The sequence below is a fragment of the Mustela lutreola genome, chromosome 3, assembly GCF_030435805.1.
Source record: "Mustela lutreola isolate mMusLut2 chromosome 3, mMusLut2.pri, whole genome shotgun sequence".
In the NCBI taxonomy this organism is placed as follows: Eukaryota; Metazoa; Chordata; class Mammalia; order Carnivora; family Mustelidae; genus Mustela; species Mustela lutreola.
The window spans coordinates 62727856-63299780 of record NC_081292.1 but is presented as its reverse complement, the minus strand read 5'-3'; the positions used below and the strand labels follow the sequence as shown (position 1 = coordinate 63299780).

Below are 571925 nucleotides of genomic sequence, written 5' to 3'. Positions count from 1 at the left end.
GGGAGAGTCAAGAGAATATGGCAATGACCCATTCAGGCTTAGCTCCAGATGTCCCCCCAATTATGGCTGCCAGATTTAGCAAACTAATACAGAATGCCCAGTGGAATTTAAATTTCAGATAAGCAATGAATAATTATTTAGTATAAGTATGGTCCATACAATAATTGGGACATGCTTATACTTACACACTTACTTTTCTGAAATTCAAATGTCACTGGGCAGCCAGTACTGTATCTGGCCACCTTACCCCCAATTCGTCTCCACTTCCACCCTCGTGCCCACACAGAGGAACACATCAAGGGCAGGAAACTCAACCAAGACACAGGGAACGACACATAGATACTTGGGAAGATGGTTCTCAACTGAATCATGCAAAATGCTTCTCCAGTCCAAACCTCACAGAATTAGGCTCTTAGGTATCTTATAATAAGCTTTAATAAAAAATACAATGAGGGCGCCTGGGTGGCTCAGTGGGTTAAGCCGCTGCCTTCAGCTCAGGTCATGATCTCAGGGTCCTGGGATCAAGTCCCACATCAGGCTCCCTGCTCGGCGGGGGGCCTGCTTCCTCCTCTTTCTCTCTCTGCCTGCCTCTCTGCCTACTTGTGATCTCTCTCTCTGTCAAATAAATAAATAAAATCTTTTAAAAAAAATACAATAAAATTTATGGAGTTTATTTATTTATTAAGGTTATTTATTTATTTGACAGACAGAGAGGTAGCGAGAGAGGAAACACAAGGAGGGGGAGAAGGAAAGGGTGACCACTGTTCGGGGAGCCCAACACAGGGCTCAATCCCAGGACCCTGAGATCATGACTTGAGTTGAAGGCAGTTTAATGACTGACCCACCCAGGTGCCCCCAAGTTTTTTTAAAATTGCAAGAGTTATTAGGTGTGTATTTTCCAAAGCGGTTGTAACAGTATCTCTCATCTCACTTTTCTTTCTTTTTTTTTTAAGATTTTATTTATTTATTTGACAGAGCTCACAAGTAGGCAGAGAGGCAGGCAGAGAGAGAGGAGGAAGCAGGCTCCCTGCTGAGCAGAGAGCCCGATGTGGGGCTCGATCCCAGGACCCTGGGATCATGACCTGAGCCGAAGGCAGAGGCTTAACCCACTGAGCCACCCAGGCGCCCCTCTCATCTCACTTTTCTACAGCGTGAACAACAAGTGGTGTTTATGCCCCTTCTCCCTTGAATATGGATGAACCAGGAATTTGTACCCAACAGAAGCAGAAGTAATACCACACAACTTCCAAGGCCAACTCAGAGAATGCGACACAGTGTCTGGCTTGCTCACTGTACCACCTCATGCTGGAAGCCCTGAGCTTCAGGAGTCCAACTACACAGAGCCCACCAGGCTGGGATGGAGCCACACCCCATGGAGCGTCCACAAGGGGGGTGCCCCATTGGGAAGAGCCGTTCTTCAAATGTGAATGAAGCTGCCTTCAGATAATACCAGTCCCAAGCTGTTAAGTCACCCCCAGACTTCAGTTTCTTCCCAGCCAAGGTCAGACACATAACGAAGCAGATACAAGCTGTCCCTGCTCTGACCTTTCCAATTTCTAGAACTTGTACATAGGAAAATGACTGATGATCTACACCACTAAATTTACAATTGTCTGTTATGCAGCAGTCAACTAAAGTATGATACATGCTCATCCCAGAACAGTTTTGGAAAGAGAAAAAAATCACCTAAAAACCATTCTACATGCAAAGGCAATTGCTTTCAAAATTTGGAGGGGCACCTGGCCGGCTCAGTCAGTAGAACATGCAACTCTTAATACTGGGATTATAAATTTGAGCCTCATATTGGGTGTAGAGATTACTTCTATTTTTTAAGATTTTATTTATTTATTTGTCAGAGAGAGAGAGAGAGAGCGAGTGAGCATGAGCCGGGGTGGGGGAACAGAGGGAGAGGCAGGCTCTCTGCTGAGCAAGGATCCTGATGCAGGATTTGATCCCAGTACCCCAGGATCATGACCTGAGCCAAAGGCAGGCGCTTAACCAACTGAGCCACCCAGGCATCCCAGGATTACTTTTAAAAAATCCAAAATTTTGGAATATGTGCTTCCAATATTTTTCTGTGGCTATATGTATATTTCTCCTTCTTAAACAAACATGGTATCATAGCATTGATCTCATTTCTTTTAAAGATTTTATTTATTTATTTGACAAACAGAGATCACAAGTAGGCAGAGAGGCAGGCAAAGAGAGAGGAAGGGAAGCAGGCTCCCCGCTGAGCAGAGAGCCCGATGTGGGGCTCGATCCCAGGACCCTGAGATCATGACCTGAACCGAAGGCAGAGGCTTAACCCAATGAGCCACCCCGTTGCCCCTTGATCTGATTGATCTGATTTTTTTTACTTCAACCATATTACTTTTTTTTTTTTTTAAGATTGTATTTATTTATTTGACAGGCAGAGATTACAAGTAGGCTGAGAGGCAGGCAGAGAGAGAGGAGGAAGCTGGCTCTCCGCTTAAGGCTTAAGGCTTAAGCCTTTGTATACATAAAAATTTTGGTCTAGAAATAGCTGTTCTTTTTAATAATGGGCCAAATCATTTTATGCTGTCAATAATGGTGTATGATTGCTCACTTTTTTGTATTTTTACCAGCAAAAGGTACTCTGATTAAAGTTTTGCCAATTTTATGAGCAAAAATGATAACTCATTGCCATAATACTACAAAGTATATACTTTTTCATGTTTATCAGCCATCTGTATTTTGTTTTGGCATAAACTGCCCCATGTCCAGGGCTTCTAGCTGGCTCAGTCACAACAGTATGTGACTCTTGATCTTGGGATTGTGAGTTCAAACCCCACAATGGGTATAGAGATTACTAAAAAAAATAGACTTTTTAAAAAAAATACAAATAAATAGGGGCGCCTGGGTGGCTCAATGGGTTAAAGCCTCTGCCTTCGGCTCAGGTCATGATCGCAGGATCCTGGGATCAAGCCCCGCATCGGGCTCTCTGCTCAACAGGGAGCCTGCTTTCTCCTCTCTCTCTGTCTGCCTCTACCTACTTGTGATCTCTATCTGTCAAAATATATATATATATATACAAATAAATAAATTGCCTCATATCCTTTGCCCATTTTTTCTATTGGAATATTTGTTGCCCTTTAATGATTTATAAAAGCTCTTTGGAGATTAATTATATTAATCCTCTGTCATATATGTACAAAAAATGTTCTAGTTAGTCATTTGCCTTTTATTGACTATGCATTTCAAATATTAAATATATTTGAAAGATAAAATAGCATCTATGAAGTTGGATGTTGTTATATGTTTGGTTATACCCTGAAATGCCAGCTTATTATGCCTAGAAGCATATTTATGGATGTTTATCAAGTTCAGGGAAAGAAATTAAACCCAAGAAGCATACATAAGCAAAAAAAAGCATGCATACGGAAGCCAATATATAGCACTCCAGTTGAAACCAAAAGGGAAGTGACTGAGACCGAAGCTTTACTGATAAAAATTATTATCATGATAACAATAACCAAGATTTACTCATATACTTTGCTAAGCACTTAAGTGCATTTTCTCATATAATTCTTATAACAACCCTTTACAGAGGTACAGGTTATATTTCTAATTTATAATCGAGGAAACAATATATATGATCACAAACAAAATGCAAACAAATCATATATCTATGATCGCAAACACTATAATCGCAGGAATCAAATGACTAGTAAATACGATCCTTTGACACCCAGCTGCATGCCTGTCTGAGTTCTCAAACACTAAACATTGCTGCCTCCCTGGGACAACTTGCCAAACTCTCCAAGCCTCAAGTTTCATAGTTGGTCTTCTGAAGACATCACACATACACGGTGCTTAGCGTGGTGCCTAGCTACACACTACGTGCTTGCTAAATGGTATGTCACAAAAGACAAGTGTTGGCAAAGTTGTGCAGAAAGTGGAACCCTTTATTATGCTGAGCGAAATAAGCAATCAGAGAAAGACAATTATCATATGATCTCCCAGATATGAGGAAGTTGAGGGGCAACGTGGGGGGTTTGGGGAGTGGGAAAGGGAAAAATCAAACAAGATGGGATCAGGAGGGAGATAAAACATAAGAGACTCCTAATTTCACAAAACAAATTGAGGGTTGCAGGGCGGAAGTGGGTCGGGAGAGGGTGGCGGGGTTATGGACACTAGGGAGGTATGTGCTATGGTGAGTGCTGTGAAGTGTATAAACCTGGCGATTCACAGACCTGCTCCCCTGGGGCAAATAATACATTCTATGTTAATAAATAATTAATAAAATAAAATAAAATCTTTTAAAAAAAGAAAAGAAAAAAGAAAGTGAGGGGCGCCTGGGTGGCTCAGTGGGTTAAGCCGCTGCCTTCGGCTCAGGTCATGATCTCAGGGTCCTGGGATCGAGTCCCGCATAGGGCTCTCTGCTCAGCAGGGAGCCTGCTTCCTCCTCTCTCTCTCTCTCTCTCTCTCTGCCTACTTGTGATCTCTCTCTGTCAAATAAATAAATAAAAAATCTTTAAAAAAAAAAAAAAGAAAGAAAGAAAGAGGAAGACTTGTGCACTGTTTGGGGGAATGCACAATGGCACAGTCATTAAGGAAACAGTACGGAAAATCCTCAAAAAATAAAAGATAGAGGTACCATGTGATCCAGCAATCCCACTTTCAGATATTTATCTACAAGAACTGAAATTAGGATCTCGAAGAGAGATAAGCACTCCCATCTTCACTGCAATGCTATTCCCAATAGCCAAGTTGTGGAAGGAACCTCAATGTCCATTAATGGATGGATGGATAACAAATATGGTAGACGCATACAATGGAATATTATTCAGCCTCTAAAAAGGTAAGTCCTGGGGGGCCTGGCTGGCTCAGTTGGAAGAGCATAAGACTCTTTATCTCAGGGTCACAAGTTTGAGCCCCATGTTGGGTGTAAAGGTTACTAAAAAAATAATAATAATAATAAACTTTGAAAAACAAATAAATAAAAAGATAAATCTTTCATATGCAATAACACGGATGAACCTTAAGTGTGTGCTACATAATTCTGCTAAATATGCTAACATGTCACAGAAAAACAAATACTGCATGATTCCACCTACATGGGATTTCTTTTTTTTTTTTTTTAAGATTTTATTTATTTATTTGACATAGAGAACACAAGTGAGCAGGGAGCACGATGTGGGGCTCCATCCCAGGACCCTGGGATCATGACCCAAGCCGAAGGCAGCCACTTAACCGACTGAGCCCCCCAGGTGCCCTACAGGAGATTTCTAAAGTAGTCGGAGTCATAGACTAAAGAGTGGACTGGTAGTTGCCAAGGGGCTGGGGGTAGGGACAAATGAGGTGGTACTAATAAACAGGCAGAATTTCAGTTAAGCAAGATGAAAAAGTTGTTGTTTTGGGAGGGGGGTTTTAAAAGATTTTATTTATTTATTTGTCAGAGAGAGAGAGCACAAGCAGGCAAAGCAGCAGGAAGAGGCAGAGAGAGAAGCAGGCTCCCCCTTGAGCAAGGAGTCCGAAGCGGGACTCCATTGGAGCACCCTGGGATCATGACCCGAGCGTAGGCAGCGGCTCAGCCAACTGAGCCACCCACGCGACCCAGGACAGAAAAGTTTTAAAGATCTGCTGTAGACCATTGTACCTGTAGTCAACTCTACAGTATTGTACACTTAAAATTTGGATAAGAGGTTAGATCTCATAATAAGTGTTCTTACCACATTAAAATGATAAATAAATGGGCGCCTGGATGGCTCAGTCATTAGGCATCCGCCTTTGGCTCAGGTCATGATCTCAGGGTCCTGGGATGGAACCCCGCATCCGCCTCTCTGCTCAGCAGGCAGCCTGCTTCTCCCTCTCCCACCACCTGCCACCCTGCCTACTTGTCTCTCTCTCTCTCTGTCAAATAAATAAGTAAAAACTTAAAAAAAAGAAAAAAAAAGAAAACAGGTGGGGGTGCCTAGCTGGCTCAGTCAGTAGAACATGGGATTCCTGATCTCAAGGTCATGAATTCGAGCCTCACATTGGATATAAAGATGACTTAAAACAAAAAAGTGTATGCCATCATCCTCATCATCCCCACTTGACCTACTTGTGATAAATAAATAAATAAATACCATTGATCTCAGGGTCACAAGAGATTGATGATAAAATCTTAAAAAAAAAAACCCATCCCCAATTCTGACTTCTTTTTTTTTTTAGGTCCACTCCTCATCCACCATGGAGCCCAGCACAGGGCTCAAACTCCTCACCCTGAGATCAAGACCTGAACTGAGATCAAGAGTTAGACACTTAACCAACTGAGCCACCCAGGTGCCCCCCAAATTCTGACATTTAGAAGCTTTGTAAACAGAAACCTACAAATTAAGACAAATATACTGGTCATCTATTTTTGTTTTCTTTCTTCTACTTTCAAAAAGGAAAGAATTACCACTGATCTTTTTTTTTTTTTTTTAAGATTTTATTTATCTATTTGACAGAGAGAGAGATCACAAGTAGGCAGAGAGACAGGCAGAGAGCGGGGGGAAGCAGGCACCCCGCTGAGCAGAGAGCCCGATGTGGGGCTCGATCCCAGGACCCTGGGCTCATGACCTGAGCTTAATCCACTGAGCCACCCAGGCGCCCCACCACTGATCATTTTTTAAAAAGATGAGGCTGAAAAAATTATCTTGTCTGGGCTAAATCAATACAGCCTTCCATGTGTTTTACCCACTGTTGTAGGATATATAATTGACCAAATGATGAAAACCGACAGAGAAGAAATACTACACACCTCTGTCTTAACAAGAGTGATGAAATCATTGGCTAACAAGCCTCCTGCATTGCACTGCAAGATCACCAGTTCTCTGTCTTCCGCATTTCCGCTGAAATAATCTAATGTTCTGCTCAAGGTCAGAAAGAGCCTGTGTTCATTCATTGTGATGAGGTGAGGTTTTCACAGAGTATTAAGAAATAAAAATGATCATTTAACAAGTAGGACAGAAGATAATCCACTGCTTAAAATAGCATTCACAACCAGCTTGGAAGGTTGACTATGGAAGAAAATGTACTCAGACAGATGCCAGTGACTGGATGCTTTGCCAGAATATTCTCCCTGGTGTGTGTTTTGGACCAAATTCTTCTTGCACACGAAACACAACTCCACCTCACCCTCAACTTAAGTCTAGTGAATTGAGCTCTGGGAGCACATGTCCTCAGCCTACAATGAGGCAATATTAGCAAAAATAGCCTAGCCATATGAAATTCATATAAGAATTCTGTGGAGGATATTGTTCACTACATGACATGGTGTGCTCTACACATAGAAATTTGTCTTTGCTTTCAGTCCCAGGAATAGTTGTACTTCTCCCAAGCAGCCTATTTTTAGCTACAAACCATGAACAGGAGACCCTTGGCATTTTTGCAGATTTGGTATTTGCAATTTCAGCATTCAAAAGAGACAAGTCAGATGAGTCGCAAGTTTAACTCACAACTGCCATCAGCTGGGATGTGGTCTGATACTCCTGCTAATAAGCGTGTCGGATACCCCCGTCTGCACATGTCAGTTCGGCGTTGCTCATTGCATATCAGAGAGCCTCACGGTTCTTTTTTTTTTTTAAGATTTTGTTTATCTATTTGAGAGAGAGGAGGTGAGAGAGAGCATGAGTGAGGAGAAGGTCAGAGGGAGAAGCAGACTCCCCGTGAAGCTGGGAGTCCGATGCGGGACTCAATCCCAGGACTCCAGGATCATGACCTGAGCCAAAAGCAGTTGTCCAACCAACTGAGACACCCAGGCGTCCCGAGCCTCATGGTTCTTCACCACCCATCACGTCTGATCACGCTTTACTCCTCATGCTGGCTGCTAGAAAACCGAAGTCAATTTTATTATTTCCCTTCTGAAGTGAATAGATGTCACTGCATTGATTCCAGGTGCTAACCCCCTTCTTTTCGAGGATTCCATCTTGATGCGAATAAGCTCAGTTTCCCAGTACCCTTTGAAAAGGCCCAGTGGTCTGCACAGTGTCGCCGCGCTCTGAACAAGGTCAGAGAGCTCAGTTCTGGGGGACCCCTGAGCTGGGCTCTGCAACAGGGCCAAATTGAGCAGAAGAGAACGGCTCCCCCTGGCTTAGTGTCACCCACAACCAGAAATGCTCACTTCAAGAAAAGCGTTCCATCTTGGCTGGAGATGGGGAGAGGAAAAACAAAGAAGTAGAAATACTCGTCTTTCACCCACACTGAGGAAAAAGGGCATCTTTCCCAGCAAATATGACGAAAGTGCCGATTCCAGCCTAATTGAGTTTTGAGAATAACTTCTGGGTATTTCCAGCAGAGACGTTCTGGTGTAAGCAGAAAGAACAGCAAACTGATCTACCTCTCAGGGGAAAGTCCAGAGAAAGCATATATTGGTTGCTGACCCAGCTCCAGAATTTCGGAACACAAAGCTCTTAGCGTAACATTCTGGGTGGAAGCCATGTATTTACATGGGAGGGGAAGTGGAGTGAAATGCCCAGGGAACCCTGTGCGACTGTAGCACCCTTACCAACAAGCCACCCTTTAGAAGAGTCACCAAAAATAGGTCAAAGAGGTGTGCTCAGCCAACTCAGTCAGTAGAACACGCAACTCTTGATCTTGTAAGTTCAAACCCTGTGATGGGTGTAGATATTATTATTATTATTTATTTAAAAATAAAATCTTTTTTGAAAAACATAGGTCCAATATTTCCAGCAATTAAGACCTATTGTATTAATAATTTCCCCCAGTATGTCCCATTTATAGGTTCTGTCTATATTTCAGACATTCAGTCAAGCAAGATGCCAGATGCTAGAGAGACTTGAAATGTGTAAATCTAGTTTCTGTCCACAGTGAATTTATAATCTAAAAGCATATTTAGACAAAGACACAAATTATCATATTCTGCAAGTCAGAACATTGCCAAGGCTATCAGAAAGGCACAAATAGGTTACAGCAGAAAAGGAAAGTTCACATGTTGCTGAGAATAATGAAGAAACTATTTGTAGTTAGGGATTCGCCATACCATTCCCAGCCTGGCCAACATTATACTAGGGCAGTCTCCAGAGACCTACAAAAGTCCTACAAACATCGATATCAAAATGCCCTCTGAGTTGTGAACAGATAAAATTCATTACCATTAGCTTTGCAGAACTTCCAGACTTGAAGCTAGGACCTCATGTATTTTTAATCCTCATGACAACCACACAAGGTAAACATTCTTATTCTCACAGATGAGGAAACTGAGCACAGTGGTCACCCATTAAATGCCATCGTCGTCAGGATTTGAACCCAAGTCTATAGGAATCAAAAGCCTGTGTTGGGGGCGCCTGGGTGGCTCAGAGGGTTAAGCCTCTGCCTTCGGCTCAGGTCATGATTTCAGGGTCCTGGGATCAAGCCCCGCATCAGGCTCTCTGCTCAGCAGTGAGCCTGATTCCCCCCTCTCTCTCTGCCTGCCTCTCTGCCTACTTGTGATCTCTGTCTGTCAAATAAATAAAATCTTTAAAAAAAAAAAAAAAAAAAAAAAGCCTGTGTTGTTCTCATTACTCCATTCTGCCTCTCCCAAGTTTAACACTTCCTCGTAATTATATTTTACCAAAAGACAATGTTTTGAAGGGAAAAGTGTTTAAGAGCCAAAGGAACAAAGCCTTGGTAAACACTGGGCCATTCTGGGAGAAGGGAGGAATTTGTGTTACGATATTCTAATGATACATCCCAAAGGCCCACAGACTTCTCCATTACTTCTAGGTCTCTCATTTACCTGACTATAATTTTTCCCTCAGCACAACCACTAGTTTTGAGTATTTTAAAAAATAAGAATTTTTAGATGGCCTTAAGAGTAGCTAGGACCTTTGTACTGAAAGCTAAGGGTCCTAATAGGAAAATGCTGTGTGTCTCTTTTCCAAAAATCCTGTAGGTGGCGCCCACGCACTGGTTTTAACTGAAGGAACCACATTGCCCATTCAGGAATCACTACAGGCCTAGTGCATATGTCAAATGCCACATCTCCTGTTACTCTAAGTGAGAAAAAAAAGCAGTAAGTATAGCCTAGGTAAATTCATCTAAAGATTCTCTCTTTTGGGGCGGCTCGGTGGCTCAGCAGGTTAAAGCCTCTGCCTTCGGCTCAGGTCATGATCCCAGGATCCTGGGATAGAGCCCCACATTGGGCGCTCTGCTCAGTGGGGAGCCTGTTTCCCCCTCTTTCTCTCTGCCTGCCTCTCTGCCTACTTGTGATCTCTGTCAAATAAATAAATAAAATCTTTTTTTAAAAATAAATAAATATTCTCTCTTTTAACAAGACTTATGTTCACCTGGAGAGGCTATAACCTATGCATCAAAGGAAAAGTCCTTGATTCCAGATGCCTCAAAGCCTCAGCTGATCACCCTATGACCTTGAGCAGGCAACTCACCTCTGCGGGTTCCTATCTAGAAGACCATGAGGGTGATCTAGACAGCCTCTAATGGCCCTTCTGACTCATAAATTTTATTTTGTTCCCCCACAAAAAGAATCCTGAGTGATCCCTAAGGGCAGGTGGGGGGAATTTGTAAAGTCAAAGTTGAAAGGTGCTATGGAAATGATCCAGCTCAAAAAGCCATTCCATTCGTGGAAGCCCTCTTCGTCATTCCCCAGAGGTTGCTGACCTCCAGGCGTCCACAGCTCAGGAATTCACGGGAGAGCCAATATGAATGCTGGAAAGTTCTTAATGCTGAGTTGCCATGCTGGCCTTAATCCTACGTTCTGTGGTAAGGCTCACCCCACAGGCCCACCCTCCATTTGTCAGGAAGTGGAGATCATGCCCCCAAATTCACATACTCATTAACGTACACAAATCCCCAGAACCTGTCTATATTGCTTTTCACTCTTTTATAAATTTTATTTTATTTATTATTTATTTTTATAATATTACTACTTATTAATTTATTATAATCTCTATGCCCAGCATGGGACCCAAACTCATGACTCAAGAGTGGCAGTCTCGGGGCACCTGGGTGGCTCAGTGGGTTAAAGCCTCTGCCTTCGGCTCAGGTCATGATCCCAAAGTCCTGGCATGGAGGCCCACATCAGGCTCTCTGCTCCGCAGGGAGTCTGCTTCCTCCTTTCTCTCTGCCTGCCTGCCTGCCTACTTGTGATCTCTGTTTGTCAAATAAATAAATAAAATCTTTAAAAAAAAAAAACTGATTTTTTTTCTAAGTTTTTACTTTTATTAACAGACCTACTCAAAATGTAAAATTATATATATAGCTCATATTACTCTGACAAAATTATTAGTTTCAAATTAGTCAGAGTAACTGTCAATCTTTATTTCCCCTAAAAATCTATCCTGTTGGGTTTTCAGATTCTAATGCAGAACTTTATATTAATGTCCTTTACATTTCTATTTCTTGGGTCTGATTCATTATTTAACCGGGCAACATGGTCTTTTGGAATTCTGATCCCGTATATTTGTAATCCCCTTCAACTTCATGTTATCCACAAATGTGATAAGCAAACTTCATTTATATTCATCTAGGCCTTTGATTAAAATACGGACAAAGTTGGGGTGCCTGGGTGGCTCAGTTGGTTAGACATCCGACTCCTGGTTTTGGTTGGGTTGTGATCTTGGGGTTATAAGATCGGACCCCAAGTTGGGCTCCAAGTTCAGCGTAGCGTCTGCTTGAGATTCTCTCTCTTCTCTGCCTCTGCCCCTCCTGCATCTCTATCTCTCACTGTCTCCCTCAAATTAATAAATACATCTTAAAAAAAAAAAAAAGACCCATTAATTAAGCATCACCCTGCATGTGCTTTTTTTTTTTAATCTTTTTTTTTTTTAAAGATTTTATTTATTTATTTGACACAGAGAGAGATCACAAGTAGGCAGAGAGGCAGGTGGACGGTGGGGTGGGGTGGGGGGAATGTATGCTTCCTGCTGAGCAGAAAGCCTGCTGTGGGGTTCGATCCCAGGACCCTGAGACCATGACTTGAGCCGAAGGCAGAGGCTTAACCCACTGAGTCACCCAGGTGCCCCTTGGACGGGCATTTTTTTTTTTAAGATTTTATTTATTTATTTATTTGACCAACAGAGATCACAAGCAGGCAGAGAGGAAGGGAAGCAGAATCCTCACTGAGCAGAGAGCCCAATGCCGAGGCCAGGTTCCCATCCTGGGATAGTGACTTAAGCCGAAGAGAGAGGCCTTAACCTACTGAGCCACCCAGGCACCCCGGATGTGCTTTTTTTAAGCAAAATAATGCTTCAGGTAATTGTAAGAGCATACAGCCTGTACTTTCCCATGGTCTACTGTATTACTTTGATCTGCCCATCTCCTGCCAAAGAGAGGATGGGTGGAAAGCTCGGGGCAATCAGCAAGGCTCCAGGTCAGGGTCAGGGTAGGTCTGGGGCTGGGAATGAGGTTTCTACATTGATAAAAAACCAGGTGGTGGCTGAAATAAGCAAGGCAGCAGCTTGAGAGAGCAGACCATCCCAAACTGGACTGGACTTTCAGATACTAGAGTGAAAAGTGAAGGGGGCTTTGGGGCCCCTTCAGAGACCTTGAAATAAGCTTGCCAGGTGAGAGGCAAGCATACTGGGTAGAAGTCCAGGGTGAGCCAGCCTTTCCCTTTGGCTCTCAGTTCTCTTTGACTCCCTTGTCTTAGGGTCAGGAAATCTTAGAGAAATCGGAGACCTCCTTTCCCTCAAACTTCTAATCTGTTCTGCATCATCCCTGTAAAATGGGCAATCTGCTCACTGCAGAACACCTCCACCAGCAGGGGGCTCAGGATTTCACCGGAAACGTTCTATTTGGGAAAAAAAAATGAAGTCGGGGCACCTGGGTGGCTCAGTGGGTTAAAGCCTCTGCCTTTGGCTCAGGTCATGTTCCCAGGGTCCTGGGATTGAGCCCCGAGTTGGACTCTCTGCTCAAAGGGGAGCCTGCTTCCTCCTCCTCCGCCTGCCTCTCTGCCTACTTGTGATCTCTGTCTGTAAAACGAAAAAATAAAATCTAAAAAGAAAAAAATGAAAAAAAAATGAAGTTAAGAAATTAAGTAGAAATCTGACTCCTTAAAACATTAACTCATGGTCTTATTTCTGTTTTTTGAGTAAACTTAATTCTTCTTCAACATAACTGGTACACTTAGATACCAAGGTAGTAAACAACCCTCTTAATTCTGCTCATATCCAGGCGATCCCGGTACTTTCAATCATCCTTCATTTGAATGATATTTTAATTTCTTCACCATCCTGTGTCTCCTCCTCCAACACACAATAGACTAAGCCCATCGACATCCCTCATAAAGCAGAGCACCCAGTACTGAACGCAGTCCTCCTGCAATGCATTAGCTCCCATCCTCCGGACACTATCCTCCCTCTAAAAATAGTCTAATTATTTGAGGCAGTCACATTATACTGTTGACACACTGAGAACTTGCAGTCTTATTCAAGCACATAGATGGTTTTACGCAATGCTATTTATTGCATGGGTACCCTGTGCAGCTATTTCAGACAATGCTATTCGATGTGGCATATTGGGGCACCTGGTGGCTCAGTTGGTTAAGCATCTGCCCTCCGTTCAGGTCATGATCCCAGGATCCTGATATTGAGCCCTGCATCAGGCTCCTTGCTCTGAGAGGAGCTGCTTCTCCCTCTCCCTCTGACACTCCCCCTACTTGTGCTCTCTCTCCCCCAACTCTCTCTCTCTCTGTATCAAACAAATAAATAAAATTAAAAAAAAAAAAAAAAAAAGTGGCACAGTGGTCCCTGGAATCCAGAAGTATCCCTCAGGTCCCTTCTCAACACAGTCTCTAGTCAGCCACCCACAGTTAGGTACCAAGTTAAATCTTCCCCACCCTGACCTTTGCAGCTGATTTCCACCCAACAAATTAAGGCTTTTACATGAATCTTTGAATTTATTGATAGTGGATTTAACCCAACAAGCCCAGTTTTGCTCTCTGCATAACAAAGTGCTTAGCAGAACATCGACGACACGATTTTTCTTTTAGTATGACTCCTGGTGGTTCCTGGAAGTTATCTATTTTATTATCCAATGGTTTTATTGAATGGACTTTTGTGTTCTCTTTTTAGTCTAAAATATTTCCACTTCATATTCAACAAGATGCTTTTTAAAATACCTTTGCACTATTTTTCTATGTCCATTTCAATTATAAAACTTTCATTGGGAGTCTATGGGCTACAAGCAGTAGCCATCAATAGAATCCAAAATGTGCAGTGCTCACCACTCTTAAACTAGCCTGACCCTCAAGTCATGTCAGTAATTTCTTATGGGGGTAAGAAGGCTCCAGAATCAACAACTAACTTTTCGTGTTTCATTTTCCTCGTCAAGGAAGTCGTTAGGGCCAGGGCAGAAGACCTGAGTCCTTTTTTTATAGGTCGGTTTGCTTGCTTTAAGATTTTATTTATTTATTTGAGATGGGGAGAGTACAAGCAGGAGAGCAACAGAGAGAGAGGGAGAAGCAGGATCCCCACTGAGCCAGGAGCTGCACGTGTGGTGAGATCCCAGGATCCCGTGATCATAACCAGAGCTGAAGGCCGACACCCAATGGACTAAGCCACCCACGCACCCCAAGATCCGAATCCTTTAAGAGCATAAAGGTACCAAGTTTATGCTTTCGGCTGCTGGGTTTCCCATAGAACTGGGCAGTTAAGCTTGCAGAGCACAGAAATGGATTCTGGTTTAGAACTTCTGCACATGCTCAGCAAGGGGGACAAAGAATCATAACATCTCATCCTCTGGTTCCCACAAAATTGACAACTGAGGTTCAACATTTAGTAATGTAAGTTCTTAGGAGCAAACCAAATCTTTTGGAAAGTTGTACCTCAGTTTCCTGGCAAGGGACAAGTCTTTGGTCCCTGACCCAGTATTTTAATCAAATGATATCTTGATGGCTAAGAATGCAGATTTTTTTACACGCTCAGCTTTATTCCACTATTCCAGAATTCTGTGTCACAAAAGGTCAGAATACTTTAAATAGATATCGAGCTGCTGACGAGCTTCCTTTACCCCTCCACATGCAAACCGGATATTCTAGTTAACAGAATATGATTCACATAATTTCTTCACCTCTCCCTATCCTTCACGCAGCCACCGTATTACTGGGGACGTGATACCCTGCTAGATAGTCCATACTCTAATTGAAATTACCCAAAGACAACAGTGTGATGAAGTGGTCTGAACATAGAAGCTGCAAAGAGAGATCCATTTTCCAATCCAACTAGGAGGTTAATGATTATATGTCACTTTGGAAAATCATCACCTCTTTGTTGAAATGAAAACTAAGTCCAAATGCATGTTGCTTTGTGTTGGGTCAGACCCTCTAACCTTTCAAGGGGAGAGGTCAAGGCCTCATTCCTGCCTGGCATTTCTACCCCTATAAAGGAACTCTGAGAAAGGACAAAACAGTGTCTTGCAAGATGCAAAATTTAGAAGCAGTACTAGAGAGCAGAACTTTCTGTGGGAGAAGAAACAGAACTTAAAAGGCCCCGAACCCAAAAGCAACTATAGGAAAGAAGGACTTTGGGACCCTCCAGCTGGTGAAGCATTTTCCCCCTAATGGGCCCAGCAGAACCCCCATGGCACCCATGTTAAAGGAAGCAAGCCCAGAACAGGTCGATTCCAGCTGGGTCTTCCTTCTGCCTTAGGACAGGAGGAGGAAAGAAATCTAAGGTTCCCAGACTATCCTCCCTCAGCTTAGCAACAGGAAAGACATGATAGGGGCTTGGGGAAATCTTGCAACAGGAATGAAAAAGAGTATTTGTGGGACATCTGGGTGGCTCAGTTGGTTAAGCGTCTGCCTTCAGCTCAGGTCATGATCCCAGGGTTGTGGGATCGAGTCCCACATGGGGCTCCTTGCTCAGCGGGGAGCCTGCTTCTCCCTCTGCCTGCTGCTCCCCATACTTGTGCTCTCTGTCACTCTGATTGATTGGTATATCTAGATAGATAGATAGATAGATAGATAAAATCTTTTTTAAAAAGAGCATTTGCCTGCATTGTCCTCTGCCCTCTATGCTGGGAACCAAGCATCCTCTAGGGGCTGGGAAGGTACTTGGACTATGGGACGTGAAATGTGTCTTCCAAAATGACAGCCCTTCTGGAACCAGGCAGCACAACATTACAGTGAAGAGTAGAATCCTGGTGAGGGGCTCTTCCATCTTGGGTTTAGGCTTGTAGACTGTGTGTCCTTGAACCTCAGCAAACCCATCTGTAGAACAGAGATAATAATACTGTCCACCTCAGAGTAGTGAGCAGGAAAGGTCTGAAGCTCTCATAAAGAGGGAAATGAATGCAAAAATCAGAGCTCCAGAAATATGAGCCATTGTGATTATAATGGAGCTTTTCAAGCTGAGGTTAGAACACATCCATTTGGCATCTGCATAATCAAGGCCCTTAATTCATATTATAAATACCCACATGGAGCCTTAGAAAGGTGACATTCTGCGACAAACACCCTGGGGCTGCCCCCAGAGAGAATATTTAATAACCAGAGGAAGCTTCTGGATTTCACGCTCATACCCTCAGCAACAGCCAGAGACCCAGCAGTTCAGAATCTGAAAACGTGCTCCTTGCTAGTAGTGGAAAAGTGGAAAAACGGCATCAGAACTCCTGACCTTGGGACACCTGGGTGGCTCAGTCAGTTAAGTGTCTGCCTTCCGCTCGGGTCGTGATTCCAGGGTCCTGGGATTCAGCCCCACAGCAGGCTCCCTGCTCAGCGGGAAGCCTGCTTCTCCTTCTCCTTCTGCCTGCCACTCCCCCTGCTTCTGTGCGCTCCCTGTCTCTCTCTGACAAATGCATAAATGAAATGAAATAAGAAGGAATGAAAGAAGGAATTCCTGATCTTGTGGTGCTTATGTTCTAATGCGGGGAGAGAAACAACATATAAATAAATCAATACAAGTATTATGTACAATGGCACAAGTATCATGAGGAAAAATATTAAGGTAAGAGAATATAGGCTGCTGGGGTGCTTAGGTCAAGTGGGCTCAGCCGTCTCAGAGGAGACAGCATTTGAGCAATGAACAGACTGAAGCAAGGAAAAAATATGGGCTATATGGGAGATAAGCGCCAGAGAAGTGGTAAGGGCAAAAGTCCTAAGGCAGAGCACTTGGTAGTCAGTGCATGGGGAAGCCCCCAGCACACGAGAGGGGCAATTAGGGGCTTGGTGAAACTGGCATCTCACCACTGCACACACCTGCACTGTGTGCTTTTTCCTTCTTCATAGTGCTTGTCAAAAAAAATATTTTATTTATTTATTTGACAGAAAGAAAGAGAGCATAAGCAGGGGAGCAGTAGGCAGAGGGAGAAGCAGGCTCCCTGCTGAGCAGGGAGCCCAATGCAGGACTAGATCCTGGACCCTGAGATCATGGCCTGAACCAAGGCACATGCTTAACTGACTGAGCCACCCAGGGACCCCTGTTTGTCACCTTCTAACAAACTTTAGATTTTACTTATATAGCATGTTTATATTTTACGGTCTCCCCTTGCCAGAAGGTGAGCTCCCGCAGCACCAGGATTTCATCTGTGGGCTTCACAGATCTCTTCCAGTCATCAAAAACTGGTCCTGTTCCGAGGCATATAACACACAATAAATACTTGGTAAAAGCAAGAATGGCATGAGGGCTTGGGGCACTTGGGCGGCTCAGAGGGTTAAAGCCTCTGCCTTCGGCTCAAGTCATGATCCCAGGCTCCTGGGATCGAGCCCCGCATCGGGCTCTCTCCTTGGTAGGGAGCCTGCCTCCTCCTCTCTCTCTCTTCCTGCCTCTCTGCCTACTTGCGATCTCTCTCTGTCGAATAAATAAATAAAATTTAAAAATAAAAATAAAAAAAAAAAGAATGGCATGAGGGCCAAGCCAAGATAAAGACTTGGGATTTGTTCTAAAGGCAGTGGGACTTTGGGAAGATTTTGACCAGCTAAATGATACACTCAAACTCATGGTTGTGATTGCTTTAGCTACTGTGAGAGAAAAAAAAAAAAAAAAAAAAAAAGACCAAGACGGAAAGAAAGAATGGATAACTGAATGAATTTCAGAGTCCACAACTCCTGCTTTTGACGGGGAGGATCTTCCAGGTATAATCTCATATTAGAGAGGAGAACAGTATCCTCACTACACCCCACCCCTAGCCGGTGGCTCAAAGTGAGGGAGAGGAAAGCTGAGAAAATAGCTGCCTTCCAGCCGGAGCCCCTCCCAGGAAAAGTCGGGGACTTCCCGATGCTAGTAGACCTCGCTCTGCAGAGTTCTGAGCAAGCACAGGGACTGTTCCTGGGGTTGGTGTCCAGAGCAGGTCTTGGGAAGCTGCAGAAAAGGAGCCAGAAAAGAACCAGGTGGCCAAGGGGAACCGGGCTCAAGCAACAGAGACGTTTCCTCAGATGTGCCCAGCTGAGGGACTCACCAGCTTCCTCGTGAGAAAGTGAGGGTTAATGCCAGAGCCATTCTGTAAGGTGTTTGTGGTAGAGAAATTCGTGTTTAAGGCAATGGTTTCAAAAAGCAGGAGTCGCCCGCGATCCTATAGTCCAGCCATGCTCAATCAAACTTGTTTTTCAAGTGAGCTCTAAGCCCAACATGGGGCTTGAACTCAGACCCCAAGATCAAGAGCCACATGCTCCACTAACTAAGCCAGCCTCAATTACAATTACAATTGTTTTGTTTTTCTTGAGATTTTATTTTCAGAGGCACCTGAATGTCTCAGTTAAGTATCCACTTTCGGCTCAGGGCATGACGTCAGAGTCCTGAAACCCTGCAACGGGCTCCCTGCTCAGCGGGGAGTCTGCTTCTCCCTCTCCTTCTGCCACCCCAGCTCGTGTGCGTGCTCTCTCTATTTCAAGTAAATAAATAAAATCTTAAAAAAAAAAAAAAGTATTTTATTTTCAAGTAATCTCTACACCCAACACGGGGCTCAACCTTACAACCCTGAGATCGAGTCACATGCTCTCTCAACTAAGCCAGCCAGGCGCCCTTCAACTAAACTTTCTGACATTATTATATAGAGTCCTGAATTAAAGAATCTCGTCAGGTATTGATAAAGTGAACAATCTCATGGAATGGAGACTAGTGAAAATTCTGGTGCCTGGAGTATAGCACCCCCTAGAGAATCGCGCCTTAATAGCATCTGGGGGTGCCACCGTGTTCCTCGCACTTTGTTTTCTCTGTCAGATATTTTTATTAAACAATTTTACTTACAGTGTGTGTGATAAATACGCTGTGTCTATTCCACGTGAGGCCATAGTCACTGTTTGTCTACATTTATTTTTTACATACACGGAACGACTACTCACCTTGTTTCCTATCAACATTGGCTCCCATCAAGTGAGCAACTCATCTCACAGTTGTTCACACCAGAAAGGAGCCGGTAAAGTTCTTCCTCTTCAAAGATGTACCCATAGGGGCACCTGGGTGGCCACTGGGTTAAGCCTCTGCCTTCGGGTCAGGTCATGACCTCAGAGTCCTGGGATCGAGCCCCACATCAGGCTCTCTGCTCAGCGGGGAGCCTGCTTCCTCCCCCACCACCTGCCTCTCTGCCTACTTGTGCTCTCTGTCAAATAAATAAATAAAAATCTTCAAAAAAAAGACGTACCTATAGTCTTTCTTGGCCTCTCAGCTTCTGGTTTCATCTTCTGGCTTCTATAATTCTAGGCAAATGGTATTTTACATTTCCTAAAACCTTTTAAAAGCTTGAAGTTTGGTAAATTGGACAGTATCGTCTTTCTCCTTTGGAAGAAGAAATTGCAGTCTTGTCTTTTCCCTAAATCATTTTATGGGCCATTAATTGAATAGATAATGTTTCTCAGCAAAGACTGAAGGGCCATTTACCATTTTCAACTTGACAACTAGCGCCGTGATCACAAGACAGCAATATGGAGAGAGGGGATACCAAGCTTTTATGAAGAACTCGGACCCGGTGTGATTAGAAGGCTACACGGTTTAGCCTCTTATTCTGCCCTTTCACACAACTTAAGTGAGATGAAAGTGGGATGATTACCTATCTTCTCAAGAGAATGAATCTTTGTTTTTTGGGGTTTGGTTTTTTTTTTTGGTGAAGATTTTACTTATTTATTTGACAGACAGAGAGAGATCACAAGTAGGCAGAGCAGCAGGCAGAGAGATAGGGGGAAGCAGGCTCCCTGCTGAGCAGAGAGCCTGATATGGGGCTCGATCCCAGGACCCTGAGATCACAACAACCTGAGCCGAAGGCAGAGGCTTAACCTACTGAGCCACCCAGGCGCCCCTGAATCTTTGTTTTAACTGGAAATTCTGAATACCAAGAAATCTACCGGTATGATAGTTTGATTTTAGAAAAGCACAGGTTATGTTTTGCTCTTCGAGATTCAAGAATTAGCAAGAAAGGCCAAAGATCTCATCCCAAATACTCACCACCTTGTACTCTTGACTGTGTCTGTGTTTTTCAGCAAAGGCACCAGGGGCACTGAACTGCATTTCTAGCCAGGAATAGGGAACTCAGTTCTCTCAGAGAACAACTCTGCAAGTGACTGGATTAGTAGAATCAGAGAGAAAGCTACTCTCCTTTGAAAAGAGGTCAAACAAAAAGAAAAAAAGAGTTTCAGGCCGTTCCGGGTGCTGAGCCCTTGGAATAAAATACGGCTCCCTATCAAATCACCCTGCAGCACCCCTTCCCTCACCGCCCCTTCAATAACCTTTGATTGTCTGATGAGACTACGCTTCACTGCATCAAAAGATGGGCAGGGAGGCTGCAACCACCACTGGAACCGTCAGTTTCTTCCATCACAGGGAACCTAGCATATCCTTTAAAAAAAAAAAAAAAAGGCAGCAGCAGCGGGTTGCGGCGGGGAGGGGGCCTGGATGGCTCAGTGGGTTAAGTCTCTGCCTTCGGCTAGAGTCATGATCTTAGGGTCCTTGGATCGAGCCCCACAACAGGCTCTCTGCTCAGCAGGGAGCCTGCTTTCCCTTCTCTCTCTGCCTGCCTCTCTGCCTACTTGTGATCTCTCTCTCTCTGTCAAATAAATAAAATCTAAAAAAAAAAAAAAAAATCGTGGTAGGGGCACCTCGGTGGTTCAGTCAGTTGGGTGTATGCCTTCAGTTCAGGTTATGATCCCAGGGTCCTGGGCTAGAACCCCACATAGGGCTCCCTGCTCCGTGGGGAGTCTGCTTCTCCCCCTCTCTGCCCCTCCCTTCATTTGTGCTTTGTTTCTCAATCGCCTATCCCTCAAATAAATAAAATCTTTTTTAAAAAATGGAAAAATCCACATAACATAAAATTTACCATTTTAATCAATTTTAGGTTTATATTTCAATGACGTTAAGGGCATTCACATTGGTGTGCAACCATCACTACCGTCCATCTCTAGAACTTTCTCATCATTCCGAACCAAAACCCTGTACCCATGAAACATGAACTCCCCAACCTCCTTTCCCCAGGCGCCTGGTATCCACCATTCTATTTTCTGTCTCTAGAAATGTATCTACTCCAGAAACCTCATATAAGAGGAATCACAGAAGATTTTTCCTTTTGTGAGTCGCTTATTTCCCAGGTTTGTCCATATCATAGTATGTGTCAGAACTGCCTTCCCTTTTAAAGTGAATAAAATTCTACTATATGTAGATAACACATTTGCTTATCTATTCATTCACTGATAGAAACCTGGGTAGTTTCTGAAGCACCGGGCTGGTTCAGTTGGTTGAGCGGCCAACTTTGGATTTCTGCTCAGGTCATGATCTCCGGGTGGTGACATCAAGCCCCACATCAGACTCTGCACTCAGCTGGTAGTGAGAGCCTAACTGAGATTCTCTCCCTCTCCTTCTGCCCCTCTCCCTGCTTGTATGCACACTCACTCTAAAATAAATAATATATTTTTAAAAGATTTTATGTATATATTTGAGAGAGAACACAAGGGGCGGAGGGGCAGAGGGAAAAGGAAAAGCAGACTCCCCCTGAGTAGGGAGTCTGATGCAAGGCTCTATCCCAGGACCTGGAGATCATGACCTGAGCCAAAGGCAGATGCTTAACAGACTGAGCCACCCAGGCACCCCAAAATAAACATTAAAAAAAAAAAAGAAAAGAAAGAAAAAGAAACTTGAGTAGTTTCTGCCTTTGGCTATTGTGAATAATTCTGCTAGAAACATGGGTGTACAAATACCTGTTTGAATCCCTATGTTCATTTCTTTGGGTTGTATACCCAAAAGTGGAATTACTGGATCACTTGATAATTCTGAGTTTAATTTTTTGAGGAGCCACCATACTGTTTTCCCCAGTGACTACACCATTGTACATTCCCACCAGCAAAAAGACATCCTCTCCACGCCTAACTCATCCATGCATTTATTAATAACATCTCCAGCTCCAGATACCACCATTTTTTAATTCCACCTGTTATCTGTCATGTTAGAGTGCAAGACACAGAGGCAAGCAATGGACTTCCATGAAAGTTTCGCTTTAGGAGGATAGTTAGCAATCAGCACATTGTTGGAAAAGAAGGGTTTAGTTTTTTGGGGTTTTTTTTAAAGATTTTATTTATTTATTTGACAGAGATCACAAGAGGCAGAGAAAGAAGGCTCGGGCTCAATCGCAGGACCCTGGGATCATGACCTCAGCTGAAGGCAGAGGCTTTAACCCACTAAGCCACCTACGTGACCCTGAAAAGATTTTGACCTAGTGTTACACAAGCCGGAAAGGAGAAAAAGAAATCCTTTAAGTTGCAGTAAAAAGCCTCCTGGACACACATATTCCCCACCCCCTCATCTTCTTTAAGACAGAGGCAAGGACTCTCATACCAAGTCAGGAACAGAGCTCCCCAGTATAAAGTGGGGCGGGGGTACCCTTCCTAGAAGAGAGGATGAGACCCTGCGGAAATCTAAACTAGCTCACCTGAGACTTCCCTTTGCTCTAGGGAGGGAGCACTTCCCGTCACAGCCCGGGTGGAGTCCTTGGGAAAGTTCCTATCGTTGCCTAAAGGGGGAGAATTAAAGGCAATTCTTGGAGGTTAACTCTCCAGGGCAAAAGCTGAAGCCAGATTTTAAGAACTTAAACTTGTTTCAGTGGATCTGTTTTTTCTTGGGAATTGTTGACACCAAAGTAAAGATGGAAGGGTACCAACCCATTAGAGAGGGGAGAGGATTGGAGCCTGTGAGTTGGATTGTGCCCTCCAAAAACTTAGAGTAAAGCACCACCCTTTCCTCACCTGTGAATCTGGCCGTATTTGGAAATGGTCTTTGCAGATCTCATCGGGTTAACATGAGATCATAAGAAGAGGTCCCTAGTTCCGTAAGAGGTGAGACGGCCTTGTGAAGACAGAAGCAGCCAAGGGAATGGCTGGGGGCCACCAGAAGCTGGAGGGTCCCACCCATAGAGGTTTTTGGAGCCTTCATGTCCCTGCAAACATTTTGATTTTAGATTTGTAGCCTCCACAACTGTGTGAAAATAAATTTCTGTTGTTTGAAGCCAGGCAGTCTGTAAGACTCTGTTACAGCAGCCCTGGGAAACTAACCTAGAGCCTAACACCTAGAAACCACATGCCATGACAAGCATCCTTGTCACCACTCTTTACATATTTATTATGAAGACTGTGAGCTGAGAAGGTTTTCTTAAGGAAAAGATCGCCTGGGGGCGCCTGGGTGGCTCAGTGGGTTAGGCCGCTGCCTTCGGCTCAGGTCATGATCTCAGGGTCCTGGGATCGAGTCCCGCATCGGGCTCTCTGCTCAGCAGGGAGCCTGCTTCCTTCTCTCTCTCTCTGCCTGCCTCTCAATGTACTTGTAATTTCTCTCTGTCAAATAAATAAATAAAATCTTTAAAAAAAAATAAAAAAAAAAAAAAAAAAAAATCGCCTGTCATATCGGATTTTCCTAAGTGTTCATGGACTTTTAAATCACAACCTTTGTTAATGAAATTGTCTCTGGCTGGGGTGCTTTATTTTGGTACACAGACACTTTTTTTTTTTTTTTTAAGAATTATTTACTGAGGAACCCGGGTGGCTCAGTTGATTAAGCCTCTGCCTTTGGCTTGGGTCATGATCCCAGGGTTTTGGGATCAAGCACAGTTTTGGCTCCCTGCTCAGTGGGGAGCCTGCTTCTGCCACTTCCCCTACTCTTGCTTGCCCACACAAGCTCTCTCTCTCTAATAAAAAAAAAATTTTTTTTAATAATAATAATAAAGATTTATTTATTTATGGGGCACCTGGGTGGCTCAGTTGGTTAGGCATCTGCCTAAGGCTCAGGTCATGACCTCAGGGTCCTGGGATCAGGTCAGGAGCCCTGTCCTTGGGCTCCCTGCTAAGCAGGAAATCTGCTTCTTCTTCTTCCTCTGCCCCTCCCCCACGCACGCTCACTCTCTCTCTCAAATAGATAAATCTTTTTTTTTAAGATTTTATTTATTTATTTGACAGAGAGAGAGCACAAGTAGGCAGAGAGACAGACGGAGGGAGAGGGAGAAGCAGGCTCCCTGCTGAGCAGTGAGTCAACATGGGATCCCTAGACCCTGAGATCACGACCTAAGCCAAAGGCAGATGCTCAACTGACCACACCACCCAGGAGCCCCTAGATAAATTTTTTTATCTATTTGAAAATGGAAGGGGCGGGGGGACAGAGGGAACAGGAGGGAAAGGATTTCAAGCAGACTCCCCCTGAGCACAGAGCCCAACACCAGCTCTATCCCAGCACTCTGAGATCATGACGTGAGCCAAAAATCGAGAGTCACCGTTTAACCACAAGTCACCCAAGCATAGACATAAGCCACACAAGCCACTCTGGTACATAGACACTTCTAATCCCTACACTTGATTCACTTCCATATGAGAATTAATAAGCCCAATATTGTTCAGATGTTCCTGAGTCAGACTGACACAAGATCAGGAGTGGTTTAGAAAACAAACAACAGGGGTGCCTGGGAGGCTCAGTGGGTTAAAGCCTCTGCTTTTGGCTCAGGTCATGATCCCGGGGTCCTGGGATCAGGCCCCGCATCAGGCTCTCTGCTCAGCCAGGGAGCCTGCTTCCTCCTCTCTGCCTGCCTCTCTGCCTACTTGTGATCTTTGTCTGTCAAATAAATAAAAATAAAATCTTTAAAAACAAACAAACAAATGTAGACTCCATTCACTTTCTTTCTCCTTATGCTACAACTCTGCAGGGGGATGTTACACAGGTGGTTTCAGAAGCCCATTAGTTTTTACAAAATTCCCCTGTGTTTCCTAAAAGATCATTAACATTTTGCAGGCACTCCCTTCCATAGTCAGGAGGACCTGAAAACCTGTCCATTACCTATCAGCTCTCTGAAATAAAAGAGAAAGAGGCGGGGTGCCTGGGTGGCTCAGTGGGTTAAAGCCTCTGCCTTAGGCTCAGGTCATGATCCCAAGGTCCTGGGATGGAGTCCCGCATCCGCATCATCCGGCTCTCTGCTCAGCAGGACGCCTGCTTCCCCCATCTCTCTGCCTGCCTCTCTGCCTACTTGTGATCTTTGTCTGTCAAATAAATAAATGAAATTTTTTTTAAAAAAGAGAGAAAGAGGCACCCCATTTCCCACATGTGGGGGGAAAAAAGTGTCATAGGTGCTATTGTGAGTGTGTGTATGGATGGAGAGATAGATAATCTTCAATTGCCTTTAAAAAAAAAAACACATGAGTATGGTAAATCCAATGTGAGTCTGGAGCTGTTTCTGGTAATGGCTGCAAGGTAGAAGGAATCTAATCAATTTCATTCATATGCACCAGACCTCCCTGACTGACAGCCACAGGCCGAGGGAGTTACTACCTCCTCTCTGCCCCTGATGGGAAGGTAACTCCCAAAGCTCCTTTCTCTATCCTGTGTAAGAACTTTGCTCTAAATCTTGGTTAGAAGTTTTCTTTCTTTTTATTTTTTTAAAGAAGTTTGGGTTTCTTTCTTTCTTTCTTTTTTTAAGATTTATTTGACAGAGAGAGAAGAGAGGGAACACAAGCAGGGGGAGTGGAAGAGGGAGAAGCAGGGTTTCCGCTGAGCAGAGAGAGCCCAATGCGGGGCTTAATCCCAGGATCCTGGGACCGTGATCTGCGCCAAAGGCAGACGCTCAAAGGCAGACGCTCAACGACGGAGCCACCCAGGTGCATCTTGGGTTCTTTTTTTTTAAAGATTTTTATTTTTGAGTAATCTCTAAACCTAACATAGCTCGAAGTCACAACCTCAAGATCAAGACTCACATGCTCTACCGACTGAGCCAGCCAGGCATCCTCAGACAGTTTTCTAATTCTAAATTCTAAATTCGTATTTCTCCAAATTTTAAAACCGAATTAAAAAAAATAGTTTATAGGGGCACCTGGATGGCTCAGTGGATTGAGCCTCTTCCTTCGGCTCAGGTCATGATCTCAGGGTCTTGGGATGGAGCCCAGCATCAGGCTCTTTGCTCAGCAGGGAGCCTGCTTCCCCCACTCTCCCTGCCTGCCTGTCTGCCTACTTGTGATCTCTGTCTGCCAAGTAAATAAATAAAATCTTTAAAAAAAAAAAAAAACTTTAAAAAAAAAGGTTAGAATAATTTTCTATATGGTTCATTAAATCACATCAAACTAATTTCAAACATACCTTCTAAGAGAAAAATGAACTGTTTCATCTAGAACCAACTACTCATAAAGATGTTCCTAACCATGGTTAGATGTCTTTGTCTTATAACTGCATCCCATTGATCACCAAAAGAAAGGACAGAATATATTAATATTTATAGTATGATTAACAATAATTATATATGATTATAATCTATAAAATACATAATAATGTTATTATTATATATAATATTTATAGTATTAAACTGATTAATTTGTGTGACACTTGCTAGAACTCTCAATATGTTAATATGTTGGTTAAAGATATTTAATAATAATAATGCCATCAATATCTCATTTAATCCTCATAGCAATTCCATGAAGCTGATGTCATACATTTTACAGAAGAGGAAATGGAGCCAACTTTTGCCTAAAGTCACAGAATTAAAAAGCCCTGTGTCTCTCTGTCAAAGACCATGTGTTTTCTACTTAGCTCCAATACCTTCTTGGTTTTCAAAAGTTCAAACTAATAGATAACTAAGAAAACTATGAATAAAATTACAATAGGGTAAGTATATAGCAAGGGAGTTGCAGTGTTTGGGGTATTACATAGAAAAATCAAATTTTCCCTCCCAGTGAAGTGATAGTGAAAAGAAGCTAGGCAGGATGTATGAGCTCAGTCTTTAGGGAAAAGGAGGTCCCCAAATCAGTAGGGCCAGGAGCAGGAAATTTATATTTCAACCCACAAAAATGACTTGAGCCCATACACAGAGGCAGCCCAGATCATTCCACAAAACTCAGGTCAGTGGATTCATCTGGAATGATGGACATGTGCCATTGAAGATGGTCAGGGGCAGGGGCCAGATCATAAAGTGACCTGTAAGTATCACTAAAGAGTGCGAAATGTGTTCTGAACGCAGTGGGGAGAATCCCAAAGGAAAACTGAAATCAAAGGAGAGACTTGATCTGGGTATGCTTTGGAAAGTCCTTCATGAGGCTCCGAACTAGAGGTGATCTGAAGTTGGAACAGGGCAGGACCTGGTGACCAACTAGATGTAGAAGACAAAGGAAAGAGGAGTCCAGGGTCCTGGGTAACTCCCACATTTCCAGTGATGCCATTGAGTGACAGTAGAGAATTCAGGAGGGAGGGGTTAGTTGGGAAAGGAGTTCAGCTTGAGATATAGAGTATGCATTCGGAAATAATAGTTTCAATCTCAGGAGAAAGATCTGGCTGGAACTACAGAATCACCAGTGATAGAGAAAACACAGAAGGATGAATTCACTCAAAAAATTAGAGAAAAAAAGGCTAAGGACTGAGCCAAGGGTGGTGACCTCACACAAATGAGCATGTGCCTAGCACTAGATCCTGATACTCTGGGCACCCCATCCCAAGACATAACTATGACAGTCAAATGAGAAACAACACGCCTGTCCCCAAGCCAATACTCAGTGAATGTCGGTTGTTATTCTCTCTACTGGGAAACACCCCGATGTTTTCACAAGTTCATGAATGTGTACCTGTAATTTTTATATCTAATAATATACACCCTATTATACTATATAATAATAATAATAAGCAGCTTGCTTCTATGAAGCACTTGCTAAATGTCAAAGACTGTGCTGGGCCTTTTGCATTTGTCTCTTCGATTTGCATAGCATTTCTCTCAAATAGTATTATGTTTATCATTCCCACTTTACAGATGAAAAAACTGAAGCATTGAGAGGTTAATTTACTTGCTCAAGGTCGTACACTCATTATAAGCACAAAGGACGATGAGCCAAGGAAGAAGGCCTTGGCCCAGCACAAAAGCTAGGAAAGGAATAACAAAGCCTGCTCCAAATGCTCCTCATCCACCACCCTCCCCTCCCCCCGACCATTAGAAAATTTCTATACTGGGTAAAATGTCATGGAGACTCACCCTATATAGAATTACTAGGTAAAATCATGGCCCCATAGCTCTAACCATGAGGATAAAGGATCACCAAAAGTAACAAAGTAAAAAGTACTCCTCTTGAAACTTTCTCTTAAGACATGATTTGATATTTATCTTGCCCCTTTAAATAAAGTTAACAAAAAATAAATTGTGAATGATTAGACTATATCTGGCACACTGTAATTATATTCAGGAAATAGCACATGATGGGAATATATCAATATTATAAGAATAAATTCCTAAATGTTTCCCTTAATTCCATTTATCTGCTCCCCATAGATTTACAAATGGTACAATTCTGTGTTTCACAGCTCTATCTTAACTAGAGAATCTACTGCAACTCTTAATAAGTAAGCATTTACAACCCCACATCGTCTCTTCCTTTTTCCTCCATTGCTTTCTGACTTGAGTGACTACAGATGTAAGTTACAGATTTTTTAATTACTTCTTTTTCTTGCATATTTATTTGCATTCCTAAATTTACTTAACAAAAGATTTTTTTATTTGCATAGATCAATCTTAAATGCAAAGCCTATAGAATATACTTGCAAGCAGACAATAGCTCCACGGGGTTAAGGTATTAGAGCGTGACTACCTTGCATTGTTTAAATGATGAGCTAAGTGCTTCGTTTTAACCTAAATAGAGACCCCACTAGCACAAAGAACCAAAGTCAGTCGTGGGTCCCTGCAACATCTTTATGTGATTACAATGAGATGAAAAACTGAAAAATCCCTAAAGGTTTTAAAAACTCTCCCTTTCCACCACCCCCCAAAAGTCGTCGGTGTCGCTCATTCCTAACCACACTGCGGCGACCGCAATTATTTTAAAACATACTAATTAGACTTATTAAGTCATAGCGTTTGGGGCTGGGTCTTTCCTAAAGGAGCAGACATGTCCACTCTGTAGATTATTAACTAGGTGGGTCTATATTGCCATAAAGTCCATTCTTACCTTTTTATTTTTTCATGAGACATTCATCAATGAATGGATTAATAGGACCACAAAGGGAAAGTGAAGCATTTATGTGCAATAATTTATCCTGTAAAAGAATGATTAACGGACAGATTCTACTGAATGCCAAAATCTAACCCTAAATTTTATTCTTAAACGGAGGCAGCTTAGTAAAGACGTTATAAATATTTTTAGAAGTCCACAGAAAGAAAGCCTAGAAAAGCATGCCTCGAGCTTAAGATTCTATGGTTAGAATTTCCAATTTTTTTTTTAAGGTTTTTATTTATTTGAGAGAGACAGAGACAGAAATAGTAACAGAGATAGTGAGAAAGAGAGCTTAAGCAGGGAGGAGAGGGAAAAGCAGGCTCCCCACTGAGCAGGGAGCCCAGCTTGGGGCAAGATCAGATCTCAGGACCCCAGGATCCTGACCTGAGCCGAGGCAAACACAACCAACTGATCCACCCAAGTACCCCTCCTTTTTTTTTCTTTTTTTATAGATTAAAGAAAAAAGATTTTATTTATTTGACAGAGATCACAAGTAGGCAGAGAGACAGGCAGAGAGAGAGAGAGAGAGGAAGCAGGCTCCCTGCTGAGCAGAGAGCCCGACATGGGGCTCAATCCCAAGACCCTGGGATCACAACCTGAGCTGAAGGCAGAGGCTTTAACCCACTGAGCCACCCAGGCGCCCCTAGATTTTATTTTTAAGTAATCTCTACACCCAATGTGTAGAGAGCTCAAACCCACCAGCCCAAGATTAAGAAGTCACATTGCTCTACTGCCTGAGCCGGCCAGGCACCCCTCCAATTAATTCTTTAGGATGCTTGGTGAACTCATTTATCATAATCTACCCTAGTTTTCTAATTAAAACGGAAATGCTAGTGCTAATCCTACTCAAAAAAAAAAATCCTACTCAAAAAATATTGGGGTAAGTAGTTATGTCACACAGTACTTTGTAATCACACAAAACAACAATTTTTAAAATTAAAAAAAGTATCTTGATAGGCGCGCCTGGCTGGCGCAGTCGGTAGAGCTGACACTCTTGATCTTGGTATCTTGAGTTCAAGCCCCACACTGGATAGAGACCTTACTAAAAATAACAATAAAAAATATTTTGACAAAATCCAGACGTTCAGTTTTTCAAGAAAGAAAGAGGAATGTATGCAGGATGCAGACTATGTTCCAGTTTATCTGTTCAACAAAATGTGTGGTGGCTACTCGCCTTACAAGATTTCTCTGAGGCACACCTTCCCAGAACCTGGTTTTTCATTGAATTACCTCACATCTTACTTCCATGCTCTTCCAAAATGTTGCACTAGACAGAAACATTGGGTCTGAGTTATTTTCCTGCACCGTGTACAAAACTGAACCTGAGTGTCTCCTCCCTTCAGCGGATAAAAACTAAGTTTGTAAATCTTGAAAGAAGGCATGAAGTAGTCTTGAAAACAGAACTTTGATTTTATTACATGTTTTTCTTTAACTCTGACTGCCTTTGCCTAGTGACTTGTTCGTTTGATTTACCTCTAATTTCCTGTATGACTATCCATTATATGTATTTACCCATTATATGTAAATACCCAGTATTTACCCAGACTTTAGGAAGTATTGAAAACTTTGTGAAGCCAATTGTTGCCGTCAATTAAAACGAATCTCTATACTTATTTTTCTCCCTCTGTCATGAATTTGAACTTTTCTGCCTAAAGATCCTGCAAAGAACGTTTGTCCTTTCCCTTCTGCTAAATTATTTTTTCACGTTTCACGTGCACACGGTCCACCGTGAAACAAAAATTAACATTTCCACGCATGCTCCTTCTCTCCCCCACCGACCTGAGTTGTGCATTCTACACTTTTTCCTAGGTCCGCGGCAATGAATGGAAATGTTTATCTTTAATGCATACCAGGTTACCATAAATTCTCTCGCTGATGTTTACAGTCCAAGAAGCCAAGCACAGAAAATAGAATGACAACACACCGAAGCTGTAGGTTTTCACAAATACATGGCGGATAAATGTCAGTAACCCAGTTTTCACACTTTGCCTCTCTTTCCACGAAAGTTACTTTAATTGCACGCGAACACACGCACAGGGCTGTGCCTAGAGTAAATTAGCTTTCTGTCCCTTGAAAGAAGGAAGGTAAAAAGCTAAGCGGTAATGAGTTTTATTAACTCTCATAATGTCTGCAAAGTAGCGCAGCATCCAAGTATTGGATCCTCTTTTAGTCTCTCCCCGAAGACCTACTTACAGAAGCAAGCGCATCGATGCCTCATTGATCTGCAGAATACCGGCGGGTGCGCTCCGTTTCCAGGCAGAAGCTCGGGTCCCGCACCTTTTCCAGCGCGGGTAACGAACCCACGCGAACACGCCAGGCGCCGCGCAGGAACCACCGGGACGCGTTTCCCACGTGTGTTCTGCGCTGGTTTGGAACTGGAGCTCCTTTCCCTGTCGACACTATGTTACAGTTGTGAGGTTCTCTGGCTAAGACAGAAAAGCTTCCTAAATCCTTCTGATCATTTGCAATGAAAAGAACGGAATGATAATGGAAAGCAAAAAATGAAATTAAAGCTTTGAGAACAAGGAGTACGAAATTGGGTTATTTATCAGTAATTCTTATGCGTGAGAACAGCACAAGCGACTTTTGCGGATTTGTTGAGGAGCTTCGGAGGCGGGCTTGTTTGTTTTAATGAGTTCTCAAGCTAGTGTATTTTAATCGAGAAGTAGGGCTCGCGTTTTCTTTGGCACGGATGTTAAGGTATCACTCACCACGAGCACGCACCTTCCCCAGTAGTTAACTAATTCAGTTTCGGAGGACTCCGAGGTTGTCAGGGTGGGGTTGCAGGCCAGCAGCAGGTGCTGCTGGGATCTGACTAGAAATGCAAATATTGGGCCCCACCCCAACTGAAACTGGGACTCTGGGGGTGAGGTCCAGTAATCTTTTTTTTTTTTTTTTAAGATTTTAAATTTTTACAACCCCTCTAAAGGATTCTGAGACAAGCTAAAGTTTGAGAAGCGCTGAAATAGTTGTTTCCTAAACTATTCCAGTGACTTTAATTAAAAAAAAAAAAAATGAATAAATGAATGAATAATGTGGAGCCCTCATTAAAACGAAGTATTTCCAAAATTCTCGCCTGGAAATGTTTCAACGGAGCTGCTGTGTCCCCAGAGAGAGAGTCTGTATCTTAACCAGCCGCCAGGGTGACTTGGGCAAAGTTGGAAAAACCTGCATTGGTTTATCTCTGGAAGGTTTTTATTGTTGTTGCTTTGTAAGTCTGTCTTTTCCTTTGTTGCTAGAGTAGAACAGTATTTTAAAATGAGAAAGAGAACAAACACGAGGTTGAGGGGAAGAAGATGAGAATTCCAGCATGAACTAGACCTATGAGGAAGCCTGAGGGAGGTAAAGGGTCTGTTTCCACCACTTGAAGAAAACCTTGCCCTTGGAAGACAAAGGCAACAATAAAGATGTCCCTGTGTGCAGAGACAAAGGAAACAGGGAAAGTAGAGTTTGGTTAGGTTTCGGTTACTTGCTGATAAATGTCTTCCAGGCAAGGAGGTTAGGAAAATAGTGTGTAATTGACCACTTAACTTAGTGGGGTATTTTATTTTATTTTTTTTAAGATTTTATTTATTTATCAGAGAGAGAGAGGGGGAGAGAGAGCGAGCACAGGCAGACAGAATGGCAGGCAGAGACAGAGGGAGAAGCAGGCTCCCTGCCGAGCAAGGAGCCCGATGTGGGACTCGATCCCAGGACCCTGGGATCATGACCTGAGCCGAAGGCAGCTGCTTAACCAACTGAGCCACGCAGGCTTCCCAGTGGGGTATTTTAAAATCAGTATCCGTAATTTAAGGGATTGGCTGAGTGCTGAGTTACCATTTCAGTTGTGCACACAACTCCAGCCCTCTACGGGACCTTACCTTCCGGGCTGACACTGAAAATAGTGCCCATAAGTAGGACCACCCCTGATGCCCAGGCAGAGGAGCATGCCCTGGAGAACTCCAGGCCTCTGACAAATGCCCTAAATGGTAACCCTCAGCTTTCTTTCATTAGCTCTTTAGTTTTGGATCTCTTTTTAAAATGCACGTTTTAAGTCTTATTTATGTCAAGAAATCTGGTCCTGCCCCTGGTCCCACACAGATCAGTCACATCTTGCAAGCAGACCTAGCATCTATGTGCAATGGAAGAATGCTTATATTTTAGGTGATGTAAGAGAGCCCTTAGGGCTGCTTTGTTTGTTTAAAATGGATAGAGATCTGGGTTAGAGGGTATGAAGATAAATAATAAATGAGAAACAGCTCCAGACCACAGTGAGACCAAGGCTAATAAGCCTCAATCCCAGGGGGTAATGAATCTCTCTTTGGAAGGAGATATTGTACAAATGTTATCTCAGGCATGTATCTGTTGGTACTTCTTTCATTAAAAAAAAAAAATTTCTGGGGCACCTGGGTGGTTCAGTGGGTTAAGCCTCTGCCTTCGGCTCAGGTCATGGTCTCAGGGTCCTGGGATGGAGCCCCACATCAGGATCTCTGCTCAGCGGGGAGTCTGCTCCCCCCCCCCACCTGCCTCTCTACCTACTTGTGATTTCTCTCTCTGTCAAATAAATAAATAAAATCTTTAAAAAAAAATTTCTGGGGGTGCCTGGGTGGCTCAGTGGTTAGGCATCTGCTTTTGCTGAGATGATCCCAGGGTCCTGAGTTTGAGCCCCACATCTGGCTCCCTGCTCAGCGGGAAGCCTGCTTCTCCCTCTCCCACTACCACTGCTTGTGTTCCCTCTCTTGCCCGCTCTCTGTCAAATAAATAAAATCCTTTAAAAAAAAAAATTCTGAATCAGAATAAATTTAAAAGAGTATAAATCTTGATGAAATTCAAGAGTCTGTTTGCTTCACGGTGATTGATTCGATTGGGAAAGACAGGTGAGCTTTTTCGTCACCTCTGTGACTGATGACCAGTGTTAGATGGACAGTTGCTTTAACAGTTAAACTTACTCTCAGGGATGCCTGGGTGGCTCAGTGAGTTAAGCAGCTGCCTTTGGCTCAGGTTATGATCCCAAGGTCCTGGGATCCAGCCCCCTGTCGGGCTCCTTGCTCAGCGGGGAACCTGCTTTTCCCCTGCCTGCTGTTCCCCTGATTGTGCTTGCTCTCTGTCTTGTTGGCTCTCTCTGTGTCAAAAAAATAAATAAAATCTTAAAAAAAAAAAAAAAGTTAAACTTACTCTCATTTATCTTTCATACAACAAACCAGCCTAACATAAATTAGTATAACACTTTATGATTGATTGATTGATTGATTTTACCATTTTTTTAATCCAAATTTGTCACACAGGTATTATTGTGAAACATTCATCCTCAGTGTCCCTCACCTGTTCTCATCCATCACACTCTGACATGGAGTGGGAAAGACACACCTGGGTGGCCCACTGGGTTGGGTGTCTCACTTGGTTTCTGCTCAAGTCATGATCTTGGGGTCCTAGGATAGAGCCCAAGGTTCAGTCAGCTCTGTGCTCAGCAAGGCATCAGCTTGAGATTCTCTCTTTTCCTCTCCCTCACCCCCACTCTCTCTCTCTCTCAAATGAATAAATAAAATCTTTTTTAAAAATGGAGTGAGGGGCACCTGGGTGGCTCAGTGGGTTAAGCCTCTGCCTTCTGCTCAGGTCATGATTCCGGGGTCCTGGGATAGAGCCCCACATTGGGCTCTCTGCTCAGCGGGGAGCCTGCCCCCCCCACCTGCCTCTCTGCCTACGTGTGATCTTTCTCTCTGTCAAATAAATAAATAAAATATTTTTTTAAAAATGGAGTGAGAAACACTATTTAGAAGCAGATGCTTTGGGACAGCTCAGTTGGTAGAGAATGTGTTTCTTGATCTCGGGGTTGTGAGTTCAAGCCCCACATCAGGTGAAGAGATTACCTAAAGGTAAAATTTTTTAAGTGGTTTTTTGTTGTTGTTGTTGTTGTTTTTTTTTTTTTTTTTTGGAGAGAGAGAGAGAGAGAGAGACTAGCTATAGGAGGGCTAGGGAGGGGAAGAAGGTGAGAGAGAAGTAGGCTCCCCGCTGAGCATGGAGGTCAATGCTGGGCTCCATGCAGGGCTGGATCCCAGGACCCTGGGATCACGACCTGAGCTGAAGGCAGTCCCTTGACCAACTGAGCTACCCAGGTGCGCTTAAAGGTAAAATCTTTAAAAGGAAAGGAGATGCAGAGAATATATATCTATAGAGGCGCCTCTAACTTCACCAAGCTGACTACTGAACAATTTTCTGCTCCTTCCCTGAACACAGGGGGGAAGGAGATCGATGAGAAATATCCATTTGCTATTCTCTTCTAAAGGATACAGAATATTAGTTTTTCTAAATCAACAAATACCATATTCTCATCTATACAATTTAAGCATAGAAATCTAAACAGAACCTCCAGGAGTTTAAAATATAGCACAAAATAATTCTCCCATTGTACAGACCAAGAGCTCCAAAAAAACACAGATCTGTTCAGCCACATAATAAAGGAATGAAATATTTAAAAAATTTAAAAAAAAAACAAACACAAGTATTCCATAAAATAGTAGACAGATCTAAAAGCACCACACGGCATCCTTCCAAAGCCCATTTTTACTTAAAAAAGGATTTTAGGACTGGCGTTTCTTAGTTTAAAATGCAATAATTTTAAGTCTGGTCATTTGGCTAAATTAAGGAATAGTGGCCTTTTTTTTTTTTTTTTTAAATATTTTATTTATTTATTTGATAGAGATCACAAGTAGGTGTAAGGACCTATTTAGCCAGAGGCTTCCATCAAGGTTAAAACAATAATGTTTTTTAACCCTTAAACTATCCCTGCTCCCCTTCCCCCAGGGGACTTACTTAAAAACAAGTCCCGGAAACCAGCTCCAGGTAACAAAGCTCAAACACAAGGGTGGGTCAGGCCCGGTGGAGACTTCTGATCAGTGGGGGATGCATACTGTCTCCCTAGTTACCAAGGAGTATGGGCCCTGCCCTTTGGGCACCTTTTGGGCACCAACTCTGACCAAGGTGATAAGCTAGTTCTATTGTCTACCAGGGTAAATTGTAATTCAATTGGTCACCTAGCATGACTGTGCAGCTTTCTCTGTGTGTTACAGTTTCATTGGCCACCTGTGCGTGGCCAGGCCCAACTGCATGGCCTTTGCCCTTAAAAGCTAGTCTGTGAAGCAGAGAAGGGTCGCCCTCTCTTGGAAGAGGTGCGTCCCTGAACGTTCGGTCTGATTCTTGATGCTTGGCGCGGAATAAAGCTTTGCTTGACCTTCACTTTATATCAGTCTCACTCCTTTAATCACAGACCCATTTTGGGGGGAGCATAACAGTAGGCAGAGAGGCAGGCGGGGGGGGGGGGGCAGACTCCCCACTGATTAGAGAGCCCGATGCGAGTTTCAATTCCAGGATGCCAAGACCATAGCCGAAGGCAGAGGCCAACCCGCTGAGCCACCCAGGCACCCCAACAGTGGCCTTTTTAAAAATTTTATTTTATTTATTTATTTGACAGAGATCACAAGTAGGCAGAGAGAGGCAGGCAGAGAGAGAGAGGAGGAAGCAGGCTCCCTGTTGAGCAGAAAGCCCGATGTAGGGCTCGATCCCAGGACCCTGAATCTTGACCTGAGCCGTAGGCAGAGGCTTAACCCACTGTGCCACCCAGGTGCCCCCCCCAACAGTGGCCTTTAGAGTTGGAAATAAAGGCAAAGTAGTTGACTTTGTTTCTTGCCCAATAAAACTCATTGTTTGTGGTTTTAATTGACTATAAAGTAGAGGATAATCAATGATCATCAAAGCCAAGACATTTTAAGTATTATTAACATGTAAGCATAAACTGTATGGTTCAGAATAAAAAGAATTTCTATTTTGTTTCACTTTCTCTTTTGGACCCAACCCCATTATTCCTCACATCTTTCCTAAAGGCCAATATGACTCTCTACTTGATCTGTTAATATGTCAGCTAGGAATAGAATACATAACCAATAATGAGAGCACAACTTTGAAAAAATTTGGCCATAAATTCAATATTTTTTGACCAAGTACTTAATAATAACCCACCACTGAAAAGATAACTTTTTTTGCAATGACAAATGGAACTAAAGGGTATTACTCTGAGTGAAATAAGTCTATCAGGGAAAGACAATTATCATGTGATCTCACTGATATGTGGAATTTAAGAAATGAAACAGAGGATCATAGGGGAGAGAGGAAAAAATAAACAAGATGAAATTAGAGAGGGAGACAAACCATAAGAGACTCGTAATCAAAGGAAACAGAATTGCTGGAGAGGACTGGGCGGGGTAGGGGTATGGGCTAACTGGGTCATATATGTTAAGGAGGACACATGATGTAATGAGCACTGGGTGTTATATAAGACTGATGAATCACTGTCCTCTACCTCTGAAATCAATAATACATTATATGTTAATTAATCAAATTTAAATTTTTTAATTCTGCTATAAGCCAGACTTGTAGGAAGCTAGACTGCTATCTCTAATAATAATCCAGGAAACTAAATAATAACCTTTGTAACAATTGGTCCCAAATGGCCAGGACTTGATTAATAACTACCAGCTTCCCTGACTTTTGTCTGAACTTCCAACTTAGGACAAACCAGAGAAGGCCATCTATGCTCCCCTAACCAATCACACAGAATGCCCACCCCTATTCTCCTATCCCTAGCCTCCAATCAGGGCACACCTGCAGCCTTCCTTCCTTTTTTCAAAATAAAGTTTCCCCACATTCCTGCCTGCTTCTGAGTTTCTGCCAATATGCCAGTGATGGTGGCTGACTCCCCTGTCCAGCAAATCCTAAATCAATAGCCTTTGCTTTTCTCATTTGGTTGGTCTCTGTTTACTCCACAGGTTTTAAACAGATGAGTGTCATACATCATCTGTCTCAGGTTTTGAAAGGATCAGAGCCACTGTTGCGTAGAGAACAGCCAGTGCTTGGGAAGAGGAGGGCAAGAGCAGAGAAGGAGCCCACTTAGGAAACAAGTGGACAGCCACAGAGAGACAATAGAGGTTTGGATCTATGGAGGAGCCACAGAGGTGGTGGGGATTGCTCGGATTCCAGACATTTGTGTAAGGTTGAGACCACAGCGTCTGCTGATGGATGTAATGCAAAATAAAAGACAGGGTGAAGGAAGACACCTAGGCTTTTTGTCTTTATCTGAGAAAGGGAGGTCATCAGGTAGAGCAGGAGAGGCAGGAGGATCATGAATTTGCTTTTGTATGAGTTAAGTTTGACATGTCTCTTTGACTTCCCAGTGACCTCCCAGTGGAGGTGCTGGGTACGATCTAGGTTTGGGAAAGAGGTCCAAGCTGAGATGTAAGATTTTTCCACATAAAGATAATTCTTAAAGCTTTGAGGCTGGAAGACTGTAAATCCAAGGACTAAATAACCATGAATCTGAAATATGCTTTTTTGGAACACCTGGGTGGCTCAGTTGGTTAACCATCCAACTCTTGATTTCAGCACCGGTCATGATCTCAGGGTCCTGAGATCCAAGTCCTATGTCGGGCTTTGAGCTGAACATGGAGGCTGCTTAAAATTCTTTCTCTCAGGGGTGCCTGGGTGGCTCAGTGGGTTAAAGCCTCTGCCTTCGGCTTAGGTCATGATCCCAGGATCCTGGGATGGAGTCTCAGGCATTGGGCTTTCTGCTCAGCAGGGAGTCTGCTTCCCTCTCTCTCTCTGCCTGGCTCTCTGCCTACTTGTGATCTCTGTCAAATAAATAAATAAAATCTTTAAAAAAAAAAAAAAAGATTTTTTCTCTCTGTCCCTCTCCCTCTGCCCCTCCCTACCTGCTCACTCTCTCTCTGTCTTTAAAAAATTTATTTATTTATTTATTTATTTATTTATTAATAAAGGTTTTAACACAGATCTTCATCATTCTTCCTAACCGCTGCCTTGTACATTGGGATGGACATGCCAGTTTATTTGCCCATTCCCATACGAGGGATATATAGTTTTTTCCAATGTCTCACTGTAAATGCTCTCTTTGTGCACAGGCATGGTTTATATAAGGGCAATAATAAAGAGAAGAATTAAATTTTCTTTGAAGGTATGATTTTTTTGAGCACCCCAGACAGCAAGATCAGCAGATGCATCTTTTCGATTTAATGCTCCCAAGCCACCTTCGGATTATAGTTTGGTTTTCCCAAGCACATTTGCCTTGAGAGGAAGTGCTATCCTCAATTCACACATGCAGCACTCACTGCTTGGGACAGGTGTATGTCTCATTGTAAACTGCCTTTCTGTTTTTTGGGTTTTTCTTCTTTTTTTAGGGTCTATTTACTCACTGTAGAGAAAGAGAGAGAGTGTGTTGTGTGCACACATGGGGGAGGGGCAGAGGGAGAGAGAGAATCTCCAGCTGACTGCCTGCTTGAGTGCAGAGTACAGAGTCCGACGACCCCTTAGTCGCACAACCCTGAGCTCCCCACTTACTGTTGTGTTAGTTTGGAGGTTATCCTTTCTGATAATCCTGATCCATTACACCGCCAAGAATGAGAGATGTCTATGTGCATTTAACAGAAAACAAGTTGGAAAAAAGAGCTACAGAAAAAAGAGCTTAAACATGAAGCCATGGGAGCAAATTTTAAGTCACTAAACATGTTATGCAAGAGCTTCCTAAAGCTGTCGAAAGATATAGAATAGGGGCGCCTGGGTGGCTCAGTGGGTTAAAACCTCTGCCTTCGGCTCAGGTCGTGATCCCATGGTTCTGGGATGGAGCTCCACTCTGGGCTCTCTGCTCAGCAGGGAGCCTACCTCCCCCCTCTCTTTTTCTGCCTGCCTCTCTGCCTACTTGTGATCTCTGTCAAATAAATAAATAAAATCTTAAAAAAAAAAAAAGATATAGAATATATCACCGACAATTGAAAAGTGGGTTTTTTTGTTTGCTTGTTTTTAAAGATTTTATTCATTTATTTGATAGAGAGAGACACACAGAGAGAGGGAACACAAGCAGAAGGAGTGGGAGAGGGAGAACCAGGCTTCCCGCTGAGCAGGGAGCCAATGCAGGGCTCCATCCCAAAACCCTGGGATCATGACCTGAGCCGAAGGCAGATGCTTAACAACTGAGCCACCCAGGGGCCCCCAAAAGAGGTTTGTTAAATGAATTTTCCATTGGTATAACCCAGAAAGGTAGCTACTTTTCTTTTTTTTTAAGATTCTACATATTATTTGACACAGAGAGACAGTACATGCAGAGGGAGAGGCAGGCTCCCCGCTGAGCAGGGAGCCCCAGGTGGGGCTCAATCCAAGGACACTGAGATCATGTCCTGAGCCAAAGGCAGATGCTTAATGACTAAGCCACCCAGATGCCCCTGGTTGCTTAAATATAAACTTTTTAAGTCAAAAGGAGAATATCAAGAAAAATGTGGCTTGTAACTTTAGGAGAAAGAGTATTTTCTTCTCTTAATAAGGTGTTCCCAAGCCTGGGTCATGCTCTGTTAATACAGAGAAACAATACGCGGAGGAAATAATGTAGGTCAATTCGCCCCACAATCACTGTGATAATGACCTTCCTGATGTTCATTTGGGTAAAAATCATCCTTCATTACATTTATGTTTTCAGATGTTGGAGTACTAAAGGAGGTAGTTGTCTTACTAATAAGCCACTCTGGGTATTACCTGTGTATGCCCTATTCAGACCCATGTTCAGGAAAAAAATTAAAAATGGAAAGAGGGAGGTGGCCATGGCATTAGACAATGTTGGTGGCAAGATCAAGGAGCCATGGGACAGTTTTGGATGATGCAGTTGAAACACCACTTTCATAAATAACATGAGTAATAAATCTTCCTCTAAGGATGTAGCAAACATTGAAGTTCATTCAGCTTTACTAACCATTGGAGACTATCATGTTAGTTTCCCACACTGCTTTAATGAAGTCCCACAAAGGGGTGCCTGGGTGGCTCAGTGGGTTGGGCCTCTGCCTTCTGCTCGGGTCCTGGTCTCAGGGTCCTGGGATCGAGCCCCGACTCGGGGAACCTCCTTTCCTCTCTCTCTCTGCCTGCCTCTCCGCCTACTTGTGATCTCTCTCTCTGTCAAACAAGTAAATCAATAAATCTTTAAAAAAAAAAAAAAAAAAGAAGAAGAAGAAAGAAAGAAGCAAAGTCCCACAAACTGGGTGGCCTAAAACAACATAAATGTCTTCTCTCAGAGTTCTGTCGGCTGAAAGTCTGAAATCAAGGTGTCCGCAGCTTGACACCTCCCAAAGGGTGTAGGGGAAAGATCTTTTCTTGCCTCTTCCAGCTTCAGTTGGCTCTAGTCATTCCGGGCTTGTAGCTGCATGACTCCCATCTCTGCCTTGTCTTTTTTTTTTTTTTTTTAATTTTATTTATTTATTTGAGAGAGAGAGAGTATGAGTGAGGCAAGGAGGAGCAGAGGGAGAGGGAGAGCAACCAACAGACTGCCCCCTTAGTAGAAGGCTGGATGCAGGGCGTGATCTCAGAACCCTGAGATCATGACCCAAACCAAAGGCAGACGCTTAACCAACAGAGCCACCCACACATCCTCTGCCTTGTCTTCACATGGGCTTCTGTTCTTCCATCTCTTATAAGATACTATTCAACTGGACTTAGGGCCCACCCAAGATAATTCAGGATGAACACATCTCAAGATCCTTAATTATACCTGCAAAGACTCTTTTTCCAAATAAGGTCACAGTTTCAGTTTCCAGAAGTTAGGACAGGGACATATCTTCTGGTGGTCCACCAGTAACCTCACTGCAACTACCATGTCTGAATATTTACTCCTTTGGATGATTAAATATCTTATCATCTCAATAAAATAATAACAAATCATAGCTAAAAAACAAAGGCTAACTTACTATGGGGTCACCAAAGGGACACTAGGGCAAATGCTTCACTTTCATATTTACTTGGATTTTCTGGTTAGTTCCTTCACGGTTATTCATTAGAAGGTCAAATCCTACAGGTTGACTAAAATTGGAGCAAGCCATGATAACCAAAAGTTAATTTTTTTGTAAAGGTTTTATTTATTTATTGGACAGACAGAGATGACAAGTAGGCAGAGAGGCAGGCAGAGAGAGAGGAGGAAGCAGGCTCCCCGCTCAGCAGAGAGCCAGATGCGGGGCTTGATCCCAGGACCCTGGAATCATGACCTGAGGGGAAAGCAAAGGCTTTAAACCACTGAGCCACCCAGGTGCCCCACCAAAAGTTAATTTAAATGAAGAATCTTTGGTAAATCTCTTTCCTACACTCATCTTCTGTAGCATCTTTTTAGGCTCCTATCCCTTTGTGAGTCTCTGTTCAATACAAGACCTAAATGTCCACCATTCCCTGAACACAGAATCGCACTGTAATTGAGAATCAGTTTCCTCAGGCTGAAAAGCACATAATATCGGGCCAATTTCATTCCCGACTGCATAATCATCACTCAGGCACTGGACATGCTACTTTCCAAGCTGCAAGCCTTCTGACTGGGTTTCTATTTAATAATTCTGGCATTCACTCACTGCCATGTGTTCATTAGGTAGCCAATGTTACAAATCTGCTTAGTCAACTAACACCTGTATTCAGAATTCAAGTTTAACTAAATAATAACATCACTATTAAATGCATCTGTTTTTAACTCAGAGCATTTTTTGAGATATTACTGAGATATTATTTTTATACCCAACATGGGTCTCGAACTCACAACCCTAAGATCAAGAGTTACATGCTGGGGCGCCTGGGTGGCTCAGTGGGTTAAGCCTCTGCCTTCGGCTCAGGTCATGATCCCAGGGGCCTGGGATCGAGTCCCGCATGGGGCTCTCTGCTCAGCAGGGAGCCTGCTTCTCCTCATCTCTCTCTCTGTCTGTCTCTCTGCCTATTTGTGATCTCTCTCTCTGTCAAATAAATAAATAAAATCTTTAAAAATAAATAAATAAATAAATAATAATAATAATAAGTAAAAGTTGCACATTCTACCAACTGAGCCAGCCAGGGCCCCTAACTTAGAGGATTTCTAATCCATGGGGTCCTGTGCAGCAACCATTCCTACTTCAGTCTTAGGGTACCCCCTGGTAGTAGATAATCATCGTTTTCTTTTTGGCTGCTTAATATCGAAACTCCTCCCTGGGTCCCTAATCCCTCAGGTTATGAGACAGAGCCCCCTCCCATTAAAGCATCCAAATACGTATATATACCAGCCACCCAGTCTCACGGACAACAAGGGCAAGGGTTCAGACCTAGGCTCTGCCAACAGACACACCTGCCAGAGATTTTAAATCTCCAGTTAAATGTGGAAGCAGAAGCAACACCATTCTGAAAAGGGTGGTGATCTCAGAAGGCCCGGTTACATAATTTGGAGGACACACTGCAAAACCCAAGTGCAGTTTCTTGCTAGAAGGGCAGGAAAAAAGTGCCATTGAGTATTGAAATGTAAAGCTTTTTCCTTTAAAAATACTTTATGACGGGGTGCCTGGGTGGCTCAGTGGGTTAAAGCCTCTGCCTTCGGCTCAGGTCATGATCTCAGGGTCCTGGGATCAAGCCCCACGTCAGGCTCTCTGCTCAGCAGGGAGCCTGCTTCCTCCTCTCTCTCTCTGCCTGCCTCTCTGCCTCCTTGTCATCTCTGTCTGTCAAATAAATAAATAAAATCTTTTATAAATAAATAAATAAATAAATAATAAAAATACTTTATGACATATAAAATAGAATAGGAATAACAGTGATACATGAGTAAAAACAAACTTAAAATTGCAAAAAAATAAAAGATTGTAGTGTCTTAATTTTAAGAACACAATAAGACCTAATTAATGGATATCTTGATAGATCATAAGACTTTTCAGGCTGACTTTTCTGCAAATTCATTTACTATGTCACCAAAATTTATGCTCCCCCCAAAATGCATATTTCTTAAAACTTCATTTTCTTTTTTTTCTTTTTAAAGATTTAATTAAAACAATTTTTTTTAAAGATTTTATTTATTTATTTGACAGAGAGAGACACACAGAAAGAGGGAACACAAATAGAGGGAGTAGGAGAGGGAGAAACAGGCTTCCCGGAGAGCAGGGAGCCCGATATAGGGCTCGACCCCAGGAACCTGGGATCAGGTCCTGAGCAGAAGACAGATGCTTAACGACTAAGCCACCCAGCACCCCTAAAGATTTCATTTTTAAGTTATCTCTACACCCAATGTGTGGCTCTAGCTGACATCCCCAGGATCAAGAGTGGCATGCTTCACTGACTGAGCCAAACAGGCACTCCTATATTTCACTTTCAAATAATATAATTGAGTATCATTTGGCAAATGTGCTATCACAAATAATTTCTTTTTTTTTTTTTTTTTTTTTTTTTAAAGATTTATTTATTTATTTATTTGACAGAGAGAAATCACAAGTAGGCAGAGAGGCAGGCAGAGAGAGAGAGAGGAGGAAGCAGGCTCCCTGCTGAGCAGAGAGCCCGATGCGGGACTCGATCCCAGGACCCTGAGATCATGACCTGAGCCGAAGGCAACGGCTTAACCACTGAGCCACCCAGGCGCCCACAAATAATTTCTGATAACGTCTTTTCTGATGATGCAACTGTTACTGTAGTTTTTAAATAATTTTTTTAAAGATTTTATTTATTTATTTATTTATTTATTTTTTAAAGATTTTATTTATTTATTTGACAGACAGAGATCACAAGTAGGCAGAGAGGCAGGCAGAGAGAGAGAGAGAGAGAGAGAGAGAGAGAGAAGCAGGCTTCCTGCGGAGCAGAGAGCCCGATGCGGGGCTCGATCCCAGGACCCTGAGATCATGACCCGAGCCGAAGGCAGCGGCCCAAACCACCGAGCCACCCAGGCGCCCCTTATTTATTTATTTGACAGACAGAGATCACAAGTAGGCAGAGAGGCAGGCAGAGAGAGGAGGAAGCAGGCTCCCTGCTGAGCAGAGAGCACCCTGAGATCAGGACCTGAGCCGAAGGCAGAGGCTTTAACCCATGGAGCCACCCAGGCACCCCTGCTGTTACTGTAGTTTTGAAGACTATTTTATAGGCCATGGCAAATTTGGGCCAATTCTGGTAAATTATTTCAAAATATAAATTTTAGCACATTCATTACTAATAATTTTCATGAAATAACTTTTTTTTTTTTTTAAGTACGCTCCACACCAATGATGGAGCCTGCACTGGGGCTTGAAGTCAGGACCCTGAGACCAAGACCTGAGAGGAGATCAGGACTGAGATGCTCAACTGACTGAGCTACCCAGACACCCCGGGGACAATTTTTTTTTTTTAAAGATTTAGGTCTTAATGCAAATCAGACAGTGAGACCTAAACTTAATTTAATTTTATTTTTTTTTAAAGATTTTATTGACTTATTTGACAGAGAGATCACAAGTAGGCAGAGAACAGGTAGATGGAGAAGGGGAAGAGGCTCCCTACTGAGCGAGAGCCTGATGTGGGGCTCAATCCCAGGACCCTGAAACCCAGGACCCAGGACCTGAGGGGAAGGCAGAGGTTTAACTCGCTGAGCCACACAGGTGCCCCTAAATTTAATTTTAAACGCAAATGTATACAATGTCAGTTTAATGTTTCCTCTGACATTTCCTATGACTCATGGAGGTTGTGCAAAAAAAACAAAAGTGGATTTATGATTTGTACCTAACTCCGAACATCGGTTTATGCATTACAGGAAAAAAATCAATTTTAAAATCGTCTTTGTTAATAATTGGCTCATCTGAAGCATCATGTGAAAATCGTGTTTTTTCATTGAATGTGACAATTTTTACATTTAATTGCTATTCCTAAATCTGTGGATATTGTCTTTGCAATGTTGCAGGTCGTTTTCAGAACTGGAGATCCTAATAAACTCATTGAAGATTCTAGTAACTTTTTTAAAAGATCTGCTTTACTTATTTAATTTATTTTAAAGGTTTTATTTATTTATTTAACAGACAGAGGTCACAAGTAAGCAGAGAGGCGGGGTGGGAGGGGGTGAATGGCCTGGGAGGAAGCAGGCTTCCTGCTGAGCAGAGAGCCTGAAGCAGGGCTCCATTCCAGGACCCTGGGATCATGACCTGAGCAGAAGGCAGAGGCTTTAACCCACTGAGCCACCCATGCGCCCCTCTAGTAACTCTTGATATGCTTTTCTTTTCTTTTTTAGTTTTTATTTATTTATTTGAGCTACAAAGAGAGAGCGAGAGTGAGCGCGAGCTTCGGTGTGGGTGGCATGGAGGGACTGTGAGAAGCAGGCTCCCCGCTGAGCAGGGAGCCGGATGCGGGGCTCCATCCCAGGACCCTGGGATCATGACCTGACCCGCAGGCAGACGCTTAACCAGCTAAGCCACCCAGGCGCCCCTCTCCATATGCTTTATTGTAATGTCCACCAGCATGCCTTTGTTTGTAGTAATTTACTGACAACGTGTCCAGGCCAGAGAGGTGCTGCTGGTTTGGGCTCCTGAGATCAGATGTATGGATGCCCACCTCCCTCCTGACTTCCCAGGTGCAGCAACCCAGGGCATCACTAATCTGGGCTCAGGGCGGGTGGCGGCAGCCTGGGATGGCCAGAGGTCGGCGCATGCGAACTAAGCGCCAGGCCAGTGGTCCAGGGACCCACCCGGTGAAGCCCAGCGGCAGAAGTGCACGCCCTGCAGCCTGTTGATTTATCGCTTCTGGGTACCATCAGCCTTTACTTTCAAAACACAAGTTCCCACATAAAATTATTAAGAATTTCAAGACTGAAATCATGCCATTTGCGACGACGTGGATATTATGCTGAGCGAAATAAGTCAATCAGAGAAAGACAATTATCATATGATCTCCCTGATATGAGGAAGTGGAGATGCAACGTGGGGGGTTCAGGGAGTAGGAAAAGAATAAATGAAACAAATGGGATTGGGAGGGAGACAAACCGTAAGAGACTCTTAAAGTCACAAAACAAACTGAGAGGGACTGAGGGGAGGGGAGTAGGTGAGGGTGCTGGGGTTATGGACCCTGGGAAAGGTATGTGCTATGGTGAGTGCTGTGCGGTGTTTAAACCTGGCGATTCACAGACCTGTACCCCTGGAGCTAATAATACATTATATGTTTATAAAAAAAATTAAAAATTATAAATAAAATAAAATGGTTTAAAAAAGAAGAAGAATTTCAAAACTATAGCAGAGCATTTATCAAGGAGTGAGGGCCCTCTGGAGAGGCAGGGCTCTCCCATGCCCTTAAGGCGTCTCGCATCCCTGATGTCTGCAGGACAATAAGATGTTTGGCCCCAGCGGTCGCTCTAGAAACACATTTTAATGTAAAGTGAATTTCAGATGAAACAAAGGAAACAGGAGTCTCCATCCATATAGTGGGTTTCCGCCACTTACTGGCTGTGCGCCCTTGGGCAAGTTGCCTACCCTCTCTATACCTCAGTTTCTTCATTTGTAAAAGAATACATCATTGTACCAATGTTAATTTCCTGGCTTTGATCGTCCTGCCTTGGCTATGGAAGAGGTTAACATTAGGGAAAGCTGGGTGGGTGGTTGATGGGAATTATCTACATATTTTTGCCCCTTCTCTGGAAGTCAAAAATTTCATCAACAGAAGCTTTGGGAAAAAAAGGAGCACCTCCCACCCGGTATTAGGAATAGAATGCTCAGGTACTGACAACTCCTGGCTTGCACTCAAGATTTTGTCTGGAACTAGTTATCTGCCCTTGGACATACTGCTTGACTTCTAATCCTTTATCTTACTGGGGAAAATGTGGATATTGAATTGGATTTTTTTTTTAATTTTATTTATTTATTAGAGAGACAGAGATCACAAGTAGGCAGAGAGGCAGGCAGAGGTGGGGGTGGGAGCGGGGAGCAGGCTCCCCGCTGAGCAGAGAGCCCGATGTGGGGCTCAATCTCAGGACCCAGAGATCATGACCTGAGCTGAAGGCAGAGGCTTTAACCCACTGAGCCACTCAGGCCCCCCTGAATTGGATTCTTAATGTCATTTCTAGTGTTAAAATGTAAGAACAGTGGAAGGGCCTCTAGGTTCTCATTTGCCTTCTTAGCTCTTCCTTATTTTTATTACTATTATTATTATTATTATTATTATTTTAAATTCATGCTTCCTGTCCTTTCTAGATGTGCTTTCCTCTTATTTTTGGTCCACTTGGTATGTCCTGAGCTCATCCAAAAATTAGTAAATTATAAGCAAAGCAGTTCTTACTACAGATGAAAGCCCATCTCTAGCATATCCAAGTGAAAGAAGGTGATTGTAACCCAGCCGTTTTCAGCTAACTTGGCGTCTCTCAACTTCCTGGTGCATTGAAATCACCTGGGAAACTATTTTTAGAGAGGTGGGGAGAGAAAGAGAGGGTCCACAGTGGAGGAGGGGCAGAGAAAGGTGAAGGGGCAAAGAGGGGGAGAAATAATTCTTTTTTTATTTTTATTTTTTATTTCTTTAAAGATTTTATTTGTTTATTTGACAGAGAGAGATCACAAGTAGGCAGAGTGGCAGGCAGAGAGAGAGGAGGAAGCAGGCTCCCTGCTGAGCAGAGAGCCCAATGCGGGACTCCATCCCAGGACCCTGGGATCATGACCTGAGCCGAAGGCAGAGGCTTTAACCCACTGAGCCACCCAGGAGCCCAATAATTCTTTTTATTTTATTTTATTTTATTTTATTTTATTTTATTTATTTATTTGAGAGAGACAGTGAGAGAGAGCATGAGCGAGGAGAAGGTCAGAGAGTGAAGCAGACTCCCCATGGAGCTGGGAGCCTGATGCGGGACTCGATCCCGAGATTCCGGGATCATGACCTGAGCCGAAGGCAGTTGTCCAACCAACTGAGCCACCCAGGCGTCCCCCAATAATTCTTTTTTTAAAGATTTTATTTATGTATTTGTCAGAGAGAGAACGCGGACATGCGCATACAAGCAGGGGCGAGGGGCGAGGGAGAGAGAGAAGCTTGGCTTCCAGCGGAGCAAGGAGCCGGAGTCCGGAGTCGGGGCTTGATCCCAGTCATGACCTGAGCTAAAGGCAGATGCTCACCTGACAGAGCCATCCAGGAGCCCCCGCCTGGGAAACTTAAAGCTAATGATGCTCCAATCCCACACGCAGAGATTCTGCTTTGATAGGTCTGAGTGCGACTTGATGAGATTCCACTTTTTACATTTGCTGGTGTGTGTTTATTAAATTGTGTTTATCATTGCTCAATTTACATGAAAATCAATCCTATTAAAGCACATTTCAGTCTTTTTACAGAACATACAACACCCCCCATTTTTCCCCCATATCATATAAATCCTCTCTCAAGTAAAATTATGGTACAAAAACACGCAATAATTTACAAATTACACCAGATGGAAATTGGTGTAGTTACATATACTTTTTGTTTATACAATGTGCGCGTTAATACATTTTTTTTTTTAGATTATAAACTCCAGTGGCACAGGGGCCTACATTTTTAAAATAACAGCTTTATTTTGATATAAGTCCCATACTATGCAATTAAAGTGTACAATTCAGTGGTTTTTCTTGTATTCACAAATTTGTCAGGGACCTAAAGTTTAACCTTCACTATACAGGAGAGCAAATGTAAAAGGACCAACAATTACCATTTTATGGTACATTTTTTAGTACTTTTTTTCTCTAGCCATGTTATTCTCCATAAGCCTACTCAAAGGAAAGAAGGTAATTACCAATGATAAACTCATCTTTAATGAAAAGAAGTGTCACTAATGAGAAAAAAATGTCAGTTTTTTCTCCATGCTCATTTATCTTCCCTGAAAGGACATAGAACACTTCCAAACAGTGATGATTAGATCCAAAATTTATATGCTCTGCTTTATATACTCTTTGATTAATCCATAACAACCAATTACCATTGCCTACCTTTATTATTAGATTTTCCCAGCACCATTACACTCCTGACTGATGAAAATGCTGAGAGTCTATTAACAGCATGCACAGTATCATTTAGCTGATGCCAAATGGTAAATTGTCTTCAGAATCTGAAGGCATAGTCTTATGATCTATGGGACTGTGACTACATCAGTGAGTCCATATAAAGTTTAGAAGAGTGCATAGCACAAAGTAAGTGTTCAGTGAGTAGGGGGATAATATCATAGAAACCAGGACACTTTTCAGAATGGCACTCAATGTATTAGCTGTTATTATCAGCACATAGCACCTATCTGTTTTACGTAGTTAAAATGAAAGTACCAAGGGCCATTCTTAACATTCTTAAAAAAAAAAAGAAAAAGGCTTTATTTATTTATTTGAAAGAGAGACACAGCCAGAGAGGGAACACAAGCAGGGGGAGTGAGAGAGGGAGAAGGAAGCTTCCTGCTGAGTGGGGAGCCCATTGGGGGGCTTGATCCTAGGACTCCAAACCCCAGGATCATGGTCTGAGCCAAAGGGAGATGCTTAACAACTGAGCCACCCAGGCACCCCCATTCTTAACATTCTTAATTTCTTTTTTTTTTTTTTAAGATTTTATTTATTTATTTGACACAGAGAAATTACAAGTAGGCAGAGAGGCAGGCAGAGAGAGAGAGAGAGGAGGAAGCAGGCTCCCTGCTGAGCAGAGAGCCTGATGTGGGACTCGATCCCAGGACCCTGAGATCATGACCTGAGCCGAAGGCAGCGTCTTAACCCACTGAGCCACCCAGGTGCCCAACATTCTTAATTTCTAATTAAACTTCGGAATGGGGTGTCAGGGAGCTCAGGCAGAAGAACATGTGACTCTGGATCTCCAGGTCAGTGGTGAGTTCAAGCCCGGCATCTGCGTGTACAGATTACTAAAAACAAACAAACACACAAACATACTAAAAACAAACAAACACACAGACAAACTGTTTAAAATCTTGGCAGAGGGCGCCTGGGTGGCTCAGTGGGTTAAAGCCTCTGCCTTCGGCTCAGGTCATGATCCCAGGGTCCTGGGATCGAGCCCCACATCGGGCTCTCTGCTCAGCTGGGAGCCTGCTTCCTCCTCTCTCTCTGCCTGCCTCTCTGCCTACTTGTGCTTTATGTCTGTCAAATAAATAAATAAAATCTTAAAAAAAAAAAATCTTGGCAGAAAAATGCACATAGATTCTTCAAGATTTCCCCTTAGAATGAATGGATATATAAATAAATAAAGCAAGCATTATCATCATGGGCTGCCACTTTTGAATCACCCTATACCCCCAACCAAACCTAGATGAGCCACTATACCTGTTAGTTATTAAACAGCCAAAATAATACATGTGTTTGAGCCTGGTCAGTTCTTCTTAAGTCAAACATGCAAGCGCCAGTGGTGTGCAGATGCCAGCCCCTTACACATTTGGATTTCTGGGGCAATTAATCTGTCACTTTTCGACATCTGATCAATTTTCTAATAATTGAACTTTCAGAGGAATCGGTAGACAATGGGTCTTTGTACTCCAGCCATAAAGAAGTAAAAACAAATAAATTTTCCAGGTCACAGAAGCTTCTATCACCAATGCTTCCAATCATTTTAGCTAAAAATCTTTCTAAATGTGTGAGATTCATAATGTTTTCCAAGAAAGTCTGTGTCTTTCTTTTAGAAAAACCTCACTGCAGATCCAGAAAAAAATATGGCTACTAGTCAGCCCAGTGCTTTGTACATTTAGAAAAAAGAAAATATGAATGCTGCATCTACTCTACGGGCTAAGGATGAGAATGTTGTTAAATTACCATCCTCCTTATGGGTCCTTGACATGACTGCCTCTGCTCCATTCACAGTCGGCCTCTGGAATCAACATCCCACAGGCTCCTTCCTCATGCTTTTCTCACCTGGAAGTCTTGTCCTCTTTTACTCTGTAACTCCCAACAGCTGCTGTCCACTTTCATAGCACATTGTCTGAGCATCGCCAGGATGGGGCACCAGTCTTGACTGGCCCTTTCTAACTTTACCCTTTTTCCTTGCAGTCAAGAAAGCACACTGGAAAGCAAGGAGGAGTGATATTGTATGGATAATCTCAAATCTGCTCCAGTTTCCTTTTTAGGCAAACCAACATGGTTGGAAATATACCTAGACTGCAACAGATAAATATATTACTGGGGAAAAAAAAACAGTATTTGTGAATGACCTAACAACTTACTATGACCTGTGAGTGTGTGCAGTGACTTCATGATTAATGTCCTTATCTTGATGAGCTGCAACAAGGCCAGATCATGCCCTTTCTTCCCAGAACACTAACTCATAATTTATGTGTTCATTTTCTGGTCTTTTATTCATTCCACAAGCATGTAATGAATATTTTACTGGGCTGCCTGCTGAGGATACATGCTGACCTAGACCAAAAATCCTTTAATGTCAAGGAGCTCATATCTACTATGGGAAGTTAGATATGTCTGGGATGTAAGAATACATCTACAACTGGGATGTAGGAATAGACAATGAATATAAATATAGATACTATATCTGATCAATGGATAGATAGTAGTCAGACAGTTGATGACAACTGGTGTGTAGAGATGCAAGAGATTATAAAGGGTCCCTAGCTATTTCACAAGAGAAAAGTGATCAAGGATGAATTAGAACACTTTGGTAGAAAGACAAAGGGGTTGGGAGATAGGCCTTCCCAGCAGCACCACAGCCATAGACAATATGCAAGTCTAGAGCAGCAACGAGGCAAACTGACTTACGGGTCAGTGTGGTCTGAAAATGCTCCATTGTTAGGCTCCTTTCTATTTTCCTAGACTTCATAGTTTTCTAACAATCTGCAGATCATTTAAGTGTTGTTTATCAAACCTATGATGTACTGGGCACTTTGCCTAGATGCTCTTCTTTAATATTTGTAGGAATCTGTTTGATCAGCTACTTTATAGGTAAGGGCTCCAAGACTTGAAGACCAAATTCCTCTGCTAGTAAGCAACCATTATCATTCAATTCCAAGTTTGTCTGACTTTGAAACTCATGCATTTTCTGTTAAAACAAAGGCAGATGCTTAATGACTGTGCCACCTAGGCACCCCAAAAATTTTTCTTGCGATAGAACACCTGGGGCACCTGTGTGCTCTGTGGGTTAAAGCCTCTGTCTTCAGCTCAGGTCATGATCTCAGTGTCCTGGAATCAAGTCCCGCATCAGGCTCTCTGCTCTGCAGGGAGCCTGCTTCTCTCTCTGCCTCTGCCCTCCTGTACTCTCTCTCTCTCTATGACAAATAAATAAATCAAATCTTTTTTTTTTTAATAAACTGGTGTATCTTATTGGTCAAGAGGATATGGGAATTCTTTGTACTTTCTTTGAAATTTCTCTCCAGGTTTGAAATTTGAAAAAAAAAATTAATAATCAGCATTTACTTCTATTGTTTTTTGATTATTAATTCAAAGCAAACTTAAATGTGGTTGAATCTAGGGAGACTCCCTTTTCTTTTTCTTTTTAAGATTTTACTCATTTATTTGAGAGAGAGAAAACAAGTTGGGGAAAGGCAGAGGGAGAAACAGACTCCCTATGGAGCAGGGACTGCCAACACAGGACTCCATCCCAGGCTCCTGGGATCATGACCTGTGCCAAAAGCAGATGCTTAACTGAATGAGCCACTCAAGCTCCCCCAAATGTGGCTGAATCTAAATGGAAACTCTACTATATCCCTAGGCCTTAGAAATTATGAATGGGGCACCTGGGTTATATTAATTTTTTTTTTTTAAGATTTTATTAATTTGACAGAGAGAGATCACAGTAGACAGAGAGGCAGGCAGAGAGAGAGAGAGAGAGAAGCAGGCTCCCTGCTGAGCAGGGAGCCCGATTCGGGACTCGATCCCAGGACCCTGAGATCATGACCTGAGCCAAAGGCAGCAGCTTAACCCACTGAGCTACCCAGGTGCCCCAATTATATTATTTTTAATGTTGTATGCACTACACTAAGTACTGGAGATAACAGTTGTGAACAAGACTGAGGTGATCCCAGCTCTGAGGAAGTCTATGCCTTCATAGTGGGGGATGCAGACTTGCAAAGTAGCAATTAACAAGAAGGTCCTGTTCTGCTTTTTTTTGAAAATTTTATTCATATATTTGAGACAGACAAAAAGAGAGCACAGCTGGCAGGGAGGATCAGAGGGAGAGGAAAAAGCTGAGCATGGAGTGCAACGTAGGGCAAGAGGTGATGTGACTCGTATTATGGAAGTCACAGTAAAATATGAAGAAGTAGAAAGATTCAGAACTAAAGAGCTATTTAAAAAGAGAGAGAAAGATTCAAGAAGTAAAAATAGACAGAGGCTGGTGAGTGATTAGTTTAGGAAGGAGATAAATGAAGATTTACACATATACCAAGACTTCGGTTTGGATATATCTGAATATAGGTGGTTTTGCATGTTGGTGATTCCCAAATAGAGATCCCAGAAGAAAAATGAGACTTAAATGGAAATATTATTAAATTTGAACATATTATTAAATTTGAACATACAGGAAGAAACAGTAGAGTTAAACTCTGTTTGCCTTTTATGTTCCCAAGCACCTAGTAACTGCTCAATTGAACAAATCATTTAATGAATGAGCGAGCAGATGTAGGTATGGTTCTGAAGTCCGAGAGGGATTTGGGCTGAAGGTAGGGATGAGAGAATCATTAGCAAATAGTGTTTGAAGCCACAAAGCTGGAGGAGATTGTCCTTGGAGTGTGTACAGTAGGAACAGGGGTAGGAGGTAAGACAGAGTTCCGTGAAGGGCCAACATTCAAGGGAAAGACCAAGGAAGCAAGGCTAATAAAGAGGAAGCCTTGTCAGAGTGATATGAAGAAAACAAGAGGTGGCTTCACCAGTCAAGGAAGCAATAGTGTGTGTTTGATCTACAGATACAAACACTACTGACAGGATAATGAAGATGAGAGAAGAGTCCTTTTTTTTCCTTAAGATTTATTTTTTATTTATTTTAGAAAGAGCAGGAAGCTTTACGCAGTGGCAGTATCGTAGCCAATGAGGTTTATCCGAGGCGTGATTATTGCTAATAGAAAGAGCAGGAAAGCACAAGTGGAGAGGGGGGAGAGAGAGAGAGAATCTTAAGTGGACTCCCGGCTGAGCATGGAGCCCCACACAGGGCTTGATCTCACCACCCTGAGATCATGACCTGAGGTGAAATAAAGAGTTGGACGCTTAACTGACTGAAACACCCGGGTGCCCCCAAGAAGAGTCCATCTTAACCTCCAGAACAATCTTACATCCTAGTCAAGAACTTCTGGGTGGAGACGAGGGAACAGAAGCCAGAAGGCAACGAGGGAGGTGGAAGGTGTGGAGGTGGAGACAAAGAGTGTGCAAAATTCTTGCAGAATTTTGGTTGTAAAAGGGAAGGGAGATGTGGCAGTGATAACTGGAGATATTCTAGGGAGAGCTTTTGTCTGTTTTTGTTGTATTTTAGAAGAAGGATTTAGAGTTGGTGCTGGTGAGGAGGGTATAGATAATAATGGTGATAATGTTATTGTCCTTGCTATTACTTGAGATAGGGACACTGGAGTGATTTGAATGAAGGGAAGGAGGGAGAGACTAGTCCTTTCTAGACTAGTCTCCATTCTGAGGATGGAGAAACATGTGGAGAAATCTAATCCACAGTTTGGGATTAGTTTTTGAAGGAATAAAGGGCACATTTTCCCTTTTGTCCTGAGGGAAGAAAAGCAGAGTGAGTGCATGATGTAATTTAAGTACAGAACAGGCCAGAACCTAAAGGCATTCTCTTCTGGTGGCTCCCATTTTTTTCTGTGAAATTAGAGACTGCGCACATTTGCTGATGGCATTAGAAGGCCCAGAGGTTTTCGGAGAGGAGAGATTTGAAATAAAAATTGCGATGAGTGGAATAGCAAGCTCGCTAGGGCAAAGAAAGACTTGCCAGGCGGTGTTGAGAGTTCACCTGAGGCTGGAGACAGAGGCTTCAAGAAGGCAGGACTGAAATGTCCCAGGTGTTTGGTTTTTGCCCAGTGAAGGTGACAAAGGACAAAGGGTGAAAGGCTATGGCAGGAGAGTGATTAGAGTCCCCGGGACAGGACATCTGAGCTGGACCAGAAAGAAAATAAAGATAGGAGAGGGGCAGAATATTGAGAAAAAGTAACTAGGCCACCAAGGTATTTTATTTTCTGATGTCAGAAGTTTAAGTTCACAGCCATGTCAGACAGAAATCTCTGAAAGGGCAGAGGGAGGAAGGTAGTTCCCTGACATAGGAGTTATTTAAAATAGAGGGAATTTGGAACACCTGGATGGCTCAGTCAGTTGGGCATTCAACTCTTGGTTTTGGCTGGGGTTGTGATCTCATGGGTGGTGGGACTGCCTGGAGGGCTCCAAGCTCAGTGCGGAGTCAGCTTGGGGATTTTAGTCCTCTGCCCCTCCCCCTCCCTCCCGCCCTCTCTCTCTCCAAAGTAAATAAATCAATCTTAAAAATACATACATACATATGTAATAAAATAAAGAGAATATGCACTTCATCAGTGCATATGAAGTCAGGCATTATGCTATGAATTGCACACATGGATTAATTCATTTGACCTTCAAAATAAACCTAAAAGTCAGGGATTATTCTCCCTGGCTTTTTTTTTTTTTTTTTTAAGACTTTATTTATTTATTCGACAGAGAGAGAGGGATCATAAGTAGGCAGAGAGGCAGGCAGAGAGAGAAGGGGAAGCAGGTTCCCCACCATGCAGAGAGCCTGATGCAGGGCTCAATCCCAGGACCTTGAGATCATGACCGGAGCCAAAGGCAGAGGCTTAACCTACTGAGCCATGCAGGCGCCTCTCTTTCACATCTTTTTTAAATTTATTTTTATTTTTTCGGGGCGCCTGGGTGGCTCAGTGGGTTAAAGCCTCTGCCTTCGGCTCAGGTCATGATCCCAGGGTCCTGGGATCAAGCACCTCCTTGGGCTCTCTGCTCATCCGGGAGCCTGCTTCCCAACCACCCCAACCTGCCTCTCTCTGCCTGCCACTCTGACTGCTTGTTATCTCTGTCTTTCAAACAAATAAATATAAATAAATAAATAAATTTATTTATTTATTTTTATTATTATTTTTACATTACTTTATTTATTTAACTGATCTCTATACCCAATGTGGGGCTCAAATTCACTGCCTTGATTTCAAGAGTCACATGCTCTGGAGGTGCCTGGGTGCCTCAGTCGATTAAGTATCTGCCTTTGGCTCAGGCCATGATCTCTGAGTCCCCACATTAGGCTACCTGTTCAGTGGGGAGTCTGTTTCTCCCTTTCCCTCTGTTCCTCCCCTCCTCCCCGAGCTTGTGTTCTCTCTCACTCTCTCTCTCAAATAAATAAATAAAATCTGAAAGAAAAAAAAAAAAAAAAGAGGCTCTTTCTCTACCGACCGTGCCAGCCAAGTGCTCCCAAATTAATTAATTTTTAAAAACTAGTTTAGGGCGCCTGGGTGGCTCAGTGGGTTAAGCCGCTGCCTTCGGCTCAGGTCATGATCTCAGGGTCCTGGGATCGAGTCCCGCATTGGGCTCTCTGCTCAGCAGGGAGTCTGCTTCCCTTCCTCTCTCTCTGCCTGCCTCTCCGTCTACTTGTGATTTCTCTCTGTCAAATAAATAAATAAAATCTTTAAAAAAAAAAAAAAAAATAAAAAAAATAAAAACTAGTTTAAAAAAGATGTGAAAGAGGGGTACCTGGCTGGCTCAGTGGGTAGAGCATCCAACTCTTGGGGTCATGACTTCAAGCCCCACGTTGGGTGCAGAGCTTACTGAATAAAAGGAATAATAAAAATAATTTGTTAAATTTAATTTATTTAAAGATTATTCAAAAATTTAACCCATAAAGATGGGCATGTATAATGAAAGCCTTCAGGTGAGGCTGGTGCAGTAGAATGTATCTCCACCACTCTTAGTTTCTTCAATATCCTACTAGAATATTTCCTTGCACACACACACAGATGTGTATATGTGTATATACACAGTTACATGTGGTTTTTTGCCCTCCTTTCCATATATAGCGATAGATATTGGAATTATTTGCTACAACACACCTTTTTCCTTTTCAGACAGCCCAATATTCCCGAGTTACCAGAAATTATTTAACCCTACAACAGATTTCAGGTTATTTCCTATCATTTTCTATTATAACTAAATTAGTAATTATCACCCTTGCATATGTTTGTCTCCATCTGGAATTTCATTTTTGAGGTGAGAAAGCTAATTACCTTTACATCACGTACTGACTAAATTGTATTTTACCTCAGAGACTTGAAATGTCACCTTTATCCTATACCATACTAACATCTCAAGTGAATTTTCTATATTTCCATACATGCTGTCATGTTTCATTGATCTAAATATTCTTGATCCGTATATTCATGTGGCAATATTAAATTGTTTCACTGACTGACATTTTACAAAGCAGTTTGAAATTTGCCAAGAACTCCCTCGTTCCTTTTGTTGCTGATTTTCCGAGTTTTCATAGCTAATATGAAGAAATCGCGTGACTTCAAAAAGAGGAATTAATTTAGAGATACTTCTCATTTCCACTTTAATGAAGTATATACTAGAGAAACTCCAAAGAGTTAGAGATTTAACTGGGGCAGGAAAAAGAGGGCACATTTAGATGTTAATTAGCTCAGCTAGTCCACACAGACACCTTTCCTGAAAGAAAGAGAAGGGGGAAGAATTTCTACAGAAGGGAAGAGGAGAGATGAAGCTGGCACTGCGCAACTACCCCCCTCCCCGCCTGCTTCACACCCCCCCACCCCCGCAACATTCCTCCCCTTCCATCTGGCTTCTACTCTCTCCACTCCACTGTCCGGCTCTGGTCAAGGACACTCAGTTTTCTGGTTCCTAAATACATGGATTCTTCTCTTAGGGTCCTGTGGTTAGTCTCCAAAATATAGCAGTACTTTGCTGGTACCTTCAGGAAGCTGTGAGACCAGACACAGTTTAAATGGCTGCAAACCTCAGCTCCTTTAGAATTTGTCTTTCCAGTCGGAGACAGTCCAGTCCCCACACAGTAACATCCGGATCACACACAGAAATCTCTGCCTTATTTCCAGGCTTCCTCCTCCCCTCCACCTCATTCCCCACCTCACAGCCGCCCCCTCAACACAGTCCTTATTCTTGTCCCACTTGAGTGCCTAAGTATTTTGAGGGAGGCTGTGTATGGGGACAGATGGAGGGAGACCCAGAGGTTAGAAAAGATTCCCCAAGCATCTCCACCATTTGCCATACAGCATAATTTACCCGAATACATAGCTCTTTCCAGTTTACAAAGTCCACAGTAGTGTCTAGTACAATGCCTGGAAGCAGAGGTACTCAATATCTGTTGAATAATCAACTACCAAATTATCTGTTGCTTATAAATCAAAATGGCTGCGGTCCTTAGTGACAACTGTAGGTTATCCTAAAGAACTCATTCCTGTGGAACTTGACAAAGATAAAATTTGTTATAAATAAGTATAGTTTCATTGACATTTGGTCTAGGGCAAGTAAATTACCCAAAGAGGTGATTTATAAATTCATTCAACCTAATTCTCTGATAGGAAGCTGAGCAACGTGCTCTGGTCATTGGGTCTGATTTATATCAGGAAAATGTACAAAAGAAAATGAAGGTTCTCTATCTTGCTCTTGTCCTCTCCTGGTCTCCTGTTACTATATAACAGGCATCTTTTTGCTTTAATTACCTTCTTCATGGCTTGAGAGCTTTGATGACTTGATTAAGCTTTGCAGTGCAGTTCCAGTCCCTACCCATCTGATTAATTAGCCCAAACCTTATTAACTTCCTAATTCGGATCAATAAGGCACTGATGCTAAACTGTGCAAGGGCAAACTAAGGAGGCAATTTTATTTCAAGACAGAGAACCATTTTACTTGCTGCAACAGTCCTATTTGATTGCACTATTTGGGGACCTTGCATTAATAACACAAGACCTCCATTATTCTGGGACTCAGGTAGGTGTTGCCCATAGCCAGAGAAAGAATGTGATGATGGTGATGATAATGATGATGATGACCTTCTCTGCAGGAAACTGACAAACCAGGTAACTAGAAACTCCTCCCCTCTAAACCCAAAAAGGGAGTTCCCTACCACCAACAGAATAGTTCAACATTCTAAACCAGCATTATCCAATGGAAATATTTTAAATTTTCTAGTAGCTACATTCAAAAAGGTAAAAATTAACAAGTGAGATTAATTTTGAAAGCACATATTTTATCATCCAAAACATCAAAAATATCATTGCAACATGTAAGCCATACAAAATTATTAATGAGAGGGGCGCCTGGGTGGCTCAGTTAGTTAAGTGTCTGACTCAATTTTGGCTCAGGTCGTGATCTCAGGGTTGTCAGATTGAGCCCACGTATGGCTCTGTGCTACATGTGGAGCCTGTATGGGATTCTCTCTCTGTCTCTCCCCTCCTCCTCTCTCTCTCTCCTTTACAAAAAAAAAAAAAAAAAAAATATATATATATATATATATATATATATATACACACACACACACGTGTGTATATATACATAATACACACACACACATATATATACATATGTGTGTATATATATATATTTTACATATACATATATATAACATTGTACTTTGCAGCCCCAGGTTTATTGAAATATAATTGACATACAACATTGTGTATGTTTATGGTGTAGAGTGTGATGATTTGATACATGTATTATTGTGAAATGATTACAATAATATTAGTTAAAACTTCCATCACCTCATCTTTGTGTGTGTGTATTGAGAACAAGTAAGAACTATTTTCTTAACAACTCTCAAACATATAATCCAATTGTGTCAACTACTCATCAGGCTGTATATTAGATTACCAGAATTTATTTACGTTGTAAGTACAAGTTTGTATCCTTGACCGACATCTTTCCATTTCCTACCCCCCGAACCCAGGAGGGCAGCCACTGTTCTCCTCTGTTTCTGTGAGTTTAGCTTCATTAGATTTCACATATAAGTGAGATCATAAAGTATTTGTCTTTCTATGTCTCACTAATTTCTCTCAGCATCATGCCCTCAAGGTCCTTCCATATTGTTGCAAATGGCAAGACTTTCTTCTCTTTATGTCCCAATAATATTCTGTTCTGTCTAGAGAGGCAATATATATTCCCCCACATTTTCTTTATCCATTCATCCACCAATGGACAAGATATTGTGCTTTTTAAAAAAGATTTTTAAAGATTTAAAGATTTTATTTATTTGAGAGAGAGAAAGAGAGGGCGAGACAGCATGAGCCAGGGGGAGAGGCAGAGGAAGAGAGAGAAGCCGACTCCCCACTGCCCATGGAGCCAGATGAGGCTGGATCCCAGGATACTTCCAGGACACAGGGATCATGACCAGAGTGGAAGGCAGAGGCTTAACCACTTGAGCCACCCAGACACGTGAGAATTTACATTTCTTTTTTCCAAAGATTTTATTTATTTGACAGAGACACGGAGAGAGGGAACACAGGTAGGGGGAGTGGGAGAGGAACAAGTGGACTCCCTACTGAGCACGGAGCCCTAGGGGTTGGGGGGGGCTCGATCCCTGGACCCTGGGATCATGACCTGAGCCAAAGGCAGACACTTACCAACTGAGCTACCCAGGCGCCCTGAGAATTTACATTTCTAATAAACTCCCAGGTGATGCTTATAGCACTGGTCCTGAAACCCTACTTTGAAAACCATTGCTTTAAAAATAGGACTGATTTCAACCCATCTTCTACAGGTTACAGAGATCTGTACAAAAGCGACATCCCCTTCCATCCAGTTAGGGTCATGACTTGGTCTTGGTTCTGTTTCCCCCCATCGCTTTTCTTTTTTTCTTTTCTTTTCTTTCTTTTTTTCCTCCTCCATCACTTTCAATCAAAATCTGGTTTAGTTTCAACCCTCCAATTTCCTTCCAAATCACATGAAATTCTAAAGTTTAAGGAATTGACTAGATTTTGTTTTGAACCCTGAAATCAGGTCAGCTCTAAGCATGTACAAAACCGAAACAGCTTTGTGTCTTCATGATCTGTGTCTGCAGACACCTGTTCCCCTGCCAAGGGCTCTCTCTACCTTGCAGAAGCCTCTTGAAAGGCTTTTTACTCACCAGACACCAAGGCTCTGAGCAGCAGGGGCAGGGCCAGCTTCTGGCTCATTCTCTCAACCAGTCCCTCCCCTACCATCTGAGGCTGCCTTTCCCTTTACTGTCAGCTTAAGAAAATCACCACCGAATGAACAGTTTCTTATTTTCATCTCCAGTTCTTTTCGCTAATAAAGCAACGGATGTGCAAAGGAACCAGTTCGGACACTACAAAAGGGCGGCCAGTGAGAAAGTAGTGCCTCCTTCCCCCTTCTTCTGGTTTTCTCCATCTAATTGCCCTCAGAACTTAAGGTGTTCTGACTGTTCTGTATGCCTTTTCAGAGATAATCTACCCATAAATGTATATATACGCTTTTACACACACGCGCGCGCGCGCGCGTGCACACACACGCACTTTTCATTTACGGGAGAGAAACCAGGCAGCTAGTTTGAGGTTTCAGCCCTATTTCATCTCGAAGATGTAAAGCAATCATAATAAATCATATCACAAGCACAATTCCAGAGCCAATAAATACAGTACACGGCTCCCACAAAATTGGATACAGCAGACGGATCTTTTCACGTGCAAGATGGGGAAATAGAGAAAGGTGAACTGCAACCAGCTAACAGCCTTGAGGTTTAGGCAGAGTAACTTGATGACTGAGCAATCTTTACATTTTCATTCCAGAGAGCTTTAAAAAAAAAAAAAAAATTGGCATTCAGGGTTAAGAAAGCACAAATCAACTACAATAAAATCTGATATTAAGAATCAAATAGGGGGAACCTGGGTGGCTCAGTCGTTAAGCGTCTGCCTTCGGCTCAGGTCATGATCTTAGGGTCCTGGCATTGAGCCCCACATCAGTTTCCCTGCTCAGCAGGGAGCCTGCTTCTCCCTCTCCCATTCCCCCTGCTTGTGCTCCTTCTGCCGCTCTGTCTCTCTCTGTTAAACAAATAAAATCGAAAAAAAAAAAATCAAAGACTGGTCTAAAAGGAAGGGAGGAAGGGAGGGAGAGAGAGAAAGAAAGAAAGAGAGATAGAAAAAAAGGAAAAGAACCAAGGGGGCACCTGGCTAGCTCAGTCTGTAGAGTGTGCAACTCTTCATGTCAGGGTCCTGAGTTCAAGCTTCGCACTGGGGGTGGAGCCTACCTAATACAAAAATTAATAAAAATAAGGGCGGCTGGGTGGCTCAGTCAGTTAATCTTCTGCCTTAGGCTCAGGTCCTAATAATCCTGGTGTCCTGGGATCAAGTTCCCACATCGGGTTCCCTGATCAGCAGGGAGTCTTCTTCTCCCTCTGCCTCTCACCCTCACTGGCTTGTGCTCTCTCTCTCTCTCTCTCTCTCCCTCCCTCCTTCACTCTCTTTCTCAAATAATAAAATCTTTAAAAAATAAATTAATTAAAAAATAAAAACTAAAGAATCAAATAACATTCAAAAAAGAGACAAAATCAAACAACATTCAGCTTTTCAAAAATAATATAAGAGATACTTCAATAATACAAGAGATACTTCAATATCATTGAATTGATAGCAAAGAAATATGCACATAAGCATGCTTCATAAATACTTCTTCAGTGACTAGACTGTGACTTCTCCAGATAGCCAAGAAACCACACTTCCTCTAAATCTCAAAAGGAAATTTCAGAAGCTTAAGCTCTTTCTTCATATTCTGAAGATTGCAAAAAGAATATTGGGTATTGGGGCACCTGGGTGGCTCAGTGGATTAAGCCTCTGCCTTCGGCTCAGGTCATGATCCCAGGGTCCTGGGATTGAGCCCCGCATCGGGCTCTCTGCTCGGCACGGAGCCTGCTTCCCCCCCCTCTGCCTGCCGCTCTGCCTACTTGTGACCTCTCTGTCAAATAAATAAATAAAATCTTAAAAAAAAAAAAAAAGAAAAAGCAACACAAAAGACCTTCGTGAAGGATTGGAGAAGCAAGGTGGGGAGGGGTAATGAGGTTTCAACCAACAGCTCTGTGTCGCTCTCTTCAGCACTGTGACCATTGTTTTAGGTGAAGATGGCCATGGTTAGAGTAATTCCGAAATATGATCTGCCCACTCATACACTCACACTGCCTCCAAATGTTCTCCCCACTCTCCAGCCTTCTGGCCACCTCTGCCCGTTATCCATGGTGCCATTGGAAAAGTCTACAGCAGCAGTCTGGGGTCGTTCTCGAAACTCTCCAGCGACCTCCCACTCTGGCATTCACGGCTTACAGTCCCCTGCCTGATTCTGACTGTCATGTCTTTTCCATTCCCAGCCTCCCACTTCACCCTCCATCTATGGGACTGCTTCTACCTCCTTGTCTTCATCAGGATATCTTCATTTTTGCTCTGCCTTCCAGCATCCTGTTCCCTCCACATAGAAAGTTCTCCCCTTCTTTGTTTGGCTAACACTTGCTTTCCTTTTAAGACTCAGTGTAAGCACCACTTTCTCCACAAAGCTTTCCCTGACCACCACTGCCCCACTGTAATAAGTAATAACCTACTAAATGGAGGTTATACCTCCTGACCTGACAAAATTGTCATGGGGATGAAAGGAAGTAATGACTATAGAAGAGCGCTGGAAATAATTAAGACTTTTAGATTGTTGGACAGCAGAGTATTGGCAAAGTAACAGCAGAGTGGAGATGGGGGTGGAGGTGTGCTTTTGGAGGCAGACCATCTCAATTGTTGGCTCTGCCATCAGCAACTGTGTGACCTTGGACAAGTTCTAGCACTTCTCTCTCTCTCTCTCTCTTTTTAATTTATTCAGAGAAAGAGAGACATCACAAGTAGGCAGAGAGAGGGGGGAAGCAGGCTCCCTGCTGTGCAGAGAGCCTGATGTGGGGCTCGATCCCAGGACCCTGAGATCATGACCTGAGCCAAAGGCAGAGGCTTAACCCACTGAGCCACCCAGGCGCCCCTCTAGCACTTCGCTTAACACTTTGGTTATTACATCTCTAACATGCATGAGAGTCAGCCTTTTCCTCTGTGGCCTCCAAGCAAGTAGAGCTCGTGGGCCCTAGGGGTGTTGAAAACTCTGCCTTTCACAGACCACTCCCAAGGTCAAGACTTCAAACTGCAGTACACATACCCTGGGGTAGACACTTTCCAGGGATCATACGACCCTGGATGGCCTTTTTGTTTTGGGGGTTATTTATTTTTTTTTAAACCCCAGTTTTGTTATTTTTTAAAGATTTTTTTAAAAATTTAATTTATTTGACATAGATCACAAGTAGGCAGAGAGGCAGGCAGAGAGAGAGAGAGAGAGGAGGAACCAAGCTCCGCTAAGCAGAGAGCCCGATGTGGGGCTCGATCCCAGGACCCTGAGATCATGACCTGAGCCAAAGGCAAAGGCTTAACCCACTGAGCCGCCCAGGTGCCCCTGGGATGGTCTTAATGAAATTATTTTCCAGACCCTTTGCTTCTGTAGTTACTCAGCTTTGCAACGGCTTGATAAAAGAAAAGTGCAACTCTCACCCATCCCAACTGAACTGTGGTCCATTGCTCCAGGGTGTACAGCCCTCCTGGGGCTCCAAATGACCACACTCGTCACCTTTGATAAATCCTTGGGACTTGCATTTCCCTGTATAATCACAACTCTTTTAAAGGAAAAGCATGGCCTTAGAAATGTGGTATTTTGGGGGCACCTGGGTGGCTCAATGGGTTAAGCGGCTGCCTTCGGCTCAGGTCATGACCTCAGGGTCCTGGGATCGAGTCCCGAATCAGGCTCTCTGCTCAGCAGGGGGCCTGCTTCCTCCTCTCTCTCTCCCTGCCTGCCTCTCTGCCTAACTGTGATCTCTCTCTGTCAAATAGATAAATAAAATTTTTAGAATTAAAAAAAAAAGAAGAAGAAATGTGGTACTTTGGTTTGCACTGGGTGTTTTGGTTTTAAATATATGATAGAGTAAATAGTGGGATAAGAATTTTCCTCTTTCCCTGATCATTTGTCAAAGAATGCTTCATTCCGGAGAGCTAGTGCCAAGAAAAAAGGAAAGAGCATCAGTAAGGCATGTTGAATGCTAAAAAAGACAATTCTTTTTAATTTTTTTCAATACTCAATCCTGGGACTCCGCACTGTAGGGGATACTTTTAAACAGGCAAAAGAGTGTGGATCAGTACACTTGATCTTAGCCAAAAGGCCGAGAAGCGATGAGAGAGTGTGGGTCAGTAAAACATTTCATAAAATGTTTAATATCTTCTACATCGTAGTAACTCAAAATGGAACTATATGTAGCGGCTGGATCAATTTGAGCATTTTAACTTTCTCTTTCATTAAACACATGGAAAAATGTAATCACAATTTATGTCAATAAAAGACGCATTTTTGGTAAGTTTACTTTTTATGATACTTGTCAAAATATGTAACATACTTATACCAATTATGAACAAATAATTATAATGATACTGAATGCAGAATACATTTGTTGTCAGCTGCCTCATGGTCACAGAAAATAAAACATTTAAATTCTATAAAAAATGTATTTCCGTGTCCCATTGTGAGAGAGACATATTCTATATGAAAGAGATATTAATGGTTTAAGCAAGAAAATATATAATAATCCATGGAGTAAGTGGAATACAATGTTCAGAGAGAAAGAAAGATATAATTTTCCAAATGCTAAAGAATTAGCTTATTTTTAAATGGATAATGGTGGCTATTAAGTCATCAATATGCTGGGATTCTAATAGATACTTTTTTTAGATTTTATTTTATTTGAGAGAGAACAAGCAGGGGAGCGGCAGGCAAAGGGAGAAGCAGGCTCCCCGCTGAGCAAGGAGCCTATTGTGGACCTTGATCCCAGGACTCCCGGGATCAGGACCTGAATGGAAGGCAGATGCTTAACTGACTGAGCCACCCAGGTGTCCCTCTACTAGATACTTTTAAAATATATATATATATATATATATTTTTTAAGATTTTATTTATCTATTTGACAAACAGAGATCACAAGTAGGCAGAGAGGCAGGCAGAGGGAGAGGAGGAAGCAGGTTCCCTGCTGAGCAGAATGCTCGATTCAGGGCTCAATCTCAGGACCCAGAGGCTTTAACCCACTGAGCCACCCAGGCGCCCTATTTATTATTATTTTATTTTGGTTTTTATTTTATTTTATTTTATTTTTTTATTAATTTTTTATAAACATATAATGTATTATTAGCCCCAGGGGTACATGTCTGTGAATCGCCAGTTTTATACACTTCACAGCACTCACCATAGCACATACCTTTCCCAGTGTCCATAACCCCACCCCTCTCACCTACCCCCCTCCCCTCAGTCCCTCTCAATTTGTTTTGTGACATTAAGAGTCTCTCTTTTTTTTTTTTTTTAAAGATTTTATTTATTTATTTGACAGAGAGAAATTACAAGTAAGCAGAGAGGCAGGCAGAGAGAGGAGGAAGCAGGCTCCCTGCTGAGCAGAGAGCCCAATGCGGGACTCGATCCCAGGACCCTGAGATCATGACCTGAGCCGAAGGCAGCGGCTTAACCCACTGAGCCACCCAGGCGCCCCATTAAGAGTCTCTTATGGGGACGCCTGGGTGGCTCAGTTGGTTAAGCGGCTGCCTTCGGCTCAGGTCATGATCCCAGCGTCCTGGGATCGAGTCCCACATCGGGCTCCTTGCTCGGCAGGGAGCCTGCTTCTCCCTCTGCCTCTAGCCTGCCACTCTGTCTGCCTGTGCTTGCGCTCTGTATCTCTCTCTCTCTCTCTAACAAATAAATAAAAAATCTTTAAAAAAAAAAAAAAAAGAGTCTCTTATGGTTTGTCTCCCTCCTGATCCCATCTTGTTCCATTTATTCTTTTCCTACTCCCAAACCCCCCACATTGCTTCTCCAATTCCTCATATCAGGGAGATCATATGATAGTTGTCTTTCTCCGATTGACTTATTTCGCTAAGCATGATACGCTCTAGTTCCATCCATGTCGCAAATGGCAAGATTTCATTTCTTTTGATGGCTGCATAGTATTCCATTATATACATATACCACATCTTCTTTAGCCATTCATCTGTTGATGGACATCTAGGTTCTTTCCATAGTTTGGCTATTGTGGACATTGCTGCTATAAACATTTGGGTGCAGGTGCGCCCCTTTGGATCACTACATTTGTATCTTTAGGGTATATACCCAATAGTGCAATTGCTGGGTTGTAAGGTAGCTCTATTTTGAACTTTTTGAGGATCCTCCATGCTGTTTTCCAGAGTGGTTGCACCAGCTTGCATTCCTACCAATAGTGTAGGAGGGTTCCCCTTTCTCCACAGCCTTGCCAGCATCTGTCATTTCCTGACTTGTTAATTTTAGCCATTCTGACTGGTGTGAGGTGATATCTCATTGTGGTTTTGATTTGTATTTCCGTCATGCCGAGTGATGTGGAGCACTTTTTCATGTGTCTGTTGGCCATCTGGATGTCTTCTTTGCTGAAATATCTGTTCATGTCCTCTGCCCATTTCTTAATTGGATTATTTTTTCTTTGGGTGTTGAGTTTGCTAAGCTCTTTATAGATTTTGGATACTAGCCCTTTATCTGATATGTTGTTTGCAAGTATCTTCTCCCCTTCTGTCAGTTGTCTTTTGACAACCTATTTATTTTTAAAAGTCATCCTCTACAATTATTTAAACTTACATTAAACACATTTAGATGTTAAGTTTAAAATGTGGAGAGAGTATCCATGGTTCCAAGATTATTTTAGGGAGTAGGTGAGCCAAAGCAGTGGGGAAGCACCTTCATTGTTGGTATTGGGTCTCTGTGTGAGCTGGGCCCCATCCTTTCAGGCATGGTGAGGAGTCGGGGAAAGGTCACCTTGAGGGGAAGCTGCTCTAGCTCAGTGGGGTGCTGTGATTTCTTTGTGACGCATGGTGTGCCTCCGGGGCACTGGGGCAGTGTCTGGTCACCCAGGAACTCAATCAAGGCTGAACACAACAGACCTGGGGTGGGGACACCCCACCTTCTTACCAGGACCATGTCACCAGGGTTATAGAGGTTCTGGCAAATTCTATCAAGGCTGGGCTAGCCCGAATCATAATTTAAAAGAAAAGAAACAGGCGCGCCTGGGTGGATCATTTGATTAACTGTCTGACTCTTGATTTCAGCTCCAGTCATGGTCTCAGGGTCATGAGATCAAGTCCCATGTGGGGTTCCATGCTCAGCCTGGAGTCTACTTGAGATGCTCTCTCCCTCTGCCCTTCCCCTCCCTGCTCGCGCATGCATGCTCTCTAAATAAATAAATGAAATCTTTAAAAAATATATACAGGAGGGACACGTGGGTGGCTCAGTTGGTTAAGCAGCTGCCTTTGGCTCAGGTCATGATCCCAGCATCCTGGGATCGAGTCCCACGTTGGGCTCCTTGCTCAGCAGGGAGCCTGCTTCTCCCTCTGCCTCTGCCTGCCATTCTGTCTGCCTGTGCTCTCTCTCCCCCTCTCTCTCTCTGATAAATAAATAAAACCTTTAAAAAAAAAAAATATATATATATATGTATATATATACATATATATATTTTTTTTCTTTTTGAATAGCGAGGGCACAGTTTTTTTTTTTTTTTGAAAGGGAGGGCACAGTTTTCGTTTTTTTCCTGTATATGTATATACATATAGAAATCCTACATTGCCTGTCAGCAGCATACCGCTGGAGGAGTCCCTGAACTCAAGGACCTGGCATCCTGGACCCGGCTCAGTTGGGAGTAACAGCCTGAGATAACCTGCTCCCAGTGGAGTAACATAGGGAAAGCTACATATTTGAGCTCTCCCCCTACTCCTGCCCTGGGCTAAGATTCCATCCATAGATAAGCTTATAAGTCCAGAGAATCACTGACCACTTCAAGAAAGACCCAATCTCCCATTCACTGGGTACTGGAAATATTTCACCAAAAGACCAGAATTTGGGGAAAGTGAGAAAGACCAAGATTCCATGAGAAGAAGCCAGCTGTTTCACCCACAGATCTACATATGGAGTGTCCTGGGTGCCTGCTGTGTGTCAGGGGAGCTGGGGGCCCAGTGTGTAGGTGCTGAGGCTCCCCAGGGGCCGTCCCCAACCTCTCTGCTGCACACCTCTCTGCATCTCCTTGGCAATCTCAGCTTTCTTCGGATTTTTACTTTCACCCACATGCTGAGGGTTCCCAAATCTACATAGCCAGCCCCAAGCCAGACCCTGATCCCTCAAAATGCCTGAGAGCACCACCAACAGCAGGAAAATGCAGACTGGCTCAGACTATGTGTGGTGGCAGTACAGACGGAGAGAAGCTGGCAAGAGAAAAGGATACGAGAAAATAGAACCAAGGGGACCAGACATCATGTCCAAGGGATAGCAAGGTAGAGATCAAGGACAGGCCCTTTATTTCTGACTCGGCATCTGGTGTCTCGAGATGGGGTGACAGTTACTGAGGGCACTGCTCGCTTAATGTGCCTGTGGGACATGCAGATGGAAAGGGCTAGTGGGACGTCTGGACTGGAAAGTTCGGTTCGGGAACCGAATGCGTGAATGCGGTATTTGACGTCAAGGGGGTGAATGAGATCCGTAGGGAAACAGAGAAGAGAGTCCAACCCAGAAGCTTGGGGACCATTCAACATTGAAAACAAGGGCCGCCGGAACAAGAGGACTCCCCAGAAGCCATCCTGTCGAGAAGCGAAGGGCAGAAAATGTTTCAAGGAACGGGAATGGGAAATAACTAGCCCAAAGATGAGGACTGAAAATAGCCATTTCCATGACCACCAAGGCAATGTTTATTTGAGAGAGAGACGGTGAGAGAGAGCATGAGAGGGGAGAAGGTCAGAGGGGAGAAGTAGACTACTTGCTGAGCCCAGAACCCAATGCAGGACTCTAACACAGGACCCCAGGATCATGAACTGAGCTGAAGGCACACTGAGCCACCCAGGCGCCCCTAAGGACCGCTTTTCACATGGATGGTGCAAACTGAGCTCTCTGCCACATTTCTGCTCATACCAGCTCTGGTTCCTCATGAAACTCAGTGATGTGGATAGATCATGTTATTATTTTCTAACCAGATCTGGACAATGTCAAACTTTTAGACTACCATTTATGTCTTTTCCCTCAGGATTTTGGGAACTTTTCCAACCTTTTTTATAATGTGGAACCATTTAAATGACAGGCCTCATCTGTTTCTTAAAGTTTGCACAGATTAACATAACGCATAAAACCCTTGGGTCCTCATACCCTTTTAAGAAATAGATCTTCGGCAACATGTTCAGTTCTTTCTAAGGTTTTTGTCCTAATCAATTTTTCAACCTCTTTTTTTTTTTTTTTTAAGATTTTACTTATTTATTTGTCAGAGAGAGAGAGACAGAGCGAGCACAGGCAGACAGAGTGGCAGAGGGAGAAGCAGGCTCCTTACGGAACAAGGAGCCCCATGTGGGACTCAATCCCAGGATGCTGGGATCATGACCTGAGCAGAAGACAGTCGCTTAATGAACTGAGCCACCCAGGCGTCCCTCAACCTCTTTTTCAAAACAACTTTGCAGGCAGCTGGGTGGCTTAGTTAGCTAAGCCACTCCCTTTGGCTCAGGTCATGATCCTGGAGTCCCGGAATTGAGTCCCACATCAGGCTCGCTGCTCAGCAGGGAGTCCGCTGACCTCTCTCCTCATGCTCTGTCTCCGTCTCAAATAAATAAAATCTTAAAAAAAAAAAAAAAAAGATTTTTAAAACAACTTTGCTAGTTCATATATTCATAGGATATACTGAAAGAATATTTTTACATTCGATGATACATAGTTTCAAGTTTATTAATATTTTAAGTAATATTGTCCTGGTTTTTCATCTTCACACGGTTTGTGGGAAAAGATCCTTTTCAGGATTTATTTCTTATTCATAATATTTTTTTTAAAAGATTTTATTTGTTAACTTGACCAGAGATCACAAGGAGGCAGAGAGGCAAGCAGAGAGAGAGGGGGAAGCAGGCTCCCCACTAAGCAGAGAGCCCGATGTGGGGTTCGATCCCAGGACCCTGAGGTCATGAAAGAGCCGAAGGCAGAGGCTTTAACCCACTGAGCCACCCCGGCGCCCCTACTCCTAATATTTTTTTATTGGTATTTTCTCTTTTAAACATTTTATTTATTTATTTATTTTAACTTATTTTTATTTTATTTATTTATTTATTTTTAAAGATTTTATTTATCCACTTGACAGAGATCACAAGTAGGCAGAGAGGCAGGCAGAGAGAGAGGAAGGGAAGCAGGCTCCCCGCTAAGCAGAGAGCCCAATGTGGGGCTCAATCCCAGGACCCTGGGATCAGAACCTGAGCTGAAGGCAGAGGCCTTAACCCGCTGAGCCACCCAGGCACCGCTCTTTATTTTTATCTTGATCAGATTTCTCTATTTGTTGTCCCCCCGCCCCAAATAACCAGATTCTGATTTTATTTATATGTCAGCTCTTCTTTCATTTTCTCCATTAATTTCTGCCTTCCCCCAATTCATAATACCTTCATAATTTATAAACTGTCACTCCAGTTACCTTTACATTAATATAAATTTTACCAATCTTTTTTTTTTTTAAGATTTTATTTATTTATTTTACAGAGAGAGATCACAAGTAGACAGAGAGGCAGGCAGAGAGAGAAGCAGGCCCCCCGCTGAGCAGAGAGCCCAATTCGGGACTGGATCCCAGGACCCCGAGATCATGACCCGAGCCGAAGGCAGTGGCTTAACCCACTGAGCCACCCAGGAACCCAAATTTTACCAGTCTTAATGATGCACCAAGAACTAATTTAAAGAAGGCACAGAAAGATGTATTGGTCAATACTAGAAGCCTTATAGATATTCATGTGTCTATATAGCTCTAAGATTAACCTTTGGTTACATCTGCTTTGTTTTTGTTGTTGTTGTTTGGTGATAACTGCATTCTTTTTTTTTTTTTTTTATTAGTTACATCTGGTTTTAAATATTCTAGGCCATACTAGAATTACTATAGCCATGATCTTTTTTTTTTCTTAAAGATTTTATTTATTCATTTGACAGACATAGATCACAAGTAGACAGAGAGATAGGCAGAGAGAGAGAGGAAGGGAAGCAGGCTCTCCACTGAGCAGAGAGCTGGATGCGGGACTCAATCCCAGGACCCTGAGATCATGACCTGAGCCGAAGCCAGAGGTTTAACCTACTGAGCCACCCAGGAGCTATACCATGATCTTGTAGAGTTGTAGACCTCAGGGCTTTAAGTGTCCTTTTATCTGCAAGTTAAGTCTGGATCTAAAATTATTTAAAAGAGAATTCTGATCCTGTGAGCTGTTGCTGCCTTAGCCCATCTCTGCTGAGCTGGGATTGTGCTTTATGGAAGCACTGGTGATCACTAGGCTTCCCAGTTTTCACAGGTGCAGATGAATTTTTGTCTTTGTTCAGAAGGGGAATATGAAGTTGGCTCTTCAATCTCACTCAATTTGTTTGCCCATCTGCAGAATGGCTATAACAATAAGTTACAGTAATCTTTTGAAGACTTTGAAGATAAGAAAAATGAAGCTCAAAAATATTTATTAATTTGCCTAAAGCCACACAGTGAATACAAAGTTGGAAGGAGCTACATCTGGGGTCAAGAACGCTGCTTCCAGCTGCAAAGTCTCCACCTACACGTTTCCTCAGTTTGACTCTTATCACACGTTTTAAAATTTTCAGCACAGGAATGAAGCTTATGATCAGTTTGCATTTAAGATATTACATATAGCATCTTAAATATAAAGAAATATGCTTCATTTGAAGGTCAAGTAGAAGCCAAATGCAACAGAGAGCTGCTAAGATTTTAAAAGTATACGTGCAAGGGCGCATGGGTGGCTCAATGGGTTAAGCATCTGTGTTCAGCTCAGGTCATGGTCTCAGGGTCTTGGAATGGAGCCCCGCGTCAGGCTCTCCACTCAGCAGGAAGCCTGCTTCCCCCTCTCTCCATGCCTGCTTCTCTGCCTACTTGTGATCTCTCTCTCTGTCAAATAAATAAATAAAATCTTAAAAAAAAAAAAAAAGTGCATATGCATTTGCCAGTTAGGAGTTTATTCATGATCTTAGCAAGAGTAAATTCAGTGCTATGCTGAGGACAGAAGACAATGAAAAGATTGCAATGGTCATAAATACTTTGATGTAACAAGTGCTTTTATATTATACAGCATCATAGCATGTCACATGCTCCTCCGAGTACAAGCTAAACCCTTCTGATAGCCTCCAAGGTCCTTCAAGACCCTGTGGTCTGCAACCTCCCCTCCCACTCCCCCGACTCCCATTCCTCTATCCTATCATTCTCCCTGCTCCTACTCCAGGCAGCCTGGCTCCCATGCTGTCCATTCATCACAGACACACCTTGCCCCTAAGACCTAATGTGCCTGCTCCTCAGACTGGTAGGACCCTCCCCAGATAGCCACCCACGACTCCCTTACCTTAATGGTGAGGCCTGGCCTGACTCCCCTTGGGCAAATTTAGTCTTCAGACCTGGCTTGTACTCCAAGGTGCTTGCTTTCAGACATACTAAACGTCTTTTATCTTTGCACCTGTTCTCCAGTGACTGTCTCCCCAACTAGAACTACCACTAGAATTTAAGCTCCATGAGCTCAGGGGTCTGGTTTTTGATATCCATGTGTCCCACCCACCTGGAACATACCTGACACAGCATAGGTTCTCAAAAATATTTGGTGAAAGAATGAATGAACAAATTAACACATGAGAAAGAGCGTACTAATTAAGTGTTTACACTTGTCACTCACATTTAGAATGTACATCTGGGGAGCGCCTGGGTGGCTCAGTGGGTTAAAGCCTCTACCTTCAGCTCAGGTCATGATCCCAGGGTCCTGGGATCGAGCCCCGCATCGGACTCTCTGCTCAGCAGGGAGCCTGCTTCCTCCTCTCTCTCTGCCTGCCACTCTGCCTACTTGTGATCTCTGTCTGTCAAATAAATGAATAAAATCTTAAAAAAAAAAAAAAAAGAATTCACATCTGGGCTCTGCCACTCACCAGCTGTGTAACCTTTTTTAACCTTCATTTTCTCACCTGTTGATGTAAAAAAAAGACATCACCTCACAGGATTACTGTTTAGATTATAGAAGGCAATTAAAGTACAGTGCTTAGTACCATGCTCAGAGCATATACAGTATTTACTCAGGAAATGTTAGAGGCTCGGGCGCCTGGGTGGTTCAGTGGGTTAAGCCTCTGCCTTCGGCTCAGGTCATGATCTCAGGGTCCTGGGATCGAGCCCTGCATCGGGCTCTCTGCTCGGCAGGAAGCCTGCTTCTCCCTCTCTCTCTCTGCCTGCCTCTCTGCCTACTTGTGATCTCTCTCTGTCAAATAAATAAACAAAATCTTAAAAAAAAAAAAAAAAAGGAAATGTTAGAGGCTATCTTTCATATATCATTACTGTAATCATTGTTTTATTTAATTTCCACACTAATCCTAAAACATGGTATTATCCCTATTTTATTTTATTTATTATTATTTAATTATTTATTTTTAAAGATTTTATTTATTTATGACAGAGAGAGCGAGAGAGGGAACACAAGCAGGGGGAGCAGCAGGCAGAGGGAGAAGCAGGCCCCTGCTCAGCAGGAAGCCTGATATGGGACTCCATCCCAGGATGATGGTATCAAGACCTAAGCCAAAAGCAGACCCTTAATTACTGAGCCACCCAGGTGCCCCAACTTTTTAAAGATTTTTTTGGAGAGCGTGTAAATGAGGGGACGAGGGGTAAGGGCCAGAGGGAGACGAAGACGGAGAAGGAGAGAAACAGACGCCCTGCTGAGTGCAGAGCAGTGGGGCCCATGGTCATCTCAAGACCCTGAGATCATGAACTAAGCCAAAATCAAGAGCTGGACATTTAACCCACTGAGCCACCCAGATGCCCTTTATCCCTACTTTAAAGATAAAGACGGGCACTTGGTTCATTTCATTGGTAGAGTAAGAGATTCTTGACCTTGGGGTTGTGAGTTTGAGCCCCACGTGGGGTAAAGATTACTTAAAAAATAAAATCCTAAAAAAAAATTTTTTTTTTAAGATTTTATTTATTTATTTGACAGAGAGAGATCACAAGTAAGCAGAGAGAGAGAGAGAGAGAGGAGGAAACAGGCTCCCTGCTGAGCAGAGAGTCCGATGTGGGACTCGATCCCAGGACCCTGAGATCATGACCTGAGCCGAAGGCAGCGGCTTAACCCACTGAGCCACCCAGGCGCCCCTAAAAAATTTTTAAAGTAAAGTCAAGGGAAGTGAGCAAAAAGAGGTTAAATAACTTCTTCGTTGTCAGAGCTTAGTCTCCCAGCGAGTCTGCTGAACACCTCTTTTCATGCCTCCTCGGTTCAACTGTTTTTCCTGCCTGACCCTGGAGTCCTTGGCCACCAAACTCACTGGCTCCTCCTACAGTTTACAGATGCATCTAATTCATCAGACAGCAGAGCTTCTCCAGTGGCTGCCCAAGGGATGCAGACGTTAATTCCCCATGGCCCGAAGATTAAGTCCCTTTCCATTTTGCCTTCTGAAATATTTTGTAGAACATATTATTGCTGTAAAGTCTTCCTAGAAGAGTGTCTGTGGATGAGACTGTGTGCCTTCATAAAGCAGGGATCTCGATACACACTACTTTTTATTTTCTTCCTTTCTTTTTTTGGGGTTGGTGGGCAGAGGGAAAAAGGAGAGAGAATTTCAAGCAGACTCCCCACTGAGGCTGAGCCCAACCCTGAGATCATGACCTGAGCCAAAATCAAGAGTTCGAGTCAGACACAACTGACTGAGCCATCCAGATGCTGCCCTCACCTTCTTTTCTTTCTTTCTCCTTCCCTCCCTCTCTTCCTCTTTTCTTCCTTTCTTTCTTTCTTAAGTAATTTCTATACCCAACATGGGGCTAGAACACATAACCCCAAGATCAAGAGTCACATACTTGGGGCGCCTGGGCGGCTCAGTTGTTAAGCATCTGGCCTCGGCTCAGGTCATGATCCCAGGGTGATGGGGTTGAGCCCCGCATCAGGCTCCCTGATCCATGGGGAATCTGCTTCTCCCTCTCCCACTCCCCATGCTTGTGTTCCCTCTCTCACTGTCTCTCTCTCTGTCAAATAAATAAAATCTTTTTAGAAATTAAAAAAAAAAGAGTCACCCACACTCCTAGGCACCCCACCTTATATTTTCTTCCCAGCCTTTCCTGTTTCATTTTCCTTCCCTCTTGTTTCTTGGAGTCCCACCACCCAATAAAGGACCAGCACATAAGCCTTGCCTCAGGCTCAATTTTCTAGGGAATCTAGAATAGATAATGGGTTAACATTCTAGACCCAAATCCAAAGCCCATGCTCTTCCCATCATTCAACACCTACTTTATTGACCACCTACTGTATGCCAGTGCTTCTCACGACTCCCTAATGTAAGGTGTACAGGAAGTATGATGGTAGAAACTGGTGACTTCTCTTTTTCCAGGGATAGAAAGGAGGTGAAGTGCTCTGTCCCAGGAGATGGGACTAGAAATGGAGTACGGGGCCTAAGAGAGGTAAGGATTTAGAACAGCCACTGTGAGGAATAGGAGAGAGGCTGACTGACCCCTAGGTGTGACTGGGACCCTGATGTCCAGCTTCAGGACTGATCTTTATTTCCAAATGGCTGGTTTATAGTTGTCTAGTCAATGGAAAGAGAGGCCACATTCACAAAACATTTATTACAGCATATTGTTATAATTGTTCTATTTTATTATGTTAATGGCTTACTGTGCCTAATTTATAAATTAAACTTTATTATAGGTATGTATTCATTGGAGAAAACATAAAATATACAGGGTTTGGGGCGCCTGGGTGGCTCAGTTGGTTAAGCACCTGACTGCAGCTCAGGTCATGATCTCAGGGTCCTGGGATTAAGCCCTGAATTGGATTCTGCACTCAGCAGGAAGTCTGCTTGTCCCTCTTTTCTTTCTGCCTCTCCCCCAGCTCATGCTCTCTCTCAAATAAAATAAAATCTTTAAAAATTTAAAAATAAATATTAATTAATTAAATAAATAAAACAGCTTAAAAATCTGCAAACTAATTACAGTACTTGGCAGTACTGTAAGGCTAATACTCTGCTTACAAAGCAATTATGACTGAGTGGGGGTAGGGAAAGGTGAGAAAGAGAGTAAAAACGTGGGCTTTGGTGCCTGGGTGACTGCCTTGGGCTCAGGTCATGATCCTGGAGTCCTGGGATGGGTCTGCATCAGGCTCCCATCAGCAGGGAGTCTGCTTCTCCCTCTGACACTCTCCCCTCTTATGCTCTCTCTCTCACTCTCTCTCTCAACTAAATAAATAAAATCTTAAATACACACACACACACACACACACACACACAGAGTGAGCTTTGCTTCCAATATAGTGTATATTATGTTTAAAAATATCAGGGCAGGGGCTCCTGGCTGGCTTAGTCAGAAGAACAGGTGACTCTTTTTTTTTTTAATATTTTATTTATTTATTTGACAGAGAGAGATCACAAGTAGGCAGAAAGGCAGGCAGAGAGAGAGGAGGAAGCAGGCTCCCTGCTGAGTAGAAAGCCCGATGGTGGGGCTGGATCCAAGGACTCTGAGATCATGACCTGAGCTGAAGGCAGAGGCTTTAACCCACTGAGCCACCCAGGCGCCACCAGAACAGGTGACTCTTTTTTTTTTTTTTAAAGAATTTATTTATTTATTTGACAGAGATCACAAGTAGGCAGAGAGGCAGGCAGAGAGAGAGAGGAGGAAGCAGGCTCCCTGCTGAGCAGAGAGCCCGATGCGGGACTCGATCCCAGGACTCCGGGATCATGACCTGAGCCGAAGGCAGTGGCTTAACCCACTGAGCCACCCAGGCGCCCCCAGAACAGGTGACTCTTGATCTCTCTCCTGGTTCTAAGTTTGAGCCCCACAGTGGGTGTAGAAACTACTAAATAAATAAATAGACAAAACATTAAAAAAAAAAAGTATATATCAGGGCAGCTATAAATAGCAGGGGAAAAGCTTTGCATGGAAAATAATAGAAGGATAACTATCACTCACTTAAAGAGAATTTCGTCTAGAAAAATACCCTGAAACTTCACCAAAATTAACCCCTGGTAATAAATATAAAACAAAAATATTATCTTGTTCCTGCCTTGATAATCGAGTAACCTAAATGGAAGACGGGAAATTCCAACTCTTCTGTTTTAAAACTTCAGCTACAGGGGTTCCTGGGTGGCTCAGTGGGTTAAAGCCTCTGCCTTCGGCTCAGGTCATTGCTCGGTAGGGAGCCTGCTCCCCCCGCCCCCCCACCTGCCTCTCTGTCTACTTGTGATCTCTGTCTGTCAAATAAATTAAAAAAAAAACAAAACAAAAAACCTTCAACTACAAGAACTCAGGAGAATATGAATAGTTTTTCCACTTACAGGATGCTCTTAGAGATGAGGTACTGTCTTCTTGTCTTCTACTCTGCATGAAGTACAATCTGAAATAAAAGATTTCACAATGAAGGCTTCCTAGACACCAACACGGAGCTGTGAGATCACGCTCCTCTTTATTGCTCTACAGGGACCTTGTCAAATAGACCACAAATGTGGGTGACACTATCTGAAAAGATGTAGTTATTCTTCCGTCTGAGGAATATGCAGTCTCCCTCTCTCCTGTTCCGTTACTCAGTCTTTCACCTCGTTTGGACTGACCCAGATATTAACTTCATTTTACAGCTCGTCACACCCAGCATATGCTCCGAGAAATGGATTCCTTTGTCCAGAGCCCAGTAAAATCTCTGTCTCCCCGGGGATTTTGCTCTAGCGTTTTTTCCAGGACAGTAATGGATGTCCTAACCAGTCCGTGTTTTCTAAAGCAATGACAACTCAAGGTCATATCTTCAAAATGAGGCATGTTCAATATAATGACTGCAAAAAAGTGTACACGTGCAGCACACAGACATTCCTAGTGATGTCCATCATGCATTTTGCTTCTTTTTCCAATATGACATTTAGTGGGGATTCTTATTCTAAGAGGCATTTGAAAAATCAACAAATCAATTTCTAGGAAGAAGCCTTTTCCATGAGTTAGAGCAAATGTTCAGTCAGTTCCCAGTATTTGCTCAGAGATGTGTACACAACCAGAAATACGTACCAGATGATTAATGAAAAAATGGTCAAGACTACATGTTTTCTCAAATTCATGCCCCAAGCCAAAAAAAAAAAAAAAAAAGGTTTGGTTATGATCTCCACCAAACTATGTCAAAAGATAGGTCAGCAACTCTCTATCTGAAATTCTCAGACAAAATATTTTCAATGATTTGGAGTTTCTTCTTCAGGAAGATAAATTGCCCGGTAAGACTGAAGACCGAATACATTTCAGTAACGAGGTTGTGACTTTACAAAGGAAAAAGAAAAAAGAAAAATATCTAGAACAAGAGGACATTTCCCCAAACAAATGGGAAAGACAAATTTGGAATTTCAGGGAATGTGCAAAAAATGCTGCAGGACAAATCACAGAAAGTTATTCAAAGTCACATAATAAAACCAAAATACCTTTGGTATTTTTGTATTATTTTTATATTTTATATTTTGGTATTTTTGTTTCTTGCAGGCAAGTAGATTAGGCAATGCTTTCTGAGTATGAAAACTCAGCTAAAAGAAATAGATTAATTAACAGCTCTTCTAATAACACAACGAAGATAGATACCCATTGACTGAATTGGAAGGAGGTAGGTGATTTTGCTTTATGTATAGATGTGAATAGAATTTTTTACCCTGTTTACACACATCTTCCAAATAATTTAATTACTCTAATCTAGACTCACTCAATATCCATATTGCATATCATAAAATCATAAAACCACCTGAATATGGATTTTTCATGTATAATTTTTGCTTGAGACAACTCAAACCAGTATGGGATTCAAAACTAAAAATGGTAACAAACATATAAACTGAGCTTATCAAAATGAGCATGGCTCAGTATAGTTAAGCTGTTCTAGAATTATAGGTGCAGAAACTCCTGGTCCTCCTGAAAGACATCAGCCACCAGTGCAATGCCCAGCCTCTGAGACCCCCTCATTGCTCCTCCGTTGGAGGATAAAGGTTTTTAGTGAAATCCAGAACAGAGCTAGCTGAACAGAAAGAATAAAGAACAAAACTATATTGACAGGGGCACCTCGTGGCTCAGTGGGTTAAAGCCTCTGCCTTCGGCTCAGGTCATGGTCCCAGGGTCCTGGGATGGAGCCCCACATCGGACTCTCTGCTCAGCAGGGAGCCTGCTTCCCCCTCTCTCTCTGCCTGCCTCTCTGCCTACTTGTGATTTCTATCTGTCAAATAAATAAATAAATAATCTTAAAAAAAAAAAACTATATTGACACAATTTGGAAAATGATCACAAAAATGGTAGAAATCACTATTAGATTCAGTGTTTTCTCTATTTCACTGAGTATCATAACAGACAAAAGCAAAATCATAGAAGACAAAAAAAAAGGAAAGAAAGGAATTAAAAAAAAACCTGGTCTGTGAGGTAGATGCCAATAAAAATAATATCAGACAAATTTGAAATTAAAGCTGAAAGTTTTAAAGGGTCCAAGAGGAATATTTTAAATTCATAGAAGTTATGATCCACCAAAAATATAAAACAGCCAGGTAACTTTATGTACCTTAATAGCAGATTCAAAATATATACAGCAAAACCTGATAGCAGAACAAAAAGCTATTGACAAACCCAAAAGAAAGTGGGAGATATTAACCTATCACTCAAAAATCAACAGATCAAATTTATGCAAAAAATGTAGATGGAGGGATTAAATAATACATTAAACAGGTACAGATTTTCTTACCCAACGACAACAAATACACATCCGTTTCAAACATCCACTGAATACTTGCAAATGTTAGCCGTATATTCATGAGGCCAGTAAAAAAGTTCAATAAATTCCTCAAATTAGAAATTACAGAAGCCACATTCATTGGCTATAATGTATTAAAAGTTTAAGTTAACCAAAAGGTATGACCCTTCTCTCTTTGGAATTTTTTTTTTTTTTTTAAGATTTTATTTATTTATTTGACAGAGAGAGAGATCAGAAGTAGGCAGAGAGGCAGAGGTGCCCGCTCTTTGGAATTTTAACCTTACTGTTCCAAAAAATTATTGGCTTAAGGAGGAAGTCTCAAACTAGTCAGAAATCAAGAATGTGGCAAAAGTTTTCCTCAAAGGAATTATAGCCTTCAATGACTTTTTTAAGAACAGGTGTTCTGAGGGGCGCCTGGGTGGCCCAGTGGGTTAAAGCCTCTGCCTTCGTCTCAGGTCATGATCACAGGGTCCTGGGATGGAGCCCCACATCGGACTCTCTGCTCAGCAGGGAGCCTGCTTCCTCCTCTCTCTCTGCCTGCCTCTCTGCCTACTTGTGATTGCTCTGTCAAATAAATAAATAAATCTTAAAAAAAAAAAAAAAAAGAACAGGTGTTCTGAATATCTTCTACTCGTCTTTCATCTTCACTTTTCCCCTTCTACATACTGTTTGGACCTAGAGAAAATGACCCTATGGATCGCATCAAAGAGCTCCCTTCCCTCTGGGGTCTTCAACACTGGCAGATGTCAGAGATTGGCATAAGGTCGGGTGTCTACTCCCCCAGACTCCCACCCTGGTCACTGAGCTCTTCCCCCTTCGTCTACAGAAGGTAGAGATCACACCTTTATAAGTAGTTCCTTTACTCAACTTTCTTGAAGCAACCCTGTTTCCTGCTAGACTTTGCCTGGTACAAGACTGGAAACAAATGTCAACTCAAGAAACTAGGAAGAAGAGACACACAATATACCTCTAAGAAAGCAGGAACGGTGATGGATAAAGATACAAACGGGGCGCCTGGGTGGCTCAGTCGGTTAAGCCACCGCCTTCAGCTCAGGTTGTGATCCTAGGGTTGGGAATCAAGTTCCACATCAGACTCCTTGCTCAGTGGGGAGCCTGCTTCTCTCTCTACCTCTGCCTGCCATTCTGCCTGCTTGTGCGTGCCACTCTCTCTCTGACAAATAAATAAATAAAATCTTAAAAAAATAAATAAAGATAAAAACAAAAATTGTTTATATAGGAAGCGTAAAAGCTACTAGAGTGGGGCCACCTCGGTGGCCCTGTCAGTTAAGCGTTTGCCTTTGGCTCAGGTCATGATCCCGGTGTCCTGGGCGGATCCCCGCATCTGGCTCCCTGCTCAGCGGGGAGCCTGCTTCCGCTTCTGCCTCTGCCTGCTGCTCTCCCTGCCTGTGCTCTTGCTCTCCCTCTAACAAATAAATAAAATCTTTAAAACAAAACAAAACAAAACAGCGGGGCGGCTGGTGGCCCAGTGGATTAAAGCCTCTCCCTTTGGCTCAGGTCATGATCCCAGGGTCCTGGGATTGGGCTCTCTGCTCAGCGGGGAATCTGCTTCCCCTTCTCAGGGTCTCTGCCTGCCTCTTTGCCTACTTGTCATCTCTGTCTGTCAAATAAATAAAATCTTAAAAAAAAAAAAAGGCTACTAGAGTTGATCAACAAAACAAATGACCAACAAAAGAAAAAACTTTGTGTGGTATTGAAAAAAAAAAAAAGGAGGACTAGAGAATGAGAATGAGGGAGAAACAGGAATAACATTAGGAACAGAAAACAGACATAATCCAGACAACAAGGAGATTCTCAAATTATGAGAATGGTTTATACAACATTATATCAAAACATTTCAGGATGAAGTAGGCCCCAGACTTTTTAAAAATGCTTATCCAAAACAAAATAATAACCTGAACACAATTGTAAAATTTATGTAGAACAAAAAAATGAATAATATAAGTTATCCCCTCTTTCTGGTATGTCCCACAGTTACATAGGATGTTATCAGTGGGGGAAAGGGGATGTAAGTACATGGGAACTCTCTGTAGTATTTTTTGCAACTTCCTTTTAGGCTTAAAATATTTCAAATGAAAACTTTGGAGACTCATGCAGTTTTACAAAGTTATAGCATGTTCTCACTCTAGCTCTCTAGGCTGTGATATCTATACTTCCAAATAAAGCTACAAGCAGTAGCTATCCCCAAATTTCTATATAACATGTATATATTGCCATTTCTTTTCATTCCCTCTGTCTACCCTCACAATATGCTCAGAGTTATACACATTATTCCTTGTCACTATGGATGTAAATATTATTCCCAACAGAGCCCAATTGTGTACTGGTTACAGTGTACTTTTCCTTTTTTGTGTCTTTTTTTTTTTTCTTTTTTTTTTTTTTTTTTTTTTTTTAAAGATTTTATTTATTTATTTGTCAGAGAGAGAGTGAGCGAGAGCGAGCATAGGCAGACAGAATGGCAGGCAGAGTCAGAGGGAGAAGCAGGCTCCCTGCGGAGGGCAAGGAGCCCGATGTGGGACTCGATCCCAGGACCCTGGGATCATGACCTGAGCCGAAGGCAGCTGCTTAACCAACTGAGCCACCCAGGCGTCCCTTTTCTTTTTTTTTTAAATCTCCCAAGTTAATAGCTGTCTGCCTTTTTTGGTTGTGTGCTTTCTTGGTTTCTGTGGGGTTTTCTCACTCTCTTCCCCATCCCTTTGGAGATGTCCCTCCTGGTGGCCTCCATCTTTTTCTGTTTGGGACTGCTCTGTGACATGGCATCCTGTGACTTCTTTTGCCATTATCCTGGGATACAACACATCTGTGTTGTGCCCTCTGTTTCATTGATCCTATGACTTCTTTTTTCTTGGTTGTGGCCTTTTTTTTAGTAGAACACCCTTCTGAGCTTTCTATGAAAGGGTGTTTATGGGGTAAAGGAGAACCTGTCATTTCTATTTGGATTTGGGGTCTTCTGAATTGAACTTTTAATTTTTTTCTTCCCCATTTTCCTTTTTTTACCTCTTTGGTCTACTTTCTAGTTAATTTCCTCAATTTCAGCTTCTGCTTTTCCAACTCTTCTGGTTTTGGTTTTTTTTTGTTGTTGTTGTTGTTTGTTTTTTGTTTTTTTGCCAACATATTTTTAATTACTAAGAGGTTCTTGTCGTCTGGGTTCCTGCTTAGTGGCCCTGCTTTTGTTCCATGAATGCAAGATGGTTTACTATGTCTCTCTACTAGAGGTCTGAGTTTTTTAACAAGTTTTCTCCTGCTCTATACATTGTTTCCTCCCAGTTTATTTTTTGTTCCTTGTTTCTTTTTTTTTTTTAAGATTTTATTTATTTATTTGACAGACAGAGATCACAAGTAGGCAGAGAGGCAGGCAGAGAGAGAGAGGGGAGGCAGGCTTCCTGCAGAGCAGAGAGCCCGATGCGGGGCTCGATTCCAGGACCCTGGGATCATGACCTGAGTTGAAGGCAGAGGCTTTAACCCACTGAGCCACCCAGGTGCCCCTGTTTGTTTGTTTCTTATTTTGATCTCTGTCTGGCATATTGAAGGCTTTTTCAGTGTCGGTGACCCTTGTTCATTTTGGCATAAGGTGAGGACACACAGGCTGGGATAAGATCTGAGGATCTAACCAGCCCTTGTGAAACCTTCAACCAATTCTTTTAACTTCATCCCCACCCACACTCCCCCTGGCAGAAGAACTGGTTGTCTCATTTCCTGAACCTTCCTGGGATCTGTGGCGGGCTCCTCTTGGTTCTTGTCAGTCTTGGGAATCAGCTCTCTCAGGTAGGCTTCGGCTTACACTTGACCGTCTGCTTTCCAGCTTCTAAAATTTTGTCGGAATATCTCATCCTCTGTTATTTCTTTTCCCTTTGTCCTTATACTTTTGATGCCCCCCTTTTTTAGCCTTTTTTTCCCCCAAGATTTTATTTGTTTATTTGACAGAGAGAGATCACGAGTAGGCAGAGAGGCAGGCTGAGAGGGGGAGAAGCAGGCTCCCGCTGAACAGAGAGCCTGATGCGGGGCTCGATCCCAGGACCCTGAGATCATGACCTGAGCCGAAGGCAGAGGCTTTAACCCACTGAGCCACCCAGGCGCCCCTCCCCTCATGCTTACTTTTGCACCCGGAAGTAAACACCATATACCTCTCACGATTCTTACCCCTCCACTTTCAGTGGACTGGAGACGATCAGAGACAGATAGATGTAGAGACATAAGGATGTGGAATTTAGCTAGGGAAACGGTGACCCAGGTAGAGAAAATAATCCATGCACAGGTCCCCATGCCCACCCTAGTCAGAGGACATTACCATTAACTATGGTTCACAGGCAGGAAGCATAAGAGGCCGCCTATCTTCGCGTACCTGATTGCTGTTTTGCACCAAGCTTTAGCTCTTGCCCAAGAGTTGTATACAGATTAGGTGGGTTACATATTAAAAATATATGTTCAGTATATGAAAGTACATATCATATGCATATTCATCTATCAAGGAACAACTTAAGAAGTGTAAGAGGTAGGCCCTTGCATTCAAGAAGTATACACAGCAGTGAAGGATATACAGAGCGTCAGCCTTCGGGAGAGTGAATAATGGAAACACTCAAAACGTTAGGTGCGTGGTCTGCCACAAGCTTGCACTCAAGGCTTCAGCCCTTCACTCCCTGACCAGCTCTCAAAACGAGAAGGTAAGGATGGAGGGAAAAGGCTACCCGCCCTTTGAGGTCTTGCTTCAGCCCTGCCCCACCAAGAAGCTCTTTCTGAGGTTCCGGACACGTGCCAGCAAAAAGAAAAAGGTCACCAAGAGACACCAGTCCGCCCCATTTTGGCGCGCAGATAGCCCCGAGTTAGACCCTGTCCTCAATTGCCCGGTCTCTAGCAGCAACCTGGGTGGCTTCGAAAAGTCAGACGAGAGCCCGCCCAGCCTCCCGGTTTAGGGCGGTGAGCTGGGTGGGCCGGGGTTCAGCCTGGGGCGGTCTAGGAGGAGCTCCAGCCCCGGGCTGCTCCTGGGGCTGGCGGGGGCCTGGGAGGGAGGGGCGAGTCTTTGCCTCAGTTCTCTCTCAGCAGGGCTCTCTCTGCCGCTGCGCTCTTCCGCGCCCTCTCTAGCTCGAGGCCAGACTTGGCGGCGGGGCTTACCACTCACCCGGGCGTGGGGGCTCCGACAGCCGGGGGTGGAGGGGAGGAGGAGGTCCGAAGGTGCAGGGTTAGGGAGGGAGAGGAAAAAGGGGGAAAGGAAAGACTGTGGGGTCCCAGGGCCAGCGGCTCAGAGGAGGGTCACCAGTAGTCCTGGCCATTGTCACGAACTCCCCCCGCCACGCCCACGCACGGGGGGAGTTGTGCCGGGCCCTGGATGTCACCTGGGAGGGGACATCCATCCACAAACTGGATCTGGACCCTGTGTGTGCCTCTATCCCCTCCAGCACTCCCACCCCCACTCCCGGTGAGGACCCTATGGGCGGGGGCGGTCCTCCCTACCTGGGAAACCTCTGGCAGTCCGGGTGAAATCGGCGCCCCGCTTTCTCCAAGAAAGCTCTGAATAATAATTAAGGGGGAGGGGGAAAGAAAGCCAGAGGGTAAGTCAGGAAGAAATAACAATAGCCACTGTGGAGGGCTCAGCCACTGCCTTAGTCTCTCCGCGGTGCTGTCAGCTATCAGCACACCTGGGCCCACCTTAAATCTTCCCATTCCTTCCCTATGTTTGGTCCCATTAGTTTGCGTCTAGAAATCGATTCGAATGAGGAACACTCCGGGATGCAGGCAAATATTTATCTACACAGATGTTTAGCACAGCTCCTCGTAATATTGAAAAATTGGAAGCTACCTAAATAGTCAACAGTGCGCCATTGATTCTAACTCATAGGACATCCTTCTAGTGAAATTGAATGCGCACGTTTAAAGTCGTTTTATGGAAGAATACTTAATGATAAACAGAAAACGTCCACTACGTAGTAAGGGGGGGGGCAGTTTACAAAAACCATTTCTGTTTAATAAGGAAGACATAAAGACATAATTTGAATGGGCAGAGACTGGAAGATAATTATCTCTAGGTGGCTAGATGTTACGCATCAACTTTCCCCAAGGGCAAAAAAAAAAAAAAAAAAAGTTATTTTAGAATTTCGACTCTGCTCCTCTGGGAATCCTCTCTCCCTCCTGCGTCCTCGTGCTGTCCGTGGGGGAGAAGGGTATTCGCTCGCGTCTCCTCCGCGTCCCCCCTCACCCCTGCCCCGGGCCCCGCCACGTGCGGGGAACCCACGCTTCCAAGGTGCGCTACAAGCCGGGGCCGAGAGAGCGAGGGGTGGGGGCCGGCGGGACCCTCGCCGCCTTCTGAGGGGTGGGGTGGGCCGCGGGCCGGGGTCGTGGCGTCTCCACCCTTTTCGCCCTGAGTGTTGATTTCGGGAATCGATCGGAAATTACAAGGCCAATTAAACGCTCTCCGATATAGAGTTCTGGTTAGGCCCGAGAGGCTTCAAACAGCCCCTCAGTCCCTTGGAGGTCTCCGACGCCGCGGTGACCTTTGGCCTGCCCTCACCCCGAAATCTGCCGAGGGCAATCCCTGTAGGAGAGGAGGCAGCGCCGCGCCTCCCCCCCCCCCCCCGCGGCCCTCACCCCCACCCACCATGCTGGCGGGAAGGGAGGGTCTTAGCGATTCAAAACACTCACCAGACCCACACCCACTCAAGACCATAGAGCACGGAGGGGGTGAAATCCGGGGCGGTCGCTGGGCCCCCGGGGACGCAGCCAGGAGAGGTTGTTCCGGCCATCTGCTGGCCCCGAGGCAACCGCTTGCGGGTCTCTAGGAGCCGTGATTGTATTCTTCACAACCTGCCCTGTTACCCACCCCATCCCCCAACACACTGGACGCCCTGTTCTGTTCTTTTCTCTTCCTGCCTCAATTCCCCTGTTGGAGGCTGCTAGCTGTTTCTAGAGTTTTCCCATTCAAATGCTTATTAGCTTTGCACCCCAATGGAGCTTTTCCAAATGGGACCAAGAAAGAGGAAGTTCTGACAATGGCAGATGTTAACAGAGATGGTGGCTACCTTGCATATTTATTTGTTCACAGAATCCTTACCGATAATAATAGAGTCCCACCTCCTCATTTGACAGAAAAGCAGACTGAAGCCAGTGGAGGGACAGGCCAGTCCTGGATGGTGTGATCCCTTTCTTGTTTAGAGAGAGTCTTGAAAGAATTTGAGTTAGACCTGAAGAAGTTCTTTAGAAGGGTTTCCTATGTTATTTCCCTCCGCCTAGGGACTAATGCCTGGAAAATTGTCATTTTTATCTGTTTTAAATGAAGAGCTACATGTACTAATGTCTGTATAGACACACACTGCTAGTGAGAGTTTGGACTTTCTTTGGCCTAGCATTATATTGTAAGCTTTTCCCAATGTCACACTGGTTTGTAGAAAGAATGGCAAGCAGTCTTTGAAAAACTTCAAGAGCTACCCAGTACCCCATCCTGTCATCGGCTACGTCTTACCTTGTTATCCATTTTTGTTACTAACTACGGTGCAGTGCGGCCAAGAATGTGTTTGTTCACAAACCTCTGCACATCTGAGTTTGTAGAAAGGATTCCTTGAACTGGAGCTACCAGGTTACAGACTACAGATCTTCTCAGGGCTTTGGATGCACAGCACATAACTGCTTTCTAAAAGAATTGTGCTGGGGTGCTTGGGTGGCTCAGCTGGCTAAGCGACTGCCTTCTACTCAGGTCGTGATCCTGGAGTCCTGGGATGGAATCCTGCACCAGGCTCCCGGCTCCACTGGGAGTGTGCTTCTCCCTCTGACCTTCTCTCTTGTGCTGTCTCTCAAATAAATAAATAAAATCTTTAAAATTATTTAAAAAAAAAAAGGATTGTGCCAGTTTTATATTGTTCCTGGTAGAATGAGCGTGCCCACCTCTTTTGATTACTGGTGATGTTGAGAACTTACTGAGTGTATGAAAATAGCAAGGTCTAGAAGCAGCTGGATGGTGGCCATATGGGATTTTCCAGAGGCATTACCGGGTAATGTACTTTCTTTTTTTTTTTCTTTTGAGAGAGAGAGAGAGGGCACAAGTGGGGGCGGAAGGGGCAGAAGGAGAGGGAGAGAGAGATAGATAGAAAATCTTAAGTAGCTCCACGCCTAGTTCAGAGCTGGATCTCAGGACCCGGAGATCATGACCTGAGCTGAAATCAGCAGTCAGGTGCTTTACCAACTGAGCCACCCCGGCGCTTCTTTACTGCATCTTGAACCCACTGTACTTGGCATCTCTAGCACCTAGGACTTTGCATACTGTTGACTGAGTAAATGCATTCCCACCTTGCCTCCTATATCTCACCCCCAATCCCGCTGGTCCTCCAGTGGATCTCAGGGCTGTCATTGCTGTCTGCTAGCACAAGATATAATAAACTCATCACTGTGCTGTCTTTCCCTTCCTTGTCTTCACACGTGCTGTGCTTTCCTGTTTGTTCTTTTGCTTGGTGTCGTTGTCTTCCCTCCCCAGGCTGTCAGATATCCTGGGTAGCTGCTGTCACTCTAACATAGGGATATTTTAGCTCCACAGTAATGACAATAAAGGGAAGGCCAAATCTTGTCTTTCTTTCCTACACTTGTCCATTCATTTATTCATTCCACAAATATTTATTGAGCCACTTACTATATCCAGGACAATATGCCTGCTGGATACATAGAAGGAAATAATTACAGATTTTAGTATCTAACATTTACTGAACATGTACTAAATGCCACGCACTGTGTTGAGAACATGGTTTTACTTAACCTTATCATAGCTCATTTAGGTAAGTACTAATATTTCCCCCATTTTGCAGATAAGGGAACTGATGCCTGCAGAAGTTAAAGGTCACACGGCAGGTTAAATGGTGGAGCCTAGACCCAAATCCAAGCAGGTGGCATTTAAAGCTAGATTCCAGAAGAGTGGGGAATGTTCCAGGTTGAAGGGATATAATTAGTAAAGGCCCTGGGGCAGGGAACAGTTTGGCTCATAGGCCAGAGCACAGAGTTCCAAGAGGAGTGTGTCTCAGAAGGAAACTGGAGGCCTTCTGGCTAGGGTGAAAGGTTTTTGGTTTTCCCCTTTTTCAAAGATTTAATTTATTTATTTGAGAAAGAGAGAGAGAACGAGCAGAGCCGGGGGAGCTGCAGAGGAGAGGGAGAAGAAGCAGGCTCCTGGCTGAGGAAGCCCGACAGGGGCAGAGCTTGGGGGCTCATCCCAGGACCCCCAGATTATGACCTGAGCCAAAGTCAGACACCAACCACTGCACCCACCCAGATGCCCCAGGGTGAAAGGTTTTGAATTATGAATGTGAAGTTAATTAAAGGTGCTCAAGCAAAGAAATGATAACAGATACCTGATTTGAAAAGATGCCTCTGGCCTGGCCAGGAAGCACATGAGTGGAGGAGGGCAAGAGTAGATGTGATAACTACCCTGTGGGCCCAGGTTGAGACGATGGGCTCTTGGGTTAGACGTGGCGCCTGGGTGGCTCAGTGGGTTAAGCCTCTGCCTTCAGCTCGAGTCATGATCTTAGGGTCCTGGGATCGAGCCCTGCATCGGGCTCCCTGCTCAGTGGGGAGCCTGCTTCCCCCCCTCTCTCTGCCTGCCTCTCTGCCTACTTGTGCTTACTCTCTCTCTGTCAAATAAATAAATAAAATCTTAAAAAAAGAAAAGAAAAGAAAAGAAAAAGAAGTGAATTGTATGAGCTGCATGTCAGCCTTGACAACCAGGTTCCTAGGATGGCAGGTGGCGGGGACCATTCGTAAGTCAGGGATGTCTGGTGGGCAGTCAGGTTTGTAGGAAAGATCTTAAGTTTGGTTTCAGATGTGTTGAAATCAGTTGCTTCCAAGGCACACAGAGATTCCAAGTAAGAAGTCAGATCAAGGGACGCCGGGGTGGCTCAGCTAGTGAAGCATCTGCCTTCAGTACAGGTCATGATCCCAGAGTCCTAGGATGGAGTCATGCATGGGGCTTCCTGCTCAGCGGGGAGCCTGCTTCTCCCTCGGCCTGCCACTCCCCCTGTTTGTGCACTCTCTGATAAATAAATAAATAAATCTTAAAAAAAAAATAGAAGTCAGGTAAGAAGGTAAGAATTATCAGGGTAGAGATGACCAGCAGAGCCAGCAAGGCCGAGGCAGGAGACTGGGATGACAGTGTATAGTGAGAAGACAATGCAGGATGCGGCATTTATAGATGAAGTCAGGAGGGGACCCTATAAGGGCTCCCGAGGAAACAGGAGTGGCCAGCATGTCGGCAGGATTGATGAGTTTCAGACGCAGACTTGCATCTCTCTAACACCAGGTGGACATTAAAATAGCCATGGGGTCTGCCCGAAAGGCAAAAGTGGAAGTTACTTGATCTCTTTCTGGGCTCACACACTATGAGGCTGCCTGCAGTCCTCCTTCGGCCCCCGTGTGTGTTTCAGCAGGACAGGATTTTGAAGTGACTTTGAAGGCCTTTCTTTTTTTTTTTTTTTTTTTAAAGATTTTATTTATTTATTTGACAGAGAGAGACCACAAGTAGGCAGAGAGGCAGGCAGAGAGAGAGAGGAGGAAGCAGGCTCCCCGCTGAGCAGAGAGCCCGATGCGGGACTCGATCCCAGGAACCTGAGATCATGACCTGAGCCGAAGGCAGCGGCGTAACCCACTGAGCCACCCAGGCGCCCAAGGCCTTTCTTTTTTATAGTCTCACCTAACAACAACAGAAAAGAGGGGGATAATTTCATGAAAGAACACTTCTACTTTACTGTACACACTTTCATTACTCATTGTTCCGTTATGTGCACTATTAGCCACTAACAAATAAATACAATTGAACTTTTCAAATTATCTTTAGAACTGCCCTAACAGAAATCGCTAATCAGCGGCACCTGGGTGTCTCCGTCGGTTAAGCGTCTGCCTTCGATTCAGGTCACGATCTCAGAGTCCTGAGATCGAGTCCTGCAACAGGCTCCGTGATCAGCAGGTCAGCTTACTCTTCTCTCGTTCTCTCTCAAATAAATAAATAAAATCTCTAAAAAAAATAGTGAATCAAATTTTTTTTTTAAGATTTTATTTATTTGACACAGAGAGAGAGATCACAAGTAGGTAGAGAGGCAGGCAGAGGGAGAGGGAAGCAGGCTCCCTGCTGAGAGCCTGATGGGTGGGGGGCGCTCCATCCCAGGACCCTGAGATCATGAACTGAGCCCAAGGAATAGGCTTAACCCTCTGAGCCACCCAGGTGACCCACAGTGAATTAAATTCTGAACCCTAACCTTTTAGCAAACACCAGTGTACAAGTCCCAATTTTTCCCCCCTATCCCTCACTGACCAGCCTCATTTAGGCCCTGTTTCTAACTCAACAAACTTGATTCTGTCCACAATCAATGAGTGTCAGTCATACAAGACACACAGCTGCTGAGATGCTCCAGATTAGGGGCTCGGTAATTATTTCATGAGTGTGAGATGTTGGGGAGGTAGGGAAGAAGAGAAGTGGGAGGCATTCTTGCCAAAGAGAGACCACAATTTGGTGGTAAAGATTTTCCTTTATTTTTTAAAGATTTTCTTTAAAGATATTTGGTTAAATTATGGCACTATGCTTATTTCCTATGAAATCGGTGGAAAATACATTTCTGTGAGCTCTGGATCCAATAGGCATGCGAATATTAAATGCTCTACGGGTGATGAATAGTTTTACATAGTGTATAGACCAGCGGATTTGTGTTTGAAATGAAAAAATCAACTTAAATCACTCTGGATCATGGCTGTCGGCAGTGCACCCTGCATGAGAGCCGGTTTCAGCATATTTGCTTTTTAGCCCTTTATCAAGCAATCATTAAGTGAGTTAACTCCACATCCAGGGAATGCTGATGGCAGCATTAGCCATAAATAAATAAGCTAATATGTACCATAGCTAAATGAATAGACTTTTCCTGGGTGTTTTATGGCCTGAAAAGAACGCAGCTTTTCATTAAAAGAATCATTTGAAAATGTGGAAACTGATACCAGCGCAGTTCAGCGCTCTCTTGCCCATTGATAATGGGCTCTGTATTCGTGGTGGGGGTGGGAGACTGATGTCCATTTACTTTAGCAAAGATTGTTATTGAATGAAACCTTTAATGGGGGCGTTTATGATCCCACTCAGCTAAGAGCTTGGGGCTGCCTTAGAATAGTCTTTCCCTCCACCTTGACAGCTCTTAGACAATCAATACAGGTAATATGTCAGCTGGTGGTCAGCAGCCCCGGGAGTAGAAAGGTAGAGCTGAAATGGAAACTGACAGGTAGCCACTTAGAGAGGGGGTATGGGGTAAACACTGAAAGTGAAGCTTCTCTCGGGAGTGAGGGAGCGTCCGGCCCTCACTTTACAGTTAATGCTGGGATCCCAGAGGAAGAGATTAGGAACAAAGACTAGATAACAGGGAAGTAACCATTCGGAGTTCAGGAAAGGCCTTCCATCTGGGTGGTACTTTTTCTTTTGGGAGTAGATGGTACTTCTAGAACCCCAGAATTCAGATGGTTTGTCCATTTGTAGTATCTGTCAATATCTCAGTTTCTTAAAAAAGCCTTAAAAAAAAAAAAAAAGATTTTATTTATTCACTTGACAGAGAGTGAACACAAGCAGGGGGAGCTGCAGGCAGAGGGAGAGGGAGAAGCAGGCTTCCTGCTGAGCAGGGAGCCAGATGCAGGGCTCCATCCTAGGACACTGGGATCATAAACTGAGCTGAGGGCAGACACTTAACCAACTGAGCTACCCAGGTGCCCCCCAATTTTATTTTTAAGTAATATATACACCCAATGTGGGGCTTGAACTCACAACCCTGACATCAAGAGAGGAAGGTCCCTCTTTTAAAAAAAATTTTTTTTGGGGACACCTGGGTGGCTCAGTTGGTTAAGCAGCTGCCTTCGGCACAGGTCATGATCCCAGCGTCCTGAGATCCCACATAGGGCTCCTTGCTCCGCAGGGAGCCTGCTTCTCCCTCTGCCTCTGCCTTCCACTCTGTCTGCCTGTGCTCACTCTCACTCTCATTCTCTCTGACAAATAAATAAATAAAATCTTTAAAAAATAAAAAATAAAAAAAATAAAAATAAATAAAAAATTTTTAATTGTGGTAAAATGGAGGGGGGGCACCTGGCTGGCTCGATTGGGAGAACATGCCATTTTTCATTTTTCATCCCCCCCCCCTTCAAAAGAGTTTATTTATTTGACAGACGGAGATCACAAGTAGGCCGAGAGGCAGGCAGAGAAAGGAGGAAGCAGACTCCCTGAGCAGAGAGTCCTGATGTGGGGCTCGATCCCAGGACCCTGAGATCATGACCTGAGCTGAAGGCAGAGGTTTTAACCCATTGAACCACCCAGTGGCCCCCCACCACTTCTTATTCCTACATGGCAGTTTTAAAAGCCTCTGAGACCCAGAAAGCCTTCTTGAGATACTTAGAAAAAATAATGCCTGATTTGGAGCATCCCTCCTGCCCTCCCCACCCGTGCCCCTCAACATTTACTATTCAGAGTATATACTACAACAATGGCACAAAATGTTGTTAAAGATGACGGACATTTCCCAAACTTCTGGTAAGAACCATCTGGCTGTTCATAAAAAGTTCAGATTCCTAGATCCTCACCTCAGCCGGGACTGGGAGTCAGTGTTTTGGAGGACTGATATGATGCTGCCTTGACTGCCCAGCTCTAGGCTTCCAGTCACCTGGGAAAATTTCAGGCCCTCTTACTAAGGGAATAAACTTGCCTTGGGCTGTCAAATAAATAAATAAAATCTTTAAAAAAAGAAAGCATACTTCATCCTGAGAACTTATGCAAACATAAAACCACAGTCTTTTCCCTGAAACTTCTTTACTTTTTTTTTTTTTTTTTTTAAGATTTTATCTATTTATTTGACAGACAGAGATCACAAGTAGGCAGAGAGAGAGGAACGGAAGCAGGCTCCCTGCTGAGCAGAAAGCCCTGGGATCATGATCCCAGCCGAAGGCAGAGGCTTTAACCCACTGAGCCACCCAGGTATCCACCTTCTCTACTTTTGCTGCGATTAGGGCTAAATATGTCATTTCAAAATACTGCATTTTATCAATGTTACTTTAAGTCAACAAAAAAATAAAGAATTCTTTGCGACAATAAAGGAAAGCTTCATGTGTTTTGTATCTTTTGTATAACTTCTTAGGGTAATCCAGAAAACTATCGTTTTCTATGAGATTGCCATACTCTATGAAGATACTTTCGATGAGGTAGTTTATCTCTATTTTAACACTCTCCTTCCTTAAAGGTTTTGGTTATTCCCTTTTGACATATGCCAACAAAAAAAGTGCTGCAATACTATGTTCTAGTTAACTGATTCTATGGAAAGAATTCAGTGTAGAAATTTGTTCTTCTGAACTTTGGATAGCGTTCAAGAAATCACAGATGGGTGTGATTACTGCCCCTAAGAAGTCATAAATAACTCTCCAAGTACTTAAAATCTTTGAATGAAATACTATAAACCCATGATGTCCAAATTTGGTTCACAGATAATTGGTGGTCTAGGACAGTGTTTGAGACCTTATCTCTATCACGTAGTGAAGGCAGCTCCTCCCAGGCCCACCCTGCCCTGCATTGCTTGGGTACAAAGGGTGCCATGACTTTATGGCCCTGAGGCTGAACCCAGTGCATGCGTCATAGAGGTCCGGAGCATCTGTCTGTTTTGATAGCTTTGTTCATTACAAAGAGCAACTTCCCCCAGTCCTAGAAGGACGCCCCGAGGGCCCATTAAGAGCTCCATCAATATCAGGAGACCACTTTACTTTGAGCCCATTTTTCCAGGGTTCAGATGTCCCTATTTATACATTAACCCCCCCCCCAAAACAAACAAAAAACAACCGAAAAAAACTCTGAACAAATGATAATCATCAGACTTAGATTGGAAAAAGAAATATAACCAGAGGAACTAACTCATAGAAGGCTTCTAAATTCCATCCATCCGGTACGAGCTGCAGGAGTTCTGTTATTTCCAACGGTAAAATGACAAAACTGTGTTCTGTTGATATCCATTGTTCCAAGGAAGAGCTCTAGTGTGCCTGTAGTCTGCATTCTAATGGTTCTTTCTAACAGACAGCTTTTGGAATTTTTCCCAGTCACCCAGCTACTTACTCAGTTTCACCCATTGCTACGCTGTAGGGCCTAGTTAGAGAAATCCAATACAGCCACATTTCTCAAACTTTAATATGGATTGTAGGCCCCTCCCCCCAGAATCTAATTCAGGAGATACTGGGTAGAGCCGGAGAAGTCACCTTCCTAACAAGTCCCCAGGTGATATTGACACTGCTGATACAGGAATCACACTTCTTGAGAACCCTGAGAGGATAGATAGCAACAATAAAACCGACGTAATTCTCTCTTCGAGTGACTGACAAGAGAAAGGAAATGGCTGTCTGAAGTATCACCCAGAATGGAGGTCATCTCATTTTTAGTTAATCCTCATCACACCCTACAACATAATGATAACATTATTTCACGGATGAGAATGTTAAAAATCTCAGACATGAAATGACTTCCCCAACATTTGCAAATGAGGAAATGGCAGACAAAACAAGTTTGTCCAACTCCAAAATCCGTATTGTAGGTGTTATGTTCGAGCAATGTCCAGCCAGTGTAATTGTATCAGCCCAGAGCTTTAATTTCACCCTACTTTTATGTAATGGTTAGTCTTCTAAATTGACTGCCTTAGTCTTTTTAAAATTATTGTTATAAGTGACTCAAATTATCTTTAAGAATTTTTAAAATATATTTAAGGAGCATCTGACTGACTCAGTCAGTAGAGCATGTGATTTTTTTTTTTTTTTAAAGAGTTTATTTATTTATTTATTTATTTGACAGGCAGAGATCACAAGTAGGCAGAGAGGCAGGCAGAGAGGTGGAAGCAGGCTCCCGGTGAGCAGAGAGCTCTATCCCGGGACCCTGGGATCATGACCTCAGCCCAAGGCAGAGGCTTTAACCCACCGAGCTACCCAGGTGCCCCAGAGCATGTGATTCTTGATCTTAAGGTCTTGAGTTTAACCACCATATTGGGTGTAAAGCTTACTTTAAGAAAAAAAAAAAAAAAAAAAAAAAGATGAGATACATGTTTTCAATAAACACAAGAGACCTTAAGGGAATTACTAAAGAAGGATGCTGTAAATTGACTCCATTTTCCAAACCAAAAATTGAGCTCTGGAATCTGATCAGGATGATCCAAACCTTGCGGCCTGCTTGGTCCACGTTAAGTGCTATTTGGCATGCGGGCATTTTGGAGTGACTGTTAGAAAAAGGGCAAAAAACAAAAACAAAACCCCAAACAAAACCAAACCATTATTACCTTCCTTTGCTACTATGTTAGTTGGAAGAACAAAGTACTTATTTCGAAGGATTCAACTAGTGAAAAAATCGGCATCACACGAGTTCCTGATGTCTTGCTTTCCTGTTTGACTGTAGAATGAACTAGCAGTCAAAGGCTGCCTAATTACAGGATGAGCCCGGATTTTTTCAAAAGACCATTGTTCTGACTTAATTAACATGAACTAAAACAGTCCTAAAACAACAGGGCACATTCCCATTAGGATAAATTACTCAGCCCTGGTCAACGCAGCAGAGGAGTCCCCAGAGGAAAATCTGTCACTGCCTTTCCACCTGCACTATGGCTCTTTCTCAAAGGACTCTGCTACAGCTGGGAGCCTCCCTCTGGATGGGTCATCTGTTCCATATTGAATTTGCTCCACTTTGAAAGCCATGGACCATGGATAAAGGGTGAAGAAAACTCCTAAGCAGTCAATATCACCATGGCTAGGCATGGGACATAATAGCTTAGAAGTTAGGCTCACCATGGAACACCCATTCTGGTCTTAAATGTCCCATGTGAATATTTAAAAGTAGGTCATTGTTTGCTTTGATATCGGGATAACTGATAGAAAAGGGCCATGTCCTTACCAGGATTCATAGTTGAGCATACTGGTTTGTTCGTTAGGAAGCCGGGTGGTGGAGTGGGCAGACCTGGCTTTGTCCCTTGGAGGTGAAGGCTGCATCACTTCCTGACTCTTAAGCCTTGATTTCCATCTCTGCAGATGGCCAGCGCAAGGGTCCATCTCCCAGGGCTCATGCTCATTTACAAACTTCGGCTACTGTTACGCACATGAGATGAGTTTCTCTCAGGCATGTTAGCACAGATATCCCCCAAGGTTTGCATCAGCCCCCTGATAATGGATTTGGCACATTTTTCTCTTCAGTGGACCTCCATTTTTGACGTTCTAAATACTAGTATGAACGGGATAATCAGACCTGAGAAGATTCTACTTGTCTCTCTGAATGAATTTGGGTTTGAAACTAGAGCAAGACAAAAACACATTTATTTTTTAGTCGACTACAATTTTTAAGCCTTTCTTTGTTTGGTAATAATAATTTTTCTTCCCCAATTACAAAGCTCAAGATGAGGTGAATAAGTAGCTTCTGTGTCCTAGGAGTAATTCTGTACAGTGCTGAACAAATTAACAGGCGACTATCACGCGATGGGGGAGGAGTGGATACTAGGGGTTGAAAATCAATCCAAGAAAGATGGGAGATTAATTTATGTCTGAACACTTAGTTACAAGACTAATGAAGCTCAGGGTTGAATGAATTTTTAAAGAATTTATTCTATGAAAAAAAAAAAAAAAAAGAATTTATTCTATGAAGAATAGACCAGGTAACAGCTACAACCATATTACAACCGGGGACCCAAGGCCACAAGTAGAGAAAAGGTCTTTTTCATCACAAAATCAAACTCTACTCTCAGTGCCCAAAGTAAAATATAGTCCCTCTCTCAGGGTTTGTCTGGAGTTTCCAGACCCGGAAGCTCAATATTAATAGCCAGCTCATACTATCTCTAGATAAATTCACCAAAACTCCATTCCTGTGAAACACATTTCTGTGCAAGCTGGCAAAAATCAATTTGATAATTTCCACTTTTCTGTTTCTCATCTCCATGTAGTTACCCTCTGCCCCTACGACACACCCCCAAAGCAAGGAAAACCCAGACCAGATCTTAGCCTGTGGTTTTCCGTGGTCCCCGTACTCTGAGGGCTAGTAGCCTTCATGGAGCTTCACGTGGGAGTAGAATGCTTCTTGATCTGGGAAGGTTTTTCCACAGATGCCGCAAGAGCAGCCCTCATCCTCCTTGTGCGACCGTCGCACGTGGCTATCATGGGCAGCGTGCGATGCAAAGGATTTACCACAGTACTTGCACTTGAAGGGCTTTTCCCCGGAGTGCTGCCTGATGTGTGTGCGGAGGATGCTGGAGGCTGTGAATCTCTGCAGAGAATGAAAAGCAGAAGAAAAGGTAAACTTCCTTCACCGAGACAGCCAACTAGACCAAGGGCTTAAGTTCACCATTACCGAGCCTTAGTTCTCTGACAGATGAATCTGGGTTTTCAGGCTACAGAGCAGCACGTCTGGTCAACAGTAGCCGCCTTCATGAAAAAGGGCTTGACCCTCAGGAGCCTCCATTTCAACCAGAAATCCCAGCGTAGGTGGATCTAGGACCACACTCCAAGAGAACTTGCATTAGGGGAGTAGCTACTCTTGGCCAAGGTCTCTGCATCTATCAGCATCTTACTGATTTTTTTCCTTTCTACGATTTTTTAAAAAAGATTTTTATTTATTTATTTATTTGACAGACAGAGGCCACAAGTAGGCAGAGAGGCAGGTAGAGAGAGAGAGAGAGAGAGAGAAGCAGGCTCCCTGCTGAGCAGAGTCCTACATGGGGCTCAATCCCAGGACCCTGGGATCATGACCTGAGCCGAAGGCAGAGGCTTTAACCCACTGAGCCACCCAGGCGCCCCTCTATGATTTTTTTTTTTTTTAGGTAAATCTTTCTACCCTATACACGACCTGAACTTACAACTCCAAGATCAAGAGTTGCATGCTCCACTGACTGAGCCAGCCGGGAGCTCTGGTTCCTTTCTCTCTTTTTTTTTTAAACTTAAACTTTCTGAGAGACACCTGGGTGGCTCAGTTGGTGAAGCATCCGACTCTTGATTTTGGCTCAGGTCATGATCTCAGGATGGTGGGAGTGAGTCCCACGTCAGGCTCTGCACAGGGCGTGGAGCCTGCTTGGGGTTCTCTGTTCTTCAATCTACCCCTCCACCTGGCTCACACATGCTGCCTCCCTAAAAAACAAGCAAAAACTTGAAACTTTATTATTGGAGATTCTGTGTACCCTTTACGGAGTGTCCCTGAGTGCTTGCCTCTTAACACGACTATAGTACAGTGTCATAGCCAGGATGCGGATGTGGGCCATTTGTCAAACAACACCTCAGGTTGCCCTTTTATTTTTTTAATTTTATTATTATTTTTTAAAGATTTTATTTATTTACTTGACAGAGATCACAAGCAGGCAGAGAGGCAGGAAGAGAGAGAAGGAAGCAGGTGCCCTGCTGAGCAAAGAACCTGATGCGGGGCTCGATCCCAGGACCCTGAGATTATGATCCCAGCCGAAGGCAGTGGCTTAACCCACTGAGCCAACAAGCGCCCTCAGGTTGCCCTTTTAGAGCCATACAGATCTCCCCCCAACCCACCTCCCACTTTTTTCTTAAGCTATGGCTGTCACTTATTTGTTCTCCATTTCTACTGCTTCACCCCTTCAAGAATACTACGTTTGGGATTGACTCTTCTCACTCAGCATAATTCTCTGGAGATCCATGGAGGTCTCCATGGATCCAAGTCTCCCCTCCCCTTTTATAAAGGTTTTCTTTATTTATTTGAGACCGAGAGTGAGAGTGAGCGAGAATGCGCAGGGAGAGTGGGAGAGGGAGAAGCAGGCTTCCCGCTGAACAGGGAACCCAATGCGGGGTTCGATCCTAGGACCCTGGAATCACGACCAGAGCCTAAGGCGGGGCTTAACTGACTGAGCCCCCAGGTGCTCCCAGTCCAGGCCTGTTTAATTGTTGAGAAGTACTCCCTGGTGAGGGTGGGCCCCGGGCTGTTCAATCACTTACCCCTTGAAGGACGTCTGGGTTGTTTCTGGTCTGGGTTCTCAAGAATAAAGCTGCGACAAGCATTTGTGTACAGGTAAAGCCTTCACTTCTGGGGTAATGCCCAGGAGGACAACGGCTGGGTTGTATGGCAGTTAAGAAGTTTCATTTTTAGTGCAACTGCCGAACTTTTCCAGAATGGCTGTAACACTAGTACTTTGCTGTTTTTACATTTTTTCTTGGCCACTTCTGTTCTCTCCCCGATTTATAACCTTTCTCCTCATTCATTTCAGTACTATGCTTTGACCTTTGTCACCTTCAGGCAGTATATTAGAGATATAATGACTCCATTTGGGGGTCCACTGACAGAAAACACCAGGTGGAACTGGTGGCTTCAGATTTGGAGGGAGAAGCACCACACTCTGAGGGGTCTGGACTTGGGTCACTACCTAGGAAGGTGCACAAGCCACACTTGTTTGGAACATGTCAGTCTTCATCCGCTTAAGTAACTGGAGACTAACCCGGGATGCCAAATAACTCGTTCATGTCCTAAGTGGATTTAGTTCCCCTTCAGAGCATCTCTCAACCCCAGCAGAGCTACAAGTCCAAGGTGGGGATCAGAGTAAGAACTCCAGAAACAGGATGTGTTATGGGGCTATTTTGACCTTGCTCTGAATATCCTGCTAGACAGCATGTATCCTCCAGGATAGCCTGCCTTTTTCACACTAATTCACGGTCACCTCCTTCACTCTGCTGGTTCCATCTGGTCGACTCGGGTCTCAGCCTCATTTTTCTCTGTTGATTATTTCCATTCTATTGACATGCAATTTCTTCAGCAGTATTGTTTCCCTAAGCCTGGTACACTCAATCTTTTATGCTTCTTTGGGAGGCTTAGATGTCCCCCTAATATGGCCTGCATTTCTTTTATGGCTTTATCATAAAAAATTTAAGTAACCGGACGATAGGGTCAGTCTATTCCAGTGCTGTCAAACAGGGGCTTTCTGCAGAGATGGAAACATTCTATGTCCATGCTATCCAGCTTGGTGGTCACTAGCCACATGTGGAGGATGAAACCAAACTACAGAATTTTCCATTTCATTTCATTCTTATTAAAGAGCCATATACGGTTAATGGCTAACTAAGCACTGGACAGTTCAGATGCTTATCCTCAAAATAAGACATGAAGTGGGGCGCCTGGGTGGCTCAGAGGGTTAAGCCTCTGCCTTCAGCTCAGGTCATGGTCTCAGGGTCCCGGGATCGAGCCCCACGTTGGGCTCTCTGCTTGGCAGGGAGCCTGTTTCTCCCTCTCTTTCTGCCTGCCTCTCTGCCTACTTGTGATCTCTCTCTGTGTCAAATAAATAAAGGAAAAAAATAAAAAGACGAGGTATTTTGGTAAGATTTCTAAAGCCTGGTCAAACTACAGTTCTATTCCAGAAACCCCTAACCACTTAATTGTCTCTTCATTTTTATCACTCAGTATTCTGTATAATGTACATTAGACTCCAGCTGGGCAATGTTGGTCTAGAACGTGGAGACATGGAGAGCCTGTGCTCTTATATACTTTGTAATCATGTCTGCCATCATTAGGTCTCCCTATAAATTAGGGGTGTTTTTTTTTTTTTTTTAATTTTGTTCGGGGCACCTGGGTGGCTCAGTGGGTTAAGCCTCTGCCTACAGCTCAGGTCATGATCCCAGGGTCCTGGGATCGTGCCCCGCATTGGGCCCTCTGCTCAGCAGCGAGCCGGTTTCCTCCTCTCTCTCTGCCTCCTTCTCTCCCTATTTGCGATCTCTGTCTGTCAAATAAATAAATAAAATCTTAAAAAATAAAATAAAAATTTGTTTGTTTGTTTATTTAAGTACTCTCTACATCCAATGGGGGGCTTGAACTTCCCAACTCTGAGACTGAGTTTCATGCTTTACAGACTGAGCCATGCCAGTGACCTCGGGGGTATATTTCATGACACATGTCTTAAATACCAATTTGGTAATAGGAGGCCGTATCTGACCATCTTAAGCAAACTGAAGCTTTTTTTAGGGGTGGCAATGGGATGGGACTGATAATGGACTAACCAAGAACTCCTTATAAGCTAGGCTTTATGCTTCAAGTTCTTATCCATGAACATCCAAACAGGGCTCAAGGTAGATCCCTTGGAAGGAGGTTCCATTTACCTTTGTACAATAAACACACTGGTATGGTCTGTCTCCAGAGTGGACTCTCGTATGTTTGTTCAGGCTGGAAGACTGAGAGAAACATTTCCCACACGTAGAACACTAAGGTGTAAAAGAAACACACAGTTAATATCACATCTTCGTTTTACCATTGTGTTTATCTGGGAGTAATAGGTGAAATATTTTATTTATCCAATGTATGGCTGTAGGCAGAGGTTATAGAACTCAGGCTGACGGGCCTAATTAGGGCAGTAGAAAGACTACCCAGGGCTACGCTGACGATTCTGGAAGTATGGGTTCTGGTCAGATGCTTTAGTTAATACTGCAAAAAGAACAGATAAAATCTCAAGTCTAAATACATGATGTAGGGGCGCCTAGGTGGCTCAGTGGGTTAAAGCCACTGCCTTCGGCTCAGGTCATGGTCCCAGGGTCCTGGGATCGAGCCCCACATCGGGCTCTCTGCTCATCAGGGAGCTTGCTTCTTCCTCTCTCTCTGCCTGCCTCTCTGCCTACTTGTGATCTCTGCCTGTCAAATAAATAAATAAAATCTTTAAAAAAAAAAAATAAATAAATAAATAAATAAATACATGATGTAAAAAATAAGATAGGGACTGACTTTCTGAGAATGAGGCCAAAAAAAATTAAAAGTTAAGCACAGAGAGGTAGATTCAACCTGATTATCTGGCCAAAAAGAGTTCCAGGAGAGAACAAAGTTCTAGAAGACAGATAATAACCGAAGAATGAACAATAAAATTCCTGTCAGTTTAGGACTTGTGCCTTCAAACGGAAACAGTACTTTGTACTGTTTACAAAACAGGAAAAAAAGGGAAAAGACATCCAACCTGACATGTTCTGTTAAAGCTTCAGAATTCCAAAGATAAAGAACAATTTCCACAAAGAAGAAAACCAGTTACTTATAAACAGATAAGAAACAAGTTGCCATCAAATGATGAGAGAAAATAAAAAGATGCCTTGAAGGTTTTTGAAAAGTTTTCTATCTGAAACTTTGTATCTAGTCAAACTATCAAAAACATATGCAAGTAAAACATCCTCAAAGAAGGGGTGTCTGGGGGCGCCTGGGTGGCTCAGTGGGTTAAAGCCTCTGCCTTCGGCTCAGATCATGATCCCAGGGTTCTGGGATCAAGCCCCACATCGGGCTTTCTGCTCAGCGGGGAGTCTGCTTCTCTCTCTCTCTCTCTCTCTCTGCCTGCCTCTCTGCCTACTTGTGATTTCTAATAAATAAATAAAATCTTAAAAAAAAAAAAAAAAAAAAAAAAGAAGGGGTGTCTGTGCGGCTCAATCAGTTAAGTGTCTGACTCTTGCTCTCAGCTCAGGTCTTGATCTCAGGGTTTTAAGTTCAAGCCCTGCCCTGGGCTTCACGCTGAGCATGCAGCCCACGGAAAAGAAAGAAAAGACTCAAAATTTTTTCAGTATGTAACTTTAAAAACAATTATTTGAAGATATACCCCAGTATTATAAAAAGGAAATCAAGAAAGAGGAAGAGTGAAAAAAAAAAAAAAAAAAAACATTGGAACTAACTTAGGAAGGTGATGACAGCTGTCCAAAGTTGGCAGTTCACAGGCCTAGAAGGCAACAGGTTCCAATATAAGTTTCCCTGCAGAACGCTTTCAGCGAGAATGTCAGTATCATTACGCAATTAGGAAACTACATCTTCCACTTGGAATTAGAAATCCTAGCGAAAACAAAAAGCTTAGAAGTCAAAACCAAATACAAAGAAAGTTAAAAGTCTGGCATAATTTTGAGCAATTGATGGAATATAAGAAACAATGATTTTTGGAAAAATATGCTTCTCTCCATTGGTCAGGAATTTCAGGTTGGAGAAGACTGACATTTCTAAATTCCTGGATAAATTTTTGGGACTTATTGTTATGAACTACAGGGATTTCCTCTGACATTTTTGTGGTCTTCACTAATTTTGCTTGACCAGTCATCTGAAAAGGAGGCAGGTACAATTTAAGTTGTAAATGCTGGAAACAGGGGCGCCTGGGTCGCTCAGTGGGTTAAAGCCTCTGCCTTCAGCTCAGGTCATGATCCCGGGGTCCTGGAATCGAATCCTGCATTGGGCTCTCTGCTCAACAGGGGGCCTGCATCCCTCTCTCTCTCTCTGTCTGCCTCTCTGCCTACTTGTGATCTCTCTCTCTGTCAAATAAATAAATAAAATCTTTTTAAAAAATTAAATAAATAAATGCTGGAAACAGGGCTGGAATACAGGGCTTTCCACTGCTGGTTATACACCCACCATCTTCTGACATTTTTGTCAATCAATCCTTTTCTCTTTCATGAAGAAACTTAATGTTTTTGTTTTTTTGTTTAATGATTTATCTTAGTTTCTGCATGTCTGCTTCATTGGAGAACCTCCCCCTTAATTTCTTCAATTTAAACATTTTGTTTTGAGTTTCTGCAAATTAAATATATTTCACCACCTTAAAAGCTAACTACCAAACTTAGTGTAAAATGAAGAAAACTAAAAGAGCATAAAAAATGTTTGGCAGTAAAAATAAGAAACAGAGGTACCATGAGAAACTCCACTTGAGATACTCAGAATGCAACTAGACAAACGCTACACGAGCTCAGGACAGAATTCTTGGATAGAGGTCCATACCCATGTGAAATGCCATTTATAGTCATGATATATATATTTGAAAGGTTTTACTTATTTATTTGAGACAGAGAGAGAACAGAGGGAGAGTCAAAGGGAGAAGCAGACTCCCCGCTAACCAGGGAGTTCGATGTGGGGCTCCATCCCAGAACCTTGAGATCATGACACCTGAGCGACCAAGCCACCCAGATGTCTAACCAACGCCACCCCCCCACCTGCCATCTCCCGCGGAGTCATGATAAAAGACAAGACCACTCAGAGAGAGTTTGCAAAGAGATCACTAAAGAACTCTCCAGAACACAAAGGCCATGGGACTCGTCCTCTTGAATTGCCAGTTTAAAATGATTATTCTTGGGATGCCTGGGTGGCTCAGTCATTAAGCGTCTGTCTCTGGCTCAGGATCCTGGGACTGAGCCCCGCATTGAGCTCTCTGCTTAGAAGAAAACCTGTTTCTCCCCCTCCCATTCCCCCTGCTTGTATTCACTCTCTGTCTCTCTCACTGTCAAAACCAAACAAAACAAACCCTTAAAAAAAATAAATAAAACAATTATTCCCCCATCCTACCATAAAACGGGCTCCTTGCTTCCCTCTTCCCAGCTTCCATGCCTTCCTTGTCATCCCTGTCATCTACGGACAGCCTGGTCTACGGTCCCCCAGTTTCAAAGATGGCAGCAGCTGAGTACAGCTTCTCCCCTCAAACCCCTACCCAAGACCACCACTGTCTCCAGAGTTTAAGCGAAGGACCCGGCCAACATTTTAGCAGAAATATCTTTTTTTTTTTTTTTAAGATTTTATTTATTTATTTGACAGAGAGAGATCACAAGCAAGCAGAGAGGCAGGCAGAGAGAGGAGGAAGCAGGCTCCCTGCTGAGCGGAGAGCCCGATGCCGGGCTCGATCCCAGGACCCTGAGACCATGACCTGAGCCAAGCGGCTTAACCCACTGAGCCACCCAGGCGCCCCTAGCAGAAATATCCTGATGGAGCTCTGATAACCTTCAAGATGCCCTTCAGCTTCTACTTTCTTTTTTTTTTTTTTTTTTTTTTTAAAACAGTTCTTTTTTTTTTTTTTTTTTTTAAAGATTTTATTTATTTATTTGTCAGAGAGAGAGTGAGAGCGAGCACAGGCAGAGTGGAAGGCAGAGTCAGAGGGAGAAGCAGGCTCCCCGTGGAGCAAGGAGCCCGATGTGGGACTCGATCCCAGGACGCTGGGATCATGACCTGAGCCGAAGGCAGCTGCTTAACCAACTGAGCCACCCAGGCGTCCCCAGCTTCTACTTTCTTAACCAACACCCTTTGATCTAGCTGCAGCAAGTCTGACAAATATCCCAGCGGCGCACATCCCCTCAGGTTAGGATCACTTGCTGTGCTAACTGGAAAGGAAAACGCTGCCAATGAAAATTAGGCATACCACCCCTTGTTAAACACAGTCGGTTTCTGAAAACATACACTTCAGAAACATAAAAACCTAGAACTGATAAACTATGGCTTGAAAAATAGTATTACAAAAGCACGTAGCAATAGACCTATTTTCCAAGGACACATGTGGACAGATCACAGGACAAATACAGAGAGCCGATAAAATATAGTGCAAACGTTTAATCCATGTTATCAATTAAGATGCACATAAAAGCAAAATACTATTTCATCCACCAAAATGGCAGCATGGAAGGACAACGGTCGGTAAGAGACCCCGTGTTGCCTCCTTCACAGGAAGGCTCATCGTCTGCATTATAAACCCACATCTTCCCCAGAAAGCTGTTCAGCTCTCCATTCGAGCCTTCAAATTATACACAGTCTATGACCCAGTTTTTCTACTTCTAGGAATCTATCCCAAGGAAGTCATCAAAAGTGGAAAATTGTGATGATTTCTATGGAATATCGTTCACTGCAGACACACTGGGGAGAAATCTGCACGTCGGGCGATCGGTTACATAAGTGAAGGCCCATCCATATCACGCGCTGATGCAGTCATTCCTAAGTTTATAAATTACTTATGATTTGGTGTTAAGTCAGAAAAGCAGCCTCATCGTAACCCCAAGTGTATTAAAAATATGTGCATGTTCACATAAACACATCGAAGAAAAATTACACCTTAAATGTCTTCATGTGGGGCATGGCCTATCAGGTGGCTTGCCGGGTTCTCTCCAAATTCTAATTACCAAGCATATATTCTCTTCTCATGTTAAAAAGTACAAACTGGAAATAAAAAACTAAATGTTGATTGAGTGAAAGGGAAAACTGCTCTTGACTTTTTTTTTAAGATTTTATTTAACACACACAGAGAGAGATGATCACAAGTAGGCAGAGAGGCAGGCAGAGAGAGAGGGGGAAGCAGGCTCCCTGCTGAGCATAGAGCCCAACTCGGGACTCGATCCCAGGACCTGGAGACCATGACGGGAGCTGAAGGCAGAGGCTTAATGCTCTGAGCCACCCAGGTGCTCTCTTGACTTTGTTCTTAATCCTATTCCCAAAATGACAGCGGTTGGAGGCATCACTTGGTGTTTTTCCATTTGTGTGTGAGCATATCATGTGTGGCCTCCATAATAAACCATTTCAAATGGTATCACTCTATCCATATTCTGCAACTTGTTTGGCTTAATAAGCAAACCATAATTTTTTACAACCACTTGTGTTGATGAACACAGGGTTATCTCACTTTTTACTGTCAGAATACTGGAATGTAACTTTTCCTCTTTTTCCTATCCATGGGTGAGAAATAATTTCACTGTCTTAATACTTCAAATGTTCATAGAATTCTGGTTAAGTATGTGCTTTTCTGTGGGAAGTGGGATTTGGAGGAGTCTGGGGTGTTGCGGATATCTTCATAGATCTAGACCACCAAGGGGCTGTTAAAAACTAATTGTAGGGGCAACTGACTGTCTTGGTGGGTTAAGCCTCTGCCTTCAGCTCAGCTCATGATCTCAGGGTCCTGGGATTGAGCCCTATGTCGGGTTTTCTGCTGAGCAGGGAGCCTGCTTCCCCCTATCTTTCTCTGCCTGCCTCTCTGCTGACTTGTGGTCAAATAAATAAATAAACTTAAAAAAAAAAAAACTAATTGTATTACATGTCTTTTAATGAGCAAAAAGGAATTCTTAGATTATTGTAAAGATACTCAAACTTTACAGGAATAAATAATGCCATGATTGTTTGGGATTTTTCTGGAAGCGTAGCTGTGAATGGGAGGGGGTGCAAAAGGGCTATTTTATGAAAACCGCTCTCAGTTTTCTAAAGAAAAAGACTGGGACTCTGGAGTCACTCAGGCGGTAACCTCATCAGCTAGTCCTGACAGGTCCGGGAGTCAAACCCGTATCTGTCTGCACCCAGGTCCCATCCTTTCTTCTAGGTAAGCCCAACGGTCACTTGTACTTTTTTTGCACCAAGCCTGGCAGCGTGACCAGCTATCTGGAATGGCAGAAAATGGCTCCCTATTGCCTTTGTTGCTTTTCTTCCTGACAAAATCCTCGGTGTGCCACAAAGGCCTTCCATTCCCTGGCCATGCCCATGCTTCATGTTTGTCTATAATTGTCAATATGCCTGCACAGATAATGGAACACAATACAGTTACCTAAAAGCATGTATAGGCTCCTTCCCACCTGGAATGCCTCGACCCTCTCCCATCCCCGACCAACCCTGCCCTGCATATGAATCAGACACCCGTTGTCCTTCTGGACTCATCTCAAGACCACCCCCTTGCTCTGTGCCCCTCTCTACCTGTGCATCTGTCCCCAGCACTCTGTCATGGCTCCAGCTCGCATCTGCCCTTCAAGGCACCGTTCCCTCACAGACCCTGTGTCATCGGGCACTGTGTCCTAGCAGCTCAGACCTAGGGGACCCTCGGTATGGACTCAGGGGTTTGAGGAAGGAGCACGGAAGCCAAGGGAGTCATGGGCCGCCTGTCATTCCCCACCCACCTTCTTACCTTGTGAGGCCGGTGCTTCTCATGGACGTGAAGGACATGGATGCGGAGCCGGTCCCGCTTCTCAAAGGATCGTTTGCAGAGATTGCAGGGGAATTTCCTGTCACCCTTGTCCACACAGGGGGTGTACTTTAGATGCTTATCTCTATAATATTTGTAGGTAAATACTTTCCCACATCTTTCACATCTGTAGCCTTCTGCAGCCTCTGTCAAACACAGGGTTAGGAATAAGGGCCTGTGGCTTAGTGAGTTCCCATCCCTCATTTTTAACTTCCTCCCAAAGGATTTTTTTAAACTTTCATGACAATTTTAAACATATGCTAAAGTAAAAATAATGGAATAATAAACCCTAATGGGCTCAACACCGAGCTTTCACAATGTCCAACTCAGAGCTAATTTCGCTTTCATTTATATCACTTGCCTCCATGACTATTTCAACACTAATAATCATTTTGGTTCATAAATACCTCAAACTGCAATCTATTAAAGATAATACTTTTTTAAAAAGTAGTAACCATATTGTTATACCTAAGCAATTAACTCTTACTCCTTAAAGAAATACATGTGTACACACAAGTTTAATTATTTTCCAATAAGTTCAATTTCGGATTCCAAGTCTTTTTGTTGTCTATGGTTTGCTATGTTTGTTCAATCTCTCAATTTGTAGGTTCTCCTTCCCTTTTGTTTAATGAAATGTATCTGCTGAAGCCCTGCCTCCAGCCCTATTTAAGAGCACTTCAACCTTACAGTTCCTTTTTTTTTCTTTTTTTAAGATTTATTTATTTGAGAGGAGGAAGAGAGAGAGAGAGAGAGAGAGAGAGAGGAGAGCAAGCGCATAAGCAGGGGGAGAGGGAGAAGCAGGGAGCCCAGTGAAGCTGGATCAATATGAGGACCCTGAGATGACCTGAGCAGATGCTTAGAAGGCAGACACTGAACCCACTTAACAGACTGAGCCATCCAGGTGCCCCACCCAACCCTACAGTTCTTCTCTTCTTTTTTAAAAAAATATTTTATTTATTTGGCAGAGAAAGAAGGAACACAAGCAGGGAGAGTGGGAGAGGGAGAAGCAGGCTTCCCACTGAGCAGGGAGCACAATGCGGGGCTCAATCCCAGAACTCTGGGATCATGACCTGAACTCAAGGCAGATGCTTAACGACTGAGCCACCCAGGCACCCCATCAACCCTACAGTTCTTAAACAGACTCTTGACTGGACTGGCATGTGTTGGGAGGTTAGGTTAACATACCAAACATACATACTGTGTCCCTTTCAGATCAGGTTAAGCTCTAAGTTCAGGGCAGTTCACGTTGGTCAATGGCGACCAGACAATGATGGACACCAACAGCTTACTTCCTAGACTTCACAAGGGCTGTTCCCATTGGCCCCATTCACAAAGTCTTAGGTACCTGTTTAGCTTGCCATTTGCCTCCCTGAACTTCTGGAAAGGATTCCAGAGCAAGAACCAAAATGCAGGGAGTAAGGATGACCATTATCTTGCCTTCTCTTGTATTCAAAGGGTTATCATGATGATTAATTTAATCCTATCACTTATTGAGCTCTTACCAATATGAGTGATACTATCGCTGAGTGATAGACTTAATACCCAGAAAGGTAAATCTGTTTTTATCCATGGAGGAGGGAGGGGGAGAGAGGTTAGAGAGGGTTCAGCCGACTCTAGCAAGGGAGGCCCCAGGTCCAGGGGTGTCTATTGTTGGGGGAGGGGAGAGTTCTGGGGCCACCTACAAAAGCATCCCTGCAGAGGACACTCTGGATTCCAGAGGATCAAGTGGCTTTGACTGTGAATGCATCATCGAGACCCCATTGTCTGGCCCCAGGGAGGGAGAGAAGAGCCAGCAGTAAGTATATGCAGGAGTCTGTAGATGGAAATCTTCTTAGCACCGGGTCTGCAGGGAAGCTATCCATCAGGGGCTTTGTTAGTTGATAACTACATCCCAGGCACGTTTAACAGGTGGCTAAGGAAATAAACCATTCATTAAGTAAATAACCAGGAAGGCAACGGCCAACCCCAGGACTATCCATTGCCTGGGATGTCTATCACTTTCATTGAGGTGCTAATCCGCTCAGAATTCCCTTGCTGGGATGGTTTTAGATCAGAGCCAGCATTTTCATTGGTCAAAAATACCGGGCCTTCCTGTTCCAGCAGTGGGAAGAAGATAGGGTCTACAAGATAGGGATCAGTAATATTACAATTCAAAGCACTAAAGCACAGCAAAATTCAGAATCATGCTTCAATATTGAGTGTGCAGAAGAACCGCTTAGGCAAAAAAAGGACAAGCCATCCTTCCTAATTAGGGCTCCGCTGCCTACATTTTCTGCTCAAGTCTTTGGAAATTTTACTTAACCTAATGATTTTACCCTGTTCCCTTTTCTTCTTTCTTTCCCTCCCCACCCCATGTCCCACCTCGGTCAACTCCTCTTTTTAGCTGAGGGGTTTCCCAATATTGACAATGATGCTTCCTGCCCCACCACACACAGTTCAGAGTTTCGTAACAATTAAGAGCCCTCTTCACATTCCACACCTCCATCCCCCAAAACACACACTCTGCAGGCCTGCATACTCAAATAACCCGCCCACATAGGGTCCAGACTCTTCCCTCCCACTCAAGACCTGAAAAGGCGAAGTTCCCACCAATCCTCGCCAAAAGCCTTTGAGGAAAACAGTTCTTTTGAGAGGAGAGAGAAATTTTCATTTTTCTTTCCTTTTTTAAACTTATCCCAAACCACTTCACAATAGAAACCAAATGAATTCATCCATAATTCTTTCCAATGAATTAAATTGTTTACCAAGTTCCTTCCATACGTTGTCCCAAATACGTATTATTCAACCCCGCTTACTATTCTAAGCCTTCATCCCTATTCCTTGTTACCAGATGGGAATTTCTGATTTCTGCATATTAGTCTATATGTTCATATACCATCATTTGTGTAAGAATTATTCCACTATTGGGCGCCTGGGTGGCTCAGTGGGTTAAGCCGCTGCCTTCGGCTCAGGTCATGATCTCAGGGTCCTGGGATCGAGTCCCGCATCGGGCTCTCTGCTCAGCGGGGAGCCTGCTTCCCCCTTCCCTCTCTCTGCCTGCCTCTCTGCCTACTTGTGATCTCTGTCTGTCAAATAAATAAATAAAATCTTTAAAAAAAAAAAAAAAAAAAAAAAAAAAAAAAGAATTATTCCACTATTGAGTATTTAGGTTGTTTGCTATTTTTCACTAATAGGGATGGTGCCGTAATAAAAATCCTTGGGGACAAAAGGTTTCCCTTCTGGACTATTTTCTGAAGACAAATTTCGGGAAGAGTATTCTTGAGAAATCAAAAGTCATGATCACTGTAATAGCTGAGTGTAGTTTGTGAGTTATGAAGCATGGATTTGTTTCTCAAATCCATTTTTCACTTTTGTCTCAAGTACAGTACACTTTGGAAGTGACCAAAAAGGTTACTTGGTTTGGTGCTAAGTAAGAAACAACTGTGAGGTCCACAGACTTCAGAGAGTCCTACAATCTCACCACCACCCCCTGACTTTATCCCTTTGCCATTCACATGTTGGGGGTAGCAGGAAGATAGTTTACCAAAACAGTTCTGACAAGCCCTCACTATTTGGACTTTTGAAACAAGAGGCTGTTCATCACTCACTTCCGAATCCCTGTGAGCATGTCTTTTCTTTGGCTTCACTATTCCCCAAACTTGGGTTGCCTTCCCTCTCCCAGCCCAACACCATCTCATCCCTAAGCAGCGTTTCCCGTGTTGGTCCTAATGTCTTCTGCTTTCATTCAATATCCAGGAGTCGGGGATATTAAGGTATTTAGAATTATTTCCTGCTCTGAAGGGTCTCGGTTTACAAGGGAGATTTGCATGCATACAATCACGTAGTGTGTGATGAAAGCAATTCACTTTTCCTTTTTTAACTTGTTACTTATTACATCTATTATAACATAAGGTGGGCTTCAGTAGTATTACACACATACAGTAATTTGCATTTATCTCATATAACCTACTAGATCAGGGGTTCAGCTTTTGTGTGTATGCAAAAATCAGTCAGAAAGCGTTTTAAAAATGCAAATTCCAGAGGCTCACTCCCAGGGAGTGGGTTTCTGGTCCTCTAGGTTCGTGCTGCTCACACGTTGTCCAGGGGCCAACCGCATCAGCCTCCCCTGGAAACTTGATAGAAATGCGGGATATCTCAGGACCCAGCCCTGACTGAGAATCTGCATCTTTCCAAGATCCCCAGATTCTCACACCCACATTAAAATTTGAGAGCAAGAGTGTAGCTCAATGTTTCCCAAAGGCGCCTAAGATCCACAGTAAGAAAAACATTTTCTATTTGAGACTCAGCACACACACATCTCCATTTGAAACAAAAACTTCACCAAAACAATGCTTGCTCATACTTTAGATTCGCATCGACAATTTCTATTCTACTTTATTCTAATTCCGTTATTATATTTTTTCCTTTAAAGATGGTCTAAAACACTAAATTGATTTCCCACCACATTAAGGTGCTGCAAACCCCATTTGGAAAGCCCTGCTCTGGACAGAGTGTTGATGGGAGTCATCGGCTGTATCAGTCTGAGCAGAAACGAACCAGAAACTGGCTCACCTAGGCAAGAGGTTGCATCCATTTATTTTGCTTCTATTTTTTTCTCCGGAAGGAGGTGAAGGGGGAAAAAGAAAAGGTATCCTTGTGAATAGAAGTAGCTTCAGCAGCTTTGGAAAGATGAAGGCATTTTCCTCCAGCTGGGTAGTGCCCCCTGGTTAGAGACACCCTCCCTTAAGTCTCCCGGGCAGGGCAGCATTAGCCTCTGATGGGGAGGAGCTCCACAGGTTAGCAGACAGGTCATTGGTAGGGGGTGGTGGTGGGTGTGGTGTTTCATGTTCAGAAAAGAGCCGAGTCCTTCCACCAGAAGAGCCTCACTGGGAAAGGCAAAGGTGTGCACTCACCTTCAGAGGGCCCAGGCGCCTGCTTCCCCTGTTCTGTGACTTGAAGGCTCACAGGAATGTCCAGAAACTTTTCATAGCAGTCTCCGTACCACACAAGAAGCTCTTGGTTCGGGCAGATCTCCTTGCAGCTCTCATAAAAGATCTGCCCTTGACACTGCACGGCAACTAGGTTCTGCTCCTTGGGGAAACGGGCACAGTTGACATAGGACATCCAGTTCCCTGCACCTCCTTTGCCATCTATAAAGTGGCTCAAATGACCATCTTCAAAGATCTAAATAAAATAAAAACAAAGTTTAAAATGTATTCCCCCCACCCTATAAAGTAAACTTACTTACTAAAAATTTATAGTCCAAATCTCAAACATGAGTCTACTGAATATATTTATTATTTATTAGTATTAAGCCCAAATAGAATTATTAGCTTAAGAATAACTCTATAGGTGCTGTGACATTCTTTCTTTTCTTTCTTTCTTTTTTTTTTTTTTAAAGATTTTACTTATTTGATAGAGAGACACAGCGAGACAGGGAACACAAGCAGGGGAAGTGGGAGAGGGAGAGAAGCAGGTTTCCTGCCGAGCTCCCTGCTTGATGCAGCCTCGTTCCCAGGGCCCTGGGATCATGACCTGAGCTGAAGGCAGACACCTAATGACTAAGCCACCCAGGAGCCCCTGCTGTGGCATTTTTTAAAGATTCTTACTCTCATCACTTGCTTAATTTCCACATTTCTATAGCGAGTATGTTAATTCCATAAGCAGAGAAAAGGGAAACAAGAGAAGGTTGCATTTAATTCCCAACTTAAAGACAACCAATTAGTTTTGTGCTTTATCCCCACCTAGTTGTCATGCATATTAGCAGAGCCATATTTTAATTCTTTCTCTGCTGTGGGCAATTCCACCAGCTCCAGTGTTTTGTTATTATAAGCAACTTTGTGATTAACATATTCCACATACTCCGAATTTCAGATTACCTTAATAAACCATATTCCTAGAAGTAGAAAATCAAGGTCAAGGGGAGGGATCGGATATATTGACAAACTGGAGTCCTACTAGCATGTCCCAAACAGAATCAAGAGTATCAGTTTTTCCAAAATCCACAGCTAATTTCACAGGCAAATGATATCACAAATTTAAAAATGTGTTTTTATTCTCTTTGGCCTATTCTTAGCACACTGTGTATAACCTCTAAAGCATCTGGTGTTGCCTACAAATATAGACAAATACGAATTCTTTGAATGTATATTCCACTGCTACTCTTCCACAAAACACCAAGAATGCATGCAGAGGTATCTTGGTGGAATGAGCATCAGCCTTTCCTTCTCTTCATCTTGTAAAATGGACAGCTGGGAAAGCTTGGACAGCAAGAGTGTGCCCTCTCCCAGGCTAGGATTCTCCCAGAGGGCCAGAAGCCCACACTGTTTCCCACCAGTGTCAGTTTCCACTTTGTAGACCTACCAGAAGCATAATTTCATTTACCTCCCACATCAGAGAATTGTCTCCATACGTCTTGACTTCACTGGCGTTGACCACTTTACCTTGAAAGGGCCCAAACCTGACTCCTTTAGCAATGAGGCTGCTGCAGAACACGCCAAAATGCCGCAGGTCACCGAAGGTCGTCTGCTTGAGGCAGAGACCTAGCGGAAAGCCAAGGTAGGAAAGCCAGTGAGAAAACTGTATTCCTTCAGGGACAGAAATCCAGGCAAGAAGCCCTGCCTACCTTCTGGTAGCTGAAGGGAGTCTTTATCCAGAGTTTGACAGAGAGAATCGGATCCTAGAAAAAAGGGTTAAATTTTATTTTTCATAAGGTGTTTCCCTCCCTACTTCTTGGAGGTTAACCATTATCCTTTATGTTTTTCCTGCTCCTTTTACATATAAAATTTCTCCTTTGAGACTGAGAACAACCCTTGCAAAGTTATGTAATTAACCCCATTCTGCAAATTTAAATAACTTGAGAATCGGAGATAATGCTGGGACTAAGGGCAAGCTAGGTGGGGAGGCTGGAACTCCCAAGTAGGAATTGCATGAGGCTCTCACAGAGATACCCGGTTCAGCCTGGTAGAATCTGATCCCAGCTGACAAGTCCACTGTGTGAAGCATGTGTCTCCTGACCCTCAGCTTCTGCTAAAAAAAACCTTAGGAATCATGCATTTAGGCAAGAAATGAGCCACGTGTCCCCAAGCTCCATACTCTGATGGGAAATATGTACACTTCGCCACCAGACTTGGGACAGTCTCAGAGCCACCTTGATGCCCCCCTTTCCCACTCCTGCTCCCACCTGTATTCCCAGCCAATCTGACTCCCTCCCAATATGACCACCTTTACCAGAGCTGTCTGTGGGGACCAGGAAGCCGGAAATAGCATGGTGCAGCGGGGCGGAGTGCTCCACGCTGGGAATGACCCCGAACAGAACTAAGTGCAGGTCCTCCTGGGTGAAGTGGTAACGGTGAGACGACTTTCCTGGTTGGCTCGGGAGTTTGGAACCCTCCTCAGACCGCTTGCTGGGTGAGTAGTGTAATAACTGAGGCGTCTTCAGCCCCTCCGGCAACAAGGAAGCATTTGCAGCCGACGGCGGAATTAAAATCTCAGGTCCACAACACTGCCCATTGTCGCTTCGGCCACTAATGTGTCCCAAGTCTTCACTGGTGGCGCCTGTATACTCGTGGCTGCTGTTGAAGCGAGGCACCTCTCTGGGGAGGTGGGGGACTGGGAACCACGGAGACAGCTTGCTGTACCAGGGCAGATCGTAGAGCGGCTCCCTCTGCAGTGCCAGGCTGGAGTTCAGCAAGGGAGGAGCCGGCCGGAAGGCAAAGGCGGGCAAAGCATGGGATGCAGACACTGCGGCCTCCAGCTGCGGGAAAGGTTGGAAGTCTTCCTCCGCAGTGGTTAGCATGTTCCCATAGTGGCCATAGGACGGGAAAGGCATGTAGTAGGCGTCCAGGTGTTGAGGGGTGCGCTGGATCCTTTCGGGCGCGTAGCACACCTTGTCCTGGGGTCCAGCTTCACCTGGTGGCCGCAGAGCCATCCCCGGCAACAGCGCGCCGCGCGTCTGCGGGAAAGCAAGCGCAGCTGAGGGGCGCGGGGCGCGGCGGCCCCGCTGCCACTTGCCTACCCTCCACCATCCAAGTTAGCCCCGGGTCCAAGGGAATCGCATAAAGCTCCCAGTTCGATCCCGCAAGCCCTACCCCCACAAACAAGGCAAAACAGAACTGCAATGCAAACACACACACAAAAACCCCAAACGAAAAACCTTCCGGGATCTTGCTCGACTCCAAGTTCCCGTAAGTGTCGCTTTTGCCTTCTCTCCCCCAAGCACACCTTGACCAAGCACAGCTGGTTTCCAACAACCCATTCTCTACTACCGAACCCAAACCCGGCTCCTGCAAAATCCTTCTGAAGTTCCCTCTTCCGCCCGCTCCTCTGCTCTACGAAACTCTTTTACAGAGTGGGTCGGAGCCCCCCGGGCCCTCCTACTCCAGGGGACTGGAGCCGAGCGCGAGGCCTTACTGGGCTTTCGAGCAGGCGGCTGCTCCAGGAGCTCCTGGGTACCCAGAGGCGAAGGCAGGGTCAAGGGCCCCCGGGCGGTTCGTGCAGAAGGAGACGCGCTCCCGGAGCCAAGGAGAGGTCCGAAAGGCCGCCGCCCCTCCTCGAGCATAGGGTCTGACCCCGCGGACCCACGGGCCCCGCTGCCGCGACGAGGAGGGCGCCACCTTGGGCTCTCCTCAGAGCTCCGCAGCCGGCGCCGGGTTTGCCACGTGGGCCGAGTCCCGCCACATTCCCCAAGTCCCTCCGGGAACCCTGGTCACTCCACCTGGGGGGTTAGGGAGCCTGGGGTCGCAGACAAGGACGAGCCTCAGGCCAGGTGGGAGAGACGCCTCGGCGGCCACCGCCCCCACACCGAAAGGATAGCGTTTTAATGGACACAAGTTCACCAAGGCCGAAGAAGGGAGCCCCTTCAGGGCCGGCGGGTCTCGAGGGCAAGATCAATGAGCCCAATAAGGAAACCCAGCGGGGTCGTGACTCAGAAATTAAAGAACACGGGGTCAGGAGAAGAGGTCAGCCACGACGAAGCATCTGTGTCTCCTCCTGAGCCCCCAAAGGCGCTCGACTCCTGCCCTCCTCTGACCGCAAAGATAAGCCACTTGGGGCTCGCAGACCACTTAAGGAGTGAAAGCCCCAAGCGGGCCAAACGGCCACCCAGGACGAACTCCGCCAGCGCCTGCTTCCTACGCTCCCCCACCGCCCAGGCGGCCGACGGCCCCGGGCCACCGCGGCGCCCCAGCCCGGCACCCACCTTCTAGAGCGCCGCCACTGGGCGGGCGCCTCCAGGACCCTGACGGTGGCGCGGGCTCCGCACCGGCAGGCTTTGGGCGCGCCGGGAGGGTCGAGCGGGGGGTTTAAGAGGGCAGCGGGCGGGCGGGGCCGCGGGGCATAGAGAGGGCGAGGGTGGGGAAGGGACGCGGCCCACGCAGGTCCTCAGTCTGTCTCCTCCCCGCCCACCGCAGCCATTGGCCGACGCTCCCTTTAGCCCTCCAGTCCCCAGGGGGTCGCGCATTTAACTCCTCAGGTCTCCAATCCCTTCCCGGGACCCTGCCGAGAGCGCTCGCCGTCAGCCTTCTGCGGCTGGCACCATTGCCCCTCCAGGTTCGAAAGCCTGGACAGGAGTTGCCAAGGGTCCCGGATAAGGCCCGGTGCTCACGCATCGACCCCGAACCCGCCGGGTAAGGCTGAGACTTGCGTCTCGGGGTCTCGCCCCTGCCTCTCGGCTTTTGAGTTCCCAAGAACCAAGCCTGGCCGAAGGCGCCGTCAAGCCCCAAGGACCGGGTGGGTGTTTGTCCCTGATACCTCGAGGGGAGGCTGGCACCGGCCGCCCCTTGGGCTGGGAAGCGGGGCCTCGCGGGTCGCGGGTGGGGGCACCTGGACGCGGTGGGCTCGGCGTCCGGGACGCTTCCGAGGTTTCCTGGGGGTCGTTTAGCCCTCTCCGGGACGTTTTCTCAAGTCGCTTTTCGAAGTCGGTGCTCCCGCCCTTTGCGCCGCCGCGGCTGCCCCGGGGGAAGGCGCCAGACCCCGATGCGCGGGGCTCAGAAAAGCAGGGTCCAGACCCGTACTCGGCGCTCGAAGACTGCATTTTTATTCTGTGTACCGACCACTGAGGGAAAGAAAGGAGCACTTAGGGCCATTCACATTCACATGTAAGCATCTAGGGTGGGGGAGAAACCCTTGTAATGCCGGGTGACCTTGGCCAGGTTTCTTGCCGCCCCAGCCGCTGCTGCTTTGCAAAGTGGGGCGTAAACCCTCACGCCAGGCCTGACCTTGGCTGGTTACTAAAGAAGGAGGGCGGGAAAAGGAGGAAGCATCCAGACGGCTAAGAGACGCGGGCTAAGGTCCCAAAGCTGGCGGAGGAGAGAGACCCTTGGTCCGGCGCAGCTTCCTCCATGGCCGCACCGACCTTCGAGAGCCGCCGCAGCCGGGCGGGCGCCCAGGCCGCGGGCGCGGCGATGCGGGAGCAGGGAAGGAATGCGTGGGGGCCCGCGGTCTTCGAGGGCCCCTGGAGTGCGCGCCTGGCCGCGTCCCGCTTGCACGTGCGGGGCCAGGTCACCGCGCCCGCCCTCGGTCCGCGGGGCCAGCGCTGCTCGCGTGCAGACCTGTTTCCCAGCCGCACCGAGCATGTGAGATGAGAGCTCATCCCGGATGGGGTGACAAGGAGCTCAGGGTTTCCTTCTCTCCGTGTGTTAGATCTCTACCCAGTGCTTACGAGAACTTGGCTAATAGTCTAAAGAGTTCCCGACGAATCTTTCCTCAAGGGACAGCAGCTCTAGAAAGGGTCCATTACTCTAGCCTCCTTCCGCCCATACCTCACCTGTAGGATTTGAAGACAGGCGCCGACACTTGGGTGGTCTGTGGCAGTCAGGTCCTTAGGAGCCATTTACTAGAGCGGTCACTCACTGGTTCTAGTTTTATTTTAACAAAAGCAACGGGAACCTTATCTTCAAGCCTTGTTATGGAAATAGAGTTTCAGATATTAAAAAAAAATAATTATAAGACTTGCTGGTTTAGAATAATCATAAAGTGAAAGTAGAAGTTGCTGACTGCCTCCTCTTCCTACTCTCCGGAGGCAATACTGATGAATAGTTTGGTTTATTCCTACCCCCATTGGTTTATTTGGTTTAGACCTACCCGCATTCCTTTTTTTAAAAATACCATACTTTTAAATTGCGTTTATGTATGTGGGATTTTTTTTTTTAACAAAATGGGATTTTATTTGTGTGCAGCTTTTTCTCACTATTAGTCATTGCTCCTATCAGTACAGAAGGATTAACTGTATTCCTTATAATGGCTGTAGAGTACAGAAATTATTTTTATGGGTGTGGCTTAGTTTTTTAGCCTCCTCTGGAAAAGTATTTAAGTTGTTGCCAGTTTTTCAACACTTCAGGCAACTTCTGGGAACATTATTATACCTGTCTGATAAGTACCTAGGTGTGAAACTGCTGGCCTCACAGGTACCAACATTGACTTTTTTTTTTTTTAAAGATTTTATTTATTTGACAGAGAGAGACAGGGCAGAGAGGGAACAGAAGCAGGGGGAGTGGGAGAGGGAGAAGCAGGCTTCCTGCTGAGCAAGGCGCCCAATGTGGGGCTGGATCCCAGGACACTGGGACCATGACTTGAGCCAAAGGCAGATGCTTAATGACTGAGCCACCCACATGCCCTAACGTTGAACTTTTTTTTTTTTTTAAAGATTTTATTTATTTATTTGACAGAGAGAGATCACAGTAGGAGAGAGGAAGGGAAGAGATCACAGAGAGAGAGGAAGGGAAGCAGGCCCCCTTCTGAGCAGAGAGCCCGATGTGGGACTCCATCCCAGGACCCTGAGATCATGACCTGAGCCAAAGGCAGCAGCTTAACCCACTGAACCACCCAGGCGCCCCCCTAACGTTGAACATTTTGATAGGACTTCAAACCACGCCGATTTATATCTCCACCAAGGGCCAAGTGCCCTGCTTCTCCACACCCTCACCTAATATGAATATTGCCAATCCTTTAAAGCTATCTTTCATGTGAAAAGTGGTATCTTATTTTAATTTGGTTTTAATCATCTATCCATTAAATATCCCGAATGCCTTAGCTATTGATGTGCTGGGCGCCAAGACTGACCCGGGAAATACAATTGTGAGCAAAGCAGCCCCATCCAGCTTTGGTCCCTGTAACAGTCTTATGAGGAAGATAAGTGTTTGTGTGATTACTTGATGGATGTGCAGCTATGAACTGGGATGGGCCCAGAGAAGAAAATACAGGGGAATGGGAAGAGGAGCATGTCCTGACCTAGGCAGGGAGGACAGGAAAGGTGCCTGCCCTATGAGATTGACAAGATCTGCAGAAGTTAACTAGATGATGAGAGCAGGTGGTTTTCCATGTTGAGGGCACACTTGGGGCCAAGGCCCTGAGGCCTGGAGGAAGCACAGCTGCTTCACAGGACTGAAGGGCTCCTGGCATGGTGGAGACAGCTGAGGAAATCACAGAATCAGCAGAGGCCAGGTCTTTCAAGGGACACTGGTAAGTGTCTTTACTTCCTTACTTGCAAGTGTTTATTGAAGGAGTAATAGGCAGTCTTTAAAAGGGATAGGAAGGGGTACTTTGGTGCTCAGTGGGTTAAGCCTCTGCCTTTGGCTCAGGTCACGACCTCAGGGTCCTGAGATCGAGCCCCCCACTCTGCTCTCTGCTCAGCAGGGAGCCTGCTTCCCTGCCCCCCACCTGCCTCTCTGCATACTTGTGATCTCTGTCAAATAAATAAAATCTTTTAAAAAATAAATAAATAAAATAAAAGAGGTAGGAAGCTATTGCAGCCATCAGGATACTTCATGCCTAAATAATTTCAGCATAAATACCATAAACCAAAGTTCAACATATGTGGTTCTTTGTGTGTGTGTGTCTGTTCAAAGATTTTATTTATTTCAGAGAGAGAGAGCACAAGCGTAGGAGACAGACTGAAGGAGAGGAAGAAGGAGACTCCCTGTCCCGTAAGCAGGGGGCCCGATGCGGGCTTTGTCCCAGGACCCTAAGATCATGACCTGAGTGGAAGGCAGATGCTTAACCAACTGAGCCATCCAGGTGCCCTATGGTTCTTTGTTTTTAAAGTAAAATTTACATGTGACAAAATGCACACGTCTTCAGTGTACCATGAGTTTTGGCAGCTACATAAATCAGTGCATTCCTAGTCCCTCTCAAAATATGGAATGCGGGGTGCTTGTAGAGCTCAGTCTGTTGAGCATCCAACTCTTGGTTTTGGCTGAGGTCAAGATTTCCCTCCTGGTGGTGAGGTCGAGTCCCATGTCTGGTCCACCTCAGTAGAGTCTGCTTGAGATTCCCTCCCCCTCTGCTATCCCTAACCCCGGCGCTCCCACATGCAAGTGTACTCTCTCTCTCTCTCTTCCCCAACCAAAAAAAAAAAAAAAGAATGCATCACCCCTTCAAGCCCCTTCCCTGGTAATCCCTGTATTTAACTACTCCAGAGACCATTGTTCTGAGCTTTCTTTCCCCCACAGATGAGTTTTGTCTGTTCTATAACATCATATAAATGGAATCATACAGAATGTGCTGTTCTGTGTACTCTCAGAGCCTTTACTCTGACCATGAAATGTTTTGATGCACCCTGGAAAAAAGCTCAAGAAACAAGAACACATTCAGGCTTCCCTTTAGGCAGTGATTATCTGCAGCTCATTTAGAAGACTTCAGATGGGTCTTGAGGTTTGGACTTGTGTCCATGCCCTGCCTCTCATGGTTTGCTTTTGCCTGGAGTGTATCATTGGCAGACAAGAAGTTCTCAGCAACAGCCTCACAGTTTAGAATGACGACCAGCGTCTGGAGCGCCTGTGTGACTCAGTTGGTTGGGTGTCTGACTCTTGATTTCCACTTGGGTCATGATCTGGGGCGTCCGGGGTTGAGCCCTGTGTCCCTCTGCCTCTGCTGCTCCTGCTTCTCTCTCACTTGCACTCTTTTTCTCTCAAATAAATAAAATCTTTTTAAAAAAGAGTGATTTTGAGATCTTTATGGCATAGTCAGCCTGATCATTTACCATTTCTGCCTGTGGCTATGACCCATCAACTATCCGGGTCGAATGTGGACTGTCCAAAAGCATCTAGTAAGTCTGCAATGGGGTATGAATGATGCTTGTACAAAATGCCCAGGAAAATGTGTTTTCCCTACTTGGGGCTGGAAGGAGCCTAGCAAGGTTCAAAGACTAACAGTACTGAATAGAGATAAGTAATGCTATTGCAGAGGGTATAAAGTGTCTCAGCTAGGATCATAGTATATTTCATTAAGTAACAAAGGTTGTACAGCTTGGGGGATGATTAGGTTCAAGGAAGATTCTAGAACTTCAGGTAAATTAGACTGACCAAGGACAGAGCAAGGTTGAAGAGCTAGCTCCAATCAGCAAAAGGTATATTCATGCTTGCATTTCTAGGAGAGGGGCTCCATCACCAAGGATTTAGTCTGGTCCTAGAGAAGAAGCAATCTCAGGGAAGCTGGGAACTCTGTCTACCATGTCTTGTGAGACCTAGAATAATTTTTAAGTAGTGAGTCTTGGTGAGTTCTGCACAGCCTGTCGTCAGTCAATTGGAGGTGAGCAATTTGCCTGAGACAAATCATACCTCAGGTAATGACCCTTTTGCTGGAGAAAATTGCAGGGGTTTTTTTTTGCCCTTTTGTGCTAAAAGTCAAGAAAGTCGATAGAATTTATTTTCATGCTTTCTCTAAGCTTTAAAGCTTGGTGAAAGCTCATCCTACAGCGAAACTTTGTGATACATAAAGGACAGTGAATCTCTGGGGCATGATAATGCAGGTATACTGTGGGTTCTTCATAAGACAGGTAAGTAGGTGTTAATTTGAATGTATGAGAACAGGCTCTGAAGAAGCCAGATCATATCTATGATGGGTTTGCATGGGGTTAGGGTAAGAGTAGTATAGAATTGGCACTGCAGAATGTGAGATGTAATTTTATTTTTTATTTTTTTTATTTATTTATTTATTTATTTTTTTTAGATTTTTTATTTATTTATTTGACAGAGAGAGATCACAAGCAGGCAGAGAGGCAGGCAGAGAGAGAGAGAGGAGGAAGCAGGCTCCCTGCTGAGCAGAGAGCCCGATGCGGGACTCGATCCCAGGACCCTGAGATCATGACCTGAGCCGAAGGCAGCGGCTTAACCCACTGAGCCACCCAGGCGCCCGAGATGTAATTTTATTAATGCTAACCCTGAGATAGTGAATAAATCTGTACACCCAGTTACTTAATATTCAGGGTAGTGTTATAAGGACTAGTGCAAGGTGAAATGAGTCCTTTGTCTATTCCTTTTAGCATGGGCTTTAATTCATCCTTTTCTTCAGGCTTTAAGGACACCGCAGGCTTGAGTAAAAGTTGGGATGGATCAGTTTAAACCTTGAGGTGCTCAGCCTCAGTAATTCTGAAAATGGTAGTAAATTTTTAGTCCATTAGGACTCTGGTACCTCACAGAAATCTTCAAGTTGTATCAGATTGATGTATTTGTTATCCAGATTTGCCGTGATCTGATTAGGACTAGGTACAGTCTCAAGAATTTCACGGAAGAGACCCATACTCTTATCCATAGTGGCCTCACAAATTCACTTTCCCATCAACAGTGCAGAAGGGTTCCCTCTACTCCGCATCCTTACCAACACTTGTTATCACGTATCTTTTTGAGTCCATTCCGACAGGGGATATCTCAGCCTGGTTTTGATTTGCATTTCCCTGATGATGAGTGATGTTGAGCATCTTTTCATGTGTTGCTGTCATCTGTATGTCTTCTTTGGAAAAGTGCTCTCTGCCTATTTTTTAATTAATTGTGTGTGTGTATGTAGTTGCTTTAATTTCTAGGACATCTTAATCTGTCAGTTCCATTTCCATAATAAGTTTTTCTACTCATTAAGTTAAAGCTCATATGATATCATAAGGGAAGAATGCGTTTTCATTGGAAAGCCCGAGAGGAATAGCAGCTGAGACAGAGGAAGTCAGTGCTGTTGGAACTACCACTGAAGTTTTCACTGACTCCAAGGGAGAGTGATGAATTTACATGCAGGATTATTATTAAAAGTATAACAGGCGTAACTATAAGAAAATAGTGAGTGTGGCCTAGAATAGTTTATGATACTTCTTCCTATGAGTTTTAAGGAAGGAATTTAGAGTTGTATACTACCTTCTCCCTTGAAACTCTCTCATTATCTATTAGATTTTTCCTCGCCAAGAGTGGGAATGTTGGTTTTCCAGCATCCTGTTTGTTATTTGTAGCAACAGGTATCCTTATCCATGGACATTTTGGGGAAGGCGTATGGACTCTCTGGGGCCATCCCATTGTTTACTTTGAAAAACCATTAATTTGCTTATGGTCTAACTCTGTTTTTGTTCTACAACCTTCTCAAAATGTTTGGAAAAAGCTATAGCTCTATTAGAGGAGTAATTTCTTATACCAGCCTTCAAATAGCCAAATCCTTGGTTTCTGGCTTACAACTATTCATTTAAAAACAAAGGTAATATGATCTTCACATTATTGATCTACCCCGATTGTTATCTGGTTTTTTTTTTTTTTTTTAAGATTTTATTTATTTATTTGACAGAGATCACAAGTAGGCAGAGAGACAGGCAGAGAGAGAGAGAGGAGGAAGCAGGCTCCCCGCTGAGCAGAGAGCCCGATGCCGGACTCTATCCCAAGACCTTGAGATCATGACCTGAGCCGAAGGCAGCGGCTTAACCCACTGAGCCACCCAGGCGCCCCTACCCCGATTGTTATCTGAAGTCGATTTCTAAAATTGCCAATGAGTTTGCTCTTTAAGAAAAAATGGGAGGGGTGCCTGGGTGGCTCAGTGGCTTAAGAGTCTGCCTTTGGCTCAGGTCATGATCTCAGGGTCCTGGGATCGAGCCCCGCATCGGGCTCTCTGCTCAGCGGAGAACCTGCTTCCGCCCCTCTCTCTGCCTGCCTTTCTGTCAACTTGTGATCTCTCTCTCACTGTCAAATAAAAAAAAATCTTAAAAAAAAGATGGGATTAATGTTCAGTCAGTATGGATTCAAAATAAAATAGGTATTGTTTTTAGAATTGTGTCATATTTTGTGCTTTCTTTTTTGTTTGTTTTTGTTTTTTAAAATATTAAACTACATTTGTGTTTTAAATTTTATTTTTTTATTTTGAAAATTTAAGTCCAATTAACATGTAATGTAGTATTAGTTTCAGAGGCAGAGTTCAGTGATTCATCCGTCTTACCTAATACGTAGTGCTCATCACATCCTGTGCCCTACTTAATGTCCATCACCCTGTTACCCCATCTCCCCTACTTCCTCCCCTCTAGCAATCCTCAGTTTGTTTCATATGATTAAGAGTTTTATTTTTTCTTCTCTTCTCCATCATTTTCTGCTTTCTTTGGTTCCTGTTCTGTTCTGTTTGATGAACTTCAGGAATATATGGTTTCCCAGGTTCTTCTTTTTATTTATTAATTTATTGTTATTATTATTCCCCTATCCCATTATTATTGTTTTGTTTAAGTAGGCTCCTAATATGGGGTTTGAACTCAGGACCCTGAGATTAAGAGTCACATGTTCTACCAACCAAGCCGGGCAGGCATCCCCCAGGTTCTTCTGACACTTTCAAGCAAGGGTTGAACATATGAAGGACCTGTTAATATTTGTGCTAGTTCAGGTAGGTGAGTGAAGCTGGGATCACAGCTTTCCTGTACTATCTTAAATCATAAAGTTCTTCATATGGGTCATAAAAGGCTGACAACTGAATATTAAATTAAGTAATTAATTAAATTTGCTGAACCTCGGGGCGCCTGGGTGGCTTAGTGGGTTAAAGCCTCTGCTTTCAGCTTAGGTCATGATCCCAGGGTCCTGGGATCTAGCCCTGCATCTGGCTCTCTGCTCAGTGGGGAGCCTGCTTCCTCCTCTCTCTCTCTCTGTCTCTCAGCCTACTTGTGATCTCTGTCAAATAAATAAATAAAATCTTTAAAAAAAATAAATAAATTTGCTGAACCTCCTTTTGCCCCTTTGTTTTAAAGTGCTCCTAAGATGGACAGTTTTGCTCATACTGAAAGTTCCTCAAAGTGGTCACTTGGCAAACTGCCATTTTGTAACATATACACAAGTGTTTGGATTATGATGAGAATATACAGGGGCACCTGGCTGGCTTGGTCAGTGGAGCACGTGACTATTTTATCCTGGGGTCATGAGTTCAAGCCCCACTTTGGGCATAGAGCTTACTCAGAAATAAACAAATAAATAAAATAAGACTATACATAAGAAACAGATGTTTAGCCTCCCAGAAGTATGGGCTTGGGCTGTGATGACCCCATAAGAATTTATTATGAGGGGCGCCTGGGTGGCTCGGTGGCTTAAGTAAGGCCTCTGCCTTCGGCTCAGGTCATGATCTCAGGGTCCTGGGATGGAGCCCCGTATCAGGCTCTCTGCTTGGTGGGGAGCCTGCTTTCTCATCCCTCTCTGCCTGCCTCTCTGCCTATTTGTGTTCTCTTTCAAATAAATAAAATCTTAAAAAAAAAAAAAGAATTCATTATTATCAGTCAGTTGTTGCTTGTATACCTGCCATCAGCCCCCAGCCAGAGGTTGGCTATCTCTGGCCAGAGACTTAACAACCACAGCCTCTGATGAGTCAGATTTTGGAGTAATTTTTTTTTTCCCCTCCTAAACCAATTCTTAAGGATATAAAGACAGGTTGGAGGAATAATAGACTTTGGAATCTTTTTAGGTGGTTACCCAAGGCAGATTTCACTTGCCCAAGGGACATAGGCATGACAAGACCTTAAACTTTTGAGTCTTAATGACATGGACCTACTTGGATTCTGCTCATTCACCCTTCTTCTTTTTTTTTTAAGATTTTATTTATTTATTTGACAGAGAGAGATCACAAGTAGGCAGAGAGGCAGGCAGAGAGAGAGAGAGAGAGAGAGAGAGGAGGAAGCAGGCTCCCCCCTTAGCAGAGAGCCTGATACGGGATTTGATCCCAGGACCCTGAGATCATGACCTGAGCCGAAGGCAGCGGCTTAACCCACTGAGCCACCCAGGCACCCTCATTCACCCTTCTTTACTCTTTACCCTGTTTAGCCAATGACACATTGTAAGATAGAAAAAAAAAAAAAAAGATAAGTTTAGATGAGGAACATAGTTTCACCAAGAATTTTTAGAAATCTAGGTCGAATCTGAAAAACAGATTTCAGTGAATGACATCTAATTTTCCAGAGAAAATGATGAATATCAATGAAAACTGAGGTCAGATGGAGTGTGTGACTCACTTCTTTCTGTTTTAAGTCAGAAACCTCAAATGGAAGGGGCACCTGGGTGGCTCAGTGGGTTAAAGCCTCTGCCTTCGGCTCAGGTCATGATCCCAGGATCCTGGGATCGAGGCCCATATGGCTCTCTGCTCAGCGGGGAGCCTGCTTCCCTTGCTCTCTCTCTGCCTGCCTCTCTGCCTACTTGTGATCTCTGTCTGTCAAATAAATAAACAAATAAATCTTTAAAAAAAAAGAAACCTCAAATGGAAAGATGCAAGATGCCTGGTACTCGGGTCCTGGTACCTCGCATGAGATCACTGCTGAGTCCCTGTCGGACTTCCAAATTGTGGAAAGCCTCCTTCAACAAAGCAGCTTGTGAGAACATCCCACATACAGTGTTGAAATGCTTCTTGTCATGGTGAATTAGTATACACATTTTATTCTTATAGCTTGGGTGAGGAAGTTTCTAGGATAGGATATCAGAAGTGAAGTGACTCTTTGGCTAATTTCTCAAGGCAATAGTTGACAGAAGTTCTGGTTGAAGAAAGAAGTGGTACTCAAAGCACAAAACATTGCCATGATTGTAACTGAGGAACTGGTAGGGTTGTTGCTTGGTTCTGTCTTACACATATGATGTTCACAATTATGGCAGTCAAAGCCATAAGGAGAAAAAAGATTCATAGCTATACTGCTTTCTGTTTTTTCTTTTCTTTTCTTTCTTTCTTTCTTTTTTTTTTTTTTTTTAATTTTTTTTTTTTTTTTAAAGATTTATTTATTTGACAGAGAGAAATCACAAGTAGACAGAGAGGCAGCCAGAGAGAGAGCGAGGGAAGCAAGCTCCCTGCTGAGCAGAGAGCCCGATGCGGGACTCGATCCCAGGACCCTGAGATCATGACCTGAGTCGAAGGCAGCGGCTTAATCCACCGAGCCACCCAGGCGCCCCTCTTTCTTTCTTTTTATATAAGATTTAAGATTTTAAGGCAGAGAGAGAGAACGAGCATAAAAGGGGGAATGGCAGGCAGAGGGAGAGGCAGACTCCCAGCTGAGCTGGGAGCCTAATGGGGGATTAGATCCCAGGACTCTGGGATTATGACCTGAGGCCAAAGCAGATGCCCAACCAGATGAGCCACTCAGATGGACCAGCTAAAAATGCTTTCTAAAATGCTTTTGAGGGCTGCCTGGGTGGCTCAGTCGTTGGGTGTCTGCCTTTGGCTCAGGTCATGATCCCGGGGTCTGGAATCCAACCCTGCATTGGGCTCCCTACTCTGTGGGAAGCCTGCTTCTCCTCCCACTCCCCCTGCTTGTGTTTCCTCTCTGGCTCTCTCTCTCTGGCAAATAAATAAAATCTTTTAAAAAATTAAAAAAATAAAATAAAAATAACAAGACAAGGTCCTACCAACCCACTGTCAAGAACTGTTAAAGATGGGGCGCCTGAGTGGCTCAGTGGGTTAATAAGCCTTTGTCTTCTGCTCAGGTCATGATCCCAGGGTCCTGGGATTGAGCCCCGTATGGGGCTCTCTGCTCAGTAGGGAGCCAGCTTCCCCTTCCCCCTGTGCCTGCCACTCTGCCTACTTGTGATCTCTCTCTCTGTGTCAAATAAATACATGAAATCTTTAAAAAACAAAACAAAACAAAACCTGTGAAAGTTCGGGGCACCTGGGTGGCTCAGTCGTTGGGCGACTGCCTTTGGCTGGAGTCATGGTCTTGGGGTCCTGGGATGAAGGAGGGCACCCAGCTTTGCCGGAAACTTGCTTCTCCCTCTCCCTGTCTCTCTCCCACTCCCACTGGTTGTGTTCCCTCTCTCACTGTTTGTCAAATAAATAAATGAAATCTTAAAAAACAACAACAACAAAAAAACCCTGTAAAAATCCCGAGATTTCACCTTATTCAAAGTTACCAAGATAGTCTACCACAGTTTCATGATGGCTGGTGGAAGACACCAGAATCCTGGATCAGAGATTTTTTTTTTTTTTGGACCCCAAATCGCTCATTTTTTGAGGCCGAATGTGCAGCAGCCCCTACTCCCCAACCATGCAGGCCCCTCCCTGCAACTCCAACTTTGCCCTGTGCGTCTCCCATTCCCTGGCCCCCTCCCCCACTGGGTGCCTCCCCACCGCTCTCTAGCAGGATACCCGCCCAGATCAGCTCAGGAGGTGGGCTTCAGCCTCTGAGTTTGCCCACCACTGGCTTCGAGGGCCAAGCCCGCAGGCCCTGCTGGCCCAGGAGGAGGGACAGCTGCCTGCGAGGTTCTGATAGGGTCCGGCCTTGGCTGCCGCGTAGGTAGTCAAAGCCAGGAGGCGGGACTTCCTGAGAGCTCGGGCCGCCTCCCGGAAGGCTGCCTTGCAGAGGCGGGAGGAGGGCCCTGAGGGCGGCGTCCGCCTTCACACATGCGCGGTGGCCACGTCCCTAACCTCGACGTCGGTGTCGCTTAGGCTCCAACTGAGGTTCAGGCCACGGGAGGTGTTAGAGGTAGGAGTCAAGGGGACCATGGGGGCCACTGCGTACAGGTGCGGCGTGGTATGGGCCTACGGAGGTGGCAGGCACGGCCCCAAGGCCCTTTCTAGGGTGGGCTGGGCGTGAATGGCTCTGCCCAGAGTTGGGCAGGGGTCAGCCAGGAGAAGGCTGGTGGCGAGAGGGCGGGCAGGGCGCAGCCCATGCCCAGCACGCCCCCGCGCGAGCCAGCTTGTCACTGGCGGAGAGGCAGCCCCCAAATGTGGTTTATTACTCACAGCAATAGCAGTCTTAACTGAATTTTTTACAATGCCATTTTAAAATTTTGCAACCTTTCTTAATAGTATATAAGGAGAAGCAAATGTCTTTTGGATGAATTTCATCTCGTTTTCTTCTTTTGTCACCTGTTCTCCTTAGTGCCTGTGTTCTCCTCTTTTTAAAAATATCTTTTAGGGGCGCCTGGATGGCTCAGTGGGTTAAGCCTCTGCCTTCGGCTCAGGTCATGTTCTCAGGGTCGTGGGATCAAACCCCATATCGGGCTGTCTGCTCAGTGGGGAGCCTGCTTCCTCCTCTCTCTCTCTGCCTGCCTTGCTGCCTGTTTGTGATTTCTCTGACAAATAAATAAAAATCTTTAATAATAAAAGAAAAAAGAAGCAATAACAGTGATAATGGAGAGGGGAGGATGACTGGGAACTCGGACCCCGCGAGGGGAGGATGACTGGGAACTCGGACGCCGCGAAGCAGGGAGCTTCATGCGGGGCTCAATCCCAGAACCCTGGGTTGATGACCCGAGCTGAAGGCAGGCACTTAACAACTGAGGCACCCAGGCGCCCATTTTTCTGGTTTTCTCTACTTTTTGGAGTTTCAGTAATTTGTAACATAGACAACAGATTACTCCTATGTATAAAATTTTTACCTTGAAGAGTAGGATTCTCCCTACAGCCCCAATAGGAAGTTATCTTTGTTGAACATTCTGTTAGTCTGGGACCAATCAGGAAAGAGAAGAGGGAAAAGCTTAATATAAAGGATAGTAGGGACACCTGGCTAGCTCAGTCAATAAAATATGTGACTCTTAAGGTCAGGGTTGTGAGTTCAAGTCCCACATTGGGTATAGAGCTTTAAAGAAAAAAGTTAAAAAAAATTATTATCTGTAGCATAAGATTGCAGTGTTGAGGGAATGGTGAATAAGAAGCAAAGAGAACTCTAGAGAACATAGGAGTAGCAGATACATAATAGTAAATATAATATATAATACTACATCTATTAGCCACCCCGCACCCTATAAGCTGAGATGTAAACCTTGTGGAAGTGGCGCCTGAATGCCGGACAAGTTGCCATGGTGCCTCTCTAGTGGAATTTGCTGGAAATGAGCCCTCTAGTGTGCTGGGGGAAATTGTTCATAGGGAGATGTCTCACTAGAGACACTCCGCTACAAAAGCACCTGAGGGGGCTGCTGAAGAAGCCACCATCATGGTGCAAGGGGTGGGGCGGTTTGTGGGGGGAATACCCCTCGAAGATCCAGCAAAGTTCCTTCCTCCTATACTGCCTTTGCAGCGCCCTTTTCTGACAAAGCTTCAGTGCCAGCTATCCAAAGGGCTCAGATTCATTTTCGTGAGCACTCCAGTGGGCTGAATTTGGGGCCAAGAGGATGTAGGTCATAAAGTCCAATAGGGAAACAAATCCAGGCCTTTTCTTGCTGCAAATCTAGCTGGATTTTCCTTGTTTTTGAAATAGTGGTGCTGGGGTGCCTGGGTGGCTCAATGGGTTAAAGCCTCTGCTTTTGGTTGAGGTCATGATCCCAGGGTCCTGGAATCAAGCCCTGCATTAGGTGCTCTGCTCAGCAGGGAGCCTTCCTCACCCCGCCCCAAGCCGGCCTCTCTGTCTACTTGTGATCTCTGTCAAATAAATAAATAAAATCTTAAAAAATCATAAAATAGTGGTGCTTGGGGAACTTAAATGTGATACGCCTTTTGATTCTAATAGTTAACTATTATTTTTACATCAAGAAAGTGCTGAACTCCTCCTCCCTTCCATTCTGTCCTCCTATTACTTTAACTGTGCTGTCTCATGAGTGCTGGGGGTTAGTTCAGCTGAGAAGGGTATCACCTTCGCTGGAATGAAGAGCCCAAGTGCCAGTGGGCCCATTGCTTCTGTCTCTTCTCATCTGTTGGAGGAGCCTGGGCAGCAGCCTTTGGTCTTAGCAGAGTATCTGTGCATTGGGAAAACCCTGTGGTTTCTCTCCAAACGTGGTCCCAGAGGGCTTCCCTACCAGTGAGGAGACTGGTAGCACTTCATTCCTTACCTGGAATAGATCTCTCTTAACTCTCTGAGTCTCAATCCTGCCCTTGGGAAACCTTAAATGCTACCATTTCCAGGAAACCTTCCAGTGCAAAGTATACACTCCAGTTCCCTATAATATTTTATTTATTTGAGGACTTATTTATTTATTTGAGAGGGGGTGGGGCAGAGCAAGGTCAGAAGGAAAGAGAGAATCTCAAGCAGACTCCACACTGAGTACAGGCCCTGGTCAGGGGCTCGATCTTAAGATCATGACCTGAGCTGAAACCTAGAGTGGGATGCCCAACGGTATGGGCCACCGAGGCACCCCAAACGCTATAATATTTTAAACTGACTTCACTTGAGGTTATAGTAACTTTAATCCTACTTGCTTATGTCTCTATCTTCCGGGTAGACTGTAAGCACATTCTTAGTGACTTAATAAATCAGTATTTATTTTGTGACTCAGCAAAGGAATGGATTACACTGGCTGCTCATCATTTTCTTCCCTTCCATTTTCCTCTGAACAACCCCCTATGCGCCCTCCCCCATCCCCGCCTGGCTCTTTCCCCTTTCCTCCTCTCAGCCAAAATGCTCCTGCTCTGTCTTTTCCTTAGTTACATGCTCAAAGCCAATCTACCCAGTGGGACAGAAATGTGCTTTTCACTGTTGTGACCACAGTGTGCCAGTTTCTTAAGAGGAGCCCTTATACACCTGACTGTCAGGAGTAGAAATAGAGGAGAGCTTCATGGCATCTACACACACAGAATGCCCACACCGTAAGTGAACATGTTTGCCTAACAGTCTGCTGGTGAACACATGTGTAATTCGGCACTCACACTACCCTGCAGATCCCGCGTGGACACCCAGTGCCCTTCCATGTGCAGGAGCCAGAACCCAGAGTCATGTGCTTTGTGTTGGAGCCCGACACTAGAGCTGGGCTAACCTGGCTGGATATTTTGGCCACTAATTTTGAGTCTCAGGGGCTTCTGGAAAATCAAAGCAGCCACGAAGGAGGGTAAACAGGCCAATTTGCTGTTTAGCATCACAGATTCTGACAATCCAACAGAACGTTAAGGGGAGTCTGTGCTGGTGGGCACTGGGCGTGAGAGAACTCCAAGGGGGTTGATGAATTCAGGGGTCCTCATCTAGACTGCAAGGATGTTACCCAGTGATTGGAGCTTTGTTTCATTCTAAGAGAGTAAATAAGTAAATAGATTCAGCAGGATTGGTCTTCATTTCTTGAATGGCGCTGTCTGCCCCTCCGAGCTGCCCCCAGGGCTTCCGTGGTCCTGGATGGAGTGCAGTGTAATGAGGGACACCCCACATTTCTCCCTTGTCTACCTGTCACTCACATGCTTGTTTCATGAGGACTTCTAGGCTGGGGGTGCAGGACGGATGGCCTGGGTCTCCCCTGTCTCCTGACCCTCCTGGTGTTAGCTGCTGTTACTGCGTACACGTCAGAAATAGAAATGTAACCACACTGAAGTGAAATAAATCTCTAGGGTGGTTTAGAAAGGGACGATTCAGAGAAAGCACTCACTTTGTAGGTACGATCATTTTCCGTGATCTGTGTTTTATTTATAACCCTCCTTGGGTTATTCAGACTAAACAAGTTCTGTTAGGAGAGCTTCACTCTCTGCTGGAGAGAACACTAGCAGGAGAGTGTCTTAGCCTGAGGCTGGGTGCAGGGCTGTGTCTTTGAAACGGCAGGGAGACAGTTCAGTAGGAGAGAAATGGCCAGCTTTTGGGACCAAAAATAAGGAATCAAATTTTGAAAAGCAAAGCTTCCGGATGATCTGGGTTCTATGATCCTGAGCGAGCTCTTGAGAAGCTGCAAATACACTCGCTACTCCCCCTTCTGGTAGGCATTGCCGCCGCGTTAGCTTAGGGTTTGGGGCCCCCCAGTGGGGGAATCATCATGCCTTTTGTGCACAGGGCTTGTGCGTGTGCATTTCTGATAATAAAAGTAGTTCATGGTCAGTCATGCTAGGATATTTACAAAGGTTAAAAAAGAGTTGAAGAAAAAAGTTATCTATAATCGGCTCTTTTTAAAGATTTTTTTTTTTTTTTTTTTAATTTGACAGGCAGATACCACAAGTAGGCAGAGAGGCAGGCAGAGAGAGAGAGAGAGAAGGGAAGCAGGTTCCCCACCTAGCAGAGATCCCAATGTGGGGCTCGATCCCAGGTCCCTGAGACCATGACCCGACCCAAAGGCAGAGTTTTACACTGAGCCGCCCCTATCAGTGCTTTTTAAACTCTCTCACAGTAGGAGAGAGAAAGAAAAATCATGCTAGTTTATAGTGGTACAAATATTCTTATACTGTTGGTGACAGAATAAATTATGGTGCATGCTTTCAGAAAATCTTTGCTATGGCAGATAACTTGAAATACAGACATTTGTCAGCACAAAACTACTTTGGTACTGTTCATATTATTGAAAAGTTAGAAATGACTAAAGTCAATGGATATTATGTAGGCTATTAAACTTGTATAAGCCATCTTTTACTGACATTAGAAAATTCTTACTTCAGATAAGAAAAGTGGGATACACAAGTTTGATGTACTGTAGACCCAGATTGTTTTTAAAATGCATATGATGATGGGTGCTTGGGTGGCTCAGTGGGTTAAAGCCTCTGTCTTCGGCTCAGGTCATGATCCATGGTTTATTTTAAATAAAATAAAATGCATATGATGACTACAAGAAAACATGTTAAAAAAAGGTGTCTTAGGTGAATTAAAAATAACACCCTCATTCTGTTCCTTTTCTCTTATAAATGCAATTAATTTATTTTTGGACATGTGGAGAATACAGTAAACCTATAGTGAAGGAAAAAAATATCATCTCTATTTCTCTCAATGGAGAAACTACTATTCTGGGCTATTTTTTTTCCAGACTTTTTTTTTTTTTTTAAAGATTTTATTTATTTATTTGACAGACAGAGATCACAAATAGGCAGAGAAGCAGGCAGAGGGAGAGGAGGAAGCAGGCTCCCCGCTGAGCCGAGAGCCCGATGTGGGGCTCGATGTGGGGCTCGATCCCAGGACCCTGGGATCGTGACCTGAGCTGAAGGCAGAGGCTTTAACCCACTGAGCCACCCAGGCGCCCTTTTTTCCAGACTTTTAATGTCAAATATTTACTTATTTATATTAAAGTGTGGTTTCCAGCAATTTGCCTTTTGTACCTGTTTTTTCTTGTGGATAGAATTTAGATTATTTTGGCAAATTAAAAAATCCCATTGAAACATAAGTTGAAATTAAACTTCTAAATTAGCTGTGAAAAATTGACATTTTTATGTCCTTCTGCTAAATCTTCTTCTATGTTCCTTAGTAAAATGAACTTCTATACATTTGTAAATTAGGTTATCCTTAGGAACTTTATAATTTACACTGGTATCGTGAATGGGAATTTTGTATCCACTATATTCTTTTTTTTTTTTTTTTAAAGATTTTATTTATTTATTTATTTATTTGACAGAGAGAAATCACAAGTAGATGGAGAGGCAGGCAGAGAGAGACAGAGGGAAGCAGGCTCCCCGCTGAGCAGAGAGCCCGATGCGGGACTTGATCCCAGCACCCTGAGATCAGGACCTGAGCCGAAGGCAGCGGCTTAACCCACTGAGCCACCCAGGCGCCCCCTTTTTTTTTTTTTTTTTTAAGATTTTATTTATTTATTTGAGAGAGAGAGCGAGAGAGAGAGAGCATGTGTTTGCTTGCCAAGCAGGGGAGAGGGGTAGAGGGAGAAGCAGTCTGTCTGCTGAGCAGGGAGCCCCGATGCCGGAATTGATCCCAGGACTCCTGGATCATGACCTGACCTGAAGACAGATGCTTAACTGACTGAGCCACCCAGGTGCCTCTAACCATAGCTCTTTAGTGATATAATCCAAAGTAGTCCAAAATTCCAATTAAAAAAAGGGGGGGGGAGCTATGGATGACTAGATGCTGAGAGAAGAGGAACAGCGATTATCGACACTAAGACAAATAGGTTCTAATTGCTTGCCCCTGAAACAAGCACTAGTGTTAAAATCAGCCAGAATCTGATGGTGGGTTTTCAGGTAACATAGCACACCTCAATTTAAACATTCCTTTTCCTCAGAAACCAGAAGGTCCAAGGCACTGTTCCAGCACCAGCAGCAAAGCTTCCCCAGCCCCAGGCTGCCTGGACCCACAATGGTGCCATTTCAGAGCCCCCATCCACTCAGATAGCATTACCTTCCTCAAACTCCCGTGCAGCTCGGGGCCCCAGGACTGACCGGTGCAGATTTCCTGGAGTGGCTCCTGGCCTGAGATTAAGAATTTCTTATGGTTTGTCTCCCTCCTCACCCCATCTTGTTTCATTTTTTCCCTTCCTATCCCCCATGACTCCCTACCTTGCCTTTCAAATTCCTCATATCAGAGAGATCATATGGTAATTGTCTTTCTCTGATTGACTTATTTAGCTTAGCATAATACCCTCTAGTTCCATCCACATTGCTGCAAATGGCAGGATTTCATTTTTTGATGGCTGTATAGTATTCCATTGTGTGTGTGTGTGTGTGTGTGTGTGTGTGTGTGTGTGTGTGTATACCACATCTTCTTTATCCATTCTCTGTTGATGGACATCTAGGCTCTTTCCATAGTTTGGCTATTATGGACATTGCTGCTATGAACATTTGGGTGCAAATGCCCCTTCGGATCACTACATTTGTATCTTTAGGGTAAATACCCAATAGTGTGATTGTTGTGTCCTAGGTAGCTCTATTTTCAACTTTTAGAGGAACCCCCATACTGTTTTCCAGAGTGGCTGCACCAGTTCGCATTCCCACCAACAGTGTAGGAGGGTTCCTCTTTCTCTGCATCCTCACAGCACCTGTCAATTCCTGACTTGTTAATTTTAGCCATTCTGAGTGGTGTGAGGTGGTATCTCACTGTAGTTTTGATTTGTATTTCCCTGATGCCGAGTGATATGGAGCACTTTTTCATGTGTCTGTTCGCCATCTGGATGTCTTCTTTGCAGAAATGTCTGTTCATGTCTTCTGCCCATTTCTTGATTGGATTATTTGTTCTTTGGGTGTTCAGTTTGATAAATTCTTTATAGATTTTTAGATACTAGCCCTTTGTTTGATATGTCATTTGCAAACATCTTTTCCCATTCTGTTGGTTGACTTTTGGTATTGTTGACTGTTTCCTTTGCTTTGCAAAGGATTTTGATCTTGATGAAGTCCCAGTAATTCATTTTTTCCCTTGTTTTCCTTGCCTTTGGTGATGTTTCTAGGAAGAAGTTGCTGCAGGTGAGGTCGAAGAGGTTGCTGCCTGTGTTTTCCTCAAAGATTTTGATAGATTCCTTTCTCACATTGAGGTCTTTCATCAACATTGAGTCTATTTTTGTGTGTGCTATAAGGAAATGTCCAGTTTCATTCTCTGCATGTGGCTGTCCAATTTTCCCAGCACCATTTGTTGAAGAGATTTGTCTTTTTTCCATTGGATATTCTTTCCAGCTTTGTCAAAGATTAGTTGACCATAGAGTTGAGGGACCATTTCTGGACTCTCTATTCTGTTCCATTGATCTTTGTGTCTGTTTTTGTGCCAGTACCATACTGTCTTGATGATTATAGTTTTATAAAAGAGCTTGAAGTCTGGAATTGTGAGGCTGCCTACTTTGGTTTTCTTTTTCAACATTCCTCTGGCTATTCAGGAGTCTTTTTTGGTTCCATATAAATTTTAGGATTATCTTTTCCATTTCTTTGAAAAAAAAATTGATGTTATTGTGATAGGGATAGCGTTAAACGTGTAAATTGCTTTAGGTAGCATAGGTATTTTCACAGTATTTGTCCTTCCAATCCATGAGCATGGGACCTTTTTAAATTTCTTTGTGTCTTCCTCAATTTCTTTTGTGAGTACTATAATTTTCTGAGTACAGATTCTTTGCCTCTTTGGTTAGGTTTATTCCTAGGCATCTTACAGTTTTGGGTGCAATTATAAATGGGATTGACTCCCATAATTTCTCTTTCTTCTGTCTTGCCCTTGGTGTATAGAAATGCAACAAATTTATGTTCATTGACTTTATATCTTGACACATTACTGAAATTCTGTATGACTTCTAGCAGTTTTGGAGTGGAGTCTTTTGGGTTTTCCACATAAAGCACCTTATCATCTGCAAAGAACAAGAGTTTGACTTCTTCTTTGCCAATTCGGATGCCTTTTATTTCTTTTTGTTGTCTGATTGCTGAGGCTAGGACTTCTAGTACTCTGGTGAATAGCAGTGGTGATAGTGGACAGCCCTGCCATATTCTTGACCTTATGGGAAAAGCTCTCAGTTTTTTTTTTCCCCATTGAGAATGATACTCACTTGAATGATACTCGTCGGTTTTTCATAGATAGTTTTGATGCTATTGAGGTTTGTACTCTCTATCCCTACATGGTGAAGAATTTTGATCATGAAAGGATACTGTACTTTGTCAAATGCTTTTTCAGCATCTACTGAGATTATCATATGCTTCTTGTTCCTTCTTTTTTAATGTATTATATCACATTGATTTGTGGATGTTGAACCAACCTTGCAGCCCAGGAATAAATCCCACTTGGTCATGGTGAATAATTCTTTTAATGTACTGTTGGATCCTGTTGGCTAGTATTTTGGTGAGAATTTTTGCATCTGTGTTCATCAGGGATATCGGTCTGTGATTTTCCTTTTTGATGGGGCCTTTGTGTGTTTTTGGGATTAAGGTAATGCTGGCATCATAAAATGAGTTTGGAAATTTTCCTTCCATTTTTATTTTTTGGAATAGTTTCAGGAGAATAGGTATTAATTCTCTGTAAATGTTTGGTAGAATTCCCCTGGGAAGTCATCTGGCCCTGGGCTCTTGTTTGTTGGGAGATTTTTGATGACTGCTTCAATCCTCTTACTGGTTATGGGTCTGTTCACGTTTTCTATTTCTTCCTGGTTCAGTTTTGGTAGTTTATATGTCTCTAGGAATGCATCCATTTATTCCAGATTGTCAAATTTGCTGGCGCAGAGAACCCGATGTGGGGCTCGATCCCAGGACCCTGGGATCGTGACCTGAGCCGAAGGCAGAGGCTTTAACCCACTGAGCCACCCAGGCGCCCCCATAATATGTTTTTATAATTGTTCATATTTCTTTGGTTTTGATTGTGATCTTTCCTCTTTTATTCATTATTTTAATTATTTGTGTCCTTTCTCTTTTCTTTTTGATAAGTCTGGCCAGGGGTTTATCAATCTTATTCTTTCAAAGAACCACCTCCTAGTTTCATTGATTTGTTCTGTTCTTTTGGTTTCTATTTCAACGATTTCTGCTCTGATCTTTTATTAAATTTCTCTTTTCCTGTTGGGTTTAGGCTTTCTTTGCTGTTCTTTCTCCAGCTCCTTTAGGTGTAGGGTTAGGTTGTGTACTTGAAACCTTTCTTGTTTCTTGAGAAAGGCTTGTATTGCTGTATACTTTCCTCTTAGGACTGCCTTTGCTGCATCCTAAAGATTTTGAGCTGTTGTGTTTTCATTTTTATTTGTTTCCATGAGTTTTTAAGATCATTTTTTAATTTCCTGGTTAATCCACTCATTCTTTAGTAGGATGCTCTTTAGCCTCCCTGTACTTGAGTTCTTTCCAATTTTCCCCTTGTGATTGAGTTCTAGTTTCAAAGCATGGTGGTCTGAAAATATGCAGGAAATAATCCCAATCTTTTGGTTGAGACTATTTGTGACCCAGGATGTGATCTCTTCTGGAGAATGTATCATGTCCACTAGAGAAGAATGTTTATTCTGTTCCGTTGGGATGGAATCTTCTAAATATATCTGTGATGTTCATCTGGTTCAGTGTCTCATTTAAAGCCTTTATTTCCTTGTTGATTTTTGCTTAGAGGATCTGTCCATTTCAGTGAGGGCATGTTAAAGTCCCCTACTATTATTGTATTATTGTTGATATGTTTCTTTGATTTTGTTATCAATTATTTTATATAATTGGCTGATCCAATCTTAGAGGTATAGATATTTAAAATTGTTTCTTCTTGTTGGATAGACCCTTTAAGTGTGATATAATGTCCTTCCTCATCTCTTATTATAGTCTTTAGCTTAGAATCTTATTTATCTGATATAAGGATTGCCTCCCTAGCTTTCCTTTGATGTCCATTAGCATGGTAAATTGTTTTTCATCCCTTCACTTTAAATCTGGAGGTGTCTTTGGGTCTGAAATGAGTTTCTTGCAGATAGCATATTGATTGTGTCAATTTGTTTTTTTGATGGTGTCATATTGTTTTTTTTATCCATTCTCATACCCTGTGTCTTTTGATTGGGGCATTTAGCCCGTTTACATTTAGGGTAACTATTGAAAGATATGAATTTAGTGCTATTGTATTGTCTGTAAGGTAACTGTTATTGTATATTATCTCTGTTCCTTTCTGGTCTGTTACTTTCAGGCTCTCTCTTTGCTTACAGGACTTCTTTCAATATTTCCTGCGGGGCTGGTTTGGTGTTTGCAAATTCTTTTAGTTTTTGTTTGTCCTGGAGTTTTTTTTTTTTTTTTTTAATATTTTATTTATTTATTTGACAGACAGAAATCACAAGTAGGCAGAGGAAGCAGGCAGAGAGAGAGAGGAGGAAGCAGGCTCCCTGCTGAGCAGAGAACCTGATGTAGGGCTCGATCCCAAGAGCCTGGGATCATGATCTGAGCAGAGGCTTTAACCCACTGAACCACCCAGGTGCCCCTGTCTTGGAATCTTTTTATCTCTCTTTCTATTTTCAGTGACAGCCTAGCTGGATATAGTATTCTTGGCTGCATATTTTTTCTCATTTAGTGCTCTGAATATATCATGCCAGTCTGTTCTGGCCTGTCAGGTCTGCTACCAATCTAATATTTCTACTGTTGTATGTTACAGACCTATTGTCCTGAGAAGCTTTCAAGATTTTATCTTTGTCACTGAGACTTGTAAGTTTTACTATTAGATGACCGGCTGTTGGCCTATTTTTATTGATTTTGAAGGGTTTCTCTGTGCCTCCTGGATTTTGATGCTTGTTCCTTTCACCAAATTAGGGAAATTATCTGTTATAATTTGCCCCAATATACCTTTTGCCCTCTTCTTTCTTTCTTCTTCTGGTATCCCAATTAATCTAATATTGTTTTATTTTATCATATCACTTATCTCTTGAATTTTCCTCTCTTGGTCCAGTAGTTGTTTATCTCTCTCTTTCTCAGCTTCTTTATTCTCCATCATTTGGTCTATATCACTATAGATCATATTATCACTAATTCTCTTTTCTGCCTCATTTATCCTAGCAGTAAGAGCCTCTGTTTTTGATTGCACCTCATTAACACCTTTTTTAAAATTTCAATTTTGTTAGATTTTATTTATTTCTCCAGAAAGGGATTCTCTACTATCTTCTCTGCTTTTTTCAAGCCCAGCTAGCATCTTGATAATTGTCATTCTGAACTCTTGTTCTGACATCTTACCAACGTCCGTATTGATTAGGTCCCTAGCCATTGCTACCACCTCTTGTTCTTTTTTTTGAGGTGAGTTTTTCCTGCCTCGTTATATTATCCAGATAAGAATAGATGAATGAGAGAACAAAATACTAAAAGTGTAGCAACGACAGCAGAAAAATATATGCTAACCAAATCAGAAGAGACCCGAAACCCAGGGTGGTGGGGCAGGGAGAAAGGAGAAAGAAAAGAGAGAGGAAAAGAAAATATGTATATATATATATACACACATATATGATTAGAACAGAGCCACACACTTGATTTTGGGTGTATTTTGGTCTGTTAGAAGAAACTGCCTCCCCAAATTTTAAAGAAAGAAAAACTTTTATATGTATACAAAAATAAAGGTAAACACGATGAAGGGATGGAGTATGAATGTAAAGATGAAAATTAAAAAAGATTCTAAAAAAGGAATTGATAAGTTGGTTGAAAAAAGTAAAAAGGATGAAAAAAGAAAAAGAAGAGAACGTGATCAGGCTGGAGACTAGAACAAAGCCATATGCTAGATTTAGGGTATATTTTGATCTGTTAGAAGAAACTGTATCCCCCCAATTTTTTTTTTTAAAGATTTTATTTATTTATTTGACAGAGAGAAATCACAAGTAGATGGAGAGAAATCACAAGTAGAAATCACATGCAGAGAGAGAGAGAGGGAAGCGGGCTCCCTGCTGAGCAGAGAGCCCGATGCGGGACTCGATCCCAGGACTCTGAGATCAGGACCTGAGCCGAAGGCAGCGGCTTAACCCACTGAGCCACCCAGGCGCCTCAGTATCCCAAAATTTTAAAGAAAAAAAAAACTAACATGTATACAAAAAATAAAGTTAAATACTATGAAGGGATAGAATATAACAATGAAAATTTAAAAATATTTTTAAAAAGGTATTGATAAACTAGTTTAGAAAGGTTAAAATAGGAAAGAGGAAAAGTGTGAAAAATGGAATAAGAAAAAAAAAAAAATGGAATAAGAAAAAAATAAAATTAAAAAATTTTTGAAAAACTGAAGAATCATGGGAAAAAAGCCATGAAATCTATGCGTTGCATTCCCCTAGCTCTGGAGTTCCACAGTTCTCATTAATCGGTGAACTTGGTCTTGGCTGAATGTTCTTGCTGATCTTCTGGGTGAGGGGCCTGTTGTAGTGGTTCTCAAGTGTCTTTGCCCGAGGTGGAATTGCACTGCCCTTGCCAGCCTAAGTAATCTGCTCGGGTTCGCTCTTGGGAGTTTTGTCTCCTGAACACTTTCCATAGAGCTTTTGGAGGACGGGAATGAAAATGGCGGCCTCCCAATCTCTGGCCCAGCGGAGCTGAGAGCTTGGGGCCCCACTCCTCAGTGCACTGTCAGAGAAAAGCAGTTAATCCCTCCCATCTCCCTGGTCTCCGGCTATGCTCCTAGCTCACCCAGCCTGTGACTGAACATTTCTGTCTCTGGCGCATGGCCCCTTGGAGTCTCCAAACTCAGCAGATTCCTTCCGTGTGCTCCTGTGCTGCTCCTCCTGGAGTAGGAAGGAGGTGGTCTCCCCAGATCTGCCACTTGTTGGGTTTCTGCTCGAGGAGCAGTGGCCCAACTATGTCAGGAATCACAGTTTATGGCAACCCTGAGCTGAGAGTCCATGCCTCGGCTTTGTCTCTGCAGCCGGCTTCCCTGCTTTGATACCTAGGAGCTCTGCCACACTCAGACACCCTTGGTCTTTTTGTGACCCTGTGGGTCCTGAGACCATACTGTCCCCGTGAGGGCTTCACCCCTTGCTTAGCCTCTGGAACAAAGTCCCTCAGTGGAGCAGACTTCTAAAAGTTCCAATTTTATGCTCCGCTGCTCTACTGCTTGCCGGGAGCTGGCCCCTCTCCCTGCGGTCTACTTTCCTGTATATCGCCTTGGATTCACTACTCCACACTTCCTACCTTACAGAAAGTGGTCGCTTTTCTGTTCCTAGAATTGTTGCTCTTCTTCTCTTTGATCTCCTGTTAAGTTTGTAGGCGTTCAGAATGGTTTGATAACTATCTAGCTGAATTCCTAGGACCTGACGAAATTTAGGTCTACTCTTTTGCCATCTTGCCCCCCCTTTTTTTCGCCTTTTTAATGGATTTTTATTTATTAGAGTGCAAGTGCACAAGTGGGGGGAGAGGCAAAGGGAGAGGGAGAAGCAGACTCCCTGAGGCCTGGCTATGTGGGGCTGTGTGCGGCTACATGGGGCTATGAGGGGTTATGAGGGTCTGTGTGAGGTTATGTAGGCTCTTGGGGGGGGGGCATTGATCCCAGGATCCTGGGATCATGACCTGAACTGAAATCAGATGTTTAACTGATTAAGCTAGCCAGGTGCTCCCAAAGGGGTTAATGTTCTGACTGCAGATCACACTTAATACTTTTCTCAGTATGTACCCCCTGCCCAACCCTTCTGTTAAATTTTCTGTACAATATTAACTTCATTCTGTCCAGGTTGGGGAGATTGTCTGCTTGGAGCAGAGAAGCACATCCACCAGCTTTTTGGCCAGGCTTCTCACAACCACAACCAGAAGCATCGAATTCCTGAGCCTCTAAGAAGTTCTATGATGAGGGTGCCTGGGTGGCTCAGTAATTAAGCATCTGCCTTCAGCTCAGGTCATGATCCTGGGGTCCTGGGATTGAGCCCTGAACTGGGCTTCCTGCTCAGTGGCAGGAAGCCTGCTTCTCCCTCTCCCAGTTCCCCTTGCTTATATTTCATCTTTCGCTGTGTCTCTGTCAAATAAATAAAATCTCCAAAAAAAAAAAAAGTTCTGTGGTGAAACTTTGCTTGCTTTCTGGCATCACTCATGGCTAGCTTAGCATTCAGCTTATAAACCCTTCCTGCTGTTGTTTTTGGCTCCTATCATCCCTGTCCTTGTGGGTTTATGCCTTTGAATGGTCTCTATTGTTTTAGTGGGATTTTTAATTTTTTTTCTTTCAGATTTTTATTTAAATTCCAAATACATAGTGTAGTATTAGTTTCAGGAATAGAATAGTTTATCACATATTCAATTCTTAGTGTTCATCATAACAAGTGCCCTCCTTAATATCCATCACCCATTTATGTATCACATCCCTCCATCAACCCTTAGTTTGTTCTCTATCTTTAAGAATATCTTAGGGTTTGCTTTCCTCTCTCTCCCTTTTTTTTTTTCCTTCTTAGTGGGATTTTTTTTTAGATGGACCTGAAGTCCTCCATCCTCCATTTTTTTTTTAAAGACTTTATTTATTTATTTGACAGAGATCACAAGTAGGCAGAGAGGCAGGCAGAGAGAAAGGAAGGGAAGCAGGCTCCCCGCTGAGCAGAGAGTCCGATGCAGGGCTCGATCCCAGGACCCCGGGATCATGACCCGAGCTGAAGGTGAGGCTTTAACACACTGAGCCACCCAGGCGCCCCTCCATCCTCCATTTTTAACTGGTCTCTTCGATAGCCGATTAACTGGTTTCCTATAGGCTATTCTTCACACAGTAGCCAGTGTATTGAAAACATAGATAGATCATGTTACTCCCTTGCTGAAAACTCTCCAGTGGTTTCCCGTTGCACTTAGAGTAAAATCCAAATTCCTTACCTAGGCCTATAGGACCTTATATGATCTGGCTCCTGGCTGTAAGGCCTGAAAATCAGGCCTTATATCCTCCTGCTCACCCCATCGGTTAGTTCTCTTCTCCAGCCCCAGTGGCCTTCTTGCTGTCCTCTGGACACCAGAGCTGGTTTCACTTTCATTAATTATCTGTTCCTATTCCGTGCTCATTTCCTAATTCATTTATTGTTTTTACTATCACTTTGTTGCATTGTTTGCTCTTTCTTCAGTTTAACTTTGTTGATAGAATATTAAAGTTTTATAAACTTAGTAACTTTTTTATTTTTTTAAAGGATTTTAATTAATTAATTAATTATTAATAGAGAGGGAGAGCTTGCGTACCTACCATGCACCAGCAGTGGGGGTGAAGAAGCAAGCTCCCTCATGAGTAAGGAGCTGGATATGGGGCTTCATCCCAGGACCCTGGGAGCATGACCTGAGCTGAATGCAGACATTCAACTGAGCCAGGTAGCCCACCTTTTGTCCTTTAAAGAATGCCTTCAGGGGGCGCCTGGGTGGCTCAGTGGGTTAAGGCTCTGCCTTCGGCTTGGGTCATGGTCTTAGGTCCTGGGATCGAGCCCCACGTTGGGCTCTCCACTCAGCGGGGAGCCTGCTTCCCTTCCTCTCTCTCTGCCTACTTGTGATCTCTGTCAAATCAATCAATCAATCAATCAATCAATAAAAATCTTAAAAAAAAAAAGTGGCCAGTTGTTTCAAAATCAGTTTTATGAGTGCATTCCTACTAATTTGACTAAAAATGCCATCTTTCATATCATATATGTATAATTAATCTATTTCTGGGTCCTGTTCTTATGTATTTATCCATTTTGATATAAGTATTTTACAATACTAATCAACAAAAGCCCCACATTGTTTTTCTTATTCAAAGTTTCAATGATTGTAGGTCTTATCTCCCAAAAGCATTTTTATTTCTAAGATTTTAATTGGGATTTGTAATGATTTGGGGGAACTGACTGTTTTTAAATATTGGGCCTTTTTTTTTCCTGGGTTCAAGATGTCTCGATTTTTACAGGTCTACTTTCCTAGATCTTTTTTTTTTCTCCCTTCTGTGTCTTTTATTTATTTATTTTATTTTTAAAATTTTTTTTAAAGATTTTATTTATTTATTTGACAGAGAGAAATCACAAGTAGATGGAGAGGCAGGCAGAGAGAGAAAGAGAGGGAAGCAGGCTCCCTGCCGAGCAGAGAGCCTGATGCGGGACTCGATCCCAGGACCCGGAGATCATGACCTGAGCCGAAGGCAGCAGCTTAACCCACTGAGCCACCCAGGCGCCCCCTTCTGTGTCTTTTTTTTTTTTTTTTTTTAAGATTTTATTTATTTATTTGACAGGCAGAGATTACAAGTAGGCAGAGAGGCAGGCAGAGAGAGAGAGGAGGAAGCAGGCTCCCTGCTGAGCAGAGAGCCCGATGCGGGGCTCGATCCCAGGACTCTGGGATCATGACCTGAGCTGAAGGCAGAGGCTTTAACCCACTGAGCCACCCAGGCGCCCCCCTTCTGTGTCTTCTAAATAAGAGTTTATAGTTTTCTTCATAAAGGATTTTCATACTTTGTTTTAGCTGTAATCTTATTTTATAAGCATTGTATTACTGTTTCTATAAATGGAGATTTGAAAAAATTGATTTTTAGTGTGGACAGAAGGTATCGATTTTTGTATATTCTAGCCATCTGACCGAGATTTTTTATTCATTCTAAAAGCTGGTTGATTCATTTGGGTTTTCAGGAGAGACGGTCAGATTGACCAAAATGTTTTCCTTGTCTACTCCAGTAGTTACACCTCAATTCTCAGCACTGGTAATGAGGGTTCCTTGTTTTGTTCCAACTTAATGGTAAAATATTAAGTCTATTTTTAATATTTTTCTAATTTGACCATTAAGTAAGATGTATCAGTGGGAGTTCATCAGATAACCTTAAATAACTTTAGGACATTTACTTTTCCTAGAGGTTTTCTCATGAAAGGGGGCTGAAATTTATGCTATGCAAATTTACTAAAAGGTATCTACTGAAATTAATCAAGTTTTTTCCTTCCTTTAATTTAGTACAGTTAACAGGTTTGAGAGTTTTATTTTTTTTTTCCCAAAGATTTTATTTTTGGAGTAATTTTTACACCCAGTGTTGGGCTTGAACTCAAAACCTGGAGATCAAGAGTCACATGCTCAGGGCGCCTGGGTGGCTCAGTCAGTTAAGCCTCTGCCTTCGGCTCAGGTTATGATCTCAGGGTCTTGGGATCGAGTCCCTCAGTGTGTGTGGGGAGTGTCTGCTTCTCGATGTCCTTCTGCCCGTCTCCCCCTCCCCCAACTTGTACTCTCTTTCTCTCAAATAAATAAATCTCAGGAATAAGTCACCTGCTCTCCTGACGGAGCCAGCAGGTGCCCCAGCATTGATGAGTTTTCTATTCACTCATGTTGGTTTTATATCTTTTAAAAACACAGTTCCAGATTATATTTACTAGTATTTCCTCTAGTTTATGCCTTGGGTTTTAGGAACTGTGCTTGTATTATTTATCAACTATTAACAAACCAATTGATTAAAACCATCACGGGGCGCCTGGGTGGCTCAGTGGGTTAAGCCTCTGCCTTCGGCTTGGGTCATGATCCCAGGGTCCTGGGATCAAGCCCCACGTCGGGCTCTCTGCTCAGCGGGGAGCCTGCTTCCTCCTCTCTCTCTGCTTGCCTCTCTGCCTACTTGTGATCTCTGTCTGTCAAGTAAATAAATAAATATCTTAAAAAAAAATGTTAAGAAAAATCTGTGAGATGGGTCAGCAGGGGAATCACGTTCAAGTGCCAGGAATAGCATCAACTATTGTCTGAATGTGAGAAATGATTAAACTACAGGTCAGGTATTTTAAATTTAAATGCAGTTATGAATGAAAATACAATATAAACACATTAAAATCGCCCAAGCCATGTAAAACCCGAAGGCATTAAAATTTATTAAATGATGCAATAACAACAGAATTCTTTATTTACAATAGCATTATTTAACATCAAATAAGCAAATAGCATCAGCAAAGCAATATTAACTTGCATAAATGTATTTAAAATTTCTCTGAATATATCTACCTTTGCATAAACTGCTCACACTAGAAATACAAACATCAATGCAGGTGAACAAAGTGATGTTCAGAGTCAACTCCATTTTGAAAATAAATCACAACCTGAAACACTGTAAGCTTTCTCCTGAAGAACCATAGTTAATATATTGCTTAATTTTACCCTTGTATAATCTTTTCATATACACACATCTCAGATGCAACTTCATGAGGAACTGTACAAATAAAACCCACAAATGACAAAGGAACAAAAATGACAGTTAAATGTTTGAAGAAATGTATCATCATCACTATTCAACAACATAAAGGTTAAGTGATGATGCACTTATTCAAAAATTGTACACAATTCACTATACAAATATAATACATTGGACAGCTATGTAGGAATATACAAGACTTAAAAACAGATCTAAGGCATTATGCTAGATTTTAGCATTTTGAGGTTCTTGCACATAGCTTTTACCTGTAGTAAGAAACTTAAAAGATTTTGTTTTAGTCTATAAAGAAACACCAGGGAGAAAATTCTAATTAAAATCGAAGCCACTACAGTAATTTTCTTTTGTGCAGAGAATGCTTTGCTCTTAGGCAGCATACTACCATACAAATACTAGAAAATTTTAAATTCACACCAACAATTAATGGCTTAAGTTGCATTTCAAAATTGATTGTGTATCTTTGGGTTCTGCAAGTGGATCTGTGCCACCCATTTCATGTGTTAAGCCCATATGAACTCCATTTTTAAACACAGATTAAAAATTGCATTATATAAACTGCAAAAACATTGCTTTCGGTTATTACAGGCCATAAGAGATACACGTGGGAGGGGCATTTTTAGTCTTTGAGTCAAACGAATTCATTGTAGTAAAACAGCTCACTTCACTTGTTAAACTTAGCACATTACATGAACACTTAAATGAGTTTTACAACCAAGTTAATGTATGTATACTTTTCACATTATGTGTTTTTCACATTTAGTAATATAAGTAAAACACTGATTATTTTGTTCTATTAAACAAAACCAAGTACTCAGTCTAACAAATTTATTGTTTACAGCATGAGAAATACTGATAATGAAGGGGACTGATTTTGGCTTTTGCTTCTATAGTGATCAATATGATCAGAGGATTCCTTCACTGACTTTTCTTAGTTAGATGTAAAGCAAAATCCACTACCTGGTCTGAGCCACAGGAGAATTTATCATCTCTTTTCCTTCAAAACAGTAATGATCATGAATTACTCTAGATTACCAGTATCACAGGTTTGCAGATTTGTCTGAATTGGGATGGACATTAAGACAGTGGGCAGATGGGTCAACGATACAAGATACACAGAGATTTTTGGGGACAGTGTTCTGGTGAAAAGGGACTGAAAACAAAACAAAGCCAGTTTAAACTCCATTTCTCGTTTGTGCCGTGTGAAGCTGAAGTCGTTCTGATTCACATATCTCTAAAAATCAACTTAAAACCGGTCACAGTAAACTGTGTCATGTGAGCCTCATCACACCGATGAGGTCACGGAGTTCCGGGCCAACATCTGCTCATTTTTTTCCATCTCTGCTGGGCAACCCAGTGGTTTGGTGGAGACGAGCAGAGCCTCTTGAGGGGCCACGTGAGCTGGTGGCCGTCGAGAAGTGCTGTTCCTTGGCCACCTCCCTGTAGTGAGACCCCTCTCAAGTGGAACAAGGTATCGAAATGCAAATTTCCAGAACATTTCTTTAGTATGGAGCAACACTTTCAGACTGTCTACTTAACCATTTATCTTTGGGCTAGATCTCTTTCTATACGCCCTTATTTGCCCGTAGAGAGAGAGAGAGAAATAGGGGTCGTTGGTACATTTTCCACCCTGCCACGAATAAACAAACACTCAAATTTCAAGGAAAAACCTCTCTGTTCCTAAAAAGCCTGGCTAATGAGATATAAAATGCTTTCCTTTTTAGACATCAAAAAGACATCATTCTGAAATTTAGGTAAGAAAGTATGTGAATTAGGGGTTGGGGGGAAATAGCTCAAAAAAGGCCATCAGTTTCTCGGTATTGCGGCTGTCTGAAACTGACGCCCATTAATAAAAGATTATTCCCCTACCAGAGTGGGCAAGAAAAACCATAAAAGTGGCCTGCTTAGTAACATGTAGTCTTTCTAAGGTTCATTAAGAAAGAATATAAACATATAAAAATCAAGAATTGGTTCCTACAGCGGCTGCATATCATATAGATTAGATAAATGATTTATGAGCAGAATCACGAGGTTTAGAAAATAAAAAGTCTTAAGTCTACAAATTAGGTCTAATCAAGGCATCGATATCCTTTACAAAACACCTTTAGGAGACATTGCTATGAAGATATCTAATTTAATACTGAAGTACCTCAATTTTGAGTCAATTCCACAATATGTATACCTCACAAAAATTATACAATTAAAACACTTAAGTTCTCAACTTAAATTATTGCTTGTTTACATATAAATTGGATTTTATGTACCTTACAAAACTTCGGCTTAGTCAGCACTGCTAAAAAACAAAATAAAAAACACATGGCGGAGGTTCAATCTGTTGTGATATCTGCTGTCAATTTTAAACACACTTATTTTTGCCCGTTTTTGTAGGCCAATGTTGCTGGGGAACAGAATAAACATGCTTCCAAAGCAGGTATCCTTAGTTTGATTGGTATCAAGTCCTAACTTTGCTCCTCTCCTTGCCAGTAAATGCATTTTTCTAAAAGTTAATAGTTAGCAATTGTTAAGTGGCTGGCAAAACATTTAAGGAAATAAAGGGCTTACCTGGTTTCTGTTGCTTTTTAGTTTTTTTCTAGCAAGATGAGTGAATGTAGGAGAGAGGTGGGGAAGGCCGAGAGGGGAGGGAGAGGCAGGATCACACAGGGGAAGAAGAGGTGAAGAGGTACGGTCAAAGCTGTCTGAGCAGCCTAAAGGGAGCTTAGTTTGGAAATGAACGTTTCTTCTCAATTCACAATTTAGATGAACTAGCTTGATTCTGACAAAGGAAAAAAAAAAAAAAAAAGGAAAAAGCACTTGATCTTATTAACAGCCCTCTCACAGGCTCCCTTTCATCTGTTCGTAACTGGAAACGCTTCCCAACATGGTCTCTAGAACTTCTACAAAGATACAACTATGATTTTATCGGTCCTCACTCCTTGGGTGTCTGTACATACAGCGCTGTCCATGGTGTCTGCTCTGCTTTTATCCCAAATGCAGGCTATAGTTTAGAACACCTTTAGTTTGATTTTTTTGTTTGTTTGTTTGGGTAATTCTTTTCTTTCCCCGAGATGAAATCTTAATCTTTTGCACTAGACTGATAAGCCAGGGAAAACAAAGCAAGAAACCAGTGTCTGGAACCAAACAGGAACAGAACAAGAGCATGGTTGTTTTCCTTAAATACATACATTTAAATACATTCAATCTGACACGGGTATGAAATTTGCCTGTCAACATTTACTTTGCAGGAGAGATCTAAGTTGCACTAAGGTGAATGCAGTGAACAGACTGAGCAATTGTCTGGACGTGAGCTTCAGACTGTCAAGAGAAGAGGCAGCTCCTCCTGCAACAGCCAAGTGGACTCCACCCTGGGAGCCGGGGCCCAGGCCCATCTGCTGACCTGGCTCTGGCAGAACTGGCTGGCAGGTCGATTGGGTCAAAACAAATAGACACAGCTCTCCAGGCTGGTAAGTGTTTTGAGCAAGTGAGCCCAGTCAGCTGAAGAGAGAAGCAACCAGCTATCTTCAGTGTCAGCAGTATTTCTGCAGGAAAACAGAGAGAAGTGTCAAGTACTTCTGAAGTTGTTATAAAACACCGTTGTAATACTCATCGTGAGATCATCAGAATACCTGGCCATTTTATTTTTTTAAATTTTTTATTAACATATAATGTATTATTAGCCCCAGGTACTTGGTCATTTTAAATACTGCCCATCCTGAAGGCGGCATCTGGCTGAATTACACTTGATTCTAATGCAGACAAGCAGAAGGCACTGGTCCTAACCGGACACATTATTTCTAAAGGCAGCGGATCCTACGTACCATTTTGAAGACGGAGAGACTGAAGTGGATTACCCGTCTCTCCTGAATGACTGCTGCTCTCTTCCCAGCAATATCCCAGACCAGTTCAATCTCTCCCACCTTCTCCAACGAGATTACTAAGATACCTCGTTGCTGAACTGCCCTTGCTTTGTGACAGCATTTTCAGAAGTGGCCACCACTTGCTTACTCCTTCCTCAGAATCATCTGGTACAAATCCACTTTCAGCAAAATGTCTATCTCAGCTCTCCCTTGTGGAGAGATGCCCTGGGTTCTGCGGGTGTTATCCTGGCTTCAGCAAACTGAATAAGCAGGGTTTGGCTCTCGGGGCATTCGTGCTAGTTTTTGGCTGCTATGCAGTGACAGTCTGAATGACTGAACACAGAGGGTTGGAGTGAGCAAGACCCCAGTGGAGGTTGTCTGCTTGGTTGGCGCCAAGTCTATCTGTCAGTGCTTTTCTTTGGCTGTTGACTATGTTTCCCCCCGAGATATTTTATCCATGTAGGAAATACTCTGTGCCAGGTTCTGGGGATATCACCATAACAATACACTTCCGGTCCCTGCTATCAGAACACTGAGTGGGCCAGGAGGACATAGAAATAGCATGGTCCGAGTTCCGTGAGAGGAAACACTGGGTGGTTGCTGTGGGCACGAGTAACAACTGCTTCTGGGGTTTAGATCTTTAGACACAGCACATCAGGGCCACTAGAGATGGTCTAGTTTAAGTCAGATTGGAGAGGAAGTTTCACCTAGTCCCTTGGAAAGAGAGATCTGGGCAGACTGTTGCCAGATTGTGCAGTCTCACGGTCACAGGGGGGCTACCCCCCGCCCCCACCCAGCTGCGTAGCTCCCCCAAGCTTAACCCATGTGCACGAGACCTGCTCTGGCTACACCTCCTCGTGAAGAACAGTGAACGTCCTTCTCTCTATAACAGACAGTTGATATCTACCTTTATTCCCAATTTGTGTCACTTACGTGATTTTATATAGAACTACTCCATGGCTCTGACTGAAATAGGAAAAAAGTAAATTTTCCAGTTAGTCTGGAAAAACAAATTCTATTGAGAAGTATCCCTGTCCTTAGCCACTTGAAGGCGGCAGTGTTCTCTCACACGAATGGACACCAGTAAGCAGCCAGCAGGCAGGATCGGTGTCATGAAAGAGAACATGGAGTGGGACATGCATCTCTAGAGGGATGCTGCTTGGCTTGGCATTTGGCTGTGTCACTTTGGGGGGGGGGTGTCACTAAATCTTTCTGTCCCTCCTACTTCCTAGGGCAGTCATGAAGATTAAACCAAATGATGTATGTGGAGTGATTAAGTACTTCTCGCAACAGGTAAAGTGCTCGGTTGGTGTTCTCGCCACTATCACCATCATCACCACCTCAGAGCGGGTCCTCGTTAGTGATCGATTTCCGTAACACGAGCCAGTACAAGTAATTACAGCCCCGCTTTATACAAGAGCCCTGCAGCTGAGCAATAAACTCAATTTTGGCCTGTTTAAGTATACGTAAACTGCAGAGGCATACTCTAAGTCCTTGTAAAGGAAGAATCGTTGGTGATAGGAAATAGCCGCCCTTCTCTAAATGGTGTTTTGGTAAATCGCTCTGCTTTAAGCAAGGTACAGTTTTAATCTCCATTTCAAGATAAGTGGAACATAGATTCAATTAACAATGAATCACAGTGCTTTCCAGCTCAACAAATAGAACCAGGTTACGGATAAAAATTCTGGAAACAGTTCCTTAATTCACAACAGCATCAAAGCTATTCCAGAAACACAAGAGGCTGCAGATGACTGGCTCACCCTCTGTGCACACATCAGTATTACGGTGACAAGGACGGGTTAATGGCCAGTCATCACTCATGGATTAGAAGGGATACACTGTACCTATTACCCCTGGAGGAAACAAGAGCCTCTGACAGACCGTTCTTTGGCCTTAACATTCACACGAACGAAGTACAGATGGGTAAGCAAGATTCAAGACAGGGACTGGGAAAAACAGGGAAAGTGGGAGTGACACGAATGGTCCAGGCTAGATGACAACAGGCAGAGCCTTCTTACCCTGCATCCTGACGGGTACTTGGGATGGGCAGAACATCCTGTATTTACTGAAAGCTGCTTTTTGTGGTGCTGATCATTCCATCTCAGTTTTAGCGGGCACCCTTTGGGCACCTAGATGTGCATGCAGGTAAATACCCTGGGCCCACCGGCCCACCTTCCCTGCACCTCTGCCTCTCCACTGTGCCCAGGCCCCCTCTGTGGATTAGTCGATCCAGCCTGGGAAGTCCCTGCTGCATTCTGCTTCTTGGAATGGTCCCCCTCACTTCCAGGAGGGATACCCCCCCACACACTTGCTGTGTGGAGTTGGCCAAATTCCCTAATTCTGAGACTCAGTCTCCTCATCGATGAGCGTGGGGAAGGGCTAAATCTCTGATGGGCCCTGAATGTCCCTGTATGCTAGAGACCGAATGGTATGTTCCCTTTCTTCATGTCAGAGGCTTTTCCCTCCTAAGATGAAGTTTCCTAGTGCCTGACACTGAGGGCTCTTCTCAACATGGAGCTGAATCTTCACTGTCTGCCTGTCCTACAGAATGTGGGAAGGTTTCTTTTCCCTTTAGGATCTATAAAATGAGAGAAAGGAAAAGCAACCAATTTTTGGGGAGGGGCCTTCTCCAATGTTACTTGGATAAAACCTTTAGAAAGGTATCACGGGAGCTCTGTGTCCCCTTTGGGGAAGTGGGACGTAGAGTGCAGGGACTGGGAATGCACCCTTTGGGGTCAGCCTGCCTGGGATCCCTTCTTGGTGTGACAGAACCTCAGGTGAGTCATGAAACCCTCAAAAGAGTAGTTCTACCATACAGTTGTGATGTGGTTTAAGTGATCTAGTTTAAACCAAGCCTATAGCAAACAATCATGCTTGTGGTAAATGCTCGATACCTGTTGGTTGTTTCTGGAAAGATTATGAAGATGCCTGGGTGGGCTCAGTTGGTTAAAAATCTGCCCTTGGCACAGGTCATGATCCCAGGATACTGGGATCAAGCTCCGAGTGGGGGGAGGTGTCCCTGCTCAGCGGGGAGTCTACTTCTCCCTCTGCCCTCTGCTCCTCCTGCTTGTGCTCTGACAAATAAGATCTTAAACAAACAAAAAGATTACGAGTGCCTGCTTTGTGGGGGTGCTGGCCTAGGCTGGCACATAGTCATACTTGAAGGTGGCCGGAGGGAGGTCTCATCCTGTGGTTGTGGGTTCAGGGAGGAAAATGTGATCCTGGCCCCAAATGCTTTCTTCCTCCCACAGAGCTTCGATGTGCCCAGAGGTTAAGCTCCCTGGCACTTCTGGGTTAAAATGGGCTATTCTTTAGTGGACGCCTAATTATACTAATGTCATTGTTCCTCTGGGAAGTGCCATCCTAGGTTTTAAGCATCTACTTTATGCACACAAGGCATCAGTGGGTTATGTGGCCACTCTCTGTAGAAGTGCAGTGGGGTAGGGAGTGGGGTGGGGGAGGCAGGACTGGCAGCAAGATGGCAGCCCAGTAAGGGGCTTCAAACTCCAATAAATGGCACATTTAGAGTTTAAACACAGGGCCAATATGAAATATATTCTATTTTCTATATGATTCACTATAGCAACATTGACCATTTAGATGAGCTGTGTATCTGGGTACTTAGAGAAAACATCTATAGAACTCCCCACCCATGGGCCTCTCTGCAATGCATGACTATGGTTCTATTTTTTTTTTTTAAGATTTTATTTATTGATTAGACAGACAGAGATCACAAGTAGGCAGAGAGACAGGCAGAGAGAGAGAGGAGGAAGTAGGCTCCCTGCTGAACAGATAGCCCGATGCAGGGCTCCATCCCGGGACCCTGGGATCATGACCTGAGCCGAAAGCAGAGGCTCTAACCCACTGAGCCACCCAGGCGCCCCAACTATGGTTCTTTTTTTTTTTTTTTTTTTTTAGTATTTTATTTATTTGCGAGACAGAGTGTGCATGTGTGCACGCATGAGTGGGGGTAGGAAAGGGATGTCAGAGGGAGAAGCAGACTCCCTGCTGAGCAGGGAGCCCATTCAGGGCTCGATCCCATGACCCTAGGAGCATGACCTGAGCCAAAGTCAAGAGTCAGATGCTTAACTGACTGAGCTACACAGGCACCCTGGATCTATTAATTTTACTTTTTATTTTATTTATTTATTTGACAGACAGAGATCACAAGTAGGCAGAAAGGCAGGCAGAGAGAGAGGAGGAAGCAGGCTCCCTGCTGAGGAGAGAGCCCGAGGCGGGGCTCCATCCGAGGACTCTGGGATCATGACCTGAGCTGAAGGCAGATGCTTAATGACTGAAACACCCAGGCGCCCCATGGATCTATTACTTTTTAAACTTGGATATTAACAAAACCACCCAAGATCCACTTATTTTGTAGGAAATTGAACATTGATCCTACATTTTCTCCACTGAGAGAGAATTTTTAAGTTAAAAAAAGTTATCTACTGCTAAGGAGTATATCCCTTAGCTTCAGAGGGCCCCTGTGGGCTCACTTATCTACATGCTAAACTGCTTCCAGAGCCTTCCTGTTAACAGATCTGCTTTGCACACAATTCAGTTGGGTTCTAAGTACCAATTATTCTTTTTAAAGATTTGATTGAACACGGTAATATCTTTCTCTTTAGAACAAGTGTTGAAGATAATAGACAAATAATATACATGACTGTTGCCCAAACAAAATGAAATACAGAGAAAACCCTTAAGAAGAATAAACATACACTTAATTAAGGGATAGACAACAATTAGCTCCTCTTCATCCTCCTGAAGATCTAACATCATGATTCAGAAAAAGTAAAAATAAAAGTTTGCTCAAACGTGACTGATTCATTGCTGCTTTTTTGGCTATCATAATATCATTTCAGAGCAAAATTAGTGTTCTTAATTCATACCACCACCATTAGCTCAATTAAAATGAATTTAAAGAAATAATTATTCATAGAAAATCACTGTATGCCACATAAAATTACAAGGTATTTTTCAAAATCACCAAGTGTTATAACTATCTTCAGTCTACTTGCTGACAATGTATCTGCCAGTTTTGGTCTATAAAATACCCACGTTCACTTTACTACCCTATTCACCCTGTGCTATTTCTTACCCGTGATGCATCTCCCTCCTGCTTAATCATATCCATTCCAGGCAGCTGGTTTGGGAAAAGGTTGCCTCCCCTCAGAGCAGGATCATTAACCTGAGGGCACAAGACAGCACAGTGGCTACCTTCAGTGGCACGTCCAAAACCAACCATCAATCTTCCTCCTTGTCTTGGTTTTTAGGAACAGAATTATGGAGAAAGAGGACTCTATAAAAACAGCTCCATCACTGTATCCACTCTCCCACGTATAGATTTGGGGGGGGGGGGTGGAATATGGAGGAACAAGAAAATAAAAGTCACACTAACTGCCTTCAAAATTAAAATTTTCCTTCTGTGTAGAAATTTGACAGAGACAATAATACTAGAAACATTTTCATGCCTTAATATGTTCACCTTTTTGGCTGGTTGTAATGATACTAATGACTCGTATATGGGACTTTAAAGTCATCTGAGAAGCTCCTAGTATCTTTGCTATTTAAGTTAGTTAATTGATTAGCAAGAGCAAGTCTGAGTACCCAAACAGTGCTGAATTTGGGGAATCTTCTACAACCAAGTGAACTATTCATTAGCATTCATACAATTAGTAAAGGTACAAATACTAATACTGTATAGGACTGATTTTGTCTGAAGAAACACGCTAGAGTTGTATTTTTTTGGCTTCTCAAATTAATTCTGATACTCAAAAGGTTTAAGTCTATGCAAAAGTTTCTATACAGAAGTGATCTGGGTTATTAAAAATGCACCAGTTTACTTCCAGATAGGCTGAGACTAGACTATGTCAGTGGCCCTGGCTTTATAGTTTCCCTAGAAAGAGAATCAGGAACCACTACTGGTTTCTTTTTGTAGAAAATACAAAATCAACACCATGTTTTCTCCACTGAAACGATTAAGAGTCTATCTTTAATTATGTCTCTTTAATTTACCCAAGTAAGCATTTAGCCACCATCAATTCAACTACAAGAAGTGCAAATTATTACACACACAGAGCTTTCTTAAATTGCAAAGGGCTTTGAATTTTCTCATGCACTACTCTGCATTTTTATTAACATCTTATAGAATAAAACGCTGAGGTGCTGTAAAATTTAGTAAAATTTTCACACAAATTGTGGTTTACCAACATCAGATTAAATAGACCTAATCAAACTCTGAATCTTTCACCATTCTCACAATTCTCATCTAACTGGAATATCCAGTTCTGTCAGTGACTTACTAAGTCATTTAAACCCTCCATGCCTCGATTTCTCCATACATGAAGTAACACTCAGGGTCCTTGCCACATCTCTACTTTGCATGAACTACTGAGGTAGTAGAATGCCAAGCCATTTTGTGCCCTTTAGAAAGAAGTCTTCTGTAAATACGATTTAAAAATTACCAACTGATATTTTTACCTGTGGCTCAGCTGCCTCAGATTCTGAATCCCCGGCTGACTGAGGTAACAGTGTGCTGAGTCTCTTTGCCACCAAGTGAAGTTGGTGTGCTCTTAGGGATAGTAGAATCACTACAGCCTTAGTCAGAATTACAGTCTCAAGCAGAAGCCTTTTAAAAATATTGGCCAGAAAATTATGGCACCCACATCCTCAAGATGATGGATTAGAACAGTTTTTGGATGACCGGTGTCATTTAAAGCTAACTGGGTGGGGACCGGGCGGGGGATGGAGTGGGGAATAAAGCTAACGGGATGGCAGGCAGTAAGTTCGGCCTTTGCGATTCATCTGATTTTTCATTTAGAAGAAAATCAGTTCTTTAGCTATAAATCCAAAATAAAGCCATTTAGGAAACACATTTACCATTCCATTTTTAGAGATTCACTTTAGATACTGCTAAGTTCCTCAAATGATTTAAGTGACAAAGTTAAGAAATACTTTCAAATATCCTTGAGCCGTCAAGAATCCTTTCATGTTTATTTCGTCATTAACAAGTATTTCTGTTAATGGCACTAACACAGGTGAAAGTAAGGTGAGGAAACACTCATCAAAATAAAAGTGGGAGTTGATGGTAGATGTTAAGTATGTGGCAAGATACACTGAGTGCAGAAATAGGCAAAAAGTTTTGATCAGAAGACAGTGGGCTGCTTCTCAGGGTGCTCACCTGCTCGGGACCCATGGAGGACAGCCCTGACGTAGGCACGGAGGTCACTGAGGTCATGCTGATCTGTCCTGTCATCTGGTTCATGTTGCTCATCCCACCTGTGTTGGTCGCCATGGATACATTGATGTTCATATTGTTATTGTACATGCTGGTGTTTGCTTGTTGCCCAAAGTGTGGTGGGGACTGTTGTGAAAACATGCTAGAACCCAAGGAAAAGATGAAAATGTCAAGAGTTGTAGGGCAAACAGGCAGGCAGTTCTGCCCGCTGATTTCTCAGGCAGTTACTTCACTTACTTCAGAATGAGTAAATCTAAGCTGAAAGAATCCAGGGTGGGGCAGCCAGCAGGGGTGGAGTCCGAAATGGTAAGGGGAAGCGCTCAAGGAAGCTGCAGGGGTGACCACGCTCCTCTCCTTTTCCTAACCTCACTGGGAAGGTCTAGAGATCTAGTTTCCACTTTCACGTTTGCAAGTAACAAGCTTTTTAAAATCTGCTTGCTTTTATTGCATGTACTGATAAAGGATGGCTTCTAAGGCACTGCCATCCAGAGTGGTTTCTTGCTTAAACTGGTGGGGTGATACCTTCTGAGGGGAGTTCCTTTCATTCCTAAGGAAAAGATATGGAAAGCTTTTGTAAGTTCTGATAACTTTTGCCCTAGGAAAATTAAACTTCCTTAATAGTTTATTTGACATTGTTTGCTTGAGCAAAAAGTTAAGAAAAAAACAGTAAAGATGGGCACCTGGCTGGCTTACTCATTAGAACAAGTGACTCTTGATCTCAGGGTTGCGAGTTTAAGCCCCTCTTGGGCACAGAGCTTACTTAGTTTAAAAAAAAAAAAATTACAGAAAAGAGACAGGTGGTCTACAGAAAGATTCCCTGGTGATCATTTATATCAAAATGCCACATAAACATGGCATACCTGTTTCCGGCCATATTCCCCTGTGCCCACCCGTTCATGTCAGAGGAGGCCTGGTAGGCTGGATTGGCTTGAGACTGCTGCATCATGGGGCTCTGGGTATGCGCCATTCTAGGCGACATCAGAGGGCTCTGGGGCGTCGTTGCCCCGGTAAAGCCTGGATCAGGCTGCTGACTTATTCCTTCAAAAACAAAACAGAAATTGGAAAGAGATTGTTAGTGTTATGGTAGAGACTAGGGAGGAAAAAGAGAGAACGTTCAAATTAACATACACATAGAAAATTACTTTCAAATACCTGATCATGTGCTGGTTAATTATATACACCTTAAAGAGACTCCAAAATGGGATTTAATTCATGAAGCAAGAATTTCCATATCTTCCTTCTCTACAGTGGTCACAAGGGTGCCTAAGAACCATGTTAACCACCATGACTAGAGATGGAGAATATATTGTTCTGTCCCCTTATCCCTCTCCAAATCAAGAATGAGTCAAACAGGTATATTTCTCTTTTACCTGAAATAGTCTTTACATTTTTATGTATCAGTATAACTGGGTTGTTTATAAACTTTAGGTTAAGATTAAAGTTCAGCTGTATATAAAAAGTTAACACCTGAATAATTTTTTATTGAATCAAGTCATTCTGTGATGAAATCAATGCATTTTTAAAAGTAAGTAACTGCATCACGATTAGCCTGTTTTGTCTTTAGAAAGGGCTCTATGGTTCTTCAGTGCTATCTAAGATGAGCAAGAATCAGACAAATTCTATGTAAGCTTCTTGTTCAGTGTAGAAGCAAATGGCATTTACGCTACAAGGAGCGGAAGAACTTTCAGAAGACTTTTCGAAGTCATCAAAAAGGACACAGAGGAACGGAGCTTCAGAACAAAGGCAGCAACTCAGGAAATTTCAAGGACAGTAAGGGAAGCGTGTTTCTGCCTAGATGTGTGCAACGTGCAGATTTAATTGATACTCAGATTGGCTGTGAAAGAGAAGTTTATGATTACACAGAAAAAGCTGCCCAGTAACTGTTTCTTTAAAGAAACAGGAGACATGAATGTAAGCACCACACAGACTTGATATTTATAGATAACTCTGGCAAAAGATAGGTAAAATCATTTAGAATAGGAACAACATAAGCACTTAACTTTTATCAATAATTTAACCTTTCATTAAACATGACATGCACACAAATATTAATGTTTATGATATGAGACATCTGTCTCTTAAGACTGACATTAAACAACAAATCAACACGAAGAAAACCTAAAGGCCTTCCACTGGGGTTTCTAGGTAACACTTCTCACAAATTATCAATTCATTAAAGCTTCATCTTTTTTTTATTTTTATTTTTATTTTTATTTTTATTTTTTTTTTAAAGATTTTATTTATTTATTTGACAGAGAGAAATCACAAGTAGATGGAGAGGCAAGCAGAGAGAGAGAGAGGGAAGCAGGCTCCCTGCTGAGCAGAGAGCCCGATGCGGGACTCGATCCCAGGACCCCGAGATCATGACCTGAGCCGAAGGCAGCGGCTTAACCCACTGAGCCACCCAGGCGCCCAAAGCTTCATCTTTTTAAAAAAAATTACAGAATGTCTAATAGTTGTATTTATATAGGTGTTTCAACATTTTGTATGTATCTGTTGATTTGAGTCAGACTCAGAGGTTTTCAAACATAAACACATGGCTATGCCCCTGTGTGTCCAAACGCTGACAGAAACACGTGTGTTCACACACACTCACACACACAACCGAGGGACTGTATACACACACACTTACTTCGGTCACTTTTAAAGTAAGATCTGCACTCAGAGAAAAGGCGGTACCTGAGCTGAGAGACGGGAGGTACTGTGCTGGACCTGGGGGCTCCTGACCAGCCCCAGCTGTCCTCCCGGGTTGCCTATCACTCCCTGGCTAGCCAGACTCCTCTGGGAGCCAAGCAAACAGCTGTGAGGGCAGAGCTGAGACCCAAGACCGGGGGACACTGGGGAGAAAGGACTGGTAAAAGGCGGTGGGGACGGAAGCCCAGTACCGTAGTTCGGAGGGAACGGAAACTGCTGTGCGTTTGCCTGGGGCATCCGGGGGTTGCTCAGAGTTGCTGGTAAGCCACCAGGAGCCACCATGCTTGAGGTCATATTCAACCCTTGTCCTCTCATCATCAACGTTCGCTGCTGAACTTGCTGTTGCTGATGCATCTGTCTCTGTCGAAGATGCTGGTTCAGGATTTCCCTCTGTCTTTGGGCCAGCATCTGTGCATTAATCGGTGCCTAAAATAGGGGCGAGGTGGGGAGTACACAGAGGGAAACATTGGGGGGAGACACAGGTTGAAAAACAAACTATATATTAGAAATAGGACAAAATCATTTGGAAAATAAAATAACAGGAAAGAACATTTTAGAGGTGAACAGTTGGTGGGTGAGGATATGAGCTTCTAAAGTCTATAGAGATGATGATTTTTCTGAAACCCTGCATTGACTTAGAAGGGTACGTTCACTGTTAGTTCAAGTAACCAGGAACTCACCGCGAGAGGCACGGTTAACGGGAAGGACTCAACACCAGTGCTATCTGTAAGACGAATGTCCTAGACACCTTAAAGTGGCAACCTGGGTCTCATTCAAGGGACATTCAGGTCTAACAGGAAACCAAACCATCTGTGCCAAAACGTGGCTTGAGACACTTTGGAAAAGGTTGAATGGAGGCAGGAAGAAAGTGGGGAGCGTAGGGAGAGGGGTTAATAGGGACATACAAACAGTCCAGGGCAGAACGATGAGGAAAGGAGGGATGGATGCAGGGAAGGGGTGCCAGTGCTTGCTGCCAGCAAGAGGAAGAAGGCCATTAATGGGTCATAGTGATGCACAATCAATCTTCATTACTCATGGATTCCATACCGGTGAACTTACCTACTTGCTAAAATTTATTTGTAACCCCCAACTCAGTATTCACAGCACTACCGTCATTTAGGGACATGTGCAGAGAGGCAAAGAACCTGGCATGTCCGAGGTGCGTATCGTTCCCACCAGAGGCTGAAATAAGGCAACACTGCCTTCTTGTCTCAGCCCCACACTGGAAAGAAGTGCCCTTTTCGTGGACTCCTCAGATCCACGTTTTTTACTCTGTTGCGCTTTTCCCTGGTGATCCTGCTGTTAAGAGGAGTGCTAAAATGCTGCCTCACTTTTTTTTTTTTAAGATTTTATTTATTTGACAGACAGAGATCACAAGTAGGCAGAGAGGCAGGCAGAGAGAAAGGAAGGGAAGCAGGCTCCCCGCTGAGCAGAGAGCCCGATGCGAGGCTCGATCCCAGGACCCTGAGATCATGACCTGAGCCGAAAGCAGCGGCTTAACACAGTGAGCCAACCAGGCACCCCATGCTGCCTCGCATTTCTAACAGCGAGAGGTGGTGACGTGCCTTCTGGGGAAAACACGGGTTAGATGAGCTTCGCTGATCAGGCAAGAGTCATAGCGCCACTGTCTCTGAGTTCAAGGTAGCGCATCAACAGTACGTATCACATAAAGTGCCTTCAAACCCAAAACACACATGAGAAACAGGGTTCTGTACTGACGGTCTGAGGACGATGTCATCACACAGGCTGGCGGGAACCGAACGCTCTCTTTCTCCAGTTCGCTAATTCAGTGTTTGTGTTCACTTTATGGAACACAACCAAAGTAAATACTGAGAATTGACTGTACTTGGCAGTGAAAATGGCAGTGTTTAGGGGAGGGAACTACAAAAGTGACAGGCTGCGGTGCCTGGATAGCACGGCTGGTTAAGCATCTGACTCTTAGTTTTGGCTCGGGTCATGATCTCAGGGTCATTAGGTTGAGCCCTGTGTTGGGACTCTGAGCTCAGCTCAGAGTCTGCTTTGAGTTTCTCTCTCCCTCTGCTCCTCTCCTGAGCATGCATGCTAGCTTGCTCTATCTTTCTGAAATAAATAAATCTTTTTTTAAAAAAAGGGGGCAGGGGACGCCTGGGTGGCTCAGTTGGTTAAGCAGCTGCCTTCGGCTCAGGTCATGATCCCAGGGTCCTGGGATCGAGTCCCACATCGGGCTCCTTGCTCGGCAGGGAGCCTGCTTCTCCCTCTGCCTCTGCCTGCCTCTCCATCTGCCTGTGCTCGCTCACTCTCTCCCTGTTTCTGACAAATAAATAAAAATCTTTAAAAAAAGGGGGGGGGGGCAGGCAAGACGGATGTTACACAACAGATCCATGGCACTGATCTGGATCAGATGATTTCTGAGTGACTCTGCACCAAATATCAAGGAGGAAGAAATGACAGAAAATCAACAGATGCCGTGAAAGCTGACGGCTGGTTGGCTTCTTACCTGTGTTGGTACTCCAGGCCTCAGAGTCAAGTTCACGTTGGAAACATTGCTGATTTGATTCATAAGCGGCTGGCGATTCTAAATGCATGCACACAGAAGAATCAATACATTTTTAAAACAGCGTATATTTTAAATCACTTTTCTTAAGAGATCACCCTCCCCAATGTAACCCCTGAATGCCATTAGATACTGAAACCACATAGTTTACGGTGGCATGCCCTTAGAAAGCTAATTATCAGTAAGGTTTTACATTGCTTAAACAGAGAAGGTTATTTTGGACTGTTGCTGGAAATCTGTCTAGGCTTGTTTCAATGAGAACGCCTGTGCTTGAGCTATCTAGGTGTTCCATAAGGCAGCACTGCTCTGTCCCCATTCAGCTAAGAGTGACTATTTCTGTCACGGGGCAGGACTCTGGACTGGAGCTACTGTTGTCCTGCGGGCTCACACTGGGTTAAAAACCACGTGAGGTCCTTTTACTCACGTACTCATTGCGCAACGTCACACAACAACCCCATTTTACAGACAGGAAAATGGAGGCTCGGAGAGCTCAAGGCTCCACTGTTAATAAATAACAGGGCTGGGAAACACTGAAACAGATGGACAGCTTCTCCGGGCTGAAGTGGAGTTAGCTGAGGAGACAAAGAGAAACCGGCAAAGCAGGCAAGAGCGGGAGATGTAGGATCATCCTGGAAGGGCTTCCAAAACTTCCCAAGGACACAGGATGGTTATGCCCTCTCATGCCTAACTGCCCCCCCAGCCGCCACCTTCCCAGGCACCCACAAGAGCGGACCTGCTGGGCCTGGAGACGGTGTTGCAGCTGGAGTCTCAGCTGGTTTGGCTGGTTCTGCACCAGGCCGGTGGGCCTGAGGCCTGGTCTGGGCTGCATGCGGAGTGTGGCGTAGCTTGGCCGCTGGCCCATGCTGTGAAAGCTTGGGTCTTGCATGGCAGGATAGCTCCCCTGGGCCATCTGTGCCTGAGACGCGTACTGCTGCGGGAAAACGGCGGCCTTCTGCTCCAGCATGATGTTCGAGTCCTGACTTGGGAACTGCTCTGGATCGACTGCCTGGCTCTGCAGAGAAAGCCCAGACATGACCCAGTCAAGTAAGGAAAACCCCTGGAAACAGCAGAGTCAACATCAGGTGAGTTTCTCTCACTGTCACATAGCTGAAGCTTTCTATCCTCACTTACGACTCAAGGTACCTGGTTGCCTCCTAAAGAGTATCTTTGTTCAACACACCCCGGTGTGTGAGGACAGAAGCGGTGCTGGCCCGGACTCCCAGTGATGCTTCTTCCAAAGAAAGCGAGAACGAGGCCTCGACTACGCAACTCTTCCTCCTCACTTTGCAAGTCAGAGACTGACCTGGACTTTAAAATGTGCATGTCCCCTAGAAGTGTTACATGTTCTCGCTCATTTTTCATACCTGCATCAATCATTTTAGTCAGACAACCACCCTGGAGCCTAGCTGCGATCTGTTGTGTTGGGGTGCTCATCACCATTATTCCTATTTTGCAGCTATCAAACACTGAGACCTGCAGCCGAGAGGCAAGCTGCAGCAGGCCCCTCTGGCTAGGTAAGCAGTGGGTCCCCCTCCGGTTGTGAGCCAGCGTCTGAGCTCCTCGCCAGCATGATACACTGCCCTGGTGTAACTGTCTTCTATGGCCGACAGAATTCTCTACAGTTGGCCCCCATCTTACTACCTCCTAGACATATCTGATGTGTTTGTTGTTCTTGACTTCTTACGCTTGCCTTATCTGGATCAGAATGAGACAGGTGTAGAAAATCCAGAACTAATGCCAGGAGGAGCGTCTCAGTGTCTGTGTCTAGGGCATGAAGGAGCACCCGGGAGTTCCCTTCCTTCTACTTCTGGGGGGATTGCTCCAAACCTCCAGATATAAGGAGGGAAGGAAAGGTATCTCTTTGAGTTTTCTTCAGCTTAGTCATGTCCTAGGCCTCACTCAGACCAGTCTATCCAAGGTAGAGCAGGAGCCTGGGGCCGCTGCCTTCCCCTGAAAAAATGTGGATGGAACCTATTACCCCGGGGAAACCATTCATTATTGAATCACTGCTCTAACCACACCTACAAAACTATCTCAGAACTTTAAATATTTGCCCATCTTTAACAGAGAAGAAATTTAATTAAAAAAAAAAAGATTTATTTGACAGAGAGACACAGCGAGAGCGGGAACACAAGCAGGGGGAGTGGGAGAGAGAGAAGCAGGCTTCCCACCGAGCAAGGCACACAATGTGGGGCTCAATTCCAAGATCATGGGATCATGACCTGAGCCAGAGGCAGACGCCTAATGGCTGGGCCACCCAGGTGCCCCAAGAAGAAATTTAATTATATAATTTCCATTTTTAAAGATTTAAAAAAATTTGTTATTTATTTGACAGAGAGAGGAAGAAAACAAGCAGAAGGAAAAGGAGAGGGAGAAGCAGACTCTCCCACTGAGCAGGGAGCCCAATGAGGGGCTCGAGCCAGGGACTCCAGGATCATGACCTGAGCAAAGGCAGACGCGTGGCCCACTAAGCCACTCAGGTGCTCCAATAATTTCCCTTTTTAAAGAAAACACACAACTCTGATGTGTACAAATAAATCCATTTGTACTCTCCATTTCCTGACTCCACTGTATGTTTCTGTAATTCAGTTTAATATGATATTACTACATTCACGACAGATGTGATGAGACAAAATAGAAGACAGAGATAAAGAAAGGAGACTAAAAATATTAATGATGAAATGACACTAGCTTTGACAAAAACAATGCTACAGGTGGCTCAGCAATCCCAACAGCCATATTTTTAAATGTCACTTGGAGCAAACCTGAGGATAACAATACCGACGAGGCTGACTTCTAACTACCACTAAAGCAGAGCCAGCCGGCCACACAGGAAATACTTAAATTCCATGTTCCTTTCTCGATTTACTTCAGGTTATATTATGTAACCTCTCCAGTCATTTCTTTCCATTCTGCTCCTCTCGATATGAATTGACAAGTCTTCACCCCCACCCCCCCGTCTGCTGCACGGCGGGCATGATGACAATACTGTTTCTGTGCTTCGGAGAAGCCTCTGCTGGCTCTGCGTCGCCTTCACACAGACCCTCCTGACATGCCACATGCCCGAGAAGGAGGGTGGACACAGGAAGGTTCTTTTCAACAGTAAGAAATAAAGATGATTTGTGCTGAAAAAAAAAAAAGACGGTACCGAGACTGCGATCGTTTTTTTAAATCTGTGGCTGTTGATACGCTTTACAAAGTGAATCAGGAGGTCTGCTTTGCGCACCATTAGCCGAGTAGCCAGATACAGAAAATACGGTGCTATTGCATGAGACTGAGTGAGGTTTACTGTATTATTGCTATAAAGTACTCTTTAAAGCAGAGAATTACTTGAACCAACTAATTGTCGGGAGGAGGAAAGCTAAATAAGCACATTAAGACTGGTTAACTCCCTTATATTCCCATTTATGCTTAAATATCGCCCAAATTACTGTGGGCTCAACCCACACAAAGGTAAAAATGACTAATGAACTGCAGCTACTTCTAAAATGACTTCTGCTAACTTACGTGCAAAGTATTCGTTTAGCACAAGAGCTTCCTATCACCAGCCCACAAATGTAAAGACTGAATAAGATGATCATGGATACGGACTGGTTTTTTAGAAGAAAGGGTTCTAGGTCATTGTGGCAGCAATGCTCCATTCCCGACTTCCCTGTTCTCTGCTCCTTGTGGGTCTCTCCCTGTCATTAGGTGAGTCGGCCCTGACTTTCTGACTTTCAGCTCAATAACCCAAATTATATGTGAAGCACATTTTCAGTGTTTTCCATCCTTGGGCAAAAGTTTATGTGACTGTAACAAGGAGGGCAAGAAAGAAAACAGAGTTAGTTTGTTAGGAGGTAAAAAGCAGACTGCAAATCATAAACAGAAGAAAATGGACAATCTTGTGCCCATGAGAGTGCTGGACCCCCACCAGTGCCCTGCGGCACGTACCTGGCTGACCAGTTCTGGTATCCCGAGTGCTCTGTCAATCTCCTCAAGGCCATCGAAGTTCCGCAGGGCCAGATAGAGCTGGTCCAGGAGAGCCCCTTCATCACTCGGAGATTCTGCCGCAGGATGCGGACACAGCAAGTCATCTGGAGAGCTGCCGAACTGCTGCCTGTAAGGAGACAGACTTCACTTTGGGCCCGTGGAGAAACTAGCAGATTAGAGAACACTTGCTTTCTCTTAAAAGTTGACAAAAGTCAACCAGTTGGCTTCCAGGGTCTTTGTAATAAAATACCATACCAGCCAGACATAGAACAAAATGACAAGTCACAGTGACAGACACACTTTTGTTCAGTGCCTAACACAGGCCAGACCCAACTCGAGGCATGGGATGTATGATTTCTGTGGTTATTGCCCCCACTTTAAGGCTCGTAAAGCTAAATAAGTAACTGTGTAATCGTCTTGTAATACGAAAATTACTTCTAAAAATAAGAGATACACAAGGAAAGCAGGTGATGCAGAGGCTGAGGGACGTTCAGCCATGAGTCGGGGATCACAGGAGCAGACACCGTGGCGCAGGGACACCAGCACAGGCACGCGTGGGTTTAGGGCCTGCCCAATCCCCGTATCACCACACATATACGCGGAAGTCAGGCGTGTGTGTATTTACTCTGCCCTGAAGTAATCAAAGGATTTTTCTGAACGTTAGTAGGAAACACAAAGTTGACGGAGCAGCCTTATTTCATATGAGGCTCTGATGACCCACCTGGGAGAGACTAGAGACCTAGAAGCATAAAAGGTACATTAATGTTTTTGAATTCAGCTGTCGCTAGACTAACACTGGCTGGACTAATAGGAAACTTCTTAGTCATGCATAAGCAGACCTTGTGAACATTTCTTAAAGCCCTCAGGAAGTGTGGCTCTTGGCCTGAGTTAGAGACTCAAGAACGGTAGATCACAAATGTACACGTTATATTTATTATATAAGGTCATCGGTGGTATAACCATAACACTAAATTCCCAAACTCTATGGAATATGAAACTCTTATAATTTAAATCAATTGAGACAAGTTGTGGGGGGTGTTTAAAAAGAACTTCTGAGTTAGTTTAATATCAGAAGGGAAAATGATACTTGTATTTTGCCAAAAGAGTCTAATCTGTACTCTTAGAGTTACCATATAATGTTCTGGAGAAAAGAAAAGTTTATGAGTAAGCAGCTTCATTTTTAAGTCACTGAGAATAGATCTGTCAAAGGATGAAGTTCTCTGACCCCCTTTCATAGGCCATGTTTTCTAAAGACAGCTTAACATGCCACTCTGGCCGAGAGTCCTGAAATGCTATTAAAGCCAACAATTAATTTCAAACAGTTATAATACAGTGCATTAAAAAACAATTTATACCCTCCATTTATCCCTAGTAACTTGCAAAGAAAATCGCCCAATTTTAACCACACCCTCGATGACACTGCTCACCTGCTGTCACTGCCTCCAAGCCCACATTCCCACCACCTCTGAGGCACCGCAACCTGGCTATGTAGCCACCACCACACGCCAAGTGGTGTGTGATGCAGCCAACCGGGTCCATTCAAAGGGCTCCCGTTGCTAAAGGCAACTGCCACTCTTGGAGGCTCCTGTTCTGCATGCAGTTCTAGGGCCTTTTCTCCACCTGCCTCTTCCCCCTTCACTGCCTGGCTTCTCAGAAAGACATCATTAGTGAAAATGGTTCCTCCTGCCCTTCCTGCTTCTCCAGCATCCGCACTCTTCCAGAATTTAGTTTTGAAACATTAAGGGTGAGCGGATCATTCTGCTGCCACACTTACCGAGTGGGAGGAGGAAGGAGCAGATGTAGAAAAGTGGCAACATGGAAGAGAAACACCACATGTGACAGAAGCAAAAAGAGGAGGAACTTCCCCAGAGGAGTGACCAACATTCGGATGTGGTTAAGTTTCATGAAAAAAGAGTACAAGTTAGCCAAGAGTGGATGTTGTCTGTTTACCAAATCGCTTATACCTGGGACCTCACTCCCCAAAGATGCTAGTTACATGAGGCATTAAAAGATTTTCTTGGTCTAGCTTTATTCAACTTCTGTTTCAACTTCTGTTTCTTCCCACACAAGCATACCCCTTCACCAATGGCAGGCTAAGGTGAAATTTACTCTCTTTTTTAAAAGATTGACTTATTTGACAGAGAGAGACAGAGAGTGAGAGAGAGAACATGTGCATCAGCTGGAAGAGTGGGAGAGGGAGAAGCAGGCTCCCTGCTGACTCTGGGATCATGACGGGAGCCAAAGGCCGTCACTTAACCAACTGAGCCACCCAGGTGCCCCTGAGATCTACTCTCTTATGTCTGGGAAGGCTGAGGGTTCGCATCAACCCAGAGTCTCCAGTTTTGGAACAGAGGAAACCCAGTGTCAGCAGGGAAGGGAGGTACAGTCGCCCTTTGCAAGACAAAGCCACCCCAGGAAAGATACATCCAAAGGCAGAAAGGAGAAAAAAAAACTAATGCAAATGATTATTTGCATTTAAAAGAATTTCCAGCATAATAAAATAACCCATTTTTGTCCCATGCTTTTCTTAATTAAAAAAACATCAAACCAGTGCATGATGCTGACTCAAAGTCAAACCGTACTTCCAGGCCTTCCTACTCTGGTCAAGGCTCTTGTCAAGTCAGCCTCTCTTCAGTTCTCCTTATACAAAGTTGTCAGGTTCCTTTTCCCAAAACGAATTTTACTGAGCTGATTCAAAATTCTTATTTCAGCTCTCCTGGAAAATATCTATGTCCCCAGACAGGTGGTTGTGGTGGAATTTAAGTACACATACACTTTGGTAAAGCTGGATCGTTCCAAAACTCAACGTCCACAACTTCCCTGTCAGCCCCAGCCAACCTGGGCAATTGATCTTTTCCAGAAGATGCCTTCTAAACCACTACAAGGCCACAACGTGTCATTCCAGGCTTCCCCCTCTCTTTTCCACTTAAAACTGACATTGTTATTTATGTTAAAAACATCAGCTTTGGACTATACCCAGGGAAGAGATCTTAAATCTCCTTGTTACCCCAGTACTAGAAACTGCATAGGTTTAATAAATTTCCAGCTGACGAAAATAAAAGGCTCCTGATCAAGCCAGGATATTATACCTTATACTCAGAACTAAGTACAGTGCATTGTGGCTTGATCTGATAAACTTGGGCATACCACACATCTGTCACTTCCTAGAGACATCATAATATGATTGGCTTATGGGGAAAAACACCAATACAGACTTCCAATCCCAACTTTAAAAATGCCTACCTATTACCCTGCATTTGGGCAATTACAAATACAGTTAAAACCTAGACAGCGTCTAGATCATGACCTGAGTTGAAACCAAGAGTCAGATGCTCAGCCAACTGAGCCACCCAGGTGCCCCTGAAATCTGTTATTTTTAATTTTTTTTAATATTTCATCTATTTATTTAACAGAGAGATCACAAGTAGGCAGTCAGTCAGAGAGGGAGAGGAGAAAGCAGGCTCCCCGCTGAGCAGAGAGCCCAATGGGCTCGATCCCAGGACCCCAAGACCATGACCTGAGCCGAAGGCAGAGGCCTAACCCACTGAGCCAACCAGGTGCCCCTAAACCTGTTATTTTTAAAAAAGATTTATTTATTCATTTATTTGAGAGAGAACATGAACAGGGAGAGGGCCAGAGAGGGAGGGAGAAGCGGACTCCCTGCTGAGCAAGAAGCCCAATGTGGGACTCAATCCCAGGACCCTGGAATCATGCATGACCTGAGCCACAGGAAGACACTTAACTGACTGAGCCACTGAGGTGCCCTAAAACCTGTATTAAAACAAAACAAAACAAAACAAAACAAAAACCCGACAAACAACAACAACATCAACAAAACAAAAAACAATAAGAAACTCTGGGAATGTACTCTACTTTATGACATTTCAGAAACCCTGTTGGCCTTTCATCATCTGTGCATTTGATAAGAATATTACATTATTTTAGACTAGAATAATCCCCAAGGGACAAAATGCTCAGTCTACAGTAGGGTCCTCATTGAGCCTTCAACTCCCAACTCCTTGTACATGAACCTCAAGTTCATATTTGAAGTTGCTACAGCTTAAGTTTTCTAACAAGTTTGCTTTTTGGAAAATACTGTGGGTGCATCCTTTAAGCTCCCACAGTGCCTTCTGGCTTAGGCTTCTATCTTTCCACATAGGGACTCTTGCCACCCACCAACCAGCCCAGTGGTACCATCACCTAGGGCTCAAGGTCACCTGAGCACCATGTGCTTTCAGTGCACCACTAAAAACAACGAGATTATGCACAGAACATAATTGTGATGTTGGTTTGCAGGGAATAGTGGAACTCTCAAAAAGCCAAGCACAAACAAAAGACCCCCTGTGAGCTAAAACTTGAGCATCCTGAGCCACTGGTGATAGGTGTGTTTTATCCACAAAGCAGTAAGAGAGTTAGGGTTTGGGCCAAAGTGAAATAAAAGAGTTAACTTGAGGCTGCTGGACTGAACTAAAGGAGCTGGAGCATACCCCCACCCCTGGCAGAGAGCACTACAAATTCACTTTTAAGTAAAGTGTCCACAATTTCAACCTTAGGTGTTTCACTGGCCAAGAGACACTTAACGAACTTCCAATGCAAGATTACCAAAATACTCAGGGAAATAGGCCCTCATAAGTGAGAGTCAACATTGGATTTTAGACCTCTAAGAAATCCAGATATTGGAATTAAAGAAATTCAGAAAAATAATGATGAACGTAATGCTTAAAGATATAAGGATGGAACCACAAAAATAAGCAAACAATGAGGCTGTGAAAAGCAGACCAGGCAAATACAACTTATAGAAATGAAAAACATGACTGGACCAAACATAGCTGAAGAGATAACTAAAGAACTGGATAAAAAATCATCCTGATGCAGTACTGAGACGAGATGGAAAATACACAGATTAAGAAAGCACAGTTTGGGGGGGGGCAGAGGAGAGGGAAAAAAAGTCTGAAGCAGGCTCCATGCCCAGTGCCGAGCCCAACTCGGGGCTTGATTTCACAACCCTGGGATCATGATATGAGCTGAAATTAAGAGTTGGATGCTTATCTGGCTGAGCCACTCATGTGCTCCTGGAGGGCAGAATTTTTAAAAATCCCGTGTCAGCAGAGAAGGTGTAACATAGGTCTAACCAGAATCCCGAAAGGACAAAAGAGAGAAAATAGAGGAGGGGTAGAATATAAAGAGATAATGGCTATAAATCTTCCAGGACTGATGAAAACCATGAATCTACAGACTAAAAAGAGTACAGCATACACCAAGTACCAAGCAGTATAAATCAATCCACACTGAGACATGCTGTAGTAAAGGTACAACACAGAAAATACCAAGAGTATTTCAAAAGCAACTAGACAGAAAAGATCACCCACAAAGAAAAATTATTAGACTGATAATACAAACCAAAAAAATTTCAATCAAACATGATCACTTACCACTTCCTTTTTCAAAAAACTTTTTCAGTGGCTTAATGAAAAAGTCTGAATTCTTCAGAGTTTGGGATTTAAGACCTATTACTAATCCCTCTTCTTGCCAAGTCTTCTCGTACTGCCTTTACTATATTAAGTGGTAAAATATATGTTGACAGAAAACTAGACAATTTTCAGTTACCCTAAACACGAGCTGTTTCTGCAGCCTCCAGGCTCTGCCTGTGATGCTTTGACCTGCTGGACTGGCTTCCTGCCACCTGCCTCCTGAAGCACATCTTTCCTTCCAGATTGTGAAGCCTTCTCCAACCACTCGTTGGATGCTCCTTCCCAATTTATTCCTCTTATGGCATTTACAGTACCTACTACTTTCTACTGCAGTTATTAATGTACATCTTATTTTCCAATTAAATCATAACTTTTTAAAGACATGCCCTAGGTCTCCCTGATTTTTGGATTTCTCCTTCTCTATACCCCCTGTCCAATAACTGATGATCTAGTCTGAATACATGAAAACTGGCCAGGACCGACCGTTTAGAAGAAAAAGAGTAACTTCCGGCAGAGGTCTAAAGTAACTTCCAGAACTCACCATGAACCACGATTCTCTTGGATTTCCTGGGTGCTTAGGACTTACCTGTTTTGGCTGGCAAAGGATGCCTGGTCTATAGGCAGGATGCTTTCGGGCCACGGGGCAGTCTGATTTGGAGGAGCTTGTTGTTGGCTGTACTGAGGTCCCCCCATGTTCATCTCTAATTCAGATGGCCCTGAAAAGACAGAAGACAAAAATCCAAAAACTTCACAACTTGTCATCCTGGAAGTGCCTATTTCTGCCACGTAATATAAAGTGAAGTACCTGATTTACGTAAAGTGAAATAGATGCATGCAATGATCATTAGGTGAAATAAGAAGACTGAATTTTTGGTCTGAAACAGAAACAAAGGCAATAAATATTAAGGCCTATCACCCACTTAGGCAATATCTAGAATGCCAGCTCTAAAGTTTTTATAGTCTCTCTCTCTCTTTTTTTTTTCTTTTTTGAGAGAGCGAGTGAGAGCAAGTGGGTACGGTGAAGGGGCAGAGGGAGAGGGAAAGAATCTCAAGCAGACGCCCTACTGAGTTACAGAGCCCTTTGGGAGTGAGGTGGGGGGAGTGGGGGGCTTGATCTCATGACCTGAGCTGAAATCAAGAGTCAGAGGCTTAACCGATGAACCACCCAGGCGCCCCGGCACCCTGACCCTGTAGTTTTGTTGATGTGGGTTATATTGTATTGATACTTACTGTATGGGGAATTAACATTGGAAAATAGAAGAAAACAATTATTCACTCACTTAAAATAATTGTAAGGCGCTTGGGTGGCTTAGTGGGGTAAGCCACTGCCTTGGGCTCAGGTCATGATCTTAGGGTCCCGGGATCGAGTCCCACATCAGGCTCTCCACTCAACAGGGAGCCTGCTTCCCTCTCTCTCTCTCTGTCAAATCACTCAATCAATCAATCAATCTTAAAAAATAAATAAAATAATTACAATAAATCCACTATATGTTAACATAAACAAGCTTTTTTGGTTTGTTTTTTAAAGATTTTATTTACCTATCTGACAGAGAATGAGAAAGCAAAGCAGGGGGAGGGGCAGAAGGAGAGGGAGAAGCAGGCTTCCCAACTAGCAGGGAGCCCAACTCGGAGCTTGATTCCAGGACCCTGGGATCATGACCTGAGCAGAAGGCAGTCGCTTAATCGACTGAACCATCCCAGCGCCCCTGAACAAGTTTTTTAAACAAGAAATGGAAAAAACCCTATTACTGGCATTGTTTCAGACTTTGGAAAATCACTTTAATGTCTGGCTTGATAGAGGAGAGCCAGACAGAGACTACTACGTGCTCCCACATTCCTCCTACGGCAGTAGTGCACAGCACGTAAATTCCAGAACTCGACTGTATGCTTGTGAGAGGCAAGAGTGAAGACGGCCAGGAGGGTCTCAGGATTATTACGGAACTGAGCTTTTATATTAACTGTCATTCAGTTAGCTCTTCCTGAAGAGAGAGGGTGGAACAGAAAGCAGGCCCAGACAACTCAGATGTGCTCTCTCTTAGAAGTTCTTTTGAGGTTTAAAGCTAATGGGTGACATGAGCTTTTCAGTGATTTTTTTTGTTACCACCATCTGCAGACCTGTCTTTCATTACAATAGATAATTTTCTGTTGAGTTTAGGGCTTTTTTATTTTTTATTTTTTTATTTTTTTATTTTTTTATTTTTTTAAAGATTTTATTTATTTTATTTGACAGACAGAGATTACAAATAGGCAGAGAGGCAGGCAGAGAGAGAGAGGAGGAAGCAGGCTCCCTGCCGAGCAGAGAGCCCGATGCGGGACTCGATCCCAGGACCCTGAGATCATGACCTGAGCCGAAGGCAGCGGCTTAACCCACTGAGCCACCCAGGCGCCCTAGGGCTTTTTTAAATTTGTTAAAAAATCAGAGAAATTCAGCAACACAATATACAGCTCAAAGGCCAGGTGAGGTGCCCTCCAGCGAAGAAACACAGAGAATAAATTAAATTTCTGGATATAAGGGATTTATTAATTATGATAGTTATTTATTCTTTTCTTTTGTATTTCAGGCAACCTCCATACCCAACATGGGGCTCAGACCCACGATCTTGAGCTCACAAGTCACATGCTCTACCGACTGAGCCAGCTAGGTGCCCTTAATTATGACATTTAAATGAATAAATCAATATATTAAAATATTTCCCAGCTTAATTCTGGATGAAAATCTGGTCATTTTTAGCACTGTTCCATAGAAGCCTCAAATTATATGAATTATGTTTGGAAACCACTCATTAATTCGAAGATATTCTCCGCAGAAAGGCTATCTGAATGTCCCCTCTCAGAAACATGCCAAAATGTGCTGAGCAAATTACACAACTAGGTAGGGAAGTGCAGACCAGAGGTAGGATGAGAATTCTGCGTTGTCTTGTCAAAACAATCCTGGTAGCTTTCCGTTAATGATTTAGCTCTTACTCATTGTACCATACCTAAGTATATGACAAAGGACATAAACATTAACTTATCTGAATTATGCTAATGTGCAAGATTTAGAAAAGGTTATTATGTCAATGGTTAAGAAAACAATCCCAAGTATGAGTTGTACAGACCATTAACATTTTTTTCAGGTAAGATAACAGTTTTATTGAGGTATGACTGACGTGCCACATAATTCACCCGTTTAAAGTATATGACTCAGTGGGTTTCGGTGTATTTGCAGAGTTGTACGACCACTACGACAATGGGGCTTAAAACATTTTTATTCCCCCCAAAAGAAGCCCTATGACCATTAGGAGTCACTCCCCATGTCCCCCATACCCCAAGCCCTAGGCAATCACTTCCCTGCTACTTTCTCTCTCTAGAGATTTGTCTATTCTGGGCATTTCATACAAATGGTGCTGTATAATGTATCAAACCATTAATTTTAATAACATGTGAACTGTATCCAAATAGAATTTTAGCTATCCTCACACTTTATGAGATGTTCTAGAAGACCCTATAGATGTTCTGGAAGACCTTGTCTAGAAGACCCTGGAAAGTCTGGTTTAATAGTCTAGGATGGTGGCCCCAAGAATCTGCATCTTAATGTCCTGAGATGATTCTGATGATCACTCAGTTAGGAACCACTGCTGTAACATTAAAATACTTTTTTTTTTTTTTTTTTTTTTAATTTTTTTTTTATTTATTCGATAGACAGATCACAAGTAGGCAGAGAGGCAGGCAGAGAGAGAGGAGGAAGCAGGCTCCCTGCTGAGCAGAGAACCTGATGTGGGGCTCGATCCCAGGACCCTGAGATCATGACCTGAGCCGAAGGCAGCGGCTTAACCCACTGAGCCACCCAGGCGCCCCAAAATACTTTTTAAAAATAGCATATGTATAACATTCACAGTGTGACACTCCAATTCACTTCCCCCCAAGGTCGAAATGAGATAACTTAATAAAAATAAAACACCACAAATATAGTTGATTCTCTAATGTAACTAGAAAGCTTTTTCAGAGTCTACACAGAGTTCTAGCAAAATCTCCCTTATGACAGCTTGCCATGAGGGGAATCATCTAAACTGCAAATGAAGAGCATATCTTTGAAAAAACTTTTGGAGCTGTTACTCTCTTCTCAGAAAGCATGGTGACTAAAGTAAAAAGCACTATATGGGTGGCTCAGTCAGTTCAGCGTCTGCCTTCGGCTCAAGTCATAATCTTGGGTCCTGGGATTGAGCCCCATGGCAGGCTCTCTGCGCAGCAGAGGGGCCTGCTTCTCCTTCTCCCTCCGTCCCCCTGCCTCCAGCTTGTGTTTGCCCTCTCTGATAAAATCTTAAAAAAAAAAAAAAAAAGCACTAGAACTACCTTACCTATATTCATGACCTGAGACTGAAGCATCTGTCTTGGGCCAGGCTGGCTGTTGGGTCTCATGGGGAGGCTGGCTGTTGGGTTCCGAATCATCCCTCCTTGGATTGGCCGGTTCATGGCACTGGTGGTAGCAGCACAGGTGACTCTCACGGCAGAACTCTGTGGCGCCCATTCCCCAGACGGCATAGCGGGCCGGGGAGGATTGCTACCCACCATTCCTGCAGGCAAGCCAAAGGGAACAGACATGGAGTAACTGAAAGCAGAGGCAGCACGGAGGAACATCAGATGCTCTTACTCTGTATAAGACAGTCATTCTGTAATACACAGTTAGCCCAACAGGTAACGCCCTCATTGGGACAGACGCAGACCCTTGGCGAAGAAACAAGAGTTGGCAATTTCTACAGTTTTCAAAGCACAGACTTGCCACTCTTCATGGTTCGGAAAAGCTGTTAAAATTGTTCCCATATGTACTTAGAAACAGGTGCTGTGGTGTGTGGATAACCCCAACTTCCTTCCTCAGGAAGTGAATCACATTAGCTGATCTACACGTCAATGCTTTACTTTCCAAAAGGGAGGTGAGGGCGAAGAGAAACAAGGTTTAAGCTGGTCATCAATACTCTGGTTATAAATCCAAATCCCAGAACAGCCCATAAAGCTGATGTCACATCTTTAAATCCTCAGATCCCTTTCAGAGTACTATCATTTGTTAAGCTTCGAAACTGACCATGGTAGCCTCTAAAACATGAAGAAATTACAGGACATTTCTACCACAGTTTTTTATATCCAACGCAAGGGAACTCCCACTTCTAGGGAACTTTAGCATACCTGGACCACCCCATTCCTGATCACATAGGTCTACAATGGCTTAGGGCAGACTGGTAAAAATCTTCTTATACTTGAGATATTATCTGCTATTGGGCCACACATAACAGTAAGAGCACAATACTCGAGGCAGGAGCGAGTGTTCACTCTCTCTGGCCTGGCCCCGCTGACAGTGGCCAAATATTGGCTAAAGGGGAAAAACTCCAAGTGAGAACCCAGCATTTTGAAATGTTTAATGATGGGTCTATAAAAGTCTTGCTTTCATGATGGGGCGCTTCGGTGGCTCAGTCGATTGAACATCTCCCTCTGGCTCAGGTCATGATCTTGGGGCCCTGGGATCAAGCCCTGTGTTGGGCTCCCCGCTCAGCCGGGAGTCCGTTCTGCCTCTCCCCACCACTGCTCATGCTCTAGTGAGTAAATAAAATCTTAAAAAAAAAAAAAACCAAAAAACAAAACTTCTGCTTTCAAATAGATGGCTTGCTTTCATTTACTTGAATTACGATAACTAAAAGTGGGGTGTATTTACGAAACGGAGAGAACATGTATTGTGGGTTGCTTTTCACCGGTGAAATGAGAATGTGCTACGTTAGGATAATCAAGAATAAAGGGTAATTAATCTGACTGAAAAAGTTAGAACAATATTATAGTACCATATATTTTTAAAACTATTTGAAGATTAAATTTGAACCACACAGTGTATTATGGGAGAACAGGTATTGTATTTTTCAGAAAATCTGGTCTCTAAATAATGTAACAAGATTATAGCAAGTCCAGAAAGCAGAAAGAAAAATGACCTGCAATTCAACAATATTCCCGCAATTATAATAACTGGGGACTCAGTCTCTTTCAGGCTTTTTCTTTTCTGAAACAAATCACAGGCATTATATGATCTTTAGAGTCTAGATATCAGTGATCTCCAGGCAGCCCAAATTTCAAAACAGGTGTATACCTAAATTCCTCCAAGAACTCAGAGCTTCTTGTGTTCTAATAAGGAGGCACTTTTTTAAAAAATTAAATTAAAAAAAAATTATTTAATAGACAGAGATCACAAGTAGGCAGAGAGGCAGACAGAGAGAGCTCCCTGCCAAGTAGAGAGCCCGATGCGGGGCTCGATCCCAGGACCCTGGGCTGAGCCGAAGGCAGAGGCTTTAACCCACTGAGCCACCCAGGTGTCCCTAAGGAGGCACTTTTAATAAGTCACTGGCTCCTCTGGTGTTATAGACTGTTGCAGAGAGCAGTATTTTTTTAAAGATTAAAAAAAAAAATTTTTTTTCATTTCATTTCATTTTATTTCTATTTATCTGAGAGAGAGAGAGAAAGAGAGAGAGCACGAACAGGAGGAAGAGCAAAAAGAGGGAGAGGGAGAAGCAGGCTCCCGACTGAGCAAGGAGCCCGATGCGGGGCTCAACCCCAGGACCCTAGATCATGACCAGAGCCAAAGGCAGCAGCTTAACCGACTCAGCCACCAAGGAGTCCCAAGCAGTATTTTGTTTATATGAATCAAAACTTTATCTTTAATTATAAAATTATTACGGCCCTTATTTCTGTGGATATATAATGTAGCGGAGTAGTCAGTGCCTGGCACGTATGGTAGGCGCCCAATAAATATTTGTTGAAGGAATCAACGATTTTAATATAGGACGGTACACATTTCCCCATGAACTACATCAATACCTGAAAATAAATAAATCCAAGTTTTCCCCTTAAACTGAACTCTCATTTTCAGTTAGCTGTCTAAAATGGCAATGTATATACAGAGATTATACAACTAAGCTAAAAGAAAAAAAAAAAAAAGAATACAAATTCTTTTTATAATATCTATTTCCTTCAATGCCTTTTTCCTGAGTACTTCATTTTGCCAAAGAAGAAGGCTATGAATTTTGAGTTCTTCATTAGGAAACTTGGCATTCTGCTACTAGGTCTGTGATAAACAGATAGGGGGGACAGGACATGGTGGGAATAGCAATCATTGCTGCTGAGATGATTTCGAGTCTTCATTAGATGGAAGTTGGGGAACGTGGTAGCAGTGAGGATACTGACTACCACTTAGCAACTGTGCAGGGGCAACATGGCAGATACCTGAAGTTATAGCAAGCCTAGGTCCAAACCAGATCACAGGCAAAGTCAACCATCTTCAAAAGGGGAGCCCTGGACCTGGTCCTCATAGACCGAGCATATTACCATGTAAAGTTCTTTATTTTTAATTAATATTTTTCTGAAGAAATATATCATTTGTAAGTATGAAAAGTTGGCTGCATTTTAAACTTTCATTCTGAAATTCTCCAAAAACAAATCATCAATTGATAGGAAGTTTTAAAGATTATCAGCAGATTACATGAGCTGCCAGCAACCACCAAATTATTTTATACAGAACACTATAATGTCTAGAACAGTAAACTGGAATAGAAGACATCAGCCTAGGCTATAGGATTAATGGTTAGAAACCTCGTCACAGTAATGATCACAGTATAAAATGGTCAGTTTACTGGAATGCTTTCCAATGCTTCCATACCACACTCCCAGTGAAAGTCTGTAGAACTTTCTTACCTTCTAGTATTAGTTTCTAACATAAAAAAATCATTTGAAAAATCCTACGAGTTTGATGTGGATGAATGCATCATTAAGTGAAATAACCCACCAAGAAAGTAACAGTGCATTTGAGCCCTTACCTGTGCTACTGTTCCCTAAATTTCCTTGGTTTCCTATCATCCCTTGATTACCCATCATTCCTGGCTGAGGTATCACTGAGTAGGGACTACTGTTTCTGATTGGTGGGAAAGGTCCAGCACCAGTTGGGCTTTGCAATGTGATGTCAAGTGGTAAATTCTGGTTTGGCAATAACCTGCCCAGTTGCCCTGGTCGTGGGTTATTAAAAGCTAAGGAGAAAACAAATGAAAATTGAAGGTTAATATAGGATAATGGAAAAGAACAGCAACAGAAGCAGTCTTCAGGGAAAATGCTGTCTGTAACGTATCAAAGATATGCCCATCAGGGACTAACTGCTTATTAAAGAGAAGAACTCACAGACACCAAAACCATATGCAACACCAAAATGTGGACTCGTAATCGAATCAACAATTCTCTTATTTGACTCTTAACAATCTTACAGAAAGAGAGGAAAAAACCTGCATGTCTTTTCTTCCCCAACACTAATCTCTAACATGTAGTCATATTTGCTAGGTAAAACGCTCAGATGGCCCTGTCCGTTTGTGCCACTATCCATCCAAATTTAGGCGCATGGCTCTGTCACAGCGAGGAAGCTAGGAACTGCTCCTGTGGAGAACGCCAAACCCAGACACGTGGGGCTTGGACGTATCATTTCGTAACTGGACTTTCCTGGGAGTAGAATTAGGTTAAAAGCATCTATTTGCCTTGGAAGTTAAAATCTTTTAAGTGTGAACTCTGCCCCCTGAAGTCAGTATTAAAGCTTTAGGGCCCTGTTTAATCTTCTAAATACAGCTTCTTTAAATTCTGGACACATTTAGATTTGAAAGGATTCCTATGGGTGGCTGATAAGAATCCACTGTGAGGTGTGCACTGCATTGTACTGTCACAGAGACAACCAATAATTTGATAAGAACATGATTAAATTTTAAAAGTATACAGATACTATAAATAACAGTTTATAGAGCTACTTTGTTAAATAATATCAAGTATTTTATTTTTACTGACTTACATAAACATAGTATTAAACAGAACATTTAGAATAAATAAGTTCTTAACAGTTAGTAACAGAAATAAAATATTTAGAAGAATCAGGGCTCGGAATGGAAATAGTCTACGTTTAATCATGACTCCCTCAGGTTTAGCTCTCTGGTTAGCACTCAATAATCTGATTACCATCAGCAGGTACACACAGAGGAGAAAGCATGAGTTCCCACGCCGCCCTTCATTAATGCCTCTGATTAATGAGCGTAAGCTCTCTAGTGTGCTTCTTACCCACTCCCCAGCTCTTTGACTGTGAGCGCCCATGGTCCAGAAGTACCTTCCATTCCTCAAGAAATACAAAGGTTTGAGAGATGATAACAAACACCAACTATTTTGTTTTACCCGTTTCAGAATCATTAAAAATTACCTGAGAAAAGACCTAGTGACTAAAGATGTTTTGTGAATTGGTTGATGGTTGCCATTTCTGGTTTGAGAACAAAGGCTGAGCACTCAATCAGACTGTACTCAATGAGGGAAAAATCATTCTGTCTATCAAATTCACACTAAGGACGTCATTTATGTTTGTATAAGTTACGTCTCTTTGCACAGGAAAGATATTTTCTTCCATTCACAACTGTTGGACAACTTCAGGTAATTATTGAGCTTGTAAACTAAGTGATTCTGGTGGACAAAGAATTCATCTTAAACTTACAAAATTCTAAAATAAAAAGAATAAATGAAAAAATATATTTATAAATAGTCTAAGGTCTTTAAGGTTTATATCAAATTCGTTAATGTGCACTTAGAAAACATGTATGATAAAGTTCCATTCAAACTGACATTTCTAAGATTATTTCTAAGAGACGAGATAAGGTATTTTTAATGTGTGCAGCCCGTTTATTAAGATTAAATATTAAGAATTTTTAATAGCATTTTATTCCTAAAAAGTCAGCCTAACCTTATTTTCTGTATTTAAAGTATCCAGTTATATACTAAAACACATAAAGTCTATTTTAAACTCCATTTCTGAAAGCAGTAGCAAAAATAAAGGGAAACACGACAACCATCCAAAGAACTTTATTTATGTAGGTCAGTCTCACTCTGGTGCTGATGAAATGAACTGCACGAGAATGTTGGAAAGCCCTGTTCACTGGAGACCATTTTGAAAGGAGTTTTCAACAACCTGGACAGTAGATGGTGCTATTGGATCACAGAAACCTTGAAGTGACTAAGCTGTTTGTATCAGATTTTAATAATCACTGTTTCTAATGGTGATTATATGGGAATTTCTTGGCATAACCACCAATATCGCATACTCACTGCTCTGTGAAATTCGCAATGCTGTTTTCTGGGCTCCAACAGGTGCGACAGGACTGTTTTCGGCTGTGAGTTGCATGAGGTCATTGATGATGGCTTGCTTGTCAACTGATCCAGCAGGGGCGCCTGGCCTCGTGTCTGGGAAAAGCTGTGGTAATTGACTATTCTGCAAATCATCCAAAATCTCCTCCAAGTTGTCCAGCTCACTGCCAGGCTGCAGTTAACAAACAGAAGAGTTTATCCCGTCCCGCCCTGCGAGTGGGCATCCCAGCCCCAACTGCAATTACAGACCCAGCTGGCACCACCGAGGCACCACCACGGCCATGCAAAGGATGCAGACACCTGTGAGGACCTCTGGCCTAATGAGGGGCTTGATCATCTTTTAAAATATAACTAACAAAGGCCGAATAACTTAATCTCTTAGTTCTCTATTTCCTCATCTGGAAGAGTCGTGACTGAATTAGAAAGCTCCCTTCCAGGGCTGTGCTTCATGGGCAATGTATAAATTTCCCTTTATTGTATGCTAATAATAATAATAATAGTAATAACAACAACAACAACAATAATAATATTGTATGCTAATAAATAATTTAATAATTTATCAGTTATAATAATAAATGATTATAATAATAATCAGTCATGAGTATATGTATGTTTCTGATTAACTCTGAGTATGCTAGACTTAAGAGTCCAGGTCTAGGTTTTATGGTTAACTCTAAAAAATAACAACAATGAAAAACTCGTTCAAAAAAATTATCTAAATGCACACTACATCAGTATTTTCTAGGTGGTCATTCCCTTCTAGGATTTTTTTTTTAAAGGGGGGGTGGTAAAATGCAAAATAAGCGAAAAATCAGCTCAAAGTCACCATGAATAGTTAGCGCTGCCTTTTCAATTTGGTGTTTTTTTTTTCCTGCTCGCACTTTCAGTTTCAAACGCCACTAGCTCTCTCAGTCCGTCACCAGCTTAGGCAACAAAATATAGGGAAGCAGGATACAAACATGGTGTCCCCATACATGGCATCTATTAACCTGATTTCACAGAAGGCAGAATGTGGTTTCCTAGGGCTTTTCCTTCCACAGAAGTCATTTCATTTCAATGACCAACATCAAAATAATAAGGTACGTATTACCACTATCTCACACTTACTACTTTTCCTCCAGAAGGCTCAACTTATTTTATATTCTTTTAAGTAGAACCTATTAGGCAGTGTCAACCACACAAGAAAAAGAAGACGTTAAATGTTAGAAGTCGTTTCTAATGAAGAAAGTGCTGATCTCTTGGATGTGTAGGTGGAAACACAGAAGTTAGGTAATTCCCCCAAAGTCACTGGATGGACTCTGAATCCTTGACCGTGACTATTTTGTCCACCCAGGGCATTCAGATAGAACTGTTTACACCTGAGAGGAGGTCTGCTTGAAGCAAAATGCCCCACAGTTTTGTTCTATATATAATTCCTATTCCCCATGCAAAGGTTGAATTTACTAAGGTTTTCTGAAATTTATGGCACATGCAATACCTGTATGAGAAGTCTTACTGGCCATGTTTCTCAAGTTAGGAAAGAGAAACTGAAGTGATATTTTACTTGATTCCTTCTTCAGAGTCAACTAGCTTAGTAATAACCTAAAGATCCACTTTTGAGGAAATTCCCAGTGTGTTGCTGGGGCAATCACAAGACCATTTTCTAGTTTAGTTTAGCCACCCATTTCCGACAAAAGATGGAGGCACCAAATATGGGAACGATACCTCTTAGGTAAGGGCTGGGCTCTGAAGTCAGCATCCTAAAGTATAGACAGACAGAGATAAAATGATCCTGGGGGAGACACCTCACTGTACACCTGTGTCCCCTCTGAGGACAACACAGTCAGTTTCTTCTCCAGAGTGGAAACACAAAGCTGTTTTTTCAGCTGAGTCCTAAACAGTTTAGTGTGCAGCGTGTAGCATGTAGCGTGTAGAGGCTGTGCTGCTTTTAAAAACACACAGCTACATGTTCACGCTGTTAGAGCCACAGGAGAACCCACACCCAGTAAACTCTTGTCACCCACCTCATGATCACTCTGCTACGGTACATACCGATGGGGTATAATGGCGGGCAGAACTGCTCACATTACTTAACCACTTCGTTGCTGCCCCCTTCCTTTCTTCTGAATGTGTATACAGGATTTTGTGCAAGTTAAATGTACAAATAAAGTGACTCCACTGCAAATCTATCTTTACCGTGTTTTACTGAATACAAAAGGTATAAACATCAGCATGAACATTTATTGTCCTCCAAGAACAGTTCCTGGAACATAATCATGGACACTCAGTCAATTAAATGAATTCCTTTAACCATATTATCCTGTAATTTAAGAAAATTTTCCAGGATCAACTAAATTTCTCATAGAAATTCCTGTAATTGCCATTATTTTCTCAGAAAAATAGTTCCTAAGAATGTGTAATAGATACCCTTGTAATTGTATCATTAAAATAGCTATAGACATAAGAAAGAAGTTCTAATAAACTGAAATTTATTGCTGTCCTATGAAACCAAGTTTCCCTACTGTGCTGCTGCCTTGTCTAGAGCATTTTAAAAAGTGGCCCTTGAGGAAGCTCACTGTGTGTGTGGCAGAGGGGTGGGGGGATTTGGGGGTGAAGGAGGAGGAAGGAGGGGGTAAGTAATAAGCTGCTTCTTGAGAAAGCTTTGCAGATTGCCTTGGATGAGAAACAGCTAAAATAAAAAGGTTCATATAAACAATAATAAATATAAAGAGTATTATTATCCTCAGTAGATGCTCTTATACTTGCCCCCAATCCCATTTATGTGTAGAAGTTTTTACAATGTAGATTAACAACAGCCTCTGTCTAGACTCCTATCTTTCCTTTTTACCTTGACTCTTATCATGCAAATAAAATTATACTTTAAACCACGTCCATCAAACAGAAAGATAACTATCATCATAGTTTCAAAGAGTTCTATCAACAAGATTCATGATTCTTCCTTTGTAATCTACTCTTGTGTCTAATATAATCAACTGAAAAGAAGTCTAAACATTATACATACAAAATGTTAAAATATATTTGGATGGCTTGGGTGCCTGGGTGGCTCAGTTGGTTAAACCTCTGCCTTCAGCTCAGGCCCTGATCTTGGGGTCTTGGGATCAAGTCCCACGTCTGGCTCCCTGCTCAGTGGGGAGTCTGTCCCCCTCCCCCACCCCCAGCTTGTGCTCTCTCCCTCTCTCAAAAAACAAAATCTAATAAATTATTTGGATGGTTTAAATCAATTTATTGGTTTTTCAACTTCAAATAATTAGAAAATTTAAAATCCAATATTTTCCTTGGTTGATTTTTATTTTTAAAAAGCATGTATTATAAAAAAGCATGTCTTAAAAACCAATTTCCAAATTTTAATCTCTGCCATTTTAATTGCTGACCAGATTCAACTGGGGGATCAGTCTAGTTCCGACAAGTAACTCAACACTTTTTTGTCTTAAGAAAGCCATGTGGGCACTTCTTGTTTTCTTATTCAAAAGAAATTGGTTCTTTGGATCCCCATAACTATGGGCATTATTTGAATTCTCTCATCTCTCCATCAGAAGAATACATTATGCAATTTTCCCCACTAGAGATAATATAGTTTTGCTTGTGTTTATTTCTTGTTAATTTCTGGAGTACACATTTAACATTCATCAGATTGTCTTAAGTATACTTTAAATGTTCTTCATCAAGGACATAAAATTCAGAATGTCTATTATAACCCCTTTGCCTGTTTGGCAATAAAATCTGACAATTATGGAATTTTCTTCTGTAGTCATGTAAGTTTTAGAAGGGATAGATTTGATCACATTAAGTTTCTGATCAAATATTCCAGCTGCCTCCCCTCCCCAATTCTTTTAAGCTTTAATTCTCACTGAAAGTTCTTCTAGTCCATGCCTACTTTGTTAGGCATTTTCTTCACAAGACAAAAAGATTAATGCTTTCCTTTAAAATGCTTTGCCAAGATTCTTCAAAGTTTTGCTTAGGCATCTATTCGAATGTTCAAATTAGCCACATCAATTTGAATAGTTAGTTTAAACTATTTCAGGCAAAAAATGAGTCAGAAAGATTTTTATAAAAGTTCTACAAAATGAAAATTGGACTTGATTTCTTTAATTTTTCATTTTTCTGGTTTTATGAATTTTTCATGTGTCAAATCAACTTGTTCTCTGAAGGAAATATAAAGAGCTCATGCATTTTAATAACATAAGTATTTTATTTTATTTTATTTATTTTTTTTTTTTTAAAGATTTTATTTATTTATTTGACAGAGAGAAATCACAAGTAGGTAGAGAGGCAGGCAGAGAGAGAGAGGAGGAAGCAGGCTCCCCGCCGAGCAGAGAGCCCGATGCGGGACTCGATCCCAGGACCCTGAGATCATGACCTGAGCCGAAGGCAGCGGCTTAACCACTGAGCCACCCAGGCGCCCCGTTTAACATAAGTATTTTAATAAGTTATAAAACATCTTTTCAAAAATTTAAATAAGAAGTGTAATTTTACCACACTGGCCTAACATAAAATTGTTTTTAAAAAATGGTGAAAGTTTTAAAAGACGGTAATATAAATATACCCCATTTGGAGGGAAATTTTCAGGACACTGCCCATTTAAAATATGGTTTGCCTTTCTAGTGGAGCGAAATAACAATATGTTCCTTTTAGAAGATTTCTAGGCCTTCATTAGAACTGGCCCAGTAGCATTAGAGAGAACCTAAGACTATCAACATGCTCCGCTGGGTAAGTAAGTAACTTGAAAGTCGGTAAACATATTGGAAATTTTTCAGTCACTGCTTCCTGTTAGTGACGAAACACCGTAGAAACAAATGTTGTTTAAATACTCTACCCAGTAAGGAACACTATTTTAGGTATAACAGCCCCATCGAAGTACTTCCTGTCCTTAATAAGTTATAGGTAGCTTAAACACACACTCGGTTAATGGCTCTTTTCTGAGTCAAAATAACACGACAGTTGAGCGTATAATTCAGGCTCCCTAACAGTTTATCTCATTAAATAAAAAACTCGCATTCCCCTGAAATGAAAGAAAAAGTTTAACAAACTGGTACAGCAGTTAAAAGGAGATACAATTAATCTGTTTTGGGAATAGAGAAGGAGAGCAGGAGGCGAAAGAATCACTGTTTTTTCCTTAAAGTAAGTCATTCTGACTTTGATCTAAATTTAGGTAATGCATACTTCCTGTGGTAACTTTTCTTTTCAAGTTGCAATGTTTTCAATGTTAAATTTGCTCTGAAGCAGTATTTTTTGGTGTTTTATTTTTAAATGGGAGTGAATGGAGGGTGAGACCAGGGACTGGGTTTCATTAAGAAAAAAAATTGTATGTGTATGTGTGTACACTGCTTTTTGGTCCATCCAAAATAACATATTTGTGCTCATGTTCCCTAGGTAAGATGATTTTGATTAGAAAAATGTTTCTCCTAAACAACAATTAGAAACGGCAAGTGACTCAAAGTCTTAAAAAAAAAAAATTCTTTTTCTGTGTGTGTCAGTTTCTTGTCTGAAGTTAGCGTCATCACATACTAAATATAGACATGCCAAACAGTGTCCCCCTTCCCTGACCCTCTAAGTCCCTCGGGCCTCAGGCCTGGGAATGAAATAAATTCTGTGTATGGAGGGAGGGGCCAGCCACTTAGCCAGTGAGCTAAGGAGGCCCTCATGAGTCACCCTCTTGCCCTCTAGCATGTGTTAGGGAGATCTGAGGGACAGTATCTGTACCTGCCACCCACTCTGTATATTCTAACCTAGTAAACCTCAACACTGACAGTCATCAATACAGCTTCACCCTACACTTACTCCAAGGTACTGCTCTTAACTTTCTGCTGAAAGAAACTCTTGAGTTTCCCCCACTTAACCGATTTCACAGCATTAAAGAACAGCTGTATTGTCAAACCCTCCACTAACGTCTGCGTTCCAGGGTTAATGATCAAAGATGATTATAGAATTAGGATGTTTCTCTGGTGAAGGGCACGTAGGTTTAAAAAATCATGTCTGTCTTACAGGAATGTAGCAGCTGCCAAGACATCAAAGTGAAACAAATGAAGGAAGCTAAGTACTAAGAACCGTGGTGGAGGGAGCCCAGCTCTAGGGGCGGGGGTGTTTGGCCTCAGACTTCCTGATTCCGGCTTCCAATCCTAGCTCTGCCCCCAGGCCAGCCTCCGCTGACTCAGCAGAGTTCAAGACCATAGCGAGGGAGTGCTGCCCTCTTCTCTCCCCATCCACACCTAGTCCCCCAAGACAGTGACACATACAACTCTCCACTTGCAAAACGAATTGCCAGACAAATTAGCGAACCATTTCAAGCAGAAAGGCCAGATGTGGCTTCTTCACTTGTTAACCAATCAGGACTTAAAAGATTTGAAGTCCAAGGCTGTTCCCAGGGATTAGAAAGCGAGCTGGTGATGCAGGGTGAAGTCTTGGATCATTAACCCAGCCCGACACTGAGTCCCCAGGAAACATCTTATGCCAAACCACTACATCAGAAAGAACTCTTAAAAAAAAAAAAAAAAAAAAAAAGGCAAAGAAAAGAATTCTTTAACATTAACCAGAAGGTTCAGCTGACAAGAAAGAAGGGTGCAATGATACTCATTAGGTTTGAAAACCAAACTCTGATCTTAAAGAGAGAGAAAGGTAAATGGGAAATAATTCAACGAAGTCTGTCCTGACAGAGCCAGTTTCAAGGATGTGATTATCTCTGATTCAGGCATCTTCTATTAACAGGGGCAGCAAACTACAGCTGCTCTGTGGGCTAAATCCTGCTCACTGCCTGTTTTCCTATGCCCTGAGCTAAGAATGGATTTTCATTTTTTTAATAATAAAAAAAAAAAAAAATCAAAAGAAGAGCATTTTGTGACCCATGAAAACTGTATCAAATCCTAAGATCAGTGTCTGTCAGTAAAGTTTTATTAGCTCTCATTTGTTCGCATAGGATCTATGGCTGTTTTTCGTACCACGGCGGCAGAGACTGGACAGTCCACAAAGCCTAAAATATTTACCACTGGCCCTTCACAAGAGAAAAAAAAAAGGTCAGTCAGCCTACCCCTGGTTGATGGCGATGTCACTCGTTGGTAGACAGGAGTATCTTGGACAGGGAGCTTCAATGAGAATAAACTGTCTCCACGTAGGAACAGCAAAGGAGGAGGCTTATTTCTGTCCCATCACCTGTGGCCTCCCCGTGAAAATCCTTGTTGGGTATGGATTGGCACACCTGAGAGAACACAGGACCCAACTTACCTGCTCACTGGGCTCAAAGCTCATCTCCTCCTTCTCAGTTTTCATAGCTATTAATTTTGTGTTGCTGGCAGGGTCTGTCTTACTGTCCAGTCGCTCAAGTTTGGGGGTTATTTCTGGTAAACCAATATCTTTAGTATCATCTTTGTCTAGCAGGTAGCGAAGTAGTGCATTCTCTTTCTTCTTGGGGCTCACGGGCTCTTGTTTAACAGTCACTTCTGAGCCAGGAGCTGTGCTGTTGGCCTCCTGGCTCAGCTCTTTGCCCGTGGCTTCTGCTGTTAGCTTGGCCAAGTCCACGGGGGAGCTGCTGTCCTGCAAGAGTCTGTGCAAAATCTTATGCTTCTCCTTGAGCGAGGTTCCGTGTGTCGAGCCAGAGCCAGGCAGGCTCGCCGTGGAGTCCTTGTTTGTGTCCGACAGGGAGCTGGATAAGGGCGAAGGCTCCATCTGGTCAGATTTGGTGGTCAGCAGCTGGAGGAGTTTGGTCTGTCCCTTGCTGTCATGCAGCCGAGTCTGTCCATCGGCTCTCTCACCGCTCACGGCCTGGGGCATGCTGGAATCGCTGGTCTCCTTCTGCTCTCCGGGATGGCAGCTGCTCTCTGCTTGACCAGGTGTACCTTCAGAGGGCTCCCCATAAAGTCCAAAACAGTCTTTGGAGTCTAAGCTTCCCATCTTGCTGAGTGGGGGAGGATTCATATTAACGGGGGAGTTTTGCAAATTGCCCATTTTTAGGTCTGGTGAAGCCAGCGACGACCCCAGTGAGACCCCGTGCCCCTCGCTGAGGGCCTGAAGTGCGTTGAGGGAGCTGTTGGTGTAGCTATGGCTATTTCCTGTGCTGCTGCAAACTCCCACAGGGGAATGCAAGCTTCCTGCAGGGGAAAACTGACTGGGTGGGATTCGAGGGCTGCCAGCCACTCCGGGGCTCATGCGATGCCGTGGCGAAAGCATGGAGTTGGGCTGTCCTGGATTCATGCCAGGGCTGCTCTGTGAGGGACTGTTCATTTTGAGTGCATAGTTACTACCCTGAGGAGTGGTTGCTTGCATGCTTGACACATGGTTCATTCCCCCGGAACCGCCAAACCTGCCCATGGGCATGCCCATTTGTTCCTTTGGGCCATTGATGGGAAAATTTATATTGCTACCAAGGGTCATGTCCTGACCTGGGTTCCCACTGCACATGGCCTGATGGGCAGGGCTGCTAGAGCTAAGTGGATTCAATGGCTTCCCCATCGCTTGTCCAGTCAGATCCGGATTCATTACACACACATTCTGCTCTCTGTACGATGAGGAGAGAAATATAAAAGGAAACGCATTTAGCAAGTTGTTATTAATTTTTAAAAAAATGAGATGGCCTCTTTTCTTTAAAAGAACAGACTACATTTACAGGACAGATAATACTTGGATGAAACAATCTGCAATTATGGACAAGACTGAGCATGCATAATTCTGGACCAAGAGGGATGTTTTGCAGTCAACTCATTAAGATGTCTGCGGTTTTATAGAGGAGGTGTCTTTAAATGTGACTACTACTGGATTGAAATCGTAGTTACCAGACAAGACATGAGAGGGGTTCCAATTACATAATATCTTTCTCATTACATGGTATATTATATATATTATATATACATGGATAACTGAGAGCTTGTCCCATCTTCAAGGAAGGACCCTAATAAGCAGAGCTGTCTTCAGTTATCTGTCAAATCACAATTCCTAACAGTAGACACATTTGTAAGCCCAGAGAGCTCTGAGGTATACTACTTGGCTCAAGACAGATAGCAAACTTCAAAACTGGTGGGTGGGGTTGGGGGAGCCCGCCTCAACTAGTAGGAACTCCGCAAGTACTAGAGCCAGTGAAGTTATTGAAAGTATTGTGAATTAGATCACCTTGTCCAACAGAGCCCCTTGCTGGTCAAAGCAAGAGACTCTAGCACAGACAATGTAGGGCCAAACTTTAGAGTGACTGTGCTCTGTGATCTTACCCCCCAACGCCCAGACAACTCCAATCCACTCCCTTACTGGTGACTCAAGGCAACCTTTCTGGGCTAGATGATTTTCCAAGCCCTATGAGCTTTAATTTACAGCCTTGGCAGTCACTTGTGAGTTACCACATGTGTTCACAAATCCAAACAAAACAGGTTTCACAAATCATCAAACATCAGCTTTCACTTAGGGGGGTGAAATCTGGCACATCTGTAATCACTTTCAAATTGTTTCAGTTTGAGGTCAGATTTATTAACAGTTGGCAAACAGGGCTGCCTGGTTTTTTTTAATTCCCAAATAAGAAAGGATACAATCGAGAAGTGTGATAAAAGGGGACTCTTTCACCAGAGCAACTCTATGTATCTTCTGGTAGTACCTCATAAAGTTTTATACCGTACATACATAAATATTTATGTAAGGCAAAATGTAATCATTTTCCTACATTTGTGCTCTAAAACAATGTAGTTTATGACATTTATTTTAAAATCAACATTCAATTTTCTGTACTGTCATTTTTTAATGGAAATGTTTATTACCTTTCAATTGAAAGACTAATGGCAAGAAGTTAACTTAAACCCGAGGGGGAAAAAGCCCTAAAACAAGTCCTCTAAGTAGATATACTTGGAAGTCTCAGATTTCCACGCACAGGAGCAAAAGTCCTGCTAGTGGCTTTCCTACTTCACTGCACGTGTTCCCACTGGAGGGATGGCCCAACTTCCCTTCCCTGTTAGGGGAGGCCTTCCTGTCGGAGCCCCGTGAGCGGAAGCCTGTGTTCTTCCAGCGGGGTTTTAAAATTCACTAGTATTAAGGCACAAATTCAAGAGATAGCCCTCCTTTGCCGGTATCCTAAGTTGTCTCTTAGTCAGAAGTTAATAGCAACTTAATTTTATATTGTACCTGCGTGTGGCCGATGAACAGACATATCTAACAAGGCTGAAAAGCTCTAGGGGTATCTGTTGCTTTGGAAACATTTCCTCTTGATTTGGGGAAGGGAAAGAGTGATTTCTTAGAACAAGGATTACCTGTGAAGCATATGTAATGATATTACAAGCTGAGGTTCATTAGTAGTCTGAGAACGGATGAGTTTGCTCTTCGTTTGTGCAGCAACAAGAGTGCCATCGGACAAGGAAAAACGGTAGATTTGACTGAACGCCAATCCTTGTCTCAGCACTGTGGGCAAGCAAGGAAACAGAATTCATGTTTACAAAAACAAACAAACAAACAGAGAGTAAGGGGCGGGAGAAGACACACTAATAGTAATAAATTTCATTTTCATATTTTCCTACTAGCATGTTAACAAGAGTTGGAAATACTATTTCATGATACTGAAACATTTTAACATTTTAAAAGCACATTTATTTTTTTACTCAAAATACTAATAAATTCAATGCACATTTTTTTTTTTTTTTTTTTAAATACGGCTTGGACCCTTGAACTATGTTCTTTTTAAAATCTTAAGTACCGGGTGCCTGCGTGGCTCAGTGGATTAAGCCTCTGCCTTTGGCTCAGGTCACGATCTCAGGGTCCTGGGATCGAGTCCTACATTGGGCTCTCTGCTCAGCAGGGGGCCTGCTTCCCTTCCTCTCTCTCTGCCTGCCTCTCTGCCTACTTGTGATCTCTCTCTGTCAAATAAATTAATAAATAAATAAATCTTAAGTACCATGGTAAAAAAGAGTGCAAACCATTTATTGGCTTAAAACTAGCTTTGCAATGGTATGTTTAAAAATACCAGAATGGGGGCGCCTGGGTGGCTCAGTGGGTTAAGCCGCTGCCTTCGGCTCAGGTCATGATCCCGGGGTCCTGGGATCGAGCCCCGCATCAGGCTCTCTGAGCCTGCTTCCTCCTCTCTCTCTGCCTGCCTCTCTGCCTACTTGTGATCTCTGTCTCTCAAATAAATAAATAAAATCTTTAAAAAAAAAAAAAAATACCAGAATGTTTTAAAATACCAAAAAACAATACAATGCATAAACATAATATCTTTAAAGATTACAATTTGCCTTTAATTTCTTTTTAAACTAATAAAAATAGGGGTGCCTGGGTGGCTCAGTGGGTTAAAGCCTCTGCCTTTGGCTCAGGTCATGGCCCCAGTGTCCTGAGATCGAGCCCCGCATCGGGCTCTCTACTTAGCGGGCAGCCTGCTTCCTCCTCTGTGTCTGCCTGCCTCTCTGCCTACTTGGGATCTCTGTCTGTCAAATAAATAAATAAAATCTTAAATAAATAAATAAATAAAACCTTAAAAAAATACTAATAAAAATATTACAGTAAAATTTATGACATTATATTCTCTGAATATTCATCTTCAAGTTATTACTTTTCATCATCTCATAATACTACCCCCATTCTGTTTCTCAGTGTGTAAGGAGTATTATTTCTTGGACAGGACTACAGGAAGTAAGAGATAAACAGTCAGAAAAGTCTCTTCAGAAGAGAAAAAGGCTAAATAGAAAACTGAAACAATAAAAGTACAATTAGTTTAATTTCTGAATAAAGAATCTGGTGTTTCCATTTTCAAGGCAAGAGAAGAAAATACAACAAATCAACTAGGTTAAAATAATGTCTCTTAAAATAAAATCTCAGATTTATCTTTTAAAACAACTAAATACTGCCTATTAAAAAAGAACTTAAAAAAAAAAAAATAGGGGGCTCCTGGGTGGCTCAGTGGGTTAAGCCGCTGCCTTCGGCTTAGGTCATGATCTCAGGGTCCTGGGATCGAGTCCTGCATCGGGCTCTCTGCTCAGCAGGGAGCCTGCTTCCCTCTCTCTCTCTCTCTCTCTCTCTCTCTCTTCCTGCCTCTCCGTCTACTTGTGATCTCTCTCTGTCAAATAAATAAATAAAATCTTTAAAAAAAAAAAAAAAAAAAAGAACATCTCGATTCAGAAAAAAAGTAGACACATAATCTGGTAATCTGTTTAAACAATTTTAAGAAAACTACCATGTTTTTATCACATAATCCTCTATACAAATTCTGTAAGTTGAAGAGCTAGCACCACGAATAGCCAGATCGAGCACATTCATGAACTTTACAAAATTGCCACAAGGGAGTGAGGGAGGGAGTCGCTGACACACAGTATGGATTTGGGTTTTTCTTGGTAAAAGTTCACTTTGAGCAATTTCCCTAATGAAACCCCCTCTGCAGTTTCAGTTACATTCAGTGCTTAGGTATTTCTGCCATCAAGTGTTGCATGAAATTACTCAGGAGTGGCGGACCTGGAAATGAATTACTGTGCGTATGTGTATTTTGCTTTTTGCAGTGAGTAGGTTCCTATAAGGCAGAATAAATACAATATTTATAATAGGATTCCTATTTTGAAAAACTTACATATTTGGATTTCATCTGTGATCCGTTAAGATTTTCTATTTCCATCTGGTCTACACCAAACATCTCTACTTAATTAGACATAGTTAAGCATGCACCTGAATTCATTTTGGAAGCTCTTCCATTTAAACACAAACTTGTAGATTTTTACTCAATGTGATTGATTACCTTCGAACTTACCTACTTCATACGTTTGGATGCAGGGTATTTCATATGTTTTGTAGTTTCCCTTCAGTGGGTCCCGCCTGTTTAAGCCTACCACAGTGCCTGGTACATTTCTGCAAACCCTTCCGTAAGGAATCGGAAGACCACAGAGTTGAGTGTAGGACACTGCTACTCAGGGCTCAAGGACACTGAATGTGTTTGCTCATGGTGATTTCTTACCCATATTTCTTATTCTTACTGTTTTTTATTTTATTATTTTTAAAAGAATTTTTATTTATTTATTTGAGTGAGACAGAGGGCACAAATGGTGGGAAACGGAGGGAGAGGGAGAAGTGACTCCTTGCTGAGCTTGGGCCTTGATCTCACAAACCTTAGATCAGGACCTTGGAGTCAGATGCTTCATCAACTGAGATGCCTAGGTGCCCCCTGTTGTTACTATTTTTTTGGAAAGATTTATTTGAGGGAGTGAGAGAGCGAGCGTGCACGAGCAAGAAAGAGAGGGAGGGAGAATCTCAAGCAGGCTTCACGTCCAGCAGAGCACGGAGCTGAGCTCGGGGCTCAATCTCATCACTCTGGAGATCATGACCTGAGCCAAAAACAAGAGTCAGAGGCTTAACTAACTGAGCTGCCCAGGCACCCCCATTGTTACTATTTTTTAAATTTTAAACCAGATCTAGTGAAATGGTAGGTTAAATACTGATTTCTTCCAAATATAGAATCTTTACTTCCTCATTCCTTCCAACTTAGAGAAAGATGCTGAAAGGCACAAATTGCTGGATTATGTACTTACTTCTAAGAAGGATAAATAAGATGAAAAAGAGGAATAAGATGAGACAAAAATAAGGGGATGGGGAGAGAGGTCATCTACTATGATTTGTACTTTTCTGTAAGTGACCTTAAAGCACAGAGTGTAAGCATATGAACACTACTGGTAAAATGCTAAGGTCAAAGAGGCACATTAAATGGAAGAGGACAACCTAAAACTCTGTCTTCAATTGGGGTGTTAGGACTTTTTTTTCTGCCAAAATGTAACAATCTGCCAAACCGAGTTACCAGGCACACTCTGCTGGGCCCCACTGGTCCCAGGCCTCATAGCCCCTCCCTGGTAATCCAGGCCTCCTACCCAGGTGCCCCCTGCCAGGACATGCAGTGTGCACGAGAGGACCGAAAGATCAGGAGAAGTGTCTCCTTCCCCCACTTAGTTCTGAATAAGTGCCAGGGAAAGGCAGTTTTTCTTCGTTCTCACAGATAGAACAAGAAACCAGAAGGCACTTGAGGAAATGTGATTGAGCACGAAGAGCTCCAGAAGCAGCAGAGCAGAGGGACTGCACAGGAGAGGGATGGCAAGTTAGGCTCCAGTGCTGACAAGCCAGTCATTTCACCTGCTTCTAGGTCCCCATCTCCAGCTTGAGTCCTAACACCTACCTCACAGTTGTGCTGAGGGTCCACAAGACAGTGTAAAGAAGGAAGGTAACTGCACAAAGACCACGTGCCCAGGAGGGCTGCTATTATTACTGGCGTAGGACTTCGAAATCCTGGGTTTAGTTCTAGCCATCTTGCTAATTAACTGTCAGTCTAGCTGACCTGTGACCTCAAGACAAGTGACTTCACTGTCCCCTCTACTAGGAATTCAGCTGCTCTTGCAAATTTCACTTCATTCTTATTTCCAGATTTTCTTTGATTCAGAAATTTCTTTTGATATTAACTGGCCCCTTATTAAATAGTCATATTTATATACAGAAGCCTTGGGATCAGAAAAAATGATCTCTTTCCTTCCCTTTCTTCTGTTTTTATGAAATGATCTCTGATTTATCTCATTCTTCTGTCTTATAGGTTCTATTAAATTTTCTTTTTTTTTTTTTTTTTAGATTTTATTTATTTATTTGACACAGAGAGAGAGATCACAAGTAGGCAGCGAGGCAAACAGAGACAGGGGGAAGCAGGCTCCCACTGAGCAGAGAGCCTGATGTGGGGCTCGATCCCAGGACCCTGAGACCATGACCTGAGCAGAAGGCAGAGGCTTAACCCTCTGAGCCACCCAGGCGCCTCTTAAATTTTCCTTTAGATGGCGACATTTAGATGGCTAGACGATGCAACCACATCTAAACATACAAAGTCAACAGATCCAAGTTTCCTGAGGTGAACTTCAGGCTCACGGTTTCAGAGAAAGCTCCCGCAGGAAGCAGTCATGCAGCAATGTCAACTCCAAGAGGAGTGGCACGTGGGGACGCTTACCTTCATGATGATGCCTCTTAGCATAGGACACAGCCTCCCCTTCATGCTGCGCGTGGAACTTCTGAATGCACCTTCTCACCAGGTCCTCCCAGCCTGGTTTCATGGCTGCCCTCATGGTGCTTGTGTCCAGTGAAGTGATCTTGCCTATGAAACGACAGCAAGCATTACACCTACACACTCATCTACTGTGTCTGGAAGTGATTAGCATTTTACAAGAGAAAAATGTCCTTCTTTAGAATAGGCAGCACAAGTACATGGACCGAAAGGGCGGACAGTGAAAAGAAGTGTCCCTCCCTCTCCTTCCTGCGGCGCCTCGAGGCTTCTGCCCAGGCACCCATCACCATCCCCAGCTTCTTTGTTATCTCCTGAACAGAGCCCCTGCCTTACGAATAGGTCGATATTCTCAAATGATTGCTTTGGAGAGAAAATGTACCTTGGAGATCTTGGCGAGTAGTAAAACTTTCTGATGAGGGAAGAACTGGTCTCTCCTTCATAGGAACTCTTCTTGCCACACAAATCAAGCAGGACTGCAAATCTTCAATCACATACATTCATAGTTACCACATTAGGCCTTTCCAGCGCGTCACACAAACTCAAGTGTATTTATGAAAATGCAACCTTGCCAATCAGTGCAGGAGGGACGACAGAATACTGTGCACCCTGCACCACCCCCCCACCCCCGGCTTCGCCCTCTCCCTGCCTGAGTGGGAAGAGCTGGGGGACGGACAAGGGCGTGCTGTGCACGAAGAGCTAGGAGAGGTCGGGGGAGACCACTGAAGCCAGGGACACATGTGGCCGAAGTCCACCCACCACAGGGGCTCCAATGATCTGCAGCCACCTTCCCAGGGACAGCGGGGGAGCGTGGTGGACCTCGACAAGCAGCTCATTTCAACATCAATACACAGATGATGAAAACTCAAATCCCATACTCTGCTCTGTCAAGCATTTGTTTTTTGAGTTTTTGGTTCACTACGCTACCGGAACACTAGACGTCCCCTCTACCCAACGATGCGGCTGCCCCCAGAATGGCAATATGCGCTTTCAAACCAAGAACCTCCAAGGCTGGAGGTGACTTGGAGAACAAATCCTGGAAAGTGCAGCATGCGCCAGAGCGGCTGCGTTACTGGTCAAATCTCGGCCCTGGCTGGTTTCTCATAGAGCCATGCTGAGCCTTCATTCCTTACCCACTGACATTGTTTTATTCATCTGTGTTCACTTCTAGAGAACAGGGTAATGTTTTATTTATCTTTGTAACATGCAGGGCACACTGTGTAGCTCTTTCAATTTCAAAATGCTGGGAAAAAAGGTCAAAAAAGTCTTCATATCTTATGTCCTTGATTTATGATTGCTCGTCTTGAAATCTGGGGAAGGAGTTCTTTAAATATACCCAGGAAGGGTGCCTGGGTGGCTCAGTGGGTTAAAGCCGCTGCCTTCGGCTCAGGTCATGATCCCAGGGTCCTGAGATCGAGCCCTGCATTGGGCTCTCTGCTCAGCACGGAGCCTGTTTCCCCTCCTTCTCTCTCTGCCTGCCTGTCTGCCTGCTTGTGATCTCTGCCTGTCAAATAAATAAATAAAAATATTAAAATATATATATATATATACCCAGGAATAGTGGGTATCCCAAATATAAATGTAATCCTCATTCTCAACATAATAAAAAGCTAAATATCTGAGCACACACTATGAGGCAGACATCTTTTTTAGCTGCTTTAGAGGCTCCCGGTTTGTTTCGTCCTTGTGCCAGCTCTATGAGGCAGGTACTGGAGTTCTCCCCATTTAACACAGGAGGAAACCACAGCACAGAGTTTCAGTAAGTTGCCTAACACCGTACAAAGCTGGTGAAGCCAGGACTCGAACCCAAGCACATTATGGCTCGGAAATCCTCCTCAGCCATACTGTGTTAACACTGAGAACCAGACTTTAAATGTACAAAAATGTTTAAATATACAGCACAAAACCACAAATTAGATCAGCTATATCTTTTTTTTCCACTTTGGAATGGCATCCTAGATGGGTGAATTGGCAGCACTTAGTATGTTGCATAAAAAGAAAAAAATATCCCTCAACATTGCATACTTACGTAAAAACTTAATTTTGAAAAAATTATGTCATCTATGAGAGCTCCATTACTTTTCAATAAAATTTAAATTACAAATTACTTTCACATTCTTAAAAAAAAAAAGAATGAACTACAGATCTTCCTCAACTTACAATGGGGTTACATCCTGATAAACCTATTTTTATTATTCTTTTTAAAGATTTACTTATTTGAGAGAGCGAGCGAGAGAGAGAGAAAGAGAGCGAGAGTGCAAAAGTAGGGACAGGGGCAGAGGGAGGAAGAGACAAGCAGACTCGCTGCTGAGTGTGGAGCCTGACGTGGGGCTTGAGCCCAAGACCCTGAGATCACAACCTGAGCTGAAACCAAGAGTCAGACGTTCACCTGGATGAGCCACCCACGTGCCCCCCTTGACAAACCTATTTTTAGATGAAAATACTGTAAGGTGAAAATGCATTTACTACATCTAACCTACCAAACATCGTAACTTAGCCATGGCCATCTTAAATGTGCTCAGACACACTAGTCTACAGTTGGGCAACATCATCTCACACAAAGCCTGTGTTTTCATGAAGTGCTGACCACTCATGTAATTTACCAGATACTACACTGAAGGCGAATGACACAATGGGTGCATAACCCTCGGAAGTGTGGCTTCTGCTGTGGCTCGCTGTCGCTGCCCAGCATCCTGAGAGAGGACTGTAGGCATATCACTAGCCCAGGCAAAGAGTTGAATTATAAAATTTGAAGTATAGTTTCTACTGACTGTGTATGGCTTTTGCACAGTCCTAATGTCAAAGAACAGTTAAGTCAAACCATCGGAAGTTGGGGACGTTCTGGACTATTTAATGCTGATCATGGTTCAGGCGTATTCATTTAATCCTTACTCTGATACTAGCATTGTTGACCTCATTTGATGAGAGAAGAGAGCAAACTGATGCTCAAAGAGGTCAAAAGACTGGCCCAAAGCCAGAGTTGGGAAGCGGCTGAATGAGGAGCAGGCGTGTCTGATGATAAAGCCCGTTAGGTTTTCACCCCCGAATGCCCCTCCGCACCTTCTCTCTTTCAAAGCCTCAGAGGAGAGAGGGACACTCAGCGGCACAGTATGGCTTGCTTGGAGGGCATCCGGGTGGATGCTATACCCATGTCCTTTAAGAGGAAGAGACTAAGAACTTGAGAGCTTGAAATCCTCTCCCTCAGTCACTCCCATCTCTATCCTCTCTTATGGATCATTCTAGTACACTGCATTCTGGACCCTGCATCCATGGATCAATTGTATGGAATCCATGAACCCCCAGAAAGTATATGAAAAATACTGTTTGTACTTGCGCATTTTTCTAGGTCTGAGGCTCGCTGCTTGCAGTAGACAATCCAGAGGAGCCTCGGATCCCCGGGAAGCTTAACTATTACCAGAGCTTCTCTAGTAGGGCTGCCACTAGTGGCTAGGTAAATGTAAACTTAATAAAATACAAAATTCAGTCCCCCAGTGGCATTATTGAAATTGCAAATGCTCAGTAGGCATGTGTAGCTAGTGGGGCCTGCACTGGGCACAGAAGATACACAATACTGCCATGACTGCAGAACATTCTACTGAATAGTACTGTTCTAAAGACTTAAAAAATCGAACTTAAGGGATACTTGGGTGGCTCAGTCAGTTGGGCGTCTGGCTTCAGCTCAGGTCATGACCCCAGGGTCCTGGGATCAACTCCCATGTCAGGCTCCCAGCTCAGCGGGGAGTCTGCTTTTTACTTCTGCCTGTCCCTGCCCCCTTGCCTGTGCTTGCGTGCACTCTCTCTGACAAATACATAAAAATCTTTAAAAAAGATGAATTTATCACAAGAACTAAGTAGGTTAAAGAGAATGGAGAAACCATTTCTAAATTCTTCTTTGTGTGGCCACTCATTTTAGATAATTAAGTATGAAAAAAGCAGCACAGGGATAAACACACAGACATGTAAGACAGTCTGCAAATTTTGTCCTACCTTCTCCTTCTTCTTTGATGGACTTTGGTTGAGAGACAGCAAAGCACTGCATAGTTTCATATTTCTGGTGTGCTTCCTGGTTATCATGACCTTCCTCTTCCGAATCAGGTAGAGGTTTTACCAGCATCCGACAATTGAAGGTATGGCTATTCCGCCTAGGAAGTTCGCCAGACCAGGATCCCCCATTCACTGAGGGAGGTAAAAGCAATCCGACAATTACAAACCAACACCAGGCTTGCTGCTGCCAAATTATCGAAATGATGCTGATGTTAAACAAGCTGGGAAAAATGCTTGGGATTTCCAAAATAACTTTTAACCCTCTTACTCTTCACCCTGACTCCTTCCTTCAAGGTCAGGCCTTGGATGACTATTATTAGGACACTGCTCTTCATTTTTGGATTTTCCTTACTCTGTTGTCTTGGAAATCTGGTTCAACCTACTTGTACTTTAGATATTTTACGCCCTTTAGATATGTTATCCCTGCTCAAAAATCTGGAACTGGCACCAAGTGCCACACGCATCAAGCTCTTTAAGAGGATGCAGACTTGATATAGTCAGGGATAAGAAGGCCACTGGAACTGATGGACTAAATCTCACTAAGCAGCGCCATCTTACCCGTCTAACCAGATCCCCCATGCTGGCCAGCACAGACCTCCCCCACCAGCCTCCACACCTGGTCCCACAGGGACACCGGTGCTCCTGCCACCTTACCTGCCACTATTTCTCCCAGCCCAGCGTACTTGACTCTGAGGCCGAGATCTCATTATCTCCGCCTCTCCCAGACCTTTCTTCCGTAGAATTTTACAGAAATTTTGGTATGTATTGTGTAAGTCAGCTGTTGCTGAATGACTCTATTTTGTTTCATGCACATTTCCTCAAGTCGACTGAAAACTCCCTGCAGAGGCCCTGCTAATATCATTTATTTTTTACCAAGGGAAAGGCTACGTCACATGTCTTCTACTTTAGTGTGAATCCTTAGAAACGTATTAATTCAAGAGAGAATGACACAGAGGAAAGACACTTTTTTGGGGAAATGGGTTAAAGCAATCAAGAGAAATAAAATTAGAGCTGGAATCAGAACCAATCCTAATACTCAGTTTGGTATCCTTTTCTTTACTGTTCTTTATGTTTTATCTAAAAAATATTACAATCAGTAGGACAGTGAAAGAGCGGATCGAAAAATAAGGGCCAGTGGTTAAGATAAGCAAACACACTCTCAAAGCTCACTCGTGAGAAAATACTTAAAAGGATATCTAGGTGCTCTGGTGAATGCGATGCTAAGCCCATAGCCACTGGGCTGCAAAGGAATAAAAAAGAAAACACACCCTGGAAAGAACAAAGGAAATATCAAGTTAACTCCAAGAAACTGTTTTGGAATCACAGGAGGAACCATAGCTAGCTTTATACGTTGTGCAGACATTTGAGAAGTTTCTTCCGCCATCGGTATTCTTAAAAGCTTATTTACATAATGGATACTACAAAGAGAAAAATCAAAGAAGAAAGAAAAAAAGAGTTCTTATTAACTCAGGTTAATAAGTAATTTTTAAAATATAAAAGAAGTACAGTATAAAGTCAGGAAAAGAGCTCTTTAGACAAGTGAATTAATAATAGTGAATTAATAAGTACAGGTCCTTTGAGGAAGTCATCAAATTACTGAAGAGATCTGAAATATTAGTTACCTGAAGAAATCCCATTTTCTTGTTCATTTACTACAGAATATAATAAAAGAATCTCACATGAATATTCATATGTTTTGTCTTACTGTTGCAGTCACTTTGAACAAAGGGTTATCCTGCCAAGGAAAAGCTAGCCCTCATAGAATTCAAAAAGGGCCTTCTCCTATTTACTGCGGTAACAATAAGACCGGCTAATAGAAACCGTTTGAAAAAAAAAGAACAGAAATACTTGCTAACTCAGGACTTGACCTTATTCTGTACTAAAATATGCACTTCCTTTTATCTGTGAAGATGTTCTTAGCATCATCAGTCGAAGTGAGAATATTAAAAAAAGAACCACTTAGTAAGTGGGAACGGCAATACTCTGGAGCAGCAAGGAAGGTGGGCCCACGCTGCGAACCACCCACTTGAAACCGTGGCCCTCGAGACTCCTAGACACCCTTGGAGAGCATCTTTAGAGAGACAGGAATTCGGCGCTATGGACCAGGGAGAGTGGGTAAGGAGGCAGAGCCACCAAAGCATCTGGAATATGGAAGAGCCCACTCAGGGCTATCGGCCCGACAGCATCTGACCCTCCATGTGCCACTTATTCCTTAATGTCATGGCCTCAGGATACTGGAGGCACCCACACACAGACTCTCTTCATTAGCAGCACTCAAAATTTTGTTTTTCTCAAGTCCAATCTCAAACTTCTCATGACCTTCTACTTCTTAGAACCAAGGAGCACAAGCCCAATCAGAGGCGGCTGGCCCTGCCCAGAGTGGGGGGGCAGTGTGGCACCCCCTCAAAAAACAATGAAACAAACCCCATGAAAACCGTTGCCACAGGAGTCCCTTCCATCTGAACTATTTTCATATACTTTAAATAGAGGATCAAAACAATCTTTCCTTCAAGATCACTATCTGCAGATGTCCTCTTCTCCATGACTTTGAAGCTTAAATAGTTAATATAAGCCTCTCTGAAGAACTACCCAGTTACCCTTATCCCCAACTGACATACCACCCAGCTCTATGTGACCCCCTCCAACCATGGGAGAGGAGGGAGCAGCAGATAAGCATTTACCTATAGACTTTGGCAGCAGGTTTTTGACAAATTCAGTGTGGTCCCCAACATGCAGGATGCTATATACACTTTTGTTCATCAGCTCTTCTTGGTTATACCTTAGGTATTGTGTCACGTTCTCTGAAACAAATACAACGTTGCCTTCCAGGTTCACTACAAAGAAGAACCCATCAAGGGCCTAAGGGAAAAGGCACAAACCATGTTAGAAAGGACACAAGAGAAAAATCATATCCAGCTGTTAAGAAGGGATGATCCCCTTAAGGGAAAGGGTGGAATTCACACATGGACAAAAAAGAGATTTCTCTCTCTCTCGCCCCTCTCCTAGTTTTGGGGAACAATGAATACATTTTCGCGTGGTGAAATTGTTCTGTCTTAGTAAGTGGGAGAGAGCCTAGATCAGGGATTCTTCTCACAAACTAAATGACAAATATTAACTCTGTTATGTTATCAGGAGATAATTACTGCCATGTAAGTGCAGGCATTTATCTGTATTTTCCAAATTATACTGATGGACTCCACCTGGCCAAGGACAACGCTTATGTTACCAACCCAGTACAAAGCGATTATGTTCTACCCATTTCTCATGCGACACAATGGGAGGAAAGGGTCATCAATAATTTTCCTTCAGTTTAAGGATTAAGAAACCCCAAACTTTGCTATCTTTAAAGCTGCCAGGGTTTAAATGAAAAGAACTGCAGGTGTCCTCAAACATCAATCCTTTATTGTTTAGGGGAAGGGTTTGGGAAGTAAGTAAGTATCTCTCCGATAATGGCAACGGGGACCACACGCTGAGGCCTCAGCCGTAGAGTCTGAAGACTGGAAGGGGACTTGAGGTTTTGGTTTTTGACAGTGACAACTGGAAACTTAACGAACTGTGCCCTTCTCTATGACTTGTTCCCTAGTCATGGAGATGAAGGTCCCTAACCACCTAGATAACATTAACATTTTCCTGCCGTGTGGCTTGGCCCCACTCCTCCTTGCTGTCATTCCAATCTAGATTAGGGCAGGACAGAAAGACTCTAGGATCATTTCAGGAAATAAAGATAATGAGAGTAACTACCGAGCATGTTTACTGTGCCCAAACACATCGGGTCATCTGAATATTTACAACTCTGGAAGGAATGTGCTACCCTCTTCAATTAGCAGAGGAGGAAGAAACTGAGGCTCTAAGAGGGGCAGTGGTTTATATAAGCTTTTCTGACTCAGTCAGTGGCAGAGCTGGAATCTGAATCCAGGTGGACTCAAAAGCTCTGGCTTGCGATTACTCTGCAGAAGAGTTCTACTTCAGTGTTTGCCCCAAATCTTTTCCTATCATGTTCACCTTGGTGATATGGAAGTTGAGAGTTTAGTGAGTTTCTCTTTGTGACTCCTCCTTTTCCTTTTGGGTCTGTGCTTGTCAGAGCCCTGTTTTACAGATTAGGTGAGCGATCAAGACTACAGAAGCCTGGGGCACCTGGGTGGCTCCGTGGGTTAAGCCTCTGCCTTTGGCTCAGGTCATGATCTCAGGGCCCTGGGATGGAGCCCCACATCGGGCTCTCTGCTCAGCAGGGAGCCTGCTTCCCCCTCTCTCTCTGCCTGCTGCTCTGCCTACTTGTGATCTCACTCTCTCTGTCAAATAAATAAATAAAATCTTTAAAAAAAAAAAAGACTACAGAAGGCTTGATACTGATCAGGCACACCTTGACATAGGGCCTCCTGGTCTACTCAGCTTGTGTCACACAGCTTCCCTGTGCTATGTATTTACTATTGTTTTTAACATGAATGTTACGTGTACATATTGACATGACAATGTGTATGGCTGGGGCACGAAGTATTTACTTTTATCCTAGTTTGCTTTTTCCTTAAGTTATTACTTAACAGGCTCCTATTTTGTGAGCTTTCTTTGAATATATTCCATCTTTAATTCTATTTTCATCACAAAACTAAGTGCTCTCTCAAATTAGAAATGACCATAAGGCACCAGTGAATAGCTCTTTAAAAAAAAAAAAAAAAAAAAGTAACACCATTCAATTTTAAGTCTTTCTGAAATATTCTGTCAGGTTTTACCAATGGTGTGAACAATGTGCAGGGCAAAGCAAGACTGTATGTAAATGGCCTTCCACAACAGGTTGGCAGCAACCCTTGAAAGCCTCGTGTGAGTAAGCGCATGCGGGTGTATGTCTGTGAAGGGGGAAAGGAAGGAAGTCAGTTGATGAGTTATGTGCCACGTGTCTTTCTAAACTAACTGCTTCGGATATACATTCGCAGGGATTTTCGTAATTATATTACCTATAGTTCCCTTTTGAAAATGCAGAGAGCTCCCCACTGCTTTGCACCATGACAAAAAGACTGATTTATAGCATAGTATGACTGAAAGATGAAAGTGTTTCATCTTATAAGACTGTGTTTTTTAAAGTACACTGTGATATGCTCTGATGAAAAAAACTGACATTTGGTTTTGTTGCCTAGCAACCACTATGCTATGATGTAAGCATGAGTGTGCATCTATGCCTAGGAACAGCTCAGCGAGAACAAGTTTTCCCTGTTTAAATTATTCCATGTAAACAGGGATAAAGACTTCAAACCTTAAGTCACTAGATTTGAGCATTAATCCTCTAACCTATTCAGCACCGAAGTCCTGCCACAGAAGTCCTTGCCACTGAATTCTCAGAAGACTATTTTTTAAAAAATTTATTTATTTGACAGACAGAGATCACAAGTAGGCAGAGAGGCAGGCAGAAAGAGAGGGGAAAGCAGGCTCCCTGCTGAGCAGAGAGCCCGATGCGGGGCTCGATCCCAGGACCTTGGGATCATGATCTGAGCTGAAGGCAGAGGCTTTAACCCAGTTGAGCCACCCAGGCGCCTCAGAAGACTATTTTTAAACAGTAAATATGCTGGTCTGATTTTGTGAGAGAAAGCCCACTGATACCCAGCAGTCTGATTTCTATAATCAATAAACTTGCTCTCAGAGGGCCTGAATCATAGTCTTGTGGTTACTCCAAACATGCCTTTTTAGAAGTCTCAATAATCTTTTCAGGAGTTTCCACCCTACTGTAATCTTTCTCCATATAGGGAACCAATGCAGACATCTGGGAATTTCCTAATAAGTTAATAATTTAGATTACCATAATTTCCAAATCAGTTTTGTTTATAATTAAAAATTTTTTCACAGAAACCTCTCTATTTTCATTTAATTCTAAATAGTCCACCTGGTTACAGTTCTCTGATCTGCTTCTTAGAACCAAGCAGGAAGTAGCACTCTGGCTTTCCTTGTTGACTCTGGAAAATCAGGTTAAGTGTGTTTTTGCTTTTTCCCTGAAAACTGTACTTGGATACTGTCAAGCTAGTGACTCAAGAGGAATAAGCAAGGGACAACACAGGGTCATTTAAAGTCCTTTGGCTAGCAGGGCCAGGGTCAATAATCTTGTCATTTCTAAATACAAAGACTCGGTCAGACAATTTTTTATTTTTATTTTTTCTGTGTCCCCCCACCCCACCTTCCAAGAGTAGGATAAATTTTCACAGAATGATATTCTCTAAAAATAAAGATCATCACATGTACCAACTGAAAGAAAGGGGGCAATTATTGGTAATTTTTGCTTTAAAAATCCTACTTTCTCCTATACGGGCAGCTATTGCCACAAGGTAAGTGATTCTACGTGACGATGCCGCCCAGCTTGCGGCCATGCGGTAATTTTCAATCTCATCATATCATCGGCAGAGTAAATTATCCTGAGATCTGACATAATTTATGTCTCAGGGCTCCTCTGCTTCTTGTTATATATTCACCGACATTTTTTCCCCTCATCTTCCCGTAGCCTACATCTTGAATTTTAATTTCGGAATAGGTACAGCAAAGCACTTGGTGTTTAATACTGTACTAGCTAATAAAAGAGGAAAACGAGACTTCACAAATCCTAGACAGGAGTCTGGTCATAAAACTTCTGAAAGTTAATAAAGAACAGGGAGTTAAGACCAACCACTACACTTGTGATGCTTACCTGAACAGCTCTGCCTATTACTGCCGTTTTCATCTTTACGAGATAAACTAGTTTGAAGCAGCATAAATAAAAAACTTAAGCCTCCATCTGGTCCTCGAATTTTAACTGCCTGTATGGACATCCATACATGGCATATGTAAAATCTAAGAATTGGGGGAATATTTCAAATGAAAATTCTATTGCTGAATTTAATAGGACTTGTGAGCATGATTTTCCAAAACAAATGCTTCCTTTGTCCATTTATAATCTAGCTCAGGCAATGCTCTGTTATTACTGGGAAATGTATATAGGCTGAAATCTGGAGTCAGGTACGTATGTACCAGTAAGCTCCAGAAGTCAGCAGTACTTCAAGCTTTACGAGTGAAAACTAAGTGCAGATTGTCCTGAAATTATATCCACCTGAGAAGGGAACATAATAACGTGATGACCAACGGCAGGGTAGGGGCAGAGCCTGAACGAGGGTACGCTACCTCAAGCATCATAGGCCCCAGCGCATCCTTGTCGATGACTCCCTGCCCGGTTGAGGACACGTCTGATTTCTGCACTTCATCTACGTTGGCGGCTGCTGCTTTTTCTGCAATAAACAGAAGTGTGAATTAAATGGCTGTGCTTCTTCAGGGACAGAATGACACAGAAACATCGTCACTGTAATGATCTGTAAGATCTCCAGTGGAATCAGCCGGGGCGCTGGAAGAGTTCAAGTCCGTCTACACCGCTGCCGAATGGGAGATGCTGCTGGAAGCAGGAACACAACACCACCTTTTCACCTCCAGAATGTGGGGCTCAGAGACCCTCCCAGGCAGTTGGTAAAATGAGTTTAGTGGTTTCGTGCTAGTCCCCGACAAGCATTTTTTCCCTCAACTACAAAACTGTTACATGCTACGGCACAATTAGTCCCTGCTCCAGGGACTTCGCAAACTAGGATAACGAGAGGTCTGTTGTTCAGGACTCAGGAGCATAACCAGAGGTGCATTTGCAGGTATTTCAAGAAGGAAGGAAGGGGGGGCACCTGGGTGGCTCAGTGGGTTAAGCCGCTGCCTTCAGCTCAGGTCATGATCTCAGGGTCCTGGGATCGAGTCCCACATCGGGCTCTCTGCTCAGCAGGGGGCCTGCTTCCCTGCTTCCCTTCCTCTCTCTGCCTGCTTCTCTGTCTACTTGTAATCTCTGTCTGTCAAATAAGTAAATAAAATCTTAAAAAAAAAAAAAAAAAAAGGAAGGAAGGGGAAGTCACTCCTGCTACGGCTGCCCCCACCTGACGTGCTCTCACGTCTGGATGCCTGTACTGCTCCACCTCCTGCCGCGCTCACACAGGAGTATCCTGAAAGAGGGGTCCCAATCCCGTGGAAGGTGCTCACCGATTAATGGAAGAGAGAAGAGGCACCCTTTCAGGCACTGGGAGGGGTTCAGTGGCTGCCCTTTTGTCTAGTACAGACACACAATATGGGCTCCAGCGTTACAACGTGAGAGGCAGCATTTGGGCCTGGGGGAGGGCCTGGGACAGTGCCCCATCATGGATAATTCTCAGAGAACAAACAGGTGCACAGTTATCCACATATATGCAAACTCATTATTTTAAGAACATCAAAAAAGTTTAAAGCTTCACAGATACATAGCATCAACTTGCGAGAAAACAACACAAAAACAATGTGTCAATTATTTGTACCTGAATAAATTATATCCTTGTTTACACTGCATGTCAGCATTGTAATTAAATGCAAATAAACAGAGCTGTAAATCAATTTAGTACTCAGGATCAACCTGCTTTCATGACCTTGGTAAATTTGGCTGTCCCTCCTCCTCCTCCTTTTTTTATTTTTTTGGTAAAAAAGATTTTACAGAGTATTCTAAAAGATTTTATTTATTTATTTGATAGAGAGATCACAAATAGGCAGAGAGACAGACAGAGAGAGAGATGAGGAGAAGCAGGCTCCCTGCCGAGCAGAGAGCCCTATGCAGGACTCGATCCCAGGCCCCTGGGATCATGACCTGAGCCGAAGGTAGAGGCTCAACCCACTGAGCCACCCAGGCGCCCCTACAGAGTATTCTGAAGATCTGGAAAACTTCACTTGTCCCCGAGAACCTAGAACATAATTAGGAATTATGCAGGTCCTCCAAATCTTGCCACTGCCACGTGTACACTCAGTGAGAAAGGGAAGATGACCAGTGTGAGCTCAAGGTTAAGTTCAGCCATTTAGAAGGACGAGCCAGAGGAAGTCATTCCAACTTTTTAAGGCCGTAGAGGACCTGCCTTCTGTACACGATGTGCTGTGACAGGAGAAAACTGGGTGACAGGTAAAATACGTCCTAAAAACTATAAAGTAGTTTACAAACCCAACTTACTACTAGCCTATCTGTGTGTGTTAGTTCTTCCTTAGGTAGTAGAGTTCCAAATGTAGTAACTTCTTTGCAGAGCTTATCACAAGGAGACTGTATCTGCTTTTCCAATTACTATATTCTTGGTTCACCTCCTTAGATCTGAGTAATTGTGGCATCCCATTAAGAGACAGAGGACTTGAGGCGCCTGGGTGGCTCAGTTGCTCGGGCCTCTGACTCTTGATGTCAGCTCAGGCTGTGATCTCAGGGTTGTGAGATGGAGCCCCACACTGGGATACTTGCTCAGCGCAAAGTCTGCTTGAGATTTTCTCTCTCTCTCTCCCTCTCCCCGCCCCTAAAACAAATAAATAAATCTTTAACAGAGAGAGAGAAAGAGAGAGATGACTTTTCTGGTAGCCTTTACAACTCAGTAAGTACGTGAGGATCTGTCAGTCTTCATTTAGTTCTCTTCTTTCTGCCTTCCCTAGCTCCTGATGGCTGGGTACCTTACCTCCTGGCTCTTTCTGCAGGCTTGGTCTCAGCCCAATTCCTCAGCATCATTGTGGCAGGAAACACCTCAGGCTTTCCAGACAATTACTGCATATGACCTCCCTCCCCCAAGGCCATCCCCATTTTCCTAGAATCTTTTTCATTGCCAAATATTCTTCATGTACATGCAAACTGGAGCATATACCTTTCTTTTTTCCTACCCTATGCTGGTTCACTCTGTAAGGCTACAGATTTCTCTTCGGTTTCCACTCCCTTTCCTACCCACCAGTCCAGGGACAGAACCAACCTGATCAACTGCAAGTTCATCTAATTTAGCAGCTGGGTACTGTGGAGGTCCCAGCAGGCTTCGGGCCTAAGGATCCTGAGTTTCATTAATATTAAATCTTAAAACTCATAAAATGGATATTATATATTTATGTGGTCTTCCTGTATCCTAAAACATTTTTGTCTTTAGTGTTGCGGCACTGTGAGCGCGATGTGCCGAGAGCCCACAAAAAGAGGCAATCGCAGCCTTTGCTCCGCTTCCTCGCTTTTGGCAGGAGTGCTGTGCTCCCATCAGGAGCCTCCGGTGGCAGCAGCCAGGATTCTTAGACCGGAATGGTGTACATGAGAAGACAGCCTCCCCAGAGAGCAGCTATCAGAGTCTGAGGAATAGAAAGGCTTTCTTTGCATGACATTCTGGTACCTCTTCCTAGGAAGGTATGCAGTCCTCCCCACTACCTGGAATAAGCACAGTCTAGGAAATAGTTCTCAATCCCCCTCGGAAGGTAAGTTTCAGGAAGGGGGCAATGTGTCTGCAGCCGCAACAGGCACCATCCCTGTTTCAGAGCAGGTTTTCACTAAGGATTTGGAGGCTAACAGACCAGATGCACGTCGGGCATGTATTCCCAGATATGGAAGAGGCCACTGGAGGATGGAGGGGGTGGAAAAAGGAATACAGTTCCCCCCTTTAGGCAAAACAGCCTCCTAAGGGTGCAGGGGGAGGAATGGGACAGATAGGCAGGGTCAGAAATACAGGGAAAGGGTTTCCTGAGGAAATAAAACAGATCGTCTTGCCCTGCCTTACTCAGTAAGTTTCAGGGCATCGGGTGTTCTCTCAGGTCTCCAGTTCTCTCATCCTTCCACTGTTGAAGCTGGCAGTTTTGTTCTTTTTCAAGAATGGACTGGTGAATTCAGATTTATGTTGGGGGAAAGTGAGACGTGAAGCACAAGCTACTTACTGATCACAGGGCAATTCCGCCTCAACTGCTGACTGCTAGGAAACAGCAGGCTACTTGACATATGAGACTCTGCATTCACAACAGTAAGAAATTCTTGTTTCCTGTGGGGTCTATGATAATGCAATTTTTTGAGCAAAATAAATTAAAAAAAGAAAAACAAAAAAACCAGTATCTGTGATAATCTGTTTCCAAGCCTTTTAAAGACAGTAGATATACCTTGTGAGATGTTTACACATTTTGAGGATCTGCTTGTCATTCTGAAGACCCATTTTTCCTCAATTCATCCTTGAATATTTTGTGGAATTTAAAAAACAATGTAAGAAAACCCAATCATGCAGGTTTTCCTAAACACTGAGAAACTTCCCTGCTGGGGTGTCCTAACTATTCTAGCAACTTGCTCAGACACTGAATTTTGAACTCTTAGCAGAAAATATGTAGAATGAGGATCATAAGTGCACTGCCTTTTATTCTAGAAATCTAAAGATCAGATGAAATTTAAGATAAGAGCCTAAAATCTACAGATCAGATGAAATTTAAGATAAGAGCCTAAAATTTAAAGGAGAGAATTCAGATCTGACAAAACATGTGTTTGGATAAAAACAATGATCCTCTTGAAAAATTACTGGTGATGGTAAGACATGCCATTTTTTTCTCTTTATCACATTCAACTGATAAATCTTTCAGAGAAGAAAAGCCGCTAACAGGAAGTCCCAGAGCCTGAGTGTCCGCCATGAGGAAATCATGCAGTAACAATGGGATCTGTTCAGCAGTCTCTCTGTCTCTGTGTCCCCTGCCTCGCTGTGCATGTGGTGCGAGTAGAGTGACGACTCCTTGTCAGCTGAGAGATTAAATCTAGCTGGGAGGGTAAAACAATTACAATTGAACTAAATGAGAGTAAGGCAGGGATAATTGCAAGGAACTAACTTAAAGTTCAAAGAAGAGATAAAAATCACTGGACGTAGCTGAAAATACTTCACGTACGTTGTATCTGGGTTGGACTCGGCAGGATAAGCAAGTGGATGGCAGAACTAAGAGCCTAAGAAGGAAACCGGTGGGAATGGACATGTGGCATCTGGCTCCGAGAAAATGTCAGCCTGGCCTCTGAAAACCAATGCTAAGCTAAGGAACATTGGCAAAAAGTTTGTCTAAGCTGGAATTCGAGGAATCCCTGACTAAAAATGAAAACAACACAAATTTCACAAGATCAACTTGAAAATTCTATTAGTAGAACATACGCTTTGAAAAAAAAACTCTGAGTCTACTGATAATTTGTAAGAGAATGTTGCAATATTTACACCATACATTCGTGTAAGTAAGGGAATGGGAAATTTTCACTATTCAGAGAGTAAATATGAAATAGAGACAAAGGGTAAAGAATCTGGGGCTTTTCACTCCTGTCCTCACTAAATGTTTGCATTGTATGCATTTCCAACTAATCTGTCATCTAGTATTCAATTCTGCATTGAATTTGTGCTTTCATCATTTCTCAATATTAAAGAGAATAAAATCAATAATACAAAATGATAGAAAACATGCAGAAGTATGGCTTTACCAATGTAAGTGAAATCTAAATTAAACTGGCCATGAATTTTTGTTTTGGGGTCCTTTTCATGAGGTAATTACTAGTTCTGTTCAACGTTCAGCTGAACCTTGAAATTAAATACGAGGTGAAGGAAAGTACTCTAGTGAGAGATACATTATTATGATAACTGGACATATACTGGTATCCTGATGGAACCTTTCAGTAATTAGTATGCTATTTTTAAGGGCCAGATATAAGTAAGCTTAAATCCTTAGATACATTTATACCTCTGTAAGTACAGCATTACTATACCAAAACACACTATTTAATATTTTTAGACAGTTTTCTCAGTGGTCACAAATTATATTTGCTTTTCTATATTTTGCATCCATTAGCCATAAAAATACATTCTGTTACAAAAATATCCTTCAGTAAACTCGAGAGTAGAAGGATGTCCCGGAGTTTCATATGGTCAAACCCTATGAAATCTCATTATTATAGATGGAACTCTTAAATCGGAAAAAGGGATGATAAAATTTAATTTTCAGAGCCTACAGAAAGATTTCTCCTTCATGCCTTGACTTCTCTTTCTTTCTGCTGCACTTTCAGCATTAAAGTTATTCTTTTTAGATAAAGAATATGGCCTAAGAGAGTAACAATAAAAATAATAACGTTCTTCCTTTCTTCCTCATTCCCCCCAAAGATAAAAATGCCATAAAACAGCTATGATCTTTTTAATAGCACAGTTTTACAAATGCAAAACCCTGATGAGAGACTGTCCGAGGATGCCTCTGTAATCTTTCTCTGAGCGTCCCTTCCTGCCCGGGTGGCTGCTTCGGGAGCAATCCCGTCCAGTTCCTTCCTCCATTTGCCTGCATTCCAGAAATCCAATACCAATTAATTAGATTTCCAGTTTCAAAGCAAAGAACAAAACCCCATCTCTTCAGGGACTGCGTTAGGATGACTCATACCACAAACCGAGGGAAAATCATTAATATTATATTCCATATGCTTTTCTTTACAAGTAATTATTGTTCATGTTGTCTCTTAGAACAAAAGGAAAAGTGACTAGGGAAGCATTTGATCTCCAGAAAGGTAAGTGATTTTAAAATACAGATATTTTTTGAAGCAACTGGATTAAGTTGCTCTTTATCACTGGCATCTACAGACACAAATTTGAAAGTAAAATTTAAGTTTCTGGTGAGAATAGCAACAAATCAGAAGCTGTGATCCTAGCAAAACATGTATTTATCTCAAAACAACAACAACAACAACAACAAAACAACAACAAACTACAATTAGCTATTTTAAAATTAGGGAATGGTAATTTTTAAAAAAGATCCTTACATGTTCTTTTAAAACATCACTTACTGATTTTTGGTAACATCACGAGTTTTGTCTATTTGTTTATTAGGCAACTGAACCAAGAACATACATTCCAAGATTCTTCCCAGAAACCATCAGCAGAACAGAGTGCTATCTCCTCGCAGGGATGGCAGTCTTGGCTCAAGGGACAGCCACATAATTTCTGTAAGCCCAGCAGCAGCGGTGGCAACCACCACTGATGAAGTCTTAGAACCCTATACGCCCATTGGGAGGACAGGATGATGTGGCCGTTAGGGACATGGTTTTTTTAACCATCTGAAGAGACTGGAAAACTTGTGGAAATTAGTCTATCTTTAAGAAGTCAGAATTCAAACAAATATCAATTATTCACTCTGTAAAAATACATCAGCGAAAAGGTAATCACAGGGTCTTTACATGTATGTAGAAAAATGTCAGCTCTGCCCAGGTTCCGATGCCTCTGACATGTGAAGCCAAGCAGCAGTTTAAAAGTTACTTGGATGTTGGGTCAAGCATGAGGATAGTCGCTTTTACCGAAGCAGTGTTATTTAAAGTATTAGAATCTTTGACTAGACGAGAACCTGATACTTTATGCGGATTTTATAATTAATTCCACTGCTTCAAAATGAGTAAAATCACTCACCCAGAAACTATCAATTTTTCAGCAGACTGACGTCAAACACAAGTCTAATCACCTCCACAACAAATTTTAAGACTCTAGTGGGAATAGATCCACAATTTTCATCTTTTCTTGCATTTAGGAGCTGGATGACTTCAGGTGAAGCAACCGTCAAACCCGGCACAGCAAGGCACACGTGCAGCCAAGTCACTGAGACAATGACAGGCAATTTCTGGCCCAGCGCTGGAGATTAAATATTATGGGGAAAGTTATGGAGCATCTCAAAGGTTCTAGAAGGTAAAACCAGAGAATTATGCATCTGCACCAACTAAAATTAGAAAAGCTGCCATATGGCTCTGTGAAGCCAGCAGCACATTCTTATTCATTAGGAAGCATTCTGCTAACATAAAAACACAAGGCCCTTCCTGCGCTCTCCAAATGTGTTTATCTTTTCAACATTAATGCACTATATATCATCGAGCTGCTGAGAGCTCCTGCCGTGCATATTAAAACCACGCAGCTGCACTTTCTTTAGGAGTGGGAGGGACCTCAGCCCTGAGTCGCCTCCCTCTTTCTGACATTGAGATTCTTGCTAACATACCATGGTTTCTCTTCGGTGTGAAGAAACAGCAACATGAGCCAATCTCAAGGCTAACTCTACCGGGCCACCCCCCATTCCCCCCGCCCCTTCCGGTTCTGTGGCAGAGAAGGCGACATGCTTGGGTTTGTCTTCACCAATGGTACGGGCACGGCTACTTAAATAGAAGTGACAATCATGCCACAAGTTTGGAATATAAAGGCCCTACTTTTAAAATTAATGTACTACGCTTATCAAGAGAAGACAGGAACCAGCCCAGTCTCTAGGTATTAACTAATAAAAAGACAAGACTTTTGTTCTGAAGAACGTTCTTTATCATTGAATCTGCCCTCCCTAGTATAGAATTCTATTTAGTCCCCACTTCACCTATAGCTTATCAACATGGAATGCTCTGTGAGGTAAAACAGACCATGGACAGGGCGCCTGGGTGGCTCAGTGGTTAAGCACCTGCCTTGGGCTCAGGTTGTGGTCCCAGGCTCCTTCAATCAAGCCCCGCATCAGGCTCCCTGCTGTGTGGGAAGCCTGCTTCTCCCTCTCCCACTCCCCCTGCTTGTGCTCTCTCTCTCTCTCACTGTGTCTCTGTCAAATAAATAAATAAAATCTTAAAAAAAAAAAAAAGACCGTAGACAGTCTCTTGCAGTTAAGATATGTGAGAATATGACAATTTGTTCAAAATGTCTTTCTTTTACACAGTCTAAATATACCTGTGCTGTGTGCAACCTCGGAACTAAGTCAGAATACCAAAAGCAGCATTCCCCAAAGACCAAACTATACAAATGTTTTATTTCTTTCAGATATACACATTAACCCAAGCAAGGCCAACAAAATTACATTATAGGAGCACTTAATAAAGTTTCTGATAAAGAGGTTAAAATATGGAAAGATTTTGGTCTAAGAAGTGTAAATATTTTCTCTCCCAAATCACTATTCTGTTTATTGGCATAGATACTAACATCATCTCCCAATATTCCTACCTTACACTCTAGCAATTATTTATCACTCCAAATGCATCATACTGTTTCCAGATTTCAAGCATTTTTTCAGACTGTTCCATTTGCACAGATGTCCTTTCAACCATTCTAAGACCCCATCACTGTTCCAGAAGCTCATTACAGTCAAGTGAGGGCCTTCCCCTGTGTTTCTGCAATGCCCTGTGCTCATTCCCCTAAAAATCCACATTCAATGACCTAGTGCTTTGAAATGCTTGATTTGTTTACTGCTCTGTCCCCTTCATGGCACTGGTGGCCCCTTGGCTACAAGAAAAGTCTTTGTGTTCACTGCCTGGCATCTAGTGGGTGCTCAGTAAGATGGGTGTTAATACTGGACAGTTCTACAGCTGTAACTGAAATTCAGTATAGCCAGGATCTAAAAATCACAAATGTCTCTTTAGAGAGATCTGTCCTGAAGATTCTTACTGTACATCTGACATAATGGAGATTTCTTTCAAGACTCTGATTTTTGGGGTAAATACCCAGTAGTGCAATTGCAGGGTCATAGGGAAGCCCTATGTTTAATGTCTTAAGGAATCTCCACACTGTTTTCCTAAGTGGCTGCACCAACTTGCATTCCCATCAACAGTGTAAGAGGATTCCCCTTTCTCCACATCTTCTCCAACACTTGTTGTTTACTGTCTTGTTAATTTTGGCCATTCTAACTGGTGTAAGGTGGTATATCAATGTGGTTTTGACTTGAATCTCCCTGATGGCTAATGATGATGAACATATTTTCATGAATCTGTTAGCCATTTGTATGTCTTCTTTGGAGAAGTATCTGTTTATGTCTTCTGCCCATTTTTTGACATGATTATCCATTTTGTGTGTGTTGAGTTTGAGGAGTTCTTTATAGATCTTGGACAGCAGCCCTTTGTCTGTACTATCACTTGCGAGTATCTTCTCCCATTCCGTGGGTTGCCTGTTTGTTTTGTTGACTGTTTCCTTTGCTGTGCAGAAGGTTTTGATCTTTTTTTTTTTTTTTTTTTTTTAATTCTTTTTTTTTTTTTTTTTTTTTTAAAAGATTTTTTTTATTTATTTATTTGTCAGAGAGAGAGCGAGCGAGAGCGAGCACAGGCAGACAGAGTGGAAGGCAGAGTCAGAGGGAGAAGCAGGCTCCCTGCGGAGGGCAAGGAGCCCGATGTGGGACTCGATCCCAGGACACTGGGATCATGACCTGAGCCGAAGGCAGCTGCTTAACCAACTGAGCCACCCAGGCGCCCCAGAAGGTTTTGATCTTGATGAAGTCCCGAAAGTTCATTTTTGCTTTTGTTTCCTTTGCCTTGGGAGACATATCTTGAAAGAAGTTGGTGTGGCCGATGTCGAAGAGGTTACTGCCTATGTTCTCCTCTAGGATTTTGACAGATTCCTGCCTCACATTGAGGTCTTTTATCCAGTTCGAGTTTATCTTTGTGTATGGTGTAAGAGAATGGTCGAGTTTCATTCTTCTACACATAACTGTCCAATTTTCCCAGCACCATTTATTCAAGTATTTATTGCACTATTGGTATTTATCCCAAAGATACAGATGTAGTGAAAAGAAGGGCCATCTGTGCCCCAATGTTTATAGCAGCAATGGCCACAGTCACCAAACTGTGGAAAGAACCAAGATGCCCTTCAATGGATGAACAGATAAAGAAGACATGGTCCATATACACACAATAGAGTATTATGTGTCCATCAGAAAGGATGGATACCCAAATTTATATCAACATGGACGGGACTGGAAGAGATTATGCTGAGTGAAATTAGTCAAGCAGAGAGACTCAATTATATGGTTTCGCTTATTTGTGGAGCATAAGGAAAAACATGGAGGACACGGGGAGACGGAGAGGAGAAGTGAGTTAGGGGAAATTGGAGGGGGAGACAAACCATGAGGGACTGTGGACTCTGAGAAACAAACTGAGGGTTTTGGAGGGGAGGATGGTGGAGGTTGGGTGAGCCGGTGGTGGGTATCATGGAGTGTACATATTGCATGGAGCACTGGAGGGGGAGGTCACCACCTGAGGCAGGAGGGCCATCTAGAAAGAGGAAGGACTGAAATTCCTGGAGAGGCTGATAAGGTTCTCTTCTCATCAAATTTGTTCACTAAGTGGGCTAACATAACATTTATGGCCATAATGATGTCCAACAGAAGCACAGGGAAGGAAGGGAGAGGGCGGGGATGAAGGAAAAGGAGGGTTGGTTCCTACTTCCCATGATCCCTTGCTGCTGACCCTGCCATGAATCCTACCTGCCTTCCCACTGCTCACAGGGGGCTTCAGTCTCAAGTTTCTGCTTCACCTCAGTGGTGGATCTTCAGGGACTAAAAGGCATCCCAGGACCTGACCTTCATTTGTCACTCTTCCCCGCCCAGACGTCCTCTGTGTGCCCCACCTCCCTTTCACTGACATGCATCCTGTTCTTGGATTCATTTTATGTTCTCCGCATAAGACCTGCTAGCTTTTCTCTTTGTATGTTTTTCTCCCATCTGGCTATTTGTTCCTTCCAGTTTTTCTCTACAGACGCAGGACCTGATGCCTGGGCCTCCTAGAGAGACTGTGACAACTAGTTGTAGAGATATTTCTCTCTTTTCCCCCCACCGACTGTGATTCTAACAATACCATAGGGAAGCTGAAATTCCTGGTTTCATTTTGCCTACTACCATTTATCCCCTCACTTGCAGTCTCTGCTTGAGCAATCACGGGAGGGCCTCATGAGCTTGCCTTTTTTTTTTTTTTTTTAAAAACAGGTGTTCCCAATTTAAGGCACACCTAATGCAAGAAGCTGATAATAGAACATAGAATCATCCAATTTAGAGACCTAAAACATTAAATTATGCTAAATCATCTCATCCTAGTAGAGAAAGCAAAGCACTGATAACAATGCAAGAACTCCGCATAAATATATGTAGCACTGTGGCTCTGGCCGACCACAGGAGGCAGGGGGGAGATGGAGCTGAGGGGAGGGCACGCTATCAAGGGATCAAGCCCTGAGGATTCACGAGAACTGTAAGGTGAACATAGGGTCCACGGCAAGAGCTCCCTGTGGACAGGGCCCAGAGAGGACCAGCATACACAATGCCCACTTCCAGGGTCAGGAGGCCCCCAAGGGCCCAACTCTAGAGGTGGGCTCCAGAAAATTCTACCACCTGTGACCACTAAACTCTCCTGTGGGTGCAAATCTCTAGTAGCTAAAAACAAGGTTCCTTCCAGCTCCATAAATAAACACAAGGTAATTCCTATGTGAATGTTTAAGGAAGAAGAGAAGAGACTATGGGAGGGAAAAAATGAAACAAGATGGAGCGGGGAGGGAGACAAACCATAAGAGACAACAAGAGTGATCACAATTAGTATGAGGAAGTTAAAGCGAAATTAAAAAAGGCTGACATTACAAAGACCCCTAAACTTGGTATACATTTCTAAAAGGAAATCCTTTCCTTTCTTCATGTATAGTCCTATACTCTCCAGCAAATTTTTTGTCTGTTTTATTTCTCCAGCAAAATTTTTAAGTTAAGGGGGAAAATAGGATACCTCCTCAGCAATTCCATAATTCTCTTAGATTTTATATCTGTTAAGTGCTCTCTCAGATACAAAGACTATTTAAGCAGTCAAATCCACTTGTAAGAAATTATCTTATTTAAAGTCTGACGATTTTGTTCTCCAATAGAAGTTATGGAAAAGTTGAAGCCACAACTGAGAGACTTACAAATGAGTACAAGGCTACCCAATGGAAAGGCAAAAAGAAAAATCCTCAGGGGGTTAATTTTGATCCTCCATGTAGACCATAGAATATATAAAAATTAACTATCTAATTATGTCTGAAAAAAGACATAATAGTGATTAAGTTACTTCCTATCAAGTTAGCTAGTTTAAATTAGCTTAAGAGTACAATTTTGTTTTACATACATTAGCCATGAGATAAGTTTCCCCACCATTCTTAAACTCTTCAAATAATGACATAAAATCTTCAGCAAACTTATTCTTCCTATTTTCAATTTTAATGATCTGCCTTAAGCTTCCACATGCTAGATGGTTTAGAATTATGTTGTCATCAACTCTTCAGAAAAGTTCTACCCAATGGCATTTTGGACCAGGTTTAGCTCCAACACAGATGGGCAGGTTGAATTCCAGAAACCCGTTTTTGGAAATCCTGCCTGCCAGGTGATGGCTTATCATGGAGCAGATGAAGCGGCGTAAGATGACAGACATGACAAGTGGGCAGGTCCAGGTTTGAGAGCCACGGCAAGAGCAGAGGTAGTTGTTCCCCTGTAGACGTAGAGTCTGGCCAGGAAGATGATGCTGTATTCTTGCTAAGTAATTTAGCTGCCTCCCAAGTCTATAGTCTTAGATTTGCTTCTTCAAAATATAGTTTATTTTTTATTTTATCAATGGACATTGGGTTTCCCAGAGACTAGAATGGTAGCAGTTGTCAGCTCTGTATTGCCAAGGAAAATATTTGGCTGCATATAGGGTTTCCTGAGAGCAAGTCAGTACACGACCTCAATCTTTTCCAAGCTTATCATAATGCTGTAAGGCTGTGCTGATTCAGCAAAGCAATCTATAATCGCTTGCAAAATGCCCCTGCCTCCCAGGGATGTTATGAAGCTTAATAAGATAATGCATGAGAAGCACTCTAAGCTCCACAGAAGAAAGGCGCTAAGCAGTAATATTCTGCATTTATAATTACAAGCAGTCTCACAAAGCAAGAATCCAATAAACTTGTCCACAAATTACAAATAAAAACGACTTTAAATAATTTAACATAAATAATTGTATAACAAAGGAAAATGTGCAATCATTCATCTTTAAAAAACAGAATGGACACACTTCATAAGGCAAAGTCAAAATGAAAAAAGAGAACTAGACATGTTTCTACTAAAAGAAAATTACATTCTGTTGTGGTAAAACAGAAACTGAATCAGAAACTTGGAAGAGTATATTTTACTGACGTTATCTTGAGACACTGCTATTAATGAACTAAATTTAGTATCATTTCTATAGATTTTCTCCCAATAAGTTTGTGAAAATCAAAGTCAGTATTAACAGTAGTAATTTCTTTAGTTATCAGTAACACTTAAAATATAAATTTTAACTCTCATTGGGATAAAACCTGAGTATTTTACCAAGTGTAAATTAAGAAAAAAACTTTTTTTAATTAAAAAAAACCATTAAGACAATGCTGCTTCCCCCCCTCCCCATAGCACATCTCCTAGATGGCAAATACTTGTTTCTTGTTCTCTGGCCAAGCCCAAGTGGCAAGTCTGCTTTAATTAGGGTGTCCACAAAAGATCAGGCCCAGGCTGAGCCAGCATCACCAGGTTCTTTGGTGCCATTACCTTTCTTGGATTGTGAGTGGGGCCCTTTTGGTACCTGTGATCATTTCCTTCAGGCCATCTTCCTGGAATCTCAGAAGATCTTTTTTCCCTGTTTACCCTCTGTTCCTCCACAACACTGCCATAATATAACTTACTGCATCATATGGAAATCATCTGATTTGATCTGGACCCCCTCACACTGTTGAGTCCTTCAGCAAGAAATTTTATTTTTCATTTTTGTATCCCCATCTTCAACTGCAATTTCTGACCCACATAGATACACTCAATTGCATGAGTGGAACTGATCCCCCCTCTGAAGAAGGCAATGGAATGAATCCCTCAAGTGGTCTGGTTTTTTTTCACTTAATAAGAAAATCAGTCTGTACAGAATCAACTCTGAGCACACAAAGAGAACTAAGTGATTTCACTTTCTATTTTTTATTCGTTTTCAGAAAGGTAGTATTTCATGTTTTGTTTTATTTATTTATTTATTTATTTATTTATTTATCTGAGAGAGAGAGAGAGGGAGAGAGAATCTCAAGCAAACTTCCCACTGAGCATGAAGCCCAACTTGGGCCTCGATCTCATGACCCTGAAATCTCAATCTGAACCGAAATCAAGAGTTAGACCCTTAACCAACTGAGCCACCATGCACCATGGTAGTTTTGTTTTTAAAAGAAACATAAGCATGGTATTAGATGGTGAGGATGCAAAGATTAAAAAGACAAGGCTTATCCTCCTCCTCTGTGTTTAAGGTACTACAATGATTAAGCCAAGTCCCAAAACGGAGTTGGTACATTTTCTTTGTAAAGTGTTGTGGATTTATGCAACAAAAGAAAAATAAAATTTATAAATTTGTAAGCATTAGGTTTTTAAATTTATTTAGCTGGAAGACTCAGCTAAGTTCAGGAAAATGCATTGATCCAGATGCTGAATGAAGAGAGACTCTTAATTATCTAAGATTTCACTAAGAATGCTTTCATCAGAGACTGAACATGGCAAGAGCTGATTACTTAACTCAAAATAAACTTCCATCAACACACCAGGAACAATGCATACACCTCAGGATGCTAACAGGGCCTAATTAGTTCTCTGAAGTGTAGCAGCTCAAAAGAATTTTGGAAAATAAAAATGTGAAGGTTAATGATCTTTTGTATTATCCTCTCAGAATAAACCCAATTGCCAAGGAAATTAGACTTATAGGTCTCAAAAATTCAGGCATCCACAGGCATAAAAATAATCTGTCAATTTTTTCCAAAGTTAAATCCATTGGATTTTAAAGAATTTTTTTTTTTTAATTTGTTTGACAGAGATCACAAGTAGGCAGAGAGGCAGGCAGAGAGAGAGGAGGAAGCAGGCTCCCTGCTGAGCAGAGAGCCTGATGCGGGGCTCGATCCCAGGACCTGGGATCATGACCGGAGCCAAAGGCAGAGGCCTTAACCCACTGAGCCACCCAGGCACCCCTCACTGGTGAACGTTAAAGAGAAAAGCCTGTAATCACTTCACCATAAATGTGCCTAAAAGATGGATTGTGTATATGTCCTTTCTAAGAAAAGGATGAGTCACTGAGTCAGGAGTGGAGCTAAAACACACAAGGGTCTAGATCTTTTCTTTCACTCCATAAGAAAATCAGGAGCTTGATTTTAAAACCGCATTTCCAAAGGTGGAAGATTTTATATGGTGCGTGGTAAGAACATAGGGCTCCTAATATTAGTATACAGAAGGGATATAGGGGAATTATCACAATCAACTTCCTATAAGGAAGTCAAACGTGGGAGGAGAAAAATATTCCAAGTGACTATTTTATGAAAGAGAAAAACTGGGGAGGGGTGAGATGTTTCTGAAAGATAAGGTTTACTCTGGGAGGACATTGTGGTAAAGAAGCCAAGGCACAGACCTGATAGAAAATTGAGAAACGCAGCAGCTACGACTTCACATGAGAATATTTAATACGGCAGATCTTTACAGCTCCTGACATTGGATCTCTACTCCTTCAGGGTAATGAGGACCATTTCCCCCTCCCTGAGGGTCAATTTGGGCAAAATTAAATTGTTATCTTAATTCACGTGTGTGTGTTTTAAATATGAAAATAGCTTTAGTATGTTCTATAGGCAAAGGACAGGCAGTAAGTATATTCTTAAATTCTGAGTAACTACTGTATTGAGAAGATGGATATCAAAGACAAAACTGCTATCGCTTCAAAGCCAGTAAGTGGGGACCAAAAACTCCAATGTCCACCTGGTCATTTAGATAATGTAAATTCACCTCAGAACCGAAAGGATTCCAGACAGCCTACAAGGGCAGAATGGAAGGAGAAAGAAACCATGCTCCAGGTTTGGAAATGCACCACGTTCTGAAAATCCAGGAGAGATCTTCCTAGGAAATGTAAGGATGTGACTGACTGATTACCTGTTACCTTGTAATAAACATCAGGCCAGTGGTTCCCACCTTCTGGAGTAGGAGGGCTCTTTTAAATATCAGTAATATGCATGGAACCCCTTAGTATCTATATTTGAAATGATATATAATAGTAAGGCTTCCAGAAGAATTTGTATCTTATTTATCTCTACAACATCTCTATATATTGGCAACACAGCTGTACATACCTCACATATTAAGAACTACTGTAATTAGAAGCATTATTGGTTACAATAGGCTTTATGGAACTGGTCCAGGAATCTCATCACCGAAATTGCACTGTTTTGATGGAAAATATCCTCCATTCCAAACAACTAACGTATAAAACTTAGGGGAAAAAATGGTTTTTAAAGTTGAAGACTATGTTTCTTTTTTGTCTTTTCTTTTCTTTCCTTTCTTTCTTTCTAGAGAAAGAGAGCAGCGAGCAGGGAAGGGGGAGGGGAGGGAGAGAAAGAATCTTAAGCAGATTCCATGCCCAGCAAGGAGCCTGATGCAGGGCTCAATCTCATGACCCTGAGATCATGACCTGGGCCGAAATTAGGAGTCAGACAGTTAACTGACTGAGCCACCCAGGCATCCCAAGACTCTGTACTTCATAGGAAAGCATGGCAGTAGATCTTTTCAACAAATAGAGTTGGGAAAACTGGACAGTCACATGCAAAAGAATGACACTGGACTACTTTCTTATACTATACACAAAAATAAACTCACAACAGGTTAAAGACCTAAATGTGAGGATTGATACCATAAAAGTCCTAGAAGACAGCCCAGGCAGTAATTTCTCTGACACTGGCTATCACCAACATTTTTCTAGGTATTCCTCCTGACAAGGGAACTAAAAGCAAAATAAACTACTGGGACTTCATTAAAATAAAAAGCTTCTGCAGAGTGAAGGAAACAATCAACGAAACTAAAAGGTAACCTACTGAATGGGAAAAAATATTTGCAAATGACAGAGCTGATAAAGGGTTGGTATGCAAAATATATAAAGAACTGATTTAACTCAAAACCCCAAAACAAATAATCTAATAAAAAATGGGCGGAAGACATGAGTGGACATTTCTCCAAAGAAGACATCCAGATGGCCAACAGATACATGAGAAGTTGTTCAACATCATTTATCATCAGGGAAATGCAAATCAAAACCAATGAAATACTACTTCATACCTGTCAGAATGGCTAAAATGAACAACACAGGTTGGTGAGAATGTGCAGAAATGGGAACCTTCTTGCACTGTTGGTGGGAATGCAAACAGGTACAGCCACTGTGGAAAACAGTATGGAGGTTCCTCAAAAAGGTAAAAACAGAACTACCCTATGATATAGCAATCATGCTACTAGGTATTTGCCCAAAGAATTAAAAAATACTAATTCAGAGGGACACATGCACTCCTAGGTCTATAGCAGCGTTATCTCCAATGGCCAAATTTTGGAAACAGCCCAAGTGTCCACTGGTTGATGAATGGATAAAGAAGATGTGAGATATCCTATCTATCTATCTGATCCAATATTAGCCATGAAAAAGAATAAAGGATAAAATCTTGCTGTTTGCAACAATATGAACAGAACTAGAGGGTATGATGCTAAGTGAAATAAAGCAGTCAGTGACACAAATACCATATGATTTCACTCATATGTGGAATTTCAGAAGCAAAATAAATGAGCAAAGGTGAAAAAAAGAGGCAAACCAAGAAACAGACTCTTAAACACAGAGAACCACCTGATGGTTACTGAGGGGAAGCTGGGGTTGGGGTGAAATAGGTAATGGGGAATTAAAGAGTACGTGATGAAACTAAGCTAAACTAAACTAATAAAATTTTAAAAAGAAGCATGTAAGTAAAAAAAAAAAAAATGAATTCTTCAAGCAGTTAAGGTCTAAAGAAATGGAAGACACAGACTCCCCAAAATAGCTCGGGAATTCTATAATGTCCACTATCTGGCCTAAACGAGAGTGAAAAGGCATCTCAGTAATGAACATATGGGAAACAGCACCAAGCCAAATACTGGCATTATTTATTTCGCTTTTCTTTTCTTCTACAAGACAAAATGTCTTATTTCTAAAATTGATGGGTCCAAAAGGACTCTAAATCTATTATAGGTGATCCAGGTTCTAACACTATAAGAGCAGAAATCCAAGTCCATTTCAATGAACAATTTTTCTCTCCTGGGTAAAATCAATGAAGTTTTGGTCTGTGACATACTGAACTGGGGCTTTCTTCTGTTCAAAATGACAGAAATGAGAAACATAAGGCAAAATTACCCTTTAGCTATGGATATCTAAAATTTTCAGTTTAAATATCTGAAATCTAATGAATCCATTTTACAGATGGAAGTCCACATTTTACACACTTCCTTTTCAGCACCCAAGTTAAAACACACATGATGTAGTCTTGTATATAGCGAAGTACACTTGTGTGAAACAGGGATCTCAAATTCCGTTCCTTTCCTTTCCTCCTGGTCAATAAGGTAACGAATATCGGGGTGCTCACAGTGATTAAAATTTTAGGGTAAAGTCTGTTTTGCTCCCCGTATGTTTCCTGAAATGGGAGAGAACACCTAAACCAGGCCAGAACTGTTGTTTACCTAGAGGTTACACTACACGAAAAGATGGACAGATAAAATGATGAGACGTACACGCTGACAGAACAATTCCTCATCTGTTCACATCAGGGTACAAAATGAATGTTCTAAAACAAGCTTGGTATCCAATTTTCTGGCTAAATATCAAGAAGTCTTTTTCTGGCCTGGATAGCAACCCTCTATTTTCTTGGGATCTTTTATCATCCTTTTTTTTCCTGACAGGAAAAGCTGAGCTGCCTTAAAAGCGTACATCTTCTGAAATAAGGATCTGCAAAAAATATTCTTCCCAGTAACTAAACCGGCACCAGTAGATCTTCTGAAATCCAGCCAATACCATGCTTACCCAACTCACTCATAACAACTTCCTCCAAACGGCAGACAAAAGCAAGAGTAAACAGCTGGGTGTCATGTGTGTTTATCCTTCCAGTTTACTTGGAGCAAGGCAGGGATCTGGATTTACATTCCAGTTCCACCAGCTTCTCGCTGTGTGACTCTAGACCAGCAACTGACACCCTAGGTTGCTCGTCTGCAAAACGGAGCTGGTAACTGGAGCTGCCCTCCAGGAGTGCTGCATGGGAGAGATGAGACAATGAACGTGAACTGCGACGTGCGTGGCCCAACATGAGCGCTGCGGATGTGTCAGCTCTCCTTTCTCCTGCAGAGGCGGGCCCTTTTGCTTTTCACCTAGTATATATTTGCTAGTTCATAGGGATGGATTGATGTTTTGTAGGACTGAAGCTTGTACGGTGTGAGGGGACTCACTCCAAGAACACAAAATTAAGTGTAATTCTCATTCTTATATTTAGAAAAGAAACAGTAGCAAAAAACCACCAGGGCTTTAAAAAAAATTCAATTTCTTCCTCTGAGATCTCTTTAGGTAATTATCTGAAATGCTTATGAAGAAGTGCTTCCCAGTTGAAGTGTGGTTTCCCTGTCTCCACACGTGCTCCAAGTCCCAGTGCTCGCAGGGGCCAGTACAAGTAAGAGGGCTTGCATCTTAACTTTCATTAGCTTGGTGGTAATTCTGCTTCTGAAAGTATACAAGGCAAATTCCTAACTTAGTTCCCTTATTTTTCATGTCAATATCTGGCTCTTGGAGAAATACGAATTTTCTCAAAGAAAATTCTATGAGAAAATTCGTATTTCTCCAAGAATTTCTCATAGAAAATTAACACCTTAGCCTCTTTCCCTTTCCATTCTTTGATACTGAGATAACTAGAAAAAGACAATAAAGACAATACTGGGAGATACTCATCAGTAATCAAAGAAGCCTAATTAGAACCGCAGAGGTGTGAGCACACGGAACTGGGTTAGAGGCGTTAGAACATTCAGGAGCCATCTGCTCTCATGGCTCAAGCTACAAGGCTTCACAGCCCTTAACTGCAGCTTCCACGGATTTAAGATATTTAATGAAATCACATCTAACCCCAAATCCTCAAAATCTCTTCTATTATGTGTTAAAACTACCCCTAATGACACAGCAGTAACTATTGTAAATCTTTCTTTTGGTTTTGAGTATGTTACTTTTGGAATTTCTCTGTAGATCAACATTTTCTTTCATAATAAACAAAGGCAAAGTTGAAGACATGACCACCACTGTCAGAGGCACATAATGGAACACAGTAGAAAGATCACAGGCTTTGGAATCACCAACAGACCATGGATGGAATTCTTACTTGTCATGTACTAGAGTTAAGACCTCAACCTGACTATTGTTTCTGCGGGTCAGTTTCCTTATCTACAAACATGGACCATTGTCTCAAGTCTCCCTGAAAGAGTGTGAGCAGCCTTGGGTATAAGGAATCCTGATCCGTGACATGAGATTTTATCTCAGCATTACCCACACAGTAAAATTCAGTATATTCTTCTAGGTCAAAGGTTGTATTTCCTATCTCTTCTGTTATCACAGTCTGCCTTTTAGTTCTTACCTGATTTAGTTATAGATCTATACCCATCTATCTGTCACAGCACTTCCTGCTGTATTTCTTCTTTTTCTTAGATGCAAATACTGGCTTAGTCACTTATTAATAAATGTAGGCACAGGCCAAGCTGAACAACCACAGGTCTCCCTCTTGGGTGCGTTCTCAAGTCAGGGAGAATGATGTACGTACGCTGAGCATAAGCTGTTCTCAAAAGGCTTTAATGACCTCTTTATTAATGAGCCCCTTTATTAGGGGCAGTGTTTGACTTTTTTTTGTATCTCTGAAGCACAGGATGTGGCACACAGAAGGCATGTGGTAAATGCATCTTGAATACAAGTACGAATTAATGAGAAATCATCATATTCCAAAATAATTATGATATGGGCCCTGGTCATTTCCAGACAACGCCGTTGAAATTTATTTTATGTGCTGGGATTTCAAACTCACACAGTTGTTAATGATGGTCCTTAAATGCCTTCAGTCATTTATCAGCCCTCATCATTCTAGTCACACCTTCTTTTTTTTTTTTAAAGATTTTATTTATTTATTTGTGAGAGAGAGAGAGTGAGAGTGAGCACAGGCAGACAGAATGGCAGGCAGAGTCAGAGGGAGAAGCAGGCTCCCCGCGGAGCAAGGAGCCCGACATGGGACTCGATCCCAGGACACTGGGATCATGACCCGAGCCGAAGGCAGCCACTCAACCAACTGAGCCACCCAGGCGTCCCACTAGTCACACCTTCTTGAAGTAGCTGAAGAAAACAGTGAATTTCTAGCTGCTTTCACATTTCCTCCAAACCCTAATTTTGTCCATTATTTACATAAACACTTATTAAGTATCTCTCATGTGCAAGGCATTAGGGAAAGGACATAAAAATGAGTAAGTAATGGTTCTTCCATTAAATAGTTTAAATGGTAGTAGGGAGTTTTTGTTTTGTTTTTTTGTTTGTTTGTTTGTTTTTTTAAAGCTTGAACTATTATACGACAAGCCAAAATGAAATATTTTATCTAACAATGGCTCACAAGCTGTGTAGCTATAGGTTAAAGAGTAACTAAGTCTTAGGGCTCTGCCTAGAAGAATGTTTGGACAGATGGTACCTTAAATGCCAGGTGAGGACAATTTACTTTCATCTCTACAGAGGACACACAAAGTTCTGAGAACAGCGATTACATATCTATGTATTTTTAGGAAATGAATGTTGGTAGCAAACAAAGTTGTAAGGAGCTAAAACTGAGTAAGGAAGGGATTTTAGTTGGGAACAAAAGGCGGCGCAGGGTTAGAAAAGGAAGAGAAGGCAGTGACCAGGTATGGACAGAGTATGCACCCAAAGTAGAAGTGCTTTGAGGAAAGATGGTTAACAGACACAGAGTCATAGAGAAGCTAAGCAGCGCAGGCAGGAGGAGGAGGCCCTCGATGTGGTGAACAGGAAGTCACTGCTGGTCTTCCCAGGAGCACTGCTTGATGAGATGTGGCAGGCCAACAGGCTAGATTTTAGTGATCACACAGTCAATGGGAGTTGTGTAACTTACTTAACTTCATTTGCATGGCAATAAGAGATGAAGAAGGATGGAACAATGTAGTGCAGAGAAGGAAACCATCATCAAAAGGCACTGGAGCCCCAGGACACATCCTGAGGTCTCTCTATTCACTCCTCCGTTAGCTAAGGCTAACTGCATCCATTGAAAGCCAACTAGGCAAGGATTCTCTAGGAAAAAACTTCTTTGATAACTCATTCTATCAGTATTTTTGATAGGCACGTACAATGTATACAAAATAAGCATTTGTCTATAAACTGTATGCACTTACCACTGTCAGTATGTACATTAAACATTTTAAGAACTCAGTGTTATGGGCCCTGGCTTATCTTCTCATCTCTAGTTGAAATGTCATTGAGGACCTTCCATGAACCCCAGGCAAGAATATATACTTCCCAGGGCACACCGGCCCTACAGTGGAGATACATTTAGCACTGCTACATACTTATATCCACGGCCCAGCCTTCCTATTACTACATTCCAAGTTCCATGATGGCAGCAACCATGTCACCTAAGATGTTGCTGTATCTAGGGCTCAGTAAAAAAGAAGGCCTCACAAGGTATTTTCTGACTCACAAAATTGTAGTGTTTTTGTTTTTGTTGTTGTTTTTCTTGACTCACCATGACCCACTCTAACCAAGTTTCACAACTGGGAGCTGGGAGCGTAACTTTCATTTCACGGTTCTACCTTATGACTATGGTGGTAATGACAACCATCACTGGCCTTTGGACTGTCCTCTGATAAACAGAAAAGGAAAAGGAGGAGGTATGGGGAGTCCACTTAGGAGACAAAAAAATACTTTAAGATTTCTAAGTAAGAGAATGGGGTACTTTGACTCTTGGTAAATTTTCAATCTAAACTTCAGCAAAAAAAAATTTTTTTTAAAGATAGAGAGAGATCACAAGTAGGCAGAGAGGCAGGCAGAGAGAGAGAGAGGGGGAAGCAGGCTCCCCGCTGAGCAGAGAGCCCGATGTGGGGCTCGATCCTAGGACCCTGAGATCATGACCTGAGCTGAAGGCAGAGGCTTAAACCACTGAGCCACCAGGGCGCCCCTAAACTTCAGCAAAATATTTTAAAACCTGATTTTAAAAAGTCAAATTACAGCCACTGCAGAAAACAGTATAGTGATTCCTCAAAAAATTAAATATAGATACTGCATGATCCAGCAAAACTACTTCTGGATAAAAGCAGGGATTTAAACAAATATTTGTACACCAATATTTGTAATGACAATTTACAACAGTGAAGAGGTAGAAAGAACCCAGATGTCCATCAATGGATAAACGGATAAATAAAATATGGTGTGTGTGTGTGTGTGTGTGTGTGTACGCAATGGAATACTGTTCAGTATTAAGAAGGAAGGAAATGCTTATTATACATATGAACATGGATGAACCTTGAGAACATGATGCTAAGTGAAATTAAGCCAATCACAAAAAAATAAACACTCTCTGATTCCATGTATAATAGGTACCTAGAATAGCCTAATTCACAGACAGGCAGTAGAACAGTGGTTCCTGGTCTCTGGGGCTGCTGGGAGGAGGGGTAAGTACTATCTAACAGAGAATTTCTGTTTGGGATGATGACAAAGTTCTAGAAATGGATACTGGTGATAGTTGCACAACAATGTGAAGGTATACTTAATGTCACCCAACACTTAAAAATGGTCAATTTTATGTTATATATATTTTATAAAAAAAAAAAAGGTAAAATTAAAATAAATTCTCAGGTTAAAGTTAATTGGTATCCACTCCCCACCACTCCCCCCCCAGCAATGTGTGGCTTGAATTCACAATCCTGAGATCGAGACCTAAGCTGAGATCAAGAGACAGTCACTGAACTGACTGAGGCACCCAGGTACCCCTCCAATCTTTAGTTAGTATTATAAGCAGATCTGCAATGCTTATATTCTGTGAATTATCCTTCACTGTTGCAGTCTTAGAAAACAAAACAGGATTTGAGATCTATGATATGCTGATAAGACCACAGAGTCTAGAGTAACAATTGGACTAACAATTCTAAGGTCTAAATCTGCAGGGGGCTAATTTTTACTCAACTTTGTGCTGATAGCAAAGCATAAACTTGTAAAGGTCTTCATTTCTTAACCAACAAAGCTGAGATGAAGAACATGATCATTGTTTTTCTAGAATTATTACCTTTAAAACATCGGGGGTAACAGAAAAGATAAGAGAAGATTTAAAAAACAACAACAACAACAACAAAAACGGACTACTGCACTTAGGACCACAGGTAAATGACCCAGTAATTAGCGATAAGTGAACATTCTCTAAGTAGAAATGAAGTAAAGTATCTTAGACTGAACAACAATAATAAGTGCCTCTATTTGCCCAGCCCCGAACTATCTATACACCGTATGATCTATGAAGGTTGTACTCCTTCTTTCCCTGTAACCTACCTAAAGAAGGCTAAAGTAGTAAAAGGCTTCAGGGAGAGAAACATCCTTTAGGGGAACATGAGAAATGACTGAAATGAGGCAGAGTGTCTAAAAGAGAAATCTTAATTTTCCTACTCGACTTAAAAATGGTAAATTTTATGTTTTGCCTCCAGGAGTCTTCCTGCACCTCAGAACCTCCTCCTCATCTTCTCAGCTTAAAGTCCTGTTCGGTGCCCTCAACTGTTCGGCAATATGTGATACTAAGATATCTGATCACAGGGGGCAGTCAGTGCACCAATATAGTATTAGCTTCTTATTCTTTTCAAAATAGTTCCTTGGAAAAGATATTCAACATCATTAATCATCAGGAAAATGTAAATGAAAACCACAATGAGGTATTCTTCCCACACACCTTAGGATGGCCACTATCAAAGAAACCAGAAAATAACAAGTGTTGACAAGGATATGGAAAAATCAGAACCCTTGTGCATTGTCAGTGGGATTGCAAAATGGTGCAAATGCTATGCAAAGCGTATTTTGGAGTACGGAAGTTCCTCAAATAATTATAAACAGAACTACCATATGACACAGCAATGCCACTTCTGGATATTTATCCAAAAGCATTGAAAACAAAGTTTTGAAGAGATATTTGCATACACACATCCACTGTGGCACTGTTCACAATAACAAGATGTGAAAACAACTTTAATGTTCACTGATGGATGAATGGATAAAGAAAATTTGGTGTAATGGAATATTAATTAGCCTTTAAAAGGAAAAAAAAAATCCTGACCTACACAAGGATGAACCTTGAGTCCAATTATGCTAAGTTAAAGAAGCCAACCACAAAGATACAAACTGATTCCACTTATGGGAGGCATTTAAAATATCCAAGTCATAGAAACAGAAAGTAGATGGTAGTTGCCAGGGGTTGGGAGAAATGGCAAGTTATTCAGTGGGCACAGAGTTTCCACCATGCAGTAGGAAAAAGCTCTAGAGGCCTCTTGTATAACTAACAATACAATAATGTATACTTAACGATGGCTAAGAAGGCAAATTTATGTTGTGTGTGTGTTTTTTTTTAAAGATTTAATTAATTTATTTGATAGACAGAGATCACAAGTAGGCAGAAAGGCAGGCAGAGAGAGAGGAGGAAGCAGGCTCCCTGCTGAGCAGAGAGCCCGATGTGGGCCTCAATCCCAAGACCCTGAGATCATGGCCCTGAGCTGAAGGCAGGGGCTTAACCCTCTGAGCCACCCAGGCGCCCTATGTTGTGTGTTTTTTTTTTAAGCACCCACACACACAAAACCAAAACCAAAACCAACCAAACAAACAAAAAAAAAACCCAAACCCTCATCAACCCAGAAAAAAGTCTCCTTAGAAAGACCAATTACAATAGTTTCATGTCCAATAATTTATTACTGTATACGGTATACTGTATACTGTATTACTGTATAATCCATTTGTAGCCCGAAAGTTAACTTAACCTAAAGTACACAAAAACAGTCCCATTTCCCTCTTCCTTATTCTACTAGTACAACAAGTTGGGAAAATAAACTTGTTCTTACTCATTTGGTTTAAAAAAAACAAAAACAAAAAAGAAAACAAGAGTAAGTAGAATGCCTAAACCAACCAGAGAGTAACAACAATTAACAATCAAATACTGGTATTCATGTTCTACATCTTTTATTTATTCCAATGTTAGTTACTATAAATCTGATAATTATTTTTAACCTTCAGTAGTGAATAAATTACATATACAGACACACTTATATAATAAGCAAAAACTATAATGCAACTGGAAACTCTTGTTCCTTTCTCCCTATTACATCCCAAATATTTAATTCATTTCTCAAAAATTATATCATTCTTCAAACGAAGAAGAATTAATCAGAGGTAACTGTAGCTCATGGAAATTTAAATGTATCTGACAAGATCTGAGATATGGGTTCTTTCAAAACCAATATATCCAGTATCACATAGCACTAAATATGAGCATGCTTTCTATTTGCTACATATTCTAGTCTAACACAATATGTCTATTTAAAATAAGGGAAAATATCCCAAATTAATTGAAGATCATAATAAAATTACAAAAACTATAAAATACTCCCCTACCCTGCTTTTCAAAATATATTCTAGTTGACAAGTTGTGCACATCTGTCATCCTAAAATACTATAAATACTGTCGAAAAGAGGTTGTAATTTAACATCATCATACAAGAGTCAGAATAGGGACGCCTGGGTGGCTCAGTTGATTAAGCAGCTGCCTTCGGCTCAGGTCATGATCCCAGTGTCCTGGGATCGAGTCCCACAACGGGCTCCTTGCTCCGCAGGGAGCCTGCTTCTCCCTCTGACTCTGCCTTCCACTCTGTCTGCCTGTGCTCGCTCTTGCTCTCTCTCTCTCTCTGACAAATAAATAAATAAAATCTTTTAAAAAAAAAAAACACAAGAGTCAGAATATACTTACTCAATTATTAGAATAAAAATGTCGAGTTCTTAAATTTGGGGTGCTATCTTCCCCCAATATAAAGCCATTATACAATGCTAGATAAAAAGCTAGCATCACAAAATTTTAAGGTGTTTATTTTATGACTAAGAACACTGTGCTCAGAAATGCCACAGGTGTGAGTGGTAAGTAGATATGATCTCTGACATCAAGGAATTTGTCATTCAGTTGGGAAGGAAAAAGGAAAACCCACATAAAAACTAATCAGAAGAAAAAAATGATATGGAGATTCACAAGAGACCAGTCTATATGGATCGGGATACAGAAGTTCTTTGTTCAGACAGCAGTATTTGAGACGAACCTTGAAGAATGAACACTAAGACTCTAGTGGGAATAGACAGAAACAGGGTAAGGAGGCATTCCAGATAGGGAGGGAAGGGTATGAATAATGATGCAAAAGCAAAACCCCATAAGTATGGGTTAGCAACAGTAAGTGGTCTAGGGTAGTAGCCTGAGGGTGCACACAACTGAGGCTATGGGACATAAGAACACAGTAGTGGGCTAAACAGGCCAGATGTGGGGTAGTGGTGAAGGCGCCTTGCCACTGGATGTTCCACCAGCCAGCCTTTCACCGTGTCTTACAAACCTCAAGCAACTGTAACACTCCACCCTCCTGGACTACTAGGAAGGCGGCAGTCAACCAGTTAAGAGGAGCTAAGAGGAGAGAAGCATTCCAGGCAGAAGACAGAGGCAAGACGCTGTGCATGTGTGTATAGGCCTGTGTCAGTGCCAGGTGTGCGGGAGGGGAGAAGAGTTCACGGAGTTGGTGGCTTGGAGCAAGGAGAATATGACGGGACTGGAAGCAGATCACGGAGGGACCTGTATGCTGTGGTGAAGGCTGTTCTCCTGGACTCCGTCACAAAGCTTATCGGCAGTCCCTGAAGTTGAGGCAGAGTACCAACCTGGCCCCTCCCGGGGTTTTAGGGAGCACTCCTCGTGGACTGCTGTGTGGGAATGGCCCAGTACTGCTCCCCTGTGCGCACTGACAGATGGGACTGTTTCTGAGTCCCAGCAGAGAGGCAGGCATGGAGAGACACTGAATCAGCTCCTGCTGACAAGGACAGGGGAAGGCTGAGCAACCCAGACACGAGTGTGGGCGCTCTTCACTAAGGATTGGGGTGGGATTTACGCAGAAGGTGAGGGAGCTAGGGAGCTAAGGCCACCGGCTCTTATCTAAGGGCCCACAGTTGTCAAGTAAGACTATGCTTGAGGCACCTGGATAGCTCAGTCAGTTAAGTATCTGACTCAATTTCTACTCAGGTGATGAGCTCAGGGATCTGGGGTCAAGCCCTGCACTAGGCTCCGAGCTCAGCAGAGTCTGAGAGTCTGAAACTGGGAGAGTCTGAGAGTCTGGGAGTCTGAGACTGCTCAGGGCAGTCTCCCTCTGCCCTTTCCTTTACATGAGCATGCACTCTCTCTCTCTCTCTCTCAAATAAATAAATCTATAAAAAAAAGACAATGCTTGGGGCGCCTGGGTGGCTCAGTGGGTTAAAGCCTCTGCCTTCGGCTCAGGTCATGATCCCAGGGTCCTGGGATTGAGCCCCACATCAGGCTCTCTGCTCCGTGGGGAGGCTGCTTCCTCCTCTCTCTGTCTGCCTCTCTGCCTACTTGTGATCTCTGTCAAATAAATAAATAAAATCTTAAAAAAAAAAAAGACAATGTTTTAAGTCATTAGTGACTGTCATAAGAGACTACAAAATAAAATTTTTTATCAAAAAATTTATCTTTTTGTTTAAAATATTTTATTTTTTTATTTGACAGAGATATCACAAGTAGGCAGAGAGGCAGGCAGACAGAGAGGGGAAGCAGGCTTCCTGCTGAGCAGAGAGCCCGACGCGGGGCTCAATCCCAGGACCCTGAGATCATGACCTGAGCTGAAGGCAGAGGCTTTAACCCACTGAGCCACCCAGGCGCCCCTATCTTTTTGTTTAAATGTGAACACGTATACTCATTAGTATGTTGCTCTTCTTTGTCTTTGTTGGTCTGTCTTTGTGGGTCTCCCTTACAACCTTTCCATTCTGTCCTTCCCTCTTCACTTCTTTCCTACTACTTCACTTCTTTTCTACTACTTCCCTCAACAAGTTATATAAATGAATAAGACGTTACGTATAAAATATTTATTAAAGATGACTAAGGTATTTTATAGTTCTCTAGCATGTTTTAACTTAGATTTTTCTTGTTACTGCTGTTTTATTGGTTATGTACCTTCCCCCTGCCCCAACCCCCTGAAGACAATAGTATTAAAAAAAAGTTTCCCGGGGCACCTGGGTGGCTCAGTTGGTTAAGCAACTGCCTTCGGCTAGGGTCATCATCCTGGAGTCCCCGAATAGAGTCCCACATTGGGCTCCCTACTTGGCAGGGAGTCTGCTTCTCCCGCTGACCTTTCTCCACTCATGCTATCTCATTCTCTCTCTCTTTCAAATAAATAAATAAAATCTTAAAAATAAATTTCCCATTTCTAGTATTTCTAGAATCTAGAGACCATGGTGGACAACTTTAAGTCAACTCTAATAAAGACTGCTAAGAGTCTCATTTTCTGTCTCCTTTTCCAAATTTTAATATTGCTTCAGTACTTTACCTACTGTCCCACCTCGCTCTCACCTGCCCTTTTCAGCCTCAAAATCAACCAAATGCTCCAAAATATCCTATCCTGTAGCTTAATAGTCTGACTTCACACCCAGTATACGCTTTGAGACCTCCTGTGTCTTTGCTCAGGTTCCTCTGCTTCCTGTTTGGATGGCCTCTTTGCTCAACTGTAACTATGTCACCTACTATAACCTCACTTTTCTAGAAGAAGAAAGGAACAAAGAAGAACTACAAAAACAACAAAGAAACAATTCATATGACGGCAATAAGCGCATACCTATCAATAATCACTTTATTTTTTTTTAAAGATTTTATTTATTTATTTGACAGGCAGAGATCACAGGTAGGCAGAGAGGCAGGCAGAGAGAGAGGAAGGGAAGCAGATTCCCTGCCAAGCAGAGAGCCCGATGCGGGACTCAATCCCAGGACCCTGAGATCATGACCTGAGCCGAAGGCAGAGGCTTTAACTCACTGAGCCACCCAGGTGCCCCAATAATCACTTTAAATGGACTAAATGCTCCAATCAAAAAGACCTAGAGTGACTAAGTGGATTAAAAAATAAAATCCATCTCTATGTTGCCTACAAGAGACTCACTTCACACCTAAAGACACATGTAGACTGAAAGCGAAAGGACAGAAAAAGATATCCCACGCAAATGGAAGCAAAAAAGAAAAAATTGAGGTAGCAATATTTATATCAGACAAAACAGACTTTAAAACAGGACTGTAGCAAGAGACAAAGAAGGGCATGATCAATTCAACAAGATATTCTAAGTATCTGTATACCCAACATAGGAACACCTAAAAATATAAAACAAATATTAACAGGCAGAGAGGAAGAAATTGACAGGAGTACAATCAGAGTAGGGGTACATCAATGATGGATCATCCAGACAGAAAATCAACAGGTTAACTGTGGTTCTGGATGACACTTCAGACCAGATGGTCTTGACAGATATATATACACACAGAACACTCCATCCCAAAACAGCACAAGATACATTATTTTCAGGTACACACGGAATATTCTCTGGGACAAATTGGGTTAGGTCACAAAACAAGTGTCAAAAAATTTAAGGAGACTGTAGTCATATCAAGCATCTTTTCTAATAGTGGTGAGAAACTAGAAATCAGTTACAAGAAGAAAACTGGAGGGGAAACAAGAAAAAAGAAAGCAAGTATGTGGAGACTAAACATTCTACTAAACAAAAAAATGGGTCAACAAAGAAATCAAAGAGGAAAAAAAAAGTACCTTGAGAGCAAGGAAAATGAAAACAAAATGGTTCAAAAACCTTGGGATGCAGCAAGAGCAGTTCTAAGAGATACAGCCCAAACTCAAGAAATGAGAAAAATCTCAAGTAAATGCTTCAACCTTACACCTAAAGGAACTAGAAAAAGAAGAACAAAGTAGAAATTTGTTAAGTTCAAAGTTCAAAGTGGAAGTGAGTTAAATAGAGACTAGAAGAATAATAGAAAAGAGCAATGAAATTAAGAGATGCTTCATTGAAAAGATAAAAATTAGTAACAACCTTTAGCCACACTCATAAAAAAAGGGGTGAGGGGTGGGGGAAGAGGGTTCAAATAAAATCAGAAACGAAAAAGAATAAGTCACCTCTGACAGCAGAGAAACACAAAAGATTATAAAAGACTGATACAGAAGTTTATATTCCCACAAATTAGACTGCCTAGAAGATATGGAACCATTTCTAGAAATACACAATCTTCTAAAGCTGAATCAGAAAGAAACAGAAAATCCGAAAAGACCAATTACTAGTAATAAAATTGAATCAATAATTTAAAAAAAATCCAAATAAACAAGAGTCCAGGATCAGATGACTTCCCAGGTGAATCCAACCAAACATTTAAGGAAGAATATCAGCTGCATTCTTCCTTATGCAGCTGATAAGGAAGCTTATTGAGATGAATGAATAAAGCTATTCATCTCAAACTATTCCAAAAAAATTGAAATTGAATTTTTCCAAATTCATTCTATGAGGCAGGCATTGCCTTGACACTAAAACGAAACACTGATAAACACTGATGTAAAGATCCTCAACAAAATATCAACAAACCAAATTCAACAATACACTAAAAGGATCATTCACCACAATTAAGTGGGATTTATTCCAGGGATACAAGAAGGGTTCAGGATCTGCAAATCAACCAATGTGATACAGCGCATTAACAAAATAAGGGGTAGAAATCATATGATGTCAATAAATGCAAAAAAAGCATTGACAAAATTAGACATCCCCTGATGATAAATCTCAGTGAAGTGCGTATAGAGGGAACATACCTCAAAATAATAAAGGTCACACATGACATGACAAACCCACAGCTAGCCTTGTATTCAATGGTGAAGAGCTGACAACTTTTCCTCTAATACCAGGAACAAAACAAAGATGCCCACTTTTATTCAATGTGGTACTGGAAATCCTTGTCACAGCACGCAGAGAAAAAAACAACATCCAAATTGGTAAGAAAGAAGTAAAACTGTCACTATTTGTAGATGACACGATATTATATATAGACACCTAGGGGGTGCCTGGGTGACTGCATTTGGGGTCCTGGGACAGAGCCCTCAGGCTACCTGCTCAGTGGGGAGTCTCCTTCTCCCTCTGACCTCCCCCTCCCCTCACTCTCTGTCTCTCAGAGGGAAAGGGAAGGGAAGGGGGAAAAAAGGGAGAAGAAAAGGGAAGGGAAGGAAGAAAGAGAAAGGAAGGTAGAAAGGAAGAAATTAATTACTTCCTAGGGTCACCTGAGTGCCTCAGTTGGTTGAGTGTCTTAACTCTTGATTTTGGCTCAGGTCCTGATCATAGGGTCATGAGACTGAGCCCCACAACGGGCTCCATGCTCAATGCGGAGCTTGCTTGTCCCTCTCCCTCTGCTCCTCCCCCTGCTCTCCCTCACATAAATAAATAAAATCTTCATTTAAAAATTAAAAAACAAAAACAAAAACAACTCAAAGACTCCACAAAAAACCCACCAGAACTAAAAAATGAATTCAGTTAGGTGGCAAGTTACAAAATTCTGTTGCATTTCTATACAATAATAATGAACCAGCAGAAAGGTAAGTTGAGACAACTTCCCATTTACAACTGTATTAACCCCTCCCCCCAAAACCCCATACCCCCCCCACAAAAACCAAAGTAGGAATAAATTTAACTAAGGAGGTGAAAACCTATACTCTGAAAACTGTAAGATATTGATGAAAGAAACTGAAGATAACACAAATGAATGGAAAGACACTCATGGACTAAAAGAATTAATATGAAAATGTCCATAGTAGTGAAAGTCATCTACAGATTCAATGCAATCCCTACCAAAATACCAACAGTATTTCTCACAGAACTGGAGCAAATAAAAAATTTGCATGGAAGCATAAAGGACCCTCAACAGCCAAAGCAATCTTGAGAAGGAACAAGCTGGAGGTAGTGCCACCACAGATTTCAAACTATTCTACTGAGCTATAGTAATCAAAACAGTATGGCACTGGCACAAAAACAAAGATATCAGTGGAACAGAATAGAGAGTCCATGTTTTTACGGTCAATTAATCTATGACAAAGGAGGCAGGAATATCTAAAGGGAAAAGACAGTCTCTTCAATAAATGGTGTTGGGGAAAACTGAACAACTAACAAGAGAAGAGAACAACTAGCAAGAGAAGAAACTGGACCACTTGCTTATACCATATACAAAAATAAACTCGAAATGAATTAAAGACCTAAATTTAAGACCTGAAACCATAAAAATCCTGAAAGAACACACAACCAGTAAACCGTCGGACACTGGTCTTATTAATACACATTTTTAGATTTTTCTCTTCAGGCAACTACAACAAAAGCAAGAAATAAACAGGTGGGGCTACATCAAACTAAAAAGTTTTTGCATAGGGAAAGAACCCAACAACAAAATGAAAAAAGCAACCTACTGAATAGGAGAAGGTATTTGTTTTTGTTTTTAGTTTTACAGTTCATTTAATGGCAACTGGTAAATCATCAAATTAGCAATGGTTATCTTCAAAAGTTATTACACTTGTTTTGTTGTCATTTCTCAAGGATGATTATAATCCTACAGTCATAGACATTTCCTACATACGATGCATCATGTAAATCAGACATCGGGGAAAAAAAAATCAGACTTGGTTTATCACCAGCACTGATAAAACCAGACCTAGGGAAAGAACAAAGTCTGGGAACACACGCATGGTCTTATTATAGCAAATGGTTAGCCTGCTGTGATTATTACAAAATCAGAACAGTGGAAATATTCATGGTGGGAGAAGATAGAAGATATTTGTAAATGATATATTGTGACAAGAGGTTGGTATCCAAAATATATAAAGAACTCATACAACTTTACACCAAAACCCAAAAATCCAATTAAAAAATGGGCAGAGGACCTGAATAGATGTTTTTCCCAAGAAGACATACAGATGGCTGAGAGGCACATGAAAAGATGTTCAACAACAACAACAGATGCCTAACATCACTAACCATCCGGCAAATGCAAATCAAAACAACAGTCAAACAGCACCTCACACCAGTCAGGATGACTAGTATCAAAAAGACAAGAAATAACAAGTGCTGGTGAGGATGTGGAGAAAAGTCTTCCACTGTCGGTGGTAATGTAAATTGGTAAAATCATTGAGGGAAACAGTATGGAGGTACTTCAAAAAATGAAAAATAGAAGTATCACACGATCCAGTAATTCTACTGCTGGACATTTACCCCCAAATAATAAAAACACTAATTCAAAAAGCTGTATGTACCCCTGTTTACTGCAACATCATTTATAACAGCCAAGATACAAAAGCAACCCAACTGTCCCAATGATAGATGAATGGACAAAAAGGATGTGGGGTGTGTGTTTATACCATGTACAGGTATCACTCAGCCATAATAAAGAATGAAATTATGCATCTGAAACAATAGGGACAGATCTAGAGAGTACTATGCTAAGTGAAAGAAGTCAGACAGAGAAAGACAAACATTATATGATTTCACATAGATATGCAATCTAAGAAACAAAACAAACAAAAAACCAGAAACACTTGTAAAAACACTTGATAATACAATACTCTTTACTGTCAATTCTACATAGTCAGAACAAACTGGTGGTTACTAGAGGGGAGAAGTGAGACAGGGGATGGGAGAAGCAGATGAAGGGGATTAAGAGGTACAAACTTCCAGTTATAAAATAAGTCACAGGAATGAAAAAGTATAGTATAGAGAATATGGTCAATAATACTGCATTTACTTTCTACGGTAAAAGATGATAACTACACTTATCATGGTGAGGCAATCTGTGATATACATAATGTCAAATCGTGACACTGTACACCTGAAACTAATATGATATTGTATGTTGACTATACTACAACTGAAACTTAAAAATAATAAAATAAAGGGGCACCTGGGTGGCTCAGACGGTGGAATGTCCAACTTTTGATTTTGCATCAGGTCATAATCTCATGGTTATGAGACTGAGCTCTGCGTCAGACCCTGCATTCAGCGTGGAGATAGCCTGATATTCTCTCTCTCTCTCCCCCCCTCTCCACCTGCCTCCACCCTGCTCCCTCCCCGCAATCAATCAATTTTCACCAGCATTTGTCATCATTCTTATTTCCACTGTCCTCGATAGTTTCCCAGTTAGCTGTCTACAAGCCAATGTCCCTCCAAATGAGTGAAAGTTCCAAGGAAAACAATCACGTTACTGACTGATTGTTGGATTCCCACCTAGTGAAGAACAGTATGTCTTGCATATAGGATTTACTCAATAAAACATTTACCAAATGATGCTTGCTTTTGAATGAAATCAACACACGCAGTGCAGTGTCAGAATTACTTTCCTTTAAAAAAAAAAAAAAAAGATTATTAATTTGGGAGAGACTGAGAGAACGAGTGGAGGAGGGGCTGAGGGAGAAGCAGACTCCCTGAAGAGCAAGGAGCCCGATGCGGGGCTCAATCCCAGGTGGTCCTGGGATCATGACCCGAGCCAAAGGCAGACGTTTATCGGACTAAGCCACTCAGGCACCCCTCAGAATTAACTTCTTTCCATACCAGTAGATGATCAAGAAGAGAAAGGATGTCTACATTCTGTAGAGTATGGAAGCTAGTTTAAGTCTTGAAATCACAGCTCATGTCATAAACTGCTGAAATCCTAAAGCATTAGGGTACGTTAAATTACTTAAATCCTCCCCATTTGAAAGCTGTTAAATAAACAAAATAACCCCTTCCATATACTTAGGAAAAAGTGGGGGGGGATCCTAAGAAGAAATGACAGCAGGCATTCTACCCCCGCTCGCTAATTTGAAGGATTTCATTAATAATATGAGCCATTAATTCACATAAAACTATGAAAGTGAATTTATACATCATTAGAAAAGTATCTTTATTAAAAATTGCAATGCCAAGAACATAATGCCAATCATTGACTATATTATCAATGAAATAAAGTCTGATTTATTACTGGATGTATGGAAACATGTAACAGTTTCAGGTCTTCAAGAGAAAACTAAGGCCAGTCAGATTCATTCCTGCATTGAAGTAAATACAGATGAGATAAAAACTGTCAGGACTCTGCCCTCTTTAGTTCTCCTTAAAGCAAGATTCTTGAAAATGCCACTTGGGTAACAGGGACAAGCAGGTACCAGAAAGGTCCAGCAGGAGCAACAGAGTCAGAGGGAGGGATCCAGATGTAGTCACACCAACATATCTGTTATGTGTATTTTTTGTTTGACTGCGTAATTGGATAGTTTTTATTTACTTACTTCTACATGAAAAGTAAAAAGAATCAACACTATGAGAACATTAAGGCTTAAAATTGTAACAAAGAATCCAAAATCTAGTTTCAGTAGTGAGTCCCCAGTCCTGAAGTCCTCAGGGAGGAAACCTAGATCTTCTTGGATGATGATTCCAAGTACAGATGTCAGAGGCAATAATAAGAGTAATAACTACTGTTTAGTAAGTATGTGCCAAGGACTAGATTAAGTCCTAAATAAACATTATTGAGCATATGCTTCACAAGAACTTACCCTCCTTTTACAGATTAGGAAGTTAAAACCCAAAGATGTTAAGAAACTTGCATGTGGTCATACAACTGGGGAGAAGAGAGACTGTGTTCATTTTAGATCATAAAGCTTATGATCTTAAAGAGATTATTACACGGATTATTATCTACAAGTGCATGCCCAAGAGAGGCGGAGTTTCCTAACCTGCCTCTGCCATCAACACCCTAAGGTTTCATCACATGCTACCTAACCAAGGCCTGGGAGCATCTCCCCAAAAGCCTGATTTATAGAAATATGATCCCTGAAAGACATCTGATAATCAGAGCCCTTCTGCTTACTTTGCTTCATGACAGCTATTAGCTCAAGCTCAGGCTTCAGCTTGAATGACAATTTCCACTGGAAGAACTTCATGCATTTAAGATGGGAAAAAAAGAATAGGAAAGGAAAACGTATTTTTAATAGGCTCCATATGAACTTTTATAGGCTAAGATTAGATTGTTTCCATGACTATTTTCTTGAATTCTTAATAATCTCATTAGATTATGAATCTGATTCACCTACATTTATAATCCAACCTTCCCACCTCCATGGCTACAAGTGGTATACTGGGAAATACTTAAAAACCCAGCTCTCTGGGGGAAAAATAGTAAGCATCATGATATTTACTACAAATTTTACTCGTATAAAGGATGTACAGCATATAATGTATAATGATAATACAATACTCCTTTACTGTCAATTCTACATAGCCAACTGATTCTTACAGAATGCTTCCATGAATTTTTGCCAAATTCTTGGGTTGCAACCAATCTTTGATTACCACGGATAAAAAACAGTTCCAATATGAATATTGGTTAAAATTTTCATTTAAGTTAACAAGACAAAAATGAAATAATGAAAATGTATGAAGATGCTGTGTGCAGAAATGCAATTGTCAATTGCAAGTGACTTTTTTTTTTTTTGCTGAACTGGATATTATCTTTTGTATATGCACATAATGGCTACTTAATGTTAAAATGTCAGTTGATTAAAAAAATGTCAGAAGGAGGGCACCTGGGTGGTTCAGTTGATTAAGCGACTGCCTTCGGCTCAGGTCATGATCCCGGAGTCCTGGGATCGAGCACCACATTGGGCTCCCAGCTCCATGGGGAGTCTGCTTCTCCCTCTGACCTTCTCCCCTCTCATGCTCTCTCTTTCTCTTTCTCTCTCTCTCTCTCCCTCTCTCTATCAAATAAATAAATAAATAAATAAATCTTAAAAAAAAAAAAAATGTCAGAAGGTAATTAACATTTTCTCCATAATTTCCCCCCCCAAAATCTCCCTTACTTTTTAAGTCTAAAATGACAGCCAAGAAACAATAAATCAAGCCTTGATTTCCAGGGTGTCAAGACTGTATTTGCAATCAGCCACAGTGACATTATTGAAGGTGGACTTAGGAAGAGATGCAGAGTGGCCACCACTTCATAGTATTTCTATCATGTAGGTGATTCAAGTTGCCATGAGCCTCTAGTGCATAGATAACAGCAAAATGCAGTAGAAGAATTAGAAAATGATAAATTTAAGTCTTCCTTGGCTTTTTAAAATATAATTTAATTGTAAGTCTATGTAATTTTTTAAAGTCTGTATAATTTTCAACAATGGCTGTGCTCATCATTTGGCTTTAAAAATTCTTGAAACTGAAAAACTGGCTTTCATTGGTTGATATGAGTGATTCCAGCATACCACAGGACCTCACCTTCTTTTAAAATACTTTTTTAAATGTTATTTTCTATAGGGGAAATTCATAAGTACAAAGCAATCTGGGATCCCAATGTTCTCAAAATGGCACTGAAATCAAAACTGTGTCATTAGAGTAATCACAATGAGAAACCAGAATGGTCTTTTAGGTAGCCTGTTACTTTTTTTCTCTTTCATTCTTTTTTTTTTTTTTTTTTAAGGTTTTATTTATTTGAGAGCGAGGGATCACAAGCAGGGGTTAGGAGAAGGACAGGGGGAGAAGCAGACTCCCCACTGAGCAGGGATTCGCATGCCGGACTCTTATCACAGAACCCTGGATCATGACCTAAGTGGAAGGAAGACGCTTAACCACCTGAGCCACCCAGGCTCAGGCGCTTATTTTTTAAGAGCACAGGAATTACTACTAGGTATTTTCCACAGAAATTTTTATGGAGTTTCCAGCTAAGGAGTGTGAAGTTGGACTAGTAATTCCAAATTAAATTATCTGTATTTTTCATACTAGTTATTCCTCTTCTGTGGAACAGAAGCAATATTAGCCTCCCCAATTACGAAAAAAGGTTATTCACTATTCATGAACTATTATCATTAAGTTATAGGAGCCAGAAGTTTTAAACATTATCAGCATCGTCTCAAAACATCAACACCTCCATATCACAAACCTGGTGTAAGGGCCTGAGTCCACAGGATGTGTATCTGCTCTGCTGCCGCGGGGTCCACACAGTGCACGTGCTGTTGGGGGGCTGGGGTCTGTCAGGCATGGGTCTCATAACACGCTTACACAGGAGAAGGCTGACGTACTTCAACAGCTGGCATTTCTCCCACCAAAGTCTCATCATTTCGGTCACTTTAAAATACCCTTTCTCCTCTCTATTTACAAAGTGGATGGGAACTCAAGGGGCAGCTGATGACTGAGGAAAAGCCCTGCATGCCTGGCTCAGCTCCCTGAGATTCTGACATGGGCTGGCGCCTTCAATATGAGCCCGGCTTTCCTGAGGTGGATTCCACCCCCGCCCCCCACCCCAGGTGTATTCTTTAGTGGGTATCCTCAAGCAATCCAGCTGAACTGCTCTAGCACAATTAAGGTTTTACTCAATCTGAGACCTGCGACTGAAAAAATGAAGTTTGGAAACACTGGAAAGATGATGGCTGGACTTAATTTATACCGATCGAAAGGGGGATCTGTAGGGCAAGAAGAACGAGAGAGAAGGGCTTGGGTCTGACTTCTGTGCTGCTCTTGAACTTCAGCTGGCAGCGGAAGGGTCTGCAAAGGCTACGCAGAATTCTCTGGCCTCAGAACCGTACCTTCTTCCAACGACCCTACAGGAAAGGATATTCATAACCCACTTTTATCTCCCATTCTCCATCTGAAGTAAGAGCTCGCTGAAGACCCTAGCATAGGTAAGGGAAAGAAGGCTACTTTCTGCTTAGTGTGAAAAAGATATTTACTGAATATGGGGCGCCTGGGTGGCTCAGTGGGTTAAAGCCACTGCCTTCGGCTCAGGTCGTGATCTCAGGGTCCTGGGATCAAGTCCCGCATCGGGCTCTCTGCTCAGCAGGGAGCCTGCTTCCCTTCCTCTCTCTCTGCCTGCCTCTCTGCTTACTTGTGATCTCTCTCTGTCAAATGAATAAATAAAATCTTTAAAAAAAAAAAAAAAAGGAAAGAAAAAGATATTTACTGAATACCTACCAAGCCTTCACGCTGACATGTATTGGCTGAGTACATTTACATAGCTCATAATTTCAACAACCGCACAACCTCAATATTATGACTGCTAAATTCTGTATGAGGAAATGGGAGTTTGAGAGAGAGAAAATAATTTGCCCAGGTTCAAAGAGCTCGTAAGTGGCAGACCCAGGATTCATAGCTAGCTTCTGTCTGATTTGATTCTGAAGTCCTGCTGTTTTTAAAAAAACAATTTGTTACACAAAAAATACTTTTAAAATATTAGATTAGAACATGAAAGTGCATCTGTGTTTTTCATTTGGTTTTTAATTTCTGCTTCCCCTTTCAAAACCCATTACTCTGCAAATTAATAGGAACATTATAAGAATAAGACATGACAGGGTGTTTATTGCTTCTGCTTCTTGGGTGGTTGTGGTATGCAGCCTGATGATTAAACCTACAGTAAAAGTATGGCAGAGTCCCAGCGTGGCACATCTTAACGTGTTTTATGGTTGCAAGGGGGAATTACCAAGGTTTTGCAAAACTTTTAAAACCTTGTGCAAGACCTCGATAGTAAAAAAATACATAAGTGTTTTAAAGTGCAAAAGCACTGCCTAACATGCAATGTTCACAAAATTGTATCTTTCAAAATCTCTAGAAGCCTGAAGCAAGCAGCTTGCTTCTCCACCATAATCTCAGCAATGAGAGAAACAGCAATTTCCAAGTACTATGAAACTTTAACCAATTATTTCTCCTAAGAGCTGTTAGAATATTATTCTATTCTTTGCTGGTCTGCCCCCAAAATGGAGAAGATATAAAATGGAGATTAAACTGAGTTTTGATAACTGAGTTTTGGATCTCAAAGGGAAAAGAGGGAAGAAGAAAGAGATGAAGGGAGACCGAGGCAGGAACTGAGAGCAGAAACTCATAGAATGGTGACTGCCGAGTAATAGAACTTTGGTGGCAAAACCAGGAAATAAAGACTGATTTTCAGAGTGGGCTTGTATTAGAAACTGTGGTGTGTACCTTAGGCATGTATTTTTAAGTTCTTAGAAGGCAGAACTACATTTGTAACACTGTTTTATGTAAAACTTAGCTTAATAGTAAATGTATGAAAATGAAAAACGCTATTATGATGATATGCAAATAGGCAGCTAAGATTTGATAACAGATGGGAAGTTTTAGGTCATATACCTACACAAAGACATTATTTTTCTAAAATCTGCCTCTTTTGAATATCACATAAAAGGTAGATAAAAAAAAAAAAATGAACTGAGAGGATGCATTCAAAAGCAGATTACAAGAGATCACAATCTCCCTCGCCCCGAAGGAAAGCAGTGTGTGAATACTTTAAGAGTATACATTGGCTCTAAGCACCCAGAACACTGTTCGTACTTGTCTAATACTGATTTTTTTTTTTGGCACCACTAAGTCCAATGTTTTTTAAAATATTATTTTCTTAAATTTTTTTTTCTTCAAAGAAGAGAGGCAGAAAATTATCTCAAAAAACAAAAACAAAAACAAAAAAACAAAACAAAACAAAACAAAACTCCAGGAAGAAAGCTGTCATGTTCTGTGTTTCAACTCACAAAAGAATTTTGACTAGAGGCTTGAGCCTTTCAAATCTCTTGTCATTCAGGATATGAAATTCTAATCTAGCGGCATGGCCAGTTGAGGCTGAGACTTAATCAAATATGCTGACTAGCTGAGACAGGAGGTGGCTCACTTCCTTACTTCTGGTTTCCATCTTTAGTTGGCTCCTCACTTGCAAATTATGACAGACCCTTGCTGTGCAGCAATGAAAATTCCAAGGTAGGGGAGGAGAATCAGTGGGCACCTAATTGAGTTTTACTAGATGAAAAGTTACATCACCCTGCCTCACCTCAGTCTCCTCTGTCTTTAGGGAATTGCTGAATTTTATATAAAGCCTATTTATAAACCCCTGCAAGTGATACTTGCATTCATCTGCACTGTGACATCATTTCCTCATCAATAATTTAAACATAAGAAATGGATTAAAGGGACTCTGAAGGGACTTCTCACATATGAAAAAACAGAACCTGGATAAACTCTCCAAAAGAGTAATTCAGGCTTCTTACCTTGTTCTTTGATCTGACGAATTTGCTTCACAGTTTCTTTTAAGATTGCACATTTGTCAGGTTTGAAGTTAAAGTTGTCTATATCATTAAAATTTGCAAAAATCAGCTCTGCAAGTTCTTCGATGTATTTATTTTCCTGTTCACGATTACGTTTCTCAGTGCTCCTCTTGGGACTATTAAAAAAAAAACAACAACAACATAAGCATGTTAAACAAGTTCTAATATAAAAGTAGCAAACAAAAGTTACTAACCTAAACATGGAAGTACTTTACAGAGGGAAAAAAAACCCTCAACTTGCCTTAAGTGTTACACGTGTTTTTTCTGAAATCAAAATCATCCCAGTACATGATCATAGATTTACTTGTGTGACTGTTTGCTCTATGTATATCATGTCTTCCACTGGACAGTAAGCTTCACAGTGACAAAGCTCAGGATGATTTGCTCATCACTGTGCTTAATACAACACTTGGCAGAGGCAGGCATCAAATTTATTGTTGAATACACAAAGGAAAAGTTTTAGAAAAGTAAGGCAGATTATGTTATAAAATTTTTAAAAATTTACTAGGGTTAGTAAAAGAAGAAAGGGAACCTAACCTCGTTATAATGGGAATAAATACACTGTGGGGATTTTTGGTAAATCTCCGTAATTTCACAGACTTCTTTAGGATGTTGGTTATCAAACCAAACAATTATTTTTAGATAATGCAAAAAACCACAGTACAGTCAGAAACAAAATGTGAAACTGACCTAGGGTATTTGTTAACTATCCAAGTTGAATGACGTACAAAATATATACAAATGGTTCAAGTTCAACTAAAATATTAAAAAATTAATGCAAGGGGGGCGCCTGGGTTGCTCAGTGGGTTAAGCCGCTGCCTTCGGCTCAGGTCGTGATCTCAGGGTCCTGGGATCAAGTTTCGCATCAGGCTCTCTGCTCGGCGGGGAGCCTGCTTTCTTCTCTCTCTCTCTCTCTCTCTGCCTGTCTACTTGTGATCTCTCTCTGTCAAATAAATAAATAAATAAATAAAATCTTAAAAGAAAATTAATGCAAGGGAGGGAAAAATAAAAATTGGCAAGATCTTCTCATTTCAGTTTGACAAAATAGCAAGTTCCCTTTGATAATAACAGCATACAGCTCGTTTTTTTTTTGTTTGTTTGTTTTGTTTTTTAGTAGAGGGCCCACTAAATGCCATTCAAACTATACAATAAATAAGAAATGTAAGTTGGGGGTGCCTGGGTGGCTCAGTGGGTTAAGCCGCTGCCTTCGGCTCAGGTCATGATCTCAGGGTCCTGGGATGGAGCCCCGCATCGGGCTCTTTGCTCAGCAGAGAGCCTGCTTCCTCCTCTCTCTCTCTGCCTGCCTCTCTGCCTACTTGTGATCTCTCTCTGTCAAATAAATAAATAAAATCTTAAAAAAAAAAAAAAGAAATGCAAGTTGTTTCGTGTAGCAGCTTTCTGTATTTTTAATATATATAATATCAATTGATAAGAATTTGTAGTCTGTAATACTTGCCTCCAAGTATCAGCTTTATTTTCACCAACTAATAAAGCGGAGATAGAAGACAATTTCTCCATTTCACAGTGGTTACACAACTTGTCCAAGATTACCCAGTGAGTTACTGGTAGAGACGGGACCAGAATTTGTTTTTTTGACATCTCATTTTTATTCCTAGCTTCTCCTTCAGTAGGTACAGGGAATGGCAGGGAATGGCTGGGATACCTGGAGGAGACAAGTTCCCCCCTGGACCCCTTAGCCCCCCTCAACTTCTCTTCAGCTCCCTCTCCCCATAAGATGGATGAACACATGACAAATAGGTGAGAAAGGGGAACTGTGGTACAAAGACCTGAGAGCGCTGGGGAGGGGGTCGGGAGGCTCCGCACCCGGCACCAGGGCACCAGGGTGCCAGGGCAGCGAGACACAGGAGAACTGCCTCCGTCAAAATGGTCTTCATTTTATCAAACTGCCTCCTTGAGTGGACTTCCGGGCATTAAAGGCAGTTTGCCAGACAGATGGCTGTGGACAGCCAGGAGGTAGAGGCCACATACTGCACCCGAGGGTTGGGGGCTGGGATGTGCTCAGCAGCAATTTAATAGACTTGTTCTGTTTGGCAGGAAAAGGGGAAAAGGGAACATAAAATATTTTTGCTCTTTCTCCCTCTCTTCCTGTCTTAATGACTTTTCCTAGTCCTCTGCCCTGTTCTTCTCCAGTTGATCTTTTGGCTATTTAAGAGAAGTTGCTGCTTTTACTGAACTTTTTATTTTATTTTATTTTATTTATTTATTTATTTATTTTTAAAAGATTTTATTTATTTATTTGACAGAGATCACAAATAGGCAGAGAGGTGGGCATAGAGAGAGAGAGAGGAGGAAGCAGGCTCTCCGCTAAGCAGAGAGCCCGATGCGGGGCTCAATCCCAGGACCCCGGGATCACGACCTGAGCCAAAGGCAGAGGCTTTAACCCACTGAGCCACCCAGGTGCCCCTAGTGAACTTTTTACATCATTTACATGATTTAAGTAACCAAAAGATTGAAGTCTCTATTCTACCTTTGTTCCCTATTAGACTAGTTCTGATCCCCCAAAATGGGTTAACAACTCTTAAGTGTTTCTTCATTATCCTAAAAAAAATGGTTTATACGAAGGGGTGGTTTATACAAAGGGTAGTACTCAATACTCCTGTTTCACAACTTATTTTTCTCTGTAACAATGTTCTTAAGAGATTCTTTTTGTATCAATCCATTAAGCATCTTCACTCTTTTTCATTGCTGTACTGCATTCCAGATTATGGAGGTATCATAGCTGTTTAAATAGTTCCCTACAGACACTTAAGTTCTCCCTAATCTTCTGCAATTATTAAACAATGCTGTAATAAGTAACTTCAGAGTCTATCATTTTGCCAGTGTGAAAGCATACTCTGGGAAATTCCTAGTAGTGGATTGTAGTTCAAAGAGGATACACATTTATAATTTTACTAGACCATGCTAAATTACCCTGCATGGAGATCAGAGCAACTCACACTTCCATCTATAATATATGACATGGAACTTGCTTTAAATTATTTGTTTTACTCACTGAAGACCCACAATCTTTGTCACCAACTCAAAAAAATAAATAAAAATAAAACAGTGTAAAATTAACAGCAACTTCTGCTATGGGATCTTCTTATCTTTAACATGTCTTGTGATCTAACAGAAAAAATATGGAAGACTCAAAATCATATAATAAGCCTGCTTTAACAGTCAAGTACACAGGTGACATCAGAAGCAGCATGAAGCTTTCGTCTTCTTGTAAAGAATAGTAAAATCTGCAACCAATCAGCATAACCAAAATGTAAGCCAAATAATACAGATTCAAGGTTTAACTGTTAAGGAGAAAAACCAAACACAGTATTTTGACCGGCGGGTAGGGTGGAAAGGGGGTGTCAAGTCAATGCTGCACGCATGTGACTTTCATGGGGAATATTGATTCCGTTTCTCTGCAAGTTCTAACCTGGGTCCAAGCTGGTCAGGACATTCCTTGCGCTTTCTTGTCTCTGCCCTGGATGGGTCAGAGGTGTTTTCTCCAATCCCACTCATCTTGAACACATATCAGCAACTAAAACAAGAAATGGGGAAGGGGGGAAGAGAGAGAACAGAGCTGATGATAAAGTGGCTGATCAATTTACCACCAATAAAAGAACTTCAATTTCAATCAGAAATTTGACCACAGTTACTAACACATTGTTTGGATTAATATGCATGTGTAACTCCTAAAAAAGGGGCTCTATTTTTTTTTTACCTTGTTTAAAAATTAAGTGTTCATCAAGGTTCACACTTCAGAAGCCAACAAGCCTACCTTACTGGGCCTAGACTCTTTAAGCAGATGATGTATTTCAGCAGCACCATGAACTACAACCTGCTGGCCCCATGTTTCTGCAGCCAGCCTTCGGTTTCAGGAGTGATCTTGCACCACGGGGAAACTACAGGTGTTGTAAGGGGCTCCTCCCAGTCTCTGTTTGGGGTTAACCAATGTGAAGTGTGTGCTGCAATAGCTCACCCACGACATCCAGCCCTGGGAAGAGGCAGTGCCCCACCACTAAGCTCAATGTTTCCAAATCCACCCAGGTAAAATGGACCCTGGCCCCACGCGAGGCTTCCAGAAGCAATGCTCCCCAAAGAGAGGAGGTAGCTGCTCCTGGTGGAGTCTCCCGTTCCCTCCACCCCTGCAGCAGCTGCCTCGCTGCTCCGCCCTCGGTACCCTCTCTCCCGGCAGCTCCAGCTCGCCTTCCTGAGCACACCTCCCCTCCGTGGTTTCCTCTCTCACATCCTGCTGCTCCTGATACCCTCCCTTGGCTAATTCTAGCTGCTATCACCAAAGGTCTTAAAATATCCTTAAATAAATAAATCAGGGAACACTACTGACCCTAATGAAGAAAGACAATTACTGGCTCCTGCTTGCTGGGTTCCTTCCAGTAAGAATATAAAAGGACATAAAGTAAGAGAATCAGTTGTGTTCACATCGGTCATCATTAATATAATCAAAATAATATTTAAATACGTAAAGATCAGGGTGACAGAGGTTTAAATTCTACGAGAACTAAACGAAAGAACTAACAAAGACACTGGGGGAATCATGTAGTTGCTTCAGCACACGGTGCTTAATAACTGCTTAGCAAAAGAAAAAAAAATGCAGCCTAAAAAGATGACGTCAGCATTTAAACGTCTTTCTTAGAGTTCCCGTTCTCTGCAGCTTCCCCCTTCCTTCTGTCTCCCCAGGTCTAAAGTCACCTTCGCCCTCCTTTTGCTTTCTATAGTGGCTTTTCTTCCTTTCTAGACTGGAAAAACCGGTTGGAAGGGCAAGACAGTAGAACAGGTCAAGAACTTCAGAAAAAGGCCAGAGAGTAACAGGTTCAGGAAGAAAGGACAAAGAGGAAGGTGGGCTAAGAAAGCAGCACCCAAGACCAGTCACTGTAGCACTGACACATACCCATCAAACTGCCCAGCCTTCATTCTGCAAAATCTGCAACGCTCAGTCTCCCTACAAGCACTCCTTCTGGTCACAGCTCTGATCCAAGGGGGCTGAGGAATGAATTTTCTTGAGAGTCACATGGAAGCAGGATGAAGAAACACTGTATCGGTGAGGGAGGCTGCACCAACTTCACACTATATTCACCAGGTCACAGAGGAGGGGACAATCTGAAAGCTAAGGCCTGAGCTTCCTGCCTTGGGAGCAATGTAGCCAAGTCCCAAGGTCCTGTACCGTGGGCAAAGTTTGGGGCTGATAATAAGTATAATCTGTACTAAGTTATTCATTTAGCATTTACTATGCATCCAGCAATTGCTGGACACAATTTAATCATTAAAACAGACTATGAGGGGCAACTGGGCAGAGCAGCTGTAGCCACGTAATCCGTGTCCCAGCTCTACCACTTGGTTAGCTGAGGGACCTTAAGAAGTTACCTCTTATGGCTTAATGACCTTTTCTGTTAAATGGGGATAATCATTAGCATCTCCAGCCCAGGGCAGTTGAGCAGCTTAGCAAATGGCAGAGCTGGGGTTATTTGTACACAGGGTTACACACTCCTACTTTTAAGGAAGATGTTATGGCGAGGGTCTCCTCATCAAAGAGGCCATTCTTCCAGTAATCACATAAGCAAAGGTCAGGAGGGAGGAGCTGCAAGATACGAACTGTGTGTGTCTCCATGCTTGACTCTTTCCGCCCATCTCAGTGTCACTGTCATTGTCAATGTCACTCATTCACCCATTCATTCACTCATTCATTCAAAGACTGCCTGACTGCCAGTAAGTGTCAGGCTTCGAAGCATGCGGAGGAATGTTGTTCTCCAGAAGAAAACAAGGAAAGAGAAGAAATACATCTGTATATGGGAAAAATGGCAATAAGTAAACTTGGTAAAAGTATTCTGTAACAGGCGCACACCCCCATGTACTTTAAGGTCCAAGAAAGAAAAACACTGCTGGCTGGGCTAGGGAGGTACTGAACTGGCCTTGAGGAAGGCCTAGGCGTTCTGATGGTGAGGAAGGGAGCCAGGGCATTGCAGGAGGTATAAAAGGACAATGGGTGAAGCAATAACCTCAACACCAAAACCCTTCTTGGATGATACTCATGAACATTCCTTTTCTCTGTTTCTCTTGGAACCACAATTCTCATGGTTTCACTTATGAGCATGTAAGAGAAAACATTACCCATCCAATCTAAGTAAGCTTTTAACAAGTGACCTCCAGGATTTTCACTGTGAAAGGAGTGTTCTATAAATCATAAAAATTCAAGTAAATTTTTATCATCAAAATATAAAATATATAACAAAATGCCCTCTATAGCAGCTGTATGTATTAAGTCTGTTGATTAAAATGATTATTTGCCCCCCAACGAAGTATCACCATATATATTTAAAAATAGAGTACCATCAGAAAGATCAGGAAAACTTTTCAAAAGATTATCTTACTTAAAGTCTGTACTTAGTTTTGGGATTTAACATTAGCTTCAGCCATCATCTATCTTAAATTTCCCAAAATATATATCCTAGTAATTGTAACGTTGCATGGAGGGACAGATCTGATATATTTCAACTGAGGGGCTAGAAGGAGACAAGGAGTAGAGCAAGTGCTAACAATTTCTGGTCTAAGTATAGAAAACCATTTGAGCAGACCGTTTATATTTTACTTGAGTCTACTCAACACTTGCTCACAAACCACTCCACTTGCAACTTTAAAAGACGATTAATTTCCTCTTTAAGTAAGTTATTATGGGCTAAATTTTCTCTTTTATTATGTGATGGTACCTTAAACACATTTCCTCAAAAAAAAAAAAGTTTTATGAACATGCTTACTTATTTTTTTTTTTTAAGATTTTATTTATTTATTTGACAGAGAGAGATCACAGTAGACAGAGAGGCAGGCAGAGAGAGAGGGAAGCAGGCTCCCTGCTGAGCAGAGAGCCCGATGTGGGACTCGATCCCAGGACCCTGAGATCATGACCTGAGCCGAAGGCAGCGGCTTAACCCACTGAGCCACCCAGGCGCCCCGCTTACTTATTTTTTGATGTCTACCCCCTATGTATCTTCCTGAGGCTACGTATACCCAGTGCACACCACCAACCAACCTGTAAACCACCAAAGAAAAAAAAAGGGGGTCCGTAGCAATTAGAGGCAGGTGGATGCACTCTGCCAGCCGAGGTCTCAGGCTGGGGATGTTCCCTCTGAAAATCTGCTCATCAACCAGGGAAAAAAGATGAGCCTCTCAGGTGGGGAAGAAAAAAAAAAAAAAAAGGAGAGGAAGGCAGGAAAGAGAAAAGGAAGGAAGGAAGGATGGAAGGAAGGAAAGGAAGGAAGAACTAGGAAGAAAGGAAAGACAAGAAAGAAAGAAAGAAAAGGAAGGAAAGACGGAACAGAGGGAGAGAGGGAGAGAGAGAGAAAGAAAGGGAGAAAGAGAGCAAGTGAGAGAGCAAATTTAGGGCTGAAGCCTAGAAGGGAGGAGGGTGGCGGAGGTGCTGAGAGCCGGCAAGCAGCAGGTCCTGGGCTCCTCCTTTTTGCCTGCCAACAGGGCTGGAAGCAGATGAAATCCTGGAGCAGACGTGTGGATTTATGCTGTGGTCCTTAGGGGATGAACCAAATAAATAACAGTGAGACTCATTAACGAGGTGCTCAAAGAGAAGTGTGGTGCTCTAATCTAGAGGACTCTGACTGATACTCTTCATGCCTTAGGTGAGGCTCTGCTGACAGCAAGCACCAGGATTTCACATGGGAACCTGCACTGGGGCTAGGTGAGTGAATTTTTTTCCCCACTCAAGTGACACAGCTACAAGAGAAAGAACGACAGCTTCAATACACAGATTTATGACCCCTAGTGTGCACTCAGGCATAGACAAATCAACTAAAATAAACTCTATGGATAGATGAGTCTTATTTATTTACTTATTTATTTAAATTATTTATTTATTTCTCTATCTATCCATCTATCTATGGGAGGGGCACCCAAACCAGCACAGGCAGGGGGAGCATCAGGCAGAGGGAGAAGCAGGCTCTCTGCAGAGCAAGGAGCTTAACACTCGATTCCAGGACCCCAGGATCATAACCTGAGCAGAAGTCACTTAACTGACTGAGCCACCCCAGGGATCCCTGGATTGATGAGTTTTAAGTCATTTTTGTAGACCAAAGTCAAAAATCAATTCCCAACAGAAGGGTAAGAGAGAGAAATCGTGAAGGGCAGCAGTGAAGGTTTAGAAATCCTATTTTATTTTGTAAGCGGGCTAGATTAATAGTTTCTTAAAGTTTCCGCACGTTTCAACATTCCCATGAAATTAAAATTCTTGAGCATTTCACTCTCAGTTCTGAATCGGTTCAATGTAAATCACAGCAACTGAAAATGACACAAGCCAACTCTTGGGTCGTATCTGATGGTAATTACAGTCATTGAGAACAAGCCAGTCTCTACCAGATGTGGGGGGTTGTGAAAGGACAAGTCTGGAAAAGGAGTTTCAATTTGTCCGTTCTTGTTAGCTACAACAAATAATCCCACACTCACTGTGACAGTCCCTCCTCCCTGACATCCTCTGATACCAACTGGTATAAACTAGATGGTAAAGTGTTACAGTCACCAGAATCAAGACCTGCTTTGATTTTTTTTTTTTTTCATTTGTTTGTTTTTTTAAGTAACGATATTCTGGGAGGGGTGAACAATGCCGGCTATATCCTCAGCATGAGGACAGAAAGCAAAACACAATGTTAAAGCCTCAACACAATCAAAACTGCACTCTTCACTCATGAAATTCATCAATATAACTTATCAGGTAACAAAGCTGCAGCTCACAATACCGCCTCATATCATTAAAGCTAGTTAATCATCCAGACTTCATGCGAACGATAATGTGCATTTTATCTTTTATCAGTACTGGCCATCTTCCAAACAAGGCCTGTAAAACTGTCAGATTTATTATATGTGGAACAAACTCAGTTAAAGAATAAGTAAGGATAACACTGTTGCTGAAATCCAAATATACTAAGTGATCAACATCAGATCTCTCTATTGCTGGTTCCAAGAAATATTTTTTAAAAGTTAGACCCTCTGAAATTCCTTACTTTGAGATGAAATTTATAATGAAATGACATACCAAGAGCTGTTGAAACAACTTCTCTCATTAACACCTACAAGGGGAGGCGATGCCTGATAAATCATCTAGCTCTTGATACGAGACCAGAAAGGCTCCAACAGCTTCCAAGGCCTTCCGGGTTCTTTCTGAATTCTCTTTACAAGAGCTACATGACATCGTTGTGTATTCCACAGTCTGATTCTTCATACTCTTTGTAAGACTAAGAAATACTCAATGCTGCCACTGTACCTGAAACTTCACTACCCCCCCCCCTTGATTTCTATTCTATTAAATTAGGAAAGGATAATCTTTTCAGAAGCCCACCTCAGCAGTGAAAGATGCATTCACTATTTCTTTATCACAAGTGAAAACATTTGCTCATTCTAAACTCGAAACGTTTTTTTCCCTTAAAGTATACTGTGTTCCGGGAGGGGTCCCTTTTACTTTAGAAAGAACAATTTCTGCGCCAGTCTCTGATAAGTCAAAGAGAAAACATTATCTAGTGCTCAACTATGCCAAATGTGCTTCTGGATGCAGATGCCTGAGAAAGGCAGAAAGCAGAGAATGGCCAGACCTTGTAATAAGTCAGTAAACTGATACAGAGATTAAAAACATGGAGTTGATGGAGGAGGGGAAAGACCTCTTTGCAAAAGTGTCAAGTGGACCAAATCATCCAAAGCAAACATTGTTCTGGCAAGAACCCAACTCTTGGCAAGAATTAAATAAATATTCTCTGCAGTAAAGATACAGATTACGCAAGGATATACTGTTGCTTCATATAAATAAGCAAACAAAGGACCATTACACATGCAAATATAAATCTAACTGTGTAGATTTACTAACGGCAGGGATGAGAGCACACAGAAAAATCAGACTTTTTCTTTTCACTGGCAAAACTATTAATGCACTGAACACAGTGACAGAAGATACTATACAGTATTTCAAAAATAAACTGTAGCTCGTCAAAGGGTGTATTATTTTTCTCAGTGTCAGAACCCTTTTTAACTAGATCATAAGAACACTTTTAACTTCATCTTTACAAAACACGATATTGCTTCATGCTTTACATAGAACATTAATCTACCTCACATATTACAGCATGCAGCTAGAGAGTCAAACTCGTAAAACTGCACATTAATTCATATAGTGACAACAATGCGATTATTGTGAAGTTGTAGGAAACTCACTTCATATAAATACAGAATAGAAGGCATCTTACTTGGAAGCAAATTCTCTGTTTAACCTCACTAGTTCTAAGCAATTTACTATATGCCTTTTTTTTTTTTTTAATTAACTGCAGTAAGCCAAATGCAAAGTACTATTATTAGGACATAATTTTTCAATAATAAAATACCAGCAGTTTCCAGCTGGAGACGGGACTAAGGAAAATAACATGGCCTGCAACTCTGTCCAGCTATTCCCCAAGTAAAATGGCTTCAGCACCTACCTTGTCTCATGCTGTTTCTTATTCCACGCCAAAGTAGTACAGTGTATACACAAATGTTTAAGCTAAAAAAAGTCCTTCCTTTTCAATATGCTCTTAGATTTACTTTTGTATAATGGCCTTAAAGTGGTATATCAGACAGTAACTAGAAGACATATTCCATTTTCTGACTGAAAGCCAATAATACTCATGAATTTTTTAGCTGAAAGACACTTCAAGATGCCATTGGGAAGACTGGAATAAACACATTAGGCTGCAAACGGGCAGCCGCAGCTCTGTAACACATGCTGCAACAATCAAAGGCATAGTGACGTTCACGTTCACCGGGTACACAGATATTTTGCTGTAACATTTCCATCATCCACACAGCTCCTAGAGCAGGCAAACTCCTCTCTTGGAGCCCGAGCTGAGCAAAATCCCGTGCAGAATATGTGAACCGCAGAGAGCCATTCTAAACTATCATTACCAACAGGGGGAAAAATGTCTAGTATGACATCAGTGGCAGAAGATGGTTTTACTTTCTGAATTCTCATAGGCTAAGTTCCTTAATATAGCTGGTCGCTGGGCTGCCTCTATCCCCAGCGACGTCAGCTGGCGCTAATATGGCCAGGAATAGCAAGGCGAGGTTCAGTGAGGCCTCGGAAGAGAAGACTCCACGAGAAGACTCAGGAAGGAGCTGGGTCCCTCGCACAATGTAGGCATGGCCCTCCCCTTCAAGCGCTGTGTACTCAGCCCCCAGTCAACATTCGAAGCCCCCAGCTTTTCCTTGAGGCTGAACATTCTGGAAAAAAGTCATCAAACCAACAACTACAATGCAGGGCTTGTGTTGGAGTTTCCTAACTTGTCCAGATTAAAATTCATTTATCTGTCTTTATTTGGAAACTGTCTTTAAAATTCTGAGATTAAAAAAAAAGGTCTCAATTTATGAGAAAAACTTACAGAAATGGCAAGGGCAAGGCCATCTGTTTCTATATAAAGAGTACTTTTATTATTCCAGTTGTAAAACATTCTTAAAATAAATAAATGAAAGTCCTCTCATAGTATAGCATGTTGCAGTTTGTGTGTGTGCTCACTAACATTCAGGAAACACTTACTATGAGGTTGAGCACTTGGCACACATCTTTTTGCTAAAAAATCCCCACTTTTATGTTTTTATACATGTGTCCACACACACTCTCTCTCTCACCTTGCAGATCACCTAAACTCTCTGACCTGTTTTCATGACTCATTTGCCCAAGTGATACAGATAATAAATGACAGGTCAGGAATCAAACTCAGGTATAATTGTAATAACTATCATTCACTGAGTACTTCCTAGCTTGGCAGGTGCTCACTATGGACTTCACATTTATGAATACTTCAGTGCCGTAACCACCTAGGTTTAGCCCCATTTTACAGATGAGGAAATGGAGATACAGATAAAGCAACTTGACGAAGGCCACAGTTAGGAAGTTTTAGAGCTTATAAGTGAATCCAAACACTTCCTCATTTCTTAACCACTGCAATGTGAGTGCTGAGGTTCCTGTATTTTGATACTTTCACTAAAGAGAGAAACTAATATATATTATAGAAAGCAGTATATTTTAATTTGAGCACCAGTGAATACATAATTTGAAAGTACTTTTGTTCTTGCTAAAAATCTAACGGTATTATTGCAAAATGCAAAACATTTTTTTCTACAAAGAACATACATACTTTGGAATCATCTGTCTATCCATTCAGTACCTTATTAATGCCCCAGGTACCACTGTAGGCATTGGAAACAGGGCCATGAAAAAAAACAAAGTCCTGTCCTCCTGAAGCTCACATTCTGGTGCAGAGAGGAAATCATGCCTCAGCTCACAAGCAATTACTCCCTGAAGGGAAATGAACTAGTATTGTTATTACTGAATTTATTATGAAGTTATTGAAATAACAAAACCAGTTAGAAATTTTCTGGGGCACACTAAGAAGGCTGAGTTTCATTCCAAACAGTAAAAACCTTCTTTTCCTAAAGAACTGAAGTAGTAATTGGTTGATTTTAAAAGTCACGTATCAAGAGCAATGATAAAAATGACACCTACCTTTAATCATTTTGTTTTGGCTTTAAACATAAACACCAGACTACCCCTCTCCACTGGAGTTTCGAACTGATATTAGTAAGGCACTGTCTACTCATTCTTTATCTAAAACACAGCTAGAAATTGTAGAGAATCTGATTTCTTAACAGTGCTTATGAGGTATATTTTTCTTATTTTTTCTATCTATTACAGTTGCGTTGCGTATACTTACTTGACAGTAATTTTTGTCCATTAGAGTTTTTCAAAGCATCCATCCTCGTTTTTATAGAAGCATGTGTGTCTTTTCAAACTCATACTAAGTTACATAATAGTTGATTAAATGATGAAACAGTGCTGCAGTATGGAGTGCTGCAGGCTCTTAGGGCGGATGTACAAAGGGGAGCACAGAGCATGTGACTGTTGTAGCCCATCAGTCCCAACGGAGGCTGATTAAGAAACTCAGAATTCATGCAAAGGTAACGCAACGGTGAGGTCATTCAGTCATTCAACACGTATTACTGAAGGGTGCCCCGCCATGGTTCTACATATTGGGGTCTACCACAATGAACAAGACAGACCAGTTCATTACCTTCTTACGTTCTAATGAGAAAGTGGAGAGGCGGGGCACCTGGGTGGGTTAAAGCTTTTGCCTTTGGCTCAGGTTATGATTCCAGGGTCCTGGGATCGAGCCCCACATCCGGCTCTCTGCTCTCCTCTCTCTCTGCCTGCCTCTCTGCCTACTTGTGATTTCTATCTGTCAAATAAACATATAAAATCTTAAAAAAAAAAAAAAAAAGTGGGGAGGGAAGAAATAGTAGAACAAATAAACATTTACTTTATCTGATACTGACTAGCACTTTATTTTTTTATTTCTTTATTTTTTTAAAGATTTTATTTATTTATTTGACAGAGAGAAATTACAAGTACACTGAGAGGCAGAGAGAGAGAGAGAGAAGGAAGCAGGCTCCCTGCTGAGCAGAGAGCCCGATGCGGGACTCGATTCCAGGACCCTGAGATCATGACCTGAGCCGAAGGCAGCGGCTTAACCCACTGAGCCACCCAGGCGCCCCTACTGACTAGCACTTTAAAGAAAAGTAAGGTAGGGTTAGTGTAGAGCACAGTGTAGACTTTTAAATGGGTGGTCAGGAAAGTTCTCTTTTGACAGAGTGACTCTGGGCAAAGACCTTTCTGACAGACCTCTAAGATTCATAACACAATTTATTACGCAACCATGAAAAGCTGTGCAATGTACAGTGGCTCAGAGCACATCCTCTGCTGTTCACTCTGGTTTGGAATCCCGGGAATATTATGTATTAGTTAAGCTCTTTGAACTTTAATATCTTCATCTCCTCAAGAAAAAGAATAAAAGCCACCTTTTTTTTAAAAGGGTAAGTACTACTTTCTTGTGAAATTTATTCTTTAAAGATTTTATTTATGGGGCACCTGGGTGGCCCAGTGAGTTAAAGCCTCTGCTTTTGGCTCTGGTCATGATCCCAGGGTCCTGGGATCGAGCCCCATGTCAGGCTCTCTGCTCAGCGTCTGCCTGCCTCTCTGCCTATTTGTGATCTTTGTCAAATAAATAAATAAAATTAAAAAAAAAAAGGTTTTATTTATTTATTTGTCAGAGAGAGAGCATAAGCAGGGAGAGCAGCAGGCACAGGGAGAAGCAGACTTCCCGTTGAGCAGGGAGCCCAATATGGAACTCTATCCCAGTGCATGGGATCTCTATCCCAGCACACAGGATCATGACCTGAGCTGAAGGCAGACGCTTAACCGACTGAGCCACCCAGGCGCCCCAATACCCATCTTTTTAAGTTTGTTGAGAGCAAGAGCTGTTAAAAGGCATACAACAGTGACTCGCGCCTAGCAAGGGCTTAATCAATGTAAGCTATTATAAGTTGAATTTGATAGCATGTAAATGTTTATGAAATAATTTAAGCTGATGGTGAGACAAGATGGAGAAGATGATTAATTTATAGGAAAAAAATAGAAGAAAATTCATCATAATATTAGCAGTTAAATTGTTTTGATGGGTACTTTGGCTGTAATTTTCTCTTCTCCAAATTTCCTTTCATTAACACATCAGAATTCTATGAGTTAAAAAAAAAAAAGAGGAAAGAAGATAAAAGGGAAGAAGGGAGAGGGGAAGGTGAGGAAGGAAGGAGGAAGGTAAGGAAGAAAGAAGGGAAGACTTTGAACAGGGAGGGAGAAGGGAAAGGGGAAAAGGGAAAGGGGTAAGGGGAGGAACAGAAGGAAGGGAGGAAGAAGGGAAGAGGAGGAAAGAGAAACTTGGCTGTACTGCTGGTGGGGGGCTGGGGGGGACAAGCCAGAAAGAGATTTTTTAAATAATCAGTTCTCTGGAATGCGGATTACAAATGCACAAGTTCTTTACATGCATATTTTTGGAAAGAATATTGCATAAACTGAAGCAAGCCTCCCTTATAGTAAAAGAAAGACAAAGGCTGCCCCAAATCAATGAAGAAACCGACCTTCATTTAAATGAAATCTGACGTATAAATTACTTCCTTTGATAAAAGATATCCCACAACAGTTTCCAGACTACTAAAATGATCTTACAACCAACTTATGCTTCTCCAAATTTATTTCTATGTAAGAAAGATGGAAGCTGGGGCGCCTGGGTGGCTCAGTGGGTTAAGCCGCTGCCTTCGGCTCGGGTCATGATCTCAAGGTCCTGGGATCGAGTCCCGCATCGGGCTCTCTGCTCAGCAGGGAGCCTGCTTCCTTCTCTCTCTCTCTGCCTGCCTCTCAGTGTACTTGTAATTTCTCTCTGTCAAATAAATAAATAAAATCTTTAAAAAAAAAAAAAAAAAAGATGGAAGCTCCTGGTCCTTTTGGACTTAACACTTTTTCTCCTTAACTTCAGGAACTTTCTTGTATTTTCTCATATTCTCTCTCCTACTGATGTAATGCTCTTAGAGCAAGAAAAATACCCACATCATAAGAGCCTTCCAGCAAAGGTTACTAAATTGCTCTTCTTCCTCAGGAAAATCCTATCCCTTAAGCTCAGCTGAAAAACCATCCTCTTTATGAAGGCTTCCTGGATTCCAGCAGGAAAAATGAAAGACTCCCTTCTACTTTTCCCCCAGCTCAAGGTGCATAAAACTAAAACCACTTCTCTCTCTTGCATCATTAGTCACTTCCCTCTGGAGAGGATCCAGGGCACTCTCCCAGCAGCAAGCTCAGCCGGCTACCTCCCACTAGCTACCTCCCACCGCAGTCTCTGGGTACCACAGAGGAGACCTGGGATACTCATTCTTTCCTGCCTTTTCTCATTCTCACTCATTTTAACTCAGACTTTCTTGGGAGTTATCTCTAATCAAACAGGAAAACAAAACACGGGCAAAATTCGTCAGCACATCCCAGGGATAAAGTATTAGGAACCAAATTCAATGCTTGTGCTTAGAGGAAAAACTAGCACAGGGCGACAAGCCCCTTTGGCAGTTTAAAAAATGTTTCCTCACTAGTGTAAAACCTGTGTGAGAAGTCTCTCTGAAGTATTTTTTTTTTTTTTTCTGTTCTATTTTCTCTGTTCTCTACCACTCTTCCACAAAAGTGGAAAATGAGCAAGGAGGAAAAACTTGGTTTGATGGGAGGCCGTCTGAATCATTTTCTCACCGTACCAATTCCTATAAACTTTCTTTCAGTCGCATCGTTACAATAACTCTGAACACGACTTGCTGTGAGGCAGCAGTTGCCATTAAAAATAGAAAAGGGCAGCTCCAGATTGATAGCCCCACCCCCCCATCCAATTTGGTTTTATAAAAATAAACCAAATTAAGCATTTTTACCTGCAAATAACATACTCACAGAATGATTTACTGAGAATTACTAGAATGTAGAAAGTTATTTATAAGAATCATTATTCTGAAAACATTTTTTAAATAAAGTTGGCATCTAAAAATATGAACCAAACACTATTTTTTTTTCCTCTCTCAAATGTTGGATCTCAGTAATTACTGAAACTGACCATACTATAGTAGTTGACAGGAGATGTATGTTTTGGTTCAAGTTTCAAACTTGGGATACACAAACAGCTTTCAGAAATACAATCATATTGTTATTATTTTGACTATGTACAATAGAGTTCAATTCTCTGACCTCAGGATCTGAGGCCAGGGAGCCCTCAGGTTTTGAGGACTTTTGAAGAGGACAGAGTTGTCCTGGAGAGTTGTAAATGGAGGGTTTTCTCCCTTTAATAACTTCAGATGGAGAGTTAAGGTGTTCTGTAGAACTATAAATATAATTGGACTCAAGAATGGTAGCTCCTAATTACCTACTGGGTAGTTTATAGAATTCAGACCCAAATTAGCTTAAAGTGTGTTTCAAATAATAATCACTTAAAGGACTAAATAAATAGTCTAGAACAGACACTGGAAAGATTAAAACCAACTCCTATTAGAGAATGTAGTGTTCTCCACCTTTTTTTTTTTTCCATTAGTCCTACAATGTGCAAATAACTGTTTTATAGAACCTACACCTGTGGATAAAGATTTGTAAGACAGCTGCATCTTATTTAAACGTAACAGGCAAGCAATAAACTTGAAATGACACAAGAAATTAAGATAATTACTTGACACCTCAGAGACAGCTGACTATATCATATTCCTTTTATGTGGTCCAAAACCAAAAAACGGTTAAGAATTCATGCTGAAACCCAAACCATGGCAGCAGTTGGGCTCGACGACATGGGAGAAAATTCAGCTGGCTCTCAGTGCTATCACGACATACCACGTGTGTCTACATAACACAGGCATATGATTTCTTTAGTTTGGTGTTTTGTTTTAGGCCAATGTTTCAAAACCTAGAGCGATGACTGTTACTTAGGACAAAAACACATTTGGTCCTGAAGAAATAAGTTTCATATGAGATTAAGTTTCTAATTAATCCAGGTAGGTCTCTTTTTGGTATTAAAAATATAACCTAAATTATAGGGTTTTAATTTAAAAATCTATTTGCATTTCTTTCCTTCTGATGTTCAACTGTACTGATAATTACTGAGTAAGATGCTAAGGGCAAATTACTGTGTTCTACGGACACGGCAGTACAATTACTGAGTAAGAAACTCAACTTAGTCTCAAGAAATCAAGGATTTAGGAGAAAGAAACAAGAATGGAATTATCAGAATCCAGTATATATGAGAAATACAAAGTTCTACTAAGGAGAAAATTGCTTCTTGTTGTGGGGAGCCGTGGTGAAGGTTTTATGAACACCTGAGCTGGGTTTGGAAGAGGGGGCACAATTTTCCAAAGTGAAGCTGGGGTGGGGAGCTGGGGCAGGAAATAGAAGCAGAGCGCCTGCTACAGCTAATGGAGAACAAGGCTGGGCCAGAGTTGTTTGTAACACACAGCACTAGGCCACTGGGGAGCCCCGATCTTTGTGTCCTCACCCACCCTCTCTCCCTCCCGGGGCAGGCCCTGGAACTGTGGTCTGAAAGTGCCGCCCAAGAACGGTCACAAATGCACGGTCTGGCTCTAGCCCAGCCCGAGGGAAGGCAGCTATGCTCACCACTAGATCACCAACGCTGCAATAACCCAGCCGGAGGGAATGAGGACCTCTGGGGGTGGTCGGGGGAGGGGGGCAGCCAGCCCTCCACCAAGCCCCGCTGACAGTTGTTGGATGCTTGCTAAAGTTTACCACTGCCCTAAACTTCAGAGAGAGGGTTTCTTGCCCCATCAGTGACCTGAAATCCGACTAACTCAGAGTAATTATCTTCTTCCCTGAGGGAGAAGGAAAGGGTCAGATAAGGCAGAGTACATTTTATTCATTGGATTCATTTATTCACCAGATATTTAGTAAGTGCCTACTTTGTAGAGTCGGAGGACAAAAAACCTCAAATGCTAGAATGAGTAGTAGTTCCTGCTGATTTCATAAACTAGGGGCACAACGAAAAGTTCTGAGCCAGAGATGGTAAAGTCACAGCAATGCTAGAAAGACTGGCATGGTGGGAACCTAAATGATATTTCTGGCAGTGGAGGGGGGAGGGGCTGAAGACTTGTGAATAGGATACTGCTGCAGGCCACACAGTGTACAACTGCATTTATATGAACGCTTCAGAATTAGTAAATCCATAGAAACAGAAAGCAGATTAGTGGTTGCCAGGGGTTAAGGGGAAAGGGAAATGGGGGTGACTCCTAATTAGTACAGGGTTTCTTTTCAGGTTAATGAAAATGTTCTCAATCTAGATGGTGGTGGTTATGCAATTTGTGAATCAACTAAAAACCACTGAATTGTACACTACGAAGGGTCAGCTATATGTTCTGTGCAGGAAATCTCAGTAATGCTGTTATTCAAAACATATAAAGAACAACAGTAACAACAAGCACCACGGCTTTTAAGCTTAATGGTGATAACCCGACTAATTTGTTGAATAGATAGAGGGGCGGTCTGCAAATATTTAGAAAACACACTGGTGATTATTATAAGCAAGAATGACTTCTCCAACAATTCATCCCAAATGAATTTTGCTAAAGAGATTAAAGTAAGAATTTTAGGGCGCCTGGTTGGCTCGATTGGTTAAACGTCTGCTTTCAGCTCAGGACCTGGGATCCCAGGGTCTTAGTTCTCCCTCTCTCCCTCTGCCAGCTGCTCCCCCTGCTTGTACTCTCTGCTTATCTCTCTCTCTCTCTCTGTCAAATAAATACATAAATAATCTTAAAATAAAAAGAAAAAAGAAAAAAAACCTAAAAATTTTATTTTTTAATTTTAATTTTTTTTTTTAAAGATTTCATTTATTTACTGAGAGAGAGAGAGTGAGAGAGAAAGAGCATGAGAGGGGCGAGGGTCAGAGGGAGAAGGAAGACTCCCCACCCAGCAGGGAGCCCAATGCAGGACTGGATCCCAGGATTCCAGGATCACAACCTGAAAAGGCAGTCGCTTAACTAACTGAGCCACCCAGGTGCCCAAGAATTTTACTTTTATAAAAGTTTTATTAGTTTTGCGTAATAAAAGTGTTATGTGCTTAGTATAGAAAATTTAGAAAGTACAAAATGCTAACACATATAATTGCATATAGTTCCATGACCCAGAGAATCACCATTAACTTAAAAACATTTCTGCTTAATATTTTAAGATGTATTGTATATATATATACAATAAGCACAAACTATATATATACAATTTTACACATGCTTTGTTTTCTTAATGTTACACACTAAAAATTTTCCATGATATTAAATGTCTTCATAAACAGTTTTTTTAGTGGATCTAAGCTATTCCATCATATGAAGATACCATATTTATTTTTAAAGATTTTATTTATTTGACAGAGAGTGAAGAGAGCACGAGCAAGGGGAGTGGCAGGCAGAGGGAGAGGGAGAAGCTGACTCCCCAGTGAACAGGGAGCCAAACAACATGGGGCTCGATCCCACAACCCTGGGATCATGACCTGAGCCAAAGGTCATGACTAGCCATCCAGGTGCCCACCATAATGTATTTAATCATTTTTTATAGTTAATTACTAAGATTGCTTCCATTTTTTACTATTATAAATAACACTGTAATAAAAACCTTTTATATAAATACTGATCCATATTTCTGATCATTAACAATAATCGATAGTCTCTGAGGCACCTGGGTGGCTCAGTCATTAAGTGTCTGCCTTCGGCTCAGGTCGTAATCTCAGGGTCCTGGGATCCAGTCTCACATCTGGCTCCCTGCTCAGTGGGGAGTCTCTTTCTTCCTCTCCCTCTGCAGCTCCCCTCCGCTCATGTTCTCTCTCTCAAATAAATAAAATCTTAAAAAAATAAAAATAAAAAATTAAAAAAACAATAATCAATAGTCTCAATACAACAGTCGCAGAAATGTGATTGCTAGATCAAAGGGTGTGACTGTATTTATGTCTATTTATGGGTATTATCAAGTTGTTTTCCAAAAAAGCTGTTATCCAAAAAAACTTACAATCACCTCAGCAGGGTATGAGAGTTCCCATTTCAGCAAAATAGACAATAATAATAGGTATTATGATTTTTTTAACACACTCTAATTTGAAGATTATGGCATGACATTATAATTTAAACTGATTACTAGGAATTGAATACCTTTAAAATGTTTACAAGAACTTCATTTCTATTTTGATAAAAGAATGCTGAGTCAGGGATACAGCACAGGGACAGTATGTACCAGTCCCCTACGCATCTGACATAGTGTCACTGTGGAGATGAAAGAAAAATATGGGTTCCACTGGTGGTTCTCAAGGTTGGCTGCTAATGAATCACCCACAGAGCTTTTAAATGTATGGATTTCCTGTCCCCACCCCAGACCAATGACACCAGAATCCCTTGCAGAAGGACCCCAGGTGATCAGCCAAAGCCTGCCCAGCACTATCTGGAAAGGAAAGCAGACTTAGAACTACGGGGCTGGATGACAATGAAGAATCAGTCCAGGATCAGTCCAGGTTGTGGAATAACATTCTTGGCATTAATTAACTGGTTATTATAAACAAAGAGAAGTTCTCCAGTCTAGTCTGGTTTATTTTTTTTAATCAGTGACTCAAAAAAACAAAACAAAACAAAAAAAAAAACAAAAAAAACCCCAACTATCTATTCATCAGATAGGCAGATGACACAAAACACAGCTGTCATGTGTGATAACAAGATGACATTTAGGAAAATCTGAGTATTAGCAGTCCAGAATAAAAAGTCCAAACCAGCATGGTGACACTATGCTACATACCTTTGTATTAAAATAATGGGAATACATACAAAAACAAGTACATAAAATAAAATAAAAAATTTTTAAACAGAAAAAGGAAAACCCCTCACAATCTTTCTATTCTAGTGTATTTGGTATTTGAATATGAGCAAAGATGAAACTACTCTCACATCTGGTCAACACCCATTATTCTTAATCTAACCTGTGCTTCTTCCCTAATAAAACCTGTAACAATTCTAATCCACCCTACATCTCTCCCTGTGCCTTCTGAAGCCTTTACTCTTGCTAACAAATTCCCCTACACCCTTGACCCGATTACAGAGTATGGAGCTACTCTGGCACCCCTGCTGGGCCTCCCCTGTAGTCCATTCCAGAAGCTGCCCATTCCCTCATTACACACATACATACATACTTGGGGGAGAAGGTGGGGTCATACTCGCAATACACTCCTCAGAGCAGCTATTAGGTCACGGCTCTAGTACAAGGGTTACCTTGCATAAAGATCTGGTTCTTTGAAACCCATGTTATAAAACACCCGCCATCTGTATTCAAGTCGGAGATTTACCAACATGCCTCTCAATCCTCCACATTTACTCAAAAGCTTGAGCTGTAATTAGTTCTTCCTCTTCAGCCCAAATAGGTCATCATCCTGGGTGATTTCAAAGTCTGTGTGGATGAGCTGATATGCATTCTCAGAGGTCCTCATCGGTCTCAGCTCCAACAAAGTTCACCTCCATTTCACTTTAGCCACTGCCTCCTACGATCACACCCTGAGTCTTGTTACCACCTAGAATTGTTGCAACTTGAATGCCACTTTCTCCCACCATCTCCCAGCGCACTAGGTTTCTTACTGTCTTCCTCCTCAATCACTGGTCTTCCATGGACAAGGAACCCTAGTCCCTTGGCCTTGCCCTTACCCCATTTCCCTCCCTACCTAGCTGCAGCTACCACCAGCCCCCGGGCACCCTCAGTTCCCTTTCACACATCTCCTCTCCCAAGATTTACTCTTCAAAACTTAATCCCAAGATTTCTCTACTCGTGGAAGTGGCACTGACACAGAAAATCATACAGCCGAGGGGCAGAATAGCCCCACAGACATTTTAAGGCTTTCTAAACTTGACTTGGACCCGTAGTCCTGCCTGCCAACTCTTTTATTTGTTCTCAAGTCAGCTCCTTCTATTTATGCCAACAATTATTTCCAGCTTTTACCACTTCAGCAAATAGCTGTTCAATTTGACTTTACTCAACTTCCCTTCCTCCTTCTCACAAAGATATCCACCACTATCGTCAACATCATTCCTGGTGTCTCAGAGGATGTGTGATCCCTCCTCTTGTAAACACCCACATTCCAACCCCATCTCCTGCTTCTCTCCGCATCTTCTCCGAGACTTTGCTACCAAGCCTCTTTTTGCCAAAATTTCTCCCTCCTCCTCTCTACTTGAACCTATAAGCACACTCAGGTCATTGCCGTCCTAAAAAACCCCCATGTACCTAAGCCTGAATCCTTCTTTAGCAACTGTTCAATCTCACATTGTTCCTTCATAACCAGACCTGCCCAATGACTATAGGTCTGTGGTCCCTTATCCAAAACACTTGGGGGCCAAAGAATTTAGAACCCAGATAGACAGATACACGTTAATCTTAGGAAGAGAACATGGGGCATACACCATCTATCACAACGTCCCCACAGGGGCCTGTGGAAACCTTCTGTAATCGAATTCAATATTATTTCTGCAGTGAAATGTATGAATATTCACACCAACTGGGACAAATGAAGATTACAAATCATTTCACATCCATTCAGGTCAGGTTTTACTGCCAAATGAGTTATAAAAACCTTTCCATTTTCAGAGTTTGTTCAATTTTGAGATTCAAAATAAGGGAATCTGGGCCTGTGGTTTATTCCAATTCCCTTCTACTCACTTCAGGATCCAAAACAATTACATTTCTTTCCCCTGCCACTCCACCGAATCTGGCATCTCTAGCCTTCCACAACATTCACTTGCCAAACCTGCAGGACTCCTTGGAGCACCGTGTGTGATCTTCACCTTTCTGCTGGGTTTGCCTGTCGGGGTGACACCCCCCCAGGGGCCCTCCTCAATCTCTCTATTTCAAGGCTCCCACAGCAAAGAACTGTTCATAGGTCCTCCTCCTCCACGGCTCCACTATCCTCTTCCCGTCTCTTTCGTGGATCGTCCCCTTCGCAGGTACCCAGACCTCCATCTCAGCCAATCCTCCCATTGGCTGTTTCCTCCTCCTCCTCCTCCTCCTCCTCCTCCTCCTCCTTCTTCAAAGACTGATTGGTTGATTATTCATTCATTTATTTTTAAGTAGGCTCCATGCCCAGTGGGGAGCCCGATGCAGGGCTTGAACTCAAAACCCTAAGATTAAGACCTGAGCTGAGATCAAGAACTAGGCGCTTAACCGACTGAGCCACCCAGGTGCTCCTTTAAAAATTATTTTCAACAGCTCTGTTGAGGTATGATTCACAAGCCATAGGATTCACCCTTTTATTTTTTTAAGCTTTTTTATTTACGTAATCTCTACATCCAATGTAGGGCTTGAACTCATGATCCAGAGATAGAAAGAGGCATGTTCTACTGATTGAGCCAGCCAGGCACCCCCAAGATTCATTTTTTTAAAAAGATTTTATTTATTTATTTGACACAGAGAGAGAGAGATCACCAGTAGGCAGAGAGGCAGGTATAGAGAAAGGGGGACGTAGGCTTCCTGCTGAGTAGAGAGCCCGATGCAGGGCTCAATCTCAGGACCCTGAGATCATGACCTGAGCCGAAGGCAGAGGCTCAACCCCACTGAGCCACCCAGGCACCCCATCCTGTCAAAATTCACCCTTTTAAAAACATGTAGATTTCATGAGTTTGTCTAATCACATAACTTTGCAACAATCACATCTAATTCTGTAAAATTTCATCACCCCAAAAGGAAACCCCATACCCATTATGCAATTACTATTTATTCCCTTCTCACCCATGCCTTAGCACTGATCTCCATTCTCTGTCTCTGTGGATTTGGTCTAATTTGGACATTTCATATAAATGGGCTCACATAATATGGGGCCTTCTGTGTATCTTCAAGTTTCTGCAATATTGCAGCACATTATCAGTACTTTCTTTACTCCTCTGTATGGCCAAACATTACAGCGGATGAATATGCCACTTTTTATTGATCCACTCGTCACTGAAGGACATTTGGGCTTCTACTTTTTGGATTAGAAATAATGCTGCTATGGACGTTTGCATGCAAGCTTTTGCAGAGACATAAGCTTTCAGTTCGTTTGGATAAATACCTAGGAATCAAAGTGGTGAGTAATATGGTAACTCTATGTTTAATTTTTTGAGGAACTGCCCAACTGCTTTCCAAAGTGGATACACCATTTTAGTTTTCCATTTGCCATGTTCAAAGGTTCCAGTTTCTCCATATCCTCGTCCACACTTAATATTTTCCTTTTTTAAAAATTATCACCGGGGCACCTGGGTGGCTCAGTGGGTTGGGCCGCTGCCTTCGGCTCGGGTCATGATCTCAGGGTCCTGGGATCGAGTCCCGCATCAGGCTCTCTGCTCAGCGGGGAGCCTGCTTCCTCCTCTCTCTCTGCCTGCCTCTCTGCCTACTTGTAATCTCTCTCTGTCGAATAAATAAATAAAATCTTAAAAAAAAAAAATTATCACCATCCTATTTCATATGAAATAGTACCTCATTGTTGGGTTTCCCCTTTTTTCCCTAATGACTAATGATGTTTAGCAGATTTTCATGTGATTACTCTGTATCTTCTTTGGAGAAACGTCTACTCCAATCTTGGTCTATTTTAAAATTAGGTTCTACAGTGATTCCTAGTACCACTTTGGAGTCATGAACTCTTCTGAGAATGGGATCAAAGCCAAAACATGAAACCACAGATATACAAAACAAAGCACACAATTCTCCTAAGAAGTCACTAACCCACGAAGACCATTTTATGGGTCTTCCAGATTAAGTACCCTTGTTCTGTATCATAGGTTCTCAACCATAACCACATATTTAAAGATCACTTGGGGAGCTTTTAAAAAATACAACATTACCACAGGATCTAGCTTCTGGGTTAAATACTAGCTTCTGGGTTAAATTCCACTTCTGGGTTAAATACTGCAAAGAATTAAAAGCAGGGACTTAAACAGATACATATATATTCATAGTATTGGCAGCATTATTCACTGCAGTGAAAAGATGGAAATAACCCAAATGTTCATCAACAGATGAATAAACAAAATGCATACATACAATGGAATATTATTTAGTCTTAGAAAGGAATAAAATACTGGCACATGCCATAACACAGATGAACCTTGAAAACATTACACTAAGTAAAAAAAATCAGACACAAATGGTCACATACTATGATTTCACTTTTATGAGGCACCTAGAATAATCAATTCAGAGACAGAAGGTAGAACAGAAGCTACCAGTGTCTGGGGAAAAGGGAGGAATGAAAAGTTATTGTTTAATAGGTACAGAGTTTCTGTTTGGGATGATTAAAAAGTTCTATAAATGAACAACACTGTGAACATACTTAATGTTATTAAGCTGTGTACTTATAAATAGTTAAAATGATTAATTTTAAGTTATGCATATTTTACCACAATTTAAAAAACACATATAGACAAAACAAAACAAATAGGACATAAAACAAGATGACCAGGACACCACTCCAGACCCATTAAATCTTTGAACGTGTGGTCTGACCATGAGTATTTTGCTTAAAAACTCTCCAGGTAATTCAAATGTCCAAATTGGGCTAAAGACTTCAGCTTAATACTCCCCACAGTGGTATCACCTATTTCCATGGTTTTCCAGATCTTTCTTTCCAGCCTTGACCTCTCAAAGGTTCCACCTCAAAATCCAACTCACCAAATTAAGTCCATCCGTTCCTTCTCTGCACCGCAAAACTGCCTCACCTGGAAGAGCAACTGTGCCCTGAAAATCATCTTTAGGCTTCTGCATTCTTCTCATCAAATCATCAACAATGTGACTTCGCCTCATAAACAGTCTCCCCTCTTGTCACTATGATAATCATCACAGCTTTGAGTTCAGCTCATCACCGCTTTTTACCTGGATTATCCCACTTAAGTTTCCTTACCTCCAGATTATTGCCCTTCTCAAAACCTTCAGTAGACTCTCTTCCTTCCAAGAGGAAGTCTGTGTTGCCTCAGATGTCACATGTCTTGGGATCTAGCCCTTGCCTATTTCTCCAGGCTCCTCTCCCATCATATTCTGTTTGACCCGGTAATGTAAACTGTCTAGGGTTCCTCACCTACTACATCACTACGTACTTGTCATCTCTTCCCTGTGCTTCTCGTACATAGAACAGACCATGCATCTTTCCCCGTTGGGCTGATTACCTCTCATCTTTTAGAACCCAGCCCACATGGCCCTCTCCCCAAGATTAAATTAACTTCTTCTATCTTTTAATAGCCTATATATAACTCTACCATTAACCATGTATAGTGTAATTATTTATGTCTTTTTCACTCCCCAATTTAAAGCTCCCTGAGGGGCAGAGACTAAGTATGCTTCATCTCTTTATCCTATCCTTTATCTCTTATCAGAATGCCTGACATAGAAGCCCTTAAAGTTCACTGGATAAATTGTTTTACAAACTGCTATTGAGTATAAAAAGTTATTTTGCCAACACAGGTAACCTCACTGAACATCTGCTATGTTATACCTGCACTATTACCGGTATTATTTTATTTGATCCTCACAAAAACCCTAGGAAGTCATTATTATTACTGTTCTCTGAAGCCCAGAAAAATAAAAAAACACATTCAAAGTCAAATACAGCCAAGAGTTGAGTGAAATGGGGACCAAAATCTGAGCTGCTGACTCTAGAGCCTACCTGAAGTACGCTGCCTCTTTAGCTAACGGAGACGCAGGTCTTCGTACCTGTGTATGTCTCATGTCCTCTAACAGATCCTTGGTTTCAGTGTTTTTCACCATGGTTATTAAGATATAATCTTAGTATACAGTTCTGTACCTTTTAAAATTTAAGAAAGCTTAAGCAGGTTACTACATAGTCTTCATAAACAGCACGGTAACTACCCACAAAAAGAAGGGGAGAATCTTGCAATGAGACAGGGCGGGGGGGAAGAATCAACTGTTTGAAGTTCTAAACAGGGGAAACCATGATGATGATCAGTTCAGTGAGGATAGGCAGGAAATTTTTATTGATTGCTAGTTTAATGTGAATCAACCAAATGATTTGATCCTAGAAATAAAATGTGCTCTTAGATTGCAAGAATAAAGGCAAAATTTAAAATCTGCAATTCACTTAGAAGCATGAGATTCTATGTTGCTCTAGAAATTAGAAATAACAGGTTCGTAGGGAATTTAGTCAGTGAACAGACACTAAGAACTTATTTAAATAAGTGTGTGTGTGTTTGTGTGTGTGTGTGTGTACACGTTAAACTACTGGGGAAATGAAACATGCATAAGAAAACACACCAAGTATGCTGAAGGGATATCTCACAGAGAAAAGGTGTTTTAGGTGTTTGGTAATTATTAAGTGTTAGACATTGTATTAGGCACTGCATCATTTAATTTAATTCACAGGGTTTTACAAAACAGATATCACCCCCTGTTTTACAGAGAAAAACCAAATTCAAGGAAGTCAAATGACTTGTCCGAAGTCTCAAAGCTTATATGTTAAATCGCTAGGTTTCAAACCAAGTCCATGCTCTTTCCACACTTATTCATGTTCTCTAATTAAAAGCCATTAAACGGGAGCGCCTGGGTGGCTTAGTGGGTTAAAGCGTCTGCCTTCGGCTCAGGTCATGATTCCAGGGTCCTGGGGTTGAGCCCTGAATTGGGCTCTCTGCTTGGCCGGGAGCTGCTTCCTCCTCTCTTTGACTGCCTCTCTGCCTACTTGTGATTTCTGTCAAATAAATAAATAAAATCTTTAAAAAAAAAAAAGCCATTAAACGACTATCTCAAAATATATAGCAGGAGAGCTGTCAGGTGATGGTACAAGAAAATGATCTAGGTTAAATATTGCTAGAAAAAAGATGAACACATCACCCTTAAAGTTTGTGGAATGTCTATCCATGGGGATAGATCAACTGTAACATCATGAAAGGGACAGATAGTTTGCACCAGAACTGCCACACGTGGTTGGCACTGGCACACGTTGTTAATTACTGATCTTCCAATGGAAACTGACCAACAAACAGAGGACCCAAAAGCTGAAGACTGTACAATACTATGCTAGGAACGAATGAGGTTTTGTTCTCTCCTCTTGGTATCACCAAAGAAACACAAACTCTTCTCTTCCCTGAATTTCCTTTTGAGTTCTCATGTCATGGTGATATGCCCCTCTGCGATTCTGTTCATTTCCAGCCCGCAGACTAATCCTACAACCTTCACGTACCAAATGTAACTACAGTGAACACAGTGCATCACTTGCCTGAACCACAAAGTATTGCTGAACTTAGGTGGTTTGACATTTAGGATTATGCCAGGACCCCATAAACTCAACTTTGCCCCAATTTATCTCTATACCCAGAGCCCACTCCTTCTACTCCAGTGAAAATCTGCTTTTTGTGTCTGGCAATAATTGGGTCAATTTCTCTCACTTTGGTATGTTGTGCTCACAATGACCCTTATATAAGAAACAACTTTCTGTTTACATCTGTTATCTTGTCTGTCTTCCTACTTAATCCTAGGTACCCTGATAACATATCCAATCAAGTACATTAGAAAATTATGTTCCAGAATCTAATTCCAACTGTCTTAAGGTTACCTGGGAGTTGAAAGAATCTGGAGGTGACGAAAGATCCGATCAGAGAAGTCAGAAGGGGCCTCTGGAATAAGTCACTGTAGGAATTCTATTTCTACCCTGGCAGAGGTGTGTAACTCGACAATGAGTAACTCTGATAATAAACATACTGACCAGCTTCATCTACATTCATCTACATGAATGACTACACACAACAATGACTACAAACAACCAAGAAGAAAAGTCAGGGAACCGAAATCAGCCTTCTAATTTCCAATGTGAAGAAACACAAGAAACAGAGTCCTGTATATAGTCTCTGTATATGTCACAGAGCACCAGACTCGACTGTGCTCCGCTCTGGACCTAACAAGCATGTCCACAACCCTTTCTAAAGACCCTCAGGGGACTCTTCCAAGGCAGCTTTTATCCAGCTCCTTCCACAGAAGACACAATCCCAGTATCATGAGGCACTCCACCCAGGTGTCCCATCTACAGGCTGCCCAGTGGTCTAATGGAGTGACCTGGCACCCAAGTTCCTTCCAGGCAAAGATAAGGGTGATCGCTTGAGTCTAACAGATTCTCAGCCTGTGGAATACAGGAGAGCTGTTCGTGGGCAGAGAGAGAAGTTGAAAAGACACAAAGAAGGAAACCACAAGATAATAAAGGCATATGGAGCAACGAATGAGCCAAAGTTACAAAGCAGAAAAAAGATATGCATTGAGTTTGAAATGTTTGATTAGTTGGTGAAACAGAAGCAGCTGAAGCAGACGGAGAGCACCTTTGCCACCACAGTCAACAAATACATGGCGGTTCTCAGCCTTTCTTCACAGTAAATGGTATCACAGGCTCCGTTCCTCCAGTGTTTGAGTTCAGAACTCCATCCCTCCCACCGAAGACAAAAGCCCTACTGAGCATGACAGTTGTATTGAACTTCATCCCCCTCTTCCTCAGCCCCCAAGGCAGACAGAGCCTGGCTCATCTCTGGCTTTCATAGTTCAATCACTGTGCAACACATTGGGACAGGTGCTTAATCTCTCTGAGCCTCAGTTTCCACATCAGTAAAATTCAGAAATAATAACCACTTCCTAAAGTTTGTATGAAAACTGAATGAGATCAACTATGTAAGTACACAGACTAATGCACAGAAATTGCCTCCTGAAAGAGAGCCAGCCGCTTTTATTAACAGTCATTATTATCTGAACTACTTGGCTCCTTGTAAGTACTCCACAAATAGCACCTCCTATTTGAACAAAGTGACACTGCCTCCCTTTTCAATTCTTACACTGTAAAAGGAGTATTCCTTCTGCCGTATTCTCAGGGCCACATTCTTCTCATTTCTGTGCTCTTTACTGGTGACTTCCCTGTTTCAAATGGCCTCCGCATATAGTGAAGTGAGGTCTAATGTTCTCAAGCACAAGAGTCTGTGATGCGCCTTATGGAGAAAATACGAGTGTTAGATAAGCTGCATTCAGGCCCAATTTAGAATGCTGTTGGTGAAGTGTTAAATGTTAATCTATGTTAAAGAAGGTGTATTTAACAGAAACACACTTAAAATAAAGGTATGTATTAATCAAATAACTAAACTGTCATGACCAGAGACACAGAGAAACCTAACACTATTTTCCCGAGAAGCAATGGCTCCGCATTCACTAATTCACTGTTTGCCATGACTTTATAGAACGTAACCTCCGTGAATAATGAGAATCAGCTGTAGTTTTCATTAAATGTAGAACATGGGACAGTGTCTGCAGGTGCCAGTGTTCGGGGGGGGGGGGGGCGGCCATGAATCTAGAGGATAGAGGCAGATCATAGAGGCCTTCTATTCCCTGCCAAGGAATGTGGACTTCGAATTGCTGGTTACTTCTCATCTGGTTACAGATTAGAAGACAGTGGGCTTGCGAAGGGTCTATACCTTCCTGCTCATTAGCGTATCCCTTATGTCTGGCACAGATGTATCAACTATGAGAAAGACTGCTATCTCATGCCACCTCCCTTTACACATGCTGTCCTCCTGGCTCAAAGCAAAACAGAGGACAGAAGACACCCTGAGCCACCAATTGTCTAGTAGCCACACTGCAAGTCAAAAGAAACATCTGCAGTTAAATTTAGTAATATATTTTAACACATCATATTCAAAATAGTATCTTTTCAACATGCAATCAATACTGTAAAAATTACTGAGCTATTTTACATTCTTTTTTGGGGCAGTGTCTTCAAAATCTGAGTGCATTCTGTGGTCAAAACACTAGCCACATTTCAAATGATCAAAAGCCACTTGTGGCTAGTGGCTCCTGTGATGGCCAGCAGAGGCCCAGAGTGCCCTGTAAATTCACTAGGGCCTGGTGATCATCTAAGAAGCAGCTCAATCTTCAGCGTCTCCACTAAGTATCCCCTGATCAATCCTTTCCTCTCTGTACCCCCAGGGACAGTCGGTTATTCTTCTCCTGTACTAGTGAAGACCCTAACAAAATCCTACACTAAAGAGTTAAAGAAATGAGCAGGAGGATTTAAGTTCAAGAATAAAACTGGCTACTTTTGCATTTTAGAAATAAAATGGAGGGTACATCAAGGAAGACCAAAGATAAATGATAAAGCTATATCCATACTTTACTCTCCCACTCACTCCCACTCAAATCCAATCTACAAGGATTTAGTAAGGTCCAGCCTTTCCTACCATGAATACTGATGAGAACAAGTGACAACACCTAGGAATAAATATGCCTGTTAGCTGTTAAAGTTTGACGAACCATAGGGATCCCCTTCTGAAAGACTATCCAGATGGGAACTCCTCTCTAAGAATCTTGTGTCGCTATGAAATGACTTACAACACATCTCAAGGCAATGGGTTATACTCCAGAGGTGTTTGTTCTCAGTGTTTGAATTCAGATTCTCTGTGGTTTTAATACCTGTGTGCTCCATCACAGCAATGTGGTAAGTAAAGGGCCCCACTTGCCAAAAAAAAAAAAGGGAAAGTAGCTAAGTAAGAAAATATGTAATACATATCTTTCAGATCCCACAACTCAGAACCTCTCCTTGCCACGCTAATCTCATGGTAATACACAGTCCATTTCTTGCACTAATCTCTGCTACCCCGTATTAATGCTCTCCCTCATACCACCTTCCTCGAAAGCACATTTCTGCCTTAGCTGAGTTACTTTTCATGAATGTGTTTCTTTTCAGTGCAAACCAAACACCATTTGAATGATGTTTTAATCTTACATATTTGAAATGGAGCAGAAGTAAAACTCATCAAAGTACAAACACAGAGAAACAAAATCATTTCAGTCTTAACACAGTTCTCTCCTGTCCCTCTGTTCATCCTGTTCTCATTCCAGAATAAACCGGCAACACCACTTGAACCCAGCTATATAGTAATTTAGACCACAGATTCTGAAGGTAAACTACCTGTTTGAATCCAACTCTACTACTTATTAAGCTGTGTGAGATTGGACAAGCTACTTTACCTCTCTGTGTCTCTGTTTCTTCAACTGTGAAACAGGTACAGGAATAGCACAGTGTTGCTATAAAGACTAAATGATGGATGGAACAAGAGGGTATTATGCTCAGCAAAGTAAGTCAATCAGAGAGGGACAGGTATCATATGATCTCACTGATTTGAGGAATTTGAGAACCAAGACAGAGGATCATAGGGGAAGGGAGGGAAAAATGAAATAAGACCAAACCAGAGAGGAAGACAAACCATAAGAGACTCTGAATCTCAGGAAACAAACTGAGAGGGTTGTTGAAGGGGAGAGGGGTGGGAGGGGAGGGAGGGGTGGGGTGGCTGGGTGATGGACACTGGGGAGGGTATGTGCTATGGTGAACGCTGTGAATTGTGGGAGACCGATGAATCACAGACCTGTACCCCTGGAGCAAATAATACATTATATGTTAATTTTTTAAAAAAGACGAAATGAATAAATGTGAGGTCCTTAGAACTATGCCTGGCACATAACAAGCTCCAATGAAAGTTAAGTTCATGATTAACAAAATCACCATTAATTGTTTTGCTACTGTCATATTCCTCATCACAGATGGGAAAGATAAAAGCCCACAAAATATTATCTTTAATAAACATACATATAACTAACATTTGAAATTGGGTATTTTCTCACTTAAAGTTCTCAAGCAGGAAAGCAAAAACTTGGAACGGCCAATTTAAAAAAAAAACAAAAGCTTCTGAAGTTCTTGTTATCCAAGAAAGTTTCTGCATAATATTTATCATTTATTTTGACTTGAATCTAAGGATTTAGACACAAAACATGAATTTTAAATATAAATCTCAGAGAGTGCTTTTACAACCCTTTATTCTAGCCAATTTATTATTATAATTTGATTTGCTATCTAAAATGATGGAACCAAATGTCTAGCTTCTACTTCAAAGTATTTCTCAACTCAGCTGTGTTTTTTTTTTTTTAATTAATTTATTTAACAGACAGAGATCACAAGTAGGCAGAGAGGCAGGCAGAGAGAGAGGAAGGGAAGCAGGCTCCCTGCTGAGCAGAGAGCCCAATGTGGGGCTCAATCCCAGGACCCTGGGATCATGACCCAAGCTGAAGGCAGAGGCTTCAACCCACTGAGCCACCCAGGCGCCCCTCAACTCAGCTGGTTTTTAAAGAACAATTCATTCAATGTCAACTACAGCATCTGGTGTTTCTCACAAAATCTTTAAAAATAGATAAACAGTAATAACTAAGTTATCTTTACATTTAAAGCTAATGTAGGTCTATACTATCCTATGTTAGTGATCATTATATTACAAGTTGTACTCTGTGTGTTAACCGTAAGCTTGGTGAGAAGAGTCACTGCTACACCTGTTAACAACACACCAGAAATGCCAAGTCTTCTCTCTTTAATGTTAAGAACAGCGACACCTGTAGGAGACATGTGCAAGGCAACGGACTCTAAGCTTCTCTCAGCATTCATGAGTGATTAGTTTTAGAGTAAACCCTGTAAAAGGTACCTTGGAACAATTTGTAGGCTATTGCACAGACTTCTTACTTCATCACTTTTATATCCGCTTCGCTTTCAAAGAATTAAACTGTCTAAAATATTGCCCAACACCTTCATCTTGCCAAAATCTACCCAAACTTTGACTAAAAACAAACAAACAAACAAACCAACCCTAAAATCTCTTATAAACATATTTGATGGGAGTTTTACAACACTGAATACTAAGAGCGCCTTTAATTTGGTATTTTCTTACCTTACCTTTCCTATAAATTAAAAATAGTTCCAAGAAGCAAACCCCCTCAGCCTGACAAGATCAGACCTGATTATAATATTTGTGGTTAATTATTGTGGTTGGAATTCTTAAGTGTAGCAGGATTTGCAAGTCTAGTCATCTGGCCTGTTTAGACACTACCCTGACGTCAAAACTTCTGTCTTTTAACCCTAATAATAAGATTGGGGTTCTTACTCCCCAGCCTCCAAAAGTAAAGATATTTGTAGATAACACAATGTATCATTTGCCCTTTTATAAAAGTAATTTAAAATTGTAAAGGACTGGTATTTGACATCCTAGGAGAAAAGCAACACAATCAGAAACAAAAACTATTCTAGTTTTATGAGACTGCAAAAAATGAACGTATTTCTGTCGTTAAGTACAAAGGACATACGAACTGGCCCAAATGGAGACCAGTTATAACTACCATTTAAGTCTGCTTGTGGAGAAAGTTGCAGAGTTATCAGGAATGTATTCTCTGATTAGACAAACAAATTTTACAAAAAATTCCTGATCCAGGATAATTACATTTATTGAGACTGGGTTCCAGTGCCAGACATGTTATCTTGTTAGATGCTCTCCTTGCTTGTATGCTAAATATCTTATTTGCCTTTGTTTTCTCATAGTGTTTCCAAGAGTATCTTGTAATAACAGCAGGTATTCAGTAAAAACATCTTGAATTTTTCCAGAATCCTTGCATCGATTTAAAGTCAGGTAAGGCAACAAAATAAAACTTAAAAGTAAAAACAAGGAAAACCCAATCAGTCTAGCTACACAAATTTTATTATTCAAAAATTTTAACATATGATGCTAGTGAGTCTTGGGCTTAAACCAGTATGTAACTCTGTCTTACAGCCTGTTTACAAGAATGCGGGAGAGTCCTATGATTCAAAAAAAATTCTAGAATAATCACAATCACAGTTAATTAACTGTTTATTTGAACCACACTGTCTTTTTAAGTAGATTGACAAAAGTGCCAGTGTCTTTTTAAAAAGAAAATCTCAATAATATGAATGGTTAAACTCTATCATGCTAAGATAAATGGTTTGTAGATATAAACAGCTAAAGAATCTCCTGGGGGTGCCTGGGTGGCTCAGTCACGTAAGCATGTGCCTTCAGCTCAGGTCATGATCCCAGGGTCCTCCAATCGAGTCCCGCATTGGGCTCCAAACTCAGCCGGGAGCCTGCTTCTCCCTTTCCTCTGCCTGCTGCTCTCCTTGCTTGTATGCTCTCTTTCTTGCTATCTCTGTCACTGTCTCTCTCTATTAAATAAATAAAATCTTAAAAAAAAAAGAGAGAGAATCTCCTGCACTTGTAATTAAAAATCGTTTGAGCAGTTCTCACCATCTTTTACTGCAAAAGATAAAATAATTTAATTCTTTGTATGCTGTCTATATAGTGCATCATAGCCTGACAGATTTACCTTCTCCAATGTCAATTTCAAAAAGAAGGTATATTTTAAAAAAAAAAAAGGTATGTACAAAACAGTTGAGTTTCAAAATACGTGATTTGGAAACATTCTTCCTAAGTGGGGCATATCTGCTCTAGAGGTTAAATAAAAAACATAGTGAATTCATTCCTTGGGTATACAACATTAACAGTTAACCCTTTTCAGATAAAGCTTACGATTATCTTTCCCCAGTCTCAGATTTTTAATTACTACACCTTACAAGGTTAAGAACAAAGTACAGACTGCTAAGAGAATTAATAGCATTAGCATGAGAAAAATGTGGACAAGCGGTCTCAAGATTAACTATGTTTTTAGCTTTCTGCATGTGATAGCATAAGGATATAAGAAATCAGAGAAAGTTAGGTACTATATATAATTTTAAAAAAAAATCATTCATTCAAGGCCTCAGCCAAAAAAGAAAGCTTTATTAACTAACCAAAAATTAAGTAAATTCAAATTCACTGTAAAGCTCTCTTAAGCTTGAATTACAAAAGGATAATGAAAAAGGAAAAAAAAAAACCCCACAGAGATACAAATATAAAGCTTCTATTTATTCCTTAGTGATTAAGATTTGGATCGAATTCTTCTTAAAATGCTTATCAAAATATTTTCTAAAACAAGCATGAGATTGTATCTGGCCACATAAAGTCACTGTAAGAAACCTTTAATCATGAAATAAACACAAAAGAAATAAGGACCACGAAGGAATCAGTCTGGACGGCACTGAATCTATCTGTTCCTGAGAACATTGTCACTTCCCAGCTGTCAGGCTCGGTCCTCTGTTGGACAGCACGCACCTCCAATCCACCAGCACACAGAATTCCAAGAACATTACCAAATATTAAGTCAGAGCACTTGGGAAACACACCTTGTAACTGTCCACAGCCTCTGCAGTTCAAACCGGGGCTCAGCAGCTGGTCTTCCTCTTCACCAGTGATGTAAATAAAAATACCAAACATCACTCTTCGAAAAAGCACAAACCCCCCCAAACCCCACAATTAGCAATACATTTATTGCCTCTGAGATAAATCTCCTCTATTAAACCAGACCAACATTATGCCTTGATGTGACCTAAGCACATGCTGAGCCCCCTGCCGCTTATCTCCTCTATCATTTGTTTCTAACGATAGCTGACAAACTAGCTTCACAAATCCTTTTTTAGCTGCTGATCAGACAGATCCCCCTTTGACAATCCAGCATGGTGGAACACTCGAAAATTCTTCCTGCTTCTATTCTATTGCTTGCTCTAAAAACCGGTTTCCTTTTCATTGAGATAATAGCCTTTTCTGCAGTCACATGACTCAGGAGCTACATTAGCAGAGCTTTATGATAATAGACTAAGCCTCTACCCCTCCTGTTATTAAGAGAATGTCTTTTTCTTCTTCTCTCTCTCTCTCTCTCTCTCTCTCTCACACACACACACACACACACACACACACACGGGCATAATGCCCACATGCATTCAATACACATGTCTAAAATTATTTACTCTTCTTGGAATTACCATAATAAATAAAAAAGTATACCCTAAAATGAAAATGCTCCCAATTTCTAACTCTGCTGCTAAAAATAACTGCTAAGAACAAACACTGATGCATGGCCTTCCGTTCAGTACGATGCAGCGTGCTGCCCATCAACAGTCCCCTATGAGCAGTGATATAAATGCTATAGTTAGAAGAAAAGGCATGCTCTCTCATTCATTCTCTGGAGCCCGGCCCCCACTGATCTAAATCTCATAGATCTGGCATAACAAAAACTTTGGAGACATTACAGCTATCCACATATTGGAAATGGGTTCCCTATTTTAGTAAAACACATGTTAAGCACACTTTTAAACACCAAAAGGTACTCTTGTTAGGAATAAATCCTCATTAAGTAACTTATAAGTTGTCCCAAGAAGAAAAATGTTCCCATGGCCAAAGCCATCTTCCAAAATAATAATCAAAAGTTCCTTTCAGTCTGGCCAGTTTGATTAATTTCTGATAAACCATCGACTCGCAAAACACATCATGTAGAAGCACTAGCACAATGCCTGACACAGAGTCCTTGTCCCAGAACGGTTCTCACAGGTCTCTAGTAAAAGGTTAAAATACTAGACAAAGAGACCGTAGATTACATTACAAACTTACATCATTTTCAGTTATGATCTTCTTCTTACTAAAAACTTTTCAAATCGACCAAGCAAGTAATTTGGGGAAGGAGTTTAAGTGTAAGAATGTGTTGAGAAGTCAGAAAGAGATGGGGTAAGGAGTTGCCCCAGGAGAGAAGCATACTAAAGCGCAACGCACACTGGGAGACAGACGTACACGATGAGGCTAAAAGAATCTGTTACACTGAAATCAATATATTAAGCTACATTTTACATTCCTTCGTTATAATTATTGCCTTGGTTTTCTCATCTCAAAAATGGAAAACAGAGATTTTTAAAAATTGAACTATAATTAACATAAAATTTTATATTATATGTTAAAATTAACATATAATTTTATATTTGGGTCCGTAACATATGGATTCAATAATTCTACACACTACTCAGTGCTCACTTGTAAATGTAGCATGAAAAGCAGATATCCTAATTTTTTTAACTTTTAACTATGATAAAATACACATAAAAGTTACCATCTTACAGTATACAGTTCAATGACAAATTTATTCCCTATTTTGCAGATCTCCCAAACTTTTTCACCTTGCAAAACTGAAACCTTAATACTCATTAAACAACTCCCCTTTAATATTCATTAAACAACTCCCCATAAATCCTTCTCCCCAGCTCCTGACAACCGGCATCTCTTTTTTGTATCGATGAATTTAGCTACTTTAGACACCTCATATAAGTGTTAATCATACAGGACTTGTCTTTTTGTGTACAGATATTTTATAGAATAATTATTTTAATAGCTGGAAATCAAAACAAAGACCTTTCATCTCACAAAATCATTTTACATGAACTATAATTATAAGTAAACCACGCCAAAATTCTGTTTTTTAATACAGAAAAACCAAGAACTGTTACAGACACAACTATATAGAGGGATTATCATATAAAAGTGACTTATACAGGGGCGCCTGGGTGGCTCAGTGGGTTAAGCCTCTGCCTTCGGCTCAGGTCATGATCTCAGGATCCTGGGATCGAGCCCCACATCGGGATCTCTGCTCAGCAGGGAGTTTGCTTCCTCCTCTTTCTCTGCCTGCTTGTGATCTCTCTCTCTCTTTGTCAAATAAATAAAATCTTAAAAAAAAAAAAAAGTGACCTATAAAAAAAACTCTTAATTTCTCAGAACTCAAAAGAACTGAACAATTCTAATTCCAAGACTCTTAGTTTACTCTGATTACCCACTCCACACTATATCAACAATTTAGGTAAGACAGAGTGGGTGTTTACTAATCCTCTCCACATCACTAACCAGAACCACCACCACTCTGGAAGGCTGCCCTAATAACTAACAGGCCCTAAAATGACTACAGAGGTGTCAAGGAATATAGGCTTCCTGAAGACCTCTGTGAAGAAATTCAATTAGAAAATAAAATGTTTCTAAGAAAATAAATTTAAAAAAAATTTTTTTAAGATTTTATTTATTTGACAGACAGAGATCACAAGTAGGCAGAGAGACAGGCAGAGAGGGAGAAAGGAGGAAGCAGGCTCCCTGCTGAGCATAGAGCCTGATATGGGGCTCGATCCCAGGACCCTGGGATCATGACCTGAGCCGAAGGAGGAGGCTTCAACCCACTGAGCCACCCAGGCGCCCCAAATTTTAAAAAGTTTAAATGCTGGCACATGTATCACAAAAAAAAGCCAAAGCACAATTCAGAATTATTAAGATAACTAAAGTAATTGTTAAAAAAATAAAACCTTTTAGAGTTGTAATGATTTTAATAGATATCCAAATATTTTCAGTATGTACTTAAAATCTAAAGTCAATAGTCAGGGAATCACAGGAAATTGATGTATCATAGGAAATTATTCTCCTAGTAGATAATGAGAGAAAACTTTTTTTAAAGAATAGCACAGGAACTACAAGGGGCAGTTTAGTGATATTCAACTACCTACATATGTCCTTTTCCCGCTCATATTATCAAATCTTTGGTTATCGCAGAAATCACTTCTACAGAGGTAGGTTGAGGTCACAGATACTCTAAAACAAACACCATGTGTCCTTGATTAGCTACAATGGAGTTTTTACAAATGATTTCTCAGCCAAATCACAGGCAACAGCAAAATGCTATGAATTTCCCGATCAAATCAACAGCAGTAAGAAAATGTCTCCTGCCAAACACATCGAAGTAAAATGTCTTGATCCAGATTCTGCGCTTACACTTCAAGATGTATTGCTGTTAGCAAATCTGTCCTTCTGTCATATTTTCTGCTGGCAAGCACAAATAGGTAAAATTTTCGAGCTCCCCTCCTGAGTACAGAAGGTGGCTGCAGCAGATTTTATCATTAGCAACTTTAAACTTTTTTCGTCACCAAGACAGTAGTGTTTAAAAGGGAATTAGACTAGATAATTTGCAAAGTTGTTTCTAGCTTTCATGTTTTCTGATGGTTGTTATATATGTCAGTGTGGTTCATTCTTAAACCAAAAGACTGGTGAGAGGTAAAACAAGGATTCGGTAGAGTAATGCTTCACTTTTTATTAAAATGAGGTGAAATTTACATTCAGTCCAATAAACAGATCTTAAGAGTAAAGTTCATGAGTTCTGAAAAATGAGGGGCGCCTGGGTGGCTCAGTGGGTTAAAGCCTCTGCCTTCGGCTCAGGTCCTGGGATCGAGCCCTGCATCCGGCTCTGCTCAGCAAGGAGCCTGCCTCCCCCTCTCTCTGACTGCCTCTCTGCCTACTTGTGATCTCTGTCTGTCAAATAAATAAATAAAATCTTTAAAAAAAAAAAAAAGAAGAGTTCTGAAAAATGAAAGCACCTACGTAGCCCACACTCCTATCAAGATGTAGAATACTTTTGTGACCCCTGAATAGTTCTCCAGTGCTCATTCTCAGACAATCTCTCTCTCCTTAACCCCACCACCAACTGCCAAATTTATTCTATTATTACAGATTAGTTTTGCTTCTTCTAGAACTTCAATGGAATCATACAATAAGTACTCTTTATGCTTCTTTCAGCATAAAGTTTTGAAGTACTATTGCTATCATGAGGATAGGAGGGGACCACTAGTCAAGTACTGCAGGGGACCTCTAAGAGCTGACAGTGGCACAAGGCAAACACCTAGCAAGCAAGCAGGACCTCAAGTCCTACAGCTGCAAGATACTGAATTTTGCCAATAAGAATGAGCTGGAAGTGGGTGTTTCCTCTCAGTGCCTCCAGATGAGAACTCATTCTTGCTGACACCTTCATTTCAGCCTTATGGTAACCCTGAGTATAGAATCCAGCCATGCCATGCTGAATTTCTTTTTTTTTTCCTTTTTAAGATTTATGATTTATTTATGGGGGGGGTAGCAAAAGAGGGGGAGGCAGGGGTGAAGAGCGTCTCCAGCAGCCTCCCCACTGAGCAAGGAGCCCGACAAGGGCTTGATCCCAAGACTCCGAGATCATGACCTGAACTGAAAAGAAGAGTCAGATGCTTAACTGACGGAGCCACGCGGGCTTCCCTGAATCTCTGATCTACACAGAATGGTGAGCTAATAATGTGGGTGTAGTTTGTCTGTGGTCATCTGTTACACAGCAAAGGTAAACTAACACAGATTTACTATATACAAAGCTGCTACCAGTACATACATACAAGTCTTTTGCAAGACATACACTTATATTTCTTGGAGGTAAACACCTAGAAGTGGAATCGCAGGCCCACAGATATGTACCTTCTTACCACCTCACATTTCCACCAGCCAGCACGCGCACACGCACGCACGAGGGCTCTGGGTGCCCCACATCCTCACCAGCATTTGGCGTTGTCAGTCTTTTTAATTTTAGCTGAAATCCTAAATCTGTTAGCAGCCTTCTCTACAGATGGGGCGCAATCCTCAACCATCTCCTTCTCTGTGGAGCTTTTAGAACATTTACAGCTAATAATATCACAGTCAGTCTTGTTTTATATTCTGCGTTAGCAGAGGTCCAGCCACACTGCGGCACAGAGACTGAAGGGCAGGGATCACGCCTCGTGTTGCTCTTACAGTTACTGCTCTTAAAGTTCCCAGCACCAACTCTCCTAGCACTGCTTCTGGAGCTTACTCGTCCAATTTGCGTCCTGACATTTCTTTGACTTCTAAAGGCAATTATGTAGCAATATGAAAGAAATACTTTTGAAGAGGCCCCTTTATAGAAAGGCAGGAGTGAGACCTTGGGAGTGATACTTTAGTGTGAATCCATATATCACCTGTATGACCCCTAAGCAAGTTACCTAACCTGAGTCAGGTTCAGATGCGTAAATGGTGGGCAGGGGTGGGGGGTGGCTACAGGGAGCAGCAGTGCCGTGCCTATACTCCATTGTTATTGTGCAGATTCTAGGAATTATATCGAAAGCAACTAGCCCAGCACCTGGCAGAGGAGGACATCAATCAATGGGAGCTATTACCAGCTCTTAGTTTGATTATGTTCCACAAAAAGAAGAGGAAAGCCATATCAATTATAACTTTGAGGAAAGAGGAAAAGAATATATAATGTTAAGAGTTGTGTTAGGTGGATGGGACCACAGGTGATTTTCATAATTTTAAAATAATGGCATTACTTAAATGATCAGTTTTAAAAAGCTGGCAGCTTCTAAAGCTGGGTAAAGGGTACGTGGGGGCTTATAACCCTATTCTATATTTCCAAAATACAAATAAATAAATTGAGCCAGAAAATGGCAAATCTTTAATCAACAAAGATGTTGTGGTATATGCTATTATCATATATTTTATTTATTCATATTTTTAAAATGAGATACACTCTGAAGATGTCACACTTACCAAATTGCCAAGTGTAAACAAACTAAGTCATCTAGGATATTAATTTATAAATCCATTAACACTGTAATTACATAGATCAGATTTCTAAAACCTGATAAAATATCCTGGAGTCATGTATCTGTTAAATATATTTTTACCATGATGAGGAAAAGTTAAGTAATGTCCATTTGAACTGGCTGTTTTCATTAGACATACAGTCCACAGAATTAGGTCACCAGACTCCTGACTTCCTTCCTCGAGATTTGAGTCCATGATAAAGGAAAAGGCCTATCTGTGAATATCCTGACCATGGGTGTTATCCTACCATCACTAACCAAAGATTTCATTCTTTTGATATGGAGGAAAATGAGCCTTCGAGAAGGCCCAACTGTGCTAAGCGAGCAGTGAGTGCTATTTTGTTGGGTTATTTCCAATAAAAGGCTTATGCAAACAGGAGTGCATAAATGCCTATGATACTACTGCATTATACCCACACAAAAGAGAGCTGAGGAGAAGGACGGTAGAGTGCAATCACTTCTAAATATGACTCTGCCAAGTTACCACTTCATGAAATGAAATAATATACAAATAGCATACTATACTCCCAGCTCAGCATTTGTACCTCATCCAAGGATTTCAGAGGCTTCAAGTACTGAATCAGATTCTTCCCAATTAGCACATATGTACCATCGAAAGTAAGTTGCCTTTAAAAGGTGTGGTTATTCTTTGAAGTCACTGGAGTACCACCACGAGATTATAATTAAAATGCTGAGGTGGTCTGTTAACTAGAATTAACAAGAACCATAGAAGCCTATCAGGGTTTATACATTTTATACCTCAAGCTTCCAAAAATGCTTAAGGCTCAGGAAGCAGATTATATATCTCAAGAACTGAATTCACTGGTAGAATCCATCCCTCTAAGATAGATATTATTCCCTAAAATGTTCTGACAGGATCAAGGACCATTTAGAATTGTAAAATCTCGGAACCAAAATGAATGTGAGGGCCACCCTGTCCCGGGACTCTGGAAGCCATCCATTTCCAATTCCCAAACTGGGGTAACTCCGTAGTCTCCAGTATATACTTTTTAAAAGATCTTTATTTATTTGACAGACAGAGATCACAAGTAGGCAGAGAGGCAGGCAGAGAGAGAGCGGAGGATACAGGCTCCCTGCTGAGGAGAGAGCCCAATGCAGGGCTCGATCCCAGGACCCTGAGATCATGACCTGAGCAGAAGGCAGAGGCTTTAACCCACTGAGCCACCCAAGCGCCCCTTCTTTTTTAAACATTTAACTTCAAAATCATTGACATGTTGAGGGAGAAAACGTCCTGCACTGTTGGTGAGGGTCCAAAAAGTAACCAAGGGTGGAGCCTTGACCATATTGCTCCTTCAAAACATTAGAGAGGACTGCGATTGCAGGGATAACACAGAAGAGCAATAACACGTCCTTGAGCGTGAAGTCTCCTGGCCTCACAAACTTTCTTGTCATCCTTAACTCTTGTGAATTAACCAGATTTGTTTTTCTGGCTCTGCTATTCTCTGGATCCTCTATTCATTAACTTCTCCTAAACAAAGCCAAAAGAACATGTCAGTCACACACACACAGAGGACTGAAGAATGTGGCTCACTATTCTCACTGTATCATAAAGGAGTGCTACGCAGGTAGATGATAGTAAGACTTTTGTGTCAACCTGTTTTAACTAAGATCTGACCAGAAATTTTCATTTATTCAAACTTGGCTACAGAAGCAGAAACATCAAAGTAAGACAAAAAGTTTCTCTTTGTGTAGGAGATGCCATATTTGAGGCAAATAATTAATTATTCACCTATTCCAAATTTCACAGGCACAAGAGGCCCTTGTGACAAAAGGTGCTAAGGGACATGTGTTTTATGTTGGTCTATAAGACTGCATCCCTCACAGCAGATCACTGTATCTCAGAACCTTGAGTCAATCCCAACTCAACTTCAAGTGCCACTTGTGAATGCTTTTGAGGTGGATGATTTCTTTCACCTTCCCCTCACTGGAGCTCTTTCTTTTTCTGTCTTCTCCTATTCTCTCCTTCCTCTCAAAATATCATTAAGATTATGTTTCCTTGTCTGGAAGAGGGTAATAATGATTGCAATCATAGTCACAAGTACAGAGAAAGAGGGAAAATATCTTAAGGGGAAAAAAGAAATCTTTCCTTGGAGCCCACAGGCCAGAGCAATAGTTTCTAAGAAAGGAAAACATTTTTTATACCTGACCTGCTGTCTTCCTCTCTTTAAAGCTTTAGATTAATTCATTTCATCCAACCAATATTTATCAATTGCCAGTGTCATGTAAGGCACTAAGTCAGGTGCTAGGCATACAAAAATGAACAGGACAAAGTTCCTGACCTCATGAGACCTATAATCAAGGAGGGCAAAGAGAAATGTCAGCAAAATTTATAAAATATGATAAAAAATGCCATTTCAAGGTCTGGGCTGTTATAGCACCAAGGAGAGAGAATGCCTAACTTTGGAAAGGAAGGCCCAACCAAGAAATATTTCAAAGGGCAGCAGGACACAAGTAGGACTGTATCAAGTGTATGAGGAAGTGGAGAAGTAAGTGCACAAGCAGGAGAGAATAAAAGCAAGTCTCTTCCTAGGGCTTTAAGGAAATCTCCATGAGGGTCCCTAAAAAAAGGTGGTGGGGGTGCCTGGGTGGCTTAGTTGGCTAAGTGAATGCCTTTGGCTCAGGTCATAATCCCAGAGTCCCAGGATCAAGTCCCGAATCTAGGCTTTCAACTCCATGGGGATTCTGCTTCTCCTCTGACCTCCCCTCTCATGTTCTCTATCATTCTCTCTCTCTCTCTCAAATAAATAGATAAAATCTTTTTTTAAAAAAGTGGTGGGAAAAAATGTGGGAAAGGTGGGCATGAACAAGGCGAGGATAAGCTTTATCTGCAGAGCTAAGGAGGCTGAAATTCATCCTGCAGGGAATAGGAAACCCAACTGAGCAGCTGAATAACATGATTTTTTTTTTAAAGGAAGTTTAGGGGTGTCTGGGTGGCTCAGTGAGTTGAATGTCTAACTTTGGCTCAAGTCATGATCTCAGGCTCCCCTCTCAGTGGGGAGTCAGCTTGTCCCTGTTCCCCCCACCCCCCGCTTGTGGTCTCTCTCTCTCTCAAATAAATAAAATCTTTTAAAAGATGAAACTAAATGAGAATGAGAAAGAGAAAAGAAAAAAGAGAAACAAAGTTTACCAGTGGTATGGACTTCAAGAAATGATACTAGTTAGGGAGAACAGTTAGGAAACTGTACCAATAATATCAGTGAGAAATGATGAGATTAGATGTAAGCTAAGTTATCTAACCCTTGAAAGTCTAGCACAGCCCCAAAATTAACCCTCACATATATGGTCAAATGGTTTTTGACAAAGGTGCCAAGACGATTCAATGGGGTCCTTATATTTGTCTTTTCAACAAATGGTGTTGGGAAAATCAGATACTCACATCAAAAAAAAAAAAAAATTAGACTCTTGGCTTACATATACAAAACTAACTCAAGAGTAGGTCAGAAACCTTAACAGAAGAGCTAAAACTATAAAAGTCTTATAAGAAAACATAGGGGGAAATATCATGATAGTAGGTTTCATAATCCAACAGATTTTTCAGATATAACACCAAAAGCACATGTAACCCCCCCCAAAAAAAAGGAAAGAAAGAAAGAAAAAAAAAAAGTTGGGGTGCCTGGGTAGCTCAGTGCCTGCCTGCCTGTAATCTTGCTTTGTCAAATAAATAAATAAAATCTTCAAAAAAATAAAAAAATAGTTAAGTCAGACTTCAAAATTAAAAACTTCTGTGCATCAAAAGATATTACCGGGTGCCTGGGTGGCTCAGTGGGTTGAGCCACTGCCTTCGGCTCAGGTCATGATCTCAGGGTCCTGGGATCGAGTCCCGCATTGGGCTCTCTGCTCAGCAGGGAGCCTGCTTCCCTCTCTCTCTCTCTGCCTGCCTCTCCATCTACTTGTGATTTCTCTCTGTCAAATAAATAAATAAATAATCTTTAAAAAAAAAAAAAAAGATATTACCCACAGAATAAAAAGGCAATCTATGGAATGGGGGAAAATATTTGCAAATCATATATGTGATATGAGATCAATATCCAATATACAACATAAACAGTTTGATTTTTAAAAATGGGGAAAGCATTTGAACATGCACTTCTCCAAAGAAGATATACAAAGGGCCAATAAGCACATAAAAGGATGCTAAACCTCAATAATCATTAGGGAAACGAAAATCAAAGCCACAAGGTACCATGTCACATCTACTAGGATGGCTATTATCAGAAAACTAGAGGGGCACCTGGGTGGCTCAGTCAGGTAAGCATCCAACTCTTGATATCAGCCCAGGTTTTGATCTCAGGGTCATGAGTTCAAGCCCCATACTGGGCTCCACACTGGGCATGGAGCCTACTTTAAAAACACACACACATACTAGCTAACTAAAAAACAAGTATTGGCAAAGATGTGGAGAAACTGGAACCCTTGTGCGTTGTTGTTGGCCTATAAAGTGACACAGCCACTACGGAAAATTGGATGGTCATTCCTCAAAAGAATTGAAAATAAAATGACCAAATGACTCTTCTGGGTATGTACCCCAAAAAACTGAAAGCAGAGACTTGAACAAATATTGATACACCTATGTTCATAGCAGCATTATTCACAATTGCTTCAAGGTGGAAACTAGCAAGTGTCCACCGACAGATATATGGATAAATAAATGCATCGTGATACATACATACAATGAAATACTATTCAGCTATAAAAAGGGAGGAAATGTGGACACATGCTACAAGATGGATGAACCCTGAGGACATGCTAAGTGAAATAAGTAACTAGAGGTTAGAATCTCCAAATGAGCTTCCCAGAATGGTCAAGTTCACATAGAGGAGACCAGTGTTTGCCAGAGAAAGGAGGGGAGAAGGAATGGGAAGACAGTGTTTCGCGGGTACAGACTTTCAACTAAGTAAGACAAGTTCTGGAGACAGATATTGCTGATGGTTATACAACAATGTGAACGTGCTTAATGCCACAGAATGGCACACTTAAAATGGCCAAAACGGTAATTTTGTTATGCATATTTTACCCACAATTTATTCTAAGGAGTCTACTATATCTATCCTTGAGTTAGAGAATGTAAAAAATGTCCTCATATTTGGAATTTTGCTTACATTTTCAATAGTATCATTATTGCCTCAATGAAAGCATATTCTCTGTCAGCTGCCAAAAAATAAAAGATTTACCCTGACTCATGGAAAAGAAAACAATAAGAAGTAATACCTTTAGACCTCAGTGGTTAGACCAAAATTATCCCTGGCCTCTAAGGAGGGAAGCCGAAGGGCAACACACACACGTGACTATGCCTTTACGAATGACCACGTCTGGTCTGTTCTATCATGATTATAACCCCCGGCAGACAGTCTCTCTTTTGCTGCCTGCCTGCTGCTCCCTTGCAGTATATTCAATAACCTTCTATCTCCTTTTTAAAGAAATGATTATAAGCCCCAAGTCTGGTCTAGCTGCCTGCTGTGTGCCCAAGGTTTCAAGTGATTCATGTTCATTTACTATTAGTCCAATAAGTAGAATTACCACCAAAATTTCAGAGTATTTTCTGCTTTACAAAATAAAGATAAAACCATGTGTTAACTAAGCAAGAGAACCTCAACAAAAAGGTCAGAGAACAATTTACTCATTTCGTTAGTGAGAAAATGAAGAGTAAGTTAGGTATCCAAGATCCTCCTTAATTAAAGCAACGAGAAAGCTCACAGAGGTAACTCTACACAATCTCAGCTAATACACGATTCTATTACTTCTACTTATTTGTACTTTACTGTAGAATAAATTAACTGATCTATACGAATACGACGACAAAAATGCTGAAGCACAAAATTGAGACTCTCAAGACTAAACCCTATCACGGAATGCACAAAGTCTGGCAAACGCACAGCGCACACTTAGTCACCCCTTCTCCCGAGGTACAGCAGACACTGCTAATTAATCACTTCTGAGTCTGTATGTGGCCTCTCAATTCTTCTCAACACAGCACTCCAGGCAATCACTATAATCAACAGGAGCTGGCACCAGAGATGAAGTCTGCTCGCCATCCCAACACCAGGGTGGGAATGGGAGAGGGATCTGGGGCAGCCAAGAATCACCGAGGAGATGCAGTCAAGAGTCTCTCCTAGGGGAGAGAGGATATCAACACAACACAGCACAACAGATTTTGCAACAGTAGCTTGCCACAGGAACAGGAGCAGAATCCGTTGGTTTGACGCAGCCACCTCTTCTATGAAGCCTGTTTCAGACACCAGTAAAGACCCGGCCACGCCCTCAGTGACATAATAAACTCTGTAGTTCTTTGAAAATAGAGCTTTTATCCTTGACAGGACTGAAAAAGCGAGGGGCACAATTTGGTATATGTTCCTGGAATTTTGTTAGAAAAATGCCTTGCTAGTAAAAGAAAATCTTCCCCAGCAGGAGAGGAAAGGTTTCCAGATTGGCCAACTACTCACCACCTGTCCTTCCAATTTTGCTGCTTCCTCCTGGGTTCTATTCAAACTGCATTCCCCACTGTTCCTGGAAACCAGCTGGCAGAAGTGGGGGGTGCAGAGAAATGGAGGCAAATTTGCAAGTGACAAAAAAGTTTTTCAAAGATAAGATCTGAGCCAGCCTGCCAGTGCTCTGGAGTGGACCTTGACCGGAATGGGAGCCAAAGTGTAGCCTTTTCGTAGTATTTGGAAGATTCTAAACCACAGCCATGTTATCCAGTCAGGCCCAACCACGAAGAGGCAGTTTTATTGTTTTTAATGTTTTGTGATATTCTCCCCTACCCCACAAACATGGCCAATTTCATCATAAAGGGACCCCATTCTTTATAAGCAAGACATCCTACTCAGATGACATCAGGTTAAAACTACTTAATAGACTAAAGAGAGGGAAAGAAAGCACTAAAGTCACGTTTTTAGAAATCAGGCACATCTAGCGCTGACCATGTGCCAGGCACGGGCCTAAGTTTTTTTTTATTGACACTCATATCCGTTTTCCTCACCACAGTCCTATGGGGCTGGGACTATGATTTCTCCCAATTTACAGGAAACTGAGGCACAGGGAGGTCAAGTACAGCTAGTAAGTAAAAGGGCCAGAAGCTGTATCTGCACAGTCTGGTTCCGCAGTCTGTGCTCTTAGCCACTGTATTTATACACAAAAAGCAGAAAGGCACACATGCTCTGTGATTGCCAAGTACTCGGGCACTGTGCCAGCTAAGGGCTTTGCATGTGGCGTCTCACTGGTTCCTTCAAATACCACATGAGATGGGTTTAATCTTCCCCTTTCAGAGACAAAAACACCGAGGGTCAGTGAGGTTAAGTAACTTATTCAAGGTTACACAATAGGAAGATTGCCAAACACCAGTTACTTAATGGGGGCCAACCACACACGCCAGCCACTAGGACTGCACTGTATCTTTAATCCTCTCAACAGCCCTATAATAGAGGTGCTCATTTACCCCCATTTTACAGCAGAGAAAAATGAGGCTTAGAAAAAGGCTGGATAGTTTGGTTAGAGTCAGATTAGTAAGAAGAAAAATTCTAAGTCAGATCAGTTGAGTCCAAAGCCCGAGTTCTTCCCCTCAGGAGGCTGGTATAAAGAAATGTTTATACCTCGGCGGCCATATGTACAGCGCTGTAGGGGTTGTGCAGGTGACTCGGCTCCATTCAGTAAACTCAGGGTATAAAGGGGGACAAAGAAGTGTTACACAAATCACTATAGTTTCCCAACATGTAATCATCAACCATTCACTGAGGTCCTTCCTATGTGGGGCAAGGGGCGACACGTTCACAGAGGGCAGCCAGGAACTGTCCCGCTCCTTGCCAGACCTTCAGACACATGGCATACCTCCAATCCCTGCAACCGCCCCGACAGCGCCCTCCCCCCCAGATATGCGCAGAATCACCGGCCTTCCGGAGAACCTAAAAAGCCCTATTTTCTTGCCACTTCCTTCAAGCCCTGTACAACCTGGCCTCTATCAGAACATGTTTTTCAACACTTGGCTTCAATGACACCGCACTGTTAGACTTCTCATCCTATCTGCCTCACCTGTGCTAGGCCCACTTCTCTGCCACCAAGCCAAAAAGAAAAAAAGAAGAAAAAAAAGGGGGGGGGGGAGAAGGAGGAAGAAAGGGAGGAGGGAGAGAGGGAGGGAAAGAAGGAGGAAGAGAGGGGAGGGGAGAAAGAGAGAGAGGGAGAAAGCAAGCCCGCCCAGCACTACTTGAGTAACCTCCCCACTTCTCTTCCCCACATAGCCCCTCCTCGCAGCTAGTATCTGCAGAGGCAGTTTCAGCGATCTCACATCTATAGACAGGACAGGTGGGGGGGGGGGGGGCTGCATTTACACTTGCCGCCCCATGATACCACCTCCGCCCCAGGGCCCAGCTTCCAGCCGCTCACAGGCCTCCGTACCCAGCTGCGGCACAATTGAGCTCCTCCCCTTTCCGAGGAAGCCCCTCCTCCCTCATCTGCTGCCTCAAAGTCTCTGTTGCTGGTAAGCTCTTCTAACTCTTCTCTCTCCATCTTCAAACCCAGTTCAGGATCTTTAGATTCTACTTTTGCAGCTTGTCTTGACTGCACCAGCTTCCGTCCAATCTCTCTGCGACTACCAGGATTTCCTTCTCTCTTAGCAGGCTTCTCCAGGAACTTCTCCCTGTGTCAGGATTCTCCCTCTCTCAACTTACCCTTAGGGCCAGTATCAAATTCTACCACCATGGTTCTTTCAGGCTGAACACAGGATGGAAATTACCAGAGTACTGAGGATGAAGTGTGATAATTACAGTAATCGACTACCATACTTCTTAGCACATGGTAGGACTCAATAAACGTCAGGTCTCTCTCCTTTTCTCTTACTTTTACTCTCTGTGAAATGAAACAGGAGCCTGGCCATTGTTGTCCACCAAAAAGTCTCCTAGCTCCACAGTTTCAGTTCCGGCCAAACCAGAGTACAGTATTCTCAGACGTGGCCGGACACTTCCCTGTGGCCACCACGTTCATGCCCTTCTACTGACCTCTCCTGCCATTCATGCCAATGTAGATGTCTACAGACCCTCCAATGTTTATCCTCTCAATGGCCTTCTCCTCAGGAAGTTGTCCCTAAGCCCCTTCACTTGAGGGAGACCTTTCCCATGGTGGCTGGCTGGCTCAGTCAGTAGAGCATGCGAATCTTGATTTTGGGGTTGTGAGTTCAAGCTCCACATAGGGTGAGGAGCCTACTTTAAAAAAAAAAAAAAAGACAGAGAGCCCTTTGCCCTTTCCCAGTGCCTGGAAACCCTCAAACTAATCTGATATCAAATTTCAGTAATGCTATAAATATTTATTAATCACTTAATATGTGCCAAGCAATGTATCAGAACCTGAGGCCACAAATGTAAAACACTACTGTATTCTTGGTGTATCATGGTTATTACAATCCACATACTTATCATACCCTAAGTAAATTATAAACTTGAAAGTGGTCCAACCCTATGATTATAAGCTCTCTGATGTCACAGTCTGTGTATTACTCATCTTTGTATTCTCTACAGCACTGATTAAGATACCTTGGTATGTAATATAAATTGCTATACTGGATGGCAACCATAGTAATTTTGTTATATTTTAATATCGTTTCCAGAGACTTTTATGGGGTTTCATAATGAAAAACTATTACTAAAACACATGTGAAAGGAATTACTATTATTTGTAAATTTTCAGATGAAAAAATTATTATTATATAGCTATTAGGTGTATAAAAGTTTACTGTGATTTAAACATAAAACTAGGATTAGAATTTAATAAATCTTAGACAATGGTGCCCAAATTTTAGAATCTAAAGAATGCGTTAAAGTAGGAGCGCCTGGGTGGCTGAGTTGTTAAGCATCCGCCTTTGGCTCAGGTCATGATCCCAGGGTCCTGGGATTGAGCCCTGCCTTGGGCCCCCTGCTTGGCGGGAAGCCTGATTTCTACCTCTCCTTCTCCCTCTCCCACTTGCACTGCTTGTGTTCTGTCTCTCGCTGTGACTCTCTCTGTCAAATAAATAAAATCTTAAGGAAAAAATAAAAAGAAGAATATGTCAAAGCAATGAATAAGAATAAGACAAACTTCCCGAAATCCTCAATCCTTCTATTAACATTTCCTATGTATTTCTGTGTTTTGTAATTGAGAGGAGATGTCCCATGTTAAAGTCTAATGGCTGATATGCACTGTGCCATATATAAATGAGAAATTAAATGGACTAAATAAAGAACAAATTCACTGCACTGAGTCCCTGACTCAGGTGTGAAACACAAGACTTATTAGTCAGAAGGATAAGGCAAATACAAAGTGTGAAGAAAATCTGACAGAAAACAACTACTGGAACTCTTCCCTCCATATTCAATATCTCTAAGAAATAGAACACGGTCCTCTGTAACAAAGTTATCTAAAATAAAATGAGAGGCAGTCATTCCAGTAGCTTAGCTATTGTAAGTATATGGCTACATGCTCAGAGAGTGGAAATAAATCTTAACATTTCAAATATATTATTTCTGCACCCTACTACTTTCAAATGAGTTTTAATTCTGTTTCAATGGGGTAGGGTTTAATGAGGATTAGCAGCCTATTTATTCTTGGTGGTGACCTAGGCATTACACCTAATCATTTGCTTTAAAAAGAACAATGAAGAACAAGTCAATACTTTAAATGTTCAACTTCAAGGAGCCTGGGTGGCTTAGTTGGTTAAGTGTCTGCCTTCAGCTCAGGTCATGATCCCAGGGTCCTGGGATGGAGCCCCACACTGGGCTCCCTGCTGAGTGGGGAGCCTGCTTCTCCCTTTCCTTTTGCTGTTCTCCAGGGCTCATGCCCTCTCTCAAAATAAATAAACAAACAAACAAATAAATAAAATCTTTTTAAAAAATTGTTAAATGTTCAACTTCAAATGTTAAGTATCATAACCACAACTAAACAGTAAACTTGGGATGCCTGGCTGGTTCAGTAGGTAAAGCACATGATTCTTTTTTCTTTCTGAGAGAGTGAGCAAGCATATTACAAGTGGGGGTGGGGGTGGGGGGGTGGACAGAGAGGCCTGTTCATTTGGTAAAGCATATAACTTTTTTTTTTTTTGAGAGAGAGCGAGCGAGCAAGCAAGCACATGCAAGCTGGGGAGGGACAGTGGGGGGGGGGGTGGCATAGGGAAAAGGAGAGAGAGAGAATCTTAAGGAGGCTCCATAACCCAGCATGGAGCCTGGCACAGGGCTCAATCTCATGAGATCATGACCTAAGCCAAAATCAAGAGTCTGACCCTTAACCAACTGGGCCACCCAGGTGCTTCACCCCTTTTTTGCTGGGGTGGGGAGAAGCATGTGACTCTTGATCTTGGGGTTGAGTTCAAGCCCCATTCTGGGTGTAGAAATTACTTAAAATCTTTAAAAACAAAAAATAAAAATAAACAGTAAACTTAAAAAATTAGTGAACAGTACATTAATATCTATCTCACATTTCTAAGATGCTAAAGGCTATCAATTTGTTTTCCTTAAAAGCATGACCAATATCACTCATTTTGATAAGATACCTTTTCCTTAAATAACAGAACTTTTAAGTTCCCAGATTAAAAAAAAATTAACTAAAAAATATTTACAAAGAGCTTACCAAAAAAGAGAAGAATCACTGTAATTACTGAAGCATGAAATGGTAGGTGAACAGAACAGCCACTTTATTGGGAAAAGTCACACTGTCTGGGTTCCTAGGATGGGTCATGATAAAGATAAAACAGCATATTGTATAAAAGGGGACTATTCAAAGCTAACCCCATCCCTTCATGATATGACAATATGCTTTAAGAGAAAAGATGAAAAATGACAAAATCATCTGCCTGTTCTAGTTGAAAGGAAAAGGTCAGGATATGGCAAACAGTTACTACGATGGCAAAACACTGCAATAAAACTTGAATCTTAGTTTAGTAAAACTTCTAAAGCTAAATCAAAAAACCCTCAGTACTTATAGCAGGCATTATAAAAATACTTGTAGCAAAGAAATTAGCAAGGACCTCATAATTTAATACCTTTTAAAATATCAAAGCTTCAATTTAAAGTAATTTTAAGAACTGCTAATGTTTATTGAGTGCTAACCAAGTGCTAAGCCTAGTGTTAAGCACTTTACACACATTATCTCATTTAATAACAACCCTATGAAGCAGATATTTATATTATCCCCATTTGTCAAAGTTTGGATTCACACCCAGAATCTGACTTGGTTCTTTAACTACTACAGTAATAGATACTGTATTACCATATATGTGTTTACGTATATATATTAACATGTGGTTCTTCAACCATGCCTTAATATTGTATTAACTTTCATGTAAATTTAATGACCAAGCACATACACACAGTAATTAATACGCCTACTCCTCTTGTCAAATGGGAGTAACCATCTGGATTACTCAAATCTAATCTATACACATTAAAGTACTTTTACATGGAGAAGTGGGGAGAGGCACGGTAATGACAACTGGTTCCAGGCATGGAAAAAGGAAATGATAGTTACCCTTACTGCATTTCTTAGAATCATAACCCACACAGAGGCATGGCTGGGATTACTGTGGGAGGCGTACATGGGCACCACTGCCCATCCTCAGGCAAACCATGGTCTCGCAATAGGCTAGAGATGTAATGAGATATTGCAGGTTCGATTCCAGACCACCACAATAAAATCATTACCGCAATAAAGTGAATCAAATGAATGTTTTTCAGAGCATATAGACGAAAGTTATGTTTACACTATACTATAATCAATTAAGTGTGCAATAGCATTATGTCTAAAAAAATATAAAGACACTAATTAAGAATTCCCTCTTGCTAAAAAAAGTGCTAAGCAGTGTCTGAATTTTCAGTGAGTAGTCATGTTTTTGCTGGTGGAGGGTCTTGCCTTGATGCCAATGGCTGCTGATATATCCTATATATATATAGGATATATATATCCTGATATATTGGGGTGGTGGTTGTTGAAGGCTGGACTGGTTACAGCAATTTCTTAAAAAAAGATAACAATTAAGTTTCCTGCCTTGATTGACCTCCTTTTGCCAATGATTTCTTTCTAGCATGCAATGCTATTTGACAGCATCTGACCCATGGAACTTATTTCAAAATTAGGGTCAATTCTCTCAAACCCTACCACTGCTTTATCAACAAAGCTTATGTAATATTCTAAATTCTTTGTTGTCATTTCAACAACTGTCACAGCATCTTCACTAGGAGTGAACTCCATCTCAAGAAACTGCTTTCTTTGCTCATCGATAAGCAGTCAGTCCTCATCTGTTCAAGATTTATCATAAAATTGTAGCAATTCAATCATATCTTCAGGTTCCACTTTTTATTCTAGTTCTTGTTATTTCTTTTCTTTTTTTTAAAAAAAAAAAAGAGAGAAAGAGAGCAAGAGCAGGAACACAAGAGGGGGAGTGAGAAAGAGAGAAGCAGGCTTCCCCTGAGCAGGGAGCCCAATGAGGGGCTCGATCCCAGGACGCTGGGATCATGACCTGAGCCGAAGGCAGATGCTTAACAACCCAGCCACCCAGGCACCTCAAGTTCTTGCTATTTCTACTACACCTGCAGTTTAGTTCCTCCACTGAAGTCCTGAACCCCTCAAAGTCATCCATGAGAGTTGGAATCAACTGCTTCCACATTCCTATTAATGTTGATATTCTGACCTCTCCCCATGAATCACAAATGTTCTCAATGGCACCTAGAACAGCGAATCCTTTCCACAAGGTTTTTAGTCTACTTTGTCCAGATCCATCAGAGGGCTCTTGATCTATGGCAGCTAAACTTTATGAAATGTACTTCTTACATAATAAGATTGTAAAGTCAAAATCACTCCTTGATCGATGGGCTGTAGAATGGATGCTGTGTTGGCACATGTAGTTTACAGCCTGTCTCAGCTTTCCTCACTTACCTTCCTCGTTTCTAGCTTTTGATTTCAAGGAATTCTTTTCACTTGAACAATTAGAGGCCATTGTAGGGTTATTAACTGGCCTAAATTCAGTATTGGTGTCTCAGGAAATAGGGAGGTCGGAGCAAAGGGAGAGATAGAGGTAAGGGACCAACTGATTAATTCATTTATCCATTAGGTTTGCCATCTTATATTTGCAAATGACATATCCAGTAAAGGGTTAGTAGCCAAATGTATAAAGAATCTATAGGGATCCCTTGGTGGCTTGGTCAGTTGATCGCCTGCCTTTGGGTTGGGTTGTGATCCTGGGTCCTGGGATTGAGTCCTGCATCAGGCTCCCTTTTTTTTTTTTTTTTTTTTTTTTAAAGATTTTACCTATTTATTCAACAAGGAGAGAGAGATCACAAGTAGGCAGAGAGAGAGGACGAAGCAGGCTCCCCGCTATGCAGAGAGCCCGATGAGGGACTCGATCCCAGGACCCTGAGACCATGACCTGAGCCGAAGGTAGAGGCTTTAACCCACTCAGGCGCCCCGTGCATCGGGCTCCTTGCTCAGTGGGGAATCTGTTTCTCCCTCTGCCTGCTGCTCCCCCTGTTCACGCTCCCTCTTTCTCTAATTAAAAAAAAAAAAAAAAAAAAAGAACCTATACACAACACAACACCCAAGAAAAGAATAGTCCAATTTAAAAAATGGGCAGAAAGGCACCTGGGTGGCTCAGTGGGTTGGGGCCTCTGCCTTCAGCTTGGGTCATGATCCCAGGGTCCTGGAATCGAGTCCTGTATTGGGCTCCTTGCTTGGTGGGGAGCCTGCTTCTCCCCCTGCTTGTGCTCACTCTCTCTCTGACAAATAAATAAATAAAATCTTTAAAAAAACAAAAAACAAAAACAAACAAACAAAAAAAAACTATCTTCTGATCCAGCAATTGCATTACTAGGGATTTACCTGAAGGATACAAAAATAATTCAAAGTGACACATGCTCCGATATTTCTAACAGCATTATCTGCAACAGCCCAATTATGGAAGCAGCCCAAGTGTCCTTCAACTGATGAATGGATAAAGAAGTGTGATATGTATATGTGCACACACACAAATGGAATATTACTCAGCCAATAAAGGAATGAAACCTTGACATTTGCAATGACATGGGTAGAACTAAAGAGTATAATGCTAAGCAAAAGAAGCCAGTCAGAGAAAGACAAGTACCATATGATTTCATCCATATGTAGAATTTGAGAAACTAAACAAACCAGTGAAGGGGAAAAAAAGAGAGGCAAACCAAGAAACAGACTCTTAACTACAGAGAACACACTGATGATTACCAGAAGAGATTAAAACAGAAGCTAGGCATAAGGAGTGTACTTGTGGTGAGCACCAGGCGATGTACAGAAAGTGTGGAGTACTGTACACCTGAAACTAAGATTACACTGTGGCCACTCACTAGAATTCAAATAAAAACTTAAAAAAAAAAAAAGTTGCCCCCTTTTAGGGGCACAGTTCACAGCACCCCAAAATAATAACAGTACTATCAAAGATCACAGATGACCGGGACAAATACAACAATAATGAAAAAGTTTGAAGTATTGTGAGAATTACCAAAATGTGACCCCGAGGCACAAAGTACGCAAATGCTGTTGGAAGAATGGAGCTGATCAACTTGCCTGATTCAGAGTTTGATACCACAGACCTTCAATTTGTAAAAATTCAATAAAGTGAAGCACAACAGAACAAGGTACGCCCGTATACAAGTGTGGGGAAAAGGGAGGGAGCACAAGAGGCCAGGGAGGCAAGTGCTATCTGGGTAAAAGTCAGCTGGTGATAAATGTGGGAGGAAGGAAGAAGGCCTGAGAAAGCAGTCTTAACTTCCAACCTTGATCCAAAAAAGACTGTAACTCTTTTATCTTTAAGGACAAGAAGTACTAAGCAAGCAAAGTCATCACTCTCATGTCTATGGTTATGATCATTTTTAGAAAAAAGAAAAAGCCATGTTTAAGCCTCTTATTTTTGTAAGTTTATTTATGTATATTTATTTTCAGCAATCTCTACACCCAATGTGGGGCTCAAACGTACAACCCTGAGATCAAGAGTCCTAAGCTCTTCCAACAAGCCAGCCATGCACCTCTAAGCCTCTTACCTTTTATGGCACCATCTAAGATAAAGTTTTACCATTTTCCTTTTGTTCCAAAAATCAAGAGTTAGTCAAATGCATATTGTTGAATTAGGGCTGTCAACTATACATGGGTCTATCAAAGTTTAGCTAAAAGTCTGAAACTTACTGAAATAATTTCTTAAAAATAATACAAAGATACGTATGTCTTCACAGAAATCAAATTTAACAACTCTTCTAACTGAATCAGAAATTGTGTTTATACCTTTAAATAGGACACAGTATGCTTCCTTATCTCAAATAGGTCACTAAATGTATGTGAAATGTTTTTCACATGTCAAATACTATTTTCCTATTAAATGACCACATTATATTGGACAAGTATGCCCCCATAAAAAAGAAAAATCACATTGATGGGTTGAGCTAAGAATTTGGAGAGATCTGACCACATGCTGAAGAAGTATATATTCCAGAGGGGGTCTGTGAACCATCAGTTGTGCCCACTGGTTTAAGTCTATCTCTTCTAAAAATCAAAAGCAATAAAAAAATGATCAGAGCACAGCCTCGTTAGCTGACCCCTCTCCATTTTGGACAACGGAAACTCAGGCAGCAGAGCAATATGGAAAGAAATTATGATACCTCCCACTTCCCTTAACAGAGTCTATTACTTAGGCTTAGGATTGCATAATCCAGATGTGGAGGCTATATTTTTAGATGGTTTCTAAGAAAATTAAGACAAAGCTCTTTCATTGGTGTATAATATGTAAGAAGCTAATGCTTTAACTCTCTTTCAAATAATTTTAAGTGCGAACATAGCTGCAACACTCCTCAAAGGGGTTTCTTAGATTCAGCTACGCATTCAGGCTCACACAATTATCCTAAGCAACACCTGGCCCCAGTCTCCTGAGAAGAATCGAGGCAGGACACAGCTTACTGGTAGGGAAGCATTAGGCCCCACTCTGCTGCGGAACTCTGCCGGACTGCGCATCCATTTAGCTCAGGTCCATGCTGGCTACATGCAGGAGGTATCCCTTTGAGATGTTTCTGCTCCAAAGAAGCCAGTATCTCTTTTACCAAGTTTATAGGCAAAGCTCCCAAGGTCCTCATAAGGCAACTACTCATTGGTAAGAGTCACACACCCCGGGAAGCTCAATGCTAGGGCTCCCCCCATCAGGTATTTATATTCCATGTAGCCTAGTCTAGATGCGGTTTACCAATCATACACGACATTGCCTAAAATCAAAGTTGATACATAGTCTTTTATTTTTTTAATATTTTATTTATTTACTTGACAGAGAGAGATCACAAGTAGGCAGAGAGGCAGGCAGAGAAAGAGAGAGGAGGAATCAGACTCCCTGCTGAGCAGAGAGCCCAATGTGGAGCTCGATCTCAGGACCCTGGGATCATGACCGGGGCCGAAGGCAGAGGCAATAACCTACTGAGCCACCCAGGCGCCCCCAAAGTTGATATATAGTCTTATCAGATTACGAAAGGAACAGGAGGTAGAGAGTTAACCAAAGGTTAAATGCCAACCTGAAGTATCTGGAATATCAGTAACTATAAATCAGTATGAAAAATACAACCCAATTAAAAGTGGGCAAACTATATTAATAGGCAATTCAGAGGAAAGAACCCAAATGCCCAATGTGTAACCTTAATGGCAATCAGAGAATGCATTTTAAACTAAACTGAAAATACCATTTCACATCCTTGACACTGTCAAATATTAAATCCTTATTTTATTTTATTTATTTATTTGACAGAGAGAGACACAGCGAGAGAGGGAACACAAGCAGGAGGAGTGGGAGAGGGAAAAGCAGGCTTCCTGCTGAGCAGGGAGCCTGATGTGGGGCTCATTTCCGTGATCCTGGGATCATGACCCGAGCTGAAGGCAGACGCTTAACGACTGAGCCACCAGGGTGCCCTCAAATATTAAATCTTATCACATATCCTAAAGTCCAGCAATCGATCACTCTGCTAGGTAACACCCCCAACAAACTCGCCTATGTACACAAGGTGACAGGTACAAAAATATTTGCTCCTGCAATGCTTGTAATTGCAAAAAATTAGAAACAAATATTCATCAAGAGAAAAACAGACAAATAGCAAAATGTTCATATAATGGAATACTGTACATGTGCCTGACCTGTAAAACACACAGATTATTTGCTCAAAAAAACTATAATGGTATACAAAAAAGGCAAGTTGCAGAACAATATAGACAGTGTGGTACTGTTTAAGTTTTAAAACACAGAAAACAGGGGTGCTTGGGTGGATCAGTTGGTAAAGCATCTGACTTGATTTTTGCTCAGGTCGTGATCTCAGGGTTGTGAGACTGAGCCCGGGTCAGGCTCACGCTCCGTGGGCAGTCTGTTCGAAATTCTCTCTCTCTCTCTCTCTCTCGCTCTCTCTGCCCCTCCCCAGTGTTTGCACTCTCTCTCAAATAAATAGGTAAATCTTAAAAAAAAAAAAAAAAGAGGGGAAAAAAATGAAACACAGAAAAGAATACCAAATATTATAAACACACAAAGAGTAAAAGTAAAAAAAACAAAAATAGAAGCAATGGGTAGAACAAACAACAAATTCAGGATAGCAGTTACCTGTGAGAAAAGAAGAGGAAGCTATAAATAATCCCCCAAAATAGGGGAGGGGGTGTCAAAAAAGTATTATATTTTTAAGTTGCTAAAGAAGAACAAACATTTAAAATCCAGATAAAAAGAATGCCATCTCTTGGCTCTGATCACAGAACTTCTGAGAACACATCTGGTTCTCAGAGCACTTTGAAACTATTATTCTATGTGTAATTCTCTTTTTTTACACTGAATTTCTCTTTCCTAACACAATCAGTAGCCAGGCTCTGACAAGCTGCCTTCTTGCGGTCAGGACCCTAAGTCCAGCCGGAATGCTGTGCCCACTGTTCTAAACCAACACTGTCCCTCACTCTTCTCCTCCCCTCCATTTCCGCCCTTCAAATTCACCCTAAAGCAAAAGCAAAGCACTCAATATAAAATGCCATTTTGGTAATGTCACTCATCAGATCCCGAACTTTTAATCTTTGAGGGCAGCTACTGCCTAGAGAATAAAAGGAAAACACTTTAACCCAGCATTTATAGGCCTCAAAACCTGGCTCTAAACTGTATGTCTAATGGTATCTTCTACTTACTTACTTCTCTCTGTACAAAGGGCTCGCTCCCTGGCCAATGTTCTATTCAAAGCCCTGCAGAGGCTTTGCTCATTCCCTTCTCTTCCTCTTTGTTCAAGCTGTGTCTCTTGCCTGGAACACCACCACTTCAACACCACCCCTTTTCAGGTATCCAAATCTTACCTGTCTCTTAAGGCTTTGCCCCAAGTCTTCTCTCCCACCATAAATTCATCTCTAACCAACTGACTCTAATGTGGACTCACTCATTCATTCATTTAAGTATTTACTGGATGTACACACGTGGCAGGGGTTGGTCACTCATAGAATACCTATGTATCCTACACATGAATTAAAAAATGCCTTGGTGGGGCATCTGGGTGGCTCAGTGGGTTAAAGCCTCTGCCTTCGGCTCAAGTCATGATCCCAGGGTCCTGGGATTGAGCCCCGCGTCGGACTCTCCGCTCGGCGGAGAGCCTGCTTCCTCCTCTCTCTCTGCCTGCCTCTCTGCCTACTTGTGATCTCTGTCTGTCAAATAAATAAAATAAAATCTTTAAAAAAAAAATGCCTTGGTCTATCTGCAACCCTATGTTTATTGCAGCATTATTTCCAACAGCTAAATCACAGAATCAACCCAAGTGTCCACCAATAGATGAAAGGATAAAGAAGATGTGGTATAAACACACAATGGACTACTATTCAGCCATAAAAAGAATGAAATCTTGGGATGCCTGGGTAGCTCAGTCAGTTAAGTGGCTGCCTTTGGCTCAGGTCATGCTCTCAGGATTCTGGGATCAAGTCCTGCATTGGGCTCCTCCCTCAGTGGGGAGCCTGCTTCTCCTCTCCCTCTGCCTGCCACTCTGCCTGCTTGGGCTCTCTCTCTCTCTCTCTCTCTGTCAGATGAATAAATAAAATCTTAAAAAAAATTTAAAAAGAATGAAATCTTGACATTTGCAACAACATGGATGGAGCTAGAGAGTATAATGCTAAGTGAAATTAAGCCAGTCCAAGGAAGACAAATTACCATATAACTCATATGTGGAATTTAAGGAAAAAAACACAAATGAACAAAGAGGAGAAAAAAAAAAAAAATAAAAAACAGAAAGAGAGAGAAACTGAGAAAGACTCTTAACTGTGAAGAAAAAAACTGATGGTTACCAGAGGGGAGATAGGTGGAGGGATGGGTGAAATACATGAAGGGAATTAAGAATACACTTACCACAATGAGCACTGAGTAATGCACAGAATTGCTCAATACTGTACACTTGAAATTAACAGTGTATATTTACTGGAATTAAAATTGAAAGACTTGATACAATTTTAAAAATTAAAAATAAAATACAGTAAATCATCTCTAATCATCAAAATAAAAAACACAAACAAAAACCAAAAAAACCTGCCCTGGTCTTTTTGTTAATGTGTATGCATCTTTTGGTTAATGTGTCAACATCACACACCTGTAAGCTTCTTAAAGGCAAGAGGGTTTTTTTTTTTTTTAGGGTTTTATCTATTCTTGAGAGAGAGAAAAAGAGTGAGCATGAGCGGGGGGAGGGGCAATGGGAGAGGGAGAAGAGAACCTCAAGTACGGCTGGATCCACCGTCCCAGAGATCATGACCGACCAAGCCACCCAAGAGCCCAAAAGATCATTTTTATCTCACAGAGCAACTTACATAGTACTTTGTGGTGGTAAGGGCTCAGTAAATATTCTCTGGTTAAACAAAACTGAAATGTTATGGTTATATTGTCTAATTTTTTAATAAAAAATAACTAATGCTTATAATTGGAGCTTTGAATTTTTACATATTCTTGTGATGTACATATATATACAATACGATCAATGGACTTGGAGTCAGAAGGTCTGTGTTCAAACTTGGGCTCCACTATGTACTCTCTGGCCACTTAATTCTGTCATTAATCTCTGTAAAATGAAAAATTCACACCTATCTGAGAGGACAATGAAAAATGAGTAAATTAGGAAAAGACCTATATTACTATGCTAGGAGAATATCTACCACTCAATTCACTAATCCTACAGATATTGACTAGGTTGTTTCAATAGATGCCAATATCCCCACTTCCTAAAAGGAGAGCTTATAAAGATACATTCTCTTTCTGCTAGGTGATAAAAATGACATCTTTGGCTAATACATGAAAGAAGAGAGGACCAACAAAAATGGCCAATTAAAGTATCTTAATTGTATATTAAATAGTAAACTCTTGTGGCCCTAAAATTATTTAAGAGGTCTTTATCATTCTATTTATCACATAAACTACAAGTAGTAGGTAGGCAGGCCCTGCTAAAACACCAAGGAAACTGGTGTTTGAAAGAGAATAAAGAAGTTACAAAATTACTCATTAGAATAAATATGATCTCAATAAAATTTTACTTCCTTTACGTAAAATTACTTTAATATCTGACTTCCTATTTTAAGTAGCATACATGGGAATTCACTAAGGATTGGCTCTGTTTTTTTCAGAATTATTAACCTTTGTTATAAATCCGTACTGCTACGTTAAGTTGCCCTTGTAAGCAGCAGCTGTTCTTGAAATCAATTTCTACAATTTGGCGTCTGCCCTTGTGACCTTCAACTGGAACTCATTCATTAAACCATTATTTGCTACCTGTCCTCACGTCTTACTGTACCAGGCCCAACTCTCCCATTCAGCAGTGCCACAGTTCTCTCACTGTCCCCTCATTTCAGTGACTTGGGAAGCACATGGAGATCCATCCCTGAAAACTAATTTCCAGCAGACCATCTAGCCTATAATATACCCTCTGTATTTAATGATACTCAATCTGGCCATTTTTACATACTATGGCAACAGACAGAAATTTCTACATTTATTTTTCAGTGTGTAGGCAAAATCTAACATTGGACATAGTTTGACTTTTTTTTTTCCCCTATATCTTTTTTTCTTAGGTCATAGTTTCTATTCACAATGCAAAAATTTAGGCAACCACTACATAATTTTAAAATTATTGACTCTCATGATAGACTAGTTCAAATCCTGGCTGCACTGGTTTTATGTGTTGTCTTAGAAAAATCATTGACTTCTCCATGCCTCAGGTTCTTCTCCTCTGAAAGAGCAACCCCCACCACCCACCACAAAAATCTCATAAAAGTGCAATATTAAATTAGTACAAGTAAAACAGAACAGCACCTGAAACAAATTCTGTACTTTTGACAGAAAGTCAAAAGTTGCTGGAGGAATGAGCTGTTAAATATAGATTCAGTGCTTAAACAGGTATCTTTTGGGTAAATTAGGCCCTTAGAGGTTTAAAATATTATAAATACATTATTAGCTATCTACTAGCTTATCAATAAGGACAGATAATTATAATTTAATTCCAGCTTATAATTTTTATAAGGAAAAATGTTCACTTAGGAAAGAATGTGGAAAACAGGGACAAGTAAAGAAAGGAGAAAAACGGCCATATTTCTACTGTCTGAAGATACTATTTAATATTGGAATGTATTTACTCCCAGGAATTTTTATTGAACAAATATTATTTTTAAAAAATCAATTGTATAAATTGAATCCTACCACTGGCACCTAACAGCATTACAAAAGTAGTTTTCCTAATCATTGCAGGCTTTGAAAACATGATATTAGTAGCACCATAATATTCCAGGTTGAACTCATATTGTACAGCAAAAGCAGACAGGACTTTCTTAAAACAACTGCAATCACACCACTGATTCTCACCTTAACACATTAAGCACACCTGCCCCAAGAGAAAGTAATCGATCTATATTCATGTGTGTCCTGATCACTTTCTACAGTACAAACACCAGCATCATTCTAATGTTTAGATCGCCAAAAACAACCACTGCAGCATCGAACTAATGAATATAAAAACAGAGAAACGGTAAAGCTGTGGTTTCAACTTCAATGCTAATTTTCATAGGAGTATTTCTAATTTTTCACTAGGAACACAGAAACCAATTAACACTTCTCAACATACAAAGCACACACATCTACATTCTGATTTAAAACAAGTCAATCTAAATTCACCCACAATAAGAAGTTTCATAGATGGTTCTACGTCAACTTTAATTTTAAATCTAATAGCCTTAAGGGTGCCTTATCAGGTAGGTTTTAAAAGGAAACATACACATACTCACTGAAATCCCAATTAATGGATTCTGCCAGGATCAACACACACTACATTTTGATTGACTAACAGCAACCAGTGCAAATGTTTCATTTACAAAAACAATTAGGGGAAGCGATATGATTTGATAACAAGACCAATGAACTGGGAAGGTGAGAACCTGGATTCTTGTCCCAGCATAGCGCATTAGTATCTATGCAACAGCCAGAAAATCATTTATTAACTTTAGGCCTTAATTTTTAAAGACTTACATGATTCCTGGGCCTCTTCTAGCTCTATAACAAACATGCTAAGAAATAAAGATGATTACAGTATAAGCAAATGACATGCAAATCACTTACTACCAGAGAACAGATGATTCTTACTAACAGAAATCATATCTTACCACCACTTTAGGTCTTTCTTGCCACCCTGGCTCCCCTACCCCTTTTAATAACAACAATATTAAAATTAGATATTTGGAGTTGCTTTCATTGAAGGAACTTGCATTTGCTTTACTGGTGCACAAGGAAACCTATTCTGAAATCTGCCTAATCAACAGATATTAATATTGTTTGTTTAAATAAATAAATGTGCTCACATAGTTAATAAAAAAGAATGCTGTATGAAATCATGCTTGAATTCATTTATTTTGAACACACACATACGAGCAATTAGTTTAAATATAAAGAAATAGACAACTATAATGAATTACCTACCCCGTATTTATTTGGAAGTACTGCTTTGTAGGACTTTTCAAAGTAGTTTAAATTAGCAACCAAAAATCTATGAAAACACTTTGGAATGCTAATTTTGTTAATGATTTGTTTGTAATATGTAGTAAAAGGAAAGATATATGAAATATATCATGGCCCATTAAAAAAGTCAATGAAGGCATATGCCTTTTCTTTTTATAAACATTTTCTTTTCTTTCTTTCTTTCTTTCTTTCTTTTTTTTAAAGATTTTTATTTATTTATTTGACAGAGAGAGACACAGCGAGAGAGGGAACACAAGCAGGGGGGAGCGGGAGAGGGAGAAGCATGCTTCCTGCTAGGCAGGGAGCCCAATGTAGGGCCGGATCCCAGGATCCTAGGATCATGACCTGAGCTGAAGTTAGACGATTAACAACCCATCTACCCAAGCGCCCCTTTTAAGCATTTTCTTAAAGCAAGCAAGGAGCCCTCTCTTTGCCATCTTTCAACTAAACATTCATTTCTCATCCTGACTGTAAACAAGATGCAGTACAGTAACTGACAGATTTGGAGGCTTTTTTTAGTTAACAGATAATAATCAAATCAAAAAAAATGGGAGCAAAGCAAGCACCAGAGTGCTGTCAAGGAGGCTGAGCTTATTAATACTAATTTTTTACATGTTTCAACCGACTACATGAGCCTGTAACTGGTACCTAAGTTGTAAATTTAAACTGCTCCACCTCTGTGAGGACTGTATACTGAGCAGTCATTATGCGCTTTCTTTTGTGTTCTCTGATGGGAAAACTGAAAAGCTCTTCCCCTTTTCTTAAATTAAATGCTTTAATAAAATAAGATTTCTAAGGGAACAAATACTCCACTTCTAAAGTTGTAAATTACTAAAAGATGCTCCCACTGGACATGACTGTGTGGAAACTACAGTGACCGAACGCTTTCCAGAGCTTATATGTTCACGCTCTCAACATCAGTAAGTAAAGCCAGAATCATGTGGAAGTTCTGTTCCACCAAGTTTTGGACAGAGAGTGAGCAATAGTCCAGGATGGCCAGGTCCTCGTCACTGGGATGGACACAGACATCACAGCCAACTGGAGTGACCAAATGATGCTTTGCTTCTGCTCTGGGGTACCTGTGCACCCCCTCACAACTCATGTGCTCATAAACAGGGTGCATCCAATCACCCGCTCTTTCCCTCACTCCTCCATCACACTACCCAGTGAGGGGCATTCCTATTTAAGCCCTTTGACTCAACATGGAAAATACTTTCCACAGAAAAACATTTTATAGAGATTCTAGTAAATTGGATAAAGATCTCAAAAAACTCTAGGGACTCTGCACATAGGTACAATTACCAAAAGAAATTATTGTAAGTATGTATTTTGAGGCAACTGAGGTCCAACTTTGGGAAATTTACCTCTAAATACTTAACAGACTGTGTTTTGAAAGTACACACTTTTTTGTTTTGTTTTGTTTTGTTTTTTGGTATTTCAGCATGTGCTCAGATTTGGCAGAATCTTGTGGGATCTCTGAAACTTCAAGTCTTTTCACTTTTCTCCCCTCATCTTTAAACCACCTATAAACTTTCATCATCAGTATTCTGCTGCAGGTACAGACATGGCTGAAATGCATTGATTCATCCCAGAAGGAGGGATGTTTACAGAAATTAAGCCAGATTCAGTCAAAGCAAAGCACAAGTTTCAACATGAAAACCCTACCCCCGCCTCTAAAACATCCTTAGTTGTGTCTGACTTCTTGTCTCTCCTACTCCTCCCTTCATTTTGCTCTGTCATTTTTTATGTTATCATGTACTTTTCCTTTGATGGCAGTAATTTTGAAAGGATAAAGAAATTTTCTTCTGACCACAGGTTTAATACAGCGGCCTCTTAACTGATTGGTCTAAAAGCAGAGATTACTCCACCTTCTAACATCTGTCGTGAGAGTCAGATTACAAATCAACCCAGGCGATCAAGGGGGTATATAAGAGAAGAGGGAACACAAGGAAAAAAAAAAAACTAGTGGTTACAGTGGTTGAGGTCATCAGCAGAAGTCATGATAGTTCTTTATCAGACACTATCTTACAAAGGGACACCATGTCAGAAATAACAAACAGTTTAATGTTAAAAAAAAAAGAAGTCTCAAATTTCCTAAGTAGAAATCCTCTTTTAGATATAAAATAATAACCCTTTTATAGTTCAATCTATGAAGACATATTTAATAATATTAAACAGAGTTAAGTATTTCCAATGAAGAAAATGATCCTTTCAACGTCGCCCTGTTTTTAAGTCACTTAAAGCCAGGAGAAATATTATCAGTGAAATGCATTAATTACAAACACCCTATATAATATATATAGCTACTTACGCATTTTATTAGAAAAATGAGTTTATTCTTGATATTTTATATTTAAGAAAAGGACTTGTGAACTGCTTTTAATGTCTATGTTTGTAAATCTTCTAAGATTACTGCAGTGAACAAAAACATTAATCAGTACCTATTTATGTTATGAAAATATACCTCCAATTTTTTAAATGATAAAAGTAGCCTAAGGCAGTCAGCAAAGATCTCAGAAATCCCAGTCTAAATGGCTTTAACTTATAATTCATGCCAAAAAAAAGTATGTCAAGGAAACACTGAAGGAAAGCAACAATAAAAACTTGGCGAAACACTGAATTTTTTAGGCTAAATGTTCCTGATGATTCTCTAATATATACAAGCACCCTAAAGGCAATCCAGAGATCCAACTTTACCCCATTAAAGCACTGAAGTTTCCTAAGTGTCTAGAGTGTAACCTGATCATAATTGCTGTGAAGGGTAAGAGTTGACTACATGCTAAACCTTGCCATCTGTAGGCGCTTTAACACAACTCTAGTTTGGGGTGTGGTTTCTTTTTTTGTTTTGTTTTTTTTGATGTAGGGTCAAAAGTTTACAGTACTTATTTCCAATCACAAAATCCTCTGATTTATGTCATATTTGAACAATTCTCAGAACAATTTTGGTACTACCCAAATGTAAATTCACAGAACACAAAGCTCTATCCCCAAATCTATTTCACATTCGTATTACAGATAGTCTTTACTGATTAAACAAATGATGTTTATTTCCACATTTGGCAAAAGGGTTGAATTTTCCCCAAAATAATTTTCCCAAAGACTCTCCTTTCAGAATGCTACTAATTATTCTCATTTTAAGACTCGTTTAAGAAACTGAAAGCTTGTGACCCTGAATCTATACAGAAGGTGAACCAAAAAGTATTCATACTCAGAACCTCAGGTGCATTGCTACTAAAAATCCTATTTTTCAATATGCTCACTAACCCCACTCATTCCAGCTCCACTATGTACAACAGAAAGAAACGCTGATGTACTACTTCCACCACCGGGGTTCAGCACTGAAGAGCTGATAGTGAGTTCAACCAAACAGATTTATAATATACTTAAATCTATTAAAATTTCGATCTGCATATAAAAAGACAATCCACAGTCTACTAAAAAGGACACTTTACCCAGTCAGGAGATTGGCCTATAGTGCTGATGATTTTAAGTCAGTGATCAATCCAAAATTTTTAAAAGGCACAAATGCCATTTTCTAAAATTCTCATTTTCAGTTTTATTTACTTCATTTACAGTTATCAAACTTCACCTGCCAAACTCTAACTTTAATTCACAAGAAATTTCCATTAAGCTGAAATCATCACCGTAAGTTCAGTAGGAGTAATGGGAAAGTATCTAAGGGCAGAATACAGTCCTTAAAAAGAAATAAGAAAGTATTACTTGTTCCAGTTTAGCTTATAAAAGAACTGTATGCCTAAAAGACACTATGTAAACCATGTAAATCTGAAATTTATTTTTGCTGTGATCGTATAGTGGTTAGTACTCTGCGTTGTGAAATTTATTTTCAATGGACAGGAGAAATTAGTATTTAAAAGAACACTTCTGGGGCGCCTGGGTGGCTCAGTGGGTTAAGCCGCTGCCTTCGGCTCAGGTCATGATCTCAGGGTCCTGGGATCGAGTCCCGCATCAGGCTCTCTGCTCGGCAGGGAGCCTGCTTCCCCCCCCCCCCTCTCTCTCTGCCTGCCTCTCTGCCTATTTGTGATTTCTCTCTGTCAAATAAATAAATAAAATCCTTAAAAAAAAAAAAAAAGAACACTTCTGAAGCCTTCTTTAAAACCAAATAATCTGGCAGTAAAAATGATTAAATGCTGCTTAAACTATTTATGTGGAGGAACCTGATAATATTAAGACAAGTTGAATCAGTGTGATGCTACTCTAATTTTAAAACAAAACCCCAAAACCCAGCTAAATGAAGAAGTTCAGTGAAGAAAATATGAAAGAAATTTTGAATTAATGTTTCCAATCCAGCTAAATGTTTCCAATTAGCAAGGACTTTCACATAGACTTAAAAGCAAATTCCTTCCCTGATTAATTAGAATATTAACACAGAGAACTAAACTCTAATTGGCAATTCTTTCAGGGAACTAGGATGGGACAGATGTGGCAACAGCAGACTACATGCACTCAAATGAAAACAACTGCAAAAAAACACAAAAAACAAAACGTGTTACTAGACAGATGTCAGTTCCTATGTTTAAATAAGAACACTTTTCAAAATTATAAAGGCTATACAGCTGGTGGTATAGCAGAAATATAGTGGCCAAAAAGTAAGTTCATTCTGCTCTCAAAATCACACTAAACTTTGCGAAGAGCTTTTTTGTCAATTTAGGTATAATGTAAAATACTGACTGAAAAGACTTTTTAAAAGATCTAGAATTGTTCCTCTATTAATGACTCTCTAATTATCAGAAACATACTTCAATGTTTGCCATTAATTTAAGTAGGAGAATTTTACTCACTCAGAGAATACCAATTTCTTCCTAAGATAAAAAGAGGCACATCCCTAATGTGAAATGGATATGCAAAATTAAATGAAAAGAGAGAAAAATTAAGAAAGAAATTTGGGACAGGACCCATAACAGCACTGCAATTAAAAAGGTAAGGAGAGGAAATTCTCAGGGAAGACAAATAAATCCTCTAGCCTCTAAGATGAGGGACTTACTCTTAGGAGGGGGACAAGATTCAAGGATAGCAAATTGAGGAGACTTAAAAAGCAAATTAAAAAATGCCACAGCAAGGATTTCTGAATGCCAAATTTTAAATAAAAGTACAGCTACTAGTCTTAAAACAATCCTCTAAAATTTGGATACATGGACCCTAAAATACACAGACATCATCTACAAATACACGACATTCTAAAATCTTTGATAATTTTTAATTCTTTTTAACCACCAACATTCTATTCTACCTTATATTTTTGTTGTCTCATTTTACAAGTAAAATAATTGTACAATCAATAACAAAAAATGATGATAAAATACCGATATACTGAAGTCGAAATTTGTCTTTAAAAATTTTTTTAAGATTCTCTCTAGGCAGACCCCTAGAAGGTTTCTCCACTTTCTATCTTACCCATTATTCCCCAATCCCAACCATGGGCACTCTCCAGAACTTCTCATTTCCTTGGTTTCCTTATTAAGATAAAAATATTTGTTATTTTTTTTTCCCTGATTGGTTTAGTGATCCTATAGAAATAAAATGAGACATCATCCTAAGAGATGAAAAAAAATTTCTAACAATGAACAGTGATGGGTGTTATCTAGGCTTCTCATGGCAATCATTTTGCAATATATGCAAATACTGAATCACCATGTTGTATGTCCAAAACTAACGTTATGTATCAATTATACCTCAATTTTTTAAAAAATGCAATCAAAGGGCCAAAGTGGTTTGCAAAATGTTTTTGCAATAAAGTATAAATGACAGAAATCATACATGTTTGGTGATGCTCAATGTCTAATTTCCTTCTGAAACCTGGTGGATTTATTGGTGTTATCTCACCTCCCATGATTATGCCATGCTTTCTATCGTGCTGCATTTTTGCCCTACATTATTAATGTTGTTGTAATTATCCTGCCTCTTCTGTTGTTTCAAGTAATAATCTTTTCTTTCCTCTTAAACTCAGAGTTAGGGGAGAAATTGTTTACTTTAGGACACATCTATAAATTATAAACTTTTAAAATGTAGATATATAGTCAGGATTTTCATTATTTCCTTTTTAATGAATATATATCTTAACTTACCCATTCTCTTATTGTTAGACATTTGAGGTTTTTTTTTTTTTTTTTTTCAATTTTTTGGCTATTTCTTGTCATTTCTTGATGTATTCTATATGCTGGTTTGTTGATTTCTAGATAAGGGTGACTTTACCCCCCTATTCATGTTTTTTCCAACAGACAATTCACCCATTTGGCATGTACAGTTCAGTGGTTTCACAGAGTTGTTCAATAAACACAGCCACCAATTTTAGAATATTTTCAAACTCTAAACAGAAACTACGTATCCATTAACAGTCTCTCCCATTTCCAACCCCCCCCCCCCCCAGCTCCTTTCCCTTGGCAATGACTAATCTACTTTGTATCTATATAGACTTGTCTATTCTGGACATTTCATGTAAACAGAAGCATATAATATATGGCCTATTAACACTAGCTTTTTTCACAAAATATTTTGTTCATGTTTGTAGTATTTTGTAGCACTGTATCCCTACTTCATTTCTTTTTATTGCCAAATTATATTCTGAAGTGCACATACACAACACTTTTTTTTACCTGTTCATTAGTCAACAGACATTTGAATTATTTGGGGGCCACTATAAATAATGCTGCTGCAAACATTCCCCTATTCATATTTTTGTCAATACAGAAAATCCACTAATTATTTTTTGCTAATAGGATGATATAGACCATAGGGGAGAGACTGGATATCCAAAGTAGACAAAACCCAGGTTTTTTGTAAGACCTACAATGATTCCTCCCTCCCTGAACATTCAATTACTGCCTTCCTTCCAACTTGCTCTCGTATTCCTCAAGTCTCCTTAATCTCCATCACCTTACGTGGACTACTTCAATAGCCTAAATGTGCTCCTGTCTTGTTCTCCTCCAGTCCATTCGCCCCAGCACAAGGGATGCATCCTCAACACAACCTGTCATCATTTCACTTCCCTGCACTAAATCCTTCAGTAGACCCCATGGCACTCAAGATTAAAGTAAAAACACCCTCGCAAGTAAAAGACTCTTATATCATCTGGGCCCTATTTGCTGCAGGTATAGGAACTACTTCAGTTAATGACCTTCTCACCACTGGCCCTTTTTCCATGTTGCCCTCTTTGCCTGGAAATGCCCCCACCTACCCCCTGTGGGTGCTTCCCTTAGCCAGAACCGTTTACACTGTACCTTTTTAAATGGCAACATCTCCATGCTAATATAAGCTTCAAGGGAGCAAAATTTGTCTTTTCTTCCAGCTAGTGGATCTAAAACAAGGAATGGCATAGAATGGATTCTCAACACATATTTGTGACTTTGATGAAAGACATACTATGTATTAGCATACCTAATTCCTGTGAGTAGATAAGACTTTTCTAAATTCTGGACTTGGGGGGCGCCTGGGTGGCTCAGTGGGTTAAAGCCTCTGCCTTCGGCTCGGGTCATGATCCCAGGGTCCTGGGATCAAGCCCCGCATCAGGCTCTCTGCTCAGCAGGGGGCCTGCTTCCTCCTCTCTCTCTGTCTGCCTCTCTGCCTGCTTGTGATCTCTGTCTGTCAAATAAATAAATAAATAAAATCTTTAAAAAAAAAAATAAAATAAATAAATTCTGGACTTGGAAAAAAGTATGAAAAAACAAACAAACAACAACAACCCCAAAACACAAACCTTAATCTTGGCTACTGCTCTCCAAGCGAGGCAAGCAGCCCTTCACTGTCAGGTCATATGGGTTCCTTTTAGGACCCAGATCCATCCTTTCTCAGAACCCCTAGTGTGATCAGGGACTGACCAAAATGCTATGCTTAGTTCCTTGTCATGATTGGTTCTGAAATGGGCAGGTAGTGTGACCTGGGCCAATGAGCTGTTCCTGAGATTTTTGTTGGCGTTATTAGGGAAAAACCCCGCTCTCGTCAAAGGGGAATATTGGCTGTTAAAATGATGTAAGCTGGGGCTGCTGCTGACCTTTGCTATCACCGAATTCCTAATTGACACAGAAAAAAAGTACAGATGAAAGAAAGAGAAAAGATCCTGATGAGATCATTTACGTCCTCCTATCCACATGTACCCAGAGCTAGTTGTAGCCTTGGACTTCCCACTAATAAATTCCAAATTTGCTTATTCTGTTTGAGCTGGGTTTCTTTGGGACAGTCAAGGATCCAGGACCACACATCAGGAATCACTTATCCGTATTAGCCCATAATTGGGCATCAAAATAAGATTGTACCTACCTTTGCATCATCTGTTATTTTGCACATTTATATGGTTTAGAGCCCAAAGAATATGCCCTATTCTTATGGGTATCTTAGTGGAAAGCATGACTTCTAGTACCAGAGCTGGACTCCTACTACTTCCTTTGGTGAGTGGAACAATGCAAGTAGGTTGCAAAGCCAAGGCAAAATCCTAGGACATCTGAAGCTTTCAGAATGATAAAAGCCAGCACGAGAATTAACTCTATTAAGAAAAGACCATGATTCTGTGGGAATTCACGTTACTCACTTTAATTCTTAGTATTTTTTGTTTTAACCTATACAACTACGGGTGAAATAAAAACTCACCTGTTTCCTATGGAATCTAACTGGGTAAAACTGAAGGATCAGGTTTGGTTATGTAAAATTCTCTCCAATTTCATGCAAGATATAGGAATACTAAATTTTATAATCAGTACACCAGCTATTTCCCTATGAGTGAAGTAAGAAGGGTGAAGCCACTTTTTCTGAATAGAGTGTTCATGAAATATTACAAAATTGGATGTTTATCTAGGCTAAATTTCTTTTCTTGGGCATAGAGGGACGGTATTGAAATAAAGACATTATCTTTGTCCCCAGTGACTGGTAGAATATAGCAGAATGAACAATATGACAAAGAAAAATCAGAATTGGGTTTGAGGGCTGGTATCTACCCTAGCCTACCAGACTCCTGAAGAATGGAATGGTATAACACTGTAGGTGGCTTCCCATACCATATATAATAGCAAGGATGAGAATCCAGTGTCGGATGGGTGTAAAGAGTACCACATCACTTACAGATAGCTGCAAAGGGAAGGAGGGGAGGGGAGGAGTGGCATGTGTATCAGTCATCCTGGCTATGGAAGCATCTAAAGAAGGTGCTAATTAAGCATCAGGACTCACGGGGCACCTGGGTGACTCAGTGGGTTAAAGCCTCTGCCTTCGGCTCAGGTCATGATCCCAGGGTCCTGGGATCGAACCCCACAGTGGGCTCTCTGCTGAGCGGGGAGCCTGCTTCCTCCTCTCTCTCCCCCTGCCTGCCCCTCTGCCTACCTGTGATCTCTGTCAAGTAAATAAATAAAATCTTAAAAAAAAAAAAAAAAAAAGCATCAGGACTCACTCTTAAAATTTAGGAATGAATAGATTATTGGAAATTCCAGATATGAAAGACATTTCTATAGCTGTAGAAACTTAAATCCTTCCTCCATTCAGGGACCATAAGCTGCTGGTAACACAGAAATCATCATGTTTGTGGTCCCTGGGAGATTGGGGGGAAAGGTAAATTAACTGCAAGTGGCCAGAGAGCATTCTCAGAAACGCCTCTATTGGAAACCCATTGTCCCATGGGGTTTTGTCGGATAGGAACAGCAAAAGTAACAACACTGAACAGAATCAGAGACCTCTAAGAGAAATGTAGCCTTCTGCTCACAGTGCCTTGTTTTAACACCATGCAGCATTACGTGGCCAAAGCCCAGGACTAAATGGTTGGAACATGGCAGGAGTTTTCAATATGTGTAATAGTTGCGGTATTAGTTTTTTTTTTTTTTTTTAAGTTTTTTTTTTTTTTTTTTTAAGATTTTATTTATTTATTTGTCAGAGAGAGAGCGCGAGCGAAAGCGAGCACAGGCAGACAGAGTGGAAGGCAGAGTCAGAGGGAGAAGCAGGCTCCCTGCGGAGCAAGGAGCCCAATGTGGGACTCGATCCCAGGACGCTGGGATCATGACCTGAGCCGAAGGCAGCTGCTTAACCAACTGAGCCACCCAGGCGTCCCGTGGTATTAGTTTTGAAAAAACACTAAGCTTTAGAATTTCAAGTTTTCTTACCTGTGAAATGGGGAGACAATACAACAAAACCACTACTGACAAGAATGTTCAAGAAATGGGCATTTTGTGACACTGGAGGCCCATCAACAAAAATAACCATGCTTCTATGTTTTACTTATTTCTACTCCAGCTGTAATGATCTAGAAGACATTAGAGAGTTGCAGAGTTGAGGTATAAATTGCATAGCATGAAATGCACCCATTTTAAGGGTATTATAGGACGAGTTTTAGTGAACATACGTAGGTATATGTGCCTTGTGTTTCCTACACTTCTTTAGAATCACCCACAATCTAGTTTTAGAACCAGTCTGTCAGCCCGAAAGTTCCCTTGTATCCATTTTCAGGCGCTCCCCACTTCTGTTCCTTAACTCAGGACGGCACTAACCTGTTTTTCCCTCTGTAGTGTTACTTTTTCTAGAAATTTCAAATTAATGGAATTACATAACATGTTATCTTTGGCTCCTTTGATTTGGCACATGTTTTTTAGGTTCATGTTGCTGCATCCACGAGTCATTCACTCCTTGTTGTCGAGTGGTATTCCAATGCATGGTGTCCTGCATTCTAGAAAATCCATCCTCCAAAGATAAACAGTTGGGTTGTTTGCACTTTCCAGCTGTTCTAAACATAACTGCTAGGATCATCCTTGCACAACTGCTTGTATGGTCATCTGTCCCCAAGAGAAGTGAAAAGAAACGTTGGTGTGAAATTGTTGGGTTATAGGATGAGAAACTTCCAATCCATTCCCCAAAATGGCCGTACCACTGTGCTTTCCCACCAACAAGGGATGTCATATGAGGGTTCTAGTTTCCTCCTGACCTTATCAACACTGTATGCTTTACTGCATGTCTAGCATATTTTGTTTTGGTTTTAATTTGTTTTTCTGATGACTAATGATGTCTTGTACTTTTTTGTGTGCGTTCCCCATTGTGTACGTTTCTTTCTTTCTTAAAAGGGAGATGGGGAGGGGCCAAGGGTGAGAGAGAGAGAATCCTGAACAGGCTGCATGCCTGATCTCACAACCCTGAGAGTATGACCTGAGCCAAAAATCAAGAGTCTGATGCTTAACTCTTCCATAAATGAATATAGACTAAATTTGGGGAATGAAAAACAAGTCAGGGCTTGCAACTAATCATAAAGTTCCATCGGTACCCATTAGAAGAAGCTCTAAATTATTCTAGAGAGAGATTAGATTTGGGAAATATATAGTTCCAGGTTCAAATTCTAGCTCTACCTACACCTCACTATCTGAGCTTGACTCATCTCTCTGAAACTCCGTATTTTCGTCTATAAAATGGGGATAATTTCTCTCTCCCAAGCTGATATTAAGAATACAATGAAATAAAATATACATTAGGTACTAGCAGTATGTAGGTAGGCAAGAAAAGCTTCTTGCTTAAAACATGCTTATATTCTGATATAAAAATATTATTTCCACATTTTCTTTTGAAAGTATGTGGTCAAGCTGTTATTAGAGGGTATATCAAAGTTTTTAAAAGACTCAGAGACTAAACCATGAGTTACAGTATAAAGACTCAAAAGCAAAATTTTTAGAGCTAAATTTAACCACTGATTTAAGAGGTAGCATGAACTATCAAAACATTAAAAGCATAGTTGACAGTATTTATTAAATTATAACTTCATCATGTATATACTTACAAACAGCTTTAAGAGAAAAGAGAAAAAGGCAAATGGCAGCTGTGAATAAAGTACATTTGAGGTGGTTTAAGTAATTAAAACCCTTTTGTATTCACGGTAAATATGATTGTATCACAAAACTTATAAGCAACTAAAAACACTATACACTAATCCTACAGAGCAGGTATAATTTCCCAATGCAAAAAAACCTGGAGGAAATCTGAGAAAATAGGTGGCCTAATTTCTTTTTACATTTGGTAAAATGTAAATATCATGTCAGGTTATATCACGATTACCTGAAAATTAAGAGTCAACATGAAATAGAAACTATACCTGAATATAAATTAAACTTTTAAAAAGTAATTGAAAGGGTTTTCTAGTCACTCTAAGAAATATAAATTTGCTTTGGAATTGAAAATTTCCTTCGCTTTGTGTGAAACAGTCCTAAATAAGCTTATTATGGGAAACCCAGGAAATTCCTTTTTAATATATACTTTTTTGAAGATTTTACTTATTTGTCAGAGAGAGAGAGTGCACAAACAGGGGGAGTGGAAAGCATAGAGAGAAGGAGAAGCAGGCTCCCCGCCGAGGAAGGAGCCCAGTGTGGGACTCGCTCTGAGATCATGACCTGAGCTGAAGGCAGCCTCCTAGTCCACTGAGCCACTTAGGTGCCCCTTTTAAATATTTTTTTTAATTGAGGAAAAGTTCTAAAGTTTTAAAGAAAAGAACAACAACAACAAAAAAACTGGGCTGGCCCCTTTTTGCATCCTTCAAACAAAAGTACCCATATTAAATCGATTATCGATTTGTGTCTAAACACAAATCGTACTGCTTGAATTATCTATGTAACTTCATTTGAAGCCAAGGAACAGCTTAGTATCATTTCTGTGACCTGCATTTTCCTCTATTAATTAATGTCAAATAATCATTTCTGATACACAATTTAGCAACTTTATGGACTTTCAGTGTCACTAGTTGCCACAAGAATATGGACCTACAGACCTTACTGGAAGGGAGGGGGACAGTAAACACAATGCTAAGCCTTGGTGACACCTTTACCCATATTTGGTTGGTTTGAAACTTTATTTTTGAAATTCCTTATCTTTTTCTTTGTTGTTCTTTACTTTTTTTTTTTAAGATTTTATTTATTTATTTGACAGAGAGAGATCACAAGTAGGCAGAGAGGCAGGTTGGCGGGGAGGGAAGCAGGCTCCCCGCTGAGCAGAGAGCCCGACCTGGGGCTTGATCCCAGGACCTTGGGATCATGACCTGAGCTGAAGGCAGAGGCTTTAACCCACTGAGCCACTCAGGTGCCCGTTCTTTACTTTTTTTTTTTTTTTTTTAAAGATTTTATTTATTTATTTGTCAGAGAGAGAGTGAATGAGAGCGAGCACAGGCAGACAGAGTGGAAGGAAGAGTCAGAGGGAGAAGCAGGCTCCCTGCGGAGCAAGGAGCCTGATGTGGGACTCGATCCCAGGACGCTGGGATCATGACCTGAGCCGAAGGCAGCCGCTTAACCAACTGAGCCACCCAGGCGTCCCGGTTCTTTACTTTTTAAGAGAACAAACTTTCATAGGCAAAGCACTATCAATATTCATTGTATTAAAAGTACTGTGTTTATGTTTATCCTAAAGCTCAACTGACCAGACACTAAGCTAACCATCCTAGAGAAGCATGACTAAGAGTCTCCATTTCTTATTCTTTTGTTGCTTAAAGAGTCCGATACAATCACTTGCCATTTCTCTCCTCTGTGGCCCAAGACACCTGAGGATGGTCCTCCTGAGCCACAAGGGAAATGTACTCCATCTAATTATGTCTTTAATCGAAGAGAGAGAAAGAGAGAGAATGAAAACAATGCCTCAACAACGTGGTTGATCAGCAATGCTTTCTGTGAAAGAGCATGATCAAAAGAGAAAAATTTCCGACTAAAATGAAACTTGAGGGGCCACCCAGGTGGCTCAGTTGGTTAAATGTCCAACTCTTGCTTTCAGCTCAGGTCATGATCTCAAGGTTGTGAGATCGGGCCCCATATCTGGGCCTTACACTCAGAGCAGCAACTGCTCGGAATTCTCTCTTTCCCCCCGCAACCCCACCCTGAGCTCGTGCTTATGCTCCCTCTAATAAATACAAATCTTTAATTTAATTTATTTATTTACCAGTGAGAGAGTGTGCACAATCAGGGAGTGGGAGAAGCAGACTCCCCAGTGAGCAAGGAGGCCTGAGCTGAAGGCAGATGCTTAACCAACTGAGCCATGTAGGCATCCCATAAAGAAAAGCTTTAATATGGAAGTTGAGGGCGCCTGGGTGGCTCAGTGGGTTAAGCCGCTGCCTTCGGCTCGGGTCATGAGCTCAGGGTCCCGGGATCGAGTCCCGCATCGGGCTCTCTGCTCAGCGGGGAGCCTGCTTCCTTCTCTCTCTGCCTGCCTCTCTGCCTACTTGTGATCTCTCTCTGTCAAATAAATAAATAAATAAAATCTTTTAAAAAATAAATAAATAAAATAAAATGGAACTTGAGGATATGAAATGGAAAGCCCTGTGCATATGCCCTCAGAAGAATGGAACTTAAGAATCAAGGGTCCGATTTCCACTAAATGTCTGATTTAGAGAAGACTGAGACTTATCTCCTAACCAATGAACATCATCCCAAGAATGACTCCCAATTTTCAAGCCAACAAACTTACTTCTTGGGGTCTGGAGGGACTTTCCCCTCTTTGCATTCTGGCTGGACTCTCCCCCATTTGCATATAAGTACACCCCACCTAAAACCCTCAAAGGACTACAAGTAGCTTGTTACAACAAGTGTTTCCCAAACTGCAATTCCTCTGCTATTCCCAAATACACTCAATTTTTGGTAACAAAATAAAACAAAACAAAAACATCACCAATGACACCTTAGGTTTGAATCCCAATTTTGCTTCTAATGAGCTAATAAAAGCAGGTGAGCATCACTGGGCAAGTCAACTGGACCTCTCAGAGCCTTCGGTCCCCCCTACCTAAAATGATAATGTAACAGCAGCTACTTAATAAATTGCTTTTGAGGATTATGTGGATTATTATGAGAAGAACTCAGAGCACCACCTGGCACATGATAAGCCCAATACGCATCCTAGCAATAATAAATCATCTTTCACTTCCAAGGACTTTCCATTCCACCCATACTATGGTTGAAACAGGATCTGTGTTGATAATACTTGTTTCCAGATCTGTGTCTCTACATTGAAACCACACTGATGATTGTTCCATAACTAAGAAATGTACTCAAATATAAGCAAACTACATTTAATTAAACAGATGACTTAAACATATACCTCTTAATTTATGCTCATGTCCCAGCTGGGGTTACATCATAGTTATTACTATTTGGTAATATAATGATATTTATTCAATTAATTTATTTATTTTAAAGATTTTATTGTTCAGTGATCTCCACATCCAATATGGGATTCAAACTCATACCCCTGAGACCAAGAATCATGTACTTCACCAACTGAGCCAGCCAGGCACCCCTATAGTGCTATTATTTTAAATAAGACAAATTTATATATACATATTACAACTGATACAGAAATTACATGTATACAGACAACTGTAATGTGAAGAATGTTCTGTGAATAAGACAATGAAAAAATATCAACTGACATGTTGTTCTACCTAATGAGAAAAAATAAAGCAGGATACTTCTAACTCAATTTTCTTCACATCTTTAATTTACAACTTTTGAGCGTTTTCCTCTGACAAAGCTCATGTTGCAGTACTTGATGGGATCAGTTAATCAAAACTTCCCATTTTTGAGATCAGAATAATTTTTCCTAATTAACTTGTTTAGAAGGCGGCACAAAACGTCTTTGCAACTGTTACAAGATTCAATTAAAAGCAGATGAGTTGAAAGACCTGGTTCTGTTTCACTATATACATTATGGCGTAAGAAATAAAATTTGAATACTTTAAAAATAAAAAGTGGTTTCGTTTCAACTTCAAATCAGAGAATTTAGAGACACTCAGGACATGCTTCACATTCTGACACAAGGAATTTATCCCGGGTTTAAGTTGATACAACGCATGCCAAGGCCAAGAACCATGTCTTGCCAAAAGGAATAATAAATGTTTGTTTTTCCTTTTCTCTCTATCCCTCAAGGTAACCTATATTTATCTCTGCTTCAAATCACTGTGAAAACTTTAACTACCTCATGAAACCTCAACGTGCTATGTAAACAATGATCAGATATATTATTTTCATAACCAGCCCTTGTAATTTAGTAAGAAATAGAACCCTTCATCAACAGAGACCTCAGTAAAAATAATGACTTAATTAAATGAAACACTGAAGCAGAAGTATCACAATAAGCCAAAGATACCAAATGTACTGGAATAAACAAGTAATAACTAAATGCCTCTTATTTGCTATCCCTAAAATAATCACAAAGGCTCAAGAGGTAAGTGTATAGCTCCTAGTGTGGCACGTATAGACTTGCAGGACAGGGGCTCAGGGACTTGAGGATAGCCACCATGGCAGCATGTTTGTGGGGCCTGTGGCCAGCACAGCGGACAGCTTTCCTCTTAAAAATAAGGAGGGGAAAAAAATAAGATGGGAAATAGATAAATGGGGTGAGTGCACATTATGCAATAATGCACTGGCATTTTGGGTATGTTAAAATAAAAATACATTCACAAGATAACAGAAGTATTTTACAAAAGGCTCTTTTATATTTTCAAAAGATACTTTAAAGAGAAAGTGTGAACTGACCATGACATATCATATAAATAAATCAGTGGACAAGTTCAAAGAACTAATAACTTACATGTAAGACAATAACGATTTTATGGAAAATTTTGTGTATTTCGAAGCAGCAGCAACATTAAACACCTAATATCTACATTAGGGAAAAATCTTACGTGTTCCAAAGCATCTAGTTGCAAAAAAAAGATAAACTCTAGATTCCACAAGGTTAGTAAAACAAAGTCTATTTAGTATATAAATAATGCTCATGAAACAAGCCTGATTTGTCTAAAAGATGTTTAAGTCAAAGGAATTTTAAATTTCTAGTCTATTCAAATACAATAGCATGAGTAACCACAATATAGTTCAAAACATGTCAGTTCAAAACTATCTTCTATTTTCACACTTTGTCTTATAATCTATGAAATAAAAGTTTATTTTCTGGACTCTAATAAAACTGCCATTTAATAAAAGAAAGAATTAGAAATCTAGATCAAATCACTTTTTTTTTTTTGGTATTTGCCAGAAAGAGAGAACACAAGAAAAGGGAGAAGAAGGTAGATGAAGAAGGAAGTCCCCCACTGAGCAGAGAGCTTGATATGGGACTCGGTCCCAGGACACTGGGATCATAATCTGAGCCGAAGGCAGACACTTAACCAACTGAGTCACCCAAGTGTCCCTAGATCAAATCACTCTTTGAGTGACAAAGAACTGAAAGAAATTGAGAGATCACCAGTCTCCCTTTCACCCCTACTCTTGTTACACTAATTGAAGTCACCAATTCAATAATTATGACACAGTTGTTCCTTTTGAAAATATTATTTTATAGTTTAAAATCAAGACTTAGAAGTCTTGGTATTCATATAAGGCACTGGTAGGTCTAAACTTCCCCGTTCATCTTTCCACTGAAATTCACCCTGGCCTATGACACTTCTGCCTTTTCTGTCCTTTTCACTTCTCAAGTGTAGCAAAACTGTGCTCCAACTCGCTGACACTAAGAGGTGGCAAATTTCCAGACCTTTAGGTCAAGGCCACAAAATGTCAAGTGTATGACTTTGATTATAAAATATATGTAACTAGCACCAAAAAGTCAAAACTGTTAAAAGAAAGTCCTCAAATTAATCAATTCAAAACCAATTCAGTATCTTTAAATACTTCAGAAAGAAAAAAAAAAAGCAGTGAAGTCAAACAATCCTATAGGCTAGGATACCACAAAAATCAACCTTGCATGCAGACATATATTTAAGAAATTCTTCAAAAGTAAACCACATACATTTACAGTATATGGTTAAATTACCCTTAAGCCATTATTAAGTGCTAAATACATCTTATTCTCCTTTTGTTCTTTTTGGATGGGAAGGCAGGGTGTAACTAGGACAAAAAATATATTTCCGTTGACTGTAGACACCCGTGAATCATTCATGAGGTAGCAAATAATGCTTAGACAACCTAATGCATGGAAGCAGGTTAAAAATCACAATTTGTAAAATTTGCTGTTAACTTCTCTGGATTCCTCCAGTTTATCTGAGTCTTAAGCTAGCCATGGAAGTCTCAATGGAAACATCTATATCCTAAGGCCAAAGAATCACAGAAAAAAAGAAAAGAAAAGAAAAAAAAACCTATTTAATTATATGGATATGGATAATTTCATAAATAAATGTTTAATTTATCCTTTACATCTAGATATGGTAAACAATGGAGAATAACATAAATGATCTGGGCTTCGAAAGTAAACTATGACGTGTTTAGTGGAAGCGGCCTGACATATTTGCTATTTTATCTTTAAGGAGATTCTGGCAAGGTCAACTGACTCAAATTCAACACCTATCCAGAAAATAACATGTGTTATCTTCTAAATAACATGTGTCACTTTCCTTCCAAAGTGAGAGTGAACGGCTTAGCTAAAAATCCTACTATCCCAAAATCAAACACCATGTATTCCTGAAGTTACTGTGGTCTCACTTATGTGAAATTTTGCTTACTATGGACCTTGTCCTTAAAGCTAAGTAAGAGTATACAGGTTTGAACTGAAATCTAAAGGCCATCATGACAAGAACAAAGCAGGAAAACACACTCTGTTAACCATCTATAAACCATTTCTCCCCATTTCCACACACATCCACCCATAGTGCAGTACAGAAAACCACAGCTGAGAAATCAGAGTCCACTCTAACCTTCTCAAACAATTCCCACTCTGGTGCTACCTCCCCCAAGACATGTTAACTCAAAGGATTTATACACATATAGACTGGTGATGCTTTTAATTTTAATGATTTCCCAAAGACTCCAGTTACGGCAAAGGAGTCACACTTAGGAACTTCCAATTAAAAAAAGTATTCTCCGGCGCCTGAGTGGCTCAGTCAGTTAAGCATCTGCCTCCAGCTCAGGGACTCAGGTCAGGATCCCAGAGTCGCAGCAGTAGGAAGTCCTGCCTCAGGCTCCCTGTTCTCTCCCTCGCTCTCAAATCAATCAATCAATCAATCAATCAATCTATCTTTATAAAAAAGAAAAGAAAATTAAGTGATCTCACAGTAAAATGGCTCTAAACTGAAACTCAACTTTCTTATAATCTAAGAAACAGCCTTATGAATTTTATTTAAAAACATGTTTTTATTATTTTTTAAAGATTTTATTTATTTTTTTGTCAGAACACAAGCAGAGGGAGTGGCAGGCAGGAGGAGAAGCAGAGTCCCCACTGAGGGAGCCGGAAGTGGGACTTGATCCCAGGCCCCTGGGATCACCACCTGAGCCGAAGGCAGATGCTTAACCGACTGAGTCACCCAGGAGTCCCCAAAACCATGTTTTTAAATTGCTGTCTGCAATTCTAAATTTTGCTATTCCAAAATTTAAGTCAATCAGAAAAATGAGGCTCCCCTGTATTTCTGGTATGTTTTTCAACAACACTCTACACTTAACAACAACACTCCGCTTGTCTGTACCTATGGAAATAGCAAGGATATGGTTCTAAACAGATTCCCTAGACTCTGTGATTATCTCAACCTGAAGCACAGCACACTTACCTCGGAGGTGTGTACCTTTCCCAGAGTCCACTTTGAAAGCCTTGTGAACTCCATACAAATGAAACATTTACTTACGACAGACAGCTTTTTGTTGTCATTGCTGGTGCTACAACCTCTACTACCGTGGGCAGATTAAGACTTTTAGTAAGAAAAGACATTCACAAATCAATGCTCAGGTTTTTTCTTTAAAAAAAAATCAGAAAGCCAAAATTCAATGTGAAAACACTGAGCAAGGAAATATGGAGTTAAGCCTGTAGCAATATTCCTTTTCCAGTTGAATAATCTGAGGTATTGAAAGTGCTAGTTTCCACGGGACTTAGCATAGTATAGCACAATATAAATAATTAATAAATATTTCCAAAAGGAAGGAGAATCAAAAGGAAAAGAGTCATGGCCCAAACGTAAAAGGAAAGAGGGGAGCAAGAAAGGAAAGGTAAGAGTGCTGAATGAATTTAGCTTTGTGGGGAAAAGTAGGCCAGTCTGTTTACACTAGTGTGTATATAAAAAAGGAGAAAAGTGGAATAGTAAAAATGCTTTCAAAACTGGCCTGTCATCCAAACAGTTTCCAACTGATGGCTCTGTGTCAATAATACCCACTGCAAGGCAATTTCCACCTACCAGTAGGCCTGAGTTCAGCAGTCCGCTCTGCTCCCCGAAACCAGAAGAGTCTACCCAGGGAGGCTAGGGTTAGGATTCCAGCTCCCACAGTTAAATGACTGAGGGCATTTTGGCAGCTGTCAAAATATTTGTTACTTTCCAGATCACAGTGCCTACCATGCTGACATTTCAAAGAAACACCACCAAGTAGCAATACTATTAAATGTCTGCAGATTTGGCCTAAAGCAACATATATATATATTTAAATGCTTTCAATGTTTCTATATATTAATACTGATTTTCAATGGCTCAGATCTCCTATTCAAATCAAGCCACCCTGTGTTCAGGGGACTTTTAGACATCTCTTAGTTAAATCAGGCAGTCAATCATTCATCTCACATCTATGAATGAAGAGGGAATTCAAAACCCAACAAATACTCACTTGAAATGTATTTTCAACTATGTCATAGGTAACATGGACATAATTTCTTTTGTGTCTTGAAATGCTTAATAAGATTTTTAGTATTTAGTACGCAATAAAGTATATTAGTATTACAAGAAGTGTATCACACTTTATTGTACTTTGGACAACTTCCCTCTCCATCTATTAGTATTGAAGAGTTTGGCTCTAACTAGTGGGTGTAAACAATTCTTCGCCCACTCCTCCCCTACCATGTTCTCCCATCCCAAATCTTCTGGCATACAGAAAACAGACTTAAAAATAAATACAAAGTACATATGATTCCACACTGAGTTCATTTTCCATAGTGAAGAGAAAATTACATTTCAAGGCTATATTGTCAAACAGATTTATCTAATGTTTGCTCCTGTTTTGACTATCAATTCTAAGAATATTTTACTGGCTAACTTTAAAAATGCTTAAAATGTGAAAGTGGAATGGAAATACTGATGTAGATATAGATTAAAAAGCACAGTTTGGTCTGTTAAATAAATTTTGACTTTTTAATTCAAACTACAGGATTCCCTTTCCATACACTCAAATCTGAAATTTATATTTGTACTCATAGACACAAACCTGTTGAAAAGTGTGAGGAAATATAATCAATCTTGTTCTCAAATCAAAATTTTTATGATGTATTCAACAACACCGTCTTCAAGAACATTTTGTCCACAATATTATACATGTAAGACTCAAAATATTTTTATATAATGTCCTTCTCAGCCCCGAAACTAAACTAAATAAAGTTCTATTTGAAGTTCTGTTTGAACCAACTCTGCTCTCAAAACCATGCCACTTCATTTCTTAAATAATTAAAAATATTTTACCAGATATAAATTATTTTACCTTTCAAGATAAGGATTCTAAGTAATTCTATAGTCACTACATTTCATACAACCTGTTCTAAGAAAAATGATTCATCTACAAACTATAAATGCCATCTGTAAACTATAATTTCTAATATTTCAAGGGATAAAGAATGCTGATTCATCGCATACCACATTTATAATGGAAAAACGAAACCAAATAGCTTTCCCCCATGTGCTTCTTCCCCGTCCCCAAAAGTGAGCATGAAATGAAAGTGCCAGGATGGAACTTTAGTTCCAACTTAGTAGAACTGTTTAGGTAGTCATTAAATTGTTAATGAGTTGTCATGTTTCACAGTTTGAAATAAAGGTTAAAAGTTAGGACCTGCTAATGAAATAGAAGCAAAATAATGTTTGACTTTTAAATTAATTTTGAAGTCCTCACGTATCAATATGATTTTTCTATATTATACTTACTGCCACAAATATGCTTGTATTCAGGACCATTTAGACATAAAATAGAGCTTGGTGGTTAAAATCAAGGTCTTTGGAGTGGCAAATTGCCACTTACTTGATATGACCTTGGAAAAGTCACTTAACCTCTCTAAGCTTCAATTTCCTTATCTGTTTATTCTAAAGATAACTCAAAAGCACTTACATAATCCCTGGCACACAGTAAGAGACCAATAAGTAATAGCTGCTGTTATTACTATTATCAAGGGAATCTCTGCAAGTTGCAGTTATAAAATTAAATGTGAATAACAAATAAAAGAAAAAACCCTAAAGATCAGACTTAATTCTTTCTATATATGAAAATCATGGTGGCAGAAGAGACCAAAGCCTGAAGAAAGATCAAAAAACAAAACATACAAAACAAACCAAGAAACCAATAATAGCAACCAGTAACTTGGAACACCTAAAGAAAACTGTCAAGGACACAAGGAAATAGGTGGTCTGTATGTATATATATATGTATGTATGTAAGCAAGCTCAATGATCAGTGTGGGGCTGGAACTCACCACCAAGGTCAAGAGAGTAAGAGCAGTATGCTTTACCAACTGAGTCAGCCAAGCATCCCTCCTATAGCTCTAGGATAATGAATTCAAACATCAATATAGACGGTGGAAAAATGACCAAAAAAATCTCCCCAAAATCTCCCCAATCTAGAAACCGAAAACTAAGTAAGGAAGTTAAACTTTGTCTCCAATGACAGGTAGTAGGAAATTTTTAAATTATCTGGTTTTTAGAGATTTTCAATTCCCTCACCCTACCAAGATACCACAAAACCTATCCGATATGGTAGCATAATCCAGTAAGGAAGTAAGTAAGAAGTTCTCAGACCTGCTTCAGGTTTGTCCGTAACTTGAAAGAACCTTCTAGGGTAGTGACAAAATAAATAGAGAATTGGAGGCATTATCCTCTGAATTCTATCCTGATTAAGCATACTTTAGGACAGAAAATATGCAACACCGGTAATTTTTCAGAACATTTAAGACCCATATACTTTATCTGATACAAATTAATTTCATATTTAAAAACAGTATAAAAACTATTTCTAGCTTTTATTTATAGAAGCAGAGTTCAATGACTCTGAATATAAATAAATTCTTAGTATTTACTACCCAATAAATAAGCAAACATTCATTCAGTCTTTCCCATATACCAGGTGCTATTCTACAAGTCAGGGATACCATTTTTTTCACCAAGACAAAAATGGTCTCAATTTTCATGTAGCTTATATTTTCGTAGGGAAGACTATAAAAAAATAAGAATATATCATGATAATAAATATCATGATAAAAATCTATCAGGATTGTGTATTAAGAAGTGACTGACAAGCTATTTCAGACTAGTTGGACAAGAAAAGCCTGCTCATTAAATTTAAAACATTTAGCTCCATTTGCTGCCACAATCAACAGTAGCTATTCTTTTATTTATATACAAAAAGAAATTTATATACAAATGCATGGGACATTCTCTATCACCTCATCCAATGGGTATGTGTAAACTCTTCCCAAATATACACAGTAAACACTGATAAATGGTAAGATCACCTGACCTTCAAATTCATTTCTAAACATATTCCCACAGAATTTTTATAACACAACAGAAATGCTGAGAAATGTACATTTTGTTTCTTATTTATATTTGCTTTGTTTACAATTTATTTTGCTGAACTATACTTTTTAAATATTTGAGTTTACTTAAAAATCAAAATATTCCAACAGAATGACTGAACTTTGACTCACCTGTGCCTGTACACAGTGCAGAAGATCTATAAATCTGTAGCCAAATCCAAGAGAAATCTGCAATGCAAACAAACAAGCAAACGTGAATAAAAAGACCCAGAATCCTCTCGGACTCATTAAGGTGGATGTGATTTTTACAACCAATATAAAAGTAACTCATTAATAACATCTCGCCATTAAATTGCATGATAAATCAAGAAGTAGACTTGCTGCATTACTTCTATTTTGTTAAAAAAAAAAAAAAGTAAAATATGTAAAGCCTCATTTCATTGTGAATTATGAGGTGTCTAGTCTACATTTTGAGTTCCCACCATAATTCTTACTACATTTACTTGTATCTGCTTAGGTCTCATCAGGAGCACTGGAAGCTGAGAAGCAGAGACCAGAGATCCCTATGTTGAGACCGCCCCCTCTGGACCAGCCCAGCATCCAGTGCATAATAACACAGTGCATGGTAAATGTTGGCTAAGTAAACAAATAAATAAAACTCACATTTGCAATCTGAATTTGTTGATTCATAGTTTACTGTAAGGAATCAAAAGGCTCGAAACTGTCGAAATAAAAATCTAAGTCATAATTATATAAAGAAGTTCAAAAGTGACGGAATAATTTATCTCAAGAAAAAACTTGAGGGAAGCCTGGGTGGCTCAGTCAGTTAAGCGGCTGCCTTTGGCTCAGGTCATGATCCCAGCGCCCTGGGATTGAGTCCCACATTGGGCTCCTTGCTCGGCAGGGAGCCTGCTTCTCCCTCTGCCTCTGTCTGCCATTCTGTCTGCTTGTGCTCGCTCTCTCTCCCTCTCTCTCTCTGACAAATTTAAAAAAAAAAAAATTTTTTTTTAAAGAAAAAACGAGTAAAATGATGCAAAAATGCCATAAATATATGTGACATATAAATATGCCATATAAGTCACATATATGAATTATATGTACATATATGACAATCTTAACATTTTACAAGAGCAAATGTAGGTAAGGAAGAAATAAGCATTTAATCATGAAGGCACCTGCTCTTCTGCATGTATCTTTGAGAACAAAGACTTTGTAACTCCAAAGGAACCTGCAGCATTTTTTCTGATCCACACAAGAACCATTTCCACTGCACTAAAGAATTTTGTTTCCAAGATGCACAGTAAGGAATACAAACAAGTACATGCTTATGTTGTTTTCTGTGTATTAATGTTTACTACTTTAAATCTAAAGAGGTCTAAAGGGGAAGAAAAGAGAAAAAAGTCCATTTTGAGTTTTACCAGGACCTGATCGGGCTGGAGATCTGGAGATCATCCAATGTAATGAAATGCAGCTAGGGTGTTAGAGATGATTCATGAAAAACAAAAAGAAAATCTGTATGCAAATAAGAAGTTATCACAGTAAGTAAAACGAATGGATTCTCCTCAAGTGGCAGTCAGTGAGCAGTGAGCAATAAACTGTTATGTAATAGGAGTCATCAATTCTTTCTGGCTCTGCTAGGCTAAATGTATTCATTATGCTGGCCTACTTAAGCAACAACTACTTCTATACCAACAACTAATTCGCTCAAGGACATCACACTATGCAACAATCAACAGCCAAAAGTTGTGACTTTTAGTAGGAGTGATGTTATTAAACTATTACTGCTTGATCTACAATTTTCAGTAAGTTTTCACTCATGTGCTAAGAGAGTATGAGAAGGTGCCAACATACCCATGCTGATAAAAGATATAGGACACATAAAGGTGTGGATCATTTCCACAGTACAGAATATCTTAGTGTAACATTCTGAATAAGAAGTATTAATAAAATATTTAAAAACACAGAATCACAAAATGTCTTAGAAGTTACTAAGGGAAAATCTCAGTCATTTAAGCCAGTAGTGCGGGCAGTAACAATTCTGCCAGAAAGCCACATCGCTCTACTCTCGGCAGCTTTTCACCAAGTTCCTTCAGAAATGCATTTCAAGGAAGGGAGAGGGGAAGAAGTCTTTCCTGATCCTGGCAGACACAAGGGAGGCAGGAACCTTACAAGAAAGGGTGGAGGGATACATGTCACCTTCTTCTTTCTTACTACCATTGCTATTTCCACGGTAGAGCTTAAAAAGACAAACTGCCTCTCCACAAAGCAAAGGGTCACCGTTAAAAGGCAGCATGGAGGGGTGCCTGGGTGGCTCGGTCCATTAAGCCTCCGATTCTCGGTTTTCAATTGAGGTCAAGATCTGAGGGTGGTGAGATTGCTCAACCGTCAGCATGGCATCAGCTTGAGACTCTCTCCTTCTGGTCCCCCCGCCCCCAAATTCTCTCTCTAAAATAAGTAATTAAATATTAAACAAAAGAAGAAGAAGAAGAGAAAAGAAAAAGAAGACAGCATGAAACGGTGGAAAGAATCTCGTATGGTTAAGCATCATCAGACAGACCAGTTTCGAAACCTGGCTTTATCATATAAATACTGCTGCTGTTAATATTATTCTATCATTAGCAGCAGCTTAGGTATGTGACGTAGGAAGTATTACTGTGAACTCAAATATAAAATGAGGATAATAATGTCCTGTTTGCAGCAGTATTAAATGAGATGATTACATAAAGCACCTGGTATAGAGTAGGCATTACATTTATCCTACCAAGTATATGATCCTGCTAAATTATGCTAGCTCTGTCAAGTAACCCAACGAAATGATGAAAAAGTAGAAGCTTCAGGCCTGTCCTACCCTCAGTAACCACTTTTCCTTGGAACGTCCTAATGGCCTTATCTGCTGATAACCCTCCAGAGAGACTGCTGGGAAATTTCTGAACCAGGGCTACCTTAAAATGACATCAACAGTTGGGAAAAAAAAAAACTACCTAATTTCAAATATTACTATAAAGTTCAATCAAAACAGTGGGGTATTAGCATAAGGCCAAACAACAGAAGAGAACACAGTCCAGGAACAGTCCCACACATTTATATCAATTTATATTCAACAAGGTCCCAAGTAATTTAATGAGAAAAAGTCAGTCTTTTCAACAAATGATGCCCAAAACTGTTATACACATAGAGAGGGAAAAAGAACCTTGACCTTTACCTTGTACCATGTACAAAAATTAACTCAAAATGGATAGGAACATAGACCTAAAAGTAAGAACTAAACTACAAAACCTGTAGGAGACCATCTTAGAGAAAATCATTTTAGATTAGGAAAAAATTTTTAGCTATTATACCACATAAATGCATGTATATTTTAATTGCATAAAATAAAAATGAAGACCACAAAAGAAAAAACCTGATAAAATGAAAAATGGTTTGGAAGTTTCTCCTCCTATAACCCAACAATTTCATACCAATGTGTGTTTTCACTTCTCTTGGGGACAGATGACCATACAAGCAGTTGTGCAAGGATGATCCTAGCAGTTATGTTTAGAACAGCTGGAAAGTGCAAACAACCCAACTGTTTATCTTTGGAGGATGGATTTTCTAGAATGCAGGACACCATGCATTGGAATACCACTCGACAACAAGGAGTGAATGACTGGTGAATGCAGCAACATGAACCTTAAAAACACGTGCCAAATCAAAGAAGCCAAAGATAACATGTTATGTAATTCCATTAATTTGAAATTTCTAGAAAAAGTAACACTACAGAGGGAAAAACAGGTTAGTGCCATCCTGAGTTAAGGAACAGAAGTGGGGAGTGCCTGAAAATGGATACAAGGGAACTTTCGGGCTGACAGACTGGTTCTAAAACTAGATTGTGGGTGATTCTAAAGAAAGATGTGTAGGAAACACAAGGCACACATACCTGCGTACGTTCACTAAAACTCATCCTATAATACCCTTAAAATGGGTGCATTTCATGCTATGCAATTTATACCTCAATTTTTTCAATGCTCAGTGGGTTAAAGCCTCTGCCTTCGGCTCAGGTCATGATCCCAGGGTCCTGGGATCGAGCCCTGCATCGGGCTCTCTGCTTGGCGGGGAGCCTGCTTCCTCCTCTCTCTCTGCCTGCCTCTCTGCCTACCGGTGATCTCTGTCTGTCAAATAAATAAATAAAATATTAAAAAAAAAAAACCACTATGTACCTGCCCTTTCTTCCTAGGTGATAGTTATGATTACTGTGTCACTAAAGGGATGTAAGGGACAAAGGCAGTTCTATGGGTTTTTTTTTTTTAAGATTTTGTTTGACAAAGAGAGAGGGCTCACAAGTAGACAGAGAGGCAGGCAGAGGGGAAGAGGGAAGCAAGCTCCCTGCTGAGCAGGGAACCCAATGTGGGGCTCGATCCCAGGACCCTGAGATCATGACCTGAGCCCAAGGCAGAGGCTTAACCCACTGAGCCACTCAGGCACCCCGAAAAAGGCAATTTTAGTAGCAAATGGTGCAAACATCTGACAAGGAGAGCATCAACTTGGCTACACAAATAGCACATCATGACTTTGAGGCAAAAAAACCAGGACTGAGCACACATCGCATGGAAAAAGATTGCTGACAACATTAAACCTACAGATTGATGATTTTTCAAAAGGTAGCAGAGGGTTAGGAGAAGATAGCCTCCATTCTCTCTCTCTCTCTCGATCTATCTATTTACATGAAGAGTTAGGAACAGAGCCAGAGGAAGCAAAGCAAGCTAGGAAGAAAATGAAGTGACATCTGCGATACCAGCTAAAAGAGCATGTCGTGCGACCAAAATGAGAGATGGGCCACAGACTGCTGTTCTGTGTACCAGCACCACCGCCATCATCATCGTCAATCACTGCTATTTCTTAAATGCTTCTGGCAGAGGGCTTTATATAAGTTACCCACTTTCATCCTCCTGACATCTCTAAGAGGCAGGTATTGCTACTCTCACCTCCATTTTGTAGATATGGAAATGTAACTGACAAGTGAAGCACTCTGTCCAAGGTCACGGGACTAATGCAGTGGTAGTACGATAATTTGTTTTCTTTTGGCTTAAAAACATAAAAACTCTCAAATAACTTAACAGACATGCCTTTTTAAAAAAAATTATTTATTTATTCATCAGAGAGAGAGAGAGAGAGCATGAGAGAGCAAGCACAAGCAAGGGGAGGGGGAGGCAGAAGGAGAAGCAGACTGCCTGCTGAGCAGGAAACCCTGTCAGGGGACTTGATCTCAGAACCCTGAGATCATCACCTGAGCTGAAGGCAGATGCTTAACCAACTGAGCCACGCAGGGACCCCAGAGAACATATCTTTAATTGGGCATGTTTCAAACTGTAATACATCAAGAGGAAAGTCATACTTTCAAGACTTAATTATGAGAACTATTTCAGATTATTAAACAAGACAATGTATTTTTATTTTATCTCTATTACATACATTTTATATAATATGAAAAGGTAACCTAAAGTATGGCTTCCACAAATTTTAATAAAATATTATATTAAATATTAAGCAATATAATATTAAATATGTAAATGTTCTTATTAATTACAAAATATTATAATATTAAGATCCCAAATTTGATGTGTTGCAAAAGTCTTAATAATATAAATAATGTATAAAGAATGTGGACTATATAAGGTATAATTCTTTCCCAATTATTAAGCTGATGCTAAAAATAACACCTAGACTACTCAAGAATAATTTATAAGGTAACTGATTAACTTCTATATATACTTCAGACAGCTTATGTTTTCTTTGTTTAAAAGTCTCTACCTACTCTGCAGACAATGACTCTTAACTAATTAAACTCTTTAACAAATAATTCTCATTTTCCAAAGTCTTTTAAGAGGCTCAACAGTGTCATCTAAAGACTGCCTTAAAATGACATTTAGTTCATAACTTTTGTATTAACATTAATTGACCTTGTAATTATTCTTTCCAACTACTCATTCTGCCTATTATACATCTAACTTAAGGTTCTTAAACTTGAGGTTTTGCTTAGAGAAATCTTCTGTTTTTGAGAACTCGTGCCTAAATTACTGAAGCCCCATCTTAAGATATTCTTTTGTTACTTTAATTCAGTTTAATAAAATGCTTTCAGTTCAGTTAATTGTAAGTTAAAACAAGTAGAGACTTAGATTTATAATTGAATAACTTCTACACTAAATGTAAAAAAAAGTTCGAAACAAATATATAGGAAAGGATATATCATCAGTTTAAAAATCCCTAAGCAAAATTTAAATAAATAAATAATAATAAAAAATTCCTAAGCTACAGGCAGGTGCACATATATAATTGATGTATATGATATAGTGAAAAACAGCCTACCCATCAAATTCATAAATCTCATATGATCAATTCCTTTCATTTTTGTCTCTCACAATGGTCCGAACCAAAGAAAATAAAGCAACTATCATAAAACAGTAACTCTTCAAAGAATAGTATTCTTGTCCAGAGACAGACTTACAGGAAAAATTAATGTCATACATGTAGCTGAATGAACAAGGCTCACATCTGGAAGAGAACTAAAGATACTAATTTGGAGTCACTGGGGGCGCAGGGGTAAAAAAAAAAAAAAAATTGTGGAGTCACTACCATAAATATCGCATTTACATCCAAAGAAATGATTAACATTACTTAGGGAGAAGACAGAGGCAGAAAGAAGACCAGCAAAGACAGGTCCTACAGAGTCCAAGAGGAGACAGTTCCAAGAAGAGAGTTCTCCATGCTACTCAGAATTCCACGTTTCTACTTGCTCTGGCAAGCTGAACGTGCTGATGACCTTCCTAAGACATTTTCACTGGAATGACAAAGATACAAAGCAGACTGAAGAAACTGAGAGTATTGACAAATGAATAGGATACAAGGATTTTGGCACAGCATGTGCAAATGATTACTATCATTATTACCTCATGCTGAGGTAATATGATTACTATCATTATATACCTCATGTATATCCTGCAAAATTAATCTTCCCCTCTAGACTGTGGGCTTCTTGAGGGCAAGCCTAAGGTTTCGTCCCCCCCCTTTGGTTAAGGAAACAACCTGCTGCTAGATTAGTGATTTTTAAACAACGCTCCTACAGAAGTCCTGGTGCTCTAATTAGGGAGCTTAGGCCCAAAATTCACACAATAATACAGTCTTCAATGGAATTATGGGAAAGAATAGAAAAAACAAGTTACTGAGCAGAAATTAATCTTTCTTAAACAAAGATATAAGGCTCAGAAATGACTCCCAACCAAGACTACAGCATGCCAATCTGACAACCAATCAGTCTTCCCAAAATAAAAGGCCCCAACATGCAACAAGTAGAATTTTAACTGTTTTTCTCCAAATAATGCAGATAATCTTTGCCTGGGATGTTTCCTTTCATTCTCCTTAAAATGAAAATAGCTCCTGAAGCTTACTGTATATACCAGAATAGTAGAGGATTTCCACATATTATCAGTTTATTTTTCACAACAAACCAGTTTGAGAGAAAATGTCTACCTTCCCTAATAAAATGTATATCCTGCAAATATCAACAGTAGAGGAAAGAAATCCACTTAGGGAGAGAAAATAAAATAGGACTGTGGACTCTTCTCATAAACTTACCTTCTCCTGAGGTTTTCCTCCCTAATTAATGCTGCAATGACCACTCTGACTGATACAAAATGAGCCTACAACCCTTCCCTAATACCCCTGAGGACAATGCACACAAGCCTGTGTAAAACTTACCTCAGTACCTCAGTACCATGGAGCAACAAGAGGTAAGTAACTGTACCAAAGCAACACAAACTACACAATCTGCCTACACAGGGCAGGGACACCATCTTCACCCCCAGCACTAGCAGTAATTTCAAAAACCAGCCTCACAAGGACCAGCACAAACTTTCTGTCCCCGCTCTGAGTTTCTGTTTTTCTCTCTCAGGACAGGCCTCTTTCCCCAAATCATTGTCAAAGTCAGTTCCCATCTCCTAAAAGGGGCGGGGCAGGGGGGGAGGGGGCTCACCTTTCAAAAGCATATGACCATATTAAGCTAATCATCATTTCAACACAATAAAAGCAATATTCATTAGTTCCCCCTACATACATACACACACACACAGAGTAAGAAGGAGGATAGGAGTCTTCTTAAAAAGATGTTCTGTCACACCTATTTTTTTTTTTAAGATTTTATTTATTTATTGACAGAGAGATCACAAGCAGGCAGAGAGGCAGGCAGAGAGAGAGAGAGGAGGAAGCAGGCTCCCCGCTGAGCAGAGAGCCCGATGCGGGACTCGATCCCGGGACCCTGAGATCATGACCTGAGCCGAAGGCAGCGGCTTAACCCACTGAGCCACCCAGGCGCCCCCATCACACCTATTTTATAATCAGGAAAAGGTAACACAGTTTCTCTAAAGTTATAGGACATGTGATGGAGCTGGTGTCAAGCCTATGACCACCTGGCTCCTGGCATTAAGTTTGTACCACTCTGATCACCTGCTAGGCAGCACCAATCTTTAAAAAAATAAATAAAAGCAGAGGGGAAAGTAGCTAGCAAGCCCTAAATGGTACTTTTCAAAAGCTGAAAACAGTTTACACATATGTATAATACATGTTCATGGTTGTGATCTTATGTCACAGGTAAGTTTTTAAAAGTAAAATTATAAATTTATATAAAATAGTTAAATGTAGCAATATTTTACAGAGTTCCAGCAAGAATATGGTATTCCAAAAATGAGTACCAGATTCCTAAGAAAAAAGCTATGCAATTTACTATGTTGGAAAATGGAGAGCTTATCCCTGGAGTACAGTTAGTACCTAGTCAAATGTTTATTGTCTGTCTGTATGATCTCACTGAGTCAACCCATGGATCCAACTGTCACTCAGAAGAATTATTACCAAAAAAGATATTTCATCAGAAATTTGCTTTATTGTGTGGGTCTATATAGTTTCCTATTCTGTTAAAAAATGTAAAATGCAGTTTTTCATTTTGCTGCATGTCTAGGTTCTGACAAAAACAGTGAAGAATATTGGAGGAAATGGGAATCCTGTGGCATTAGCACCATTCTGAATAAAAATTTAGCTCTGGAAGAAACTTGAAAATAACTTGTTTTAACTACTCGTTTTAAAGAGGGAAACTAAAGTTCAAAGAGATTAGTACTTCACTAGTACCTGACAATAACAGTACCTCACCCCATCATCTTACTAAAGCAGTTTCTATGAACCCCAAAACAAACACTACCTTAAAGACACTGGTTTTCCCATCATATCTTAACTACTATAGAAATCATCATCAAATTTATGTGTCAACCTTCACATCACAGAAGGGCATTACATACACTAAAATGTATGACAGGTAACTTAGTTGTGAATCTAGAACATGTAAGAAAACATCTAACAGGGACGCCTGAGTGGCTCAGTGGGTTAAGTTGCTGCCTTCAGCTCAGGTCATGATCCTAGGGTCCTGGAATCAAGTCCCACATCAGGTTCCTTGCTCAGCAGGGAGCCTGCTTCTCTCTCTGTCTCTGCCTACCACTCTGCCTGCTTGTGCACTCTCTCTGACAAATAAATAAGTAAAATCTTTTTTTAAAAAAATCTAACAATACAAAATATACAGGGTAAGGAGGAGAACTACTTTTTGTTAAGTATCAGGTATCAGCTGCTGTGATACAATTGTTAGCAGCATTATTTTTACTATTTCCCACAAACAGGTTTCATTCACATGGCATCTATCAATTCCATTTTGCAGGTGAGGAAACTAAGTCAGAGAACTTAAGTGATTTGCTGAAGTTAACCAAGAGGAAGAACTAGTAGTGGGATCTCTGTTCTTCTGAATTCAAGCCCTCCACTCTCCTCTGTTGTTTCCATCTCAGTTCCTTCTCCCGGGCTCCACTCCTCTGCACTTCTAGCCCTACCCACCATCTTCCTCCCCACACAGAAAAAACAATTTGGTGTCAAGGAGATGCTTTCTAACATCCAGCTATTACAAAAATAGCCACAAGCATCAGTCACCCAACAAATTCACTCAGTACGACCCACTGAGTTGCCCCAAAATGCGTCACTAACAAGATTATTCAATTATCGGCCTGTTATGCCTATAGAAGCAAAGAAAACGGAAGAAAATACTACTATTGCAGGCTAAAAGACAGGTGTGAAGAAAAATTTTCAAGAGCTGTGACAAGAAGAGAACTTTATCCCACACAAAGAATTGAATTAAAAAAAAAAAAGAAAGCAATTCTAAAATCTGTGGAAGAGCTAGGAAAACAACCCGTGGTGGCTGAATTTTTCCTCCATCTGGGAGCCTCAAAGTCCAAGAGCATAAACAAATGTCCACAAAATTTTCTAGTATCATATTTTTGTTCCAATGATAATCTAAAATTACTTATATAGATATGCTAAATCATATGGATAACCATTATTATCACTGATGACTTTCTGTCATTTCATTTCAGTACTCGCATTTATGCTTACAGGTGGAGTAAGACTAAGACTAGCATTATTTCAATGTCTTTCATACCAAGTCTTGAGAAACAAAGCTTCCTGTTAGTTTAAGGAAAGACAAATAACAGGAGAGATGTGAAGTATCTTCACACGAATAATAGGATATGCTGAACTGGATGGAACCTGAGCTCAGCGGATTGCAAACAGCAACTCTGTTACGACCAGACAACACTGCCTGGCGCTGGTAATTTAAATCTTATTTTGTTTTATAGGTCCTAATGAAACTAACACCTTTCTGCACTGAAAAGGAATCGAGTAACATAGACTAAAATGGATGTTTCTCAGAAGGACCATTACGTCGGTTAATTCCCCCATGGTTTACATAATAAATATGGCTATGAAATGTAGATTTTGAAAAATCCTTCAGGTACAACTTTTTTTTTTTTTTTTAAATTCTGCTGACAGATCAAAATAAGGCCCTACCAGAGTGGTTCCTAAGATGTCTGTGTACAGCTCAAGAACAAAGCTTTTCCAGGTTTAAACCTAAATGAGGGAAAAAAATGCAGAGGTTTATTTTTCTATAGAGGTAAATTTTATTAAATTTTAGCATTCTCCTTTATTATTAGATTGTGAGCTTATTATATTGTGGGGTTAAATTTTCCTTCTTTTTTTCTGAAATGGTGGTTGTAGCTCATGGTCATTTTTTTTCATGTAATAACTTGACAAAATTCAAAATTTGGCAATCCTGTCATCAGTTCCCTAGATTTGGGGGGAGATTTTTTTTTTTTTTTAAGATTTTATTTTTTTATTTGACAGAGAGAGAGAGAGGGATCACAAGTAGGCAGAGAGGTAGGCAGAGAGAGAGAGGGAAGCAGACTCCCTGCTGAGCAGAGAGCCCGATAAGGGGCTTGATCCTAAGACCCTGAGATCATGACCTGAGCCAAAGGCAGAGGCTTTTAACCCACTGAGTCACCCAGGCGCCCTAGGGGGAAATTTTTAATAACACATAGATCAAGATCTCTAAGTACCACTGCCATCTAGTATGAAATGGTGTATTTCTACACACACTCACATGCACACACGCACACAGAAATATAAATATAGGTACTCCCTTCTGGCATCATGGGGAAAATTCATTTTGAGCATGAACTCCCAACCAAAAAGTTCTTGCTTCTACCCAAAGAAATTTTTAACGCTCCTCCCTAGCACAGGTCTAAGACAAAGAGCACTCCAGGCAGTCAAGCCACAACACAGTGTGGAGACTGGAAGAAAGGAGCTACCATCAGGTCCCTAAGTACTTAACAGCAGACGTTTTGCTGAACATCCTATAATAAAAACACAACCTAATAAGGTTAATAGTAACAATGGCAAGTAATACATAAAGACTAGAAACTGGAAGACTCATGACAGCAATAAACTCTTTGCCACTCCTCCCACTGAGAAGTGAAGAGTAACTGTCCTCCTCCTGATACTGGGGTTGCCATAGTGACTGGCCTGACCAACACACTAATGCAGAAGTGATATTCTGGAACTTCAGAGCTTTGAACCTGCAGCCTAGGACTTTGGAGCCCTTTATCTCAGAGTCTGAGCTGCTACATATGTCTGACTACCTTGAAACCTCCATACTATGAGGAAGCCCAACCTAGTCATGTGAAGAGGCCATAAGAAAAAGATATGCTCAGCCAGCCCCCCAGCCGTCACAGCTCCTAACAGTTCCTGGTCTTATCAGCTGAGATTCCACATATCATGGAACAGAAACAAGCCATCCCTGCCAGGCCCTGTCCAAATTCCTAACCCCAGAATTAGGAGACATAATAGTTTAAGCAACAGATAACTAGAATAAAAACTAACAGCTTTTCATAAATAGTAATAAAGACGTTAAAGCAAAAAAGGAAATGTCTCAGTTAGACTAGCTAGAAACCAGAATGGTATCAGATACAAAAGAGGATTATGGTACATAAAATAATATAAATCCATTTATTCACTTATCCAACAAATATTTAAAATACCAGGACCTATCAATAGGGATATACACAGGCTCTGCAGATGTTTAAAAAAAAAAGTTCTGACTTCAAGGAACTTACAGACTAGAAAGTATTATGTATAACAGTGTCTTCTTGTATACCTTTTTAATGTTTTCCACAAAAATAACATAATCAACAATTCAGATCAAACTGCTATGCAAACCAACCTCATAAGAGTGACTTGGGGTTCGTCTATGAGACGGAAGTGAAGATTGAATCAAAATCCCACAAAAGGTCACTTGCAGTTTGCAGTATCTAAGCATGCCTTAGGTAACTATAGTATACAATAAAATGTCTGGATTCTCATTTCAGACTATAAATTCAAGGCATGCGTAGCTAATCCTTTTTATTTTTCCTTCATAAAGTATCAGGTTAAAGAACCTTTTAGAGCTATTATTACAAATGTGCCGAGGAGACTTTTTCTATCTTACTGCAGTCGAGATTCGGGGACCCAGAATGGGCAAAGCAAGCAGGTCAGCAGTATGTTGTTGTTTTAACAAGATTTATTTCTGTCTAGGTGTGCTACAGTTTAAACAAACAAACTTACTATTCCAGTGACTAAAATAATTTTAACTGCTTCTTTTATTAAAGCATAGACAATTTAACCTTTCATATTATTCTGAGGGTTCTAAAATTATTCACACTTTTTCTATTTACAGTATTTCTTTATTCAAATTTCACACGAGGTCAAAAAGAACACAGAGAAAATTATTTTAAAAGTTTTTTTTTTTAAACTAGGTATTTTTAAATACAGAAAAATGTTTGATCTCATGTTGTAAAAGAATGCAACAGTAAATAAATATGTTCATGGCCTCTTGGCCCAAAGACCATAGCAAGCCTTAAAATCATCGGCACCTAACAAACCACCTCTGTAGAGGGTACTCGGCAAATATGCATTGACTGATAACACATTTATTCAATACCCAATTATTTTTTAAGTGTGCCCAATAAAAATAAGCAAAGCTATTTTCTGTCTCAGTAAATATTTGAGGCAAAGAAAAAAAGGATAATATTTTCAAAAGTGGTCACAAAGAAACATACCTTCTCATTTTCTCTTCAAAACACTGAAAGAGGTATGGTGGAGAGGGTCTGTTAATAAATTCTATGTGCTCTAAACGTCAAAATAGTAAAGGTGTGACAAATAATAAATTATAAATGGCCCGTGTTTATCTCTTCTCTCATAATTTCAGTTTTAGCACATTACACAGTAATTTGTCAAAATTTCCTTTTTTAAAACATGACACAAAAGAAAAAAAAAATCTACTGCTAAAAAGCCATTCCTTAATATTTTAGCCAAAATATACTATTAAGTCAAAACAGAGCAGTGAATGAGAATTAGGACTTTAAAAATGATAATACTAACATCTCATTATAAAAAGTAACAATTATCTGGGAGGAAGATACTCAAGAATATCCGACTCAACAGGTAGCTCTTTGTTTCTCTCTTCTAGACTGCTTGGGAGGCTAGCATGGAATAAGAACTTGCGTCAGGAGACCTGGCCGTCCTCCTAGACTTCCCTACAAGACTCAAGGCCAATCACTTACTATCTCTTGGCTTCAGTTTCTCAGTAAAAAAACAAGAGTGGCACAATTCTCTCCAAATCCCACTTTAGCTCTAAAAAATTCTACTGTCTTTGGGACGCCTGGGTGGCTCCGTTAAGCGACTGCCTTTGGCTCAGATCACAGGGTCCGGGGATCGAATCCCACATCCAGCTTCCCCACGTCTGCAGAGAGCCTGCTTATCCTTCTCCCTCTGCCAGCCACTTCCCCTGCTTGTGCTTGCTTGCTCTCTCTTTTTCTCTCTCTCTGTCAAAGAAAAAATAAATCTTTTTAAAAAATAAATAAATAATACTGCTGTCCTCAAATAAAGGGCCATTAGTCAAAATAAATAGGGTTTGAAGACACCTGCATCTTTTATTTGCTTAATATTAAGGCATAACCATTTCCCTAATTTTACATTAAACTTAACAAGTTTCAAACACTTAGAGATTATTTTTCTCTTATTTTATCTTTACAACAATTCTATGAGGTGGACTTTGAGTATGTAATAATTATATGTACTAGGCAAATGTCAAAGAGGAGGTTCGCCGGGATTATGTGATTTGATTAAAGTCACTCAGCAGCCCCTCCAGAAAAGCCTAGAAATCTGATCTTCTGATTCCTGGCTTTGCTTAAACTTCTAGAGCAAGCAACTTTTAAACTACAAAATAAATTATATACCGGTAAGAAAGAAAAAATATGGTGCTATTTTTGAGTGGCTACATTGTTTCTTTAAATCTTAATATCCTAGATCTTAAATCCCCTAAGATAACACAATTTGGGGCCTTTATGCCTCAAAATTATTTTTTTTAAAAATGCCATAGGCTTAAATGTGTCATAAAAATTCTGCCATATATCAAAGTTCTCTAAATTGATGTACATCCCTTGACCAAAAGGGCTAGTGGTAAAATAAATTTGAAAATATATGTAAATTAATAGTGTACATAAGCTTTTCGGTTTCATGTACTATTTTGCAAATGTGTTGATCAATACACACTTCAAACATTTTTAAAAATACCAACTCAGGGCGCCTGGGTGGCTCAGTGGGTTAAGCTTTGGCCTTTGGCTCTGGTCATGATCTCAGGGTCCTGGGATGGAGCCCTGAATCGGGCTGTCTGCTCGGCGGGGAGCCTGCTTACCCCTCCTCTCTCTCTGCCTGCCTCTCTGCCTACTTGTGATCTCTCTCTCTCTCTCTCTGTCAAATAAATAAAATCTTTTAAAAAAATACCAACTCACACTCTAAAGCACTTTTATTCCAATGAACCCATCTTTGAAAATATTTCTGTACATTTTTTAAAAAAGAAAATCATTTGCTAAGCAAAAAAAAAAAAACAAAAAACAAAAAACAAAACTATAGTTTTCTCTTACTTCCCCAGCATATATATATTTCCTGAAAAGGTGAAGTATCTTAAAAGTGTACATTTAATGTGACAGTGTTTCTCTTTATTTTTCCTGGAAAGCTGCTAATCCAATACTGTACTTCACAATAAACAGCAACTTAGAGTAGAGAAACTACTGCAAAAACCTTCTCAAAATCATAAAGTGTGCTCTTGGTGATACAAATGACATCACCTGAAAACACTACCCTCAGCAGTCATACTCAACAATTACCCAGAACTGACACTGAAGGACTTTAGCAGAGACCACAATTCAGATAGAAGCATACACTTCGAAAAGGTATTAGCAAAGACATGTAATTAGGGGAAAATATTCATTACAGCAATAATATTTGAACCAATCTTAAAATATTATAAGGATTCATGTCTAAAATCGAGAGCAAACATTTGCAAGTAAAGGGTGAATCAAATTACTTAATCACTGGGCCCCAGTTAACCTAACAGTTAACATGGAAGTAACTATTGTAGGTGTGGGTTTTTTGCCCTATTTATAAAATAGCAAACTCGGAGGCAAAGGCTAATTAGCTAATCTGAATGTATCTTGTACTCCTGATTTTGTAACACTTGATGAATTTATTTATGTCTCAAAGGAATGAGACATTTATAACCCTTCCTCCAGACAACTACGAATTCTCTAATACAAATTAACTAAATACACTTTCTTCTTACTTCCATCTAATGATGTTTAGCAGGTCCAAAAATACTTTCATATGCTTTTGGAAATATAAGGCAGCTTAGGAACTTGAGCTGTTTTTAGTAATGGTATTTTAAAAGTGGTAGAACTCACCACTTCAGGCAAAGAGGTATGACTTGTCACTGGTAATAGCGGTAACATGGCAGAGTAAAGAGAGCTATTTTGAGAAAATAAGAGATTGTGGCTTCTAGTCTCAAACCTCACTCTTCCCCTCATATATATAAAATTTAATGCTTATGTAATTCACAAATTAAATATGTTTAAAAATGAAAGAAACTACAGCAGAATAAGTTATGTATTCATTTTTAAAGTTACATCAAAAAAAATCTTTTTTAGGAATAGAAGCAGTGTTGCCTAAAAAATTCTGATATTTCTGTTCTTCCTAATCCTTAAATGTTTACACGAGTGTCCCCCCCCACACACCCCTACCCACTTCTCTCTCAAATCCATTTTAGAATGTGGAAGGTAATTCTCAGATACTGACTAAATTTCAAAAGCCACTTCCTTGTCCACAAATACATGAACAAGTCATATTTTAAAATAAAGCACAGAATACCACAAGAAGACTCATAAAATCTGTCGAAGTATAGTATGCATCACCAACCTATAGTTATCCTATTTTCAGCTGTGGAGTAAAAGCCACCTTTGTGCAAATGAGTTTAGACTCCAAGTGTCCGATTAGGGAAGATGAACAAGTCTAAAAACCAAGACTCACTTATAAAATAGAAAAGTAAAAATGTGTTCAGCTATTATGATTATTAACATTAAATAATAAACATTAAAACACAATTTTAAAGAAAAGTATAACTAGAGGAATAAACATTTATTGACCCAGAAAGATGGTTACAGTGTATTGGCAGATGTAAAAAGCAGGCTGTAAAAATAAAATATAACGTATGATCCACCCCCACCCAAAGAAAAGAGAAATAACAACTAACAGCATTTTTTTTGGAAGGTCACATCAAAAAAATGAAACTACCCAAACTCCATGACATAATTAGCTTCTATAAGGGAAATAAGTGAAGAAATCTGCACTCTGCAGGCTGCTAAAATGGACCATTTATTCACCCTAGTTCATTTTCAAGTATAACACTGGGAAGTGAGGGCCTTGAAATGCTCTCTGAATATGTAAGCAAGCTGTATGTATTTCCCAAGAGTAAAACAGAACTTAAAAAAATAAGCCTAATGGAAAAGATTAACACTCAAGCACCCTGAAATTTTTCATCAGTAGTTTAGCTTCTTTTTTTTGAGAATATAAAAATTGTATTTGTGTGTTTGAAGAAGACTGCTGCCTTTCTCAACTGTATTTTCAATAATATGTCTTCTAACTCTGAGAATTGAACCATTTCTCATTGATGAGCTCTCTTCAGACAGATTACAGAAACAAAACTCTGGGTCAGTAATCAATGCTCTCCAGAGGACACAGCCTTCAGGTTACCGTTCCTTTTAACCAAAATGAGTGCAGAAATGATAAACCCATGCGGACTGACACTACTCACTCCTACACACCAGAGCCTTTTAGTTGAATGCCTAAACTCCAACATGTTCAGTAAAATACTGGTAGGTAAGTGTGGAGTGCTAAAGAAGATAATGCACTGTGCTTTGTTATCACTCCTTGATCATAACTTCTAGTAGAAATCAGGGAAGAGGGGCGCCTGGGTGGCTCAGTGGGTTAAGCCGCTGCCTTCGGCTCAGGGTCCTGGGATCGAGTCCCACATCGGGCTCTCTGCTCAGCAGGGAGCCTGCTTCCTCCTCTCTCTCTCTCTGCCTGCCTCTATGCCTACTTGTGATCTCTCTCTCTCTCTCTGTCAAATAAATAAATAAATAAATACATCTTTTTTAAAAAAAAAAAAGAAAGAAAGAAATCAGGGAAGACACTTGACCCTGATTATAAAGGACTGATCATCCAACTTGCTGTTAATGTGAAAGTTCTTCCATCTGTGATTTCTTCTTCTTTTATTTTGGCTATTCCTTTGGGTACTGAACACCTCCAAGGAAAAGAAAGGGTTGAGAAAATTAGGTAAAATTCCAATGTATGAATTTCATCCCCAGTAAAAGCACTTAAACAAAACAAACAGAATGATCTCGTAGAGACCTAAAAGAAAATACACTAAAATACTAAGTGGTTGTGTGAGGATGGTGCCATTATGGGTAAATTCTTTAATGTCCACACCTTCAAAATATAACCGTATTACCAATAGTTATATTTAGACCAAACAATGAAAGAACTGTTGAGAACATAAGTTACAACTGATGATTTCAAGTATTTTTAACCATCCCGGGTTTATTTTCTGTAAGATAAAAGGGAAGTTGCCTATATAACTTGGCAATGTAAACAAATACAAAAATACCTCAAAGTTATTCCCTTCTCATTGTCTGTTGTGAAGGAAGGGAAAGGAATAAAGGAAATGAAAGCCGTGAGAACACACTCACAAACCAAAACCACAAGAAAAATAATCTAAAACCAGACTATAGGAGGCAAGAGAAAAGCAAGACTCTCTACATAAGAAGTGATTTTGCAACACTATTAGGGCAAACCCACATTCCTGCCACAAGCCTCCTGCTTTCAAACAGGCCACACAGCTGGCGGTCTTGAAAGCTTTCCAGATAGGAACCAAGATAGTAAAAGAAATCAGTAGATCCCAGGACTGAGTTAAGCCTTCATCTGATTCTGATGAAACACCGCCCTGCTGGGCTATAATATTAAGGCAGCCAGAAATTCAGCTAACTAGATGATTATAACTTTCATGGAAAAAGCATAAAGAAACACTGCTTCGAAATGGGCCTTTTTAGTTAATCGTGAACTGTCTGAAGTATTGAAAAGTACGTGCATGCTTTCTACGGAGAAAAAGATACCCACCTGACGCATGACGGAGGGCGGAAGTGGCATCATGTGGGGAAGTAATACACAGGTATGCTTCATGTGAAACCTGCTCTTGGTAAACTATGTTTGTGTAACCATTAAGAGTCTAGTTTCCTCTTGAAGTTGAAGAGAAAGTCTCTAGATTTTGGAGCCTGAACTCTGTTTACAAGGGCTCAAGGGTTGTTTACTGCACTGTTTTAAAGACACCACATATTCACCAAGCCTGGGGAGCATGGCCTATGAAACTATCTCAACTGACTCCAAGAAGCTAGACACCTTCACACACAAATCCCAAACACTTTACCTCAATCCCTACAGAACTCTCTAAAACAGCACTCTGGTTTTCTTCTCCGAACATTCAAGAAATTACTCACTCAAAAGAGATCTGAGTTGGTTTACCTGAAGAGCTGGCTGTGCGACATCCATTTTCTTCCTCACAGAGGAAGCAGTGATACTAGGACATTCTTCACCAAACAGGAAGGAAGTAAAACAGCTTACTATTGTACTAGGAATGCCATTTCTTTTTTAAGCTAGAGTGTACCTCATAAATTGGCTTCCTAGATAATGCTTTCCTCTAAGTTATAAAATAAAGTTTTGACAAGAAGGCAGAATGACAAAGCAGATAAACCTATCTATAAACTGCCAATAAGTTACTTACTTCATCACATCACCTAAATATAGCACTAAGAAAATCATCATGTTTTCCATCAAATATACACTGATAACCCATACCACAATATTTTTGGAATGGTTCTTACTGAAATCTGCTTTCTTCAACAATGTCATTGTGCCTCTAGATCTTAATCAAGACTATTAATATGAGTTCATTCCTATCATGAAGATTTGATATTTAAGATAAACAGTAGTGATTATTACAACACAAATGGCATACATAAGTGTTATGAACTTCCTGGGGCATCCGGGTGGCGCAGTCTGTTAAGCATATGCCTCTTGGTTTCGGCTCAGGTGCTGATCTTGGTTGGGGTGGTGAGATTAAGTCCTGTGTCCAGCTCCGCACTTAGCACTGAGTCTGCTTAAGACTCTCTCTCCCTCTCCCTCTGCCCAGCCCCTGTGATCTCTCTCTAAAATAAACAAATAAATCTTTAAAGAAAAAATTATGAGCTTCCTTTTCACTTAGAAAGCAGTACTGATTCCAAGTACAGAAAACCACAGGCCTCAGTAAGCAAGACACCAACTATTTATGATTACAGGCAATACTCTCAGAGCAATAGGAAATTTACTAGTATTATTCAAAATGTTAGTCGCTAGCTTCATTATTATATCCATGCTTTTCCCTTTAGTATCCTCATCTCTGAGAGGTTTTAAGACATAATTAAATTTATATAAGTTTTGGACCCCAATAAACCAATGTTCAAATACTGACTACAGCCATTTACGATTACGTATAATCCTGAACAAGCTAATTTAAAACCTCTCTTCCCCTTAGTTTACTCAACTGTAAAATGCGAATAATATGTACCATGTTGCGTTTTTGAGTGTATAAGAAAACAGAAGAGAAGTAGAAAATAGAAGAGCCTTCCATACATGAAACCACGTATGGAAGGCTCTGGCCCACAGCTGGTGCCTAGTAATTACAGCAATAACTATGATCTTTACTCAAGTTGCAGAGATCAACCAACTAGCCAAATAGCTACAAAAGTGAAGTGCTCAGGACTTTCAGGAAGATTTCAAAGAATCTGTTTTAAAAGTGCTTTTACCCTTGTATTTCTAGGTGGTACAAAGCCACATAGCATCTCTGTCATTAGGCTTTGTCATAAGACTCTTCTACTAGGTACTTTCTTTTTTTTTTTTTTTTAAAGATTTTATTTATTTATCAGAGGGGGGGGGAGAGCGAGCACAGGCAGACAGAATGGCAGGCAGAGGCAGAGGGAGAAGCAGGCTCTCTGACAAGCAAGGAGCCTGATGTGGGACTCGCTGGGATCATGACCTGAGCCGAAGGCAGCTGCTTAACCAACTGAGCCACCCAGGCATCCCTACTAGGTACTTTCTTGACATTAGTGAGAGGCAAGCCACTATTCCATCACTACTTAAAACCCAAGGATGGCCAATTACTGAGTCAGATTTAACTAATTCATAAACTACTCAAACTATGTTAAACACTTTGGGAGGCTCATCAAATTTTTCAACAGCTAGTCAGTGAATATTTATTGAGTCTACTGTGTACACAACCTAGTACTGGAAACTTGGCATACACATCAATGATCAACCTAATCCCTACCCTCAAAGAGTTTACCATCTATAGGAAATAAACGAGGAATTAAAGAAAAATGCAGGAAAGCATAATATTTTTAGTATAACAGTTGGCTGAAGATGGTTATGCAGAGTGGTTGGTGGACAACTAATATTCACTAGAAAAGCTCCTTTGAGTCAGTTTTTTTTTTAATGTTTTAAAAACAGGAGAGAATATCACGGATGACTAATAGATGAGAAGCAGTTATAAATATAAATTACAATTTGGACACTGAATGTAGCAACAGTAAGAAAGCACATCAATGCAGGATGAAATGTAAGTAATTTTCACAGTGAAAAGCAAACAATCTTTTCCTGCGGTAGGAAAAGAGTAACATTTAGCAAACTTTTAAAAGTTATTGATTTTAGAGTGGTAACAGCCTAACCTGAAAATTTAATACAGTATCTTAAATGAGTATTGAGTACATTAACTCCTTTGCTATTTATTCAAGCTGGGGTGAGGGAAATAATTTCCTGAGGATACTGAATTTATCACTAAGACCAAGTTTCTATAAAACAATGGGTAAATCCAATTACTAATTATAGAGTTACGTTCTTTCACTCGGTAAATACTGCCTACCAAATTATCTTTAATCTTTCTGTCATCTGATGTGAGCCTATGAGTGTAACTTTCAGATTTTCTAGGAAAAAATAAAATCCAAGAAAGGGCCAAAATTTAAAGAATAACATAAACACACACACACACACACACACACCTGTTCAAGTATTACACGGCAAGTTAAGTATTTCCACGCAATCCTGATCCTCAGAAGGGATGAACAAACATCACTGAGTATTCAGGGTCTCACTTCCTTGGGCCCAGACCTTCAACTGCCCCCATGACTGGTCCCACACATCCTAATGAGCTCTGCAACTACTTTTTTTTTCTCTCTCTCCCGATCTGTCTTAAATAATAGAGCAGTCCATTTCTCAAGACTGACATTCAAATGTCTGATATACACATTCTTAGGACAAAATATACCAAATAAGCTGGTGATTATTTTCAAATTTATCATCCGCATCCTTTCAATATATATGGCATCTAACTTCAAAAAGATATGCTGACGTTTATCTTTTCAATTTGTGTCCAAAATCTAGAACAAAATTCATTCCTTTATTCCCTATAAATTTATCATGCACCAGGTGCCAGAGGGTATAAAAAAGTTGTATTAAAATTGTCCTTACTCTTACAGAATGTACTTCATAAACCAACAATCTCTAAAAGAAAATTAATACCCTTTTCTAGTCATTCCAAGGAGATTTTGCCATCCCTGGAACTTGGCCTCAGATCTGGAGCAGTTCCTCAGGTCAAGTCAGTTCTACCTTTCTCCCTTTAATTTCATTATTATTTACTCTGTTCTTTTTAGTTTTCCTTTTTAGGATTATAAAATAAACAAACGTTCATTTTGAAAAACAGAGAAAAGTAGGAGAGAGAAAAATATGTTCACTACAATCCCTCTACCCCTAAAACACCTTTTGTTAATATAGTTCAGCTCTATTTCCATTTAGTGTATTTGTTTCAGTGTTTTTCTATGCATATCTTTATTACATGATTAAATTTAAGTCTATATAACCATTTACTACTATGTTATTTTACTTTACTATTATTGCTGCTGCTTTCATAAGAATATATCAGCATTTACTTGAACCAGTTCGTCCCTATATAACAGTACTGTTTCACTGTTTACAGAAATAGCAAGGTGGAAATCTTTGTACATAAATCTTCATCTAGATATACGACTACTTCCTTGAAACAGAGTATTAGGAGTGGCATTCCTAGGTCAAAGGATATGACTGACTGATTGTAAGGCAAGGCTCCTGACCTCTGAAGCCCAAGTGATTTTCAAGAAAATACAATTTACACCACAAACTAGTAGTTCATGAATATGTTCTTTAATTGCAACCTAGTTAACAAAGGGCAGACTCGTTCGTTCATTCATTTTACTAATTTGATAGGAAGATAATGGCATCTTACTATAGTTTTCACTTGTATTTTTTAATTTAAGAATCTAATCTAATTTTCACAGATGCTAAAATGAAATTTAGCTTTGCCCCACAATCTTTGCTGTGGGTGGTCCATTAAGTTGGTCTAGCAGTCTGGTCTTTCTGGCCAAAGCTTAGTCACCTCTACCTCATCACCTCATAAATGGAAGCCATTACCACCAACATTCTAAGCAGCAGGCTCTTCTCCCCAAGACATATCTACCATACTAGTGACAGAGACAACTCAAATGGAGCCACCAGCAAACCAGCATGTACAACTCTTTACCTCTTCTATAACTAACTGGCAAGACACGCCAAAAATTTCGCTTGTCTTGATTTCCATAGAAACTCCAACTGTTTTTAATAATATTTGTCTCAATTTTCCCTTAGTACCTACATGATATACTTCAATGTACTACTATTTTCAAAGTTGCATAGTACTTATAACACAAACTGCTGAGTCTGTGTGTGTGTGTATGCACATAAATTACATACCTTCTTACCTTTATTAAGTTCCTACCACGATACACAGCAGTCATACATATATGCAGAAAAGCACACATGCTCTTACCCTTATTATGTATGTTTTCTCACAAACACATAAAAGGATACAGGTATTTCACTGTTACTAGTTCAAAATGGTGACAGCAATAAAACTAATATAAAGTCACAGAAAACTGACCCTTCTGTTCTTCAAATACAGAGAGTGAGAAAGAGAAACACAAGAGATAGAGCACGCAGAAGCACAGTGTTGTAATCCTTGCAATTATACAGAGAACTTAAAGTAACTGAGGGACACATCTTTTGAAAAATTATCTGTAATATGGAAGGTTCACACAAGGAAAAGTGACAGCAAGTTTTTAGTTTTAATTTAATGTTACTTATATATGATGAATCAGGAAGACTACTGGCCATATCCAAACATATCCAACGTTTAAGAGTTAAGCCCCAAAGCTAGTGAAGTGCCCTCGTGTAAACTCACTCCTAGACACACTGGTAGCTCTAAGCTGTTTTCCCAACTGTCAAGATCTTCTAGATGGGTAAACAGTAGAAGAGGAGAGGTGGTAAGAAATTTAACTTTCAGTGATTTTAAAATTTCAAGTAAATTTCTTGGTGGTAGTCTATAAACTCAACACTGATTTACAAAAGGCAGAAATGGTCTTTAAAAAATAAAAGGCCTCAGCTACCTCACTGAGGTTCTAATAAATAACTTATTTACTGGGTTTCTCTAGAGACGGCACTCTCAACAGGACAATCAGTAACTCACTCAGTCCTATCCCATACCTTTGCTTTAGCTTTCCTTGCCCAACCTCCAAATTTTCAATCTCGATTACAAAATTACATACATTCTTAAAGTTCACCCAGAGAAGTTAACACATTCTGCTTCATGTCATCTTTTTCCTTACAACCCAAGCACATATGACCAGTCTTCAAATCAACAACAATCATGCCATCTATTCGTTTACATTTGGAATAATGATATTATGTAAGGAATATACCTAAAATAAGTTCACTGTGTCTAAAACACTGCAGTATGCCTCCTGTCCTCATAGATGTACACCTACATTTATCCTAAAATTCTTATAAAATCCATAATCATTACAATCCATTCAAATACTGTCCAAAGGATACCTCAAACCTTTCTAAGTACCAACCTGCTTTAACTGATTATATTTCAAAGATAAGTATTCTAAACAATTCTTCAACCCACTCTCTATAATAATAATAACCAAAAAACAGTGGACCAATCACACTGGCTAGTAGAGTTAATTCAGTTAAAAGCCAACCAGTTCAACAAAGCAGCAGTATAATCTGACAGTATGAGTTCACGAGGGACCAAAACATCCCAGCTAAAACAAACCTACTAAACTGTGGAAGGAAACCTACGTGGATTTCCAAAGTCATGCTTAGTCTCACTAGAGAAAGCATTCATACATTAGGTAATATGATTAAACACTGATGTATTCAAAGAGGTGAAAAAACAGAATGAAGATAGACAGATAGACAGACAGATAGGTTTTTAAAGCTGCATTACCTACCAAGTGCTTCCAATAATTCTCAGTCCTTTGGGAGCCTGCATTTTAATGAACCAACGACATGCATCCCAGAAGGCTCAACCCGCATTTCCTGATTTCTATGACAAAGATTGTCATTAACTTACCAAGATCACCAGGAATGCAGTACCAGTGTGGCCACACTTAAATAAACCTTTCATCTACTTGAGCAAAACACAAACACTATGAAACTGGTATGGCAAGTTCTACAACTCAGCACTATTATACATTAGTTTCAGATGAGACCGCCTGACTAATCAGCGTACCTGAGACTCATACAGGAAAGCCAAACACGTGGAACTTGCACAAACTTGGAAAAACAAGAACTGATCAAGTCAAGCCATTTTTAGTAGAATAACTTACATTAAGATCATGAAAACCAACCGATGAATAAAATCCTAGATCAAGTCCTAGAGATCATATGTCACTGCTGTATTTTGAGGTAAAAAAGAGCTTGATTTTTCAGTGAGAAAGGTCATTACTGAGTTCTTCTACAATTTGTAAATTTGTGAATAAAGATCTTTACCATCTTAAATTCCTTTGAAAATTCCCTTAAATAAAATTCTGAATGAAACAAGTAGTTTCTAGAATATTGCATTTGTCCTTATTGTAGGAAAAATTTTATTAACTTCAGTGATTAAACAAGCAATCGAAGCTTGCTTATAAAGACAAGGATTAGGAAAGAAACCTATTCAATTATATTCAATTAATTAGTATTCAATTAATATCTATATATGAACAAGCATGTACATTTACATTCAATATTTTTTCATTCTACAACATAACTTTCATAAGTCAATCAGAGACAATTATCATATGATCTCCCTGATATGAGGAAGTTGAGAGGCAACATGGGGGGTTTGGGGAAAAGAAAGAAAGAAAGGAAACAAGATGGAATCAGAAGGGAGACAAACCATAAGAGACTCAATCTTACAAAACAGAGGATTGTGGTGGGGAGGGGGGTAGGGAGAGGGTGGTTGGGTTATGGGCATTGGGGAAGGTATGTGCTATGGTGAGTGCTGTTAAGTGTGTAGGCCTAATGATTCTTAGACTTGTACCCTGGGTCTAATAATACATTACATGTTAATAAAAAAATAAAAAATTAAAAAAATAATAACTTTCAGTTTGCACCTCCCTGATATAAAACTAGATACCCTGCCAGAGTAAGTAAAATTAAAAAGGGAAAAAATTAGTAAGACTGAGAATACCAACATATGGTAAGCAACTAGAACCCCTATACATTGCTGGTAGGAGGGTAAACCTGTACAAACGCTTAAAAAATCTGATTGGCAGTACCTACGAAAGGTGACCATACTTTCTTCCTAAAAGAAGTGAGTGCACAAAACATAGATAAAACTAAAACCATGGGAGCACCAGGGTGCCTTGGTCAGTTAAATGTCTACCTTCAGCTCAGGTCATGATCTCAGCGTCCTGGACTCTCTGTTCCACTGGGAACCTAACTCGTCCCTCTCTATCTGCCCTTTCTCCCGCTTGGGTTTGCTTGTATGCTCTCTCACTCTCAAACAAAATCTTTAAAACAAACAAACAAACAAACAACAACAACAAAAAAAAAAACACCTAAAAACAGACAAGAATGTGTATAGCAAATTTATAATAGCCAAAAAAATGGAAATGATCCAGATGTTCATCAATAAGATGATTACATTAATTTTAATATATTTGCCTAACGGAACATTAAGCCGCAATGAAAAAAGAATCCAACACAAACGCTACAACATGGATGAATCTCACAGATGCAATACTGGGCAAAAGAAGACTAATACCGTGGCGCCTGGGTGGCTCAGTGGGTTAAAGCCGCTGCCTTCGGCTCAGGTCATGATCCCAGGGTCCTGGGATCAAGCCCCCCATCAGGCTCTCTGCTCAGCAGGGTGCCTGCTTCCCTTCCTCTCTTTCTGCTTGCCTCTCTGCCTACTTGTGATCTCTATCTGTCAAATAAATTTAAAAAATCTTAAAAAAAAAAAAAAGAAGAAGAAGAAGAAGCCTAATACCAAAAACTACATTTATAGGAGTCAGTTATAAAGTTCAAGTACAGGTAAAACTAATTAAGAGGGGACAGCGATCCATCTATGGGGATCAAGATCGGAAAAGTAGTTATCTCTGAAGGGACACTAAGGAGATGGGGCTCTGGAAAGATTCTATGTATTGATCTGGGTAGGAATTACAAAGATGTATGTATATTTACACATATGTAAAAACTCATCTGAGTCAGAGTCTGTCTTGCCACTTACTGGCTTCCTAACCCTCAGTGAGTTTTTAACTCTCCAAATCTAACATATTTCCTCTCTAGGATGGGCACAATATCTTTGATAAAGGGTTAATATTAACTTGATAAAACACTGAAAAAAAAGTAACTGTTATAATCTCGTTTCTTATTTGCATCAAAGGAGGAACATGGTGAAAGGATTTATGAATGTCAATAGTAGAAAGCACCAGCTGACACTTACGGAAGAAAAAATGAGACACATTAAATGAAAACCTGTACTAGTCCAATGTTATACAGCATAAAAACAGAAGGTTGAACACAACAAAAATTCACATGCAGTCCCAAGGAAAAAAATTGTATTTATGTAATCTTAAAGATTATGAATGTATATAATACACCTGGAAACACTTCTAGTTGAAGTGGTTAGATAAAATAAAGCAGTTCTAACATCTAAAGTTGGTTATTCAGTCATCTGAAAAAGGGAGTTATACAAAGCAAATAGATAAGAAATTAATACAGCAATTTCTTCTCTCTTAAACAAAAACTTCCAATAAGTTAATTTACTTTAAAGCCTCTCGTGCTCTCATTCACTTCAGAAGAGTCAGCATAGAAGAGAGTTCTAACAAGGAGAGAAATAGTTCATTCCAAATTGCTCATGAGGGCATTTAATTATAAAAAGCAAACTCCATACTTCAATTACAACTTTCGCAAAATATTACATTTTTAACATAGTAACTCCTGGATTTTTTCTTACAAAAATGGTCAAAAGGAACATTATTATCACTTACAAACTATTCTGTGTATAGAAACAACAGCATAAAGTTTTGTTACTAAACAAACCAAAATAGAATCTTTTACTGACCAGTGCGATGCCACAATGCTAAAGTAAAAAGCTTAAAATAACCCAACAGGATAGAGTATAGCACAGAAGTAATCACGGTCATTTCAATCTGTGAATTTTTACTATAGCTTCTACAGGTCTTTGAATTTATTCTAACTCAAAATTCTACCTTGCCAAAATATAAAATGCTATTACAAATTTTAAACTACTTTTAAAACCTCCACAACTATATAAATTGTATACAGATATTTTCCTTTTCACAATTCTTTTCAGTTCACTATGAAAATGTGTAGGTCAAAGTAACTGAGATATTCCTACCGTAAGCTAAAATGTCTGAAACTACTGCTATGTATTAATTTGTGTCGACTTTTAAAAAGCAAAATACTTTGATGTTTTTTTTTATCTACATTTTTTTTCTTTCTGGCATTCAATGGCATACCAACAGAGAAACCAAAGTAAAAATCAGACCTTATCCAAATTCATTTTAAGCTAGGCTTTAATTTTCATTTAAGCTTTATCTTTAAGTGCTTACATTTAAATTTTCTAAAGCAAAATCTCATTCGGTGAGGCAGCAATCAAATATATTGTTAACAAAATCATTACGATGTTATAGTCCCAGGAAAGGCAGTATGAAAAATTGCATTTTCACACAGAGACAAATTACAGTTTTAAACAATAAGTTATGACTTCCATCATGACATGAATAGAGATACTAGAAAACGTTCGACTGTAAAGTCCCTTTAAAGTCAACAGGCTTTACTTTTATCTTCCCAGTTACATGAACTCTTTTACTGAGGTTTCAAAAAAACAATACTTATGAAAAGTACTCCCTATAATGGAAGCCATCTTAAGACCTGCAAATCAACTATTTTACTAAAAACTCAAGTATATAGTAAACAGTAACTGCAATTCATAAGGGGCTGGGGATGAAGCCAACAGAACTGCTTGTAGCTAAAACTGGACAAAATAAATACTCCCATTTTTTTTTAATCTCTAGGAATTAAAAAAAAAAGCTAGTCAACTTTTTCAGTTAAAAAACAACTACACTCGTGTTTCAGCAGAGAGTATCTGAGTCAAGTTTAGCCTACTGTGAATTAAAATGGCTTGATTTCTAAGGTTTAAAACTTACAGGTTTAAAACTATGCTCAATAAATTAAAAGAAAACCACCTACCCTTGAACATGCTCCACAATATATTACAATATGATTCTGAGTCTATTTCAAGAATGCTGGTCTGACTAAAACGTTTTCCCAACTTATTCCTCATTCTAGGTATTAAAATGAGTCTTTTTCTGTGGAAGTTAACAGAAAATTCTGCCAAAATCCCCTCTGACTATTTTAGTCGTTAGGTTTTATTGTTGTTTCTGGTGTTTGGGGAGCAGGTGGTGAAAAGAATACATGTTAAGGTATACAAGATATACTGCAATTTAAATAGATTTTACAACAAATATTGATGCTTATGTCAAATTAATTTTTTCCCATTAAAAAAAAACTCACTCCTGACCAAGGCTTGTTTTGGTGCTAATCGTTAAAGATCAAACTCCAGGAGTCCGCTGTTCGTTCAGGGAAACTCATGCTTTACAGAACTGGACATGGTTGCTTAATACAGAGTAAAAAGCACTGTAATCATCCCGTTGGAGACAGGGAATAAATTATTTTTATTCACAGAGTACAGTGCCTACATTTTACAGTTACTATCTCAGCTCAACTGAGCAGAATTGAAAGGTAAATATTAGCTTCATTTAACGAAGAAACAGAGTAAAATTGAGTTTAAATAATCTCCCTCCAGTCTTGTTGCTATGGGCAAAGCCAAGATTTGAACCTAAGATTTCATACTCCAAATTCCATTTTCTATCTCTATCCAACTCAATATTTGGCTATAGCCTTTGTCAAAGAGCTGGCAGGACTGGTCTTCTCCGACCGCTTGCAGGGCATGTTCAAAGACTGGACTTTTTTTTTTTTTTTTTTTTTTGTTAGCTGACTGGAAGAAACTAAGACCCAGAACCAAACTGCACAAAATCAAGAATAATCAGAAGTATTTGCTATTACAAGGACACGTATCTCGGGGTGCCGGGGCTGTAAGATCACCCCAGATCCCCTTCAGCTCTGCACTGCTCAGGGCCTAGTAGGATCTCCTGAACCCTTCCCGGAGCAACAGGGAACTGTAAACACTACTCTTTCCTCAGCACAGGCCGGCCGAGAGGTTAAGCTTCTTGCTCAGTAACAGCATTCATTTCCCTTCTCCAGCATCACAGTGAATCATCTGGTCAATTAGATTCTTTTCACTTGCTGCCAGACAATGTAAACAACCATATGCAAAAACTTTACCCAAAATTTCAAAATTTCACAGGGTTCCTGAAGGGTCTGCTGTTTACCAGGGTGCCAAGGCATGGAGGTTTGAGAACGACTGGTGTGGATGCCCACGTGGACCCAGTCAACAAACCCAGTACACTGATGGTGACCATGATGTGCACTTGTCAATTCAGCAGTCCGAAAAGCCACCCAGGGCCCTCCACCAGCTGACTCAAACCAAAATTCTTTACCTAGGGCCCCTCATCTGACCAATACAGTATATCTATTTTCCAAGAGTGGGTAATACTGGTCAGTTATACTGTCATGCAACAAATGTTACGCACAGAAAATATGCTCATTAATTGTGAATTTAACTTCTTCCGTCCTTTCACCATTTTCCCTGTTTCATATCAATCCTTTCCTCTTTTGTTACAGCTACTGCCCTAGTCCAGGTCTTCATAATTTCACTGTTCAATAACCTTTTTCACTGATCTCTCTCATCTATACACTCTCTTCCCAACCATCTTTAAAATAGCTTTTATCTCTATGTTGTGATCCAAAACAATTCTTAACACCTCTCTCTAAATTATAAGGTCTAATTTGTATCCCTCCCAATTTATTTATCCAATCTAATTCCTACTTGGAATGGACACCAGAGAACCAAATCAGCCTCCCTAATGAAACAAACAATCACAAATAGAACCAAGTCAGTCCTCCTGCTTCCTAACATTGTATTTGTCAGCTTGACCTCTGATGGTGTCAACACATGTCATTCCCACATTAAAAACTCTCAAGATGGGGCACCTGAGTGGCTCTGTGAGTTAAACCTCTTCTTTCGGCTCAGGTCATGATCTCAGGGTCCTGGGATGGAACCCCGAGTTGGGCTCTCAGTTCAGCAGGAAGCCTGCTTCCCCCTCTCTCTCTGCCTGCCTCTCTGCCTACTTGTGATCTCTGTCTCTCTGTCAAATAAATAAATAGAATCTTTAAAAAAAAAAAAAAAAAAAAAACAACTCTTAAGAGCTCAACACTGTTTATGTAATTAAGTTCCAACTCCTTAAGATGACAGTCAAAATACTCTGGCACCAAACTGTCTTTCTTGACTTCTTCTATTACAACGGACAAGCATCCTGTTCTCCATAGGACACTGAGCTTCTGGCCCTTCCTAGCAGGGATCACCCTGGCCTTCTCTGGATCTAGCGCTCACCTTGGATCCATACCCCCTTCTCTCTACCTATTAACATCCTTCTCAGCTTTCAAGGTTCTGCTCCTACTTCATCCTTCCTTGACCTCACCTCTGAGAATCAGATCTCTCTAGTCTGTGCTTCCACAAAACTCTCTTTATACTGCTTATCAGATACTATCTTGTATTTTAGTTCTATTGGTCCACACATCTTATCTTCTCTTTTAGAGCATACAGCTCTTACAGGCAGGGGATTCTGACCTGATCTTTCCTTCAATCCTAATAACTCATGGCACAGAACTGTTCTTAAAATACCAGTTATCTTAAATACCAATAAATAAAATATACTGGATATATATTCCATTTTATATTTATATTGGATATATAAATGGATCCTTGGGAGAAGTCATCAAATACTCTACCTGGTAGATATGGTGAGAGATAAAATAGTCAAAATGACAAATCTGGATTTAATCTGCTAACACCCTTGCCCGAATATAGTCATTCTGCTCTTCCGACATAAACCACGATCATTTTCTCAGCCACCCTAACACGTTCCAGCTCTGCTCACACTGCCCCCCACCACTTGCTTACCCTTTTCTTCAACTTCCACAATAAGCTCTTTCTGGAATGATAAAAACACACTCACACTTATACCACAATGTCTGTTCTCTAGAAAGCAGCCACTTGCCTGTGACCAGCTTGGAGCCAACTGCTACTAATAAGTATCTATCAATTAAAACACTACACTAAAACACCTGAACAGATTTTTACACTAGACTGGAAAGGCTTGCTGTTGTTTAATTTTGGTAAAACATACAAAGCATAAAACTCATCATCATGACCATTTTACAGGTGTAGTTCAATAGTACTGAATGTGAATGTGCATTCACATTATTGTCTGACCAGTCTCCAGAAATCTTTTTGCCTTGAGAAATTCAAATTCTACACCCATTAAATAATAACTCCCTTTTCCCCACCCCTCAACTCCCTCCTCCCTCTGGCAAGCACCATTTTATTTCCTGTCTCTATGAATTTAACCACTCTAGAAACCTCACATGAATGGATTCATTCAGTATTTGTCTTTCTATGACTGACTTATTTCACTGAGCATACTATCTTCAAGGTTCATCCATGTTGTCAGAATGTCCTTCCTTTTTAAGGCTAAATAATATCCCATCGTGCACATATACCACACTGCATTTATTTCTTCATCTGTCACTGAGTCGCTTCCACCTTTTGGCCATTATGAATAATCATGAATAATGCTGCTATGTACGACTCAGGGTTTGTTTTAAGATAACTCAAAATCACTCTTGGTGGGGGTTGCTGCAAGGAGAGAGGACAAAGTTACGTCAAAGGCAAAGACAGTTATCTTACAAAGCAGGTGAAACTGAAAGACAAGTGCCCCTCCCAATACTGGTGGAGATGGGTTTAGACACCTAAAGATGTCAAGGACCAAGAGCTGCTTGCAAAACAAATTAGTGCTTAGGGCTAACGTAAATACATGAATATTTTTTAATACCTGGTATAGACCCAATATTGACAACTTTAAGAATGACAGCTGTGTACATGTGTACACACATACACAGCGTCTCCTCCATTGCTGAGAAGAATCGCTAGTTATACTCAAACAAATGAGCCCTTGCTATGGCTCCTGGAACGTATTAGAAAAGCCTTCCTGGATGAAAGCAGCCCCTTTAACGCTGGCACTTGTGTTATTATATACAAGGCTCATATTTTCCATTAGGCATAATACTGTCTTCTTTCCTCTTCGTCCATATTGCTAGCTCCTCCCATGAACTCGAACATAGCTCACATTCTTAGCCCTTAATTTCCAGGATAAGAGGGTAGAATTCGTTCTTGATCCAGGAAACTTTCTGCTGTAAAATGAGGATTTGTGAATGACTGTACCCAAAGCTGGATCCAGGTCACTCACACTGAGAAGCTGTCACACTTCCTGCCTCGCAAATATCTAGAAGAACAAGATGGTAAGAACTCCTGCCAACAAATCCCTCCCAGGATCCCCTGTCTGGTCAGCAAAAGCATGGAAGGAAGGGGCCTGACAATAGGAAAGAATCTGGACTCAGCCTTCCAAGAAAGATCTTTCTGAATAAGGCAGCAGAGCACACACTCTGGAGGCAGCACTGAGATTCGAACAGTGGCCCTCTACAAACTAGTTATGGGACTTTAGGCAAGTTACCTAATCTCTGTGTGCCATCTGCAGAACAGAGGTAATAACCATACCCTCCTCACAGTGTTGCTCTCAAGTTCCAAGTAAATGAGTTAATAGTAATGAGGCACCTAGAGCAATGCTTGTCCCAAGGTGAGCACTACAGATACAAGTGTTTGCAAAATAAACAGGCAGTTTATGGTCTGTGAAAACAAGTCATACTGCAAAGACACAATGAAGTCCTGGTACTTCAATTTTTAAATGTGTACATCCCTCAATATACATGGGCATAGCCACAAATTAAATTATTTGTAACAAAAAAGTCAGTAAAACTGTACTATGATGATGCATGCCCAGAAAAAAAATACCTTCATTGATCTGTTAATTACAAATGAATATTCTTTAAACAAAGAAAACAGATATTACTCATCAATGTCTATTTAGTACTTAAAATATTACTTGATATCTTCATATTTGTTTATATTTTTCTAATTAGTCAATTCCAGCTTCTGGCAAAACAGAGCAGGAGAAATAAGCTACGTGACTTTTCACACTCTGGCAGATACATACAGAAAGGACCTGAGGCCAAATTTTCCAATACTCAAATACTCATTTAATAATACATGTTCAATACCATGTTGTCTCCTCAATGTATTTTGGACAAGTGTTACATTTCAGTTATACAAAAAAAATTAATTCTGTACAAATCTCTTTTTTCTAGGTCAGTAACTTCCAATAAAAAAGCTCCTAGGATATGAAGAGGGTGGCTGGGTTATGGACCCTGGGGAGGATATGTGCTATGGTGAGTGCTGTGTAGTTTGTAAGCCTGACGATTCACAGATGTGTTATCTCTGGGGCAAAAAATACATTATATGTTAATTTAAAAAAAAAAAAAAAACACAACTCCTAGGATTCTTTTCTCTTAAAGAAATTAAAGATTTCTTTGGAATGACACTAAGATTTGAATGACCCTAGGATTTGAAGTATTTTTAAAGTCTGTTTTTATCTCAACTACTATAGATTTCAGTAATAAACCTGACATGATACAATATTACTGAAACAGTATCACATACAGAAGTAGTTATCTAAGTAATTTGTTTTGACAAACAAAGGACATTTAAATTAAGTGCCTTGTAGTTTTAAAATACAAAATATCCAGGGGCACCTTGCTGGCTCAGTTAAGCGGCTGCCTTCGGCTCACGTGATGATCCCAGGGTCCTGGAATCAAGTCCATCCACATCCGGCTCCCTGCTCAGAGAGTCTGACGCTGACTCTCCTCTTCCTCTGCCTGCTGCTCTGCCTACCTGTGTGCACATGCGCTCACTCAGGCATGCGCGCGCGCTCTCTAATAAATAAATAAAAATCTTTAAAAAACAATAATAAATAAAATTTAAAATATCTAATTTTTTTTTAAAAACTTAACCACATTAATGCTGTCAACTTTGGGATCTTGAAAATTAATGTAATAGAAAGCAAAGCAAAACAAAAACCCTCAAACAGTCCCTCAGGGCTGTAGAAAAACCAAAACTTCTCTTACTATCTTTTGTAAGTCAATTCTGAACATCTAGGTTTCAGGAAATTCAAAATAATTCTATAAATTATTTTCCTTAAAGTTTAAAACTTACAAATACTGCTTTGTGTCCTTCTTAACATTCATACCAATTCAAATAAAATTTCATATTTTAGTTTGATACAACATTATCATTACTTTGAGGGAAACCTAAATAAGTAAGCTTTTTTCCTCTGATTCTACATCTACAAACACATTTTTTGGTTTGGTTATCTTAATACTAATCTAATGAGATTGCCAGATTCTCATATGCTGAATTACTACCAACCTTATAATTCTAGATTGTACTAGGTATCACATATGTGCCACAACACACCGTATATAACATTAATACATCATTATTCCATTCTATTTGGGCTTTTTATTTTTGCGTTTTTAGAGGGGGGAGGTGCAGATAAAGAAGCAGAGAGAGTTTAAGCAGGCTGCACTCGATCTCACAACCCTGAGATCATAACCTGAGCCAAAATTAAGAGTTGGACAGATGCTTAACCAAGTGAGCCACGCAGGTGCCCCTTTGTTTATTTGTTTGTTTAAAGAAAAAGATAGATAATCTCCTTAGCCCACAACTTACATACTTTTCTCCCTCTGCAGTTAAACACACACACACACACACACACACACACACCCCCGTACATAGTTAAAAATCTCTTCTGGAATATTGTTTTGCTAAGCAGGAAAATTTATGTATGGTTGATTCCAAATATGCTTTTTAACACTAATAAAATATGAGTAACACCACTGGATAAAGTACATGAAAGTACTATTTCAGAAATAACAGCCTATAAGCCATTAACCATTAACTTATATTCTATTTCACTACAGGCACTAAGTAGAAAAGATAAATATTTAATATCCTCCTATGGTCAATAAATTTGAATTATTTCAACAGTCACTGCAAATACATTAGCAAATGCCTCTAGTTATAACCCCACAGGTTAGTAAACAATTTTCAAGGGACAGAGTCACTAGGAGGATTGAAGTTTATTCAATGCCTCTGATCAAATATTCCTTTAAAATTTATGTTTTTGTGAATAAAATCAGTGCAAAATTTCTACTTAGGCCCTCATGCCCTTTCTGGTCCATTAAGTTTCATTCTGCCATATGTAACACCCTTACTAGAATGTCAAAAATAACTAAAATAGTGGATGAATCTTTCCATACCATGAATACTTCAAAGATGATCCCCAAACCCAAGTAATCGGTAATGATTTACATTGGCATGTTAAAACCGGGACCCCTGGGTAGCTCAGTTGGATAAGCATCTGCTTTCAGCTCAGGTCATGATCCCAGGATCCTGGGATCAAGTTCCGCATCATGCTCCCCGATCAGTAGGCATCCTGCTTCTCCCTCTCCCTCTGCTGCTCCTGCTTGTGTTCTTTCTCTCACTCGCTCTCTCTTTGACAAATAAATAAATAAAATCTTGGGGCATCTGGGTGGCTCATGGGTTAAAGCCTCTGCCTTCGGCTCAGGTCATGAGTCCAGGGTCCTGGGATCCAGCCCCGCATCAGGCTCTCTGCTCAGTGGGGAGCCTGCTTCCCTCTTTCTCTCTCTCTCTGCCTGCCTCTCTGCCTACTTGTGATCTGTCAAATAAATAAAAATCTTTTAAAAAACAAACAAACAAATAAATATAATCTTTGAAAAAGGAAAAAAAAAAAACAAAACCAGGCAACCAATGCAAAATTACGAGGAAAGAAAATCCCTATCTTCTTTCACTAAGAATCCGAGTCTTACTTGAAGCTTTCATTACAATAGAGGGTTAAGAAGAGGCACCTGGCTGGTTCAGTCAGTAATCTCAAGGTTGCAAGTTTGAGCCCCAAGTCGGGAGTATAGTTCACTTATAAAATAAATAAATAAGTCCAGGTTAAGAAAAGTGAAAAAAGATACTGAACTTGAGTTCCATTCCACTAGATAAAATGGTCTTCCTAGAAAAATATGTTTCAAAAACCCGGTTTAGGTTAATTGTTTGGAACCTGGGACACTCTCAAAATGATAATGTTATATAAATGGTTATCACACTGCCTCAGACCAGCAACAAAAGCCTTTTTAATACATATATTCTATTCATATAGCACTTGAGAATGCTTACAGTTCTGTAAAAGCTAACGCATGAGTAAAAACATTTCAGCAAGAAAACTCCAAGGGGTTTTGGGCATCTCCCTCCCCTCCAGCAGTGGGATAGAGGACGTGCCTGCCTCCCCTAGGCTGGGGAGTGAGAGAACACTGTGTCTCGCTCCCACAGAGTGGGGCTAGAGGGGAGGCGCCCTGGGATGCAGGAAATGTTCCAGGACAGGTAATGGGCAGGAAAAGGTGGGACGGTTTAAACAGGGCTGAAGACCAGGACAGGGACTGGAGATTTGAGGGCAGGTGCTAAGCTGAAGAGACGACCATGGTAAGAACAGTGTGTGCCAGCAGAGCTCAGCTGAGGATGCTTTCCAGCACCCTGGCCAGCCTGCTGCCTCTCTCTCATCTCATCCCACCTGCTACCTTCGCCCCAACTTTCACTCTGCCTCTGGCCAGCTACAAAACAGAACACAGCCTCTCGTATGTCTCCATTAACAACACATCCTCTAGATCTCCAAGGATTTTTTATTGCTAACAACACAACAGAGTGTTAAATGGGCTCTCTTATGCATTGATTAATGGTGAGCCTTTTTTTTTTTTTGGAGGAAAACGAGACTCCATTCCCTGAAGTGGGACAAGCTGTGGAGTGGAGGAAAGATGACGGCTTCTCTGTGGACCAGGGCAGAGATAAAAAGCGGGGCCGAGGGGAGCGGAGCTTCCGACAGCAGTGGGGAGAAAACTCCCAAACTAGCCTAGGTCTTACAAAACAATTCAATTATGTAAATCCAGAGCTGCCTATTAGCAAAACTTCAGCCATCTAAAAGACAAAATATGATTCTGAATAGTATAAAAAAGAAACACTTAACTGTCTCAAGAAGACAATTTATTTAATGTAAAATGTGTCTCAAAGTGGAGTTACTGTTAACATACTCTTTTCGACTGCTGATGCCAAAGCTGCAGTTTTGTAGTAAATTACAGTGGCCAAGATAATCTAGGAGTAATTTACCGTCCAAGTTCTTTAATCACACCTGGAAACATTTAAGCCTGTCATGCCATGTATGCTAATGGTTAGGAAGCGGGGCCTGTAGATTAACCACATCTGAGAAGTTAAATTATCATTTCATACAACTCCAAAGGACCACAAATAATGCAATATGGTTACTCCCCAGGGGTAAAAAGGCAATGTGTGACATATGGGAATAGAGGGATAAATAATCACTCCAAAGACCTTCAGAGACAAGTTTTTTTCAAAGAATTTGTAAACGTGCCATGCATGGTTTATAAATTTTTTTCTCTGCTCAGGAGTTGTCTCCAGTAATTTTTCAGCCAGATAAAATTTCAAAGCATTTTTTAAAGAAGTATACTTAGTGTAATTTTTTCCCACAGGATTAACAGCACATGCACTCAACCACTGCCCCCACAAACACTATCTTCTCTCCTCACTTGGGGGAGAAGGAAGCACCACAGAACCCAGTGAGCTTACAGAAACAATTAGCAACAGTTTGAAAGCAACTAAACCTTTACTTATAGAAATACATATAATGCTTGTACCCAGTCCGAGTAACTTGTAAAATCCTATTCAAATGACGAATCACTCATAATTTAGATTTGTTGGAGCTGTAAACTTCTAAATGTAACGCAAGTATTCAATCCCTCTCGCAAATAATCTATGATAAACGCCAACTTATTTTGCCTACTATTTTCTGCGACTGCTCTCCAAATCACAGATTTATGATTATGATTATTATTCACCAGGATCTGAAGAAGTTCTACTCTAAAACTCTGAAAATTTTTTAAGTGACTGAGACAAAAGAATACAGGTGCTTTGCCTAAGTGTCAAAGGAGACAGCAATAAGCAACTTCAAGGTCACAGGCCAGCCAGCAGAAGCAAAGAGGCGGCGAGCAGGCGGTTAGGACCGAGGCTCCGTGTCCACCATCTTCTCCCCACACCAAACCGCAACTCCCACCCACCACTGCTCATACCCAAATACAAAGAATACAGTGCTTGCTGTTCTCCTATGAAATGACACTTCTAAGGAAGTTACCCTCACTATGAAGAGTTAGAATCTGGGGTACTGTACATACACCACTCTAATCAAGAAATAATCAAGTTATGTGTGTTCATAAACAGAGCTTGACATGGTTTCTTCAGACACCGGGAAGCGTACAGAAATCTACAGATGAAATCCTAACTGAAAATGTTTAATAGTAAAACGTTTACTCGGGAATAGAACATTTTCACATGTGTCTCCTTCAAAGCTGTAAAGACCCTGCTTTTCTGGCCCTCACTGTGGCCCCACCACTGCACCTGCCATTCTGACCTGTAAAATGACTTTTTAATAACTGTTTACAGCCACTGGGCGTAAATATCAAAGTGCTTGCTAAACATTAATTACTTCTCGTAACATCCCTATTTACAAAGATAAGCCAAATAACTCCTGGTAACATCCCTATTCACAGAGATCAGTATACTAAGATTCAGATTAAAAAGTCTGTGCCTGTCTGAGAACAGTATTTTTATACTTCTAAACCTTAAAATTCTGGTACTGGTGAAATGACTATCAAGCTGAACTTGAGCTACCTGCCTCTCCTTTAAAAAGATAAACACTGGGCACCTGGGAGGCTCAGTCAGTTAAGCGTCTGCTTTTGGCTCAGATCATGATCTCTGGGTCCTGGGATCGAGCCCAGCACTGGGCTCCTGAGCAAGGAGCCTGCTTCTCCCTCTCCCTGCCACTCACCCTGCTTGTGCTTTCTAATAAATAAATAAATTTAAAAAATAAAATAAAAATATAAACAGTAAGAAATCATTTTCTCTTATTCTATGCATCTGTAACCAAGGGACCCACCGGCCTAGAAGCTCCCGGCAGGCAGTTTCGGGATCTGCATTATTCACCACCGCATTGCTGATTTCTAGCCCAGTACCTTAATCATGCTAAGAATTCAGAAAACACTTGTGGAAGGCAGGCAAGGAGGGAGGGAGAAGTGGAAGCCATAGAACAAAGGCTGGGTTAGCACATCCATCTCTGTACTCAAAGCTGTCGGGCAGAATAGAAACCTAACCTTCATAAATGGTAGGAAACTAATGCTTAACACAATTCTTATGTATATCTGTTCACCATATTCCCAAACATTCCCCAATCTTTTATCATGATGGAATTTCAAAAGTTTAATTTGTTGACAAGCTAATGGACAGGTTCATCAGGGTTTTTCAAATCATAATTTCAAAGCATAATTTTAATATTTGCCAATACGATCCATGTAAAACATACTGACAGACTGGCCTAAAATGCCTTTCTTTAATGTAAATAAAATTTAATCTCTCATTTTTAATCATGTTCATTCTACAGATTAAGAGACGAAAGTGAGATTTACCTCTTACACTTATGGATCCACATTTCACATACATTAACCCACCTTAAACTTTAAAATATCCATCATGAGTTCTTGAAATCCTTCATTTAAACAAAATACGCCCAATCCACCCACACAAAAAAAGAGAACACAAATACAACTGAGGCCTGCCACAGCAGAAATTCATCTTCTGTTGTGATGTCTCTAGACTCCCTCCAAGCACAAGCTTTACATAAAGACTGCACCTGTGAGAAAGGTAACACCAGTCCCCCAGGAGAAGGATGGGTACACCTGCAGCTAAGTCTCTAGAAAGGCCAAGTTTATGGCTCTTCTATAGTGTGAATTCACATTATGGTAAATGTTTTAGGAAGACTTAAGGAAGAGAGTGTATGAAATTTCCTTGAAGTTTTTTTCAATCAGATTTCCTGCCAACAAACTGCTGACGCAACAAAAAAAGAAAAAGCTAAGAAACAATTCCTCCCCACTAGGAGTTTATGATCTAGTGTATTAAGTAAGTACACAAATGGCTCTATCACAAAGCAAGGTAAGTGCCCTAGGGAAAAAACAAACAAACAAAAAAACAAGAAATGTTCTGCAGGTTCCCAAAGGCAGCCAAGAATATAAGAGATTACCCTTGACAAGCTTCCTTTCAACAGACAGGGGGAAGGAAAAGGTATTCCTTGAAGAGTTGGCAGCTGGACAACACAAGAAAGCAACAGAGATAAACGCTCACACTGGAACACAAGCACGGTCAGGGCAGTAAGGGAGAGACACACCAACAGGGAAGTGGGCATGACTGCTGAAGACCTGGAAAGCTCAGGGGGTCGGACCTATCGGAGAAGGCTGCGGGAGAGCTGTGCAACTTGAGTGAGGCTAATATGTGCGCTGATGATGGTGCTGTAGCAAGGTAAATCGTCCTTCAGTCCAAAAGATGAACGGGCTCGGCCAAAAAGGCAGGAGGTGCTGCAACAGCCGGGGCGCAAAGTACGGAGGGTCTGCATGCACGTGGGGACAGAGGGGACAAACGGGATGCCTACGTATGGAGACCCGGTGAAGGTGGGCTGCAGAGAACCTGGCAGGGGAGGACACGTAGAAGGTAAGAGAGGAGCGGCAATGACTGATGTTTTGCTCCTGGGAGTGTGGCAGCGTCAATTAACAGAAAACAGGAAATCTGGAGGCAGAACTGGTTTGGGTGGAGGGAAGGAAAGAGTTTCACTCTGGTTGGGCTACACGAAGGTGGAGCAGACAGAAACGTCAAGCAAGCAGTTGGAGCTTAGAGGAGAGGTCAGGTTGGGGTTATAAATTCGGGAGCTATCCAAATAAAGGCGATGGCAATAGCTTGGATAGGATAAGATCACCAATAAAAAGAATATACTGGCACAGAAGAAAGGGAAAAAAATGTTTGAAAACGCCTGCCTTCGGGGATGGAGGCAAATGGGAAAGAAAAATGAGCAATGTACAAACACTACTGGCCAGAGACAAAAGAACTAAAGTTAGGCTCAGCTCAGTTCAACAGAAGTTAACTGGGGGCCTGTTATATGAGGGCATTATATTAGGGTAAAATGATGAATAAATAGTAAAGTTCCTGCTTTATAAATCTGATGTCAAAAAAATAAGTGAAAAAAGAAACGGGGGGGTGGCAAAAAGAACTTAGGAAGACATAATTATAGCTACTAACAGAGCTAGGTCTTTTTTAAAAAAAGATTTTATTTATTTGACAAAGAGAGCCAGAGAGCACAAGCTGGTGGGGGGGGGGGGGTGCCGCAGAGAAGAGAAGCAGGCACCCCGCTGAGTAAGGAGCTCGTTCCCAGGACCCTGAAATCATGACCTGAACCAAAGGCAGGTGCTCGACTGACTGAGCCACCCAGGCACCCCCAACAGAGACTTTTAATACCCATAGAAGAATACTATGAACAACTTTATGCCAATATTTGAAAAAATATAGAATCCATAATATTCCAGAAAAATATACATTATCAAAAGTTTCCTCAAGAATAAATTAGAACCCTGTGATAATCATGAAAAATAAATTTTTACCTTGAGAGCAGGTAACAGACAAAATAAGCAAACTATACAACCATATCGTTAGATACAAATTGAAAAGAAAAAAAAAACCTATTAGTAAACTAAATACAAAAGGGGACTTCCTTGATGCCTCAAGGGCACCAAGAGGCGCTACACACCCTGGGTGGTCTCCAGTCATCACAACTCTGCTCCCCAAGCTTTCAAATGAAAAGTGACTGCATGTGCAGTCAGGTCAGCATTCCACCAAATTATGAATTTTGTCTGACACTGAGGAAAACCTTCACGTCATTTTCCAAATGAAAAAAAACATCATTTTAGGTTATCTCCAGTTTCTTTAATATTCTGTTATGCAGGATCATCTGTGAATCTAATTTTCATGAATTTTTTTCAATCTATATCCTATCTGGCGGTACTAATTTCCACAAGTTTACTCTTGAACATATAGGAGAGCTCTTTAATTTATCCTAAAACTTAACTCTTATAATAAAACTCCTAAAAGCACTTCTAACCCACCGTCAATTCTAGTGTGATAGACTTTGAAGAATTTATCGAAGATCATATTTCAAGAACCTCAATTATGTCCTCCTCTCGGTATTAACAGCTCTAAGAAGTATTTGTAGTTCACTGCCATGTGTCCAGTTAGTTCATTATTTTCATCTAACAGAAGAACATATAGCACTTCTCTTTTTTATGTGTCTAAAGCATAGTTTTGTACAAAGGCAAGATAACATGCTGTTCTCATACTCTTCCAAAGAATGCCTAGCATCTTACTGATCGTAGCACAGTAGCTATAGAAAGCCATCTACAACAGCTTCTTGGTTCTTATCCTGATTACAACTGAATTCAGGACTCCTCAGTTAATAAATACAATTCATATGATTTTTCCTAAATAAACCACTGAAAACTATACCACACTAGTTCACTCAGTTTTTTTTCCTCACACATTACCAGCAGTTAAAGGTTCTTTCCCTGCAGCATTCACTACCCAAAGGAGCTAAATGTTGACTGTATACACCCTTCTTTACAGCATTTACAAAAATACGGAATGAGATTATTCTTAGTACCAATTTCTTGGGGACCCACAAACACACACACTTTTTCCTCTAGAGAAATGACAGTTCACAACCAATATTTATTTCCAGTTTTAAGCCAATGTGGCTCCATGAATAAATGTATTTCCTCCATTCTACAGTAACACAAAATTTTTTTATTCCTTTTGGATCTGAACTTTGGAAGGTTGTATAAAGCTTACATGAATAATCTTCACTGTTTCTCTCTCATCAACATACTCCAATAATCCTCTAAAATAACTCCAGGTGCCAATGAAGGAGACTTTTCTTTTGTAAAACCAGATTCAATAATTATTGTTCCAATATCTAAATATTAAAGTACAGCAATACTGAGGCACCTGGCCGGCTCAGTTGGTAAAGCATGCAACCCCTGATCTCAGGGTTGTAAGTTCAAGCCCCACACTGGGTGTAGAGATTACTTAAAAATAAAATCTAAAAAAAAAAACACATAGCAAGACTAGTTGACACACGATTTTCTGTGACTTCTCAACAAACTTTCTTATAATGGGATTTATATAGATAACCTATCTTTATATTACATAAATCCAGCCAACATTTCCATTAACTCCAGCCATTAATTTTCTCAAAACTACAGAGTGAACCACTTTATGAAGTGATTGACTGAATCTGTTTGCTAATTAAGCCAAGAATATTCTATTCTTTCCACAGTCCTGTCTGCTTCTAATTTTAAACAACATTTTAGATCAAGATTCCATCTAAACATACCCCTATTTTCCATCCCTGCGTATATAATTTACACATCAACAGTTCCAAGGATTACTAATGACTCTACCTGGGCTTTTTGACTTGAGGAGAGTTTACTTGGATTCATTTTAATCTTAACAAGTAACTCTTTGATTTGATTTTGGCCTACTTGACTTCTAATTTACAACTTGCATATTACACTTTCTTAATTGCGATATGTTTGATTTAAAAAAAAAAAAACACTATCTTCTATAATTATGGGTTCTTTTTATTTTGCAAAAGGTCATGGGGAATTTCTACCCATGGATGTGATCCAATTAAATTTACACTCCAAACTTCTTCCAGGATACTCAAAACAGTGTTTTAAAATAAACGCTAATATTCTATTATTTTTATAGCCTTTAAATTAACTTAATAAAATGTTTATTAAGCATCTATTATGTCCAGGCAAAATACTTGGTCTTTATAAGTGGTATCTCTCTTAATCATGAAGTACTATTATTTTCCTTTCTAAATAAAGAAGTGGAAGCTCAAGTGTACTAGAAAAAGTTGCCAAATGTTCCAAAGTTTATATGTGTTAGGACTCAAAACTAGAACCCAGATCTCTGACTCTAAAAATCAGTCCCTTCCCATCATGCACACTGACACAGAACTCAATGAGACATAGTCCCTATAACCAGGAAGGCCACTGGCATGTAACAAAACCATCCCAACACAGCATAAAACTTTGAGCAATCTTCTTAATGCCATTTTGTATTAGAAAACTTTACTGAATGTATTTTGGGGTCTCTCCCATAGAGATTTACTAAATTAAATTTTGTGCAGCTGAGCATTTACTAACTGCCTTTTACCCTGAATATACTATGTGCTGTGCTAAGTGCTCATACTAAAGGTGGAGGTCAGTGAAGAAATACATTTTACATTGTGAACCAACATACACAATAACTGAAATCAAAGTTGCATGAAAAAGTGTTTACTATCACTACATGTAATATACTTCATCTATATCATATTTTTCCTTTTTTTTTTCCTAGAGAAAGAGCGTGAATAGAGGGGAGAGAGAGAGGGAGAGAAGGAATCCCAAGCAGTACCCATGCTCAGCATGGAGCCCGAGGCAGGGCTGGATCCCACAACCCAGATCATGATAGGAGCCAAAAGTCAAGAGTCGGACGCCCAAGCAACTGAACCACCCAGGCACCTCTACATCATATTTTTCATAATGCTAGCCATGACCCACTAAATTAATTTTACAACCTACTTACAGGTCATGTGCCCCAATTTACAAAACACTCTCCTGTATAATAAGGCTGACCAGAAGAAAGCCCCATTTCTGCTTCTGATTCAATCTGCTTTTATAGTAATAAATAAAGCTTTTATAGTAAATAACACCCGTAAGGGCTAATTTTGCTACTATGCTTAGTATTATTGTAACGGATCATTCAAACCACCCTACATTTTAATGTTTTTATATTTAATGTTATACTATTTTTGAGAGCTTCTAATTTTTCCTAATTTGAAAATACTAGGTTTTATCCAAACTACTAACACAAACTAAAATTTTACTTTGAGAATATTTTTTTAAAAATTAACTGCAGCAGGGGCACCTGGGTGGCTCAGTGGGTTAAAGCCTCTGCCTTCGGCTCAGGTCATGATCACAGGGTCCTGGGATCAAGCCGTGCATCTGGCTCTCTGTTTAGTGGGGAGCCTGCTTCCTCCTCTCTCTCTGCCTGCCTCTCTGCCTACTTGTGATCTGTCAAATAAATAAATAAAAATCTTAAAAAAAAAAAAAAAGAAAGAAAAGAAAAAAAGAAAAAATTAACTGCAGCAATCTAGCTTGAAGTCATTTCACAGTGACAGTCTACTATCATTAAACAAAACATATTTGGGGCGCCTGGGTGGTTCAGTGGGTTAAAGCCTCTGCCTTCGGCTCAGGTCATGATCCCAGGGTCCTGGGATCGAGCCCCACATTGGGCTCTCTGCTCCGCCGGGAGCCTGCTTTCTCCCCTCTCTCTCTCTGCCTGCCTCTCTGCCTACTTGTGATTTCTCTCTCTCTGTCAAATAAATAAAATCCTTAAAAAAAAAAAAAAAAAGAAAACATATTTAAGAAAACCAACCAATTTGAGTGTTTAAAAGAACCAAAACCATCCTTAAGCACTGAGTTTAGATAAGCCAACTTTTTCCTTAAAAAAATTTTTCCATCTGGTAAATCTTTTTTAGCAGGATTAATAAGAAAATAAAAACATCATTTAGAAATGATCATACACACATTTCGAAAATGAATTTAAAAAAAGGATTAAAGAGGGGCCCCTGGGTGGCTCAGCGGGTTAAAGCCTCTGCCTTCAGCCCAGGTCATGATCCCAGGGTCCTGGGATCGAGCCCCGCATCGGGCTCTCTGCTCAATGCAGAGCCTGCTTATCTCTCTCTCTCTCTCTCTCTCTCTCTCTGCCTGCCCCTCTGCCTACTTGTGTTCTCTGTCAAATAAATAAATAAAATCTTTAAAAAAAAAAAAAAAGGATTAAAGAGAATTAAATAATTTGACCCAAGTCAAAAATGTCCTTAATGGCCCAGAACTTGGACTAGAACTTGGTTGCTTTATCTATCAGTGTGGTCTGTTTCCACCATGCTATACTTTGTCCATACCTTACAAAAATCACTACCACCAGGTGCCTGGGTAGCTCAGTCAGCTGAACATCTCCACTGGCTCAGGTCATGATCCCTGGTCCTGGGATCAGGTCCTGCATCAGGCCCTCCCTGCTCAGCCGGGAAGCCTGCTTCTCCCTCTCCCAGTCCCCCGCTTGTGCTCTCTCAGTCAAACAAATAAATAAATAAAATCTTAGATCCCTCCCCCAAAAAACCCACTACCCCAAGCCAACAATGCTATCTACCTATCTAAAATTCTAAGGTTTAAAAAAAAAAAATTCTAAGGTAATTATGCTTTGACCTACACAACTCAAGTATACTTGAGTTACGTAACTGTTTGCACTGTCCTCTAAGGGATTTCTGTGTTTACATTTTAACTTCTCAATAAAGTCTTTAAATATGTTTTACAAATAAACTGACCCTTATAAACTGTTAAGTATGGTAAATATAATTTAGCCACAGAACTACTTGAAAGTCAGTTTCATATTTAATCTCCTTAATTGCACATAATGCCTGCCAAGACCTTAGCCCTGGATTCCATCATGTTGCTGTAACCATCAAAAGAAAACCCATTTCTTCTCTGAAAAAAGGAATTGCTCTCTTTATTTGCACAATCTACCTCTCCCAAGGGTATGACAAAGGTTTCAGCTGTTATTTTAAACGCACTGCAATGCGTCATAAACAATATGAAAACATACGTCATTTTCATCTTAGATTGTCAGGGCATTGTTTTGTATAAGAAATGATCTTAAAGTTATTTTTAAAAGTCATCACCATATAACCGTGTTCTATTTTCAAATACTAAATCATAAATCTTACTGCACTTTACAACTGTTTATTTTCATGTTTTTTGATGCAGCTTTAGTTTAAGTTCTAAAAGACTGGAAAGAACAACATTTATATTCAACTACAAAACACTTAGAAGCTTGTGCTTTCTCATGCAGATGCTCCCAAAGGTAATTCTAGCAGAAAATTCAGAGATGATCTGTGCATCCCTGTCCTTTGAAGGTGGTAACAATAGTTTTCTCCAAAATTAGCATAGAATAACTGTACTTTACAGCAGTCTGAAAATACATTAAAAACTGTCACACAACCCTAATTCAACAGTTCAGAGACCAAGGACACCTGCCCTCCATCTTTTATGAAAAGTAACAATATGTCTCTAATTTCCCAAGGACAAAATCACTCGACAATGGCATCTACTAGAAAAATATTAAAATATCTTAGGTACCTAATATTAGAAGTTTAATATTAATAAAAATTAAAACAAGCATCTACTTCATGTAGGGGATTTTATGAAAAATATGTTTGCCTAACAGCTATCTTAAAAAATAACAGCACTTTACTTAAGCAAGAATGGAAAAAGACATTTATTCTTTCGTGTAGTACAGATTTTGGGGGGAAAAAAAAGTTGTTGGCGTATTATTCTCAGAGATTTGAACAGTTCCAATATAATGAATTTATTTATGGAAAAAATTAGGCCGATCAAAGCCTACTGTAATTAAAGGTGTTTTGGCACAGATGTTGGTCCTCGACTGTTTGCTTTGTCAGCTGTCTAATCCACATTGACATTGCAGTAATTAGCACACTGTCTATAATATTTTAAATGCAAATTCAACAAAATTAAGCTATTATATATTGGGAAATGAATACTGATCAAGCTATCAAATGTACTTCTATCTCTGTTACTCTAAGATGTCAACCATATGTGTGGCACACGGCCAGATCAGCCATGCTCAGTATGAAAAACATGCAAGAATATTCAAAACCAGAATAAAGACTGTGCTGACCTAAGCTAATAAAATCACACAAACATCCACCTAAAGGGGAACAGATTCTGATGCTTAAACAAAGGAATCAAAGTTCAAGTCTCCAAGCCTGCCTATCTCACAAACACTTTCTGAAACAGATACTCATCTCTTCATTTATTTGTTTTGACATTTACTGAGTCTCTACTTTGTGTCAAACACTATTCTAGGTACTGGGGATAAAGGAATGAATAAAATGAAGGAGAAAATTACCCTTGTGAAACTTACATTCAGCAGAGGACAGAAACAGGTTTCCTGTCACATGCTAACTCCTACATACTGCCCGTAGATTGAGAAAATTTATAAGTCCAGAACAAATTCAACAGAAAAGCTATGGTTTATTAGTAGTATCTGTTAAGGATACAATGAACAGTGAAAGACAGAATGGGAACTTAAATTTGCCACCCCCATTTTAAGTAATTATGTTTCCTGTTTCTGTCCTACTTACTTATCATACAAAAGTTAATCTAATAATATGAAGTTTTTCAAAGTGTACTTGCTGACCTCTTTTGTGATTCCGAATGGGATTAAATGGTTATCTCCACTTCGACAGAAGCATAGGAATGCTATATTCAAATGAAACTATTTCCACACAAGAGCAAAGTATTTTCCCACTTCTCTGACCAAGCACACAATTACAATAATAATATTTACCTGTTTTTTTTTTTTAATTTCAGAAGACTATGAAGAGATTTTATAGCCCTTGTCTGTTTATAAAAGTCGATTTCTTTTTTTTTCCCTCCCAATTAATGTCCCTCTAGCAGAAAAAAAAGAAACATTAAACTTATCATTCTTACAGCAACACAGGGACAGTAATACAGCACTAGTTGTTGTACGCCTAAGAAACTGAATTATAGAAAATTCTGTTAAAGAAACTACTGTCCCAATGATTTAAAACGTGAAAGGGGTAAGAATAAAGGCTGGAAAGTTTCATATAATATATATTTCAATACTAAAGGAGTGTGTAATAATTATAAGTAAACAGCTCTGTTCCCAAAAGCAAGTAGGTCACAATTTCCTGCTGATTAACTCTTTAAAACCAGCCAAACTTCCTAAAAACAAATTAGTTTCCCTATTAGTTGATTATTACACAAATTGATATGGAAACTGAAGGGCACGGGAGAAATCACTTCACCTTACATTTCCATAATGCCTTGCTAGATTTTAATGTCTGTTCACCTTCATTATTTCATTTAGCCATCAAATGTTTGGCCTGTTGTTTTCACGAAACAGAAAACATCATTAGATATAGATTCATTTTTTTCTTTGCCCTCTCCCTATACTGTCTCATAATCTGTTTTCTATTAGAGTTATTATGTGTGCTTTTTCCTCCCACTATAGTTCTTTGTTTTCCCCACTATCCCCATGCAAATGTAGTTTAATAAATCTTTGTTCAAGGAGTTCTCTGTGCTTGAAATATACTTCTCCCACATTGTTTTGGCTACCAAATTCTATCCTTCAAAATTTATATTAAATCTTTGGATTTTTAAAAGTTATTTTATTTTTTAAATTTATTTTTACCAATCTCTTTGGATTTTTAAGTTACTTATTTACATATCTATACACACACACACCAATTACCCAATGTGGGGCTTGAACTCATGACCCCAAGATCAGCCAGGCACCCCTCAAATTTTATTTTAAGTGTATTTTCTGAGCCAGCCAGGCACCCCTCAAAATTTATTTTAAGTATATTTTCTGCCACAGTCCAAGATCAACATACAAACAGAAAACAGCTGTGTTTCTATATATCAGCAATAAACAATCTATAAAAGAAATTAAGAAGGGGCGCCTGGGTGGCTCAGTCAGTTAAGCACCTGACTCTTGGGTATCAGCTCAGGTCTTGATTTTAGGGTCATGAGTCCATGACGTGCATTGAACTCAATGATGGACATGGAGCCTACTTAAAATAGAACAAGTGAAATAAAATAAAATAAAATAAAATGGAAATTAAGAAAATGACTCCACTTATAATAGCATCCAAAATAAAATACATAGGAATAAATTTAGCAGGTAAGATGAAACACTGATACAATGAAAAGTACAAAACACTGCCTAAAAAAATTAGATATATGGAATTGGTGAATCACTAAACTGTACATGTGAAACTATTATAACATTCTATGTTAACTTATTGAAATTAAAATAAAAACTTAAAAAAAAGAAATTAAAGAAGACCTAAATAAATGGAAAAACATTTCATGTTCACACCTTGGGGGCTTACTATTATTAAAATGGCAATATTACCCAAAGTAATTGAATGATTCAATGCAACACTTACCAAATTCCAATAGCTCTTTCTGACACTGGAAAACTAATTCTCAAATTCATATGAAATTCCAAGGGGCTGGCGCCTGGGTGGCTCAGTGGGTTAAAGCCTCTACCTTCAGCTCAGAGCCCCGCAGAGCATTGCCTCTGCTCAGCAGGGAGCCTGCTTTCTCCTCTCTCTGACTGCCTCTCTGCCTACTTGTAATCTCTGTCTCTCAAATAAATAAATAAAATCTTTAGGAAAAAAAAAAAAAATTCCAAAGGGCTCCAAATAACCAAAACAATACTGGAAATGAACAAAGTTTAAGGACTCACACTTCCCAATTTCAAAAGAAAGAATGGTCTATCCAACCAATAGTGCTGGGACAATTAAGATATCCACACAAAAAACAATGAAGCTGAATACCCATGTCACATAAAATACACAAAAATTAACTCAAGGGGCACCTGGATGATTTAGTCAGTTAAAAGCCTCTGACTCTTGGTTTCCTCTCAGGTCATGATCACATGAGTCATGGGATAGAGTGCCTCGTCAGGCGCCATAGACAGTGGGAGTCTTCTCTCTTTCTGCCCTACCCCCCAAATCCTCTCTCTCTAATAAATAAATCTTTAAGAAAAATTAACTCAAAATGGGATCAACAACCAAAACCTAAGAACCAAAACCATAAAACTCTTAGAAGAAAACATAGTGGTAAATCTTCACAACCTTGGATTTGGCACCAAAAGCAACAACAACAACAAAACAGTTAAACTGGACTTCATCAAAATTAAAAACAGTTGTGCATCAAAGGATATTACCAAGAAAATGAAAAGACAACCTAGAGAATTAGAGAAAAATATTTGCAAATCACATATTTGCTAATGGTCTAGTATCTAAAACATAAAGAACTATTATAGCTCAGCAACAAGAAGACAACACAATTTAAAAAATGAACAAAGGACTTGAAGAGATATTTTCTTCAAAGAAGCCACATGAATGGCCAAGAAGCCCATGAAAAGCCATTCAATATCACTGGGCATTTCAAAACCACAATGAGGTGCCATTTATACCCACCAAGTTGGCTATAATAATAATTTTTTTAAAAAACAGAAAATAATAACTGTTAGTGAGATTACAGAGAAATAGGAAACCTTGTACATTGCCAGTGGGAATGTAAAATGATGCAGCTGCTATGGAAAAGAGTGTGATACTTCCTTCAAAAAATTAAACACAGAATTACCATATGACTTCATAATCCCACTCCTAGGTATATATCTAAAAGAAGTAAAAATAGGTACTCGAGCAAGTAAATGCACACATATGTTCAAAGCAGTACAATTCAAAACACACAAAAGATGGAAGCAGCCCAAATTTCCATTAATGGAAGACTGGATAAGCAAACTGTGGTATATTCATCTAATGTAGTATCATTTAGTTATAAAAAGGAATAAAGTACTGATACACAGTACAATGTGGAAGAACCTTGAAAACACTTTGCTAAATAAGTAAAAGAAACCAGACACAAAAGGGTCACATACTGCGAGATTCCTTTTACAGTGAAATATCCATAAGAAGTAAATTCACAGAGACAGAACACAGACTGGGGTTTGCAGGGGCTGTGGAACAGGAAATGGGAAGTAACTGTTTAATGAACACAGGGCTTCCTTTTGGGGTAAGAAAAATCCTTTAGAATTTTACATTTTACAAATTTTACATTTTACAAATTTTAGAATTTTACATTTTAGAATTTTATATTTTAAAAATATTAGATTTTACAAATTTTACATTTGACAAATTCTAGAATTTTACATTACACGTAGGTGTAGATTACACATAGAATTATGCATAGGTGGTAGTTATACAACACTGTTAATGTACTAAATGCTTTTCTTCTAATCAACACTGTGATTATCATTTTACATTTTATCTGCATTTCAAATACATACACCCTACCCTATTCCTTTCTGTGTGGATCACTTCATTTTGCGTAACTGTACAGTCTTCTTCCTCCCAGTTCCATTTTTGTTAGGCCTGTTTCTCTTTCTAAACTCATCTTTATTTTACTGGAGTCTTTTAGGAGAGCGAAATGAACACAAAAACTTTAATATAAGACATGTATGCTGAAGGTATCCCTACTCTGCATTAACCAAACAAATTTAGTAATGTATTCCTTATTTGTAGTATATCAACATCAAATACTAAATAATCTACCTGATGCAACCAAGCAAATTTTAGTACATTTTTTGTACATACTATATTCCGAAGTCAAGTCAGTATCAATGGGTAAATCATAGAGCCTAAAGTAAAAAAAAGTAAATAGCTATGGAATTAAAAAATTTTGAGCTGTCTCTCACCCTTATGTTTTGTTTTTATAAAGGTTATGATCTGAGAATTTAGCATGTATCTTTGGTACATTTTGATGCAAATTCACTATTTATACCTTCATATCACCTTTCAAATTACTGAAGTCCCAAGACAAAACAACACATAAATTAAATGCTGCCCTACAAGTCTTAACTATGAATTTAATTAGCAGTACAAACAGAACCCTTATATTTAAAGGGTAGTTAATTACAGTACACGAGCCTTTAAAAGAGGTCACTGGAAGATTTTATGTTCATGGTTATTTCATCCTACCAAAAGGGTTTCTTGCAACACACCTGTTTAAAAGCCAAGGTTAACACAAAACCATTCATTTCCCCATGATTAGAGGACTGAAATACCTCTGCATTTAAAATTTTATTTTTAAAATAATTCTAATATAGCTTCAGCTAAAAACATCACTTAAATAGCAAAAACTACTTTTTTAACAAAAGCCAAATTAAAAATATTTTAGAGACAAAATTAAAAGTCTATGCCCAAAGCCACCCTTGCTAATAACTTTGCATTGTTAAGTAAAATGATCCTGATTCTTATATCTTATCAGCTTTTAACAATAGCTTCTTCATAACAAAACTATGTCTCTATAGACCATGTATTTAAAATGAAAATCTTAGTAAACGGAAATGACTGAGTAGAAAGAATTAAATTATGATTATGAAATTCTAATTCATTTTAGATTCTTATATATAAATTCTAGCTCTTTAATGAGGAAAAATGAGGACCGTTTGACATATATTATCTCCTACCACTGATTCAAAAAGAATAGAATATGCTGTTGTCTTCAGGTTTCCCTGAAAATCTATTTTTACAGAACTTAGAACCAACCTGTTCCATTATTATAGAAAGCCAGAATAATCCAATTATATAAAAAACATTTCTAAATGTCCACCATTTGCAGATGGAATGCTAATACTTAAGAAGTTCAGTCATTTTCCTAAATGAACTAAATACTTGAAGCTATTCAAAGGCAACTGAACAGTGAAGTAGGGGTTAACTGTAATCAGAAACCAAGCCCTCCTTAGAAAGGATCAAGAGGAAATGGCAACTTTTGGAAAATCCCAAATATTTTAAACACAGGAACACATCCAGTTTTGACAAGCTATATGACTGTGGCATAAATGCTTCCATCTTCAATAGCTGTTAAAACAAGCAATCCTTTTACAGAGAACAGAATTCATTTCCCTTATACAGCTGCATTGTTTCAAAGTCCATTAAACATAAGTGTGACAAGATTGATTTTTTTGGAGCATTGATATTTACTGTATTGTCCTAAAAGACCTAATTTACAAATAAAATATGGGTGTGTGTGTGTATGGGGAGAGGGGAATGAAGGGAACAAAGGCAAAGTCAAAGAAGGAAAATAAAATAGGATAATCAAAACCATACCTCTACATTAATGAACAGAGGCATACTTAGATGCTCTTGTTAAAAGCTTTTGTTTATATAGTATAAAAAATCAATGCTCAGAATAATCCATCAAGAAAAAAGAAAAATTCTAAATGAAAAAAAAAAAAAAAAAAAAAAAAAGCAACCCCTGGATGAAAATACTTACACATCAACATAACCTAATACAAGACTTCTGACCAGAATGTATAAAAAACTCTCAAAACTCAGTAAGAAAAAAGGCCAATTTATTTAAAAGATTTTATTTATTTATTTGACAGAGAGAGAGAGAGATCACAAGTAGGCAGAGAGGCAGGCAGGGGGGGGGGGACGCAGGCTCCCTGATGAGTAGAAAGCCCAATGCGGGGCTTGATCCTAGGACCCTGAGATTAAGGCAGAGGCTTAACCCACTGAAACATCCAGGCACCCAAATCAATTTTTTTTTTTAATGGGCAAAAGATTTTAACAGGCTCTTCACCAAAGAATATATATAAATGGTAAATAAATTCACAAAAACATGCTCAACATCATTAGTCATCAGGAAAATTCAAACTCAGACTGCAACCAGATACACTACTACACAACCATTAGAAGGGTTCCAAGAAGGAAAAACTTTACAGTAAAAAGTACTAATAAGGATACAAAGCAACCAGAATTCTCTTTCATTGCTGGTGGGAATGTAAAATGGTACAGCTACTTAAGAAAATTTTTTGTCAGGGTGGCTCAGTCAGTTAACTGTCCACCTTCAGCTCAGGTCATGATCCCAGGGTCCTGGGACTGAGCCCGCGTATCAGGCTCTCTGCTCAGCAGAGACCATGCTTCTCCCTCTGTTTCTCCCCCCACCCTGCCTCCACTTGTGCTGTCTGGCCTTCTCTCTCTGTCAAATAAATAAATAAAATCTTGCGGCACCTGGGTGGCTCAGTTGTTAAACGTCTGTCTTTGGCTCAGGTCATGATCCCAGGATCCCAGGATCCAGCCCCATATTAGACTCCCTGCTCATTGGGGAGCCTGCCTCTCCCTCTTCCACTCTCCCTGCTTGTGCTCCCTCTCTTGCGAGCTCTCTGTCAAATAAATAAAATCTTTAAAAATAAATAAATAAAATCCTAAAAAAGAAAATTATTTGGCAGTTTCTTATGAAGTCTGTAAGTAAACATGTTTAAACTTACCCCACTCCTGGATATTTATCTATGAGAAGTGAAATTTTATGTTCACACAATCTGTAGGCAAAAGTTTATAGCAGCTTTATTCATAATAGCTGGAACCTGGAAACAACCCAAACATCCTTTAAGTGATGAATGGATAAACTGTGGTACAGTCATACTAAGGAATATTATCAGCAATAAAAGGAATGAAGTACTGATACACATAGTAGCCATACCTGTGAGGCTGTATGATTCCATTTATATATCCTTCTAAAAAAGGAAAAAATACAGAAACAGATCACTGCTTGTAAGGGACTAACGGATGATGGTTGGGATGGATTGAAATAAAGCTCAGTAGGATACCTGGCTGGCTCAGTCAGGCAACTCTTAATTGCAGAGTTGTGAGTTCAAGCCCTACCATGGGTATAGAAAATACTAAAACAATAAATAAACTAAAAAAAAAGCACAGTAAAGATTTGGGGTAACTATTCTACATATATGGTTACATGACTATATATTTATATACATTTGATTGTATGTATTTGTCAAAATACACAGAATTATACATTTTTTAAATGAATTACACTGACTCTTAAATAATTTTTAAGTTTAAAAAATGCTCAATGTAAAGTCAAGAGAGTGCTGACCATCACCAGGAGTGTACTGGGGGAAAAAAAACATTCTTTATCTTGTTATAAAACTATGTTTCTCCTGGGCGCCTGGGTGACTCAGTGGGTTAGGCTGCCGCCTTCGGCTCAGGTCATGATCTCAGCGTCCTGGGATCGAGTCCCGCATCGGGCTCTCTGCTCAGCAGGGAGCCTGCTTCTCTCTCTCTCTCTCTCTCTCTCTCTCTCTCTCGGCCTGCCTCTCTACCTACTTGTGATCTCTGTCTGTCAAATTAAAAAAAAAAAAAACTATGTTTCCCCTATCATTTGAATACTATGTGCAGTATTGTGGGACACAACAGTGAAGACTCAAACAATGGCACAAAAATGATAAAGGGAAAAAGAGTATTGTTATATGGAGACTCACTCCAGATAGACAAGGACTGAAAGTAGATGTCTCAATTACCAGGAAAAATATCCGGGGAGAGAACATCTTATTTGCCAATCCCAGAACACTAGAAAAAAAGTTATCACATTGAGAAATGAGAATAAACTTATAAAACTCAGTCCTCTGGGGCGCCTGGGTGGCTCAGTGGGTTAAAGCCTCTGCCTTCGGCTTGGGTCACGCTCCCAGGGTCCTGGGATCGAGCCCCGCATCGGGCTCTCTGAGCAGAGAGCCCGCTTCCCCCTCTCTCTGTGCCTGCCTCTCTGCCTACTTGTGATCTCTGCCTGTCAAATAAATAAATAAAATCTTAAAAAAAAACAAACAAACAAACCTCAGTCCTCCATACAGTACTGCAGAAAGAGGAGGGAAGGGTAAGAAGAAACAGTAAAAGCTAAAAACATAAAATACATGGGGAAACGTTTAATCAACTTTAAGTTGAAGATAACAGCAATTCTGACTTTTTAAGGAAACTAATTTTTTTGGAGATAAAATGGGGCAAACTGGGAAACAGCAAAAAACAGAGTCAAAGGACCCTGGAGAACTAAATCAGGTAATACACACGGAAGCCCAAAACGAGTGCAGTGTAAAAATGCCAATAATAGGTGTTATTTAATTATACTCTTTCTGAGCTATAAACAATGAACACGAAGGTGTTCAAGCCAGGATGCTAATCCCATAGATGATTACTGTCACAGGGCCATAAGTGGAAGAGCTTGATACCCCATTTGCCTGATGCCACAGCCTAAGCTCTTTTGACCACTACTATTTTATTGCTCAACAATACTTTAAAAACAATTTTATACCAATGAACTTAAGGAGCGAAGCAATACTTAGTAACTGCCAAAAGGGTCTATAAAGTAAGTGGAATTTGGGGTTTGTTTCTGGTTTGTTTTGTTTTTGTAGTCTGTACATATCAGCACAGGAATTCTGCGGTAAGAATGATCATCTCTGTTTGTGTGCTCTGATGCAGTGGCAAGTGTTTGCTGCACATCTAGGAGCATTTTGGTACAATGGCCAAATGATGTGGTTATTTAGCAATACCTTACTCTGGCCTAACATTTTTCTATTTATTTCCCATTTTAATGTAATTTATCTCATTGGAGGTAAGTTATCTAGTACAGACAGATAAATGGAACAGAAAAATATATTCACTTCAACCCAATGAATGCTTACAGAACACCAACTCACACCGCAGAGGACTTTATAAAATAAGCTGTAAGGAATAATCCCAAAGAATAAAATCCTGTCCTAGCTGAAAACAAGGAATCACTACATATAGCCAATTTTATTTTTTCCTTTCTTTGAGCATTTATATAGTTTCTAAATCATCTAATTCAGGACCAGATTATATAGCATACTTTTTTTTTTTTTTTTTGGCCCATATGGTATTCTTTCAGAGAAAAACACCCTCATCTTACGGACTTTTAGAATGTTAACAATCAAAACTCCTATTTTCCCATGGTGCCCTTTACTTTTTTTTTTTTTAATTTTTTTTAAGATTTTATTTATTTGCCAGAGAGAGAAAGAGAGAGTGCACACAAGCAGGGGGAGTGGCAGGTAGAGGGAGAAGCAGGCTCTCAGGGGAGCAAGGAGCCTGATGTGGGACTGGACCCTGGGATCATGACCTGAGCTAAAGGCAGACATTTAATGGCCTGAGCCACCCAGGTGTCTTCCCTCATAGTGCCCTTTTCCAAATACAAACATAAATGTCTTTAAAATGCCTTTCAAGCATTCCACACTGGAGTGTGGTGACAAAAGAGAAAACAGTTCCCTAATTTTGTCTTTCAGACTGGTAAGGAGAGGGGCTCTGGGTGGCTCAGTTGGTTTACCACTCGATTCTCGATTTCAGCTCAGGTCATGATCTCTGGGTCACGGGATGGAGCCCTCCACCACCACCAGGCTCCAAGCTCAGCAGGGAATCTGCTTGAGATCCTCTTCCTCCCTCCACCTCTCCCCCTCTCCATCCCCCACACCTCGGGGAACTCTCTCAGGCTAATTTTTTTTTTTTTTTAAATGATAAGGGGAAAAAAGCCAGGAGTAAAATGGGCAAATACATGACAATAAAAGAAGAGGATAAATTAAAATGTATAGAAAGATACTACCCAGGAAAATCAATAGCTGAAAGGGCCCTTATTCACCATGCATTTTAATGAAAGAATGAAGGAAAGGGGCAGGAGGAAATAATGAAATGAGCTAACACTGAATGGAATTACCCAAGTCTGCACCTGGTCAGGGAAAAGAGCTTTAAACAATGGCTACTAAAGCCACTAAAGCCACGAGCCACCAGCAGAGCACTCTCTTCACTACCCTACCTCCAAGGCCACAAGACTCGCTTAGGGCCTGCGTGTTGAATTTAAGCAGATTCCAAACCCGGGGGACAGCCCTCATAACACAATGCTCTTGTGACCACATTTTAGGGAGAAGAAGGGGTATCCAAAAAGGGAGGTATGAGAGGACATAAGCTGGTCCAAAGAATACGGTACTCAACGGTGCAAAGGATGGGGGAAACATTTAGAGTGTGGGTTCACAGAGCTTCCACAGCAGGATCTGCATATTTTCTAACACAAATTATGAAAATAAAAAATATTATTTATTATAATAAAAATAATATGAAAAAGAACAAATAATATTAAGGATATTAAATGTTTCCAGGTGAACTGTCTCTAATATGGCCTTAGTCCAACTTAGTAAGAAAAGGCTCAAGACTAAAATGTTGAGTCCAATAATCAAAGACTTTGGTGAGAAAAAAATACATGTGTGTAGGTATATGCATATACATGTGTGTTTAAAAATTATAGCTGTCAGGGCGCCTGGATGGCTCAGTGGGTTAAGCCTCTGCCTTCAGCTCAGGTCATGATCCCAGGACACTGGAATGGAACCCCGCATCAGGCTCTCTGCACAGCAGGGAGCCTGCTTTCCCCTCTCTCTGCCTGCCTCTCTGCCTACTTGTGATCCCCCTCTGTCAAATAAATAAATAAAATCTTTTTTTAAAAAAAATGATAGCTGTCAACCTAAAATTTACAAATGAGCTTTTTCTATTAAAGAGATTTTAATTCTCTATCACATTGGCTTTTTCCCTAAGTACTCAAAATTCAGAGTTGTATTTCCACTGCCTGCATGAGTACATGCCTGTAAATAACATCCAGAAAATAAGCCATAAAAACCACTCTGTAAAATTAAACAGCCATTGGTTGAAAAAAGAAAGAAAAAAGTTACCTGCAAGCTTGGTATATACTTATTAAATGCTTGCTGTTCTTACCTAGAATTTTGGTTTTAGAAAAGATGGGATTCCAGACGAATTCCATGGCTATAATTCACACATTCTGGTAGAATACTAGTCAAATACTAGTCAACCCCATGTAACTATGAAATGATATACTGGGCTTTTTGTTTGTTTATTTGTTTGTTTTTAAGTAGGCTCCATACCCAGAGTGGAGTTCAATGTGGGGCTTGAACTTGGGACCCCAAGATCAAGACCTAAGCCAAGATAAAGAGTCAGACACTTAACTGACTGAACCACCCAGAGTACCCTGAGATGATTATTCTTTACTCCCTTAATGTGTTAAAACTTCCCAAAGGCAAAAGATGCATGCAGAGTAACAGTAACCAGTATACTCCAAATCTACGTACAACAGCCCATAACTGATACGGCACAGCAGAAACCTTCTATAGTTGTCCTAAAGGAAAGTAACAGCAACCCAATCATGTCTGACTTAATGTAGAACCTTTACACCATACCAACTCCTTGGGAAGACTCTTTTTTAGAAATAAATGCAAGTTACTAGTAGCCCAGTTTTCCCTTCAACCGTTGCTATTCCTTTCATACAAACCCCAAACCATTCTTATTTCTCCCTTCTACAACACTGACCTTGTTTCAGCTCCTGTATTTCATTAAAAGACACTGAATATTGTTTTGAAATAAAATAAATTCAAAATAACAGCTTTGTGAGATTAACATGAAAACTTTTGTGCCAATTTCTGAAGCTCTGTGGGAATAATGGAATTAAATGCTACTATTTTTGCCCTTTCTTCCTCAGGAGGTGGACTACATTTCCAGACAGTGAAAAGACTACCAACAGAGTCATAGTTACACCAATAACATATATAAAATAGGACTGCTGCGAGTATAACATACATTTTGGAGTTACTGCACAGAGGAACCAATAATCACAGTACTCCAAGCTTTTAGTAAAAACCAGTTCGCAGATACAAACATTTTCAATTTAAATGTTTGATAATCAGTTTCCATGTATTAAGTAGTACTATTCAAAATGTTTGAAAAGTCTCTCTGTAAAATAATCACATATCTAAATCTCTCTGTAAAATAATCACATATCTAAATGTTTAGGATTTCTTAAAAGCTACTTATAAAAAGCAACGAAAGTGAAAAACAATTATGAAGACACTGCTGAAATAAAAATAACACAGATAATAAAACGTGCCCAAGCCATACCATGTTTTTAAGAAGATGCTATGCCCCCAAATCAACATTTATAGGACTCAGGACTCTCAACTATAAATAACAACATTTGACCAATATTTGTAGCTCTAAAAATCTATAATTTTATAAATTCTATGTGTTTCGCATAGTTCTTTATGTGCACAATACTGAAGTAGATGCTACAGAAATGAACTCACTATAAATTCAGAACTAGAAAGCACAGGACACTGCCCTCAGAAAGATTTCAAAATGACGACGAGGAAGTGAGACAATATAAGAGTTTAATAATGTTATAAGACAATTACAGTAAGGAAGGATAACTTACATACCAAACGGAAGGCATAGAAATAGCAGCAACATTCTCATCAAATGTGAAATAAAAGTGTGCTCGCTTGGTCTGGAAAATTAAATGAAGCTTTTAATCTTCTAAGCTGTAAAGCACGCACAAGATTTGGATGGGCAGAGAGACTAAGAATGCCACAAGCAAGGATCAGTTAATAGCAGCCGAAGTTCAAGGACTGAGTTCATGGCATGAGGCTATAGAACACACTGGGCTGGTACTTCAACCAATCAGCCATTACAAGATACTGAAAAGTTAAGGGAGAAATGAAAGGAAAAGTTTTAGAAAGCTTAATCTCAAAGGGAATTGAGGGTAGATTAGATGGAAAACCAAAAAGGTAGAGTGGCTGGGTGGCTCAGTCAATTAAGCGTCTGCCGTCAACTCAGGTCATGATCTCAGCGTCCTGCAATCGAGCCCTGTGTTGGGTTCTCTGCTCAAGCGTGGAGTCTGCTTCTCCCTCTGCCTCTGCCCCACCCACCCCCTCACCCCCACCCCACCGCACCTCACCCCCATGCTCTCTCTCAAATAAATACAATCTTAAAAAAAAAAAAGAAAGAAAAACTAAAAAGGTAAAACAGTACATAATCAATTAAGGCAGGGAAATACTGCCATTATTTAGGTTTTTGAGTAAAAAAATAAATCTACTAGAGGCTAGAGGCCTCTAGAGGCTAAAGTAGAGGCTAGAGGCTAAAGTAACTGGTTAACTGTATCAGTGAAATTTATTAACTCTTCATTTCTCTTAGAAAATAAACTAAATATAGTTGAGATGGTTTATTTTATTAAAACCCTGCACTGTATTTCTAAAGTGTAAAAGCTGTACTTATGTAAAAATCTACATTTAGAAAAATTAAGACAACTGTTATTATTGGTTTTAAGCCTTTCTCAAGAGGAACCACATACTGCTCCAAAGCTTTGTTGATTCTCTTATGCCACAGGGTACCATTTGGGCACTAGAAGATCTCATTTATTAGTCAGTCAATCCAACTTAACCCTCCTGAAACTGAGCAATTTACTTTCTCATTCCCGGTAGGAAAGTCTAGTTTGTTATGTACTCTGAAAGTTCATCATAAAAGTAGCATCTTTGATGTCATGGCTACTAAACTAAAATAGTAAACAGAATTAAACATTCCAAAAATGCCAGGCGGTGCCTGACTGGCTCAGTCCGCAGAGCGTGAAACTCTTGATCTCACTGTGAGTTCAAGCCCCACAGTGGGCGTAGAGCTGACATAGTAAAATCCTCTATAAAAAAGGACGTTAGTCCCCCCAAAAAAGTTTATGACGTTCTTTACACTTTCCATGTCTGTTCTGTTAACTACTTCATTATACATTTACTAATTTCTCTATATTTAACATTATGCCTAAAAAATACATTTCGAAGACATTTTAAATGCTTTTTTATCCACAGGATGTATTCTGAAAGTTTCCACACAAATTCGATTTTTGTAACTCAAACAGCTTAAACGTACTTTGAAAACTGTCCACTTAAGGATGTCATTAGTACAACTGATTCTTTAAAAAAAAAATTGGGATATACCAAGGTAAAGTGAGTATCAGCCCGAGTAATCTGCTTTATTAAATCGGGATTTTGTATCTTATTCAAGTTTGTGATTCTTAGCTAGTGCTATAAAAACTGGCTTATAAACATGGTACTAAAATTACTTCCATTATAACAGATCAGAGAGATGTCATAAATTGGAATTTATTTTTTGATTGGTAAATACATAATGTTGAGTAGCATGGACCCAATTAATCCACAAGTTTCAATGCTTGCTCCCTAGCAAAAAAGAGCAGAAGGCACACAATCTTGATCATCAACCTTCAATTTAAATTCTGCTTTTGCCAGTGATGAGTCTGAGACAGTACCAACCATTCCACATGCAGAGTATACATGTAGGAGGCGGGGGGATGGCCAGCAGCTGCTAGGACATACCTCCTAGGAATACTGTGAAGCTTAAACAAGCCAACTTGAATAATATTCTAGACACATAGTAGGTCCTTTCTGTCCTGCAGCCCATTATACCTTCCATGTTTGCCTAAAAAGTAAAACAAGAAGTTACAAAGTGGTAAAGGCAGAATAGTGTCTCATTCATCTTTTTTTCAAGATTATAAACAAAAATTTTTTTTAAAGATTTCATTTATTTATTTGACAGAGATCACAAGTAGACAGAGAGGCAGGCGGGGGGAGTAGGCTCCCCGCCGAGCAGAGAGCCCAATGCAGGGCTCGATCTCAGGACCCTGGGATCATGACCTGAGAGGAAGGCAGAGGCTTTAACCCACTGAACCACCCAGGCACCCCTAAACGAAATATTTTAAAACATGCACACACAAGGAAAAGGTAAGAGCTACAAAAAGCAGACAGACAGGTGAAGGATATTATGTCAGAAAAGTTCAGGTTTCCGTTCATCAAACTCTCTAGAAATTATCTCCCAATCAAGGAAATTATATTATAAATAATAGCAGTTATGAAATACAAAATTATTGTCCTCCCATAAGTACATATTCCACTTCAAAAGAAACTTATTTTTTTGTGATACGTGACGTTTATATCATTTCCACAAGAGATTTGTGGCAGCTAAAAGAATAACGGGCAGTAGGAGAACTGGCACACTAAGTCATACCTAGCCCATGATCTTCCAAATGCCATCATTTAGTTATAACTGTGGTTCTCAGCCATGGTAACTTCATCTGGGCACATCTTGAGAGAATGTGTTTTGTATGCATAAAGATCAACTCTTATGGGAAAAAAAAAACTTAAGTTTTACAGGAAAAATAATGGATTTAAGGTGAAGCACATCTGCTTCCTCCACTTGTATGGCTTATTCTTCGTTTTCAAAAAAATACTACTGTAGAGAGGCCAAAAAAAAAAAAAAGAAAGAAAGAAAGAAAGAAAAAAGAAAAAATGAGAATGATAAAGCAGGGAAAGTACCCTAAAGGAACAGAAGCTACAATAAGAAGCTCATGAGGGTGGGGCACCTGGGTGGCTCAGTGGGTTAAAGCCTCTGCCTTCGGCTCAGGTCATGATCTCAGGGTCCTGATCAAGCCCCACATGGTGCTCTCTGCTCAGCAGGGAGCCTGCTTCCCTGCCTCTCTGCCTACTTGTGATCTCTCTCTCTCTCTCCCTGTCAAATAAATAAATAAAATCTTTTAAAAAAAAAGAAAAAAAAAAAAAAGAAGCTCATGAGGGTAAAAAAATACAAGATAATAGTCCTAAGACTGCAGAAAGCTGACCAGGAATAAACGGTATAAGGTCAACTTTTTTAAAATTCTAGACTAGGGATTTAAATTTTTTTAGAAGATTTTATTCATGTATTTGCGAGAGAGCGCTCGTGAAGGGGGAACAGCAGGGGGAGAGGAGAAGCAGGCTCCCCACTGAGCTGGTTAAGATGGTAAATCTTATATATGTTTTTTATCACAGTACAAAATACATAAAATAAAGGGAAGGTTTGCACAGAACAATCTAGGATTCTTAAATACTTGAAAGAGAGTGACCAAGGGTACCTGGCTGGCTCAGTGGGTGGAGTCCCAGACTCTTGATTTTGGGGTTGTGGGTTTGAGCCCCATGCTGAGTGTAGAGATTATTTTAAAATAAAAAAATTTTTTAGGATTTTATTTACTTATTTGACAGAGAGATCACAAGTAGGCAGAGCAACAGGCAGAGAGAGGGGGAAGCGGGCTCCCCACCGAGCAGAGAACCCAATGAGGGGCTCAATCCCAGGACCCTGAGATCATGACCTGAGCCGAAGGCAGAGGCTTAACCCACTGAGCCACCCAGATGCCCCTAAAAATAAAATCTTGAAAAAATAAATAAAATAAAAGAGTCAGCAAATGTTTAGGAATTCTCATTTAAAATATATAGCTTGATTTTGTGGACAAAAATGAATAAGGAACTTCATTTACAAAGACACTAAAAAGTAGTAAGTGATTTACAGATAGTCCTGATATTCTGATAAAAGTATAGGCATTTTATTATCAATGCTATCAATGAAAACTTTGATCCCATGAGTATAAATCTGTAAAGTAGGATTTTTGCTGTGTGTTTTTTTAAACCGTATAAACATAAATATACTACACTTGGGGAAACACATCAGTCCCAAGAGGACACAAGAACTGCTGAGGCTTTTAAAATACATTCACTGCATCAGTTTCCTCAAAACCCTGAAAAGGAAATTCCCTATCACTTCAGGCCAGTATAACAGAATCTCTCTTAAGAGAGTTATTCCCAAAACTGTTCAGGTTTTTAAAAATTCATTATGAGGGGCGCCTGGGTGGCTCAGTGGGTTAAGCCGCTGCCTTCGGCTCGGGTCATGATCTCAGGGTCCTGGGATCGAGCCCCGCATCAGGCTCTCTGCTCAGCGGGGAGCCTGCTTCCCCCTCTCTCTCTCTCTGCCTGCCTCTCAGTGTACTTGTAATTTCTCTCTGTCAAATAAATAAATAAAATCTTTAAAAAAAAAAAAATCATTATGAGGTAACAGACTTCTTTAATGTTAAATTAACAAATAAAACACATTAAAATAAAAAATAGTAAATTTTCACAAATACATACTGTAGTGCACATAATTTTTTAAGGTATCTGGGAAAAAATTTTTATAGGCTAAAATTGTATTAACTGGAATCCATTAAACCAAAGAAAAATGAAAAAATCAGTCAGCCAGACTGAGTTAACAGAGAAGGAAAATAAAACAAGAAAAAAAATACGACAGAAAGGTACATTCATTTTGAAACCCTACAGACCAAAAAAAAATTCCAAGGAGAATTTAAAAGAGTATTTCTGGAAACCAGATTCTGTTCTAAAACTCAAAGAGCTCGAAGGTCATCTACCCCATACAAAAATCACTACTAAGATTCTCTCAGTTACTGGAAAAGAAGGGGAAAAAATTAATACAGAAATTAGAATTTAATATTTTAACATGTGTTCAGGAGTGCTTAAGGTTAGAGGTTATATAGAACTCCGGTCCAAGGGCAGAGGAACAACTCCTAAGTAGGAATCCCCCTCCCTGAAATTCTACTCTCAGAAATGCCACAAATGCCCATTTTAAATTATTTTTATGATTTAGCCTATCCTAAATTTGTGTGATGGGGCAGGGTAGGGGGAGCAGAATTGGAGAATTCATGCTCTTCTCAAAGGCACGACCTTCCACCATTTAAAAAAAAAGCATCTGAAAGCACATCTATACCAAAGCTTAGACCTTAGGAAATATATGTACAAATGTGTATAAAACAAATGTGTACAGTTTGATAACATTTAACAGACATGTAACAATGTATACTACTGCAATTAATATATGGAACGTTTCTATCATTCCAGAACATTCCTTCATTTAATATCAATCCCAGCCCCACCTCAGTCAATCACTAGTCTGATTTTTATCACTACAGCTTAGTTTTGCCTGTTCTAAAGCTTCATATAAATGGAACACACAGTACATGTCTTTTATTCAGCTTAACAGTTTTGAGATCCATCTACATGACTATTAGTTATTCATTAGTTTGTCCCTTTTATTGCTCAAGAGTATCCCATTGTAAGAATATTAGAATTTATTCAACCATTTACCCTGTTGATGGACATTTGGCTTTTTCCCAGTAGGATGCTGTTACAAATAAAGCCTAGGTAGAAGTCTTTTTGCAGACATGTGCTTATTTACAGTCCTCTTAGATAAACAGAGAGTGACATGGTAAATGTATGTTAAACTTCACTAGGAAGTTTCTAAGAAACAGGTCAACTTTTTCTATGAGTAAGTACAGTTGACAGTCCCACCAGCCAGGATTAAGTTACAGTTTGCTTCACATTCTCCCTAATACTGTATTAGTTTTTCTTAATTTAGGCTGGTTTGTTTTTTTTTTCTTGAGAGAGAGAGAGAGAGAGAGAGAGAGAGAACCAGGCTCCCCACTGAGCAGAGAGCTTGATCCCAGGACTCTGAGATCATGACCTGAGCCGAAGGCAGAGGCTTTAACCCACTGAGCCACTCAGGCGCCCCTAGGCTGTTCTATTTTATTGTGGTTTTAATTTGCATCTCCCTGATGGTTTCTGATATTGAGCATCTTTTCATGTGCTCATTGACTATGTGCATCTTTTTTTATGCAGTATCAGTCTAAAGCCTTCAAACATCTAAAAAATTTGCTTGATTTCTTAATATTAGGTTATAACCTGAGTTCTTCACATGTAATCTTCTGACTTTTTATATTATACTATGTAACTGTATAACTAACTCCCATAAAATTACTATCTTTAAAAAAATAAGAAATACCTTGAGCTCTTTACATATTCTAAATACAAGTCTTTAATATTATATTTTCTGTCTGTGGCTTGCCTTTTCTTTTTTTTTTTTTTTTTTTTGCCTTTTCATTTTCTTAACAGTTTCTTTAGAAGAGCAGATGGCTTAGATTTTGAATAAGTCCAATTTATCAATTTTTTTCTTTTTGTCTTCTAAGAATTTTTGCACATTTTTTTGTGCTTTTTGTCTTCTAAGACTATTTGATTATCCCAAGGTTGGTATGACTTTGTCTTGTATTTTCTTGCAAAGCTTTTATATTTAGGACTATGATCCATTTCAAGTGAAATTTTATGTATTTTATGAGAAAAAGGTCAAGGACAGGTTCATTTTCTTTCCTATACTAATTCCCCATTGTTTTAACACCATTTGTTGATCAAAATAGCAACTACCGTATATGTACGTATATATATGTAAGTTCTATTCTGTTCCGATGATCTATAGGACTGTTATTATGCTAATACGACTGTCTTGATTCTTTAACCTTTATAGTAAGCCCTGAAGTTAGATAGTGTAAGATCTTCAAGGTTGCTCCTCATTTTCAAATTAAATTTTGATTATGCTAGGTCTATGCATTTCCATATGAATTTTAGCACAAGCTTGTCAACTCATATCATTTTTCACTCTACTGAGTGGAAAAAAGCAGCCTGGCAAACATTAAAAACATAATCCCATTTAGTTTCAATCAAATCTATACATAAAAGTACATCTGTAAAAGAAACTGAAAGCATCTACAACAATATGTGAAAGAATTCTCTCTAAAGAGTGAAACTGCAAAAAGATTATCTTTCTTTTTGCTGACCTTTATTTTCCAAAATGGACAACTTTATAAGGAAAAAATTATATATAGTTAATAAAGTCTATACAGTAACAAGTAGGAAAAATTAAGAAGTGATACTTGGTGATTTTATTTTTTCATTCTTAATCTGAAATATCTGTAAATGCAAAAAAAAAAGAAAGGTATGAAATGAGTATATATTACTAACTCTTCTCAGGCAAGAGGACTGTTGGGAGAAAAATGAAAGACTCCACTTGTTATCTTACATACTTCTCTAATGTTTGATTGTTACAATGACCATATTTTCCATAATTTAAGAAAAATCAAAATAGGGGTGCCTGGGTGGCTCAGTTGGTTAAGCACCTGCCTTCAGCTCAGCTCATGATCCCAGGGTCTTGGAATCGAGTCCCTCATCAGGCTCCTTGCTCAGAGGGGAGCGTGCTTCTCCCTCTGCCAGTGGCTCCCCCTTGCGCATGTGCATACATTCTCTCGCTCTCTGACAAATAAATAAATAAAATCGTTTAAAAAAAAGAAAATTAAAATAATCATCAATAAAAATAAAACATATATATTGGCTGAATCAAAGCACTGTTGAAAAGATCGTCCTAAAGGCAGGCTACCCAACTCTGTGTCATCTAAATTTTAAGTTAAAAAAAAGGCTTTTTTGGCTAGGAATTTGCCTATGGCATCAGGTTGGATAGCTGCTTCAGAAAATCCAAAAAGGATTCATCTTGTGTCACAGGGAATCAAAAGCAACTAGAATACCCTGCTTCAATAATCCCCTAAAACAGCTAGAAATTACCACTGAAGGCAAAAATAATGAAATTTATAAGATAAGGGCTATAATTTGATATGTTTGTGATAGTATTATTAAATATGAACAACATCCCAGGTGAATGTGCCATTGCTACTGGTACTCTGCCCATGTTTTATGATACTGATTCAGACTTAGGGACTGATCAGGAAGTCAAGGGTAACCTGTTAGGGATTCTTAAACACCTAGCACAGTCTCAAACTTGCTCAGGAGTCAGAAAACCCGGAAGAGGAAATTTCTGCTGAGAAAATTCTATCCATTAACTTGTTTAGAAAAACACCCTTCCATCCAATTTTAGTAATGAAATACCTCAGTCCACAGGCCCGTTTTCTGAGAGCTATTATTCCATAATGTCACAGTAGTGAAGCAGGAGTAGAGTTAAGTATTTCCAAATACAGAATGCAGCAACAATTCTACAATGCCTCACCAGAAGGTACACTATCACTTCCTATTTTAGGGATAAGCACCCTCAAAATTTAAATAATCCATTAGTTGGTCTCCTTCAGGGAGAATAACTGATATTATCACATCTTTCCAGATTTTCTGAGCAGAACTCGCAGTGGAAGTAGTTTTACGCAGTGACCCATACATACACAACACACATACCACATAGGAGCCTGGATACACAGTGCATACCTATCTACAGTTATACTCTGCCCACACTTCGTGTGATATACTCTGAAATTTTTCTATTACATTCTCTAGCTTTGTTTTTACGCTGGTCATAATGCTCAAAAGTGATCAACCACTAATGGGGAATAACCTACAGTTTGAAAAACCCTATTAGAGAAGAACGAGAGTAGAACATGAGAAGACTTAACATCTCTGAGTTGTTAGCTTATTAAACAAGTACAGCTGCAACAAAATTTTAAAGGTCTATGGTTGGATGGTTTACTTTACACTAAACTTCTATTAAAAAAAAAAAAAAAGGACCAATGAAAGTCAATGTTCATAGACCAAGGCAAAATTTACTCGTCTTAGCCCAAGGTGGCAGTGTTACAAATAAATGCAGCACTTAATACCATTCCCTGTTAAAATCTTATTCAGGTGTATCTTTAATCTTCAGTCAGGGGAACTCTGGGGCCCATGCTTGGAAAGAGTTGCCCCAGAAAGTCAATCTCATAGTCACTGATGATGTAAGAACTCAGCTGGCCTGCTCTTGACCCCTGAAGCACCCCCTAAGCTTTAACTAACACTGATGGCATAGGAGCATCGATCTAAATTTTGAAAAATATATTGATTTTCCACAAATGATGATGATGGCCTTTACTGCAGTAAATGTGCTTATACAATGTTTTTTTCTATACGCCAAGACTATGATCAACCAAAGGGGGAAAAAAAGTGCTTTATGTATTTATTTTTAAGACCTATTAATCAACCAAGCTCCCTAATGACTCAAAATTCATACTAAAACATAACCAAAAAATGATTGAGCACTTCTGTAATTCTTACATAGTAGGTAACATGTATTCCTAAAGTCCTGATGACATGGAAACTTTTTTAAAAAATGTAAACCCAACCTTTCAAAGAAAATCTTATTTCCCATCAATTAGAAATCTACAATCCCAACACACTGCTATTTCTTTGAAATATCTTAAAAAGAAACAGTGCCGGGACGCCTGGGTGGCTCAGTGGGTTAAGCCGCTGCCTTCGGCTCGGGTCATGATCTCAGGGCCGTGGGATCGAGTCCCACATCGGGCTCTCTGCTCAGCAGGGAGCCTGCTTCCTCCTCTCTCTCTGCCTGCCTCTTGTGATCTCTCTCTGTCAAATAAATAAAACCTTAAAAAAAAAGAAAAGAAAAGAAAAAAGAAACAGTGCCATATGGTGAATCTGATTCGGTATAAAAATGTAAAAATGTAATAAGTGTGTTACATTTATTAGTAGTAGCCAAAGTATCCATTACAAATGATTAAATCTTTTAATATCTCCTATATCTTTAATCAGTTTGGCAATTTTATACTATCTTTTGAAGCAAAACAGGTTGAAAAACTCAAAAAAAAAAAAAGCTTTATCTTGTATTTTCAAATAAAACTGGTTTTTTTTGTGCTATTGCCTGATGAACTGGAATTTTTAGTCTAGAATTCCAGGCACTGAATTGAAAAGAATGTTTCCCATTTCTGCAATACTGCAAATGGAAATATGCAAATTAGTTCATGGGCAGAATCATTAATTTAGATAGAAAGTAGAAACACATTAATTGAGCACCAAAAATGTGACAGTTCTTGCACAAAATCTAAAACGAGACAGCTGCTACCACTGGAGCTTATAAATCTAAATTAAATGCGAAAAAAAAAGCAGAGAATTTTAATTCTTGTTTTCCAAGGAAATGACAAGTCTGATAGTCCGCCAATCTTTAAACTAACAATGATAAGTCTGCCTCTGATTTTCATAGGCTCATGTTGGCCTAGTTATCAGTGCCCAAATCATAGTTTGGGTTTCAAAATGCCATAGTTGGGCATAAAAATTTCCCCCCAAGTTAGAACCACAAGAAATCATGTTAAATGGATTCCCTCTGGTTATCTGTTTCCTGGAAGATTTGGGTCAGTAACACAGTCTTAACAGAGATAGTGCTTACACCCTGTGTCTATCCACGGTCTTAACTAAAATAGCCACAAGTTGATTCTAAAGACCATCCAAATAATTATTTAGCAATGATTAAATATGCAGACTTTCAAACAGACTTTTGTGATTATGAAACATTTTAAAATATCATTTTAATGATTTTATAAACTATATAAAATATGTTAAAATGTTTAAAGCTTGACAGGGAAACCTGGCTCTAGGCTGAAGGAAACAGAACCATGTGTAGTAATGAGAACACCAATACTTCTGAACAGGTACCCACCCCCATTATATGCAGATCCATACATGTCTCTACACAGATGGCTGAAGTAGTACGTGAAATGAAATGGGGGGGGTGGTCTGTGAAGTGAACGAGGTCCATTTTTTCAAGGGAAACGGTTCACGGCTTTCAACAGAATCTCAAAGGGATCTGGCAACTCAAAAAACAACTTCACTGACTTCTTACCATAATCCCATGAGATATTATGACTTCAAAACTGAAGAAATTAAGGCTCAACAATTAGTAAATAGCAATGAGAATGCACGTTATGTCAGTTACAAAGCCCCAGCTCTTTTAGCTGCTATGCTAAAAACTGGAACACAAAATTACAAAACTATTATTCTTTCAACTTTGCTAAAGCAGCCCGTCAATGCTCACTGTAATATTAACAGTCATTTACAGCACTCTGACTACATCTCAAGCCCTGTTGTCAGTGCCTCCTTTCATCTTCCCAGCAAGAGAACCAAACTGCAGACACCACTATCATGATCCCCACAACGCCAGTGGCAGAACAGGGTTTCCAGCTCCGGCGGTTCTGTCCCCTTGGTGTGCTCATAACCACTCTATGAGCCATCTTCATCTCGTAAGGACCAGCAATTACAGGATACTGGTAGGAAATGTGGGAGAGAGTATCTCCTGATAAATTGCTTGATGCCTCAAGAACTATTTTAGAAAATAATATTATATGGTATTCCCTCCTAATTTAAGCTAACATGTAACAACATGTAAGCCTAAATTATCAAAAATAGTTTTAGGAACAGTTAGTTTCCAGGTTCCTAAAAGACTTATAAAAACTCCAAGTATTATCTTTGTCTCCTACCAGGAAATCTTCTATCATCTTCCACTGCAATACTTACTTTGATGAGTATAAGAGAAATCTTGTTTCAGAAATGCTTATTTAGGCGCACCTGGGTGGCTCAGTGGGTTAAAGCCTCTGCCTTCGGCTCAGGTCATAATCCCGGAGTTCTAGGATGGAGCCCCTCATGGAGCCCTGCATCAGGGCTCTCTGCTCAGCAGGGAGCCTGCTTCCTTTCCTCTCTGCCTGCCTCTCTGCCTACTTGTGATCCTTGTCAAACAAATAAATAAAATATTAAAAAAAAAAAAAAGAAGAAGAAGAAGGAAGGAAGGAAATGCTTATTTAAAAGGTATGGGGGGGGGGGCGCGCCTGCTCAGTTGGTTAAGCAGCCGCCTTCGGCTCAGGCCATGGTTCCAGAGTCCTGGGATTGAGCCCCACATCGGGCTTCCTGTTCAGCAGAGAGCCTGCTTCTCTCTCTCCCTCTGCCTGCTGCTCTGCTTACTTGTGCTCTCTATCTCTCTGTCAAATAAATAAATAAAATCTTTAAAAAATAAAAATAAAATAAATAAAAGGTATGGGGGCACCTAAATGGCTCAGTGGAGCCTTTGGCTCAGGTCAAGATCTCCGTGTCCTAGAACTGAGCGCTGCTAGTGCTCCCTGCTCAGCAGGGAGTGTGCTTGTCCCTCTCCCTCAGCTCCTTCCCCCAACTCATGCACACACGCCCTCTCTCTTTCAAATAAGTAAATAAAATCTTAAAAAAAAAAAAAAGAAAAGAAAAAGGTATAGCATATGACAGAAGGGAGACTCAACATTCTCTAAGATTTATCAAGTGCTTCTCTCAACTGGTACAGTTGCTGAACAGAAGTATCCTTTTCTCTAAATGGGTCTAGACAAATGCATTATTGGGTGATGAAGTCATCAGACTGCCCATCCTCCTCTTATCAGTAGTTCATGTTATCACTGTCACTTTATCTATTTCTGCCATAATTTTAGTTTACTGGGTACAGTTGCTGGGAAAAATGAACTGCATTTATTGGTTATACATAGCATATCCCTAAGAGAAAAAAGTCTTCCTTATAGCAACTAAAAATCTTAATGTTAGATATTAAAATTAGCAACCAAACTGACTTGTCTGTATCCTCTATATATAACTCTGAGCAACTCAACTTTTTACTCTATCTCCTTATAATGATTTACTTATTAGCTTGCATATCAATGAAAGCTTGAATAAGATGACCAACTGCTAGTTATAGACCGAAATGCTATTTTCTCACAGTGAGTTTTGTATCAAATGATATAAAGATGTCAATGATTACAAAGTTTATAAATAACTCACCAGGGCTCAAAACGCAGTCAGAATAGTTCTAAATGCTTTGAATATGCAAACATGAGTACTTAACATAAAGTTTTTATGCCTTCTATAAATAAGATAGGAAAACAAGTGTCAAGCAGGTTATTACTGTGAGGGGGAAAAAAATGAAAGGAACAGTAATGCCACAAATCATCTGCACACTGAAGACTGATTATATGCACAAGCTTTCAAATTAACTTATTCTGTTTCATTTAGTAGTCACATGAATATAACTTCTTTTTTTTTTTTTTTTTTTTTTTTTTTTTTTTTTTAAAGATTTTATTCATTCATTTGACAGACAGAGATCACAAGTAGGCAGAGAGGCAGGCAGAGAGAGAGGAAGGGAAGCAGGCTCCCTGCTGAGCAGAGAGCCCGATGCGGGGCTCGATCTCAGGACCCCGAGATCATGACCTGAGCCGAAGGCAGAGGCCTCAACCCTCTGAGCCACCCAGGCGCCCCATGAATATAACTTCTTAAAATGAAATCCTACTAAGTTTCAGGAATCAGGTTTGGACAAAATCAATCCTCTCTCTTCTGCAAAGCAAATTCTAATTCATTCTCTGCCCTCCCAATTTCCCCTCCTTCCCCACTTTAAATTCCAAATAACACTGAACACACCTAAGACTCATTTGCCAAGAAGTCCTTTTCAAACTATTTTTTTTCATTCACTCTACAAGGTGCCAGTCATTGTGCTCAGCAAAGAGGACAAGATCCCTGCCCTTCAAAGCTTAAAATTTAGTGTTCTTAGTCTAATGTCCACTACTGAGATTCCTTTAGGAGCAAGGGGCTCACTTTCTAAGTCTAACAGCAATATTCTACAATTACTCCACCATGAGGCAAAATTTTTAAAAGACTGGACAGCCCAAGATTTTGTTCCTTCAGCCAGTATCTGTTAATTTATGTACAACCTGTGAATTCAGCTCTTTATAAAACTGGCTAAAAAGATGAAATGATTTATCTGGGATTTCCTTCAAAGTAGTTGGAGGGTTGGGTGAGTTGGTAAAGTATGAAATTCCATCAAATTTCTTTGTATTATTTCTGTCTACTTTTATGTAGGTTTAAACTTTCCTATACTAACTTTTTTTTTTTTAACTGTGAAAGACTTTTAGCCAATACCAAAAATATTAATTTCAGGAATTTCAGGAAGCTGCACAGAAAGAACAAAAAACAAGAGAGTACTTCAATGAATTTTATTTAACACTCCATGGGATCCTAAATCCTAATCTTAACTCAATTCAATTACCAATATCAAGTTTTCATTGTTTCAGACTGCCTGTTTTCTTTGTTAAACTGAAGGTAGTAATGCTAACCTATCTCACTGAAAATACACTAAGACTTTGTGATAAAAGCTGTTATAGAAAGCCCTACACAGGTACAATTTAATGCTATAGACAGTAACACTAACCATGTAAAAGTACTTCCATATTTTCTTTTCCAGCCTAGTAGGTAAAATGGGGTTGTTAATGCAACACCATACAATTACCAAATGTAAATAATATTCCTTACATGATTCAAGGTTATAGAGGTGATGACAGAAATGCAAAACTGAAGGGCACCTGGGTGGCTCAGTTGGTTAAGTGACTGCCTTTGGCTCAAGTCATGATCCCAGAGTCCCAGGATCAAGTCCTGCATCAGGTTCCCAGCTCTACACGGAGTCTCCTTCTCCCTCTAACCTTCTCTCCTCTCATGCTCTCTCTCACACTCTCTCAAATGGATAAGTAAAGTCTTTTTTAAAAATGCAAAATTGAAGCTGAGATAATGAAGTATATGGTAAAGGGATAAAGTATACAATTTTTTTTTTTTTTTTTTTTTAAAGAGGAGAGAGGAGGGTACAGAGGGACAGAGAGAATCCCATCAGGTTCCAAGCCCAGCACAGAGCCCGAGAAGAAGCTCCATCTCATGACCCTGAGACCATGATCCAAGTCAAAATCAAGAGTAGGACACCTAACCAACTGAGCCACCCAGGCACCTCTAGATGATTTTGAAAATAACACATTTTATTTGACATTTCCCAGTAATCTGTGAAGCTCTCATTTAGAGTCAACAGCTAGTCCAGGTATCATATAGTTTAAGATCTTATGGCAATATTTAAATATGCCCATAACTGTAACAAATAGCATTTGTAATGACACATTATAAAGCACTTTTTCTGTATTTTCTCATTTACTCTTCACGCAATCCTGATGTTACATGAGTTATATGAAAATATTTTTATAAGTTAAGAATCCACCTATGCCTTCAACTCATGGGTAAAGGAGCCAGACCTGATCCTGTAACACCCCAAACCAAATTCCTTTCACTTAACATTATCCCAAGTTGTGGCTGTAGGAGATCATAATTTCATTAAAGATACAAAACCTAGGGGTGCCCACGGTGGCCCAGTTGGTTAGGCTTCAGGCTCAGGTCATGATCACAGGGTCTTGAGATGGAGACCTGTAGCAGGCTCTATGCTCAGCGAGGAGTCTACCTGAGAGTCTCCCTCTCCCTCCTCCTTTGCCCCTCCACTCACCCATGTACTCTCTCTCTAAAATAAATAATAAACTATTTTTTAAAAAAAGATACAAAACCCACATATATACAGGAAAAAAATGTTGAACATGAGATAAACTATCAATAGCCATAGATGTGGTCTGGTGAAAGTCAGGAGGAAGGAAATCTACCATTTACAATCACATGGATGGATCTTGAAGACATTGCACTAAGTGAAGTCAGAGGAAGACAAATACTGCATGATTTCACTTATATGTAGAACCTCAAAAAGCCCAAAATCATAGAAAAGAAAAACAGAATGGTGGTTTCCAGAAGTAGGGGAAGGGAGGTAGGGATAAAGGTGGTCAAAAGGTAAAAAATGCCAATTCTAAGGCAAATAATTTCTGGGGATGTAATGTATACGGTACAGTGACTAAAATTAACAATACTTTATTGCAAATTTGACAGCTGATAAAAGAGGGTAATCTTAAAAGCTCTCATGGCAACAAAAACATCTGTAACTACGTGATGCCAACTTAACTTACGGTGATAATCATTTTGCAGCTTAATCATAAGCTCTTAAGACAGAAATCACTATATTGTACACTTTAAACTAAAACAAGATTATATGTCAGTTACATCTCAATATTACTGAAAAATATTAAATATACATTTTGCTTTGTTTCAACAAGGAAGAAAAGAATAAAAAGGTCTGTGATCAAGTCACATAAGACCAGGAAACACTAATATTCCTTGTCAGGAAAGCTTAAATATTTGTTCTCCAAGCCCACCAACAATATCTAGAATACAAAATGTAGCTATCAGATATTGTTGCTCAGGAATTCCAGAAGAACAACCAGGGAGGGAAGTTAGCACATATCTACTGTAAATGACAGTTGCTCTGTAAAAATTATTCTGATCTAAGTTAAACATGGATACATTTCCTTTGCAACATACCAAGATAGCAAATTGGTACCTACCAACTGGTAAATTACTCAGTGATATCACACACTCCAGAAGGGTTAACACAACTAATACAGAAAAGCAGTTTGTCCCCCAGAGATTTATTTTTTCACCCTGATCCACTATAGAATCAACTGTGTTAATAATAATGCTTTGCAATTTTATATCACTTTTCCTGCTAAAAGCTCAAATGAGTTGATATGGTACATCACAAACTACACAGATGGTACCCCACAGTTTCCACAGCTCTGACTGAATAGCTCATTTGACTTACTAATAAATGTTCCTATTTCAAGATTAAAAACAAATATGAAAAACTAAGGAAAACGGTAGAAGACGGTGAATTTTCATATCCAATTCAGTGGCGTCTCTCTGAAAGGTAAATGTAAAATGAAATAAAGCACCCAGAGCCTAACGGAGTTCCTTTGGATGCTAGTGTGTTCCAGAAAAGCCCTGCAGAGCCACCAGACTACCTAAAAACGACCGGGGGGGGGGGGGGGGTCCGGCTAGGCAGTAAAAGAGGTTATATTACTTCCCATGTGAATGTGCAACAATCAGACCTAAACGAAAAACTCTCACCAAGAAGGAGACAGACCTGGAATCATCATCTCCTTCTGCTTTAGTCCCTTAATCTGTCATTACTCATTATACGTGGTTCGAAACTTGTGTGGGGAGAGGTACAGGGTGATGGGTACTAAGGAGGGCCTGCGCTGTGAGGAGCCCTGGGTGTTATACACAACTAATAAATTACTGGACACTACATCAAAAACTAATGCTGTACTACACAGTGGCTAACTTAACATGATGTAAAAATTAATTTAAAAAAGAAGACTGGAGGAGTCAAGATGGCGGAGAAGTAGGAGGCTGAGGCTACATCAGGTGGCAGGAGATCAGCTAGATAGCTTATCTAAACATTGCAAACACTACAAATACAAGGGGAGATCTAAGAGAAGAAGAACAGCAATTCTGGAAAAACAAAATTAACCACTTTCTGAAAGGTAGGACTGGTGGAGAAGTGAATCCAAAGCACAGGAAGAGAGAACACTGGTGGAGGGGCTGGCTCCCGGCAAGCAGCTGAGCAATGGAGCACAAAATTGGGACTATTAAAAGTGGGTAAAGCCGCTGCCTTCGGCTCAGGTCATGATCTCAGGGTCCTGGGATCGAGTCCCGCATCGGGCTCTCTGCTCAGCAGGGAGCCTGCTTCCTTCTCTCTCTCTCTGCCTGCCTCTCAGTGTACTTGTAATTTCTGTCAAATAAATAAATAAAATCTTAAAAAAACAAAAAACAAAAAACAAAAACAAAAAAAGTCTGTTCCGCTGAGGGACATCACTCCAGAGGCTAAACCAGGGTGAAGCCCACGCGGGGTCAGCGTGGCCCCAGATCCCGGAGGTTCACAGAAGAATCGGGAGTGTCTAAGTGTCGCAGAGCTTGTAGGTATTAGAATGGGGAAGCTGGCTGCAGAGACAGAGCCACGGAGTGAGCTCTCAGCTCAGGGTTACCTTGAACTAGTGACAGCCTGGGTGAGCTCAGAGCGTGGCCGGAGGCCAGGGAGAAGGGAGTTATTGGGCGCTATTCTCTGAGGGCGCACTGAGGAGTGGGGCCCCGAGCTCTCGGCTCCTCTGGGCCAGAGACTGGGAGGCCGCCATTTTCATTCCCGTTCTCCGGAAGTCTACGGAAAGCGTTCAGGGAACAAAAGCTCCCGAAAGCAAACCCAAGCGGATTACTCAGCCCTGCCCCTCCTAAGGGCGGTGCAATTCCGCCTGGGGCAAAGACACATGAGAATCACCATAACAGACCCTCCCCCAGAAGATCAACAAGAAATCCAGCGAGGACCAAATTCACGTACCAAGGAGTGCAGGTTCAATACCAAGGAGAGCAGCAGAATTGCAGAGGAGGAGAAAGCAATGTACTGAACTCATGGCTTTCTCAACATGATTCATTACTCTTGCAGTTAATTTAATTTACTTTTTCAATTTTTTTTTCTTCTGCTGCTGAATTTTTTTAACTTTTACCCTTTTCTATTTTAACGTTTTTTAACTAGTTTCTCTAATATATATATCTTTTTCTTTTTTATATTTTTTCTTTATTCATTTTCTTTTTTTAATTGTCTTTTTTTTTTCCTGAACCTCTTTTTATCCCCCTTCTCCCCCCCCATAATTTGGGGTCTCTTTTGATTTGGTTAAAGCATATTTTCCTGGGGTCTTTGCCATCCTTTTAGTATTTTACTTGCTCCTTCATATACTCTTATCTGGACAAAATGACAAGGTGGAAAAATTCACCACAAAAAAAAAAAAAAAAAAAAAAGAGGCAGTTCCAAAGGCTAGGGACCTATCAATACAGACATTGGTAATATGTCAGATCTAGAGTTCAGAATGACAATTCTCAAGGTTCTAGCCAGGCTCGAAAAAGGCAAAGAAGATATTAGAGAAACCCTCTAGGGAGATATAAAAGCCCTTTCTGGAGAAATAAAAGAACTAAAATCTAACCAAGTTGAAATCAAAAAAGCTATTAATGAGGTACAATCAAAAACAGAGGCTCTCACTGCTAGGATAAATGAGGCAGAAGAAAGAATTAGTGATATAGAAGACCAAGTGACAGAGAATAAAGAAGCTGAGCAAAAGAGGGACAAACAGCTACTGGACCACGAGGGGCGAATTCGAGAGATAAGTGACACCATAAGACGAAACAACATTAAAATAATTGGGATTCCAGAAGAAGAAGACAGAGTGAGGGAAGCAGAAGGTATATTGGAGAGAATTATTGGAGAGAATTTCCCTAATATGACAAAGGGAACAAGCATAAAATCCAGGAGGCTCAGAGAACCCCCCTCAAAATCAACAAGAATAGGTCCACACCCCGTTACCTAATAGTAAAATTTACAAGTCTTAGTGACAGAGAAAATGCTGAAAGCAGCCTGGGACAAGAAGTCTGTAATATACAATGGTAAAAATGTTAGATTGGCAGCAGACTTATCCACAGAGACCTGGCAGGCTAGAAATAACTGGCATGATATATTCAGAGCACTAAATGAGAAAAACACGCAGCCAAGAATACTATATCCAGCTAGGCTATCATTGAAAATAGAAGGAGAGATAAAAAGCTTCCAGGACAAACAAAAACTGAAAGAATTTGCAAATACCAAACCAGCTCTACAGGAAATATTGAAAGGGGTCCTCTAAGCAAAGAGAGAGCCTAAAAGTAGTAGATCAGAAAGGAACAGAGGTAATATACAGTAACAGTCACCCTACAGGCAATACAATGGCTAAATTCATATCTCTCAATAGTTACCCTGAATGTTAATGGGCTAAATACCCCAATCAAAAGACACAGGGTATCAGAATGGATTAAAAAAACAAAACCCACCTATATGTTGCCTACAAGAAACTCATTTCAGACCCGAAGACACCTCCAGATTTAAAGTGAGGGGGTGGAAAACAATTTACCATGAGAATGGACATCAGAAGAAAGCAGGGGTGGCAATCCTTATATCAGATCAATTAGATTTTAAGCCAAAGACTATAATAAGAGAGGAGGAAGGACACTCTATCATACTCAAAGGATCTGTCCAACAAGAAGATCTAACAATTTTAAATATCTAGGCCCCTAACATGGGAGCAGCCAACTATATAAACCAATTAATAACAAAATCAAAGAAACACATCAACAATAATACAATAACAGTAGGAGACTTTAACACTCCCCTCACTGAAATGGACAGATCATCCAAGCAAAAGATCAACAAGGATATAAAGGCCTGAAATTACACACTGTACCAGATGGACATCAAAGATATATTCAGAACATTTCATCCCAAAGCAAGAGAATACACATTCTTCTCTGGAGCACATGGAACATTCTCCAGAATAGACCACATCCTGGGTCCTAAATCAGGTCTCAACCAGTATCAAAAGACTGAGATCATTCCCTGCATATTTTCAGACCACATTGCTCTGAAGCTAGAACTCAATCACAAGAGGAAACTGGGAAAGAACCCAAATACATGGAGACTAAACAACATCCTTCTAAAGAATGAATGGGTCAACCAGGAAATTAAAGAAGAATTGAGAAAATTCATGGAAACAAATGATAATGAAAACACAATGGTTCAAAATCTGTAGGACACAGCAAAGGCAGTCGTGAGAGGAAAATATATAGTGGTACAAGCCTTTCTCAAGAAACAAGAAAGATCTCAAATACACAACCTAACCCTACACCAAAAGGAGCTGGAGAAAGAACAACAAAGAAACCCTAAACCGGGGGATGCCTGGGTGGTTCAGTGGGGTAAAGCCTCTTCCTTCAGGTCAGGTCATGATCCCAGGGTCCTGGGATCAAGCCCCACATCGGGCTCTCTGCTCTGCAGGGAGCCTGCTTCCTCCTCTCTCTCTCTCTCTCTCTCTGCCTGCCTCTCTGCCTACTTGTGATCTCTGTCTGTCAAATAAATAAATAAAATCTTTAAAAAAAAAAAAAAAGGAAAAGAAAAAAGAAACCCTAAACCAAGCAGGAGAAGAGAAATAATAAAAATCAGAGCAGAAATCAATGAAATAGAAACCAAAAACACAATAGAACAAATCAACAAAACTAGGAGCTGGTTCTTTGAAAGAATTAATAAGATTGATAAACCCCTGGCCAGACTTATCAAAAAGAAAAGAGAAAGGACCAAAACAAATAAAATCATGAATGAAAGAGGAGAGATCACAACTAACACCAAGGAAATACAAACAATTATAAGAACATACTCTGAACAACTCTACGAAAACAAATTTGAAAATCTGGAAGAAATGGATGCATTTCTAGAGACATATAAACTACCACAACTGAACCAGGAAGAAATAGAAAACCTGAACAGACCCATAACCAGTAAGGAGATTGAAAGAATCGTCAAAAATCTCCAAACAAACAAAAGCCCAGGGCCAGAAGGCTTCCTGGGGGATTTCTACCAAACGTTTAAAGAAGAACTAATTCCTATTCTCCTGAAACTGTTCCAAAAAATCGAAATGAAAGGAAAACTTCCAAACTCATTTTATGAGGCCAGCATCACTTTTATTCCAAAACCAGACAAGGATCCCATTAAAAAAGAGAGCTACAGACCAATATCCCTGATGAACACAGATGCGAGAATTCTCACCAAAATACTAGCCAATAGGATTCAACAGTACATTAAAAAGATTATTCACCACGACCAAGTGGGATTTATTCCAGGGCTGCAAGGTTGGTTCAACATCCACAAATCAATCAATGTGATACAACACATTAATGAAAGAACAAGAACCATATGACACTCTCAATAGATGCTGAAAAAGCATTTGACAAAGTAGAGCATACCTTCCTCATCAAAACTCTTCAAAGTGTAGGAATAGAGGGCACATACCTCAATATTATCAAAGCCATCTATGAAAAACCCACCGCAAATACCATTGTCAATGGAGAAAAACTGAGAGCTTTTCTACTAATGTCAGGAACACAGCAGGGATGTCCATTATCACCACTGTCATTCAACATAGTACTAAAAGTCCTAGCCTCAGCAATCAGACAACAGAAAGAAATTAAATGCATCCAAATTGGCAAAGAAGTCAAACTATCACTCTTCACAGATGATATGATATTACATGTGGAAAACCCAAAAGACTCCACTCCAAATTTGCTAGAATTTGTACAAAAATTCAGTAAAGTGTCAGGTTATAAAATCAATGCACAGAAATCAGTTGCATTTCTTTACACCAACAAGACAGAAGAAAGAGAAATTAAGGAGACAGTCCCATTTATAATTGCACCCAAACCATAAGATACTGAGGAATAAACCTTCCCAAAGAGGCAAACAATCTATATTCAGAGAACTATAAAGTATTCATGAAAGAAACAGGAAGACACAAAGAAATGGAAAAATGTTCCATGCTCCTGGATTGGAAGAACAAATATTATGAAAATGTCTATGCTACCTAAAGCAATCTACACATTTAATGCAATCCCTATCAAAATCCCATCCATTTTTTTCAAAGAAATGGAACAAACAATCCTAAAATTTGTATGGAACCAGAAAGGACCTCAAATAGCCAAAGGAATATTGAAAAAGAAAGCCAAAGTTGGTGGCATCACAATTCTGGACTTCGAGCTCTATTACAAAGCTGTCATCATCAAGACAGCACGGTACTGGCACAAAAACAGACACATAGATCAATGGAACAGAATAGAGAGCCCAGAAATAGATCCTCAACTCTATGGTCAACTAATCTTCGACAAAGCAGGGAAGAACATCCAACGGAAAAAATACAGCCTCTTCAATACATGGTGTTGGGGAAATTGGACAGCCACATGCAGAAAAATAAAACTAGACCATTTCCTTACACCACACATGAAAATAGACTCAAAATGGATAAAGGACCTCAATGTGAGAAAGCAATCCATCAAAATCCTTGAGGAGAACACAGGCAGCAACCTCTTTGACCTCAGAGGTAGCAACGTCTTCGTAGGAACATTGCCAAAGGCAAGGAAGCAAGGACAAAAATGAACTATTGGGATTTCATCAAGATCAAAAGCTTCTGCACAGCAAAGGAAACAGTTAACAAAACCAAAAGACAACTGACAGAATGGGAGAAGATATTTGCAAACAACATGTCAGATAAAGGACCAGTGTCCAAAATCTATAAAGAACTTATCAAACACCCAAAGAATAAATAATACAATCAAGAAATGGGCAGAAGACATGAACAGACATTTCTGCAAAGAAGACATCCAGATGGCCAACAGACACATGAAAAAGTGTTCCACATCACTCGGCTTCAGGGAAATACAAATCACAACCACAATGAAATATCACCTCACACCAGTCAGAATGGCTAAAATTAACAAGTCAGGAAATGACAGATGTTGGCGAGGATGTGGAGAAAGGGGAACCCTCCTACACTGTTGGTGGGAATGCAAGCTGGTGCAGCCACTCTGGAAAACAGCTTGGAGGTTCCTCAAAATGTTAAAAATAGAACTACCCTACGACCCAGCAATTGCACTACTAGTTATTTACCCTAAAGATACAAACATAGTGATCCAAAGGGGCACATGCACCCAAATGTTTATAGCAGCAATGTCTACAATAGCCAAACTATGGAAAGAACCTAGATGTCCATCAACAGATGAATGGATCAAGAAGATGTGGTATATATACACAATGGAATACTATGCAGCCATCAAAAGAAATGAAATCTTGCCATTTGCAATGACATGGATGGAACTAGAGGGTATCATGCTTAGCGAAATAAGTCAATCGGAGAAAGACAACTATCATATGATCTCCCTGATATGAGGAAGTGGAGATGCAACATGGGGGGTTCAGGGTGTCAGAGAAGAATGAATGAAACAAGTTGGGACTGGGAAGGAGACAAACCATAAGTGACTCTTAATCTCACAAAACAAACTGAGGGTTGCTGGGGGGAGGGGGTCTGGGAGAGGGGGGTGAGGTTATGGACATTGGGGAGGGTATGTGCTATGGTGAGTGCTGTGAAGTGTGTAAACCTGGCAGATAAAAATATCCCTGGGGATAAAAATACATTATATGTTTATAAAAAATTTTTAAAAATTTAAAAATTAAAAAAGAAGACTGACTAGAAGTAAAGTAGTAGGTAACAGTTTAAAGTATAACAGTGTTACTAAGATTTATAATTCATATTTGAATTGGGAGTCCTTTAAGTAAAATATTTTTAAATGATTACATTCTATATATAGATATGGACTATAGTCAACCTAGAAATTTTCTTTATGTTATTCAAAAGTGTTCTGTTCCTACTCTACTAATAAGAAAATGGATTTATTCCTCTGACCTTCATAAGCCAACATTCTAAATGTACTTCACTGGTAACTATAACCATCTCATCTCTCCCTGTGATTTCAGCTCATGTCATGATCTCAGAGTCGTGAGACAGAGCCCCGCACCGGGAGCACTCAGCAGCAAACCTGCTTCTTTCTCAATAGTCAAATGACCTCAACATTGACGTCCCATTAGACATTTCTTTGAGAAATCTGAGAAATCTTCGTATTATCTCCTGTAGAGAATACCACTGTCCACCAGTATGTCAAATAAGCATTCAATCTCCCAGGTTAATTAAAGGCAAATTTTATGCACTTTTTCTGAAAGCTTTTAATATGATCAATGAAACATTCTACCACCTCTAAGCAGCCCCCCAATGGGCACCCGGGTGGCTTAGTAGGTTAACCATCTGACTTTGGTTCAGGTCATAATCTCAGGATCCTGGAATTAAGCCCCATACTGGGCTCCACACTCAAGCTCAGCTTCTCACCCCAACCCACCCCCACCACCATTCCCCCCACCAACTCGTGCTTGCTCTCCCAAATATATCTTTTAAAAAAATAATGTCTCCAATTTTTCCAAAACATAAAAAGCTTTAACTGTATTGATTTAACCACTCTCCTCTCCATCTTTTGCACAAAATAGCACTATCAGTTTTGCCTTTAACTACCATGGAACAACATGGACATAAAAAGGATTATGGATGGGGGCACCTGGGTGGCTCAGTGGGTTAAAGCCTCTGCCTTCGGCTCAGGTCATGATCTCAGGGTCCTGTGATCGAGCCCCACATCGGGCTCTCTGCTCAGCAGGAAGCCTGCTTCCCTCTCTCTCTCTGCCTGCCTCTCTACTTATGATCTCTGTCAAATAAACAAATAAAATCTTAAAAAAAAAAAAAAAAAAAGAAAGAGGATATGGATGTTGATAGGCCAAATAATACATCAAATAATCTTTGTCCTCCTTCCCCACTCCCACTTATTGAGAGCCACTGAATTAGACCTACTGGGTGCAAAAATGCTAATGTGACTATAGTAATAATCATTATATAATCAGAGGGGTAGCACATTTACTTCAAACAGTTGATAATTACAAAATAGTTTATAATGTATCCTTATAGACTCTACATATAATATAGAGTACTGCATAACACTTGCATTTCTGGAACACACATTAATTGATAAAGAAAGGTGATTTTTAAAAAACTTGACCACAAATAATCTTGAACACAAAGGCAGTTCTAGTCTTCAGGATTAGCTTCCTAAACAGCTCCTTGAATCCCCCTCAATTTGCATTTAAAATGGTCTACTCTGAATTGCAATCACAAAAAACTAAGGAAGGTCTATTGAACATCAATTGTGTCTCAAACTCAGACCACTGAAGGAGATACAAAGTAATAATAATAACAAGAGTGCACATTTAAGGGGCGCCTGGGTGGCTCAGTGGGTTAAGCTGCTGCCTTCCGCTCAGGTCATGATCTCAGGGTCCTGGGATCGAGTCCCGCATCGGGCTCTCTGCTGGGTGGGGAGCCTGCTTCCCCTCTCTCTCTCTCTGCCTGCCTCTCTGCCTACTTGTGATCTCTCTCTGAGAGATCTTTAAAAAAAATCTTTAAAAAAAAAAAAAAAGTGCACATTTAAGGAAACTGGGGCACAAGGTCATACCTGCCCAAGTAATGGAGTCAGACCCACATCCCAAGCAATGTGGGTCCTAAATGTTACTCCATACTGACGTCACAGAATTTAAAAAAAAAAAAAAAACCCAAGAACTAAAACCAAAACTCAAAACCAAAAACTCCTGCATGTAAAGAACTCCAAGGTTTGTTGAAAGGTAGTATTAACATCTGCCAACAGAACATTCAAGTTTTTTAAGATTTTATTTATTTGACAGAGATCACAAGTAGGTTGGGGGGGGTGGTAGGAGAGCAGACTCCCTGCTGAGCAGAGGGCCAATGTGATGTGATGTGGGGCTCCATCCCAGGACCCTGAGATCAAAGGCAGAGGCTTAATCCACTGAGCCACCCAGGTGCCCGGAACATTCAAGATTTTAGTAAATTCTCTAAGAAAGATTTTATAATCTTTCTGTCCTGAAGTGACATCATGTCATGAGTGACTAAGAAGAAAAGCCAATGACAAGATCTTGAAAGATTTTACTTTCATTCTATCCTTAAAAGTGAAAAGCCTTTCCCACAGACGAGTCTGTGCTTGATGGTATGTAAAATGTCAATTACTTCAATGTATGGTTTTATTTTGTTTTGTTTTGTTTTTCATTGTATGGTTTTCTGATCTTTCTTCTACTGAGAAATGTGTTACTATGGAATTGTGAGCTCCAATAGTACATTAAGACGCACAACAGTCTTGCGTGGGAATCTGCACACTGAGGGTCCCTAACTCTGTAGTTCATCTCAGGCTGCTGGGATTCTTAGTAGAAAGAAGAATCCCATACACCTAACCCTGGCTGAGGACCTCCACCAGAGGACTCTCAAGCCCAGCTCCCCACAGTATCTGAAGAGTCTCTAAAAAAGCGGAGACACCCCCTCCCCACCCCCCCACACTTTTCTAAAACTCGATGAGACACTGGAGTTTCCGTTTAGACAAGCAAAGCAGATCATTTATGCATTCTAAAATTTGGACTAGAGACTCAGAATAAAAACTCTTAACATCATGCTCCCAGCACAAGAAAAAAGCATCCTTTGAACAAAAAGCTGCCTTACTCTATAAAACGATCTGCTGAAGCAGCACCCTCCTGGTGCTTTCAGGGGGGACTATGTTAATTATTACTCATATCATGAGTGGCCTTCAGGGCTAGAAATGTTCCTGCTAAAAAAAACAGTCCAAAAATACATGCCATTATCATTTGAGAGCTCTACACAGTAAATACATGCATAGGAAAGAAAAATAATGGGCCACATTTTTCTGTACTGAAAAAAAATTAATTCTAGATTTTAAAGAAAAATTTCTGGGGCACCTGGGTGGCACAGTCGGTTAGGTGTCCAACTCCTGGTTCCTTTGGCTCAGGTTGTGATGTCATCATCGTGAGCCTGAGCCCAACGTCAGACTCTGGGCTCAGCTCATCTCAGGCCTGAGATTCTCTCCCTCTGCCCCTCCAGCCACCCCCCACCTTGTGCTCCAGCGTGCATGGCCTCTCTCTAAAATAAATAAATAAATCTTTAAAAGAACAATTTCAGAAAGATTCACTAACGCCCTATAATCTTCCTGCTAATAATCCCTGATAAACAGAGAATCTGTTACCAAAAAATTTCTTTAAAATCATCTAATTCATTCTGGCTTCATTAATAATAAAACCCATTTGATCCTCAAGCACTCTCTGAGGCAAGCAGTCATTATCCCCATTTAACAAAAATGGAAATTGGACTCAAACATTAAATCACTTGCTCAAGGCGACACATGCACCCATAGGCAATATATACTTAATCAGTACTAAATTTACTTTTAAATCACACAAATTTCCTCCAGTTAAAAAAAAAAAAGTATATCATTTTTTATCAGAAAGTTCTTCTAAACATCTAACTAAAATCCCATTAGATATACTTTAAGAACACTGTCTTTTCTAGGACTAGAGAACAGCTGCTCATTACTTCTCATATGGAAACACTTTGGATATCCCAGAAACAACAAATCCTTCCTCTCTTCTCTTCTTTTAAAGGGCATTAACACTTGCAACTTTCCCCAACTTAGCCTGTTAACAGATGATGGTTCCCCAAGATGACCACAAACTCCTATCCCACATACTCTTCTTCTAATTCAACTTTCAACATTCCTGCCAAGGAGAGCTGGGAGCTATGGTCCCAAGGAAGTGCTCTGAATCTGGATCTGGAGAAGACAAAGGTAGCCCTATGTGACTTAGGAGTTAAGTCATAAAAGGTGATCACTTCCTTGGAACTATGACATCTTGCACCCTGTTGTCATGCTGTGAGAAAGCCTGAGCCACTAGGTAAAGAGGCCATACAAAGGTATTTGAGGGAACTCAGCTGAGGGCCTGGCGAACAGCCTACATCAAAAACACCAGACATGTTAAGCGGACAAGCCTTCACTTGATTCCATTGCCAACCCCTGGCTTTGAGACTTCATCCTAGCTGAATGCCAGACATCACGGAGCAGAGAAGCTATGTCCAACAGGGCTTTTCCAACCCTGGCCCACAGCATTTGTGGCATAATGCCACCAAGCATGGAACATACACTGTACAGCAACAGTAAACAGAACTCCCTAATGCAGAACACAAGCAGGAATTTAAAAGGAGACAAGGAAGGAAAAGACTCCTTTCTAAACATTCAAAATAAATACCCCCAATTTTGCACTCTAAATATCACTAGTTTTGTTTTGTTTTTAATTTGACAGAGTGCACAAGCAGGGGAAGGAGCAGAAGGAGAGGGGCAAGCAAACTCAGTGCAGAGCCAGATGCAAGGCTCAGTTCCGTGAATCCAAGATCATGACGCAAGCAGAAACAAAGAGCGGGAAGCTTTAACCGACTGAGCCACCCAGGTGCCCCAAGATCACTGGTTTTACAGATAGGAGTCTCTTAGATTCTCATGCAAATCTTATTAAAAGTGCATATGAAAAAAAAAATAGAGGGGCGCCTAGGTAGCTCAGTCAGAAGTGCCTGCCTTTGGCTTAGGTCACAATCTCAGGGTCCTGGGATCAAGTCCCACATCAGACACCCTGCACAGTGGGGAGTCTGCTTCTCTCTCTCCCTCTGCCCCTCCCGTAGCTCATGCATGCTCTATCAAATAAATAAATAAAATATTTAAAAATAAATAAAAAATAAAATAGAAACATACTATAATATTTTCTATCTTCATCCTATGCATCTGTCTCTTTTGAATGCCTTTTCTCTTCTCTGATGAAATCTCAATCAGCCCTTTAGGCACAAATCAAATACTCCAGTGGCTGTAAAGCTTTTTGCCTCACAGAATGAACCATTTGCCCCCATAAAATATCTGACCAGCCCTCTAATACAATTTCCTATTCTAATGCATATGTTGTCATTACTTGCCCACATGACTCCTTCCTTCCCTGTGAGATCTGCAAGGATAGGGGACATTTCTTTTTTAAATTTTTGGGTTCCCACTGTCCAGTATATAGGAAGTGTTCATTAAATTTTTGCTGAATTAACAAATCTGGTTATCTGGTTTCTTTTGGTTTCTAAACCCAGAGCAGATACAATGCAGAAAACCAGAAAAGACAAATGGCACTGTCTTTAAAATACTACTACCACTACTACAAACACACACACACACACACACACATAACACCCAGTGAACAAAGGCAGAAAAGGGCAAGTCCAGGAGTTACCTAGAATTCTGTTGCATGGAATCTACGGTTTACAGTTACATGGTGGAGAGACAAACAGATCTGTGCCTTAGAAGAAAGCACAGGCCTAAGTGAATGTTGGTACATTTCAAATCAGTTTAGAAAATAGGAAAATATTTCACACTTGAAAAGTATTTTCCCCTAAGGGTGTCTGGCTGGCTCAGTCAGTGGAATAGAAGACTGGTGATCTTGGGGTTGTTGAGTTTAAGTCCCACACTGGGTGCAAGCATTACTTTTAAAAAAAAATGTTTAGGGGGCGCCTGGGTGGCTCAGTGGGTTAGGCCGCTGCCTTCGGCTCAGGTCATGATCTCAGGGTCCTGGGATCGAGTCCCGCATCGGGCTCTCTGCTCAGCGGGGAGCCTGCTTCCTCCTCTCTCTCTCTGCCTGCCTCTCTGCCTACTTGTGATTTCTCTCTGTCAAATAAATAAATAAAATCTTTTAAAAAAAAAAATAAAAATAAAAAAAAATGTTTAGGGGCGCCTGGATGGCTCAGTGGGTTAAGCCGCTGCCTTTGGCTCAGGTCATGATCTCGGGGTCCTGGGATCAAGTCCCACATCAGGCTCTCTGCTCGGCAGGGAGCCTGCTTCCTCCTCTCTCTCTCTGCCTGACTCTCTGCCTACTTGTGATCTCTCTCTGTCAAATAAATAAATAAAATATTTAAAAAATTAAATTAAATTAAAAAATAAATTTACAAAATCTTTAAAAGTGTTTTCTCCTAAATGACAAGTGCTCAAAAAAATAAAGAAACGAAATCAGAAAAATTAGATACACAAACCCCTAATGTTCTGAGGGTTTTGTGTAGCCACTGTTTTACAATAATAGCACTTTCTATTAGTTCTGTGACCCTCCCCCATCTGTCCAAAATGTTGCTGCTTCAGTTACATTTCCTGAAGGACTTCTCTCCCTGCTGACCCACGCTGCTACCTGCTACCTATCTGTTTGGAACGCAGCACAGAGCCACTCAGAAATGCAGCTACAACTTTTGTCCAGCCCTCTCTAATATGCCAACATTTTTTTAGAAGCAGCAAAATATATATAAAATGACAGGAACAAAGAGACTACCTCTTAGTATGTCTGGAAGACATTTCAGGAAATTTTTGAAAAAAAAAAAAAATCAGAAAATGGGATTTCTGAATTACTTGTTTTAAATTCTATGCACTTTAAAAATTGCCCAGATCTGGGGACACCTGGGTGGCTCAGTCAGTTATCTGACTCTGTTTCGGCTGGGGTCATGGTCTTAGGTGGTGAGATCAAGCTGGGCTTAGGGCTCTGTGCTCAGCTCAGAGTCTGCTTAAGAGGTTCTCATTCTCATTCTCCCTCCCCCTGTCCCTCCCGCGGCTGTAAAATCAATCAGTCTGCCCAGATCTGTTAAATAAAAAGGCCTATGTACAATCCCATTTTCCTTCCATCCTTCATTTTGCTTATGTATCTCTTAAGTATATGATTTTCCCAGTATAAGTATTAATTCAATAATATTCTCATTATTCCTCAGCAGCATATTTTGTTTCATTTTTTGATGCAGCAAGGAGGGGGGCGATGATACCTCTAAGAAATGTGCAGTAAAGTACAACGGATGCCTGGGTGGCTCAGTCGGTTAAGCATCTGCCTTTGGCTGGGATCATGATCCCAGGGTCTTGGGATCGAGCCCCACACTGTGCTCCCTGCTCCACAGCATCCTGCTTTTCCCTCTTCCTCTGCCTGCCCCCCCCCCCACCTTGTGCTCTGTCAAGTGCAACATTCATGGCCAAGAGCCTAAGGATGCTCCACCTCCAAGAGTATTAACTTTAAGAGAAGAGAACCTTGGTTTTGGTTTTTTTTTCCTGGAGCCTGAAAGTTTCAAGTTGAGAGCTATTCTGGAGTTACTTAAATTCTTGTGTTATTTCTTGTTTTCTTTGAGTGCTAGTGTTCTTCCCACTCACAACTTTTCCAGTGAGGCTTCCAGATCTACATTAAGAATAACTACTACTTCTCTACAGGCTTGGGTTGGTGAGATTAACCAGGTAACTCGCTGGTATGATCTGCACACCTGTGAATGATTTTTACTTTTAGACTCTATTTCTTAAATTGAGAATGAATCCCAAATATCCACTGTTGATTCACAAGGGAAGACAGGAGGGCTGTCCTCTACTTCAACAAGGTTCTGAAGCAGAAAAGAGAATAGGACATTAAATAGAAACTAAAGGTAGAAATCACAGGGGCAGACAGGAAAAGTCAGAAGGGAGAACAAATAAAGACACTGCACCAAAAAAAAAAGGGGGGGGGGGGAACGAAACCTTCAAATTCCAAGTTATGGAATAGTCACATTTTCAAGAAACTCAAGTTGCCAAACTCCTTAAACTCCCAGCAAATTTCTGTCTCTACGGTGTTACTCCAAGAAGTGTTTGAATAAAAGCTTTCTATTTAGCCAAGTGTGCTAGAAAATTCAGTTTTCCACTCCCATCCTGTGCCTAAAAGAGAAATCTACTACTTCCCAAGAGGAAAACAACTCCTAGCGTTCTCTTAGATTCTCAGAGGTTGCACCAGCTCTGTTTGCATCCCCCTGAGCCAGACGTGGATCTCCGTGGGAGGCACTCCTAGAACCCATGTCTAGGCCCAGATATGTGGTGCCTCAGAGGGCATGCCCACAAAATGTCCTGAGATGCCACAATCTCAAGCAATAAAGCTCTCAAAGCTTATGCTACTCTTCAGCCCTCATCAAATTAATATATTTTATTACTTTTTTTTTTTTTTAAGTAAACTCTACACCCAACGTGGGTGTGGTTAGAACTTAAACCTTGAAATCAGGCTTCAGTCACAGGCTCTGCCAGGCACCCTAACAATTTAATTTTCCTAACACTTTTGGAGAAACTGAGGTATTTTTATTGTTTATATATTTGTTTGTTTGTTTATGTAAGTGATTTCTCACCCAACATGGGGCTCAAACTCACAACCCTGAGATCAAGAGTCACACACTCTTCAGACTGAGCCAAAGAGCCAGCCAGGCGCCCCTAGAGAACCTGACATTTAACACAGAAAAGTCTGGCTGCACAACAATGTGAATGCACTTAACGCACTTAACTACACATTTAAAAAAGAAGGTATAAACTGTATAAGTATTTTGCCACAATTCAATTTTTTAATTAAAAATGTTTTAAAAACTTTTTTTTTTAATTAAAAAAAATCTTAAGAAATAGCCTAAAAAACAAAAAGCTAACAAACAAAAACTAGGGGCAACATTTCATATTAAAAGAGACTACAGAACCAAATGCCAAGGGGGAACCTGATTAGCTCCTGGTTTGAAACCTAAAACCCTAACAGTTTGGGGACAACTGGGAAAACTCATTAGACAGCTGATATTTGACATCAGTTTTCTTGGACTTAACAGTCACATTCATATTATATGCAGTTCTATAAAATGATGCCTTTATTTTAAGACAATGTGCTTTATGGATAAAGGGTCATTTGTAACTTACTTTCAAACAGTTCCTCCAATGCACGCACATACATACACACGCACACACACACAAATACATATATAACACACACACAGGAAGAGGGAGAAAGAAGCATACACAGCACTGAAATAGTTCTTATTTGGCCACTTGTTCTACCACATTATCGCAGCATCACAGGAGCTAAGACAAAGAGATCTATACAACACTGCAGACCCCAAAGTACCACCCAGCTTTTCCACCTGAGCTGTATACTGTTTCTACTACTTTAATTGGCTGGTGACAGAATGCAAATATCTGACTGACAGACAGACAGATAGACAGATAGCTTTCTGAATTGCTCTGCAAATAAAATGATCCCACAAAACAGAGAATTATTGTTTAAGTAGAGATTTGGGAAGAAGGTTGAGAATATCTTTATAGGTATTGTCACAAGTATGTATTAATGTGCAGACTGTGAGGGCTTTGCTCTTTGGATAGTTGTAGAATTTCATTATTTACCTATTGAGACATCAGCCCTTCAAGTGATGCTTCCATTCTCTTCTTTATCACTTCTTCAACGGAAGTATTTAAGTGCCAACCATGGTATACTTTTCTGTGTGTTTGGTTTTGTTTTATTACCTTTCCAGAACTATTGAATTTCCCCAAGGTTTGCTTTACCTTTTTTCTCCTCTTTCCACTATAAACTGAGATTATTAATCCCTCTTCTCACCATAGTGTCAAAATATTCTGCAGGGGAAAAGAGAGTAAGTCTCAGTGTGAAAAATGTTCAGTTTTACGAAAGCAAGAAAGCCCAAAATTTAAGTCTTTATTGCTTCTGTTTTGAAGGTAAGTGGACTTCTGTATTTTTTTGTAAAATCTGTATCCAATGTAATAAGCATCTTTACTAATAACCTCCGAATACTGTTGGACTCTATGTATACTCTTCTTGTTTTGATCATATACTTTGCTATTAACTAAGATCAGTAATATAAACTCCCAATAAATTGAGTTTTATATCAAAGGGTTGTTTCCTAAATTTTAGAATAACTCATTAGTTTTCTTGAGGCAAATCAAAGAGCATGAACTCATATGGTCAAAGGCCAGGAAGAACAGACTATCGGGTACAAAGGCTCAAGTAAGAGTAGAAATCGGGAAAAAAAATGGGTTTGTGATAGACCTATCTAGTAAGTGTTTGGGAATGTTATTCTGTGATGAGTGGGGACTTGTATTATTATAAAAGGGATATTTGGGGAAGATCAGTCTATTAATGACTTACAGTGCCAAAGAAGAATTTGTTAAATCAGTCGAAATACAGTTTAAAAATGAAGGCCTTTTTTTTTTTTTTTTTTTTAAATGAAAGACTTTAAGCTGCCTATAATACTATTTTGAAGGAGCGGGACAAAGAATGAATGAATAAATAAAAAATACACACATATACACTCTACCCTTACTAATCAATTTTTTTAATGTATTTTATTTTGTTGTTTATTTTTTTAGAAGATTTTATTTATTTACTTGACAGAGAGAAACACAGCGAGAGAAGGAACACAAGCAGGGGGAGTGGGAAAGGGAGAAGCAGGCTCCCCACCTAGCAGCAAGCCCAATGCAGGGCTCGATCCCAGGACTCCAGGATCATGACCTGAGCCAAAGACTCATATTTAACTGACTGAGCCACCCAGGCACCCCCTTACTACTCAATTTTTAGCAAACCCATAAGAAAACAAGTACAATTTCCCTTCATTCAGATAAGCCAATGCATACTGTCATTTTAAGCATCTTTACTGAACAAAAAAGACCAGCAAATTTTAATGCTTGATTATTCAAAGCATTTTAGTTTAGTTTTTCCTCCTTGATATTAAACTCCAAAGAATTTATATAAAAAATTCTAATCTGATGGGGCACCTGGGTGGTTCAGTCGGTTAAGCATCTGCCTTCAGCTCAGGTCATGATCCCAGGGGTCCTGGGATTGAGTCCCTGATCAGCGGGGAATCTGCTTCTCCCTCTCCCTCTGCCTGCAGCTCTGGCTACTTGTGCTCTCTCTCTGTCAAACAAAATTAAAAAAAAAAAAAAAAAAAAAATTCGAATTTGTTTCACTGCTATTAGAAACTAATCGACGATTTATCTAACTCAACTTTCAAAAAAAAGTTTGTATAAAAGGCCTATTCCACTTGAAATAACAAGTACTGTAAGTTAACTACTCAGTATGATCAAGTTGATAAACTAGTAGCAGGTCCTTAAAGCCGCAAGGGCATGTATCTGCTAGCCTGGGTTTTATTTCTATATACCTTCACTAATTTATAGATTTCAGTCAGGCTACTCTATTGCATTGCTATTTTCCATCTGCATGTTGCTAACCTTTTTACCTTGATTCAACATAGCAACTCCGCTCTCGGCCTCTCCAGTTTCTTTCTGAATGTGTCTCCTTCCTCCTCTCACCCCCCATATACACTTGATCTCTTTCTCCAAGATTGTCAACAACTCTCTGAACAACTCTGTCAACAACTCTGAACAACTGAGGCAGGTTCAGAAAAACTACAATGAGCCTGTGGGAGGCACCTGAATCTCAATGGGAAATTTCTCAAGAAGGGAATGGAAAAGGGCACCCATAGCCAGAAAAACTCAATCCCTTTGGTGGGGAAGATGCTGGCTTCCCTCACTCCTCTGAGGCCAAGCCAGGTAAAGGCAAGGTGCTCAGTCTGAAAATCACAAGTCCTTGAAGGTCTTCCCTTGCCTTACCCTGTCTTTATCTGCTCTCACCTCACAGGGGTAGAAGGGCTGTGGGGCTCAGTGGTACCCGAAGGGAACAGGCCATCAGCACTGCCCAAATTATGGATCCAGATCAGAAGACATTATAATGTCAGAGCCGGGGTGCCTGGGTGGCTCAGTGGGTTAAAGCCTCTGCCTTCGGCTCAGGTCATGATCCCAGGGTCCTGGGATCGAGCCCCGTATCGGGCTCTCTGCTCAGCAGGGAGCCTGCTTCCTCCTCTCTCTGACTGCCTCTCTGCCTGCTTGTAATCTGTCAAATAAATAAATAAAATTTAAAAAACAAACAAACAAAAAAATAAATAATGTCAGAGCCAGACAACTCTTGGTGGGAAACCCAGATGCAAACAATTCTGCAGGTGAGCATCTGGGGCCTCAATTCCCCGGGAATCACCCCATACTCTGTCTACCACAAGCTCTCCCCCCCACCCCCCGCCCACTACAGGATCAGCTGCTGCTCCCAGTGATAGTGGGAAGGGTAGGGGGGCTCTACTAGTGAGCCTTCTGACCTCCAGAGGAGGCCCAGTTCACTGGCCCTACACAGGCCAGAGGTATCCGGACCCAGGTCCTTCCTGCCAAAGGCTTTGCTCGCCTTGAGTCGAAAATCTGGGGTTCCCTTTATCTCCTCTCTTTTCTCCTTAATGCCTTTTCTCAAAGTGAAAATATTTACTACTACAATGAGATCACCAATGATTACAAGAATGCTGTTATGTGAGCATCCTTTAACCAGAAAAGGGTAATGCTCCAATTTTATTTTCTAATGTCCTTCAACATCCAGGCATAATGTTGACTTTTGTCACTATCAAATGTCACTGTCAATATGTTCAGTTCACAGTGAATATCACATCATTTTTTGGTGTAACTGCTTAAAATCTTTCATTTATTAAAATCGTTAATTAACTGTACACACCTCCTGCTTAAAATAAAAAGTAGCACAGCAAAAATCAAAGAGCTTTACATGACTTCCACTTCCTTCACTAGGTTACACTATTTATACTTACCATGTGTTTATTTAGAAAAGATTCTAGTGGTACTATAATATATTAAAATAACATTTTAAATGGAATAAATTTTTTACATCACACTTTTACAGAGGAGTCTTGAGGAATCAAGATATTACTACTTAAAAAAGCAACAAGAACACTACATATAAACCTCAAATCAGAATTCCAGAAATTAAAAATACAATACACTACCAGAAACTCCAAAGAGGCAAGTATGCCTAAAGCTTTAGGTATCTGGTTACAATTTCCATCCGTCTTAAATTGTCTATTTCCAACTTATATCATTTGGACCACTTGAATCTAATGAACAGTTTTAAGACATCTAACACTACAAAGTTTGTAACAATATCCTTAAACAGGCAAGAAATAAAATGCATAAAAACTAGGGACTGTAATATTCAGTCCTATTGGACAACAGAAGCTCAACCCCCCAGTCTGCGGGACCACAATGTTGTCCAGCAACCGACTAACTTCTAACAACAAATCAGCCAATTACTGCACTGTGTCTGTTAAGTGATCTGTTTTCAACCTAATGGCTTACTTAACAAATAGCTAGCTTCTTCCCTAAGTGCTGTTAGCAAAGCCAGTGTGTTTGGTAAAGAGGGAAACCATAGATCATGATCATACATGAAATACCTAATGATAGTAACAGACTTCCTCCAGAATCTTGACTGTGTTTCCTTCACTACCAGCCATCTTCCATCCTTTAGAAAAAAAAAAAATTGAGAAAGCCAAGGAAGAAGGAGAAAAGGAGGCGGAGGAGAAAAGTCTACAAGGATTTATACCCAAAGTGAAGCAGTCCAAAGCTGTACCGCTATTTACTGCCCATCCTCACTTCAAAGGACTGGGCAGCACAGAAGCTGAGTCTGGGTGCACAGCACACCCAATGAGATCCCCACCAAAGGCTGCAGGCACAAGGTGACAGGGACAGGACAGCACAATCCCCTCAAACACCCACGAGCCCCTACTGCCAGTCTCCGTAACTAGAAAACCACCTTCTGTAATTTCAGGAAACGCTATCAATGTTCACAGAAATTCATACTCTGGACGTTCAGATTTCAGCAAGAGATTTCCATATTCCTTATTAAGGAATCTAAAAATGTATGTGAAAGAATTTACCTATGCTCCAACAATAACCAGAGGTGATTACCTGATAAACACACTTATGAATAATTCTAGTTTTAAAATACATACAGGCACATTAAAAAAAACATATTTTTAGTTTGTCTTAAGTAATCTCTATACCTAACATGGGGCTCGAACTCATGACCCCAAGATCGAGTCACATGGCTCTAGCAACTAAGCCAGCCAGATGCCCCTGAAAGTTTGGTATCCATGTAGCAATCTAAATTTCCTCTTTAGTTTTACTCTAGAAATGACTCAAGTAACAACCTAAGTTCCTCTACAATATGCAACTCCATTTTGACAATAAGTGAAAGCTTTTCACCAGTAAGCACATTAACAATAGAATTAGAAATTCTAAGATAGGGGCGCCTGGGTGGCTCAGTGGCCTAAGCCTTCGGCTCGAGTCATGATCTCAGGGATCTGGGATCGAGCCCCGCATCAGGCTCTCTGCTCCGCAGGGAGCCTGCTTCTCTCTCTCTCTCTCTCTCTCTCTGCCTGCCTCTCTGCCTACTTGTGATCTCTGTCTGTCAAATAAATAAATAAAAAATCTTTAAAAAAAAAAAAAAAAGAAATTCTAAGATAAGTTAATATTAAATATTCTCACAAATGCAACTGTACCACCAAAGGCAAGGAAGTCACTTCATGTCTGATTAATAAGCTGATTTCAGGGGCACCTGGGTGGCTCAGTGGGTTAAAGCCTCTGCCTTCGGCTCAGGTCGTGATCCTAGGGTCCTGGGATCGAGCCCCACGTCGGGCTCTCTGCTTGGCAGGGAGCCTGCTTCCTCCTTCTCTCTCTCTGCCTGCCTCTCAGCCTACTTGTAATCTCTATCTGTCAAATAAATAAATAAAATCTTTAAAAAAAAAAATAAGCTGATTTCATAAGCAGAAATAATCTGCTAGAAAAGACAATCATCATTTAGATGGTCAGTCAGCAACAACAGGAATTTCCAGAGCTCACTCACACTCCGTAAGCTGAGCCTTGGAGTATGTGGGATCACATTTCACACGGACACATTAAATGAGTAACAGAGAATACCAGACATTATATTTTCACCTATGACAACAGGTCTTCAGTCCCCAGGAGCTGGAAGCAGTGTGTGCGGCTCCCCACACGTGCACAGGTGAAAGAGTTCCCTGAAAGCTCTCCTCACTCCTTGCAAACAATTGAGCAGGCAGAAGAATTCCACAAATAGCAGAGCACAAGTCAGATGACTGCATACATTATCAGCCTTCTTTTAAGACTCCAGTACCTCAACACCAAGTCATCCACGCCACAGAGATTGCACAAAATCTGTAAAACATGCATCACACAATCACCACCTAACAGTTAAAGATACTAGAATTAAATATATTGTAAAGATATAAGAAGCCAAATATCTGTATCAGTGTTTTGTCCGTTCTAAAACCTATATTGCAGAGTGCTCTCACTCTATTTTCTTCCTAGTCCCCACACCCAAGTTTTCTTGAGCTTATTTTCCTAGCTTTTTTTTTTCTTTTTTATTTATTTGTTTGACAGAGATCACAGGTACGCAGAGAGAGAGAGAGATAGAGAGAGACAGAGAGGAAGAAGCGAGCTCCCCGCTAAGCAGAGAGCCCGATGTGGGGCTCAATCCCAGGCAGGACCCTGGGACCATGACCTGAGCCGAAGGCAGAGGCTTTAACCCACTGAGCCACCCAGGCGCCCCTTCCTAGCTTTTTTTATGGTGAGAAATAGGCAACCTGGATGGACTTTCTCAAAATATACTCGTACCCCCTTCCACTTCCCTAGGGGAGAATTACTCATCTGTGTCACCTCTACAAAGTACTCCAAAAGACACCACCACATTATGCTGAAAGAAGTGTAGCCCACCAGCTAACAGAACACCCATTAAGAGGACAGAGCTGAGGGGCAGTTGTTTGTTCAAATTCTTCTCCAGTAGTCTGGCTGTGTGACCCTAGGCAAGATAATTGACAGTTCTGTGCCTCCACTTCATGAACCAGTAATAGGAATGCTAATAAGCACGCCCACCTCACTGTGTTACAGGGAGAAACACGCACAGTATACAGTAAGGGCACTCGAACCCTGCTTGGGTTTTTAGTAAACACTCAATAAACGTTACCTGTTTTTACTCCATCTATTACAGTTCTTATTTTTTGAAAATTAAAAAACAAGAATCCTGCAATTTAAGAATCATAAAACACTGGGCTAGTGACTAAAAAGCCAGAAACTGTCTGTAGATCTTAAGTGACACCTGGCCAGGTACAGGCCTGCCTGGATGCAAGGCTTTGCTGGACACCTGCTGGCATGATCTGCAGGACTGGAACCACTCAAATCTATCCATCCCTTTCATGGACTAAACGCCTCCACTGACTGCCTTATAAAAAGACCTGCAAACGTGTTCTTTATCAGATTCCTAAAAGGAAGACATTCTCACACTCACCATTCCCTCTCATCCTTATGATTTGTTTCCTTGCCCTTGCTGGTCAAGGGTAATCCGCCCCCCCCCCCCCCGGGAAGTTTTGCTCATAGGCACAAGGACTTAATCTCTCTTAAGCTTCATCTTCTGAAAAATGAGGTAACCTCTATTTTACAGGGCTGTGGCAAAAAAAGAAAGAATGAAACACACCTCAAAAAGCCCCTAACAGGTTGTTGGCTCTCAAGGAGAGCTGCTATTATCATTTACATTGCATTGTCCTTACTCTCCCACTACAGACATTTCTGTAAAGAGCAAGAATGAGTTAAATCTAGAAAACTCATAATCACAGAAGAACACCTGTGTAAGGCTGCACATGGGAGTTTTCCATCCTTTAGAAACTGAGGGTGTGAAGGCCCAGAATATGTAGCTTTAGAGCAACAAGGCACACTCTCTCCACAGAACTGGGAGGTCCCTGACTAGTTGCCCTAATATCTTCCACCAACTAAAGGCTGGCATGCTGACCACACACGACATGACTCCAAACAGTATAAAACAACACTAATTATAATATTCATACCTCCATTAAAGGAAAATTATTTGACTGTAAGCTACTCAGCTAAGGAGACATTTAACAACTTATTATAAACAATCCTATTTTCAGGGGGGGGAAGCTCAAACCCAAATCAAACTTTTTTGATAATATATAATTAAAATTACACACACCAAAAAAACAGATCATTAGTATCCAAGCAAATTGAAAATTAAGGTGAACATGTATCTTTCCAACTTCTCTGTGCTCCCCACTGTGAAAAAAATCACCCACTCTGTGTTCTCTCTTAAGTCACAGGATTCGTAATAGGTGGTTTCGGCTATCAATGTAAACCGCCAAATGCTGGGATACTCATCAAATAAATAATGAACAAATGAATGAAACAATGGTTAAATGAGGCAAGAATGCAAAGACAAGATCTAAAAGGCCCAATGCGGGATTTAAGTTACTCATCAGGAACCCTTAATAGTTCATAATTAGCTGCCTATGAGGCATAAATTCTACCAGATTTAACCTACCACGTATTTATCAACTGATACGTAAAATTAAAAACAAGTTGCCAATAACTTCTACCTATAAGCAGTTCTCCTCTCTTTCTTAAAGATTCTCATCTTAACCCTCAAAAGCAGCTAAATAAAACAGCCTCGTAGATTCCCTGCTTATTTAATTTTCCTCTAGAAATTTCCAACTAGGGAACCAACTGAAAATTGTCCTGGAATCAATTTTTCCACAATTGCATTATGTCATCATAGCCACTAGAAGCCAGAAATGTGGTTACTGATGAACATTTCATAGGGCAGACATAAAATCTTTGCCCTAAACGCCAAGAGCATTGTGATCTACCTACGGACTATCTAGGTCTTTCATTTCAATTACTATCAAACACAAGTTTATCTTTAAGATTTCCAGTCCTATTCATAACCAGTTTTGCCTCAGTTTTACAACAGCTAGAAGAACTAAACCAGCTTCTAAAATATTCACAGAAGTCACAATCTCACCTCTATTTAGAAATTAGTACCTAAAATCCATAAGGTACCTAGAATCCATAAAGTTTCTTTATGCTGTCTGAATTGAGGGTCTATGACCTAAAACTGTATTTTATAGCTTTTCCAGACATTACTTTTAATAGACTCTAAGGAGTAACATGACATAACATTCCTTCTACAGTTTGCAATTCATAAACCCTTCTACAACTCTTTAAACAAAAAAGGAAACAAACACATAAATGCTAAGAATATTTTTTTGTTGTTGTTTAGAAAGCAAGTCATAGAGGTAAAATGAGCTTCAGGTATGAATGTATAAGAAACTGAAGGTTTTGTTCTCTTTTCCTTTGCCTTTCATCACTGGTATGTAAATAGAGTATGATTATTTCATTAGGGGAAAAGATACTAATTTCCACCAATTTTAAGATTTACTGCAGTAAAAGACCAATACCTTAAAAGCAATAACTTACTTTCTTTCCCCCTCCTATTCTCTTAAAATTGAGAGCATATAATAACAAAAATCCCAACAAAACTATAAACACAGAATACTGAAAAGCCAGTAATTTCTTAAACAGCAGCTCTGTCATAAAAATAGCTAAGCATTAATTAGGCTTTTAAATATAATTTCAACCATGACATAATAGTGATCAAAACATCAAATAAGAACACACTGTGCATTTCAGAAAACTGAACATCTAGAAAAATTGTTTAAAGATACTTCTCTTTTGCTACCTAATATCCTACAACTGCTTAAAAGAATCACTTTTAAAACCAATACAACACAAACATTTTTTTTTTCTAAGAAATTCAGCTGTGGGACGCCTGGGTGGCTCAGTTGGTTAAGCAGCTGCCTTCGGCTCAGGTCATGATCCCAGCGTCCTGGGATCGAGTCCCACATCGGGCTCCTTGCTCCACGGGGAGCCTGCTTCTCCCTCTGACTCTGCCTTCCACTCTGTCTGCCTGTGCTCGCTTTCGCTCGTGCTCTATCTCTGACAAATAAATAAATAAAATCTTTAAAAAAAAAAAAGAAATTCAGCTGTCAACTTAAGGGTCACATTTAAACCTGATGTGATTTGAAACAGCTAAGGTACTGAATCCTTAAATATAGGATGTGTAATGAAAGCATTGCCCACAGGTCCTCAATTGTGAGGCTTAGAAAGCTTTAATAAGATATAGCTATAGATAAAGCCAACCAAGGAGCATTACCCCTTTATGCACTCATACCACAGCCTAAGTCCCCTTACATTTTACATTTCCAGTGAAATGTTCCTCTAACGGTGAATGAAAGTCATATAAATTATATTTAGCCAATAAAAGGTTAAAATCAGAGCCAAACTATCTAAAAAACATTAAAATTCATAATTGGTGAGCTTTTTTCTACCCTGTTTCTGTAACCTGACATCTAAAAATCAAAGAACTCCTCTATTAAGACCGAAATCCCCAGGAGGAAGAAGGCTCAGATCTAGACTGAGAGCACACAATGGAATCACAGCTGACGATGCACATCTTTTTCTAGATGTCTCCATATGCTTGAGAGGGTTTTTGTTTTTTTTTTTCTTTCCCTCTAACCAGGCTTTAGAGGACTTGCTACTCTCTGCCACCAAAAATCTGAGAACATTTTCAAGGACTATTGTAGAAAATAAAGTAAAATAATGTGTTGCTCTTATACATACAAAAAAGAGAGAAGGGCACATGTCAGAGTGACCATCAGTAACTAAATTAACTAATGATGGGGGATTTTCAATGTTGTCAAATTTTGAATGTTGTTTATGATATTCCCCACTTCTGGCAGCTGAATGTTATATCCCCACAGTTTTTGTTATTTTATCACTAAAATAACACCCAAAGGGCTACAGCAAAATGCAATTTAATTTTTGTCTATGTAAACACTCAAAATTATACTGAATTAAGAATTCACATTATAAATTTGAGAATGGTGTATTGCAACAGAACACATTTATAGAGTGTGGTAAATACTGTTTCCTAAAACTACAGTTCCTCAATTCTTTCTTATAGTAACCAAATATTAATAAAATCTTGAGAAAGCTGTAGATATGATAAATACCATGCACATAAGATTACCCACACACACACCAAAAAAAAAAACCTCTCAAGATCAGTTCAATTCAAGGGATACTTAACACGAAATGAATGAATTCATTCTGTTTAACATGATTCACTCTTTGAACTCCCAAAGATTTTACAAATTCCAGTTGGGAAAAGGATCCTTGCTGCTGTCAGTGTACACTAAACCTCACCAACAAAGAACAGGAGCACACATACACACACATAAAAAAGCACTGTAGCAGCTGCTGCCTTTTTTAAAGACAGCTTATTCCTAAAGAGCAACCTGTGCTTTTTATTGAGAACCAAAGACCTATCCTCCCTATTCTTAAAAGTCAGGAGTTAATAAAGTCACTGGACTGAACCCAACAACCAGCATAAAACAACCAAAAATGTCTCCTAACCCTGCAAAAACCAGAAAAGTACACACACACTGTACAATTCAGCAGTGTTTAAGAACAAAACTAATTTATTTTTTTTAAGAATCTTTTGTGTGGGAGGAATCTAGCAAACTACACTTCAGACTTTTTTCTGTAGACAAATATGCTTTGACTAGCTTGGCTTCTTAAATACTAACGCTTTATGTTTCAAACACTGATGCTTTGGTTCCTAACTTCACTTTGTTTACTCAGGAAAAATAAAAAACAAAACAAAACGCATACCATAAACGACAACTTTTTTTTTTTAATGTCATCCCAAATGCCGAACTTCCAAGCGCACTTTGGGAGCTGGCGGTCTAACTAAACAAGGAACCAGTGAAGCCATGACAAACAATGATGCTTTACACTCCCAATAATCAATTGACGTAAGGCTATCCCGATGCCTTCATTTTCAGAGCACCCTTGCAAATTTCACTGTTCCCACCCTGGAGGAGCTAAGTGAAACTGAGGTAGGTGTAAACTGCTAACTCCGATGATCCTCTGCACGTAAACCCGCCGCTGAGGTCCAGAACACGATCACTACAATATATATGCCATTTTAGAAACGGGCCTCGGAGAGTTACTGCCACATAGTAAGTGGCTTTAGACTTCGTCGTGCCTAAGACGACGTCTCTAGTGGTACCAAGAAAAATACAGTATCTCGCGTAAACTACGTGCCCCCCCGGGTCAGAGACCCTCTAAGTGACACTACCGCACAGACCAAGGAACGGGTGACTAGGGATGGACAAGAGTGGCTAGCTCAGCGTCTCCATGACTCCCCCGCCCCGCGTGCAACTCTTCTCTAACTGGTCGGGAAGCAACCCCGCCCCCTTCCTTCCTCCGGTCCCTACGATTGGCTTACCGACACCCGGCAGGTCAGCTCCCCGCCTTCGATTGGCTCACTGCCCCATCAGTCACACGCAGCGAGATTCGGGTCGGTGGGAGGGGAAGGCGTTGGAGGAGGTGGAGTGGGAGTGGGATTAGAGGACGAGGTGGCAGAGGAGGTGTTCAGGTTTGGTCCCCGGTTTGGGAAAGTTTCCCCTACCAGTGACAGATCCAGAAGGCGTAAGGCCCGGTCCAGTTCTGGGCCGGTGCAAGGGGCTCGGGTCCCCGATTCCCGCCCCTCGGTCCCGCAGGCCCCGGAAACCACCAGAGGGAGGGGGAAAAGGGAGGAACCATCTAACCAGGGACCGACCCACCCCCGATCTCGGAAGAGGCGCCTCCGGGACTCCCCGGAGGGGCGAGGGGCGGGGGACGGGGAGGTCCAGCACGCCGCGACGACCCCGGCCCCCTCTCTCAGCAGCCCCCAGAGGCCCGAGGGAGAAGTGTCCCCGGGCCCGGGGCGTGACCGTCGCGAGTCCGCCGGGAGGGCCCCTCCCGCTTCCCGCCTGGGGCCCTGAGGGCCTGTCCCTTCAGGGGCGGGGAGAAGGGGGAGAGAAAAGGGGGCGCTGGCGAGCCAACCCGGAACCTCCCGGACCGCCTCCCGCCCCCAGCCCCGGCCCCAGCGCGCCTCCTGCACACATGCCCGCACCCAGAAAGTTAAGTCAGGGGCGAGCCCAGCTCCGCGCCGCCGCGGTCCGGCCCCCCGGCTCCCCGCCCCCACCCGGCCTGCTCGGCCGGAGCGCGCCGCCCGCCCCGCCCGCCGCAGCTCTTTCGCGTCCGCCCGCGGCGCGCGGCGCCCCTCGCCCCCCGCCCCCGGCGCTGACACGGGCCCGGGCCGCCGATCCCCTCCTCCCGGCGTCTCAGCCCGCCCGCCGCCCCTGACATCGCGCTTCACCTTCACACACCCCCGAGCACTTCCCGAGTCCTGCCTCCCCTCGCTCGACTCCCACCCTCCGCTGCAGCCGCTCTGCGTTTCCATTAAAGAATGCACCTTCTCAGGATTCACCTTCCCGTCTCAGCCTCTCTGCCCCCGAGGGGACAGGAGCCTCGCTGCTCGCCGACCCCGCACCGGGCAGGCTGGCGGGCGCCTTGCTCCTCAGGCGGGGGCCGCGCCCGCGCCCCCGGCCTCCCCGCCGCGCCTCGGCTCTCACCTCTCGCCGGCGCCGCGGGCTGCAGCCTCCGCCCGCCTCGCGCTCCGGGACTCGTCTCCAGAGCTCTCGCAAAGCGCTGGAGCGCCTCCTTTCTCTCCCAGGGACTCCGCGTCTCCCCGCCGCTTCCCGCCCTCCCCACCCCCCAAGCCCCAACTCCCCAGCTTCGCGGCGCCTCCGGGATGCAACTCCCGTTTTCCGCGCACTCCGGCAGCGCTCCCCGCACACAAAAACAGCCCTCTCCGCGGCGCACGGCTCCGCCGGGCTCGGCGCAGGAAGGGCAGTCGCGGCCGGGGGTGGGGACGCGGCGCCCCCCGCCCGCCGCCCGCCTCCCGCCCGCCCTCGCGGCCCCCAGGGAAGGCGCGGTTACCGGCTCGGGTCGGTCACGCCGTCAGGTGCCGGCTGCCGTCGGCGCTGACCTTCGCCGCCGAAGCTGTGGCTGAGGCTGCGGCCGCCATGTTCTCGTGTTAATAACTGCTGCCTGGTTGTTTATTTCAATGGAGATCCTCCCCCAACTCCCTCCTCCTCCTCCTCCTCCGCGTCTCCGCACTTGCGGAGAGAGACACAGACCGCGCGAGCTCGCGAGCAGGGGAGGGGGCTCGGGAGCCAGGCCGTCCCTCCCTCCGCCTCCCTGGCCGTGGCCGCCGCCAAGTCCTGTCACTGGGGAAAGGACGGGGCGGAAACTTGCCTCCCGCGCCCCCGGGGAGGGGGCAAAGGTGGACGGAGGGTTCTCCGGGGAGCAGACCCTGGCCGCGGGGTCCGCAGCATCTCCGTCGGCAGCGTCCTCTGAGAAGGCGACCCGGGGAGAGATGAAGAGTGAGGGGGGAAAAGGGACAAAATGGGTGACTTTGGCAAAGGGAGGGTGACCTATGGGTGACGGCAAGTGAAGGGAGAGTAAACAGATGACTCCATGGGGAGGGCAAAGGGCAGTGCCAAAAAAGAAAGCGAGAGGATGGGACTGGCCGGGGCTGCAGAGTGAAGGCAGTGGGTTCCTGGGGCTGCAGACGGCGGGGAAGATGCCCCGGACGAAGATCCGTGAAAGCCAAGTGCCAGGTTCGCCCGGGGAAGAGCCTCCCGCCGGCGCTCGGACCGGGCCCCTCCGCCAGCAGCCTGCACCCCTAGGGCGCACCTCACACACCCCGCGTCTCCTGCTTCGTTCTAGAGGTGCCCCTCGTCCATCAGGTCTCCTTCCGCTCGTACGAGTATAGGCTTCTCCTGTTGCAGCCCTAACTCCAGAAGGGATGGAGGGGGCGCGGCTGCGGGAGGCTAGCTGCAAGGGGTGCCACCCAGCAGTCGCCTGATAAAGCAAAAGTGCCCACAGTGTGTAAAACCTAACATGGCTGAGCATTCTCTTCCCGACATGAATCACAAAAGTTTTTTATTGGAAAGTCCACTTCCTAGACGTCAGAAAGTGATGTTGGGATGGAGGATGTGCAGGAAAGTTGCACCAAAAATTCGAGGAGAATTCTCACTTGACTATTACTGAGATCAGTTTCATGCTTTGGGAAAGCAGGCTCTTCCCCCACTTAAATATAGTTGGAAAAAATGAACAACATTTGCATAACATATTTCCTTCTAGTATTATGAGAAAGGTCACTTGGCCATAGACAATAATTATAGTGTTTATTGAACACTTACTATGTGCCTTGCACTATCCTAAGCAATTTGTATACGCTATTGATTTTGATCCTCAAGACTTACAAGGTAATTACCGTTTTTACCTTTCACAAAAAAAATGTGAACTTAAAGAAATAAGTTCTGCCTGTAGAAACAGCCAGGAAGCTGGAGAGGATTTGAGCCCAGTCCTGGCGGGCTCCAAAGCCCACACTTTTAATATCTTCAACCTCAAATTGGTGGGAATACCACCAATTTTATTTTGGGAAAGAAAATGTGTGTAGGGTGTGTGTGTGTGTGTGTGTTAACTATAGATGGAAAATGGAAAGCTATTACAACAAATTGTTAGCACTGGGGAGTATAATAAGTGGGTGTGTAATGGGGTACTTCCACTTTTATTTTGTACACTTTAGTGTTTAAAATGTTTGCATTGACTGTGTATTAATTTAGTAAATTTTTTTTTTAAGATTATTTATTTATTTATTTATTTGACAGACGGAGATCACAAGTAGGCAGAGAGGCAGGCAAAGAGAGAGAGAGGAGGAAGCAGGCCCTCTGGGGAGCAGACAGCCCGATGTGGGGCTCGATCCCAGGACACCGGGATCATGACCTGAGCCGAAGGCAGAGGCTTTAACCTACTGAGCCACCCAGGCGCCCCTAATTTAGTAAATTTTAAAAGATTATTTTAATTACTTGCCATAACAATTATGTTCCCTGAAAACCCATAGCTCTGCAGAAACCTGGGAGAAGAAACAGGAAATGGAGGGTTTTAAAGGACTGTCTTCTTTCACCAAATACTAGTCCGTAGTATTCCTACAATGAGGAAGTAGTCACCTGAGGTCTGTCACATTGCTGGACTCAGATTTTCTTTCCTGTCCTCACCCCTAACACTGAGTTGTTAACAGATTCTCTTTCTTGCTTTCTTTTTGGCAGAAGTCCTGAGTCCATCAGTCCTCTGCAACAGTATATTTCACACTGTCAAAAACCACCAATGATATCTGTGCAAATAAATAACTCCCCATTGCATTTCCATATTTCTCAATAAAACTTACTATGTGCTCAAGATACACGACTGTTTCTACCAAAATAAAACAAACACATCTGACAGCACAGCATAGTAAGTTCCATGTTCAGCTGCTACTCAATTGCCTGGAACCTGGAGGAATCCTGTAACTTCTGCTCTCCGTTCTCAGGGCTCCTTTGGCACTTCATGCTGCTGTTCCAATAACACTGTGTTGTACTGGAACTGTGTATATATTAGCCTCCCTCTTTCACTACATTGTAAGCTACTCAGGGCTCTCAACCATGTCTTGTTCTAGTTTGTATTATACTCCTAACAAGGTCTCATATGCTTTTTTTTGTTTGTTTAACTGAATCTGTAAAACATAAACAGTAGTATAGTATCTCATTCAATCTCCATGTCCCCTTCCCCATCTCGCCCTCCAATACTTTGTTCTTAATATCTGTTTATAAAAAATGTTCTCAGTATTTTGATAGAACTAGATTTCTGTGAGACCTCAGAATAATTATTATAAAAATCAGCCTTTAGTGAATTATCACTGAATAGCCAGAATAATTGTTACAAAAATGAGCTATTAGTGAATTATCACTGTGATAATGTAACATGGAAAGGAAGAAAAGGCAGCAAATAAAGAAATTGACTTAGTGATGTAAAGGAAAAAAAAGATATAGGAACTAGGTATATTACCAATAGAGGACAACCCAATAAGGGAAAAAATTGTGGGTAGAAATCATAAAGGGGAAGGAAATTATTGAAATTTAGTAGAAGCAGAAACTTGAGAGACCATGGATGGATGAGGCAAGCAGACAAACCAAAAAAAAAAAAAGTCAGCCAAATTATAAATGCAATATAAAATAGCAAAGAAAAACGATAATTTATATATTTAACAATATACCTAAGAAAATGAGAATGCGAATACTATAGGGTATAGGGCAAGAAAATTTGTTTTTTTTAAATATTTTATTTATTTATTTGAGAGAGAGAAAGAGCACAGAGGGAGAGTGAGAGGGAGAAGCAAGTTCCCCAGCAGAGCAGAGACCGCAAAGTGGGGCTCAATACCAGGCCCCAGAGATTATGACCTGAGTGGAAGGCAGACACTTAAACTGACGGAACTACTTAACTGACTGAACCACCCAGGGGCTCCAGGGCAAGAAATTTCTATTTTGACTGCCTTTCTTCCCCATTCAATTTCAAGCTACTCACTGTCTTCATAGTTAAACTACATAAAAATAGAAAGTTCAACACCATTTTTATATTATTACTACTACAATCATGCATCATGATATAATGAAAGGGAACACGGTATGGTAAATATATAGAAAATAGGCAAATAAACATATAAATTGCACTTTGCTACTTACTGTATGACCTTAGACAAGTCACTAAATATCTGTTTCTTATCTGTACTATTGTTGCAAGACTCAAAATGATGTGAATTAATCGTACTTTAACTATGAAGCTCTTTATAAAGACATAAAGGAATATTATTTTGTTGACTAAATCCATGCATAGCACACTTACCTCTGTTTTGGTGCACTCTCCTTTCAAATTGCAAAAGCAAAAATCTATAGTTCATTTTATTTAAAATTTTATTTTTAAAAGGGGTTTTTTTAATTAAAAAAAAAGTTATCAGCTAGGGCGCCTGGGTGGCTCAGTGGGTTAAGCCTCTGCCTTCCGCTCAGGTCTTGATCTCAGGAATCAAGTCCCACATCAGGCTCTCTGCTCAGCAGGGAGCCTGCTTCCCCCTCTCTCTTTGCCTTCTTCTCTGCCTACTTGTGATCTCTCTCTCTGTCAAATAAATAAATAAAATCTTTTAAAAAAAAGTTATCAGAGGGTGAATCGGTTAAAACATTTAACAATATGATTATTAAACAAAACAACTATTTACCCAACTATTTCATTCTTATTATTAGCTCTTTCCAAATCCTTTAAATATTATAGCTACTATAAATGTGTCTAATATAGGTCAAGCATATTACATACATTTTTTCCTTTTTTCTAAAGATTTTATTTATTTGAGAAGAGCACAAGCAGGGGGAGGGGCAGAGGGAAGTACAGAGGGTGGGGCAGAGGGAGAAGTAGACTCCCTGCTGAGCAGGGAGCCCAATGTGGGCTGGATCCCAGTACCCTTGGATCATGACCTGAGCCAAAGGCAGATGCTTTACCGATTGAGCCAACCAAGCACCCCTATTTCTAGTCAAAGTAGGCATTATATGTATTATTATCCCTGTTTTACATGTGAGAAAAATTGAGATTCAGGGAAATTAATTTATGCATTATCATGGAGCTGATTTTGCAGCATGGCTAACAGGCTGTGCTCAGATTTTATTCTACTTAACTGAATATCTTTACTATCTTAGAACACACATCGTTTTCACCTTTATTTCCTCAGTACCTATAACAATTCCTAGAACATAATAAGGCTCATTAAAATTATAAACTTCTTATCAAAAATGCCACTAGGAAGAGAAAAAGCAGTCCACAGATTAGGAGAACATATTTGCAACACACCTATCAGGCAAAATAACTATATCCAAAATAAGTAAAGAACACCTCTGAATTAATAATAAACACTCCAGTAACAAATGGAGCAAAGCCCTGAAAAGGCACTTTACAAAAGCATGTGAATGGTCAATAAACATATGAAAAGATGCTCAAAGTCCTTAGTCATCAGGGAACTAAAATTAAAACAAGAGATACCACTTACTCCCTAGAATGACTAAAATTATAAAGTACAACAATTTCTAATATTGTTAAGAATGTGGGACAATTGGAACTCTCTTTCAGACTTTCTGTAGTTTGGCAGGACTATACAACCACTTTGGAAAACAGTGTGGCACTTCCTTTTAAAGTTAGCATACACTTAACCATATGACCCAACAACTCTCTCCTAAGTATTTACTTACCTAAGGGAATATTGATCTGGGTGATGGTTACATTTTAACAATGGTTTGTCAAAAACTACTGACAAACCATACTGAGTTGTATGGTTACAATTTGTTCATTTAGCAGTCTGTAAATTATGCCTAAACAAAATACCACTGGCATCTAAAGAAATGGAATAAGAGAATTTCCCCAGTATAATGAAGTACATGTATAAAAAGCCAATGACAAGTGTCAAACTCAATGGTGAAACATCTACAGCCTCTCCTTCAGATTGGGAAAGAGAACTGGGGACAGAATATCCACTATTACTATACTCAGTATTTTACATGTTTTTCTAGCCAATGTGATAAAGAAAGAAAAAAGTATAACTATTGTTAAGGAAGAAGTAAAACTGTCATTATTTGCAAATCGCTTGAACGTTTATGTAGAAAATAAAAAAGAATCAACAAACCATTAGAATTAAATTTAATATCTCTGGAATGGAAGGTCAATATACAAAATTTAATTGTATTCCTATATATTAAAAACAATTAGAAAATTCAAACTTGAAATGTAAATTGAAAAGTTGTTTGGCAATGTCCATTAATGCTGAGCATGTCTGCTTTATGACCCAGTAATTCCACTCCTAATTATATATCCAATTGAGTTCCTCAACAAAAGAATGAGAAAATTATAGTGTTTTTGCTCAGTGGAATACTATATTGAAATGAAAATGAACAATGACATAGGTGTATCATATACAAAAATAATCTTGAGTGAAATGTACCTGCTATGAAAGAACAGCCCTGTATGATGTTATTTACAAAAAGATCAAAGACAGACAAAACTAACCTATAGTGGCAAACACCAAGGCAGTTATCACTACCTTCTTGGGGGTGGAGGGGTAGGTGTCACCTAGGAAAGCACATGTAGGAGATTTGGGGATGCTGAGAATATCCTACTTCTAATCTGAGTGGAGATGACACAGTATGTTCTTTCATGAAACATTTTATGTACAACTCATTCAAGATATGGGCATGTGGGGGCACCTGGGTGCTCAGTGGGTTAAGCTTCTGCCTTCGGCTCAGGTCATGGTCTCTCGGTCCTGGGATCAGGCCCCGAATCAGGCTTTCTGCTCAGCGGGAAGCTGGCTTCCCCCTCTCTCTCTGCCTGCCTCTCTGCCTACTTGTGATCGCTCTCTCTCTGTCAAATAAATAAAATCTTAAAAAGAAAAAGATATGGGCATGTGTACCTATGTATATTACACTTCAATTTTACAAGTATTATTGGTGCACTTACTGATGTCTCCCTAACTAGACTGCACGCTCCTTGATGGCAGGAATCACATTTTTAGATTTCTTAATATCCTTCACAGGTTTTAGCACAGAGACTTCCTAAAATACTACTTTACATAATGTAAGTAGATACAGGAGCCTATAAAGCTTATTTGGTTTGGGGTAAGTACAAAAGGTAAAGAAAAAAAAAAAAACAAAGAATAAAGTAAAGCAACATACATACAAATATAATCAATTTATGAAGTAATGACATTTTTCCTATAATTTTCCTCCCTCTTATGTTTATCTGGAATAACTCCAAAGTAAAGTTAGCTACTAAAAATAGAATCTAATAAATTAAGAGCAATATGAGAATCACAACTCGTGTGCTCGGGTGAGTAGGAACTGGTGTGTGGATCTACCAGATGTTGACCTTAATTCACTGACCATGTTGACCTTAAGTCACCTGACCATGCAGGTAGGCTGATGAGGATCATGGAATAGAGAAGCATGTTCTAGACTAGCATCTGAACCCATAACCAGTAGGACCTGCACATCTTGTTGGTTGATTGGTGCCATCTTTTTATTATGGCGAAATATCTAGAACATAAAAATTGCCAATTTAACCGGTTTTGTTTTGTTTTGTTTTTTTATTTAAATGTTTTTTTTTAAGATTTTATTTATTTATTTGTCAGAGAGAGAGCAAGCGAGAGCGAGCACAGGCAGACAGAGTGGAAGGCAGAGTCAGAGGAAGAAGCAGGCTCCCTGCGGAGCAAGGAGCCGGATGTGGGACTCGATCCCAGGACGCTGGGATCATGACCTGAGCCGAAGGCAGCTGCTTAACCAACTGAGCCACCCAGGCATCCCTGTTTTGTTTTGTTTTTAAAGATTTTTTAATTTATTTGTCAGAGAGAGAGGGAGAGAGAGTGAACACAGGCAGACAGAATGGCAGGCAGAGGCAGAGGGAGAAGCAGACTCCCTGCCGAGCAAGGAGCCCGATATGGGACTCGATCCCAGGACACTGGGATCATGACCCGAGCCAAAGGCAGCTGCTTAACCAACTGAGTCACCCAGGCGTCCCTTAACTGTTTTTTTAATAGAAGTTTTTTTTTTTAAGATTTTATTTATTTATTAGACAAAGAGAGAGAGATCACAAGTAGACAGAGAGGCAGGCAGTGGGTGGGTGGGTGGGGGAGAAGCAGGCCCCCTGCTGAGGAGAGAGCCGGATGCAGGGCTCATCCCAGGACTCTGAGACCAGGACCTGAGCAGAAGGCAGAGGCTTAACCCATTGAGCCACCCAGGCGCGCCCAAATTAACCGTTTTTAAGTGTACAATTCAGTGGCATTAGGTACATGCACATTGTTGTGCAATCACACCACTACCCATCTCCAGAACTTCTTCATGAAAATAGTCTGGACATGGTACTAAATACATCTAGGACTCTGTTTCTTACCCGAGTCATAACGTTTTTAAGATCTTGCGCAGTTCAAGAATACTGTATCAGGGAACTAAAAGCACACTCAAAGGAAAAAAAGACTCCTTTGGTTAAAATGTGAGATTCTTACAAAATCCTAGGTCTGGAGGGGGAATGTTAGTGTTCAATTATAGAGCCAGGACAAAAAAAATGTCTTCGAGAAAAAGAGCACATCTGAATAATGGCTCTTTTTTCTTAGTAAAAGAGCCATCTTCTTGCTTCTTTTGAAATAGGCCTTTGTAAACATGGACCACTTGACAAATAGTCCTACTTACCACAGACGACTCCTTCTAGCAATATTTCTTGGGCTTTAAAATATAAAACTCTGTTTTTATTCAAAACATTTACAGGGTCAATGAATGTTATATTTTAATTAGTCTATTATTTATGAATGTCGGTTTTTGACATCCTTGATTAAGCGACTAGGCTCTTGGCTTGTTTTGTTCTTAGTTTTTCCCCAAGATGATTATAAGGTTCTGAACACACTACTACCCGAAAGATTGCAAATGTTCTCTTGCCCCATCCTAAGCCCTGTGAGATGATGAATGTCTGACTTTTAAATTGAGTGGTAGGTATGTGAATATTTATTGTTTTTAATATCTGTCACACATGTTAAAAATATTCTGTGTATATTCAGTATTTAATAAAGACAACTTTTAAAAATTCCCCCTTTGATAAATATTTTACTTAAGCACATTCTTTTGTCACAAAATAACAAAAGCTAATATTTAGATCTTGCTTTTCTTTTAGACCAAGTTTTAAAAACAACCTTTATTTTCTAATAAGCTCAATACTTTCTAGTAAATTCAGTCCCCTGATTCATACATGGCCAACCAACCACCTAAGATTGGCAAGGCTCTGGTTTGACTGGAACTTCCTTCTCTTTCTGCCTCTGCCTGGACTTCTCCCCACTCTTGTTCCTTCTTCCCTGTTCCTTTGATAGGCCACTCAGCGGTTTCTTTTCTTTTCTTTTTTAAGATTTTTATTTATTTATTTATTTGATAGACAGCGAGAGATCACAAGTAGGCGGAGAGGCATGCAGAGAGAGGGGGGAAGCCGACTCCCCGCTGAGCGGAGAGCCCGATGCGGGGCTCGATCCCAGGACCCTGGGATCACGACCTGAGGCAAAGGCTTAAACCACTGAGCCACCCAGGAGCCCCACACTCAGTGGTTTCTTTCCGCCTCTTAATAGTGGTTTCATTCACAATCTCGCAATTTCTTCGTATCTGAGACCTACTCTGCTCCAGAGCGGATTGCCCCCCTTGCTCCAAATCCCTGTTGCCATCCCCAAGATGAATTGCCAGGCCCAGGTGAGTTTGAGTACTCGCAGAAGTGTACTCCCATTTCAGAGATTCACCTTCTTACTCTAGAGATGCTTAGCAGACTCCTATGCAAGTGCAGCAGCCAAAGCTCTGATTTCCCCCAGGCTCATGCGCATTAGGGTTCCACACTATTACCCCTGCAGTACTGCGTGGGGTGTCACAGGTTTTAGGAAGGCAGCTCTGAGAATCCAAGCCCCTTGCAAAACCTTGTTGCTAGAGGAAAACATAATCCATCTCACAACCAACCAATGAACAAGGAGACTTCTGAAATAAGTCCATTGAGGATTGCCTGTCCTTTTCATGGAAGACTTCAACCCTCTCACAAAAACACTTTTCTCTAAAAGCTTTTTTGCCACAGCTAATAGTTATTTAAGAACTCGCTATATTCACAACTAAGACACATATATTCACAACTTTGGACACGAAGTGTAGGAGATAATGCACAAATTATTACCAATGGTGTTGCATATGCTTCTTTCCATTTATGAATCCAACACAAATTTATTGAGTTCCTATTCTGTGCAAGACCATTATTCTCAGCTTTGGAGACATGGCACTGAACAAAACAGGCAAACACCCCTATCTTAATTTTACAGAGGATGTAAATACTAGGCACTTAAATATTTGTTGAATGAATGATTAAATGTGGCCAAGAAAACCATTAGACTATGATAAATATTTATGTTTTGTAAAATTCAGTGAAATCAGTGAACAAAGGGTTGCTGAACATAAATTAGGGGAATTTGTTCTAGCAATCAAGGTTAAAATATTTCCTTATTATAATGAAGCTGTATTGGGTAGAAGTGTTGGGTGATCAGAACCAGAAGACTAATGTCTCTACAATGCACATGGCCCTGACTTTGCTGAGCACTGGTTAGGAGACAAGGACCATCCTACCACTACCTCCGTAACTTTTTGCAAATTATAATTTTGAGACCAAAGTTTATTTTATCAACAAATAATTTTGATTTATCATCTTAATTAAAAGTACTCAGTGTCATTTTATGGCAGCATTATAACAAAGGACAAAATTTTATGAAATACAATAGAGGTTTCACTCTGTAATAATTGGGTGGCATTTTAAATCCCATCTTCATAGATATCCATAATGTATTTTTTCTTTATAGTATTACCTATGATTGCAATCCCTAAGATGGAAATATCTACATATCTAGAGAGAGAGAGAGAAGTGAAAGAGAGAGAGAGAGAGACTGAGAGAGACGTTAGAGGTATTTATTTGAAGGAATTGGCTCATTCATTTATGGGAGGTAGCAAATCCAAAATCTGCAGGTTGGACCAGCAGGCTGGAAAATCCTGGAGGAGTTGATATTGCAGTCTGAAGGCAGTCTAAAGACAGAATTCCTTCCTTCGTGGAAAACCTCAGTCTTCTTCTTTTTTTTCTTTTCTTTCTTTCTTTTTTTTTCTTCCCCAGATTTTATTTATTTATTTGACAGAGAGAGAGATCACAAGTACGCAGAGAGGCAGGCAGAGAGAAAGAGAGGAAGAAGCATGCTCCCTGCTGAGCAGAGAGCCTGATGCGAGGCTTGATCCCAGGACCCTGAGATCATCACCTGAGCCGAAGCAGAGGCTTAACTCACTGAGCCACCCAGGCACCCCACATCTCAGTCTTCTAATGCCTTCAACTGATTGGATGTGGAGCATGCATATTATGGAGAGTAATCTGCTTTTTTTTTTTTAATGACTTAAAAGTCATTGAAGTAAAAGTTAAATCACTTCTAAAAAAATACTTTCACAGCAACATCTAGGCTGATGTTTGACCAAACAACTGGGCACCACGGCCTCGACAAGCTGACACATAAAATTAATCATCACAGTCTACTGCTTATCAACTTAATTTTTGTACACATCTCCTTAAACCATACTTAATTTCCAAATAAAGACAATAACAAAGTCATATGTCCACCTAACATGATACAACTATCCCTGTTACAACTGAAATATGCTGACTCTTTCCCTAGAAGAGGTTCAAAGTCCTTGGATCATGTTCACTCTTTCCCTTATATCTAGTAACTTAAATACTATCATGTAAAGTTAACAATCCTTAAATACTATGATAAAAATCATATACATCTTATATGATAAGGGAATAGAGATGGAGGAAAACAAATATATAGATACATGCACACATACACACGTACACACAAGCATATTCATAACAAAATAAGGAAGAAATATTTGTAATGATTATGGTCTTCATTCTGTAGCTGGTCACGTGGTCATAAGTGATAACTACCTTTCTCTCCTACCCATTCCATATATTTTTGCCCTCAGCAAGCACCTTGGTTGGTTATAGTTCTTTACCCAGTAGGGCATCCAAAACCTTCATTCATGAAGAATCTGGGCCATTAACAGTCCTGCCAGAATTAGATCATGGTAGTTTTCCATTGACTTTAATCCAGGACATAGTGCTAAGTGAAGCCCTAAGGGATCTCCTGAATTTCAGATATACTCTTCCTTACTTTCATTGTGTGGTAAACCACCCAATTTGCCCTTGGCAATCAGGATCAATGAGTTAGCCCTCACAGCAACTCCCTTCCTTGTCAGTTAATTCAGAGGAAAGAGAAGACCAAAGTTGACAGGTGGCAGTCTTAACTTTCAGTTACTGTAATCATTGCTGTGTCTTCTGATGGAAGCAGTTCTCCCTTTGGAGCTAAGATCTCTCTCTCTTTTTTTTTTTTTTTTAATGATTTTATTTATTTTTGAGAGAGGGAGTGAGTGAGCACACAAGCAGGCAGAAAGAGAAGCAGGATCCCCTTTGGATAAGGAGTCGATAAGATACTTGATCTCAGGACCCTGAGATCATGATCTGAGCAGAAGGCAGACTCTCAACTGACTGAGGCCCCCAGGTGCCCCTGGAATTAAGACCTCTAGACCAACAGAGCATAAGGGCACATGAACAGGAAGCAAAAGTTTGGCTGCTCGATCACTGGGTTAGTATTAAGTGCTGCCATTCCAATTTTCATCTCTTGATTCTTAGACCCATCAATCCTGATTGTGGGAGAAAGAGCACAGTATTTTGGCTGCCAATTTAGACTATAAACAGACTCCTGGAGAACCTTTCAGCAGCCCTATAACTGGGTCTTCAAAAAGTCATTCCACTATTCCACTATCAAACAAACTGCTTCAAGATGGCAAGAACATAGTAAGGCTAAAAATTTTTACCGTGAAGTGAGTTTCTTGATCAGAAGCAATGTTATGTAGAATACCATAACAGTGGATAGGGTGACCCATTCTGTGGCTACCAGTCCACCTCCCACCCCAGTGACTTTTGTCATCACGCAGTGGGTTCATGAACAATGTGGCCATCTTGCCAACATAGACTTTAATTCACCAAGGCCGACCTGACTATGGCCCCCACTGAGTTCCCAATCTGGCAGCACTGCAGACCAATACTGAGTCCCCTCTATGGCACTCTTCTCCAGGTTGATTAATCAGATAACTGGTGGTAGGTTGATTACATTTGACCATTTCCATAATGGAAGGGGAAGCATTTGTTCTTAATGGACTAGACATTCTGGATATGGAGGAACTTCCCTACATACAGAGCTTCTGCCAAAACTACCATCATGGACTACTTTGCCAAGGAGAACTATCTCTTTATAATATTTTCTAAATATACCCAGCACTGAAACAGTTGTTACAACAGCCTACCTCAACTTTCTTTTGTGACCAAAAATCTAGTACTTTGTTAGCAATATAGCAGTTTAATAAACTTGCTGTAAATGCAAAAAAAGTCTTATTCATATATTACTGTTAGTTATAAACATACTATCAGCAATGTGGTATATCTGTAGCACTAAAGTGGGTATTATACTCAGTATACTGTCCATCAGTGTCCATAATCGGTTATCAGTGCCATGCTGAAAAGTTTTAGAGCCCTCAGGCATAATTTCAGGATTTTTTTTATAGCTGAAATTTGTAAGATTTTTGTAGAATTTTTTAGGAATTTTGGAGGATTTCAGAAAGAGCAAGACACCCAGATTCCTTACTGAGCAAATTCTGGTGCATTGGGCTTGATTTCACTGCTGACTCTTGACTTTTACTAGGTTGTTCATATGTTAAATTTTAAGTACGAACATTTTTGCAATTCTTTAAGAAGTTTTTTCTTTAAGCTTTATTTATTTTAGTAATCTCTATACACTGTGTGAAGCTTGAACTCACTGACCCCAAGAGATTAAGAGTCACATGCTCTTCTTTTTTTTAATAATTTAAAAAAAATTTTTAATGAACATATCATGTATTATTAGCCCCAGGGGCACAGGCCTGTGAATCACCAGGTTTACACACTTCACAGCACTCACCATAGCACATACCCTCTCCGATGTCCATAACCCCACCACCCTCTCCCTACCCAACTCCCCCATCCAACCTCAGTTTGTTTTGTGACATTAAGAGTCTCTTATGGTTTGTCTCCCTCCCGATCCCATCTTGTTTCATTTATTCTTTTCCTATCCTCCAAACCCCCCACGTTGCATCTCTACTTCCTCATATCAGGGAGATCATATGATAGTTGCCTTTCTCCAATTGACTTATTTTACTAAGCATAATACCCTCTAGTTCCAGCCTCGTTGTCGCAAATAGCAAGATTTCATTTCTTTTGATGGCTGCATAGTACTCCATTGTATATATATACCACATCTTCTTTATCCATTCATCTGTTGGACATCTAGGTTCTCTCCATGTCACATGCTCTTCTGACTGAGCCAGTCAGGCACCCCTTTAAGAAATTTCTATTTTCAGTCTGCTCACTCCGACAATAATGGTTTTTTTAAAAGATTTTTTTTATTTATTTATTTATTTATTTATTTATTTATTTATTTTAGAGAGCCCAACAGGGGAAGGGGTAGAGGCAGAGGGAGAGAGAGAATCTCCAGCAGACTCCACACTGAGCATGGAGCTCCACATGTGGCTCAGGGTTCCATCTCACCACCCTGAGATCATGGCCTTAGCTAAAACCAAGAGTAAGACACCCAAAAAACTGAGCCACACTGGTGCCCCTGAAATGATGTTCTGTTGTTGTTGTTTTAAGATTTTATTTATTCATTTGAGAGACAGACAGACAGAGACAGAACATAAGCCAAGGGGAGAGGCAGAGGGAGAGGGAGAAACAGACTCCCTGCTGAGCTGGGAGACCAACCCAAGCTGAAGGTCATGATCTGAGCTGAAGGCAGTGCTTAACCATCTAAGCCACCCAGGTGCCCCTAAAATAATGTTTTTTTAAATGAACTAAAATGGTATATTTTATATAGCATATTTTAAATAAATAGTAAATGATTTTTCTGTAATAGCATCTGTTTTTAACCACTGTGCTATTATATACAATCTGTTTTCTTTAAAACTTGTCATTTTTTTTCTTCCCTTTAATATAGCACTGTGATGTTCTTGACTATATTTTAATTCCATTTTGGAATGATTATGCTTTCTTCATGAGATACTCTCGTATTTTGTTTTTTCCTTCCTTACAGATGATTTCTATTCTATTCTTAGTCTGTCCTATTGGCCCTTTTTCTCTTGTATTTTTCTTGCTTATTTACTTTTAATCTAACTCTGCAACTATCTTTTCTTAAAATTCTGAATAATTTAAGTACCACCTATCAAAATGAGGTTTTTTTCTATCATTTATACTGATATTTAACCAGTTTTTGTTATCTCAAGGCACCCTCAAATTTGACCTCAATTTCAAACCCCATTTGCTATTGATATAACTATGGTGTTTATCTACATCCCACTTTCCTATAATTTCTAATTACTCTATTCTATTTTATTTTAAGATTTTATTTATTTATTTGTGAGAGAGAGAGAGAAAGCACAAACAAGGGGGAGTGGCAGGGAGAGGGAGAGAGAGAAGCAGACTCCCCACTGAGCCAGGAGCCGGAGAGGGGGCTTGATCCCAGAACCCTGGAATCATGACCTGGGCGGAAGGCAGAGGCTTAAGCCACTGAGCCACCCAGACACCCCCTCTTTCTTTTCTTTTCTTTTCTTTCTTTCTTTTTTTTTTTTTTTAATGTTTCATGTTTTTATTTAAATTCTAGGTAGAGAATCCTCTACTGGGGGAGAAGGGGTTGTAAGTTTGAGAGAAGCCCCTCCCTTCAGGAGGGCTGGGGAGGGTAATAGGTATTTTTAAAAGTAACTATTGTCTTGAAAAATTAAAAGGAAAGATTCTAAGTACTTTTTAAAGAGGCAAACTTTGAAGAGGAAAGAATTTAAAATTTAAATTTAAAAATGAGGTCAGAGATTCCAACAAATGCTAATAAAAGGGCCCTTTGAGTTTCTTGGGCTTTTTACAAAAATATTCCACAGGCTCGCAAACACAGCACATGTATTGGGTATACAGACTAAAAGAAACGCATAAAGAAGAATAAAAGTTGACACAGAGAAACTTGACCAAAGGAAAACTGTTTTAAAGAATTAGTGGTCCCTAGACAGGCGTCTATACTGTAATTGAACTGCCATAAAAGCTCTATGTGGGTATGGGAGAGAACAAGAAAGGATTTAAAGGATTGGGATGTTTCAGTTGTATCGGACGTGAAGCCTAAAGTTCTAGCTCTTGCTTTGCTTCTAGTTTGGGGTACTTTTTTTTTTTTAAGATTTTATTTTTTTATTTGACAGAGATCACAAGGAGGCAGAGAGGCAGGCAGAGAGGGAGGAGGAAGCAGGCTCCTTGCCGAGCAGAGAGTCCAATGCGGGGCTCCATCCCAGGACACTGGGATCACGACTTGGGGTACTTTTTTTACGCATTTTTTTTAAAGATTTTATTTATTTATTTGGCAGACAGAGATCAGAAGTAGGCAGAGAAGCAGGCAGAGAAGGCAGGGGAAGCAGGCTCCCCACTGAGCAGAGAGCCTGATATGGGGCTCGATTCCAGGACCCTGAGATCATGACCCAAGATGAAGGCAGAGGTTTAACCCACTGAGCCACCCAGGTGCCCCAAGCATTTTTTTTTTTTTTTAAGATTTTATCCATTTATTTCAGAAAGAGAGAGACCGCACGAGAGAGAGAGAGAGAAGGTGGGGAGGGGGGAATAGCAGAGGAAGACGCAGACTATTCCCCGCCCCCACCCCGCCCCAGTGTCCCCCCCACACACACTCTTTTGGATCAGGGAGCCCAATGGAAGGACTCTATCCTGGGACTCCAGGATCATCATCTGAGCCAAAGGCAGCCGCCAACCAACTGAGCCACCCAGGTGCGTGGCATTTTTTTAGGCTGGTCTCTTCACTTCCCTGGGGCTCAGCGTCCTCGGCCACAAAATGCAGGACTTAACCAGCTGAGCCACCCAGGCGTCCCAAAATGAAGGACTTGAAACCTGGAACTACATGGGTGCTTCCCACAAAGCTTCTCTAACAGGCTGAGCATGCACCCCACAGGCTCCGTGTGGAGGTAGCCTGAAGTACCCCAAGTCCAAATCTTTTAAAAATCTCCTGTTTTGTCTTAAAAGTTTATGTCCTGGGACATGAATGACACCTCAATTAAACCATTTTTTAAAAACAGTTCATGGGCTCTTTATCCCTTACTCTTCTTTTTGTGTGTTTCCCTTTAAATACCCTTGAGCTTATATTCTATCTAAAATTCATATTCTGCTTTGTTCACTGAGTATTATATCTTTTTACATTTTACATGTATCCTTAAAAACAGTTATTTTTCTCTTAATAGCTATGCAATAGTCAGTCACTTGGCTATACTCTAATGTCTTAACCAGCTCCTAATTTGGGATATTCATGGTATAGCACAGTGTGTTTTTGCCACCATACTCCTTTCATTCTTCCTTGCTTGATTCCATGTAAAGGCTGAGATTTCTTTATAGATTCTAATTGAATCCTCTGAAGTGTGAAGATTATAAGATGAAAATAATTTTTTTCCTCTTATTACTGCAGTGTGTTAAACGGTCTCTTGGCGACGTAAGCTGTACTTCATTCTTTAAGATCCCACGGCTAAGGAGGGAAGAAAGAAACTGACATTCACTGAAGGTCTCTCTGTGTAAAGGTTATCACAGGTCATCCACCCAGTAAGGTAATGATTCTATCCCACTTCACGGAATAATAAGCTGAGACTCAAAAGAACTGGTACACTGCCTAACGATGTGGAGTACAAAGGTTTAAGTGGGGTCTGATCTCCCCGAGCTCTGTCGCAGGCCATCCTGTTCAGCACACTTTGGTCCCACAGCAGCAGAAGAGGGAGCACATGGCACTCCTATCCTTCCCTCAGCCTGAATCCCTCTGGCCAATCTCTTTTCTTAGGAGAGCAGTAGTCTCCCCCATGATCAACATCTTCCTTTCTTTTTTCTTTTTTTTTTTTTTTTAATATTTTATTTATTTGACAGACAGAGATCACAAGTAGGCAGAAAGGCAGGCAGAGAGAGAGGAAGAGGCATGCTCCCCGCCGAGCAGAGAGCCCGATTCGGGGCTTGATCCCAGGACCCTGAGATCAAGACCCGAGCTGAAGGCAGAGGCTTAACCCACTGAGCCACCCAGGCGCCCAACATCTTGCTTTCTGATGAGGGTCCTTTGGTGCCTAGCAAATCTTCTGTTTTCCAAAGGATAAATAAATTAAGGATTATTTTAATGCTTCCTGCGGGAGTCAGTAAACTTCATCTGTAAAGGGCCAGATAGTAAACACTCCAGCCATGGCGGAAGGTGCACCCTCTGTCTCAACTACTCAGCACTGTCCTTAGAGTAGGGGAGCAGCCACCACAGTAACTGACAAATGGGTGTGGCTGTGTTCCAATAAAACTTTATTTAGAGAAACGGAAATTTGAATTTCATGCAATGTCCACTTCTCACAAAATATTATTCTCCTTTTGACTTTTTCCATCTATTTAAAAATGTACATTGGGCATCTGTGTGGTTCAGTCATTTAAGTATCTGCTTTTGGCTCAGGTCATGATCCCAGGGTCTTGAGATCAAGCCCCACATCAAGTTCCCTGCTCAGTGGGAAGCCTGCTTCTCCCTCTCTGCCCATTCCCGGGCTCAGGCTCTATCTCTCTCTCCCTCTCAAGTAAATAAATAAAATTAAAAAAAAAATAGTAAAAATTAAAAATGTACAAACCATTTCTAGCTCATAGGCAGTTAAAAAAAAAAAAAAGCCTCGTGAACCATAGTTTACCCCCAGCCTCACCCCTAAATGGACAGGGAGTTCAAATGTAAGGTTGCTGTGGTCTGCAGCTCTAGGTGAGTGAATGACGATGGGGGTCATGTTCCACTTGATCCAATAAGAAAATTCTAGAAGATGTAGATAAAATAGAGATCTTAGCCAATAAATCCTTCTTTGTACATTAACCTATGTTGATGACAGATAAGTGATGTCAGAAATGCATCTCCTGGAGGCTAGGCAATAATGAATTCCCTCCATAGAACTGGTTCAGTTAGCACTCTCATTTCCAGGAAGGCATCCTTGCGCTAAGGATGATAGATCCTGCTGATTTCCACCTTGCTGTTCCTCTTTAAAGACTGCCCAGCACTATGTCAGCCACTCCCTCCTGTGGCCATATTGTAGCCTTAAACTTTAAACCGGCTTCCCTCTGGACCCCATGCCACCACCCCCATTTGTCAGCTTTCTTACTCTTTTACTACCTCAATTCCAACCATCCTTCTTTGCCAGTGGAGCCTGCAATCAATTTTCCCTATTACCTGTCTCTTTCCTTCACCTACATCAGACCCTCACTTTCCCTCTCCTGCTGCCTGAACTTCAAGGTCAAGCCCTGACCTGTCTTCCTTGCTTATGCCCCCAGGACCTGATTTTTAGCAAGTAGGTGGTATCTTTAATTCAGAAAACAATGAAAAAGAAGTGGAGGGTAGCAAAAGATGATGAATGAAACCCCACACCCTCCCCCAGGTTGCACTGCCCTTGAGGGTAGCCTCTTTTGCCAAAGCCAGCTGGCCTGGTGGAGCCTTCCATGCTAGGAACCCTGTGCATGATTCTGGTGAACATTTCTCTAAGGACTGCCTGCTCTCCAGCCTGTCTTACCCTAAATCCACTACTTGTCTGGTCTTCCTAGCATCATGTATAAGGCACAATCAGAGATGGGAATGTAAATGAAGCTAGACTTTCCAGAATTATTTGGACCACTGTCTCCATATATGTCAGCTCTATCAGGTATATTTTTCATGGACTAAATCTGGGTGGATAAAAAAAATTAGATACCAGATACACAGCAAAAACTCTTTTCTCTGTAGTTGGATAATTTGTGCCTTCTGGGTCAAGAAGACAGATGACCTCATACTTCCTACTGGGAAATAACAGGTTTGGGAAACAGACTAGTGATTCTCATCCATTACGACTGATAAGCTGAACTAACATGCTATTAAAAGTCCTGAACACATGTCCGAGCAAGCAAAATATATAAATGACATGACACTACCTTGATGATCAATAAAAACATTCATGCTAAGAAAAATCTAAGAAAAAAAAATGGGAGGCGCCCAGGTGGCTCAGTCGCTAAGCATCTGCCTTCAACTCAGGTCATAATCCCAGGGTCCTGGGATTGAGCCCTGAATTGGGCTCTCTGCTGGGTAGGTAGCTTGCTTCTCCCTCTCCCACTTCCCCTGCTTGTGTTCCCTTTCTCGCTCTCTCTCTCTCTGTCAAATAAATAAATAAATAAATAAAATCTTTTAAAAAATGAGCCATTTTTTAAACAGAACTATAAGATTAATAGATGAAGTTATTACATGTTATAAGTTTGACTTCTGTAAGGCATTCATATGGTTACATGAAATTGTACTGAATAAATCAATTTAAATTGACTAAGTTATAGGCACTAGCAAATAAACTAAGAACTGGTTAAAAGAGGAGGGGTGTGGGAGGGATGGGCTAGCTGGGTGATGGACATTGGGGAGGGTATGTGCTATGGGGAGCACTGTGAATTGTGTAAGACTGATGAATCACAGAGCTGTACCCTTGAAACAAATAATATATTGTATGTTAATAAAACAAATTAGCAGAAAATACGGTCTTGCTTCAGGTTAATGGTATGCATGGCAAACTCTCTAATACCGGGCATGCCCTTGACTACAAAGCTTTGGTGTGCAGCTCTTTTATCTACCCATTCAATATTACTTGATGCAAGTTCCTGGAGAATGGAGTCCAGGTCTATGTGTTTTGCCCCTTGTCATTTCGTTTTTGTGCCTAGCGTTGTGCCTGGCATGTAGTTGTAACCTGAGTAACAATGGCTGGAATGAATGATGATTAAATATGGGGGTAAGAAGGAAACACCACAGAATTCTGACTTGGTTTTTAAACCACTGAAGAAAGTGTTACTTATAGAAAGTGTGTCATATATTCTAGTTACTTGAGTATTGTTATTGGCTACTGGGTTAAATAGTAAATTCTCAATTTAATGTGATACCTTTGTTTTCTCAGCTGAGAACTAGGGTTTACAGACATATTATTGGATGGTAGACCCAGTGTTAACATTTTTAAAGGTGCCCTTGAAAGTAATAAATACCCTTAGTTTCAGACAGAAAAATGGAGAACATTTTATTAAAACAGAGAAACTTGTAAAACTAGAAATATAATGAAAATTAACCTAAGAGATAAGAATCTTTAAATATATCACTTTTACTTCAAAAAGGAAGATTAAAATATCGTCAGGTGCAGAATTATATCTGAACGTAAGTAGTGATGTGTTCATATGAATGCTTTACTAAAATCAAATGTATGAAGGACAATACTTCTTTTCATTTATTAATCTTACATCTCTGTTTAAAAGCAGTTGATTTTTTTCTCAGATTAATTTTCTTTTTGTATGGATACTTTTCTTAGTCAACAAAATAGTGTCATGTCATGTAAATATTTTAGCACTAAACAGCAAGCAAATAGTTCAATAACCTACTGTTTGAATATTCTGAAGCCCTTGTAAACTGTCTTAATGTTATAAGAGGTTGAGTAGTGGAGCGCCTGGGTGGCTCAGTCTGTTGGGTGTCGAACTCTTGCTTTTGACTCAGGTCATGATCTCATGGGTCATGTGATAGAGCCCCATGATGGGCTCTACACTCAGCAGGGAGTCTGCTTGGAGATTCTCTCCCTCTGCTCCTCCCCCTTCAGGCTCACATGCACTCTTTCTCTCTCTCTCCCTCTCATTCTTTCTTGCTCTCGCTCTCTTTTAAATAAGTAAATCAATCTTTAAAAAAAAAAAGAAGAAGTTGAGTTATTATTTCCCACAATTTGCACAAACAGCTATAGCTCCCCTGAGTTCTAGGCCCCTGTTCTATTCTCTCAACTTACTGGAGCAAACTATTTGTAGCAAAAGTCAGTTGTAGGAGGAAGATGCTATGAGAGCAGCCTGTGACCCCAAATTTCATGACACACATGTGAATCTCTTTCAAAATGATGCCAAACCATTGGTTTACATTTATGCTGTAGGAAGTTACACCAGGCAGGTTCCAATCAGGCACTGTAGCTTCTCCAGCTTGCTAAGTGAGGTATTTTAGTTATGTATAGGCAAAACTATAAGCATGCCACAAGTGCCAATTTGCAGAAACCTGTGTGTATGAAGCCTTTTTTTTAGTGTAAATGGAAAGCCTAACATTACTTGTATTTTTATTTATTTTTATTTTTTAAGATTGTTATTTATTTTTATTATTTAAGATTGTTATTTATTTAAGATTGTTATTTATTTGAGAGAGGGAGAGAGAGAGTACATGAGCAGGGGGAGGGCCAGAGGGAGAGGGAGTAGCAGACTCACCACTGAGCAGGGAGCCCCATATGGGGCTCCCTCCCAGGGCCCTGAGATCATGACCCAAGCCAAAGACAGACACTTAACTGACTGAGCCATTCAGGTGCCCAATATTTTAAATAAAATATATCTTAATAGCAGGTTAAGTGACATAAAAATATGGGAAAGTAGTGAGATAGTTCTCATATAGAGTTGATAATATATTTTTCCCTCTGAAGTTTTCTCAAGAATACTTTTGCTGAGGGGTGCCTGGGTGGCTCAGTGGGTTAAAGCCTCTGCCTTGGGCTCAGGTCATGATCCCAGTATCCTGGGATCAAGCCCCGCATCGGGCTCTCTGCTCAGCAGGGAGCCTGCTTCCTCCTCTCTGCCTGCCTCTCTGCCTACTTGTAATCTCTGTCTGTCAAATAAATAAATAAAATCCTTAAAAAAAAAAAAGAATACTTTTGCTGTTAGGGTGCTGGGGTGGTGCAGTCCCTTACAACACCAACTCTTGGTTTCAGCTCAAGTCCTGATCTCAGAGTCATGATGTTAGGGCCTGATCTCAGGGTTGTGAGATAGAGCCCCATCTCAGGCTCTGAGCTCAGCGCAGTCAGGTTAAGTTTCTCCTTTTTCCTAAACCCTATCCCCACCCCCCATGCTCATTTCCTCTCTAGAGGAAATAAATAAATCTTTTAAAAAATACTTTTGTTGTTTTATATGTAAAAATTATTTTGTAAGGAAAGAATTATCATGTATCTCAAAATCTTTAATTCCCAGCTGTTCTACTGTCAATGATGATGGGAGACAGAAATTTAGTTTAGTATTTTGCCTGAAGCAAGGCAGCATAGCAACTACTCTGCAGGGCAAATTGCTCAGCAAGCAATATGCCCTCGGTGTGGAATCCAGCCTGTGCCATGCTGAACTAATTTGCTAAGAAAAAAAAAAAGGCCTAGAATAAAGATTTCACTATAGCTCAGTCACTTACTGTGGGAAACTACTAACTGTGTTTTGTTTCAATTTTCAGTTTCATATAAGAATAAAAAAAAAAGAAGAAGAAAATTTATTGTGGTTGATGTCAATATTTGTTCGGATTCTCTGCATTTCAAAACCTTAAAACTTCAAAATTCCAGTTTGCAATTTTGCTGCCCTGTGCTAAAGCGTGTTTGGTAGGCTCAATTTTTCCAATTATTTGAAGCCTGATAAAAATATCTGTGTGGTGGTTGGGGTACGAGCCTGAGCACCATTGTCTTGGATTGTTCCTCCCAAGTGAAGGCTATCTCTCTGCCCCACACACCCCGGGGGGAATGCTGTCCCAGAAGGTGACAAGCCTTTCAATTAAGCAGAACTACTTGAATATGTCCTTATAAGAAAGGAGGAGTGCCGTACATGTGTTATAATTCCGCTTAAATTAGCCATCTTTCTTAGTACTCCCTTTCTTCCCTCTCTTTCATCTTTTCTTTCTTCCTTTTTCATTTTCAAATTTATGCTCCTTTCTAGACTAAAGTCACTTGATACATAATGAGGGGCAATTTCTCCCAGAGTTGTGACAGTTGTAAAGTCATCCTTAAGAATCTTGTTTGACATCTCACTCTCTTCTTATCCAAGGAAAGACTTAAACTTATTAAATATGTATAATGGAAATATGAAACAATCATAATTAATCTTAGGTGGGGAGTATAAAAAATAATAAATGTGAGGTTTTAAATTTTAATCACCAAACTGAAGAACAAAAAGGCTCAAAGACCAAGATCATAAAGACATCAGCAAAAGATGATTTGTGAACTCAAAACAATGTGGGACTTTAGTACATTTCTAAATTTCTGGGTTAAGAATCCTTTCCTTTGGCATTTTTTAATGATGTTGCCACTATGAACCATAATAGAAAAGAAGCAGAAGGATAAATACAAAGTTATGCTCGCCTTAGGTAAGCTTTCCTAAATATTCTAATTTACATCACAAATAAGATGAGGTAGAGGGAAAAACCTCTTACCCCTTGAGGAACATGGTATAAATCAGTCACTTGATAATTACTTTTACTTTAATAATTACCTTTACTTTTATAACAGAACTACTTTTTTTTTAAACAGCTTTATTAAGGGATAATTGGCATATAAGAAATCATATTTAAAGGTACAGTTGGGCGGGACGCCTGGGTGGCTCAGTTGGTTAAGCAGCTGCCTTCGGCTCAGGTCATGATCCCAGCCTCCTGGGATAGAGTCCTGCATCGGGCTCCTTGCTCAGCCGGGAGCCTGCTTCTCCCTCTGCCTCTGCCTGCCACTGTATCTGCCTGTGCTCACCCTCTCTGTCAAATAAATAAATAAAATCTTTAAAAAAAGAAAAAAAGGTACATCTGGGGCCGTCTGGGTGCTTCAGTGGGTTGAGCCTCTGCCTTCGGCTCAGGTCATGATCCCAGGGTCCTGGGATCGAGTCCCTCGTTGGGCTCCCTGCTCAGCAGGAAGCCTGCTTCTCCCTCTCCCTCTCCCCCTGCGTGTGTTCCCTCTCTCGTTGTCTCTCTCTGTCAAATAAATTTTAAAAATCTTAAAAAAAAAAAAAAAAAAGAAACAGTTGGTTAAGGTCTGACATATGTACATATCCCTGAAACAGCCAGATTGATAAAGACAGTGAACGCATCCATCACCTCTCCAAGCTTCCTTGTGCCCTTGGTGGGTGGCTCCTTCCTCCCCCAGCTACGTCCTAGCCACCCTCTTTCCTTAGGGCAACAACTGATCTGTCCGTCTGCTGTCATCAAGGGCTCATTAGTGTAGCACTACTTTTGATAATCTATAACTAAATGAAAATCATTCTTTTCACTCAATTAAGAAAAAGAAAAGATTTGCTTTGTTTCCTAACTGGAAGAAAAAGTAACACCGCTAGAGCAAAAGGGTGACACCCAGGTCATTAGAAAGCACCCTTAACTGAGTAATGATTGTGCAGATTCTCTTTCATATTCCACAGCCTACTGCTAATTGGATTAAAGAGTCAAGAATCCAGGAAATGAAGTAAAAGAGGAGGTGTGTTGATTTTAATAAATAGGGTTTTTTTCCCTGTCTCATCTGTTAGCTTATTTCTAATTAATAAATGGATTTTCAGAACCTGGCCAAAAATAATAGCTGTTCAAATAAACTATATGAATCTTAAAAAAAAAAAAAAAGCAGCTGTATGTTGGAGTTCTGGGTCAATAATAAAGTGCATTGTTGCAAATGACATTAAAACACTACCTAAACTTGGGGAGCCTGGGTGGCTCAGTGGGTTAAAGCCTCTGCCTTGGACTGAGCATGATCCCAGGGTCTTGGGATCAAGCCCCGCATTGGGCTCTGCTCAGCGGGGAGCCTGCTTCCCCCTCTCTCTCTGCCTGCTGCTCTGCCTATTTGTGATCTCTCTCTGTCAAGCCAATAAATAAAATCTTAAAAAACAAAACCAAAAACACTACCTGAACTCTAGCTTACCAAAATAGTTTATTCTAAACTATCATTACCATATGGAAAAATTAGGTTGGCATATAAGTAAAGACTGGTTAAGAACTTTAAAAGCTAAAGCAGTTCAATTTCAGTGGTTTTGTGGAATTACATATTTGGGGTTTTTTTGTCTTTAATGAAATAAATATTTTTATAGTATATGTCTAATAAATAATTTGCTTCTACCCCTTTCCAATATACATTATTCTGTTAAACTTGAAGGCACGCTTCCACGTTTTGAGAGTGTTTTTGTAAGAACAATATTTAAAGCAAACTCAGTTCTTCATTTCATAAATAACACATTTTTTATTCTCTTGACATCACCAAATGAGAATGCTTTACACTGGAGAATGCTGTACACTGGAACATAAGACCAAAACAGACCCAACTTACTGGGAGTAGCAATATATGTAGCACTAATGTTACTTATTGATTACCACAAAGGTCTTTGTGTTTGCTTATTGCAGCTTTTCCGCCACAGAGCAAGAACTGAAGTACAGTATTTCTGAGAGGTGGTTACAGTAAAATGTTTTCACATGGTGAGTGCCTATTCCACACTCTCATTAAGCAAATTAGTCTTTCATGATGAATGAAGTATTAGTTCCTTGGACTCTATGTCTTCCAATCCTTGAAAATGCTTAGATAATTTTAATACCAATAAATCTATGTAAATCCATGGTCCAATATATATTTATGCATGGCTTTGCGTGTGAATTTTAATTAAAATATGTTCCAAACAGTCTATTTGTTCCAACCACTGTTTACAGAGTTTTGAAAGATAGTAACCAGCCTGATTTTACAATGTACTGAAATGTTTTTATTCATATTATTTCTGATTTAAAGATATGGAGGTATTCCCAGATTTATGCACACATGGAAACACAATTTTTGAGCACTCTGAACATAGCACCAGGCTAGAAGTAAAGGTATGTTCAGGCGAAACAGTAAATGGCAAAGGGGATTGTGCCCTTGAGGTGAACGTATGAAATTGGGGGTGAATTAAACACAAACTAGTGGTTGATAATAAACCTAAGTATGGATGGGTATATGGCTAAGTCCTGTGCAGATACTGTATTTACATTACTTGTTAATACTGATGACTGAAAGAATTCTGCAAGTCCAATTTTATTACCAGTTTCAAATTTTCTAAGAATTTTCTTGACTGTTGAGATCAAAGTGGATAGTTTTGCTTCGCAAATGAAATATCTCTGTGGATGTAGTCCAATGGGAAGTACGGGACTTGGATTTTAAAAAAAGAGAGAGGGAGAATGAGAGAGAGCACAGATAGGATGTATTTGCTCTACAGGATTTTATAAGATAGAGTCTTCATTCCACACGAGTGCTAGGCCAGAACCCTGGGCTCTTGAACTGGAAAATCCTGAGATTCACTCACAAAACAAAAGAAATATTGGACTCTCAAGAACTTAAATTATAACGTAAATTCTTTTTAATGATAATTTCACATTATATCTCCTGCAATGAGATGCTTGTAGCTACTGGGTACCTATGATTCAATGAACTTTTTTTCCTTCTAAAATTAAAATATATGTTTTGGTTGAAGTCCCAAGTTTTTAGCAAAAACAGTTTATTCTAATCAATTTCTTTTAGAGATCTGTGTGTTGCTTGGGAATTCTGTTGTTTATATATTGATTATAAGCTATAATTACATTAAGTAAATTGAGAAAGCATGTCACAAACTGATTTTAGCAGTAGCTATATTTTTATGTATTTGTCTTTTGAAAGAGCTGGACTGGATATCTATATTTTACTTAGTAATATCTCAATTTCCTCAATAAGTAAGTCTGTAAATTGAATTTATAGTTTATTTTGTCTTTCCTCCCATCAAATTATATGAATAAGAAATACTGTGGTCTCATAACATAATTTTATTTCCAAGAGAAAGAACATGCAAGTCTGTAAAATAATAGTCAATAGTGACATTGTTAAAATATATTTATTGAGCATCTACTGTATGCAGGACACTGCAGGAGTGATAGAAATATGTTTAGTCTAATGTCCTTGCTTTCAAGAAGAGCACACTTTAAAAAGAGAGAAGTACACTTTATTTATTTTTTTTAAAGATTATATTTATTTATTTGACACAGAGAGACACAGCGAGAGAGGGAACACAAGCAGGAGGAGTGGGAGAGGGAGAAGCAGGCTTTCTGTTGAGCAGGAAGCCCAACGCAGGGCTCAATCCTAGAACTCTGGGATCATGTCCTGAGCTGAAGGCAGATGCTTAACAACTAAGCCACCCAGGCACTCCAAGAGAGAAGGGTACACTTTAGATAGAAATCCATGTTTAAGCAAAACAAATAAAAGACCATGTTTTCTTTTCTTTTTTCCCCCATGTTTTCTGATCTGTCTATCAAAGGTAACTTTGGTGGAATTCGGGGCTTCTGGATTTAAACATTTTCAAAGTAGCAATGCTTAAAAGAAGTTACATGTTTCCAAAGCTCAGGGTTTGAGTGGCAATGGGATGGTGTGCAAAATGCACACAATACAAACAAGTAGGCAGAGGCCAGATCATAGAGGGTCTATTTCCCTTAAGCAATGGGTAGTTACTAAAGAGTTTCAAAGCTGGGAGCAGTTTTCCAGGCAGAGGCAATAAGACTCCAAATTTAGGAACAGTAGTCTGACTAGAGAGGAAGATCTGAGAAATGCTAAAGAAGCATAATGGTCAAGTCTTGGTCACGGGCTGAAGGTGATAACCGGTTGGCTGGTTTCTGGCTTGGGTGATGGGGTGGCTACAACTGTTACCCCTCAAAAACAGACACCAAGAGGAGAAGCACACATGGAAGAGATGACTACCTTTTGGATATGCTGGGTTTGGAGTGTTTTGGGAGATTCGAAGACAAAATGTCCATTGAGCAGTCTGGTCCTTTGGAACTTCAGGGGAGAAATCTTTGCTAGGATTTGAGGCTTCAGATTCATTAAATAAATGAGACCCATTAGCATATATGTTGTCATTAAAATCATAGGCGTGGATGAAATTGTGCAGGGTACTCAATAAATGTTTATGGGGCTAATGAATAAATGAACCAGCGGGGGAGATGAAAAGAGAGGGAGCTAAGAGGGGGAATGATGAGTTGCAAGGTAACAGGGAAAGGGTCAGAATAAGCTGCACCCACTCCACACACTTCCCTAGAATTTTCTTCGGTCATAGGAACCTAGAGTTATATAACTAAGACAGATACCAACAGAAGTAATGTGTATACAGTAAATTCCATTTTAGCTAAGAAATGCATAATGGATTAATTGGTGAGAGCTGAAGTAGCTATTTCAGAACTGCCACATTTTAGCAGATTGTGAATCCACATTGTTATGCAGCCCATGAATCCTCATTATTAATGAAATGTGTTACGCCGTCAATTTGTTCTCGGAGAGAAGAAAAAAACATAACATGAAGATTGAGAGGCATTGTAAAATGGGAGTTGACAGCACAAACTCGAGAGTAGTGTCTCTCAACCTTGTTTTATTTATTTATTTATTTATACTTTTAAAAAGATTTTTATTTATTTATTTGACAGATAGAGATCACAAGTAGGCAGAAAGGCAGGCAGAAAGAAAGAGAGGGGGAAGTAGGCTCCCCACTGAGCAGAGAGCCCGATGAGGGGCTCGATCCTAGGACCCTGGGGTCATGACCTGAGCCGAAGGCAGAGGCTTTAAACCACTTGAGCCACCCAGGCGCCCCTCAGCCTTGTTTTTATTATTGCTCCCCCACAAGGAGACTTTTTAGACCTCTTTCTCCTACCCAACTCCCCGACCTGTCCCATGAAATGCTACTACCATGGACTTACCATATGTCTGTTTATGTACCGTGGTGCCTCAGAAGACCACAGACTATGGGAATACCTAAGACTGTCTCACTTCTCCAACCCCAAGAACTAATTTTTGGGGGCATCTGGGTGGCTCAGTTGGGTAAGCGTCTGCCTTTGACTCGGGTCATGATCTCAGGGTCCTGGGACAGAGCCCCATGTGGGGCTCCCTGCTCATTGGAGAGCCTTCTTCTCCCTCTGCCCCTGCCTCTCTGTCTACTTGTGCTCTCTCTCTCTGTCAAATAAATAAATAAAATCTAAAACAACAACAACAACAACAACCACCCAAAAAAACCTAATTTTTTGCCCCTGTTAAGAATGCAACCCCGGAGAGCCACACTACCAGCCCCAAATCCTGGGTATACTGCTTCTGTGTTGTGTGATGTTGTGCAAACTATTTCACATCTGTACCTGAGTTTTCTCCCTATGAGATGGAGATAACAATAGTACCCGGCCACACAGGAGTGCTGTGAAGGACCTAGCAAGTCTCGCATGGAAACATTGGGTTATTAGTCTCTTCTACTTCATTTACATCTTCCTCTCATTCTTTGGTCTTCTTGGTCTATTTTCATTTTATCTTGCTATATTGGTTCTTGTCAATGGTCATTTTGCGTTTAAAAGTTGTGCTGCTTGGGGTGCCTGGGTGGCTCAGTGGATTAAAGCCTCTGCCTACGGCTCAGGTCATAATCCCAGGGTCATGGGATTGAGCCCTGCATCGGCTCTCTGCTCAGCGGGGAGCCTGCTTCCCTCTCTCTCTGCTTGCCACTCTGCCTGCTTAGTGATCTCTGTCAAATAAATAAATAAAATCTTAAAAAAAAAAAAAAAAAAAACACGTTGTGCTGCTTAGAATTCAGAGACTACTCTGTCGTTAATAGCATCCATGATAGTTTTTCCTCCTTTGGCATATAAGGATGACTTCAATTTATACCGTTTCCTTGAACGGTGTTTAATAAAGCCATACTTTAAAAGGAAGAAGGGGCACCTGGGTGGCTCAGTAGCCTTTGGCTCAGGTCATGATCCCAGGATCCTGGGATCGAGCTCCACATTGGGCTCTCTGCTCAGCGGGGAACCTGCTTCCTCCTTTCTCTCTGCCTGCCTCTCCGCCTACTTGTGATCTCTGTCAAATAAATAAAGTAAAATCTTAAAAAAAAAATAAAAGGAAGAAAAGCAGTCATTCTTTTCTCAAAAACTAAGTACCAGTCTTCAGAGACAACGATTTTATTTCCATGCCTCTTGTTGTTTTTCTCTTCTAGCCCAGTGCTTGGACACTGATTATTTACAACTCTTCTAGAAACGTTTAATGTTATGTAGCCATTGTTTCTTATGTATGTGGAAGCTGGTCATGGATAAAGTGAGCACCGGCCTTTAGAGGTCACCTGTCTTCGGGATCACATAGCATTCCCAGAAAATTTCACAACGCGGTAAAGGCTAAGCCCCACACAAGGGAGAAGGTAGACACTGAGCTGCGAGTTGTTTCATGAGCCCCACATCTCTGAGTCATATCTCCAGACACATGATGTCTCCAGTTTCTGATAGCTTCTCAAACCCTTTCAGCATAGCCTAGAACTACTTGCACTTTTGATAGTGATGAAGCAGGGGCACACACTGCTGAGCGTGAATCAGAACCGGAAATATGGATGGACTCTGGTCCATTCAGAACATCGATTGAGCCCTTATTATGTATGCGAGGAATACAGAGGTGAATAAGCTACCATCCCTGAGACTGTGCGGCACCCGAGGAAGAAGGGTATGTGTCAGAGTAAGCATAGTACCAGGTAGAAAGTGATCAATGAGACCACACAGGTTTTATCAGAGTGCTTTGGAGCACAGAGGAAGGGAACAACATTGGGGAAAGCATTGGGAGGACGTAGCATTTGAGAAAGGCCAGGTAGGATTTTGAAGATATTCAAAATGTAGGGTAGGGAGGAACATTTTAGCATATGATGAAATATATTCACTTGGTTTGCAAGGCCCTTGCAAGGGACACAGTCTGGCTTCTACCTTGTCTCCAGAGCCTCACTTGAATGCAATCTTATCTTCTTTCTGGTCTAGTCAGACATGCTGGCCAGTCTCCATTCCAAATACCCTCTCTCCTGCCCTATGATCTCTATGTAAGTCATTCCTTCGGCCTAGAACACCATTTCCACCATCTGTTCACCTAGTTGACTCCTAATTATCCTTCTGACACCAGCTCAAGTACCACAATCTCAGGGAAGCCTTCCCTGACCTCCTTCACATTCTCCCACAGAAGCTCTGTAGCTTCACAGAATTCAAAGGTTGTTCATAGAATGGCTTAGCAAACATCTGTCTGCCCCAGAGAATCATGAGCTCCATGAAGGCACCAACTGTGTGTGTGCGTTATATCTTTTATTACCTGCATCAAGCATGGTGTCCAGTAGCTATCAGGTGATTAAAGTTGTTAAATGAATAAATAAATTAATACAAGACAAGGAAAACAGATGAAAAAGCACAAGGTGTTTGGAAACCGGTGAAAAATCTGGTTTGACTGAAAAAGGAATCCTCAATGTTATTTACTTTTTTAAAATTTTAATTTTTTTTAAGTGATCTCTCCACCCAACATAGGTCTAGAATTTCTAACCCTCGAGATCAAGAGTCTCAAGTTCTCCTGAGTGATGCCAGCCAGGTCCCCCAGTAATCCTCCAAGTTATGCTCTGACACCACGAGGATGAGCAGGTTGTACAGAAGGTCGTTTGTTTGTTTGTTTGTTTGTTTGTTTTTTGGGGGATAAAATTAAATAATGGCTGTATTTTCTCAATGCACAAAAAACCACAATATATTTGTGAATAGTTTTTTTACTAAAAATTTTCTCTAATACGTATTTCTTAAACATTTGAGGCCAGTTAGGGTGTTTGTTTTTTTGCTGCTAGAGAGCAATAGTGAAGAACAAAATAAATGAATGTGCAGCAAATAATATTAGAAGAGAAAAGGTAATAATGATTCAATTTTCAACAGCATAATCATTATAGACATGTGTTCATGGATATTGTATTGTGCATACATGTGACAGTTACAGTTTCATGAGTTAACTTGTTCCTAAGTGATATGGTATACTTTCTACTGTAAAGACATGGAAAAGGTTGTCTAGAATGGAACAGTCATAGGAAAAATATAAGTTCATTAAATCCCCCAGATAATTTGGAATATTAAAGATTTGCAACTGTGTAGACAAAATATCTGGGTAATTAGATGTATTTTTTTTTCATTTTCTACCCAAACGATTTAGAGTTATACACTCCTTTGGTAGACTAATATCTCTATGGTAACTTTACCTTATGTGCATACAGTTTGCTCTTGCTATGTATTAATTATCTGGAAGTAATTCGGGACTTACAGATCACAATTACAATATCACTTTCTATTTGTTCAGAGAATTTCACTCTGTTTTTGTATTGTTAAGAGAATTTCGGGGCACCTGGGTGGCTGAGTTTGTTAAGCATCTGACTCTTGATCTCAGCTCAGGTTTTGATCTCAGTATTGTGAGTTCTGGCCCTTCACTGGGCTCCACACTGGGCATGGAGCCTACTTAAAAAAAAAGAAAGAGAGAAAGAAAGAAAAAGAAAAGAGAGATAGGGAGAGAGAAAGTTTCCCAGTTTTCCCGACTATTTTCTTATTCAAGGGCTTCTGTTAAGACTATATTGTAATTCAAAACTCTAGTTTGTTCAAAAAAAATTTTGCCCACTTTATTTTCCTAAAGTATTCATTTTATTCTTTTTTCTTCCTCTCTTTTATTTAATCATTAAATTATCTTATTTTATTTGGCTTTATACTAAAATAACCCAATATATTATACTGACCTCACCAAAGCTAGACATATGTACAGCATTTACTTAATTGAACCTTTCTGGCTTGTCTTGTTCTATATTTAAGCCTCCATTATGCAATGCTATTTACTTGATTTATTGGGTTTGGCTTACATGTTTTATAAATTGTGACTGTTGGGAAAATTTTAAAGAGATTGACTTGGCCTGATTGGGGAGTTTTATATTGAGGACTTATTGCCATGAAGTTACATTTGTTTAAAAAAAAATCCATTACAATAAGGATCTTGATCTAGGAGTAAGTAACACTGGCTCTCAGAAGCTAAGACAAAGGGTTTCTTCCAGGTTTAGATTTTTCTCCAGTATTTGAATTTGGTTCAAGTCTCCACTTTGAACTAAGTCTATGTGACACCAAACACTGGGGTGAGGGGTTGGAAATGCGGCCACCGAGATGTTTCAGATCTGAATAGAGGGCATTATGTGGGCCCTCAATTTTAAATAGCTTACTATGTTGCCCTATTTCCATCCAGAAATTTGGGCTCCCGCCTAAATCGTCTTCTAAAGGCTTATCCTCCTTTTCCAAGGGTACCTTTCTGTAATATAGGTAGCGTAATAGTTACCTTGTTAACAAAGTTTAACAAGCATTACTTGTTAAATAATTTAATATCCTTTAATATCCTCTGATGAAAGGGACTAATTCAATATAAAATACCGCTTTTGCTTTTACCGTGGTTTGAATTCCTAATTTTGCATGGCTCTTGCTATACTTAGTCCTATATGGCACTGTGCTAAGTGACAGCGAGTCAAAATGAAATTAAGTACAGCGCCTGCCCTTGAAAGGCTCATGGGCATATGATGAAGTAATGGCGACATGCACCAGGTGTAGCGGGGACATCCCAGAAGAACAGGGGACCGTACTACCCAGCCAGTGGAAAGGAGGACCAGGGGAAACTTCAGGGAAGAGGTGGCCCTTGAACTGAGTCTTAAAAGAAATTTGGATCTCATCAGTCAGACAGATGGGGAAGGCATTCCAGGAGAGGAAACAGCACAAATAAGAGATGTGGTACCTCATCATTCATGCAACGATTCAACAAATATTTACGGAGCAAAGTTCTATGAGCTGTGAATGGAAGGCATGGCTCTGCCTCAAGAAGTGTCCTAACGGGACAGGGAAGACTCAACAAGCAGATAATGTCAATACAATACTGTAAGCATAATAATAGGGGAGCTTGCAGAAAAATCTGGAGCTCAGAGGAAGGGCTTCCATCCAGATTCCTTGCCCAGCTTAACTGAAGGCATCACTCCATTTGGAGACTCCTCCTGGCCTGCTCCAAGGTACAGCCTCCTGGGTCCAGTGTGAGTCGACTGTTGATGCTGATGCTATAATTTGGTTGTCAGGGTTACTGCTCCCAGTGCCTACCCTATGCTGTGTTATTCTCCTGCCCTGGCTCCACCTACACCAGGTGCCCCAGGGGGTCCCCACATGCTCTGTGGAATTAAGACAAACAGCAATCCCCCCCTTTTTTTTTCTTTCAAGACAGCAATCTTGCCAAAGACTCAAAAGCCTGGACAAGCTATGGAAGACTGTTTAGTTGTGTAGCTCCTTGCCGTCTCCAAACTAGCAGCAGCATCTCTTTTGGAAGCCTGTCAGGCATGCAACATCTCAGACCCTTTCTCAGATGCACAAATTTAACAGGATCCCCAGGTAATCAATATTCCCATTAGTGTTGAAGGTCACTTGGGTAGTTTACACCCTCAGTACAGTTCATTCAGGCCATTTTAAGTGGACGGTTGTCTGTTTCTAGGGCTGAACATTTACCAACTTTCTTAGGTACCTTAGCCTTCCCTTGGATGGTTATGTACATGAATCTCTCAAACAACACACTTGAAACCTTTGTTCTAATCTCAGTGGAAATGGAAATAGTCATTAATCTTGTATGTTAACCTTCCACATAGTTTTTAAGTGCTTGGTTTCCTTACCTTATAATTAATTTGAAAACTTAATTTTGAAATTGGCTTAATTTGCACAAAAAGGGAAATACCTTGGGTTAGAAAATTTTGTTGACTTAAATAACACATGCATAATGGTGAAATATAGGGTCAAGTTTCTCCTCGAAGCCGTATTTATTTTCTTGCAATAACTTTGCCAACAGCTACTGACTTCTGTTTTGCACAAAGGGTCCTAGCATGTGGTGTTCCTGACCACATTTTCTTTTCCCCTGAAGCATTTGATAATTGCTCTGTCTAGTCCATCTGCTGGAGAGTAATTCCAATCTGTCCCACAGGAGGAATGGCTCTCCTCAGACCTCTTCAGAGCCACTGGTATGCCTAGCACAGTGTTACAAAGATGGTAAGGTGATCAGAGACAGGATTCCAATGGACCACATTTTACTACCTCAAAGTACCCCCAAATAAAGTGTTATTGACTAAGAAGGGGCATTTCTGATTGAGCACCCTATGTGACCCATTCTACAAAAAGCTTAAAAATTCCTCTGACTTGCAAAAACATAGTAAATGTCAAATTTTAAAAAGACATAGAAATGAATTATAATAATAGGCATAATACATTCTCTTTATTCTGTAATCTAAAGGAATCACTATCTTTAGACAGCAGTGATTTTCTGTACTTCTTGTATATATTTTTGTAACTTCTTCAAGGACATGAACACTCTGCCTCAGGCAAATTGCTCTGTTCATAGTTCCTTGAATCTATCCTACGCATGTCTACTTTGTACTTTTGGCTTATAGTTCCTCCTGCCTGGAGGGCCAAACACCTGACCTCCCCATTTTTGTATCTGTACGTTCTTCTTTTAATGTTTAGGTCAAGTCTGAACACCTTCAAGATATCCCTACTCAATTAACTGAACTCTTGGTAATTCATCCCTTAGCTGGTTTCCCTACCTTTCCACTGATTTAGCTCTTAGCCTACAAGATTATGGTTTTGTGAATGGGTTACTTCTTCAGGCATAAACTTGATCATTTATTCAATTGAATTTCTATGTTGTAGGAAGGATGATGAGGTAAATCTGCTGTAAGGGTCCTAAAAGCTCTTTTTTTCCCACCAAACAGTTATTCTTTTATGGACAAGGCTAAATTTTTAAAAACGTAAGTTTCTAAAATTCTGGTTTACTTTCTTATCTCTTTTTAAAAAACTATGTTCAGTTAGGCAGCATCAGTTAGTACAGCACAATTTTTTGTTGTAGTGTTCAATGATTCATTATTTTCATACAGCACCCAGTACTCATCCCAACACATGTCCTCCTTAATACCCATCACCCAGTTACCCCATGTCCCCTCCTCCCTCCCTTCTTTAACCCTCAGTCAGAGTCCAGAGTCTCTCATGGTTTGTCTCCCTCTCTGATTTCTTCCCATTCAGTTTTCCCTCCCTTCCCCTATGGTCCTCTACTCTATTCCCTATGTTCCATATTGTCTTTCTCTGCTTGACTTACTTCGCTTAGCAGAATCCCCTCCAGTTCCATCCATGTCAATGCAAATGGTGGGTATTCATCCTTTCTGATGGCTGAGTAATATTCCAGTGTATATATGGACCACTTCCTCTCTTATCTTTGACATAAACTTCACATTGCCAGACCAATTAATCTGAAGCAAAATTTTTATTATATTCAATCTCATATTCAATCTCATGTTCATATTCTCATATTCAAAAGGCTCCCTTGTCTTTTAATTACCCAAACTCCAAAGGCCAGTTGTAGGCCTGACATTGAAGGTCACAGCATCTGATCAAAGACACGATCTGGTGTCACCACTCATTAATTCCCTACACAAACTCCTGTTCCAGTTGATAAAAATATTTTTCCTGCTTCTTAAGTTTTGCATTTCTTTTCTTTTCTTTCTTTTTTTTTTTTAAGGAAACCTATACCCAGCATGGCTTGAACTCACAATCCCAAGATCAAGAGTTGCAGAGTCTACCAGCTGAGCCAGATGGGTATCCCTTGCTTCCTAAATTTAAAATGAGATATTTTGCTTTTGTTTTTGCCCTTGCAAATGAGGCTTTCCCTCTAGCCCTCTGTTAGGCAAATCCTCATCACTCCAAGTTCAGCTTGGGCCTAGTTCTCTTTAAAGTCTCCCCCATGTGCGAGTGATTCTTACCATCCATGTCCCTGTTGTGTTGCTTGCATCATTCAGTGTCCAGTATGTAACTAAAATGCAAATTCTTTGAAGGCAGAATCAATCTCATATTCACTCACTGGGCTTTGAGTCCCTAAGGACAGAGCCAGTGTTCTAGTCATCCATGGATTTCCAAGGCATAATACAAGCCCTAGTATATAGTAGGTGTTTAATAGGTGTTTTGAATGAATGAATGAACTCCTCTAAAGGGATACAAGGCTCAACATATGTCCTCTGAGTAGCCTGAAGTTGACAGGAAGAGAAGATGTTACAAAAGTGCATCTTATAGCCCAAGACTGGGGAAAGGGGGTTAGTCTACCCTGGCCCCAGAGAGTCTTTATACTATGCAGAATTTTTAGCCATGTTGAGCAATTGTCCCAACTCACTGTACTTGTGGGATAGCTCTGCCCTGTTCTTCTGTCTGGCAGAGGGTCTGGCACAGTGTTAACACTGTAATGGGTGCTAATAAATATTTGAACCAAGGGCAGATATTGAATTATTAGTAAACAGTCAAGCAAGTTGTTCTTGAGATGTACAGTACAATATTTTTACTGTTAAAATAATAATATATATGTTGATCATGGTAGTGAACACGCTGATCTTAATGTGACAAAATAGCACAGAACTGAGCATACACACCCACACACACACACGAGCACATGTGAAACTGAATACGGCTGCTGGCTTGGATCAGTGTTAATTTCCTGGTTGTGAGGTTGTACCATAATTACGCAAGAAGTTGCCCGGGAGTAAAATTGGGCAATGGGTACGCAGACTCTGTATTATTTCTCATCGCGATCTAAGACTCTCCAGTGATCTCAAAATAAAAGAGTTTTTAAAAACACAGCAATTTCTCTGAACCTGGAGCTGGTTTAGGAATTCACAAGACAAAATATATAATGCAGATCTTGAAACAGCTTTCTCTATGTGTGTAAATCATTAGTGCTATTTTTGTCTCTGAAAGGGAACCTCCGCATTCGGCTTTCCCATTCAAAATCACGCCCACCTAGTGGACCTCATTTCCATAGTCTACCTTTTCAAATTTGTGGTTTCGAGTTGTATTAATTTCGTTCACTTCTTAGTGTCCACTAGTTTTGCTAACAACTTCAGTAAATGTTTCTACTACTTAAGAGATTTTGTGTGAGACGTTGAATGCCGTATTATGGGCGCTCTATAAATACTGTTTAAAATTATATGGCAAAGGCTTTCAATTTACATCCTGCCAACTGTTTTACCACACTTTTTTTTCTTGCCTGTTTGCCTGCTATGTTATCCTCTATAATGAGTGAGTTACAGTAATTGTAGCTGGAAAAATCATCATGCAAGGGAGGGGGGTAGCTCAAAACCTGCCTTATTTTTAAATCAGTAAAGCTTCTGTCATTTTTTGGCCGCATTACAGCTCCGCAGTGAAGTCAAAGAGCCAGTGGAGTAAATGCCACGTGGGGAGAGCCTCTGTTGAAGCATAAATTAACTGTATTTCATTTTCCCTTAATAAAGAATTTCAGTTTTTCCACAGTTAACTGTATAATCAATTTGCTCCCCTGCTGGTTTGCTAACTTGCTGTTGGCTTTACTTCAATAGTATTGAGCCGAGCCTGGAACGAGAGAGAGAGAGAGAGAGAGAGAGAGAGAGAGAAAGGAGGAGTTGATCTCCCTGAGAGTACTCCGCAGTGACAGAACATAGTTTCTCCTTCTGGAATGTACCTGGGCCTTGTCTCCTGAAAGAGCTTACATGCGTTGCCCTTAGATGCCACACACCCCCCGGCTGTCCAAGGCTCTCTAATAATACCTGGTGTCTTCACAGAGCTGCTTCACTCAGGTTTGGGTGACTGGATGATTTTTTTTTTTTAAGATTTTATTTATTTATTTGACAGACGGAGATCACAAGTAGGCAGAGAAGCAGGCAGAGAGAGGAGGAAGCAGGCTCCTGCTGAGCAGAGAGCCCGATGCGGGGTTCGATTCCAGGACCCTCGGATCACGACCTGAGCCGAAGGCAGAGGCTTTAACCCACTGAGCCACCTAGGCGCCCCCTGGATGATTTTGAAAGTCTTAAATCCTCCGTTTTCTGCAGCCTTGGGCTTTCTGTCCTCTGAGCACCTCTGGAAGACTTTGTGTTCTACTTTATTATTTTAAAAGTCACTTCACTGTGCAAGAATTGAGAGTGCTAAGTCAGAAAGGATTGCAAGTCAAGTTGCTTTCACGAGTAATGCAACATAACTTTCTATCAAATGCTGCTGCGCAATCAGCACTTGAATTGCAAAATTATCCTACTGGAAGGGCTGGAGAGAGTGCAGAAAAAATACATTCTGTTCTAACTGCTGATTTTGTTCTTCCTGCCCTTCCCATGCCTAGAAATTATACCCTATAGTATGGGTTTGTTCACTAACTTACTTGTAATTCCACATTTTTTTTTCCAGCGCTCTGGATTACAAGACACAAGTTAAACATACATGATAAACAAATATTATCTTTAGTCACAGAATCGCCAGACAAAAAGCCCTTCAGAGCAAGCGGTCTCCACCCCTCCACATGGCTATTTCTGCTCCTCAGTCCTAAAGCAGCACTTCCACCCGAGGACAGGGCACTTGGTAGAACTGAGAGAAGCAGTTGTGGACCCCAATCGAACTGCCAACAAACCCCTTTACCTGCTTCAGGGCTGGGTGCCTAACATTTGATTTGTTCCACAGATAGCGTTGTTACACTGACATTAACCCCCGAGGTGCCTTCTGGAGGGCTGTGGAAGAGTGTAGGATTACAACAACTTCATAGATTCTTGGTCGAGAGGGACACGCAGAACTTTCCGCTCTCACCATTGGGTATTTTCCTTAAGGTGACAATTTTCACGGTAGGGAAGTTTTGGTATAGCTCTGGACTATAAATGTCATTGCTCTCAAAAAAAAAAAAAAATGTCATTGCTCTCATTCCTGGGTCATCATTACATAATGATTTGGGATGAGGTTTGCTTTGCTTGTTTGTCTGTTTCCCTAAACATACGGTACATCTCCATTTTTTGTTTGGTTTTATTTTGTTTTGTTTTGTTTTTATTTTCCTCCCTGTCTTTCCCTAGAGGGTCCCTGGGAGTGTTCTAATGAACTGAACTTGTTCCTCTAATTCACTTGGTTTTTCCATCTGAAGGGAAAGTCCCTTGAAATGGATTTTTCTGAAAGAAATGATTCTTTTTTTTCTGCAAGCTTTTTGAGACAAGGTAAAAAGAAATAAAAGGATGAAAAAATATGCCATTTAATACAACCTCTGCCCCTCTGGGATCTTCAAGGTTTGATGTACACCCTAAATTATGCCTAAAATGCAATGGAACATTCGTTATTGTTCTGCCAACTGAATATAACTCTAAGACTGCTGAGCTTCCTGAAATTTTATGCCAGTGAATTGGCCCAATCAAAAATTCAGCTTAACTGGCTTGAAACCAGGGCCATATTGGACGTTCGAACACACTATAGTGATGGCAATTCATTTCTGGTTTTTAGGCTCCACAAGAAAATTAATACAACCATAATTCTGATTGAAATTCTCTTTAGCCATCTTTGAGGATTATTATTATTTTTTGAAGATTTCATTTATTTATTTGTCACAGAGAGTGATTAAAAGCACAAGCAGGGGGAGCAGCAGGAAGAGGGAGAAGCAGGCTCTCCGCTGACCAAGGAGCCTGATGTAGGCCTCCATCCCAGGACTCTGGGATCATGACCTGAGGGCAAGGCAGACACTTAACCCACTGAGCCACACAAACATCCCTGAGAATTATTTTTTGAAAAAATATATAATTAAAAATGGCATATTTATTTGAAGTAAACAATCCAACAAACATATTGTCATCAAAACAGGATGTTCTGATTAAAGGTATTCAAACTGCCATTTCTCCTCATGATCTCAACTAGATTAGTTGAGGCTCAGGCTCAGAACAGTTGGATTGGAGCAAAAAAAAAACACATTGAAGACAGTGGTTTGACTGCTTTGGGACAAGCCATGACAAGCCTAGGCAATAATATGAGAGAAACTTTTCCAAAAGGTCATGTACCAAGCTCTTAATTTAGAAAGCAGTAGGGATCGTGTCCAGTCAAATAATGGTGGCCACACCCATTGTGCCCAGTCAGATAACTATCCAAGAGATTTATGGTGTGACTCACTTGGAATCCACCAAAAAGATGTTGCACAAATGTTTTCTTTGAGGCTGAAGTTTTTAATCTTCTAATCCAAGTTGAGAGTGACTCTGTATTCCCACTGTCATTTTTCTTCTCACCACTTGCAGAAACGGTCACCTTGTTTGGTGTATTAATTCAGTATTACTGATTTCGATAATCTTTCTTATTCTCATTCTAATCACATCACTTGGTTAAAAAGAATCTGCCCAGGCATTATTTCTGATAGACATTTTTTCTTCACATTTGTAGAAACTCTGCTACAAAGGGATAAAATGAAAGCTAATGCTACAGCTCTTTCTCCTTGCCCTCAAGAAAATGAGAGGACAGAGGGGCTCATTTATGAAAGCAAAACAAGTTTTATTGGTCTGTGTAGGGAAGGTAGCTATGGAGTTTTTGCTTCTGTGAGAAAGCTGGTAGTCTGAAAAGAATGTCTTTTGGGCCACCGGGGTGGCTCAGTCGGTTGAGCATTGGACTCTTGGTTTTGGTTCGGGTGATGAACTTGGGGTCGTTGATGGAGCCCCGTGTAGGGCTCTGTTTGAGATTCAATCTCTCTCTCTCCCCCTGCCCCTTCCCCTTCAAATATATATGTCTTTTTTTTTTTTTTTTTTTTTTCAAATATATATGTCTTAAAAAAAAATGTTTTTAGATAAGTATGTTTGGAAGTCGAAAATTCCTCCTTCTTTAGCATGTCTATGCTGAACACACACACACACACACACACTCACACACACACCCCATAAACAATCAAAACGAGAAAATCAGAGTGAACAATGTAAAGGCAAAACTGAAAGAGGTAAGAAGACTAAAGCTAAAATTTATTGTACTACACTCACCTTTTTTGTTTGTTTGTTTGTTTTGCCCTGTGATTAAAGCAGTCAGTGTAACAACTGTCAAAGACAGAAATTGGAATAATGAAGAAGAAAGAAATTGCAAGAAAAAGTATAGGAAGTTTTTGAAATGAGATAAAATCTCCTATCCTTCGATATTAAACTCACAGTGTCACACACATACACACACACACACACACACCACTTATATTGTACACTTTAGAAAAAATAATAAAAGAAGAATATCCCTTGTTTCTACCTTTCCGTGTTTTTGCTGGCCATACAGAAAACAATATACTTAATTACTGTGGTGATACAATAAAGCAGATTTATCATACAATGAGCTATGTTACTTGACATTTTAAAATAAAAAATAGATTTCCCCCCAAAATCAATTTATATATTGAGTGCAAACTGAGAATTTATCAAGATCATGGCCATTATCAAAAACCTCACCTCCAAGGGCCCCTGGGTAGCTCAGTGGGTTGGGAGCCTGCCTTCAGCTCAGGTCATGATCCCGGGGTCCTGGGATCCAGCCTCATTTTGGGGGCCCTGGTAAGCAAGGAATCTGCTTCTTCCTCCAACCCCCCACCCCCACTCATGCTCACTCTCTCACTCTTTCTCAAATAAATTTAAAAAAAAAAAATCTAAAAAAACAAAAAAAATCTCACCACTACCTGAGTAATTGTCAGGGGAAACAAGTTGAAATGGAAGCACATATTCCCTATTTATTCATTTATTAATTTTTTTCACTTATTAATTATTTAACAAATATTTGCTAAGCAGCTTCTAAAATATGGGATACTATGAGGGACTATATCAGTTAGGGTCCTAAGATGAAACAGATGGTGCATTTATTTTATTTTTTTAAATTATTATTATTTTTTAAATGATCTTATTTATTTATTTGAGAGAGAGACAGTGAGAGAGAGAGCATGAGCAAGGAGAAGGTCAGAGGGAGAAGTAGATTCCCCACGGAGCTGGGAGCCGGATGCGGGACTCGATCCGGGGACTCCGGGATCATGACCTGAGCCGAAGGCAGTCGTCCAACCAACTGAGCCACCCAGGCGTCCCCAGATGGCACATTTAAATTAGGATTATCTGAAGGTATTTATTTACGAGAGGGCTTACTTAATTGCAAAGGTTTGGGTGGAGAGGGACTGTGCAGGGACCTAAGGCCAACATCAGCACAACAGTTACTACCCCCAGGTATTGAAGGGACAAGGTGAAAGGAGGGTGAAGGAGCCCCGCCAGAGAGTTGCAAGGAGCAGAGGACCTCACAGAAAGGAGCAGGGGTGGGGAGGGAGAGGGGCCCAGGTATCCTGATCTCCTGCTCCTTTCTCCCTCCAGTCTCCATCTAGGGCTCCCCAGGGACTAACTCAGCAGACTCTACCCAACAGGAAGCCACCAGGAGGCAAGAGCTGAGGGGAGCAGCGTGGAAGGGAGATGTGGATGGGTGGATGGAAGACGCTGGCACCAGAGCAGACATGAGAATAAGAAAGCGCCTGTCCTCAGAGAGTTTCCGGCCTTACCAGAAGGTGGCTATGTTCACATGCAGCAAGGAGAGCTTTAAGTGCTATTACACAAGTACAAAGCCAGGGCTAATGTCCAGTGGGAGCAGTATGAAATGCAATGGGTAGCAACAACACGTCAATGTACTTTGAACAGCTGTTATATTTCTTCAAGAATCGCCTTTTAAGAGAATCCTAAGCAGGACTGTAGAATAATATATATGTTTATCATTTTTGGAGACCTTGTTCTGTATGGGGTGATAATGTAAAAAGCTGGAAAAGGGAGAACAGAACCACCACATGAAATACACACTCTTTTCTTTCTTTCTTCATTTCTTTGTCTTTCTTTCTTTCTTTCTTTGTTTCCTTCCTTCAGATTTTATTTATTTATTTGACAGGGAGAATGAGCAGCAGAGGGAGAAGGAGAAGCAGACTCCCTGCTGAGCAGGGAGCCCAACGTGGAACTTGATTGCAGGGCCCTGGGTTCATGACCTGAGCCAAAGGCAGACGCTTAACCGATGAACCACCCAGATGCCCACACGTACCCTTTTTTTAATTCTTTCTCTTACCATAGGAGCATACGAGGTCGCCCTATGCATTTTGACTCTCTAGCACATATCTTATACATATCTAAGTTCCTTTAGTAAATCCTTTTAAAAATGCTCTTTGTCTGGATCTCAGTGCTCCCCATCCTTCACGGCTGGAAGTTCTCTTAGTACCTAAATACTAATTTCCCTTACTTTATTAGTTATTTGTTTATGCATACATTTCTTCTATGCTCTCACCTCGACCTTACAAGACTGATGAATTTTTAAATATTTCTCCAGATTCCTTTCTACAGTATCTAGCACTATAGGTAGTGCAGGGAGGGTATGTAGTTTAATTAATTTTATTTGATTATTTGGATAGATAAGTTGTCTCATTAAAATTAACATCACATTTATTCTTCAACCTGCGGGGTCAAGATCCTCAACAGGCGGCTTGATCATATATCCTGCTGTGCCTGGAACAGGGTCAGAATATGCCTGTATTATCTGAAGAAGTACTAAGAGCTCTCTCCCTTCATTTATAAATGTATCTTGAAGAAAATATTTGTAAGTTATTTGCCAGGTAAGGGTCTAGTATCTGCAATACATAAAAAACTCTTACAACTCAACACAAAAAGACAAATAACACAGTTTAAACATGGGCAAAGGACTCGAATAGACTTTTCTTCAAAGAGGATCCCCAATAACCAATTAGCACATGAAAATTTGCTCAACACAACTCATCATTAGGGAAATATAAATTAAAAAACCAACAATGAGATATCATGTCCCATCCACAAGGAAGGCTATTATCCAAAAAAAAAAAAAAAAAAAAAAGGAAAAATAATAAGTGTAATGAGGATATGGAGAAATTGGTACCCTCATAAATTGCTTGTGGAATGTAAAATGGTGCTGTCGCTGTGGAAAACAGGGTTCTGGTTCCTCCAAAACTTACATATAAATTCTCATAAGAGCCAGGACCAGAAAGTACTATCCTGGTTATATAATCAAGAGAAATATAAACAGATACCCACAAAAAAACTTGTAAGTGGATGTTTGTAGCTGTTTTAATTCATTATAATTGAAAGATAGGGCCACACCAAATGCCCATCATCTAATGAATGGATAGACAAATGTGGTACAGCCGTACGATGGAATAGTATTCAGTCACGGAAAGAAAGGAAGTACCGAGGCATGCTCTCACACGGATGAACCTTGAAAATATTAAGTGAAGTGATTGAAGTCAAAAGGTCAAAGATCAGGTGATTCTATTTAGATGAAATGTCCGGAACAGGCAAATCCATGGAGACCAAAAGTAGAGGAGGGGGTGCTCAGGTTTGGAGGCGAGAGGAATGCAGAGGGACTACTGACTGTGTACGGGGTGCTCTTTAGGGAAGATGAAAACATGCTGGGACAAGATGGAGGTGATGGTTGCAGAACTCCGAAGATATCAAGAACCACTGAATTGTACAATTTAAAATAGCGAATTTCGTGTTATGTGAATTAAATCTCAATTTTAGAAATCACACACACAAAATCTGTAATAAAACAAAATCCCAAGTGTCCTGGTTTAGACAATTAGACGATCACCCTATTCGTAGGGCAATTACTAGGGAGTAAATGGAACAAAATAAAGATTACGAAGATTGCAGGGACCTGGGAGCTGAAGACTAGAAGGAAGGTCTTTTTCCTAGATCCAACTCTCTCGGAGATAGTCTGTGTTACAGGTACAAAGGTTTGATTTTTGTATTTTCAACCTATTATTATTCAGGATCAAGGTCAGACTGAAATTTTAAAGATTCTCTTGAAGGGGAAGGGTTAATACTCCTTAGTACAGAAGGTCACCTACCTAAGAGGCTTTTAACCTAGAATTTTCAGATAGAGGGGCAAAACCAGAGGCTTATTAGCCTCGGGTTAATTCAGCAGAGTGCTAGGCACTTGGGACCTTCAAGGCCAAGCAGGGCCAAAGTGCTGCTGTCGAAACTTTTGTATCCAGCCCTTACTAACAGCCTGTGTCTTAGGGCACATTCTGATGAGCTCAGGGCCAGAGTCAGCGGCAGGCATGCGGCAAGGACGGTCTTACATGCTGCCCTTGCAGGGACATCCGGGACAGGAGATGCCTCCGTCTACACATGGGCCATGGAGCTGAAACTAACTCATTCTGCACAGAGAGGACTGATAGAATGGGTGTTAACTTGCTTCTAGAGCTAAAGAGATGAACTCACATTCCCATTTCTGGGAAATGCTTTTGAGAACTACGAGTTTATAAGTCTGAACTGTCTGTAAGTAGGAAGCTGTATGGAATCTACTGTCCTTATTTTAACTCAGGTGTTGTATGAGAGGTTTCCTCATTAAATAAAATGTCTGGAATCTCCAAGAAACCCTCTCAGATGGGCCTCTCCTCTGCCTCAGTTGGCCATACCATGGTCTTGCCTCTTCCTTCTAGTCTCTTCTCCCCAGACTTTCATCAAGGACTTTTTCTAGACTTAGTCATATGAAGAGCAGACAGGCATAAACCTGGGTATTTGTCCTCCAATACATTACAATCAAGTTGAAGAGACAAATGAAACACACAGAAAATGCTAAATAATGTTATGCTTTAAATAACACATGAGCATGTCATCAAGTAATAGATGATGAAATTCTAAATGAGTGGCTTAGAAATAAGTACTATGAGTTTAGGAGGATGAGATCACCACGGGATAAAAAAGATTGAGAATCGTTTGTGTTTTGTTTAAAGAAACTCTCAGGGTGTCCGGTTGGCTTGGTTGGTTAAGCATTTGCCTTCAGCTTAGGTCATGATTCTGGAGTCCTGGGATCAAGCCCCTCGTCAGGCTCCCTGCTCAGCGAGGAGTCTGTTTCTCCCTCTCCCTGTGCCCCCTCCCCATGCTTGTGTCCTCTCTGACTCTCAAATAAATAAAATCTTAAAAAAATGAAAGTAATTTTCATTTTGAAGAAATCTTGAGGATTTTACACTGACAATTGAAATATGTTGCCCATTGACTAGGGTTTGAAATAGTTTGGCTTCATACAATTGTGATCAGATTTGATGTGTACTGTAAAATGCTAATACAATTTTCCTTCCTCACTCCAAATTGGATAGCCTCTTAGCATTTGTGGTAGCAGGATTTGACCTATAATACATCGTGTTTATATAATACCCTATATTTAGCATCAAATGGAAAAGTTTTCCAATAATGAGGTTTTGGAACACAGTCAATTCATGGGAATCAAGTCATGTTCATGACAGCTCAGCAGCTCTGAACTGTTCTTGAGAAGAGAGTGAGTGACAGGTTGCAAAACTAGCAATTGTGCAAAGAACAGAGCTGTTCCCTCCATCAAAACTTGACTGGAAACTTTCCTTATAATGGACTATTCGGTTGTTTGACCTTTCTCTGGGGAAACCGCCCTTAGTGTCCCTGATCCTCCCACCCCCGCCCCCTTAAAAACCTTTTGTTGGATCTCAAAGGTAGTTCTAGACCATCAGCTAAATTATCTCAGAATTTCGGCAGGCTCCAATTTTTAGCTTGACAATGACTTCAGTGAAGCATGCTTTTTTCTTTCCCTTCTGAAAAACCAAACCAGTCCACGACAAAACAAAATTTACCAAAAATGTCACCATCTCTGCCAATAACAAACACTCCCCTCCCCCAATAACAATAACAACAAAAACATTCCATGAAACAAAATTCCCTGAGCAACCACACTTTGCAAAGATTTAGGGACATACTTGATGAGATGTCCATGCTGAGAATGTTCTGGCACCAAAAAAAATGAGAAGTTTTCCTGTTTCAGGTGTGGTTTTTTAGGAACAGAATTTTCCATACTGGATTAGATCGTTTTTCCATCAAGGCCAATAGCCTGCTTAGCTGACATGAAATTAATGATGGTGAAATGCTTTGAAAACATAAATACCACATATATATGAGCAATAATGAGCCTGCATACTAGTAACTTTATGGTCCCTAAGCCCTGGTTCGTGAAAATAAAGCTTAAAAGCACACAAGAGACAAAGTATTTAAAGATTCACTTCTTGCTTTTCTTCATATTTTACATGTCTTGAGGAAATAAATAAAAAAAAATTTTTTTTTTAAACCTGGAAGTGTTCCAGTTAAGGGTGTTTCCAGAACACACCAAGCATGTGTGTTTTGTGATCTTCTTTACAACATGGAAGTGTTTCTTGGGTCTGGCTCTGAAGAACCAAGTGAAGCAGGTTGCCTGTAACTGCAGGGCTCTCTGTCTAGAAATGATTATTTTAATTCTTTCTTCTCTCCTGTTGGACAGGGAACAGGAGGGACAGAAACTTTCCCAAGTAAAATTTTTAAATTGTGTAGCTTTAAATTTGCTCAGAAAGAGGGAACCATTTTAGTTCAGATCTGTTTACCTGGTATTTTTTTTTTTTTTTCAGGTTAGTTCTATTTGTTTTCCTCCTATGGGAAGGACTTTAAAATAAAGAGTACGGTTTTTGCTTTTTTACTTTAAGTGTTGTTTTTTGAACAACTTCTTGGATTAACAACAACTAAAGAGTGTCTGGGCTTCATCCATGAATGATGATTGCTTTGCTCTCTACAAAGGCTGAAAAACAAGGGAGTTTTTTCCCTGCACCCAACAGACTCCCTTATTCTTTTCATTGCTTTTAAAAAGGGATCTCAAATTTTCCATTTCAAAACTTTCTGGGAAACTTTACCCTTTGGTCTTTATTTAATGTGGAACTGTTTAGATCATGTCAATAATAATTGGCTTTCTCAAAAACTTCAGAGCAATTAAGATTTTGATGCTTTGGGAGTATCTTTTTATTTTTTTTTTTAGGATGGGGAGCATCTATCTAGATTATATCTAATTTTTTTAAGCAATACTGAATAGCAGACTTCACAAAATATGTAAGAAAGGTGCCATATTTATATTTATATCAATCTCAAATATCTCAAAGCATTTTGGATACAAATATTTTGTCTATTTTATAGATGAAAAAATTTAGGGATTAGAACAGCCACTGTAGCGCCATGCAGCGAGAAAGGCCCTTAGCTGGAAATAGACCCTGTTTTTTGGGTTTGTTTTTTTTTTTTTTAGATTTGAATGTACCATCATAGGCCTGGCATCTAAGCTCCCTGGGCTTCAGTTTTTCCAACTATACAACGAGGGATCTGGACTAGATATACTGAGGACACTAACCTACCTGTCAAAACTTGGAGGAACTTTTCAACAGCATGAAAATGAATAAGAGCTAAATTTAATTTGTCAACCCTAGTGAAAGGGCCTGGGACAGAAGGTAGAAAAGCAATGGAAGTGGTGGCTTCAAGAGTAGGCGTGGCTGGGATCAGGCTTCTCAGTGCTCTGGCCAAACCCTGGATATTGCTGGGAATGGCTCAGGTGATATGAGCTTGCTTGTGGATGTGTGGGCAGACATAGACTGGGATGTAGGTGGAACCAAAAGTTCCAGTCAAGGGCCCCCTGTGGCTCAGTCGGGTAAGCGTCTGCCTTTGGCTCAGGTCATGATCCTCAGCTCATGATCACGAGCCCTGTGTTGGGGCTTCCTGCTCAGCCAGGAGCCTATTTCTCCCTTTCCCTCTGCTCCTCCCTCCAGCATGTGCTTGCTCTCTCTCTCTCTCTCAAATAGATAAGATCTTAAAAAAAGAAAAGAAAAGAAAAGAGTTCTAGTTGAATCAATCAGGGGGAAAAAAAAATCCAGTCAGGTCTGCTATTTCCAGCCATGTGTGCCTAGTAGTTATCAGATTCCCAGAGCTTTCAAACCTTTGTTATCTTACTTTTGACTTGCTTTTCTTTTGATTTTTTTTTTTTAATTTATTTGACAGAGAGAGAGATCACAAGTAGGCAGAGAGGCAGGCAGAGAGAGAGGAGGAAGCAGGCTCCCTGCTGAGCAGAGAGCCCAATGTGGGACTCGATCCCAGTACCCCGAGATCATGACCTGAGCTGAAGGCAGTGGCTTAACCCACTGAGCCACCCAGGCTCCCCTTGACTTGCTTTTCTAAAACCAACATAACCTGCTAGGAGGTAGCTTCATAGCTATAATTGTACATACATTGTGCCAAGCAATAAATTAAACTTTCTTAGTTTCCAAATTAACTGATCCTGCCTAATCGCACCACTAAAACGTTCTCTGGTTATAAGAGCCATGCCTGTTTTACTGAAGCACATTAGAAAACGTTTTTAGAAACTATAAGTAAAACCAAGATGGGCAATGATCCTGCCATCCAGAAATGGAATACTCGCTCTAAATGTTTCAGTATGTTCCCCTCTGAATTCCTTTGTTTTCAAGCCTGAGATCTCATTGTATACATGGCTTTAAGTCTCTTTTTTTCTATTAAGGAGATACTGAAAGATCTTTCACCTCACAAACAAACTTAATTAATAAGTTGGTATTTAATTCTGACGCCAAACATCTGGATGAAAAGTCAAAAGTCTGTCAATTATCTAGATATTTTCAAATACCCAGATGTTTGGCATCATATCGACAAAACATTAAAATCCTTTACCAAAATTTGCAGCTTTTGCACAGATGTCTGGCATTCTGGAGGCAAACTCTCTCTGAACTGACTGGACCTTCTGGCAGAAAAGAGTACTTATTACACGCGTTAGGTCAAAAGGCTTTCAAAGTTTAGCTCGTGTGTGCATGGGTAACTTTTTTGTGGTTTCATAACACATCAGCAGCCTGAAGAATATACACATTTTAGGGACCATTCATCTATTTTGGTAAAAATCTGCTAACTACATTTTTAGTCATTTTTCAGCCAATTTGACTATTTGTTCACCTCAAGAATTCAGGGTAAAGTTGTGTTGCTTCATCCCGGTCTTGGTCTTGAGGATTTGTTCCCTACTTGGGGGTGTGTCTCATCTTTTTGCTCTAATTAAGAAAGTTCATTCTGGCTGCTAATTTTATTAACAGATTGCTCTGAATATTTAAAAGTCACGTGAACATGCCAGTATCTCTGATATTGGCTTAAAATACATGAGAATATTTTTCCTAGAAGAGAGATTTATGATTTCCTAATTATCTTGTTCCTTGGGTCATAGTTCTCCTTCTAGTTCTGTATTCTACATTTTCACACATTTGCCCTTTCTTGATTCCCGAAGGCATCATTTATAAACGTTCAGCAAAGTTTAGTGTTATCCACAATTGTGTCACGTCAAATTATGTAGTTGAAAACATATTTATAATTATCTTTGATACTATAACCTTAATATATTTTTCTACTTCTTGACATTTTTGAGTGTAGTTGTCTTTCATTTCTGTCTTATCTGGTTTTCTCTTTGTTAGCATTATTATGATTATGTCTACTACTTGTCTATTAATGTAAAAACATTTCTACTTCTAGTTGCTGAAATGGGGGAAAAAGAGAATCTATCCAAGTTATGCCAAAAAGAGCTAATGTACTGAATAATTCAATGCGTGAGTCAATTAGTAATGGGAACTAAGTTCATATCTTGCCTCTCACCCACACAGCTTGTCCTCTATGTTCTCCTCCTGGCCCTTCTGCCAACTTGCTCAATAGCCATAGACAAGCCATTAGCTGGGCCTTTGCCTCACGTTCTTCATCCTTCATCCATAAAAATATGAGACATTCCCATGCTAGGATGTTTTGTGAAATAATTTGTGAAGGTTCTTTGACATCATAAATATTAAGTGTTATTACTGTTGAGTAACTTGATTTATCTGAAGGAATTGCACTGACAAACCAGGTGGTTAGGTTTTTAATTTTTTTTAAGTAATCTCTATACCCCACGTGTGGCTTAAACTCACAACCCCAAGACCAAGAATCATATGCTCTACTGACTGAGCCAGCCAGGCATCTTGTTTTTTATTATTTTTTTAAAGGTTTATTTAATTTATTTGCAAGAGAGAGACAGAGAGAGGATCTCAAGCATACTTGCCACTGAGCACCGAGACTGATGCAGGGCTTGATCTCAAGACCCCATGAGATCATGACCTGAGCTGAAATCAAGAGCCAGATGCTTACTTAACTCACTGAGCCAGCCAGGTGCCTCCCTGCCCCCCGTTTTTTATTAAAAACAAAAACTTAAACCACCCCACATTTGAGGACTGACTATTTGTTTCTTGCAAGGAGGGTAATTGCCTCATTTTCAGTTTTGGTATCTGGGTCTATGTATGTTTTGCTATCATGAATATTTTCTTCAGATGTATTGAATATCATAGACTTGGTGTTTTTGCCCAATTGCAATTTACTTCTGATTTTGTATTCTGGGTGCTTTCCTGGGATCTGAACAGGTCTAAGTAAAGCAGTCACTAATGAGGTGATATGCCACTGCTATTCTGGGATGATATCTTCACATGATTGCTATGTTTCATATGACAGCAAATCTTTGGATAAAAATGAGAATTGATAGTTACTTAGCTAGAGACCTGAGAATCTCTAGATGGTTGTCTTCTTTTCATCCAAAGTACTATGGTGCTGGGCTGTGAAAACAATACCCTTAGAGTTCTGATCTAGCGTCCTTCAGATGTAGATTTCTACCCGGCTTTATAGGCTGCATATATAAATAAGCAGAGATACACATGTGGCCATACATACAAAAATTATTGAAAGAAACTGGAGTTTCAGTTCAAACATTTACTTGGCAATTGATGATTAAACCCAGTCGCTAATTGGATGCTTTAAGGTGAAGTAGTTGTTTGACAGACTTCAACTCTTATTTCTTATTATCGGTGTAGGTGTGTATCTGGACACACATATTCCTACGCAGCTGAAAGAAAATAGTGACTATTTTCTGATATCTACCATTGATGAGAAAGGTAAGGCTCCTCTGTTTCTCTCACATCCCCCATCCAACCCATTAGCAAGTCCTGTGACACTACCTTCAAAATATATTCTGAATCTAACCACTTCTCCCCATGTCTAGGACCTCCACCTTGACCTATTGTCATCACTACCTAGGACTATAGCTATAGTCTGTGGCCTGGTTTCCATCTTTCCAGTATTGTGTCCCATAGAATCTCTTCCCTCCACCGATGCCAGAATGATCTTTTAAAACTGTAGTCTGGATCATGTTAATTTTCTGCTTTAAAGCCTTCAAAACTTTCCAAAATTTTCCAAATACAAGCTGACGTATAAGCCCTTGCATTACCTAGATCTCGCTTCTCACTCTTCCTGTCTCTAGTTACACAGGCCTCTTACTGTTCCTTGCATACATGAAGGCAGTTCGTGTCCCGGGGCTTCTGGGATCACTGCATTGTCCATGTGGAAGTGTCTTGCCTTATAGAAGCATGTTGCCCCCACAGAGAAATTAGGTTGCTGGGGGAGCCTGGGTTCTCAGGGGTTAAAGCCCCTGCCTTCGGCTCAGGTCATGATCCCAAGGTCCTGGGATTGAGCCCTGCATCGGGCTCTCTGCTCAGTGGGGAGCCTGCTTCCTCCTCTCTCTCTGCCTGCCTCTCTGCCTACTTGTGATCTCTGTCTGTCAAATAAATAAATAAAATCTTAAAAAAAAAAATTAGATTGCCGGCCCCTTGTCATTCTCAAAACCCTTAACATGTTTTACCTTTCTCCATGGTGCTCTTCACTATCTGAATTTATATTAGCTCTACTTCAGTTTATGCTTTGTTATTTCTCTCAGGTACCAGCATATCATCTTCCTGAGAGATGAAATTTGGTTTGTCTTATGCATTGACATACTGTGGCACCCAAGTTGGTCTCTTACTTAGTACACGCTTAGTAAATTATCTTTCCACTGAAGAAATGACTTAGGTTGACTTTGGATGTTGGTTCTCTAGATTTATATCATTCTATGACCCAGCTCTGAGTTTGTAAAATTATCATGTTTCTTGAGGCATGATTATCAGCAAAAAACATTTCCTGGACAGTCAACCTGAAGAAGTCTAGACGGTATGTGGAGATAGTTGAGTCCGATCATTGTGAGTCGACCAATTACCTGATTTGTGTTTTCAGCTCTGGAGATAATTTCTGACAGCAACCCAGACTTGGGTCCTGTTGGCTTACAGTGTGATTGGGGTTAGATGTACCGTCCTCCCAGGCCATGTGGGGAATGGGACATACACACTCACTCTGTGTGTCATTAGCGTCAGTTTTCTTTCTCATCTTGACTCACCTCACAAATCATTGAATATTGCCATGCGCTGGTCATTTCCTATGTTGTTAAGAACATTATTTTCTCATATTATTAAAAATAAAAAAGACAAGAGTTGATCTGAAAGTCCCAGCTACCTGAACAGAAACTTCCCCTTGTATGAATACTTGTGGTTAGTCCCATAACAAGTACATGTTGAATTCTTTCCAAGTGTCAGATTTTTCAGTGAGCACTATGAAAAAGCAAAAACACAACAGCCCTTTCGTTTGAATCACACTCTTTTGGAGCTTTCACAGATATTCTTTATCATCATTATTACTGAGTCAACCCTACCATCAACGTGGGCTTGAAATCACAACCCAAGACCAAGAGTCACACGCTCTGCTAACTGAGCCAGCCAGGCACCCTCACTTATTCTTATTTATTTCATTGACAGTCCCCACTTTCAAGAAGTTTATAATCTATTTGTGGCTTTAAAAGTATAAAATAATTAGAGACTAATGTGGAAGAATATAGTTAAAGGCAAACTTCTTGGTTGGAATAGAGATGATAGGAATTGAGGGCTGGGCAGGCTTGGACTGGACTCGATCTTTCAGAGAAGGTTCCAGAGAGAAGGCTACAGTTGATAGAAAGCTTTGTCTGACTTCCTCACTGAATCATTGTTTATATTAATGTAAGATGTATTTCATGCTCCCAAAGATTTTAAAATTGAGTAGGAAGGTTAAAAAAGTAACATTAAAAAAAAGTTGAATTTGGTACTAATATAAGAATATGTAAGTAAAACAGAATGGGACATCAGGGATAAAATAGATAGCTTCCCATCAGGCTATCATGGAAAACTTCATAGGGAAGGGGACACAGGACCTAAGCTTCAAGGATGAGGACCACTACCACAGGCACAATAAATTCACTCAACTGGCAATGACTCAGCATCAATTTGGCCAACACAATCAAAATGTTTTCCAATCTAAGTACCTTCCCAGATAAATGCATCCCTCAGGTTTACAACAAGATATTATTACTTAAGTTGTCTATATCAGGAAGCTACTCAAGAAAGTGGTTCAAACTTATACACAATTAAGCGAGAAGGGTGGCTAACACTCAAAATGGAGGAAATACCTATGCTGAGTCAAAAAATTTTTCTCCACTCCCCAAATCCAAAAGAATAATACTATTTGCTCTTAAAAAGACAAAACTTAGTGCTAAAAAAATAATCAGAATATTATGTTGCTATGTAAATCAATGCAGAATGATAGAAGGAGGTACATCAGAGAATTGGTAATGCACACAGAATTGGTAACTCTCTCACTCAAAGAGGTGTGAGGTTCATGAAGGTTAATCAAGTACCCAAACTTCCATAGCTCCTATGGGACACAACTCCCGGAAACTGAAGACCACTGGTCTGTCTGGCTCCATCATAACACTGGGAGCTGCCCTAAAGAAAGCCTGTGAGAGAGGCTAGGTTGAAGAAGGAAGACACTGTACGGTAATCCACAAAGTGGACCATTAACCCTCCTGTGGAAAAACCTGCAAGGTGCACTAAAGGTGCCACCAACTATCCGTCCAGGGTGATCACCTGCAGCAAATCTCACTTTTAATTTTTTTTAAAAGATTTTATTTATCTATTTGACAGACAGAAATCACAAGTAGGCAGAGAGGCAGGCAGAGAGAGAGAGGAGAAAGCAGGCTCCCCACTGAGCAGAGAGCCCGATGCGGGGCTCGATCCCAGGACACTAGAATCATGACCTGAGCCGAAGGCAGAGGCTTTAACCCACTGAGCCACCCAGGCACCCCTCACTTTTAATTTAAAGAGCACTTCCACTGTTCCCAATAATTACTGACTTTGACTTTTTAGTTTTCCACATTTGCAATGATTTTTTTACATCAAATTTACCAGTGAGCAAAGGAAACACTTTGACCCAATCCCAAACAAGCAAACAAACAAAACAAAACAAACAAAACAAGGTCCCCAAGTCAAGAAAGACGGGAAGGCAGAGGTTCTGGCTGGTGAGTTAATCTGTGGGGAACATGAGCAGTCTGCCAGGCTGTATGCGAAGGCAGAGGGCTGGGGACTAGACATTGGGATAAGGAGGCAAGACTTTCTTGACTCATGCCTCCACTTGTTTTTGTTTGCATTTTGAAGTCAGATCTGCCCAGATGTAAGTGTGTCTGAACAGAAGCACATTTCAAAGCCAAATCTCAGTGCTGTTTCCATCAACCGCCATTTTACCTCACTCGCAGGCACTGGTCTCTTCCGCTGATGCTATTAACTGAATGTTGGTTAGTGCTTAGAATACAAACAAAACATAACATGTCATAATTACCACCCATGACATATTTCAAAAGAGAAGTAAATGATACTGGCTATGACAATTCAAAGAAATTCCTATATAGTGCACCACCTCTGCTTTCAGTTTTCCCTGTATCTTCAGAGCAAAGTGCTGATTTTTAGTTCTCATATTACATATATGTTGGTTCCTGCTTACCAAATGGGGGTGAATTCAGTAGATTGCCCTGGTGATTTTGGGGAAGCAGGAGTTAAAAACACCCACTAAGCTTATTCTGGAGGGAATGCTGAGAAGAGAATACTGGCAGTCAGAAGGATAGAATGAGGTAGCAGGAATGGGCTAAGGCAATGGGTCCAGAACTCACAGGTCTCCCTTTATGTGGCACATTGGTGACATAAGACCAGAATCGAGTTGTTCTTCTTCTTCTTTTTTTTTTTTTTTTTAATTTTATTTATTTATTTGACAGACAGAGATCACAAGAGAAAAGCAGGCAGAGAGAGAGGAGGAAGCAGGCTCCCTGCCAAGCAGAGAGCCTGATGAGGGACTCGATCCCAGGACCCTGAGATCATGACCTGAGCCAAAGGCAGAGGCTTTAACCCACTGAGCCACCCAGGTGCCCCCAGAATTGAGTTCTTAATATTGGCACCTATCCACTCCACCCATGTAGCAATCATATTATTATTACTTTACTATTTTAATGTATATACTATGTAGATACAGCTATAGTTATCATAAAATAGTTTTCAAAATCCTAGTGCTACTGTATTAATCTTTCCATTTGGTCTTAGGCCACTCTTCCCAGTTCTAAAAACCAGTAGAATAAAACCTTAGGTCCTAAGTCACACTTTATTTTTTACTATTTTCTCTCATTTGTTATTTCAGCTCACAGTCACAAAAGAACACAGAAAAATCTCCTTCAAACAAAGTGGGAATATGACAGTGGGTAGCACTTGGGGAGCACCAGCAGCCTTTATGTGTGGATTATATTACCAGGAAACTTACTATAAGTGGGAATAAAGTGCATCAAATATTATTTTCTCATAGAAACAGTGCTGTAAGCAAAGGGTAAAGTTCCTGACCTAGGTCGGGCCTTAAGCCAACTTTTACCAAATGCAGGACTTAATAAACTATAAATGATATATTTTATGTTTCAGAGCATAAAGCTTTCTAAAGCACACATAAATCAATTAAGTGGAGTTACAAGGAGTCAATAAACATAAAATCCATTTAATATGATGCACTCTCTTTGACCACATTTTCCTGCCAAATATTGTACCAAAGCAAAACAACTCTAAGGAGCAGGTTTATTAGTTTTATGGATTTCGAAATTATTTCCTTGAGGACACTTTGACAAGCATATTGAAGGAGAGTTTGGGGCAGTGATCTGACGCCATTTTGGAAGACAGAAAAACGAACTCTGTGTTCTCTTGGTCAGTTTCCCTCGTTTTCTTACAGTCAATTTTCCTGTCATAAAACCTTGGGATTAGAACTAATCACGGCCTGCTAGTGTGCAAGAGGTTGGGATTCATTTCCTCGAAAGGGGAGAACAACATATGTTCATGTGAGAAACTGCCTGTGTGAGTGTCAGAAGTTAAAACACGGGTGTCATTGGCAGAGGGCTGTACGTGTGAATTGCTGTGAGTAGAAAAGCCCAGAAGCATAGCTTGTGTGATTTCCCCCTCTCCAATTTACCACTGAGTGGAAGGGACACCAGTGGGGAGACGTTGGTTCTTATCATCCCGGTTAATAAATTCAAAACAAAAATGGGAGGACTCTGAGAAGGTCTGAGAGATCTAGACTAGGACTTACAGTCATCCCAAACGTCCTTACGTTAGATGTGTTCATCCCACAATGAGAAATCTTCGGTTATATTTTGTGAATCCAATAAATGTTGAGGGAAAATGGATCTCTAATAACTATTCTCCAAATCTTGCAATAAAATCCTGAGGTTTCTGTCAAGCCAGTCTGTGTGACAGGACACAGTGAACAGTACAATTTGTTCTAATTCATGGAGGGGGAAGAAAAGGGAAACTATTCATTTAATCTTGTATTACATCAAAATTGATTTGGGAAAAAGTCACAAATTAGTTCTGTCATTTCTGACAACATGATTTTATCAGATGACTAAAAGCTTAGTTAAATGGTGGGGGAGGGCAGGGGAAAATTTTATTTCAAATCTTGAGAAAAAGACCCTCGCATCAAAGTTATTCAACTACCATTTGTGGATATCAGTGTTGAAAACAACTTTCCTATAGGTGTGTTTATTTTTCACAGAACGCACTCTTTGTCAGTTCCATTTATCTTAAAAGGACCAGTTATTCCTTCCCTTGGTGTACAACCAACGCGACCAAGCCCTGTTTATCTCTGCTTGTTTCCTAATCTAGTGGAATCAAGGAGGCAGGATGGTCAAGTATGATTTCCCCTTGAAATGGAAACTGCTGTTTACCTAGCGCGTTGCAAAGTGGTAGTCTTGTTTTCTAAAATCACCTGAAACACAGTCGAAAGCAGGAAGGTTCTCTTCTCAGAGCTGGTAAGCACATCGTCACAAATCAACTTCTCTGGGATAAAGGCATTAGTGTTGTTCAGAGCTTGTCTTTCAGGAGGTAGAAGAAGTGACTTTCTCAGGTTTTGTAAAGGAGGGTAGCCACCCTCTCCATTAGGTTCTTCTAAGTACTAAAAAAAAAAAAAAAAAAAAAAAAAGAATAAATGAAGCAAAAATTGGTGATGAGTTTTGCTTCTTTAACAAATCCAGCTCTCTTCACACTGTATCTTTTTTGTCTTCATCTCAGTGAGTGAATTCCTTCGAAACAAGGAAGCATGTCTTTCAAGGACGATTCTCTCTCCCTCCCATCCCCAAACCCAGCCTTTGTTTGACTTGCCCAGCTGGGGAATGGACACAGGAAAATCACGGAGAAGCTGCAGATTTGAAAAGGAAGTAAACAAAAGCATCCAAAGAATGAATACCAGTATGAAAGGAGCGTTAAGACCTGGCAGTGGACCACCACTGGGGCCACCAAGAGCAACGATGCGAGCTAAAGCCTGTCTTTAAATGGAATGCGTCTCACCAAATTCAAAACCTGTTCAAATGTCAACACACCTTGAACAAGAAGATAAGTTCTTTCAGTAGAACAGTGGAACCCATGAAGAGGTACTTGTGAGATTTGAATGGAGAGGACCTCTCTCAGGTGACTTCTTGGAGGGGGAGGCGGGCAGAGTAGCCCCTCATCCTCGTTACAGAGAGCTTTGACGTTGAACTGTATTAAGGATTATAAAATAATAATATCCACCGCTTATTGGGCTCTCATCTCATACCAGGTGTTTCACATACCTCATTTGACTTGCAGAGCAGCCCAATTAATTAGAGTCATTACCTCCACTTTTTGGATGAGCACATGGCTACCTCCGGGCCAGCAGGAGTGTGACAAGGCTCGAACCTACAACTTTGTGTTTTTTTCCTGCCACACAAAGAGATTTCCTTCAAGAGAAGTAATCAATGAAACTGCTGGGTAAGCAGTAAAGTTCCATGGTGTTTTCTCGTTAGAGTTTCCTATTCTGTAAAGTCTGGCCAGAATTCAAAACAGAACTCTGTTTTGCAAGGCCTGGGTTTTGTTACGACTCACTGTCCGTGCTAGACGCGCACCACGTTATTGATGTGTCAGAACCTCAATTGTTTTCATTTGGGAAATGGTGATGATAGTAGCTGTTTAAATACTGTTTGGAAGAACAAATGAGATAATATAGTAACAAAAGAGCTGGCACGTCATGGGCAAAGCTGGCACTCCTAAATGTCCCTTTGTCCTCTTTCCTCCTAACTGTTCGAAGATAATAAAAGGTGTTCTCATCCTGTGAATGCCATTTCTCATCCATTCAGTCACCTAAACTGCAAACCCTGAAATAATCACTCATGGATCCGTTCAAAAGTTACTTTATGAGAACTTTACGCCTGGTGTTGTTTCTAAATACTGAGATCAAGAAGCGATCAGAACCAATGAAGGGAATTTAACTACCGTTTTCCATCTCCCCTACCTTTCGACCACATAACCACCAAATTTCTGTCTCTTATACCTCAGTATGTTAGAAGGTGAGATCTGATCTTGCTAGAACATCTTAAATCTGTCCCATCCTATTCTTTCTGACTGCCTCCTCCTGAATGTGGAAATGCTTTCTCTGCCATCTGTCCTTGATCAGTGGTTTTCAGACATTAGCAAGTGTTGGAATCACCAGGAAGGCTTGTTCCAGCCCAGGTCGCTGGGACGCCCCCACCCAGAGTTCCCAGGTGATGTTGATGCTGTTGGTCGGGGACCTCACTTTGAAACCCACTGACCCGGACTATCACTTAGTTTACTTATTCTCTCTCTACTTGTAACCTCACCATCTTCTAATCCAGGGGTCAACGCACTTGACTTCTCAGGCCAAATCGGGCCCACACCTTGTTTTTGACAATAAAATTTCACTGGAATACAACCATCCCATTCGTTTACAACTGTCTATGTCTGCTTTCGTGCTACAAGGCAGACAGAAGTCCTTGTGACCGAGACACGTGATGTATAACGGATGACCTACAAAGCCTAAAATACGTATGATCTGACCCTTTACAGAAAAAATGTGCTGACCTCATCCTCAACAGGATATGAAAATGGGCTTTCCAAAAACAAAGCCCATCTCCTCACCTCCTGATTTAAAAATATCGGATGGCTCCTCATTGCCTACACCATCAAATCCGAAGTCTTCTATGATATGATGAGCATCCAACCATCGTTTGCCAAACTCTTTGCGCCCTACCCAGTGATTAGCCAGCCTAGATGGCTTAGTTTTCTCTGAGCAGGCCAAGATCCTCTCCTGTTGCCTGGCTTTCCCCATCTTGTCCCCCTGCCTACAGCACCCTTCTCCCTTTACTTCACAAGGTGAGCAGCTACATAAGAGAGGAGTTTAATTTTTAAGGATTCGACTGTATGCTCTACAAGGAGATATGGAGAAATGGAACAATGATAACATCTCATTCTCCTGGATGACTTTATGCTTCTGAATGAGCATGAGATGGGAGGCTTGAGTCTACTGTTTCTTCAGTCTGCTCCGATCCCCTGTGCCGCTCATATGTTAGTGTGAGTATCTCACCACAGAGGGTGTAATCCCAGTGTTTAAAGATAAGTGTTTTTCATACAACAGAGCCAATAAACACAAGCCAACTCTTCATCTGGTACTCAAAGAAGAACTAACAATCTGTTCCTGAAGTGGAGGAAAATCTGGCTGTGTTGGGCTGACTAGACACTAGATATCTATATAATATATATATATGCAGATAGTGCCTTATGGGTGATTTGAATGGTTCACTTTATTTTTATTCATTTATTTAGGGTTTTATTATTTTTAATTTTAAAAAAGATTTTTATTTATTTATTTGCCAGAGGGAGACAGTGGTAGAGAGCACGAGTGGGGTAGAGGGGCTGAGGGAGAGGGAGAAGCAGACTCCCCGCTGATCCGGGAGCCTGATGAGGGGCTCCATCCCAGGACTCTGGGATCACGACCTGAGCCTGGGAGACGCTTAACCAACCAAGCCACTCAGGTGTCCCTAGGAGTTTATTTTTAATTGATCTCTATACCAAACATGGGGCTCAAGAGGAAGGCTTGCATGCTCTACCGAATGAACCAGCCATGTGCTCCTAAAGGGTCCACTTTAAATATCAGCATTTAAAACCCTAAATAGGACCTGATTCATTCTTTTTTGGAGGGAAGGGGTGATTATACTTTTTTTTCTTTTGGAAGTATAGTTGACACACAATGTTACATTAGTTTCAGGTGCATAACATAGTGATTCAGCAAGTCTAGACCTTATATATACATATTTTAAGATTTATTTACTTATTTAAGTAATCTCTACACTCAGCCCTGAGATCAAGAGTCAAATGCTCTTCTGACTGAGCCATCCAGGTCATCCATCACCGTATGACGCTATCACAGTACTATTGACTATATTCCCTACACTGTGCCTGTGAGTATTTACTCCACAACTGGAAGCCTGTACCTCCCACTCCCCTTCACCCATTTTGCCCATCCCCCCACCCCCAGGACCTGAGTCATTCTGTAAGCCTTAGTGTGATGTCATTTCTTCTCATTTCCTCTGATGTGGGGTCAGTCTTCCTCTTTGCTCCCATAAAGACCTTCTGTACCCTTTACAATTTATACATATCTATATTATGATATTAATTTTGTAATTATTTCTTTCATTTGCAGGCTCTCCCCATTAGACAATGAGCCATTCAAGGACAACAGCGTATTTTAGTTATTTAGGGTCTATGTCTTCCCCCGGATCTAACCTAAGTATAAGTATGTTGCAACTCTTTGCTGATGAAACGGATGAAGTCCCACCTCCAACTTTAAACCACTCCCTTTTCTCTGAAATGATCTATGAACTCCCACTGAACTTTCCGCTAATGCCTTACATTCAACATTTCAATGCATTTTGATTCTTCCAGTATTCATTTTCTTTTTTTAAGCAGATTTAAGCTTGTTCAGGGAACAAGCTATATGTTTACTCCATTATGACAAGAAAATAATAGCTGTTAATGGATTGAGTGTTAATTTGAGTGTGATATGTTAAAAACAGAGAAAAACTAATCAAATAGTTTTTACTTGGTCAGAGGTTTGTTTATGCCTGCTTGTCTACAGTTATAAAGACCTTGCTATAGAGTGAATGTTTCTGACCACAACCCACACCCTGCCCCCATGGCCCTGAATGTGTACGTTGAGATCTAGCATCTGAGAGAACTCCCTCACTCCTGCTGTTATGTGAAGATTCAGTGAGAAGACGACCATTTATGAACCAAGGAGTTGGCTTGTCTTAGACACCAAATCCACTGGTGCCTTGATCTTGGACTTCCCAGACTTCAAAACTTGAGACATAAATTTTAGTTGCTTATAAGCCACCTAGCTTATGGTATTATGCTATAGCAGACTGAAAGGACTAAGACAAGTGCTAAATATGGCTCCACTTTGAGTAGAGATCATTTCTTCTTATTTCTAGCATCCATATTTGCAAATGAGCCATACCCACCTTGATATTGTTGTCTGGGTTGCCTAACCTGTGTCCTTTGCCTGGAATGTTCTTCCTTGCTGGCTGGCTTCTTTCTCACGAGCTGTGCCCAGTGCTGCTTCCTAACCCTTCATCAAAAGTTGCTCTCTCGGGGCGCCTGGGTGGCTCAGTGGGTTAAGCCGCTGCCTTCGGCTCAGGTCATGATCTCAGGGTCCTGGGATCAAGTCCCGCATCAGGCTCTCTGCTCAGCAGGGAGCCTGCTTCCTCCTCTCTCTCTCTGCCTGCCTCTCTGCCTACTTGTGATCTCTGTCTGTCAAATAAATAAATAAAATCTTTAAAAAAAAAAAAAAAAAAAAAAGTTGCTCTCTCCCATGATCCAGTTTATTTTTTCTTATAGTATTGTGATGAATGTAAGTTAAAGATTCCAAGTACATATTTGTCCAATGAATGTCAATGTGCCACAGGTGTCATATTTAAGGTAGAAAACAGCTAAGCTGTTTGACCCTGTATTTAATTTTTCTACCTGTGGCAAAAAGCACTAAGGAGGACGTAATAGGGAACTGATTATTCAAAAGTTAGCCAAACTTAAAGACCATTATGAAAGGTATTTATTCTTCTGGAGTATTCAAACGACATTTTGGACTCATTTGCCGGAGCTTTTCTGCAGCTCTCCATTTCTTAGAATTCTAAGCAATTATTTCTTTTAAAAATAATCATAATTTATCACATTTTTGACACTACTTCTGATAATTCTAAGAAACTTTAGAAAATATTTTCATTTCTCCTACATCTTTGAAAGTGAAATATCTGGGTGCCTGGGTGACTCAGTCGGTTAAGCATCTGACTCTTGGTTTCCGCTGAGGTCATGATCTCAGGATTGTGAGACTGAGTCCCTCTGCAGGCTCTGAGCCCAGCAGGGAGTCTGCTAGAAGATTCTCTTCCTCTGCCGCTCCCCCCTCGTGCGTGTAATCTCTCTCTCAAATAAATAAATCTTAAAAAAAAAAAAAAAAGAAAGAAAGAAAAGAAAAGAAAGTCAAGTAGAAAGGTTAACCAATAAAATTATGCTAAAAAGTTTGAGACTAAGTAAAAAAGGTCCCTATCCTGATGTCACTGGGAGATAGTTGGAGTTGCCTAACCTGTGTCCTTTGCTGGGAATGTTGGTGGGTGGGTATGTGTTTGTTCATTAGTTTTGGGTCCAGACAGTAAGGGCTGAGTTCATTTAGAGATATCAGACTTTTTGCCAAAAGCCAAGGGGGAATGGTGTGGAGTGGATAGAAGGACTAAAGCAAATGGTAGGGTTTCTCTCTCTGTATCCCCCTTTCTCTTTCCCTTGATTTCTTTCTTTCTTTCTTTTTTTTTTTTTTTAAGATTTTGTTTATTTATTTGACAGAGATCACAAGTAGGCAGAGAGGCAGACAGAGAGAGAGGGGGAAGCAGGCTCCCCGCTGAGCAGAGAGCCTGATGCGGGGCTCGATGCGGGGCTCGATCCCAGGACCCTGAGATCATGACCTGAGCGAAAGGCAGAGGCTTTAAACCCACTGAGCCACCCAGGCGCCCCTCCCTTGATTTCTTTAATATCGATTTTTGTTGTCTATCCCTTCATCCCGTCTGCATTTCCTTTCTCTTCTCACACAAGAACCACCAAGATTTAGAGCTAAAATTAGAGTTGCGAAAGTTGCCAGCTATTAATTATTTTTAAAAATACTTTCTATTTTCTGATACAGTTTTTCATTTATTCCTCTAATATAATGTTCTGTTGCTCAGGTTGCTTTTATTTTTTTATTTTTTTTTTTTTTTAAAGATTTTATTTATTTATTTGACAGAGAGAAATCACAAGTAGATGGAGAGGCAGGCAGAGAGAGAGAGAGAGAGGGAAGCAGGCTCCCTGCTGAGCAGAGAGCCCGATGCGGGACTCGATCCCAGGACCCTGAGATCATGACCTGAGCCGAAGGCAGCGGCTTAACCCACTGAGCCACCCAGGCGCCCCGCTCAGGTTGCTTTTAAAAGAGAGTATTCCGGCCTTCTTTGCTTGCTATTTTTAAATGGTCTGAATGAGTCAATAGTCCAAAAATGTGCATTTCTTTGACCCAGAAATTCTGCTTCCAGGAATTTTTATAAGGGAATAATTAAACAGGTATGTGAGGACATTTGTATAAGGCTGCTTATTCTAGAATTGTTGGTCATATTGAAAAATTGGTACCAGTAATAATGTTTTTAAATAAACTTAGGTACATTCATACAATTAAATGTTGCAGAGCCATTAAAATTAATTATGTAGGTAAATATTTATTCCCATAAAATATATTTATGCTATAAAGTTAAGCGGTATAAGTAGTTTACCAAATGATGTGTATCATGTCTGTTTTGCATGAATATGCATAGATACACGTATTTAAGGAAAAAGAGCTGAAAGAAAACATGATAGAAATTCAATAAATTATATAGTAATTTCTGGTGATGTGATTGTGAATTTTTCTTTTTTGTTCACAGGCAATTTCTAATTTTCCTATAATTAGAAAAACTTACTTCTATAATAAAAAGAGTTTACTATAGCCAAAAAATGTAGTGCTTGTTCTGTGTGCTAGTCCACTCATTTGTGTAGAAATTGGCATCCGTTTTCATTCTAATTAATTGTACAATCTTATTTTCTCACTCTTTCCAACTTTTTTCCTTTCTATCCCTTCTCAATTAGAGAACTTGTCCTGTCTGGGAAAATCACGGTGAGCAACTTGTGGAGGCCACTGGAGGCTAACCGGGCCTTAAAGTTAAAAACAGATAAAATGAAAAATTCACGGCTCAAGGGAACTGTTCTTTCATGGAAATGTTCTTGAGATGACTATGATGTTCTCTCAATCTGACTTTAATGGATTTTCAGCTTCAGGATGTCTGAGGGGGGTCAATTTCCAGGGGAATTAATTCAACGTAACCTCCTTACGCAGACCCGTAGTGACACACAGTTACTCTGTGAAAGTGCCCATTTTTAGGGGGATATGTACATGAGCAAAGAAAGCTGGAAATTGAGACAGTTTTCCAAGGCCTTCAAACTGTTCTTTCCTGGCCTATTTGTTTTTTTCCAGACAAACGCTATCTTGTCCTGAATTGTCCTATAATTCTGCATTTTGCATATTTCCAAAGTTGGAGCCCCAGGATCCCTCCCTCCTGCCCTTGGTCAAAGGCAAAGCCAGGGCCCTGACTTGGATAGTGGAAGCAATAAGCTCCATGGCAGGAGAGAAGCCGTCATTCCAGGAGACCCGCGGACTTCTAATATCTTCTAATATTGGGACCCCAAACGTGAGGTTAAAGGAGCTGAGTGAGGGATTAGGGCCTGGCAATTGCACCTGCTATTTTTAGCTCCTGTATTTGGTTCCAGGTCAGGGGGGGGGGGGGGGGGGGAGGCGCTCATCCTCGCTGCTCATTGGTTTCCAATTGACAAAATGAACAGTGTGATGTTGCCGGCAGGGGAGCTGCTTAGTTAAAGGCAAAGGAAAGAATGTGGCAAACACGGTATTCTCGGCAGAGCCAGTGATGATAAGGGAGCCCAGAAATCTCTTCTAGATTTTTATCTCTGATTTGTGTGTGTGTGTCCCCGAGCAATCAGGCTATTTCTGTGACCTCAGCTTTCTCATGCATAGACAGGTAATAATGCTCTGTTCTCTCTACTTTCAGTGGATGGGCAGTGTGAGGATAAAATAGCAAGTTAATGAGATTTAAAATAGGAAGAAAATGTTTTTTGGAAGCCTTTAGAGCAGTCTGGGATTTTGAGAGTTTTTAGGTCACAATTAAATAGAAGGTATTGTTTTGAGAAAGATCTGTACAGTTCATATCGTATACTTATTGTTTGCTTGAGTGCTGTATTTATTTGACAATTTATTTTTCCTTTCTACACAAATATGGAGGAAAAATAGAGGCAAAGTAAGATAATAAGAACAAGCAAGCCTGAAAATGAAAGTTGCCTGTCATGTTAAGCCTCGGACCCATACTCTGACCCATAATTTAAACGGCCCTCTGATAGATTTGGAAGTGCACATTTTATGGGGTGACTGAAATGTCCACCCCGGCAAGTGCATTTCTCACATGGAGAAATAGTGCGATTTCATTTTAGGAAAACGCTGAGAGCACATTTCCTGATCACATACAATACTGAGGACATTTCCTGGAAAACCACTGGCCTTTGCCTGGGACAATTGCATCACACGGAGATGTTTGTGGTTCGGATTTATAAGCAATGTAGGATCTGAAGCCAATATATGACTTTTGCTCAGTACAACCAGGGGCCAGATCTAGAATGTGAGGCATTTTCCTACCTCTACCTTAGAAAAATGTTTTCCAGGTTTTGCAAGATTCCTCTTCTACCTCTCTAATAAGTCAGCAAATCTAAACAATGAGCTCCCTTCTTCTGAGAAAAACAAATTTATGTAGTTGACTCAGATTTTCATGAGAATATCCTGTGTGCCTTTTCTTTCTCTTATTCTAAAGACACCTCGAAAAGAGGGTATAGGGGGAACGACCACAAATGTTAATATATTGTCTAGTGAATTATATGTCAGAAATATTTAGCTTAGAGTGTGAACTCTGATGGAAGCGTTCTTTTCTCAATGCTATAAAACTCTGTATTCATTCTGGAAGGGCAAACAAAACTAATGGCAGTAGTCACCTGCTTTGGAGTAAAGGGAAATGGGCGGGAGGTTCCACTTTTTCATAGTTTTTGATGTTTGCACCTGTATTGATGATCCACACCCAAATTAAAATACTAATAAAAACATGTTTACCTAAGAGGGGAGGAATTGGCAGTGGAGAATGACGAGTTGGAAAGTTGTTGTTGTTGTTGTTGTTGTTTTAATGGAACCATTGTGATGTATTTGCACTTTTACAGTATGGATGAATAAATAAATATACATTCATAATTCAAAGAAACAAACAACGGGAAAAAACAGAAACAAAATCCTCTGTATACCTTATGCTCTGAGTAAGAAAGGATGAGCCACCTGCTATTTTCTCTTCTTTTTTTTTAAAAGACTATTTATTTAACAGTGAGATACAGAATGAGAGAAGGAACACAAGCAGGGGGAGTGGGAGAGAGGAGAAGCAGGCTTTCCACTGAGCAGGGAGCCTGATGTGGGGCTGGATACCAGGACCCCGGAATCATGACCCAAGCCAAAGACAGATGCTTAATGACCGAGCCACCCAGATAACCCACTATGTTCTTACACACTTGGATATCTTTTCCACGTGCCAAAGAGCTACTCCGTGGTGGTGGGATGAAGGGAAAGGGCAAAGTCCCTTTTAAAAGCCCAAGCCAAATGTGATTATGTAGCTATCTCTGTACAGACACAATAGGGTTACACATTCCCTGTGAAAACGCTACAGACAGATTATACCAGACAACAGATCATCCTGCACAGAAACTGTAAAGCCATTTTAACACTTACTTCAGATATCATTACATGTGACAAAGTATTTGAAAGATCAACCAAATAAACTGTTCCTAGGAAATGTTTCCAATAGAATACTTTTGGAATAATGCTGCTTTTCTTAGGTCACTGGGAATTGAATTAAGACACTGAGACATGGACTCAAGATGAAAACCTACATTTTTAGCTGAATATTTTCATAGAAGCCTCTGGATACTATAATATTTCTCAATCCTTTTTTTGGCATACAAAAAAACTGAAATAGATTGTCTGCTTTACCTGGTGGAGAATCTCTATGTGGGTATGATAAATGTGACAAGATTTCAAATTTAACAGGACATATCTATATAACCAATTATCTATGCGTTCATCCATCAGTCATTTATCTTAGTGAAGCTTGGTCTGAGATGCTCTGGAGATAGGGAAATGAAAAAGACCCCACCAGAGGAGGGGAGGCCGATGTGACAATCAGAGATCACAGGCTGGTGTGATAGGGAAGGTGCACTCTGAAGTTGGGCAAGGAGAGAAGGGAAACTAACACCTCCCCCGGAGAGTGGTCGTCTAGCGTGGACGGGGCAGAGCACACAGAGCCCTCGCTCTTATGAAGAAGGTAGCAGAGGTATGGAGTATTTGGGGAAGAGCCCCGAAGAATATGTAACTCAACCTGAAAGTGGGAGAGAGAAAGGAGAGATGAAGAGATAGAGAGGAGGAAATACTAAGAATACGGACTTTATGGGGAGGGGTGTTGGGAGAAGGGGGGTGGGGTTATGGACATTGGGGAGGGTATGTGCTTTGGTGAGTGCTGTGAAGTGTGTAAACCTGGCGATTCACAGACCTGTACCCCTGGGGATAATAATAAAAATATATGTTTATAAAAAAAATTTTTTTTTAAAAAGAATATGTACTTTACAAGCTAGCTGATAGTTTTTAGAACTGCATTATATTCACAACAAGCTGGTGATTGTACAACAAACAGAGGCTGGATTTTTGTCGTGAACTCGAGTGCAAACAGGGCCACTTCCCCTGCTATACTGGCAACAAGAGACCAAGGTTTCCCATCTTGTCTCCTACGGACATTTTACACTGGATTACTCTGCTGCAGGGAGTTGTGCAGTGTATGGTCAAATGTCTAGCAACATCCCTTGTCTCTACCTCCTAGATGCCAGGAGCAGTCCTCCGGTTGTAACAACCAAAAATGGTGTCTGGCCTTTGTCAAAAGTCTCCTGGGCGTCAATATCCCCACACCCCAACTAAGAACCACTGCCTCAGACTGAAGTAATTTCATCAAGTATTTTTAAAGTTTAATAAGCTACTAAGCTGCAAATGGAAAAATTAAGGTTGATAGAGAACCAACTTAAATATTTTCTTTCTATTTTGATTGCTGCTAAATGTATTGTGACGAAACTATCAAATTAACATGTCTAGAGGCTGGGTTTATTCTCATTTCCATTTGCCAGTCATAACAGTGTCTGAGACATAATCCAGGAAAAGGGCTCAAATCTGACATGGGCATCACTTACTCAGGGAAGTGAGAGCCTAGGCTAAATTCTAAATACATTTATTCACTTAAGCCTTCTTTGCAACAAATGTAATTTAGGGTGTTTCAGTCTTCAAGGCCACCACAGCTCCCAGAAAGAAAGTTGGGGACTCTGGTTTCCTGATGCCTCTTCCTGGCCTGCTGGCACAAGGTCCTGGAGAGGTGACCCATCTTTTTTTTTTTTTTTTAAAGATTTTATTTATTTATTTATTTGACAGACAGAGATCACAAGTAGGCAGAGAGGCAGGTAGAAAGAGAGAGAGGAGGAAGCAGGCTATCCGCGGAGCGGACAGCCCGATGCAGGGCTCGATCCTGGGACCCTGGGATCATGACCTGAGCCGAAGGCAGAGGCTTTAACCCACTGAGCCACCCAGGCGCCCCGAGGTGACCCATCTTTGATCATCTTCCTCTGCCCCAGACAGGAAACTGTCAAAAGTGAAGGTAACCTCTCTGCTTTTAAGTGCTGGAGCAAACTTAAGTCATAAACCATGATGCACTGGAAGGTACTATGTAAAAAACTGAACATTCTTTATTTTATCTTTTTGGGAAGAAAACAGGAAATTGGAAGAGGCATGTTTATACTTGAAACTCATTATCTAAAAAAAATGAAACCTTTAGGATGAGAGCTGAGTTAGGAGTAATGAGTCAAGGATGTCCTTAATCATGTGTAATTGATCAGATTGATTCTGCTGCCACTATAAAAATAATCGAAGTGGGTTTTTATTTTCTCTTTAGATGGTTTCTTCCATTTTTACTTCCAAAATGATATTAAGAGTTTTCCTAAACAATCACATATGCACATACCTACACATATATGCAGAAATGGCCCTCTCTTTTTAATGATATCAAATTAGAGCATATTCTACACGTTTTCCTATAGATTGCAATTTTTTTCTTAACAGTATATTATGGAGACTATTCTATATCAGTCCATAACACTGTAATTTGTTTTTTTAAATAGTTGTATAGTATTCCATTGAATGAATGTACCATAATCTATTTAATTAGCACCTAATGATAAACATGTAAGTTGTTTCTAGTGTTTTGTTGTTAAAAATACTGTAATGAATATCCATATTCATATAGTCTTTGTGACTTTTTTTTTAAGTCTTTGTGACTCTTAACATAAATTCTTAGAAACTGAGCTGCTGTGTCAAAGATATGAGGATTTAAACTTTTTTTTTTTTTTTTTACGATTTGTATTTATTTATTTGAGAGAGAGAGAGAGAGCATGAGTGGGGAGGAGCAGAGGAACAAGCAGATGCCCCACTGACTTTGGAGCCTGACGCAAAGCTTAATCCCAGAACCCTGAGATCATGACCTGAGCCAGAGTCAAGGCACTTAACTGATTGAGCAACCCCTTTGTTTTCAATACTAACAAATTATTTCCTATACAGGCTATTTTAATTTATCTTCTCACACTGTAAAGAGTGATTGTTTCCCGAGATCTCAGCTAGATAATATAAGACTTTCTGTACATTAAGAATATTGTTTTTAAATTTTGCATTCCTTCAATTGCAATTGAATATGAATATATTTTCCTATGATTAAGTAAACATATATGTCTGCAAACAACTTTTTCATGTCTTGGCAAGTCTGTTTTTTCTTCTTCCCTCTTCTTCCTTTTCCCTTTCTTCCATTATTTTCCTGTCTTGGTCTCTTTCTCTTTCCTCTCTAAGGACTCTCAGAAATTTACCTTTTATTTGATCATGTCTGCTGCAAATATTTTTTTCTGAGTTTGTTTTTGCTTTTCAACTTCCTCTATGGTAACGTTTCACATAGAAATAGTTAATATAGGCAGTCAATTGTATTCATTTTCTCTATGACTTCTGTATTTTTAACATTTTATTTATTTATTTACTTATTTTTAGAGAGCACAAGAGAGCAGGGGGAGGGGCAGAGGGAGAAAGAGAGGCTCAGGCCAATTCCATGCTGATTGTGGAGCCCAATGCAGGGCTCAATCTCATGACTCTGTAATCACGACATGAGCCAAAATGAGCCAAAATTAAGAGCCACCCAGGCGCCCCTCTATGACTTTTGTCTTATGCTTTGAAAGTCTTCCCTTACTTTGAGGTTAAAATGAAAAAAATTATTTTATGTTTTCTTCTGGTATTATTACGGTTCTACTTTTCGTCTTTAAATCTTTGGGCTATCTGGATTTTATTATTGAATATGGGTTGAGGTGGGAATCCAAGCTTTATTTTTTTCCATATGGCCAGCCAAGTGTCCCAACAACATTTCTTTCCTCTCCAGATAGATTTATCACCTTTGTCTTATACTAAACCTTCACATTTAGAACTATTTCAGAAGTCTTAATTCTTTTCCATTTATCTTCACGCCTTCATCTACCAGTAGCAAACTGCTCATAATGTTTTAATATATGCTTTTCGTTTACTGTTTTATTTTGTGTATTTATCCATATCTCCTTCTAACTATAAATGTGGTTTATTTCTAATCCTTTAGGTATAGTAACAAAGGTACAGGGTGTTAGGATACAACTATTTTCTTTTAAAGATTTTATTTATTTATTTGACAGAGAAAGAGAGAGAGCACACGGGTAGTGGTGGAGGGCAGAGGAAGAGGCAGAAGCAGGCTCCCCACCGTGCAGGGAGCTGGGCAGGGCTGGATCCCAAGACTCTGGAATCATGACCTGAGTGAAAGGCAAATGCTTAATGGATTGAGCCACCCTGATACCCTAGGACACAACCATTTTCATAGTGAGAACCTTTTTGGACATTTATACTAGTTTGAGAATTCCTAAACTTAAGCCATTGAATGCTCAGCTAGTTTTGATCATCTTTCAAACTCTGAGCATTACTTTAACTCTTAACACCCAGTTTATCTTTCTCATCTCACAGTTCACCTCAAGAGCTTGAAACCAAAGTCAGCTTGCTGATTATAGCAGGCATGAGGCGAGACGAAACAGTAGGGTCGAGTTAAAAGCCACATGGAAGGTCATTCAGACAGCTGAAACCTCCAAGCCTGGATAGCAAGCTGCCAGGTAAGAGGCCTAATACCCCAAGCTTACCATTTATGGGGACACAGGAACAAAGTTGTCAGGTAATGCAAAGGACTATTTGATTGTATCAGAGTTAAAAATCTAGACCTGACTAACAGGATCCTGTACCTAATTCAAACTCAACAGAGCAAGGAGTCCTGGGCCCTCAGGCAAGTCCCAGACTTGAATTCATAAAAAAAAAAAAAAAATCCAAGGCACTTTTAACAAAAGGGGTTACCTTTAAAGAAGGTAACTATTTATTGCTATAAAACCACAAATGTATGTCATGAATCTTCTTCCTTGTCTTCCCTTAAAGAGACCTACCCAGGAATGTTTCCCACTAGCCACATGAGTTCAGAGCGGGCTCTGGAGATCAGGACACTAGTGGAACCCATAGAAATCTGCATGGATGATCCTGGAGATGCTGGAGTGAGTCCATGCCCTCTGCAACCATTCTCTCGTTCACAGGAGGGAGTTCCTCACTTGCTCCGGGACTTCTAAATTGCTTATGGTGGGGAGAGGGATGATTTGCTGGCGTTCATATTTGTGTGTTGACATCTCACGGGTTCCAGATGGGTCATTTACTGGCTGTGCTACCACAGGCAGCTACTTGGGTTCCCTAAGCTTCAGTTTCCCTTTTTGTAAAGTGGGTTTTACAAAACCCTTAGGTTTACCTCCTCGGGTTGTTGTGAGGATTAAATGAGCAAGGACATTTCATGTACTTTAAACACGAACTGCCATATAGTAAGTCCTCAATGAATGGTAGGGTTGTTCATTGTTATTATCATTATTACTGCCACCATTTTGTTTAAAGAGCAGGATTCCATAGGGGGCAAACAGAAAATAACTTTATTGAGGGAGAGGTGGGGTCACTGGGTGATGGGCTTTAAAGAGAACACGTGAGGTAATGGGCACTGGATGTTGTACTAACTAATGAACCGCTAAATTGTACCTCTGAAACTAATAATACACTCTATGTTAATTAAATTGAATTTAAACTTAAAAAAAAAAAAGAAATAACTTTCTTTCCCTACTGCCCACTCAAACCCACTCTGGATGGCTAATATTTCCCTGTCCCTTTTGAAATCTAAAGTAGGTCCTAGGATACCTCCAGTCACTCTTGGGCACAATAAAGTTCTCTGTCACATATAGTCACAGAACAGTCACATTTTAGCAATTGCAATGTCCAGTTCTGTGCAAAAATCTACACTTGAAATTCATTTCCCCTTTCCCTGATGTCCGTCCTCATTCATTATGTGAGTCCACAAAGGGAAAAGTGTTGCATGGGCTTTGATTGGTTTTCTCTCTCTTTCCAACCTAGGCTTGCCCACCTCTGCACCCTGACTCCCCACCTCCCTATCCCACCCTTACCACCAGAGGAGCTGAGCCCTCTGTGATCTTCCTTGACTATCACCGGTTTTAGAGTTCTCTGGAGATAACAGATGCTTAATATGACTATTTCTGTCATGGAATGTTGCTGCAGGTTTCTTGGAGACCCTGTTTGGGAACATACTAGCAGTGCCCCTGACACCAGTCTGGGCAAGGTCTCTCTTGGGACTGGTCATTGTAGGCCCTGATGACCTCCCACTTTCTGCTTATAGTCCAGTGTCTCTGGTACAGGCCTTTCTAAAATGACTCCCGTGCCTGCCTCTCCTATTTGACCATCTTATCCATGGAAATCACATACCTCTCATCTGCCATCCCCGGCATGTCAGCTTGCTCCTAATGAAGCTACTCTCTTTGCTCTACCCACACGTTCAAAGTCCCAGCCTGGGATGCCTGGGTGGCTCAGGCATCAAGTGTCTGCCTTCGGCTCAGGCCCTATCCCAGGGTTTTGGGATTGAGCCTCACATCAGCCTCCCTGCTTGGTGGGAAGTCTGCTTCTCCCTCTCTACTCCCCCTGCTTGTGTTTTCTCTTTTGCTGTCTCTCTCTCTCTGGGTGTCAAATAAATAAATAAATAAATAATCTTTAAAAATTTTAAAAAAGATTTTATTTATTTATTTGACAGACAGAGAGATCACAAGTAGGCAGAGAAGCAGGTGGCGGGGGGGGGGGGGGAACAGACTCCCTGCTGAGCAGAGAGCCCGATGTAGTCCCAGGACCCTGAGATCATGACCTGAGCAAAAGGCAGAGGCTTAACCCATTGAGCCACCCAGGTGCCCTAAATAAATAAAATCTTAAAAAAAAAAAAAAAAAAAGACAGTCCCAGACCTTTAGATTTTTCAGAAATGGTGCCATACCCCTTTGACCCCAAACTCCAAGAGACACTGCGCAAGCTCTCCTTAATGCCCTTCTCAGGAAATACTCCTATTCTCTTCTCATTCCTTTTCCAAAGATGTCTTCCCCCTCCTTGCCTCTGTTACTGTAGGGTCAAAATGGTTCTTAGCTGCTTCTTTGCATGTCCTGTGGAAGCTGGTTAGCATCTCACTCTTGAATATGGGCATTCTTGCTAATATTTTTTCTCAGCTGGAATGCAGGACTGGAAAGAGTCTCTTTTAAGTATCTTGTTATACTATTAGTGTCATCTTCATAGTGTTGTTATAGGTTTGTTTGTTTTGTTTTTTAAAGATTTTCTCTATTTATTTGAGAGAGAGTGTGAGAGAGCATGAGCAGGGGTAGCGAGACAGGGAGAAGCAGACTCCCTCCTGACCACGGAGCCCAGTGCGGGGCTCCGTCCTGGGACTCTGGGATCATGACCAAAGCAGAAGGCAGATGCTTAACCAACTGAGCTACCCAGGTGCCCCTGTTATGGGTTTTTTTTTTTGTTTTGTTTTATTTATTTATTTATTTATTTGATTTTTTATTATTTTTATAAACATGTATTTTTATCCCCAGGGGTACAGGTCTGTGGATCCCCAGGTTTACACACTTCACAGCACTCACCAAAGCACATACCCTCACCAATGTCCATAATCCCACCCCTCCTTCTCCCAAACCCCCTCCCCCCAGCAACCCTCAGTTTGTTTTGTAAGATTAAGAGTCACTTATGGTTTGTCTCCCTCCCAATCCCATCTTGTTTCATTGATTCTTCTCCTACCCACTTAAGCCCCCATGTTGCATCACGACTTCCTCATATCAGGGAGATCAAATGATAGTTGTCTTTCTCTGCTTGACTTATTTCGCTCAGCATGATACGCTCTAGTTCCACCCATGTTGTCGCAAATGGCAAGATTTCATTTCTTTTGATGACTGCATAGTATTCCATTGTGTATATATACCACATCTTCTTGATCCATTCATCTGTTGATGGACATCTAGGTTCTTTCCATAGTTTGGCTATTGTGGACATTGCTGCTATAAACATTCGGGTGCACGTGCCCCTTTGGATCACTACGTTTGTATCTTTAGGGTAAATACCCAGTAGTGCAATTGCTGGGTCGTAGGGCAGTTCTATTTTCAACATTTTGAGGAACCTCCATGCTGTTTTCCAGAGTGGCTGCACCAGCTTGCATTCCCACCAACAGTGTAGGAGGGTTCCCCTTTCTCCGCATCCTGGCCAGCATCTGTCATTTCCTGACTTGTTGATTTTAGCCATTCTGACTGGTGTGAGGTGATATCTCATTGTGGTTTTGATTTGTATTTCCCTGATGCCGAGTGATATGAAGCACTTTTTCATGTGTCTGTTGGCCATCTGGATGTCTTCTTTGCAGAAATGTCTGTTCATGTCCTCTGCCCATTTCTTGATTGGATTATTTGTTCTTTGGGTGTTGAGTTTGATAAGTTCTTTATAGATTCTGGACACTAGTCCTTTATCTGATATGTCGTTTGCAAATATCTTCTCCCATTCTGTCAGTTGTCTTTTGATTTTGTTAACTGTTTCCTTTGCTGTGCAAAAGCTTTTGATCTTGATGAAATCCCAATAGTTCATTTTTGCCCTTGCTTCCCTTGCCTTTGGCGTTGTTCCTAGGAAGATGTTGCTGTGGCTGAGGTCAAAGAGGTTGCTGCCTGTGTTCTCCTCAAGGATTTTGATGGATTCCTTTCGCACATTGAGGTCCTTCATTCATTTTGAGTCTATTTTCATGTGTGGTGTAAGGAAATGGTCCAATTTCATTTTTCTGCATGTGGCTGTCCAATTTTCCCAGCACCATTTATTGAAGAGGCTGTCTTTTTTCCATTGGACATTCTTTCCTGCTTTGTCGAAGATTAGTTGACCATAGAGTTGAGGGTCCATTTCTGGGCTCTCTATTCTGTTCCATTGATCTATGTGTCTGTTTTTGTGCCAGTACCATGCTGTCTTGATGATGACAGCTTTGTTATAGAGCTTGAAGTCCGGAATTGTGATGCCACCAACTTTGGCTTTCTTTTTCAATATCCCTTTGGCTATTTGAGGTCTTTTCTGGTTCTATATAAATTTTAGAATTATTTGTTCCATTTCTTTGAAAAAGATGGATGGTACTTTGATAGGAATTGCATTAAATGTGTAGATTGCTTTAGGTAGCATAGACATTTTCACAATATTTATTCTTCCAATCCAGGAGCATGGAACATTTTTCCATTTCTTTGTGTCTTGTTATGGGGTTTAAGTGGGAAAAAATGCATGTAAAATACTTAGCATGGTGTCAGGCACATCATAAGTCCTCAATAAACATTAGGAGGTATTTATGTAACAAACATTTATATGGCATTAACTGAATAATCTAAGTGCTTTATAGGTAATAACTCTTTGAGTCCTCAATACAACTCTATCACCCTCATTTTATACACAAAACTGAGGCACAGAGAGGCTATATATCTTGCCCAATATTAAACGGCTGGTAAATAATGAAGCTGGGATTCAAATCCTGACCGTCTGGCTCCAGAGGTCATATTGTTAACCACTGTGTTATTTCCCATTCCTGATAATAGCTGTTGTTATCCTCATCATAATGATTATTTGATATGTATGAGACCAGGCTTATGTGAGCCTCTGGGCCAAATCAGTTTCACAAGCAAGCTGTCTGAATGTACAGTTTGACTTCATCTAATTTAACTACTCTCCCTCCCTAGGTCAGAGCCAATGGCTGGCCTGGTTTTTCCCAATGAGGGAAATGACTGAGAATGAATACACATAGGTCTGGTTCATAGATAGCTGCATTCAGTATTACATCACATTCCAGAAATTTCAGCTTTATGGATCCTGAACACCCGTGTGGGTATCCCTGAACACCAATGAGGATGAGGACGGCTCCTTCAACTTACCCTCATACGAAAAGGAGCATTGGCCTAGATCAGAGTTTATAGACACTTCTGTTTGGCCTGATAGGCAGGAACTTGGGAAGAGCAAGTTTGTTTACAAAGGAGGGACCTGTAGATCCTGTCGAGTGATTTCCAGCAGAAATAAGAGATCAATCATCCTCAGGGGGTATTACAGGAGTAAAGAACTAGGGACACCTGCCATCAGACAATTAGCCCTATTCCTTTGTCCTAAGCAAAGTCCCACTCCGTGTGGCTGATTCCTTTCCTCTTGACTTCTGGTGTATTTTCATAGTCAATTGATACAACTAATTCAAGCTGAGCATGCTTCCAAGGTTTGCAACAAGAAGAACTTAATACAATATTATCCTCAACTAATGATAACCTAAACTTTCTCATCCCTAATGGTTATGCATGTCTCTTGGTTCTGTTTCTTTTCATATGGCATTATCTAGAAATTCCAAAATATTATTAAATAATAGTGGTGATAGCAAGAATTCTTTTCTTGTTCCTGATAACGATAGTAATACCTCTAGAGCATTTTTGGTATGCTCTGTCCCTATCCCTCTGAGAATGTGATAAAAGCTAAGTCTAGAAAAATGCACATACACGCAAAATTTGTTGATAGTTTTAGAAGTTTCAAGGACTATGGACCACATAGAAAGTTTTTGTGAATTCCATTAAGTGTGTGGTTGGCTACTGACTTAAGATAATTTTTTTTACCATATTACTAAAGATTCCCTTGTGTGCTAGTTTAGAAGTAAGAATTTTTAAATGTATGAATTTCATAAAATATCTTTTTACCAATCAATTTATTCATATCTTCTTTCTCTTTAGCCTTCCTGATGCTGAATTATATTAATACACTTATCAATCTCAAACCACCCCTCATTCCTAGAATAAATTTTACTTGGATTTGATATATGTAGTTTCAATATTCTGTCAGGTTTAATCTGCTAGTGTTATATCTGAATTTACTAAATGCATCAAAATGCATGTCAGAAATACTTTTGAGCATAAAGAATTATAAGAACAGTTATTTTTTAGTTGAACCTCACTTGGCAAAATATACTGTCATCGAGGCATTTTTTCCCCTAAGCATCCTGGTAAAGATTAAAGAGTCAGAAGCTGAAAAAGAGCATCTGATCAAACTTACTCATTTTGCAGGTTAGGAGGGAGCTGTTTGGAGAGGTTAAGTGACTTGGACAAGATCACGCTGCTTAACAGTGGCAGGCGTTGGAGGTACAAGCACGTTGCTGAGGCTGAAAGAGAAAATCAGGGGGAAAGACTTGCCTCCATTCCAGTGGAACAGCACTTTAATTCTATGAGAGAGTGAAAAGAGAACCAAGATTTGTTTCTGAAACAGTGGAAGTTTCACAAAGAAATGATGTCAGCATTTTATGGGGCACCTGGGTGGCTGGCTCAGTTGGTTAAGTGAGGGAGTCTAGCTTTCAGCTCACGTCATGATCTCAGGGGCATGAGATCGTACCCCATGTGGGCCCCTTTACTGGACCTGGAGTCTGCTTAAGGTTCTCCCTCGTCCTCCCCCACTACCCCTCCTGCACTCTCTCATGTTGTCTTAAAAAATGATATAAGCATTTTAATAAATGAAAGGTATTATTATCCTCTTTGAGGGATTAAAAAATTATTTGGCTCGATTTTCCCATATCTTTCGGTTCCAACCATCTCACTTTATATGTGTGGAGCTGAAATTCTGAAAAAGCAGAGTTTCGGCTCCTTGGACAGTTTTCCCCAGTACACACCAGGGATGCCTTCCTGCCAAGAATGGACTCAATGCATTGCCAATAGGGATGAAAGAAACACAGAACAAAGACAAGAGGCTTTGAGGCTATATATTTTAGAGAGTCGCCAACTTTTAAAACTATCTGGAACTAGACTAACACATGTGTAGGACCCAGGCAAGGGAGGAGCTTCCTTTGCTTGCTATTGGTACAAGTTCACGCTGCTTGTCTCTTAGGGTCTCCAACGGGGTTCTGTGAATCCCGACCGGCTTTGTGCTCAACCTGTCTACCCACCTGCTACCCCAATCCCTTCCTTTCACCTTGTTAGCACAGAGCCAGCTGGAGCCTTGCAGAGCAGCACAGCATGAAGCTGAGGGGTGGGAGGGTGGGGGGGTAGGGGCAGCCCAGCTCCTGATTTCGAGTGTGGCCCAGGACTGACCGCGACATCTGTACTGTTTGAACACGTCAGTGAGAAACTCAGCCAAACTGGTAGTTTGGTGTCACATGGCAAAACAATCGGTGAGATGACTGATTTTTTTTTTTTTCCTCCCAACTGCTGTGCTGACACAGATTCTAATCTGATGGTACGTTTTTTTGAACCCTTGCTGCAAAGAGCACACTTAAAAAAAATTTTTTTTAACCATTTAAGGGGCTGTTATATTTACTATTGATGTGACGCTCCACTCTGTGCCACAGGTAGAGCCGCTAATATTATCCCAATTCAGTAGGAGATGAAACTGAACCTGGGAGGATTGGATCAATTTGCTCCAGATCTCACGGCTTGTCCGTGGTGGGGCTAGAATTCCCACCGCCTGGGGCCTGCCTCTGCCTGCCGAGTCTCCAGCCATGCAGCGCGGCCCCTGTTTCATGTGCATTTCTCTTCCAGAATGTGTACTTTCTAGAAAGAAAGTTGTATATGTTCGGGTTTTAAAATTTTAAATACTTCCAAATATTTGTGGAATATGGGAGCAGTCGATACATACATGTTATCTAAGTTGTAAACATATTTTGAGGAGGAAATTTATTTTCTTTCTTTCATTTTTTTTTAAAGACTTTTTCCCTTTATTTGAGAGAAAGAACACAAACAGGGTGAGGGGCAGAGGGAGAAGCAGGCCTCTTGCTGAGCAGGGAGTCGGCTGCAGGACTCGATCCTAGGACCCTGGGATCAGGACCTGAGCCAAAGGGAGGCGCTTAACCTACTGAGCCACCTATATGTCTAGGAAATTTATTTTCATGTAGATTTGGAAGATCACTGAAGGGAAATGGAATTCTTTTCAAAGTAAATTAATGGTGTCATTATGGAAATATTAATAAATTAAAGCCTAGTCACTTAAGTGATTATTTGGTATAGAGCCTGAATTTCTTTGAGTGTTTCCACCACACTGAAAGTACATCAATACATTAGCTTTCTTACAAAGTTAGGACATGATTTTTTAAATTTTTCATTGTGAAAAGGTTCAAACATACAGCAGTAGAGCGAAGAATGTACAGCCCCCGTCACCCCACATCAGCAAGGATCACTATATGGTCTCTCTTTTTTCCCTACCCTGGACTCTCCCCACCCCTTCCTTGGATTATTTTAAAGTAAATCCCAGACATTAAATGATTTCATCTACAACATTTCACTACATTTCTCTAAAAGATAAGGAAACTTTTTCTCAAGTCACAAGCTCATTATGAGACTTGGAAAAAGTTAACCGTAATTTCCTAGTATCATCTAATACGCAATTAGTATTCAAATTTTTCTGATTGCTCCCAAAATGTCCTTTAGAGTCATTTGTTCAAATCAGGATTCAAACAAGATTCACATGTCAAATGTGGCTGGTACATCTTTAAATCCTTTTTGATCTATAAAGTTTCTGTCACAAGAAATATTTAAATAACTGCTTCATGAAGAATTATCTGGCTTTTGAGGGAATAATTCTATTTATATGTACCATACTTGATTGATTCTAAGGCACGAATAATTGTAAGATGCATTATTATTTTATGTACCACTAAAAAATTTAAAACGCTGACAATTATAATTGTAAGATGCCACCAACTGTGAGCTATGTTCCAACTTCAGAGAGAGAAAATGGGAAAATATATGATTTTAAATCAATGAAATACGGTAGTTGGAAGACAGATAATTCACATGTCATTTTTTATTTCAAAATGAGGTGTGGGGGACGCCTGGGTGGCTCAGTTGGTTGAGCGGCTGCCTTCGGCTCAGGTCATGATCCCAGCGTCCTGGGATCGAGTCCCGCATCGGGCTCCTTGCTCCGCAGGGAGCCTGCTTTTCCCTCTGACTCTGCCTGCCTCTCTGCCTGTGCTCGCTCTTGCGCTCTCTCTCTCTCTGACAAATAAATAAATAAAATCTTGAAAAAAAAAAAAATGAGGTGTGGGAATGGCATATGGGCTGTGCAAAAAATCCTTTACACAGGGATGGTTTACTTCTTTTTTTTTTTTTAAGATTTTATCCATTTATCTGATAGAGATCACAAGTAGTCAGAGAGGCAGACAAAGAGAGAGAAGGAAGCAGGCTCCCCACCAAGAGAGAGCCAAATGCGGGACTTGATCCCAGGACCCCAAGACCACAACATGAGCCAAAGGCAGAGGCTTAAACCCATTGAGCCACCCAGGCGCCCTGGGATGGTTTACTTCTGTCCTGAAGCAGATACAGAACCAAGAGTGATTCCCGTCCTTGTTTTCAAGGTTGATCATATGTGGTAAAGTCCTTTCCCCTCTGAGTGCTTTGACGCCAAGTTTGGCATACAACGTGAATTTCTTAGAGTGTTTATGCCACATTTAATATACATCAATACATAATGTTTTCTACAAATCAGGGTCTCTGAGAAGGCAATGAAATGCTTACTCTTTGGATGACACGGACTTTAGGATGTTAGGTGAGCCCAGTTTGAAAAACACATATTCATGAGGCCACGCTGTCTTCAAAATGCAGAATGCAATGGTAGATATCTTTTGTTCTTGGTTTGTGTCATCACAGATGAGTGGTTAATGGACAGTCATATTCCTTACAACAGCTGGATGACACAGAAAGGAAAATGAGACTTGGAGAAATTCTATTTGGCCTCCAACGTGGTAGGTTTGGTTTTTACGTCTTAGAGAAGCTGACATCACAGATGTGTTCCTGATAAGGCAAGTGTCTACTTCAAAGAATTTGGGCTTCTACTTGTACCCTTTTTGTTAACAGGAGACTTCTGATAAGAAAGGGGGGGGGTGGGTAGGAAGGTATGTAATTGTATCACAGGTATGGATGAAAGCAAGCTCTAAACTCTTTTGCCTCAGGTCTCTGGCAATTTGCAATTTTCAAAAAGCCAAAAACTTTGATTTCTCCCCAGAGAGATTCCAACCTGTGGCTAAAAGTATTTTGCTTCTGGCTATCTCTGCTTGTAAGAAGAATCTGGATTGTTTATTGACCAAATCTGAAGTTGTCCAAAGGCAATTCACTCCAAGGACTCTGAGACCTGGGATATGGACATTTTTAAACAAGTAGATATGTATTGCCCAAATCTTTTCTGTGCATGTGCTCTCCGACATACAGAAATGGGTTTGTTTTAGCAAAACTCGAAAAACCTACTCTTTAAGGCACAATATGATCCAGAATCTCTCTCTCTCTCTCTAACTGCATCTCCTCCTTCTCTAATTCTCTTGCTTGCTTGTGGCCAGCTTCCCTGACTCTTTTCTCTTTCTAGAATGTGCCAGACATTCCCTTTGCCTTGGGACCTTTTCACTAGCCATCCTCCTCCTCTGGAACACTGTTCCCTGAGACAAAGCCAGAGCTCTGTCACTTCTCAATGAAAACCTTCTCAGTTCTTACATTTAAAATTACAACCGGTGACTCCATCCACTTATTTTGCCGCAACAGAAGATTCAGTGACCATCAGTAAGTCCCTTCTTCATATTAAAGGTTTCCAAAAGGTTATAAAATAATGCTTACCAACTGCACAAACTGGAAAGGCTCTTGTAGAGATAATTCTAAATAGTCAGTATATTTAGTGTACACGTTTCCTAAGTACGTCTCAAAATAACAGAATTATTTGGGAAAGAATTTTTTGGTCAAGTTCTTTTTTTTTTTTTTTTCCATTTTATTTTATTTATTTATTTATTTATCCTTTTTTTTTTTTTTTTTTTTAAATAAACATGGTCAAGTTCTTTTTTTATACAGACTCTCCTTCAAGTTAAGACAACCGCTTCACTCATGGTTGCTGGGCAAAGAATCTTGTCTTCAATCAGCTCATTAAGGTACCTTTGTAAGGATAGTATTTTTTTAAAAGGCACTTTGCCAGCTCGCTCAAACATAACATTGCAAATGGACAGCAAGAAAAACATGGCAAATCACTTCCATATGGCTCAGGGCAATGAGAAATTTTTTTTGATTAACAACACATTCAGTACAATAAAATAACTTCCAACTCTGCTCGAAAGATACTAACTTATCTGCTACATCTATTTGCTGTTTGATTTTTCATTGTTTTGACTCTCCCCAAGTGCTCCTCAACTCCCAATTGGTTCATTTTTAAACAGCAGCCTCTTCCAAGACAATCACCTGTTCCTATTTGTCAGCCCTATCAAGCAAATAGTTGCTCTTAACCTTATTTTAGAACCAGCTGCTTTAGACATATGTTTCAAAAATTCAAGGGATGGTTTTTATGGACTCATCCGTTGATAAAATCGTTAACATGTCATCTGCATATGCAAGTACTAGTTTAAACCTCTGAACTACTCTATTTCCTTCCACACCTGTCTAAATAGTAAATCAAGCAAGTTAGCTCACATCATAAATCTCGTCAAAGACTTTTAATTAATACAGAAAGGACAAAACAGGCACCCTCGCCTTAATGTTGTCATTATCTGGATCTCTCCATTCCTCCCAGACAGAAACTAATCACATCGTTTTTGCGCTCCTGACAAATTGGAAAGGTATGATGTAAGCCTTATATAACTTTAAACAACATGTCCTTACCCATCAAGAGCTATTTTTTCTTCTTCAAATAAAAGAGAATAAGACTCCAACTGCCTTTTACTGTGTGTTTTACAGTTTCTCTTGGTGTAACTAAACCATCTGTCACCTCTGTCCCTAACGCCTGGAATGAATCAAATCATCTTCCTTGCAAACATTGTTAATCTCACAGTAATCCCTACTAATCACTTTGTAATCAGCAGTCAGAGGGGCTAAAAGTCCTTGATTCTTAATCACAATATTTTAATCATCATTCCTGTGAGATGGCCGTTAGTAATCCCCAAATCTTGGGCTTATTTCTTCCCAATTTCCTAATTACTCCCTAGAACAAAGAACAGGAGCTCTCTAGATGTGAGAAACCAGATCTTTCTGGCTGGAACTGGCTGTGGGGAGACCATGCCTGTCCCAGGGTGGTGTTTCTGATGACTGTTGTTTTTGATTTTGGATATTGAAGACAGATTCTTATTCTTGTTTTTCTTTATTTTCCTTTTTATTTTATTTTTTTGTTTGTTTTTGCTTCTTCATTCATGTACTTAATCTCTTTTACCTCTATTGCACTTTTTACCTTGGTAAATTTTTGCATGAGAAACAACTTCTTTTTTTCTCTCTGCATCCATAAAAGTCTTTGGTTTCTGGGTTGTATAATTTCCTTTTTTATTCTTTCCCAAGCTGAGGAAATTTCCCTCTATTTCTAATTTGCTGAGAGAGCTTCTGTCATGAATGGGTATTGGACCTGGTCAAATGCTTTTTCTGCATCTATAGATAATGATGATATGAATTTCCTTCTTTAAACTGTTGGTGTGATGGATTACATTAATTGGTTTTTGTCTCGTTTGGATTTTTTTTTTTTTTAAGATTTTATTTATTTATTTGACAGAGAAAGATCACACGTAGGCAGAGAGAAAGGCAGAGAGAGAGGGGGAAGCAGGCTCCCTGCTGAGCGGAGAGCCCGATGCAGGGCTCGATCCCAGGACCCTGAGATCATGACCTGAACAGAAAGCAAAGGCTTAACCCCCTGAGCCACCCAGGTGCCCCTCTCATTTGGATTCTTAAAGTGTAATATTCTTACTCCTTTATATAACTTTACAACCTATTGTTTATTTTTCTTTCTAATTGTTTTCTTTGAAAAGGATGGAAGAAACTCATGAGGTAACTCAGAGGCCTGCTACCTTGTTAAATGGTTGAATACTCCTTCCTCTTCATTCTTAATTTTTTCTCCATCTCCAATTTAAGATTATGTGTCATTTTCTCAATTCACAATGTTTTTCTTGGCCATATTTATATAACACTTATCATAAAGTCTATTTTTATTCTTAAAATTCATGCATTTAATTTATCTTTAAAAACATTGCTGCAGACTACTCTGTGTTGGGCACAAAACAGAAACTTACTCACCATATAGTCTGAGGCTCTATATTGACTAAATACTTTTTGCCCAGAATCTAAGTTTAAATTCTTTACCTCAGGGGTGCCTGGCTGGCTCCCGTGTTGGGGTAGAACTTACTTAAAAAAACAAAAAAAGTTCTTCATCTTTAAGGAAACCATTGAGAAATGGGTCTTTTCCCTTGGTGACTTAAATAATAGTGATCACTTTTATCATTTAGAGTTTAGCTCCTTTTATAATCTCCTTTTCCTAAGCCTCGCCCTCTAGCATATTCATCAATTTATCAAGCATAGATTTGAGACTAAGTGTATTGTAATTATATTTTAAGGGAATGGCATGGAGAGTGAAGAGAGAGAAGGCCTGAAGATGAGCGGTCTTCTAGGGTCTAGCTTAGAAGAGTGGGCTCTGTTTCTCTCCCCTCCCATCAGAGTGATCTCCCTCAAACACAGAGCTGTTTTGTGTGTGTGTGTGTGTGTGTGTTTTTTAAAGATTTTATTTTATTTATTTGTCATAGAGAGAGAAGCGAGAGCAAGCACAGGCAGACAGAGTGGCAGGCAGAGGCAGAGGGAGAAGCAGGCTCCCTGCCGAGCAAGGAGCCTGATGTGGGACTCGATCCTAGGACGCCAGGATCATGACCTGAGCCGAAGGCAGCCGCTTAACCAACTGAGCCACCCAGGCGTCCCCACAGAGCTGTTTTTTTAAAAAACAATTTAGTGTTTTTTTTAGTATGCCCACAGAGTTGTGCAGTTATCACCACAATCAATTTTAGACCATTTTTATCATCCCGAAGAGAAGCCGTGCCCTTTCAATCTCACCACCCAATCCTCTCATCTCTTCATCCAGCACTAGAAATCACTAATCTGCTTTCTGTCTCTATAGAGTTCCCGAGTCTGGGCTTTTCGTATAAATGGAGTCAGACACTGTGGTCTTTTGTGACTGGCTTCTGTCCCTTACCATATTGTTCTGAGGTCCATCCATGGTGTAGAATGTAGACATACCACATTCTGTTTATCCACTGATCAGTTGGCGAACATTTGGATTGCTTCCACCTTTTGACCATTATGGATATTAACTGTATGCCCATTCATTTACAAGTTTTTGTGTGGGCACATATTTTCATTTTTCTTGGGTATACTTAGGAGAGGAATTGCTAGAATGTAGGGTAACTATGCTTAATTTTCTGAGGAACTGCCACACTGTTTTTCAAAAAGGCTGCACTATCTTACTTCCTTCCAGCAGTATAAGGGGACACCAATTTCTGCACATTGTTGTCAACATTTATTATTACCTGTGTTTTCTATCCTAGCCAAACTAGTGTGTGTAAAGAGCCCTCGTGGTTTTGATTTGCATTTCCCTTAGGACTAATGATGCTGAGCATTTTTTCATGTGCTTATCAGCCATCTGTATATTTTCTTTGGAGAGATGTTTATTCATATCCTTTGCCTATTTTTTAAATTGGATTATTTGTTGCTATTGACTAGAATATTATGTATTTTAGATATAAGTCTCTTATCACATATATGATCTGCATATACTTTCTGCTATTCTGTGCTTTGTCTATTCAATTTCCTGATGGTGTACTTTAATGAATAAAAGTTTTTAATTCTGAGCAAGTCCAATTTACCTATTTTTTTTCCTTTGATTGCTTGTGCTTTTGGTGTCATATCTAAGGAACCACTGCCAAAGCCAAGATAAGATTTAGCTTTTGTTTCCTTCTAAGAGCTTATCTTTTAGCTCTTACATTGATGTCTTTAATCCATGTTTAGTTAGTTTTTATATATGGTATAAAGAAGGGGTCCAACTTCATTCTTTCGCATGTAGATATCCAGTTGTCCCAGTACTATTTGTTGAAAAGACTATCTATTGAATTGTTCTGATAACCTTCTTAAAAAGCAATTGACCGTAAATGTGAGGATTTTTGTTGGATTCTCAATTTTACTTTATGTGTGTGCACGTGTGTGTGTGCATTATTATGCCACAACAACACAGTCTTAATTAAAAAAATTAAGTTTTAAAATTGAAAAATGTGAGCCCTTCAACTTTGTTCTTCTTTTTCAAGATTGTTTTGGCTATTCTAAGTCCTTTGAGTTTTCATATGAATTTTAGCATCAGTTTGTTAATTTCTACAAAAATGACAGCTGGGGTTCTGGTAACTATAGCATTAAATTTGTGGGTTAATTTGGTAAATATTACTGTCTTCGCAATATTGTCTTCTAATTCATGAACATGAGATGGCTTTCCATTTACTTAGATCATTCTTAACCTCTTGCCACAATTTTTGCAGTATTCAGAGTATACATTTTACACTTCCTTTGCTAAATTTATTCCTAAATGTTTAATTCCTTTTGATGCTTTCATAAGTAGAATGCTTTTTTAAATTTCATATTTGGATTTCTCATTGTATAAAAATAAAATTGATTTTGCATATTGATCCTATATCCTACAATCTTGCTGAATTTTTTTATTAGTTTTAATGGGATATGTCTGTGTGTGTTCCTTAATATTTCAGCATACAAGATCATGTCACTTGCAAATAGTTTTACTTATTTTTCACCTAGCATGCCTTTTATTTCTTTTTCTTGCTTAAATGCCCTGGCTAGAACTTCAGTTACAAAGCTGAATAGAACTGGTGAGAGCCTCACTTTCTCCCTGATCTTAGAGGGAAAGCATCCAGTCTTTTACCAGTAACCATGATGTTAGCCATGGGTTTTTCTAAATGGCTTTTATCAGGTTGAGGAAATTAGCTGCTCTTCCTAGTTTGTGGATTTTTTTTTCTTATCGTGAGGGTTTGTTTTTTCAAATACTTATTTTGCATTTATTAAGATATGTGGCTATTGGGGCGCCTGGATGGCTCAGTGGGTTAAAGCCTCTGTCTTTGGCTCAGATCATGATCTCGGGGTCCTAGAATCAAGCCCCGCATCGGGCTCTTTGTTCAGCAGGAAGCCTGCTTCCCTTCCTCTCTCTCTGCCTGCTTCTCTGTCTACTTGTGATCTCTGTCAAGTAAAGAAAAGAAATCTTTAAAAAAAAAAAAAAAGTATGTGGCTATTGTTAATGTTTGCTATTCTATCGTTATGGCAACATCACTTGATTTTTTTTTTTTTTTAATGTTCGACTAACCTTGCATTCCTGGGGTAAATCCCTTTTGGTCATGGAAGATAATCCTTTTATAGGATGCTAGATTTGATTTCCTCGTGTTCTCTTAAAGATTTTTGCATTTATAATCACAAGGGATATCGGTCTATAATTTTCTTTTCTTGTGATGCCTTTTCCTGATTTGGTATTAAAGTAAGTAATACCTCTATAATGATCTCATAGAATGAGTTGGGAAGTACACTTTCACTCACAAATTTTAAGATGAATTTATGAATAATTGGATTAGCTTTTCCATAAATATTTGGTAGAATTCACCCAGTGAACTCAGCATTGATATCTTTTTATCGTTCTGTTAAAAACACTTTAATGATTACCAACTATGAGTGAATTAGATACAACATCTGGTACCATGCTGTCCACAATGTCATAGTCTGCATTCCCAGTCTTAGGTTCTACTATTTCCAGCTAATATCCCACTGGCCACTACTGAGAGGCAACTTGTCCACAAGCTATCCTACTTCCTGCCTTAACTTATGTTCCTCATGTACTCTTATTTCTCACTAGTCAGACTGTCATCCTTTCTTAAGACATCTCAAGTTTACTTATACCTTGAAACCATTTCTTGACTTTACTGTCTAATTAGTTTAGGCTTTTGTGCAATTTTCTAGCCAACTTTCCTTAATAGGCATTTCAAAAATCTCTATCGATTTCCAGAGGGAATCTTACTTACTTAAAAGTCTTCACAATAGGCTTCTGTAATTGATTAATTTAAAAAGGCACCTTAATGGGATAAGCCCCATTCCAGTTAAATAGGGACCTGTTAGTTACTTTGGTAATGACACATAACTATCAAATGCTATATGGAATCCACTATGAACAGTATTTCTCTGTGAGTTCTTTTTCCAATGTCAGAATAATTAAAAAGAATTTTTGCTTGAGGAACTCATTATGAATGACTTCTCTGTGTTTCACCATATTTCTGAAGAAAATTTGTCTTAAAAAATTGATTCAGTGCTGGGGGAGGTTCTGCATGCCTTTTTGCTGACTTTCCAAGTCTCAAAATAATAATCTTCACAGTAGGGAATACCAAAGGAGCTAATGGCAGAGTTACAATGGTAATAGTTTTCTAAAAAGTATTTTTTCTTCCAATATCTAAAATAAAGTTGTTCAGTATTTTAAAGCTGATGTATAATTTAGTAATAAGCTATATTATCTTAGTGAATATAATATTTTATGTATAACATTGTTTTTCAAGTTCATATGAAGATTGCATTTTAATAGACTTCTGGAATGTTTATAAGGAAAAAAGAACTATATAGAGCCTGCTTGAAACCCTTTTCTGTTTTGCCATCTCTGTTAGGCTTACTACATTAGTGAGTTAAAACTATGACAGAGTGGGGAGCACCTGGGTGGCTCAGTGGGTTAAGCCTCTGCCTTTGGCTCAGGTCATGATCTCAGGATTCTGGGATCAAGCCCCACATCGGGCTCTCTGCTCAGTAGGGAGCCTGCTTCCTCCTCTCTCTCTCTGTCTGCCTCTCTGCCTACGTGTGATCTCTGTCAAATAAATAAATAAAATCTTTAAAAAATTTTTGTTTTTAAGTAATCTCTACACCCAACATGGGACTCAAACTCATAACCCTAAGATCGATCAAGAGTTACATGCTCCATGGACTGAGCCAGCCAGGTGCCTCCTAACATGGCAATGTCTTTTTTTTTTTTTTTTTTTTAAGATTTTATTTATTTATTTGACACAGAGAGAGACACAGCAAGAGAGTGGGAGAGGGAGAAGCAGGCTTCCTGCTGAACAGGGAGCCTGATGTGGGACTTGGTCCCAGGACACTGGGATCATGACCTGAAGTGAAGGCTGATGCTAACGACTGAGCCACCCAGGTGCCCCTAAAATGGCAATGTCTTAAACAAGGGAGAATTTTGTTTCTCTTGCATAAAAATACAGAGGTAGGCACTGAAGTGTTGGTTTCACAGTTCTGCTTTACAAAGTCCTCTGGGACTATAGCTTTCTCCCTTATCATCGGCTCGTAGTTATGATGTCATCAGAGAGAAAAAGATGAAGGAAAAGGGGGCAAAGTAACTGTACCAGCTTCCTTAGGAAGATTTCTACTACATCATATTTCATTTAGAGCTCATTGGCCAGAACTTAGCCACATAAAATCACCTAGAGAGGGGGCGCCTGGGTGGCTCAGTGGGTTAAAGCCTCTGCCTTCGGCTCAGGTCATGATCCCAGGGTCCTGGGATCGAGCCCCGCATCGGGCTCTCTGCTCCGTGGAGAGCCTGCTTCCTCCTGTCTCTCTGCCTGTCTCTCTGCCTACTTGTCATCTCTGTCTATCAAATAAATAAATAAAACCTTTAAAAAAAATTCACCTAGAGAGGAGCTATGTGCCCAGCTAAAATTTGGGGACCTGAAACTCAGAGCAAGGAATAGAAGATATTAAAGGATAATAGATCCCTTCTCTGCCACAATATTTTAACTCTATTTTATAAGTAAGGAATGTGAAGCTTAGAACTATTTAATTAACTTACCCAAAGCCATCTGGTTAATAAACGCTTTAGAGAAGATTTAAACCCAGATATGTCCTTCTGAATAGTCTATGATTTGGGAGCAGGAGCAAAAAGTGTGAGGTAGTAGTAATTTCTCTCAGAAACCTAATTATATTGCTTTAAACACTGTCTCAGTTAGTTATTGCCACACAAAAACCATGCCAAATTAAAACAAGAAGCACTTATCTAACTTGGGAATCTGTAAATTGGCTGAGCAGAGTTCTGTGATCCAAGGCAATCTTGGCTGCTCTCTGCTTGGAGGTTGGCAGGGGGCGGATCAAGAATTGCCTTGGTTGTGACAACTTGACATTGCTCCACATAGCCTCTCATCCTCCAACAGGTTAGCCTGGGCTCATTTTTATGGAATAGTAGAAGTCCAAGAACAGAAGCATGCAAGGTTTCTTGAGACATGTGTTCATCATAACTGACTCAATATCATTTCCATTGCATTCTATTAGCCAAAGTAAATAAGAAGGCCAGCCCAGATTCAAGGGGTGGGAAAACAGACTCCATCTCTTGGTGAACCACAAAGTCACACTGCAAAGAGCATGGTTAAAGGGAGACCACTAACAGCAGCTGTCAATGCAACAGTCTACCATCATGTTAATAATACAGAATTTTTGGTTGGAATTGAGAATAGTAAAGGTAATTTTCAACAAAAAAGTATGAATAATATTGTCTTCCTTTAACATGTAATCAATCATAGTTTTGTTTTGTTTTTAGAGGAATTCATGCTCTATAATAGGTCTACTCAGCAGTCATAGACACACACATGAAGTGAAGCATAGAAAAGGGTCCCTAGATGTTGGGATATTTTGTTTTCTGTCAGACTAAACCTGGATTAAGTATAGGAAGGGATACAGAGAGAAAGAGTCTGTGGCTAAAAATTTCTTGAATGTTCTGTGAAATTGTAATTTGTCCTGGATTACATTTTTCTCTGAACTATGTCTGTGTTAAATCTTAATAAAAAGTATATGAGTGTTCTCAGGTTCTTGAGAAAGAAAATGAAAAGAGTTAGGTTTGTTTTGGGGTTTTTTTGGGGGGGTGGTTAGAGGGCAGGCAAGGGCAGAGGGAAAAAAAGAATCTTTTTTTTTTTTTTAATGACCGTTGTTTTATTTATTTGACAGACAAATCACGAGTAGGCAGAGAGAGGGAGGAGGAAGCAGGCTCCCCACCGAGCAGAGAGCCTGATGTGGGGCTCGATCCCAGGACCCTGGGATCATGACCTGAGCTGAAGGCAGAGGCTTTAACCCACTGAGCCATCCAGGCGCCCCAGAGAGAAAGAATCTTAAGCAGCTGCATACCCAGTGCAGAACCCAATGCAGGGCTCAAGCTCATGACGCTGAGATCATGACCTGAGCCAAAATCAAGTGTCAGATGCTTAATGAACTGAGCCACCCAGGCACCCTGAAAAGAGTTTTGTTTCTTTGATTGTTTGGACCAGTTTGTTCATTCATTCATTTAGCATAAATGCCTTGCGTTCTCCCCATATACCAAGCACCATATTAGGCACGGAGATATAATGATTACCAAAAATAGAAATGGTGTCTAGGTTCATGGAGTATCCCTGGTGGTTGGGGAGATGAGACATAAATTAAATGATCTCACAAAGAAATGCATCATGACAAAATGTAAAAAGTGATATGAAGTAAAGGTTCATGATGATATGAGACTTTCTAAAATAATACGTTGATGTGGTCAAAGGTATTGAGGAAGTCTTTCTTGAAGAAGGGATGTTCAAGTTGCGATCTGAAGGATAAATCAGAATTAAGAGGGCAGGGGCACCTGGGTGGCTCAGTGGGGTTAAAGCCTCTGCCTTAGGCTCAGGTCATGATCCCAGGGTCCTAGGATCAAGCCCCTCATCAGGTTCTCTGTTCAGCAGGGAGCCTGCTTCCCTCTCACCCTCTGTCTGCCTCTCTGCCTGCTTGTGATTGCTCTCTCTCTGTCAAATAAATAAATAAAATCTTAAAAAAAAAAAAAGAAGAAGAAGATTTAAGAGGGCAGGGGTAGAGACTAGGGTTCGAGGCACAGAAACAGCATTCTAAAGGCCCGGAAGTTACAGAAGTTACAGAAACAGAAAGCCTGGCTCTTAACAAAGAGCTAGAAGAAAGGCACTGAGCTGAAACATGGAGAATGAGAGGAAGTGGGTTCTGAGGTGAGGTGGAAAAGTTGATGGCTGTCAGATTACATTAGGCCTTAGCTGATATAAGAAATCTTTAGAACCAAGAGGAGTCATAGGAAGTGAAATGAGCAGATTGGCAAATTTGAAAAAAATAATTTTGGGGGTTAGGTCCAAGATTGGTTACTCAGTGGCCAGTTAGGAGGCTATTGCCGAGTACAGGTAGAACATGACAGCTCGACCAGGATGGAGATGGAGGAGAGGGTAAGAAGTAGACCTATTCAGGAGATGGAGGGGATAGCAAACCCATGTAAAGGGTCAGCTATGAGAAGTAAAGAAGAGGAAGCTGTGGTATATTGAATCTTTCACCCCTTCCTACATCTACACTGTTGACTTTGGACTTGAGTATGTGGCCTGCTTTAGCCAATGACATAAACAGAAATGCCACTGTGCTGTTCCAAGTCTGGGATTTAAGCGACATTGTATGTTTCTGCTTTGCTTCTGAGTCTCAGCCACCATCATAAAAGGAACATACCCACATGGGCCTACGGGTCTGAGAAAGATGAGAGACAATGTGGAGTAGCTCCACCCCCAGATCTACATCAAGAAGCAGAGCATCCTGGAGGCTACAAGCTAGAAGGAGTGGCCCAATGAGCCCAGCCTGGTCTAGGCAAAATCCAAGTAAGCTCTAGATATGTGAGTGACAATAAATGAATGCTGTTTTAAATATTTAAATTGGGAGCTGTCTGTCACTCAGCAATAACTAACTGATACCATAGGGGTCCAGAGTTAAAGCTCCAGTCTTGGGTTTTAAGCCTGCAAAATTAAACAAATGGTGGTACCATTCACTTTAGTTAATCCATTTCCTGCTTCTACATGCCTTTCTGTGCTATAGAGATAGCAGAAACCACTTCCCTAGTTCTTTTCCTCTCATATCTCATATCATTTCCTCTCATATCTCCTCCTGTTACCACCACTAAGTTGCTAGAGCCAAAGGTAAGTAGGAAGCAAGGTGGGAGGGAGGAAGTCAGGGTGATGCTATAGACTGAACTGTGTCTTCTTCAGATTCATATTTTGAAGCTCTAACTCCTAAAGATGACTTATTTGGACACAGGGCTTTTCTAGAGGTAATTAAAGTCCTAAAGTTCAGGCCCTGATCCAGGTCCTTATAAAAGGAGGAGGAAACCCTAGAGAGTTTCTGCTTTCTTTTTCGTATTCTCATTCTCTTTCCCACAACTCCCATCTAACACACACCCAACTTGAGTACAAAGAAGAGGTTGTGTGAGCTCACAGGAAGAAGACAACCACATAAAGTCCAAGAGGGGAGGCCTCAGAACATACCTTGGGAGGTCCCTTGCCAGCACTTTGATCTTGGACTTTCCAGCCTCCAGAACTGTGAGAAATCAGTATCTGTTGTTTATAGCCCCGCCCCTCCCAAGGTATGGTATCTTGTTATGGCAGCCAGAATAGATTACCAGGGTGGGTGTGAGGCTGAGTGATAGAGAGAAGATGGGGGTGACAGTGTGGATGACAAAGGACAGCTCTGTTGGGAAGAGGCATTGGCTGGTAGAACATGAGCATCTCCTTAGAAGGATGTACTTCAGACAAGTCAGATACAATTCCTCTGTTACTGGCCTAACTGAAGTTCACAGAGTAATTGTCAACCTTTCCAAAGAACCTATATTTTAGCATAACAAGCAACCTTGAAAAAAGTTGCAAGTTCATAGTAAAGTAAGGGAATGCAGGAACATCAACTACTACTGAATCCACATATTCCACTGTCCCGATTAGGGGACTGCTCTGTGTCTGGGGCCACACCCAGGACAGGACTCCATACCTCATCCAAAGTCTGTGAGGAACCAGAGTGAAAAAGGTTGAGGTCAGAGGAGATTTTTCCTCCTGTTGCCCAATCCCTTCCACTAGCAAAGGCTGCAGACTGAGGTTCATGGGCAGAAAGAATTTCCATGATCTTGTTATTTGGCTTTGGGGTTTCTTCTTCTTGGTTGTGGATCTGTGCTGTGGTGGATATAGAGCAAAAGTGGCAGCAGTGGTGGTGGTGGTGGTGGTGGTGGTTGTCCAAAAGGAGAGATGGCCTAAAATCACCACATAGCCCATGTTAGCATCTTTCTTTCTGCTTTTTAGGGTGAAACACTTAGGACATGGCGGATCATAGTAACACCGCTTGCTGTTCTTTGCTGCCTGAGAATTTCATACCAGCAATTATCGCCAAGTTTAAGTATCAAGCCAAAAGAAGTTCTCTGCCCTGACACAGTTCTGATGAAGCAAATTCCATTTGTGAAGTGTGTGTGTGTGTGTGTGTGTGTGTGTGTGTGTGTGTATGGGAGAGACAGAAACACAGAAGGAGAGACAGAGGGCTGGTTGTGGCATCTCGTTCCTATAGCTGAGCTGTTGGCTGTTGGCTGGTCTGGTTTTGGTTTCCCAGTTCTTTGATGACATTTGACTCTGTTGCTTCCTTAGAATAAGGTCTTTTATAATTTCCTCCCTTTCCCTGCATGATTTCTGCCCATCACTGGGTAAAGCAGAATTATTCCTAATGGGTTTTCGATTTGTTCTTTGGAGCCCCCATTTTTAGCAAGCACACAAAAAACTATTCATCCACATGGCCACCTTACACTAAACCTTCTTTGTTAAGTTAAATTCTACAGGCTGGGCAGCATAAACATTCAAGAAAAAAAATTCATTGTACGGCCAGTTCTAAGAATCTGGCACCAAACAGTCCTCTAAGGTTTGTTTAAACAAGAAACATATTAAAAGAGAGACATTTCTTATGGTGATGATGGCTTGGACCACAGAAGTCACATATTTGAGTCCTGGTCCTTGCAAGAGCATTAAGGGGCCCATCAATGAAGCTTTCCTCCAAGGAAACACCAACTGGAAGGTTTTTTGACTTTGAGAGTTGTGCATTTTTTAATTTTTCTAAGGATAGTTCTGCTTTTTTTTTTTTTTTTAGGCTTAGCACATGTCAATCCTTGAGGAGAAGGTCAGAGAAAAGTGGCTGGAAGTGAAAATAATTTGCTTTAAGAACTCAGACCATTATTCTGTGAAATCATACTATTCATTGACTTTCAATCAAGTAGATCTTAATTTTCTAGCCTCTTCACTTAGTTCAGTCTCCCTACACAACTTCAGCATTAAGGATCACAGTGAGAAGAGGTGGGGTCAAGATGTTATTTTCCTGGGCTGCAACCCCATGACTTTCTCAGTCTTCCTTTCCCTGCTCTGGGCTGCTCACTCCCTATTTCCTTCTCTTCTTTTTTTTTTTTTTTTTTTTTTTACTTTATTTGACAGAGAGACATCACAAGTAGGCAGAGAGGCAGGCAGAGAGAGAAAGAGGAGGAAGCAGGCTCCCTGCTGAGCAGAAAGCCCGATGCGGGACTCGATCCCAGGACCCTGAGATTATGACCTGAGCCGAAGGCAGCGGCTTAACCCACTGAGCCACCCAGGCGCCCTCCTTCTCTTCTCCTCAGACCTCCGTTCATACCCACCTTGCTGCAAATCATTGCCCAGGTGTTCATTTCACCATGGAATTGGATCTTCTACTTCATATTTTGCACTGAAGCATACATAGATTTACAGGACGTTTAGAACTGACAGGGTAATTCATTCACTCATTCACTCATATATTCGTCATATGTTTGTGGTTTTTTGTCAGGCAGTGTTCTGGGTCCTTAGTAGCTTCTATTTGGGGCCGATTAGGAGGTCGGGGGTGGATGTGCAGAGAAGCCATTATAATCCAATCCAATTCTATAATGGAAGTGTGAGCAGAGTTCAGTGGATGCATAGGAGAAGTTGGTCAGTTTTCTGGGAGCAGACTGTGAAGTCTTCCCACAGCTAGCAGTGGGCAGGTCATATCCGGAAAGCAGGTGAAAGAAGAGGATTTCTGTTGGAGAGAACCAAATTCAGGAACCGCTGGTGACCGATGTTGCTGTAGGGTATACTGCGAACCAGGAAGCCACAGTCAATGGCCCTGAAATGGCAGGAGACCAGCTTGAAGGAGCTTGAATGCCATGCAGGGGTATTTAGAGTTTAAACTAGCAGCAAGACGTTTTAACAGATTCTTTATGTTAGAAATGATCACTCTGAAATCAAGGGATCTGGTTGGGGGAGGAGGAGGAATCAGGGAGATCCAAGTTAGGGAAAGGTAGAAAGACACTAGTGTAATAATCCAGGCAGTGGATGATGGCCTGAGCTGCGGCGGTGTGACTCTGCGCATAAAGGAGAGAGATACTCGGGACTGAAGGATTAACTGGGTGGGGAGATGGAGGAATCTAAAATGAATCCAGTTTTCCCTGGCTTCATTAATTGGGTAGATGGTTGTACCGTTCATCGACCAGAAATCTGGATATTTACAGAGTGGTTTAGGGCCTGAAGAAAATGACAAATTTGATTTTGTGCTTCTCAGGTTTGAACTGAAGACACAGAGTCCAGGGAAAATGGATGGCACCAGAGTGAGAGAAGTTTGAGAGAAGAACGAGGTTGGAGTTGTGGGGTGGTCCACATTTAAAGATATCATTAGAGATGATCTCCTCAACTCTGAATATTCTAGCTCCTTCAGCTAGATGATTTATAAGGTCTAGATGAGGGTCTGAGGTTCTGTTTTTAAAAAGTTTCGCAGGGGATTCTGATCAGCAGCTAGAGCTAAGAAGCGTAGGTCAAGTCCCACCTTATTCCAAGACAGAGCAGGAGACAAGGTCTCCTGGTGTGGGATGACTTTCCCAAGATCATAGATTTCCTTGAGGCTGATTGAGGCTCTGCTTTGTACTCCACTGTCCTTTATCTTCTGTGGTGCTCAAGGTCTCTACCAGATCCCTTTGTCTTATTTAAATTTTAAAACACTGCGGATGGGGCATCAGTTGGTGGTTCAGTTGGTTACGTGTCTGCCTTTAGCTGAGGTCATGACCCCAGGGTCCTGGGATTGAGCCCCATGTTGGACTCCTTGCTCAGAGGGGAGTCTGCTTCTCCCTCTGTCTGCTGCTCCCCCTGTTTGTGTGCTCTCTCTCTCTCTCTGTGTGTGTCAAATAAATAAATAAAATCTTTAAAAATTAATAATAATAAAATAACCCCCCCTGGGGATGGTCAGCTCTTCCTCTTGCATTTGCAACCTGCATGTCAGTTACAAGGGCATATCTGTCCAAGCAGTGGATCTGCTAGATGGAGAGAGAGATCTCTCACAAGTTCATGCCACTGGTTTCCTAACAATCCTGTCTTGCAGAGCACACTTATCAGTAGAGGAAAAGTGGATGTTAGGGGCTCAATCTTAAAAAGCTGCTAGCGGCTTTTTGTGGAATCTGGTCTTTAACCTAACATCTTCCTATATAATCTGGCTCATGGATTAGAAAAAATGCCTCTATATTTTAAGAGATGCTCAGTAGGAGAAAAGTGGGCCCAGGATCCACAAGTCTTCTTTCAAGAATTTATGGATGATATAGAAACAACAACAAAACAAAACAAATCACTATGTTTAGGAAACTTAGAATCCCATGGGTTGTGGGAGACCATACTAATGAATATCAAGATTTCTCTTCAGTTCTTCTCTCCTTTGGAATATGCATCCCCTTGGAATCAGTCACAATCATGTGACTTGCTTTAACCAAAGAGACTGTAGCATAAGGAATGTGTATCCCCTCTAGACAGAGGAAACATGTGAAACTTTCTGACCCCCACACTTTGTGCCCCTGCTCCCAGCAAACCCCAAAAGTTCACACTGAGGTGATGGTGTCCCAAGATGGTAGAACTTCTGTGAATCTGGACCGCGGAATGGCCATGATGATCAGAGCCCCACTGCTGGTCAGGGTGGGCGATGAAGCACAAATAAGAAAAGAAAAGCCAACACCATTGTTTTAAGCCACTGAGATTTTGGGGGTGATCGGTTTACAACAGCACAATTTAGCTTAATCTGACTAATGCACTGATCTAGAGGAAATATCCACAGGAAGTAAGCAGCTGATAACTCAAACCCAGAGGTGCCACAAAAGGAAAAGATTTCTGCAGGCTAGAGTAGTCAGAGAAGGCAATGCTGGTCAGCCGGAATAATGGGACACAGGCCGGATGGAGTTCAGCAGAGAGAAATTCAGGGTTATGCACTTGGATCTGAAAAGTGAACATATTCAAAGGCAAGGTGCCAGCCACTCAAAAGCAGTTGGCTGGAAAATTGAAAGTATAGCTTTAGTGGATGGCCTGTTGACCGGGAGGAATTGTCACAACCCTGCAGTTCTGATGATTAAAAAAAATGCAAGCAGAGAACTGTGGCAAATGAAAAGCATGTCTGTATCATGAGGTAATTGCTACATGGTTCTGCACTGATCTGAGCTGTAGCAGAGAACTGGGGCTGGCTCTGGTCTCCGTAGCTCGATGGGATTGAGAGAACCTGAAGAGAGTTCACAGCAAAAGCCAAATTGTCATTCAGTGACCAGCCAAGAAGGGCTAGAGGACCTGGGATGATGCAGCCTAGAGAGGAAATGCTTTGGGATGACTTAAGAAGCATCAACAATGGACATGGACTTCAGAGGAACCACTGCATGGAGGGGGATGGCTGCTTTTACTCTGTTGCCAAGAGCACACACACACAAACGGACTTATTAGAGTTAAACAAAAGGAAGAATTCCCTCCCCCAAGGGTTGCCTGACATCAGATAGGGTTGGAGATTTCTCTCTGGAGGGAGTTACAAAGATCAATGTTCTTTCTAATGTAATGGATTCAGTGGGTCCTTCCTGAAGCTAGAAGAGGTTGGAAGGTTCTCAATCTCTTTTCTGCCACAACCCAGATGATGGATAATGTGCACCGGGGACACACTCCCATGGGCATGCGAACATTTTACGCAACACCCAGCATCCTACTGGCAGCTGTATTTCTTTCCTTCCTCTCAAGAAAACAGACCAGAAAACAAGGAAGAGCCATATTATGATCAGAATAACCTCAAATCCTCTTAAAAAAAAAAAAAAAGGTAAATGTTTTGTAGATATCAATACTTTGACTATTGTAAAAATAACCTGTGATATGGTCATTCAACATTCGTTGAACAAATCATTATTGAGGGGTGTGTGGGGTGGTGGGGGTGGGGGGCATGTTTAAGGCTAAATTAACACACGGTTACAATCTGGTGTGATAATGCTATGGTAATGGGAAATGTGATACACTGGGAGATGGTGGGGAAGGACCGATTAGTCTGTACTTGGAGGCATGCAGAAGGCCTCCAAAAGAAGGTATGTACAAGTGGAGATCCACAGAAGAGAAGAAAGTTGATCAACAGAAGAGGAAAATCAGGAAAGCAGAGAGAACCTTGTGTGTGAAGGCTAGGAGGCTGGAAGCAGAGGGAGAAATAGACAAATGGGAAGATATTTGGACACAGCCCAAGGGGAACGGGTGATGGCAGGAGATGAGGGTAGGGTGCAGGAGGCTAGACTCTCGGGGTCCCATTGGCTGCGTAAAGAGGCTTGAGTTTCATCCTGGGAGCAGAGTGGGGGCAACAGAGCTGTTTGAAGCAGGAAAAGGACATCATCGAGTTTATACTTCAGAAAGGTCATTCTGGCTAGAGGGCAGAACATTGATTAGAAGGGCTTTGAAATTAATCTGGATTTGAATCTATGTTCTGCATTATTAGCTCTCAGGTTTTTGACAAAGGAAATCTCCCTGAAAATCAGTTTCCTCATCTGTGAAATAGACATAATGGTGTCTCTCTGACAGGGTAAGTGATGAGAACAAATTCAAATACTGTATATGAAAGGCCCGTGAAGTGTCTGATACCCCGAGAGGGTTCAACAAACACCGGTTCCCTTCTGTACGAATGAATTAATTGTCAATTAGCAAATGACCAATGCACTTGACACAGTACAGAATCCAATAGTTTTTTCATTTGAGAGGGATTATTACATGAGTAGTTTCTGCAGTCCTCTTAAAACTGTAGAGACCAGACTAGATTTTCCTTCAGTCCTTTAATCATCTTTGTGGTTCTTTGTGGAACACTCTCCAATTTTTCAAAATTCCTCTTCAATTGTGGCGACCACAGCTAGATTAGTCACCGTAGAGAATTCCTTATAATTAGATCAACACTGTGCAGTCGCTCGGGCGGCTGGCTCAGCCATGTAAACCCAGTCAGCCGGTCCCCGTCGACAAATAGGTTGTGTTCCAGGAGTTCATTAGTAAGTTGGTTGTTTGGAACACAGAAAGCCTTTCCCCATAGAAACAGAATTATAGATGGTGGCTTGTTTCCCAGGCCAGTGCACAAAAATCTATTTAATGCACATGCAGCTGAACCAGGGCCTGGCAATAATAGTCCCTCAAGCCCTTGACTTGCTTAAGCCCCAGTGGAACTCCTAGTCCTACGGAGCCCCCAAATCCTCTGTGCCCTGGGCTTCTAAGCCTGAGCCCTCTGACGTGGTAAGAAGTAGGCTGCTAGCTTCGAGAGTGAGGACCATTTGCAGCACGACTGTGAAGAACACTTCTTGGATCTAGGCCTTCCCCTGCAATTGTGCTGACTATTATATAAGCAAGTAATCAAGAGCTAGCTTATGAGAAATGCATCTGTAATATGCCGGATACTTGACCTAAGTGATCTATCTAAATTATCTACATTCCGCACAATAATTCTGTAAGGAAAATATTCTTCTGCTCATTCTTCCCGTCTTGCCAGTGACTTAAGATTGTGCAGGGCCCAGGGAAAGGCAGGTAGAAGGGGGCAGAACGGTGTGGGAACCCGGGTTTTCTGGCTTGCAAAGCTAAGAGCTTTTCACTGCACAACACTGCCTCCCAGTGGAGAGTACTTAGCACATAACCTAGCATCGCTAAACCAGCTATGTATAATCTAGCGAAGTAACAAGTTCTTCATTCATACGTCCAACAAAGAATCTTTGAGTGCTTCCAATGAGCTAGGCCTTGGGAACGCAAAATCAAATTAGAGTTGGCGCTCTCGCAGAGTAGTTGGGAAAAGGAACAAGTAAATCAATGACTGAAATCAATGAGACAAGGATATGATCAAATTAAAAAAAAAAAAATTACACAGTAAGCCAGAAGAGAGATTAATAGGACTGGGATGGTCATGATGGTAAACTAAGGAAGGCTTCCTGGAGAAGGTGAGATGAGCTGAGTTTTGTTGGATGAGCTGGAGTTAGATGTAAATCTATATGACAAATGGTCAAAGACCATTCTTTGAGGAAGGAACAGCATGTTTAAATGCAGAGGGATAGGAAACCCACCAACTATATGTTAAGCATTTATTTGACCCATCTACATTTGTGGTAGGTCAGCACCATGCAAAGATAGAGTAGCTGAGAGCCTATCTTGGGAGACAGACAAGTGAAAATAATATTTAACATAGCTTTAATTTGCTTCTCTTTCAAAGAGATGTTTTTAGATTCTTTACATATTAAAAATATATATTTGTGGGTTTTTTCCTGTGAACTGCCTGTATTTGTTGATTTTTCGATTGGGTGTTGGTTACTTAAAAAATAATTTGTAAGAAAATGAAAAAACTAACTTGAAACTATACCTGCCTCCGTCATGTTAATTGAAGCTTTACAAAAGCCAAGATATGGAAGTAAGTGAAGTGTCTATCAATGGATGAGTGGATAAAGAAAATGTGGCATATGTGTACAGCAAAATATTATTCTGCCTTAAAAAAGAAGGAAATCTTGCCATTTGCTCATTCAAGGGCATTATACTAAGTGAAATAAGTCAGACAAGGGTACGATCTCACTTACATATGAAATTTAAGGAAGCAAAACAACCAAACTCATACAGAAAACAGGAGGAGGGGGTGGGTAAAATTGGTGAAAGGGTCCAGAGGGGAAAAATTTCAGTTATAAACAGAAATAAGTCCTGGGGAGATTATGTACAGCATGCCGACTATGATAATAATAGTATATTGTGTATTTAAAAGTTGCTGAGAGAGTGGATCTTTTTTTTTTTTTTTAAGATTTTATTTATTTATTTGTAAGAGAGAGAGAGAGTGAGAGCGAGCACAGGCAGACAGAGTGGAAGGCAGAGTCAGAGGGAGAAGCAGGCTCCCTGCGGAGCAAGTAGCCCGATGTGGGACTCGATCCCAGGACGCTGGGATCATGACCTGAGCCGAAGGCAGCTGCTTAACCAACTGAGCCACCCAGGCGTCCCGAGAGAGTGGATCTTTAAAGTTCTCATCACAAGAAAAATATATTTGTAACTATGCAGGGTGATAGATGCTAACTAGACTTTTTGTGGTCATTCTGCAACATACACAAACACACACACATACACAAATTCTGCAACATAATGTGAATCATTATGTTGTACACCTGAAACTAATATCATGTTACGTATCAATTATATCTTAATAAAAAACTGATTTGTAAGAGCTCTTAATTCACTATATGATCATTTATCTTTTTTCTTTATTTTTAAAGAGGGATGAAGGGGCAGAGGGAGAGGAGAGACTCTTAAGCAGGCTCCTCGAGCAGATGGACTCTATCTCAGCACCCTAAGACCATGATCTGAGCCCAAACCAAGAGTCAGACGCTTAACCAACTGAGCTACCTAGACGTTTCCATCATTTATCTTTTGATTTACAAAACAATCTTCTTCTAAAAACGTTCCCCAGCTCTGATTATTTTTTAAAAATTAAATTCTCTTCTTACCTTTACATCTTTGATCCGGCTGAAATTTGTTGCAATCGGAGAAAAGTGTGTGGTAGCGCCGGAACTACATTTCCCAGGGTGCCTTGCAGCGTTCGTCTTCCTGGCTGGGAGAGGAGAGGCCTGGGGCCGAGAGGGGGCGTCCCCGTAGTGTGAAACAAGTCTAACAGAGCCGGGGTCCGCGTGGGGTTGCAACTGGAATGAAGGTGCCCATTCACACGGGCGGGATACGGCATAGAGCAGCAAGTACAGAACCAACTGCAAACTGTCTGGTGCCACTTCACTGTCCCTTCGTCTCTGTTGAAGGAGGATCCGGGAAACACCAGGTGCTAACGTGGCCCACCGCGGCAGCCTGCACGCGGGCAACAGGGAAAAGGTCCAAAGGCCGGAAAGGGCAGAAAGGGCCGGAAGGGTCGGCGGGGAGTGAGCTTGGGAAGAAAGGACCAAGCAAACCCTTCAGCCCGCCAACACACACACCCCCCACAACAAAAGCAAAGAAAGGAAAACAAAAGCCGCCAACAAAATCCCAAAACACATGAAGAAAACTAACCAACTAAAAGGAGATAATTTAACTGCTAATAATAAAACCACTGGCAGCCTCTGCACCAGTCTCTCTTGAATCTATCAGGACTCACCTCATTATGCCTTTAGCTCTGTTCACTCTTTGAAGCCCCCAGACACCAGGTCACTCCTCCTCTCCAGCCCTCCTAATCTCCACACAGGTATCACAGCTTCCTCGTTCTGTCCTGTCCGTGGCAACGATGCCTCGCCGAAGTCCTGAAACCCTTACACGAGCCCTTGGGCATTAGGCAGCCCCCCTATACTCTCTACCTCATTCCTGAATGTTCTCAGCTTCTTGCCCTGGACAACATATGCATCTCGCCTGAGGTCACGGCTTCCCTGTTGTCCTCTTCCCAATCCCCTGCACCCCTGCCTGGCGCCCCTGAGCCAGGAGGGGCCCTCCTTCCTCCTCGTTGAGGCTTCTTAGCCCATTGCTCCGCATCCTCCGTAGATTCGCCTGGCTTTACTTACTACACAGCAATTCGTAATTGTTCTCACAAGGTTGTCTCAATATCAAAATTACAATAAAGACAGACATTGGCTCACTTTTTATGAAACGCAAAGATTTGCAGTGTTTTTACTTTTTGTTCCCTTCTCTGATCACTGTCTTCAAGAAATTGAGATCGTGTCATAAATCCTTTCATCCACAATTTACTCTATCAGAGAGGTGCTAACCTGTAGGGCTTGATATTGGCTTATCTTAAATTGATCAGATGGCATGAAGCCATTGACCTCGAATGCTGTGGTAAAGAAAGCTGACTGAAAGCACGGAGTGTGATGGTGGGGATCTCGCTTATTGTATTACCAGCATCTCCCAGTAAGACAATGTTCTCAGATCTCAGAATCAGAAATTGTGCTTTTCATGAGCACGTGGCTTATTTTTATCTCAGAAACCTGGATGTTTTCCATTTCATAATGTTAGTTCCCGGGAAACTTAGAATAAATTTATTCTGTGTTGTTTATATCCTTGGAAACAGTCTTGAGCCCATTTAGAAATGAGATGAAATAGCAATCAATGTGACAAGGCAAAGATGTCTTTTAAGTCAATGGTGGTGACTTCCAGGGAAATAAGTGAGAGTAGCAAGAGTAAAGAATGAAAACAACTTTTTTTTTTTAAAGGTTTATTGGGGTGCCTGGGTGGCTCAGTCAATATGTGCCTGCCTTCAACTCAGGTCATGATCCCAAGGGCCTGGGATCGAGCCCCATATCCAGCTCTCTGCTCAGCGGGAAGCCTGCGTCTCCCTCTCCCACTCCACCTGCTTGTGTTCCCTTTCTCATTGTGTCTCTTCTACCAAATAAATAAATAAATAATCTTTAAATTTTTTTTTTTAAAGTTTTATTTATTTTATTTGAGACAGAGAGAGGGAGGGAGAGATAGAGCAAGTGTGGGGGAGGGGCAGAGGAGGAGAATCCCGAGCAGACTCCCTGCTGAGCATGGAGCCAGGTGTGGGGCCTCAGTCTCACCACTCTGAAATCATGACCTGAGCTGGAACCAAGAGTCAGATGCTTAACTGACTGGGCCGCCCAGGTGCCTCAAGAGAGAAAATAACTTTTACTGTTTATTCATCTGTGTTATTTGAATTATTTAAGTATGAATTTCTATATTATTTGTAGAATTAAAAGAAGACAGGTATACATCGAAAAGAAAAAAAAAAGTAGAATATATTCAAGAGGTAAGACAGAACTTCCTAAGTAAGATGGGAGACCCAGAAACCATACAGAAATAAGGGACAGTTCTGAGTCAAAAATTAAAAACCTTTCCAGCAAAAAAAAAAACCAAAAAATAAAAACAAGTGCAAACATCAGTGACGAGTGGGAGACAATATTTATCACAAGTATTCTGGACGAAGATTAAGAACCCTAAAATAAATGAGTTCTTAAAAATTAATAAGAAAAAGAAAAGAAACAATAAAAATGAGCAAAGGATTTACACAAGCATTTCACTGAGGAATGAATTATAAGGGACATATAAGTGTATACTAATTGAACTAATAATTGAAGAAATGCAAATTAATAAGAAAGTTTTTTACCTATTGGATTGACAAAAATTCAAAAGATGCAACTGATATATGTTTAACTGATGTAAGTGAGGGAGAAAAGGCATGCTGTTGGTGGTTATATAAAAGATCCCAGCACTTTGGGAAGATAGTTGTGTACTATATGACCTATACCAGCTCCATTTCTTGGGCTCTCTTCTACAAATTCAGAAATACGTATGAATATATACACATACATACACACACACACACATTGTAGTACTATTTATAGAAATACAAATAATAGAAATGATTTCAGTGATCATAAATGGGGATATCCATTAATACTAAGCATCTAGTAAGGAAAATGTGGTTGCTCTCTCTATGTCCTCACCTGAAAAGATGCCCATGATGTATTATTAAGGGAAAAAAAGCAAATTGCAGATTAATATAATCCAAGTTGTGGTACTCTCCTTGCCTGTAAAAAGGGAATCTTCATAGAGTATGAATGTGTCTGTATAAGCAGAGAAAACTTTTGGGAAGGACACAAAATGTTGGATAGTGGTCTCCCATGGGAACGGAAATGGGTGTGGAGAGTAAGTGGGGGCCTTTTCCTTTTCATTCCATATACATTTTTCTTCAAAAGCAGTGAGCCTCGGGTTAATTCCTACTTGCTTTGGTTAAGTCTTTCAGTAACCCTCAAACACCACTTGCTTCACACACAATGCCAGTAGATTGGGGATTCTTTCTTTCTTTCTTTTTTTTTTTTTAAATTTATTTATTTGACAGAGAGAGAGATCACAAGTAGACAGAGAGGCAGGCAGAGAGAGAGAGAGGGAAGCAGGCTCCCCGCTGAGCAGAGAGCCCGATATGGGGCTTGATCCCAGGACCCTGGGATCATGACCTGAACTGAAGGCAGAGGGTTTAACCTGCTAAGCCACCAGGTGCCCCTGGGAATTATTTCTTAATCTTAGCAATTGTTTGTTTCTTTCTTTTTCCCTTGTTTACAGTGGAAAAGTTACCTTGTTTTAAGAGGTAATAGGTGACAAAGCATATTCCATAATTAATTAGGCTATGGGATCAATTAAATAAAATAAAAATAAACCAGTTCAAGAGTATGTCATTAACAATGTTTGTTCAAAGGCAAAACACTACGAAAATATGGCATGGGGTAGGTATTTGGTTTTTGTGGTTTAAGGAGTACCACTTCGGTGACAGGGAAATAATCAAAGGCTGCCTAGGTACACTTGCAGACATTGTATCTCTTGATGGTGATGATTGGTGGTGGTGGCGACACTACAGTAACAGTAACAGTATTAGCTCAAGATTGTGCACCCTGGGTCTCTTCCTTATGCAGAGACAAGAGGAGCCCTTTCCTGGGCCTTGCTGTGATCCACTTAAGCCTATACTCCTTCCCATGGCACAGAGTCCATATGGCCCAAAGTTCCCCCGCCTGGAGTGTGTTCCTGGCCTTCACATCCAGGGAATAGATGAGTCTTGGTGTTAAGTCTGCTGTCTCAGATGTAGGCTGTGCTGTAGGTATGTGCAGCTCTGGGTCCAAAGTCTGGCCAAAAGGAGGTTGTTTTCAGGGATGAGATGGAACTTGGACGTGTGGGTTGGAAAAACATAGGGGGAGGGGAGGTGTGGATGGGTAGGGAGAGGAGTGCTGGGTGCAGGACAGAGCCAAGGATGGGAAGAAAATGGGGTGTGCAGGACACAGGGCAGGGTCAAAGGTGGGAAGTAGAACAGAGTGGGTGCAGCCTAATGACCCTAAAAGTTGCTCCACCAGCGAAGGCAAATGCTGCCTAGAAGAACCTCGGACCGCTACAATGCTGAGAACAGAGCGGGGTGGGGGTGGGGTGTCAAAATGGGGCTAGGGACACCCGGCACATGGAACACTTCAAAATATTTTCTTGTTTCCACCACCATTTCTTTTTGGACCTTAGATTTATTTAAAAGCATAATACCTACCTTCCAAGCCATTGGGTGTTGTAAAATTATTTTCATGATTTCTAACCTAGTTCCACTTGACTGATCATAATTTTAATGATGCACACCCCGCATAGCTTTCTTTCCCCCTGGCCTCTTTTTATATTTATATATAATATATGAAGTATATATTATATTACTTATAGTACCTATCTCTTGCTGATAGACAACCATTTCTCTACCCTTCTAAGCTCTGTGCTGTTTTTGTTTTCCGTCCTCTTCCTAGAATGTAAGCCCCGGGGATAGCAGGGATTTTTGCCCATTTTGTTCCCTGATGTATATTCCTAGTGCTCAGAATAGTTCATGTTGCAAAGTAGATACTCAGTAGTTTTTGCTGATCTATGGATGAACTTCAAGGTTGAGTTCCTTGAGGGAAAAAAAATACAAAATAGAGGCATCGGTGGCTTTCAAACAATAAATTTCCTTGCCACTGAATCTTACCAGGACTTTCCCTTCTTCCTTCTCTCAGAAGACTACAGTTCCTTGCCTGTTGGGCCAGTCCAGGGATGAGAATTCTGCCCTCCATTTGGAAGAGTCATCCAAGACATGGCAGCCATTTTCCCCCACTCTTCCGAGCTCCATGCTTCCTTTCCCTCTTGTCATCCCTGATGTCTCTGGCTCAGCCCATTTGCACAAAAGTTTGTTTTGGGCAGAGGACTTTAGCCCCAAAGGTTGCTTTAGTTTATAAATACTATGAGAAATGTTTATAAATATTCACATTTATAATATGAAATAAAAATCATTTATAAATACTATGAAATATGAAATAAAAATCATTCAAAATACAATGAGAATGAAACTCCTTTATGCTGAAGACATTGGCTTTTAAGCCTGGGTTGTGTGGGAAAGACAGAGGGCAGAGGCACATGTGACTTGGGAAAGAGGAAGCAAGAATATGCACAGAGGCTTCATCAAATATTTTATTTCTTGGGTTTGGTTGTGATAGTGTATTCATATTCTATCCTTTCTCCACGGATTGATTTAAAGTGATTTACAAAGATACAGATATCTAAGCTCTATGAGAGCAGGCACTTGGTTTTGTTCATATCCGCATTCCTGTCTAGGGCTAGGACATGGTAAATTCTCAAGTGTTGTTTGAATGAAAGAATGAGTGAATGGCAACACACTTTTCAAATCTCAATGAAAGCTCAAATATTGGGCTTTATGGGTCAAAATTGGATACTAACCCACCTCTGGACACAGGAGTGCCAGAGGGAGTTCTGGCTTCTTTAGCTCTGTCTTGTGGTTTGATGGGCACTGGCCCTGCAAGGTCAGATTAAGGCTAGTTTGCCTAAGAGAATTATTGTGCGTAGGTATGTATGTGCATGCATGCATGCGCACGCGCGCGCGTGTGTGTGTGTGTAAGAACTTTGCTGTCCATATCTTTGGTTGGGGTCAGACTTTGAATTGGGTTCTATATTTGCTAATTACCCTATCCACTTTGTGACTACCACTACTAATCTAGCAAGGAAATCTTCTAAGGAAGAGCAAAAACTCTCCAAATCCAGTAAGCCTCCATCTCCCCCAAAAGATTATACCCACACTTAGTATTGCCATTTAGAAACAAGTACAATAGGTGTTTAGAACCCTGTTACAATCTCTTTCCACTTTGGATCTGCTTTTAAATATCAAACTATGAATGAAGTGGGTGCACAAGTCTCTAGGATGTTAGAGAGCTGCAGCCTTTTCGAAGAAAGGAGACAGACGTCCTCAGGTACAATCTAGACCTACCTCTATGTTTTGTTTTGCCTTCATTCTCCCCTGTTGCTGCAAATGGTTAGCTAGCTAGGAGTGTGGCATTGTCCTAGGGGTGAATGGAGAAAGTTTATGAAAGACTTAGGGAAGCATCCCATATCTCTCCATGACATCCTCTGTACCCTCACAAACACCTACTAATGAGGAACACATTGCTGTGCAAGTAACTGGACTTCACCTTAGCAGGAATTAAATGGTTTGTTCCCTTTCAGAGCTGGCTCTTAATTTTTTTCCCCAGGTTTCTTTCTCTGTGTCCTTCCTTCCCTTTGTGTCTTGATTTAAAAAAAAAACAAAATCCCATTCTGAAATCCTAGGAAATATCCTAATATAGCCTATGTGATTCCATTACAGGTAGTGAAGTTCTGACTTCAAAATGAATTGTTGAACCAAACTGTGCACACTAATGAAGGAATTATTCTATGAGCTTCTGCCAATAGCAAATATGCCAAAATTATGCTACAAAACACATTTCTCAGAAAACCAAACAAAGGAAATAGGAAGGAACAGGCAAAGCGTTTTTTCTCTTTTATTTCCCCCTGTTGCCTAATTTTCAGCTTTCTTAAGGTCATTTGAAAAAGGACAAGATTCTAGAGACTCAGGCCTCTGCTTATTTGATCATATTTTTTGCAGTTCTTTCTCTATCTTTACCTTCTCTATTATGGCTTGTGCTCACGTAGAACACAATTGTCCTATGAACAATAATGTTTCTATATGAACGGTCTTGTTCTATGTGAACAATATTATTACCAGATGGCCTTACAGTGGCATAATCAAATAGGTCTTTTCTGAAAAAGTCTGTAATAAGATTCAAAAACACAGCTTGTGGGGTGCCTGGGTGGCTCAGTGGGTTAAGCCTCTGCCTTTGGCTCAGGTCATGATCTCAGGGTCCTGGGATCGAGCCCCGCATCGGGCTCTCTGCTCAGCAGGGAGCCTACTTCCCCTCCTTTCTCTCTGCCTACTTGTGATCTCTGTCTGTCAAATAAATGAATAAAATCTTTTAAAAAAAAAACCACACAGCTTGTAATTCTCAAAGGGTTTAGTTAGCATAGATGCCATCTTATCTGGGGAGTTTGAGACTTACTGTATTTGAAAAGTTTTGGGTCTTTCTCAAAGGAATTGTTGGCTCCACTTGCAGGGAAATCAGAGAGGCGATGGGGAAACATACGAAAATGGAACCCTCCTTTCAAAATATAATGTGGGCCACTTCCCACCCCCACCACCCCCAGTCAAGCAAGTTCCTCTCTTTTCTCTATGAGAAGGCAAGTGGGTTGGCTATGCAAAGTTGGGGATGGAATGAGTGAATGCAGGAAAGAAGGAGATAAAGAGATGATGAGGGAAGAATGCAACAGAATTTCTATGCCCTAGGTGCTGCTGATTCTCTGAATGGAGCTTGTATCTACAGTGACGGCCTGAGGTTTGCTTTCATAGATTGGGCTTAGGCTCTCTCTTCCTTGGCCTTGCCACCCTCATGTCTTCCAGGTTCCCTCACCTCTAGGCCCTTGTTCATGGTATGTTGTGGCTGACTTCACTACTACAAGAAAGAACACGTTCAGTTTCCATCTGAGCCTTTCTACATAATTTTTGGGAAATTCAAGAAGAGGTAAGAAAAGGGAACAGAAAAGAAAAGCAAAGCACTTTAGGTCTCTGTTTCTTAATTTCCCTTCAAGAAGTCACATCAGTTGAAAGCTTCCTCAATGGGTGAGGTAGCTTGGATTTTACCGGAGCTAATGAGGCATGGATACACAGTTCCCAAGTTCTGCAGTGGGGTGTGATAGGTGAGTACACAGGATCCAAATGACCTAAGTTTGCATTATTTTTTTCTCTGTTCCTCTATTTCTAAAAATTTAAATCAAATTCGTGGAGCTTTGAATAAAACAGTACACCAACAAAGAAAATAAATGCGCTGAAAGTGAAAAAAAAAAAAAAAGGAAACCTGCTGTTTGATTTACATCATTTTATTAACGGGTTAGTCAACATTTACTCAGAGCCTACTGGGCACAGAACGTAATAGATATGTGGGAAAATTACAGAAGATATGGGAAGATATTTTTTTCTGCTTGTAAAACTCCAACTCATTTAGTCTAATGAAAGACACCAACTAAAGACATCTGAGTACAGCTAAGAATACGAATAACAGGAGCCTGGCGATGTTTGCTAAGGACACATTAGTCTCAATTGTCTGTGATTGCCGAAGGACTGGCTCAATGAGTGTATCCTTAGACCTGAGCTGTAAAAAAGCATCCCATTGGGGATGTTGTGGCATCTCGATGGCTAAAATCAGTCTAACAGCAGACCTCGCCTCTTTTAGTCGCTACAGGAACAACGGTATAGCAGAATGTGGCAACCCTAATGGGCTGGTTTTGTACCCGTCATATCTGATTTTATTTAACTGATGATACAGTCGTGGCCATTGGGGGATTTCTGTCACAGGCTCTGTGACTATCTGGACTCAAGACTCTTCTACCTCCTTTAAAGTCAGAAGAAGAGGGGCGCCTGGGTGGCTCAGTGGGTTGAGGGTCTGCCTTCGGCTTGGGTCATGATCCCAGGGTCCTGGGATCGAGTCCCGTGTCGGGCTCTCTGCTCAGCAGGGAGCCTGCTTCCTCCTCTCTCTCTCTGTCTGCCTCTCTGCCTGCTTGCATCTCTGTCTGTCAAATAAATAAATAAAATCTTTAAAAAAAATAAAGTCAGAAGAAGAGAAGTGACATTTCGCTCTGAAGACATCACTGGTAACAGTCTCTTTGTGCCTCTGTTTGGCCAGCTCACATTTTTGTGGGCTTTATGAGAAATGAGGTGGCATCTTTCTGGATCAATCTGTTTTTTCGAGGGGAGTGTAGCTTCCTTATCTGTGCTTCCTACTGGCAGAAATCTGGAAAGCTGCCAGCAATCTGGCCAAGAGGTCTGTTTTGAATGAGAAAGTCTACAGGGTGGGTCCTGACTTGTTGGTAGTGTTTCTGGATCCTTCGAGAGCTGTCATGCATTGAGCTGCTTGTTCTTTTGAGTGGAGTGCCCTTGAGGCCTCCTGAGCGGCGCTGAACAAGTTGTCTCAGAACACCTGTGTGAAAGGCCTGGCTTTGTCTTAAATCCATTGTGGATCCATAGTTTTACAAAAATAAAATAAAATAAACAGAAAATTCAATTTAAAAAACCTCCAAAGGCATACAGAACACAAGCTCAATTCCTTCTTTCTTTTTTGCCTTCTTTCCTTCCTCCCTCCTTCCCTCCCTTTCTCCCTCCTTCTCTCTCTCTCTTTCAATTCAGCAGACATAAAACTATTCTGCCAAATTGCCATAAAAGTTCTAAATGCTCACTTTGTTTCTGTGCTTACCTCACTGCAGACGGGGTTACAGACAATTGGCAGAATGGAACAGGAACTGGTCCCTGGGTTGTAGTTTCAGTAACACTGGCTGAAAAGAGGAGGGGGCTGTGAATTATTTTCAGCTGATTGTTCGAGAGCCAGAGAGCAGACCCCTTGTAGCTGATTTCGGGTAGCTCTCTACTCTGATTTAAATCAGAGCTTGCAAGGGGCACCTGGGTGGCTCCGTGGGTTAAAGTCTCTGCCTACGGCTCAGGTCACGGTCTCGTAATCTCTTCATTCAATGAATTGGGTTTGGTAGGGTGGAATCATGAAGAGACTTCATTTTATCTGTTTCATTGTTCCTTCAAACCCCACTCCGTGAGCCCTTTTTTTCCCCCCTGCCATGGAGATGATCTCAGGGAGGCCTTGTAGGTCATAAAAAATCACTGCAGGACTCCTGGGTGGCTCAGTTGGTTAAGCGTCTGCTTTCAGCTCAGGTCATGGTCCCGGGGTCCTGCGATCCAGCCCAGCATCAGGCTCCCTGCTAAGTGGAGAGTCTGCTTCTCCCTCTCGCTCTGTCCCTCCCTGCAGTCCTCCCCACCCCATACTTGCACTGCCTCTCTCAAATAAATAAATAAAATTTAAAAATTAAAAAATTTTTATTTTATTTTAAATTTAAAAATTTAAAAATTTATTTATTTGACAGAGAGAGAGAGAGAGAGAGCGCACAAGCAGGCGAAGTAGCAGGCAGAGGGAGAGGGAGAAGAAGGCTCCCTGCTGAGCAAGGAGCCCGACACAGGGGATTGATCCCAGGACTCTGGGGTCATGACCTGAGCTGAAGGCAGTAGCTTAACCAACTGAGCCACCCAGGCGCCCCTAAATAAATGAAATCTTAAAAAAAAAAAACACTTGCACTCGTAAAAGCTGACATATTAGTACTTAAAGCTGAAACCAGGGCCTGAGAAAAAGCTGTCTTTTTCTCAGAATGTCTGCCCAACCTGCGCGGCGTTGGGGCCTCATGCACAGCAGTCCTGGGATGCCTGCACCCAGTGCCCAGTGAGGGGAGGGCTGGAGGCAAGGTACTGGCACCCCCCACCACCCTCACCGGCACTTTTTCAATAGGATCTTCTGCAGGCCATGGTAGGGGGTGGTCTGGGCCTGCAAAACTGCCTCACAACCTCTTCCCCTGAGCTGGGAGGTGTCCTGCACCTGCTGTCTACATGGGAGTTGAGGCTGTCTTTCGTTGACTGTTCTTTACACAGCCTTGTCCCCAAGTTGCAGGCTCAGTTTCTTCCAAGCCATAGTTGATTTCTTTTTTCAGTGATTGATTGAATCATTCGCTCACTCATTCATTCATCTTCTGACACTGTGTGTGAAGCCCGACGTCAATTCTCATGATTCAAAACTCAGTCTCAAGGTCAGTTCCTCAGGGGATCCTTCTCTCAGCAACCAGAGAGTCTGGCTCAAGTTTAGCATTATACCTGAGGTACCTCATATTGGAGGTCCCCGGTACTCACCCCTGCTCTAGAACTTTCCCCATGGTTGATACTATGGTCTGGGATATCTGCCCCTCACATTAGACCGTGAATCCTTGACGGCAAGGACTGTGTTCTAGGAATTTTCATATCCCTGTAATATCCAGAAAAAAGTCTATTAGTGTTATTAAATAAATTAAAATAATTCCTAAACTATTTGACTTTACATGATGAGTGTTCTATATTTAGAACTTTATCTTTGCAAAACTCCTCGGAAGGAAGAACAGTGGAGATCAAATCAAATGATCCTCTTCCGAGGGCAGGCTTGGCTGGAGGAGAAGGTGTGTGGTGAGACCTAGTGGCGAACAGGCGCATGATCAGACACACCTGTGTTCAAAGCCTGGCTTTGTGGCTTACCATGTCCCTTCATCTTTCCTTGATGCAGTTTCTGTAAATCGGGGCGAAGAACGGTTCCTGTTCATAGGGTTTCTATGGAGGGCCAAAATGAGATGGGAGAGCACTTAAAATAATAATTGGGACGTGGTAAGACTTCAGTAGATGCTACCAATTTTTACTGAATTTCATACAATCGAAGGATTCACCAGGTTTCTTAAACCCTTATTTTCTGTACCCTAAGAAAAATGCTAGAAACTGACATGCCACTGATTGAAAAACCCCGCTCTTAAACCAGAGATGCTAAAGTTTGGGGTGAGTACATTTTGGAATCAATAAGGTGCAATATTATTGTGCCTTATGTATAGAAAAAAAGATTGTGAAGGATAAATAATGAGCTTTGGGAGGGTGTTTATGGGACTGAGGTAGGAGAGGCCGTTCCTTTGCTATATGAGGATATAAAAATTCAAACATCTTTTCCCCATTTCTTCCATTTCAGATGCAAGACCCTAGCCACCGGAACCCTGCTGCATCCAGGCAACTATGAAGACACAGTGTAATTAATATAAGCTAGTCTCTCAAAAACAGACATTTGCAGAGCTAAAAGAGAGTCAGAGCAGGGTAGGAACCCATCAAAACTAAGCTTCTGGGAAATGAAAATCACTAAGGCTAAAATATCCTACATAATTGTTTGCTTCAGGTTTTTAGGCAGTTGGTAACATCAAGAAGAAACAAATGTCAAACGCTTTTCAAGCCAAATTCAGATCAATGAGTGAAACTCTCTGGGCCACCATTCCCCTCAGTGCCCGCCACGGGCCATCCTATTGCATCAAATCACGGTCACAGGCAGGTCTTCTGTTCAGAATTTTGAACCTCAATGTGTGAAATACAAGAGTACTTTTTTATATGCAAAGGCAGATCCCGAAAAACAGCTGAAATAATCAATGCAAAAAAAAAAAAAAATCACAGGCGGGGAGTCTTTTCTTTCACAGAGAATTTGCGACATTAGGTTTAAAAAAAAAAAAGGAACAAATGTCAAGGGCGGCTGGGTTAATGAGTACAGAGAGTACAGCTGCGCTTACCTCTGGAGACGAGCGCTGACGTGGATGGAGCGTGAGCGGAAAATTAGGGTGGTGATTGCCGCAGCCCCTAACGGGCACTTACTCTGCATCCATATATAATGGGGTGTGATTGGTACCGCCTGCCGGACCAGAGATGCTGGACTGTAATCAGAATGTTGGCTCTCATCAAAATACAGTAAAACAAGGAAAGCAGTGATTACTTAAACCTAAAGCTACGGTCCACAAGATGGCTTTGCTTTCGAAATTCTTTATTGTTTCAGTGTTCATTAAAACAAACAACAACAACAACAACAAAACCCCACAGGCTATACAAAATTAAGATGCTCTATATTAGAAGCATAGAGGAGATGAGCCTGCACTGTCTGTATAATGGCCAGTGTTTAGAGATGGGCTCCATAAATTTCAATGAGAATCACTATGGAGTATTTCTTTGCAGGAAGAGAATTCTTGCTGAATGACTGTCTCCCTATCTCCATCTCACTCTG

At 40.9% G+C, this 571925-nt stretch overlaps 2 protein-coding genes, 1 non-coding gene and 1 pseudogene across 7 annotated transcripts; 1 reads left to right on the top strand and 3 right to left on the bottom strand.

The window, feature by feature from the left end:
* The first annotated feature begins 55063 nt into the window (after positions 1–55063).
* LOC131828276 (U4 spliceosomal RNA) lies at positions 55064–55132 on the top strand (annotated as a pseudogene).
* Positions 55133–99870: 44738 nt separating this feature from the next.
* On the bottom strand, positions 99871–118451 carry PRDM14 (PR/SET domain 14). The gene is made up of 7 exons (XM_059168920.1): positions 117734–118451; positions 117129–117182; positions 116888–117045; positions 115417–115687; positions 110468–110670; positions 103929–104030; positions 99871–100098 (listed from the first exon to the last, which is right to left on the bottom strand). Exons 1-7 carry the CDS (start codon positions 118431–118433, stop codon positions 99871–99873), a joined length of 1716 nt encoding a protein of 571 aa, XP_059024903.1. The 5' UTR covers positions 118434–118451.
* Positions 118452–150375: 31924 nt separating this feature from the next.
* Positions 150376–454157, bottom strand: NCOA2 (nuclear receptor coactivator 2). 5 transcript variants are annotated; one of them, XM_059166251.1, is made up of 23 exons: positions 453869–454156; positions 345376–345432; positions 258668–258772; positions 255181–255353; positions 212785–212888; positions 208335–208512; positions 205597–205785; positions 201992–202093; positions 201559–201702; positions 196865–197012; positions 193869–195138; positions 186615–186825; positions 184316–184522; positions 180827–181042; positions 177076–177205; positions 170980–171145; positions 167783–168061; positions 166993–167070; positions 164708–164942; positions 162683–162860; positions 161766–161964; positions 159684–159773; positions 150376–154267 (listed from the first exon to the last, which is right to left on the bottom strand). In XM_059166251.1, the coding sequence occupies exons 3-23, from the start codon at positions 258751–258753 to the stop codon at positions 154256–154258; spliced, it is 4395 nt and encodes a 1464-aa protein (XP_059022234.1). In that variant the 5' UTR covers positions 258754–258772; positions 345376–345432; positions 453869–454156; the 3' UTR covers positions 150376–154255. The 5 variants fall into 5 exon arrangements, with proteins under 5 accessions (XP_059022234.1, XP_059022235.1, XP_059022237.1 ...); XM_059166252.1 differs by lacking the exon at positions 159684–159773 and having other exon boundaries at positions 453869–454157; XM_059166254.1 differs by lacking the exon at positions 184316–184522 and having other exon boundaries at positions 453869–454157.
* Positions 246814–246945, bottom strand: LOC131828431 (small nucleolar RNA SNORA72). Its single transcript, XR_009352439.1, has one exon. It is a non-coding gene; the product is annotated as a small nucleolar RNA SNORA72 (small nucleolar RNA).
* Positions 454158–571925: the final 117768 nt, after the last annotated feature.

Coding starts and splice junctions, on each gene's coding strand:
- PRDM14 (XM_059168920.1), bottom strand. CDS start 118,433: ATGGCTCTGCGGCCACCAGGTGAAGCTGGACCCCAGGACAAGGTGTGC. Junction 117,183..117,733: donor GGTCCCCACAGACAGCTCTG/GTAAAGGTGGTC, acceptor CCTTTTTTCTAG/GATCCGATTCTCTCTGTCAA. Junction 104,031..110,467: donor AGAAGCACCGGCCTCACAAG/GTAAGAAGGTGG, acceptor TTTACACCTTAG/TGTTCTACGTGTGGGAAATG.
- NCOA2 (XM_059166251.1), bottom strand. CDS start 258,753: ATGAGTGGGATTGGAGAAAACACCTCTGACCCATCCAGGGCAGAGACA. Junction 255,354..258,667: donor CCTGACCAGCTTGGACCCAG/GTTAGAACTTGC, acceptor TTTTTTTAATAG/TCCCAAGAGGAGCACTGAGA. Junction 164,943..166,992: donor GGCCTGGAGTACCAACACAG/GTAAGAAGCCAA, acceptor CCCCTATTTTAG/GCACCGATTAATGCACAGAT.